Source organism: Engystomops pustulosus, chromosome 1, assembly GCF_040894005.1.
Source record: "Engystomops pustulosus chromosome 1, aEngPut4.maternal, whole genome shotgun sequence".
Classification (NCBI taxonomy): Eukaryota; Metazoa; Chordata; class Amphibia; order Anura; family Leptodactylidae; genus Engystomops; species Engystomops pustulosus.
Genome location: NC_092411.1, coordinates 190,389,535 through 190,886,463, shown reverse-complemented (window position 1 = coordinate 190,886,463; position 496,929 = coordinate 190,389,535). Strand labels below are relative to the sequence as shown.

At 39.9% G+C, this 496,929-nt stretch overlaps 1 protein-coding gene across 7 annotated transcripts; it reads right to left on the bottom strand.

The window, feature by feature from the left end:
• Positions 1-14,921: 14,921 nt before the first annotated feature.
• ARHGAP24 (Rho GTPase activating protein 24) lies at positions 14,922-488,471 on the bottom strand. 7 transcript variants are annotated; one of them, XM_072116067.1, is made up of 10 exons: positions 488,260-488,471; positions 247,377-247,576; positions 178,577-178,664; positions 53,870-53,992; positions 36,130-36,337; positions 23,186-23,318; positions 21,257-21,330; positions 20,117-20,238; positions 17,293-18,361; positions 14,922-16,531 (listed from the first exon to the last, which is right to left on the bottom strand). In XM_072116067.1, exons 1-10 carry the CDS (start codon positions 488,342-488,344, stop codon positions 16,288-16,290), a joined length of 2,346 nt encoding a protein of 781 aa, XP_071972168.1. In that variant the 5' UTR covers positions 488,345-488,471; the 3' UTR covers positions 14,922-16,287. The 7 variants fall into 7 exon arrangements, with proteins under 7 accessions (XP_071972168.1, XP_071972178.1, XP_071972161.1 ...); XM_072116077.1 differs by lacking the exon at positions 488,260-488,471 and adding an exon at positions 307,032-307,313; XM_072116060.1 differs by lacking the exon at positions 488,260-488,471 and adding an exon at positions 282,957-283,100.
• Between the last annotated feature and the right edge of the window lie 8,458 nt (positions 488,472-496,929).

Genomic DNA, 496,929 nt, shown 5'->3' with positions numbered 1-496,929 from the left:
CAAGAAATGCATGCTTATCTCTGGCCTATATGTGAATTGGAGATATTGTAAGACATATCCAATTTTAAGTAAGCCCCTGTGGATGAGGTTTCCAGCAGTGGTCTTACTATTCAAGCTGTGGACTCATACAGCAGACTGTCATATTTATGTTCATATTGAGTATAATGAATTTATACTTAAATATCGTATTTCTCAACCAGGGTGCCATGGTATCTGGTCAATGGTTCTCCAGAACATCTCATTTTAACAGCAAGTATGGACTTTATTTAACCTGTGCCAAGCAGTCAACCAATATAGGCCACATACTTAATAGCACTGGGGAGGGATAAGATGCCAACCTCTATACCACACATCTCCAAGGTAAAAATGTAGGGAATGGATTTTCTAAGAATGATACAAACAAGATTTAGTGGTTACCTGCTGTTATAAGATGGGGAGCTCTGTCCTAATGAAGTGAAGAATTGCTAAGTGTGAAACAGAATGTAAGAGCTAATGGATCACATATCATCTTTTGGAAGGCTAGAAAATGTGTTATTCCTTAACAGTGAAAAATGAACGGTCTTTACATAGTTGAATCTCCCCTTTTTTTTTCATGCAAAATATGGCTAGCCTTGCATCAAATGCTGTCCTATATCCCTATGCTTTAAGGAATTCAGCAGTCAACTGGAATTTCTTTTATGTTAAAAGAAACAAAGAATACAAGCAGATGGGCAAGCATCTGCCATATATTTATGCAATATACATTGATATTCTGTGGTTTGGGCCATAATTTCACGTTTCATGCCCATCATCTGACACATGCATAGTTTGGTGTTTGACTTCACTGAATGCAATGATTAAGAACTGAAATTTAGAAAACAGCAATCTACTGTAACCATAGCAAGTTGGCAGTGATTTTGGAGAACCAAACCTAACATAAAATGTAAAGGTAACGTTTCACCATGAAAATGCAGTGTTATCTGCAGCCAGCACGTGGGAATAAAACCTACTATCACCTTCCGGATATTTCCATTTGGTGGTTTACTTTTTCATATGATTTCATGCTTGAACCAGATGAATAAGCAGATCTAAAGTAAAGCACTGTAATAGAACTCGATTTTGTACATCTGCTACTTACTATAGCATTATTATTCAAGGAGTTCCTACAACAATTTATAGTTCCACAAAATTATTAGAATGTGAATGTGTGCTATCTGGGATCATGGTGATCATCTAGTATGCAATACATGATCCCAGTAGCCCAGTGAGCCAGACTTAGCAGCTGGTTATTAAAGAAAAAGAATGTATCTTCAATCTTTCATTTTCTTATTTTTATTTGTGATGTGCATTCATTTCTAACAGCTACCAAAGACCAAGGCCTTATAATTTGAACAGTGCCTTTAGGGCAACATATATCTTATTGTGTATAATTTGTTGTTTGGGTAATACATAGTATTTAGGCTTTTAACACATGTAGTCTAAAATGGCTTAGTCAACTTTTTATACTATTCTATAATAGGAAGAAGAAAAAAAGAATTAAATCATGTTTACTTGTTGAGTTGCATTGGTATTGTCACATTTTAGGGGATTAAAGATTAAGGTAATTTTGTTCCTCTTTCATTATATTCCTAGTCCCCTAGTATGTACAAATCAGTTAGTATTACCGTAGCTTATTTTGTTATTGCTCCTTATCTGAAAATCCCTGTGAGTTATATTGTCAGTTGGGTAATGTGTATCATAACAGAGTTCTCGAACTCACTTCCTGATAATGCACCTGGCACTCTACAAGAAGCACAGATCACAGATTAAACTGTTATAATAGGCTACTGACTATACACTTATGTTCTCATAGATTTTGTATGAGAATATAGTGAGAAAAGTGAGGATTATTATCACAATGTCCACCAAGTCAGAAGAGATGGTACAGTCTATAGTTGTCTATGTGATGCTCTCCTGATACATCATAGGTTACATAGCACTGATGTAAAGAAATATAACAGGCATGATTATTTCTGATCAGAGCAGACAAGAGACTGTAATGAAATGATAGAGAATGATATGTGTCTGAAGTAGAAATGGAGTACAATTGCCAAATCTTAAACCCCATCATCTTACAGTATATTCACCATGAATCAGTAATAATGATACTTAAAGAAAATCTACCACTTTCACATTTACATGCCGGCGGCATGATCCTGAAACAGAATCTTATTGTCACTATAACTAAAAATCATCAAATCCTGAGAAAATAGATTTATAAAAATATGTAAATTAGGCTTGGGTGCTCCTATGAACGTCATCCAAGCTTCTCGGTGCTCTGTCGACTTGTAATTGATCGGGTGACGTCAGGGAGGAGGAGAGAATAAGGGCCAGCAGATGCATGAATAATTGTAATATATATTATCTTATCATTTACATATTATGATTTTTAGTGTTACAGAAAATAAGATCATACCATTGGCATGTGTGATGACATAATAACTACCTGATGCAAGTGGTAGATTTCCTTTAAATATAAAAAAAATCTTCTTTTCTTGATGTAAGGTTTTTAAGTTACAGGTAAGCCATGCAAACTATCTAATCCAAGCATGTACCATTGTTCATATGCACGTAATTTATTTTCCTTATTTACAGTGTGGAGTGCATCATGGTTTTGTGTTGTATGGACTTCTAGCACTAATCTTACAACTTACATTTTGCATTATTGTAAGTAACACTTTGGGACCTTTGGCCAGTAATGACATAAATGAACCCACAATCTTACAGAAAAATGTATTCCATTCAATGCTTTGCATGGCTTAATATTTTTTTCATATCCACACAGTTACAAATTAAAATTTTTGGAAATATACTAATCCCTTGTACTCCAATATGCTTTATAAAATAAGTTCATAATAATACGCCCTATTACAACTTACTCTACAGATTAGTTAGCTATATATTTATGTGCTTTCTATTGTCGGGTATGCTGCCTGCATTTGCCAGATTACACTTTTATATTTCAGTTTAGCTTGAATAGACTATTGAAAGTAGATTTACCAATAATGTCAAAATATTCCAAATTACAGTTTTCATCTAATGACAACATTAATTTAAATTAGGACAGTCCCTCTTAAGCCAACTCTCAAGAAGGTTACTACAAATAGATTTAGGTCCTCTGGATGATTTCACTGGAGACAGCAGTGGAACATGGGGTGTTCATCGGGTACATCAGTGTAGATGCCTCTATAACTCCATATCATCTAATTAATTCAGCTATGAACAGTATTTTGGACAATGTATAATGATCTTTTATATGCACATAATGGTGGAATCCCATCACATATGCAGATTAAACTAGTAATATTAGTTGTTAGCTAATATGAGTATGTGATTTGTATTTATCCAGAGCTGTTTTCATCAAATTAGGTCAAACAACACCACTGGATGCTTCAATAAAACTTGTGTAAAAGACTGATAAAAAAAGCTTATTCCTGCGACTCCATAACTTGATGTTTATAATTTAGAAAAGTTTTAGCACTTTTCACCCAACCTTAAATGTACCGATGTGTACATGATACGTATATGCACAAATATCAGATTTTACGTTTTCTCCTTGAGAAGTGGGAAGAACAAGGTTGTCTAACACGGGTTGTCCTTTGCTTCTCATAATGTATGTATACTTAGGACCGTAAGACCACTTTTGTTTACCCGTGTACAACTAAACCCTGAACATCAATCCACAAATCCAGTAAAGGTTAATCTTACGGTTTTTGACCATATTTTTTATATTAAATTAAAATGTCACTCTGTGGAACAGTTCACATGAACCTCAGGGGTGTAACTTGAAGAGGATAAGAGGGTGTCGTAGCGTCTAATCCCAGGAGCACATAATATGTCTCCATACGAAGAGAACAATACAGGCGGTCCCCTACTTAAGGACACCCGACTTACAGACGACCCATAGTTAAAGGCGGACCCCTCCGCCCCCTGTGACCTCCAGTGAAGCTTTCAGAATGCTTTACTATAGTCCCAGGTTGCAATGATCAGCTGTAAGGTGTCTGTAATGAAGCTTTATTGATAATCCTTGTCCAATTACAGCAAAAAATTTTGAAACTCCAATTGTCACTGGGGAATTTTTTTTTTGTCTGAATCTACCATTATAAAATATACAATTCCGACTTACATACAAATTCAACTTAAGAACAAAACTACAGACGCTATCTTGTATGTAACCCGGGGACTGCCTGTACTATAAATGATACAGCACATTATATTGGAGTCAGGAGGACTGGTACAGAGCAGCTTTGCGGAAAAAAAAAAAAACATCTACATCCTAAAATTGAAAATATGTTTAAATTACCCTTTAACAAAGAAGTGTCTCTGTGTTTTTAACCACACTGAGATTTTCTCGCTGCTTCTCCAGTGCTTTATTTTACTGCTAAACCAGCATAAAAACCCAGTTTGGACATTTTCAAGCACCCTTGGTGATATGCTGTTGGCAATCTTCACACACTTCTCAGATTGACAGAGCAGGCTGAAGATGAGATTACATGGCTTATTTCAACCCAGGTAAGAGTGTGAAAATGTAACGTTATTTAAGGAAAGCATCACTGCTTCTCCAAGTGTGAACTGTGCTGTCACAGTGGTTGAGTGCAGCAAAACGAAGAGCGGTTATAAAAAAGTGTTGAAACAGAATAGTTACATTTCTTGCATGGGAATTTTCTGATAATGGAAACATAGCAACCAACAGGAAAATAGAGAGACATTAGAATATTGTAGGTGCATAGTAACCATATTACCAGGTTTGTAGATGTTCCTTTTATGATCCCCCTCACAATAATTCAATGAATTCATACATTCGATAGAAGGTTCAGTTTAAGATCAAAACTTATATGTCGTTGGAATTAGGAGATTTTATGGGATGGATTCCCTTTTTATGATTTTTACACAACACTCTAGTATGTTCTCTACCGTACTATCACAACTTACTACATTCCTGGACCTTTAAAAAGGAATGGCGAATTCATCTTCATCTTTATGCTTGAGAATATCTAAAATAGCCTTTACACACTGTACAAAACCATTCATGAAACAGTATGCGCTCTGTATTAGACTGAGCTACGTGCATCAAGCATTAGGAATATTATAGGCCAGCAGGAATGCACTTGGATATGCTTGACTAAACTTTTTGCATAGTAACCTCTAAGCCAGTGCAGACTAAAAAGCAATGCCTATTGCATTTAATCATACAACCAGGGCTTCTCCTGGTAACATTTGGGAAATTAGAGCTAAGAGAGGGGGGTTCAAGCTGCTGAGACTTGATGTCATTTTTGTGATAATACTAGCAGATTGTTTTATTTTGTACTGTTTGTGAATCATTCTGTTCTTGTGTGAGAATGAGACTTGTGCCGTTTCTTTCCAAATTTGCTTTTTTTCTGATTCCAATTTTATTTTACAGTTTGCCAAATCCCTAAATAAAACGTTTTGAAACAATCATTTCCAATCTTAACAGCACACAGAATCTCATCCTGATATTTTTTTGATAATAAAAAGGCAAACACAAAACAAATCAAAAAGGCACGCGATATTTTAAAATGACTGTATATGAATAAAACTATATGTATGTGATTGAAAATAAAACAAAAACATTTGAATTGAAAATTGAATTCCCATGTGTTTTATTTTACCATGAAAGGTTTGTCTAATTTTGAGCTTATAGACTTTCAACTTAAAGTTTGAACTTCCATAGTTGAAACTACAAGGAAATAAGAATCCTTTATACAGAATATTCAAAAGGAAACAAGTGATGGGTCCTGATGTCCCAGGATGAACCACTAGGTTAATGTCCCAAGTATTTATGGATTTTGCTCCATGTTTTATTACATTTGTTGTGCTTTGCATTTTAAAATTTTGTTATTATGGTCTGGGCACAAAAACCTTTTTCTTTGCCTTGTTTACTGCATCATCTGTTTGTCACACTGTGGGGCACTACAAAACTGGAGAAGGCATTTAACATCACCACTAAAAGTATTAAGTCAACCACCAATTGTGCAAGTTCTCCCACCTAAAAAGATGAGAGAGACCTGTAATTGACATCATAGGTAGACCTCAACTATGAGAGACGAAATGATAAAAAAAATGCAAAAATTCACATTTACTGATTTTTATAGAATGTATCTGTAAATGATGTTGAAAAATAAATATTTGGTCAAAAACAGTTCATCTCAATACTTTGCTATATATCCTTTGTGTGCAATGACAGAGGTCAAACTTTTTCTGTAAGTCTTTCAAAGATTTGCACACACTGTTTAATGGTATGTTGGCTTGCTAGGCCACTCCATGACCTTGAAATGCTTCTTACGACGCCACTCCTTTGTTGCCCTGGTGGTGTGTGGGATCATTGTCATACTGAAAGACCCAAACACATTTCATATTCAATTCCCTTGCTGATGGAAGGAGGTTTGCACTCAAAGGGGCACATTTACTTACCTGGTCCCTGCGCAATCCCCCAGGTGCCTTGTCAGCCCGAATCCACATCTGCCGCCATTCATGAAGATTGTGTGCCCGAGTTCCTGTATGTGTCGTTTCCCTGCTGATGTCCGCGGAGTTCACCATCTTCTTCCCGATGCATGTAAGTGCTTGGTATTGCGACACAATTTAAATGTTAAATCCAGCGCGTAGTGCGAATCAGTCAGATCGTCCGACGACCAGCTCCCCGATTTGTGTCGTGTGAAACTCGGTGCCGATGTGCCAAAAACCCCTCTTAAATTCGGTGCAACTCGGAAATCATAGGGAGAACCGACGTAAATGCGATCGAGGACCCTTAGTAAATGAGCCCCAAAATCTCAATACATGGCCCCATTCATTCTTTTATGTACACGGGTCAGTCTGCTGGTCCCTTTGCAGAAAAAACAGCCCTGCATCATGATGTTGCCATCTCCATGCTTCACAGTAGTTATAGTGTTCTTTTGATGCATCTCAGAATTCACTCTCCTCCAAACATGACCAGTTGTGTTTCTACTAAACAGTTCTACATTGGTTTCATCTGACCAAATTACATTCTCCCAATACTCTTTTGGAACATCCATATGCTCTCTAGCAAATGTCAGACATGGCCCCTTCATTCTTTCATGTACATGGGTCAGTCGTCCTGGCCTCTTTGCAGAGAAACAGCCCCACATCATGATGTTGCCCCCCCCCCAACCCCCATGCTGTACAGTAGTTATGGTGTACTTTGGATGCAACGCAGCATTCACTAGCTTCCAAACACAACCAGTTGTGTTTCTACCAAACAGTTCTACTCTGGTTTCACCTGATCATATTACATTCTCCCAATACTCTTGGAACATCCAAATGCTCTCTAGCAAATGTCAGACGCGCATATATGTACTGGCTTAAGCAGATTAGTGTGTTACAGACGGAAGCCTTTGTTATGTGGGCCAAGCTTTCACTATTCACTATTTCCCCCAATATGGTTCTGGGATTTTTGCTCAACATTCTCGTGATCATTTTGATCCCACAAGCTGGGATCTTGCATCAAGCGAGATTATCAGTGGTATGGCTTGTATGTCTTCCATTTTCTAATTATTGCTCCCACAGTTGATTTCTTCACACCAAGCTGCTTTCCTTTTGGAGATTCAGTCTTCCCAGCCTGGTGCAGGTCTACAATTTTGTTTCTGCTGTTCTTCGACAGCTCTTTGGTCTTCACCATAGTGGAGTTTGGAGTGTGACTGTTTGATGGCCCAAGGCATAGTTGGGAGTTTATAGTAGGTCCTATGTAGAAGGTACAGCACCAAATTGTCCACACCCATTTTGTTGTTGTACTGCCTCCTTCATGTAAAACAGTAAAATGATCTCATTATATTGGATGTGAGTGCAATTGGACGGAAGTCCTTTTATTTCATCGTTTTTTTTTTTAGTTTTTTGCAGCAGTCTAACACAGGAAAGTTCTCCAGATTTTAGGGACTGTCTCCTGGCGTAGGCTGTATTTGAATATATTGGTCACTGCCTTGCTTAGCTCTTAGCACTGGTTTTTAATAGCCATGGACAGATTGCATCAGGCCCTACCACCTTGTTTGATTTGAGGCCGGATAGGGCCATACTAACTTCTCACACAGTTATTCTCAGCCCATTATTTCCATAGATGTTAGCTCAATTGCTTGGCAGAAGTGTAGAGGTTGGTAAAAGTGTAGTAGCTGGGTAGCCGGACATTGTTGTGTCATCCAGCAGGTTTCCCAGGTAGCCATCTGAGAAACGATATAAACATTGATTGACACCATCGACCTGCTTACCCATTCTTCATTTTGGTTAAGTTCCTTCCCAGTTCCGGTAATTGTTTTTATCCATGCCCAGACCTCCTTCATATTGTTATCTACAAGATTGGCGTCTAAGTCCTTTCCATACTCAGCCTTGCACTTCTGTATTTTGGCTCTCAATTTATTCTGTATGTTTCTTATTACTGAATAGTCCTTTCTTCTAAAGGCAGTCTCTTCTTGTTCAACATTAACTTTAGATCCTTGGTTACACACGGTTTGTTGCAAGGGAAGCAGCATATTACTGCCCCAGGGATAACAGGGTCCAGGTAGAACTCATATAAGGTTCAAAGGGTTAGGGTGTTAAGTAATTCATTGATGCTGTCTCCAACAAGAGCTAGAGTTCTGGATGTTGGGGCTATGTTTTCAGAATCATGGTGGTAGTCCACCAGGGGCACCTGAAGTTCAAAAGACTCAAGGAAAGCCTGTGTGTACAGCAAGTGTGTCCATTCACATCTCTCAAGAGCACATGTCCTGTAGCTAGGATCAAAGGCAATAGTCTGGTTGTCACTTTATTCCTTCCAATAGTGTAACAATGGGAACAAAAGGAATTACATATTTTTCCTTTACAGGCCTCTTAAATTTCAGAACTCTAGCAACTCTAGCAACTTAGGCAACACGGTCAGATGACTTAACACCCCTCATTTTCAGCCTAGCCACCTCAAATTTAGGATGGGGGCTAGAGAATGAGGTACCCTGTCAATTGAAGATGGTTGCATCATCATAGTCACTTTCTGGAGTTATGAGTTTTTGCAAGTCTCCTAAAAAAAATGTTTCTCACTGAGGGGGTGGTGTATTTCATATTAGCATATGAACATCCCTCTCTCTGTGACGTCACAAGCTGGGAGATAAGAGAAAAACTCACCAAATATTACTGATGGGTCTCCACAGTCGTGAAGGCGCCATCTTGTGTAGGTGGGCAGGGCTTTATGTGTTCAATTGCTTTACCTTAGTCCTAGGCTGCAATGATCATCTGTAAGGTGTCTGTAATAAATATGTTTATTTTTTACTGGAGATAAAATGATAAAATATACCTGTTTCAACTAACACACAAACTCAACTTAAGTACAAACCCAAAATCTTGTACATTATCTAGGGACTGCCTGTACAACCTGCACAATAATAGTTAAAATATAAACCAGGCTGGATCGGTTGTACATTTCATTTCCGATGCACGAGCGCTGCACTTGATTTAGTAAGAAGTCAGAACCTCTTAGCAATTCCGGCATGCTGTGCCCGGGTCAGATGATTACTTACTCTGACACACTATGGTCTACATTTATTAAAGCGTTTGCGGCAGTTTTCTGTATGGCTTTGCACTGAAAAGAACAAACAAGCAGCTTGCACATGTATTTGTAAAAAAAGTGCGCCAATTTTGATGAATCTGGCGCACCATGCACACACCACAAGCAAACTGCACATAGTTTTGATAAATGTGGGCCCATGTATCAAGCCTAGTACATCGGCCTCATTATGTCTAGTACAGAGTCTGACAGGAACTTACCAAACTGTGGTCTATGCACCAGCCTCTAAACCCACACTTGGCATGTGAAATCAAGATATAAAAAGTATAGGCTTCATTATTAAGGGGATTTGGTGGTTCCCACAATCCCATCCCTACTGTATGATTAGTCATTATAATGGACAAAATAATCCCAAATCACCTTTATTTACTTTATTAACTTTTTAATAATTCACAAAATAAAAAACACAAAAACAAAATGTAAAAATCATCAAGACAAATTGGAAATAAAAATCTTGATTTGGGCAATACCATTATAAATAAATATAGAAATTAACAAAATCCTGAACACAATCGGAAACAAAATTTATAGATATAAATAAAAAAACTTTATTTTTAAGCATAGTATTGGTTGTACATGTGAAATATGTTGTCTTATCAGCTTTAAAATACCCATACATATATTCCTGTGCCTGCCTCTTTAAATAGTATATAGTAATAGAAAAAATCTCAATGTAAGATCTGCATGGTACTTAAAATAGTGCAATGAGGGAATATTAGATTTATAATAAAATATACCTACATTTCTTTATACATTACCAGAAAAGGGATGAAAGGTTAGTCTATAATTTTTTTTGTATACCATCATCTCGGGCACTTTGTTTATTCTTCCAAGGGCTTCTAAAAAGCTAGATCTAGAATATAATCAGTTGCAGACACATCAGGGGTCATTTACTAAAGGCCCAAATTGCGTTTTTACGGCGGGTTACTTGAATATTTCCGATTTGCGCCGATTTTCCCAGAATTGCCCCGGGTTTTTGGCGCATTGCGATCGGACTGTGGTGCATCGGCGGCGGTGTGCACGCAACGGAAATCGGGGGGGGGGGGGGGTTGGCTAAATCTCCCATAAGAATACAAGGGGCAGAATATGGACATATCTGAGAAGTATCAAAACTAATGCCAATGAAAACTGGTCAAGTTGGTCATAAATGTGCTTTATTCACAGCCAATACGGGGCACATTTACTAAGGCCCTTGCGCCAATTTTCTGTCATACTTTGCACGTTCTTTATAAAGAAAACTGCTTGCATGGGTATTTAAGAAAAAAGTGTCTGAGACACATTTGTGTCGCACGCGACCATTTTATGGCACAGCTGCACTAGTCATCATGCGACACAAATTTCTGCACTCAAGGGGACGTACCGGTGCTCAGTCCTACCTTGCGCCAGATTTAACTTGCAAAGTCCTACAGAAATGTGTTGCATGCTCCATGATAAAGGTGCACCAAAATCCTGAATCTTGCGCCATCTGCACACTACACATGCAGACTGCACATAGTACAGACTGCTCTAGTCTTGGTAAATGTGCCTCAATGATTTAAGTCATCTGATTAAAAATCAGAAAAATGCTGCTTTAGCTATCAATTTATTATATAATGCAAATGACCAGGTATTGGTTGGCTGAAGTAATTCACCAAAATCAGGAGTTATACTAGATTTACACAAATGCACTTATTCTTGAAAAAGCAATATTTTCTTCCATTTTTAATACCCAATTTGAATCAGCCTGGCATCCATTTTTCATGGATCCTCATAAACTGTAGTCTATGAGTGATATGTGAAAAACAGTTTTGACTACTTTTTAACAGATTGGTCACACTTTACACATTAAGTTAAAATTGTATTTCACAGTCAGGTGCATCTGGCGTGAAAATAATTTATTATAATGGATTTAAGTGGACTTGAGCACTAGAATAGAACAAGCAAAATGACAATATCTGCATATCTGTGTTGTACTATGTTTACCATATTGCCACATAAAGGGGTATTCCCTTCTTGATGCCATTAAAATGTCCCATAACACTGGGACTGGATGTCAGTTCCTTTCGTTAATAAGTTCACTGTCTTGGCTAATACTATAATGGAGCTAAAGTGCTAGTTAAAACATAATTTTTCACCCAAACACCAGCTTTCTACTGAAGCACTGCAAGGCTGGAAAGTCAATGAGATATCAACTAAATAGGGTTCTACAGTATGTCCTCTTCTGAACGGGACCATTACAGAACAGCACTTAGATATATTTGTTGGTGTCCTAGACATTGACTAGGATGGAAGCACCCATGGTGAGGAACCCTCTACTGGGTAAGTTTTATTCCCACTTTTGATACATTTTAACATTTTTTGTGCTTTCTTTACCTAGAAAACACAGATGTTAGAGGTTTCTTTGGGCATTAGCATGACCACATACAAAGTCATTTGACTTATGTGAGCTCATGGTTCTGTAGGTTATATCAGATAAGTCGGATACTAGTATTTGACCTCCTTTGACTGGAGTGTGTCAGCTGTTCCTGCAAGATGAAGGCATTGAAGCTATGGACTGGCCCACTCCTTCCCCAGACCTGAATACGATTGCGCACATCTGGAACATTATGTCTTGCTCCACCCACCAAGGTCACGTTGCACCACAGACTGTCCTATAATCCTTTAGTCCGGGTCGGGGAGGAGATCCTTCAGGAGACTATCCAGAACCTCATCAGGAGCATGCCTAGGCGTTTTAGGGAGGTCATACGTGTGGAGGTCATACACAATACTGAACCTCATTTTATCTTGTTATAAGGACATTACATCAAAGTTGGATCAGCCTGTAGTGTGTTTTTCCACTTTAATTGTGTGGGTGACTCCAAATCCAGGCCTCCAATGGTTAATAAATTTGAATTCCATGACGATTTTTTTTTTGTGATTTTGTTGTCAGCACATTCAACTTTGTACAGAACAAAGTATTCAATGAAAATATTTCATTCATTCAGATTAATGATGTGTGATTTGAGTGTTCCCTTTATTTTTTTGAGAACTGTATGTATGCTTGTAACCCATATGCTTACTCAATACAAGGGATCACATTATAGGAGTTAACCTTACCGATATATAAGAAGAAAAAAAGTAGAAGATCCAGAGCAGCACAGCTAGCGATGGGTGCAGAAGCTGGTGATCCCTTGGCCAGGGTTTCCAATATAGGTTCAGTGAAGAGGCAGCACTCCTTGTAGTGGTGAAAGGGGTGAAGCTTTATTCCATAAAAAGCGACGTTTCGGTGTACCGTTACACCTTTATCAAGCATCCTTGATAAAAACGTCGCTTTTTATGAAATAAAGCTTCACCCCTTTCACCACTACAAGGAGTGCTGCCTCTTCACTGAACCGATATATAAGAAGGATATATGCACAGAAATGTAAACAACTGTATACCGTATATACTCGTGTATAAGCTGAGTTTTGTGTGCTGAAAATCCTCAACTCAGCTTATACACGAGTCAATAGTGAGCCTAGCACTTAAAAAAAAAAAACAACTTATATACTCACCCTCCGGTGGCCCCGATACGCAGCGCTGCTCCCCCGATGTCCGCGTGGGTCCTCTTCGCCTCCATGTTTTTCCTGGCCGGCAGGTGCGTAGTATGACGCGGTCGCTGCTGACGTCATACTATGCGACGGCCGGGAGAAGGACATGACGGCGCCCTGCTGAAGACAAAAGAAGATAGAAGAGGACCCGCGCGGACATCGATCTATCGATCTGTATGTCTATGTAACACTCCAGCACAGCACATGATAGGACAGCTTGTAGACTTGGAGATTGTCTCCTGCCTCTTCCTTGTGTGAGGTGATGGGGGGAGGGGAGGCTGCAGTTTCTGTCTGTGTGGATTATGTGTTATATACAAGTGTAGGGAAAGCTGAGGAGAGAGAAGAGGTGCTTGGTTATTACATTAGTTAGGACTTCTCCCTGCACATGATTGCTGCAGCACTGAGCCCTGAGGTGATCAGCTGTGAGCTGTGTCTCCATTTCCGTAGTTCTTTATGAAGACAAAATGTCCATAGTAACAGCTATCTGAGCAGTCACTGCCATCTAGGGGAAGTCTGCAGAGGAAGGAGCAAGATTCAGGTAACTAATCCAATTGCAAAAGGGCTTAAAATTACCTGCTCTACAACATATCAAAAGCTTTTTGAAATGACGGTTACACTTTAAGGGAGCAGGCTGGGCTGGCTGTATATACTGGGGGCAGAATGGGCTGGCTGCATACTTAAGGGGGCAGAATTGGCTGGCTGTATACTTGAGGGGGCAGACTGGGCTGGCTGTATACTTAAGGGAGCAGGCTGGGCTGGCTGTATATTCTGGGGGCAGGCTGGGCTGGCTGTATATACTGGGGGCAGAATGGGCTGGCTGCATACTTAAGGGGGCAGAATTGGCTGGCTGTATACTTGAGGGGGCAGACTGGGCTGGCTGTATACTTAAGGGAGCAGGCTGGGCTGGCTGTATATTCTGGGGGCAGGCTGAGCTGGCTGTAAACTTAAGGGGGCAGGCTGGGCTGGCTGTATATTACTGGGGGCAGGCCGGGCTGGCTGTATACTACTGGGGGCAGGCCGGGCTGGCTGTATACTACTGGGGGCAGGCTGGGCTGGCTGTATACTACTGGGGGCAGGCTGTATACTACTGGGGGCTGGCTGGCAATATACTGGGGGGGGGGTCTGTGATCAATGCATTTCCCACCCTCGGCTTATACTCGAGTCAATAGGTTTTCCCAGTTTTTGGTGGTAAAATTGGGGGTCTCGGCTTATACTCGGGTCGGCTTATACTCGAGTATATACAGTATTTGGAAACTGTATGATTTCTTCTGAATTAAAAGAAACCTGAATACATAAAATGCACTCAGATCGTAGAGAGCAGCTCCATATGGGTGATGTTTTCCATGAAAGCTGTTTTGTTCATTGTATGGAGGCAGCTCTCTCTATAAAGCGGCTTGTGCATATACACAGGCCACATTCTGCATGGCTAAAGTAGTGAATGTGTCATAAACTGTTGAACCATAACAGCCTTAAAATTGCATATGGGTGAGAGATGAGCCAAATCCATTTATATTTAGTTTAGATAGAATTAAGCATTTAGACAGACACAACTTTATAATGGAACTGAGTAGGGGCAAGTGTCAGTCGGCAAACTGGCATCTTCTCAGCACCATTCTGTAACACAAAGTATATATGGCTTTTAGTGCAATTTTTGCAAAGTGATAAAAATGTATGTGATGGTTTTCTTATGATAAAACTGTTATTTTTCATGGTTTTGTCACCTACTTTTATACAGTATATGTGGTGATGTTATCAAACTCTTAGAAGAACTTTACTCTCAGCTGAGGGAGATTAAATGACTCGTTCATCTTCCATTTTTATTTTTGATATAGTGTGATGTAATGTAATAGAGACATTGCTGGTTCACCAATAAAGGTGACTTTATACAGACATATGTGACCCAGAATATGTTGCACAATACCGTCCAATGACAGTTCTCTATTTTAAATTAAAAGAAATGTATAGAATTGAAAGTCTGAAACTATTTCTCAATGTCCCAAATAACATTGGCAATAATCTAAGTATATTTATCCTCATGTTGTGAATGCATACTTTGGGTATTTTCCATCCCTCTGTAAGGCTACTATGATGTTATTTATTACCTTCAGGTTTTCATGTTTGTTCTTACCTGGTGACATTTTGTGCTTCCAACAACAGATTACAGATTGTCTGTGGTATCTAACTAATGCTAAAAGAACATTGCTTAATGGTAGTTAGGATTCATTGTGAATTTAATGTTTCAAAGTATGTAAATGAGGTCAGAGATATTGAAAAGCTCTTCAATCTTTGGCTTCCGCCACCCCACCGACTTGGGGCTGTGAGAAGTCTCTGATACAGACTTGGGAATGTGGCCACTAGAATATCTTTCTACTCAATACTGGTAAATAGCTCCATGCCATAAATGAGACCTATTTACTGGGTAATGATGAATAAAATCATTATGTAAATATATGTAGATCACTGAGGGCTAATTTAGGTCAACAAAATGCAGAGTGACATCAAGTTTAACTTGCCCTAATATTAATGCATCCTTTTTCCTTACTACATGTCCAAGAACTAGATATTTTATACAAAAAATAGACTCAGGCATGACCAGTGTTGCTGTAATGCTTTATAAAATTCTGTACACTTTCTTTTGGTCATAGGCAAGTTGGTTGGCACAAACATCAAATTCACAAAGTCTCCTCCTATTTGTTTTCTTTTCTCTGTTCATTCCCTGTCAACATGGGAATCAACCATTAATATACAAAATAAGCTAATGGTAGCACAATGCGCAAAAATATTATATTATGTTTAAGTGCAAGGGTATATATATAGACTTCATATAAAGCTTGACTGCAACAACATATCAATTTGCCATTTTAAATACAATACTTGCATTATTATAATTCTTGGAATACAATTCTGCTTTATAACATAACACTTTGTATTTTTATCTATGTACATATATCCAGTTGTAACACTTGACAAGTAGCATGATGGAGCATGTAATAAAAGAGCAGACTCTGTTAGGCGGATACTGTTTAAGATGTCGGTTAGTTGTAGTCTCCTTTCTCCCTATAGAGTACCAAATGATAGGAATATCAGGTGACCAGCCACCTGCATACCCTCCACGTAAAAATCTACAGCTACATCTCACTGTCCAACATACTTTGGGTCACTTCACTGAATCCATATTGTGTTGCCTCTTTCTGGCCTGCGAGGTTCAACCGTAAGATCACCAAAGGTCGAAAAAAATTGCTCCATCTCTTTCTGCAACATATCATTTCTTTTTTCAGCATCCTCTTTTGCACGTTCTGCGTTCCTCATTTTAATTTCCACCATAGTGTATTTTTTCTTTTCTTGTTCCAGTTCCTCATGTAGGGAAAGAACTTCTGTCTCCAGAGTTAGATTTCTTTGTTCCAGGCTGAAGAAGAACAAAAAGTTCAGTGACATAGATACTAAATAGTCGATATAATGTAAGAGGATCAGTATCACAGTTTAACTTGAAATCTGAGGAACATATTTAAGTGGTGATCAATGATTAAGTTAATTATGAAATAAACTAAGGCAAAGGACTCATCATTTAAATGAGGTATTCTTGAACTACACAACTGACTGTTATTTGTGCTTGACTGCATTTTGCTGGGAAAAACAGTTTTTTGCCAATTATATCAGGAGTTGGACCCTTGGCAATCAATACTTGGCAATCTTCGCCAGTTCCATAGAAATGAATGGGGCAGCATGGACATGGGTGGCCAGCTGCTCCGCTCATCTCAGAGAGCGGCAAGGGGTCTGACTTGGGTACATTGGACCCCTTGTTCTAGTGATCTGTTAGACCCTCACCATTCAGCAAGTTAGGTCCGATCCTGTGACTAGCACCTAATTTGTTTTGTGGGAAAACCCCTTTATGGAGCAAGCCCATTTCTGTTATAGAGTTTATTTTTAAATTTCTCTTTCAGAATTTCAATAGTCTATGCCATGTACTAAAAATTCAATTTGCTGTTGAATTGGCAAAAGAAAACACATACACACCAGAGTGTTTGCTAGAGACATGGCCATATTATATTAGCTTATCTCACTAACAAAATATAGCATATTACTGTAGTATTTTCTACTTATACATATGATACAACATTTTGGAATATACTGGTGCCTTATAAACAGGATACATGATAGTAGCAATACCTTTTTATTCTTGTCTCAAACTCCGTTTTTTGTTTTGACATTTCCTGCTTTAAACTGGACACAAGGCTGTGAAGTGCGCTGTGATTGCTCGAGTTGCTCACTACAAATGTCTCACTGTTGTCACTACTACTAGTGGCCCTGCTACTGCGACCTCCTGCACTTCGTCTGTCAAATTTGGCCTCAAAGTCTGCTTGGTTGTTACTATCTTCATTAACAGGTCCATCTAAAACTGGGTCTTCAAAATTCCCACTGTAAAAGTCCTGCTCTGGGCAAGTTGTTGTAGAAGAGCGGCAGGAGTTAGAATTTTCAGGAAGGGATATTTCACATGATGATGTGGACCATGTTGCACTGTCTATGCTTTGCTTATCATCAGAGTTCCCCATAGAGAACTGTTGCTGGACATTATCATATGTAGACAACCTGTGTTGATGCACAGATTCACCTGTAGAGTCTTTCTGTTTGTTATCTCTCATTGTGACATATCCATTAGGTAACCAACTTGTGGTCCGACTGTTCAAAGCATTACTCATTGTGTCTGTACTGGACACTCCCATTTTGACCGCTCCATTTTGTACACTGTGTGTTCCCATTTTTGTTCCCGAGGTCTTTAGTGAAGAAGTTCTCCTGGCCTGTAAGGTACCGTTAGGTAATGAGTGATGCTTGTCATGCACTTCTACTGAGCTACTGAATGATCCATTAGTTACAATACCACTACCCTTATTAAATGCTGGATTTTTCTTCACCATTAGAGGTGGACTTCGAGTGACATCAAGTTTGTGAATGCTATTCCTTGGGCTATTGGATTTACTTTCTGAGAGTCCAGTGGGAGAACCATTGTCAACACTGGACCTTTGTGTAGAATCAGATTTCTCCCATGAACAGCGTCTCACGGCTATGTCCTTTGTGTTATTGTTCTCTTTGTTTTGTATTGCCCCTAATATAATTTTCTTCTGTAAATCATTATTGTTATTGCTCAGCTCTTGTCCAATCGGGGCATCTCCATCTTTGGGAAAAAGGATTTCATGTTCACTTATCATCACTGCCATTAACTGCTGAACCACAACAGTACCTGCAAAAAATTCAAAGTACTTTTGGTTACCCAATGTGTGGCACTACATGGCAATACATGACTCATTTATCTTGATCATATCATGCTCGATTAAGCTTGGTGCCAAACATGATGTAGTAGTTTTATAGCCAAAGTGCACTATAAAGAAGTGACTGGTGACAGGGGCTGATGGCTGAATACATCTAGGTCCCTCCATAATTCTATACGAAGAAGCAGGAGGTAAGCATTGTCTGGTTATAACACTGTATTAATGGGTGCACTATGAGGCTAGGGAGCTGCATAGGCAGGGAAACCTCATACCTAGGGTGCTGTATGTTCCTCTGAATTATAGGATCTGATTTACTACTGATATACTAATCTTCTCTTTAAAATGTATTTTTCTCCTTGAAAAGTCAATATAAATGTACAGAGGTGCTCACCCTTACCAGGGTAATGTAAACACCTTTATTATCCTTTAAATGCTCTATGATGTATGAGTCATGAACAGGGTGCTTCATGATGGCTATACCTGGCATAATGATTATGCAGGGCACAAGTAGCTGGGCTTCTGCTACAACCTCCCCAGCAGAAGATAACGGATCCTTCGTGGATGTTGGAGCACTTCGCTCTGTACAACTCCCTGAGTTACCAAGAGGTTGCAATAGCTGTCACAAGTCTACAGTGGCCTCAGGGTTTGCCATACAAGAGTGACCATTAGGTTTATAGAAAGGTTTATGGATGGCAATTGGGAAACTGACAGATATAACACACTTCAAGGTATAATACAAGGTTATAAATTGAGCAAGTTCCATACAAGGACATAAAACAAGTGGAAGGTTATCAAATGTAAATAATATGTAAGAAAAAGGCAGCTCCTCAGCACTAGATGTGTCCTTCTGCTTTAAAGCCAATAAGCTATAATGTCACATGGAACCTTAGTGATGTGTATGTAACCTTGAGTAGATAATAGACAGATACGGAAGCATTTCATATAACCACCAGAGTAGAAATGCTGTCTGATCTGCACACAGTGGGGCACATTTACTAAGGGTCCACGGGCCGTTTTGCGCCGAATTTCTTTGGGTTAGTAATAATAATAATAATAAGTATAATGTGTATCTTAGCACATTCTATACTTAAACAGTCATGTAGTCACATGGAGGGAGTCCTATCAATAAACATGGAGGACCAGTCATTTAAAAAAACACCTCCCTTACTAAACTACTATTTATAGAAAGAGGAGGGATATGAAATATATATGGCATGTTATGCTAAATCTTTATATCTATAAATCAGTCTGCTCAGCTCCTCCTGCTCCATTACATGCTTCCTGCTGATCATATAACATTTCTTATAGGTTTCCCTTAACTATATAACAGTATATTGTCTTTGGAATCACCAAACTGCTCTTGTGATGAGATCCTCCTTGTGGATGAGACAAGATGGATTCATTGATCTCATGTATTCCATGCAATCTAAAGTTGTAACCTGATGTAATTGCTATAAAAGCTGCGTACCACTTGAGCTAGAAACCACCATCCACACAAGTGAGATCATGAATCAGATATGTGGATGACTTAAGATTGTACACATCTGCTCCATGTCGGGATGTGCAGTACTTGTGTAAAATTAAAGAGCACCTGTTACTAGGACTATATCCTAACACAGATACACTAGTAGGTGCTTATGAACCCACCAAATGGCCTCTTCATCTGTAGTATATTATTTCAGCAAATATATTTATCACATAGTAATAATCACGCAGCATATTTATACCTTCCATAATGGTCATTGGATCCTCCACCTTAGGACGCAAAATGTTGGGACCAAATACTGTAGCAAGGTTCTGTACACTCATTTTATTTACCCCAGAATATGACTGAACTTCATCCAGAAACCTAGAATGAACAAAAAGTGAGAAGAGATATTTTAGGATAAATACACATACATGATGCTTTTCTGTGAACCCTATAACTAGACAGACCCGACTACCCGTATATTGTTTGTGGTGGCTCCATAAAGTATTACAACTTAACAAACTATGCACGCCGACTGTAGACAGTAACACTTACTCTGAAAAATGTGAGCTCTTATCTTACAGGTTCATTCCTTTCAATTCCACTGCATGTGGGGTCACTGTCTCGTAGCGCTAGGTAATATGTAATTTATTTAATTACATTTAATATGTAACATAGTTAATGTAGACCCTAAGAGCACTATAAGTATAAAGTTTCTGAAGGCACATGAAACAAGAATGTGTTAACTCAATAAAATCTAGCAATAAACTTACCTCTAACCAAATATACAGTAAACTAAAACCCCAATCAACAGAAGGAATTAAAGTATGGTGTTTTTATCTGCAGGCAGCATTTTATAAAGCAGGAGGAGCTGGTTACATTCATCTATAGTTGCATGGGAAAAGATTTAGTCTTCCACTAAAGGCTTATAAAGTATAAGACTTTAGCCTTGTTTGAATCCAGTGACGTGACTTTAAGCTATCGGGCCCCAGTGCAAAATGTGTGCCGGGCCCCCAAATATAATGTATTGTTTATAGTACTAGTCTTCTCATATAGGAAAGGTGCACCATATGGCACATGAAGGGTAACACCAACGATTGATGCCAGCACCAATCAAGGGTGTTTCCAGTGGGAGGGTGAACCAAAGTTGGACTTCTGACAAAAGTCTGGGTTTGTGTTCTGCAAACCCGAACCCGCAATGTTCAGTACGAACCCGAATATTGAGATTCTGGTCTGCTCATCACTTCTCTTAATGCTATAAATAGTATAAAGGTCATCCAATTACCGCTCTGATGTTTACAGTATCAGTCTGCTTAGCTCCTGCTACTCTATAACATCATGGTGCTACATTTGCGTTAATGACAATCTTCATTGTATACGTGTTACAGGCAAATCTTACCTACAAATGTACTTCAGTAGATTATAATTTACTGTCGGAAGGCTTTTCACTTGCTTCACTAGCTCAGCTACACCCTGTAAAGTAAGATGAACATGGGTTTTTGAGAAGCATATTCAGATATAACAGAAAACTGTGAGACAAAATATTGTCAGTGTTTTAAAGAGTTCCTCTTCTTTTCTTGCACAATAGGGGAGATTCATTAAGGCTTCTCCACCAATTTACTGGCAGAGAAACCATATGAATCACTCTTTCCCCATCAGTTTCAGAGTTTTTCCGGCCCTCATGCCACAATGGGTGTCTCGGGGTGGAGACTGGGCAGGGAGCGGGGCGGCCAGAGGCCGGGTCACATTTACCATATTCTCCGGCTGAGACTATAGTAGAAAACTCTGCCAGTTCCAGTCTGGTCTAAAGTTCAGAACGGGCGGTGTTTGCTCCTATATTCACTAAGAGGCCGGTATCTCTTAGTGTATATGGGTGCCGGACCACTGGTGGAAAGAGTTTTAATACTGGTGTTATAAACGCCAAACTTACTAAATCAACCCCATTATCTCTCAATGATTAAAAAAAAAAAAATCACAAGTAACCTGTTATTACATTTCTAGGAATGACTCCTAGAAATGTAATAATACTGGGTTACTGCTATATAGTAATGATAATAATAATAATAGGTTACTAGGTTATGAAAGTTTCCTGCTATGCAGAAAAGCATCAAATGAATTCTGATACCTCCTCCCCACATTTGAAATCGTAAGTGCAGTGTGTACATGTGGAGTAACACTGATTAAATCACTATATTCTCATTTTCTAGCATTTTACATTGTTCCTTAGTTTCCCTCTCTAGTTTGATTCCCTCTGTGAGCTGGAAGATGGCGACTAGCTACTGTGACTAACTTTCCCCCCTCCTTGCCAATAACTTTTTTGTAATCTAATGAGTCTCTGCTGGTCTTGCTAGCAAGATGGAATTCCCTTCTGACTTCAGTGTAAAAAGCATATTAGAAAGGAGGGAACTCAATTAGAGATAAAATAAGTGAACAAGGAAGGAACTTTCCTCTGATTAGATATATCCCACAGGTTTTGTAGTCACATGTGTTATTTATTCATGCCAAGTTGTTGCATAAATCATACAAAGTTATGCAACTTTCATTTAGGCCCCTTTCAGACAACTGTATAAGGAGGCCATTTGCTAGCTATATGATTGGCCACTAGCATATAGCATATAGCTATAGAACTGCATTGTCACCATATTGTGACGTCAACGTTGCTTAGAGAACTTAAAATTAGATTTCACTGATATCTGACCAGCCTAATAACTATGGCCAAGGCCATGCATTTATCACTTCTAATTTATAGCAATATTTTTACTCTAAAGGTGACTGTGTTTATATCTAAGTAGAATCATGCAGCACTCCAACTGATTTTTACAATAGCAAAACAATGGGGTAGTTTATTTATGCAGGGTGCATCATTTCAGCTCTATTCATATAGCCTTTCTGCATATATATGTAAAACACCTCTGTTCTATGGGTGTGGTATAGTAGTATTAAGTACTTATATTACACGTTTGTATTTTATTTATGATCCTTTTTATCGCAGTGGAGAGGAATTGTATGTGTGTTAAAGTATTTGGTAATGTAGCATACTACAATTTCAAGCAGTCCCACTCAAATGCAGGCAGTGGTACTGCGCTCCACAACTGGCACTCCACTGGAAAACAACAGAACCGCATTTTCATGAATGGTGGAGATCCAAATGTGACATAGGAAATAGTAGGAAACCCTGTTTTAGATACGGTAAGTCACTTTTCAATTCTTTATTTTGGAGTTTATTTCCTTTTTATCTATGACATAGTCTACAGCTTAGATTTTTCTAGCATAAATTGAAGAGTGAGAAAGTATTTGATCGCTCCTCCTCTGTTGGCATGTTACTTACCGATTCCTCCTCCTTGCTCAGCTGTTTTGCACATGAGAGGAAATCTTCATACTTTGCATAAGGGATGACAGGCTCTGGCAGCTCTCGCAGATACAGCTTCAGAAGAGAGGCTACTGTGTGGACATCTGTATTACTGGAGATAACAGAAATGACGTGGTTAATATTTATATATAAGCTTTAGTCTGCAAATCCATCTCATAGTGCCTAAGCTGTGCCATACTTTAATACATCTTTTCAGTATTATGCCCACAAAACAACCTTTTTCGGTTTTTTTTTTGTCTGCGTATACGTTCATGTCAGATGCAATAAACGTATGCATCAGTCATTTCTCTATGAGCATGACCCCGCTGAGAGATGAACTGTAAAGGATCTATGATATTAAAAGGCAGTACAGAAAGCAAAACAAAACCTCAGTACCAGAGTCGTGTTGGATATGTTATGTAAGATTGTGTAAACCTGGAAATAAAAATGAGATTACAATCTGCTAGTCTGCTGCCAGTGCCAATCTACGTGACCGAACAGAATATTTATTACAGTACAAGTGTCATAGAGGGAATCCATTCATTTCTAGCAGAGAACTATATGTGCTCTACGTATATGTTTACATTCAATATCACTGTAGGTTGCAGTGTAATAGTTTACTAGTAGTTTTCATAAAATACCGGTTTATTAGCTATGGCAGAATTGCACATGTGAAGATAGTGCTCCGGATGACATCACATGTAGCTCATAAAGAAATTTTTATGAAAATGAATGCAAAAAAACACAAATTAGCCTGTGCTGGAATCAGGGTCATTACCTTTGTTGCCCATAGATTGATTCTTTTCAAATTTTACATTGACAGACAAGACAAATGTGATGATCATATGGCTATGCTACGCTATTTTAACAGTTTTCAGAAATATAGTTAGAAAGGAGTATGTATAGCAGGTTTAATAAAAATCCTTTATAAAGCATTAAATAATGTTATTAAGTATTAGCAAATGGCTGGAGATTATGCATGGGAACCGTAAATTAATGTAAGGAAGAGAAATGTGTCTAACATGTCTAGTAAATTGTGTCAAATATATTATGCAGTATGTGCCATTTTGATAAATGTGGTGCAATTTACATTTAGTTTCTCCAAGTCATACATTGATGTATCTTATGACACCCTCTATAAATCATCCTCAGTGTGCTACCTGTAAAATACTGAAACTGTGGAATTATGGGTAACTTTCTAAATCTACCACTAGATGGCAGAATGTGATAGAAAATTTCCACTTATGTAGTTTAAAAGAAAGTTGGTTTTATAATCTAGCAACATTTTTATTGTTCTCTATTCACCAGTAACACACCACGGAAAGGATCATGATAATATGTATTTAACCAAATATAAAAATAAAGTGTTATGGGTCATGTCATAATTCTATTCAAAAGGGAAAATTTTATTTCACTGGTATTATATTCACGGTGGACTCAATTACCAATTTCAATATATTACCTGTAGCATACCTAGTACTTTCACTATACATTTATAAACTCCATGCCGTTAGTGAGAAGTTACTGTATAGGATTTCTGGGACTTTAAGGGTGCTAAACCGTCATGTGAACATTATGTGAGATGGGAAGGTTTGTCCCTGCCCATTACTTATCTTCCAAGCCTTTCCCTCACTAATTGTTTAAAAACATCCACTAATTTGTGGTCACGGTAAAGCCACATTTGGTATGTTAGTATTTTTTCTGGGAAGAAAGTGTTTGGGATTAAAGTGACAGCATATCATAAAGTATGGTGTAGAGCAAGGTTCTTAGTGTACTGTATTGCTATGTTGCCTTATCAAACACAAACGATTAATTTATGTTTACACTTCTGATGATGTGTCTCCTGGACTGTACATCAGTAAGCGGTTATGTTGTTTGACCAGAGAAAACTATGTTTTGCTTTTCTTTTCTCTAAAACAAACTGCCCACAGAATAAATTGCACTTTTAGGATGACAAGTTTTCTTTAACTCAATCCTGACCACTCACTGTTTTTTGACAGCGGTCTATGCGGGTCAGAAGTCTGCAGTGACGTCTTTTTGTGTCTCAGAGTTTCTCTTGCTCCTGCGCTTATAGGCCGGAGCAGGACTGGGTCTCCAACTGTCAGAGACTGCCAGAGTCTCTAGGTAGACATTTTATTACCACTTTTTCCTTCTCCTTTCTTCACTGCATAGCACTGAGGTAGCACTGTGCCGTGAATACATGAGCTGGCTCTGCCACCTGCTCCACAGACCCGGCGGTCATGTGATTGCAGGGTCTGAAAGAGTTTACCAGATCCAGCTCTGCCCCAGACATCTGGGGTTCCTTTTCCCCTGTAACGGGGGCTCCTATAGATACCCCAGACACAGTGAAAAACTGTGAAAAGTGAAAAAAAAAAAAAAAAACCCTGTGGAAATGTCCTTCCAGGGGTCATGGGGTACATATAAGGTAAAACACACACATAAAATATTAATAAATATAAGTTTTGGTTGGTCTACTGCACGCCCCAGTAGCTCCTTTAGAAAATTTGCATATTACCACAATAAAAGATTATAAAAGATAGAGTGGAGTAAAGGATTAGCCCTAAAAAGGGCTATCCTTACAAATTTTAGATGGATCTACCACTGGATCTACCTTAATAAGTAGATCCGTGGTGGTAGGTTTCCTTTAAAGCCTTTTCAAGCCTTGTCATTAAGGGGTTAAACAAATACTTAGAAATCCATTCTTATGTAACGAGCCTCCCATCTTTGAGGTATTCTCATAATTTACATTTAGTCTATCAGGGAGTGTATAGCCGGAGAATCATATACGATGAATGTCTGTTTCACCTGCTATAGGACCAGAGGCAGATATAGGGGCTCATTTACTAAGGGCTTTTTGTTGCACGCGATTGGATTTTGGCGCATTGGCACCGGCTTTCACTGCATTATTATGGGTTGACTGGTCTGGGGTCTGTATTATGGGATTGCACTATGAAGATTATCTGATGTTTGGTCTGTATTGATATTCATTGGTCTGTGGTCTGTTTTATTACTGCCTGATTGCAGTATTTTTTTTAATCTTCTGGGCGGTAAGTTCCACACTAAGGTATCTGTGGTTTCTGGGAAGGTATTTTGTTAAATTTTTTGATAGTTGGTGCTTCTAGGGTGGTAGTTAGCTCCTTGAAGGTGAACAGTATGACAACGCAGCTTTCAGACCAAAAGAGAGGATGCTGAGACTTGCATGAATGACTAACATGTTGTCATCGCTTCCCGTCTGCATGGGACCTTGACACTGCAGCACTAAGATGGTCATTTAACAGAATACTAAACATTTTTTATGTTTATAAAGTTATCATCACCTTAAAAATATAATAATACAACCTCAGGTGTTGCTAATTAAATACTAATCATCAGCAGGTGTGACCTTCTATTTTACAGCTGACGTTTGGCAGTTTGTTAGTCTGCAGCATCAATATGTGTTATTAAACAATGCCAAGGAATAAGAGGATAAGCAACAATATGAAGGCCCTATACTCCTCAATTTGTGTAGAATTGGATGACTATGTAATGTGTGAGGCCTATCGATTCCTAGTGTTTGGGCAAATTGGAATTCAGATAAGCAGCCAAAGTGATGTGACATTTGTAAATATGTCTGTTGACCACTTGATACCAGCAGTAGAGGGCTGTCCATTATCCATAGGATCTTGAGTAAGTGTCTGATGGTCCCACTTCTTGGAGATGAGGATCTGTTGGTGACCGCAGCAGTCTGACCCCAGTAATCAGAAAGATAAGATAGGGGTTCAGTCTCAGATTACTAAATATGTATTATTTATAGTAAAAACAAAAAATGAAAGCAAGGATGGATAAACTATGGTAGTTAAATTATGCCAGCAGTTTGCTATGAGTATAGATCTAGCTTTTATCAACCACGATACTGTAGATAAGATAAAAGCCATAGTGAACTTTATGTTTGATTGCACACACACTTGGAAATGGAAATATGTATTGAATGAGAAAAATGAAAATAAATATAAAGAAGTGCATCTGTATTATAGCAGTAGGAGGTTTACGCCTGCAGAATTACACTGCACTCCCACACCTAATTTGTGAAATTCCTTAGTAAGACACCAATTAGCCTGATTTACAGACTAAAGATTCTGCTGAGCTAAAAAATCTCCTTCGTTATGTGCAGAACCTGAGGTATTTGCTAAACCATGTATATACGAAGGAAGCTTTAATGTATGCACAGATACATAGGTAGTGGTAGAACATTAATAATAATAATAATGTCTATAATAGATGAAAATGTAAAATTGTGCTATTATTGTTTTTCTATTTCTTGTCTATTATTAACAGTATCTATCACTATTGTCTATCTATCAGTGTAAACCCTATTATTGTATATTATTATTCCAGTGCCTGGTTACACACCTGGTATCAGTATTCTCCCCTCAGCTTCCTCTTCTATTAAACTGGGAAGCCACAAAATATAAACAAACAGCAGATCTAAGAGGCTTGTTTACTCCACTAAACATTTGGGAAAAAAATATTTTTTTTTTCAAAATGAGTATTCTCTCTTGAGCGCTATTTTGTATAATATCTGAATGCATAAATTCAGGGCTGATTAGTTTCTTCCAAAACCTTTATTAGGTATCTTAAATTTTCTTCTCTAATACAGTACAAAATCCCCCTACAATGAGTTACAGTAAATGGTAAACTCCAAGAATAAAATAGTATGCAGCAAGCTACCAAGGTCCCCCAAGTGGCAGTTGTTCATTTGCACAATTCTGAAAACCCTTAAAAATATGTTTAGAATTGCATTATATATAATATTAGCTGTAGCTCTCGGCGTTGCCCAATAGTAAATAACTGCTATTAGCTACAACAAAATAGAATGGGTAAACAAAAAACATTTGAGACATATTTTAGACTGTCTCTGACCGTCTCTGTCTTCAGCAGTCTCTTTCAGTGACTGTTTGTCGCCGGCAGTCTCTTTTAGTGACTTTCTGTTGCCAGCAGTCTCTTTTAGTGATTTTCTGTCTTCGGCAGTCCCCTTCAGTGAGTGTTTATCTCTGGCATTCTCTTTCAGTAACTGTCTGTTACTGGCAGTCTCTTTCAGTGACTGTCTGTCGCCGGCAGTCTCATTCAGTGACTGTCTCTGTCACTTTGTCTATTGGGAGATTTATCAAAAGTGTATGAGAGCAGAACTACTCTAGTTGCCCATGGCAACCAATCAGAGCCCAAGTTTCATTTTTGCACAGCGGTTTATAAAAATGATCTCTGATTGGTTTCCATGGGCAACTGGAACAGTTTTACCTCAGACATTTCTGATAAATCTCCCCTATCTCTGTATCTCTATTCATGTTACCTCACACATAAGCGTCTTATACTCATTGTCAATCAAAGGTCAGAGCTCATATTAATGACCTGTGGAAGAACAGCAGCCAATCACAGCCCAGCTTCCAACTGCAACAGAAGCAGCAGCAGACAATGGCTCTTGTATATGGTGATCATATTACTCTCCCTTGAGAGGCTGAAAGGATGCTGCATATGTAAAACAGACAATTCTACAAAGTTGTTCATGTTTTCATTGTAGTAATCTTTTTTAACTTGACTAGTAATGTAGAGACTTTTACAGTATCTACCGATTCTAAGCCTACAATACTGTCACACTTTCCATTGCGGGTAATTTTTCCTTCTTGTGAACGTTTGCATCTTGTTTCTTATTCATTCCATCTTGCACAGTTATTGCTGTGGCTGACAAGTAATTCCTCCTTGGTGAGATCTGTACCCGTTATATTATGCACTTCTGCATATGTAATGAGGAGACACCTGCACAGTCACTGTACATTAGATGGAAAGCATGCAGAGCTGTATAGTACATACACTGGATCCATCCCCTATACCATAATAATAAATCTCATTGATATCTTTATACTGTCATAAGGACTACAGCTACATCCAATCCTAGCGGAGTCCGGCTCTGCTGCCGCATATTAACTGGGAATATACAGTTCTCTCTATTTCTTTATCTGCCATCATTAATTGGTCCTGTATACTACAGAGGGATGGCTTTAGATGTTTCCTGGAGGAATATAAATAGTATAAATGTCTTCCGATGTGCCGTAGCATGTTTCTGGGCATGTGACTAAACAACTAGAGGATAGTGGAAATAGATGTTGCTTGGACGCAAATTTGTAAACTAATTGGGGTATTTTATTCTGCCCGAGAAAAAGATTTAACAGAGAAGAAACATTGGTTCATATAAAGCATAACAGATATACAGTATCAGGGATGAACTTTTACTTAAGATTTTGGGATTTGTGGCAGATCCAGTAACATGATCCTAGTAGATATTTGTTTGTGGCAAGCACTTTCATCGTGTGTCTATTGCCCTAGTATATATTACAACGCATTGCATATAAACTTAGTTATAGCTTTCTATCTATTATTCTCTTTGGTCATGTGACCTCATTCTTACGAACTGTCCTGCATTCCCTGGGACAGGCCCTTACATTTGGAGCCAATTTAAGACCTGTCTAAAAAGTGGCTATGGCATGCAAAACACCACCTCAATGTGTGTGGCCCTTGTTTGTAAGTTTATCATTGTAACCTGTTCCCTCCAGAAGTCACAAACTTACTTCTTGTATGATGAAACTGCATGTATTGTACCATACAGGTTTTTCAGGGACCTATCACAGTTACTGAAAATTATTGTTAATGTTTTGGTATATTTAGGGGATACAGAGAGATAATTACACTGTCCTCCCAGCAGGCAGAAATCTTAGCTGCTCTTTTGATGCCATGCTGAGTCGTCTTGGGACTGAGAGAAAGAAAAATTTGATGTCTGGTCAGCAAATATACTATCTATGCACAAACTATACATTGGGGCAGATTTATCAAGTGTCTGAAAGTCAGAATATTTCCAGTTTCCCATGGCAACCAATCACAGCTGCCCTTTAAAATATTCATGAGCACTGGTAAAATGAAAGCTGAGCTGTGATTGGTTGCCATGGGCAACTGGAAATATTCTGACTTTCAGACACTTGATAAATCTGCCCCATTAAGTCTAAAAGACCATCAGTCGAGATGTGCTAGGATAACTAGAATCACATCTTCAACTAAGCCCACATCTTTAAGCCCAGGTAAACCAGAATAGTCAATATGGACATTAAGCTGGATTCATGACCTTTGACTAAGTAAGAAAAGAATTGATGTGACCTGCAAACAAAAATTTAATATTAATCATTATCTTATTAATCTCATATTTCTGGCAAACTGATCAAGCACCAGACAATCGGAGCAACTCTGGTGCATTTCTGGTCTTCATATATTGTATGGGATGCACCAGACAGGGGATCATTTGGACCTGAAGAATGAATGATTCTAAGAATCCAGTCTCATCTTTATAGCATAAGCTTGGTTCATCACCAAAGACATAGGTCATATTACTAATTACATCTAAAACTTATTTTTAATGAATTAATAAGAAATAGGGTCTAGTTCAATTACACTGGCCACTGTCTTCTTGTGAATGTTTGGGTCCCTGTCATAGTTGGAGAATTGTTATGACAGAACTTTTGCTAGTCTTCTTCATAGTACAGCTAAATACTTCATAGTATATAGGGTTGGAAAAAGATGCAGGTCCAAATGTTATTTTCCCATAACCAGAGATATTTTTGCTTTTAAGAAAGGCAGTAAAGAATCCCTATGGCGATGGTAGAACCACCTCTCCTCCAACATAGAGGATACTCCCTTGTCCTGGCCACAGACCTGGGTATAACCAGAAGTTGAGCAATCGATCATTGTATTCTAGTCCACCCATTCCCCCAATAAGGTTGGCTATTCCCTCTGCAATCGTTCCAGTTCTGAGCAGGGGCATAACTACAGGGGTACCAGTAACTATATAAATGTATATATGAGTGCAGAAATGTGTTTGCATGAGTGTATAAATGCAGTGATTGTGAGCATACAGATGTATAGGCGAATGGGGGACCCTATTCAGAAGTATGCTATGGGGCCCAGCCTTTCCTAGTTACGCCTCTGGTTCACCTAGACTGTATGTAAAGGAGGTCTAATACACTGTTTAGTATGTGATAGGAATCATAGAAGCTTAGATATTTTATACAATCCAACAGGAGGTGAAAACTGCAGAAAACATTGCTTGCAATGTACGATCTGTTGCGGTATGAAAAACAGTGGTGTAACTAGAAGCTGATGGGCCCCAGTGCAAAGTCTGTGCCAGGCCCCCGACTATAATGTATGTTTTATAGTAATAGTCTTCTCATATGGGAAAGTGACACCATAAGGGCCCCTAAACCTCTTGGGCCCAGGTGCGATCGCAAGCTCTGCACCCCCTAAAGTTACACCCCTGATGAAAAATGTATAAGAGATGTTTAAGAAATGTTTAAGAGAAACAGATATTTAATAGAAAACTTTTAAAGTTTTTCCTCAATATCAGGTAATAAGGATAAAAGAAAACCTTTAGACTACTGAAATCCCACAACTGTGCAATGTTCTCCAAAGGTAGGGAATGCGCATTGACTACAATGATTTTCAATGGTTCAAAGGATGATGTAAGTCAAGATGAAAGAGAAATGGCTGAAGAGGGATTATCGATGAAAAGCCAGGACTTTTTTCATTTGATGTATGACCTAAATTAATTACATTTTCTGGACTATGCAACCATAAGAAGCATGAATAGGTTTACACTTGTATCCTCAGGTGAGTGCAGTTTCACAGACCTGTGATGTCATGTCCATCAATGACATTATAGCTTTCTGTTTGGTAGACTTCTAGTTCTGGCATGGCAATGTAGAGACATGCTTTCTGACAGCTCCAGTACCTGAGTACAAAATCCAGACACAGATCTGCACAGGGGACTTTGAAGCGCACGGGGGGCTACCTGTAGGTAGTGAATTGCGTTGCATCAGTGCAGCACAGGGACGTGGGAAAGCCAACACAGCACCTCCGTAGCACAATGTTGAGGAGAACATGGCCATTTTGCAATAAAAATACTCAAATCGTGGACTGCTCTATAGGATAGTAAGTGAAAGTAGCCACCCAGATGCAGCATTAACTTATTTCTAGCACGGCAGGAATCCAATAAACATCTGTAAAACAGACTTTGCAGTGCAGCAATCGTTGGACTTGTTCCTCCACTAACAACCACTGACCACAACCAAATTTCATTTAGAACCCTGACTGCAATTTGTTTATTGTGTTTATTATACATGATAACATTAATTATACTGAATTACTTTCTGTCTGTATTTCCGTCCTGTCATTTGTTTTTGAAAGTCAATAAAATGTGTTTAAAAAAAAGAAGCCACAACACAACATGTTTAGAATGTTTAAATTGCAAGTCCAGTATTTTTTTCACAAATCAACAGCTCTGGGGATGTAGAACAACTTTGCATATTACCATGATTATCTATGTGCACTAGTTTATTTGCTATCTTCCTTGGTTTAGCCTGGCTCTTCCTTGTCTCCTGGCTGTGCTGATTTCTCTTATGATTCCATCTACTGGTTTACAGATACAATTTCAGAAAGAGGAAGGGCTACTGCTCCCTGTTCACATTTGAAGGAGGAGGGGAGGTCATGTGATAGTGCTCTCTGTTGTAGCTGAGTGTTTAGTGCTGTGGATTCAGAAGTCTCCTGCACAGAATAGTGAGGTAAAAGATATCTCTTCTTCAGTATCAGTCCCTCAATCCCAGTCTTGATTCTGCAATCCTCTGAACCCCCACCTTATACTCTCCATGCACTTTCTGAACAGTGCAGAGAAGCTATTACCCATAGTGCCCAAACAGCTCAGACTTTATAGTTCATATAACTGTTTCACTGCTGGTTTCTACTACTTATTGCATGTTGCATTATCCTCCATGTGATAAAGGCTGCCAGGCTCACCAATTTGATCCTGTATATACACTTTACAGTGCTTAGTCGATTTACTTTTAGGAATCACACTGGATTTGCTGCTACATTACTTTTTGAGACATGACATGTAGCTTCAGAACTGAAAATGCCATAGCTCTGGAGTGAAAAGGGCAAGGAACATAATATGGACATCGTTCCATTTGTTTTAAAAAGAGGCATTGCATATGCTCATTTAGAAAAACTCATTATAACATCAGAGTAACGCTTTAAGATGTTTACAATGTCTATCGTGTTAAAATCATTAACATCTAACATCTTAGCCTTTTTAGTCCATGAAGAGGCAGCAACACAATAGTGGTGCCTTTCTGACACAAACAATTTTGTTTTGTTTGGGCGCAAAATTGTGGCACCACTTGTGAATCTGATGCTTTTCTGGCGCTTCTATTTTTCCAACTCATTAGGTAGCACACACTTAGAGCTTGTTTTAAACCTTATTGGGGAGATAGTTCTAAACCCTATTGTTTGTGCACCAGTATTGGTCAAAAATTGGGATACATTATAGAGGAACAATCTAATCTTAAGCAGAAAATCCACTTTTCCTCATACTGATAACATCAGAAGCCAGGCTGGTTAATCAATAAGCTTCAGGCTATGCTTTCTCATTTTTTTTATTGCAGAACTTGTGTAGAAACCATGGTGGCCATATACATATTGCTGGAACTTCTTCTGGTCTGTCTGTGTTCGTGTGCTGTATGTGTATAATTAGATATGTGTAATAGTGTATATGTGCATTATTTTGGATGAATACTTGATGTGTTTGTGTGTGTATATATACTGTAAGGGGATGAGTGTATATGTATATGTGCATGAGTGTTTGTGTATGTTGCATGTGCATGAGTATGTCTTTTTACAGTATGGACATGTGAATTTATCCCCAGGTTACTGACCTGCTTAATTGTCCGCTTATTTTATTTGGATTTTAACAGTTTCTAACTATAATTTGATATAATTTGATCAATATCTATTCTGGAGAGTGAGACCTGAATATTAGTCATGTTTATACTATAGGGAGATCCACTTAAATCTGAACCCTTATCTGTCCACAACAGTTTGCTGCTTGAGGATGCACTGCTCTGCTAAGAGACAGCCAGCATAAAAATAAATTCATCCTCTTGTGACTTGACAATTCTAGACTCATAAAGTAATTGGCAAAGTCAACAAAGTCCGGAGTTACAATATTTTTTTTTTTCAGAATTGGCTCTAAACAAAATGTTTTAGTACTGTATAAAGAGGCATTTTTTTCCGTCAAATAAAAGGACAGCCACTGTTTTGTTTGTTCATAACAACCCAATATCATGACAACAGCAGAAGTCAAGATCTGCCTTTTAATGACTACACATGATGGAGAGGAGGACCATCTGTCTGTGTCAACATTTTAATTTCAACTCTAATTAAAATGTGGTATGAGAGTAGCTTCTCAATTCCTCATTCATTGTCAAGCGTGTCTTTATTCCGTTGATGACTGCAGGGCCATGTACATAGTGCAGGCTACAGATTTATACAGTAATGGAGACTAAATGTCATAAGTGCTAATTTCCATAAAGCAGAATTCTCATCCCAGAGCCAAATATGAGAGAAATCTTGTTGAAAGTGGATTATATACAATGAAGATAGAGTAAAGCTAATTTTATCAGAAAGGATCAGAGCAGTTAACACAACACTGTTCTTGTATACCTTAGTAGATAAAAGATCATAGTAGTTCACAGTACTTAAGGTTGAATAAAATTGCAGGTCTATCAATGCAGATGTTAATTGGCCCATAAAAGGTAACAAAAAATCCTTCATACCCTTAAAATGGTTGCCAGAATGAATTCCTGGATCAATGTCCCAAAAAATTTTTTGTTTGCGTAACATGTGATATGTATTCTATCAAGAAAGATATCCGGGCCTTTATTCAACAATACAATGCATGAGCATTCAAAGAATCCTGACATTCACTGCTCTTACAGTAAAGAATCCCTAAATATACCACTTGTCACATTTCAATAGAAAGGGGAAGGGAAGTTCCCTTTGTGTGTCTGTCTACCTGACAGGACCTGCACAGCTATAGTAACTATAGCATATTATGTAGGTGCATTTTATTTTAGTGACTGGATAACCTAAATCATCAAAATCATACATGATAAAGGAGCATCACTCACATGTCCCTTAAAGCACCCAGTATATGACTTTGTATTTCTTTTTGTATGCTTTGGTTTGTCCAAAACATCAACTTTTAAAATGTCAATGAGAATGAAGGGCTTCGGGGGTGACACCAGACCACGGGAGCACTTGATATCTGCCTCCGTAATCCTCTGGTGCGTCCCCATAGCTTATGACATCAGCCTCAGTATTCCAAATCTCAGTGACTTATCTTCAAATCTTGGGCATGCGCAATTCTTCATTGAACAGCTGCAAGATAGCTTTGTGCATGGCCAAGATTTGGATCACTGAGGTTAACATCTCGGGCTGTGGGGACACATCAGAGGACGAAGGAGGCAGGTAAGATGTGCTAAATCAATCGATTCTTTATTATGTATGATTTTGATTATGATTTCTTTTAACAATTACAATTGTCTATAGAGATCTCTTGCCACATACAATAGCTATTTTAATATTTATTAAAAAATAAATTACCATCAAATAAGAATATAAAATGAAGGAGAGATAACATGTGACTACCTGGCTGCTAATGAGTAGTGGAGTAAATTGGGAGGTGTCATGATTGCTATTCATATTGTGCAATGACATCTATGACCGATCAGTTGGAGCCAAATAAATTATGACACACACCAGTGACTTCCCATAGGGTCCATCAGGGTTTGATCACATTTCTTTCTGGTAATAATAGAATTGCTTAACTGTTGCCATAGAGAATATCACTAGAATAAATGCTTTAGAATGGGGGTTACACTGAAGGCCTTTTCGAGGGACTGCTCCATTGGAAAGTCATATTTAATTCCTTCACTCGCGTTTTATTATGTTAAGTGGTAGAGGAAAAACTGTCAAGCATATAGTAAAATATGAGATTAACCTAAGCAGTAAAATACCTGTCAAATGATGGCTTCTCCCCACAATCAAAGGCATCCTGCAACTCCTTCACCAGGTTGGCCTGACCAGGCAGTCGAAACAATCCTTCCTCAGTTAGCCCACGCTGACGAATGAAGTCCACACACTGTTCCACCAACATGGGGGCCAGGCGAGCACCATATCGCTTCTCATAGCGCACAGTGTCTTCAAGCTTCTGACCAAAGATGCCTATTAACATACAAAAAAATAACATGAAAATGATGTACAAGACAAATTACTTTATATGCATTTTAGGATAAATGATTTTATGCAACCAAATAGCCACTAACACATAAAACTTGGGAAATAAGAAAAAATGATCCATAATTTATAAAATATAATGGATTAAATAGAAAGAAAATGCAGTGACCTGAACAAAATGACTGATTCCAACAGAAAAGTCTCCAAAGGATTTATTGCATTATTATATGTATACGCCTGCAAGGTTATCTACAAACTGATGACTCCAGCATTTTATACACACTGTTTACCTGTGCATACACTGATTGCCTCGGAATAAATGTTGATTTCTTTGGAATCTGCTCATACCTGCCATGAAGTGACAAATGGCTTTCACAATACCCTTCTGTACAGATGACGGGTGATCTGGGGCAGGGGCTTGCTCAGACTTTCTTAGTTAACAAGTGATGTACACATGAGAACTCCCTACTGAACCTTTCATCCTGATGCTAAGGGTTATTAGATTAACTCAGTTTCCATAAATAACATCTCTTTCTGACAGTATGTAAGTATAAAGTTCTCAGAGACCATGCAAGCTTTAAATATAGTAACATATCTAGTGGACAGGGCCGGTTCTAGACAAAGTGGGGTCCTGGGCTAAACTAAAAGGAGGGCCCCAAAATAAATCTATTTTATGACCAGTCACAGTCAGTAAGAGGCTCCCTTTAGTATGGTAAAACAAACTGTAATATGGGAGAATTGTATAGGAGATAGATGATAGGGAGATTGATAGGCAGCACAGTGGCTCAGTGGTTAGCACTACAGCCTTGCAGTGCTGGTCAACATCTGCAAAGAGTTTATATGTTCTTTCTGTGTTTGTGTGGGTTTCCTCCAGGTCCTCTGGTTTCCTCCCACACTTGAAAAAATTACTGGTAGGTTGAATAGATTGTGAGCCCATGGGAACAGGGACTGATATGGCATACTCTGTGCAGCGCTGCGTATTCTGTGTGCGCTATATAAATAAAGAAATATTAATTATAATTATTATGATGGAAGATAAATATGAAAGATGATAGAGATTTCTAGATGCAGAACTATAAAGTAGATTATATATACAGTAGATGAAGAAATAGAAGATTGATTAATAAATAGATAGAGAAAAAGCGACATATATAAATGGTCAGATTATAGGAGATAGATAACTAGACAGATAGATGATAAGCTTCTTCACCTGGGAATTAAACCAAGTGGTATTAACACTTTCACCGCCCGGCATTTCTGGATATATTTTGTCGCGTTACTGGCCAGAGAAATTTTTACAATTTTGACGTTTAAAAATAAAATTGAAATTACAGCAAAAAGAATGAATGTAAACCCAACAAACCATATATTTTCTGAAGGCAGACACTTGCCCCAATTTCAAAATTACATTAACCCCTTCCCGTACTAGTACGGCGCGCCGGGTCCCGGTGCAGCAAAGATTTCCCAGCTATGGAGAGGGCTCGGCCCGCAAGCCCTCTCCATAGCCGGGAAATCTTTGCTGCATATTGCAGCAAAGGCTTACCGCTAACACCCGCGATCGGTGCTAGCACCGATCGCGGGTGTTTTCACCTCAATTGCCGCCGGCAGCATTGGCTTCAAAGAGATGGCACTGCATGGGCGCCGCCATCTTGTTGTGGCTCGCCACTCCCTGATGACGTCACGGGGAGCGGCGATCCGTCGCCATGGTAGCCTCGGGTGTTCCGAATACCCGAGGCTACTTCGTTTTAACCCATGCATTACAATGTGCTAATTGCACATTGTAATACATGGGGAGTAAAATCCACATATACTGCCATACAGTAGTATGGCAGTATATGATAGGATGAATCAGACTACCTAGGGTTAGAGTACCCTAGGGAGTCTGACAAATAGTAAAAGTAAAAATAAAAAAAAGTTTAAAAAAAAATTATAATAAAAAACCCTAAAAATTCTAATCACCCCCCCCTTTCCCTAGAAGTGATATAAAAATAAATAAACAGTAAAAATCATAAACACATTAGGTATCGCCGCGTCCGAAAATGCCTGATATATCAAAATATAATAACGTTTTTTCACTGCGTGATCAAAAGGTCGCACATATCCAAAAATTATAGTAATGAAAACACCATCAAAATTTGCAAAAAATGACACTATCCACAGCTCCGTACACCAAAGTATGAAAAAGTTATTTGCGCCAGAAGATGGCAAAATAAAAAAAAAATATTTTGTACAGGAGGTTTTAATTTTTTTAAATGTATGAAAACATTATAAAACCTATACAAATTTGGTATCCACGTGATCATACCAACCCAAAGAATAAAGTAGATCATTTGGGACGCAGAGTGAAAACTGTAAAATCCAAGCCCACAAGAAAACGTCGCAAATGTGGTTTTTCACCATTTTCACTGCATTTGGAATTTTTTCCCGCTTCCCAGTACACACCATGGAATATTAAATACCGTCACTATTAAGTGCAATTTGTTACGCAGAAAATAAGCCATAACACAGCTCTTTATGTGGAAAAATAAAAAAGTTATAGATTTTTGAAGTTGGTGAGTGAAAAATGGAAGTGAAAAAACTAAAATAGGCCAAGTCGTTAAGGGGTTAAAGAGTTTATAGACATAGGCACCTTCATGAAATTTTGATTCAAACTGAAACATTTTATAAAAAAATACTTAAAATTTTACTTTGATGGCAAAAAATGGGCTCCAAACAGAAGATATTTACCTTCACATCTCCTAAATGTAATAGATGGACATGCGTAGAGTTCACAAATGCCTCATATGTTCACAAAAATAAAACCACATAATATCACTAAAACTGTAACTAGATATCTTCTTTTCAGCTATCTGATAGATATCTGCTTTTAGGACTAAAGTTAAAGTGCCGTCGGGAGTGATTTTTATTAATAAAAATGGCACCTGATATTCTCACTTTAAACCTGAATATCTCTGACACCTAGAAACACAATTCAACATTCATTTGAAAGAAGAGGCCCTGGTGGTGGAATATCCATTTTTCTTATTCTGGCTCTTCAACCAGGTCAAAACATCTCTTGGTCCCATTAACAAGACCCCTATGTATCTTCTGAACAACCTTTTAAAGTTTTTTCTTTTGAGGATGAAAGATGAGGATTTGGAAGAGGTTGGAGTATTTTGCTTAGGGTGGTTGGCAGTATGTGAGGGACATTTATCAGGGCTTCTGCACCAGAAAACTGGCATAGAGGCCGTGATATAATTGCAAAGCCTTGCAAACCACCTTGCATGAGCTCCAGTGTATGATATATTCTTCCTTTGGGGTAGCTTGCCCCTATGGGAGGATCAGTTCAGCACTCACTATATGATTTTAAAATGTGTTTTTTTATATAGACAGGCAAAGTGAAAAGAACCCCTGACAACGTATACAGTAATTTCAGTCCCAGCAGTCTTCTCATTCTTACTATGTACAGTACCTACAAAATTACGATCTAATTAATACACAGGTGGACAGGTGAGCATATCAGGTTACCGGAAGTAGTCAGAGCAGAGTTGCCATTCCCCTGTAATGAAACAGGAGCACGACACTGATGGTCAGCCGTGTCGTAGACTGGGAGCACAAGAAAAGCTTAAAAAGCTTTTTTTAAAGCTCCCCAGCCCATCTGTAGATTTTTAAGTATTGGTGGACAGCCCCTTTAACAGGCTTTAAGTAAACTACAGCAGTGGGAATGATGAGATCCCAATGATAATATCAATGCATTTGTTTTTATAAAAGGTGCCATATTTTTAACACATAATCACCACGTAGAAGACAAGAGTTGTAAAATAAGAACATGTTGAAGACCTTTTCTTGGCACAGATGTCAGCCTAACTCAGCGCCTGACTTTGAAAAGCCATTCCGGCAAGTCAACGAAGATCAAGATCTCTAGAGGTTCAAGCTGTGACATAAACCTTCACATCGTTTATTTCAGCAGGCTGGGAAGCTGCTCTTTAAAACATGGAAAGCATCCCACAACTTCACTGGTTAACCAAGCCTTTCAGTATACATAAGTAGCAAAAGTGCTTACAGCTGAACAGAAAATCATAATATGCTTCCCATGACCAAGTGGCCGGGCAAAGGACAGATTAAGTATTAACAGGAACACTCCTAATAGCTCCAATAACTGAAACATTCCAAGATCTCAACTAACATGTGCTTGCCCTTATATATTCAAGGAATTGTAACCATTTATATACCACCACATATCACATTTTCATGTTTATAAACAATGTGATTGATGTGGAAGCATATCCGTGAGTGTTTACATCTGAAAATGTCTACACATTGGAAAGAAAATACATACTGCAGCTTTAAGAAACAATATGCAGTTTTCTTTTGTGGTGTCCCCTGAAAGTAACAGCACAATTTATTTTTGGCAATGTCCTGAAATCACTTTAGTCATCTGAAAATTAATCTGTTAATCTCAGTCTCCAAATTCTGCACATTCCATGAGTAGCTGGGGGAGGGAGAGCATCTGCGGGAACCTGACTGTGATTGGTGGCTCACATACATTGCAGAGTCTTTCACAGACTGGTTTATATAAGCCATAGATAAAAAGCATCACATTTATCCCAGAGGCCAGCTGGCACAGCCCTCCCTAGGGGTTTCTCATGTTATACACATTGTATTCTATCACAAATATTCACTGTGCATTTATTTACTATATATTTAAAAGTTCTACTAAATTTTATTCCCTACCAAATCAATACATAGAGCATCATGCTTAACAAATTTATATACAGCGCCCTTTATGAATTTAGAAACATCACCCTGATTAAGTTAGATATTAATTTTATTAATTTAGATACAGTATTTCCATTATGAGTTAAAATATGACTTAATTGATTTACAATGCCCCCACATAAATGTAGAAAAGTTTCCTTTTAGTAATCTATATAGTGACCCCCCTATACACCCCCCCAAATTTATATACATTGCCCCTCTCATCCCACAGCACAGATATCTCTCTTTAACTGAAATCTTTTGCCCCAGCTTCTGTGAAAGCTTTGTGTAATGCAGGGAGTACATGCAAAGGCTTCTCTGCTGCACCACACTCCCAATCAATGGTATCTGCACATTAAGGTTGCAGATACTATTTATTTTTGCCTCTATGGACCTGACAAAATTTAATATCCTTTGTACTTTGGTGGATAATACCTACAGGGCCCAATAGCAGTCGTGTAATCTGCTTGCAGTTATTGAAAAGGGACTTTCAATGGTTTATTTCTATAGTGTAAAAATATATCTGGTTTATGTGATCTTAGGTACAGTACAGCTACTAGAGCTGGTAACAACTCATGAACCAAGACGTTTCAATGGTCATTATAGATTTTACAATATCTAGGAAGAAATATAATTTCCTAACTGATATAATCATGATTTACACAATCAACTTGAGTAAAGGTTAAATTACAGAACTGGACAGAACCATCCCACTACTGAATATCCAATATAAAACTTTTGTATTGTGTGGTATCATTGGACAATGGATGGTGGAATTGGTTTTTAAGGTTTTGTTAGAGACTACTGGATTTCCTTTGGGATATACCAACAAAGTTATTGTTGAGCTAAGAGTACTACTGGTAGGGTCTCATTCAGTGCTGAGCAGCGTAGACACAAGTGCTTGCTCTAAGACTCTGAGGGAGCTTGGCTTCTCTCCCCATCCTTTCAAAGGCTGCTTTCTATTTGCACTCTATAATTGCTAGATGTTTTCTTTTCACCTGTTTGAAAAGGTCACGGCTCAGCAAGCCCACTCTGCTTTGATGCAAGCTTTGACCTATCCATTCCTTCAACTGGAACGTAGATAACAAAAAAAAGGAAAAGGGACGCCCCTTAGTAAGTGAATATAATAAAAGATCAACATAGAAGTTAAGATGGTTTTTGATTTTACACTCATTTACCCAAGTATACTGAAATAACGATATGCACTATACTGCAATACAGTAATATTGCAGTATATTAAATGAGTGATCAAAGCAGTAAGTATCCTAAGAGGCTGGAAAAAATGTTAAAACTATTTTTAAAAATTAAGAAAAAAAACAAAAGTTCAAATCATCCCCCTTTCCCTAGAGCAGAAATATAAATATATGAAAAATCTTAAAGATGTGTCCCTGCATTCTAAAATAGCCTGTCCATTAAAATGTAAATATGATTATTTCATGCAGAGAACCCTGTAAAGGAAAAAAACCCTACAAATGTTCAAATTGTACACATAGTCCGCAGAAAAAAAAGTTTCCCTGTACATTGCACAGAATATTAAATGGTGTCCCGAGGATTTCAAATAGTTACACAGAAATCAAGCCCTCACACAGCTCTACACTGAAATTTGAATAAGTTATGGCTTTTGGAAGGAGGGGAGCAAAAATTTGGAGTGCAGAAAGGGAGAAGTGTTGCGGTGTTAAAGGAAGTCTGTCTAATTTGTTTTTATGTTTACAGTATGGTCTCACTTTATCTGCAAAACTAAATGCTTAGATCTCTTTTGCAATAAAAGATGTAAGTAGGTGGGTAACAAAATATCACTTATGTAATGTTGATGTTTAGCTTAAAGAAGATCAACCAGATTAAAAAAAAAACCTATAAATACTCAACTCCGCTCCTCTTCATATTGATCCCAGTGCTGTCCATCAGTAGTCTTGACACTCCGGGATCACCTAGACAAGAAACTTATAATTAGCAGCCCGGAGCACAGGGACAATATGTTCGGCGCTCCAGGATGCTAATTATGCACGCTCTCGCCACCTCCCTCTCTTGTGCTGGAGAGACGTAAATTCACTCCTCTCACGTGACATCACTTTGAGGAAGGTGACAAGAGTACAGTATGCATTAGCAACCCGGAGTGCCAGACATCTTATCTCCACACTCCCTGCTGCTCATTATAAGTTTCTTTTCTAGCTTATCACAGAATTTCAAGAATAGCGATGGACAGTGCCGACATCAACATCAAGTGGTGCAGAGGTGAGTATTTCTAGGTTTTATTTAGTTTTTTAACTCTGGTTGTGATGTGAAATAAATTAATACTCAGGTTACTTTTTGTTGTGAATTTAAGATTTATGGTCAACCAAAATATGTAGTCAAATATATTATTTATTTCTCATCACAAATTGTAACCCCCATTATAAAAGCAGAGGTTTTGTCAATGTGGAGGTACTTGTCTGTAATGCACAGCTTCACGTTTAGTGAAAGGACATCTACCACCAGGATGAAGACTGTATACAAATGAGGGGCTCCAGGCGCTATAAACACCTATGAGGCCTGGAGCCCCTCAGGCTCATTTGAATGTTGCCTTCATCCTCGTGGTAAAAATACCAAGCCCAGCATATTGCCAAAAACACAGCAACACAACAGAATGTCTGAAAAAAGATATGAACTATAATGGTGCAATGGCCCATTCAAAGGTCAGACTTACTCATCTGAAATGCTTTGGCAAGCAATGTTGTTGATGAATTCATACAGAAATGGATGACCTTAAGTTATTGCTGATAAGGTTTGTAGGTTCAACAAGTTAAAGGGAACCTGTCACCGGGATTTTGCTTTTTTCAGCTAATATCAGGCTGCAATAGCCTTTTTCATACTAATTCAATCTGATTTCATAATTAACATTACTGGTTCCACTCACTTAGTATACATGGCTCCATGCCAGACAGTATACCTAGATCACTGCCAGCAAAATGGGTCAAATCATGGGGGCATCTGTTGCAAGACTGTGAGGCCCAAGTCATTGTCATACAATGCTCTCAAAACTCCCCCTCCCCCTCCTTCATTAGGCTTGAGATGACCCTATGCTGCAAGCTATTGTCTGCAGAAGGGAGAGGGAGGGGAAGGACAAGGGAGGGGCAGAGCATTGTGGAGATAATGATGATGACACAGGGACTCGCCTTATAGCTTACGCCTCCTTGACTCGATGCAGTCTGCTTCCAGGTAGCCAGGTATACATTTAGCATCTTTTAAAAGTGAGTAGAGTAATACTGCTTGTAAAAACAGATTGTGGATTATTATTAAAAGGACTATCGGAACCTGTCATTAGGTGAAATATGTTCCTTGATGCCCATAAGAGGTTGTATTTAACTAATTGAAAAGCCATTTAATGGCCAGATATCTTTATGTTATGCCCTAATACCACAAACTATATAATTTATAGAGGGTGCACTTTCTTTTTCTAATGATTAAAAGAAAAATCCAAGGAATAACAAGTGGAAGTTTATTATTAACCCAAATCGGTGAAACATTTCAGTTCCAACATGGAACTAGAAAAACTTTGGCTTGCAAAATGTTCTATTGTGAAAAGGAAATGTTGCACTGATATAGGCTGATGGATTTCTGCCTGTTCTTTATGGGATTTTCATGGAGTGGTGCAATTTCTTTCATTGAGATAGGTTACCAGGTGGTAGTTAGATCTAGCAGGATTCAGATACAAATGTTGTTACTAAAATGTTCTTGTAGTGTAATAGCATATTGAAGTATAATTGGTTGCATATTACAGCAAGACATGTGCATACAAAGATTTATTAAATGGACATGTAATCCATTCATTGTATTACAGGTTGTAAATATGCCTCCATTCAGTGGTCAGGGTGTGGATGGTACAGTAGCTGCAGATGGTCTGGAAACTGCATATATTATAGAATAAACACGTTTTAATGGTATTTAAAGGTTTTAAATGAAATTCCAGAATAACATTATTGTGTTTAGTAAAGAGTCCCACCTGGGGAATGTCAAACAAAACAAGTCTTAAACAAGTCTTAGAGAGTACTCAGAAAACACTTGCTATTCTTCTTTTTAACTCTCTGGGATACAGTTCACTGACTGCTGACTGCTGTGTGAATGCACCAATCTTGTGGCCAACAAAGAGAGGGCAAGAGTAAATCCTGGCAACTCTTATTACACATATACAAGCCAATAAACATGAATAGCATGCTATAGCAGTAACGACTGTCAGAACCTTAGTATACATTTATGTTGAAACAACCAAACAGCAAAATAATTTTTAAATCCAGACTGAATTTTTGTAACACTGTTGTTTTACATAGGACTTTACCTAATGCCACTTCATTATCTAAGCATACAAAATATGACTTTACAATTAGTCTTACTATTGGAAAAATATGAATGGAATTGTATGAACCATCAACTGTTATTAAGAACATACCTCTTCGGAAGCTAAAACATCTTTTGATTTTCCTGTAAGTTGTTTTGGGAATGAAGTTGGTTGACAAGGAAGCGGATGAAGAGGCGGCTGCATTTCGCTCTTCCAGCATCATACAGGTACCAGCTGACGTGGGAGCTAGTGATGTCCTTTACAAGTAGCATTTGGATAAGACCTATGAATCATTCTCTAGTCCAGATATTTTGATTTTAATGTCATCAGCCAGCTATTATTTGCCTCCTGGAGTATTTACTTCATCTTCTTCTGTCAGTCTTGAAAGGTTATAAAAAAGATTTAGGAAAAATGACTCATCTTCTGATCCCCTGTCTTCTGCTACTCATACACAATCAATTCTTACTGTCATTTAGAACATCCAAAATCTTCATAGAAGGCAGATTTCTAGTTGATGTAAATGTAGATAAGTAACTTCTGGAGGATAAGAGGCTGCTTCAAAATGTATCCCAATCTAATCCAATCCAAAGAGAATCTTACCGAACAAAGTCAGTCCTGAAAAAGTGGCCCCAACATCATTAGATCTTATGAGAGTAAAGTGATCTGCACTAATATCCAGGCTTGATAAAAAAAACAAAACGCACTGAAATTAATTCCCATAAAAGTTTTCTGTTCTTCCACTAAGCAGAACAGATGCTGGACCTTAGAAGCCTGTTCATGAAGGTATTGATTCTTTTCGTGAGCCCCAGGCACTGTGCATGCAGCAGGTGCAGGTATAAGCTTCAGCAAGTTGGAAAGGAGTAAACAACTATCCCAGGCAGCAGTAGCAATGAAATCCCAGGCTCTGACTTTGAGTTGACTTCAAGCAGGCATCACGTGTGACAGCTTAGTGATTATTAAAGGTGCAGTCCTCCTCCGTCATTCCTTCTTCAAATAACCTCTACTTCTGCTTTTCACGGGCAGAGTCCTCCTTCCACTTGTCTCCTGATCTCTGTAGTTGTGTATTTTGTATTTGCATTGGTTCTGGTCTTAATTTAATGTATGTGAACCCTTTATTGATTGTACAGCAACATGGAATTAATGGTGCTCTATAAACAAATAATTATAATAATAATCTGCATCAGTTTGGCGGATTGTTTTTTCTAGCAAGAATTTTTACTGTTTGTATAATGTAATGATAGAATCACTTGGAGTGTATTAAAAGTAATATTTATCATAAGATATATTTATTGAATAATTAAGAGAAGATTTTACATTGTTCTTTCATGTAATTCTTAGAGGTAGATATATTATGATTAGTGATGAGAGGACCTGAACCGCAAAGTTTAGGTTAGTACTGATCTTTGTGGGTTTGCGTCCACTGAGTCTGGGTTCAGCTTAAACATCCTCCTCTGTTAACACCGCATATAATGCAAAATTTTATGGCAGTGTTGCCAGCAGTATTTAAATGGCTAAACCGTGCTAGCTGGAACTTGTAGGATGCTGCCATTTTGGAGATGATTATTGCTCCCTGATGATGTCAGTGTGAGCCGCGATCCTCCCCAAAATTGTTGAAGCTCTACCACCTTGTTGCTGCTATTATGCGTGCAAAAGAATTGCTGGTGCCAGTAGCATTTAAACAGTGACCGGGTGTTCACTGTTTAAATGCTACTGGCACCAGCAATTCTTTTGCACGCGCAAAGGTGCTTGCACTGATTGCGGGTGTTAATGGTGTGGGATCAAACAGGGTTTCAAAATTTTTACGTGTCTTATCACTAATTATGATATTTTATATAATCTTACTGATAGACATTATTGTGTAAAAGTGTAAATATAAATAATATGTTTGAGAAATGTGCTGCCCGAGACCACATTAATAATAAATGTCATATTTGATAAGTAATGTGCAATGCACTAGTTTCTAGTTCCTTTTACTGATAATACAACTTGAAGGGATACATTCAATTATCCCAACTCAATTGTTACAAAAGGTTGTCTACATACATCCTCCTAACATACTGTAGGTATTGTCAGATGGAGTAGTGGTAAGGCCACTGGCACACGAACATGATCATGATTACAGTTGAGGGCTGCTGTTTTTTGGGTTGAATGGACTCTTGCATAACATATGTTATGATTCAGGGACCCACCATGGATGCGTGTGCTGGCCTAAGGGTAGGGGAAATACCATCCTTCACTAGCTGGAAAATGTTCCTTACACTGAATAAGGTGAAGGATGAGGGAGAGGGTAGGCAACGTTGTATTCAGAAAACTGAGTCAAATTTGGCCAAACCTAAGTCACAACAAGATGGCAACAAGTTACAAAATCAGAATGCAAGAGGTAGTCAGGCAAAAAGAGCAGATGTCAGGTACCAGCTGACACAGTGGGGATTACCAAATAACCCCAGTTTCATGAAGACTTTTTAGGAGGTTGAAGAAAACCAACTGAAGAAAACCACTCAATGTAATAATCCTTGCCTACCATGCAGAACAGAGGACATGAGACTGCTATCCTCAACAGAAAGGCAACATAATTTAACTTTATTGTACACAATCTTCTGTGCCATCTAAACTGGAAATGCAGTGCAAAACCGTGGCCTCCTATACATACATTGGCTTACATTTGGTCCCAAATGTTCCCGCAAACATTTGCTCATGGAATCCTGAGTCCTTGCTGAAGGACCAAAGTCAGATCACTTTGACAAATCAACATCTGACATTAATTGATTCCGATGGAGCCCATAGAGTTAAGAGGCTGTTTTGTTTCCACTATGGTGTCTGTTATTTTCTTTATGATGTCGTATTCACTCTATAATGGAGCTCCCAGGCAGATGTGAACAGAGCAGCCCAAGACTATATATTAGTCAGGGGAAGCTTGTCTGCGTAAGCCTTCTCGAATTGATGTCTTATCACTCTTGGGAACAAAGTTTTGTGTATGTTGAAATCTTAAATGAAGATTCTTCTTTTCCTTGACAACAGCTCAGGAAAGTCAGGGACACCACGATATTTGGGTAGTTGGCTTTTTCTTTAGAAGACTTTTATCTAAAGAGTATGGCCAACTTCACAGAGGTAGTCCCAACATTCGGCCAGTTTTGTTGCACAATAGACACTAGTAGTGACCAACAGACACTGGCATGGGCAATAATGGGCTTTGTCAAGTTCTGCGATGATGTCTGTCATTTTATTGAGAGAAGTGTAGTAAAATCTACTTTGCTTTAATGATTGATACAAAACATAATAGAGCCTTCAAAAACAGCTTTTGATGCATATGCTAGACACAAAGGAGGACATGTAAAATATATGTGAATGCATTTTATCAACATAATGCCAAACTAGCAATGGCAAAATAATCTCACCAAACAAATAATCAAGCCTTTGACCGGCAGCTATTTCCCCAACTCCTTCATACATATAAGAGATCATCCGGCATGAAAGTGCATGTGTAATGAAGGGAGAAAACCACTGCCAGAATCTAGCCTGATCTCACCCAACATCTATTAACAAAGAAGAGTCGAGAGACCCCACACACATTAAATGGTTGGCTGAAAAATGGATTGAGCCGATATTCATCGCTGGGGGAAATTCATTTTATATCACCTTTTAGTTGCCACATATGTTGTCACAGCTTTCTATTTTCAGAAGAGAATGCCATATTCCAATGCCATAACCTTTTCTGCATATCCTATTGTTTAGATACACTCTTTAGCTGAACAGAATTACCTGCTACCTTTTATATACCACATCAATTTCCTAACACAATAATGTACATTTATATCACATTCTCAGTGTAATCTTTGTGGCTTAGAATGATCCACATCCTTTAATAATGCATAAAGACATTTGGAATGCAAACTACCCAGTAATGGCCAAAGTGACATTGGTGTTGGTGTTTATTCAGGTAACAAACAAAAAGAATCATGTTGTATATTGAAGCTTTTACCCCCAGCAAGAGCGAGCAAACATTAATTTAATCATGTAGTTAATGATTAATAGGGCTGCCAGCTCACATAGCAAACGTGATGAGGCAGGCCCTGTGATAGACCAACACTGGTTCACTAATAAACCGTCCATGAAACAGATGTAGCCATAAAGTGCTTTCAGTTGTCAGTAGAATTCACAACATATGTCAGGTGTATCTACTATATGGCAATTACAGTCCGTTGGGTTTGTTATACAAAGTACAGTAAATACGTTACAGCAATAAAATGGCGTTGTTGACTGTAGACTAGAAACATGAAAAATAAAATCATATGTTGACAATGGTATGTATATGCAAGCACTGTACATACTGACTTATACAAAATATAGTACTGTACATAGTGAGTTATACACTGTCCATTAGAAATGTCTCTGGATATAAATATATGTGTGCCTCCCTTGATAGCTTCAGACTTTCCCTGTTCTCACCATGCTGCCCTCTGCATATATACACACAACTTCCTGTCTCTCACTTCTCGAGTCTCTTGGACTGCTACTGCGCCTCTTGGACTGCCACAGTCATCTGTCACAGTCCATCTTACTGACAGACGCAGGGAGGTGGGGGGAGCAGGGTGAGGCATAACTCTCCTGCTCCAGACCCCCCTATTCATAAGAGCTCAGACATGTAAGCAAAAATCCGCCAAGAGTCTACATGAAGCACAAAAGTAAGTATCAGGACTACTGAATCGCTTGATGAAAATTCAGGGATTATTACTAATGCAGTAAAGGCACATGAGCAACTTATGTAAAAGAGTGGTCAAACCCTTCAAATACATACCATAGTGTCCAGTGGTGCTGTATATAATGTGATATTTGGTATTTTGTGGCATTTGGTATGTATGCTAAACAGATGTTTAACTTAACAATAATTGTTACAGAGGTTTTAGAAGAGAGCAGAGCCTCAACCACTTCTAATCTACACCAACAAGAGCCAAAGACATGATATCTGCATTGCCTATGACAATAAGGAGGATTATTACTTCTTAACAATTCAGGAGGTAAAGACAAAGAGTGAGGGTTGCACAAGCTACAATACATACAGAATCCTTTTATTTATACTGTTATATAACTATGGAGGTCATCGTTGAGGCCTCTGATTGGGTTACATTCTTTATTTAGTTTATATACTAATTTGTTCTCAGACCTTATGGAGGTCTGTGACTCCGAAAAGTCACCGGCAGCAGCGAGTGCGCCACTCCCGGTCAGCCATGCGGAGGGCCCCACTGGCGTGAAGCTGGCGGATTGTGCCAAATAATTGCAAGTGCTAGCAATAAACCAGCATTTGCGATTATTTCAGGGCTTCTACATTACTGATGTAGCACAGAAGCCCTGATAAATAAATAATAATTATGCACCAATATTTGTATATTCATATTACTTTATTAAATTACTATACACACTTTATTTTTTATAATCAGATAACTCTATTGGTACACATAACAAAACATAATACAGAGCCATACCATATTATTAACACAAAAGAGGGAAACAGAATCAATTCCAGCAATAACACACAATAACCCCCCCCCCCCCCCCCGTGATCTGGCCAATCACCACTATAAGCACCAAATATTTCCAGCACACCTTCACTACCCTCCAGAACTCAACCTATCACATGTATAAAGCACACCTCTTTTCACACAACTAGCAGTCCCCCAGGTCATAGTCATAACCAATGACTATTCCTCCGAAGCCTGGACAGTCTTGCCACTTTCCGCACTGTTTCTCAAACTTGCCAACAGCTCACCTTTTCACATACACCTTCATTTCCATCCATGGGACGTTATTCCTCACTTTCCTAACGCCCGGTGCAGCAGCACCTTTCCCGTGCCTAGCAATAGATTTGCACACTTAGGTTAGCACTTGTACAACTGCCAATTGTTCATTCTGTGGGATGCTGAGGACCCCCACATAGCCTAACATGCATACCTTTGGATTCCTCAGTACTACTACCCCAAACACCCTATGAACAAACTCCAGTGCCTCCCTCCATATTGCATCCAGCTCCCTACATGTCCGAAACATATGCAAATCATCTGCATCATACTCCGAGCATTGTGGACAACAAGCATCCCCTCTAAAGCCCATCCTCTTCAGTACCTGAGGTGTCTGATACACTTGATGAAGCAGGAACAACTGCGACCACCTTTAAGCCACATTCAAGGAAAGCAGGCTCGGAGATGCTACTACCTACCCCCACTCACATTTCCTCCTCACCTCAACCATCTGGTCTCCCACCAACTCTTCAATGTCAGATCACATAAAAATCTCAGACCTGGACAACCCCTTTAAGGAAATCTACCATTAAAATCAAGTGAGGATAAACCAGTGGCACTCATAGATCCAGGCACCGTGACTGTGATAATCTTCTTATATTTGTTATCCATGGCCTACGAATAAACTTTCAGAATTATACTAATGAGCCAGAGGGGCTTTGGTGGGAGTTACCAGAGTGCTGCAGTGTCACAGGCTGCTTAATAAGCAGAACATATCTCCCCTTCCCCTGCCGCCCCATCCCTGTGTAATTTCACAGCAGCAGGAAATGCAGGGGAAGGGGAGACCTGCTCTGAACATTGTAACAACCTATGAAAAGACATCACTGACGGGCTCTGGAAATACCCACTAGAGCCACTCAGGCTCATTAGCATAATTGTAAAATTTAAAGCCATACATGGGTTAAACTTTTCAAAGTAAACAGGACCTTGGATGATCTCATCCTGGTCACATGACATTAAGTGACCAATGAGATTACAGATCTCTCCCTAATTGTCCCATACAGCAGAATATCATAGCATTTAGACCTGTCAGGAACAAGGAGGCAGGGCAATAGGCATAAAGTTTACTATACAGAACTCCATTATTGAGATGGACTTACATTAGGTGGGTTGCATATAATTTCACAGAGTTTTGTAACAGGCAGCCATGAAAAAAGAAGACATTTAGGGATAAGGGTAATGCGGTTTCATCATAGCTTTTAATCAGCACTGGGCATACCCGGCAAGTGCCAGGGCCGGGAGCTGCTTGGGGGACCCACATAAGGTTTTATATAATTAATCCACAGGGGGTGAAGGCTGTATATAAATAACCATGAGGGATTGTATATAAAATAACCAAGAGAGGACTGTTTGGGATGATAACAAGGGAATATTTTAGGGAACAGGAGTTTGTTTTAGTTCCTGAATTTTTAGTGCTGCCACATGAGTTCACTGTAATAGGGCCAACTAAGGCTCTGCTGCCCAGGGGCCTTCTGAAACCTGAAGCCGACCCTGTTTTTATTTTATTTGGCTTCTTTTGCGTGACAAGTTCTCTTTAAGGTAGAAAAAAACATTAATATGAGTATACAGGACAGCATGTTTTACATGCATGTTTATAAATGCAGTATAACTATAGTAACTATAGTATAGTAAAATGCAGACAGAGTCTTATAATTGACACCACTTTTGCAACAAAAATGATGAATTTGTAAGGGCACCGGAGACACCAAACCAAACAAAGTACCAAACTTTGATTCTAAAACTTTTCCACCACCCTCAGCATTTTCCATGCTAGATTTATTACCATTTATGCCAGTTTTCTGGGATAAATGAATACTAAAATCTCTACCAGAAGAACGAATGCATCTTATTTATGTAGGCATGCACCTTGTCAGAAGTGCATCCTCTGGCGGCTCAGGGGATATTGAGTAGTTTTCTACAGCCCACTATTTGTAACCCAGCCTGAATATTTATTAAAAAGAAGGGTATCATAACCGTCACTTCTAAACTTCTTGCCCAAGAGCATATTCTTGGCTCTGAAATTAGTCCCTAGGGACTTCATTTACACTCCATGCCCTTTGTATGAGCATAAAGGGTAAATCAGGTTATTATTTTTTATTAGTCAGTGTAAAAAAAAACAAAGGCAAACATGATGCGGATAGCAGCAAATTCTCAAAATGCTCAGTAGCTATAGGAAAGGCTGGTATCACACAGACTTGTGTTAAATGTTAGTAACTATATACTGAAGGAGGTTTGGCAGGCAAATGGATATTCATAAAGAGATCATTGATCTCTGTGGACTAATGAAGTGCTGGTGCATTTATAAATTTACATAAGCTAATGACAGAGCAGAAACCGGGGACTTTGTCACCTGTCTGAGTGTACAGTGATCAATGATCCCTATGCAAGGATCTGCATTTATCTGTCCTTGTCAAAAAATAACAGTAGATGGAAATAAAAACTTCCCTATGCACTTGATATTTGACTGTAGCTCTTTTTCTGTATTACTCCAGTCAAATGACTGTTGACTGACGAACAATTTGTGACTAGATATGACTTTGTATAGTGTATAAGGGTCCAGAGATGCACCTAGAGGTGGATAATAGATCAGAACTCATAGTCTTGATACATTACCCTCTGTATTGTATATATAAAGTCACATGTCAAGATGATCTGTAAACCACAGTATTTAAAACTTACCTCCCCCAAATGGTGCCCATATAACTCTGCGAATAGACTTCACCCAGTCTTCCATGTCATTCTGCGTGCTGGCCATAAGGAGGTATGTCTCATGGTTTGCAGTCATTCGCTCCCGGTCTGCCCCTGTACAAATCAAAGTAAAATAACAGAAATTAGTGATAAAATGCAGCAGCTCCAGTTGGATTTAAGGTTGTTCATTAAACTTATTATTATGCAAAACACCTATGTTTCCTACTGATTATTCTTTTTCTGTCTCTGTAAGCTCATATATTAAAAATCCCAACCCTTTCATTTGTAAAAGGCGGCCGTGCCACTATTTAAAGAACCAGCAGCTCAAGAACAATTACTTGAAAAGGTTACACAAACAGGACTTAGTGTAAAGGCGATAGTACTATTTGCAAATAATTCCTTCCAGATATTTGTATTCTATCTTCGTCATAGACTGTTTTGTGTGTATATTATATATATATATATATATATATATATATATATATATATATATAATTACTATTGCAGCAAAACGGGGGACACTTACTCATAGATCTAGGCACAGAGACTAGTAGCATTTATGACTCATTATTTTGAAAGTTGATTTTTAGAAGGAAGAAGGCTGTGGATAACAAATATAAGAATATTACAGTTACTGTGCCTGGATCTATGAGTATGTGTCCATGATGGATTTTGATTACCTGGGAAATAGGCAGAAGCAGGCACTCCTAATATTCTTAGTACTGTGAATGAATAAAACTGTGGTTATGATAATAAAAGAGACATATGAAGGTTAGATAGGGCCCAATTGGAGTTTTTTCCCAAAGCAAACATATTTACGTTTCAATCTTCAGAGGACCTTTGGAAAACAGAAGATGCAACCTGGTAGGTTGACATTGGGAGAATACTACATGCCTTTTCCACCTGTTTTTTCCTGTACTGATTTTTTACACAATGCACACAGCCAATTGTGGTGTAGAGGTCCATGGCACCTTGTCAAGGTGTGTTAAGCACACTGAGACCAGGCCCGGCAACCCTGATATGTCCTATCTTCTCACAGATTTGCGCCCCCGCCTGGCTCCGTATGGAGAGAGGATGGGTGAGGAGCGCACAATCCGCCCTTCTATGTGCTACACTTGGGGTTTCGGTCGTGTGCATGAGGCCTAAGTTTACCAGGGATAGAACAATAATCTGCAGAATTCTGCAGTTTTGTTATTCTTATTCTTCACTTTAATACACCCAAATTATGCTTTGAACTTTGTAGTTAGGAAGCGTTTATGGATCTGATTAAAATAGCTTGAGGTTTGTGAATGTGGCTATCCATTATAAAACGCTGTGTACGCTTCCGTCTTCCGACATGTGATATGCACCATCTCTGTTTTTCATGAGAAGAAAAAAGCAGAATGTAAATGAGAAAAATAGTAGCTGTTTATCGACATCTCTTCACAAGACTCTCCGCACAAGATGTCTTGGAGATATAAAAAAAAGAGTAATTTCATACTGCTCTATAAAGAAACACATTTACTGATATTCTATCAGAAGAATGTGTCACTTTATGTTGAGAAACTGGTCTGCAAAGTAGATCAGGATTTCAGGCGATCACTAGGTGTGCTTAAAGGGAACCTGTCACCAGGAGACCCATTTTTAGCACTCCCCCAGTCCCCACAGAGCATAGTACATACACTGCCAAAGTGTGTTTGTATTAAAAATTGGTTTAACAGAAAAAAAGATAAGTTATATTGTACCTTTCATTAGCATCTGCTGTGTGACTAGGCAGTTGCATTTTGGGAGGAGCTGGAAAGCAGTTCCCCCCACCCTTGGGATTCAGCTACTCCATGTGACCTTTTCAAATATATGAAAACACCCATCACTTGGCTTAGCGACGCCCCCTGCTCCTCTACAGCCAATCCCGAGTGTGGGGAGTTATTCATATATTTGAAAAGGTTACATGTTTCCCAAGGGTGGGGGGGAACTGCTCCTTTCCAGCCCCTCCCAATTGGCAACTGCCTAGTCACACAGCAAGGTACAATATAACATATCTTTTTTTCTGTAAAACCAATTTTTAATACAAAAACACTTTGGCAGTGTATGTAATATGCTCTCTGGGGACTGGGGGAGTGCTAAAAATGGGTCTCCTGGTGACAGGTTCCCTTTAATAGTCCATCTGATTTTGCCACACAGCAAATTTGCAGCCTCATATACGTCCCGATAGATGGCAATTGGCTGCACGGCGTCATTACAGTGCCACTGATCCGTGCCGTACACGGGGAAAAGATAGAGCATGCATACCGCTGTGTGAATGTACCCTTACTTTCCCAAATGTGGTTTTGATGTGACAATTCTTACATAAAACCTTATTACTGCAACACACTGGGGGGGGGACTGTGTATGGTGGTGCCCTGCATCAATGCTTTCAATAGAAATGATGTCTTGTTCACACTGTGTGTTGGGGCTTAGTGCCTGGACTTTTTTCAGGTTCTTACAGCTAAGTAGGAAAAAGGACAACAATATAGTTTACAAAACAATTGGTTTGGATTGTAACCTAAATTGTTTATAAACTGTAAATGAATATAACTATGCCATTACTTTGTAATGATATTTTTGTTTGTATGTGTACCCCATCATTTGTAAAGTGCTGCAGAATGTGAAGATAATATATAAATAAAGATTTATTATTATTATTTTATTGTCTCTCCTATCTTTACAAAATGAGGTTCACTCTGAAACCTGTGCTGCTAGCAAGAGATATCAGATGTCATAGAAGCTCTGTGCAAAGGAGATGTGTGCAGATGCGGTGAAGTACTGATAAGATTAAAGGTTTTGTTTCCACAACTCTCAATGAAGGAACAAGTAGTTATTTTACTATAAATCTCTCAGAAATCGCAGCGTATAGGTATTAAGTAAATTGCAAATTGTGATTTTAATATTCTTTCTTTTACTGCTAAATTATAGCTGACCTATCCTAAATATCAGATTGTATCACACAGATATGCTGTTGAAGAAGTAATGGAACAGGAAGCAGAGGGTTAAGTGGCTGAATTGAGAAACTACATTGTATCTGACGTTCAGCTAAAAGGGTGATCTGCAAGAACTTTGTAGGACCAGAGAACACAACTATTTGCTTTCCATTCTCTACCAGCTAAGAGAGGACAATCTGTAGGGGCTCTAGGTGTTGGACTGATATGAAGGAACATTTTCTATCTATAGGTTACCATATTTATACTTTTAGCTTGTGAACCTCAGGTTTTCAATGCATTTCTATTGACATTCATCATATTCATGTAAATTGGATTTAATAAATGAGCCCCCTTTATGAGAGATAAGCCCTGAACCCTCCTCCTTTGGGTACTAAACCTGTCTTGGCTATACAGATGGGCCTTTCCATAGAACCTATAGATTTAAAGCTATTTACAACCTCAATTCATTCTTAGTAAAGGGATGTGCCAATAAAGTTGTTAATCCTGCTGTTCAATTATATCGTCAACTTTTTACCTCAAATCTTAAAAACAGTTAAAACCCTATTCTATTATTAGAAAAACAGAGGACATTCTATGATAGTATCAGACATCATCTGAAGCTTACCAGCATGAGCACACACAGTAATCCTATCCAAAGCTGTAGGAGATCAACAAATCTCCCGTCATCAGATATAAAGAGCAGTATTCCAAAACCTGTCAACCAGTAAGTGAGAATGATATCATGGTACACTGAATGAGCTTTATCACTTGTAGGCTTATCGCTGCTGATTCAACACTTTTTATTGAGCTGCAAACAGTTGATATTGAGTGTAACCCAGTGATATAAATTTTTGGATTCCATGTTCTATTAATATGCCATGCTAGGAAACCAAATATTACAGATAACTCAACAATAGATCCTTGGAACATCGTGATACACATGTGTGTGTACATCGACCATTTTTGTACTTAATTTTCAATCAATGATTTGAAGTAATGTATGCTATTTATATTTTTATTATTTACTCAAACATCTGCCCTGGAGCCACTTTTTAAATACCGGTACTTTTATGACTGTTATGAGAAATAAGGTGTGACCTTGAAATGGGATGTAACCCAAAATGCTTGAAAAGCATGCTAAATAGGGTGTATTTTTCATCTAAAGCCATCAAAAGTGAATTGTAAAGTTCTTCTACTAAACAACAATCAAAAAAGGGTTAAAAAGATATAAAGGTTGCACATTTTTCAAAATGGTTTTAATGAAAACAACAGGTAGTCCTGAATGATATGTAAAAAAGCGTAAAGATGTTATGGGTGTTCAAAAGTGAAATATTTAGCTAAAAGATTTTAAAAAAAATTATAAATTAGTAAAACCTATCAAATCTATATGAATTTGTTATCTCCTTGATCATTATGGCTCAAAGAATAAAGCCCAAGAAAAAGGTGCAACTGGGTATTTTCAATTTTACTGGATTTTTATTCACAGTTTACACAAGGAGAACCATGGAAAGTGTTGCAATTTGAAGTGGTCTAAATGTCCGAGCATGAGGAGAACACAGGGCGACAGACCGCATCATCTCAAATGAAAGTTCAAGTTTTAGTGCAGAAGCCAAAGTTTCAGGTTCTCAGAACGGTGGAAATTGGTGGGAGGTATGTACAAGTGCTTCTCAATAAATACGAATATCAGCAAAAAGTTCCTTTTATTAGTAATTCAATTCAAAAAGTGAAACTCCTCTTAATTCTACCCACTTCAATTACCAAAGCCAAAAAATCACTCATGGGATGCATGCTAATTGCTGCATGGTCCCTCATTCCTAGGCTGTGGAAGGCTACCAGAGTCCCACAAATTTCAGATTGGTTCGGTGAGATAACTGTGCTGCATCGGATGGAAGAACTAACTGCTGCCAAGCATAATATCAGTACCGACAACACAACCATTTGGGGCCCCTGGCTCACTTTTAGACAATTACCTGAGTTCAATACTTTTACGTAAAAACGCTCCTTCATTCCATTTATACCTAAATTGCTCTAGTTGACGACTGATTTTACCCCTCACCCCTCCCTCCCTCTTCTTTTTGTACTTTATATTAGCTTATCCATTTGCTAGTAATATATCTAACAACCTTAGAATTGTTTATGTTAACTATTTGGTACATACATATAAGATTCACCATTGACCTCATTACGTCTGTGATGTTCTGGCAAACTGATAGTTATTGAGGTTCTTGCTCTAATATATATATACATCTATACATATTTATGTCATTATATATATATATATGTATATGTATATATATATATATATATATATATTGTACTTAAATATCACTTTATATTGTCTGGACCTGCGTGTCCTTTGATTACAAGTGATGTTAATTTGTTTAATGTTAATGTTACAACTGCTCAATAAAGAATGATACAAAAAAAAATAAAAGTTAAACTCATATATTATATACTCATTACAAATAGAGTGAACCTTTTCAGGTATTTATTTATGTTAACCTTGATTATTCTGGCTTTCAGCCAAGGAAAATCGAAAAGTCATTTGGGCACATTTACTTATCTGGTCCTGCGCGTTCCCCGATCCGGAGTGTCCGACGAGATTGCACTCTGCCACGATTCACTTACATCGTGCGCCAGATATCCTGCATGTATCGCTTTCCGACGGAGTTCACCTTCTTCTTCCCGGTGGATGTAAGTGCTTGTTCTTGCGACACAATTTTAAAGTTAAATCCCACGCTCAGTCCGAATCAGTTGGACCATTGCATGAAAGCAGGCACGATCCCCGAAAAAGTTGCAAAACCCGACGGAAATGCGCCCGTGGGTCCCTTAGTAAATAAGTCTCATTATCACTGAAAACTAAAATAATAAACCCTAAACACCTGAAAAGGCTTCCCAAGCATGTTAAAAGGTCCCTTAGTCTGGTTCAGTCGGTGACACAATCATGGGGAAGACTGCTGAATTGCCAGATAACAGTGCTGTTTTAAAGCATGCAAAGTTGAGTGAAAGGAAAAAGTGTAGAATAAAAAGGTCCACAAGCAACCATATAATTGCAGCCTAGATAGGATTATTAAGAAAGGACATTCAAAAATGTGTGGGAAATTCACAAGGAGTGGACTGCTGCTGGAGTCAGTGCTTCAAGAGCCACCACTAAATTGTAATCAGGACATGGGCTACAGGTATCGCATTTCATGTGTCAAGGGGACTAAAGGGGTTTTCCCACAAAAGCTCTTTAAGTCTGATTTATGTATTTTCTCGAAAATAATGAAATAGCTATGGCTTAGCCTAGTGCCTTACAACTCAAATGGACTTTCTGAATAACAAGTTGCTACAAAAGTCAGTAAACATCATTATTTTCATGTGGTTAGCAGAAACCTTCCCATCATGTGCACTGCTGAAACATGTCTTACCAGGCGCAATATCTCAGAATAACTCCTACCTATCTTCACTCTGAGACCCTGAACAAAGTAAAAATTAGATTATTGGATATAGATTAAGAAGATGGAAATGCTTTTCCTCCATTCAGAAATACTTTGGTAAAAAAGAAATTACCAGTAATTACAATTACTTCAAAATGTGGAAGTGTAGCTATGCCATAGCCCTAGTTGAGAAATACCTTCATGCAATTGAATTATATAATAAAATATGTAAAAAGTTTATTATATAATTCAGTTGTTATTTTATTGTATTATTATGGATTGAATAATATAATACATCTTTTGGTCTTTAAAGGGGTTTTCCCGTGAAAGAAAATTCTAAAATTTCAATCCCCTAGTGATGTTAACACAATAAAGATCATTTTTAACCCTTAACTTTCACAATTTTACTTTTTATGTTTTGCTGTTTTAGCTCCTATCACTTCCTAAGCAAAAACATTATTATCCATCTAGTTCTGTGAGCTGCCACCGAGCTGACACTATGGTATCAGGGTACAGGTTTATATACAATTTAATTTAACTTCTGAACAGTGTACTAGAATCTGACACATAGAAAGAGAGATGAGACAGATCCGAGAGAATGAGATCCATTAGATGCCTAGTGCATACAATGACAGTCACCTCTCCTACATCTCTGCTATTCCACAACATACTAAACCTGCTGTACCTCCCTGCTGTGCCTCCCCAGATAAATAACTAATCTGTCCATAGCTTGTAGTTCTCCTCATGCTGCTGCCAGCAGGATATCAGTGTATGTGTCAGTGTGAGATCCGTCCTGGACTCCAGGGGGCGGTGCTAGAGATCAGGGAGCAAAGAGAGAGAAAATCAGCTTCACAGCCATCACAGAAATGATGGCGTCCCCAACCCTAAGTCAAACATTACCGGGTTGTGTCTAGGGGCAACTGAAATGGTGTACATAGGACTTATAGAGACAGGTTGGACATATATTTGTGAAATTCTGTATTTTTGTTAATAACCGTGAATTAGAGAATGTGTTATTTTGTTATCCTGAGTACATTTAAGGAACTTGTCTTTGTGGGAATACCCCTTTAAATTAATATCATGAATACATTTGGCAATGCATTTAACAGTTATTTATCAAATAATACAGGCATTGGGCATATATGTTTATATTTCTGTTTATCATAATTTGTTGACACAATTATATTTATCAATATATTTATATATTTATTTTTATTTCTTTTTGTGCTTTTTTCTATATATGTTTTCTTTACATATATTTAATATATGTATATGGCCTTATTTTAGTGTGTATTTTATGGACCTGAAGAAGGGGCTGGTCCACCCCCAGAAATCTTGCATCGAGTGGTGGCATCTGCTGGTGGATAAGGGGCACTTTCAGTGCTGCTACTAAAGCAGCAACAGGATGTTTCCCTGTGGTTCAGGCCTATCTGCTTACCTGTAGAGCAGGGGTAGGCTAGGCAAATTCAAAACAGCTGTAGAGCACCTCCAGGCCCCAAAACAATCTAATTTATCCCGCCCCCCCCTGCCTCCTGGCACCGCCTACAAAGTATTCCAATGGCCGACTCCCCCTTCAAATCTTACATATGCATGAGAATAGCTTTCCTTGCACTGCTGGCAGTGGAGAAGTGCCACTGTGCAAGGAAAGCTATACTCTCGCATGTGTGAGATTTGCAAAAAGAGCCAGTGACGTCACCAGCTGTCAGGAACCAGCTCACCAGTTTTTCGGGATTTGCGCAGCTTTGACAGGTATTTAACATGTGATTGTGCTTGGATTGTGTCGCACACAATCATTTTTTGGCTTAGCTGCGTTTGCTTTCATGCGCCAAAAACCCGGGGGTGTGCCGTCAGGCGATCCGACTGACTGAGCGCAGGATTTAAGAATTGTGTCGCAAGACAATGCCCTTACATACACCAGGAAGATGAAGGGGAACTCTGTCGGACCTGAGCAGGGAAGAGACACATGCACGGTATCGCAGACTGGGTAAGTAAATGTGCCCCATTGTGTTTTTCTCCTCTAATATAAGCATACGGTGAGAGAATTTGTGGTTTATCCCTCTGTATATGACATTGGGATAAAAGTTTCTAAAGTTTACCTCAGGCCGCAGAGGAGTGCACCCTGTTTCCATCCTATACTCAGACTTGCTGCAGATAGATAAAGGGGAGATGATAAAGTTTCTGTCAATAAATTAGGTGCATATTTGCTGCAGAAACTAAAATGTATATCAGCTTAGAAAATGTAATAATATTAAACGTGCCAGGCCGCAGAAGACCATTCCCAATCCCTTCCCACTTTGATGACGAGTGGTTAACATGGCATACAAAAGCAACAAGTCGCACATTACATGAGATTGTTTTCTATGTTCATTATTGTGGCAGTGAGTGAGAAGATTTCTTGGGACACAATTACACTTATCCCAGGTTTTTAACTTTTCTTTTACAGTTGTCACCCTATAACGTTCATTGAGTCCCCTCTGCTTTGTAGTTTGTGAAATTATCTATACCATAATTGTAATCTGTAATCGTCAGGGCCATTTCCTCCAGGATCCTATAATATAGGTACACATTTCCTGTAGGATTATAGTTTTCTTTTGGGAATGTGACAGGAAATTCTTTGTGTTCATGTTAAACACAAATCTATCTTAAAATCCCCAGAGTTTTCCTTCAAAATGTGCATATTAAGATCTGAAACAGGAATCATAATTCACCTATGAAATATCACACCCACTATATTAACCATACCTCCCAACATTTGGGAAAAGGAAAGAGGGACAAAATGGTGATCCCCCTAAGCCACACCCCCAATCACTCCCTGGCCACGCCCCAAATTTTAGCCATATTAAAAATAATAAAAATCATAATTTAAAAAAAAAAAAAAAAAAATATTATCCTCATTAGGATTTGAACCCAGAACCTGCAGTGTCCATGTACAATAATAACACAGCGCCTCAACCCACTAAGCTATAACCTCAGTGATTAACAAGTGGAGAATTTTGGTAACTAAGAACTATATACTGCCTTGGTATATAGGGAGGGATCTTCTCAGATTATTGTAATTATTGAGACTATTATTATTATTATTATTATTGAGATGATTATTATTATTTTTACCATTATTAATAATCATCTCCATAATAATAAAATTTATAATAATAATAATAATAATAATAGTCTCAATAATTACAATAATAATCTCTGAGAAGATCCCTCTCTATATATCAGTGCATTAGTCTGTGTCACAGTGTAAATGTCAGATAACATGTCTTACTTACCAGAAATCCTCAGCTCTGTATCACTGGGCTTATAGCTCAGTTAGTTAAGCTCCTGTCTACAGTGCAGAGGGTCCCAGGTTCGAATCTCAGCCTGGCCAAAACTTTATTTAATTTAATTATATAAAGAGCTTGTGTCTGGGGAAGACCTGGAGACCATATATGGACAGATAGAGATCTGAGCTGATGACGTGGTCCCTGCTCTCTCCACTAAGCCGACACTTCTCTGAAAAGGATTCCCTGCCCGATGTCTGCTCTGGGGAACTCTAGGAGATGCAGTGACCATATATGGACAGATCTGAAGCTGATGACGTGGTCCCTGCTCTGCGCTAAGCCCGACACTTCTCTGAAAAGGATTCCCTCCCGATGTCTGTAGAAGCCATTCTGTACTGTGAGTTCAGACTTTCAAAGTATTTACTATGGGGACACAGCGGGACCTGGGGGGAGAATCCGTGACAATATCATAGCTGCCCGTGACGCGGGGCAGGGGTACGAAAAACGGGAAAGTCCCGTCAAAATCGGGACGGTTGGGAGCTATGTATTAACTAACTTAGGACAACTTACATGGAAACCTGGCCAAGACTAGACAAATTTTAAACACAAATACACAGATTTAGGCCTCATGCAGACAAACGTATACAGCTGGGCCCCTCACCCCTTCCCCCTCCCTAGAGAGGAAATCTAAGCAGCAGCCTAATAGAAACTACACCTGTTATGGGATGTGAAGAGCTGAAGCTGGTGCATTCAGTTGATAATCCTCTTTAAATCTCACAATCAAAGTAATGTACAGGCGGTCCCCTACTTAAGGACACTCGACTTACAGACGACCCATAGTTAAAGACGGACCCCTCTGCCCACTGTGTCCTCTGGTGAAGCTTTCTGAATGCTTTATTAATAATACTTGGTCCAATTACAGCAAAAAATTTTGAAACTCCAATTGTCACTGGGGCAAAACATTTTTTTGTCTGGATCTACCATTATAAAATATACAGTTTCGACTTACATACAAATTCAACTTAAGAACAAACCTATGGACCCTATCTTGTATGTAACTCGGGGACTGCCTGTATTAGGCTCCTAAATTTTTCAGTTTTTGTTTTTAGTTTGGAGCCTGGTTCTACGAGATGTAAGATAGTAAAAAAAATATTATCTTAAAAAAAAACCCTATTTTTTCTAGCTTTACCTATCAGCATGTAAAGGTTGCTCTAGACTTTTCCATGAGTAACATCAATCTTTACTAAGAGGACTGTCAAGTCTAAAATCATTCTGCATGCAAACAGTAAGCATTTCATAATGTATTGACACCAGGGTATGAATTGTGAGCTATTTATTGCAGATTTCATTAGAAACTAAGTTACCCAAAATGTTACTTACTACATGTGCTATATATTAGAGTAATACAAGCCAATTAGCGGGAGAAAGAAGGAAATATTTAATTTTATTAAAAACTTATTCGTTTTAAAGCACATCATTTTTTGTTGCTTCTACATACGTGTTATTTTCATTTTTTCTGCTGCTTCAATAGAAAACCAATAGCATAATCAATATTATCTTATATACATAGATCTATATATATATATAAACTGTATCTATCAGGATGGCGTTAAGCCTTTCCATTCAGATGTCCTTTTGCATTTGCTCCCGTTCTATGTGGCTTTGGACAGATGAAATTGAGAAATACGGTAATGTCTATATCTTCTGGGGAAAGTTTGGACTAACCAAAATTTATCTCCAATGATGACAACTCAGGAATATTTCCTGACCTAGAATCCATCAAGTTTCCATTTTTAGCTGGCAGTCTAAATTAGGATTCTCTTTGTTCTTTATTACATAGTACAGTCTACTTTATTTTCAACATCAAGGACAACCTTGAAAAGGGCACAAAGGAAGGGCGCTTGCCAGTGCCTTGGTTGCTAAGAAATAAGGCCAGGTATACAAGTGGCTGTATAGAGATGCAGTGGTAAGCATATTTGTGACTATCTATGAATTTTTGCATTTTGATCTAATAAAAGTAAATGAGCTTCTGTAAAAGGCAAAATATGAGCTTTATATAGTAATATTATATTAGAAAGATGATACATTTGTAGGTATATAGACTATAGCCATAACAGTAAACATAATAATTCTTTAATTATACTACATCATCATATTCTGCAGCCATTAACAATCTATGGGGATCATTTATCTTTATTTTTCTTCCTGTTTTTTTCTGTCTTCTTTGAGACATTTTTTGGTGCATTGCAATTTTACGCCTTTTTGGGGACATTTTGAAATGTCCGCCAGACATTTGTTTTTCGTCAGTAAGACACATTTATCTTCTATTCCATTTCAAATTCCAGACTAAACCATACTTAAGTAAAACTTAGAAAATGGAAAGAAGTTCCTTGCAACATTTGTGCGACAATTTTGCAACATTTGTAACAAATGTCTCAAAAAGAGATCTTTAAAAAATCTGCCATTTAACACAAGAAAAAAGTGAGATTGATAAACTACCAAAGAAGCAGAGAGAATGGCAAAAACAGCCAAAACAGGTTTCTGTATTCCCCTGGGCGGCAGAGCCTCTGTAGGCCCCTTTGCAGTGAACTCACGTGGCAGCTTTAAAAATTCAGAAATTAAAGCAGTCTCCTGTTCTCTAAAATATTCTCAAGTGTATCATAACAAACAGCCCCCTAATGTTTTTTTTTATATACAGCTCTCTCATGGTTATTATATATAAAGATCCCCCTCAACCCCAAGGATTCCTTACTTACATCCTTATGTGGGCCCCCCCAGCAACCCTGGGCCCCAGCACTTACCCGGGTATGCTCAGTGCTGGGACTTGATGATCATGTGATCAGAGTGGCAGATGCAATACTCACCATCTCATAAAAGCACAGTAGAAGAACTAAGGGGCTGTGACCTTGTAGTTTTGAAATGCTTTGCATTACTAGAACAGAAACAGTCTAATGAAAATAGTTGGCACTAAGGTGCCTAGATCTTTTTAGATGACTGGCTTAGACATGTGACTAGGAAAGTAGTTCTTAGAACTGCCATCAGTACAGAATTGCTGTAAAATTTATATAGCTTTGTTCCTCTGCTACATTAACCTAAAATTGCGAGGAAAGTCTTCAGATATATTATGCAGTCATGGTATTTTAAACTTCATTTACATTCTGGCTTCTTCCTCGCTGTATGGAAATTTGCATGAAATTAAACTGTGACTAACTAATTGATCTAGGACATTTAGTTAATGCATCAGATTTAATAACATGCAGATGAAACTGATTTTCTTTTATTGCTAAACAAATTACAGACCATATTCTTCTGGCTGAGAATATGAATTTTTTTTTTTCATTAAGTCAAAGATAGATAAACAAGACAGGATCCCAACCATTATCCAACAACGAGGCTGGACGTTCCTCAAGTCATCTTAAAGACAAAAAAACTCCTTTGAGAACAAAAATATACATTGGAGGTTATTTATCATAAAGCGGCTCCTTGGGACAGTTCTATGTGTATTTTTGGAGATCCGGTGTCCATCAGATTCATTAAAGTGGCATTGGCCCTTTAACAAATGTTCTTACGGTCTATTTTGTGTCCAGGAATTTTTTTTTCCAAAGGTCCCAAAAAGGTCTCAAAATGCATGATAAGTTTCAGCACATAGACCAGCAGGGGACTGGGGTAAGTATAAGACTGTGTAGGTGCTACTGCCTCCTTCCTAAACCTAATAAAACAACTATGACATGGTGTCACTTTTCCTTTAGAGGTTAGAATCAAAATGATACATTCTCACAGTCAGTGGGGCAGATTTATTATGGCGAAAGACCTGGAATTGCAATTTTTGGACATTTTTCCAAAAAGTGGCCATGGGGAGGCAAAGAATACCAGCGCATGTTAAAGTTGTAATCTATGCCAGTTCTGACCTGGTTTAGATTCACTGTATATAGTTGAGCATACGCCGAGTGTATGGGGTGTTCCCCCAGTGATGTCACTGTCCTAATACAGACAGTGAAATTGCTGAGTCCTCTCTCCTTCCGAGCGACGTATGCACTTGGCGAGGCTGTGAGGAGAGATGGAATACTCTATATCCCCTCTCCATAGCTGTCCGTTGCTTCTCGCTGAGCGCATACGTCGATGTATAGTGGCCGGACACAGGCAACAACTATGCATCAGTCTGCTACTATTTGTCAATGTATACGCTAAGCATATACGTCTGGTACTGACATATACACTTATCATATACAAAAAACGGAATGTGAACCCAACTTAAGTGTGTTATTAGTTTATTGTCCGTGTTGTATCCACATCAGTTTTTTTCACGTCTGTACGTCAACGATCTCTTTTCACATCCACAAAAAAAATCAGATAGTTGGCTATAATATGATGGAAAACCACCAGGTTTTCCACCATAATATAAGAAAAACTGAAAAAAAAAATGGACCACACTTGGATGACATAATTGTACAGTCTTTTTTTTCTTGCAGATGCATTGACTTCTATGGAATTTATGGTCTACATCTGCGAAAAAATAGAACATGCTTCAATATTTACAGCATGAATCACAGGTCAGTGGAAGAAATATGAAAAAGCACATAGAATGGAAATGTAGGTAATGTGTAAAATCACGGATTGTACGCTGACGTGATTCATGCAATTGTGAAAGAGCCCTTAAAGAAACCTTTCAGCAGGAAACCTGTAATTAGCTTTTACACTACTAAACTACCAGTGCCCTCAGGTACAGTATGAAATATTCTTTCCAGAGTTGCCTTTTGTATTGAAACTCAAACATTTGCTGGTTTATGGATGCTGTAGATACGCACAAAGTTTGTTGTGGATGAGTTATCCTGTGTTGTGCCTGATTTATCATGTTAAAGGGAACCTGTCATCAAATTTTCACAAATACAGCTAGCCCCATAAATCCACTTTATGTTATCTTACCTGGCATCAGAGGGGGCATGTCCTACTCAGCTGGTCCCTCTCATCTACTCCTCTCCATGTCCCATGCCTTTCTCAACATATCATGTGACAAGGGTGATGTCATCTAAGGTCCTTTAACCAGTTAGATTTGCAATGTCTACCCCATGTATGTATCTGATGAAAAGAAATTGCAGTATTCCTCTGTGGACTTTTACTCCCCATCCCCATGCAGGCATGCTGTGATCTCAGATGTGGCATCTGCCTAAATGCTATCCAGCTTTCTCTTGTCACAAAAAAAACCTTCAGAATGTTGTTATTATAACAACAAAGTGCTTGTAGAATAACTTCCGAGATCCTTCATGGGGAGATGTGGCTCTTCATATGACAACATCAGCTCTATAGCGAGGCAACCCCTTTATACTGTGATATACTGTGTAAGATGGGTGTTCTTATCAATGAATCTGATATTCAACTTTACACAACATTCAAAACAGTATGTTAAGTAAGGTCCTTGGAAGCGTACAGTAAATTTTCCTCTATTAAATTTCATATTATATACTACTTATAGGTTTAAAGTTTTCCTAACAGTTAAGATCCTATGAGCCCCCCAGTGGCACCACTGAAAGTCGATATGAAGGTTATTGACGCAAAAGGACAATCTCATTGGAGATGGAATGAAAATCAGTATGGACATTGATAAATTGTAATCATAACAAGGTTTTATTACACAAATTCTTCTATTTTCATTTAAGCTGTCCATATCATGGCCGTGTCAGACTGATGACGTGCATATCGATCCTTTCAAATGTCAGCATACACTAGATGGATCACAGCCTACTCTGTCTCATATTAATTCCTCTAGCATGTCTGAGTTCCGGTGTAGGCGTGCAGAAGTAAAACTGCTTTTCCCATTTTCAAAGGACATTTAATCTGTTTTACTCTACAGTGTCAGCAGAATAAGTGAGAATAAATAGGATTCTCAATTCAATTGAATCAGCTCATTGTAGATTCATTACATGGAAACCAAGAGGTGGTCATGTACAAAAGATTAGAGACACAGAAACTGACATTGTTTTTTAACTAATAATCTCTTAAAAGTTAATTAGTTGATACATTATTATGTTTTTTGTTGCAATGCAGAGGTGCATGGATTGAGGCAATATCCATAATATCACATATGCAAGTCTTGGATAGATATTATATACTAATATACTAGTATGAATTATCTTATCCATACACCACTAAATGACTAGTACCCCACAAAGACTGCTCCTCACAATCTCCTGTATACTTTTGGATATGGCTTCACTGTCTTACGTTTTACTGAGAGTCTACATGGTATTACATTTGTGTAGGTCACTGCTCACGTTCCTGTTGGTTGTTGGGGAGTAACTTCTGGGGTAGCAGTTTTTACACTGATCTATACACTAGAGGTGTAGAGCACTGCCCAACAATAACCACTGATCAAAACATGCCAAAATATGTAATCAAAAGCCACAAAAAGAACAGAGGCATGAAAAATAGATCAAGCAAATAATATCTTTATTAAAAAAAAATACACCACAAAACATGCTTAAAAACCTTTAAAAATTGTGAACGAAGTCACAAATGAATGACATCCTCGGGAAAGTGCTCGACACATGATAATGTGCACTGTTCCCGGAACTCCAGCTCCCCCTACTGGCCACAATATAGTATACAACAATGTACAGAAATAAATATTATAAATGGTGAGCTAATCAAATCTTTTGACAAGTCCATTGTTATCCTGCATTTGTATGGACCTGTCAAAAGATTTGATTAGCTCACTACTTATAATATTTATTTCTGTACATTGTTGTATACTATATTGTAGCCAGTATGGGAAGCTGGAGTTCCGGGATCAGTGCACATTATCATGTGTCGAGCACTTTCCCGAGGATGTCATTCATTTGTGACTTTGTTCACAATTTTTAAAGGTTTTTAAGCATGTTTTGTGGTGTATTTTTCTATTCTATTAATAAAGATATTATTTGCTTGATCTATTTTTCATGCCTCGGGTCGGTTTATACTGAAGTACATACAGTATTTTTATTTTGAGCTCAATGGAAAAAGCAAAAGAATGGTTATTTGGATGGGGCCCCGGGATCACCATGTTTTTGCTGAAAAAGAGTGAAGAAATCAGGCAGTACCTTTTTGAGGCCGAGTAGACAGATTATGCTATGATTATGCTCAGTTAATTTAAAAAATCTTGATCAGTATTCTGATTTCTTCACTCTTCTTCAGCTCTATAGGGCTAACACAATAAATATTAAACTACTAGTATTTTCACTACTGGTACAGATTTTGCGACTTCATCAGGTGGTTGCCTTACCACAGTGCTTAAGGGAAAAACAAGGACCAAGAGATAATTTTGTTATCAAATTCGGACTGGTGCACAGGTGAATCCTCTGATGGACCCCTGTGCCAGCAACATCCACACCCCCTGTACTTCAAATATAATTGTTCATTTTACATGTTAGTTCAATATGAGTCGATTATGTACCAGATCAAGGTAGGGAAAAAAGGTGAGAACAGTCAACAGTGTTAAACAGCGGTCAAAAAGATTGCAGTAGATAAAACAAGTATGGCTCCGACATGCTTTTTAGTGTCACAATCATTCCTAAAAGGAAGTGGAAAATCGAATTTGCAAAAACATGTCAGGTAATCAAAACTTTTTTACTTTCTCAGGTGACCGGAATGTGTCATGGGGGTAATAATATTGATTTTACACTATGGGGCAGATTTTTACAAAGGATCTTAAAGTTAGCCAGTTTAAGGTAAGGTCTCATGCAATGGATGTATACTTTGTATACTTTACATATCACAAACAGGTTAAATTGCCTATTTGCATCCATTTCGGCTTGGTGGACATCAGCAGGTGAGCACTGCTCATCCAGTAGATGTCCATATGAAATGAGCGGATGCGCAGAAAATCGCGCTGCTTTCCTATGCCTATGACTATGCACAATGTGGCCTGGGAATTAGCTGCTGTTTTTGCCGCTAGTTCACAGCCCCCAAAAACGGTTGTGTGCATGAGGCCTTGGACAAGACCTTCTACAGCAGACTTATGTGGGATGATAATTCTGGTGTAGTGTAAGGCTGCTCAATCTTACTTTGCACCTTCATTTAATTGGCTTAGTTTACGCCAGAAAATTATCCCAAATTTTAATGATTTTCAAGTGAACAATAGACCATGTCCCTTTTTATCAAGAGCTTTTGTCATACTAGTTTCAAGGTTGTATAAAAGCTGTCAAAAATCCTTGATAATTGTGGTTCAAGGTGTTTTAGGCAGTTATATATTAGAGCACAGTGCAATAACCCTTTATGGCCTGATGGTGAGGGAATGCCTGTAGATATTTATCAATATTTTACACCTATTGGGGCACATTTACTAAGGGTTTCCCGACTATTTCTGATTTGTGCTGAATTGCCCCAGGTTTTCGGCGGACGCGATCGGATTGTGGTGCATCGGCGACGGCTTTCATGCGACACAAATGGGGGGCATGGCCGTCGGACAACTCGACTAATTCGGACAAACTGCAGAATTTAAAATTCAAATTCTGTCGCAAGATCAGCACCAGGAAGAAGAAGGTGAACTCCAGCGGACCTCAGCGGGGAAGCGACACATGCAGGAAATTGGACACACGATTTGAGTGAATCGCAGCAGCTCCGAATCCTAGAAGATCGTGACGGGACGGGAAGTAAATGTGCCCCATTATCTTTTAACAGTGGTTTGTGCTTTCCTGTCCACACATTGGGGCAATCGGAAAGTCTGATTGCTGATTACATGACATAATGGAGGAACAAACAGAAATCTCACAAGTTTAATCTTATCAACTGCTGCTTAATCTACTAGTGGAAAATACTTTGCACATAATATATATGGTTTCCCTGAGCTTAGTACCCTCTTTATTGCAATGTTCTTATGTACAGCTTCTGGACGTGGTACAAGCTAATTCAGCAAGACATATACTGTGGCTTGAAGACAGTAAAAAACATTTTGCTATTGGCGAGCAGCTAATTGGCACCTCTCTGATATTCTGCAGTTATTAGCATATAGTACAGTATATGTCAAGCGTTCCCGATAGCAAGCATTCCTCAGGGAATACACAAATGAAATAGCAGCACATCATTTGCTGAGTGATAGCTCACAAAAGTGTTTAATGGAACATTGTCTTTGAGCAAAATGATAGAAAATGTTTAGAATCATTTTCTATTGATGAAACCGGTTTCTTATGATGGGTACATTTGTAAACAGAATAGAGACAATGGGGCAGAATTAGCCATATTGTGTTGGTGTGATGCTTGAAAGAGAAACGTATTATTATGATAAATGACGTAACAGTTGGAAGAAAAATAAGTGAACCCTTTCATATTTTACATTTACTTACCCGTCCGGAGGAGACCGACGATAATGCACTCTGCTGCGATTCACTAAGATCATGCGCCCGATATCCTGGATGTATTGCTTCCCCTCTCACCTTCTTTTTTTTGGTGAATGTAAGTGCTTGATCTTGCAACACAATTTGAAAGTTGAATCCCGCGCTCAGTCTGAATCAGTCCAAGAAACCCGAAAACATTGGAAGGTCCGACGAAAGTGCGTCCATGGACCTTTAGTAAATAAACCCCATAACTGTTTAGCAGAATAATCCCCCAAACTATTTTTGAACTATTTGAACTATTTTGAAATATTCTACAATAGGAGATTACCATCGTGGTGATGCATTACAGCAAACTTTCCAGGAAAACTTATAAGTATGTTTTTGTGTGGGAAGAAAGCATAATCTTGATGGAAGCCCATGCAAACAAGCCCAGTTTTAGACACAGATTTTTTCAATTCTTCAATACACAGCTTAAGATTTACTATTCTGTATCCACCAGTTTTCTGGCAGGTAAGGCATGTAATAACCCCCTTTTCCAACCTTTTTCATTTTGGCATGGAACAGTTGGGTTGGTGGTGTGAACACCTCGGCCCGCCGTATTTACTGTCAGACTTGGTCTAACTGCTGGAGTTTGCATATGCATTTACTAAGATGCCGGAGCTTCTCCATAAATTCAGAATGTGGTACATGGGCTGGGAATTAGGCTTGGCATTCAAACCTTCAGTCTTAATAACTTCCCCCCAAAGTGTTCTATGTAGAACCAGGATCAACACCGGGAATTCATTATTACTCAACTATGTATCATGATGTTCTTTATTTCTCTGAATATTACATACTATGTGTCTCATATTTATTCAGCCTTTCATCTTAGCACGTTATGTGTCATATGCATAGTATGTGCAGCGTTAATAACATGGGCACCATGCAACCTAATTTAAGTCACTTTCCCAAAAAGCTTTTCCTGCTGTCACCATGTCATTAGTTACCTGCTGAGGAGTTCACTTGTACTAACATGACCTGGCTACCTTTTATGGCCTGAAATCCACTTCAAATTGTTTTCTTGAGAAAGAAACAATAAATCTAAGAGACATGCTCAATGAGCAGGGATTAGATTTTGTACATGAGTACAAAATAAGCTGGAAGGCAATGCATGCAGAGAGGAAAATAGAAAGAAATCTGCAGGTATACATTTCAAAGTATTTTCTTACAGTCCCTATGTGCTGAGAGGAGTCTTGGTAAAAGTATGACTGTCCTCATTGGCCTCTGATGTATACATGTAAAAGTACTTTCAAAATTATATTGTAACATTTTGCAATGTGTTGTACATATATTAGCTAATCCAAAGTTTAGGATCCATAAGGATTTATCCTCTCTCAATGAGAGAGACATCCAAGTACATAGTCTTTCTAATACTTTCCAACCATGGGTGGATTCAGGCTGCTATGGACTATGGCTTTTAATCTGTGGTTTCAGGACCTTGGAGGACCTTCAAAGTACCTTCTGAAATATATCTTGTGTACATGTGTATTGAAAGCACAAAATGTACTAGAATTTACAAGAATTTCATGGGTGAAGGTCCTTCTTGGATTAAATTTGGTGGGTGGTTTGGGTGGCAATTTGCACCCTAGAAGGGCCCTAGCTACCGCCCCAGCCACCTATATTATATTCACTTATATTATGTTTACAACTCCTCATTTGAGCAAACCAGAAGTTAAAGAATCCATGTTTTTGGAAACTGTTTCAAATATTTTTTTTTTCCTTGAGACAGCAATTTTTCAAATACAGTAGGTTTTTTTTAAACATTGATTTATAAGATAAATTTACAGCAATATTAAAACCCTGTTTTAGAAATCTCATGATAAAAGAAGTACTACAAATGTTCCTTTAATGGTAAAATAGGAAACTGGTCTGTTCCTGTACATAGAGAGTCACATGAGTAGAAATAGCAGTGGTTATGGTGATTCATTCTTAGTCTCTTCCGGGTATAATTTTAGGTCAGGTCAAATGATACACGTTCCTCAGTATACTTACTAATGTGTCAGAAGCTATATCACCGTGACCTGTTGTACTCATAATGCAAATGAGAACTAAAATAACTCCAAATGGCCTAGGGGAAAAGTAGTGTGGGTAGGAAAGGTAATGCTTTTTTCCAAACTGCAATTGGGACAAATGTCACATGCATATGTAAACCATGTAACCATCAGACATGATGGGACCTTGACAGTGACATAGGCTGATGTTAAAGGAAAACAAATGTGTGTCAAGCTTAAAGAAGACCAGCACCTGAATTGGGAGGAAGAGGATCCGGGGAGAGTATCTGTAGTTTGTTTTTTTAAATACTAAGTGGTTGTTTTCCTTTAAATATTTTTCTGAGCCTGTGCCTTTATTTGAATGAAAACACAAGAAACAGTATTGATCATATGATTAAATAACATGTCTCACTCAACCTGCTTGACCTGGAGGATTTTTAATCTGAAAATTGGTTTATCCAAATTGAAATGAAACAGGAGAAATAGCCCCTAGACAATTGGGGTAATTATCATGCCATGTACGACCAGTGTACAATTGTTACTGCCACCAATATGCTACATTTTTGAAAATTGGGGGTGGAGGGCAGGGGACAGAACAGGGTCATGAGAAACTAGTTTTGGCATTTAATTCTGAATATTGGAGGATTGTTATCCGGTCTTAATACATTCCCGAAATGATGAATGATACTGTTTTTTGAAAGGAAAAAACTGTAGAAACTAAGAGTAAAGTAAATCCCAAGTAAATGCTAGTGCCTCTGGTAAATACAGGAAAAGCGCTTGTCAAATCCGGTAAATGTAAAAAATATCACAGTTCACTTATCATCTTCATTTTACTCTTCACACAGAAATGGTGCCCAGAACTAAGTCAGCCCTTTCAGAATTTGTTAATTCCCCATGAGTGTGAATGTGCTGACTTGCATAGTGACAATAGACTTGATCCTATTGGAGGATGTATGATGCTAGTCTCATGAATGAGTTAAATAAGTTTACACAGAGAAAACCAAATTAACAAGAAAAAGTCGAGTGAAAAGTAATGATCTGATGTACAGTGGATGAACGTAACTCTGCCTCATTATAGTTACAGCGTAAAGCAATTGTCCATAGCTCACTGTGCTGAAGGCAACGTGAGCAGCATCATGGATCAATATACTATAATGAGCTAGATAAATCAGATACTAAGGAAGTTAGAGACTGGAACTCTTATACTTTATATTACACTGCTCCATACAGTCCTGTTTAGTTCTACACAACAAAGCCAGTTACTCTATAAACATCTCATTTATTCTTGTATCCAAATATTCCACTGATGTCTTACAACTCTTACTCGGGACCCATATTTGGTAAATTGAAGAGGAGCCAAATGTATCATATGAGATGAGGAAATGGTATTTTCATAAACTGTTTCCCTTGTGTTAAACATCACAGCAAATAGAGTTGGAAGTGCAAGACTCGGGTTCACACAGGACAATTCATTTCATATGGCATTAACAACAACCAATATGGTGCTATGCAATGAATTTTAGACAATAAATAAGAATATGAGAGTTGTGCATCGTACACCTGCTCTTTGTACGAGCCGGAGTACAAGCTGGTGTTTGCAGCTTCTTAGTAATTCTGGCACATAATCGTGCGTTCTGATGAATTCCACGCCAGATCCTGCCTGCTGTAGAAATGTGCTTTACCTTGGCATATGTTACAGATAATGCCCCTTTCCCAGCCCACTGGTTGCCACTCCTCACCCACTTCAAATGGCAGTGGTGTGGGGGGAGGGGGGGCCTAATACGCCAGACAACTTCTTGTGCATAATATTTTTCTTGTTGCTTTTCCTTCTTGTCTGACACTGAGAGTACTAAATGTTCAGGATAAGCTATTTCACAGATTTGTTTTAACAGTATTGCAGGCCTGTTCCCATTCCAAAAATCCTGACCCCAATGTACTTCATGTAGCCAGCAGATAAGCATACATCTATGTAAAGGTACCTGGACAAAGTATGATGAAAGGGCTTGAGTATCTCATAGAGAATATGTAAATTCATAACAAAAATATTAACCATTGTGTACTCTACAAGTAGCAATACCGGATTACAAGCAAGCAAATCATAAAGATATTTTAAAGGTACATTATTATATAACTCAAAACTTATCCACTCTATTACTCCCTATGCACCTCAATAACTCTGTTTGAAAACCCTTATGAAAGAGTTAAATTAAGACTCACTTTGAGAAATGTACTGTACATTTTCTTATGGGAAACTATATTTCAAGTGTACTGTGCTCTGCAGACGGGTCATGCACCTTCTATATTAAGCCTAGAGGAGAAATTGAATGAAAAGTTGACTGCAATTTTACCTTCCATGTTCTGCGGTGGAAAGTTAATCATTCCTCAGTCAGTGGCTTCCATTAAAGCTTCATGCATTGCCTTCATAACCTTTACTCAAATCCAAGACTAGACCACAGAACATAGATTTCCTAGCAGGGTGAGAGCAGAGTCTGCAGACAATGAGCATGAAATCCCTCATGAACCAGTGTTTACATGACAAGGCCTGACAGACGCACATTGTAGATGAAGTTACACCCACGTGGTCCAGGCTGAGGCCACATAACCTTAGCAGACATACATTAAGCAGTATTGGGTTATAATATAGGCGGCTTGGGCAGTAGCATGGAGACCACCAAATGTTTTACTAAGAAGGACCTTCACCCATGAAATCCCTGTACATCTGTTCCTGCTCTCCATACACATGTACACAAGAGCCATTTCAGGACCTTTCAAAGGTCATCCAAAGGTCCTGAAGCCACGAAGTGGTGATTCCTATATTTCCCTACAGCCCAGGACCCATAACAGCCTTAATCCACACCTGCCATTAAAGAAGTATTCTTATTTCCACAAATTAATGTTATTGTTATTGTAGGAGCCACTGCCCTTTATGTGTGGATTTTTTAATGGACTATGGCACAATCTGCCGAAGTATGGTGATGTATTGTTGCCTCTATGTCTTTCAATGAGTTATACATAAAGAAGAATTGAATATGCTCATGGTCCTATTGGTATCTTTAATATGCTACTTTCTGTACTTTCTGTACTTTCTGTATCAATTCCCAACAGTTTTCTGGATGTTTGTTTGCTTTCCTGCTATGGAAAGCTTCTATGGACAGAAATCTAACCATGGTCACACAGGCGCACGGCTCGTTAGTATCATAGAGAGTAATCAGAGCTGTGGGTTATAACGAGTCGAGCACCATGGTCAGATTTCTGTGCATGGAAATAAACAGTGAAGCTATCTATAGATTGACAGCAAGCAGATATTTTGGTGCAGAATAACTCCAGTCACGCCCTGGTGTAGAAGTAGGACAAAAACCACCAACAATTTATCAAGATCAATTGCTCCTTAGAAGCGCATGTGCACCAAAGAAAATTTTGAGACAAACGCAAAAAAAAACCCCCAATATTATGAGGCAAACCAAAAATACCGGAAACTAAACAAAAACAGTCAACAACATACATAGGCTCACTTCATGAATTCAGATAAAACAAAAATAGAATTGAACATAGACAAATAAGTCAAAGACAATTTGTAATGATAAATTCCCACCAGTGAGTATACTATTGGCAAACACCATGCACTAAGACCAAGCTCTGAGTAAACTGCAGACCAGGGCAACAAAATAAAATGACTATCCTGCTGAAAAGAATAAAATAAAACTTTTGAATATCTTGTATCTCCAGAGGACCTTGTATGATATATGTTTAATCAAAAAACTAAATACAACTTCTATGCATTTTATCTAAATACATGTTAGGATTTTCTTTTAAATATATCCAGATAAACAATAAAGAGAAATAGTTCTACATAACAAAAATGTCTTGATAATTTTATAAAATGACTTATAATTTCAGGATACACTATTTGTTGTGTTGGTAGAAAACAGGTTTTAGTATTCGGGACAGTATCATATTGTAACTTGAGAAGTTTGAATAACTTACATTACTATCAGAGAGATAGAGGAATCAGCTGGTAGAATCTCTTTTATTAAACATCCGCTTTCAATACGACATTGTTTTCTGCAAAGTATATGAGTGGGACTGGAGCCAGGAGTGCGCCTTACTTCACCCAGACTTTCTTCTAAACACGCTTGTTCTTTGTGTAGTATTTTTATACCCACTAATCCATTGTTCCCTTTTTAGATAAATAATGAGATGAATAACTTCATTGTGCAGTTTAGGTCATGCAGCTTTTAAGAAAGAAACTGAAGCTAGATAGAAAGTTTTTTTGTGGTAAGTATATGATCTAAGTCCGAAACATACAGAAGGGGATTATGATGATAATACAACATGGCACTGTAACTTTTTAAATTTAATAAATACAGAATACATACCAAGGGCCTTTCCTGTGTCTCAATAAAATATACTAAAGTCCACTTATGACTGGGGCTGACCAAAATTTGAACCAGGAAACAATATTGTGGAGAATAACCACACACGTGCTATACCAATACTATGGATCTATAACTATATATATACGTGGCCTCTCAAAAGATTACCAAAAAATAGGGAGAAGAAATTTACCAAGGAACACACAATAGTCCTGTTAACTGATCAAACGGTAATGTGCAAAAAGCTAAAGACAAGTACAGGCGGTCCCTTACTTAAGAACACTCGACTTACATACGACCCCTAGTTACAAACGGACCTCTGGATATTGGTAATTTACTGTACTTTAGTCCTAGGCTACAATGATCAGCTGTAACAGTTATCACAGGTGTCTGTAATGAAGCTTTAGTGTTAATATTGATTCTTATGACAACCCAACATTTTTAAAATCCAATTGTCACAGAGACCAAAAAAGTTCTGTCTGGGATTACAATGATAAAATATACAGTTCCGACTTACATAAATTCAAATTAAGAACAAACCTACAGACCTTATCTTGTACGTAACCCGGGGACTGCCTGTACATACAACATTGTAAAGTGCAAATCAAGTAACACACAATAGTCCTGATTACTGATTAAATGGTGCAATTGATAAAGAAAAGTACAAAAATATTTGGTGGACTATACCTACAAACAAAATCTATCACTGCAAACTACATGCTTCCCATCATGAGCCCCGACATTGGTCAGAAGACCTTTGTCAAAGAGTCCTTCTTCTATGGGTCATTAAAGGGGGAGGGGGTCCAAGTTATTTTTAAGGAACCTCTTTAGTTGTAGATTGTAATAATAAATTTATTGACCTCACCCTACCCAGGTTCTTTTTTTCCAGATGCTGAAACTATATAAGTAAGTTCTGATGCTGAAACTCCTGTCATACCGCTATAATGATGGAGATGTTAGTGCAAACTCTCTGAGTGTATGCTATGATTAGTGATGAGCAGGCCTGTTAAGAAATTGTGATTATATTTACTCCTACACCACCTCCACGCCATGTGGTCATTGAAGAGGCATAAAGGGGCGTGGCTGGCAAGTTGGACCTGAGCCTATGCCACCAGGGGAGGGGAGCATGGCCTACATCAAAAACCAGCTCCTGAGTGCTGGTGTGTGATAAATTTCCCTCATTGCCCCTCAGCAGGTTCAGAATCAGGTGGCATAGTTTGTAGCTGCCCAAGTGATACCAAGTTTGAATAATAGAAGGTACTAAAGATATATAGCGGTGTTAGCAGAAGCTGCACTGCTTACAAACAATGTCCTGTTAATGATTGCATGGTGAATCAAGTGGAAAAGATGGGGTATACAATAAAGGGGTTTGCCACATGTAGCAAAGCTTATATCATGCTACATTGGTTATTATATCTGAAAGAACTACTATAAGGGTATAAATTATATTAACTATATGAGGCCTACTATTAGGCATGTTCATTGTGTGGTGCTTGCGCCATTGTGGCTACTGACTATATCTTGGCCAGTCTCTTTCAATTGACATGCCAGGCATGAGGCCTAAGACACGTTTATTGATAGCTGTAAAAATGTCACTTAAAAGAAAAGAACATTTTAAGATTGCAAAAGCTGTAACCAACACGTGACTTCCCCTTTTATGTCTCTGCTTTTGCTTATTCTAACATAAACACCAGCATATATTAATTAAAATGAAGACACAATCTATATAACGTTGACTTATATCAAAGGTTACACTCTGCTATCTTCTAAAAAGAGAAATATATCTTCAAAGGAACCTGTGTGTCAAGGCAGGTGTAATAGAGGAGAAGCTCATTAGCACAACATTAGAAAGAGTGATCATTCTAATTTCATTTTAAGAAGCAGAAGCTGCCTTCGGGCAATCAGATTCAGACACTTTGAGAACTCAGTGAAATGAAAAGTTGCACGCAGAACATGTTTAAAATGAAATGTGCTATTAACTCGATTGTCAGAACTCAAAACCACATATCTTTGAAAAAATATATTTTCATATCACTCAGGCTGTAATCAGTATATGTGTTCTGGAATTAAAGTCACAGTCCAAACCTTTCATTTACATAAAAGCCCTGGAATGATGAGGATATCCATGCAAAATCCATGCAAAAAATTAGATTCAAAGCCCTAGCATCCTCCTGGTTTATATGCAGTGCTAGCATTGATTACTCTTCCCCCACCTGGTTCAGGCACTTCGGTATTACGCCAGAGACTGAATAACATCATTTTAATATCTCTGCATCGCCAATATCGCAGCGTACTGGGATATAATAAAATAACTTCTAAGAAGATTGATTCTGCACAAGCTTGTAAGTAGGACTGGTAAACCTGATGGTAGATGGTAGATGTCCTTTAAAAAAAAGTCGCACAAAAGTCGCAAATTTTGAGAAAACCATTCTAATCTTTTTCCCTACAGGAGTTTTCTTGCACAAAATTAATCACTTTCAGTGACCATTGTGCAACAAATACTCAACTTTTTAGAAAAACATCAACATCTGGATTATAAAGATAAATCATTCACAACACTGGAAACTTTCCTTGCCTGATGAAAAAGTTGCAAAAGAAAGATGCTAATCCACAAATGCTCCCCAAAACATCTCAAAAAGAAGTACAAAACAAGAGAAATAAATGTTATAAAACCCCTGTTGTGTTCTACTTTCAATGTGTTCAGAAAATTACGTCCCCAGTCCAATGTACAAAGTGCTTCTTCTAAAGGCCTTCTCTGCTTTTTTTTTTTGTTTTTTAGTCCATTTTGGTTTGTTGTTTCATTTTTAATGTCTGTTGCTCTGGTGCCCCATTCTGTGATCCCAATAAGCATTGGTATCCATATATGGATTCCCTTATGCAAAGAACAATTATTAGGCCTATAATTGGGAACAAGGTGGTTCCTTTTAATTGGTCCATGTAAAGGTGACAATTGATCAACAATCCAGCAAATTCTTATCAGGGTTTAAAAAGGGTTTGATGTGTTGACAAATGCAAACTGGCAAAATGCTAAATTGCAGATTGTTCTTCATACAGTAGTCACGACAGTCAAAATGTGCTGAAAAACGTCCCCTCGGCTTATACACGAGTTATACAGTCATAAAAAGTCTTTAAAAAAATAATAAACTTATATACTCACCCTCCGGTGGCCCCGACCTGCAGCGCTGCTCCCCCGATGTCCGCGCGGGTCCTCTTCTGGCTTCGGCGCCCGTCTTCTGTCTTCACTAACTTTGTGCTGGGCGCCACCATGTTTTTGCTCCAGGCGGCGCCTAGTATGACGTCAGCAGCGGCGCGTCATACTAGGCGCCGTCCAGGGGAGAAGAATGGCGGCGCCCAGCACGAAGTTAGTGAAGACAGAAGACGAGCGCCGAAGCCAGAAGAGGACCCGCGCGGACATCGGGGGAGCAGTACTGGAGGTCGGGGCCACCGGAGGGTGAGTATATAAGTTTATTATTTTCTTTGAATGCTGGGCTGTGCTGTATACTACTGGGGGCAGTGCTGTATACTACTGGGGGCAGTGCTGTATACTACTGGGGCCAGTGCTGTATACTACTGGGGGCAGTGCTGTATACTACTGGGGGCTGGCCGTATACTACTGGGGACTGGCTGTATACTACTGGGGGCAAGCTGTATACTACTGGGGCAGGCTGTATACTACTGGGGACAGGCTGTATTCTACTGGGGACTGGCTGTATACAACTGGGGACTGGCTGTATACTACTGGGGGCAAGCTGTATACTACTGGGGGCAGGCTGTATACTACTGGGGGCAGGCTGTATACTACTGGGGGCTGCTGTATACTACTGGGGGCAGTGCTGTATACTACTGGGGACTGGCTGTATACTACTGGGGGCAAACTGTATACTACTGGGGGCAGGCTGTATACTACTGGGGGCAGGCTGTATACTACTGGGGGCTGCTGTATACTACTGGGGGCAGGCTGTATACATACTGGGGGGGGGTCTGTGACTAATGCATCTCCCACCCTCGGCTTATACTCGAGTCAATAGGTTTTCCCAGTTTTTGATGGTAAAATTAGGGGTCTCGGCTTACACTCGGGTTGGCTTATACTCGAGTATATACGGTAATAATTTAGAGATCAAAAGACACTTATTTAGCTTAAATGGCCTACAAGCCCATGTACCAAAGCCTGCAAAGCCCCTTGCTGAGACTAAATATAGTAGACCATTTACTGCTTTGCTCTTCCTCTTTGTAAACTGATATATTAGTGACTTTGCCTTTATTGAGCAGCCTTGTTATTTACAGCGTGTTCCTGTCTAAAAGAGTCCAATATTATTGTAAAGATTAAGTGTGAGAGAGAAGCGGGTTCCCTATTAAATTTTGTTATGTTATAGCAGTTGTCATCGTTCATAGTACCAAAAGGAATGCTGCTCTTGAATGTTTAGAGATGAATGTTACAAAGTTTCCAAATGAACAGAGATGGGGACATAGTATTCCTGCCAAAAGCATGTTCTTGATGGTATTTTGCAATTTCCTTTATGTCCCGTATGCAATGTGTATATACAAATAGATATATGCTGGCTAGGTTTTTTAATAATTAAAGAGGTATGATGGAAGCTCCCCCATACAGTGGAGGACCCAGATCTATCATGAGATTGCTTAATTCCCCCAATAATCGCTATCAATGAAATGTTTTATCTAAAAGTGTATGGGCCCCCATACACATATAAACAGCTATTTCTAACTCCCTTATACACATGCCCGATTGGTTCAGCGGAAACTCATATTTAATGAATGGAAAGTGCCCCCTGTGGTAGCATCATATCTACAGAGCAAAAACAATTGAAATGAAAAGTATACTGGAATCTGGTAATGATGTCCACCAAGTACCTAAACAGTTTCAGGCCACACCACATCATGTGTGTCAGGTCTGTAGCTATCAACATTGGACAAGCTGATTTAAACACTTTGGACTAAAATATACATCATGTAGAAGAAACAACTGGGAAATAATAAAAGACCTGTTTATTGTAATCTTACCAAACATCACAAGAGTCTTTTTCCATTCTACCACAGATAAGTAATTCAACATTCTTTTCCACCTTAAATCCCCCAATTAATCCTACCTCTAGAAGTGTATAAAATCTTGAAATAGCATCTTTTGTCTGCTTACAAGTTTCAACCATAGACAGTAACAGAAGTCTTTAATCCTTAAATTATACATCCCTTAAAGCACTACCAAATGTATATTTAATTTGGACATAATAAAACCATTCATGAGGACCAAATCCAAATTCATCTGTTAATTTTGTTCTATGTACAGAATCCTTCTGTGCACAAAGCAAGTGAGTTATTCAAAGGATCCAGTATCCATTTCCTAAACAGGATTTTGTGGAGTCAACAGTACTTGTTAAAGTAAACCAACAAAATAGCACAAAAAATGTGCCATTTGGCTGATGAGTACGTTGGCAGAGGATACAGCAGTCTCTTAATAGTTACAAGTTTGCCTTATTTATAGAATAAGAGTATAGAAATAGAACATCAAACTATGATAATTCAGTAGTCAGACTTTTTCAGTTCTACTTGTCTCTTTGAAGTTTAGCCTAAACTCCACTGTCCAGGTGAGTTTTGAGTTTCGCCGTGCTTTTCATCCTACGGCAGTTCAATGTGGTGAATCAAATAGATGCAGATAGGAAATGGAAGAGAATATATAACAAGTCCTTATGCCTAAAGCAATGACTATGTATGACTGCGCTGTAGTGTGAAGACTGCAACACAGTTTCCTTTTCTGCTCTTCCTGTAATCTCACTGAGCCTGCACTATTATTTAGGAATGTCACCTTGACATTCCACGTAATTGGTTAGATCTGGCATTGGTTTATTACATATGGGGTGGAAGGGCCGCTTGTAGGGCCCTGAGCTATCTGATTACTATTTAAACCCTACAATTAAGTGAAGATTAGTATAACCAAGATGAGCTAATGCAACCCTTAATAAAGTAACTGTTGGGACTACTGGGAGACAAACAGTTAACTATTTATCCTTCATTTTATCTGTCATAAAAATATAGAGGTCATAGTGGTCGCTGTTGCTACCTGGCCCATAAATCAATGGGGGCCACAAGCCATGCAAAACACTTTGATCTGCTTTGAAGTAACACAATTTAAGCATCATAAAAGCTTCAACACAACTCTGAGATATTGTTAACCTTTTAATCTCAGAATGAGTAGTAGGCCTTTATATAGCCAGTTACTCGCCGCTGCAGGGGTTACAGTCTCCTCTTTTTACTCTATCCACTATTGTATTACTGTATCTTCTAAGTTGTATTACTGCCGTTTCTCAGCTGCCATTACATAGGCACCCACCTTACATGGAGCTGAATGTCTATATATCTAAGCTGTCATTTTATAGATATCCACTTTAGCTACTTTACATATTCTGCTTTGATAAAAAAAAACAATGGTTTATGGATATTTTGTTTCCACAATACACATAGATTTCTTGGAAGGGGAAATATATTTGGGCCTTTGCCTATAGTACGGAATCAGTGGGGCATGGGAACTGCTGATGGAAATTAGTAAAAGTTGCAGGGAGACCCAAGCCAAACTTTTGTCCTAGGGCCTATGCCTTTTAATTTAGATTTCCCTAATAAGATATGGAAAAATGGGTTACCTAACAGAGACAAACCTTTTTTTTTCTTTTTACTCTTTAAGTTTTATTGCAAAATCCCACCAACTGCCAGCCCCCCTGCAATCACCATAATCGGGGACTGCATGTTCTGCCCAGAATTGCCAACATAGGACATTGCCATACTGAAATTACATTAATAATATTCAAAATGTTCCAGTTTATCATTCTTGGAAATCATTTCCATTACTTGACCTTATATTACTTTATTTTATTTATCCAATAGACAGCAAACTGCTCTTTTAATATTGTGAGCAAGACACAATGTTACCACCTTTTATTGGATTTTCTAATTCTAACCGTGTACCAGATGCCCATATTCTGTAATTTCATTTGGGATGTGTGCTTCTTAAGGAAAATGGAAGGGAAAACATTGATTTTGTTAAAAGCACAGCAAGTCGGAGGCGCACAAAATGTGTGAGGAGCCTGTGTAATGGTGAGATGAATAGCATTCTGCTACCAAACAGCAGCATCTATTTCTTTGGCAAAGATATCTTGATATGAGCACAGATGTTGTCTTCGGAATAAAATCCTTATGGCCCAAGTCCCAGATGGCAAGCAATCTCCATGATTAGAGATTGTTAAATTACTTTTAAGGCCATATGTTCTTAGTGGTAAATTGTACTTCTTAACTTAACAAATAATCCCAAAGAACTTTGAATGTATCTAACAAATTAAGGGCCAATGTTGGCAAATGTAAAAAGTAAGGGTTACCTAAAAGTTTAATTTTTCATTTTGTAAACTGATGTTAAAGGCAACTGCACAATCTGTGTACCAGTGACATTTTCCGAATACTATGCATGAGGCTGGAATCATTACATTATATAGTCATCTACGATGCTATGAGCCACTGCAATCCCTGAGTGCTACTGTCTCATAATGAAGTAATTATTGCAATACAAAACAGTAATACTGTATTTGATACATATGCTGCTTGAACTCCTGTTCCCAGTACAATGTTAAAGGACACCTGTCATTAGCTCTCTGTCACTAATTCTTTCACCACTACCTGTTGGAGCAGCTCACAAGGATTCGATCTGAGCCTTTATCTAACTGATCCATACATTAATCATTCTAGAATCATATTTTCTTTGTTATGAGGCACGTGGAGAGAGAAAGTGATGTCACCTGTCACTCCTCCCCTCCCCAGCTAATGTCTATGTGCAATGTACAGTAAAACATTGCTAATGTCTGTGCTTTATCTGCTGGCTGTGCGAGACACAGACATCAACTACACAAGTACCTGACATGCTTTTCCCATACACATGTGAGAGACACAAACATCTGCTACACAATTACCTGACATGTTCTCTTCTTCCATACACATGTGAGAGACACAGACACCAGCTTCATAAGTACCTGACATGTTCTCTTCTCACGTACACATGTGACAGACACAGACATCAGCTACACAAGTACCTGACATGTTTTCTTCTCCCATACACATGTGACAGACACAGACAACATCTACACAAGCACCTGACATGCTGTGTTCTCCTATACACATGTGAGAGACACAGACATCAGCTACACAAGCACCTGACATGCTTTCTTCTCCCATACACATGTGAGAGACACAGACATCAGCTACACAAGTACCTCACATGTTCTCTTCTCCCGTACACATGTGAGAGACACAGACATCAGCTACACAAGCACCTGACATGCTTTCTTCTCCCATACACATTTGAGAGACACAGACATCAGCTACACAAGCACCTGACATGCTCTCTTCTCCCATACACATGCGAGAGACACAGACATCAGCTACACAAGCACCTGACATGCTCTCTTCTCCCATACACATGAGAGAGACACAGACATCAGCTACACAAGCACCTGACATGCTTTCTTCTCCCGTACACATGTGAGAGACACAGACATCAGCTACACAAGCACCTGACATGCTTTCTTCTCCCATACACATTTGAGAGACACAGACATCAGCTACACAAGCACCTGACATGCTCTCTTCTCCCATACACATGCGAGAGACACAGACATCAGCTACACAAGCACCTGACATGCTCTCTTCTCCCATACACATGAGAGAGACACAGACATCAGCTACACAAGCACCTGACATGCTTTCTTCTCCCATACACATGTGAGAGACACAGACATCAGCTACACAAGTACCTGACATGCTCTCTTATCCCATACACATATGAGAAATACATACATCAGCTACATAAGTACCTGACATGTTCTCTCCTCCTATACACATGTAAGAGACAGATATCAGCTACACAAGTACCTGCTATGCTCTCTTCTCCTATTCACATGTGAGAGACACAAACATCAGCAACAAAAGTATCTGACATGCTCTCTTCTCTTATACACATGTGAGAGACACAGATATCAGCTACACAAGTATCTAACATGCTCTCTTCTTCCATACACATGAGAGAGACACAGACATCAGCTACACAAGCACCTGACATGCTTTCTTCTCCTATTCACATGTGAGAGACACAGACATCAGCTACACAAGTATCTGACATGCTCTCTTCTCTTATACACATGTGAGAGACACAGACATCAGCTACACAAGTATCTGACATGCTCTCTTCTTCCATACACATGTGAGAGACACAGACATCAGCTACACAAGTATCTGACATGCTCTCATACACACACAGGCTGCAGGAGCTGTGACAACCAAAATCAGGAAGCACAAGGAGGCAGACAGCGCAAGGAATGTGACATCATAATACACGCTGTCAGTCATATGTATAGGAGTTTCTATCCAGTGTAAGTAAACATAGAAGTTTTCTATAGAACGATAGCAGGCAGAAATCTAGAAAATCACGAGGATTGATAAAGAAACTATATTCGAAAATTGTATAAGTTTTAATTACACAAGCAATAATACTTATAACCTTTTAAGTCTGGGATAAAAGCCATCACTTGACCATTATCCTCAAACTAAAAAAAGTCATGTGCAATGAGTTTAGAGGTTACTTTTTACTTTGTTATGATGCTCATATTACATCTCTATATATGTACACTACCAAGACTGTTGGTGACAATGACAATCTACTGTGATTGGTTTGTGTGATAAACCAAGATCCTGCTGGCTGAATCTGGTAGAGATCGAATTGTTTGCACCAGGTGAGCCAGGACTGTAAAGTGGCATGAAGTGACCAGCAAAATAGGGAATAACAAGTTTTACAACCAGTATGTAAGGACTGGAGAGAGTCTGAGACTGTTATGTGAAAACTAGAGAGAGATTATACAGAACTTTGGCCAAATTATGAGAAACAAATCACTTTGAGGCTAGAGCAATGTGAAACTAGTTTTCTTGACACTCCATGAGGTGATTATTGAAAAGAGTAAATTATGCACCCCTGAAAGAACTGAATTGGGTTTCATATAAAGCTCTGTTTTTTCTTTTGTCAGGCTTTGTAGCTCTACCAGGAGGGAAACCACTAAGGACTTTGTCATCACTATCTATATGTGATTGTTAAACTAATTGCCTCTTGTAAGACTCTTGCAAGCTGCCACGCTCATCTCCTATCAGGGTATTGCTGCTGATCATACTGGCAGTAGCCACGCCATCACCAGGATGTGCATCATTGTCCTTGGACATGATTTACCTTGAAGAAATGCATGCACTGGGAAATAAACTAAATTATGAACAGAAATGCCCAAAAGGTTGTGGGAAAATAAGAAAAGAGTTACAAATTTCTCGCCAATTTAGTTCACTGCTTGTCTTCTTCCCTCTGCTTTTTGCTTATTGGTATCTCAAGATATCTCCAGGAAATACCTGGAGACACTTGCTAAGTCACTCACATGCCGGCATGGATCACTGCTGCAATAGTAATTGGCAGAAAGTAAAGACCACTGCGGGCCAGACAAGGTTGGTACAAAGACAGAGAATAACCGGTAAAAGACAAGTATGTGTTTAGTAATATTTTGCCTATGGCCTGCTAGGTACTTTTAATCATAATTTTTTTTAGTGAACCCCCATTAATTAGGCTGTTTCAAGCATGCACATCAATATTGAATTTCGATGTAATACACTTAGTTGAAAGTTGTTCTAAGCCCTAGAGCAATCACACCATTTCTGTGCATAGTCCTGACTTTATAACTGCAGTGCACACCTACTCAGTAATGAATAAAATAGCATTATCACATGTGAAATAGTCATAATTGATAAAGACAGGTTTAATCAAGGAAAAATAGTTTGTAAAACAAAAAACTCCCCATTCATATTGTTACCTAGCAACCCAGAATTTATCTGAACAAGGGTAGTACAGCTGGTTATGAATTCACTAACATATTTTATGAACCTAATACCCAAAGTAAGTGTCAACCTGTGTATTTATATTGTATGTTTATTAATTCTATGGCCTTTTCTTTAGCATTGAAGGCAATGAGGAATATGGCTGAAGACAAAAAACTGGTGAAGGAAGCATCCTCTTATACAATCTTGTGTAATTCAAGTTGCATTAAACATAGTTTTTTTGACTAAACTTTTTTTATGATCACAAGTACTCTATATCATTTATCTTTTATGAGGATTTTACACTAACTACCAATATATAACACAATTCTTTTAATGGATGCTAGATTTTTTATTGGACCTTCTGTGTATTCAACACTTCTAGGCATCCCAATAGCTTAGCGGGACACATGAGGTCTGTGTCCTATCTATCTATATGCATGCTATGCTTCTTTTTAGCTACTGCACTGAATCAACTGCAATATCAGAAATGTACATGGCAAATCTAAATAGAAATGGACATTATCACTCTGGTATTCAAGTTGGTTGAAATACCATTATGAAAAAAAGAGTCAATAAATGAAATTATTGAATATGAATCTCAGTTGATTTTTTTTCTTCAGAAATTTGTAGAACAAGCTGTACATAGCTGAACAAACTGTATTGACATTTTCCTGCTGTGAATTAGTATAAAAGAACAAGAGCAGAAATGGTATAACAGCATCCAATCGATAGGAGAGTGTAAAAGTATTACTCAGCACGCTGCTCTCACATGCTGAGCTTTCCGAGGGATGTTCAGGAAGAAGAAAGCTGCATCTATGCCCATGTGTGCCTGAACCTCTATGCAACCCTCGGCTATTATAGATGCAATATACTAAGTGAACAACATGCAGTCAAAATGCAAATCTTCCACATACATGCTGGTAATGATCACTTACAAACTGGTCTATGTGGAAAACCTGCCCCAAAGCGACTGTGAAAAAATACAAAAGCCATTCTATTGATTTAGCTCAACAAAAAGCAAGTCTATCAACTTCTAAACCCCTTCCTGAATGTGGAGTGTAATTTTTTCATTTTTCTTACAGTGCGCCAAATACATGCAGGTCACGTGCCACAATGTACAATCACAGTGCCAAGCACCACTAAAATTCGATCACCAGAAAACAGACCTTGCGCCACAAATTAATAAATTCCTTCCTATAAGTTTTTGAAGAACAGTATGTATGATTAGAGATTACCAGGTTTGACGTTTTATCTGGAGGAGGTGTTAGATGCAAAGAGAGATACATAAATGACTGGGCTATATGGAGACTGTTAACCAATGTGTCCTTGTAACAAGATGCTCTTCAATGTCTTTTCAGCAGTGATCAATAAAACTTACAAGGTTTAGTCTGTCTCCAAGATCTACAGAACACAATTAAAGGTACAAAGTATCCCTTCATTCTAGCTACTTCATAGTTTACAATATCTTCTGGGATATACCTGTACTATTGATATCCTACTCAAAGGGTAATGCCAGTAACTGATGGTAAGAAGTATCCCAGAAAGCTGATCCATTCAGAGGACCATAAATATTTAGGTCCATATACAATTTCAGGCACATCCTGTATGTTGTGTAAATGATTACTTACTATGCATTGATTTGCTGCTATGCTATCTATATGCGCAGGAACCATGACATGATGCATACTGCAGTGCTTTTACAGTAAGGTATATTTATCTCAGTTTCCCAGCAGAAGGACTACATACAATGTAACACAATACAGCACAAAATACATCTGGAACCAGAAACAACACAGATTTAGGTTTCAAATGACACTCTAATGATCACAACACATAATCAAAATTTGTTCATTACTCAATATAATTATATCACATATTGAATAAAAATCAATTACCTCTGAGTAACCCTATCGACGGATAAATGGATACAAGAAAAGACAGGCATAGATCATTTCTATTTTTTAGAAAGCAGTTTCTTGAGCAGGTACCAGCAGTAGATCCAGAAGAAAGAAGAAAGAAGAATTAGAAGTGATTTCTTTAAATTCCCCATTCCTGTATAATCAATACCTGGCTTTGCCTGTTCTAAAAACTGCCAATAAAATGGCATAGTGGGATACTAACTCTAGATTTTTCTTCCATTGCATTGGGTAAACCAACTAAACATAAACTGCACGTGTAAAAAGTCAGAATAATACAATATATGTAACTGCAGTCCAATGCAATGATCTCACATTGAGTTATGGTTATACATTGGATAAAGACAGTTTGAGTGGCTCCATTCTGCATTGTGATAGTTCACTGAGTTACAGATAACTCATTAGGTTTATCTGCAGTCGTGAGGAGAAACAATGATGTTGTCATGACTGTGCTATTTGACAAATTCAGCTGTACTACCACCTCTGCCTTGTTATACACAGTAATCTATCCATCTATCTATCTATCTATCTATCTATCTATCCATCCATCTATCTATCTAAATAAAGTAAAAAGCGGGCAGCACTCCATGGTTCAAAATTTCAAAATAAAAGGTGAACTTTATTGAACAAGTGGCGACGTTTCGGTGTGTAACACCTTCATCAAGCCTTATCTATCTATCTATCTATCTATCTATCTATCTATCTATCTATCTATCTATCTATCTATCTATCTGTCTATCTATCTATGTATCTATCTACACATGTCACATTGTGAAAAGAATAAGTCTAAAATACAACTGACACAAAATCAGTCAAACCCAAAAATGTCTTTTCCGGCAGGAAACTGGAGATCTGGAAAACTTCTTAAAGAAAACCCCAAGAGAATACATTTAAGATGTTATTACTATCACCAAGCCTTCTACATTGATGGGTAAATTACAGTGATTTCTATAGAATGACTGCAGTGGTTTTTAAAGTTCACACAGAACATCTTTCCACCCACGTGCCACCCAGAGCTCTACTGATTTACATAGCTTCACCCACAGTACATTTACCACAACAAATACCAGCTGTCGGATTAGAGGACAAAGTATCTAGCAGCAGTAATATGCTATAACGTTCTTTTTCTGCTGAGCAGTAATGAACGCGTCTGTGTAGAAGAGACTAGAACATATGATGAGACAATGTCATACATTACATGTGCTGTTCCAATTCAGGGAAGCTTGTTGAATTCCAGACACAGAAAAATCAGCCAGCTGTACATGGCAAAACTCCATACACCGAGACGGGGGAGAAGCCAGACAAGCATGACTCTAGGCTGCTTGAAGCTGGCAGACAGCACTCACCAATGTTAATGCTTGCACCAGCTCAGTGGATACTTCCCGTATACTGGCAGAGCAATCGTCACCGCTGCTTTGATAAGCCTGGGACGAGAGAGCCCGGCATCTGTTCCCTCGCTGCAGTTTCTCCCATTACTCCATCACCCAGGAATGGCTCTGACACATCCTCTCACTGGCACCGCTGCCTTTCCAGCTTCAGGTATAAGATGTCGCTGCTTTAACAGGGTCACACGTAGATGAAAATGAACCGAACAAGAAAGTAAGCAGCATGCGAGGAGACGAGACGAGAGGAATGCTCCCCTACAGCAACTGCTTACTTCCAAACACGGTGCTGTGCTGCGTGCAATTTAAAGCTCCAGGAAGTGAAGGTTACAAGGGGAATTACATCGGATAATAACAACAGCAGCATGTCCATCCAGAAGATGCACACAGAAAATATCTCCCGCTAGTCCTACAAGACTTTTAATTGAGTTCAGAGGTCAAGGGTTGTGTGTTTCATTACAGAAGCGGCCAGATAAATAAAGACATGGAAATGACTTAAGGAATTCTCTCTTCTTTTTCAACTTCACATGAATAAGACTGAGCAGTTTGCAAGCTGGGCAGGAAATTCCTGAACAAATGTCTGAACAATACCTTCAGTCGCTTCTGTCGCCAAATACAAGACTTTATGCAAAGTCAGAGAGCAGTCAACTGCAAGTCTAACATTTATCATGCAAATATGGAAGTATAATTATAGCTGACCCCTTCCTAGGATAAGTGGGGGGCCACATAATGTCAGGGTGTAAGGTGAGGGCTTCCCTGACTAATATACATATAACGGGTGTAGCTCTTAATGGGTGTTACCATTAAGGTGTGTATCCCTGCACAGGATGAACCTGTCCAATCCATTCTACCCATGAACTACACAATTTTCTATTTATTCTAGGAATAATTTTAGAGGAACAGTACAATACATTGCTCTAAGAATATATAATCCAGAATTGTTATTTCATAGGGACATTAGTATTTACTGAAGTAGGTATATCTTCTGTAGTCTCAGTGTGATGTTTTGGAGATTATCACTGTGTACTGTACTATATTTAATATATGACTGTACAGTATACATAGAAACACCTCGCATATGCAGAGATGAATAGAGATGAATAGTTGAATTTTACATTCTCTTGTCTCTGAGTTTAATATCCTGGAAGTCTGGCCGTTCCAATCCTCAGATAGTGAATGACAATCCTTACTTGTAAGTCTGTCAGTCTGGCTTCACCTTACCTTATTAAGTGATTGACAGTTTGTGATTAGTTCGTGATTGACAGCCTTCCTTCATGAGTCTGAGGGCTGGTCTGTACCTTCCTCGGCCTGTGTTTGACAGTGTTCTAGAAGTCTGGCATTCCCTGTCCTGACGTAGTGATTGTCAACCTTCTCTTATCAGTCTTAGAGCATTGCTTTCATCTCTTCTCAGTTTTCATTCTAGGTGTATGCATGTGTATGGGCAGTGTTGGACTGGAGTGACTAGGGCCATCAGATTTGTATCAGTTCTATATGTTTGACTTGCTGCTGGTTTTGGCCCATACATACTGATGAAATAGCTGACATCTGAATAAAGCCATTGAACCAGAATACCCTTGACTTCAGCTATTGATTGACAGCTTGGAAATATTAGCTTTTATTCATACATATAAAATAAAAAACTTAGAATTGTAAGTGCAAAAATAACTTCTTTGTATACATTTATCTAGTCTTGATGGACATGATGATGCGTGGTAGTATCTAAGTCAATGGTCTCCAAGTTGTGTTGCCTACAACATAAATGTAAACCATACCAAACTTTGAATAAATCAATAGTCCTGTAGTTTGTAAATATAAGGAATAACACAGTTTCTGGCTTTTACAGGACATGTATTCTTCAGCAGCTTTACTCTTAGTCTTCATCCATAATTTAAAGTCCTCTCTGCGCTGCTTGGAGATGACCAAACTGCTCAAAACTCAATACTTGGCCTATGTCCTGCATTAAGCTTACATGTAAACTGACCCCACAATGAGCTTCTGTCCTTCTTTCAAGCAAGAAAGAAGTCAGCAGAGATTTCAGAGTAAAACTCATTTTATCAGGAAAGAAGGGAGCATGAAAGGAGCTGAATAGGGTAAAGATGCATTTACAAAGTTAATTGTACTAATTGTACAAGGACACTAGGAATTAGAAGTAGGAGAAATGACTAATGAACACTGGAACAGGGTGTTTCACAATATTAAATACTCTTCATAGCATGAATCATAGGATGGGGTATTTCAACTATCTTCATAGATTATATTACACCCCTTGAAAAATAGTGAGAATGGGCAGAGGAGAACAAGTATTTTGTTGGAGATGTGGAGCAACCGAGGTAGCGTTTTGTCATATGGTATGCTGTAATTATCAATTTATTGAGGACCAGGGCGGACGCCAGCACTGGGCATACCTAGGGATGTATCATAAACTGGGGAATATTTTAGGAAATAGGAGACTCTTTTAGTTTCTGAATTTTTAATGCTGCCATGGGAGTTCACTGCAAAGGGGCCCACTGAGGAGCTGTCGCCCAGGGGCCTAGTGAAACCTGGAACTGGCCCTGTCTGGGAGACACAATACGATGCATCTTCACAAGAGGTTTTGTGCTGTTCCTCTGTGTTTTCTGCTAGAAGTTTAGGAACAAATTATTTTATCATAATAAATTATACACAAATAGCCCCCATATCGAATAATGAGCAGCACAAAAATAATCAGCCAGGGTGCTGAGACCAGAGAGGTCAATATCCTTTATGCCTATGTGACAGGGAATTAACATATAAGGCTGGGGTTCCAAATAGAATCTCTGTCCCCTGTGAAGGAATGCCTAGCCGCACCTCTATAATGCATTCCCATTTATATAGTTGAAACTTATTTTATATTTATGATTTTATTGAGAGAAAATATGGTAATGGTCCATGTGTAGTATTCTCATATAGGACAGCAGAAGGTTTATCTACTTTGAATCTCTAGATTCATAGTTTTGCCCTTATACAAATCTCTGGTCAGACCACACATGGAATATTGTTTACAATTTTGGGCACCAGTGTATAAAAAGGATATAGTACAGCTGGAACAGGTGCAGAGGAGAGCAACCAGGATTATTAGGGGAATGGGGGGATTAGAATACAATGATAGATTACAAAATTTGGGATTATTCAGTTTAGAAAAAGACGACTGAGGGGAGACCTCATTACAATGTACAAATACCTGAACAGGCAGTACAAGAATCTCTCCAAAGATCTTTTTATACCTAGGCCTGTGACCAGGACAAGGGGGCATCCTCTACGCCTAGAGGAGAGGCGATTCTACCATCAACATAGACAAAGGTTCTTTACTGTAAGAGCAGTGAGACTATGGAACTCTCTGCCGCAGGAGGTTGTTATGGCGGACTCTATGTACATGTTCAAGAGAGGCCTGGATACCTTTCTGGAGAGCAAAAATATCACAGGTTATGGGGATAAAACATTTATTTAATTCTTAAAGGTGGGACTTGATGGACTTGTGTCTTTTTCCAGCCTTATATACTATGATACTATGATAGCTACAGTATATGGATATGCATATCCTTACAAATGACTTTGTTGACTTCTCTTGTGTTGATGATTAAGAGGAGTCAAATTTATAGACGTAAGAAAACCCTTTTAACATTTGCTTTGAAGTTTTACTTTTACCCTCTACCATTTATCTTCCGTTAACTGCATGTTACATGTAGAATCATGCAATGTATGTAATTATTACCTCCTTGCAAGTTAAAATCTATAAGCCTTTAAAGAGTTTGTTTGGCTTCTTTAATTATATACAACTGACCCAAGGTGGTGCATCTGGTTAACAACAAATTGAAAAAAAAACAAATTTCCTTCAGATGTGCCCAAAAGTCTGAGCATTCCTACATGAATAGTTCCCTGGAAAGTGGATTGGTTGTCCACCAATCAGTCCCCCCTTAGACTTTTATCTTTAGGCAACTACTGTGAAGATACGAGATGTGCAGCATCTGCAACAATGGATACTGGAAGCCTCTGCTACCATTTCTTTTGTGGCGTTGCTATCAGTGTGTCAAGAGTGGGAGAAGAGGGTTGCATTGACAATCCAATACAATGGGCAGCACTTTGAACACATTTAATAAGTGGTCATAAACTTGTAAATAACTCATGAAAGAATAAAGTTATGTCAAAACCCAAACCATTGTATTTTTTGTGAAATTCTCAATAAGTTTGATGTGTTACAAGACCCTCTTCCCATTGGAAAAAAAGTTTGATCCAAAGTGTCCGACTTCAAAATGGCCACCATGGTCAACATCCATCTTGAAAGGTACCCCTGCCCATATTCTAATGTGCCACAAAGAGGAAGTTGTGTCACCAACCATTCCCATATTATTTAGGTGAATCTAAATAGATGGCCCACCCTGTATATTGAAAATTGTTATTAACATCTCAAACAGGATAGATTAATAAATACATTTTAGAAACCAAAGTAAAAATTGAGAGTGTATTCGTCATGGTCAGGTTATCCATTGTCCTGCAATGTAAAAATTGTAGGCTAAGTAGCCAAATATAGTTTTGTATTACCCTACAAAGCTGCAGACAGTGTTAGGTAGTAGCCCTGTATGTGTAACCACACTTTTGTATGTGGAGTTAGTAGCCGTGGAACAGTGAAAAATGGATTAATATTCTTGGATATCAGCTGGACTTGGAGTACGAGAGTCTCTCATTGATCTCTTGACTGAGCTGCTTAACAGACTCTCTCTCTTCTTCTCTGACTGGATTTTGTAGTAGTCAACCAGAAGCTTGCTACAGCAGTTACCCAGTGGGATAACAGCACTAACAAGATGATGGCTTAGGATCAGAGTAGGTGAAAGAAACTGGATAGTGTTGTACTGCACCCCATAGTGCATCAAATTAAATGAACAGACAGCTAAAATAACAGGAGACTAAATTTACCTTCAGTGGTAATACGGAAGACTGCCAAGCAATGTACCTTACACAAAATCCATACTATGTAGACAAAAGTATGGTCACATCACACTGGGAAGTATATGGATTCTTCTCATGTATATCACAAAGTGGAATTCCTCACACAAGTATCAGAATCAGCCAGGATCAACACAGAAAGCATGAACACTTCAAGGGGTTAGCTATTTGCCCATGTGCCTTCAATGTTTTGTGGATAATCCCTGAATGTTCACCAAGGGATTTGGCATTCCTGCCACTTGCTTCTGTACTGTGTGCAGACTCTTCAAGCTTCTTTGTTTACATGTCTAAGCTCTCCTGAATAGGTGGATCTGTAGCCGGAGAGTTATAACTCATCCTGCTCCCCTCTCCCCTCTTCCTGTGTCAATGAGATAGACTGTGAGAAAAAAGAAACAGTGGGTGATGCCATTAGGACAGACTAGAGTAGTGAGAGAGAGGAAATTGTGTATATATGCAGAGGTAAGCATAGTGAGAACAGGGAAGGCTGAAGCTATTAAATGAGGCAAATACACAGATACATATAGATGCAAGGACATGTCTAATGGAACAGATTTATTGAAAAGTGAGTGGAGCTTATCTATTTAATGGGTAGAGGTCTGACCACTGGGACCTTTACAGATCACATGAATCTCAATTTGAATGAATAATCAGGTCACACAGGTATCACATGGCACTATAGTGTTCAAGGGAAACGTTAAAAAATGGTTTTCTTTGTTTCATTGTTGACTTTAAATCTACAGCCTAATATATAGGTGTAATTTGTAAAGTGGTGATTAAAAGAAGTCACAGTATTAAAACACATCATCCAAAACAAATGATTTCCTTTAACACAGCAAATTTTAGCATGTAATATTCCTTATACAATAAATAAGAGACCAATAAGTCGCGGGAGGGACAATTCTTAGCACAGCAGTGAACCTAGAAAGACTCCATGAAACGTTTCTTCCCTCTCTGCCCTGTTGCCTTTGTTTACACTTAATTTAAGAACTTATTTATTGTGTTGGAAATTATTGTCTGGAGATGTCTGACGTGAGTAGACTGAACAAAGCCACTGCTGTAGAAAGTACTGCATATGGAAGCCACACTTCACTCTCTCACTGCTGTATTTCATGTGATTTTGTCATATCCATGTGGTGTATAATGCTTCAATTTATCCTCATTACTGCGAATGCTGCTTTGAATGCCAATGCCATTTCATGTAAGGAATGTATATTTATGGGGGCCATTTACTAAGGGCCCGATTCGCGTTTTCCCGACGTGTTACCCGAATATTTCCAATTTGCGCCGATTATCCCTGAATTGCCCCAGGATTTTGGCACACACGATCGGATTGTCGCGCATCGGTGCTGGCATGCACGCAACGTAAATTGGGGGCGTGGCCGAACGAAAACCCGATGGATTCGGAAAAACTGCCGCATTTTAAAAAAAAAAGTGTCACAAGACTTGCACTTACCTTCACTAGGAATAGGCCGGTGAACTTGAGTGCATTTCGGCGGGCCTCGGGGAACTTCAGCGCAGCAGCACCACCTGGTGGACGTCGGAGGAACTACCTTAGTGAATCCCGGCCGGACCCGAATCCACCGCAGAGAACGCGCCGCTGGATCCCGAATGGACCGGGTAAGTAAATCTGCCCCTATATTTTTAACCTTGTTTAATGACTTTTTTATGGTGTGGTCTCTTCTGGATCTCCTATATTTCATAACCCTCTAATAATTAAGCCAACAGCTTGGAACACATAAAGAGTAAATGGACAAATTTGGTACAGGTTGTATTTTCAACCATAAGGGTAGAAAGATTCAGCTTCCAATGTAAAATAGTTCAGCAAAGAATTAGAAGTCGGTACAAAAACATAGTAATAATATCTCCATGTGGAATTTGATGGGGTGGAACTGGGACATCCAAATCTACTATTTGTTTTCATGCATTGTGAACCAAACATACCTTGAGAATGCTGTATCTACACTGAGGCAGAAACATATTTTGTTTAATTCCTGAATTGAGTGGCTTTGCTGAAAAAAAACAATTATAAAATTCGTGACCTTGGGAAATCTAGGTTGCATGCAGTTTGTTGTTCATAAACACATTACACGGAGCTTCCTGAACTGTCCAGACAGGACTAATCAACCTGTGCTGGATGACTCATTTACTTCTGACTGTCAGGGACAACACAGAGATTACATCATTCTCTGGAACAGTGTATAATTAGGGTAAAAGGAGAACCCCCAAGCAGTCACAGGAATGACAAAGGCTCATTATCATAATTTTATCATTGTTTTTTCAGCAAAACCACTCAATTCAGGGATTAAACAAGATATGTTTCTGCATTAGTGTAGCTACAGCATTATCAAGGTATGTTTGGTTCATAATGCATGAAAACAAATGGAGAGAGCTTTTAAGGTTATGTTCTATCACTAGTTATCACTTAGTACCTCAAACAGCATTAAAAAAAATTGAGAGGAGCTACAAAACACACAAATATCTTAATTGCTGGGTAACTGCAGCACAGCCCCCATAAAAGAAAATGGGAGATGCCTGGCATGCACATGGTGTGGCCTCTACACAGATATAAGAGCATCTGCTTTTGGCATCATTCTCTGGGTTGCAGCCAGCATCATCATGATCAATGAGAGTTCCTGATGTAAGACCCCACTTATTTGAGCTAATAAAATATATGGTAGATTAGAAAGGGTAAAAATGGCACCCAGTCCAGAAATCTGTAGCTTGGCCTGTCACTAGGAAGCTATAGAAATCCACTTGGCCATTATTTACATGAAAAAACTCACTTATTTATGGTTATAAAGTTTGACTCTAGTCATTTGCAGCGTTCCCCTTTAAATCACAAGTTAAAAAAAGTTAGTATGTGACTTCTAAAGATATTCCCCCTGTGCACATGCTTTGTTACATATATATGTATCATAGAATCTTTGCATCAAAGAGAGGATGTGATTCTTTTATGCTGCATCCGATTCTGAATACAGGTAAAATGACTGGAGAAGCCGATTCTTCTGGTGAGAAGCCTGGAAGTGACAGAACTAACTTTTGTAAGACAGGATATTTGTTCTTGTTCAATGGCAGGAAATGTTTCATTGTGGTGTGTTGTTTTCTTTTATTACTATAATTCCATAAGGCTAATAGTCTTTAATTGTTGTGTTTGAGTTCAGTATATGTTAAAAATATACTCACACTGAGAGGCACAAATAAATGTCTCTGATGGTTGACACCGTAGGCTAATTATTAGCTGGAGAACTCTCACAAGTGACATGTTCGTTTTCCTGCTGAGGTCAGAGACAACTCTATTAACATTGATATTTTGTATTATTTTCACTACTTGACCTATTTTATATAGTATAAAGATGGCTGCACCAATTTCTTCAATTTACTGACCCAATTTTAACTTTATCTTCTGGTGACATTTCAGAATATGTCATTGGTTGAGTTAGTACCTCATCAGTTCCCAGGAGGAGGGGTAAAACATTTTCTGTAGTGCAGATTTTACTAGCCTCCAAGTATCTGTTACATCAGAAGAAACATTATAACAGAATCTTCAGTATCTAAATGGTATGGATTTAAAGGACATATGCCTTCAAAATCAGGCTTGAAAAACTTGAGAAACTTACACATAGAAGCAAGCACCCTATTTGTTACCCAAGGGTTCCTTCCTTGTAAGATCAACTTTTAATATTATAATAATAATAATTCTTTATTTATATAGCGCACACAGATTACGCAGCGCTGCACAAAGCATGTCAAATTGGTCGCTGTCCCCATGGGGCTCACAATCTAAACAGCCTAACATATTATGCTTATGAGCCAGAAGGCTTCTGTGGGGTTTTACCAGGGTCCCTCAGTGCTGCAGCTTCACAGACTGTCACACTGTTTCCCCCGTGCTCAGTACTCCCCCACCTCCCTCTGCCTGATATAATCTCACTGCAGCAGAGTTTCAGCACACGGTAATAGAGGGGGAAGTGCTCCTGCATAGTGAAACAACTTGTGATACTGCAGCAAGTAGGGGCTTTGGTAACACCCTCAGAGTCCTTCTGGCTCATTAGCATAATTAGCATAACCTCAGTGCCATAATATATGAGTAAGCGTCCCTGGTTTATCACGATTGTGTCTGTGTATGTGTGTTTGTGTGTGTTAGTAGATGCATATATGTGTATGTATATGTAAACTTCATGATATGTGTGTATGTATTTTTATTTAACCCCTTCCAACACCTGGACCAAATAGTACATTCTTGCTGGAGAATACTTCAACCACCAGGAAGTGCTATTACATCCAGCTTCTGGCAGGGGCTCAAAAACGGAGGTGGCACCAGAAGCAGCGGGTGTCAGCTGTATGTTACAGTTGACACTACGTTCTAACACCTGGTTTGATCACGAGTGTCAGCTGTAATATACAGTCGATCGGCAGACCTCAGGGCTGCCCTGAAGAGGATCGGATCACTTGACACCAGCAGCAGTCAGACCAGACCAGACCTGCCTAAGCATGTGTCCCACAGAAACAATTAATAAAGTATTACAAAAAAAATACACTAACCACCACCCCCACATATTTTGTATTGCTGCTTCCGTAAAAATCTGTATAAAAAAACAGAATTGTTATTGGACCTCCATGAGGAACACCATGAAAATAATAACTGAAAAACTCTCCAAAAAAAAGAACATTTTTTATTAATACCCTTAAAAAAAAATGTATGCATTCTAGTTATATACTTCTTTGTCACGCTGGTCATTATAGTATCCTCTAAGATAGTATGCATATACACACAGTTACGGTCACTGTCCTATAAGACAGTATGGGGTATACACACGCAGATATTGACACTTTGCTATAAGACTGTATTGGTATACACATGCAGTTATCGACACGTTGCTATAAGACGGTTTGGGTATACACACGCAGTTACTGCCACTGCGCTTTAAGATGGTATAGGTATACACACGCAGTTATTGACATCTCGCTATAAGGCTACATTCACACGACCGTATGATTTCTCCAGTCCCGTATTTACGGGCCGTATATACGTGACGTTTTTCATCCGTATGCAGCACGTATGTAACCCGTATGTAACCCGTATTTTATACGTCCCCATAGACTTCTAGGGCATACGGAACTGAAATACGGGAGAAAATAGGACATGCTCTATATTTTTATACGGCTAGTATACAGTACGGTACGGAACGGATTTAACAACGGCAATATAAATGGTCAGACGTATTGTCCATTGAAATGAATGTGGCCGTATGTAATCCGTAAAAAAACGGTACGGTACGGTACGGATACGGCCGTTTTCATACGTCAGTGTGAATGTAGCCTAAGACAGTATGGGTATACTCTTGCATTTACTGACACTTCGCTATAATACAATTTGGATATACACATTATTCCCACTACAGCAGCAAACCCTCTGTACTCAACTGTCTTGAAAAGCACAATTATTAAATTAAAATATGTCTTTATCTGACTGTCCCTTTTTCCAGCTGTTGCCTCTCCCTTGCTCTTTCCTAGCTATAACGCCGCTGGAACATGTCACCCCTTCTCTTATACAGTCGGGTTACTTGTCTTGCCTAGCCAATCACAGCCATGTCATTATTGTTCAGCATCCTATCAACCAGCCTTTTCAGGTGAGCTGAACTCAAACATGAACTTATGGCTGAAATATGTGTTCTGGTTCAGGGATCCAAACCCATGTTGGCACGGACTAAAGCAGTGTGGTTCATGTCTGTTTATCAATAGCTACTGACACTAAACATTTATTCTTGAATTTAAGTAGAGATATTCCCATTAGTTATCTTATCACGTCTCTCCACACTATTTGTGGCAGGATTGGTTTTATACCTTTTCTTATTGAAGCTTCTCATCATGCCAGAGTAAGTAGTAGTCAAAGACATAAAGTAGATATACAGAAGGACAGTCAGCAGTAATAAAATCATGTTCCTTACACTGATCTTACATTTTTCAAGCCTTCTCCTCTTCTGTCTTTATTGGGGTTGTATATGCTCTACGGCTCCAGCAGAATGCCAAAATTATATCAGCTTTATGCATTGAGCTATAAAAGGCTGCATAGGTGAACACCTGCTGAATTAACAATGTCCCTTTTTACATAGACTAACTGTGGATTGTAATTTTAAGGAAGATCTTACAAGCGAAGTATCTGATATTAGCAGAACAGATATTAAAATCAGTAGTTTATAATTTGATGAACATGAACAATGCAGTTAATTTTTATATAGAAATGTGATTTGGTCTACACATCAGTAGTGACACTTTTCAATATTTTCCTAGCACTGAGGCTGTCACAGTGCCAGTCAAAACCCCATCTGTTACTACCCCCAATCATGTACAAGGATAAATACTACAAAAGCTCAAAATTGAGACACATAATGTACCAGAATTTTCTTACCAACAAGTAAGGCTTCACTAATTGCAGAAATACTGATAGATCAATCTGATAGATAGCAGATAATACCAACATTGTGTATGTGATATATATATTCAAGGAAACTTTCACATACAGTAGCCTGTATTCTGCCATACAAAGGTAGTCATGAAACAGCTAGCTTGATTTTGTCACCTATAAGGAAACTGTAAAAAATGTATTCTTTCTCTGTTTATATTCTCTATTATTTAATCTTGTATTTAAGCTTGTAAGGAAATAATTGATATAATATGAACAGAAAATGTATAGACGTCAAAGATCCTATATTATAAAATACAGTTATTGAACTGTAAAAATATAATATGTTTTTCATGTTTATTTTTGTATAAGCTCATATTTTTTGGACTGCCATCTGGTGGTAACATTTTTAGGTGCATGCAACTGTAGTTAAATAAAAAATCATTATCAGTCCCACATTCCTGTCTGTTTCACCAAAGCCTTTCACAAGAGCCCTTAAAAAAATGCATATTTACAATGTATACATATATTAGTCTATGATAACCGACAACATGGCAATCATTTTATTTTAGTCAATTGTTTTGCCATGTTTTCATTACCTATAACCACATTGGGACAGGAGAAAAGGTAGTATTTGTACTAACATTTCCTTCCAAACCAACATACAGGTGGTCCCCTACTGTCAGAACACCTGACTTACATACAACCCCTAGTTACAAACGGACCTCTGGATTTTGTTAATTTACTGTACTTTAGTCCTAGGCTACAATAAACATTTTTAACAGTTATCAATGTTGCTTGTAATTAAGCTTTATAGTTAATCCTGATTCTTATGGCAATCCAACATTTTTAAAATCCAATTGCCACAGAGACCAAAAAAATTTGACTGGGGTTACAATAATAAAGTATACGGTTCCGACTTACATACAAACTCAACTTAAGAACAAATCTACAGAACCTATCTTGTGTGTAACCCAGGGACTGCCTGTATGTCCCTTTTGAAGACAAAAAAGATCTTTCTTTGTCTGATAAATTAAATTTCTCTTTTTCTAATAAAACTACCTGAGCTGGCAAGAAGTTAGTATTTTTTCCCTGTATGCGTAGGAGTGGCTTCAAAAAGGAAGCCACATTTTAGAAGAAAAGGTAAAAGGACTGTGCGACAGTTTTCTGTCGGACTTTGCACGTTCTTACTAGTACGAACTGCTTGCACAGGTATTTAACCCTAAGGACTCGCCGCATCGTGGCGTAGTACTATGTCCAGCTTCTGGCACCGGCTACCTATCGGCGCTGGTGCCAGAAGCTGTGGCGGTCGGCTGCATATTATAGCTGACCCCTGTTCTGCTTAGGGTCTTCTACCATAGATCAGACCTCCCCGCAGCACTAGATGGCAGCTGCTGGTGCCCCGGGGCTGCGTGCTCCACTCTGGGAGCCGGGTTCTGCCTCCTGGCAGGACCTGGCTGTAACACATTGAGCATGTAATACAGCTGTATTACACTGTGTTATAGGAATAAGAGCTTGAACAAGCGATCAGAGCATCGCTTATTCAAGCCAACCTGTAAAAGTAAAAAAAAGTTTAAAACACTTTATGAAAACATTCTTTAATGAAAAGAATTAATTAAATAAAGTGAAAGTCCCCTAAACATCAACATTCCCTTTACATACTAAAGAAGGTACAAAAAACACAAAATCATGAAAAAAACCCCACATATTTGTTATTGCTGCGTCTGTAACAATCTGTACAATAACTCAGTCACATTATTGGACCCTCCCAATGAACGCTGTAAACCCAAAAAACTTGCCAAAAATATAAATTTTTAATAAAATCCATTCACAAAAATGTTCCAAAAAGTGATCAAAAAAGTTATGTGTGCCAAAATGGTACCACTGAAAAGGACAACTCAACACGTAAAAAAAATAAGCCCTAAACCAGCTCTGTCAACCAAAAAATATAAAAGTTATGTCTCTGAAAAGATGACGATACGAAAATAAATGAGATTTTCTCTAGGTTTTAGGTCTAGGTTTTCTTAAGTAAAATTGTAAAAAATATATAAAAAACTATATGAATGAGGTATCACCATAATCATAGGGATCCATAGAATAAGAAAGAAAAGAAGAAAAGAAACCAGAATTTACAATTTTCTTTCCGTACATACATTTAAGAGTTAATAAAATCTCATCAATAAGCTAATGACCAACTAAAATGAAGTATTTGTAAAGGGCATCTAAGGTCGCTGAAAATAAGCCACTATTTGTCAAAATTGCCAAAAAAATAAAGATTGTACAGCCGTTAAAAAGGGACAATACATAATCTGCTATGAAGAGCGCACCTTCCCTTCAATGCCCTGGCGTGTGCCCATACAGCAGGTTACCACCACATATGGGGTATTGTTATACTCAAGGAAATTGGGCATCAAACTTTGTGGAGCGCTTTGGTATTTTATCTAATGAGAATGTGTACATTTTTTGAACAAACTGCATAAAAGTTGTTTTACATACGTTAAGGGGTGTAGTTTCTATAATGTGGTAATTTATGGGGTTTTACTTTTATTGAGGCCTCTTAAAGTGACTTGAAACCTGAGCAGGTCCCTCAATAGCGTCATTTTGAGTTTTTTATGAAAATGAGAAAATTCGCACCTAAAGTTCAAAGCCCCATAACATCTTACAAAAATGAGAGGGCACATTAAAAAACCATGGAGACATAAACCAGACATTTGGTTAATGTTAGTTATCAAGATTTTTTGCTATTTTGACTATGTATGGAAAAAGTAGAACATTTGGAATTTCGAAAATCAAGAATTTTTCCAAATTTTCACCAAATATCCATTTTTTTCATAAATAAACACAAAACATACCACCAAAATTTTTCAACTAACATGAAGTACAAAGTTTCACTATAAAAATTTAAAAAAACGTTCCAAAGTTATAACCACTTATAGTGACACAGGGCAGATATGAAAAAATGGTCCGTGTCAGCAAGGTGAAAAGTGGCTTCGGCGTTGAGGGGCGCTACATTTGTGTCGCTCGCACTATTCTTCATGCAACATAAATTTCTGCACAGAAGGGGGTGTTCTGGTGCTCAGTCGTACCGTGCGCCAGATTTAATATGCAAAGTCTGCCAGAATTGTGAAGCACGCCCCATGTTGAAGGTGCACTAAAAAAAATAAAGTGGTGCACTCTGTCAGAGCAGTGCAGGGGGTGCTGGATTTATGAAGAATGGGCACCAGAAATCCAGAATCCGGCGCACTTTGCACTATACACAGGCAAACTGCACATACTGTGGTGCATTTTGCACTAATATACAGTGCCCCAATATACAGTATCTAGATAAGAGTTCATTCACATATGTTAGTTGTGTTCAGCAAACAGCCTGGCTGGCACAGTGACAATAATGACTACAAGTTCTAGTTGCCACGCTAGTCCTAGGCGCTACTGCTTCTCTGAGAATCCTCTCTCCTCCCCTCACAGATTGGACCGAGTGATCTGTGAGGAAATAAACCTAACACTGATTGGCTAGTACTTGCCTGGCAACCAGTTCAGCCAACCAGTGTTAAGTTCTAAAGGGGGGGAACTAGGTGTCACTTTGCATGCAGCACCACTGCTTCGATTCACTTCCAGAGACTGTCAGAGAGGAGCCCCCCTATGATTAAAGTGGTGGGAGGCCCGGGGCGCGTTCCCCTGGAGCCCTCCCTGTAATTCAAATCTGTATCCCATAGAAATGTATGGGATCCTTTCTAGCATCATTTCTCATACATGCTAGAGAGAAAATGAAGCCTTAGGACAAGCATATGAACCCACCATAACCATTACAGTATGATTTTTAATGCAAGTAGAGTATAGTATTTTAATCTGCGACAATGACAAAAGGCTACATTTATAATTTTTTAGTCAATTCAGTCATTTTTGATCTTGCCAAGAGGAAATGAGGCTACAAAAAATTGAAGTTCATCAGACATCACACTGTTCAATTTCTTCCTCCTCTGCGTTCAAAAGTAATAAAACGGCATATAAATATTAAACAGAGGCAGCCAGTCGCAGGAGCGTGAGACGAGAACAGCGTACAGGAAAGAGCCACCAAAGGCTAGATGGAGGCCTGATATTACATTTGCATTTTAGAAATGTATTATGTGCTACACTAATTGTATTTTATGAGAATAACTAATCTCCAGTTTGAACTTATTAAAGCAACGAGTCATATTGTATGGTTGTTGAAATCTAGCAGATTATTTAATTTTAGAAATATTCTTAATGGCTGATAAATGATAGTACCTAGGGGAAAGCTTGTCAAATGTCAGAGTGGCAGATTTACAGATTTTTTTTACAGATAGTCTGAAAATGTGCCATATTTATTACAGTGGGTGAAGCTGGATGCTAAATTTGGTGCATCAATACACTGTCTAGTTTAAGTTTATAAAACCATACTTTACACAAGATACATTGTCTAGGACTCTAAATCGTGGTGTTCACTGTTGCACTTGAAGCTATCCCAACCGCCTTCTGCTTAACCACACCACTACTGGTGGTTAGGGTGAAAAAGTATCTAAAACAAGTTCACATATTAGGAGTGTTGCATTTTTGTTGCTCTAATTTTACTTTCTTGGAAGTACAAGGATTAAAGATAGCACTTTACCATCATATGTTCTTTTGGACTATGCTACTGTTTTTTGTCTAACCGACATATTCAATGTGGTACATGTAGACAAAATTGTTGTAAATTAAATAGTTTTTATCATTGATAACATTTTTTCTTATCCACAGGATTTAGGAAAAATACTCTGGAGATTAAAAGAAGTGAAAAATGTACAATCACTTGATTTTTTAAAACTAATGTAATCTCCCATGATCGTACATAAATAGTCAGGACATCAATAGTCTGTCATACTGCTCTGATGTGATTTTGTTCCACTTTTCTTCCAGTCTCTTCTCCAGTATAGTGACTGCTTTAGGTTTCTTGGCCATAACTGTGTCACCTAGGATTTTCCAGGGGCTATTTTTTGGGTTAAGATCAGGACTCTGGGCTGGTCATTTTATTATTTCAATGTTTTTTGTTTCCATAATACTAATAAAAACAATAATAATATTTATTTATATCAAATTCCGTAGCCCTTTTCAATGCACTGCCTTTACCCTTTTTGCTGTGTGACTGGCTGATTGAGTAAAGATCACAAGGAAGGAACCAAGTGTTGTTGATAAAAATAACTAAATGTCGAATGAAGCGCAAAACACTGAAAGGAGGACAGAGCATTGACCTGTGTGTTAGACATTCGGCTCCAGTTACCTAGATCTCGTACAAGAGGCCTTAGAGCTGCCAAATATGTGAGTGTAGAAATTATGAAACAGATATCACTAGTAACTAGAGATGAGCGAGCACTAAAATGCTCGGGTGCTCGTTATTCGAGGCGAACTTTTCCTGATGCTCGAGTGCTCGTCTCGAATAACAAACCCGTTTGAAGTCAATGGGAGACTCGAGCATTTTTCAAGGGGACCAAGGGTCTGCACAGGGAAGCTTGGCCAAACACCTGGGAACCTCAGAAAAGGATGGAAACACCATGGAAATGGACAAGAAACAGCAGGGGCAACATGCATGGATGCCTCTGAGGCTGCTTAATCGCACCATTATGCCAAAATTATGGGCAACATCATAAATATGACACAACCCCTATAAGTGAAAAGTTGAGTAAATCTTCCCTTATGTTTATTCCACCTATCATTGTTGTTAACTTTTTGCATTTAAAAACCAAACAACTATGATAAAAATATGACAAGTACTTTTGTCACAAGCCAATTGAGTGTTGAAAGCACCTATAGATATAAGAATATAAAGACTGTATAAAAAAGAACAATGCATAATACACAGCACTACACAGAAGTGCAGTGCATGATATGAGTCTTTAAATTTAGGACTAACAAAAACTGGAAAAAAATGTAATTTATCAATAAATATGACAAATTGTACCCCAAAAAACAAGCCCAAAAATAGCCTCCTTGGCAGAAATATTTTTTTTGAGTCTTGAAATGTGGACACATGTGAACATATGAAACATGAAAATATAACTCATGAAAAAAATTATTTCATCATGCAAAATTAAAATATAATATAACAATTTGGTATTTTGGACACTTATACATATGCATACTTATGCATGTTGAACATCATCACAAAAAAAAAGAATCACAATTTAATTTTATCCTATTTACTCCCTCAGATAAAGAGATTTTTTTAAATGTTCATCAAAAAATTATATGTACCTTAAAATGGTCATATTAAAAAAATCAACACAAACTTCAAAGGAAGGTATTTGGACATGTTGCCCCAAAGGCGGCCAGACAATAAAGGGTTACATTTTGATGTCATGTAGTCTTGATTTCTTTAATAAATAAAGAAGCCTATTTTTATTGAATATTGATATCTGTGTACCTTATTTTATAACAGTGAACAAATGCTTGCAAAAGTTAGAAATCACTCTCTTCAAGTCAATTACTCAAATACCGTATTTTTTCGGACTACAAGGTGCACCATCAATAAATGCCTGCTAAAATGTCTAGGTTCAGATATAAGGCACACCGGATTATAAGGCGCACCTGATTATGAGGATGAATGACCAGCAGATGGCAGACCTGTGCACAGTTCAAGGCAGCTGTTGTCTGTAAGTATGGTTCATATATAAGGCGCACTGGACTATAAGGCGCACCTTTGATTTCTGAGAAAAATTTCAGTTAAAATGCTGCCCCTTTTTGAATCATCAGGAGCTGAGGTATACAAATTAGGCATCTAGTTAGGCATCTAGGTGTAGATTTCCTCCCATGTCCTAGAAACTTACTGACATATAAACTACTGTAGCTTCTTAGATAATTTCCCCCATTACGTGTTTATGAGATAACATTGTTAGTCAATGGGGGGATTCTTTAGCTTTGAATGGCAAATAACCATGGAGCAAGCAGAAAATATATTGTGCTGCAACAAAGCGATATTAGGTATGGTTTATTCAAGAGACCTAAGTTACCTTTTCATACTTTCCAATTCATGGATATAAAAGATAGAATTAAAATATTCTTACAGTCTCATGATGGCGTAACATATGTCATATTTCTACTATATCATCCCATCTTAATACTTAATTCTTTGGTTATAAATATACTAGAGATGAGCAAGCACTAAAATGCTCGGGTACTCGTTATTCGAGACGAACTTTTCCCGATGCTCGAGTGCTCGTTTCGAGTAACGAGCCCCATTGAAGTCAATGGGAGACTCGAGCATTTTTCAAGGGGACCAAGGCTCTGCACAGGGAAGCTTGGCCAAACACCTGGGAACCTCAGAAAAGCATGGAAACACCACGGAAATGGACAGGAAACAGCAGGGGCAGCATGCATGGATGCCTCTGAGGCTGCTTAAATGCACCATTATGCCAAAATTATGGGCAACAGCATGGCCATGACAGAGTGACAGAATGAAGCTAGATAGCATCTAAAACATAATTGACCCTGACACCATAGGGGACGGCATGCAGAGGCAGCGGCAGCAGCGGCAGGCTAGAGAGTGGCATGGCGACATACCCTAAATGGACTCAGGCTTCAAACCAATGGGTGGCAGAGAGGAACCAAAGGAGGTGAGCAAGAAGCGCTCAAATAATATCGGTACATGATAAAAGTTTGCCAGTATATTTTGTGGATTACACAGCAGGGTGGCGACAAAGTTAACAAGTTTGATGTGGAAGCCATGAAAACAACCCAAAATTCTGCCAGACACAGCTCGTTTGATAAGGGGACCATGTATGGAGGCAGTGAACTAGTAGTAGATTAAAGGTGCTGCAGTTAAAACTATGTTAGTTGGATCTTGGCATGGAGCTGGCGCTCCGCTGCCGGGCGAGCTTTCGCCAATCCAAGCCCCTGTCTCTAGGCTACTCCCCAAACAGCACTTCTAAGAACCTTTTGTATAAGATCAAGTGTAGTAGCGTTCTTATAAGTTTGGGATATGGCGGGTGAGGGGAATGTAAACATCTGCGCAAGAAGCGCTGAAATAATATCCGTAAATGGTAAAAGTTTGCCAGTATATTTTGAGGATTACACAGCAGGGTGGTGACAAAGTTAACAAGTTTGCTGTGGAAGCCATGAAAACAACCCAAAATTCTGCCTGACACAGCACGTTTGATAAGGCGGCCATGTATGCAGGCAGTGAACTAGTAGTAGATTAAAGGTGCTGCAGTTAAAACTATGTTAGTTGGTTCTTGGCATGGAGCTGGCGCTCCGCTGCCAGGCGAGCTTTCGCCAATCCAAGCCCCTGTCTCTAGGCTACTCCCCAAACAGCACTTCTAAGAACCTTTTGTATAAGATCAAGTGTAGTAGCGTTCTTAAAAGTTTAGGATATGGCGGGTGAGGGGAATGTAAACAGATGCGCAAGAAGCGCTGAAATAATATCCGTAAATGTTAAAAGTTTGCCAGTGTATTTTGTGGATAACACAGCAGGGTGGCGACAAAGTTAACAACTTTGATGTGGAATCCATGAAAACAACCCAAATTTCGGCCTGACACACCTCGTTTGATAAAGGGACGTTGTATGGAGGCAGCTATATGGACGACTTTTGGAGGTAGCAATGGAGACAACGTGTGGAGGCTGCTAAGGAGACAATTCAATTTGGATAGTGCCTGTATGTGGCAGTCCAAAAAAGTTTTCAAACCAGAGGAGCAGGTAGGTGGCCCTCCAGAAAAATGGAATAGATTGAGTGCCTGTATGTGGCAGTCCAAAAAAGTTTTCAAACCAGAGGAGCAGGTAGGTGGCCCTCCAGAAAAATGGAATAGATTGAGTGCCTGTATGTGGCAGTCCAAAAAAGTTTTCAAACCAGAGGAGCAGGTAGGTGGCCCTCCAGAAAAATGGAATACATTGAGTGCCTGTATGTGGCACTCCCAAAAATTGTTTAAAACAGAGGACCGGGTCGGTGGCCCTCCAGAAAAATTAAATGCATAAAGTACTATAGCTAGAGGCAGTGGGCCCTGTCAAAAAATAGCCAGTTTCCTCTGCTTTACTGTACAAAGAGGAGGAGAAGGAGGAAAATGAGGAGGAGGAGGAGTGGATAAATTATTCAGGTTGAGCTTCCTTCACCTGGTGGAGATTGGAAATTAGGAGAAATCCAGGCTTTATTCATATTGATAAGCGTCAGCCTGTCAGCGCTGTCAGTCGACAGGCGTGTACGCTTATCGGTGATGATGCCACCAGATGCACTGAAAACCCGCTCGGACAAGACGCTAGCGGCAGGGCAGGCAAGAACCTCCAAGGCGTACAGCGCCAGTTCGTGCCACATGTCCAGCTTTGAAACCCAGTAGTTGTAGGGAGCTGTGTGATCATTTAGGACGATGGTATGGTCAGCTACGTACTCCCTCACCATCTTTCTGTAAAGATCAGCCCTACTCTGCCGAGACTGGGGACAGGTGACAGTGTCTTGCTGGGGTGACATAAAGCTGGCAAAAGCCTTGTAAAGCGTACCCTTGCCAGTGCTGGGCAAGCTGCCTGCTCGCCTACTCTCCCTCGCTACTTGTCCCGCAGAACTACGCACTCTGCCGCTAGCGCTGTCAGAAGGGAAATACTGTTTCAGCTTGTGCACCAGGGCCTGCTGGTATTCATGCATTCTCACACTCCTTTCCTCTCCAGGGATGAGAGTGGAAAGATTTTGCTTGTACCGTGGGTCCAGGAGAGTGAACACCCAGTAATCGGTGCTGGAATAAATTCTTTGAACGCGAGGGTCACGGGATAGGCAGCCTAGCATGAAATCTGCCATATGCGCCAGAGTACCAACGCGTAAGAATTCACTCCCCTCACTGGCCTGACTGTCCATTTCCTCCTCCTCCAACTCCTCCAACTCCTCTTCTTCTGCCCATACACGCTCAACAGTGAAGGACTCAACAATGGTCCCCTCTTGTGTCTCGCCAACATTCTCCTCCTCTTCCTCCTCATCCTCCTCCACCTCCACCTCCTCCGATATGCGCTGAGAAACAGACCTAAGGGTGCTTTGGCTATCAACAAGGGAATCTTCTTCCTCCGTCTCTTGTGAGGAGCGCAAAGCTTCCGACTTCATGCTGACCAGAGAGTTTTTCAACAGGCCAAGCAGCGGGATGGTGAGGCTGATGATGGCGGCATCGCCACTGACCATCTGTGTTGACTCCTCAAAGTTACTCAGCACCTGACAGATATCAGACATCCACGTCCACTCCTCATTGTAGACTTGAGGAAGCTGACTGACCTGACTACCAGTTCTGGTGGAAGTTGACATCTGGCAGTCTACAATCGCTCGGCGCTGCTGGTAAACTCTGGATAACATGGTCAGTGTTGAATTCCACCTTGTGGGCACGTCGCACAACAGTCTGTGAGCGGGCAGTTGGAGGCGGCGCTGCGCTGCCCTGAGAGTGGCAGCATCTGTGCTGGACTTCCTGAAATGCGCACAGATGCGGCGCACCTTCGTGAGCAAATCAGACAGATTGGGGTATGTCTTGAGGAAACGCTGAACTATCAGATTTAACACATGGGCCAGGCATGGCACATGTGTCAGTCTGCCGAGTTGCAGAGCCGCCACCAGGTTACGGCCGTTGTCACACACAACCATGCCTGGCTTCAGGTTCAGCGGTGCCAGCCACAGATCAGTCTGCGCCGTGATGCCCTGTAATAGTTCTTGGGCGGTGTGCCTTTTATCGCCTAGGCTCAGCAGTTTGAGCACCGCCTGCTGTCGCTTAGCGACGGCACTGCTGCTGTGCCTAGAGCTACTGACTGATGGCGCCATGCCCACGGATGGTCGTTCGGAGGAGGAGGTGGAGGAGGGGTGGGAGGAAGAGGAGGCATAGTAGGCCTGAAACACCTGGACCGAGGTAGGCCCCGCAATCCTCGGCGTCGGCAGTATATGACCAGCCGCAGGGTCAGACTCGGTCCCAGCCTCCACCAAGTTAACCCAATGTGCCGTCAGCGATATATAGTGGCCCTGCCCGGCAGCACTCGTCCACGTGTCCGTGGTCAGGTGGACCTTGTCAGAAACGGCGTTGGTCAGGGCACGGATTATGTTGTCTGACACGTGCTGGTGCAGGGCTGGGACGGCACATCGGGAAAAGTAGTGGCGGCTGGGGACCGAATACCGAGGGGCGGCCGCCGCCATGAGGCTGCGAAAGGCCTCGGTCTCTACTAGCCTATAGGGCAGCATCTCCAGGCTTAGCAATCTGGAGATGTGCACATTAAGGGCTTGGGCGTGCGGGTGGGTTGCACTATATTTGCGTTTCCGCTCCAGCGTCTGGGGTATGGAGAGCTGAACGCTGGTGGATGCTGTGGAGGATCGTGGAGGCGACGATGGGGTTTTTGTGGCAGGGTCCTGGGCAGGGGGCTGACTATCAGCTGACACAGGGGAAGGAGCAGTGGTGTGCACGGCCGGAGGTGAACGCGCTTGTTGCCACTGAGTGGGGTGTTTAGCATTCATATGCCTGCGCATACTGGTGGTAGTTAAGCTATTAGTGGTGGAACCCCTGCTGATCCTGGTTTGGCAAATGTGGCACACCACAGTCCGTCGGTCATCCAGTGTTTCCTTAAAGAACCTCCAGACTTCTGAAAATCTAGCCCTCGCCGCAGGAGCCCTCGCCACGGGAGCTTCACTAGTTGACACATTTGGCGCTGATGCACCAGCTCTGGCCCTACCTCTCCGTCTGGCCCCACCACTGCCTCTTCCAACCTGTTCTGGTCGAGGACTCTCCTCCGTCTCAGAAGCACTGTGTTCACCCGGCCTCTCAACCCAGCTTGGGTCTGTCACCTCATCATCCTCCGATCCCTCAGTCTGCTCCCCCCTCGGACTTCCTGCCCTGACAACAACTTCCCCACTGTCTGACAACCGTGTCTCCTCATCGTCGGACACCTCTTTACACACTTCTTCCAGTACGTCAACAAGGTCATCATCACCCACAGACTGCGACTGGTGGAAAACCTGGGCATCGGAAAATTGCTCATCAGCAACCGGACAAGTGGTTTGTGACTGTAGGAAGGGTCCAGAAAACAGTTCCTCAGAGTATGCCGGTTCAAATGGCAAATTTTGCTCGGAGGGGGCAGACTGGGGGGGAGGAGGCTGAGGTGCAGGAGCTGGAGGAGTGCCGATTTCGGTGACATGGGTGGACTGTGTGGAAGACTGACTGGTGGACAAATTGCTCGAAGCATTGTCGGCAATCCACGACATCACCTGTTCGCACTGTTCTGGCCTCAACAGTGCTCTACCACGAGTCCCAGTAACTTCAGACATGAACCTAGGGAGTGTAGCTCTGCGGCGTTCCCCTGCTCCCTCATAAGCAGGTGGTGTCTCACCCCGCCCAGGACCACGGCCTCTGACCCCTGCAGTAGTTGGACGCCCACGTCCCCGCCCTCGTCCTCTACCCCTAGCCCTCGGGTTAAACATTTTGAAAATGAGAGTTATAACTTTATTTTTTTTTTTAACTTTTTTTTGTGTTTTTTTTGTGTGTGTGTTTTTTAGTTTTTAAAACCAAACGATGCTATCCTATTGCTATGGCTATTTTCTAGCCAAGTATGAAAGCACACTACTATGCCAGATGAGATGACGCTGAGTTATGAAAAAAATAAACGTAAAATAAAAAAGGAAATGGCAGACTGTGCCTAATTGAAATACAACCCGGGCCCTAATAAATTTTCCCACTTCGTTCTTTGCGATGGATATCTGCGTCACTAAGCGCAAAACACAGTGGTCGCAAGTCTCACTACAAATTGCTCCCAATTTGCTAGTAGATGCACTGCAGCAACTACAGCCACCAGCAGATCAACCAGAAATCAAATATATATAACGCTACTGTAGGCGTAAGTAAGCCGTTTGGATTCTCCTATGGCTATTTTCTAGCCAAGTATGAAAGCACACTACTATGCCAGATGAGATGACGCTGAGTTATGAAAAAAATAAACGTAAAATAAAAAAGGAAATGGCAGACTGTGCCTAATTGAAATACAACCCCGGGCCCTAATAAATTTTCCCACTTTGGTCTTTGCGATGGATATGTGCGTCACTAAGCGCAAAACACAGCGGTCGCAAGTCTCACTCCAAATTGCTCACAATTTGCTAGTAGATGCACTGCAGCAAGTACAGCCACCAGCAGATCAACCAGAAATCAAATATATATAACGCTACTGTAGGCGTAAGTAAGCCGTTTGGATTCTCCTATGGCTATTTTCTAGCCAAGTATGAAAGCACACTACTATGCAAGATGAGATGACACTGAGTTATTAAAAAAATAAACGTAAAATAAAAAGAAACTGGCAGACTGTGCCTAATTGAAATCAAACCCCTAATAAATTTTCCCACTTTGGTGTTTGAGGTGGATATGTGTGTCACTAAGAGCTAAACACAACGGTAGCAAGTCCCCCTGCTAATTCCTCACAATATGGTACTAGCTGCACTACTAGTGCCAGCAAGCCCAGCCACAAGCAAATAAAAAAAAAAAGTATAACGTTATTGTAGCCCTAAGAAGGGCTGTTGGGTTGTTGTAGAATCACTCCTGCCTAACAGTAAGCTAATAGAACACCCTAACGCTTTCCCTGACCAGCAGCAGCTCTCTCCCTAGCGGCATCCAGACAGAGAATGATCCGAGCAGCGCGGGCAGCGGCTAGTCTATCCCAGGGTCACCTGATCTGGCCAGCCAACCACTGCTATCTACGTGTAAGGGTACCACGTCATGCTGGGTGGAGTGCAGAGTCTCCTGGCTTGTGATTGGCTCTGTTTCTGGCCGCCAAAAAGCAAAACGGCGGGAGCTGCCATTTTCTCGAGCGGGCGAAATACTCGTCCGAGCAACGAGCAGTTACGAGTACGCTAATGCTCGATCGAGCATCAAGCTCGGACGAGTATGTTCACTCATCTCTAAAATATACTTTAAGCATCCATATAACTATGTTTAATATTTGACACTAATATGTTCCAATAAAAATAACTAAATGTCGCATGAAGTGCAAAACACTGACAGGAGGACAGAGCATTGACCTGTGTGTTAGACATTTGGCTCCAGTTATCTAGATCTCGTACAAGAGGCTTTAGAGCTGCCAAATATGTGAGTGTAGAAATTATGAAACAGATATCACTAGTAAACTATGTAATAAATATCACAAAATGAATTATGTATCATAAATGTATTAATGTAAACTGCAGTAATATAATACCAGTATAATTAAAATTACGTTGCCATTATATGTAGTGGTGTTGTGAGTAAGTAACTTGGACTGCTGTGGACTGAAACCATATCATCTTTAGTGAGAAATTCAGGTTCTTTGGGCTTTCTGGGATTCAACCACGGTTGCAGTTGCAAGGATTTCACTCCTAATATTAATGTGAGTGTCAATTTCCTAAGTGCAGAATATACAGCTGGGGTGCCATTTACTGGGTCCTTAAAATATAAGCTAATATGTAATTAGTTGTTATTTATGCTGTTGATATACAATGTAATGAGGAATTAAAATGATGCTTGCCTGTGGCGGTGTAATGGCAGGCCACAAACAAGGACAGAGAGCTCTGGCACTGTGACCCCCAATCTGTCCCTACCTACTTATTGGGTCCCCCCTAAACGGAGGTCAATAACTGGATGATTTCAAGGAGCAAGCAATTACAGATCCACAGTGTTAACTCTTGCAAGAAAGAATCAGTGAGGGGTGTGGCAGACATGAGGTCAGACAGCCATAGAACCTAGTTCAGACTGCAGGAGGACGTAAAACTCAGTGTCTACTAATCCTACCAGCATGGTAGACAGCAGGCGCAGACGTGGCAGGCGGATTAAAAAAAATATTAATTTCTTAATTTCTATAAAAAATTTGGTACCATATAATCTATGAACATTGTATCCAAGTTATAGTGGTGTACACCAAGGGTGTTTTTTACTACCAGTTATATCCATTTCTAGGCAGCACAAAACATTACTAGAACTTCATTTTGATTGCACATTTTTGCCTAATCACCAATACATTCAGATTTGTTATTTTCTACTTTCTGTATGCATTATGGATGCGGTAACACATACACAACTATTTAAGACTAGGAAACAGACTGCTAGGATGATCTCCCTTACCCAGACATGTCAGTTAACCATTTATGGTGAAAGAAATACAGAGATATATAAATATATGTATATTTTAATAGTGAAGTAATATCCCACATTCTGATATCTGACTGACATTTGTATGATCAGTATCTAAATAATCATCATAAGAAATGAAAATAAATGGAAGCTGTAATGAATTATAGTCACTAACAATTAAGAGGAAGCAGATCAATAAATAATTCAGAACCAAACTTATCTACATCCGTGCCACCTCAGCAAAAGTAAAGTGAATTTATTTGATAGATGAATTATGGATCTCTCTGACCTCGGAAATGACATTGGCTTTTTTTTCTGTACAACAACATCAGTACAGGGAAAATCAGAATATAACATTACAATTTTAATTTACATTTGCCTTATATGTTCTCACATTTGTACTATATGTAAAATATATGCAAGTTTTCATTGTGTGTTCCATTCAGCACTGCAATGGAGTTTTCCATGGATCAGTCCTAGGAAAACGTCTACTTCTTAGGTGGAAGAAGGAGAGCTATGAGCTAGATTTCCCATCAGTTATGAAAATATTAGGTTTGATGCAGCATTTTTTGTGCTGAAAAACTCGGCTTATACACGAGTATATACAATACTTATCTCACGTTGCATATCTCACGATTGTATGTAAAACTCATCTGACCTCCTCCTAAAATATCTTAAGCAAATGCATGGGCAGACACATCACCCCCCCCTCCCCGCCTCGTTCTCTCAAACTCCCTATTACCATACTTTGCATGATGTTAATTTGACATGCTTTACAATTTTCTTTGTTATCCTCTCATTTGATTTACTACATCTAGTGTATTAACAAAGCTCTTTATAAAGTCAAAAAGACAGGAACAAAACCTGATACAAAGAAAACAGTAAACATTGAATTTATGACAGACAGACATACAAAGAATACATTGAATAAGCACTATTGTTTAATTACAGTGATTTTCCAATTAAAATATATTACTGCTTGAATCCTGCAAAGTAGAAGAAGAAATGTACACATATTAAAACTTTCCATGAATGAATAGTGCAAGTACTTTGTAATATATCATACATGGGTAAAATGCATATTTCTTCATTTACTTTGGATGTTGTCATTCTTCCCTTTCCTTTCTAATCTGATTTTCTCCCTGGATTTCAGCAAGCTGGACAGAAACTACAGAGGTAACTTACGTATAAGCTATATGAATATGGAAGGGAGAGTTATGATTCACTGCAGCCAGATCTCCTCCCAATAGACATGCATTTCTCATATACATATGCAAGACAATGGGGCTCATTTACTAAGGGTCCGTGGCGCATTTAACAGGGTTTTTTGACCTACGCGATCGGATTTAGGCACAATCACTCCGACTTTCATGCAACCCGGCGGATTCGGACTACGTGCGGGATTTAAAATTCAAATTGTGTTGCAAGACATGCACTTACAAGCACCGGGAAGAAGAAGGTGAACTTCAGCAGGGAAGTGACAGATGCAGGAAATCGGGCACACGAGCTACGTGAATCGCGCCTGACTTCATCTTCGTCAGACCGTCCAGATCGGGGATCGTGACAGGACCGGCTTAGTAAAATTGCCCCAATGATTTCAAAATTTGTTGAAAAGTGGGGAACCTTTTAACTTACCTTTTGATTTTTCTGCAGGTCACCTGTGCCGTTTGCGTGAAGGTCACCGCTGAGTCCTGCATCTGGTACAGCTGTGACCTTTCCTCAAAGTTGGGTAACCCCACTAAGATTCATCTATAGTTTTACATCAGATTATACATTTAGAATAAGGTTCAGTCCATAATCTGTTCATTATAAATATGCCTGCAAACTGATAATTTGCCAGTGCATTGACCTTTAACAATCCAGCTGTATTTGTGGTATGTTGGAATAGAGTAGACATAGTCTAGTCAGTACTAGCTGCTTTTAAATGGCAGAGCACAGTAAAGGTCTTCCTTCTGTCGATTTATGATTCAAAGGTCTGACGCTTAAGACAAGACTTCTTAAATATTTTGGTTGCAGCAGGGTTGTGATATTTGCTAGATGTACAAGGCAGCTGCTAAGCCACAGTGCTGAGATAGAAAAAATGTCATTTGGAGAGCTGATAGTCTTTATGTGTTAGTCATACTTTAATATTGCTAAAGTTATGTTAGAAGGAAGAAGATCAATTATTTGATTCACTACAAGCACTGGCAGATATTATAGCAATGCACCACAATTCCCTTTATCTATAGGTACCTAAAGGCAGTGATAATAGAAAACAAAAATAAAATGTCTGCTAGGAATGTAATCCTTTATCCGTTGATTTTAAAAGACGTTTAGTCAGTGAATCCAAGCCAGCTTCTTTCAATCTACATGTAAATTGGAAAAGGCTCAGTCAACATTGCTGCTTTATTCTGCTTTCATCTAAGTTACATTACTGTAGTAGCTATTCTGTGAATCTTGTACAAGGAATGGCATGAATGTGTATGTAAAACTGCAATGGTAAACAGGGTGTTAGAAAGCCGTTTCATTCGCCATAACTTTCTGCATTGAATGACTGGATGCAAAGTTTTAAAATCACTCCTGACTTATGAAAGCTCTGGACTTAAAAAAGGATATCCTGGTATGACTGATTTGGCAAGCTCTGTGCATCCCTGTGTAATCTGTGTGTGCTATATAAATAAAGGAATTATTATTAATTATTATTATGTTATTCTGATGGCCCATCTTCATGATAGATTAATTTAGAGGGGTTTCTTCTGGAGACTTTCCAACAAACAACCAAGATATTGGAAAAGTGCCAAATCCAGCATATCCTCAGTTCAATTTTCTGAACATAGAAGAGTAGATTGACAATGCACTTGAAGGACAACTTGCCCATATAAAAAACCCTGCAAAGTTTTGCTAGTTTTCTTAAAGGGGTGGCACCAACTTCATAAGGTATTCCCATCCACAATAAAGGGGATAACTAGCTGATTAATGAGGGTCCAACTGCTGGGACCCCCCACTGATCAAGAGAACGCAAGCCCTGCATTTCAGAGAACAGAGATCCCATTCTAACTTATGTGTGGAGCATACTACCTATGCCTTTCCACTTCAGGGTGCAGCGTTCCACTCCATTCACTGACTATGGGAGCGGTTGGGGATAGGTGCACTGTGCTTGTCAATTTTCATAATTCCCATAGAATTTAGTGGAGTGACAGGGCTTAAAAAACTTTATTAGCTCAGTCCTCAGTATATTCTGAAGGAAATTGTTCTAATATGGAGAAATTACAAGCCACATATTCTAGTCTGTGAGTATTGTGCAGCCTCAATTACAGGGAGCACGCTGTGATAATCATCCTATCATTTCAGCTGCGTGTAATGGAATAAACATGATATCTATTCAGCACTTGAGTAGAAATCCATAGAGAATTGGCCGTGATTGCATCGTTTGTATGTATGTAGAAATACTCTAAATTCCATCAATGAGACCTTACACTGATTGTACAAAAACTACAATTTATGGCTTATCACTTCTGAACAAAAAACTCACACATATGCTGAGCATATATAATAATCAAGTGTAATAGATATAATATTGACATTATATTATGTTACATTGAAATATGTGGATAGATAGCTAATTCAGTTATTATTTACAATTAGGCAGATCCACAGCAGAAGAAGCAGCATATTCATATTGGACATACAGGAGATATTCTTATATTTCTGAAGTGGAGTTTTTTTCTGTATCAATCATATACATGTATCTTTAGTAAACATCTGTTTACACCGAAGGCATTGTTCCCAATGAATGTGTAACGGATAGTGCAATCTTCTATCTAATGCAAATAATTGAATAATCCAATCTATAGACAAAATAAACTACGACAGATGATCAGGTTAAAGAAATTGGTATTGGAGACTCTATGTATTGATGGGAGAAGAAATGCATGTTCTTCTAACAGAACTCCTGCTAGGACTAACTCTGCAGTTTTGTTCTCCTGCCTGAGCACCACAAAAAGATGTACTGTGCTAGGCTTTTGATTGGAGCTCGGCAGCCTCTCTCAGCGTGGATTGTATGTAAGGATTGCTGGAGGGCAGCTGCAATCAGCTTATGGGACAGTTCTGGGCACTTTATTTATACCTGTCAATTCATATTATCTTTACCTTTGTTAGCATTATTTTCCTATACTGTGCACTTATCCAGGGTATATCAGTTGTTTAGCGCAGGGCTGGCAAGTAGGTAGGGATAGATGTTGTGGGAAGTTAAGGGCTCACACTTCTTCATTGCCTTGACATCTTCAAATTCCTGAACCCGCTTAATGGTAGTGAAAGTTCATTTGCATTGTGTCTGCAAAATGTCATCATATTAAGTAGATGTGATGCCATATGCACAGGTAGATTGGCTATAATAAGGTCTGGATAGGAGATTGGCACATTAAGATATATTAAGACAATGATACAAAGGTTACAAATGATACAAAGGTATACGGAAGGAGGTTAGTAGATGCAGGGATATATATCATCAGAAGGTGACATATGGCATAGCAACATCCTCAATCCCTAAAAAAAGACGATTTGATGGCGCAGTTCCACTTGGTAAAAGGGAATATAAAAAACAATCCGTTTCGCACCTCGGAACTGGGTACTTCATTGGGTGCTTCAGGTCCAAAGGTCTTAGTATTGGTCTCACCAAAACGGATATAAAAACACATAGTTTTTTATTTGTTTGCTTTAACGAATAAATAGAAACTTTGAAAGAAATCTGCACCATCATTGAATCGTCATTTTTAGGGACTGAGGTTGTTCCTATCCCCTATGTCATCTTCTAAAATATATATCCCTGTATCTACTAACTTCCTTCTGATCAATATTCCCCCCCATGTGGACGTTACCCAAGGGAGAGGACAAGGCTGCAACAAGCTAAATCCTCTAACGTTGATAAGGGTTTTTTTTTTCTATTTATCTAGCAATAAAGCAGCTCCAAAAGATGGGAGAGATATACAGACCTACTGTTTGATACATTGTTAGGTAAAATATGAAAAAGATACTGGGTGGGGGGGGGGGGGGGGGCATTCACTGTTTTAGTACAAAAACATTTAATATTTGCACCCAGCATCGCCTGACAGAACACCTGGACTATTATGTTTATCAGGCAGCAATCATTACGTGGGTGTATTGGAACAGAACAACACATGAAAAGAAAATTACTAAAACCAAGGAGTGAAAATGCCTCTACTCATTTTTTGGCTATTGCTTTTGCTCCTTCACTGAAGTATCATTTATATTAGCTATAAAAGCAGATTTCTTGTGTATATGAGTACATGCCTGATAAAAGCGTATTCCCATGAAGACAAAATTTTTAAATATACTCAGGATAATAAAGTAACATATTCTCTAATTCACTGATATTAACACGCATTTCACATATATCAGTTTACAATTTTGGTTGCCCCTGGTTCCAAGTGTAAATCTTCTAACTATGGTCGGATTCTTCTTATGAATAGCTTCTCTTGTCTGCATGGCTGTAATCATTTCTGCCCCCTGCCCCTCATCCTCCATTACAAAATCAGCTCAGACACAGGCACATCCTGCCAGCAAGCAGCATTATGCAGAGTTTACTCTACTATCTACAGACAAGATAAGGTCTTTGTAGGAGAGGAAGGGGAGGCATAGCAGAGCTGATTGCTTTTGTCTGTGTGTTGTAGTAGCGCTGGAGTGTGTCATTGTGTATATATCCATCTCATGACTCTTTAATCTATGACTTTTTAATCTATCTTTTTCTTTGTGTCATAAAGAATATTAGAATGTTCACAAGCTAAAAAATGCAGATGAACCTGTACCCTGATCTATTCTAAGCACAATGTCAGTACAAAGCATTTCCTAGCACAGATCATGAAGTGTCTGCTTAGAGAATCCCCGCTCACACACTGGAAACAGCAAAACAGAAATAAAACTGACTAAAATTGCATAGTAAGGGGTTAAAAATTATCTTTATTGTGTAAACATCACTAGGGGATTAAAATTTGAGAAATTTCTTTCATGAGCATGTTCTGTTAAGTCAAAACAGAACTGAACTTTTTGTTTAACTCTTTGGGGCTGTATCAGGGGCATTACTATAGTTGTAGCAGCCCTATGGGGCCTGCAGTGTCAGAGGGCCCTGTAATCCAACTTGCACACCAAAGAATGGAGCTTGTGCACCATTTTATATATATACTAGTATGCTCATTGTACAGCATATACAGTATACACTCTATATGTGTCTTTATATATGTGATGTGTATATGCTGTATGTGCATATGGTATATGGTTTTTATATGTCGTATGTGTGTATATATGCTGTACATCTGGATATGGCACTGCATATGAGTGTATAAATGTGTGTATGAGTAAAGAATTGTATGTGTATGTATACAAGCATATATAAATATGTGTGTGATTGTAACTCATGTGTGAGTATACAAATATGTATATTTTCTATGCCAGAAGGGGGCCCATTCAGAAGTCTGCTTTGGGGCCCGTACACTCCAAGTTATGCTCCTGGGCTGTATAATTAGTGCAGGCCCAAAAGGTGAATTATAGAACAACAGTTGAGTTACTTTTATACCAAATTACTACTAAGAACTCCATGAATAGTTTTCTATTAGTTCATGAACATGTGCTACTTCATTTTATAGATAGATGGACACCACATGTAGTGAGCCTTAATGCATGGACTCATTTCAAGAAATTTTCCAAGACTTGACAGTTTCTATGAACTTGTTGACACAGAAACACCCATATTTCAGTTTTATTGAACTGATGTAATCTTGAGAAATACACTACAGCAAATGTGTCAGAATGTAACATAGAAGCAACCAAAAATCAGACCAAATAATATGCTGTTATTTTCACTTGTAAATGAAACATTGTATTAGTTCAAGTGAAAATACTGTGCCTTTATGTAGCAAGTATGTGAAAAATGTGGCATTGCCAGACAATAAGAGCTGCCCCCATATGTGTGTACAGTGAGTGTGATGTCTTCATAAGTAGGTAGGTGAATGTGAAGATGTCAAAACAGCCATTGAATACTCCACATGTATCTGTAATTCAATCAGATATTCCTGGACTGATGTTCAATGTTAAAGGGGCTGTCCGGAGTATGGAAATTATTTACACAGTGATGTCAAAGTAAAAAGATAGTAAAAACATGTCACAGTGCAATGATATCATAAATGAATAATTTTGGAAAAAAAAATATAATGCATGCCACCTTCATCACTAATTTCTCTCTATATGATTTGATTTGGGCCACTTAGTTGAGGGGTCCTATAGTGGCGTGTTTGCCAACTACCCTGGTATTTATGCCTGGGTTCGGTCAAAATAAATAAAGTAGTTGCCTTAAAAAACATATATCTTTCACAACTCTCCAATGACCAGGATTAAGATGATGTCTGTCGAAACACGTAGGTCTGTCGATGCTATGGCATTGTATTCCTGCTGGCTCTTTATCTTTTTAACTGGATTTAATAAATTTCATGCTTTTTAGATTTTCTGTCTTTGAGTGCCAATGTCACTTTAGTTGGACCACTCTCTAATGGGTTTGGGAAGCCCAAGTTTCTATTAATCAAAATACAACCCAAATATCGTAATACAATTCCTACATAATTTACTTTGATTTTCATTATATAAACAGTAATTATTATTAATAAAAACTGTGGAAAATGTAAACTGGCTCCCCATCAGAATGCAGATAGATGTACACTGACCGAGGCAACCTGAGCCTAGAACTGAAGGATGCCTATATTTCCATCATCGTGTGAAACATACTTCCATTCTTATTCTCTTCTCAGCACTTTCCCTAGCCTGAGGCCTTGCTGCTAGTGTCTCCCGTGTATGCTACATCACGGAGCAAGAAATGGATGGATAAAATAAATATTCCTCCATTGAGGCAACAAGGGGATGGCCTTCAGCTATTAATGAGCTAAATGCCTAAAAAATACTGACTGTATTTATAACACAACATTTATGCTAAGGTCATGTTAGATAACCTGCATTTTTCTTGCTTTCTCTTACCATAGGAATAACACTGATGAAAGGTCCACTGTGTCTCAAAGGAGTCTGTGTAAAATGTGTCTTATTTTCCACTGTCACCTCAGCTGTTTTTCAGCAACATCACCTGACAGCAGTATCTGGAACATTTAGTAATTGTGGCATGTGGGATTCTATAACGGAGGTCTGGCTTAGACAACTTATGTAGCATGTCCTTAAAGAGGACCTGTCAGCTTGCCCCCATCTCTATTGTACAGGTCACACATCGTAATCATATTGCTTATTCTTTTCCCTCAGGTACAAGCACATCAATATTATAAACAGAAATATAAAAAATTGAATAAAAACATTTTGAAGAATTTATAACAAAATTCAAGTATAGACCAACCCGAGTATAAGCCGTGACCGTTAATTTTAACACAAAGAACTGGAAACACCTATTGACTAGAGTATAAGCCAAGGGTGGGAAATGCATTGGTCACAACCTCCCAGTATATAACCAGCAAGCCTCCTGTAGTGTATAGCCTGCCAGCCCCCTGTAGTGTATAGCCTGCCAGCCCCTGTAGTATATAGCCTGCCACCTCCTGTAGTATATATCCTGCCAGCCCGCTGTAGTATATAGCCTACCAGCCCTCTGTAGTATATAGCCTGTCAGCCCCCTAGTATATAGCCTGGAGCCCCTGCCCCCAATATAATCAGAATTGTCTGAGAGCAGAACTGTTCTAGTTGTCCATGGCAACCAATAAGAGCTAAGCTTTTATAAACTAAAAGCTGAGCTGAGCTCTGATTTACATGGAAAGCTAAAACAGTTCTACTCTCTGAAACTGCTGATAAATATCCCTCAAGATCATTTTAGCAATGTACATAGTATGATACATCCCCCCATAAAAGTTCTCTTCTTAGGATGTGTAGTCTTCAGGTAATTATTGCAGAAGTTTGCACTTCAGAGCTGCTGTTTCTTCAGCTGTGAAGAGGTTATAATGTTAGACACATATATTGGAGGTTTTGTATGAGTGGGTTTAGCCCAGGGGCTTAACTGCAGCAGCAGCCAAAGCAGCTGCTCTGGGGCCAACAGTGTCAGTGGCCCCCAGCATCTGGGGTATATCATGTGAATATGCTGTATAGGTGGGATATGTATAAATCATAAATGTATATGCATGTATATACATTAATGTATATGCATATGTGATGTATATGCTGTGTATATGGTGTATATAGACTGCATGTATATTTTTAAAGCAGGGTAAGCGGGGCCCTTTCAGTAGTACACTATGGTACCCTCCCCTCCTAGTTACACCACTGGTTTAGCCTGTCCCTTGCCTTGGTGTGCTCAAACACCCCTTATACATGTATGATGCTTGCAGTTATTAGCCTGGAGGTGCACAGGGGTAGGAACACCCCATACAACATATCGTTCTGGGATCTAATTTGACCTCTTCCATCTCCGTTTCATATAAGGCTGCTAGGAAAAAAAACTTAGAAAATTATATTATTTATATTGATAAAAAATCTTACAAGAGGAACATGGTGACATAAACTGTGAGGCTGCTACTTAAAAAAACTAACATTGAAAATACTTCTGGGTGATGTAGTCTACCCATTCCATTAATTGCCAGCCAAACCTTGTTATGTCTTTGCTGTACATTATTGCCCCAAAGTGAAAATGATATTCCCTCTGTGGTCTGACTCATCATTTTATTCTACTTGGGGCAGAAGTGTATAAACCCATTCTGATATAAAGTTAAACATTCATTGTCTTTAAAATACTACAGGATCTGTTATAAAACATTGTTTCTGCAATACAGTTTAAACATATTGCTAAGTTTTTGACCTCTTTTTGAATATTGGCATCACATACCCTAGTTCTTTGTCACATATGTGGTAATATAGGGATAAGGGTCTATGACATTACCTTTCTTAGAATTCAGGGGTGTATGCTATCTGGACCTTGGGGTTGTTTAGTTTAATCTTTAATACAGGTAACATTTATTGCATTTGGGGTTGGGGTCAGATATATGGACAATCAGGAAGTACACGCCTGTCGTTTGGCATTGCTTAGCGTAATGTTTTTAGGATTTATCTTTATTCTATTTAGGGCTTGGTAGCTTTATAACTTTTTTATACATCTTGGCATATTACCAACTCATATAAGCAGACCAGCCAGTTGTTGAAATATTCCTCCATAACTTTAAGCCTTGAGGTCTGGCTAACCATTTCATAGTTATATTTCAATATCTAACTCAAGTAAAGTATGGGGGCATTGCTGGAACCTATGAAGCGTGTAGGAGCATAAAAATGATGTTTGCATAATTTTTTCATTCTAGTTTTCATTTTCATGCAGCCAACACTGTAGAAAACATTGATTTCCAAAATATGATTAGACAAAGTACATACTTTATGTTGAATGCCATTCAGCAGGCAGGAAGATTTAGAAGAAATTTGCCATTTACTTATCATCACAAAGATGAGTTTTTCAGGAATTGTCTACCATATATTACAGTTTTCATCTGATCTAAACTGGATTTGGACATTGTATCCAATTCTTCATTGATAGTCAGGGGCAGATTAAGACTGCCATGGGCCCTGGGCTGTATGACTGTTGTAGCCCCTACAAATCTGGAATCACTTCCTACATATTGTTCTAGACCAGTGGTCCCCAACCTTTTTGTACTCGGAGAGTGGCTGCACCCAAAATTTATATCCAGGGACCAGAACCATGGTCTCTGGAAAAAAATGGTGTGCCCACAAAATACGGTAACCTATATCTAACAGCAACCCCTATAATGTTTCATTGCTAGCAGCCCCCAATCTAACATGCCCCTTTTCTGAGAAGAGGAGTCTCAGAGGAAAGTATAAAAAAAATTTTAATTTTAAGTGCTTTTGGCCGCGGCCCAGGAGCGGATGCTCTGCGACCTGGTCTTGGACCGCCGTCCGGTGGTTGGGTACCACTGTTCTAGGCTCAAGCTTCTTGGGGAATGGAGGATACATCCCTTCTGCTCGCTTTCAATCTGTGGTTCAAGACCTTTGAAGGACCTTCTAAGGTCTTGAATTGGCTGTTGTGTAGATGTCTATTGAGAGCAGGAACAGATGTACAAAAATGTCTTAGGTGAAGGTCCTTCTCAGTATAGATTTTTTGGGGGGGGCTTAGTCCCAGGCTACCATCCAAAACACCTATATAATCCACTACTGTTGATAGCAAGATAAAATATTTTACTGTTTACAATGCACATTAAGTTCATTTTATAGCATGCAGAAGTCACACAATAATAATAATAATAATAATAATAATAATAATAATAATAATAATAATAATAACAATAATGTTCAGTGTACCCAAACCACAAAGTTCGAGTTTGTGCTGAACTTTGTGGGTTCAGTCCTCTAGACCAGACTATTAGAACTCTTTAAACTGATGTGGCCCTCCACCACTAGCATGCTGGCAGAGCAGGGTGTTCCATTTTAGGGGAGGATCATTACACACCGATGACGTCATTAGGGAGCAACAACCTTCCAAAAAATTGCAGAGAATGGCATTGCTGACATATTGGTGTGCACACTTCTGCAATGATTTAAATGCCACTGATGACTTTGCCAGTGGCATTAAAACAGTTAACACTGTTGCGGTTCAGGTGTGGGTTTAGTAACCGGACCAGAACAGATTTTTTTATAAACAAGGCTCACTACTACTAATAAGAAATCTATATTGCCATCATTTTCTGCAGAACTTTACAATCATTAGGTACATATAGAAACAAAATAAAACATTATAGAGTTAAAACAGTAGGAGTAAGGGTCCTGTTCGCAAATTCTTACAATTTTTGAAAAGGAAGGGTTACACCATAGGAATAATTACTTGTACAATTGTCCAGCCATTCTTTATTATTTCATAAATAAATAAATAATGCTACTGAATGAACTAGTCAAGCTGTATATAGGTATATTACATAGAAATGCAGAGCTCATAGGATTGGATGGTCAAAGTTACATATGGTTGAGGAATGTGATAGGTCTGCTTGAAGAGATGAGGGTTAAGGGGGCGTTTGAAGCAATTGAAGTTAGTTATTAGTCTGATAGTATGGGGTATGGCATTCCAGAAATTAGTGGCAGCTCAAGAGAAATCCTGGAGACGAAAGTGGGAGATTTAACTTAAAGAAGAAAATAATCTTAATAATCTTAAATCCTTCACATTCCGTGACAAATCTACTTGTATGGCGCAGAGGTGCGGGGGTTGTATGAAAGGGGCTCACAGGCTGAACCCTCTTTACACACATTTGGGGTTTGCAGGTTATTGCTCTGAGACTGTTGTTTACTGCCCCGAGACCCGAGGCGGTCTGGTCTCTACAGATTCGTTACAATGAGCCAGTGGCTCATTGTAATGAATTCTGTGCAAAAATGCCATATACTGCAATACAGTAGTATTGCAAAATATGATAGGAACAATCAGACCATCTAGGGTTAATGTACCCTAGAGCGTCTAAGAAATAGTAAAAAAAAGTGTAAAAAATAATAAAATATGTAAATCACCCCCCTTTCCCTAGAAGTGATATAAAACGGAATTAACATTAAAAATCATGAATACCTTAGTTATTGCCGTCTCTCAAAATGCCGATCTGTCAAAATATAAAAAAGGGTTATTGACAACGGTGAACCCAATAACAGAAAAGAGCGCCCAAATGTCCAAAATAAAAAATGTAAAAATTTTATAAAAAGTCATAAAAATGTTACACAGTCTTCAAAATGAAAATCAATGAAAATGTCAGCTCATTTAGCAAGAATTGACATCTCACACAGATTCGTACACCATAGTATGAAAAAGTTGTTAGCGTCAGAAGATTCTTCTTTTTTCGTACATATTCGTTTTTAAAATGTCTTAAAGCGCAATAAAACCTGTATAAATTTGGTATCACCATGATGATACCGAACAAAAGAATACAGGCGATCCCCTACTTAAGACCACCTGACTTACAGACGACCCCTAGTTACAAACGGACCTCTGGATGTTGGTAATTTATTGTACTTTAGTCCTAGGCTACAATAAACAGCTATAACAATTATCACAGGTGTCTGCAATTAAGATTTATTGTTAATCCTGGTTCTTATGACAACCCAACATTTTTAAAATCGAATTGTCACAGAGACCAAAAAAATTTTGCCGAGGGTTACAATAATAAAGTACACAGTTCCAACTTGCATACAAATTCAACTTAAGAACAAACCTGCAGATCCTATCTTGTACGTAACCCGGGGACTGCCTGTAAAGCAGAAGTGTTATATGTAGCACACAGTGAAAGGCCACGCGAAAGTGACGCTTATGTGTTTTTTTGACAATTTCACCACATTTGGAATTTGTTTCCAGCTTTCCTGTACATGGCATGGAATAAAAAATGATGTCACTGAGAAATAAAATTTGTTACACAAAAAATAAGCCATTTAAACAGCTTTGTACATGGAAAAATGTAAAAGTTATGGATTTTTGAAGTTAGAGGGGTTAAACTATGATTTGTTATCCAGGAAGGGATACAGAAACTGACTTCCTGTCCACCCAAAAGACACGGGATCAGTCTAAGAGTCAGATTGCTAGCCACAAGACACAGCTGAGTACAAGAAGTGAGGTAAGAAGATTACCATCACCATAATTTCATTCATCAATCATTCTATCATGCCCAGGAAATTTTTAGCATGGTGGTAGTTCTGTGGTTACAATCCAGCTGACATGTTTCTCATTAAATATAGTTACTTAGTGAGGATAAAAAACAGGTATATTAAATCTTGTGGAACTACAAAAATATTTGTTACATAATTCAGTAAAATTTTAGTAGTTTTAAAACAAGTTTTTACTGGATGTGAAACATGGTCATTTCGTGATAGCAGTTTTGGATGCAAAGTCACGCTTTGGGTCTGTTCAATATGTACTTCTGCATTAAGTATCTGGTCTTCATAAATGTATTATTTATAGACGTAAGATTGTATTAAATTAAAAAATGTATCCAGTTTGGCCTAATTTAAAAATTAAAATGTGTCTAATTGAAATTGAGTGGAAACGGAATCTGATGATATTATTAGGAGCTCGGTTAAAATAGTAAAGTAAATGTTCCAGTTGTATGCCTCACATGGATGCATCAAGCCTTTACTCAATGTGGTTTGCATTTTGGGTAAGAACTCCAATTCCTTGTTAACCCCTTCCCGACTAGTACGGCGTGCGCCGGGTCCCGGTGCATGGAGAGGGCTCGCGGGCCGAGCCCTCTCCATAGCTAGTAAGTCTTTGCTGCATATTGCAGCAAAGGCTTACCGGTAACAACCGCGATCGGTGCTAGCAATGCTGCCGCCATCTTGACGCTGATCGTCGCACCCCGATTACGTCACGGGGAGCGGCGATACGTCGCCATGGTAGCCTCGGGTGTTCCGGCTACTTCGTTTTAACCCATGCATTACAATGTGCTAATTGCACATTGTAATGAATGGGGAGTAAAATCCACATATACTGCCATACAGTAGTATGGCAGTATATGATAGGATGAATCAGACTACCTAGGGTTAGAGTACCATAGGGAGTCTGAAAAATAGTAAAAGTAAAAATAAAAAAAAGTTTAAAAAAAATTATAATAAAAAAACCTAAAAATTCAAATCACCCCCCTTTCCCTAGAACTGATCTAAATATAAATAAACAGTAAAAATCATAAACACATTAGGTATCATTGCGTCCAAAAATGCCGAATCTATAAAAATATAATAAAGTTTTTTCACTGCGTTTAACACCGTAACGGAAAATAGCATCCAAAGTCGAAAATAGCATTTTTTTGCCATTTTGAAAAATATAAAAAAATTAATAAAAAGTGATTAAAAGGTCACACAGTCCCAAAAATTATAGCAATGAAAACGCCATCAAAATTCACAAAAAAATGACACTACCCATAGCTCTGTACACCGAAGTATGAAAAAGTTATTGGCGCCAGAAGATGGCAAAATAAAAAAAAATATTTTGTACAGGAGGTTTTAATTTTTTGAAATGTATGAAAACATTATAAAACCTATACAAATTTGGTATCCACGTGATTGTACCAACCCAAAGAATAAAGTAGACATGTAATTTGGGACACAGAGTGAAAGCTGTAAAATCCAAGCCCACAAGAAAACGTCGCAAATGTGGTTTTTCACCATTTTCACTGCATTTGGAATTTTTTTCCCGCTTCCCAGTACACGCCATGGAATATTAAATACCGTCACTATGAATTGCAATTTATCACGCAGAAAATAAGCCATAACATAGCTCTTTATGTGGAAAAATAAAAAAGTTATAGATTTTTGAAGTTGATGAGTGAAAAATGGAAGTGAAAAAACTAAAAAAGGCCAAGTCGTTAAGGGGTTAAACCAAATAAAAATGAACAGGATAAAATTCATAAAAAAGTCTATAAAGTACATAACTTTAAGATCCAATATCCCAACATTTTTTTTGTCTTGAAGAGCTAATCTAAATAGGGTCACACATATCTGGACAGGCTTAGCCAAAAGAAAAATTAGGGAAGGACACATTTGTTCCTAATAATATTATTGCTTTATTGACTATTTTGGGGATAAATACTGTTTGAAATCAAATTTTACATATTTAGCAACAAAACCCCCTATATAACCAACCCATTTTCAAATCTGCACCCCTCAAACTATCAGAAACAGCATTTACAAAGATTGTTAACCCCTTGAGATCTTCATAGTAATTGAATCAAAATGGCGGTAAAATTTAGAATGGTCAAATTTTGTCGGTTATACGTTCATTTAGCCCTAAAATTTACACATTTCCAAAAGATAAAAAAAAGAGAAAACTCACCATAAAATTTGTTCTACAATTTCTCCTGAGTGCAGCGACCCCCCACACGTGCCCGTTACTTGTGTTATGGGGGCACAGCGAGGCGCAGAAGGGAAGGGTCCTGCAGCTCCCAGGATTTTAGTTTTCTCGTTGCCCCCTTTTGAAGGCTATAAAATTTTCGCTTTTCCGTTATTTGGGCCATGTGACGCCATTTTTTTTTGTGGTGACGAGATGCTTTTTCCAGTGTTACCATTTTGGGGTTGGTATCACCTATTGTTGAAAATTTAGGAACTTTTTTTGAGGTCATGAGTAGAAAAGCATCAATTCTGTACTGGATTTTTTACTCTTTTTTTTTTCGTGTTCACCGTATAGCCTAATAATCCTGTTATCTTTATTCTATGGGTCGATACGATTACGGGGATACCAGACATGAATATTTTTTCTTATGTTTTACTAAATTTGCCAAATAAAACCCTAATGTGGGGAAAAATCTATCATTTTTGCATCGCCGTCTTCCAAGTGGCATAACATTGTTACGTTTTTGGCTACAGAGCTGGTTGATGGCTTGTTTTTTTGCGGGACATGTTGTTCTTTGCAACAATATCATTCTGGAGTACATATGTTTTGTTGATCACTTTTTATTGCATTTTAAGTGGGATATAATAGGTAAAAATCATAATTTTTGGCGGGTTTTTAACGTTTTTTTTTACGGTGTTCATCATATGGGTTCAATAGTTATTTAGTTTTATTCTATGGATTGTTACGGACGCGATGATACTATATATGTGGGGTTTGTGTTATGATTTAGACTTTTTTGAGCGTTATATGTCTCTTTATATGTTTTGGGGCTTATGGGCATTTTTAGTGATTTATAAAGTAATTTTTTATTGAAAAACATTTTTTTTTAAATTTTTTTACATGATCCACCATGGGATATGAACAAGCAATCATCTGATTGCTTGTTCTTGATAATACTCTGCAATACTAATGTATTGCAGGGTATTAGCAGTGCCAGCCTATGCAAATGCATAGGCTGACACTTTGCCTTTAAGATGACGTCACAGACGCCATCTTAAAGGCAATGCCTTCAGGCTTCTCTGGGGTCCCGATCGGACCCCAGAGGAGCCAAAACAGCGATCGCCCCCCCCCCCCCCGAAAACGGTGCGGGGAGGGGGGGGCGATCGTGGGGTAAAGACCCCCAGAAGGCATGTTAAATGCCGCGGTCGCGTTGACCGCGGCATTTAACGGGTTAAACACCCGCGATCGGAGCCCACTCTGACCGCGGGTGTTAGCCGGGGATGTCAGCGGTAGATTACCGCTGAAATCCCGCGGCTAACGATGCCGGTTCGGCTGCTGTACAGCGCTGAACCGGCATCGTCTCTGCGCAGTAGCTGTACTGCGCTGAGCGCTATTCGCGGGACTCAGCGCAGTACAGCTACGGCGCAGAGCGGCAAGGGGTTAAAATATCCCTGTTGGTCGCACTAAAGCACAGCACACACAGACATACATTTACACACTCAACACTGCATCATCCATCCACATACACACTCAACTTTGCATCATCCAACCACATACACACTCAACTCTGCATCATCCATCCACATACACACTCAGTTCACCTATACACAGTCAACTTTGCATCACCTATACACACTCAACGCTGCATCACCTATACACACTAACACAGAACCACACACACATATACATACACACACATACTTCCCCCATTTCCCTTCTTCTTACCCTGTCCCAGGGCAGCATGGCAGTATGAGACCTGTGGTGATGTAAGAAACATGTGATCAGTCACATGATTCTGACATCACCGCAGGTCCTGGACTTGTAGGACATCGGGGAGAGGTGAGAGCAGTACGGAGGCTCCTCTCCGGGAGATCGGGTGCAGCTCTATATCAGGGCATCACCCGATCTCCATTACAGCGGTCAGGAGGGTCTGGCAGTGCTGGATCCTCCTGACCTCTGGTCTATAAGACGCAGCCACTTTTTAGCAAGATTTTTTCTTGCTAAAAGTGCGTCTTATAGTCCAGAAAATACATTGAGATTTTACAACTTCTCATGGGTGACTGAAAGTTACTGTCTAGCCCTAGGCAAAATCTCTCCCCAGTATAAAAGTAACTTGATACACATTTAATACAGGACACATTTCATACAGGGAATATTTTGGTTATTAATTCTATTACTGCTGTGAAGTATAAGTAAAGGGCAGATAATTATTTTCCATTTCCACTTGGACAAGATAAACAAAAGGGAATAAAACTGTACAATTATTTACATCAATTATATTGCACACCATATCCCGAGTAACTATTCATTAGCGCTTAAAAGTGAAAAATCTTTGTAATCTGAAGTATAGATGTCAGACAACGCCACGGGAGAAGTAAAGTAATTAGAAACCCACTATGGAATTGAAAAAATCTATGTGCACAATATAAATTGCAATTTCTGCAAGAAAGAGAGGAATTGGTTACATCAATTTTCAGGCTCAGTGAATATTAGGAAGCACACAGAGAGTTGAGAAGTGTTATATTAAGGTGCACTGAGGCATCATGCTCTTTTATGGTCTTCAAGTTGTCTTCTTCTTAAGTTTGTATTAACCGTATATACTTGTGTATAAGCCGAGTTTTTCAGCACAAAAAATGTGCTGAAAAATGTCCCCTCGGCTTATACACGAGTCACAAGTTAAAATACAACACTTAAAAAATCCTTAAAAAATAATAAACTCATATACTCACCCTCCGGTGGCCCGGCGCTGCTCCCCCGATGTCCGCGCGGGTCCTCTTCTGGCTTCCGCGCCCTTCTTCTTTCCCCTGTACATTGCGCTGGGCGCCGCCATTGCTCTCTCCCGGGCGCCGCTGCTGACGTCATACTAGGCGCCGCCCGGGAGAGAGCAATGGCGGCGCCCAGCGCGATGTACAGAGGCCGGCGCGGATGCCATAAGAGGCCCCGTGCGGACATCGGGGGAGCAGCGCTGCAGATCAAGGCCACCGGAGGGTGAGTATACTTCTGGGGGCAGGCTGGGCAGTGCTGTATACTACTGGGGGCAGGCTGGGCACCGCTGTATACTACTGGGGGCAGGCTGGGCAGCGCTGTATACTACTGGGGGCAGGCTGGGCAGCGCTATATACTACTGGGGGCAGGCTGGGCAGCGCTGTATACTACTGGGGGCAGGCTGGGCAGCGCTGTATACTACTGGGGGCAGGCTGGGCTGTGCTGTATACTACTGGGGGCAAACTGGGCAGTGCTGTATACTACTGGGGGCAAGCTGGGCAGTGCTGTATACTACTGGGGGCAAGCTAGGAAGTGCTGTATACTACTGGGGGCAGGCTGGGCAGCACTGTATACTACTGGGGGCAGGCTGGGCAGCGCTGTATACTACTGGGGGCAGGCTGGGCAGTGCTGTATACTACTGGGGGCAGGCTGGGCTGTATACTACTGGGGGCTGTGCTGTATACTACTGGGGCAAGCTAGGAAGTGCTGTATACTACTGGGGGCAGGCTGGGCAGTGCTGTATACTACTGGGGGCAGGTTGGGCAGTGTTGTATACTATTGGGGGCAGGCTGTATACTACTGGGGGCAGGCTATATACTACTGGGGGCAGGCTGTATACTACTGGGGGCAGGCTGGGGTGGCTGTATACTACTGGGGGCAGGCTGGGATGGCTGTATACTACTGGGGGAAGGCTGTATACTATAGGGGGCTGGCTGGCTATATACTGGGGGGGGGGGTCTGTGACCAATCCATTTCTCGGCTTATACTCGAGTATATACGGTAAGTATTTCTAGCAAATCACACTTTCCATTACTGTGCATTCCACAAGTGATCTCAATAGAGTATACATACATATATGTATATGCCTGCACTATTTGTTCTATTTTCAACAGGAGTATTTACTTCTAACTTTACTACTCTCACTAATACTCCTTATGATACCTTATGCTTTAATTTATCCACATGGTCATTTTTAAGAATATAAAATTATCCTCAGTTAAAATAAGCACTTCCTTCTGTAATCTTGGTGCTGAGAGAGCCGGATCACAGAGAGACTAGGGGAGTCGCTCAGGTCTCCTTAGCGTAATTTTAAAAGTCGATTTTAGAAGGAAGGAGGCCATTGATAACAAATCTAAGAAGATTATCACAGTGCCTGATCTATGAGTAAGTGTCCTTTTTATTATCATGCTGGATTTTGTTGGAAGATTTAATATATAGCTATATGCTGGGCACAAAGAAGAAAATGAAAGTAACACAGTAGTAGAGTTTGAAAAAGTCAGTGCAGTTCAGTTTGTTAACCGGCAGGATTTTTAAGGGTCAATTACTCATCCCCAAAAATCAAGCTGCCATAACCTGTAATGTTGTTATACTCTTTTTTCTTTTCAGTTAAGAGTATAGAAATATAGAAAATGTATTTCTATACCCCTTGTTACAGAATTCTTGAACACCAAATATTACCATAGTTAACAGAGTTAGTGGAAAAAAGGTCCTTGAAATGAACATTTCTTACAGATGTAGCACTGGTTATCATGATTGAAAGTGTTAACTCAATTAGTTAATGAGTTAAGCCGGTCTTTTTAACCAGTGCTACATCTGTACTTGCAAACCAATTGTCCTTACGTTGCATGGATCAATGGAGCTTAGAATGAATAATACTTTCTTGACCCTTTCTGGTATTCCTTGGAGCTCTAAATCAACATTGTAAGTTTACACAAAAATACTTTAGATCCTGTCTTCAAAATATGTGAAAGTCATGCCTTAATTTGTCCAGATGATGTTCACCCATATTCTCATTATGCAATTACAATTGCAATGTAATAGTTTGTACGTTGGTGGGTTAAGTGTGTCATAGGCCCAGGGCAGTTCACTGAGTTTGAGATCCCATATAAAAACTATTGGAAATTTTGATTCATCTGAATTAACTGCTCATTACTCTTTACCTTAAAATATTACAAAACTAGTCATTCATTTGGTGTCTTCTCTAACCCTCATTAAAATAACCGTCATTTACTGACCGTCCAATAATATGTTGCAAGGCTATTTACACCATAATTATTTTCCTTTGTTTCTATTTTTGGAGGTTTTTATATACAATCCCATAAATCCATACTAAAGTAAACTAAAAAAAAAAATGTTTATCTGCCCCATAAATGGAACTCAGGGAAGATGTTAGTAAATGTAATAGCACACACTTGTTTTGTTAAATAGTGCTTCAAATAATCCTAGTGACAAAGGGGGAGATTTATCAAAGTGTTGCGCATTAGACCAGTGTAGAGTTAGACTACATACAGGGATGTAACTACATTGGTAGCAGCCATAGCAGCTGCAATGGGGCCCACAGGGTCAGGGAGCCACATCATTCGACCTGACACACTAAAGAATGGAGGATGTGCACCACTATATATATATTATGCTGTACAATGTGCATATGTGGTCTATATATGCTGTGTGTGTGTATATATATCTGTGATGTGTATATGAAGTGCACATACTGTATGTGTGTATATATCCTGTACATTTGTATATGGCACTGTTTGTGTGTATATGCTCTATATGTATGTGAGTATATAAATGTGTGTATGAGTGAAGAACTGTATGTGGATCTGGATGTGATTAAAACTTGCATGTGTGAGTATACAAATATGAATATTTTTTAAGTTGGAAGGGGGCTCCATTGAGAAGCTTGCTATGGGACCCTTCCGCTCCTAGTTGCACCACTGAATACATATTCTTACTCTTATTCTTGCTGGATGATAAATCTGAAGTAGAATTATAGCGGATTCAATTGTTAGTTGATTTAGTTTACTCTTGTCAATTGATGCCCCATTTGGTGCAGTTGTATAATTTATGAAACACATACTTTTTGTCCACACCTTGTTCCCCATATAAGCTGGAAAAGGGACTAAAATGGTTGAAAACCATTTCAGGTTTTGGCGCAAATGACTCCAGAATTCTGATGCTGACAGCTCGATAAATCTCCCCCCTAACGTCATTATAATGAAAGGATGCAAAGCATAAAACTATACACAGTATGAATAAGCAGATTCAGTGTCTTTGCTTCTATAATGCGGTTAAAAATCTTTTACCAGCTTTAATAAATGAATAATTCAAGAATACACACTTATTGGTTTTAGAATCAGAAGATTAGCATGCAATATTCCATTTTTTTTAGAACAAGCTGGATTTCAACCAGGGGGCAGCCAGCATAATGTTATTGAAAGATAACAATGTAGAAAGACTCATGGGAAATAAAATTATCAGCAATAATGAATAAGGTCTCATGAGGTATAAATCACTGCAAACAATTTCTACTGAACCCAGGAGGAAGTTAGAGAGACCTGATTTATATTCTGTTAGGTTCCTTCAAAGAAATTCAGGAACAGCGCAATTCACAGGGTATCACAATGTTACATCAATAATCCATATTGCCAAATTTTGCACCTGTATTTATTGGCTGTGCAATAGACCCCAATAGTTCCCTGAAATGAATACAGCACACTGTGATATACTGACAGGTCTTAATCAAACTCACCACAAACTTCACCCAATTGGAAACTTTGAGTTCACAGGACTCGTGACTCATGATTTAGATGCCAGGCCAGAATCAGGAGGAGAGTCACAACCTGAAGAGATGAAAGCTGAACTGTGTTCATACGGAAAGGAAACTGAGTGCCTCCATATATCCTGCTGGCCAAGAGTGGCAGTCTGGCAGTCAGATGCACATAAAGATAGGGACATGCTAATGTATTAGACAATACCTGCTGTCCCCTAGTAAAGGACACCCGACGACACTAGTTACAATTATAAAATATACACTTCTGACTTACATACAAATTCAACTTAAGAACACATCTAAAGAACCTATCTTGTATGTAACTGCCGAGTACACAGACGAGTAGGATTTGTTTTTGTTTATGCCTATGCGGAGGCTGAATTTAAGTTGTTTGACCAAAGAGTGTGAATAAAACAATTTATTTGGACTATAAGCTGAGTGTGTCCCTCCTTCCTGCACTACTACCTAGGATCTGCCAGAGCTATTCCGTATACATGGTGGATTGAAGCAGGCAAAGTGAGTGAAGTATACATAAGTTGGATGTCCTGGATGTCGACAGTGCTGAAGCTGCAAACCATAGCCATGGAAGAGTTAAAAAAGCAGCTTGTCCAGTCCAATCTACAGCAACAACAAGTAAACATGTAGCAACAGAAAAGGCATTTAAAGACCAAGGCGGCTCAGCAGGAAAGGATTGAGAAGGTAATGGCAACGCAGCAACAAGCCATGGCGGCTCAGCACAAGACCAACTTGCAGCAGCAGGAAAGGTGTGTCAATTGCTGTGGTGCAACAGGCCAACTTGCAGAAGCTGGAAGCAAACTGGAAGCTGTTCAGCAAAGGACTGTCCCAGCGATGTCTGGGCAGGATGCCAGGAAATAGGCATGCAAAGCCATGACAAAGATGACAGCAGAGGATGATGTGAAGGCCTATCTGATGGAGTTTGGGAGGGTGGCCATCCACGAGAGGTTACCTCAGCAAAACTGCAGAGGTGTTGGCACCCTTCCTCGGTGCTGAATTCAAGCATACTATGACCTGGACAATCAGGATGCCCTGGACTACTCCATCAATAAAGCAGAAATCTTGATTAGGAGTGGATCTGCATCTACATGTTCAAAGAGTGCATAGCTTGAGTCACTAGCAGGCGCTACCACAAAAGGGAAAGATGTGTCTGCAAGTGTCTCCATCCGAAGATATTGACCCCAGCCCTGATTGTGGAGAAAGTTGTTTTGGACCATTTTCTGAGGGTCTTGCTGGGTGAGATCCAGCAATGGGTAGATGCCATTGCACTAGAAGGGTTGGTGGAGAGATACTGTGCTATCCCGTTCCTGAAAACGGGAGCCCCTTTTACCAGGGCAGGCGCTAAGGCACAGTAGGCCATGACACCCATGAGTTCTCGGGTACATGTGCTAGTCCCCACTGTAGAGAGTAAGTTTCTCACCAAATGTCAGGGACTATATGAAGTTCTAGAAAAAATAGGAGAAGTTAACTACAGGATATGTCAGCCTGACTGGAGAAAACCTGGATCAGATGTTTGGTGTTCTTCTTATAGAGGGATTACCAATTAAGGCCACCTTAAAGGCATGTGGAGACTTAAAGCCATAGATGCTCCAGTAGGGAATTCTGGGAAGTATGCAAAGAAGTCTTAAAACATGGTGTGTGATTAAGCTAAACTAGTATATCTATTCCAGAAGGAACAGTGTAAGTGGGGAGTCTGTTCCTTCTGGAAAAGTTATACATTTACAGTTGGGAGTCTGCTCCTTCTGGAATAGATATAGATATACTGGTTTGGCTTAATCCCACAAAAATGTTTTTAGACTTCTTTTAGGTCATACTTGGTGTTAAGGGGGCTCCCTTTCCAGGTAGCAAAAGGAAGCATTGTTTTCCATTTAACACCTTGGAAAACATATTTGCATACTGGAGAAAACCTGAGAAGACATTTCGAGGCACATTTACTAAGGGTTTGCGCCTGTTTTCTGACAGATTTTTCACCTTCTTCTAGGTCAGTGGTGGCGAGTGCCAGTGGTGGCACTCTGAGCCCTCTCAGTGGGCACTCAGGCTGTTGCCCCAGCACAGAATTCACCAGACAGGACTTTAGGGATCCTCCTGCAGGCCCAGGTAGCCCAGGACGTGAGGCATTTGGGTCTACCTGAGACTGCAGGAAGAGTAGGTGTGGACATGGTCAGATTATCATTGGAGCCATTGAAGCTCCTGCTCTTGGCCCCACAATTCTTTCTGTTAAGGGAAGATCCAATGGGAATCTGAATTTTCCCACCTTCTGTCAACGATATTTGTGTCCTCAGGACCGTTGAAAGCTGTGGAATAGCATGAAGATTTTAATAATTTAATACAAGAATTGTTGTGTTGGCACTTTTAAATAAATAAGTGGGTCTGGTTTGCATTTTGGGCACTTGGTCTCTAAAAGGTTCGCCATCACTGTTCTAGGTGTATACTGCTTGCACAGGTATTTAAAAAGTGTCTGTACCACAAATGTGTCGCATTCAACCATTTTGTAGCCGAGCTGCACTAGCCACCATGCAACACAAATTAGGCGGCGTTCCGCTCAGTCAGACTGCAAAGTTTGCTGCACGCTCTATGTTAAAGGTGCACCACAAAAAAGGGCCAGTGCAGCGACAGATTCATGTATTCTGGCGCACATTCTTAATGAATCTGCTTACAGAGACGGCTCTAGCTAGACCACCTCCTGCTAATCCCTTACAGGCTGTAGTTAAGCCAATGGCGGAGGTGAGGTACTTCACCACACCACCACTCCAAATTTCCGGGTGGTGCAACTCTTACCCCAAGCCAAGACATTGGTCAAGGCTTGGGGTAAGAGTTGCACCACCTGGAAATTTGGAGTGGAGTTTTTTTTACCCGACACCCGATGGCTTGGCGGACCTTGGCTACCAGTGTGCCTCCATTACATTGGAGACGAACACTGGTTGCACCCATAATAGCCATGACTGTCGACTCACTAGCATTCCTATACTTACCTCTGTCGATCCTATAACTGGTCCATGTAGGGAATCGGCCCGGATCCAAGATGGCTGCCATCATTCCAATAACCCTACAGCGCATGCGCGCCAGACAACACATGACGGCCCAGATACAATATGGCCACCGCTATTCTCCTGTTCTCAAGGCGCATGCGTGCATTCGGATAACGGGAGAGGATTTTCCGATACACGCTAGGGGAGCTCATAACGGTGTTACACTTCACATTTCCGCTTCCCTTTGTAATATCGTGCCGAGACAGGTAAACTAATTACAGGTGTTTGACTTTTTTATGAATGAAGAAAGGAGAAGGAGGCTGGTCTTATACCGATAGGCGGGACTTCTTGTTTTCAATGGAATACACTATTGTCACGGAGATATGCATTTTCACACTGTATAAAAATGTACTATATGAACTCTACAATATTGATGGAAATATATACTTATGATGCTGTTTTGTATACACTGTATCTATTTAAATCATCATGTTATTTGACCAATGGGAGGCACTGTGCACCCTTAAATAACTGGTATGTGTTCACTTGTTCTATGCTTGAAAAAGGTGGGTGCCACCACCGAAACGTTGCTGTTATGGAATAAACTTCATTCTTGAACTTTGACTGCTACCACGGAGTGCTGCCTATTGTTTGGATATACTTAATTGGATCTTTTTGCCACGGATCCTACGGCTTTGCACTTCCATCACTGACTTTTTTGTTGTGCTTCTCTAGCCTTTTTTTTAAATTTTTATCTATCTATTATCTATCTATCCATCTATCAATCAATCTTCTATCTTTCATATATAATTTATATAATCTATCTAGTTATCTATATATAAACTACTTTATATTTATGCATCTATAAATCTATCAACTATCTATTAATCTATATCATATATCTGTTCATAAATTAGTTTTATTTTGTGGCCCTACTTTTAGTGTTGCCTGGGGCCCCACTTTCTCTACAACCGGCCCTGAGATAAGATTAATACAATACATCAAATTATTTTTTTATTTGGGCATTAGGGCAGTGGGCATAATCAAAGGCCCATTATAGAAGTTTTTAACACTTGAAAAATGTAAGTGAAGGCTTTTATATCTACATATCCATATCTATCTATCTTCAACTTTATCTACATATTTATATCTACATATCTATCTCTAGCTTCTATTAGAATTGTTTTTCAAATGTATAGCCAGATTTTTCCTTCCTCCCTCTATTCCTTTTTTTTTTTGCTTACTCAGCTCTAAGTCTTATTGTTGCTGTTCAGTTTTCACAACCATTTAGGATAATATTAAAGGGGTGGCTACAATCACAAACGTTTGACTGGGTAAGAACAAGCCTCTTAGAGGGTCATTCATATAGTACTCACACTGGTAAAGTTTCTGTAAAACCACCGGGATCCTTTAACAACTCCTATGGGAGTGGTAATGACGGAGGGGAATAACTGTCTGCACTGCTCCATCCAGCAGGATACGGGACGTGACACAGGAAGGACCCAGCAGATTTACAGAAATTTTACCAGTGTAAGTATCATATGGATGACCCTATAAGTTTCTTGTACTTACTCTGGTAAAGGTTTATAGTGAGCAGCATGTTTTTCCTGAATGCCGTTGACTATGATCCCTCCATCTCGTTTTTATGCTACTATGCTTATTATGGTATCTATCTTCATAACAACAAATCTACTAATTTTGAGAATACAGGAAACATAATCTGTGTGCAGCCTGTAAGCTAAGCAGTTTATTTAGCCAAAATTTGCTACTAACTTGTAACATACCTGCACCTGTAAAGGTAATAGGTATGATGCTTCTAGTAGCAGATACTATGCAAACCCATTACTATATTAGGCTTTAAATAATTTCAATCCAAAAAGGCAACTTAGAATTGTGAGGAAAGCCAAGAAGGAACAATGTAAGAATATAAGAACAAGTAACTGCGCAGCTAGAATTGTCCACGGCATGAACAGTATTATTGCAAACTACTGAAATAAGTGCTTGATAAATTGGAGCTATAGTGGTACTTTCTGTACATTACTATTTGTTTTGGCTTCACAGCTGTCATCTAAAAAAGACAACCCCTTATTATGAGCCTATAAGAGCAAATAAACCGATCTACCAGCCAGTTGGAGAGCTATGAAAAGCAGCTCCTATCTAGCAGAACCCATTCATTTAGGTTTATTCCTGTAATAACTTCTCATGGGACTGATACATATAACATTTTAAGCTGGTTCAGCCACACTGACCCCTCTTCACTCTCCTGAGTCCTTACAGGTCATTTGAATATGATATTCAAAGTTCTTCCTCCGCATTATGCTAAATCCCTCAGAATAAAGAGGGACATCATTGTGAACCTGTCACTGTCCTTGATAACAGTTTGATGATAGTTTTGGCCCAAATTCTTATAACAGGTTTTATGTGACTTTCCAGTCTCTGCCACATACTTAAAGGAAACCTACCATTTAGAATGGCAGGGGTAAGCTGTAAGTACCGAGCACCAGCTCAGGGTGAGCTGGTGCCGGTATTTACTTTCGTTAGTGTTATAAACCGCGGTATCGCGGTTTTAACACTTTGTAAACTTTAGAGTAGAAGAGGCTTCGGCGCTGCATGCGCACCATCGTGCGCACGCCTACATAGGAAATAGCGGAGATGTTGCGCGCGCACGGTCGCACGCAGCGCCGAAGCCTCTTCTGCTCTAAAGTTTAAAAAGTGTTAAAACCGCGATACCGCGGTTTATAACACTAACGAAAGTAAGTACCGGCACCAGCTCACCCTGAGCTGGTGCTCGGTACTTACAGCTTACCCCTACCATTCTAACTAGTAGGTTTCCTTTAACCCCTTAACCCCTAGGCGCACCAGGACGTTATAGTACGTCCCCGGGGCTAGATGCTTAGCGCACGGGGACGTTCTATAACGTCCTGCTTCTGGCACCGGCTCACGAACGGAGCCGGTACCAGAAGCAGCGGCTGTCAGCTGTCTAGTACAGCTGACAGCCTGCGCTAACACCCGCGATCGGAGCCGGCTCCGATCGCGGGTGTTAACCCCTTACACGCCGCGGTCAATCATGACCGCGGCGTGTAAGGGTGTTTGCGCTGTGGATCGGATCCCCCGTGCCGCTTACCGGGGGATCCGATCCACTTCTGGGCAGCTCCGAGGACTGGCATGTGCCCCGGAGCTGCCCGGTTTCCATGGCAGTCAGACCCCTTCCGGGTCTGGCTGTAAACTGTCTGAGCATGCGCAAGCTTGCTCAGACAGTTTACACTGCTCTACAATAAAATAGTATTGTAGAGCAGTGTATTGGACTTAAACCACTGATCAGAGCATCACTGGTTTAAGTTCAAGTATGTATAAGTAAAAATATGCAAAAACACTTAACACTACACATTATAATAAATAAAAAATAAATACATAAAAATATAAGCCCCTAAAATGTCACTTTCCCATAAAAACACTTAATAAAGTATAAAAAACACGAAAAACCCCGCATATTTGGTATTGACGCGTCCGTAACAATCTGTATAATAAAACAAAATCGTTACTGGACCCGCCCGGTACACGCCGTAGAAAAAAAACGCAAAAACGTTCCGAAAAAAGATAATTTTTAATTAATACCCTATAAAAAAATGCTCTAAAAAGTAATTTAAAAAATGTTATGCACTCCAAAATAAGCCCACTAAAAAGAACAACTCTTCTCGCAAAAAATAAGCCCCTAACCAGATTTGTCAGCCGAAAAATAAAAAAGTTATGCATATGAAAATATGGTGATGCTAAAATGAACAAGATTTTCTCCAAATTGGTTTTTATTCAGTACAATTGAATAAAATACACAAAACCCCCACATATTTGGTATCCCTGCGTCCGTAACAATCTGCATAATAAAACAGAATCGTTATTAGATCCGCAAAGTTAACCCGGTAAAAAACTAAACAAAAAAACGCTCCAGAAAAAAGATCATTTTCAATTAATACCCTATAAAAATGCTCTAAAAAGGGATTTTAAAAATGTTATGCACTCTAAAATAAGACCACTAAAAAGAACAATCCTTCTAGCAAAAAATAAGCCCTTAAACAGATTTGTGAGGCGAAAAATAAAAAAGTTATGCATATGAAAGACGGTGATGCTAAAATTAACAACATTTTTGCCAAATTACTTTTTATGCACTAAAAATGGGAAAAAAATAAAAAATCTATATAAATGAGGTCTTTTTGTAATCGTGGCGACCCATAGAATAAAAATAATATACTATTTTTATGGTATGGTAAACAGCCAAAAAAAAAAACCCATAAAAATCTTCCTGAAAAGTGATGATTTTCATTTCCTCCACCAACAAAGAGTTAATAAAATCTCACCAATTAGCCTATAGATTCCCCCAAATTACGTACCAGAAAAGTGCATCTCATGTGGCAAAAGAAATAAGCCCCTATAGGTCCACATTAAAAAAAGAAAAAAATTATAGCCTGTACAATGTGACATAGCAAATCTGATCTGGATGGCGCCTCCTTCCCTTCTATGCCCGGCCGTGCGCCCATACAGCAGGTTACCACCACATATAGAGTATCCGTGTACTCGGGAGAAATTGGGTAACAAACTTTGTGGAGCCTTTATTCATTTAATCCATTGTAAATGTTTAATTTTCCACCCAAAATGAGTGTATTGTGAAAAAATATTACAATTTGCAGACTGCACCTCCATTTTGTTTTAACCCCTATAAAACACGTAAAGCGTTAACAAACTTCTTAAAAGTGGTTTTTCATACGTTGAGGTGTGTAGTTTCCACAATGGGGTAATTTATGAGTCTCGCTATTATTTAGGCCTCTCAGTGTCAATTAGAAGTTGAGCAGGTCCATCTAAATATGGGTTTTGGTGATTTTACAAAAAATTTGAAAAATGATACCTAAATTCTGAGCCTCATAACATTCTAGTAAAATATGTGGAATCTTAAAAAACCATGCCAACATAAAGCAGACATTTGGGAAATGTAAGTTATGAATTTATTTGGGAGCTATGACTATCTGCATCAAAAGTAGAGAATTTAGAACGTTGAAAATAAAGAATTTTTCCAAATTTTTGCCAAATTTAGTTTTTTTTCATAACTAAACACAAAAGATATCATCCAAATTTTTAAACTAATTTGAAGTACAATGTGTCACGAGAAAACAATCTCAAAATCCCCTGGATATCTCATAGCGTTCCAAAACTATAACCACTTATAGTGACACAGGTCAGATTTGAAGAATGGGGCCGCGTCCTTAAGGCCAAAATAGGCTGTGTCCCCTAGGGGTTAAGGACGCAGGGTTTTTTCGCTCATTTCTCGTTCTCCACCTTCAAAAATCCATAACTTTTTAATTTTTATGTGTACAGACCTCTGTGGGGGCTTATTTTGTGCGTAAAAAATTTTAATTTCCCGTAATGTTATTTATTTTAACATGCCGTGTACTGCAAAGCTGAAAAAAAATTCCAAATGTGGAAAAATTGAAAAAAAAACGCATGTGCGTCACGTTCTTGTGGGCTCAGTTTTTACGACTTTGACTGTGCACTCAAAATAACACCTCAACTTTATTCTTTGGTTCGGTGCGATCGCGGTGATACCAAATTTGTATAGGTTTTATTGTGTTTTAATACATTTTCAAAAATTAAACTAATGTGTACAAAAAAGAAAAAAAACATTTTGCCATCTTCTGAAGCTAATAACTTTTTCATACTTTGGCGCACGGAGCTGTGTGAGGTGTCATTTTTGCGAAATGAGCCGACGTTTTCATTGCTACCATTTTGAAGCCTGTGCGACATATTGAGCATTTTTTATTCCATTTTTTATGTGATGTAAACAGGTGTAAAAGTTGCATTTCGGACATTTGGGCGCCATTTCCCGTCTCGGAGGTCACCGCCGTCCGTAACCGCTTTTATATTTTGATAGATCGGGCATTTTGGGACGCGGAGATACCTAATGTGTCTGTGATTTTTACTGTTTATTATGTTTTATATCAGTTCTAGGGAAAGGGGGGTGATTTGAATTTTTTATATTTTACTAATTTTTTTTATTTTTTTACATTTTTTTTTATTTTTTTTTCACTATTTTTAGACCATCTAGGGTACATTAACCCTAGATGGTCAGATCGCTGCTACCATATACTGCAATACTTCTGTATTGCAATAAATGGCATTTTTGCAGCACATTCATTACAATGAGCCACTAGCTCATTGTAACAAATCTGCAGAAGCCAGATAGCTTCGGGTCAAACAAAGACCTGAGGCTACCATGGCAACTGATCGCTGCCCCCCGATGACGTTCGGGGGCGCGGTGATCGTAACAAAGATGGCGGAGTCTTTTAAATGCCGCCGGCGACTTTGCCGGAGGCAACGGAGGGGTTAATAGCAGCGATCGGTGCAAGCACTGATTAGCGGCGGGGGTTTTCTGCAATATGCAAAACCCCGCACCTTTGTATGAAGAGGACTCAGCCCGTGAGCCCTCTTCCTACACTCCTTATACCTCTGCGCCGTAGAGCTACGGCGCAGAGCGTTAATGGGTTAATTATTTGTTCAAAAATTCTACATTTAAGGTTGATCCAAGCTCTTTCTGAACCTTGTGTGGTTTCTGGAAATTGACATAGTAGGACAATGTAGGACAAAATTAAAAGTGGGGCCTGCAAAATTAAACTATTTTATGAACAGTCACATTCAGTAAGATTTCTCTCTTTAGCCCTGCACAATAATAACACTTTGTATTTTTGTCCAAAAAACAAGCTGTTTTTTTGGACAAAAAAGGTATCCAAATGCACTGGATAAGAAAGGTTGCACAAAATAGCATCTGTGTTAGCAATACAGGCAGTCCCCGGGTTACATACAAGATAGGGTCTGTAGGTTTGTTCTTAAGTTGAATTTGTATGTAAGTCGGAACTGTATATTTTATCATTGTAATGCCAGGCAGAACTTTTTTTTGGATCTGTGACAATTGGATTTTAAAAATATTGGGTTGTCAAAAGAACCAGGATTAACAATAAAGCTTCATTACAGACACGTCTGATAACTGTTACAGCTGATCATTGTAGCCTAGGACTAAAGTACAATAAATTACCAATATCCAGTGGTCCGTTTGTAACTAGGGGTCGGATGTAAGTCGAGTGTTCTTAAGTAGGGGACCGCCTGTACACTTATTGTTCACACCCTAATTCCATTATTTATACAGTGCACACAGATCAGTCCCTGTCCCCAATGGGTCTCACAATCTAATCAACCTACCAGTATGTTTTGGAGGTAACTAGAAGACCCCAAGGAAACCCACGCAAACATACAAGCTCTTTGCAGATGTTGACTTGAACCCAGGTTCCCAGCGCTAGAAAGGCTGAAATGCTAACCACTAAGCCACCATGCCGTGCTAGCTACAGATCCTTTTTTTCTGGTTAAAAATTGTGTCTGCCTGCTGTATCTAATGAGATGTGAATTTAGCCTTTAACTCAAGAATAAATAAATTAAAGCTGTAAACGGTAAAAAATGAAGAAATGACATTAACACCCAATGAAAAAATTACTTCTAAGACATATAATATGTAGAAAAATAGGAAAATCAGCTTTGGTCAGACTAGGTTCGCAGAGATAGTCAATTATCCTGAGAAATATTCTTCATCTCACAACATTTATTAGTTCGGTTTGACACTGTTGCTTTGAATTTAGCATTTTAGACATTTCAATTTCTGCAAGAAATAATGAGGACAAAGAATAACAAGCTGAAAATGTGTCAGAAGGATCCAGTTGCTTACTGACTGCTACTTTTAACCCTCTGAAGTACTGCAAAGCAAATTCTGCCTCTTCCCAGTTTGGATATTTAGTATATAAAAAGCTTAGCTATAGCTAAAGCAACAATAGATTTAAATTACAAAACCTATGTCCATGCTAGTGGCTTCTTTTTATATCCCATGGGAGGTTTTTTTGGATCCCATGGAAGTTTTTGGATTACGAAGTTAGATATATTATATCCTTGTGGCATTACCAGTGCTCCTCTGCGTTCCTGTTGTCATCTCAGGTTGTGACTGTTTCCTGCATCCATTTCCTTGGCCGCCACCGCGGGTTCCATACCAACCCCCGTGGTGGTCCAGTGGGTCCACAAACTCTTCCCGAAGAGACTTTTCCCCATTCTTGTCTCCCCGTCAAGCATGACACCATGTAAGGTATCATGGTAGTTAGTATAGAATATAGTGTCATATGTACTGTGTAGCTTCAGAGATCAAATGCCAGCAAACAAGGAATTACCCCCATTGTTCCCCAAAAGACCAGCTATATTTTAGGTTATTTTGCCACGTATTATCCTCTAGCTAGGAAATCTCCAGCCTACAGCTCATTATCCACATTTATAATGATATCTAAATGCTCTATTTATGCAGAACACATTGATCCAATTTAGGCTAAACTGAAATAACCCTTCAAAAGGAAAAGCAACTAATTGCCTTATTTATACTTCATGTTTTCCCAGAGTCTCTGCTGGGAAAACATAAAACCAATGGGGTATACGTTCAGACACACTTCTATTATGTTTGTAATGGGTAGTTCCACCCTGTTATTGAGTAATGGGGCATCACATGTGCTTGGAATTTTATTTAACCCATTCGTGACTGAGGGTCATTGATGGCTGAATGTCCAGGATGTGCAGTTCTTTAAATTACGATATTTCTTAAAATGCTTTACATATCAAAACATTTTTTACTTTCAGCACGGGGCATGTGCACATAGGTACATATAGCTGTATGGCAGTCGTGAAGGAATCAAAATACAGCATAATAAACCACGGACAGCTACTCATAGATCCAGGCACCATGACTGCGGTAATCTTCTTATATTTGTTATACATGGCCTCCTTTCTTCTAAAATCAATTTTTATAATTTTATTATGCTAATAAGCCTGAATGGCTTTAGGGGGTGTTTCCACAGGATTTCCCCTCAGTGCTGAAGATTCACAGGCTGTTACAAATGACCAAAGCAAGTCTCCTCTCTCAATTGAGCAGTCAGTCCAAAAGGTTCTAGGCCCATCGGTGGGTCAGGCTGGCCCTGAAGAAATGTTTGCAAACAGTAGTATTAACTTTATAAAGATATGTAAGACATGAAGCATGCCACATGCTTGAAACAGGCTGATGCTTTTATGGATCAATAATCCTACTCAAAACTGAATTCCAACAAGCATAATCTTTTTTTGTTCTAGTCTGGACCATTTTTGAGCTGTTCATAGTCAGTACATGTGTCTTAGGTTACATGTGTAAGGTCAATGGGTTTATGACAGGCATCTAGAGTGTATGATGGCCTCCCATCTCTTTACTGTCATAATTTCTTTTTCTTGTCTATGGATAGTATGTGATATTGTAGTAAAGCACCATTTAAAATCCTCTCCATGTACAGACAGATCCAACTAAGAAATTGTCTTTGTCATTTGGCCATTATGCAGTTTTTCACTAATGGTCTTTGTGAGTTTTAGTAAATTGATCACCGGTTGTTGTACCTATGTGTGCTCAATACAGTACTAATCTGTAGTACAAGTGATCTTACATGAGGTAGTTAATTTGATGGTGGAGAAATCAATATGCTTTATGTAAGATTACAAGTTCTGGGGTATGTACTGAGAAATAGACAGAGGATGAAGTAACCTAATTTATTCTGATAAAGTACTTATTTTCACTGCACTCACAAGCTGATAGAGACCCAGTGGCTTTCAGGGCTCACTGTCATCCTGAAACTGATTCTACTCTCTATTAGTGCCTGAGATAATGAATTCCAGAGACAGTATGCATGAGAAGGAGCCATATACTGCTTAAGGGCCGTCTACTTCTGTGTGTATCACTGGCTGCAATTCAATGTTTAGTGCTTTGAATGAATAATGAGAATCTAACAACCTACAAACTAACATCGGACACATGAAACATATTCTTAGTTCATACTGTTCTAAATTATATTTTTGTCCAGTTCCAGAAAACACTAAAATGCGACGTGCCTAAGAAACTTGATGGGTTGACTGGGAATAAATTGACCTTTCTTGTTGTTTTTCCTGGGAAAATGCTTGTCCTTGCCCTATGACCTTCAGCCATTTACTTTTATGTTATATATAAGTTTAAAATTCCACAAAGTTTTTCCAGTCTTTCTTCATAAATTATTGCTTTCATCGGATGTCTATACAAAATATCTAGAAATTTCCCAGACTCAACACAACATTTTTCTCCTTTCTTTTAATGGAAAATTAGAATCCTATTGACAGAATATTCTGCAAATTAATTTTTTTTGCTTAAATTAAAATTTAAATTAAAAATATTAATTTGTACAACATTATGTAGCTGCTTCATGATACAGATGCTTTATGGGTGTTCCCTCACTGTTATGGGCAAACAATTTATTTGTCAAAAAATGATTTATTTGTCAAAAAAATAAGGGTCACATTGGAAAAGCCTGCTTTTGGTTCATGGTACAAATCAGTGGCATCTGTGGATTAGTATACTTGTAGTAGAAATGATTTACACCAATCCTGTAGCACAGTGATTTTCAACCAGTGGTCGGGTGTGCCGCGGGGAAAGTTCCCCAAACTATGGTGCCCCCTCTGTTTTGTTTCCCGGCAATGTGCAGCGATGCGCAGTCACGGCTTCTTACAATGTAGGAGACGTGTACAATAACACATGCGCAAGCTTTGAACCTCGCGTGACAAAATGACGTCACCGAGGCTGGCACATCATCCTGAGAGCGGAGAGACTCTCGCATTTGCCCACCGCCAAGGTAATGCCCACCAATAATGCTGACTATATGAGCTTTTGCCTGAGTATATGAACTGTTGGCAGAATACTCAGCATATGATCTGGTACTTTTAGTACTCCAGCAGTATACTGCATATAACAATGAGAAATGTAAAATGAGAAATACTATAGTTATGAGGCTGGAGTACTACAAGTACCAGCTCATAGTCTGAGTATATGAGCTGGCACTTGTACTCTGGCCTCATGGCCATAGTACTTCTCATTGTACCCCTTTATTTTGCAGTATATGAACCACATAATAATCAGCACCATATACTAAAAACAGGGAGAAACTGAGAACTGTTGAGGAAGAGCTTCGTGTGTGTCTTTCCACCATTCCTGCCAGGATATCCCTTTTGTGTTTATCGAAACAGGCCCCGGTTTCACACTGATTGAGTAAAATAAATGGAGAATCTAGATTATTAACTATATGTATAATATGTCTGTTTTAGTGTCATTTTATGCTACTTTGGTTGGTGGTGTGCCCCAAGATTTTCTAAGTATAAAAAGTGTGCCGCGTTCAAAAAAGGTTGAAAATCACTGCTGTAGCAGAACCAGTCAATGTACTTTGGCACCATGAACCCCCTCCATAATTTGACGCATCTCATCTCAAAAAAATGGTGCTAGACTTTTTGAAAGTAACCTGGTTCAGTTGATATAAACCATCCATTGTGAATTCATTAACTCATTACTGCAGCAGAGAATTAGTACCACTAATCATTGTTTAGTTTATTTATACTTACTAATGTGCTTTGCTTCGTCTTTTATAGACTTCCAGGAATCCGTTGGACCATTTTGGATTTGGTGGACAATGTTAATGACTATGTTAATAAAATGGAGGGGTATCTTATGATTGTTGGGCACTAGGGCTACCACATGCTAGTATTATTAAAGAGTAACTGTCATTTCAGATGATTTTTGATATTGTAACACAAGAAAAAATTAATGCCACCAAATCTGCTGTCCACGGACAGAGGAAGATCTTGGGATAGATGTTATAGAACCACAGCCAAGCTGCAGGAGAGTGATGGTCATGGTGCTAATCAATCCAAACAAACCAGCAAACCTATAGATGACGATGACACAGATGTTACAGTAACCTTCTCCATAAACCATCATTTATCCCACCATGTTTAGGAGGATCCCTTCCAATGTCTGACTTGTGCTTTAATCAGATTTAAAATATTCTGGGCTCAGACTGCGCACAGTCCTTGATAAGTCATTTTGGTGAAAGGGTTAGCAGACTTTGCAGGATGAAAATTTGGAATTAAACCCATAGTTACAAAAGAACGGCGATAACTAAGCAGAGTTTACCCAGTTGTTCAAAGCAAATCTGGCAGGAGAAGAAGGAGATTTTTTTGAACTCTAAACACTTGAAAAATATAACAAATTATAAGTTCTGATGTAGTCTAAACAGTGTATGCCTACATGTTGTATATGAGTGTTCCAATGTTGAGAAAATATAAGGCTATCAACCGAATAAACCATGTCCTGACCCAACAAATCTTAAGTACCTTTTTAACTACAATTATGATAGCAGGGAGAATTATTTGCTCCAAAATGTAAGGTGGAACCATTTAATCTGGCAATGTCTCTGCAACATACATAGCTACCAAACACTTAACTTAAGTGGTACTATTTAGGTGGAACTAAAAACATTCTGAAAAATTAATGAGACAATGTAATACAAATTCAACATCTTAGAGAAGATTTGGTAATACCAACCTGCTCAATAGGTTATAACTGTAAAATCAGTGGGGGGTCTTATTGCAGTTATCATCAGAACTGCACAACCCTTGTGCTCAGCTGTTTCTATCAATGACATAGACTGTAGTCTTTAATACTTTAGTACTCGCAAATTACCTCTGTATCCCTGCCTGATAAAATGATTTGTGTAGACCCTAGACCCACTGGTCTAGCATTAATTAGAAGACATGATTAAATTACATTCCACTGTGCCTCTTAACTGTAAATGCCAGAAAATCTGTGCTTGTGTTTAGGAATTTCCTAAATTACCTGTTAGGGCATACCACTTAAAGAAAAGACAGCCCTCAAGACTGTTATCTAAAGAAAACGCTAGAAAAAGAAATAACTATGATGCTACCTTGAACAATAAACTTCTTAAAACTTTGTGCTTGTCAAGATTCATTGCCTTTAGCAAAGTTTTAATTTTACCTTCTTTAAAAAATAATATTGTCACTGTGTAGCCACAAACTGTGCACTTGGGCACCATGATGTTTTATTTGATTTCTGTTGAACTAAAAAGCAATAAAGGGCAAAACGGTGTACAGCATACTATAGACTCTGCTGCGTAAGACATCGGGTATATCTTTTTTTATTAAATGTTTCATCTCTCAGAGATCAAAGCTGGCACAGTAAATGTGCATTGAAGGTCTTTAACACTAAGTATCATTCTACAGGGAAAAGAAACATATCCTCCATAATCAAACAGGTAGAAAAATAACGGCAGAAATGGCAGTAACTCCTTCAAATAATTTGGTCCAAAACCCATAAGTAATCAGACATATTTTTGGCATTGTCAATGTGCATGGATCATTTCTATAAGATATATGGCACAATATTCATTTATGAGATCCAGTTCAAAAGACAATTCTCCAAGATGATCATAAAAAATATAACACCTTTATCTCTTCCATTAAAACGACATGTTCAGGGAAGACAAAATACACACAGGAGACATAAAAGATCATGGCATCATGGCAAGTACTGTGGGTTTGTACCTAACTTGAATTTGTATGTAAGTTGGAATTGTATATTTTATAAGTGTAACCCCAAAGTTTTTTTGGTCATTGTGAAAATAGGATTTTTCAAAATGCTGGGTTGTCATAAGAACAAGGATTAACAATAAAGTTTTATTGCAGACATCTTTGATAACTCTTACAGCTGATCATTGTTGCATGTTGCTTAAGTACAGTAAATTACCAGCATCCAGGGATCCATCTGTAACTATAAATAAGGATCGTCTGTAAGTCAGATGTCCTTATGTCATGGACCGCCTGTTATTAGTATTTTATAATTCTAAAATATTAATCTTTTATATTTAGCATGCTGTGTAAATTTCTATACATTTGGGATTCTATAAAGGGATATAGTTTGTGACCAGACTATACTTGTAGAAAAGGGACTGAGATCAAGGAGGACAAACTGTAAAGTGAACCCTAAGCTCCAGCCCTCCAAAAGCCCTACCTTCATTTTTCAGATTATACGGGACAACCATGAACACAGTACCTCCCTATGCGAAAGTGCAGACACGAAACAAGACAAACAGATGAAGCAATGTGAGTGATAACAATCCAGGTCACAACTGATATCAGAATCGCATACACAAAAGATAGTTTGTAGAACAATAGCCAAAAATCAGAAAAAAGTACAGAGGTAAAGCAAGAGAAGAACGGACAATAGCTAGCTAGAAAATATAACCAACAATGAATTAGCTGTGGGCAGGATAGTAATAGGTAGCCAGAGAACTTCAGCCTCAGATGATGATACATGTCCCATTCAGCAGATACGTCAGACTTTTTTCTATACCAAATTGATTTCATATATGACTTCCAATGAATAAAATAAAAATTCTCCCGTAGATAATCTGTACACCATCATCCCATTGGTGCACAGAAATACACATTGGATGCTTAAACAAATAAAAGAGAGCCATAGAGAAGGTTATGTGTTCAGAAAGATGATTGGCTACATCTAGGACAACTGATTATTTTGTTATGTTACTGCAGAACATCTTTTGAAGTATAAGAAGGAAATTAATGGACTGACATAAAACATTCTTAATGTTTTTATAAGAAGGGCCTGTGGTAGCTGTATTTTATGTTCTGCAGCCACGGTCACAGTACTGAATAATACATACTGCTTAAAAACATTTCCTAGAGAAAGATGAGAAGTGTTACCTCCTATCAGTGGTTGACAGGGAAGAAAGAATGTTCTAGAAAGGTGATTCAATTCCACAATATTATTTACAGACATGTCAATAAAACATTTTCAAAGCCAATGATATGACACATATCATCTGAATGACACATGTTTGTACTTGGGACCTATATACTAAGACAATAACAATACTGTATCGTAGAATCGATCCATCCAGGCGGTCTATCACATAGAACTTACATGCACTGGCTTGCAGGTTTCCAGCTCTCCTTCTTCTCTGCTACAAGTTCAGATGAAGAATATTCCGACTAATGGGAGACTGCAGAGGGCAGTATTGTTGTGGATTTCACCAGCTAGACCTTTCAACACAAATGCCAGTAAAATGAAGAATACAGCAGCAATAAATAAAAAGGAAAAGTTCTTCTCCTAAAGCATTTGCAGCTTTAAGCCTACAACAGAGCGTCCAGAAGTGTTCTCTTAACAAAGTAAGGGAATGGTATTGATATCAGGCTTATGCTCACAGGCCGCTGGTCCCAGCTCAGCTGTTTCATTCAGGAAGTTTCTACATTCGGCATTTAATGGTATGGATGACATATGTTGTCTGTCATGTACAGCTGTAACTTCAGACATTGCACTCTGGGTCTTACGGGAAGTCAGCTTACTGTCGACACTGTTACCACTTATACTTGGGGATACAGAGTATGTTCTTACGTTCTCAAAATTCATGGGCATAAAAACCAACAAGCCTAATATTTTACAATGACATTTATGACCAAAAATGAATATCTCATAAGTGAGCACAGTAAAAGAACACTTGTTTCCTAAAGTAATAAAATAACTAATATCAGAGTAGATTAGAAAATATGCATGTGATAATGTATTAGGGACTTGGTAACACAGTTTACTACACTGAGAATAGGCTACATTGAGTACCGTAACATTGATAAGACAAGTAGAATGTATAAAGTGTATTAAAAAAAAAAATTATACACTAGACAGACTTGTCAAACTTATTATGCACCTTCTTTCACCTTCTCCCTCACCTGCATTTTTGTTAACCACTTAGACCACACTCATTTTGTAAAACAAGTTTTAATAGTGTCTAAAATCCTTGCTATATGTTATGAAAGATGTTTTAGACAGTTCTTTGTGCAAAATACAAGACTGAAAATTATTTACTGGCTTTGCTTGAATGAAAATGGCTCCATTGTGCTGGTGAATTTTGCACATAGTACACAATCTTTTATATTACTAGGCCTGGTATATAATGAGTTATAATGAGAACTATGAATAAAGGACCACCAAGGTGCTTCATTGCATAACATTAACATCATGTTCCCTAATTTGCCAACAATGACAATATTTAAAATGTGATTTATGTTTTTATAATATTTAAATTCATATTTTTTTAAAAATTAAAAAAAAATCAGATTACCCCCATTTCCCTAGAACACAAATAAAAATAAACAAGTCAAATTATAAACATGTTAGGTATTGCTGTGTTCCAAAATGTCCAATATATCAAAATATAAAAACAATTATTCCCGGAGGTGAACCATGTAGTGCTTGAATGTCCGTTTCACAACATATAAAAATTTTAATAAAAAGTGATTAGGGTCATACAGTTTCCAAAAAGGTATTGATAAAAATGTCACCTTTTCTTACATGAAGTAACACCTTACACTGCACCGTATGCCATATGAGCAAATCGTATCAAAGGACCAATGTCCTGTAAAAGTATGGTTGTGTTCCAAAACAAAAATTCATAAATCTCAAAAATTAACAGCCAAATAGATAACTTCCTGTAGAAAGGAACAGAGGAGCCAAATACAAGTTTTTATGATGGAATTACACTGATACTGGTTTTTACTAATTGTTTTTACCAATATGCAAAGTATCCATGTACTATTCATGGAAACGTGATAACTTTGTCATATATGTCGTGTGTATACATTTAACAACATTTTTTATATAATTGGCCTATTCCCAATTTATACCCCCCCCCCTTCCACCACCATTTATGGATTTATGAACTCTTATTTTTGTATATAATTTTCGTATATGTATCTATATTTTTTTTGTACTTCGCCAACCCACAGCTCTTTTATCCACTTGAAAAAGGGGACCACAGTTCCCAGAAACGCGTTGTGTTTCCTCTGTGTACCTTTGACGATTCAATAAAAAGGAAAACCTATTTGGAACCATTACCTAGTCTTGTCGTGCGCCCTCTGTTCTTAGCTCCTCTGTACCGACTATTTGACTCCAGCCGATCTAGCATCTCGTGTCTGGATACCCCAACTACGCTGGCTGCACCTCGACCCCAATTAAGATCCTATATGCCAATACGAGAGTTGTGCCTTATGCTTAAGCACAACTAATCCAGGTAAGCGACTGTCTAATCACGTCCTATACCCTGAACCAACGTTATCACCCTATGAGAGCTGTTGTGTCCCTTGTCTGCTATCTTCCTGTAGAAAGCAACATTAAAATATCTCTTTATTCAATTATTATTATTAAAAAGCTAGGCTCATAACCAACAAGAGCCTTGTACATATACAGGCTTAGGTACCTCCTACAAAACCAGCTGTATATCATCCACCCTAGTCATGTATATTGGGGTAAGGAGACATGAAAGGGTTAATTTCTATCACCTCGCTGGTTATAGATTGTAAGGGATTCCACCCCCTTAGGAGGACCTACTAAAAGTGCAAGAATGGAGCTAAAATGAGGGTATAACCTCCAAAAACTTCCATTAATGTGTTTGACTCTTATTAAAGTGCCGTGATATACAGGCAGTCCCCGAGTTACATACTAGATAGGGTCTGTAGGTTTGTTCTTAAGTTGAATTTTTATGTAAGTCGAAACTGTATTTTTTATCATTTTACTCCCAGCCAGAACTTTTTTGGTCTGTGTGACAATTGAATTTTAAAAATGTTGGGTTGTCATAAGAATCAATATTAACACTAAAGCTTCATCACAGTTACAGACTAAAGTACAGAAAATTACCAATATCCAGAGGTCCGTTTGTAACTAGGGGTCGTATGTGTATGTAAGTCGAGTGTTCTTAAGTAGGGGACCGCCTGTAGTGGCAAATAACAGCACGGCACAGCAGTCCACCTGCAGTCCACCTAACGTGTTTCCCTGCTAATAGTCGGCGTAGCAGTTCATCAGAGGTGCATGGAGATTTGTACTAAAGTATAGAGTATAGCACATTAGGAACGAGCCATGTAGTGTCAGTTTCCATTCATACTATTGACGCTCATATTACTAGTCTCTGTGTGCTAGCATGTCTGAGTCAGCGGAGTTACAAAGTCTGTGTCCAGATTTCAGGCCAGGATGTTCTTTGTTTTAATTCGTCCTCTCTATCTGGCTTCTATGTATACCGCACAACACCCTCGCTGACTAGCTTGACAAAGACGCCGGCACTAGTTTGGCCGCCCCCCGATTGCTGTCCCATGCAAGCCGGAACCGAAATCTGATCGCGTGCGACACAATCCCCGGCGTGATGCGGAGCAAAATGGAAATCGTCGGGAAGCCAGACGAAAATGCGCCCTGCGGACGCTTAGTAAATTAGCCCCATTGTGTTCCACTGTTAAGTGGGACTGATAAGTGGGAAAATATATTTTAGCATGATATATTTGCCCCTTCCACATTAATTCTTATAACAAAAGAAAACAGATATATAGTTGATTGTAGGTTGCCATGACAATGTAAAAGTGCGCCAATATAAACTTTAAAACAAACTTTAAACTTTAAAGTGGCTGCAATTTACAGATCTCAGCTGTATTGGAACGAACTGAGAGGCATTTTAGGAAGAATTACGGCAGAATCATTCACTGGTATCAAGGACAATAGTGTGTTCTGTACTGACTCAGCCCTCTCATGCCAAATGGTAGCAGATGGTACAATCCTCAGAGGCCGTGCTTTTACAATGCTATACTTGGCACGCTATGAAGATCACCCGCGCTGGGTGATAGCTTGATAAACACAATGATATCAAAACCGTATCCATACTTTCTCACATCCTATATGTTGCCCATTAAGCTCATAAGTGGTTGTGTGGGATCTTTTACTTGTTATGCAAAGTTTTCCAGGACTGTGAGGAATTTCTCAACGCTGTTCTGCCAAGCTCTTCATACCAATGCTCAAATTAAATGTGAAATTCTGTCAACAAATGTGCGTAAAACTTATCTGAAAATATAATCAAAACTCCAGATACTCCAGCTGAAGAGGAACAGGTGAAAGTTGAAGCGGCTGCATGGCCTCAGCTTAGCAGTAGCGGCTGTCTGCTATGTGATGTGTATGCAGCAGTGCTGATCATTAGTCCTGGGCCCTTCAGATTCTGTATTGATCGTGGAAGGCAGCGACAGCTTTCTGCACTCAATGCGATACAAGATAAGACCATAATAAATATACTGTGTGCTACTGGTCCGTGTTTTCATAATCCATAATCCAATTTATAATAATAAACAGCATTATAACACAGATACAGGTGACTGATGTATGATACATTTTTATGATATTATTGCAACTATGATTTAAGTAGATATTTGTAGCATTTATTTGAACAGTTTGTCTGAAATTACATTGTAATGGAATTGTAAATGCTACAACAACAGCATTACCCAAACTAGTTGAACCTTGGATTGAACTGAACTCAATTTATAGTTGCAAAAGTATGTATTGGCTGCTGACATTGGACAGTGTAGCTTTTTCCCCAAAATGGTGAACAAATGAATTTGTTTAGGTATTAAACAGAAAAGGAGTTGAAGAACAGTACGATCAAAGGGTTTCGCAGCATTTTGGTTATTATATAGTCATTGTCATAAATTCCACTATAACAATGTCCTGTCTTGGAACATCTGTGACCTAAGTCTTACATATTAGTCTTACATATTCAGTCACTCTTACATATTCTTCTGTACAAACTCTGTATACAAGATGATGGCTGATGACTGGTTCAAGCAGCAGCATTTTTAGTTATTAAATTATTTTAGCAACATGGATGCACTTATATCGTAGACTAGAGTGATTTCGGATGCACCATATTTATTTTTGAGTATCAGCCATTTTGAGTCAGTTTGATTCTTTCAACTTTTTGAGCATGAGAACAACTCTAAAACTTCTGCAGTATATGAGAATGACTACATGACTTTGGGATTTGCCATGGCTGATATTTCTAAGTTAGAATAACAGTAGAATAATAATAGCGGTAATGAACAGCAATGTCCTTTGTCATGCAGAACACATCGCAGAAGCTATTTACTAGCTCGGAGCCAGGAAGAGAATAATGGAGAGACACACAGTTATGTCAGGCTTACAGTGACATGCTGATTTTCAGACAACCGATTTCTACTTCCACCTGTGCCATGGAGAGAAGCGACATTCATTCTTAGTAATGAATGCCACCCGCTTAAGAGCCAAAACACTTGGTATCTGCTCACTACTGAGTAGACTTTGGAGCAATATTCCATTAGCATGCAAAAATGCCCAAAAAGTATTTCAGTGACTGAATTAGTGGCCTCATAGTGAATTTATCTTATCCCCCAGCTAATGAATGCAGAATGTGGTTTGATTTGGACTACGACCATTGCAGTAAAGCACAGCCACTTCCAGTATGCCATCAAGCTGCAAAGTGTCTTGTAATTAATATTCTCTACAAGTGCGTTCACACTACCTGTAGCTCTCCAGCTGTCTGAAGACAGACAGACATGGCCATGGGATTTCAATGTGCAGTAAAATGTAGGGAACCAGATGGTGCCAGGTTTTAGACAATGTATTTAGCATTTTATTTTTTCTGTTTGCCAGTACTTTGTACATATACAGATTGTTTGTGGTAGGGAAATTTGAAAAGTCAATTTCAGATGGATTATGTCTTAGCATCCCCCCTGTCGAGTCGAGGCACAAAAGTTTGATTTGAAAATTTAAAAAAAGGAGGACTGTGATGGGAATCACAAGAAGCAAAAGTCAGGGTGAGTAACTGAAACTACACATGTAGCAGAGCTAAATTGTCAAGTCAGGACTGCCTTGTAAATGTATCACGTTGACTGGGTGTGCTTGTGTAATGTGGATCTATGCAGGGGTCGCATAGTACTCATGGCTGGGTGTGATCTCAATCTTTGCTATAAATATATTACTTTTGTCATGTCCAGGTCACAGAGACACCTAGAGAAATCGTTCTGTGCTAAATCAGTGCAACCTAGACCTTCTAAATGAGATTCTCTAGACCTTGTAGATCTGATTTTAAGTATAAGGTGAGATAAGAATATATTTAGGACATAGAGTATGTTTATGAGCATAACTTTAGGACATTGAGTGGGATACCGGGCATATCTTCTTGAGTATAGCTTTAGTGCCTATTGTGGGATATTGAGCAAAGCCTTAGCTCATAGAATGGAATATTTAACATTGCTTCAGAACATAAAGTAGGATATTGAGCATGGCTTCAGTTCATATAGTGAGTTATTAAGCATAGCCTTTGCATATAGAGTAGGATATTGAGCACAGCTACAGAATCATGACATAATTGAGATATAACTAGCATTTCTTCAAGATATAGGGTGGGATATTGAGCATAAAGTCAGTTTAAAATAAAACCTCTTGACTTTAGATGGTAGTGAACTTAAAGGGAAATGGAGGAGTCTTGGCATGCACCTAGAACGCATATATGCAAATTAAGACATGATGATGTAAAAAAAAAAGTGAAGTGAATGGCACACACAGCAGCTCTGTATTTATTAACTTTTAATTTTGTTATTTGTCACCTTGTTGTTTATTATTTTTATTATTGGAATACATCTACACACAGCTTGTTTTCTAGTGATAGATCTTAACACTGCTAAATGTTTCTTCTAAAAAAATTGGTGACAATGATACATGGTTTGGCTGGTTCACAGAGCTAGACGGTACTAAGTTTAATGAAAAAGGCAGTTGGCAGGTTACAGACAGGGCTTCCAGGACAAAACCAATACAACTAAAAAGAGGATTAGGAAGCAATATACTATTTAAATACATTTGTGTTGGCTATATTTCAGCAATTTGTGACAGAATAATTGCAGGTAGCTGTAAATGTATGGCCCCCCAAAACAGACTTTATACCTAAGGCAAACTAGAATACCTTAGGCATTCTAGTCTGACACTGCGTGCCTCTGTCATGTCCTAATCGTCATTCACTCATTACAATACTCAAAATGACTAAAATGTTCCAATGTATCATGTATATAAACAATTGGAGCTTCCCAGCAGAGACTGGTGACATCTGGTGAAACACTTTAGTGGTTTTTGTAAAACTGGAGCATTTATAAACTGTAACCGATTCAATGCTGTATGTTATAAATATACAAAAAAAGAACACAGAAAATATGTTCCATCTCAAGAACATCTCTCGCCTCTGACCCTTCCTCCATCCTGAGTCTATAAAATTGCTAGCCCTAGCCCTCATTATCTACTGTAATATTCTTCTCTGAGGTCTCCTAGCTATCTAACGCTCCTCCAGTCTATCCTTAACTCTGCTTCCCGGCTTAAAAATCTGTCTTGCTTCTCCTCTGCACCAGTCTCTCTAATGGTTATCCATTGGACAGGGAATTCAGTTTTCAGAATTCAAGTTAAAAGTCCATACCTGTCCTCTCCATATATCTATAATATAAACTAATCTGCCAAGCTAAAAAGCTAATACTGTCCCATATGTACTCTCTGTTACTCACAAGACATTCTCCTTCACTCTATTACAATCCTTTCTTCTCACAAACTAAAACGATGCAAATTTTCCATTCTTTTTTCTACTATGTTGGTGTCCTTAGGAGGCCAGTATCATTGAATGTTAAAGCTTTATTTTTGGTTGGCACCTCACGATCTATGAGGGGGGGTTGTGGGGTTGCAGTTTGCACACTTGGTCCCTAAAAGGTTCGTCATGACTGCCCTATACTCTGGAATCTCTACCAAAATGTGTCAAACTGTCCCCCACCTTCCAAACCTTCAAATATTACCTAAAAACCCATCTATTTAGGATTGCCTAAAATGCACAATGAATGCACAGCTCTGCTACCTCACTTCATGTCTCCATCTTCTCCCCCATATAGATTGTGAGCTCTCACGGGCATAGTCCTCCTTCCATTTGTTTCTTGATCACTGTAGTTTTTGCATTTGTACTTGCAATTTTTTCTTGTCTTATTGTAATGTATGTGAACCCCTTATTGATTGTACAGCACCATGGAGTGAAAAAGATTAATAATAATAAATAATTTATTCTTTAAAGTGAATTTTCCAGCACAGAAGGCTTAAATCTTCTCACTGACGGTAGTAATGGAATTAACTTGGATCTGAATAGAGCTGCATTGTAGATGCAAAACTGGTGTCTAGGAGTGCTACTGTACTGTGAAGGGATCGCAGAACTAAAACAGCACTGCATCCCATTCATTCTCAGGATAGTAGGGTTCTCCACAGAAGGATTCTACCAGATTGGGATGTCTTATCCATTTGTTAGTCAGTAAACTTTATTTTCCATAAACCACAGAAATGAATACAGGCAAATGCTAAAAATTTGAAATAAAAAAACGTATAAATCTACAGGTATACAACCTCCGAGCAATATGCATCAATACTGTATCCGGCTAGTCTCCTCCCCCAGGAACCCTCATTGCCCCCCAATTAATCTCCACAGTCCCCATCAATGATCTCCACCTACCACCTTAATTTCTCTCCAAATTGCTTGGTTTACCAAAGCCAGCACCTCACCCATCTCTGGTGGGTCCCTGTCTAACCAATACTTGGCAGTGCATTTCCTCACATGGTACAACAGCAGCAGCCTGTGTACCTGTGTCAGTCTCCTCACCTCCACTCTCATGCAGCTCCCTCCCCCACTGCCATGCGCATTGAGCAAACAGGGGAGGGCAGGGGATGATGTGGAGGAGAGGAAGGCACACACAGACTGCAGCTGCCCCTTCCCTGGGACTCACCACATGCCGCTGGTAGGGAACCAAGTATTGTGAAGTAAACCTATATAAAGTACTGAAATTATTTAGAATGCTGACAAAGGCATTTTTAAAATCTACATAGCATATGCTATTGGAACTGATCTCCAGGTAAAAAAGACATTCCTGTGACATGTTCTCTTTAAGAACATTTGTGGCCATATGGAGGTTCTGAGGTCTACAGAATTATATGTTCCCATACCTTACCTTCATATTGGCCATTTATAGTGGTGTCATCTCAAAATTGCAATGGCATACGTTGTGAATGTGGTCCATCATATGAAAATACATAGTATCCATATGCTTTCATACAGCATTAATTCACACAGCATTGCAGTATGTTTCATAGGAGATTAATATAGATGATATATCTAAAAAAATCCAAATATGCTAAATAATTCCCATGTTTATTAGTGTTCGGCATATATCTACTGGCATAACTCAGAGATGCTCTTCATTGAATCACATAAGGTAGGTAAAAATATTATTCGGATGCCAGATTTATGACTTAAGCTTTCTGACTTGTGCCTACCAAGAACGCAATTAATTGGAGCTGGTAGAGCCACTGATGCTCTGGAGGCATCTTGCTTTGCAGGATTAATGAAGAGTCTTTGCTAGCTGTCAAGAGTAACAAGAATGGCATTCATCATGGTGGATACAGCAATTAAATGCATCTTGGGAGCACCAAGTTCAACATATACAGGACGCAAGAAGGATTCATCTAGAAGCTCTCCTTAATGTTCCTATCCTTTCTAATCTCTCTTTTAAGATCATAGCAGCTTTAGATGATAAGTGGAAAGATCTAGATTAAGAGAACCTTCTGTCTTCAGCTGTCCTTTCCCTGTCACTCCTGACAGTGTTATCCTGGATAAATAGGAAGATGACATTGAGGGGGAACAATCCTAAGAAACTTTTTTTTATCAGTGGCAAAACTATCAATAACCTGACAAAAGTGATTCTCTATTACAAATGACAACGCAGTGGGTCTTCGGAGACACATAACATGACCTGCAATTTTGGTGCAGTAAATTTGGCCCAGCAACAGCCGTGAACATATACTGTGTGATACTTGGAGTAGATAAAAGTATTACTTTAATTATTTCGGTTTGCAATTTGATTGAAAACTGGCTGAAGGATCGTATCCAGAGAGTTGTGGTCAATGATTCCTATTCAGAATGGTCACCAGTTATAAGTGGTGTACCTCAGGGTTCTCTGCTTGGTCCACTACTATTTCATTAATAGCGCTGTGTCTATTTTTGCAGATGACACCAAGCTGTGTAGTGTAATACAGTCTATGGAGGATGTTTATAGGCTGCAGGGTGAATTAGACAAACTGAGTTTTTGGTCATCCACTTGACAAATGAGGTTCAATGTGGATAAATGTAAGGTTATGCACCTGGGGGCTAGTAATCCACATGCAGCATATGTCCTTGGGAGTCCCAAAGGAGTCCCTTGTACCTGGGGGTACTAGTAGATCATAAATTAAATAACAGATTGCAATGTCAATCAGCTGCCTCTAAAGCCAGCAAGATCTTGTCATGTATCAAAAGTGGTATGGACTTTCAGGTTAGGGACTTAATATTACCACTGTACAAGACACTGGTTCGGCCACACATGGAATGTGTCGTCCAGTGCATAAAAAGGATGCTCTGGAGCTGGAGAGGGTACAACAAAGAGCCACAAAAATGCTAAGGGCTATGGAAAATTTTAGTTGTGGGGAAAGATTAAAACAACTAGATTTATTTAGTCTGGTAAAGAAACGACTGAGAGGGAACAAGTTTATAAAAATATACAAATTTATATAAATATATGAATGGTGCATACAAAATATATGGTGAAAAGTTGTTCCAGATTAACCCCTTCCCGCCGCGGCCCTTTTTCGATTTTGCGTTTTCATTTTTCACTCCCCACATTCAAAAATCTGTAACTTTTTTATTTTTCCATGTACAGAGCTGTGTGATAGCTTATTTTCTGCGTAACAAATTACACTTCAAAATGGTGGTATTTAATATTTCATGCCATGTACCGGGAAGCGGGAAAAAAATTCCAAATGTAGTGAAATTGGTAAAAAAACGCATTTGTGCCGTATTCTTGTGGGCTTGGATTTTACGGATTTCACTGTGCACCCCAAATGACATGTCTACTTTATTCTTTAGTCGGTGCGATTACGGGGATACCAAATTTGTATAGGTTTTATAATGTTTTCATACATTTAAAAAAATTAAAACCTCCTGTACAAAATTTTTTTGGGGAAATTTGCCATCTTCTGGGGATAATAACTTTTTCATACTTTGGTTTATGGAGCTGTGGGTGGTGTCATTTTTTGTGGATTTTGATGACGTTTACAAATGTTATCATTTTTAGGACTGTACGACCTTTTGATCACTTTTTATAGAATTTAAAAAAAAATTTTAAATGGCAAAAAAGTGCCATTTTCGACTTTGGGCGCGATTTTCCGTTACGGGGTTAAACGCAGTGAAAAACCGTTATCATATTTTGATAGATCGGGCATTTTCGGATGCGGCAATACCTAATGTGTTTATGATTTTTACTGTTTATTTATATTTATATCAATTCTAGGGAAAGGGGGGTGATTTGAATTTTTAGTTTTTTTTATTATAATTTTTTTATTTTAACTTTTTTTTTATTTTTATTTTTACTATTTTTCAGACTCCCTAGGGTACTTTAACCCTAGGTTGTCTGATCGATCCTATCATATACTGCCATACTACAGTATATGGGGATTTTACTACTCATACATTACCATGTGCTGACAGCACATGGTAATGAATGGGTTAACCCGAAGTAGCTTCGGGTCTTCGTGAGACCCGAAGTTACCATGGCGACGGATCGCCGCTCCCCGATGATGTCACGGGGAGCGACGATCCACGGAAAGATGGCGGCGCCACCGTCTTTTTGCAGCCGCCGGCACCTTTGCCGGCGGCGATCAGCGGTGAAACACCCGCGGGTGTTACCGGTAAGCCTTTGCTGCAATATGCAGCAAAGACTTACTGGCTATGGAGAGGGCTCGGCCCGCGAGCCCTCTCCATGTACCGGGACCCGACATGTGACGTACTATTACGTCACATGTTGGTAAGGGGTTAAATCAAATCAAAACACAAGAGGGTACTGTCTCTGTCTGGAGAAGACAAGGTTTAATCATCAGAGGCGACAGGGCTTTTTTACTGTGAGGACTGTCGAATAGCCTGCCTCATGCACCGGTCACAATAGGGACAGTAGAGAACTTCAAGAAGGGTCTAGATGCCTTTTTACACCTAAATAACACTTACGGTTATGTTATATAGAATTGTTTCTCCTAAATCCCTCCCTTACTTATCATACTGCATTCTGGGAGCTATCAAGGGAAGCGAGCAGAAAAGCTTATAGGGAATGCATAATGTATAAGAACTGTGCTGTTTGGCCGCTTGTCCTTGTCCTATTTCAGTCCCCTGCATTGCACTTTCTCACCAGGGAGGCAATAATAGTTTGCCATCTTCAGAATGCAGATCCCTGTATGGGGTTAAAGGGCCAATACCAGGGAGCCGCTCAGACAATGGGCTTAGGAGTTCCATTACAGTAACTTGAATGCATTCACCACTGTTTTTTTTCTATTTTTATTGTAAATATTATTATATAAAATGTAATGCTAAAGAGGAGTCTGGTTGTCCCAACTACCTTTTAAAGATATATGGACATGGAAATGCAAGTATATGGTAATGGGAGGTTGGTAAGGGGAGGCAAGAGAGAGCATGTATATGTCAGCTTTAAGGAGGATTCTTCTACTCCTTCTATGCAGCTAAATGCAACAGTATGGAAGCTTATACCTGAGGTCCATATTTATTCAGTCATTTAAGGATAGCATATAATAGAAATCAACTACTTCTACCATAGCTTAGGCAGATTCACTAAACAATCAACATTCCAATGATGATGTTATATGCGCTTAGACTTAGCTCACAATCAAGTTTGCTTTTTACAAGCGTTAATCAAGTGGTATTTACAGAGCTAGAATAAGAGCAAGTACCCTGCAAGTTTATGTGATAAAGGAAGGGAGCTGGCGCTGAGCAGTGTTTGGTGAAATGGCATGCTAATATATTCAATAGACAATTTGTAGCAGTTCCAAATTCTGCTTGCACATTTATTAAGAATTGCTAGTTAGGGTGCTAAAGCAGCTTGAAGGTCTGAATATTTCGTTTCACATGTTAACTCATAAAATAGACAGCGGACATAATAAAATACAGTCTCTTAATAGTTTGTTTCATTAGTTTGAAAAGTATCCAAAAAACATAAGACATTCAGCCAAATGCTCCGAGTGCTTACCTCCTCATGGCTGCTGCGGGACACGGTGTAGTATACATCTGGCTGGAGAAGGGTAGGGGGGGAGCTCTCCTCATCCCTGCCCTCTGCATAGGGAGCTGTGCTGCCGGGCCATACATATGTCAAAAGATAGAGGTACGGTGACACGTGTGTGCTCACAGAACCATGCCATGCACAATTTACTTCTACAGCAGCCGTATGCTAACTGCCATTTGTACAGATAGCATATAGCCGACAATTATGGTCATGTGAAAACAGGCCTTACCAATAAAGAATGGAAATCCCAATTCTAACTTCAGTCTGCTAAGTGATCAAATAATCACTGCGTAGCTGTAGCTGATGAAGGAAGGTTTCTTGTGATATTTTGCCTTAAAGGCGTTGACATAAATATTGATAATGTACATTGCTGTTCGTTGTATCACATATATCACATGTATTGTTTAAAGGATCTTGGATTGTGACCGATGAAAAAAGTAATTTAGTGTAGGAGAACCCTTTTATAGGAAATCTACCAGTATCTGTAAGGCAAATTACACTGAACATATTCACCTACACTCCTTTTCATCTTGATCCAGGTGCTTCTGTTCTCTAATCTTGATACTCCGAGATCACCTGAAAAAGAGCTATGTAAAAAGCAGCCCGGGGTGCGGGGATGTGATTTCTGACACTCCGGGTTGCCTCGAGTGAAAGTTAATTAGTTATTAAAGGAGTTATCCGGTTATAAAAATGTACTTAAGGCCGGGCTGGGGCGGGTTATTTAAAAATAATAAACGTGTACTTACCTCCTCCGGCACCGATGATGTCCCGTGCCGCGGTCCGTTTGATCCATGCCCCTGTTTGTGTACAGGGGCACAGAAACCGTGCATACGGAGCTTCCAGCTGGCGATATGGCCGGCTTCTCCCATCCGTCCCTATGTCTCAGCGTTGTAAGCGGTGGGAGATGGTGTCGGATGGGAGCTTCCAGCTGGCAGGAAGTTCCCTGTGCACCCTTGTAAACAAACCTGCGCACAGATGAGACGGACTGCGGCGTGGGACATCAGCAGCGCTGGACGAGATAAGTACACGTTTATTATTTTTAAATAGCCTGCCCCAGCCTGGCCCTAAGTACATTTTTATAACCGGATAACCCCTTTAATTATTCACGCCTCCTCTGTGACATTACCTCCCTCCCCAAAATGGGAGAGGGAGGTGACGTCAGTCAGGAAGCGTAAATAATTAGAAGACTGGAGTGCTGGACATCGAATCTGGGCTGCTTTTTATGTCTATTTCTTTAGGTGATCCGGACATGATAAAAAAAGACACGCACCTGGATCAATATGAAGAGGAGTGTAGGTGAGTAAGTTCCGTGTAATTTGCTTTACAGGTACTGGTAGATTTAAGCAGCTGATACAGTAGTAATGTACAAGAAAAGCAGAGACCTCTCTCTCCAGAAGCATTAGCTCAGCCTGAAAAAGAGATGTCATGAGCTTGAGTACAGCTTAAATGGATTTATACCTAAATATATATGACATATCTATAGAATATGTCTAAAATTATTTAGACATTATCACCTTAACCTTCCTTATATTCTCAAACATTGCTCTGTACATTTATTATTAAATGTGGTATGTGTTGATCGTGACTATGAATATGACATTTCTACCAAAAATTATAATGCATTTATCTCTGGATAATGGGCTACTCCATGTACTATGACTTTATAATGCTGTTTGTCATCACTAGAATAAACACTCTGCCATTATTACAATTGTAGTTTTCCTACAAGATATTTTCTGCAGATGTCAGAGACATTACAAAAATTCACAAGAGATCCTATGGAAAAATTTTCAACCAAGAAGAATAAAGTATATTGTAGTTTGTGTGGGTCACACACGATGAAGGCATTAAAAAAGACAAAGGGGGAATTTAACAAGCTGTGCATGCCAAAACTTTTTATTAGAAAGGTTTATAACTTTCTGGATGTATGCCATATTTATTAACTGTGATGCAATAGTCCTAATGGTGTCTATAAATTAGGCCTGTTACATTGAACCCAGATATAAAATAATGGATGAGCCTGCAGATTAGTTTCTTGCTCACCACCTCACACCTTAAAGAGAACCTGTCAGGCAAATTAACCCCATATATATATAATATATATATTTTTTATTTTATTTTATTTTATTTTTCTTAAACTGCCATTAGAAAGCATTGCCTCTATCCATACATTGTCCCTATACATGCCTGTAAACATTGACAATCAGGTTCAAATGCTATATGGAGATGACCAGAGATGGGTCCAATGAGCCCATTTCATTTTCAGCAGTCCAGCTTACTCATGAGTGTCAGGCACAGAAACAACCCCAGTAGTTGACTGATAGCCTGATAAAGGCTGGGATGGAATCCTTGTGAGCTGCTCTAATAGGTAGACAGAATTAGTTAGAGATCTCATGACAGGTGTCCTTTAAAACTGCTGTGTGATGCTCCCAGCTCTGCATAGCTCCAGCCGTCTCTGTGATCCTTTGCTTCCATACTTCACCCATGACAACAGTGCATTTCAAATCCTTCTTTTTGGTGCATGCAAATTCAATGCTCAGTCTTGGGTGTCTAGTCTGCCTTTCTCATTTGGCTTGTTACACATGAACATATACTACGCCTGGGCCTGGACCTGGGGATTAGCACACGTTTGTTGCTTCCACATAGGGTGCTGTGCTGGCGGGCTGCTCTTACAGCAAAATATAGAGCAAATGCTATCTTTTTTCCAGCCACGGCATGATGCCATGACACACGTTTGTCCCCACCGTACCGTTCTATGCACAATGCACTCCTATTAAAAGGATCTTGAATATAGCTTTTTGGCTAAAAGTTGTATCTTACAGAGTACAAAGTTATATGGAAACCTAAGTTTCAAAATGTGAGCAGTAGTGTAAATATTGATTTTTTTCCCCCCTGCCTTCTCTGTTTCTCCCCTATGGCAGTGGTGGGAGGGGTTCAAGTTGTGGGTGGGTATAAGACATTGGGGCAGATTTACTTACCCGGTCCATTCGCGTTCCAGCGGCGGCTTCTCTGACGAGCGTTCGGGTCTTCCGGCGATTCATGAAGGTCCTGCGCCCGATGTCCACCAGGTGGCGCTGCTGCACCGAAGTCGAGGTGCCCTGGAGTTCATCGTCTTCATCGTGGTGCATGTGAGTATGGCCCGTGCGACCAATTTTTTTTTTTTTAATGCGGCGGTTTTTCAGAATCCTTCGGGTTACCGTTCGGCCATGCCCACCGATTTCTGTCGCGCGCATGCCAGCGCCGATGCGCCATAATCCGATCGCGTGCGCCAAAATCCCGGGGCAATTCAGGGAAAATCGGCGCAAATCGGAAATATTCGGGTAACACGTCGGGAAAATGCGAATTGGGCCCTTAGTAAATGACCCCCATTATTATGTATTATGTATGGGACTCTATGTAGTAGTGCCAGGAGTTTCACAGTGGTGCGAGACTCCCTTTGACATTTCAGGACAAAAATGTTAATGACTTAAGATGCAACAAAGATGCAACTGATTTATTGTGCAATTCTTGCTAAATATTGATCAAATTATGGCAATGCAGAAAATCCCAGCTAAACTGACTTATGCAATTTATCCTGGTTATGGATAATAGGATACTTTGGGGAGGATTTATAATTCTCAATTTCTATTCTTGTTTTTTTTTTTATTTACTCTTAGGTTTTGGTAGTTGGCTGTCATATTTTAGGAAGCTTATTGATAGTTTGTGCAAATCATTCATTGACTTTTGTGCAAATAATGTAGTAGACTTTGTCACAGGTGCCCCTGCGATCCATGTCACTGATCGCGGTCACACCTGTGTCCCTCTCCGTGCTGCACCCCCGGCCCACACATACCTCTCCACGATCCTAATCCCATCCTGGCAGGGCCAGCACACCACTGTTACTGGCGCTGATTGGCGCTGGCACTTACGGGTTTCCCACAAAGACCAGCGGCTCCCATCACTCCCTGCTGGATCTTTGCGCTCACTAGGCTTAGAGAAAGCTTCCAAGCTCTTGTTCCCATTCCTGCCTTGCCTAAATTCCTGTTGTGACCTCGGACCTGACCTGTGACCTTGCATCTTTGCCGCCTGCCTGACTATGTGCCTCTACCTGACCTGGAGACTGAACAATGATTCTGTACCTTGACCTTGGCTGCCACAACGGGCTAATCACACCTGTGGAACAACCTGGTGGCACCATGCCGCAGCAAGACCATCCCGCTTTGCGGCAGGCTTTGGTGAAGACACTTAGATTCCGGTCCCAGGTGTTGGCTAGTACCATCTCCAGCGATAGTCCAGTGGGTCCACTGACCCTTTAAAACTATTTTTTGTCCCTAGTGATGTCAGCACAGATACCTAATAAATAAATAACAATGTAGACACACTCCATACTCCATACCTAATAGTTTTTCTGCTAATATTTCTTTAACTTTTTTATACAGTTTTTTAAGAGAATGACAGGATTGTGTTGTAGGATATAACACATATTCTTATTTCCCACGATTTTATGGATTGGAAATTATGAGTGTAACAAAGGTCAAAACACATTATCCTAACAGTTAAAAGTTCACACACTCGATGCCAGATTTACAGAAACAAAGATTATTAAAACAGATTCATTCTTACAAACAGAAGGAAGAGCATGTCTCCAAATTATGGTCTGTAAATGATGTGGCTGATTGTTTTCCTCAGCAATTATTATACCAAAGAATATGTGTTAAATCTATTTCTCACAGAAGAATCTGGAACATGAGAAGAAGTCAAAATTTCCTTGGAGTTGTATTTCAGCAGATCATTTCAATTCATCACACGTCTCTTCACTATTTCAAGGCATCAGACTAACTAAGTCTCTCCTACATACATTCTCTAAATTATCTGCATGCATTATAGACTGGGAAAACATTTACTGCTGCCCACAAGGTTGTGAAACAAGCAAATTAACTGTTTAATATCCTACTTGCAGTGATAAAACTTGTAATCATCTAAGAGAGATTAATATTAAACCCATGAAAACCCAAGATTACTTAGAGGTACACATAAAGAAACCCAGTCCCAGAATATAGTTCAGACGACAACACAAATACAGTGTAAGTAATGTTCTGTAACTCTTTAGCATAATTATCAATATGTGCACAACTATTCATTAAAAAAATTATTTCTGTCCGAGAGCCCTCGAGATCCTCCTCAAGGCTGGATTGACATTGCATTTCTTGAAATGGCACACAATGACATGTTGTATGCCATTTCACAATGACATGTGAGTGTGCAGTGCATACATTTATATGCAGCAATACAATGACAAGGGTGCAAGAAAACATGAAGATCCTGAGTATAACATTAATTCATCCACATGAGATAGATGACAGTGTTCTGCAAGAAATCCCCACTTAAACTCAAACTAAGTAATCAATAAATCCAGAAATCTGGCACAGTATTTATGAAAATAAGAAGCCTTACCTGGTACAACTTCAAATAAGAATTTCCCTGGACTTTCATCATTACATGGATGTTCCACAACTCTGTTTCCAGGCAGAAAGATGGTACCCTAGGTGGAAAATGAGAAGATACTGTCATTTATGACCAGTTATTATAGTATTTACTATGCTATTCCACTTTTTTAGAGGACGAAAATGACAGGTCCTCTAAATGTCAGACAGTCCTGCCCAGACAATTCTCTATAAAACATGGTTTGATCAACCTAGATCTACATGCAAGTCAAAAAGCTTATTGGACTTAACTGTGCTAGTAACAGTAGAATAGTATTAGTAGTAATAGATCCATGATTCAGTATCCCCAACATCTTAGACACGTGTTCGACATACTGAGAGGATGATGAATTCTACTTCACACTTCGAAGGCCCACCTCCTTTCTCAAGCATGTAAGGCAAAGTTAGAGAAGACCAGACTTTTGCTGCACCAGATTTATCAAAGTGTCTGATGATAAATCTGGTGTAGCTGAAGACTGTATCCTACTATGCAGCTCCTATTATAAGGCCAGAAAAATATAGCAGATATTGTTGCATTTCTGGCACGCTTTCGGAACAGCTTAGATACCCCCTTTTCATGAGGAAAAACCTTTTCTGTTTTACCAGTCCCAAAAAGTGTCTTAAACTCTTTAGAAATGTGGTGCCGGCTGTTTTAGACCTTTCTTTTTGTACAAATTACAACTGAATTTTCTTATAAACAATAATTTCTAAGTTTCTAAGTGACCTGGGAGCAGACAGTTTCTTACATTTTTTTCCATTTCTAAACATACCGTATATTTTCTGTTATTTACTATAATTTCTCACTGTTCTTATCCATGCAAAGTTCATGTCAAACTCTTTAAGCCAGAAGAAATTTGACAGTATGTGAGAAAATACAAGCAAAACAGCCATCTTATTTTAATCTGGAGAATGTTAGTATACTAAAAGCCTAATACCAAACAGAAAGTAACTGTGCTATGTCAAGTATATTTGCTGTACTGTTTGTATGCAATATCTTAAATTCCAGACCAATGTTATTCCTACCTATGGGATGCGACTGTATATTATGACTGAATCGCAATGCTCGTAACATGCCTGGCCTTTACTGAGTTTTGCACATTTATGGCATTTGGGGGAGTAATATTACTAAGTAGAATAACAGCCAACAAGAAATTATACAGCTTTGATCCAAACATTTAAACTTTAAGTGACAAATAAAGAATGAAGCGTGCCAAAGATAACAGGCTCTAGTCACGTCTGGCTGCAAATATTTAGTTATCACTCTTTCCATTCACCATCAGTACATAGTCCAGTTGTTCTCAACTCAACAGATGGCTGGAACCAGGGTTGTGCCATCTCTGCCAAGTTCATAACAGATGCGATAATTGTGGCAGGTGGTTTGATTCACGTTTGCTTAGGGTGAAATACTTCTTGGATGTTTTTCAATGACAAACATTTTAAAAGTCTATAGAAATCAGATATATTATATGAAATACTGTATTATTAATGAGGAATCTATCATATTTATGAATGTATGCAAAAAAAATCTATTATGTCTCATACATAAAACACTTAGGGGGTTATTTATCATTAGGCAGGCTCCTTGTCTCTATGTCTCTATGCTCTATGTTTCCATGGTCTATGCTCTATTACTCTTGTGGAGCAATGAGGGGTCCGAAAAAAAGTGACAAAAAAAAACCTTGGGCACTATTTTCTGTTACAGGGTTTACCGCCGGCAATAACAGTTTTTATATATTGATAGATCAAACTTTTTCGGACACAGTGGGTGACATGTATCATAGTTTTTTTGGTGAATTTTTGAGACATTTGGCAGTTCTTTTTTGCACCTTATGTATGATCATGTCTTTTTACTTGTGATACATGTTCAGTTTTTCCTATCATGGCAGGCAAAAATTTTAGCTTCTTTTTGAGACATTGGGGCAGATTTACTTACCCGGTCCATTCGCGATCCAGCGGCTCGTTCTCTGTGCTGGATTCGGGTCCGGCCGGGATTTATTAAGGTAGTTCCTCCGCCGTCCACCAGGTGGTGCTGCTGCGCTGAAAAGCATCGGAACGCGCTGGAGTTCACCGGCTCGGGCTGAGTGAAGGTAAGTGCAAGCTCCGCGACAAATTTTTTGTTTTAAATGCGGCGGTTTTTCCGAATCCGTCGGGTTTTCGTTCGGCCATGCCCCCCAATTTCCGTCGCGTGCATGCCAGCGCCGATGCGCCATAATTCGATCGCGTGCGCCACAATCAGGGAGAATCGGCGCAAATCGGAAATATTCGGGTAACACGGCGGGAAAACGTGAATCGGGCCCTTAGTTAATGACCCCCATTGTTGCAAATATCTCAAATCCACATGGACACAAGCCACATGAGGGGATTATATACAGGGGTGGACACAAGCCAAGTGAGGGGGTCATATACAAGAGTAGACACAAGCCACGTGAAGGGGTAATATACAGGAGTGGACACTACTTTAATTTCTTGGATTTGAGGCCATGTCCTGCATTTTTAAGCACTCTTGTAACACCCTTAGGGAGATGACGACATATGAGGCTGCATTAACGTCACGTGTACATTGCGGATTGTAAACGCAAATGTTAACAGTAATGTAATTAGGAAAATCACCTCTCCTCAGCTGTTGTAATGTGTTTTAAAACGCAAACAAAATGCGATGTGAGACCTCACTCTTAGAGGTAACCAATAAATTAAAAAAAAATGTAAATACAAGAATTTATGAATTTTAAAATAACAGGTTACAGGTTTAACATTTAAAGTATTTTAAATAATTCCAATTTACATGTTGAAACAGGGTCCATGAAAAAAATCCTTTCTTTGTACCTGGTGTAGATTTGTGCCTAAAAAGTTGCATAGATACTGTAAGCAAAAAAGTGATACATAAGTGAAAAGTTGCACGGAACATTTGGAAAATAAATATACAAAAGTCACACTGCAAAAGGTGCAGACCAAGGTGCACTTGAAAAACAACAGGAAAATTTGCAGTTAAAACTCGCAAAAACGACAAAAGTCACATAAATGAGACAGTTTAACTAGCAGAAATAAAGGTACATGTCCCCCGGTGATACCTAATTTGTTTCTGATTTTTATTGTTTCTTTATTTTTATATCTAGAGAAAGGGGGTGATTTGAATTTTTAGGTATTTTTAATTTCTTTTTATTTTTTTAACTTAAATTTTTTTTTTACTGTATTTCTAGACTCCCTAGGCTGCTTTAATCCTAAGAAGTCTGATCTGCATTGCAGTATATTGTAAATTCACTGGCTCTGTAAAAGAGCCTGCTGACAGCATTGATGACATCACATGCAGTGTTATCACTTAAGTTCCACCATCACTTTTCATTTTTTTTATTGGGCAATCCTAGGCTTTTATATTTTGTACCTCCTCCAACCTCAGTTTTCTGACGCTCGTGCACAGCTTTTGTTTCCAACAAAGAGCAAGTCTATCAACACCTTCCTGTATGTAAAGTTTCATATCTGATGCCTATTTTTTCTTCTTACGGTGGTCCAAATATATTAAGGGAAACCTACAATTTGATTTGATGCTTTATGAACATTGAGAATGCTGTAGCTACACTGAAGCAGTGTAGATACAGCATAATGCATGAAATTAAATGGTAGATTTCCTTTAAGCCCTTACGCCACAATGTAAAATCCCAGTGAGTGGTTCTGGTTATTTCAAAATCTTTGAACATCGTACAATAACTAATGCTAAAACTTGCTCATGCTATATGCTGTGTGGGTGGAGGACAGTGGATTTAATATGAGCACCACTGGGCCTGCTGAATTTTGCCCAGAATTTTAGATTAACTGCAAGGAGTTTCATGTGCTAGTTTTCATAAAAAGGTCATTTTAATTGGAGCTAACAGTTGTTCAAATCAAACTGCATGTTGTGTCTGCTCCTGTTTAAGCTTATAGTGGTTTGGATACCTTGACTACATAGATTCATAATAATAATCAGGGGTGTAATAAGAATTTATTGGGCAATTATGTGGCTAGGACTCCCTGATCAGTGCAAATATACCAGCCACCTCCACGTACAGTTACACCTGCATTTATATTCATTTAATGTCCTAGCCCTTAGTGTGCCCTCAAAGATTATTACCCCTCTTGAGGCCCTCGTATAGAATAATTCCCCCTCCTTTAACCCCAATTATAATGTCTCCCTCTTCTTATTGTGCCTCTTTTCTGGAACCCAGCACATTTACAATGTGTGGGTTCCACTTTTAAGGCCCCCTTTTCTCTAGGCAACACTTTAAGCTCTCTTTTTCTGTAACCCCCACCACCTACTAATGTTAAGGCCCCCTTTCTGTAGCCACTCTAAAACTATGCCCCTATGATGCCTCTGTAGATAGCCCCCTCACCTTATGCTCCCCTTTAGGCAACTCCATATCCAACACTTTTTGTAGACCCCCACACCACCATTCATTGCTATATGCAGTCAAAAATAAAAAATGATGATGTCATCATGTTGTGCCTAGTGGTCTCACACAGCGCAGGGAGAAGCTCAATCCTACAGTGGATAGAATTCTTGGTAACTGTCTACACCATTAACTGCGTCCATAATACGGGCAGTTGTCTGTGCACACCTTGCAATGGCTGGAAAAGAGGTATTTCCACCAGTGCATTCTACAAATAGCAATACAGGCGGTCCCCTACTTAAGGACACCCGACTTACAGACAACCCATAGTTACAGACGGACCCCTCAGCCCACTATGACCTCTGGTGAAGCTCTCTGGATGTTTTACTATAGTCCCAGACTGCAATAATCAACTGTAAAGTGTCTGTAATGAAGCTTTATTGACAATCCTTGGTCCAATTACAGCAAAAATTTTGAAACTCCAATTGTCACTAGGACAAAAGAAAAAAATTGTCTAGAACTTCAATTATAAAATATACAGTTTCGACTTACATACAAATTCAACTTAAGAACAAACCTCCGGACCCTATCTTGTATGTAACCCGGGGACTGCCTGTATTGTTATTTCCCAGAAATTGGGGTTGTTGGAAAACTAAGGCACATAGAATAACATAGAATAGCTTCTATTTATCAAGTCTTATGAGGAGAGAATATCTATTTAATTGTTTTCTCTAACCGAACATTACATCTGCAATAGATCATATTTTCATTTATAGCCATATTCGTAACTGAGGGCAAAAGATTAAGAAAGTTGTGATTGGGATGCAGTCACTATAACCCTCTAGCCCAGCACTACATGATTCCTTCTACAATATTAGCCTGCAGGTTTCACCTAAGTACTAAGGAATCATAAAGATAATCACAAAGTTCTATTAGTGAGATAAAATATAAATCTGAGTTAGATAAAATATCTTTCCCTTCATCACCTGAATGATGCCCTCATTTCACCCAGTCTCCATAGTTACCTGTATCCTGAGACAAAATAAAGAATATGATGTTGTCACACATTTTAAATGTGAAAGTGAATGTCACCAAGCTTTAAACCTCTTTTATGGTAATTCCAGCCTGTTTGTTTTTAAAAAGATTGAAGAACACTAATAAAACTGAAAGATATAAAGAAATATATGTTTCCAGCACTGGTGGAGGTTGTTGTCAAGTCATTAGAAAAAGGCGGCTTTTATGCAGTGGATTTGGCAGTTACATCTGTGCTCTGTTCTGTTTGGATATACATTTAAGCTGAAGTAAGAATATTATTGCTGTCCCAACAGCACAGTTTAATAGTAATAGTAATAGTACTAGCATGTTTAATTTTGTTTATTATATACACATATAATATCCTATATAGATACAATATTTCCATAGATATTTATAGATAGTAATCAAGCATTATATTCAAATCCCACCATTCCCTTAATAATCTTTGTTGCTCTCCCCTGTACCCATTCCAGTTCTACTGTGTCCTTTCTATACACTGGTGCCCAAAACTGTGTACAATATTCCTTGTGTGGTCTGATGAGTAAATTGTATATAAGCAAAACTATGTCCTTATTGTGAGAATCTTATTCCTTTCTTCATACATCCCTTACTTGTAGTTCCTGGACTGTTTAGAACATAATGTTATACTATTGACCTCAGTATTAATTAGTTCGCAGAGCAAAGTACCATCTGCAAATATTGAAACTTGACTGTGTAAACCCACTATGAGGTCATTATTACAAATATTAAAATGAAGGCTTAACCTCATCCCAATCTGAGAATGTGCCATTAAGGGGGTTTGCTCATGAAAGAAAGTTTTCAAATTTTAATCCCCAAGTGCTGTTTACATAATAAAGATCATTTTAACCCCATACATTACAATTTTACTCAGTTTTATTGCTGTTTTAGCCTCTATAACTCAGTGATCGTCATTGTAAAATTCAAGAGTGTGGGCAGGGACTCTCTGAGTAGACACTCCATGATTTTTCTGTGATTTGAGATGATTTGTGCTGACAATGTGCTTAGATTACCAGGGTACAATTTTATTTAGCTTTTTTAACATTCTACGTGTATTTGACACATAGAAAAAGATAGATGAGAGATCATGAGTCATGAGATGGATATAAAACACAATGGGGCACATTTACTTACCCGTCCTGTTGACGCTGCCGATACGGAATGTCCGACAAGGATTTAGAGCTACCGCGATTCACTAAGATCATGCGTCCAATTTCCTGTCCTGCTAGAGTCACTTACCCGCTCATGTCCACCGGAGTTCACCATCTTCTTGCGCGCTTCTGCGGTTTGTCTGAATTAGTCGGGTTGTCCGATGTTCATGCCCCCGATTTGTGTCGCATGAAAGCTGGCGCTGATGCGCCACAATCCAAACGCGTGCTCCAAAAACCCGGGGCAATTCAGCGCAAATCAGAAATAGTTGGGAAACCCGACGGAAATGCGTCCAACTAACCCTTTGTAAATGTACCCCAATGAGCTCTGCTACCTCACCTAATCAATAAAACACACAGTCATCTGTACACGCTGCTTGCCGACAGGAAATGCCTGTGACTGAGCTGGTCTTGAAATGCAGGGGGGAGGGGCAGGAAGCATAGAGAACCTATTCAAGAGAAGAATCTGTGCTGGACATTAATACGGAGTCCACAACCATATAGCATATCATTGTCTGTGGTTCCTTTGAACACCTGATTTTGGGTGTTGCAGTAGAGGTCGCAGTTGCCTGTCTCTTTTTCTTTTGTGGCTATCTGACCATAGTCAGAAGATTTATGCTCATACCCAGGGACAACCAAAATTATAAAGCTCAGTATTGATGGAGACAGGTTGGAATTATATTTGTGAAATGCTGCATTTTTGTTAATAACAGTGAATTAGAGAATGTGTTATTTTTTATCCTGTGCATATGTAAGAATCTTGTCTTTGTGAGAATGCCCCTTTACTGACAACAGGATAATAGATAGATCGATTAAAAAGAGTAAACAAGAAGAGAATGGGTAATATCTCATATGACTGAAGAATCCATTGGGGCACACTGGGGGTCATTTATCTTTATTATTTCTACAGTTTTTTTCTTTCCTTTTTGCAACATTTATGTGACATTTTTGCCACTTTTGTAACAAATGTCTCAAAACTAGATCTCAAAAAAATCACTTATTTAACACAAGGAAAAAGTGAGATTGATAAATTATCAAAGAATCCGACTCAAAAATGACAGGTAAAAACTCCCCAAAGCAAACAGAGATAAGATAAATGACCCCCATTGACTAACAACAGTGAAAACTGCACTAAATGCAGTGTGTAGTGTGAAGGGCGCGCCAGATTCAGGATTTCTGGCACACGTTCTTTATGTGTCGCTCCCCCTGCTGAGGCCCGCTGGAGTTCACCTTCTTCTTCCCTGGTGTATGTAAGTGCATGGCTTGCAATGTTAAATCCCACGCGCTGTCCGAATCCGTCGGATCGTCTGACGACCCCCCCGATTTGTGTCGCGTGAAAGCCGGCGCCGACCACCTCTGTCCTGAATTACTTTATTGGACTACATGACTACATCTGATTAACCTGTGAGTATACTTCTATAATTCAACTCACTGGTCTTCTGCACTCTTCAAGGCACCAGTGATTTATCACCAGCCTAAAAAAATATACACCCACCTCCTATCCTTCATTTTCCACCTCCATCCTCCTTTACCCTCCCCAATCTCTTTCTTTTTCCTTATCTCAGTGTTGGCGAACCTATGGCACGGGTGCCAGAGGTGGCACTCAGAGCCCTTTCTGTGGGCACCCGGGATGTCAACCCCAGCACACCAGACAGGACTCAAGGAATCTTCCTGCAGTTCCAAGCAACTTAAAAGATGCTGCTTTCAGTCATATATTAAAGTGATACATACTTTGCTACCTGGGAATGTAGGAAGAGGGTGAATGAGTAGACAGGGCCGAATCATAAAGAAGGACCTTCTGCTGGACCCACGATTCTCTGTGTACAGAGGGACACTGGAAAGAAGCTAAAATGATGCCAATATGATCGAACGTTGTTGAAGATCAGGGAGCAATAAGTAAATTTTTGCTTGGCACCTCACGATAAATAAGGGGGGGTTTGGGTTGCAGTTTGGGCCCTCAGTCGCTAAAAGGTTCGCCATCACTGCCTTATCTTATCCATATTTTACAGCTTTTTTGTATTATTGTGAAAATTGTTGAAAGTTAAAAAAAATATCCAAAAGAATAATATTTGGGATATTTTAAATGAGATATTGCATTAGATATTTTAGAATTGTGGTATCTCTTGTTCTGAAAGGACCAGTTAGACAAAGATAAAAGGCACTAATGCACATGGAAATTACTGTACATAATTATTGACAGATTTCATATCCTACTTATCTTCTTATATGGAATCCCAAATATAAGCCCTGGCAGCAAGCCTATTGCATAAATAGAACATAACTCAGGCTTTGCAAGGATGTGGTGCCTAAAGAATATTTTCTAATTGGGAGTTAAAAGAAATGAATTCTCCAAATTCTTGCTTATTATATTATTATAATATTATTATTTTATTTCCTTATTATAATGTGGGGAATTTTACACCATTTCTCACATCATAACATTAGAACCACACTGTATGAGGCACCATGGATATAATATTCTTCTTTAATCTAAAAAAAAAACTGTAGAGGTAAGGTTTTTTTAAAGGTTTCAAATTACTATAGTAATATACTATAGCAGTGATGGCGAACCTTTCAGAGACCGAGTGCCCAAACTACAACCAAAATCCACTTATTTACCATGAAGTGCCAACATGGCATTTCAAGGTGTTAACATATTGCTACCTGTTCTTCAACATCATTCAATTGTATTGGCTCTACTAAGGCCACCAATGCAGTCGAAAGAAGGTGGGCAAATTTAGACTGTCATTGTAGCTTCTCTCCTGGAAGAATGGTGGGTCCAGCAGGATGACCTCCAAAGACAAGGCAGTTCAGTCAACACCTTCTCACTTTTCCTGTAGTTTCAAACAGCCAATGAAGTGTTGCTTTAAAATAGCGCTAAGAGCAGCATCCCTTAAGTTGCCTGGGACTGCAGGAAGATTTGGTGGATGTGGTCCTGTTTTGTGAAATTGGGGTAATGGCCAGAGTGCCCACAGGATGGGCTCTGAGTGCCACCTCTGGCACCCGTTTGCCACCACTGTACTATAGTAACAAAGATGGATGGAAAAGTTAAATTAATTTGACAATACTGATCACTAATGGCACCTAAATGTTTCCATCGCTCCCAAACTGTTTAAAAAAACTGGGACATTGGAAATCTGGCAGGATCCCAGTGGTGAAGCCTCCAGCAATCCAACATGTATCACCTCTTGTGTAGATGGTGATAAACCTATTTAAGATCCCAATAGTATACTACATCCTGGTTGTATGTGGTGACTAGAGATGAGCGAGCACTAAAATGCTCGGGTGCTCGTTATTCGAGACAAACTTTTCCAGATGCTCGAGTGCTCGTCTCGAATAACGAGCCCCATTGAAGTCAATGGGAGACCCGAGCATTTTTCAAAGGGACCATGGTTCGGGAATAAAATGTGTTATTTAATTGAAAAAGAATGTCTTCTGATAAGTTAGCAGATGTATGCAAACATCTGCAATCTATACTTCACTGTCCCACGCATATATTATCTCCCGACAAGTTAACAGATGTGAAGAACAGTGAAGAATAGAATAAAAACAGTGACCACAGGATCATTTAAGTGAAAAAACGCAGTGAAAAACACAGTGAAGAATAGATTACAGATGTTCGGCACATCTGCTTACTTGTCGGGGTGATACGCTGTCCCGGGATCCGCTCCTCTTCTTCCACTGAAGTCTCCCCGTGCTGCCCGATGTCTCCCCGTGCTGCCCGATGTCTCCCCCGTGCTGCCCGATGTCTCCCCGTGCTGCCCGATGTCTCCCCCGTGCTGCCCGATGTCTCCCCCGTGCTGCCCGATGTCTCCCCGTGCTTCCCGATGTCTCCCCTGTGCTGCCCGATGTCTCCCCGCTGCCCGATGTCTCCCCCGTGCTGCCCGATGTCTCCCCGCTGCCCGATGTCTCCCCCGTGCTGCCCGATGTCTCCCCGTGCTGCTTGATGTCTCCCTGCTGCTTGATGTCTCCCCGTGCTGCCCGATGTCTCTCCGTGCTGCCCGATGTCTCCCCCGTGCTGCCCGATGTCTCCCCGCTGCCCGATGTCTCCCCCGTGCTGCCCGATGTCTCCCCGTGCTGCTTGATGTCTCCCTGCTGCTTGATGTCTCCCTGCTGCTTGATGTCTCCCTGCTGCCGTTCCGCGCATATCTTCCGACAAGTAAGCAGATGTGCCGAACATCTGTAATCTATTCTTCACTGTGTTCTTCACTGTCTTTTTCACTTAAATGATCCTGTGTTCACTGTGTTCACTGTTTTTATTCTATTCTTCACTGTTCTTCACTGTGTTTTTTTAATTAAATGCTCGATCTCGAGCAGGGGAAATACTCGTCCGAGCAACGAGCCGTTTCAAGTACCTTAATACTCGAACGAGCATCAAGCTCGGACGAGTATACTCGCTCATCTCTAGTGGTGACCCTTCTATACTGCCCACAAAAGTTATTTTTACACTTAAATGGAACCTGTCTGCAGAAATTGACCTAATGAACCACTTCCAGTGCGTTGCCAAGCAGCATAACACCTTCCAGATCATGTTTCAGGTCTGTGGGAAGTAGGACAATGTCCAGTGTGGTGGCATCATCCAGAAAATCAACTTTGAAGTGAGATGTAAATTGGTTGTATAAAGTCAAGGAGGTGGAGATACAACCAATTAACATCTGACTTCAAAGTTGACTTTCTGGATGATGCCACCACACTGGACATTGTCCTACTTCCCACAGACCTGAAACCAAGGCCTCATTACCCCCATACACAAACTTACTACTTACTGTCTCCTGGACCTGTGGTGATGTCAGAATCATGTGACTGATCACATGCTTCCTACATCACTCAGGGTCCTGATACTGCTGAGAATTAGGGCATGCTGCGTTGTGACAGGTTAAGTAGCAGAGGAGGGGAGCAGGGTTCTGTGTGTGCATTCATGAGTAGTTCCCAGTGTGTTCCCTATGTGTGTATAGCAGTTCTGTGTGTTTGTTAATGTTTATAGTTGAGCCCAGTGTGCTCCATATCTGTATATAGCAGAGCTATATAGCAGAGCTGTGCATTTATGTGTATAGTTGTTCCCAGTGTGTCCCTTATGAGTGTATAGCAGTGCTGTGTGTGTTTATGTGTATAGCAGTGCCCGTTCAGTGTTTGTGTATTTGTGTATGTAGCTGTGTCTACTGTTTATAGCAGTATACAGTGTATGTAGCAGTGCTGAGTGTGTACCTATTTCTATTTGTCTGTGTATAACAGAGCTACGTGTGTAAGTGTATGGATATAGCAGAACTGTGTGTGTGTGTTTATGTGTATAGTTGTGCCCAGTGTAGCCCTTATGAGTGTATAGAAGAGCTGTGTGTGTGTTTATGTGTATAGCAGTTCCCAGTCAGTGTGTGTGTATTTGTGTATGTAGCAGTTCCCACTGTGTATATCAGTGCACAGTGTATGTAGCTGTACTGAGTCTGTTCCTATTTCTGTTTGTCTCTGTATAGCTGAGCTATGTGTGTAAGTGTATAGATGTATCAGAACTGTGTGTGTAAATGTATGGATGTAGCAGATCTCTATCTGTGGTGCTTTTGTGCGATCAACAGGGATATTTTAATTTGTGTAAAATATATTTTTTCCTTTTTGGAAGACTAAATTTGTGGTGGGTCTTATAGTAAGGAGCAGGGGGCCTCCTGCTCACAATACAATAGTCATGTGAGGAGTGTGCCGCTGGGCATTGCAAAAAAATGCAAAAGAAAAACCCAAACGGCCACAAATTTCTAAAGATAAATGTCTGCCTTGGAGATATCAGTAGTCCATCCACTATACTAGTGAGTCAATAGTATCTACCTAATGAATGGATCACAGGTCTACTCATTATAGCAATTTAACTCTACATTATCTGTCCTAGAAATAGTTGCTGAAGCCCCACCTCCAGTGTTTCCATGACCATAGATTGAAAACTTAGTTGGTGGTCTGTTGGGTATGCCACTCCTTTTTCTCTAGTTAGCATCATATTTTCTTGAAGAAAAGTATAGCAATCAATATTTTAATAAAAACATTTTAATAGCATATGGGAATAATTCATTTATTAGATATGAATTTTATTTTTATTGAAGGCTAGGTTATTCAGCATTTATACAGTATGAACACAAGTTCATCAAAATAGCTTCTTCCATACTGGAAACTGGGCTTATCTCCAGAAAACAAACAAGCTATAAATCATTATAAAGGATTTTAAGGGTTCTCATTCAAATATAGACAAATACAATTTTACTGAAGCTCTCCCTACAAGGTCCCTGAATACAACACCCTGAGGCTGCACAATTTCTTCTTGCCAATTTTTATATATGCACAAATCAATACACTAAACCCATAAGGGGGCAAATGATATACTTTTAATCAGATATTATTTTCCTTGGAAAATTGTATTTTATCTGTTAATGATTGCTTGAAACATATCCATATTGTGCAATTATTTCTTGTAATTGCAAATATACCATGTCTAATTTCATTCCTACTAAAAATCATGTATAATCAAAAACTCAGATACTGGAGGGCATGTACATGTCTTTGAAACATTGCCTATTTGTGAAATTTTTCACATAATTCATATTGCACCAAAGGGCACCGAGTTGCTGTCACCTCTTATGCCAAAGTGCTTAATGTAGCATTTGGAATCCACTTAAGCCACAGAACAAATGTGCCAGAAAAGATGAAGTCACTCTTATAAAATCAAAGTGACAAAATAAGTCTGTCGAAGGAACACCTGCATCTTTGTTTAAGCTTTATGCGCAGGCTGATTCCCACGTGCCATTAACAGCTAATGAGAGAATCTTGCTCTGATTTTCAGCATTAATTGCCCGGATTGTCACTGCCTCGAGATCTGACACCTTGATGTAAACAATGGCCTTGTTTTTAGAAAAAAACAGGTGACTAAGCTGTGTCAGGAATGGATTGCAGAGATTACATATGACTTCATTTTTCCTTTGAACCCATTAACCTTAAATGCTGTACAGTATCACCGATCACCTGTCACAGATGGTATTTTTTTTACAATATTATATAAAGTGTAGGTCTATTGGCTTCTCAATTATGACAATAACCTTTAAAGACTTTAAGGGGATCCCAGAGGTTATTGAATTGTCACTTTTTTAATATTGTTAAGTGCTTCCAAAAATTTAAATCGCAATGACACTTTTACAAAAGCAACAGAAAATAAAACAAGGTCTATACAAGGAGGCAGATTAGAACAGCAGTTTTTAGAATGCTTAGTTTTGAGCCACAATCATCTGAGCTGAATACAGTGGTGAAACAGGGAACCGTCAGCTCCCACCTCCACCATTGGGTCTCAGTTGCTGTTGTTTGTGGCACAGATGCACAGGCATGGAGTTGTGTCCACTAAATCCAACTGCAGCAGGGGATGGAAAAAAAAAGGACTGCTTTGGGGACCACGGGACAGGAGTTTCTGAGGTTTTTTTTATAACATGAAGGAAAAAGGGACAGGTTAAGCATAAGGTCTAAAAAAATTTGGAAATTATGGGCCCTACAGGAAAGGATACATATAATATGGTGGCATTTCAGAAAAGGGGGAATTAAAATTAAAATTAAAATTTTAAAAAATTAAAATTTTAATTCCTAAAAATATATATGTTTACCACTAAGTTGACTCCTTGAATATTGTTGTTTCTGTGTCTGGTGACTTTCTGGTCTTAAAAGACCTCTAGTTTCCATAATCCATAGAAATCCTATCATCTCAAGGAAGTGCAGATCAGCTACTGTGAATGTGTTTAGTATGCATGAGGTTTTCTCTAGTTCATGGTTAATTAATAGACGAGTCACGCAGCACGGAGTGCCCCGACCAAATGCTTTACCTGCTGTAGTTTTCTCTTCTGATAGGATTTTGATGAGTGAAATGTTGGCAGTAAACACTGGCATTCTTTTTTATTCTCTTCCCACATTCCCTCTACTTTCATTATCTAAGCATATTTGAATGAAGTTTTATAGTCATGTTGTACTAGTTATTGGATGTTTTTAGGAAGATAAAGAAAGACACTTTGCAGCGATTACATTTTTAACATTGTTTACAATCTGTAATGTAAGGAGAGGAAGACTTCAACGGATGTAATAGAAAATGTCATGTAGGGCAAATGGTATAAGCGATGAAATAATTGCATGTTTAAATTTTATGTTAAAATTGCCCTTTTGACTTGTACCTTTTAGGGGCATTATTATGCCAAATCTGGGTTAAAAAAAGAGGTGCAAACCCTAGGTATACATACTTTTTTTACCTGCAAATTATTTTTTTCATCAGTACCGTGTTTTTGGCGTATAAGACGGCTCCCAACTTTTCCAGTTAAAATAGCGAGTTTAGGATATACTCACTCCTCAAATAAATTATTTATTATATATATAATACATTTACTTTGTGTTTTGAAACTCATTAAAAATTCAGGTAAAACTGCTCACCGAATGCATAAATAATAAATAAATGGGTTTTCCCACTTATTCAAGTTGGACCCTAACCACAGGATAGTACCTAACTTGCTGATTGATGGGGGTCTCAGTGATGAGACCCCCACAGATCACGAAAACGAGGGGTCCCATGGGGTCGATTGTACCCCAGTTGGACCCCTTGTTGCTCAATGACCGTTCTGCTTCATTCATCTCTATGGAACTGACGGAGATCGCCGGTGGTCATGCACAGACATCTGCTCCATTACTTTCATGGAGCGACAAGAGTCCGACTGAGGTACCAGGGACCCTATCGGACCCCTCATTTTCAAAATCTGTGGGAGTCTCATCACTGAGACCCCCACCAATCAGCTAATTAGGCCCTATCCTGGGAATAGGGCCTAACTTGAATTTGTGGAAAAATCCCTTTAAATAATAAAACATAAGTTACTACGCACATAACACGTGTGTTTAACATGGGTTTTGCGCAATGTGTTTGCAATGTGTTTTAAAACAAAAAACAAACATATTGGGGCACATTTTACCCGTCTTGACGCATTCCCTGAATGTGCATTGTCCAACCGGAATGCACTGTGTCGCGATTCACTACGATCATGCACCCGATATTTCCCTTATGTGTTGCTTCCTCGCTCAGATCTGTCGGAGTTCACCCTCTTCTTCCCAGTGCATGTAAGTGCTTGATCTTGCGACACAATTTGAAAGTTTAATCCTGTGCTCAGTCCGAATCATTCGGATCGCCGACGGCATGCCCCGCGATTTGTTGCATGAAAAGTAGCACAGCCACGCCACAATCTGATCACACGCGACACCTGTCACAGCGACGCAAATACCGTAAACATCGGAGAATCAGCCGAAAGTGTGCCCGTGGACCCTTAGTAAATAGGACCCATTGTGTAAGGGCAGCCTCCAAATATATTTCGTCCATCAATTATGTGACCCTTATTGAGTCTTGCTTCAATAAGGTGCTCCCTGCTCATTAGGCGATCCCCAACATTTAAAAACATTTTTAGGGGTTAAAAAGTAGCTCTTGCGACCCATGTCGTATGTTGCAGGCGCATCAGTGTGCCCACGTGTATCTCTGGGTGGCAGCCGCAACCTAACTCATCCTCTTCACCTTACGTCCTTGCCTTGGCAATCACTGCGAGCATGGCTATGGAGCGACCTGGGGGTATCCGCAGCAAATCCAACTCACTTTGCGGCAGGCTCTGGTGAATACTAGGTGCCTCTTAGACTCCACTCCCAGGTATTGGCTTACATCAACACTCGCAGTGGTTCAGTGGGTCCACCACCACTGACCATGATAGTAGTCTTATATGCCAGAAAATACAGGACTTTTTTTATTTTTAAAGGCATGGTAAGGAAATGGAACTGTCAGGCTCACCGTCCTTCCCCAAAGTTAGGATTTTTAATGTCAGGTTACTGGTGGAAAAGATCACGTAACTTTACAGCACCCATTATTTACTATATGATGAGGTATACAAGGAGCAATGGGAAGACATCAAGGCTGGCATGCAACATTCTGGTCTTTACACATTTCTTGCTCTAGGTTTTAGACAATTTTACCAAATATGCCCTGATATTTCCATGTTATTCACTTAGTTGGTGTTTAAAGGTGTTGGCCAGTTTACCTCATGATCTATGCAGTAGCATTGCAGTATATTATATGAGCGATCAGATTCTCCAGGTTCAGAATATGAAAATGTTATTGGCCACAGAATTTGGCACAGTGGCATTTTTTTGGGCAAAAGATTTATATTATTATTATTTTTTAAAATCTACTTAAACATAATAAAACTTGTATAAATTTGAAATCCCTGTGATCATACCGACCCAAATAATAAAGGGGAGGTGTCATTTGGAGTGCTAATAGAAAGCCCGGGAAAACACAAGCCCACAATAAAACGCTGCAAATGGGTTTTTAGTGTCAATTTTACCACATCTGGATTTTTTTTCAGCTTTCCAATACATTGTATGTAATATTAAATTGTGCCACTAAAAAGTACAATTTGTCCCACAGATAACAAGCCCTCATATATCTCTGTAAATGAAAAAATAAAAATTGGCTTTTGGAATGAGGGGAGTAAAACACAGAAACGTAACAATGAAAAGGGGTCCTGAAAGGGTTAATAAGTCACTTCATGTTTTGAATAAAATACACTGTTAAAGCTCATCCCGTGTGGCCTAATTTTCCACATGTACCACGGATGGCTGTGGCTCCACTATTCAACAAGGAAAACCTGTTTGAATTGCAGGAAGTTCAACCAACAGAAGTGGATTCTTCCCACCATGTTTACAATTCTGAACTTTTTGTATTCCATTCAATTTTTACAGCAGTATGGATGTTCTCAGATGGGTTTCATGTAAAGTCTAAAAACATTTTTGTTTTCCTTAAATGTGGCAGCCAACATGTATTTAGTGGTAAAAATGTATTTTTAAAGAAGTACAATAAAACTTCAGAATTTTAATCATGGTTTTGTGTTTACACTACTCAGCCTTGTCCCCTTCCACATAAATGTCCACATCCAAACATAATATAAATCCAGATATGACATATTGCATCTCCACTTACAGAATCTCTGAAAGTTTTCATTGTTTTTCATTCTTAGGGCAAGTGGTATTACTTCCTCAATGCCTTGACATCTGCTATGATCCCTTAGTCTGATTTATTACTCTGCTACAAGGATATTCTTGACACTGATATACAACCTGACCTTCAGTCTTTTGGCTTATGATGAACCACTCATGGAATGCTGTTGTAATGTATCTATTCCTACCTATTATTTACCCTCTAATGTGAGATCTATGAAAGTAAAATATCTATAAATACTTCCCAGATCAATACAAACCAAAGAAAATAATCTGCTTGTACTAATATTTCAAAGATCTTATGATACCAAGTTTAACTTTGGTTTAATTTGATATTTTACATTCTTTGTACAATTTTCCTTCTGGTTAATGAATCATTCAATATTCCAATTTAAGAACATAAGAAAAGCAACTGGTCAATGAAAAAACTGCAGGTAGTTTTACATTTGTTTTTACTCAACAAAAAATTGCAGCAATTTGAATTTGTTTTTGTCGAATTGATACCTTTTGTAATTGTATTAAAGCTTTTTAAATACATTGCAGAGGCACAAACATTAAAAAGGGCTGAGTTCCATAGGAGTTAATGGAAGAAATACAAGTACTTGAAAAATTCCCCTTCCTTCGAAAAACTGAAGCCTTCACAGTATTCAGCTTGAGGTTGATATAGCAATATTCTGTTTCACTTTGTCCTTCTAACTCATATTTCTTTGTAAAGTCCTGAAGGGAATAACTTGACTTTTCTATAAATCAGATATCTTCCAGAGAATATTGCATGAATACAGTGTATCTCTGCCACAAAAACATCCATAGAATTAATTAATGTTAATATGCAAGCAATGGTGCTGATGCACAATAGAACACTCAAGGTCAATTCATCCAGAACGAATGGAAATGTAAGGCATATTGCTTTGGACTGTTAATATAGGACATAGGAAATGAATGTTCTTTAAAGCACCCCTACAGCTAATAAAAGAAAACTTTACTAACTTCTTATACCTTGTGGGGTAACTGGGTACAATCTTTGCCATATAAATTCAGCTGTAATTTTACATTTTATAGATAGTGTTGTAACTCTCAATTATTGTAACTCTCTCTAATATGATGTAAACACCATATTAGGTCTCATGGTCCTCCTTTTTATTACCATACCATTGCTTATAATTCAATAAACTATATAGACCACATTTAAAATGGACAATTTTTGTAAGAATAATGGATCACTGTTGCTACTGAAATTTCCCTTTTATTACATGCAAATGACCTAGTGACAAGAATTGTAAAACAGTCCCCAACATTCCCAAAGTCATTTCACACAAAATCATTTCTTAAAGGGGTATTTCCACAAAGACAAGTTTCTTAAATATACTCAGGATACCACATTAACACATTCTCTAATTCATTATTATTGACAAAAATAAAGCATTTCACAGATATAATTCCAACCTGTCTCTATGAGTCCTGGTGTATAAAATGTCAGCTGTCCCAGAATAATCACGCAGGGCAGATTCTTCTCATAGCTTCTCTTATCTGCACACTGCAGTGCTCTGCATCCAGCTCCTCCCCCTGCATTTCAAGACAAGCTCACACACAAACACTTTCAGACGTCAAGCAGCATGCAGAGTTGTGTGTTGTGATGTCTCTGGTAGAAGAATATTGTCAACACCAGACCAGTGGTCGATGTGGCTGGAATCAATGTCCTTTTTGTTGAGGAGCCAGACTGTCTCTTCTGCATCTGCAGCAAAATAGCAATCTATGGGTGTCAGGGATGATCCCCTGAACACCTTGCAAACTTCTAGAGCAGGATTCCCAACCTGTCTCCTGACAATTGGTGAGAGAAAACACGAAGACTGAAAGACTTGTCTCCAGACAGTTGCTAGAAAAAAGACATAAGGACTGCAGACAAGGCTTATTTATAGCCTTGGTCCATGGTTACAATTCTGAAGAACCAGTCAATGACAGCCTTGCAAATCTCTGGACATAATAATTGTGGCAGACACAATGTAAATACAAAACAGTTAACCCTTACATGTAAAACTGCTCCATAGAATAGCCAATGCAGCTTGGCTAAGGGAATGGAGTTGTACTTCTACATCTGGTTGAGTGTGAGCCACTAGAAAGAATACCTGAGTTGCAGGGACGAGTGGGGGGATCAGTCCCAGCTGGGTCCACTTAATATGAACACCAAGTCAATATAGTAATGGCTCAACTGTTAAAAAAAACACAGGTACAAGATTTTAGCCCAAAAAACTGCTAGCAGCCTCTGGTATGGTTTAAAATATTATTTCTATATTTTCCTCCTATTTAAAATAACAGCTCTTCACCTATAAAATATCACAGGCTTAACTCTCTCTATACACAGTGGCTGTGTATAATACAGATGAAGCCCACCTGTTACTGCTTCGGTCAGGGCTGGCACCGATCGCGACAGTTAACTGCAACAGGCGAACCCCACCATAGCACCTAACATTGCTGCCTATGGGTGCCACCATCTGTGATGGCCGATCACCGACCCCTAATATGATCAGATGCCACAACAGCCTACAGTCTCATAGAGACTTTTAGGCTTGCCATGTATAATGATACAGCCAATGGCAGTCTATTAGAGATCACCAGTAAAATTTCTAAATACTGCAATACAGAAGCATTACAGTATATAGTATGAGCAATCAGACCCTGTAGGATTAAAGTACCCTAGAGGGTCTGAAAACATAGTAAAAAAATGTAGAAAATAATTAAAAAAATATATTTAAAAAGTTTTAAAAAGTAAAAGTTTAAATTATCCCATAAACATGTTATGTATGGCCACGTCCCAAAATGGCCATTCTATTCAAATTAAAAAGAGATTATTCCCAGCCGTGAACACTGTATAGTGTCTATATGTCTAAATCACACTTTTTCGCCATTTTTTCATCAATGAATATTTGAGTAAAAAGTGATCAAACAGTCACATAGGTCCCAAATTGATATAAGTTACTACGCCAACGTTAACACGGTATTCCCAAACAATAAAGAAAAAGTGTAATTTGGAGCAAAGAATGGAAGCCGTAAAAACAGAGCCCACAAGAATACACTGCAAATGTGTTTTTTTGTCAATTTCACCGTACTTGGAATTTTCTTTCCAGTTTTCCAGTTCGCCGCATGGAATAATTAAATGGTGCTACTAAAAAGTACAATTTGTCTCGCAGATAACAAGCCCTCATACATCCCTGTATACGTAAAAATAAAAAGGTTATCACGTATTTGGAATGTGGGGAGTAAAAAACAGAAATGCAAAATCGAAAAAGGGCTGAGTCCTGTAAGGGTTTAAAAACCATGTCCGGATGTAGCTCCTCTTACATTTAGGAGTTTCTGCAAATTCACATTTGTCATCACTGAGCTGAGATCTTGGAGGGTTTTAATATATAGTAACATAGATCTATCTACAGAGTTAATGACACGGCTGTGAGATAATGAGGGTTTTTTTGCAGGAAACAAGATATATTTTACTCCCAGCTGATCATTCATCTCCAAATCCTACTTTAATGTCCAACGCAATAGACTTTGAGGAAGCTATTTCTATACGCTAATAGGCTAAAAGAATACAATTCAGACAATCGCTAACAAGCAGCTTTGCCAAGTCTAGTCATTTGTTGAGTAGCATAGAGAGATGTGTCCCTTTTATAGAATCTAAGGATTCAGAAAGAGACATCATCTCCCTTTTTCTTGTGAAGTAAAAGAACATCATGCAGCTTTATGCGCTCAGATATTGGGAGAGATACTATAAAAATAGAAAGCCTACTTCATGAATATAATAGCCCTATTGAATAAAAGTCTATGCAGCATAGCTAATGATTTAGACATTTCTTATATGAATTCATCATGACATTTCTATCAATAAACCTCAAAACTTGCCAGTGAGGGGTTATTAAAGGACACATAAATGTAAAATCCTAATTAAAAAACTTATAGATATATTTAAGGGATTTAATGAATACAACTATATTCACTTAATATGCAGGAAAATTACTATAGACCTTGTGCTGCAAGTGTGGCATCTAAATGTCTTTCTGTATTCAATCTATTGTAGCCACTTAATAAAATACAGATCAAAATACCGAAAAACATATGAAAATATGGCAGGTAATAAAAATAATTCTTTATTTATATAGTGCACACAGATTATGCAGTGCTGCACAAAGCATGTCAAATTGGTCCCTGTCCCCATGGGGCTCACAATCTAAACAACCACCTAACAGTATGTTTTTGGAGTGTGGGAGGAAACCCATGCAAACACGTAGAGAACATGCAACTCTTTGCAGATGTTGACCTGGGTGGGATTCAAACCCAGGACTCCAGTGCTGCAAGGCAGAAGTGCTACTCACTCAGCCACTGTGCTGCCCCTTCACTTTAAGCAGAACTTCCTGTCCACAGTGAATGTGTTGTATATAAAGGCAGTCCCCGGGTTAAGTACAAGATGGGTTCTGTAGGTTTGTTCTTAACTTGAATTTGTATGTAAGTCAGAACTGTATATTTTATAATTGTAACTCCAGCCAAACTTTTTATCGTCTCTGTGGTAATTGGATGTTGGATTGTCATAAGAATCTGGATGAACAATAAAACTTAATTGCAGACACCTTTGGTAACTGTTACAGTTGATTTTTGTAGCTAAAGTACAATAAATTACCAACATCCAGAGGTCTGTTGTAACTAGAGGTCATCTGTAAGGTGGGTATCCTTAAGTAGGGGACCACCTGTACTGGCTAAAGGGGGAAACAGTTAGTATTTCCTTATTTAGTCATTATTTTTGACTTCCTGAAGATCCCTAAGGTTCAACCTTTTAGTTTGGACATATGATCTCATTCTGAACTGCTCAGAATTACATGTCTTTTTGTATTTGACCACATGTATTGTTCTTACTTCCTGATTTGCATTTGGCTGGACTGTACCACACAGGCTCCCCACAGGGGGAAGCATGGATTCCTTTAATAGTTACTGATGAGTATGGGCATGAAGATCTTGTGTAGTCACGCAGCAACTGGGTATTGGGCAGAATTATCACTGTGGCACAGGGTACTTATAGTGCAGAATTAGACATGGTTAGTAATAGAACCAAGCTTCTTACTAAGATTTGGTACCAAAACCAAGCTTACTACTAAGAATCACTGCTACAATATGGTACCAAACCAAGCTATCTACATGGATATATTGTAGAACCTCCGTACCTGCTACACACTGAATTATAAGAACAATGCAGTTAATGAAAAGTGTAAAAAAATGTATGCTCTTTGCCTCCAAAAGTGCTAAATAAATAGTGATAAAGTCCTATATACTCCTGGATGGTACAATTCATATTAGAGATAGTCACACAAACAAAAACAACCTCAACTAGCTACTTTGGTGGAAAATTGTGGATTTTAAGAAGTGTTTTCATTGTATAAAATTAGAAAATGAGAAAATATAAATATATGAAGTATTATTGGAATGGTAATGATTCACAGAATTAACATGCTACAGCATTTATGTCATATGGTAAAACTTGCTATAATAACTCTTTCTTTTATCCATCTACAGACAAAGAAAGTTAATAAAATCAGTCAGTAAGTTATTAGCATCCCCAAAATGGTCACAAACAAAACGTTTCAAATCTGACAGAAAAAGGAACTGAAAAAGGCCATAAGGCCAAAAATGGCTGCATCCTGTCTGAGCTTAACTGCCACTAAATTACAGATTTCCAACAAAAGAATTGTAAGAAAAACTTAGAATTGTACTAGTCTCCCTGAATGTACATCTGTAACAGAATCCTACACCAAGCCAGAGCTATAAAGAGCAGTAGCTGTTTTTCCAAAGAGCCGAGCTTCCGAGGAAGTGGTTTTCCACCCAAGCTTGAGAAATCTGTCAGAGATATAGATGCTTAGCATCTGATATCTTTCCCACACAAAACAGAATTTTCTTCTAAACATTGGCAGGCAAGTTAATCGCAACTCTCATGAGGATCAACATCCTCGAATAATTAATTTATGTTTTCCAAATGTTCTGCATGTTTTCTCATTGCTTCAGTTATTCAACTTTTGCAATGTACATGACTTTTTTTACAGTTAGGAAAATGTCATCATTCAGGACAGTAATGATAAGTGATCATAGTAAAATCTATTAAGAATGCAGTTTACAGAGGCTAATGCAAGATCTATTACTTATAACTTTAGTCTTACATCTGTTCTTCATTGGGAGGTTATGGTGGCTGTACACAGTAAATAACCTTCCAATGTTTATGGGGGAGTTCTTAACTCTCCCCATATGGCAGATGTTGGAGAAATGAAGGATCTGACCCTGGCGAATTAAGGCTACAAAGGGCTGGGCTGTATGTAGATTTTGGATCGGCCCAGTATTATAAAGTGTCAAAATAGTTATTACCATTTACAGCACCAGAACCATGCTTACTACAAAGACACAGTGTCAGAACTAAAATCACTATATCTATACAGCATCAAAATCATGCTCACTCTATATATTTACAACACCAGAACCAATTTTGCTTTCTAAATAGGTCCAGAACCAACCACATAGATACACTACCAGTCCAAGTTTACAACTTATTTACATAAGAGAACCATGTTTACTGCACCGAAACAGTACTAGAATGTAGCTTACTTCATAGACAAAACCAGAACTAAGCTCACCAAATAAATATAGTACATGGTACCAGGACCATGCTTACTACATGAATTCAGTACCAGACCCAGAAGTACTATAAATATATGGTACCAAAACAAAGCTTGTTAGATAGATACAACCAGAAGTTTGTAAATCTTCTTTTATTGTATTGGATGAACTTGTTTACAAGCAATACATTGCACACATCTGTTTATATAGATTCTTGCCATACATATACTATAATATATGTATATATACAGGCAGTCCCCGGGTTACATACAAGATAGAGTCTTGAGGTTTGTTCTTAAGTTGCATTTGTATGTAAGTCGAAACTGTATATTTTATAATTGTAGATCCAGACAAAAAAAAATTTTGGCCCCAGTGACAATTGCAGTTTAAACATATTTTGCTGTAATGGGACCAAGGATTATCAATAAAGCTTCATTACAGACACCTTACAGCTTATCATTGCAGCCTGCGATTAAAGTAAAGCATTCAGAGAGCTTCCCCAGAGGTCAGAGGGGTCTGTCTGTAACTATGGGTTGTCTGTAAGTCGGGTGTCCTTAAGTAGGGGACCACCTGTACTGCAATATGTTATTTTGTTCTTTCTTAGTATCTGTTCTATAATTAAGAGCCCATATACTATTGGCATATTATAATTAAAAGACAACTATACAAAGCATAATACAGACTATTATCTATAGTGTCTACAATGTCTTCAATACTCCTTCCAGTTATCTTTTCCCATTTCATATTGCAACATATTATGATCTCCCTCCAAAAAAACACCTCTTTTCCATACATTTTGTAACTTGCATACAATATACTTACTGGACTGCACGTGTCGAACCACCATTTTCAGCAATATCGATAATAAAATAACTCCATAATGACCACCACTACTTGTGTTTACAGAACATTAAACTATTTGCTCCACTTATTCAGCACCCCTCCCATTACCCTGAAATCCAGAAAACACCTGCATCCTAGAACTAAGGCAAAGACTGAAAGCACACAACCTGCCCAGCTTAGATACATGGAACATTTTCTATAATATCTAACTCCTGGATAGAAAATGTAAGTGTATTGTTATGTCTGACTGCCGTCTATTTAGTGAGCAGGTGCCCTTTCTTTTGTATTGGCACATAATTATGAATCTTAGTAGACCATATGTTGCTGACGCCGAATATGCAAGAAACTAAGCTACTGACATTTTATATTATATGCAGATGGGAAAAGTAATTTTCAAAAAGAAAAAGTACAGCTTGTATGTTAAATATACTGAAAATTGAAAACTGAATTAGTGTAAAAAATAACCCTATAGAAATTCTGCATTGATGTTTGACTGCTTGTACCTCCACCAATCACAATAACAGGGGGCCTGGTCCCACTAACAAATGGACCGCCAAGTTCAAAATGCACCCAGTTGCTCCATTCATAGTCTATGGGAGTGGCAAAGTTGCTGAGCACAGTATTTGGTTATCTTCATAGACAATAAATAAGAATACCAGAGATACAGGAGCTACATAACACAGGTATGTCTTTGAGAATACTTTTATAATACAATTAAAATGCCATTAGGTCTGAAATAATGGGGGAAATGTAAGACATAGACACAGGTATAAAGCTCTGATTTAAACTAGATTTGCTTGAAAACATTTGTTTCCCTACTATCTGCATCCCTGCTGAATACTGTGGCACAAATTGAAACCCATTTCACATACATATGTTTAACATGTATTTTATATATATGAAGATTCCCCAATTGTTATAGGATGGATGAGCATCAGAAAATACCTACAAAAACTAGAGCTAATACTACTAAACTACTCCAGATAGATCATCCAATATATATTTTTTACTGAGGCAGAATAAGACTGTGGAGTCAGGGCAGTTTTTGTACTTTGCTGTATCTCCCCCAAGTTCATTTAAATATATACTATATTCCCCCAATTTTAGCATAAACTTCTCCCCCACCAAATTATAAATATGAGAGACATGCATTTAAGTATGTATGACTTACACATTGTAAGCACACAAGTATACTTACACATTGCTCCCCCAAAATTAATTCTAACACATACTGTGTGCCCCCTCCCTCTACACTGTCTTTCAAATTCTAATATTGATGAATCATAAGTCATGAATTATTATGTGATTTACATGTATACTTCACCAGAACAAAGCTTAGTACATAAATACAGAGTCAGTATGGAGTTCAATACATAAGTACAGAACTAGAACCAAGCTTCATAAAGAAACACAGCTCTAGGATCAATTTCCTGTTCTTAAATACATATATACAGTATCCCAAATAATTTTACATAAATAAATTACAGAGCCCTGTAATAACATGTGTACAGTACCCCCATAATGAATACATGCAGTTTAATTCATACTGTGCATGCTATAATAAACAAATAGTGTGATAGAAATAATACTGTGCCCCGTTTTAGATATATATACTGTGCCCCATCCTATTAAATACCACGCTCCCTTTATTAGATATATATACTGTGTGTGCTGAAATGTGATGTTTTCCGGACCCCTGAGGGATATGCAAGGTCAATATGACACAGCACTAGCTCACAGCCTGAACGGTAGACCCTCATTTTATAAAAGTCTTGTCCGTAACATGATGATAACGGTCTAGAGTCACCCGGTAGCGTTTATATAACCGATACATGAACATGGGGATTTGTGGATCAAGATAAAAGAGCAACACAGGTTAAATTTTACATTTAATTGCCTTAAAGAAAATCTACCGTTTGCTTTTATGCATTGTGAACCAAACATACCTTTAGAATGCTGTAGCTACACTGATGCAGAAACATATCTTGTTTTATCTCTGAACCAAATGGTTCTGCTTAAAAAACATTTATAAAATTCAGGACCTTGGGAAAGCTGGGTGTAGACCGATAAACACATTACACAGAGCTTCCTGAACTGTCCAGACAGAACTATTTAACCTGAGCTGGATGACTCATATACAGCAGCTAGGGGATGGAACAGCGATTGATTACTTCTGCCTGTCAGTGACAATGCTGTGCATAATTAGGGTGAGAAGCACCAAGGCAGCCACAGGAGCAAGAGAACCTCATTATTTTATAATTGTTTTTTCTGCAAAACCACTCAATTCAGGGATTAAACAAGATATCTGCATCAGTGTAGCTACAGCATTCTCAAGATATATTTGGTTCATAATGGATAAAATCAAAAGGTAGATTTTATTTAAGGTCACACTAGACAAACAGTACACACAATATATATATATATATATATATATATATATATATATATATATATATATATATATATATATATATATATTTCCAATATACTGTATATATATTTATACAGTTTAACAGAGTACAAAATGCAAGGCTAGGACTACAAGTATCAGCAAACAATGAGTTATTACCTTCTGCTGGTCAACGAAAATGGGTCACTTAATGATTCCTCCTGCTTTTGATGGTAAAAAATATCTCCCGGGGAAGAACAATGAACACAAGGGGTTCCCTGATTACAGACACAAAAACCAATTTAGACACAGGTTTGTGATACATTGACTATTCTGATTCCAAAAATATATTTCGCCTTGGGATGAGAATCATAACTCCATAATTGTCCCTAACTGACAATTTGGTCTGGGATGTATATGATCCTTTGTCTAAAAGTGCAGAAAACTCAGAGGGAAGGTCTGGAGGGAAGTGTGTTTTTCCAAAGATCTTATTAGTTATACAAGATAAGGCTAGGAAGAAGTGAGGGATATTGATGTACTGATAAACAAGACAAAATCCCTTGTACATGTTAATTTACATTTCAGTAAAGGGGGCATCTGGAAAGGACATTTCATTAAAGGGGGGCATCTGGAGTAGACATTTCATCAAAGGTGCATCAGGAGTGGACATTTCAGTATAGGGGGACCCTGCAAATGGACATTTCAGTTAAGGGGGACTCTGCTGTGGACATTTCAGTAAAGAAGGACCCTGCTGGTGGACATTTCAGTAAAGGGGGACCCTGCCAATGGACATTTCAGTAAAAGCAGGCTGTGCTGTGGATATTTCAGCATAGGCAGGCTCTGCTTTGGACATTTCAGTAAAGTGGGGCTCTGCTGAAGGACATTTTATTATTGATTAGTGGCTACATTTTCTACCCTAGGGGTTGTCCGCCAGTCAATAACTTTTCCCTTTTTTTTTTTAGGAAATAGGAGCCTCGGGTTATATGTGAATATTTAGAGTATGAAGGGGAGTTCAGCTGCAGCATGCACAGAGGCCAGGCAGCCAGAGGTAGCATCCACATCTCTGACACTGTCTGGTAGATCTGGTCTGGATGGTAGTCGGGGTGGAGGGTTTCATGCAGTTTGGCAATGTTTGGCTTTTCTAAATAGGTGGATTATAAGAGCACGATTGTAGTTCATCATTAAATTACTTTTATAAACAGTACAAGATAAAGGATATAGAGTAGTACTTAAGTCCTAACATCCGGACACATGTTGCTTTGGATGTTGGTGGGGGGCGCTAGTCGTGTGAACAGCCCGGGGCACATGGGACACATAATCCATCAGTGGTTACAACAGTCACCATTCAGTTGGAAGTGAACAGGCCTTTGCTTTGAATGATTTCAGCACATCTGCAGCCACGGGACATCACCAGTCTCTCACACTGCTATGGTGGGATTTTGGGTCACTCTTCTTCCAGTCTCTTCCACAGATCAGTGACTGTTGTGGGTTTCTTGGCCATAAGTTTTCCACCAAATATTTTCCAGAGGTTTTCTATTGAGTTTAGATCAGGACTATTTTGCTGTGTAACAGGGAGCATTGTCCTGCATGAAAATTGCTGGCTGATTGAGTGAAGAACACAGGTAGCACATGTTGTTGACGAAGGTTCATACTTGCATTCACTTAGCTGTAGCTGTATGAGAGGTCCATCTCCTGTTGCAGAAAAAAATCCCCAAAATCCTGTTGCTTTTGATAGGTCAATTAAAGTAACCTTCTTGAGATTGTGATACCTTTTAATGGCTAACTAAAATATAAGATGTTACAAGCAAGCTTTCGGGACAGCTTCATTGGGCATGGTATAAAAGGCTTTCTGAAGTGACACAGATCTTATACACAATGAACAGAGAAGTAATGCAAAAGTGACACTTCCTTAACCACATTTCACTGACTTCAAGTTTGGTCACTGCAAACAGTTCTTTCAGAACATTTGCTCTTAAATTTTGAGACACTATATGAAACAAACAACATAAATTGTAACTAGGACATGCTGTGGAACAGGTGTCTGTGATTAATTCAAGAAACCCTCTTTTCCATTTCAATACACCATAAACTTCAATACCACTGACACATTCTTTAAAACTTCCATGTTCTCTTAATTTATGATACAAGACTACATAGAAGTACTCTACTGACAAATAGGGGTCTGTGTATTAGTTCCACAGTATGCAGAGGAGCGTTCACCAAGGAACTGGCATACTTCAGCAATGTTTCAGAGACACTGTATGAGACAGATCCTTATCCTGTTCAGTGCTAAAGTACCGAGCAATTCCAGCTGCAGTGGTGAAACGGTTACCCATGGAGATTCTCCGCATTATCATTTCCTCTCTTGCATTTGTATTTTGTCTAAGAGGGCAAGTATCCTTCTCAGGGGACTTAAATGAGTTTTTGACTAACTATTCTTGTTATGACTGATAGGGTCACCTCTTTGGACTTTATCTGGACAACCTAATGCCAGAGGGTTTAAGTCACTTTGTAACGGTAAACTGTATCGGTTTTGTATGGTCATTGTAAACTGGAATGTTAGATTACCAGTTACATAGGGTTTTGTAGGATAATTAAGGAAATTTGCACCAGTAACTTGCAAATATCAAAAAGTGTTCTCTAATTTTGATCAGTTTTCTTTTACAATGATCTAATTTACATATTTATTCTGCGGTTTAAAATATAAACAATTTACGAAATAAGCTTAAAACCCTGATATTTTACTCATGTTATGATATATTCACATAGGAGTATATAATGACTTTGACTTTAAGGAAATTGTGTGTTGTTCTCTAGTTTCGATAAAATTGTATATGATTATTCCTGGACAATCCCTTTAAATTCTCTCACTCTTTAAAGAGCTACCAATGGCTTATATAAGTGCTGATTTCTTAAAAAAAAAACTAAACCAAAAAATAAACATTTTATCCTCCCTGAAAATGAAAAGGCATAAATATGTTAGCCTTATCATCATTTTCACTCTGTGTGATTACAGAAAGAAAACCAACCACATAACACACATTTTTCAAAGGGGAATTACGTTCTGGAAAAAATGTGTAATTTTCAAAACAAATGGTGTTTTGGAAATTCTATTCGCTGTTTATGTATTTCTATAAAATCTCAGGAAAATGAGAACCATGGGTTTTCAGTTAAAACTGGCTATTTATAAATGGTTAGAATATATAATCTCATCATATATCCACAATATATTTACAGGTACAGTGAACGAGAGATTTACATTATCAAGATCTTGTCCCAGAACACCTGAGCTATATAACTACCTTAAGCTAAGCCTGTGGATAACCTGTTTATGCAAAATGCTAGGTGTTCATCATAATGGTATATAGATGTTTATAGACTTATTAGAAGAGTAGTGCAAAACCCATTCTAAATATGAAGACATTTACACAAATAGACAAGTAATTTGCTATCCAGAGATAATTTTATAAATAATTTTGTAATGCTTGAAAAATAGTTATACTGGCAGTCCAAAGGTTGCTTACAAGATACCGTAGGTTCTTAAGTTGAATTTGTATGTAAGTGAGAACAGGCATATTTAGTAAGTGTAATTCCACCCAAATAATTTTGCTGTCCCTTTGACAACTAGATTTACTATATTTTGGGTTGACAATGGATTAACAATAAAGCTTTGCTGCAGAGACTTTACAGTTGATAATTGCAGCCTTGGACTAAAGTACAACAAACTACCATCATCCAGAGAGTTTGCCAGAGTTCACAGAGGTCAGTTTGTATCAAGGAGTCATCTGTAAGTTGGATGTTGGGGACCACCTGTATTTGGCTATGTAATGTTTTTTGAAAATCTGTTATTCTGGCCAGTTTAGCTTTCTATGAACCAGCCTTGAATTGTCCCACTTCTTTTCCTGTTTAGGGCAGGCATAGATTGCATGATGCAAGAAGTGAGGTGCTAGGAATGTTTCTGGCTTCCCTTCCTTTTTCCTACATTTGGAGGCTAGCCTAGCTAAAACCCAGATACTCTTTAATGGCTCCTGGCAGTGCTATTGTGGAGGCTACTAGTAGAGATGACTTCTTTTGCAGGTATCTGGCTTTTTTATGAGCCTTTACAACAGCGTGGGGCTCCCCCTCACTAAATTATTATGTGTACTTTGCTATTTGCTGAATAAGATAAGGAGAAGGAGCATTTTTAATAATTCCATGTTGTTTCCCTCTCTCTAAGTCAATAATGAGCTCTCTTGGCACTGCCATTTTGGATAGTAACAGAAAATCTGGTTACTGATACCAGTAAAGAGACTCTTTCCAAAATTGGTCAATTAAACTTGTATGAATCAGTAGTATAGTTGGTATATATTTATAGATGCACTCACCACTTACAGTTGTGGTTACTCTGGGGTTGAACATGCAATGTTTCAGGTTCCATGACCAGGTTCAGCCTGGCAATTAACAGGCAATTGCATGTGTCAGTGACGGGTTCTAACAATAAAATGAGGGACCCATGTATATTATTATAAAACTGATAATGTATCACTTATATCCTCTACGTAGTCAAAATAATAAGTGCACACATGCTAATAACTGAATAATGGGGTTTCATTTAGTTCTATTGCCACATTGTATACCATCCAGTCTATCGGTATAAACAATGAGATAGTTTGTTTTGGAAATCTCACCAAATTCCAGTCACTGTAGCAGCAAATTAGTTAGTTTTCATTTCTTCCTAGATGTTTCAAGATCAACTATAAGTGATATTATTGAAAAGTGAAAGTGTTTAGAATTTTTATTTGATGGAATATAAAAATCTTACTAATACACAAAGGTCACGAGCATTGGTGGATTCCCTTTATGTTTGAATATTATTTAAATTCTCAATAATTACTTATTCTAATGTTTCTGTATTATTACTATTCAAATTGTCAAGCTGCTTATATTCCTCTAGTTGTCATCCAAAACGTAGAGTCTACAGCAAAGGTTGTTGGAGATAAAAGCCGGAGGCAGGTGGCAAAGGATAACATCTTCACATAGTCTTTATGAAGGTCACATATCCAATCTATTAGAAATTTGTAACAATGACTGCTGCCCCATGCACTTTTCTTCTTATCAACTTTCCAAGCAAGTCTTTCATTTCTATTCTCCTCAGGTCTCCCTGATCCCTTTGTGTTATACATTATGATGCTGCCCTGTGTGAGATTTTGGTCTTTCATGAACATTATTTTTCTACAGTATTAGAGATTTGTTTCAGGTGTCTTAAACTACAAAGAAAAGAGATTCCATTTTCTGCTCTGCCTCTATACATCATTCCCGCGTTTTGAGGTTTAAGTCAGCTGTTCCTTTCCATGTCATTTTTGATGAGTAGAGTAGCAAGGATAATGTTAAAGATGTCTGGCACGTTTTCAAAGCTTCCATCTGTCATAGCTGAGATTTTTATATTGTAGTCCCCTGCTGCATGAATGGTAGTGTTCTTTTCAGTTTTAATTCAAATGATTTGTTTGTGCGTTTCTTATGCATTTTCTTATTAGGATATTGTGTAAATGTAGAATTAAAAAGACTGTATGTTTTGGTAAAGTAAATCAATCAAAATCTCTCCAGAAGACTGCCTTATCCAGACCAAGGTCAGGAATTAAGAGATTTCCTTACAGAGACTTTGCCAATTAAGGCTGCCTTGTAGGCCTGTGGAAACTTATAGCCATTGATGCTCCACTAGGGGATTCAGTGAAAATATGCAAATAAGTTTTCCAGGATGGGATAAGGAAAGCCACGGCTCTCTCAGCTACCTTGTAAGGCAGCCTCTATAACATCAAGCATGATTTTCAGAAAGCCTAATGATATGATGCAGGGTTAAAATTAAAGCAGTATATCTATTCCGTGTAGCTAAATGAGGCATGGTTTTCCTGATCCCATCCTGGAAAACTTATTTGCATATCATCCAGACCAAACATTCTAATCCACACCAGATGACAAATTTTATTTTCTGCAATTCTGTAATTTGTTTACAGGCTAGGGTCTTTGCAGAGATCACCTTTCAAATTGCCCACAAATTTTACAATTTTTTAACACAATTTAAGCTGACCATCTTAAAATCATTTTACTGTATTAGTATTTTGTTAGCTTTAGTTAAATAACATTCTACCACATCCCTGTGTTTGCCGGATGTCTGAATAGTAATGGTATTTGCACACCTAATTTGGAAAAGAAACAGGATGTCCTCATATTGGTTCTCAAAGAATGATACCTACCCACATCTGATAAAAAAATAGCTAATAGCTTACAGGAAGTAAAGACTGTACACAACTGAATTGTGATGATGGTGATTTATAATAACAATGTAGTGTTAAAATCGTACGGAAGTACCAACCTTACAACTACTTATTTCTAGCTAATAGCATGCAACAGTTTACTTCAACTCAAACAATTGTTATATGCTTCTATTAGGCCTAACTCACACCCTAAGTTAAGTTGAAATCATATGGGACAGGATGTAGGCACCTCATTACAACATATTTTGGAATGTTCAAGACTAGTACCCTTCTTAGACTATGCATAGAAAATGTATAAATGTATATATGTACTTTGTATATTTGACTGACATGCCATGTTTGCTTTTTTCCCCTTTAAATTCCTTTTGGATATACTATATATTTACACTTTCCTTTGGAATCCTTTGTAATGGTTATACTTTTTCTTTGTCCAATGTCAATGCAAATCACTGATTGCAATAAAAATGATTGAAACAGAAATTAACTAAAATGAGCAAAATGAGCTTTACCACACATTATTTTATAGTAATTTACCTTATTTTAAAGGGGTTTTTCCACGAAAGAAAAATCTTTATCTCAATCCCCTAGTGATAAAGATCATTTTAAACCCTTCCTTTATAATTTTACTCAATTTTATTGCTGTTTCAGCTCCTATCACTCTCTATGCTGCTCAGTGTAAAATCCCAGGTTTGGATGGGGCCTCACTAAGCAGACACATTACAGTATTTTCCATCTAGTTTTGTGGGGTGACAATGTGGTTACATTGTCAGGGTGCAAGGTGTATAAACACTTTCATCTGGCTTCTGACATTGTACTAACACACTGACACATAGAGAGATTGGACAGATCAGAGATGTATGAGTTCCATTAGATTACACACACAGCACTGCTACATCTGTGTTCTCACAGATCTGTGCCTGCCTGCATCCCCCTTCCCCCGGATCACTTATCTCCTTGTAGCTTGTAGTTTGCAGCTTGTATCTCCTCACAATCTCCTGCCGGGAAGTGAAACAGTTTATATGTCTGTGAGCTCTGTCCTAGGACTGCAGGGCGCGTGGCTACAGGCACAAGACACAGACATCTCATCTGCACAATTTCACACAAAAATCCAAGATGGTGTCTGACCCTAAATCTGAAGTTACAGGATTGTGTCTGGGGCAACTGAAATTGTGTATAGCAGGACTGATAGAGACAGGTTAGACTTATATCTGTGAAGTGCTGCATTTTTGTTAATAACAGTGAATTAGAGAACGTGTTATTTTGTTGTGCTGAGTACATATAAGAAACTTTTCTTCGTGGGAATACCCATTTAATCCTTTCCCAATGCATGAGTTATTATTCCATCATTGCGTATCAGGGGCACTGTTTTTAACATGCTTATTAGCTCATATCTTATTTAGAAGGACATATGATCTTTTCTTATGAAGGGTTAAATAGAGCAGACATTTCATTATACCAACACTAAATCTAATCAGAAGAAATAAGACCCGGCTAATTGAGTTGATCAATCCTATTCACTCCAAAACCAAATCCAAACAAGACATTACTGGTGTCAATTTAAAATGTCATTGATTTTACAGGATGTGCACTGAAGTGTGGTTCAGCATTCTAATATGTGGATACTGCAATGTGACTCTCTTGCTAGGAAGAACTCACAGCTGCACCAAATATATATTAATAAATACTGTAGACTTTACAAAAGACAACATTTATAATGTCTCAAAAAACTGTGTAATGTTAGACTTAACAGTCTTAAAAATGCACCATATTTATCATAGTGCCTGATGTAGAATGACGAATCTGGCATTTCTTTTTTAAAAAGGCCATTTCATCATCTCCATTAACTCAAACACAGACCTTCTTAGTTCCGTATTTCCATGTGCAATAAGGGAAGGAAGGAGGGATTGACCTGAATGCTGAGCCGGAGCATCAGGTGAATTGCGCCACTGCATCTCACATTCATGCAGCAGTGTCGTGATTCAGCTGATGGTCCCTCTCAGAATTCCAGACAATCTCTCCTTCCTTCCCTTATTCCTCATGGCAATTCGTAACTGAAGAAGGTCTGTGTTTCAGACCGAAACATTTGTAATTGTATTTTGGATTCCTCGTAAACTATGGTGTGATTATAAAGCATAAACATGGAGGTGAGGTCCGCCAAAGTTCACCTGCTTCTTCCTTGTGCATGTGAGTGCTTGTTCTCGCAACACAATTCCTTTTTTAAATTCCACGGTTTGTCCGAATCCGTCGGGTTCTCCAACGGCCACGCCTCCCGATTTCTGTAGGGTGCAAGCCGGCGCTGATGCGCCACAATCTGATCATGTGAGCCAAAACCCTGGGGCAATTCGGCGCAAAACTGAAATATTCGGGAAACACGACGAAAGTGTGGCGCGTTTTATATTAACAACAAACTTGCCTATAATAAGTACATTATTTTCTCAATTCCAGTGTCAGATGGTCCACAGGTAGGATGCCTGTTCCAGCCTGGGGCCACACAGAGCTTAATTGGTATGACAAGCTAAATGACAGTGATAAGCTAAACATACTGATTATGTCTATGTGTGACTACATTGCGTGGGAGGGGATGATTTGCAAAAAAATGAGTTATGGGCCCATCTGCAGATAGACAGACAGATAGAGGGAGCCCAAAGACTCAAATGGCACAGTTTAAATAGCATGTGCATTAGGTCTCAGAAGCTTTAAGTTCATAATTTCCAATTAAAAACTGAATATTCATAAATATTAGAAGTTATTACAAAAGCTCAGAAAACTTACATTTATTAGGTCATTTCAGAACATTGAAACAATGAAACTTCACCAGCAGATCTTCAAAGAGATGTATCAAATAACCATTCCTAGTACCTTTCAAACAGCTTTAGAAGCCTTTTTATGTTTCTTTTATTATGTGTGACATCAGCCAATGTATGCCACCTTGAAACAGAAACAAACACTGCCCATCTGTGAGATTTATCAGGATACAGTATCATCTTGTCTGTGTATACACACAACAATGCCGAATACACTGTAAATAAACAACCATGGAGTGGTAATGATAAACAGACGAGAAGGCAACTGCCAGGATAGAACAGAACATTTGGCATCAAGCCTTATGGACTCCCACTGGAATAGAAGTAATTAATGATCTGGATAGCGGAGGTGTCCTGTTATTCCATATTTCTCCAGTCTTATTTATAGACCATATAGATGAAAAAGAATGTATTTATTTGTATATATGTTAAATAACTGCTCTTTACTTTTTTATGAGGAAGGTAGTATCTCTTCAGCTTTAATACATGCAAAGCCAATCCACATCTGTGTCTGATATCTGTTATGGCCTCCATTATAGAAGAACATAGAAAAATGTAAGAAGAATGGAAGGTCTTCCTTTCATCTTCTCTATGGAGTTTATTTTATGGAAGGGTAGTAGATTCAGCTATGGTGGAGAAAATAACATGGGCTGCAGCACTATTTTTTCCACTATAAATAATGGAAAGACATAAGAGAAGCTACCAATTTCAAGTGTGAATTTAGGCTTAGATTTAGGCTTAGATTTTCATTGTTAAAAATGGATAGTGTAACAGTGTTACAATTTTGTTCAACTCCTCCCTCCCCCAATGATGTAAGCTCACTACCTTATGAGCTCTGTCCTTGTGTAAGTGAAGAAGGAGGAGTGAGGAGTTGTACAGAAGCACAAGAGGCTGAGGAGTGATTGAGCAGAACATGTCACATGTATTTTTTTTTAATGCAAACCAAACAAACCCCTGAGGCTCAGAACAGGATTCTGTCAGGGTACAAGGTAAGTTAAAACACACAATTATACTGTAATGCATATGCTTACAAAAGGCAGAAAAACATCTTTTGCTGCCATTGGTAAGAAGGACCACAACAAAATAAAGAAAGAGCTGAAGGTAACAGTCAGCACCTGTCCAGCAACCGTGAAATCACAACCAGGGTGACGCTAGCTGTCAGCCTAGGTACAATAAGTGGTGGCGAACTCACCCTGTGGAGTCCCTGCGGGCTAAGGCCCTGCCTAAAACAGATAAACCGCCCTGGCAAGGCCGAACCCACTATCATGAGCCTAACTGACCTCCCTGAATGACGCTACAAGATGATAGGGAAGAGAAGATGATTGGCCTGAATAACCAGCACCCAATGAAGGGTTGGACAGAATATAAGGCAGTCATGGACACTACCTCCAGCACTGACTGGCTCAGCCATCCATCACTCAAACCGCAGATGCATACAAAACGAGTTAAAAGACACACCCAGCTTTTCCAAGATCAGAAATGGAGCTGTCAATCATGATTAAGGAGTTTTCCGAAACACGTAGACCATAAGCCGTGGCTCTGTGTGTGTTTCCCCTTTTTGGCTGTGTATTTCTTTTTGTAATTCAATAAAGAAAATATCACAATTTTACCTACATCCAGAGTGTCCGTGGAGCTGGATTATTTGCACTTTATACATAGGGTGACCACTTACAATGCAGGTGCTCCCATGATGCCATAACTGGTGCTCTTGGCTCTGTTGCACCAAGTTATGTGACATGGAGCTACTCCTGCTAATGAACATCTTATCAGACATGATGCCTTATCAGACATTCTCGATATGGTTGTATTTAATTCTTTCTTCTACATACTTTTATTAATCTTTTTATATTGTACATTAATTCTATGCTGCCAGCTAGATGTAAAATATATAGTCTACAGTCTAAGAAAGACTTGAATGGTCTACAGGTGGGGGCTCAGCCGCATATATTTGCTGGAGCATATGCCCATAGAAGCATCGGTTATACAGATTTTACTTAGGGTGTCACTTATAAAAAAAAACTATTTGTTATGTTATGGGTTCAGCTTGAGCCATGGAATTCTTCCTGTGTGAATCATAGGACACAGGTTTCCGGCCTCCATATTGAGTAAACAGAATGGACAAAGTAATAACTACAGTATTTTGGCAAACAATCAAGGGCTGCTGTGTATTTCAGCTATACTCTGCATCAAAGGTATAATTACATTTCTTAAAGTGATAAGTGGGATGCAAATTAGCAAAACAGGTCACAATTTAAATGGAGTACACCAAACATGATACATTTGTCCCATTTTGTTTAGCCACAGTTTGATTTTACATTTATGGTTTGGTGGTCTCAAGAGCTCTATCTGCCTGTTTTGTCATAAACTATCCATTCTCTGTACAAATAAATACCCTAGAATTTACTTGTGTATACCAAGAAGATGGCAGACTATGAAACACATCAGCCTTAAATTATAATCAATTTAAATAGGGACTCTTGAGATCCATGGATTGTAGAATACCCTAGATAAATATCTAGTTCAGTGCAGGGGTGCCTTGGGCTTTTCACAGAGTTTGGGGTCTCAAATAAATTGTGTAAATAAATTGAGTACAGAGCAAAATGATACCAGAATCTATACAAATTATGCTTTAGTGTAGATTTCTCTATAAACTATGATGTCACATTTAATCCAACAACTAAACACATCATCAAAGGAAACCTTTGCAATAATAAGATTTTTTTTTACTAGTTGGACTGATAGCTTAGGTTTCCTGGTATATTTTTTCCTTTTTGTTTTTTTCATTTTGGTGGGAATGGGATTATAGTTATTGTTACATAATTACATAGTTAATATGGTTAAAAAGATACAAATGTCCATCAATTCCAGTTGTTGGATGGAAATAACCCATTCAAAACTATTTTGTTATCTTAATAATAATCAATAAAATTCAATAGTAACAAATCACTGCCTTTGTTATGTTGGTCCAATGTAAATGCAAATCACTGAGTGGTCCCAATTATAATGACAAATGTGATTTGCTATGTTAAATAATCAAATGTGATTTGCTCTGGTGAACCAATTCAACAATATATTATGAATTTAACAGATTTATACAAATTGTTATATGCTCGTTAGAGATGCTGCATAAGCAATGATAAGCAACTCATTTATGATGCAACCCCATAAATTAAATCTACCATCAAAACCAAGCATGGATAAACCAGGAACACTTACTAATAGATCCAGGCAACTTGACTGTGGTCATTTTCTTATATTTGTAATCCATGACTTCCTTCTTTCTAAAATCAACTTTTAAAATTATGCTAATGAGCCTGCAGGGTTACTGGGACGGTTTCCTCCACGCTGCATGTACAGTTTGCAAGGGGCACTTCCCCCTCCCTCAGTATGCTTAAACTTCCTGTGCTGCAGTGAGGTTACAGCAGTTAGAGGGAGGGTAAGTGCCAAACAGGAGCAAAGTGGTGGGTGATACTAACAGCCTGTGAATTTGCCGCATGGAGGGACTCTAGGAACTACTCAGTAGTCCTTCAGACTCATTAGCATAATTTTACAATTTAATTTTAGAAGGAAGGAGGCCATGGATTACAAATATAAGAAGATTACCACGGTCACGCTGCCTGTATCTATGAGTAAGTGACCCCTGGTTTATCATGCTTAATTTTGATAGTAGTGTAGATTTATTTTAAACATTACAATATTGAAGCAGTGATAGTTACATGATGGCTTAATTATGCTATTGCTAGCACTTGGGCTACATAATCCACTTGCCCTAACAGAGGGACTGGAAAATAACAACTCTGGCAAAAGACAAAGAGTTTGTATGTTCTCTCCGTGTTTGCGTGGGTCTCCTCCGAGTCCTCCAGTTTTCTCCCACACTCTAAAACATACTGATAGGTTGAGGCCCATTGGGGACCTATTTGGCAAGCTCTGTGCAGCGCTGCGTAATCTGTGTGCGCTATATAAATAAAGGAATTATTATTTAGAGACTGTTCATAAAGAAAAAAAAGGATATCATTGTTAAAATACAACTGCAGAATCCCAAATCTATTATATATTATTGCTTACAGCACCATGTACCAACAATCATAAGTCATTATCAGTTTAAAGAGAGATAGACCTATCTACCTTTACCCCATTTTGAGCATTGTTACAATATTTAGAATGTTGTTCAATTACTATGTTAAATTGATTTAGTAAATGAATTTGGTTGTAAAAATCTTGTTTATTTGGCTGCTATTGCAATGACATTTGTAATGAGGCAGATAATTATGGCTTGTATTTGTGCGTTGTAGCTGCAAAAAATCCAATTCCATTATTTGCTTCATTGAACCAATCCATATTTGATAAGCAACTTTGTATGAAGTGCTGCAGTTTCAAATGAAGCTGTGTCATCCCACCATTGTGCCAGAAGTCCTATGTAACCAATTGCAGCTTGCTTGAGTGATTTCCAGATGATACACTAAATTATTGATTTCATATTTAAACCAAACTTGATTCCTAATGGTGAAGTAGTAAGTGTTGTAATGACAAACTAACAGTTGAATAATCCTTATTACCTTTGGGACTTCATCCTCCTCCCTAAAGGGTTCACATCTTGCCACTTGTCATCAAGGAACCGCTGTTGATGCTTGCAATATCACTAAGATGCCATTGAGCCTTACATAGAAGAGTAAATATATAGCAGCATAAGACTGTCTAAGGCCCCTTTCACACTTGCGTTTTTCACGCGCGTTTTCTGCACATACTTTTGACGCGCAGAACTTGCATTGCACTCTGACCCATTGTAATCAATGGGTCTTTTCAGACTTGCATTTTTTTTCACGCACACACGCACATTTTTTTTAACGCGCGTTTAAATCTCGACATGCTCTACTTTTGCAAGTTACGCACGTAAAAAATGCATCATACAAGTCAATGGAGACGCATCAAAAACGCATTGCACTCTGAGACACTTGCAAGTGTAATGCAAGTGCAATGCGTTTTTCACGCATCAATTGCCATAGAAAAGATAGACCTCAGCCCTGAGTCCTTTTCACGCGCATTTTCTGCGCGTGAAAAAAGCATTGAAATTGCATTAAAAATGCACGTGAACAACTGAGACACTGAACAAACTCTGACTGAAAACTGATTGCACTCTGATGCAAAATGTGCGTTTTTCACTGACCAAACCCTGATCGCACCCTGATCAAACTCTGACGTGATCTGCAACGCGAGTGTGGAAGGGGCCTAATTCTGAGCTGCTCTACTTTGCAACACTTCTGATAAATCTCCCCATTTTGTCTCCAGTTTGCATCATTCCAACTTGTCTGTCCTTCTGCTCAAATTATTTGGCCAGAACTAAAGTTCTTTTGAACTTCCTCCATGTGACATTCTATTCTGTTCTGATATATTAGAGGAGGTTTGTCATAAACAATGACCATTTTGGATGTTATGACCCTTGAGGTACAATGCTGTCTCACATGGGACTTCCTATTCTCTGTCCCTGACAAACCCACTAATTATATAATTTACAGTGATGTCACAAAGTGGTGGACCTTGAAGTCACATTAACATCCTCATCCAATGCTATAGAAACTCCAGCATCCTCATCTCCTAGCGTAGACTTCAAATTATAGGGCCAGAACATTTAAGCATTTAAACACCTTTCAGATCATGTTTCTTTTATGGTCTCAGAAAATCAATTTTGAAGTGAGGTTTACATTGGTTGTATAAATATTAGCACCTAAGTCAGGCTGTCCACAACTCAGAATCCCCCATTTGCTGTAATTGACCATCCAGTGTCCAGGGACATCGTAAAAGGTCTCCTGATGTCTGGTGCATCATATCAGTCCGTAGAGAAGGCAATCTGAGGAAAGTGGAGCTTGACTTCAGTAATGAGCTCTCCAGACGCTTGACTTTATACAAATATTTTACATCTCACTCAGAGGCAGATTTTCTGGATGATGTCACCATATTTGGCCATGAAATAAACATGATCTGGAAGGTAGCCGGACAAGATACCGGTAGTAGATTATTGGGTCAACTTCTGCTGTCAGGTTCCCTTTAAGACTCAGAAACAAGAAGATCAAAATAATTTGTTGTTATGAGGTATACTTTTTATCTTTCAAAAATTAAAATATATTAAATATATATTAAAATAAATACAAGCAGAATTCTCATATATAGTACTTTTTAAAATTGTGCATTTCTAAAATAACTTTATTTTGAGTGACTGTGAAGCTATTATAAGCCGTAACAAGACCAGGGCCGGTTCTAGACAAAGTGGGGTCCTGGGCAAAACTAAAAGTGGGGCCCCAAAATAAAACTATTTTATGACCAGTCACAGTCAGTAAGAGGCTCCTTTAGTATAGTAAAACAATCTGTAATATGGGAGAATTTTATAGGAGATAGATGATAGGGAGATTGATGGGCAGCACAGTGGCTCAGTGGTTAGCACTACAGCCTTGCAGCGCTGGTCAACATCTGCAAAAAGTTTGCATGTTTCCTCCCACACTCCAAAAAATTACTGGTAGGTTGAATAGATTGTGAGCCCCATGGGGACAGGGACTGATGTGACAAGTTCTGTGCAGTGCTGCGTAATCTGTGTGAGATATATAAGTAAAGAATTATTAATTATAATTATTATGATAGAAGATAAATATGAAAGATGAAGAGAAAAAGAAGATTGATTAATAAATATAGAAAAAGTGAGATATATAAATGGTCAGAACTAGACAGATAGATGATAGATATATAGACAGGAGAGAGATGATAAGCATCTTCACCTGGGAATTCAACCAAGGGGTATTAACTCTTTCAGCGCCCAGCATTTCTGGATATTTTGTTGCGTCATTGACCAGAGAAATTTAAAAATTAATTAATTAAAATTTTGACGTTTAAAAATAAAATCGAACTTACAGCAAAAAGAATTAAAAGAAAAACCCAACAAACCACATCATTTCTGAAAGCAGACAATTGCCCCATTTTCAAAATTGCATTAAAGCGTTTATAGACATAGGCGCCTTCATTCAATTTTGATTCGAACTGAAACTTTTTTTTTTTTTTACAAAAAATACCTAAAATTTGACTAAAAATGTGCTCCAAACAGAAAATATTTACCTTCAAATCTCCTAAATGTAAAAGATGGACATGTGTACAGTTCACAAATGTCCCATATTGATATGTTCACATAAATAAATCCACATAATATCCCTAAAACAGTAATAACTAGATATCGGCTTTTCAGCTAGAAATTTTAACACACAACCTGCAAACTATAGCAATAAAACAGAATTAAAAGTAAAGGTGCCTGTAAAACCTATAGAATTTTGAAAGCAGACAACCAGGCTATGCATTTGGCAATTAACATTTAAAATTTCCTCTAAAATATGTACAAATCCAGAATACTTATATAAAGAAAATATATTTTCCTAAAACAGTAAGATGTGAGGAGATCATACATACCCCACACCAATATATTCACCAAAATATGCAGCAAAGGGAATGTTAAATCCACAGGGGCACCAGACAATTTTTGCAGAAAATTGCCCTTAGCGTCACACAGATCTATCATTGTGAGCTCCCTTACACAATGTAACCCAAATAAATAACTTAATATATCCATAAACCAAGCTAACGAGATAACAAAAGTCCCGTTTAGACCTGCGCCAATGTATTAGCCGCACAATAACAGAACCCTTCGCACTTCATAAGAATGAGAGTGAGAGCATCATAACATAGGTGTAAATAATGGAGGATGGTGTGCAATAAAAGCTTAATTCCGGAACTTGTGTGTGTTTGTGGTGTTACATTTTTTATGTTCTGGGTCGCAGTGTTAATATGTAACGACATTAGGCAAAGAGGATCGAATGTTCATCGTATCAGTCAATTTATAACATATAAAGTGAATATTTCCAATATCTGTGTGGTGCAGCAGCTCCTGTGTGCAGCAAATTCTCCCTGTAGCTGCTGGCTAAGAATCTGGTGTGGGGGACACTTCAGAGGGCTGTATCTTTGGCTCTGTGACACATAGAACCTCACTTCTTTTTTCCTATGAAAGAAGAGAGTCTCCTTTTATATGAATCAAAATTTTTCTAAGTGTCAGGAAAACTGAGATATTAACTGTTAAACTGTCGTCGGGAGTGATTTTTATATATAAAATCTTTAAACCTGAATATCTTTGGATCCCTGGCACCTAGAAACAAAATTCAAGATTCATTTGAAAGAAGAGATTCTCCCCTGGGCAATTGCCCACTTTGCCTACCCATAGCGCCGGCCCTGAGTAAGACTCTATAAGGGATCACATAAGAGATACAAGTTTCTTCCTTTTGTGGGATTGCTTTTATTTGCATTCCTTTTTCAACTAAGAATGAGGCATAAGACTACTATGCAAGCTGTACAGCTTCGTAAGGAGAAAAGGTATTCACTCCGGTCTACAAATGGGTGTCTCATTTCTTATTAGAGAAATTTTTTTTTTAGAAAAAAGTTAGGGGAGATGCAGGCAGCACCTGATCCTGGGTGAGCACAGGGGCAGGAGGAGGAAGAGGAAGGGGTGAGTGCTTCATAGGCATGAATAGGGCCTGCTATATAATTTGCACCCTGGTAGTTGGCTCATGTATGGTGGAATCCACAGAAACGAAGGTTAGCGCATGTTCCCATTATATGTTGGTGTGCAGACCAGTCAGACCAGGTTACGGCAAATCAGATCCCATTAATTGTAGTGCTTAGCTTCTACCTTGACAATGTAGGAGGAAATGTATTCATTTTCTGGCGCACCGCTATTTCCTGTGTGGCCATGCCCCCTTTTACAGAGGACACTCCCCATTTTCAGACAAATCAGGAAAAAATCCCTAAAAATGGTCCAAAAACTTCAGAAAATGTGGTGCATGGCATTGAAGGTGCAGATGATTCCAGTATTCTGGCATAGACAGATTGATACATCTCCAACATAGACGTTCGTTTCCAGCTTCAATATCTGTTTATCAGCAACTAACAATTCTGACAAGTAGACACGCACATTTTGCATGAAAGCAAGGCAAAGCACATGGTGAAACACATATGCAATTGGACCAAGTCCTTCCCTGTTTCGGTTGACTTGTGTTTCTATATGAAAGTCGACCAGAACATGTGAACACAGCCTAATTCCTGCTTCAAAGACACGTGGATATTTCTCTCCATTAACCCCTGTCTCTCCCCAGCTGCTGAGTCAGGTGAACTCAAATATAAGTTCTAGGGCACATTGACAAAAAATGTAATTAATTATGACAGGCATGGTAGCAGGGAGCTTTGACATTGTTTGACCTAAAACTGACATTTAGGGATGGGAAGACACTGTGAAGGAATTAATACTAGCATTAATATTCATGTGTACATTGTTTAATGGTAAATCCAAAATATTCTGTAACAAATGAAAATGTATATTTCCAGGTATACAGAATGTATGCCTGGTAAGTGTAAATCACAGCTGTTGTAACACTCAATGTATGTTGTAGTCACTGAGGGTAATGGAAGGTAGACTTAGAAAATCCAACGGCTGCTTCATGCTATAATTGGAATAACATGACATAATGTGACATCATTATGTTTTGGTCATGTGGACCCTGTCAGAACTTGTTAACCTTGTGAAGAGTCACATGTATTTATTTATAACAGTAAGTAAATTCACCTCTTCCTTTAAGATCATAGAAGCAGTCCTGCTTGACATCATCCTAATGGAATGTACATCAAACAATAATGACAGCATCTTAACTTCATCAGGTGTCAAGATTAGACTTTATTTTCCACAAAATAATGAATCTAATTCTTCAAGTTTACCTCACAATACCATTTCTCAAACTTTCCTGTCTATACTTTGTATTTCTTAATGTCTTTATATCCATGGATGAGAACATAAGCAATGAACATAGAGGAGAACATTACCTTGAATTACTTTTATGCTGGTATGCATAACTTAGATATAAGGATAGATGTCACCAACCACTGGATAGGCGATAAATGTCTGATCACAGGGAACTGGCTGGCAGGAGCCCCTGATGATAATCAGAATGGGGAGTGCTGTTGTATTGCTTTAGACCAGTGGTGGCGAACCTATGGCATTGGTACCAGAGGTTGCACTCGGAGCCCTCTCTGTGGGCACCCAGGCCATCGCCCAGCACAAAGGTCACAATTCAGGACTCCTCCTCCTGCAGTCACAGGCAACCCAGAACGTGCCATGTTCAGCACTATTTTAAAGTGACTTGAAGAACAGGAGGAGCAAGGAGATGTGGACAGAGCTGGATTATCATTGTAGACCCTTCTAAGGGCCTGTGGTTCATCCTGTTAAGGGGAGCTTAGAGGGAAGCTACAATAATAATCAGAATTTCTCCATCTTTCTACTGTATTGGTGTCTTTAGGATGCCAAAATGTTCGAATCTGTGACACAGCAAAGAGCAATAAGTTACTTTAAATTGGCATTTGGCACTTTGTGAAAAATATGTGGCTTTTGGTTGTAGTTTGCTACTTTTGCTATTGTTCATCTGGCGAGCTGTGCTGGCACTCCCATAGTAATAAGTGGAGTCCTCTCCACTTACCTGTGCTGAATGCAATGTTGCCCCATTCTTCTGTAGGAATCAGACCCCATTGGATCAAACGTTAAATACTATTTAAAAAATGTTTACATTTTAATACACAATGGGACATCTTTGGGAACAAAGAAGTGTATAAAACCACTAAACACTGTATACACCAATTGGGCATTTAACTCATATTGCAGTAAGTTACTTGAAAGACTGCACAATTCCCTTGAGACATGTATGACTGACAAACACATTTTTTCAGTTTCTACTGAATAAAGTCAGTAGATTATACCCTTCATTTTAGCCTGGAAATATCTATGATTTAAATACTCCTCTGACTTATTTACAGTCTGCTCATAGAATAACACTGCCAATCATTTTACTAGGGGAATGTTATGAAAACTAAAAATATGGCACCACCATGTCAAGTATTAGAGTTGATACTTCCTCTATTTAGTTGAAGACATTATGAATTTCTAGATACCACAATAAAAAGATATTCAACACAAAATGCACCTACTAAGTTTAATTGTGGTTTGTACCTAAAGGAATCTTTTGGGGACATAAATAGGCTTGATCAGAAACTGGATACATTGAGATAAATAATAATGGATATAACTTGAATTTGTTTTAAAAAAAAAAAAGCAAACAAAGATTATAAAATGAATTCAACAGAGCTTTTCAAAAGAGCTAATATATGCTTATGTACAAAGAGAAACAAGAAAAGAATTGTCTTATATGAAGGAGAGGTGTTTGGATACAGACATTGCAATTATTTTGTGTCTGCAAAGGATTCTGATACGGTGAAGGATGCATATTCTTTTCTCAATAGCATGCATTATTAATAAACCCAATGTTACTGGATGTTTCTTGGCCTGAGGGGGTTAATAAGACAAGAGACATGAATGATGTGCTCCAAAAATTGTTACCCCTTCCATGGCCTAAACCCCATTTAGTGGAAAGATTTAGTCACTGATAAGATGTGTAATCCTCATGCACATGACAAAACACCTCCAGATTGTTGTTTGCGGCCTGTGTGTCATCGGTGTGTGCTTTCCACCCATACAAGGAGTACGGCAACCAAAACAGCCTCTTCCTCACAACCAGCAAGGATAGGACATACAAACCACAACGTCTATATGTACATGACATAAATTTGTGCTATTCAGTAAATCAATGGCTAGTACACCGGCAAGTTAAATACTGGGGTATATAAATGTCTATATTCTTACCTCTCCTCTTAGATGAACACTCACAGATATGTTTGTCATAATATAATTAACGTAAAAGAAGGCAATATTGCTTTAATTTTTATATTCAAGCGACCTCCTTTGTTTTTAACCTTAACCCCTATGCAGGTATGTGGAATTTACAGCAGGAAGACCAAGTCACTACCTCTTGAACTAGTCTGTAGGTGTAGATGATCAAGCAGAGATGAATATGATAGTTTATAATATACTGGGTGCACCATTTCAGCTTGTACTACCCTGTTTCCCCCAAAATAAGACAGTGTCTTATAATTTTTTTCTCCAAAAGGCACTAGGTCTTATTTTCAGGGGATGTCTTATTTTTCCATGAACAAGTATTTACATTTATCGTTGAACAAAAATCAACTTCTCTGACATCCTTATGACTCTCCAAATTCTGAATTTCATGGTGTATTTCTTGTGACTCCATTTCTATTAGAATCATTGGCCCCAGTCTCTCATGTTTAGTAAAAGCACTTTCCATAAATGACCCTTCCTATCCTGGTAGCTGCTGGTATCACATTTCCAGCATTAAATTCCATGCTTTCCCATGTCTCAACCTTCTGCTGCATCTAAAAGATTTACTAATACTTATGTATGGCGCAGGGGGAGCTGCTGCAATGGCGGCTGCTAGGTCTTATTTTCAGGGGAGGCCTTATATTTGTAAGCCACAACAAAATTGTACTAGGTCTTATTTTCTGGGGGATGTCTTATTTTAGGGGAAACAGGGTTTTTAACACAGCAATTCAGGAATAGTAACATTAAATGACAGTATATATACACCTAGGGGAGTATTTATTGTTGCTTTAATTGTGCTATCATTGTATATGTAGACGTATTTATGTATAGAGGTTTGTAAATGTGAAGTGTATAATGTTTTATTGTTTAATATTATATGTTCTGAGCTGATCAAGACATTTGAATTTCCCTTTGGGGACAAATAAAGTCTTATCTTATCTTTTGCTAGGCTTTGTTGGCATACAAGGGTCTCAAAAAAGTCCCATTAAGGTTTTTGCGACTTTTCATTGCTAAAAAGTCACATGGGATCTCATGCCTCCTTCCAATTTTTTTTATTAAAGCCCACTGAAACTAGCCTTAAAGCAATGTGAATCCTTAATTAAATGCTTAGCAATATATAACAAGAATCTGCATAAACAGTAATATCCTAAAAAGATTTATAAACAGAATGTCTCTCTGCAACTACAGTCTGTTAGTGGACTGCTTTGCATATTACAGGTAAAAATACTTTGATTATTTTTTTGAAAATTCTTGGAGATAGTAAAAACAATGCACTAAATAATGTCAGAGCATTAGAGATAATTTTAAAGGTCAGCGGTTATGTAAAATCTCTGCATTATATAACAAACCATCTTTGTCTCTCCTCTGGCTCTTTTCTGCTTTCACTAAGTTGGAGGGCTCATATTACATGCTGCCTTCATGTCTTCTGAGGGCTACTAATGGTTTTCTGATTTACTTTTGATGTTATTTGAGCCATTTCAAATTAAATATCTGTACTTTATATGTAATTTTAATAAAGATTCCTTTCATCTCCTGAACTAATTAATCCCCATACAATTCACTTTTGATAACATAATAGCAAGTGTTCCCAGGTACCTGGTTTGATGGACACATAAAGGTTACGGCTGTAAAGTTCTGTGTTGAGCTTGCTGTCTTGTACTTGCTGGTGTATTATATGTATGATATTTTATTGAATACATATAATTAACCCTTTCTCAATATACAGGGATATTATGCTTTATATTTATTTTGTTTAATCATTTTATATGTGTTTTTCAGAGATGGTGATGATTCCAAATTGTTTCATTTTTTCAACAATATTTGTAAATAGTATATTGTGAAAATAGGACATTCCTATTACAGCCTGTTACAGCCTAGATGACATTTAGACATTTTCTCTACACCCTGTGTTGCAGATGCATATACCTTACATTTTTAAAAAACATGTTTAGCTCCTATTCATTAATAGAAACGCATTGAAGTTGGGTCCAAAGAGCAACTTTTGGAGGAGTTTGAATAGAGCAGTGGTAACACATGTAAACTGCCCCCCGATTTAGTAACTGAATTTCAGTTCTGGAACAGAGAACCTTACAAGATTTACCAAAAATATTGAAATAATAGAGCCTCTGTGGTGCATGTTATGTCAACAGGAGAACTGAGGTTAATATTGGCTACAAAATGTACCTCTTAATACATCACCCCACAGAATTATTGCACACACACATAAACATAATTAATCATCTATCCATAGGTTTCTATTAGTTTAAAGTGGTCAAAAGAATGTTTTTTTCACATTTTTTATTGTCCATAGGATTGGTAGAGATAGTCTAAGCTGTAACCACTAATACTCTACTCCAAAATAGTACTCTAGACACTCAATGTTTGGTGGCGGTCAAAGCAATGAACAATAAACTTTGAGTGAGTGAAGAGGGATCCAGAAGCACAGAAAGCAGCACAGTTGTGAGAAGCACTGGAATCAGAGAGAAGAGGAAAGACTCTTGGCAAGATAAACATTTACTCTCATTGTTTCTAAAGCAGAAACATTTTTACAAATAAGTCTCAAAGCTTCCTAACCAGAGAATCCATTGAACTCAACCACTTTAATGGAAGTAAGCGCAAAAATACAAGCCTGCATATACATGGACCTCTAATATCTAGGAAATTTGCATTAAATTATTAATTATATGGCACAGGTAAATGGACTGATCCAATTGAAAACACTGGAATGCCAATTCAGTATTATTTTCTAATTAAAGTAAGAATGGCAGTACACGTTCAGCTTCAGTACAAACAAGCATTGTGCTATTTTGACAATTAATAAAGATAACTGAATTGGAGTTCCAGAGCCTTCAATTAGAGCAGTCCATTTACTGGTGCGTATACTTACCTGACGGTGACGATAGGTTCTGATCATCTACACAATCTAGCTGGCTAGCAGACACATTCTACATGTGATCAATGTAGTGATCGATATACAATAATACAAGGTTTTAATAAGGTCAGAGTCCACAGTCAGCGATCTACTTTTCATAGTTCTTTACTTCTATGCTTGAATTTGTCGTAGACTTTGTTTTCTGTTTCCATATTGCAAACGGAAAACCTTTCTGGTGAGATTATATTTCCAGATTTGCTAACATTAAATAATTAAGATATTACAACTAAAACCATAAACTGTTTTAAATTCACACAAAATTCTCATGAAAACGAGGGGTCTTACGTACCTCCATTGGACCCCCCGTTGCTCTGTCAGAGTAATGGACCAGATGGATGTGCATGACCGTTCTGCTCCATTAATCTCTATGGAGCTGACGGAAATTGTGAGGGGTCCGACGGAGGTACTTGGGACTCCATCGGACCCCTTGTTTTTGTGATCTGTGGGGGTCTCATCACTGAGACCCCCCCACCGTTCTGCAAGTTATGCTGTCGATAGGGTCTAACTTGTGTTCATGGGAAAACCCCTTTAATTTAACAGCACTACAAATATCTATCATCATGCTGGATGTAAGACAGACAGTTATGAACTATTCCACTATGTTGTACAATGTAGCATTTGAGAAGAAATCTATGTCGGAGCAGATCTATAACCGGAATGCATTCATTCACTGACACCAGTAACATGTAAATGATTGAAGCAGAACAAAGAATGGATGACTGATGTTACACAGTTAAAACCAATATAACCACAAGACTTCACTTACGCTTAGAGTCCTGTAAGCCAGCTTATTATTTTTAGGAGGGGTAGATGTGAAAAGAGGAAATCACTGTGCCACATAAGGTAATTTATTCTGCAAACCATAAAATCATGTAGTGTTATCTTCAGTAATGAGTAACTTCTGTGTTATAAAAATGCGGACAGACAATAGTTATGGCTATACTGATGTGCTAAGTAACTTCCTATAATATTCAGTGAAATATTGCAGAACAGATGGCCGTTAAACACTACTGTAAATCACACACTTCTATTGTAGTACCATCTGCTTGTAGGCAAGAGTTTAAAAACAGGATAACTTTGACCACTGAAAGGTTGTGTAGAAAAAAGAGTACCATCTCTGCTGTGCTTTGCGACCATTCTGCTGGGGAGCCAGCCAAGGCAGTAATAAAAGGAACTGAGAATAAGAGAATACAGATTGATGCAAGACAAACGGTGTTTCAGTGGTCAGACAACTGCTAAAAGACATTATAGTTATACAAAGTATGTTATAAATTTGAGTTCTACCATCACCACTATTCTTTTATAAAATGTGACAAAATGTATGCTTTATATTAAAGAAACAATAGAAACAGCATGTGCAATATACCATATGTACTCGCGTATAAGCTAAGGTTTTCAGCACAAAAAATGTGCTGAAAAACCTCACCTCGGCTTATACTCGAGTCAAGAAAAAAACAAACAGTGTACTCACCGTCCAATGCCCCCTCTTCTCAGGTCCTCTTCTATACAGTGATGCCCTGGCTTCGGCACCATATCCCTGCACTGTCCGTTGCAGGGACTGTGAAGTCAGCCGCTCGCTGATGATCTAATTTGTACGCTGGCATCGGCACACACTATGATCTCAGTGAGCGGCTGACGTCATAGTGCCTGCAACAGACCACGCGGGGACACAGAGCCGATGTGGGAGCATCGCTGTATAGAAGAGGACCTGCCTGGGGGCGTTAGAAGATGAGTACACTGCTTGTTTTCTTTCATCAGGCATTATATTTAGGGCAGGGGTTGCAGGCTATATACTACAGGGGCTGACAAGCTATATACTACAGGGGCTGGCAGGCTATATACTACAGGGGCTGGCAGGCTATATACTACAGGGGCTGGCACACTATATACTACAGGGGCTGGCAGGCTATATACTACAGGGGGCTGGAAGGCTATATACAACTGGGGGCTGGTGGCAATATACTACAAGGGGGCTGGCAGGCTATATTCTACAGGGGGCTGGCAGGCTATATACTACAAGGGCTGGCAGGCTATACACTACAGGGGCTGGCAGGCTATATACTTCATGGGGCTGGCTGGCTATATACTACTGGGAGCTGGCTGTATACTACAGGGGGCTGACAGGCTATATCCTGGGGAGGCTGTGACCAATGCATATCCCACCCTCGGCTTCATTTTTCACTCCACACTCAACTTCAAAAATCCATAAACTTTTTATTTTTTCATGTAAAGATCTGTGTGAGGGCTTGTTTCTGTGTAGCAAATTGCACTTCATAGTGACAGTGTTTCATATTCTTTGGGTCGCTATGATCACGCGGATAAAAATGTATATAGGTTTTATAATGTTTTCATACATTTAGAAAAATTAAAACCTCCTGTACAAAAAAAATTCTTCATTTTGCCATCTTCTGACGCTAATAACTTTTTCATACTTCAGTGTTTTGCAGTATTATTTGCAAAATTAGATGATGTTTTCAATGCTACCATTTTGAGGAATGTATGTCCTTTTGATCACTTTTTATAGCATTTTTTATATTTTGCAAAATGGCGAAAAAGTGGCATTTTCTACTTTGGACTCTATTTTCCGTTATGGGGTTAAACACTAGGAATACCCATTATTAAATTTTTATATTCAGACATTTTGGGATGCGGTGATACCTAACAAGTTTATGATTTTTACTGTTTATTTATAAGGGAAAGGGGAGTGATTTGACTTTGTAGGTTTTTAATTAATTTATTTTTGACGTTTTAATTTTTTTTTTACTATTTTTCAGACTCTCTAGGATACTTCAACCCTGAGTTGTCTGATTGATCCTACCATATACTGCCACACTACAGTATGGCAGTATATGGGGATTTTCCTCATCATTCATTACAATGTGCAAATCATGTAAACAACAGCGACGGGTGTTACTGGAGGGTATCTGCAGCAATATGCCAGACATTGCCAGATGACGTATGATGTACTAATACGTCACACGTCGTTAAGGAGTTAATCTTAACCAAACATATTTTTACCACATTTCAGATTTCAGACAGGTCAATGTCTAAGTTACAGCTTTTTGGTATAGGTAATTGCCATATTTTTTATACAAAAACCTATGCTCTTTGTAAACTGTGTCCTTTAAACATTGCACGGTGAAGTACTAGTCATCTAATATGGTACTAGTCATCTATATAACAGCTTGTAGTTGTTTGTGTCTAGGCTTTCTTGAATTAATCAGAGATTTAGGTCTTTTGATTAACAAAGTAAGACTATACTAGACTAAGCAACTCCGGAGCTGGTTGTGTTCAGTATTACATCCTCAATGATAAACCTATAAATAATGATTAATTATTTTGTGCCCTGCAGATAAAGTAACTAGCTTTGGCACAATACCAGACTCTGGTGTGTGGAAATCTTAATTGGAACTTCACTCAGCAAGATATCGTCAAAATAATTTCATCTACAAATGCATAAAACAAAATATGATGTGAATGAGTCCATGAATTCTTATTAACTGGGTGACACCACCCCTGTGAACTGCAATAAATGTACAGAAGGGAACAGAGAATATTAAAATACAACAGAGAGCCTATATGTCGTGAGGTTTAGAATGATTTATGGTTATTTATTCAGATATGATAAAGAGTTAACAGAGCTGTTACTTGCAAGACTATGAAAGACGTCAGCAGAACATCAAGAATGGACAGTGTTCAGAAGAAGTTATGTGGGAGTCCAATATGGATGTTTGCATAATCCGACAGAGCAATGAATAGTTAATAAGGGCTCTGAACATGTGCCACATTCTGCTCTTTTTTATTACTTATCAATTCATTCTTTGCATTCTTTGGATAGCTAATAGCAGCCAGGAGCAATGTTAATTTACTGATTTTAGCCCTTAGGCTTGGTTATATAACATCCAGAACCCCCCACAGATCAGCTGATAAACAGAAAATGGAACAGGAAGCAGCCTTTAGCCAACAGGCATTGCTCATGGCAGCGCTGGGGGAGCTCATGGAAAAGAAGCTACCATTTTACCATTTTGCCACCAGCACCATGTACAAAATAAAACTTAACTTATAATTAAGAATCATACTAAACTCCATAAATATATATATTTCTAAAAGCATACATCTGTCATTGTGTCAAAATTGCACTCTGGGGTTTATAAACATAGACAACTTCATACAAGTTTTATGTAAAGAAACATTTTATAAAAAAAATCACTTTGATGTGCCCCAAACAGAAAATATTTAGTTTCACACATCCTAAATGTAATATTAAAATGTGTAGATGACGTCATCAGTGGCGACACCGCTGCATCATAGTGTGCGCCGATGGGCATTGCGCATGGAAGCACCTCTGCCGGAGAAGAAAGAAGAGGATCCACGGGGACAGGAGCATCGGGGAGATGCACTAAGCATCAAGAGCACCGCAAGGTGAGTATGTGAGTTTATTTTTTTACACGATAAAGAGCTGCAGGGGGCATTTCACCAGAAGAGAGGGGGGTCCTGGATGCATGGGGCATTTGTTAACTGGAGTGGCTAACTGCATGGGGCAATTAATCATCAGGAGGCTGGCTGCATGGGGCATTTCATAACTGTGAGAGGGGTTGGCTGCATGGGGAATTTTATAAATGGAGGGGGGCCCCGCTGCATGGGACATTTCATTACTGGAGGAGGCTGTGAACAATGGATTTCCCTCCCTTGTTTTATACTTGAGTCAATAAGTTTTTCAAGTTATTTGTGGCAATATTAGGGACTTCGGCTTATAATCGGAACGACTTATACTCCAGTGTATACGGTATTTAAAAATGCATTACAAAAACTTTTTTGCATGAAAATCAAGGCTGAGATTAACACACTCAAAATAAAATGTCAAAGTGAGCAGATTTATATATACTACAATGCTCAATAGCAGTTGGGGTTTCTCTTGGTGGCTTTCAATTGATCTTGTTGAGGTTTCTTTTGTTGGCTTACAATCGATCTAATTGGGATTTCTCTTGTTGGCTTGCAATCGATCTTGTTGGTGTTTCTGTTGTTGGCTTACAATCAAATTGCAGATAAAGGAATCTATGGGCTGGTGTAATACAAATGTATTAAAATATATATAATGCACAAAAAAAGACCGGGAAGCTCCTATGCTATCAATATAGCCTACCTTTTTTATAAACACAAAACCAAATCAACCCCTACACTCCTCAACAAATCATGAAACGCCTCTCCAACTATGCATTCAGAATACCAAAAGAACCAGAGCGGCAAAAAACACTAATGTGTAAAAAAGTAATATTCTTTATTTAGAAATAAATACATCAATTCAACATATATAACCCTCAAATGGGAAAATAATATAAATACAATGTATGGGGGACACAAGTAGCCCAATATGGAAATAAGGGGCAACACAGGAGACCAATGGCTACTCCTATTTAGCCCAGAGTCCAAATAATGTAATTGATAATGACAGTAACGTGGTCAAAATATTTGACTCAAATAAATGGGGGAAAAGTGGCAATAGTGCAGTGAGGATAAACCATGCACAACACTGGAGGTACCATCCAGTGTTGAAAAAGTATCAAATTGCCATTGCACACTTACCCGAAAACATGGTGGAGAGACGCTGGGCAGATCTGGGGAAAGCCAAAGGATACACCCCGACGCGCGTTTCGCACAAATGCTTCGTCAGGAGGTGATGACATAATGCTGCATCTAACATTTTATACTTACCCGCGGCATCCCTGCATGTAGGCGCGCCCACCACGTGACGCGCGCGTGCCCTAAGGTCGCGCACCGGAAGTGCATCAACAGGAAACGCCACTCCGCATCACATGATCGGAGAGACATTGCCATGGAGACGCATCCCGTCCCTGCGCACTTCCCCATGCCCGCGCGCGGCTCACGCGCACGGGCGCGTCAGAAGGATATGAACACAAGTAGGTTACATTTCTATGACTATCATTGTTTATAGATCATGCTATATATTCTATGTCCATATTGCACGAGTGCGGTCCGTTGGCTTAATCTTTTAATATAATGGGGCAGATTTATCAAGCTGTCTGAAAGTCAGAATATTTCTAGTTGCCCATGGCAACCAATCACAGCTCCCCTTTAAAATATTCATGAGCACTGATAAAATGAAAGCTGAGCTATGATTGGTTGCCATGGGCAACTAGAAATATTCTGACTTTCAGACACTTGATAAATCTTCCCCAATGTGTCAAATTGTGTTAATTTGTGCTCTGTACTTTGGGACCAAATCATTTGTATATACTTACCTTGTGTTCATATCCTGCTGACGCGCCCATGCGCGTGCGCCGCGCGCGGGCATGGGGGAGTGCACAGGGACGGGATGCGTCTCCATGGCAACGTCTCTCCAATCATGTGATGCGGAGTGGCGTTTCCTGTTGACGCACATCCGGTGCGCGACCTCAGGGCACGCGCGCATCACGTGGTGGGCGCGCCTACATGCAGGGATGCCGCGGGTAAGTATAAAATGTTAGATGCAGCATTATGTCATCACCTCCTGACGAAGCTTTATGTGCGAAACGCGCGTCGGGGTGTATCCTTTGGCTTTCCCCTGATCTGCCCAGCGTCTGTCCACCATGTTTTCGGGTAAGTGTGCAATGGCAATTTGATACTTTTTCAACACTGGACGGTACCTCCAGTGTTGTGCATGGTTTATCCTCACTGCACTATTGCCACTTTTCCCCCATTTATTTGAGTCAAATATTTTGACCACGTTACTGTCATTATCAATTACATTATTTGGGCTCTGGGCTAAATAGGGGTAGCCATTGGTCTCCTGTGTTGCCCCTTATTTCCACATTGGGCTACTTGTGTCCCCCATACATTGTATTTATATTCTTTTCCCATTTGAGGGTTATATATGTTGAATTTGATGTATTTATTTCTAAATAAAGAATATTACTTTTTTACACATTAGTGTTTTTTGCCGCTCTGGTTCTTTTGGTACCTTTTTTATAAATACTATACAACCTTCTACATGTAACTTTGCAGCAAACTTTGATTAGATGAAAAAAATTACATGAAAATTTTAATTTTCCAGTATAATATATACAAATCAAAACTTATTATAGAAACAAAATAGACTCCCCAAATAACAGTAAGTTGTTAGAAGCTTACACATACCTCATACTTACATTCATACTTCAACAGAAAATTTGTCAAAAAGAAAGTTGCTAAAAAATATATTGAGAATCACATAACTACATAATTTCACACCCCCTTACACAAAGGTACCCAAAATAACAGAACCTCCAGGAGCTTGTTGAGGTAGAACACCATAACATAGGTATAAATAATGGAGAAATTATGTAAACGACATTTTTTTCATGAATGTTTATGTGTTGTATGTATTGCATGCAATATTTTGGACAGGAGTTGCTAAAGTTCTAGGTTTCAGCATCCAGATTAGGCATAGAGAAGCAAATGTTCATCCTCAATATGTGACAGTATATGAGGAAGTATGTTCTCTGTTATGGGTAAGAGAGGGTTAATAACATGCACATTAGATACCCCTCTGCCAAGTCCAACTTCAGATGTAAAAAGTATATTTACTATCTATAGGCTGTAAGCAGTCCCCTCTTTTCTGCCACCTCCCCATGTGGCACACTTGCTGTTATATATAACCCTACACTGTGCCTATATCTTGGAGGTTACAGTTTTTCTCAAGCGCAATTATTCTATATGTCGAGTGTCCATTAGGTAGTGTCACCTCCATATGTGCTACTTCGTGTGATTTCCTTGCTATAATATTTGGATACATGTTTCAAATATTGATATTATGAAATATGAACTGAATATATACTTTTATTATATGTTTTATTGATGTATTGAGCTTATGTATACATTTTGGTGTTTACATCTACGGGGATAACCGTGTATTTAGCTTCTGTGTTTTCCCAAGTACTGTAATTCCGCCCTCTTCCAGGTGAAACCACTAAGCTCAATTGCAGGTGTGTGCTACTGACTGTTGACTACATTGTGGCATTGTTAGTAAATCTTTCTCATTGTATGTTTTATATTAAACTGTTATACAATTTAGATCGTATCATAGTATCATAGTTTGTATGGTTGAAAAAAGACACATGTCCATCAAGTTCAACCAAGGAAAGGAAGGGATTGGATAAAAATAAGCCCCATAACAAACCAATAAAAACTAGCTGAGCTGAGTGGACCTGACATTCTGGTTCCGGTTTGGCATCTAGATTTGGTTGCCCAACCAGGATGTTTGCTGGATTGGCATGCAAACAGCCAATCTGACAAATGAACGGCCCTAACAACTAGCCATGGCTATGATTGGCCAGGGGCCTATCTAGTTTAACTTTGCATGTGCTATGACTTAGTTACACCGAAAATTCTGGTTTATTTGTTTAATTTTTGATGCACATCCGTTTTCCAGCAAAACCATGACCCTTTTCAAAGAATGTGCTCCTTTGCTGTACCAGTTGTTACAAATTGTAAAACAAATGAATATAGAAATCTTACAGATGAATACATTTTCCACAATATGTACAAGTATCTCACATTTCAGCTCTGAAGGGGGAGTTCCAGTGCTCAGTCAGACCGTGCATCAGATTAATATACAAAGTCTTACAGAGATGTGTTGCATGTCCTATGTTAAAGGTGCACCAAAAAAAAAGTGCCACACTCTGTTGGGATAATACAAAGGGCACCAGATTCATGCAGAATGTGCAACATAAATCCTGAATCAGTTTACACTGTTCTTAGTAAGTGTGCCCCAATACCTGTAAAACAACAATGCAAGATATGGTCATTTAACCTTCTTTCTACTTCTACAAAGTCAGTAACAGGCATAGTGAAGTTGCCATACATTTGAATTTCCAGACTGGAAAGGGTTTGCAAGGTCAATTAATTATCATTTTTATAGACACTCCCTGAACACACAGGTTCTAGGAGGAGCAGAAAGTGAGTTTGAGTTGTCCACACAACCTCTGGTATGGCACAACACTCGCTCACAACCCTGAGCGTCTGAAAGAACCCTTTCACTAATCTCAGTAAAACAGAATGTCATCAGTATGGTAGACTGCCACCAGATTCTCATTTAATATAAGCCAGGGCTGTAATGGGACTTATTTTTGGTTAGAAGCCAACTGCAGGGTAGCTTGTATATAACTTATACACGGACATGGGAATTTATAGATCGAGATGGAAGAACAACATAGGTTAAATTGTATATTTAATTGCCTTAAGGCCACACTAGACAAACAGTACATACAATGATATTGTATATATATATATTAGAACTACAAGTATAATCAATCAGTGCGTTAGTTACCTTGTGCGGATTAATGAAGATGGATGCCCACACTTACTGATTCCTCCTGGCTTAGATGGTAAGATATCTCCCAGGGACACAAGGAATGCCCTGATTATATTAGGAGCAGACATACCCCTTCACACCCATGGGAGTGTTCTAGGAACCCTCCTACCTTGGGTCAGATGTTCTCAATGGGAAGTCATAGGGTCATGACTCTAGTCTCATTGGATCCAGATGAATCCCTGGATTAAGACATGATCTACTTACTATGCTCCTATTGAGAGTTATCTATATCTCTGTGCTCAAGGTTGCTAGACTTGTTCATAACTGACCTATTGGTCATACAAGCATGTGTGTTTTTATTATCCTTTGTCCATAAGTGGAGGGAACTCTAAGGACAGCCTGGAGTCACCAGAGCTATAGAGGTGTTAGTTGACAGCTACTCCCTATAGAGCCAGAGACCCTCTTCCATCTTTGAAGTGGGGTCTGGCATGTGATCCTTGTGTATGTCAATTCCTTATAATTTATCAGAGGTGTATTAAACTAACCAGTATAGAGTTACTGGATGCTGCCCTTGTAGCCGATTGGTTCGGACATCCGTCATTCATGTTGGCACCTGGGCACAACCCTAGCTCAGAGAAGCTGTGAACCTGTAACTCAAATAACCTCCCGCAGATCATCACATCCGGATGAGGTAATCAGCCAGGAGAATTAAACTGCGGAACTTAGGAAGTTGCAGAAGGAATTAATTGACAGCGTTTTGACACACCCCAACCCAGAGCAGGTGTAGATTTCAATTTCAGCTGGTGAACCTAGTAATCAGAACCTCTTAATAATTCTGGATTACTGAGTGCCAAGTGTGCTGATTATTAATACATCCGCACAAAGCGCCAGACTTGATAAATTGGCTTCAAGGTGTTTAAACTAGCTAAAGGAAACCTACCATCAAAATTAAGCATTATAAATCAAGGACACATACTCATATGGGGTTACTTATAATTGGTTTTGCTGGACTATTTTGGCATAAAAAGTCTCAAAAAAGTCACTTTGATTTTTTTTTAACTTTTCACTGCTAAAAATTCTCACAGGACTATTTCCAAAACTTTATTAATCTGATGGAAACATAGAACTACTGCTAGTGCAACACCGTAAAAAGTCAACAGTCCCCTGCTAGTGAAAAAATCCCACGCAGCAATTAGAGCAAATGAACATTTATTAAAGGGCCAAAGCAACTTTAATTAATCTGATGGGCAGACATAGAACTGTGGCAAGGATTCTGTCTAATGATAAATAGCCCCCTTACACCTTAACTTTGATACTAGATCCAGGCACTATGACTGTGGTAATCTTCTTATGTTTGTTATCCATGGCATCCTTTCTTATGAAATTATTCTAATGAGCCGAAAGTGCTAAGTGCTATGCTCCATGCTCTGGCTTTAAAGGTTAGGTGTGCAGGGGCACTTTCCCTTCACAATGTGTGTTGAAATTTCCACATTTGTTGTGAGAGAAGTTCTGAGGGAGCTAGGAATGAGTGATGTGCTCCTACACAGTGTAAAAGTTGATTTTAGAAAGAAGCAGGTCATGGATAACAAATATAAGGATATTACCACAACCACAGTGCCTGGATCTATGAGTAAGTGTGTTTGGTTTATCATGTTTAATTTTGATGGTAGACTACCTTTAAGGCCACTCACTTAGGTTTTTCCATCCCTCATATGTCAAACTGTGCCTCAGGTGGATGTTCGGCAATTAAAAGTTGTAGTTAACAATTGTCTGATAACAACATATTTGTATTGTATGCTATAGAATCATTTCTGAATAAAAATTGTGTTTTACAGCAGTAACTCCAATAATAATGGAAAGCTTTGAATAAGAAATGACTAAATAAAATTGAGAAATCTAAACAGGTCTATGTTTCTCTAAGCCCCTGCCTCCCATATCCACAACAGACAATAGATTTCCCTGTAGATTCCAGTCTAGTATCAGATATAAGGGGTTTGCTATATGACTTCTACTCTGAACCAGCTTATTTGTCTGCCAGTATATCTTAATCATTTAATAGAGGGCAGTATTCAAACAACATCAATTAAATTCACTCTTGAGTAATGAAAGATTTACCTAGCATTCTAACTTCTACATGGACCCTACCACCACAGGCATTTCTTTTTTGCTCAATATGATTACATTATGCAATGCAGGCACTGGGAATGGACATGTACCACAGACAGTGGGCCCTGAAGCTAAACCCACTTCCCAGATTTCCCTTCCTATTGCCCCACCCCCCTAAGGAGGGAATAGACAACTAGAAGATGATCCCTCCTTATGCCAAAGTGCAAGACAAAACAAGAACGACAATACAAACATAGAATAACTGTCAAGCTGGGTCACAGCAGAGATAATAAATAACCAAATTACAGATGAAGAAAGATGGAATGAACACCCTAAATCGAATGCCAGAATATAGAAAACGTTGTCTCTCTCACAAGAAAGGAATCAGAGCAAGATAAACTAATATTGAAATGAGTCAGATCAAAATAAACTAATACCGAAACTGGACTGCATGTGAACCAAACACTTATAGGAGACCAGAACCACGTATCCTGGTAATTGGAACAGAACTCTGTCTGTCACAACAGTTAAACGTTCCTGGACCAGAGAAGACTGGAGGAGCATAAGATTGTAGTGCAGTCAACTCCAATTCAAGTAACAAGCTACGTGCAAATAACACAAAGAGAAAAAATTAGCGTCTCCTCAGTCGTAAATCAAAGACAGCAGACCCTCACAGATTTTGAGAGGTGATCACAGTAAAACCCATTTATAAAGCATATGATGTTCTAGAATACTGACTGGACCTATTATAAATTATTAATGGTTTACATTTCTAAAACTTTCATTTGTGGAAATCTTTATGATAAATATTCTGGGTATTGCGCTAGTCTCCAGAGGGTGAAAGGTAGTAGATAATCATTACTGTACATGAATTGTAAATATTACTGTGCCGCTAGAAGGTAACATAAACCTTGAGAATGATAGCAGAAAATCCATTCCTTAGACTTCTAAGTGCTGACACAGGCCATTTTAAGAATGGATTAAATCCCTCTGCTGTTATGTAGCATTGAATGCTCTAAATGCTGCTGCACTCAGGCCTATTAACTATTCCTTTTGCATTCTAAAGTATACACAGTAACTTTTCATGGCTGCATTTACATCCTCTGCATTTTGAAGGCTCGGGAGACATTTCTCATTTACATTCAGATGGAATGAATTTAAATACAAGTAATTTGATCATAAATTAAAGAGAAGCTCCCCCTAGAGAGAATGTTAAAGGTTTTCTTGAGTGTCCAGTTGCAGTAGGCAGGTGACATCAAAATATTTTCTTGAAAAGATACTAAATTGGCATATATGGTGTTATTTATCATTGATTTTGAGGGCTTTTTCGGCATAAAAAAGTCTCAAAAAAGTTGCATTGATATTTTTTGGGACTTTTCACTACTAAAAAGTCTTGCAGGGCTATTTCCGCCTCTTCTTTATCTGGAGTAAACATAGAACTACTGCTAGTGCAACGCCGTGCAACACTGAGCAAAGCCAGATTCATGTCTTTTTTGCAAAAAAGTCCCATTAAAAGTCTCACAGTTACTTTTGAAAAAAAAAAACACTTAGCAATTAGACCTATAGAACTGTCTCAAGGAGCCTGCCTAATGATAAAGAACCCTCATAGACATAGAGTTATTGCTCTAAATACATTGCTGCAAGTAACGCTACTTCTTTAATGGCCTTTGCTTTGTTAACTAATCATTTGCTCCAGTATAAGAGTTAAGGTAAAGTTTTTATATTTTTCATAAGGCTAAGTTTTTAGAGGTTCCATTGAAATTGACAGGCAAATATCCTGCAGTAGAACTGCTTTGTGTACAGCCCCGAGGTAGCGCCGAAGCTACCTCGGGGCTGTTCATCAAAATGTGTTTAAACCTCGATATAGCGGTTTAAAACACTAGCAAAGATAAGCTCCGGCACCAGCTCACCCTGAGCTGGTGCCCGGTGTTTACATCTAATACCTACCATCAGCAGTGGTAGGTTTCCTTTAATGACATGATGCAAGTTTAAAGCCAAACTAGTATATCTATTCCAGAAGGAAACAATTCCCAACTGTAGACAGCACTGTTTCAATGTGGTTGCATCTCTTCAGTACAGTGTAGGGAACTGGTTTGGCGTAAGAGGTGATTGATTGGGGTCAAAACAAGTAAACCAATAGATGTGGTTGCATCTATTCAGTACAGTACCAGTTCCCTGTTACACTGTACTGAATAGACTACATTGAAACAGTGCTGTCTATAGTTGGGAATCAGTTTAATTTGGAATAGATATACTGGTTTGGTTTTAATCCTGCATTAACTTTTCTGGAAGTATGGATACAACACTCAACAGATGTCAAGATCTATAATGCTTCTTTAAATTGGGTTACAAACGTATCAACAAATGTTGCTTCAACTAAAGTGGGGAAGGAAATATAGGGAAAGGAGTTTAGTGAGGGAGGATCAGAAATACACAAATGCAGTCAGGGGCTGCAGGAGCTTGGAGAATTCTTTATTTTCTTATTTTATTTTGGAAAGATACCCACCAATCCATTACCAATCAGAACTAACTGCTATGTTAAGTAGGACTATTCCTATAGAGGCCATCCATACCTGTTTTTTAATTTTCCAGCTGCTCCTTCTATGACAAAAATTAACTTTAGAAATATGCAAATTAGCACTGTACTTTAGGCTAAATGGCTAAAACTTCCACCAGTGGCTTCTGTCATCCATCCACCTTGAGCTAAGTCACTCCGTGGTCCAGGGAGATGTGTAGCCGGAGCCCTGAGTTGCTCTGCTAAAGCATTTCAGGCAAATTTGGATATCTCTCAAGTGAAGTTTTGGCATGGAAGGAGTAGTTGTACAATGAAAACAAAGGTATGAGGGCACAAGTTGGGTTGGCCCTATATAACATAGCAGTTAGTTGCAACTATACAAAAGTTGCAAGAATGTGCTGTTGTGATGTGCCTATGCCTGTATTCCAAAAAAATAACAGTTCTGGGCATTTATCTCAAAATGTCCCACAGGGAGAAGGGAAAGATGCCCAAAGTTCAAACCTACAGCCTAGTAACACAAACATTTTCTAATCTCATCCATCAGAGTTGTAATAAATGTGATGTAAAGATCACAAATTAGAAATCTGCTTTTATTCTGTCACTGCACTGGATAAGTGAAGGGTGAATTGTGGATGGTTGCAACAGGCAACACTTATATTTTGTCTAAGATGTATTGTTCAATAAAAATAAAAATAGCAGTGAGAATATGACTGTACTTAAATCTGAAACATCTTCCATGACATAAGTGAAAATAGCCTTAAGCTTACTCCCCTATTCACTAAGTGCTTTGACAATAAGAAAAACTAAAATTGCTTCTTGGAAACAGCAAAACAAGTGCTGGAAATTCCAGCATTGCAGCTCAACCACACAAAAGCTTCCTTTGAAATCCCAGCTTGTCTGCTCTGAAAGCCATACAGTGCATCCATATAGATGACCTTTATAACTGGCATTGCCTTACGTTCCCAAGGTCTGCTGCAAGGCCAGCACTGATTCATATTCAAGGCTGAATATAATTTTCTCAACACTGCAGACCATCAATAGTATTTGCCGTATATTTTTCAGACAATGGGATTGTCCATGGAGAGTCTCTTAGATAAGTTATCATGTAATCTAACATGGAAGACATTTATTAATGCGTTTCTATGTGTTTCGGAATTGAACCACTACGTTATTAATATTTAATAGATACATATTTACAATAATTATAATTTTTATTTGAAACACATGGATGATAAATTATAAAGGGGATTACTTGCAGTTAAGTCTGGGATTTTGTTTCCTTGACTACTGGATAAAGGTCAATGTTTTCTTGTTTTCTTGGTTAAAATGGACCCAAAACCCCAAAGCTGTTTCATTATTTGAGGGCATTGGACTAGTATATTATTACTTATGTCCACTAAAGGAATCTGCACCTTCAAGTTTACAATCACCAAATTTTTCACAGCCACTCCCTGTGACTCAGGGAACATCGTAGACCAGGTTTTGAGTCAAAATTCTCATTCCAATATACATTTATTAACCACAGGAGCCATTGTCTGCTGTGGCAGAAAGTAACCAAGCACAGCTCAGTTTCTATTTTACCACAGATCATTAATATGAGTTCTGAGCTTTGATTGGTTACTATAGGAATTAGTATAAGACAGCTTATGTGTGAGGTAATAAGCATAGAGATATAGGGGGAGATTTATCAGAAATGTCTGAGGTAAAACTATTCATGTTGCCCATGGAAACAATCAGAGATTAGCTGTAATTTATTTGTCGGAAAATGAAACTTGAGCTGTGATTGGTTTCCATGGGCAACTAGAAATGTTCTGCTCTCAGACACTGCTGATAAATCTCCCCAATAGAGACACAAAGACAGAGACAAAGGGGGATATTTATCATATGCCGGCTCTCGTGCGTGTTGCATTTTTGCAGCGCGATACATTGAGAGGCTCCAGTCTCTTGATGTATTGGGCAGGGTGCCACGTAGCATTTATTCTGTGAAAATGGAAAAACTGTAATGGCCCACGCCGTCCCACTCCTGGCCAGCCACACCCTTCATGGCGTGAAGGCGGCGGGGGAGGGGGGAATTAATCGCAAGTGCTAGCAATAAGCTACAATTTGCAATTATTTCAGGGCTTTTACACTACAGAGAGAGAGGCAGGCAGATACAGAGAGATACAGAGAAATAAAGAGAGAAACAGAGACAGACAGAGAGATAGACTAAAAGAGAGACAGACAGAAAGACAGACGAATAGAGAAGGACAGAAATAAAGACAGACAGAGATAGATAGATAGATAGATAGATATATATATATATATATATATATATATATATATATATATATAGATAGATATTATCTAGATAGATAGCTAATATGGAGAGAGATAGAGAAACCGACACAGAGAGCAGCCAGAGACAGACTGGCAAAGAGAGAGACAGGTATAGATAGACAGCCAGAGAGAGAGAGATAGACAGACAAAGCAACAGACAGAGAGAGAAAGATGTATATAAATAGATACATACATATAAAATATTTTTGTTAACCCATTCTGAACATCCCAACTAATATCAGGAGGTACAGCTAGTATATATACAAGCGAAGGTTTTAGTTCTTCATTTTATTTATTTATATTTGTTTGTATATATTGGGATTAATAATAATTTTGTAAGTAATAATATGTGGTAGTCTGTTCCGTTTAAGCTTTTATACCTTTTTATTGTAATTTGTTGGCTGTGGCTGTATAAATGTATTCTTACATTCTGATAAGGGTTTAGTAGGTTCTAATACATCAGACAATTATTTCTGACGGCCAATCAGATTTCCTGCCCTTCATCTTCAAGGTGGGCAGTTTATGGTAATGATAGAGAATCGTCAACTTTGGACTACATTTGCATAAGCTACACCTTTGTCTTCAAGTCAAATGTGAGATGTAAAGGAAAAGATCCGGGATTGTCGTCTCCTAGGGGAAGACAGGCACAATTCACCAGCACTACAGTAAATACACAGTCCACACTGTGCGATTTGGGTGCATCTGATCGCAGGTAGTTTTATTTGGCAGTAAGACAAAACAAAGAAAACATCCAAACAAAGCCTAAGCCTCTCCGACACTAACTATACATTGAGGTTCCCTACCTCACCAGTTGCTGGCCTACTGCCTCACACCACAAAAACTTGCAAAATATATCAGTTAACCACTGCCACAGCTCCACAGGCCTTTGCCATGGACTGTCTCTTCCCCAGGGTGGAGCCATTGTGGGAAGTCTACACCAGGTACTTGTGAAGGACTTCCAGCTGGATGCAAATTACTCCTTATTAGTGGCAAAACACACAGCTTCATCCCATCCATCCAGCTTTCCATTGAGCAACATCTTCATTCTACACCCATGTAGTGGCAGCTACCCTGCTACAGAGAGTACATACAGTATAAAATAAGTAACAAATGTTTAATTATATTTAAGCTATGCAGCAATATGTATCATAATACAGTGTATATTCTGCCACAGTATCACAAAACCACAACTGGTATATTGCATATTGTGCCAATTGGCGGGAGATAAAATTTGTCATAATGAGTCGTCTTTTTTGAACTATTTTTGAACTATTGTTTAAACACAGTTTTGAATGTTTTATTAACTTACCAAAGGTTTCATTTCATCTTCATCTTTGAAATAATAGAGTTGGTCTCCCTTGAGAACAAACCAGCGCGTGTGCCAGGTTTTGACAAAACCTCCTTGCTTCCGCAGCCATCCACATTTAATTGCATTCTGCCGTCCTTGGCCAGTTTGGGGACTATCCGCAGAGACATTGTAGTCATCCATAATCAGACTGATAGACTTTTCTGTAGAAGGAACAAGAGAAGAGAGCAATAAAATACATGAAATCATCTTTTTTCCAAAGGGAAGATAGAAAGGAAAATAGTTTCCTCAGTAGTGACAGAACGGTAAAATAAATAGTCCCTGACAACAAAAGTTGCACTGCAAGGGTTCTTACTGTATTCTTCAAACTTATCTCCATGCCTGTGGCAATCAGCAGGGAGCTAACCTACTTTTTAAAGTGTGGTTCAGCTGTAAAAGGCAGACAAAGAAAAGGAGCAAATCATGGACGTGTGAGGTAGAATGGAACGCGGCCAACCTTTCTCCTCCTCACTTTGTCTTTGTAGAAGAAAATGTACACAGTATGGACACGTTCTGCACTATTTCTACAATCCTTCTCTTTCACAGTGCAAAACATTGCAAAGATCAGTTCATTGCAACACTGTGAATCCAATCCAACATGTAACTACGAATAGATACAATATATCGGTTCAACCCTTCCCATGAACAGTCAGACAATCAAGAATGGATATTAACAGAAAATATCCAATCTTGATTGTCTGACTGTTCATATATACCGATATATTGGTCCGTGGGTTGCTTTCCTGGACATATGCTCTTGATGTTACTTTTTGTGCATTATTTTCAATAAAGAAGAAATTTTAACCTAGGCCACGTTTATTGAATCTGCGGATGAGTGCCGAGGTCGGGCCTTCCTTTCCTAGTATTAAAAATGTTCCAATTTTTATCAGGTTTACTGTACTGCTCAACTACCAACAAGTACATTTCATCTCTAAACTTCCATCAGCTTCGCATTTTCTCATTTTTATTACCAAAGAAAATTATGCTGAAGCAAATGTGAAGAATATGAACAATTTGGAATTGTAATCTGAAGAAAACTGAATAGACTAATCCTGTAATAGGGAGGTTAATGGTCTCTTGTTATAAGCAGTCTGCTAATTACAAATCTCAATCTGATCTCTGATATAGATGAGAAGCATTAATACTGAGTATGAAGCAAGTAGAGCTGAAAGGAAATGACAAATATTAACTTTAGAAAGTAATATCTCCTGTCCCCAAGATGTTTGTTCTTAGCAGTGTCAGCATGTGGTTGGACAGGTTGTAACTGTTTGCTTGTCACTTAGTGTTGATTTTTGCCATTGTTTCCCTAGCCACCAGTTGGGCATAATGTAGCAAATCAAATCTACTACAACTGGCACCATGCTGATACAAGAGAAAGAAAATTCAGCTAACTATTGAATAAATCACCAGGAGGACAATCATTTTAATGAGGTAGCCACAAATGTGCACATTTTAGTCTCTATCAGTCGTTTCTATAGTGCATAGTGCCAATACATGTTCATGAAACTGGTGAGGACCTTGCAAACTTTTCAAGTTATAAAGAAAGATTGTTTATGGATGGAAAATTGTTAGTAATAACAGACACCTTCCAAGAGGGATTTGAAGTTATGAAGTGGCATAACGGACACCTAGGACTTGCATGTAGGCAAATTTTCTCTTCAGTTGCCATTCTGATATTTATAATGGAAAAAGAGAGCTGCAGTCCATGTTATTATTCGCCAGTATATAAAACAAAATTTTGTGGCAAACATCACTAATGGTGGTTTGAACTGGGCCTCAGCTTAGAATCACATATAATGTTAGGTTTTAGTCTTGTGTCCATTATTTTAATAGAAAAAAATTAACTGCATTCAATTTACTGGGCAGATATGGGATAATTCAAAACAGGCTTCCAAAAAAAACTATTGTGGAGTCTCAACCTTGTGCATCAAAAAAATGCACTTCCCACCATGTTTGAAAGCACACCGTGTCTTTGTTGCAGAAAAGAACAGGTTATGAAGATTAAGTTCATCCATTTTTAAAATACAGGTGAAATGAATGCCATGCTGTATTACTTGTCAATATGCATTTGGTCTTCCAGTTCAATTATAGCCTGAATTAGTGGGGCTTATTTACTTAAGGTCCCGCGGGCACATTTTTGGGGATTGCGCCGGGGATTATGTCGCATGCAACCTATGATTCGGACTATGCGCAGGATTTAACATTTAAATTTGTGACACATCCAAAGCACTTACATACACCGGGAGGAAGATGGCGAACTCCAGCGAACCTGATCGGGGAAGCGACACATGCAGAATATCAGGCGCACGATCTTCATGAATTGCGTCAGAGTTCATCCTTTTCGGACAGTCCGGATCGGGTATCGCGCAGGGACCGGGTAAGTAAATGTGCCCCAATGTGTCCATAGTTAAAGGGATGGTTATTTTGTAGGTGACAAATGTGTTTATTAGGAAACACCTTTCAAAGAGTTTATTTCTACAGAATCTTTCAAGTAGAAAGTCTTGAAGGACAAAAACCTGGGATGTATATGGGGTCTTGTCAACTTATGTGCTCTTTAGATAGTCTAATAAAAGTACTAATTCATGTTCTATATGCTTTTATAGTTTATTTCTAAAATGAAATGTAAATATCCCCATTATAAATGAAAATAATTCATGGCTTATGATAAAGGTGGAACCTTAGTTTGAAAGGGACCTGAGTTAATAGCGTAATGAAAATGATAAATCGATTAATCTCTGTATGAAGCCTGGCGAAAAACAAAACATTTTTCTTTTCTGTGAGCGCTGTGATAGAATTTATTGTTCCACATGCTGCTTTAATAAAAACATCACAATGCTGGTGGAGATATAGGATGAGATAGGAAAATGGTCAAGGAACATGTGTTCCATCTTGTGTTTCGCTAGTTTTCATTTTCTTTAGTGTTATTATACAGATCTATCACAGGTCTGTGGTGTAATTCCTCAGTAAGAGTAAAGAAGCTCTCCAACAAGTCCAGTGCTTATAATACTCTCATTACCCCACACATTCAGTGGCCTTCAGGGTCTGGATTAAGAGTAATAAAAGGTCGTTTCTTAAGGACATTCAATTATATGGTTTAACCCCTTAAGGACGCAGCCATTTTGCAGGTTAAGGCTCAGCCCGATTTTTTGGATTCTGACTTGCTTCGCTTTATATGGTTATAACTTTTGAACACTGTTACTTATCAAAACGATTCTGAGATTGTTTTTTCCCCACATGTTGTACTTCATTTTAGTGGTAAATTTTGGCAGATAAGTTTTGCGTTTATTTACAAAAAAAAGAAAATATGATAAATTTTTTGAAAAATTTGCCATTTTTGAAATTCTAAATCATTGCGTTTTCAGGCAGATCGATTTACCACCTAAATAAGTTGCTGAATAACATTTCCCATTTGTCTACTTTACATTTTCATAATTTCTGAAATGTCTGGATAATTTATTTTGATGTCACGCGGCTTACAAATAGAATAGCGCTTTTCCAGATTTTCAGAATTGACTATTTTGGGGATAAATACAGTTTTGAATGAAATTTTACATATTTAGCATCAAAACCCCCTATATAATCTACCCATTTTCAAATCTGCACCCCTCAAGCTATCAGAAACAGCTTTTACGAAGATTGTTAACCCCTTGAGATCTTCATAGTAATTGAATCAAAATGGAGGTGAAATTTAGAATGGTCATACTGTTCCCTTATACGTTCATTTAGCACTAAAATTTACACATTTCCAAAATATAAAAAGAGAAAACCCACCATACAATTTGTTCTGCAATTTCTCCTGAGTACAAAGACCCCCCACATGTGGCTGTGACTTGTTTTATGGGCGCACAGCGAGACGCAGAAGGGAAGGAGAGCCCTGCAGCTGCCAGGATTTTAGTTTCCTCATTGGCCCCTTTTGAAGGCTATAAAATTTTCGCTTTTTCGTTATTGGGGCCATGTGACGGCATTTTTTTTGCGGGATGAGATGCTTTTTCCATTGTTACCATTTTGGGGTTGGTATCACCTATTGTTGAAAATTTAGGAACTTTTTTTGAGGGCAGGAGTAGAAAAGCATCAATTCTGTACTGGATTTTTGACTTTTTTTTTTTTGGTGTTCACCGTATAGACTAATAATCCTGTTAGCTTTATTCTATGGGTTGATACGATTACGGGGATACCAGACATGAATATATTTTCTTACGTTTTACTAAATTTGTCAAACAAAACCCTAATGTGGGGAAAAATCTATAATTTTTGTATTGCCATCTTCCAAGTGGCATAACTTTGTTACGTTTTTGGCTACGGAGCTGGTTGATGGCTTGTTTTTTGCGGGACATGTTGTACTTTGCACCAGTATCATGTCTAAGTACATATGGTTTTTTGGTCGCATTTTATAGCATTTTTTGTGGGATTGAAAAGGTAAAAATCATAATTTTTGGAGGGTTTATAACAGTTTTTTTTTACGGCGTTTATCGTGCGGGTTCAATAATGATTTACTTTTATTCTACGGGTTGTTACGGACGCGGTGATACTATATATGTGGGGTTTGTGTTATGATTTAGACTTTTTTTTTGAGTTATATGTCTCTTTATATGTTTTGGGGGTTTGGGGCATTTTTAGTGATTTATGACTTTATTTTTTTATTGAATAACTTTTTTTTTTACTTTTTCACTTTTATACCATGGGACATGAAGAAGCAATCCTCTGATTGCTTCTTCATGATAATATTCTGCAATACTCATGTATTGCAGAGTATTATCAGTGTCAGCCTATGCACTTGCATAGGCTGGCACTGTGCCAGTAAGATGACGTCACAGACGCCATCTTACTGGCAATTCTTGCTAGTAACTCTGGGGTCCAGATCGGACCCCAGAGTTACTATAGCAACGATCGGCGCCCCCCGAAAACGGTTCGGGGGGGCCGATCGTGGGGGAAAGACACCCCAGATGCTTGTTAGATGCCGCGGTCGCGCTGACCGCGGCATCTAAAGGGTTAAGCACCCGCGATCGGAGACAACTCCGATCGCGGGTGTTACACTGGGGTGCCGGCTATTAGTTACAGCCGGCACCCCGTGTTTCCCGATGCCGGTTCGGCTCTGATCCAGAGCCGAGCCGGCATAAGCGCCGTGGCGGATATATCCGCCACTGAGCGCTAAGTCACTGCGCTCCGTGGCGGATATATCCGCCGCGGAGCGTGAAGGGGTTAAAGAGATCCTGCCACTTCGCTATCCCTGAAGTACCTATATACAATTTTTGATGCTTTCTTCTCAATGTTTTATATCATGGAAATAAAGGAACCCTTATATGCCTATATGCTATAATATATAACAACAGAGCCTGCAGGCCAGTCAGCAGACAACATGAGCATGACTAAGGCTTGGATGAAATACCTTTGTGTGACCTGATGTTTTAAGATTGATTTTCAATAATTAAAAAGGATTTCTCTGAGTGCTGGATCAGCAGACAACATGTTTACCAATGTTTACCAATGCCTCTCTCTGTATAAATAAATGGCAGCCTGAATTCTGTTAAATTCAGCAAGCATATTAAATCCCTCAATTAGTAACATAATTACTATTCATGTATTAAAGAGGACCTTTCACCACCTCACACATGTGAAGATTATCATACCATCCTGTAGGGGCTGCTACACAAATTCAGTGGCACTTTGCGGAGATATCAGTCCCAGTTTCTGACCATTGTAACCTGTGTTTGGTCAGAGGAGGAGCTGGGGCTGGAGGCATGTGTTAGGCTAATCTTCTCTCATACTGTCCAATCAGTAGCAGTCAATGTCAGAGAAGCTATTATGAATATTGACCTGTGAGTTTTTTCTATGTTTATCTAATAACTGTGTTCACATACATTCTGCTAATATTCTGTTGACATGTTTACATAATCACAATGTGCGCTTGCAGCACAGTTGCGCGGCGTGAGTATCACGCTTGCGTTTACGCAGTGTTTACATCACAGTTACACAGTTACGTTTGCGGCACATCTACGCTTATTCCGCATTTGCATCCCATTTATACTTACTCGGCATTTGCTAATCTCCATATAAGGGAGGTAGTGAAAGTTCCTCTTTGAGGGCGGGTTTATAGGCGGGGCTCCTGAGGTGCACACTGTGGCCAATGGCCCATATGTATGGCTCCTGTCCCAAACAGTCAAGTCAGCTGTGAACTTACTGCCTCTGGCTGAATCGATGCGCAGCTACGGTGGTGTAGCGCAATGCTCCTAGTCAGAGACAGTCAATCTGCTCACAGTGACAACGTAGCATGTGTACGCTTCAAAGACCGGTCAAGCCTCGGCTACTACCTGATGTGCCCACACAGAGGAGCCCGCAAAGCTCATTCTGCATGCAGCATCCACCTGCACTAATAGTCAATATCCTTGACTACCAATGTTACTGGATCATAGCATGTGGCGTACCATAGCATTTTTTAAAATCTAACTTGGATATAGATATATTGCTGGTGGAGTCGGTGGTTCAGTATGTAGATTATTACTGGGGGAGGTAACTGTATATAGATGTACTGGGGGATGAGGCCGCTATATATATTACAGGGAGGGGGGGGGTTGGCGGCAGTATATAAATGTATTTCAGGGGGTTTGGTTGCTGTATGTAGAAGTGATACTGGTTGGTTGGTGGCTGTATATAGATGTAATAGTGGGGGGTTGGCGGTTGTATGTAGATATATTACTTGGGGGTTAGCGGCTGTATATAGATGTATTACTGGGGATTGGCAGCTATATATAGATGTATTAATCAGGGGTGAGGCGGCTGTATGTAGATGTATTACTTGGGGGTGTTGTGGCTTTATGTAGATGTATTACTGGAGGATTAGAGTCTATATGTAGATGTATTACTGGGGGGTTGGCAGCTGTATGTAGATGCATTACTGGGGGGTTGGGGCTGTTTATACACATATTTCTGCAGGACTAACGGCTTTATATAGATGTATTACTGGGGGGTTGGCAGCTGTATGTAGATGTATAGGCTATGCTTTCATCATAACCATTCTGACCCCTTTCCTCAGTTAGTAGAGTTATTGCTGGAATTTGATTGGTTACTCTCTGTGCATATGGCAATTCTTAACTTCTTGCTACAGAAAGAAGTTTTAAGTAATAGATATTTAACCTAAAAATGGCAGATCACCATCAATGCAGATGACAAATGATCTGTTTCCAGGTAAAATGTGTAGTTTATCTTTTTCAAACTTTTCCAATGAAAGCATATTTCTATTAATGTACTCACAAAAAGCTTGAATGAAAAGGGGAATATAAGCATCTACCTGTATATGCCGTATTAGCAAATAATTAAATATGCCAGAGGGCGCCATTATTCTTATGTATAAATGACCCCATTAATACCAAACTGTTGGCAGGAGATAAAAGGGCATCTGGCATCCTACAATTCTGCTGCAATAGTGCAAGATCAACGTGGCCTTTACATAAACACATGACTGACTGCATATCCTGTTGTAAGATTTAATGCCTCAGTGACCTTAAAAAATGTGCAACAGTTCAAGTCAAGAACTTTTAGATATCAACTACAAGTTTCATTTATATAGGTTGAATAGTTATAAAATTAAAACTGTTGAAAAAAATAAATATTTCCATCAAGTTCAACTAAGAAAGGAAAAGTATAGGATGAGGAGGTGATGTAAGGGAATACTATTCTATATAATTATATGACCATGTAAGACATCTTGAGCCTTTTTGAAGCTCTCTGCTGTAATCCTTCACATCACACTATGGGGGGGGGGATTTATCCATCTGTCTACACCAGAATTCGGCAGCAATTTTCACTTGAGATATGGTGTACCACACTTATTGTGGGCTCAAGAAAATTTTTAGGCAGTTTTCTGACTTTTCTGAACAGGAACATGGTCTCCTAGAACAGGGCATTGTCTGACTGAAGAAAATTCAGTCATTGGAGATATTTATCAGGGCCTAGAAGAAGCCTTGAAATAATTGCAAATGCTACCTTATTGCTAGCACTTGCAGTTAGCCAATCCCCACCTTTACACCAGTGGGGAGTGAAGGGGCATGAAGGGGGGGGGGCATGGCTGGCCAAGCGGATGGCGCAGCCAGTCCGGAGTGTGTCAAGACAGGGTGTTACTGTCCCCACACCTGCACACTCGCTGCAGCTGGCAAATTTTCACATGTGAAATTTCACCGGCTGTGTTTATTTCTAGAAGATGGGTGCTGGTCACATCACATGTCCTGCACCTACCTGGGCAAGTCATGTGATGACCAGTACGTTTGGCTATAATTGGTTGGTGGCAGTGCATCCAGTATGACCAGTATTGTGGAGAGACACCATCTGAGTGATTCAGGTTCTTCATTTGAACTCCAATGGCAGGCAATGGTCTAACATCAGCAGCAGGTTCAGATGGCTGGAAATCTAGTAGGAGATATCTGGTCCGCAGCAAGGGTTGCTCACAGCCTGTTAATGGGATGGGTAAGATGGAGCCGTGTCCGGACAGTGAACCTCTGCTCTTGGGTTTAGTTCCCTGACTTGCCCAAGGTGTCAGGCAGATTGGCTACAGACAATTGATATATTAACTGTTGCCCTCTCAGGCAGTGGTTCCAGCTGCAGTTACAAAGTTCCGTACTTTTGGAGACCTCTTACTGAGGTGATCAGTCTCCCTTGGCAGCTTCTAATATGGACAGGGCATTTTACGCAACAACTACCTACCCTATGCATCGGCAGGGTTGTTGCACATGTACATGAGGCCTGAAGCATAAGACTGGCTGATTGATATATAGTTTATAGAAAATGTTTTTTTTTATGGCTGATAAGTCAATAAGGCTGAGAGGTCAATGATTCTGCTTGCAGATTGTACTTTTTTTATAGTGAAAGACGGGGCTTCAAGAAATATTTAGTCAAAATTCTTAGCTTCATACTTTACTTGTGGAAGGATATCTCTATGCATTTAAAGGAATCTGAAATATAGACTAAGGATGTGTTCACATATAAGCTATTAATAGGGTGCCATCAAAGTTACTGTGGTCAGTTTTTGGATGAAAAATTTGTATATAGTTTGCATTTTTATTGAAGGAAATTATAAACCACTGACCACTTTTAGTGCTGAGGAAGCAGGAGGTAGGGTGCGAGTCTGTAAAGCCAAATTACGGAGCGGCTACGGTAGTTATTATCAAAATATTAAAAATTTAATTTTAGAAGGAAGAAGGTCATGAATAACAAATATATGTGCCTGGATCTATGCATAAGGTCCCCTGGTTTTTCAAGCACAATTTCTGATGGTAGATTTCCTTTAAAGAAAAGGACCTTTACATAACAGTCCATCATCAATTATCTGGTGCTATGGTCATTTATGAAGCGTTGCTGATGGTCTACTTTAAAAGTTCTGCCTATTGCAAATGCCATATCAGAAATGGTATTTTGGGTTCCAAAATTAAAGTTGTTTTTTTTCTAACAATTACTTTTCTGATTCTATGTTAGTACCCCTGTATTATTACAGTATCAATAAAACTCTTAGTGCTCTATTCATTAATGTGAATCATTTCAGCCGAGGCAAACCTTTCAGCACAGTTCCCTTTAAAGTTCTAGCATTTAAGATTTAAGCACTGAGGTCATCTACTTTCAATGAAAGTTCCCAAATCCACCAATTTGCTTGTGGTCTTATGCGGCTACAAGATATAATCTGTTGATACCGCTATTCTGAATTTCAATCAGCCAGTAAAAAACTGCTTAAAGGATAAATGAAAGTTACTTAAAAAGCTATCAATACTGTAAGAAGCTATTGACTGCATGTAATTAGAGAAGCAGAAATTGAGCAAGGAAGGCACTATGTAGCAGCGCTGGGTAGTTGAATACACTTTTCTGCATGTGCAAACAAAAATACATTTCACCAATCAGTTTGTTACGTTTTCTGTACTCATTTAGACCAGTTTGATATTGCCCTTGTTGAGCCAGGACCCTACTGAGCAGGATTTGTGTACTGCAGTAAAAGATCTATTTATTTCCCTCTTTATTTACCAGCATTGCCCCTGCTACCCAGTATCTCCCACCTGGCGTCCTAGCCCACCTTCTGTACCCCTCATCTCTATTCCACCCACTGATTATCTCTCCCCTAGTGTCACAGCCTATATACAGTCTTCTTTTCTTATGCCACATAAAATTTGTTTCTACATATGACAACTAACCGTCCCCTTGACCTGCCAGCTTTAGCAGCATTTATGTTAATAAAGATATAAAATCATGATAGATTTCTTTAAAGATTCCCACTGTGTTACCCATCTTATCCAAATCACATCCCTACTCCTATGTCCTGACAGAGCCTTGGCACTTTGTTTTACCCTTGTCACCAATAAAATGTTGCTGAATTCATGCATTGTTATTTCATTCAGACTTAAAGGGGTATTCTCGTCTGGGTATTCACATCCAGATTCATTTGCCATATATATGCATTTCTTCAATTAGATGTTATTAAAAAAAAATGTACCTGGGTGAAGATAATATCTCATAAATGTAGTCATATGGTCCCTTAGAAACAAGACTGTGTCCCTGGATACGGCCACCTCTGCTGGAGTGACTGCACAAAGAAACAAAAAGTTTTTGTATATGAAATGTCCAGGAGTTACTGAATGTCCCATGGCCATCCTGCGGTAATGATCGCTGAAGCCAGGAGGTCAGGCAGGGCTCAATAGTGCATGTCTGGCCACTGCTGCCTAAATGTGAGGTGGTCGTATCCAAGGAAGCTATTTCGTTTCTAAGGGACTATATCACTACATTTATGAGAAATTATCTTCACACCGGAACACTTTTTTAATAACATCCAATTGAAGAAATGTTTACATATTGCAAATGAATTAAATTAAATTTAAATGCCCAGATGGGAATACCCCTTTAAGACATACTTGGGCACTTTCCACTATAGCAGCAAAAATAGCACCTCAACTTGCATCATTTTTGCTTATGGGAAACATGAAGCAAGTCATGGTATGTCTATTGAGGTATTATGTATCATGTAATATGGTACTGTAATATTCTGAAGAAGACGCATACATATTTTAAAGGAAATCTACCACTAACTGAAATCAAAATTTTTCTTTAATACATATGTCAATCTATATGCTAAAATTAATTTAGGGAAATTACTGTACACTAGCTACAGCTCCCGGCATTGCCCGGGATATTGAATATCTGCTCTTGGCTACCACAAAATAGAATGGGTTTGTCTGTCGCCGGCAGTCTCTTTCAGTGACTGTCTGTCACTGCCAGTCACTTTCAGTGATTGTCTGTGTGGCCAGAAGTCTCTTTCAGTGACTGTCTGTGTGGCCGGCAGTCTGTTTCAGTGACTGTCTGTGTGGCTGGCAGTCTGTTTCAGTGACTGTTTGTGTCTCAAAGGAATTCATCAGATTTTGTTTCATTAAACTACTAGCCTCCTCAGTTAGCTCCTCAGTACTAGCTCCCCACAGAGCATAGTACATACACTGCCAAAGTGTTTTTGTATAAAAAATAGGTTTTACAGAAAAAAAGATATGTTATATTGTACCTTGCTGTGTGACTAGGCAGTTGCCAATTGGGAGGGTCTGGAAAGGAGCAGTTCCCCCCCACCCTTGGGAAACATGTGACCTTTTCAAATATATGAATAACTCCCCACACTCAGGATTGGCTGTAGCGGAGCAGGGGGCGTCGCTAAGCCCAGCGATTGGTGTTCTCATATATCTGAAAAGGTCACATGGAGCAGCTGTTCCGCAAGGAACCTTGTGTATCAGCCCATAGTGTTCATGAGATGAGACCTGCTGAGTGTATAGGCTCAAAATATAAGTAAGTATGTTTTCTTTTTACTTTTAATCTTTCTGCTGCAATAGCAGAGTGAAAAAAAAGAAGTCAGGTGGCTGTATGGCACCTTCCTTTAGCCCAGACTGTGCTTCTCCTGAGCACCAGACAGCCTGATTAATTCTATTACTCCTAATGCCTGACATTATTCTATGTGATCATTTTGGGTAGGAAGTGTGAATTAAGGTGTTTGGTATAACCATCAAACGTAGGTAGATAACCTCACCAAATTATTTTCTACTTTGAGATTCGATCCAGATATCTAACAATTTTAAACCAAGTCATCTTTAAGGATCCTTCAATTATGATTTAATTTATACACCAATATGAAGCTCCAGTGTATGATGAGGATAGGCACCTCCCAAGCAAAAATCCAAATAATTCTCTTATAGGAATATTTAAAGCAACTACGAAAGGGCAGTGATGTTCTAGTGAAAATGGTACAGGCTGATCAGAAATCCAGCATTTTAGCAGAATATAATTTTGCTATTCATTGTGTATCAGAGATGAGCAGTCTACCAGACAAATCCCATTCCATTGTAGTATGACAGTTTAAAGGCTCCTAAAATCTAGATTGTCCTAAAGTACACAAGTAATATTTGAGAGTGGCATCTTTTGGTAAGCCTGAAAAAGACATCTGAAACGGATGTATATGAGCTCTGCTATAAAATTAAGAAAGACCAGGCAACTCAAGGGTCATGGATTCATGGAGTTATATTCTCTGTTAAGACCAACATCTTTGATATTCAAAATCAATAATATTCATTTATCAATGATATTCATAATCAATAATCTATGAGTTTTCCATCCCAAGAGCAGAGATGACCATGTTAAACATACTCTAGAGCAGTGACGGCAAACCTTTTAGAGACAAAGACTCACTTATATGTTGCAAAATGCTAACATGACAAGTTAAGCAGTAACTTATTGCCCCCTGCTCTTCCAATAGTATCAGCAGCCAGAGGACAACAATGCAATAGAAAAATTTGGATTGTAGCTGCCCTCCAGGGTCCACTGAACAGGAAGAATCAGGGGACCCAGAGCAGGAGCTCCAAAGATAATGCGTCTTTGTCTAAGCCTTCACACTTCTCCTGTAGTCCTGACAGCCAAGGATGTGTCACTTTAAAATAGCACTGTGCATGGCACATCTCAGGCTGTCTTGGACTGCAGGAGGAGACCTTCATTTCTCTCTGGAAAACTGTTTGTTGGGGTGAATAAAGATAGAATCTAACTACCTCTGGATGGAGGCTATATCATTACATCCAATATAATATTATTCATTTGGCTACTAATCTATAGAGGCACATTTACTAAGGGTCCTGCAGCTGCGATTCCGTCAGGTTTTCCCGAATATTTCCAATTTGCGCTGGTTTACGCTGAATTGCCCCGGGTTTTGGCACATGCGATCGGATTGTGGCGCATCTGCATTGCAACAGAAATGGGGGAGCATGGCCATCGGACAACCCAAAGGATTCGGACAAACCACAAAGATCACCACTCACATGCACCGGGAAGAAGAAGGTGAACTCCGGCGGACCTCAGCGCAGCAGCGACACCTGCTGGATATTGGGCGCATGACATTAAAGAATCCCGGCAGACCTGAATCCTCATCTGACAACGCGCCGTGGGATCACGACAGGACCGGGTAAGGAAATGTGCTCCATAATGTCAGATTACAACCAATAGCATCCACACATCAGATCATTGTTTCAAGAAGAATATTCATTGGTTGGTCAGTTGATTGAAAAAACCAAGACCACTTAATAGCCAAAAATTAGCTGACACAGTTACAATGATAATATACTACATATCTCTAGACCAGGACACTCAGTGGTTGTAAACACAAACACATAAAAGACAGAAAATGATCAATCAAGTAATTACGGTTTGTTACAGAGACTCTAAGACTATAGTTAGCCATTTAGCGTGTCAGGTCATTCATTACAAGAGGGAATCATCAAGAGCTTGTCACCATGATCTTTATATATTGCATATGCCATATTCTTAAATCCAGTAACTGCTCTTCAGCAATCCCTCTGGTAAGATCTTTCTTAATACATGATATTAGTGGAATTATACTGGGCATAAATTACTTCGCGCAAGGTTACAGAAATAGTGTTATATATTACTCATAACCCATTAGTCAAAAGCAATTCATTGTTGTTTTTTTCTCTGAAGCAAAACAATTACATAGAATGATGGCCAAATTGAATTAAATAAAGTTTCCAATTTAGAACTGAATCTGTCTTAATGTGTACTATTTGCAAATTTGTAACTCAGTAGCAAAATAATCAAATTTCCAATGCCACTATAGAGAGTATCATACACTAATGAGTTTCTTTTTAAAGTCTTTAATCTGCTTAAAGTATTCAGTATAAATGTGATATTCTACAGGGAGCCTAACATCTACTGAAACTCTTTCTGATTGGCTCATAGAAAAAATAGGGAAAGAACATCTTTCTCCAAATTTTGATATTGAGCATGCTCATAGAATCCATCAAAAACACCAGCACCAGGGAATGGCCCATGTACTTTGATTTGTAAAATTTTGTTATCTGGGGATTGTGATGTTATTTTGAAGACTGCTAGAGAATTACCAGATGTATCTATAAGAGGCTCTAATATATCATTTTATCCAGATTTTTCAATGGAGAATGATTCCTCATGGCCAGTCTTTATATTTTAGTACTCCTGATGCTGTCTCTGAATGGCTAGCCTCAAAGGGGCTTTGAGATAATAAAAGATAAGATGAGATATACAGTGTTAGAGATTTTTTATCCAGGGCTCCAACAACCCTTCTACAATTGTAAGGTGATCTCCAAATTTATAGGTCTTTGTTCCCAGCGCTGGGATACATACCACAGAAAAGACGAAGACACCTGGTCATAAACTGCACTAAAATCCCCCTTTATTCCAAGCGAGAAGATGTGTATATAAAAATCAGAAAAGGCTTTGCAGAGGGTGTGAAAAGGTGATAAAACACTGAAATGCAGTAGCTTAGTTTGAATATACTAGAACCTCCCAGAAACACCTCTAAGCTACTTTTTCCAAATTGTTGATGAGCTATACATATTGTTTCTTATACTAAGCACTGGTCTCCAGGGAAACAGAAAGTTATCACTATCCCAGCTACAAAATGTACTGAGAAGAAGGCTTCAAAGGCTCCTCAGTCGTCAAAATAATATAAGCAGAAGAAACAGGCTGAAGGACAACTATCTCTAACAGGAGTCAAGGACTAGCAGGCAGACTATACAAGATGGTGTATGAAGCATGAAATGGATGACAGTGTACAAGATGGCGTCCGGCTGAACAAGATGGTGTCTGGGTGAACAAGATGGCATCTGGAGAGAAATATAATATCACTCACATATGGTAAGAAATTTCAGAAGACAACTGAACGGAAGGGAGCAGGGGAAGCAGAAATGGCTCAAGTAAGTGGAGTTCTATCTTGAGGTAGAACATGGAGTGGTTTGGTATGGGGAGACAGGTGGGATGGGAGAAGGCAGAGGTTTTTTTTTATTACCTGCATAGATTATAGTTATAAGGATGCTTATGTGGAATATTACAGGACTGAAAGACCATTTAAATTGTTGTATTTTGCTGGACTATATGGAGAGATAACTCCCAGAAACAGATTTTGAGAAAGGATTCACTCAACTTGTGTGAGCAGAAATGTCAAAAAGTAAATAATTCCATTTGTTTTTTTCCTCTTATTCCAGCACCATAAACAGGTTATATTTATGTGGACTATTGTTTTATATCTGTATTAAAAGGGACAGATTTTTTTCAGAATGGATCTCATTTTACAACTACTAATTGGAGAAAGTGCTCTTGAGCTTTAGAATATTCTCCGTTATCTGACTATTCAACATGTTATATTATATTATAATGTAAATCATGTCTTAGAATGACACTGCATGCAGCTAGGGCATACTGCCATCCGATATAAAAGACTGGAACTAGAAGTGGGTATATTTTTTATTTTTAACTCTCATTCCAGCTTTATCATCTAAAGATATGAAGTGCATAACATCTTGATCTGAATTCTCCAATCTCAGTGGGTGTCTGTAAGTTTCTCCACTGTGCAAACTGCAGGTACGCTGAGTGCTGCATACAAAAGGCGAGAACTGCTTTGAATGTACTATTATCCATTCTGATGGCATAGCCATTTTCTGGGAGATCAATGGATGCAAAATGAAAGGAAATATAATGCTAACAGATTACTATGCCAATTGTTATGAGTCTTGGTTTTTTAACTTATAACTTCTTGCTTTTATGTTCATTTTTATGAAGTGTAAACATGAGAATTTGCTTTACTAACATAAGAACAAACTAACCCTGAAAATTTTGTCAGAATACAATATACACCAAATTGGTACTGAACAGTGCCAGCCAAAGGACACATCTAAATGGTAGTATATTTTAATGTGATAAATCTAATGTTTTATACTTAGGTGCCCAATACCTATGTAGGACTACATGAAATAAGGAAAACATTGCCTAATGGCTACCTTCTAAGGCAACCCCTTTAGCCAAAAAGCAATGTTTTGCATTTTCTATCGTAATAAATGTATCTGCATATTTCTCAGAATCCCCCAGTGGAGCATAAATGCCTGTATCCACGTGCCTTCAGTAGCAGTCTTTCATTTCAAAGTCTCCTTAAAGGACATATACTAAGAAGCTGATATTATAATTCTATACTTATTCATTTCTCTGTTCCGATACAAGTTCCTCATGACTTGTATTGGAACTGGGGAAATGAATAAATTAAAGTATGAGGTGCTCTGAGTAGCTCCGGTGATGTAGATGTAGCACAATGTTTATAACTTTGTATTGGTGAAATCGCAATGTATAGAGTTATGATAAAAGAAGTCCCAAAGAACATTGATTCTCGATAACTCTTAAAAATTATAGTAGATATCCTTTGAGGAGTCTTCTTACTTATGGACCTGGAAGTATAGAAGTATAAGAACTCTACCTTTTAAGGAGGTTTGGATACAACATTTTCACTGAAATCTTAGTAGGGAGTAAAAATAATTACTGGGAGATAACTGCGACTGAGTCTTAATACCAGCTTATAGTGGGAAACAACAAAAATAGAATGCAAAAATGTCAACATTTTCTTTTCTATTATTAAAGTGTAAATGGATTAAGGGAACCTAATGTGCATAAATTCTTTTTATAGCTTAATTTGTGGGGGTCATGACTCACCTCTGACAGCTTCATCTCAGTTCACACCTACGTTCAGACCTCCATATTATCTAATGTCCCTAAAATGAAATCAATAGACATTTTAACCCCTTAATGACAGCCCTATCGGCTTTTTACGGCAGTCATTACGGGTACTTCTTCTGAAGCGGCGCCTTTCTACGGCGCCACATCAGAAGAAGATTTCGGGACATCGGGTCCTACAAATGCCGGTGTCGGGCTGTGATATCACAGCCCAGACCCGGCACTAACACCCGGGATCGGAAAAACTCAGATCCTGGGAGTTTAACCCCCTTACACGCTGCGGTCAAACATGACCGCTGTGTGTAATTGTCCACACCGTGGATCAGAACCCCCGGTGTGCTTACCGGGGGATCCGATCCCTCTTGCTGCAGCCCCGGGTTCCGCTTCCTGGCAGGACCCGGCTGTGTGTAACTGAGCATGCTCAGCATGCTCAGTTACTTACACTTTACACTGCAATACAAGTGTATTGCAGTGTAAAGGCTTGAACAAGCGATAGGATGAACGCTTGTTCAAGCCAAAGGATGTAAAATGTAAAAAAAGTTAAAAAAAAAAAGATTTTGTTATTTTGTAATATCATTAAATATATAAATAAAATAAAAGTCCCATAATCTCCCCAGTTACACATAAAATGCAAATAAAGTATATAAAACACAAAAACACGTACATATTTGGTATCACCGCATCCGTATCAATCTGTACAATAAATCTAAATCAATATTGAATATGATACAACTGAAAAGAACAACTCTTTTCGCAAAAAATAAGCCCTCAACCAGATCTGACAACAGAAAAATACAGAAGTTATGGCCCTAAAAAGTTGTCAATAGTAAAAACAATGCGATTGAGGAAAGATAAGAAAAACTATATAAATGAGGTATCACCGTAATCGTAGTGAACCAGAGAATAAAGATAAAATATTATTTTTACATTACGGGGAGCAGGGGAAAAAAATGCTAAAAATCCCAAATAAAAATTGATGATTTTGTTTGTGTCCCCCTTGAAATAGTTAATAAAATCCCATGAATAAGCTTTAGACTCCCAAAATGAATTAGCAATACATTGTATCTCATCCCATAAATAATAAGACCTCATATGTTTGCATTACCCAAAAAAATAAAAATGTATAGGTCGTACAATGTGACAATACAAATCTGCTGTGAATGGCGCCTCCATTCATTCTATGCCTGGCCGTGCGCCCATACAGCAGGTTACCACCACATATGGGGTATGAGTACACTTGGGTGGAATTGGGCATCAAACATTGAAGTGCGTTTCATCATTCAATTTATTCTGAAACTGTCAGTTTTGGCCTAAATGAATGTATTTTACAAAAAAATTCAAAAGTTTCTAAATCGCAGGTCCATATTGTTTTAACCCATGTGAAACACTTAAAGGGTTAATAGACTTAATAGAAGTTGTTTTACATACGTTGAGGGGGGTAATTTATGGGGTTTAACTATTATTTAGGCCTTTCAAAGTCACTTGGAAGCTGAGTTGTCCCTTAAAATGTGAGTTTTGGCAATTTTCATGAAAATCAGAAAAAAGACACCTAAAGTTCTGCACCTCATAACATCCTAGAAAAATGACCGTAAGCATAAAATATCATCCCAACATAAAGAATACATTCCATAAATGTTAATTATCAAGCTTTTTGGGTAGTTTTAATTCCTGTCTGGAAAGCAGAACATTTCAAACTTGGAAAATGAAGAATTTTTACAAACTTTTGCCAAATTTTCACTTTTTTTCAGAACGAAACGCAAAACTCATCACTTAAATTTTGTAACTAATATGAATTACAATGTGTCACAAGAAAACATTCTCAAAATCACCCGGATATGTTAAAGCGTTCCGAAGTTATAACCAATTATCGTGAGACATGTCAGATTTGAAAAATTGAGTCTGGTCATTGAGCTGAAAACTAGTGTCAGTGATAAGGGGTTAACAGATGCGTTAAAATTCTGTAATTGTTTAAGTGACAGGAGATAATAGCGGAGATCTCAATGTAGGCACATGCAATGAGGCCGAATTCATCTGTATCAGCAGAAATGACCAAAGGAACAGAACCACAGATAAGGGATAAAGCTAATTCTTCAATACTTTTTATGTATTTATGTAGCTGCGTCTATATTTATTTATCTGATAATTTTATTGTGGGGTCGTGCTAAAGAATGATTCTATGGCCAAATGGCTAATGATAGATAATGTAACAAATTGATGCATAATGTTACAGATTAAAGTAGTGGTGGAATGTATTATAGTTGAACTTTTTGAAGTCAGTTTCCATTAAATTGTCAGCAAATGAAATTTTCCTGGTTGTTTATTTTCTTTTCTCAACATAAGCTAAAATTTTACAGTTCTGAGATAACCATGTAATATAACACCTGGCAGCTGAGCTTTCATATAGAAAGCAATAGTGAGACTGTCAAATTTCCCTGAGACTGATATCTATAAAATGGAAATTCACACAATTTGATGAAATTAGCTACAACCAATCAGCTGGAATTGTCATTATACTGGAGGAAGAAGACACCATCATGGTGAGTAGTTGATGGTTTTAGGACAGCTTTTTTTAACAGTTAATCATTTAAGTCACAAAGGATATTTCACACGACTGACAAAAGTATTTATTCATGTGAACATATCAATATGCGGCATTTGTGAACTCACCACATGTCCATCTATTACATTTAGGAATTGTGAAGGTAAATATTTACTGTTTGGAGCTCAGTTTTTGCCAAGTCAAATTTTAAGTATTTTTTATAAAATGTTTCAGTTTGAATCAAAATTGCATAAAGGCGCCTATGTCTATAAACTCTTTAAAGCAATTTTGAAAATGGGGCAAGTGTCTGCTTTCAGAAAACATGTGGTATGTTGCAGTTTACTTTAATTGTTTCTGCTGTAATTTCGATTTTATTTGTAATGTCTAAATTCAAAAAATTGCTCTGGCCAATAATGGGACAAAATATACAGAAATGCCTGGCAGTGAAAGCGTTAATACCCCTTGGTTGAATTCACGGGTGAAGATGCTTATCATCTATCTACTGTCTATATATCTATCTCTCATATAATCTGACCATTTATACATCTCACTTTTTCTCTATCTATTTTTCAATCAATCTTCTATTTCTCTTCTACTGTATTTATCTCTCATATCTATTTACTGTACATAATCTACTTTATAGTTCTGTATCTAAAATTCTCTATCATCTTTCATATTTATCTTTAATAATAGTAATAATTCCTTTATTTATATAGTGCACACAGATTACACAGCACTGCACAGTGCTTGCCTGATCAGTCCCTGTCCCCATGGGGCTCACAATCTAATCAACGAACCAGTACGTTTTTGGAGTATGGGAGGAAACTGGAGGACCCGGAGGAAACCCACACAAACACAAAGAGAACAATCAAACTCTTTGCAGATGCTGACCAGTGCTGCAAGGCTGTAGTGCTAACCACAGAGCCACCGTGCTGCCCATCAATCTCCCTATCATCTATCTCCTATAAAATTCTCCCAGTTTGTTTTACCATCCTAAAGGGAGCCTCTTACTGACTGTGACTGGTCATAAAATATATTTTTTTTTGCCTATAACAGATGCAAATCTACTTGCTACAGAGCTAAGAGCATCATATTGCACCCATCAGCCACCCAATACAATAGCCACAATGTCTAGCACAGATTTATTTAGAGTATTTGTGTCTCTAACAAAGTTGCGACCAGAATGCCTACCTGGCCCAATGGGCCATGTATCATGACAGTGATCACCATCAAATCAAAATCAAAATTTTTCAAGACAAAAGGAAATCTCGATCTCAACTGTATCAAAAGTACTGTGATGGGATAGTAATAAAACATTAAATAATGTTCCCAAACTTCAAAGTAAAGTATGAAGTAGCTTCTATTTATATTGGATTATGGAGAGAGTATACACTTATCTGTGTGGGTATATTTTGTCAACTGCTCTCATCCAATAAATACTTTATGTAATATTCCATAATTTAAATCCTGAAGATTTAAATTACTCTTTAGTCTGAACATTTTATGAACATTAAGGCAAAATAAAACACCAAAAACTGATTTATAAATATTAATCTAATTTCTAATTTTACTCTTTAAGATGCTAAAGTAAATGTTGTCAGTTCCAGAGTGAGGCCTTTAGCTGGTAGTTTCAAATTGAATTGAAATTCTCTGGGGTCTTATTCTCCATAAAGTTTAGCATTATACATGATAATAGGAAGAATTTGTAGCAATAATTGTGCCAACTCCTGAGTGACAACACATGCTTTGTAATTTGTTTGACTTAATATACACCAAATATATCAAGCAAAATTACTGTTATTTTAAGGCTTTTGAAGTCATAAAGCCAAGGGTCATGTTCTACATCTTACAGCAGGTATTAACTTACCCCCATACAATTCATATTCGGTTTCATTAACTCTAAACTCCATTCCTCTGTTCACTACAGACAGTGGGAAGAGTGACAAAAGGATAATAGATAAAGGCAGGATCAGACTTCACAGGGTTTGTTTGTAGTCTGTAACCATGAAAAAAATAGACTCAATTTTTTTTTAATGAACACTATTTTTAAAGTTGCATAAATTCTTTTGTAAAAGCACAACTGCATAAGTGGACACATACTTTATGATTTATTTATTATGTAGCTTAAAACTTCCTTTTTACATACCCCACTGTAGCTAAATGGAATTACAGAGGTTATACTTCTATTAAATCTATTTCATTTTTCATTTACTTGTTGGCCAAATGTACTTTACTCTATGATATATGCATATACATTAAGTGATTATTAGAGCTATTTAAAAGTGTGTGGCTTATCCTGGTTTTATTACCTGTAACTTAAAAAATCCATCTAATATAAAACCCATAGAAGGTTTCCCTGCTGGAAACTTATTTTGACCTTGAAATATAAACTGATGATGGAGTAATGATTAGACTGAAGATATGTCTCTATAAGTGGATATTCAAGTTATTGAGCTGACTCTGCAAAAAACATTACCTCCTGGAACTTCATTATTCATCAAATTTTTGATGCCTCAATAAAGCTTTTTTAAAATGCATTCAATCAAGAAAACAGCTGGGCTTTGCTCTAATTTTTACAAACTCCGCCTAGTGTTTTGCTTATCAGAGCTAGATTTTTAGACTTTCACTTCAACTATATAAGTCCTCTGATAATAGATAAATATTCTCCACCTGACTAAAACATTTCTATAAAAACAATACCTGTTTAAACTGAGTTAAAAAACTAAAAAGTAGCAAGTAAGAGTATGGTCTCTTCCTATATTTCCCAAATGTATGACATGTTTGAATAAACGACTGCTTTTGTTGTCCAGTCCTTGATATTGATGCTAAATATTTTAGGTTTAATATTATGAATGCAATTGCTACAAGCAGGACCTGACTCATAAAAATAGTGTTTTTTCAAGGTCAAGGTCTCTACTCTGGTATCCATGTGACCTTCAGCCAATACTTAACGAGCCTTATTTTATAGGACATAAATTTCTTAACAATGATGAGGCATTGCAAATTCACTATGGGGCAGATTTATCAAGCTGTTTAAAGGTTAGAATATTCTTCGTTGTCCATGGCAACCAATCATAGCGCCACTTTAAAATATTCATGAGCACTGGTAAAATGAAAGCTGAGCTGTAATTGGTTGCCATGGGCAACTAAGATTATTCTGACTTTTAGACAGCTTGATAAATCTGCCCCAATATGTACAAGAAGTATAAATTCTAGAAACATTTTCTACTCTCCCTAGTACAATAAAAAAATTAGTTAGAAAAGGAAGACTTTTTTACTCTAAGCAACACATTCAGGTGCATTTTACTTCTGATACCGTCTATGTTGTAATGCAGCATCCAAGAATTTAATACAACTCTACTTAACTACTTTATGTCACCAATTTTATGAAATCTGAAAATGAATTCCATGCTAAACTTGAAGATGCATTGTAGATGATTTCTCCCGCAGAAGCCTTACTTTAACATGTCTTTGCCCCATAGAAGAAGATCAGTTCTAAGGACATCTACCATCAGTTTAATGATTGTAGATGTGACCCTATAAGAAGTTCTGTTCCTCTGGACTTCTTTTATTATAACTCTATATGCTGTTATTGCTGAAATATAGAGTTATACAAGTTGCCCTGGGGCACTCAGGTTAGATCATCCGAGCACTTTAGGGAGCCTCATATTTTAATTCATACATTTCCCCATAGTACTAGCATTCCCATATATAGAGTTATAATAAAAGAGGCCAGAAGAACAACGTTCCTAAGGAACGTCTTATTAGAACACGTCTACCATCACTAAACTCATAGTAGATGTACTTAGAATACACTAATATTTGGGACCTTATATAGATTATGAGTTCACTGGAGCTCATCAGCCTTCAGTTATGTCTACAGATCAGTGATGGTTAACTTACGTCAACTTCAGAGTTGCCACGTGAGACATTTTTACTGACACGCAGAAATCTGATAGCAACCAGAGGCGGGGCAACTCTCTTGCTGAGACTGCATGGTCCATTGACCTTCTCTAGCACAGGTAATTTAGCCACTGTTTGTGTTGCACTCTCAGCAGGAAATTTGCCCCACCTCTGGATTCTGACACTGTCTGCTTGCTGCTCTGGCTTTCCTGCTTGGCAGCATTCATAGGTAGGGCAACTCTCCTGCTGAGAACATGGTAAGGACAGTGACCATCTTACCCCCCTTAGTGAAGGCAAAGCTCCCGCTCCCACTAAATAATTGTTAATTTATACTCTGAGAGCTGTGTCAAACGGTTGCCCTGTCAGAGGCAGACAGCTTGACCAAGGTCCGTTTCAAAAAGGTCATCTCAGGCTTGTGTGTTCCTTACATAAAAAAATATTATCTTACAGCCAAAAGGCCAAAAAAAGAGAATGTAGCTCTAGCAAGTGCATTAAGAACATCAAATTTATTCCATATAAAGGCTTAAAAACATGGGTAGCGTGCAGAAAAGTAGAAAAAATTGACGCGTTTCGGACAGAGCACCATCCTTAGTCTTAACCATTTACAAAATGGATATACAAGGATTAATACAAGGATATCCTTACATCAAAAGCCATTATCTTACAGCAGGTACCAAAATATCACTCCAATACTGGGGGATGAGCACTTTTTGTTGTTAGAACTACCAATATCACAAAATTTTGGAATTTTCTAGATGTGACACACCACCAGAGGTTTTATTTTTACAAATTTTGACACAATAAGCTCAAAAGATTGACCATCATCAGCATCGACCCCATAGATGTACACACTTAACAATGAAATGTTAAATTCTATATAATAAGCACACCATTGTATAGAGTAGAACAAGTATACATGTGCCAAAGCCAGAAGTTCACAATATTTCCCTATGTTTATTCCCTGAAGTTCAGAATGATGGCTCAAACTAAGGTGAAATTTAAAGGGAAAAGTGTTTTTCCCTTCTTAAAGGAAACCTACCACTTGTAGTGGCAGGTTTCTGATGGAAATACAGGGCACCAGCTCAGGGTGAGCTGGTGCCGGAGCTTATTTTCGTTAGTGTTTTAAACCGCGGTATCGCGGTTTAAAACACTTTTTAAACTTTATAGCCGGCGCAGGCCGAGCGCGTACCTGCCTGCGCCGGCTATAAAGTTTAAAAAGTGTTTTAAACCGCGATACCGCGGTTTAAAACACTATCGAAAATAAGCTCCGGCACCAGCTCACCCTGAGCTGGTGCCCGGTATTTCCATCAGAAACCTGCCACTACAAGTGGTAGGTTTCCTTTAAGTCTACTTTAGATATCAATAGAGTTACATTTCATTCATTCAATTTTAAAATAAGCCTCACTATTACTATTTTTATCTAAAACGGTGGAATAACATGAAAAATCAAGCATTCAGCATGTAATCAAAACTCTGGGATTAATTTTGCATATTCTGCATAATTGCTAATTAAACAAGAACTGGGTTTATTAAATGATCTGACTCACATCACTTTATAACTGGTGGCAGGTGCACTGTTGGTGGATTTCATGAGGATTTAAACACAACAAACATTTTTGCTCTTTGATCTGATGAAGTAGATAAGAAAGCCAGAATCTTAACTTTTCTGACTTGTTAAGTGACGAAAGAGAGAGCAGCTATTCAGGTGTTAATCTACAAACTATTAATACTTTTATGTTCAGGGTTGTTTTCTAATCTATTCCCTGCTGTTTCTTTGTGATTTATGGTTGCAGTGCCCCTGTTTTTATATCAGGCAATTTTCTTGGTATTCATAACTCGCATTGACTAACATGGGGCCCAGCCTGGAGAAAGTACTTTCATCTCAACCCTTGGACACAAAGCTTACTGGCAGGAGATCAATATAAAGAAACAAGGAAAAATATTCCTATAACATGAAAAGCAGCTGCAGTCAATGAAATCCTATAGTAATCACTAAACGCAAATGCCTATGCAATTGAGGAGTTTAAGTTTTCAAATTATTTTTCAGAAAAGCCACCTATAAAAGTAAAAATAAAATTACAAAAGTTACAGTTTTTTCGAGAACTGTAGCAAAAATCCCAGAATGCAGCAGGAATACATGAATGAATTAATGAATTATAAGGAGACATTGATATTGATCTTTTGTTTGGCTGCAAATTTATCTGCCTTGGAAATGAAAATGCAGGAAATTTTTTAGCTCTACTTTTCTATCCTCTATTCCTTAGTCCATTGTTTTGCATTTCATAAAGGCCACATTGGCCGAAATATCTTGTGGAATTTGCTACCGATTCCTAGCTGTACACTAACCGATGTATCGCTGTGTGGCTGCACAATTGTCTAATTACAAAAAAGTCAAGTCATGCCCCATAAAACATAAAAAAATAAAACTTTTTTGGCAAGGTGCACATCAAAAAGAAAATGTGATAATAAATGCAAAAAAGGAAAACAAGCTGAAAGTTAAAAAATAAATGAGAAATTCAATTAAAGGGCAAGAATGAATATGTCCCATAGAGTACAGCATCCAGGAATAATTTAAGCCCTCTGTAGTTTACCATTAGATTATACCATACTAGGAGCATTATGTAGTATGAATTTACTTATTCAAAAATTTAGAGCATACACTTAGGCATTCAAATAATATGCCAGATTTAACAAAGTAACTCATACTTGATGGTATATTTGTTGCCGCTTAAGATCCTCCAGTCTATGTTTATACCATTTAATAATTGGCTTAGATTACTGCAGTTTTTTAAAACAAATTTTGTAAATTCTACAAAGCCACATCTCCTTTGTGTAAGCTGTGCCTTTCCCACCTAAGTCCTGCCCTCTTGTCAAACAAGGAAAAAAAATGTTTAAATAACCAAATTAATGCAGTACAAAGCATTTCAGGCAGTTTTAGTGTACAAATAAGGCCAGAATTTTGGTACAATTACAGTAGGTCAGGAAATCTCTCATGTTCTGGCAAATATAAATAGTATAATAAGTAAGTAATTTACCAGAGAAATGGACAAAGTTTATATTTAATGTAAATGTGATTGCATGCAATTGTCACAAAATAAAAGCTCCAAAAACATTCCAGATACAGGCAGTCCCTGGATTACATACAAGATAGGGTCTGGAGGTTTGTTCTTAAGTTGAATTTGTATGTAAGTCGGAACTGTATATTTTATCATTGTAATCCCAGCCAGAACTTTTTTGGTCTCTGTGACAATTGGATTTTAAAAATGTTGGGATGTTATGGCTAAACAGTTGAGTAGTTTTATCCAGTCATTAGGACCTACACAATCGCTAATGCGGGAAATGACATTTATAGAGCGTATAAAACTGCTCCTAGGAATTTGATCTCTACAGTCTACGGGTGGTTGCTGAAAGAGAGGGCTACGAAAATACCAGTCACATATAGACAAGCATGGGAAAGAGCTTTGAACAAATCATTCTCCGAGGAGGATTGGGACAAGGCGGCCATCTTGACTCATAAAATCTCTGTATCATCACAAATTCAAGAGACAAACTTTAAAATTATGGCCAGGTGGTACCGAACCCCAGCAAAGCTACACAGGATGTTCCCCTCGGTGTCTGACGTTTGCTGGAGATGTGGGCGGGAGCAAGGCTCCATGCTGCATGTATGGTGGTCTTGCCCTGGGGTCCAGGATCTGTGGAAGGGGGTTTTTGCTTTATACAACAAGCTATGGTCAGATACTATTACACCACTTCCAGAGCTTGGGCTGTTGTCTATGATCCCTGGCTCAATTTCAGCGGCGAAGAAAGGCTTTCTGAGACACTGCATTGCTGCCACTCGTCAAATAATTCCCAGGCTCTGGAAGTCCAGTGAGTGCCCATCGAGAGCCCAGTGGGCAGAGGCCCTGAATAATATAATGAGGATGGAAGAAATGAGAGCTATAGAGGGACTGACGGACTCACAGTTCGATAAATATTGATTTGATCTTGATAAGATTTGGTCCCCTTAGATAGATTTCCGCAGTTCAACGGAATTTGCTTCTTGGATAGAGGGGGTATAGTTTGGATAGGAGATATTATAGGACCAAGTGGACGAATCCTCGCACCCCTTACCTAGCCCCCCCTTTCCCCCATTTTCTTTTTTCTTTCTTTCTTCCCCTATTGTGCTCCCTCCCTCTTTCCCTTCCCTCACTCCTAATGTGGTTCCCGATATGTGTTCGCTTTATGTGTTTAGTGTTGTTAATCTTTTAGTTCTGTTAATCAAGTTATGGTCCTTTACGACTTCTTTCTTTGCATCTTAATATAGAGGTGGCCTTTATTACAGTAATAATATTATGTTTCATGAAGCGGCTATTCATATTCTTCTTAGTTGTACATCCGGACGTATGACATTTGCTTTATATACTAAGATATGCATACTGATGTAGTTTGCTTCTGTTCCAATGAAGCTACTTTGAACGTTGTTATTTGCCATTTTCAATAAAAGTTTATTGAACACAAAAATGTTGGGATGTCATAAGAAACAATATTAACAGTAAACCTTCATTACAGGCACATTTGATAACTGTTACAGCTCAACATTGTAGCCTAGGATTAAAGTACAATAAATTACCAATATCCAGAGGTCCGTTTGTAACTAGGGGTCATATGTAAGTCGAGCATTCTTAAGTAGGGGACCGCCTGTAATTAAATGTGATGCATTATATACCAGTAAATATGAGTTGTTGCCTCCAATGTGCTTTCATCCTAATCTTTGACCTACTGTAGGAATTAGAAAGCACATACCTGCAGTACAGAGTACAATATAGATAAAGAGAAATTATTTACAACCTATTTTAAACACATTAGAAACCCAGCTGGAGTAATAGAAGATCATACTGTACTTTAAATCATCAAAACAAGATAGACTGAACAATAGTCAATTTTCCATATATAACATTTATATCACCAATTTTACATTACCAATGTTCAAACCTAAATATAGAAACAATTGAATTATTTCAATTATAATGTACTACTTGTTTTTGACATACAGATGCATCTCAATGAATTAGAGTATCAGCAAAATGTTCTTTTTTTCAGTAATTCAATTCAAAAAGCAAAACATGTATTATATAGAGTCATTACAAACAGAGTGAACTTTTTCAAGAGTTATTGTATGTTAATGGTGATAATTTATGTTGAAGATTATGGCTTACAGCCAAGGAAAACCCAACAATGATTATCTCAGAAAAAAATTGAATAATATATAAGACCAACGGTAAAAAATAATTTTGAGCACAAATGTTGGCCACATGAAAATTATGTACAGTAATTGCACTTAGTACCTAGTCAGGGCTCCTTTTTCATGACTTCATCAATGTGACGTGGCATGGGGACGATCAGCTGATGGCACTGCAGAGGTGTTATGGAAGGCCAGGTTGTGTGATAGAAGCCATCAGGTCATCTGCATTGTTCGATCTGATGTCTCTCATCTTGCTTTTCACAATATCCCATAGATTATCTATAGGATTTAGCTCAGGTGCGTTTTCTGGCCAATCACTGTGAAAATGTGGCTATTAAACAAGATGTAGGTCTTTTGACAGTGTGGACAGATGTCATGTCCTGCTGTAAATGAAAATTCCATCTCCAGAGGGAAGCATGCCCTAAAATTTCTTAGGAAAAGGTGGCTGCTGATTTTGGTCTAAATAGAACACAGTGGACCTATACCAGCAGATGACTAAATGTGGAAAATTAACACTAGACCTCAAGCAGATTGGATTGTGCCTCTTCACTCTTATTTCAGACTCTGGGACCTAGATATCCAAAAGCAATGCTAAATTTTGTTTAATCTAAAAACAACACCTTTGACCACTGAGCAACAGTCCAGTTCTTTTTCTCCTTGGCCCAGGTAAGACGCTTCTGGCTTTGTCAATTGGTCAGAAATGGCTTGACACTTGTAGCCCATGTTCGGATATGTTTGTGTGTGATGGCTCTAGAAGTACTGACTCCAGCACTCCAACATTGTTGATTCACTGTGCTTGATTAGCCAGCGAACTCACATAACTTGGGTAAATCCTAGGACAATTACAGGGAGGGGGAGGCAGACCCACATGTAACATGAGTACTGTATATGCCAGCTATAAATAGTATGCCATATTAACCATCACCTTGCCCTCTGATGCACCACCAAGCAGTGAAAAATCACATGGATAATAAAAACAGCATTTTATGATATCCAAAGTCCGGAAATAACAGGTCAGGAGTCAGGCAAATTCTATACACTAGTAAGTCACAGTGGATGAATGGCAACTACCCCTGCAACCACTACACCTGACTCATCCCATTGGTGGTGAGAAAAGTCATATTTGCTATTTTATTTTAAAGGTGAAAAGGTAAGAGTTCACAAAAAGAGAGAATTCTAAAAAAGTTAATTTCATACCCTGAAAAATATTCTAGTAGTGTACTGGGGTAAAGGACAATCATAGGAACAATTTTAGTGATTCAAGTACACATGGTCCAGCTACTATGTAGATTTTGCAGACTAACGTACTATTGCTTGTGAATTAAAGACCGTTTAAAGAATCAGTAACATTAAAGCCAACAAAGAAATTAAATTCTGATTCATCCATTACATTACTGATTTTTATGTTGAGAAGATTAAAGCAATGGGGTTTGCACTATGAACAATTGACTGATAGACTTGATAGACACAATACTTATAATCTCAATCTTTATCTTCACAGGTGGCACTGACAAAAAAACAGGGAAGGGTAAAAAGTGTGTCTTGGTGATAGCTTATAGTACCAGTTAGACTCTTCATAAAAAAGCAACAGCTTCAAGGGGAGGTGGAGGGGCTCCACTGTTAGCTGCTCAGACTCACCTTATGCTCCTGTTCCTGCCACTCGCTCTCCTGCTGCCCCCTGGGCCGGAGACAGCAGATGCCATTATGGCGGATCCTGATTGTGAACCCACGCTGAGAGAGGTTTCCCTTCAGCTACTCACTGCTATATAGGAGTCCACCACCTCACTGACTACAAGAATTGAGGAGGTAAAAGTCTGGGGGCTATTGCGACACAACATGCAGAAGCTCAGGGCGCATGACAGCTCAACGGATACGAAGAGCAGATGATCTTGAGAACTCGCTACGCAGGAATAATCAGCAAATTGTCAGTGCTGGATCCTCCTGACCTTCGGTCTACAAGACACAGGCATTTTTTAGCAAGATTTTTTCTTGCTAAAAAGTGTGTCTTATAGTTCAAAAAATATGGTATATAGCCACAATGCACCTTTTTACCTGAGTCTAGAGAATACATTTATATTCTCCTGCGTTCAGTGTACTGCTTTTCTCAGCTCTTGCTCTACCATTTTCAGCACTCTTCAATACACATGTAATATTGAAAAATAAATTTCTGAAGGTCACTGTGTTAACCAAAAAGCCACAAACATCTGTAAATAAAGAATAATTCTTTCTGCATCCACACTGAGCAGTGATGAAATGGGGACACTGTAATCAGGGACAACAGTGAGCCCTAAGGACCTGTTGGTGGTTCAGTGTCCCAAATCACCCTGATAAAAGTAAATTACACCTCACAGGAGATGATTTAGTGAAATCCAACAAGCAACTCAACTGCTACCTTCATGTACGCATCTTCTTAAAAATCGCACTAATAGGTTGAGGAAACACTGGCAGTGTGAAATATGTTGTAGTGGCTGGCTGTGAATTGTACCACTCCTGTCTCTCTTCAGCCACACTCTGGTCCAACAAGGTTAACACCATGTTGGACACCACAAGCAACTCAACTGGTACCTTCGTGTACGCATCAGTGTGTGGAGTGCCCACGATTATCACCCCAGCGATTGATTCTTTATCCACTTGAAAAAGTGGACCACAGTTCCCCGAAACGCGTTGTGTATTCTCTGTGTACCTATGACGATTTAATAAAAAAGAAAACCTATTTGGAACCATCACCCAGTCTTGTCGTGCGCCCTCTGCTCTTGGCTCTTCTGAACCGACTATATATATATATATATATATATATATATATATATATATATATTGTGGTACCTATATACTCTGTCCTATATAGTTTTCCCTACTATCTTTGTACTACAAATGCCTTAGAACACACAAATACCTCTACGATATAGCGACATGACATTTGTCACACATGATTCATAGCCCTAATCTCCTAGTGTGGCTACTTAACTCTGACCCCCAATTATATATAGACAGTATCCATTTCGAGCCCTTGATCTAGTCATTGCATCGCATTACACCCACCGGCCACTTTATTAGGTACACCATGCTAGTAACGGGTTGGACCCCCTTTTGCCTTCAGAACTGCCTCAATTCTTCGTGGCATAGATTCAACAAGGTGCTGGAAGCATTCCTCAGAGATTTTGGTATGATGGCATCACAGAGTTGCCGCAGATTTGTCGGCTGCACACCCATGATGCGAATCTCCCGTTCCACCACATCCCAAAGTTGCTCTATTGGATTGAGATCTGGTGACTGTGGAGGCCATTTGAGTACAGTGAACTCATTGTCATGTTCAAGAAACCAGTCTGAGATGATTCCAGCTTTATGACATGGTGCATTATCCTGCTGAAAGTAGCCATCAGATGTTGGGTACATTGTGGTCATAACGGGATGGACATGGTCAGCAACAATACTCAGGTAGGCTGTGGTGTTGCAGCGATGCTCAATTGGTACCAAGGGGACCAAAGAGTGCCAAGAAAATATTCCCCACACCATGACACCACCACCACCAGCCTGAACCGTTGATACAAGGCAGGATGGATCTATGCTTTCATGTTGTTGACACCAAATTCTGACCCTACCATCCGAATGTCGCAGCAGAAATCGAGACTCATCAGACCAGGCAACGTTTTTCCAATCTTCTACTGTCCAATTTCGATGAGCTTGTGCAAATTATAGCCTCAGTTTCCTGTTCTTAGCTGAAAGGAGTGGCAACCGGTGTGGTCTTCTGCTGCTGTAGCCCATCTGCCTCAAAGTTCGATGTACTGTGCATTCAGAGATGCTCTTCTGCCTACCTTGGTTGTAACGGGTGGCGATTTGAGTCACTGTTGCCTTTCTATCAGCTCGAACCAGTCTGCCCATTCTCCTCTGACCTCTGGCATCAACAAGGCATTTCCGCCCACAGAACTGCTGCTCACTGGATGTTTTTTCTTTTTCTGACCATTCTCTGTAAACCCCAGAGATGGTTGTGCGTGAAAATCCCAGTAGATCAGCAGTTTCTGAAATACTCAGACCAGCCCTTCTGGCACCAACAACCATGCCACGTTCAAAGGCACTCAAATCAACTTTCTTCCCCATACTGATGCTCAGTTTGAACTGCAGGAGATTGTCTTGACCATGTCTACATGCCTAAATGCACTAAGTTGCCGCCATGTGATTGGCTGATTAGAAATTAAGTGTTAACGAGCAGTTGGACAGGTGTACCTAATAAAGTGGCCGGCGAATGTATATGTAGTGCAGCGGATACAACTGGAGACACATGTCGCACTGTGCTTTTAATACACTATCCCTTGAGCACCAATAAAAGTGATGTTTTATCATTTGTCCGGATATGGACGATCTATTCTGCCAATGGCAGATTTGTAATAATTTGCGAAAAATAGCCTGCCGCCACATAGGGTCTGCTTTCTTAAGAAAATTGAGTTCACAGACACTAACTGAGTCTCACTTCCTGACAGCACATCATGAGCAGAGACAAGCAGCAAACTACAAACTACAAGCAGATAAATGATCTGGGGGAAGGGGAAGGCAGGCACATATATGTGAGAACACAGATGTAGCAGTGCTACATGTATCTCATAATCTCTGATCTGTCTCATCTCTTTCTATGTGTCAGTGTATAAGTACAATGTCAGAAGCCAGATGAAGGTGTATATACACCTGTACCCTGATAATCTAACCACATTGTCACCCCCACAGAACTAGATGGATAATACAGTAAAGTGCTAAGTGAGACCCCGCCCACGCCCTGGGATTTTGCACTGAGCAGCCTAGAGAGTGATAGGAGCTAAGACAGCAATAACACTAAGTTACATTGTAAAGAAAGGGGTTAAAATGATCTTTATTTTGTGAACATCACTAGGGGATTGAGATGTGAGTATTTCATTTTGTGGAAAAAACCCTTTAATGAATAGGTACACAACTGAAAAGGAGCTGAACTGACTCCACATTTATGAAAGTGAAATGACATTTCATAGACCAGCTTTTAGCTCATATAGTTGTACACCAAAAAGTTCTCCAAAAGAAATTTTGTGTACCTAAAAGAACAAAAAATATCCACCTAAATTGAGCAACCAAAAATAGAAAAAGGTTTGAGTTTTGGAAAAGGAGTAATATTGTTGTGCCAACATTTCATAACTACGGTGCACAAGGCACAGCAAGGAATAAATAAAAAAACAACAAAAAACTGTCCGAAAGCCAATAATGAATGCCCCCAATGGGTTTTTCAAACAGATCTGAACAGAACCTAAAAGCAATGTCAAACATGTTTTAGGTGTCAACCTATAGTACACTAATATTTATTTCGATGTCACTTAAGTCTTTCATGTATAAACCATAGACTTTTTATATGTAGCCCAAGGCCACATATACAGACTGCACACTGTGAAAGGAGAAACTTTAGAGACATTAGTGTATATCAAGATTGACTCTGCATACACTAAAAACTGTAATATATCAGTATTCAGTCAGGACACCTGTACTGCTCAAATGCTGGTGTGAATGCGCCCTAAGACATTGAATATGCCTTTAGGCCACTTCATACCTGTCACCCATAGAAAAGGCACTAGCAGCTGTTTACTAAAGTAAGCAGCTCCTAGCGCTACCCCATTTTTAGTAGTCACTGTCGGCCTGTGGAGTGGCAGGGGTGGTCCGGGGGAGAAGCAGCTCCTTGGACCGCCCCCTCATGAATACGCTGGACTGCTTTGAGCATACGCCAGACTGCTTTAGTAAGCACCTCCTAGTGCCTTTTTTATGGGTGACAGGTCCTCTTTGTGTATTTTCAACTCAAGTATTTTCACAATTAACTAAAACCTTAGCGGCATTTCCTATTCCTATTATAGAAACCCAAGCCCTACATACATGTGTGTGGGGGGGAGGGGTGGATGTGGGGGGTAGACCCCTTCAATGTCTTCAAAGTTATTAACATTGGAGTTATATGTTCTAAACAAATAAACCTACACTAAAACTATGAAGCAAGGATTACCTTTTGACTCAAGTCATAAAACCTCCATAAAATCTACTTTGTTAAATTAGAAACTTGCAAATGAAATAGTTCAATTACAAATTCAGATCTGCTTAAACATGTCATCCAATATATTTAGGAATTACATGTGACGCAGAATGATAGGTTGCTGGTATGTCTTAACAGACAATAAGCTATGCTATGTAACTTAGTGCTGTGTGGTATTAGTAGAGGTCATGCATTTAACTTGCTGTGTAGTTTGCCTTTAAACAGAAAGATCAATACAGTAAAGCAGGACATTTAGTTTCTCAATATGATATTGGAATTTCACAGATAATAAATTCTGCTACCTTTCTAAAGCCCTAGGGCATCTTAAAGTAACTGTTAACAGATTCTATGTCATGCCAAAATGAGCCTATCAAGATGATAGATAACTACTCCATGTTATTATATCTGTCTCTTCACTTCACATAAATACACTACAACAACCCCACACATCCGCACCTACGAAAGAAGAACAATAATACCTGAATCAGTCCAATAAGCATCTGCAGCTTCTCAATTACAGCAAAGGCTCCCGAGCAGATGTGAGATCTACCACTTAAAGGCTTTCAGATCCATTAGGGATTCAGCATGGAAGCACAATTATTCTTCCACAAGACTAAATCTACTGCAACTAATAAGAAAGCAAAATCTCAATTTGTGCATTAAGGCCAGCTTATCAATGTTCACTGCTAGATCTGATACTACATTTCTAGAAATAAACTAAACTAAATATGTTTTACCAGCTTCTTTTACAATGCATCCATTTCAAATATATCCTCCTCTAACATGGGTTTTAGACATTAGACCAAGCTAACTTACGCTTTCCTCTTCTCTTCTCAGTCGATGATGGAGATATCAGAAGCAGGGCTCCAGAAGTCACACTGTCAAACAGCATGCAAATGTCTGAAGGGAACCTGTGCATTTAGAATTCTCCCTTCTCTATTTCGTCTTGCAGGCTCTCACAATACACCGCTCCGAATGCAGCACTTTGCTAACAGCGGCTGAGGTGCTGCGTGTCCTGTACAGATTGTCTCAGGCAGATAGAGTGGAAGCATGGAGCTTTAATCTCCTTTCATGATAAATTGTTTCAAGCACATGTACCACGTAACATGCTCTCCTAGCCATTCCTGGTGTCAGATGAGTCACAGAAAGCCACAATGGAGAGTGTTCATACTGTATATAAAGCATTTCATGTCCATGAGGAGCACAACGTTTAGATAAATGCTACCCAGCAGGATGCAATACAGTGGACTGAACTATAAAGATTCCTCTCTAAAGATTGCCGATTGGCAAAACACAATGGGGCACATATACTTATAAATTCAGACTGTTCACTAAAAATGCATTGTCTGTCTTTAATCCTGCTTGCGGCAGTTCACTAAGATTGTGGGCCAGAAATGATTAATCTGACGCTTCCCAGCAATGGTCCAACAGAGTTTACAATCATTTTTGTGGTGCACCTTTAACATATGGCATGTGACACAATTTGAAAGTTAAATACAGGAATCGGTCCGAATCAGTCTGACGGCTTGCCCACTAATTTGTGTCGCATGGAATCTAGCACTGCTGCGCCACAAAAGGGTCGCGTGCGCCAAAGTCGCCGCGCAGACACTTCTTAAATACCTGTGCAAGCCATTTTAGCCATGAAGAATGTGCACAGTCTGACAAAAGTGCACCACGAGACCCTCAGTAAATGTGGCCCAATTTGTATCAAAGGACTATACAGGCAGTCCCCAGGTTATGTACAAGATAGGTTCTGTAGGTGTGTTCTTAAGTTGAATTTGTATGTAAGTCGGAACTGTATATTTTATAACTGTAACCCCAGCCAATTTTTGGGGGGTCTTTGTGACAATTGGATTTTAAAAATGTAAGAACCAGGATTAACAATAAAGCTTAATTGTAGACACTTTTGCTATCTGTCACAGCAGTTTATTGTAGCCTAAGGTTAAAATACAGTAAATTACCAATATGCAAGTGGGCTGTTCTTAAGTAGGGGATCGCCTGTATTAGGCTACATTCACAAATCATTTTTTATATGCTCGACTTATATGGCAGAAAACCAGAAGGTATCCTTTTTGCTTCTGTCTGCACAGTATACTGTACATAACACGTTGTGCTTCTTTGCGTCCTGCTTGAACCTGCTTAGCGAGGATACCATCCATAATAGTCTATTAGGGACAAATACAAAGCAGTACATCCATCCCCAGCCTCTGCTGAGAGTCCAGCTCTGGGAGTCCAGCAGCAATTTAACTGTCCATATAAAGACAGTAGTAACATCACTGGAGGAACACCCTGAATATTGGCAGCAGTCCATCACTAACTACTGACAATGTTCACTCCTTAGGGAGGAGAGATGGAACAGGAGGATTTATCCTACTATATGAACTAGGAGTCCGCTTGACGTTTCCTTGCTAAAGAGGGATAAAAATGTGATTATATGTCAATATAAGCTGTGTTGCAGTAAGATGTACAATCCCTATAGCTCAATAAAAAGCAAGGCTGGTTAATTAGGCTTCTCATTTACAAAAATATTTTACATAAGTTTTGTTTTCACCAAAATAATAGATAAAAAAGAATTTGAGAATCTTTTTCAGCAGGTCTTGGATATTTCTCATACTGAACTGAATATTTTACTGCTGAAGGTAAACACATGTATTTCTCATGAGACAATTTACAGTCAGCTTATAAAAGCTCTTGTGAAAAGTTTCCCTTTGTTGTTACTCATTAGGGAGATCTATTGTCTTTTCTGTGTCAGAGAATATCCATATTTAGAAAGAAGAGAAAACAGGTGTTACTGTTAACAAGCACATGTATATTGGATCACATTGGAAGACAATGCTTCAGAACGTTCCTGATGGGCTACCGTTATCAGGAGTAAGGCCTCATTCACACACAGCGTTGAATCAAAAAGATAGCGGCGCATGGGCGCCGCCATCTTACCTGGGATCGCCGCTCCCCGTGACGTCATCGGGGAGCAGTGATCCGTCTCCATGGTAGCCTCGGGTCTTCCGAAGACCCAAGGCTATTTCGTTTTAACCCCTTTATTACAATGTGCTGATAGCACATTGTAATGAATAAGGAGGAAAATCCCCTTATACTGTAGTATGGCAGTATATGATAGGATTGATCGGACAACCTAGGGTTAGAGTACCCTAGGGAGTCTGAAAAATAGTAAAAATAAAAAAAAGTTAAAAAAAAAATTATAATAAAAAAACTTAAAATTTCAAATCACCCCCCTTTCCCTAGAACTGACATAAATATAAATAAACAGTAAAAATCATAAACACATTAGATATCGACGCATCCGAAAATGCCCGTTCTATCAAAATATGATAACGGTTTTTCAATGCGTTTAACCCCGTAACGGAAAATAGCGCCCAAAGTAAAAAATGGCACTTTTCTGCCATTTTGAAAAATATACAAAAATCTATAAAAAGTGATCGAAAAGTCGTACAGTCCTATAAATGATATCATTGAAAATATTATCAAATTTCGCAAAAAATGACACCACCCACAGCTTTGTACACCAAAGTATAAAAAAGTTATTAGCGCCAGAAGTAAAAAAAAAAAATTTGTACAGGAGGTTTTAATTTTTGTAAATGTATGAAAACATTATAAAACCTATACAAGTTTGGTATCCCCTTAATCGTACTGACCCAAAGAATAAAGTAGACATGTCATTTGGGGCGCTCAGCGAAAGACGTAATATCCAAGCCCACAAGAAAATGTCGCAAATGCGTTTTTTCACCATTTTCACTGCATTTGCAAGTTTTTTCCCGCTTCCGAGTACATGGCATGGAATATTTAATACCATCACTATGAAGTGCAATTTGTTACGCAGAAAACAAGCCATCACACAGCTCTTTACATGTAAAAATAAAAAAGTTATAGATTTTTGAAGGTGGGGAGTGAAAAATGGACATGAAAAAACAGGAAAGGGCCCGGTCCTTAACCGGTTAAATTGCAACAACCACATGTTTTACATATTAACAATGAAAAAATGCAGGTCTGGAAATTTTGAGAGTTGTTTGCCTTTAAGAAGGTTTTTTTTTCTTAGGCAGTATCTTAAGAAAAATCTTTTACCAGATAGCTATAGCAGCAGTCTTTACCTACTTCTGTTCCTTGCATTGGGGTGGCTACTTAAGGTGCTCAATAAAAAGCATGAATCTCACCACTCACCACTTTATGTTATCAGTTTACTAAAATTTTGCTTGGCCATAATTTGGACTTGGTTAACATTAGATCACGGATGATGAGAGATCATTACAGAAATCCAGGATATCCCAAAGAATTAATTTACTTTTCATAGCAACTGTATCACTCGTTTCACAGCCAGTAGAACCCCTATTGAGAGAGACTGACCACTTCTACTCTTTAAGTTATAGGTAGTGATGAGCGGACCTGATAAAATATGGGTTCAGACGAGTTCGACTAAAGATACTGCTCAGGTCCTGCTTTGGATAACATTGGGTTCGGATATCACAGTTTACATAGCTGGTGTTAACTATTTAAATGACGATGAGAAAGTCAGCAGCGGCCAAAAAATGAGACAATCCTCACCCAAAATGATGGTGCCCAGTGCCGCCAACAGGTTAGTGTTGACGTGCAGCCACAGCTACTTAAATGCTGCTGGTTAACTTTGGAGGGGTTGTTCAGGTTCTAATTAAGTTCGGAATCGGGTCCAAGGGACCCGAACCTGCAGAATTTCGGTAGAAAACCAAACTTCGAGGTTCCAGTCTGCCTAAAACTAGGTAATGTATAATGGTCCTTAGTCAGAAATTTTCAGGATCGCTACAATAGTGCAACAACGGATGAGTTTAATCTGATATATTTATGATGTCTAGGTAAAGTTATATGTTGAAGATCTGTCAGAAAGCAGTGAAGCAAATCTTTTATCCCCTTCCGTGCTATACTGTGTATTGTTCAGTCAGTGAACTGAAGTGAAAGGCGCACAGTGTGTAACTAACATAGAGTCATGGACTCAACAATCAATATATAGCGCAGCTTCTCTCAGACAAGATATAGGGCACTTCATGTCTGATGCCCAGAAACTCAAGCCGATGACTTCTATGCTCTAGGGTTCAATGTGTCCATCAAAGAATACTTCTTTTTTACTTACAAGAGCTGCTCTTGAAGAAGAGTCTATCTGCTGATGTGATCATTTTGCCAAGTTCTACCTTACTTCTTATATTATTATGGTTTGACAACTATTAAAGTCAAATTGAATATGACTAGAGCACTTGTTCTTATTTCAGTCTCTCAAAGGCACTGCATCTCACAAAGACAAATAATGACCTTTTAGTTTTGTTTTGAAATTAGTTTTTATTGGAGTACATTGTATTGGAGGCACTTACATAGCATATAATTATCATTCCAATATACATATGTTTATATAGAGAACACAGTTTAAAAACCTAGATGAAAACATGCATTAAGATATACAAACAATTAGCATCCGCACAGTTTGTATGTTGTAGATGAAATGGCAAGAGCATTGTAACATTCCCAGTGAGGATTTGTAATGATCTACTAATAATCAAACTGCTATTAAGACAGCTAGGGACTAGAAAGGTTGCAAAAGGGGGCATAAGGGGAGAGGCCAAGGGATGTACAGTTGGGACTTATGCCCCTTCCACACTAGCGAGTGTGATGCGATGAACTCGCATCACACTCGCAACGCAAGCTGCCGGGAACGCACGGCCCGAACGCTGCACCGCGGGAGTGAACTGACATGCTGAGTTCACTCCCGCGGTGCAGCGTTCGGGCCGTGCGTTCCCGGCAGCTTGCGTTGCGAGTGTGATGCGAGTTCATCGCATCACACTCGCTAGTGTGGAAGGGGCCTTAGGGTATTACGGAGGACGTGGCGAGAGTTAGAGCAGGAGTTGGGATTATTTTGGGATTGGCCCCTCTGTGCTACGATTATTTTGCAGCTGATAGTAGATCACTTTTGCTACACAGACTGTTTGCATCTTTTTGTAAGATGTTATTGACCATGTGCACCTATTTTTTATACCCAATTTCAATAAAAGAAAAATGTAGTAGAAAAGTGACCTAATTGGATTTGAAATAAATGGTATTTTCCAACCACATCACAACTTATTACATATTCACAGGTAGTTGGCGATTTCTGATCACCAGGTGTCCTACTGGCGGGTTCCCAAATGATGATGAGGGGGTCACATTTACCCGGTTAAACAGTTGTGCATGTGCACTGTTGATTCCTTTTAAGTCTATAGGAATAACTGAGATAACCAAATACAGTAATCACATATCCATGTCTCCATGGGTTTTCCAAACCAGATACAACTGAGTAACTCAAAAAGAATAATGTATTAAACTCTTCTAGTTTTTTTTAAATATAATATACTGTAATTAACTTGATCATTATTGATCTAGGTCATCAATAGAATTCGTTAAATTCAAAGCCATACATGTTTTATCTTCCTCTACTTTAAGTTCATGTTTTCTATATGCTTTTTTTATACTGTATTTTACAAGGTTTAGGCTTAATATGTAACCAGCATCGGACTGGCCCACCAGATTCTTGGAGAAACCTCCTGTGGGCCCCGAGCCCGAGCATAGGCCTTTGGCCGCCGCCTATGTCTGATTTCACAATGATCGGGCACTGATTGATGCTGTTTCCGCCAGCGCCCGTTCTCGGTCGGGACAGTTAATAGCAGGGCCGCTGGGAGGGAGACTGCTGTAATGGAAGCTGTGGGGGGGCCCTGTAATGGCAGCTCTGGGGGGGGGGGGCTGTAATGACTACTATGGGGGGGCCTTGTAGTGGCCACTCTGAAAGGAGAGGGAGCAACCTGTAATGGCAGCTGTGGGAGGAAGGGAGCCCTGTGACTTTAACCCCTTAACGACTTGGCCCTTTTTTGTTTTTTTCCATTTCCATTTTTCACTTCCCACCATCAAAAATCTATAACTTTTTTATTTTTCATATACAGAGCTGTTTGAGGGCTTGTTTTCTGTGCAACAAATTGCACTTCATAGTGATTGTATTTAATAGTCCATGTTGTGTTCTGGGAAGCAGGGAAAAATTCCAAATGCAGTGAAATTGGTGAAAAAACACATTTGCGCCATTTTCTTGTGGGCTTGGATTTTACGGATTTCACTGTGTACCCCAAATAACATGTCTACTTTATTCTTTGGGTCACTGCGATCACAGGGGATACAACATCTATACAGGTTTTAAAAATGTTTTCCTACATTTACAAAAATTAAAACCTCCTGTACAAAAAAAAATTTTTGATTTTGCCATCTTCTGGCTCTAATAACTTTTTCATACTTTGGTGTACGGAGCTGTGGGTGGTGATTTTTACTGTTTATTTATATGACTTTTAGGGAGGGGGGTGATTTGAATTTCTAGGGTTTTTTAATATAATTTTTTAAACTTTTTTTTAGTTTTACTATTTTTTAGACCCCTTAGGGTACTTTAACCCTAGGTTGTCTAATTGATCAGTATGGCAGTAAATGTGGCAGCGAATCGCACATTGTAATGAATAGGTTAAAACACGACAGTCCAGGCCCTAGACTCTAGGGTCTTCCGAAGAATCGAGGCTGTCATGGCAACCGATCGCCACTCCCCGCTGATGTCATGGGGAGTGCCGTTTTTCACCAAGATGGCGGCGCTCATGCCATGTTGATGTTACTAATGCACACAGATGCATTTTTTTGCACAAGTATAGCAGGTTTTACAATTTCCCATATTTACGCATAGTCTTGCATGGGTGGGCCCCAAATGTCATTTTCTCTGGTGGGACCGAGATACTCCAGTCCAACCCTGTATGTAACCACCTGCCGAGTGTTTCCACTTCACAGCCTCCAAGATTGCTGAAGAAGCAACTAGGTTTTCTAAATGATTTTCACCAAATACTGTAAATTTTGATTTAAATTCTGGCTTTACTAAAATTCTGATATTTGACACTATGGTCTATATTCTTAGGGTACTTTTACCCTAGGTTGTCTAATTGATCAGCATGGCAGTAAATAGGGATGTTCCTCCTCATTTATTACAATGTGCGAATCGCACATTGTAATGAATAGGTTAAAACACAACAGTCTAGGCCCTAGACTCTAGGGTCTTCCGAAGACTCGAGGCTGTCATGGCAACCGATCGCCACTCTCCGCTGATGTCACGGAGAGTGCCGTTTTTCACCAAGATGGCGGCACTCATGCCCCGCCATCTTTTCGAAGCCGCTGGCAGCTTTGCTGCCGTCAAGGGACTGGATAACACCTGCGATCGGTGCTAGCACCGATCACTGGTGGTCCCTGTAAGTGTTTGCTGCAATATGTAGCAAAGTCTTACCGGCTAAGGAGAGGGCTCAGCCTGTGAACCCTCTCCATGCAACCACAGCAGACATTAAAGGGTTAATGGTGTGTTTAAGTTTAATTTTAGAGGGGAGGGTGTGTTCAGGGTGAAGAGCTGTGTTGATATTACTAATGCACTGTGTTACTTTGCACAAGTATAGCAGGTTTTACCATTCACCATATTTATGCATAGTCTTGCATGGATGGGCCCCAAATGTCATTTTCTCTGGTGGGCCCGAGATACTCCAGTCCAACCCTGTATGTAACCACCTGCCGAGTGTTTCCACTTCACAGCCTCTAAGATTGCTGAAGAAGCAACTAGGTTTTCTAAATGATTTTTACCAAATACTGTAAATTTTGATTTAAATTCTGTTGTTATGTTGTCTGACTCCACTGAAGTGAACTGAGAGATTCTTGATCTTAGAGTGTGCTTGAAAAGGACTCTCAGTGCTGCTTTTGATTGACAGTGGCCTTTCAGGATCTGGTACTTGGGAAAGCTGGGTGTGTAATTTTGAGTTCAGTTTGTGTTCAGCTGTGGAATGAGTGATTGATATCTCAGTCAGTCAGCTGCTGAGGGCTGTGTCCAAGAACTCCTTATGAGAAATCAAAAATAAAAAAGAGATTGCACTCCCATAGAGTAGTAGTAACACTGTATAAAGATATGGCCCACTGGTAACCCATCTCCTTGTGACAGGCTACAACAATAGCCTGTAATTTTGAAGGCGGTACTGCGCCCTGGACCAGATGGCATCCAGTAGAGATAAACCCCAATTGTGTAGGAGAAAAAACAGATATAGATGTCAAATCAATGAATATTAACTGAGTTTTATTGGACAAAAGCAAAGAAAATGCTTTTTGAGGTAAGAATTCCTGTTTAATCAGATCAAATAGATGGCCAGAGATCGGACAGCTACTTATATATCTGCCCAGTTATGATTTCAGATTTCTGGTTAATTCAGTCTTGTGACACTTGTTCTCTGTTTCTCTTGCCTTTTGCAATAGTCGCAATTGTTTAGTAATAATGTGTATCTGAACCTTGCTATGTTATTGGACTATTCTTTTGCTCATTGATTATGTGTTTGTCAGTCTATTATCTGTTGTTTTGTCCCTCTGTGTCCTATCATCTTTCCTGTGCACTTATTCATGGTTGGGAAGTCCCCAACACCTAGCATTCGCAACTGAAAAATTGCATTGACAAAAACTACTTATATACTTTACTTGCCTTAGGCTTACCCCCCTAGTGTATGTTATACATTAATGTTTGAATGACTTATATTGATAATGATTAGATTGTCTTTAATGATACTATTTATATACAAGATGACAATTATATCAAACTATAAAGCACATGATGGGCATTGTGGTACCCCAATCTATAGTGTATAGTATGGAGTATTAAACGGCCAAGCAAAAAGTCCAAAAGAAAAACTTGTTTTTTAAAGAATATGTCTTCATGGTCTGCTGCATGTAAAACTAACAGGAAGTCAACCAACCCTGCAGGACAGCTGCAAAAGCATATTGCTTACTGTGTTCCCTGTGCACCTGATAAAAACACAATACTTCACTATGCAGAACTGCCCTATGTAAATCCATGGGCATGATATTATGAAGACACACAATGCTTCTCTAATACAATTGTCAGTACATTCTGAAACAAGAATCTATGAACCTTTATTGGTATTCCAGTTCATCCATTTAATACCTTAAAGGGTTTGGACACTTTTTAATAAATCTTTTCCATTAGACATGTCTCCGCATGTATATGTACCTGTGTCTTTGCATCCTCTAAAAGCCTCAGTCTTTCCCTGTCCTCACTATGCTGCCCTTTGTATTTATACACAGCTATGTGAAAAGCTAAGATTGCTACGGACTATGAACATTAGGTCCAAAAACTTTTCATTCGCCCAACAGAAAAGTTGTGCTTAAATAGCTAAGCTTCAAATGCTTGTATCAGCCTAACCCAATTTAAGTGTAACTCTCCATCCACTCCAACCCTCTGCACCCTTTGAAAGGTGCTACTCCGCTGATATAGTGTGAATTTTCTCTATAGCCCCACTGTTCCCAAGCAATCGGTGTTATTATTTAGGGATGTCTAAAGTTAAATGGGCAGAGCCAGACTGTCTGCTCTATCAAGGCCCAATCATCTGACAACAGAGAGACTGTAAACTAATTTTAAATTATGCTTAAAAGACTGTCTAATGTCAGATGGGTAGTCCTGGAAAGGAGCAGTCTGACAGTTGAGAGACAAAGACATAATCATTTATTGCTTCAGAAAGGTGGTGCAATGTCTAGTAAAGAATGAAAAAAGTTGTTGTTAGTGGAGGCGTTGAAGACTACTCTTAAATGTCGGAAATCACAAGTGGACATGTACATGATACAATGAACTAAAGCCATTTAAAGGGATTTTTCATGACTGTACACATTGGGGGAGATTTATCATAAGTTTCTTAGAGCAGAACTGTTCTAGTTGCCCATGGCAACCAATCAGAGCTCAGCTTTCATTTTCCCACAATATTACCTCAGGAACTCGATGATAAATCTACCCCATTGTGCACCACTCATCCTAATTCCCCCGTGGGCACATAATGTGCCCAATATACTAAAAGGCTTAGCTGTCCAGGTGAAGTCTATGCCTGACATAAAATTCTGCTTCCGCCCACAACAGGATTTTGGTGCAAGTTATAACTTATGTTCCAGGCGTGGGCGTGGGTGTCCCTGGCCCATCTCACTCCACATCCCTCCATGACTCTTCCCCACCTACTTGGTGTGAGGGTATCATAAGGGAAGAAATAGTCACAATTTCTGGTTGTGTACCAAAGGAAACTAGCATACGAACAAAAATATATTCCCTTTTTATGTTAAAAATTAACCTTTTTCTTTATAAACTGTTGCTATTGTTGTTAATAATCATCAGATACCGAAAAGATTATAGGACAATGTATGGATTTATAAAAACATCAGCAGCTGTAATTGAAAAACCTTGCTGTTGCCAATACATTTTGTGACTTTTTGGCAGACTTTTTGAAATGTACAGCTCTGCTATATGCATCACAGCAGATAATAAAGCAGTACATTGTCAGTAGTATCCTTGTCAGACTCAATCATTTAGCCAAAATGTGGGGGAAATTACTTATCCAGATATAGAGAGCAATTCTTTATGGCCTAAGGGCAACATATATCAATGTCACACCTGTTCCATGAGACTTCTAAACTACCTTTTTATATATGAGTTTCGTCCTGCCTGATATCCGATGAGGTTGTCCGACTTCTGAAAATCGTGCAGGCGGGCTGGAAGTTTTAAAAAAGAAAGCTTAACTCACCTCCAACGATCCCAGTGTCCCACACCACCTTCTCACTGGTCCAGGCCCCTGTTTCTTCACAGGTGCACGGAAGCTCCACTGAGTTTGGCTTCTGGCCGGCTGAAGTGGCTGGCCACGCCATTCCTATGACCAGCGCTGTATCATGTGCTGAAATATGGGGACGGGTGGACGTGGCCGGCCACCTTGCGTGGGACACTGGAAGTGACAGAGGCGGTGTTTACAACTTTCTTTTTTTTTTTAAACTTACCTCCCCAGTACGTTTACATTATTTTCAAAAGAGTCAAACAACCCCTTTAAAGCAATCCCCCCCCCAGCATTTCTCTGTGAGATGTGATGGGTTGATGGTAGATTTGGTTTCTTTTCTCTGAGTTGGTAGGAATCTGGGAGCTTCCCATGACTTGTTAGAGACATGTTAGAGACTATGCCATGCCAGCAACATCAATATTGTGTTATGAAAATCCCTCCTGGCATAATACAGAACAACAAGCGGCTATGTCAGGAATGAACAATTGGAACACAGAACTTTTGACCTGATGTGTAGATCACTATCAAAACAAAGCAGCAATTCTTCAGAGAATGTTAGTAACATAATATGTGTTACATGCACTTCAAGCTCTTTCGCCTCCAGCACAACCTCTGGCTTAGAAGTTATGTGCTTAGATATGTCTGTTCCTCAGGACTACTGTCACAGCCAGATGTTTGCTTGTTGATTCCTGGGAATCAGATACAATATCAGTTTATAGAAATATTTTAAAGTAAACTAATGTACCAATGAACTACAAGAAAAAGTGTAAAATATCTAAATAATATTTAAATAAATCTTGATTTATATAGAGCAATCATATTCTGTGAAGCAAGTTAGTGGGTTTTTTTTAAATACATTTTTAAAGGTGCTAATGACAAGAAACCCAGTAAGTGTCCTGGCTTTGATTATTCACATTGATTGACAACTGTGCAATATATAGCATATGATTGTAAAATGAGAGTCCTTTGCATATTTTCACTGCACCTTACCAGCACAATACCGCACAAGCAAATTTGTTGCTTACATCATTTCTAATTAAATAAAAACCTGCTGTAAATGATTCAGATTAATTAAACAACTCCAACCATGTCTATATAATGAGCTAGAACTACCATACAGTATATAGAAATGAGATTCTTTCTTATGAGAGCAAAAGCAATTAATATCTCAAAGTGATTTATCATTCCTAAAAGTGACAGCTTTATGCAATGCCTCTAAGCAGCCACCAAATGCTTTACAAATGGGAGCTGTCCAAAAATCAATCAACCTAAAGGGGTAATCTTTATTAGACTTTATTAGACTCCATTGACTTGCTGCAATAGTTATACATATGCAAGTGCAGAATACCCTATCTCACTTAAATACATTCTTTATGATTTAGTTAGAATTAATGCTGGGTTTTAAATATGCGAAAATGTTATGGCTATGCAAAGTACTGCTTAAAAAAAGAAACATTTAAAGTACTAGAAAATAGAAAAAGTCTACACCGTTAAAATGCCGGGTTTTAATATGTACAAATTCATCAGGCAAATCATTTCAGATTTACTTCTACCTTGAATGTGACCCAAAATTAAAAAAATTCCTTTAGAGGCGGGAAATTAACAAAACTACCATAAATTAGGCACAGTCCACAAACAAAGCTTAACAGATTCTACACCAGCAGCGCTGCAGCAGTCAGGGCAGCATCTGCTATGAGGCGGGTTGAAGTCCCAGCCTCAGACAGCAGATTGCGGATCCCTTTAAGGAGCAGCATTTCGCCGACGGTATTAGGGACTTTCCAATGGCTGGCAAGTCCATGCAACTTGAAAAATAAATTACATTGGCGCCTTTAAGGGGGCACACACCAGCATTTAAATGTGTTTGGTTCATGATCTTTGGCCCTTGTGGTAAATTTCCTTTAATAGTGGAAGTCCAAATGAAAGTGGGAACTTGGCCATAAGTGTGAATGTCCTCTTGTTATTGTGATTGGCTAATACTTAACTTAACCACATTCCCATTTAATCTACTGTTAAGGTTCTTAGGATCCTAACATTCTTTTAGTTGCAGTTATCAGAAAAAGCTATGATTTACAAAGAGCGTACGAAACATCAAAGCAATTCCATCATTGAAGGTTATTAATCAGGTGTAGGTTACAAAACATTTCCAACAATTAAATTACCAAAAACTGAACGTCCCTTAAAAATTGAAGAAAACATAGTCCAGAAGGCTGCCTGGAAGTAGGAATTTCGGGCAAACACTTATTTGCCTTATGTACTGCATCTGACAACAATCTCCTGTATTATTCATGCATCTGGGCTATGCAGCAGGGTGACAAAACACAAACTTTTTCTTAAAAAGAAAGGCATCAAAAACAAGCCTGGCCAAAACCTACATGACGTATTCGAAAATGTATTTGAGAAAATGTGGTATGGTCTGATGTGGCCAAGTTTGAACATTTTGGGCATAATCTATTAAATATGCTGTTCTGCAACTGCAAATGGGCTTTAGTAAATGTGGAGGAAATCATGACTAGTTCAAAACATAAGTCAATTTTGGCACAAGGCTCTGTAGAAGAGCTGAAGATGAAGAGAAATATCACCTTTCAGTATGACATCTCATAGCATACCTAAAAAACAACAAGAATTAGTTCGCCAGAACAAGATGAAAGTTTTGATGTCGCAATGGTAGAGCCAAGATCTGAAGCCAGCTGAAATTATGATAGATAGTTAACACAGATAGACAGTTATTAGGATGATAGATAATAGATACAAACATATGTGCAAGATAGATACTAGAAACGGATAGATAGACAGATATTAAGATTATAGATATATAGACTAATAGATAATAGAAAGCAAAAGCAGGACGATGGCTAGAGATAGAATGCAGGATGACAGATAGATAGATAGATAGATAGATAGATAGATAGATAGATAGATAGATAGATAGATAGATAGGGAAGTATGCAAAAATGTTTTCTAAGGAATAGGAGAACACCTACTGTCTGACCCTAGATAGATAGATAGACACAGATAGATACATTTTAGTCATCCACGATATTGAATACAAAATGGTAATGGTACAAAGCAGACTATGTTGTGTCGTTGGAACGTCTTGCCTCAAACTAGTTCATAACAAATAACTTCATGTGTGGCGTCTCAGCTGTCCATCAGTGGGCATGAGATAACGTAAACTATGGCAGTCCTACCACCTGTTATAATACATTTGCTGTCTGGGTCAAACACTGTTTCTAAGGACAACTTTCTCCACAGGTTGCTGGATAAAAATTTGCTGTTGTTTCATAATGATAACTGATCAATGCACGGCACGTGGATCCTGGCAGACGCATCATAGATAGCAGAAGGTCTATCAACTCAGCATTGAAGTGTTTCTCCACTGTAGGACCATCTGGCTTATAATAGTGGCCACCTAATAACTGGCAGCATACAGGAAGCTAATCAAACCAGAAGTGTGGCCTGGAATAATATACGCCACATCATACTGCCAAACAAAGCCATAGGGAATCACATCTAATAAGATAACTGTGATGCTGGAGGTGTTTGCATGTAGATAGAGTTTAAATAAATGAGCAGCCACTAAAAAGGTCAGTTCAGGTTGGGTTTTTCATTTTGTTAGAGATCCATTTAATTAGTATGATGAAAACGGTTGGAAAAAGATGTAACAGTCTCAAATTTACATAGACTTTAATGCTAGAAGAACACAAATCTGTAATAAAAAAAAAACCCAGACATTATTAATACATATTGGTGAGAAGGGGAGCATAAATGTAGAAGAAAATGGTTTCACAGGGACAGTTAGGTGATATACAGTATGTCAAATGTTATACACGAGGGAACTATAGTTTGATTATCGGTATTGGAGATTTGCTGCAACTGGGTTAAGTCAGCAATATATTCATAATGTTCCATGGTGGTTAAGGTGCTCTGTACTGCTAGTCTTGGGTGCAAGTCTTACTAAAGACATATTGGGGGTCATTTACTAAGGGCCGATTCGCGTTTTCCCGACGTGTTACCCGAATATTTCCGATTTGCGCCAATTTCCCCTGAATTGCCCCGGGATTTTGGCGCACGCGATCAGATTGTGGCGCATCAGCGCTGGCATGCAGGCGACGGAAATCGGGGGGCGTGGCTGAACGAAAACCCAACGGATTCGGAAAAACCACCGCGCTTGAAACAAAAAATCTATCGCGGAGCTTGCACTTACCTTCAGTCAGCCCGGCTTGGTGTATTCCAGTGCGTTCCAGGGAACTTCAGCGCAGCAGCGCCACCTGGTGGACATCGGAGGAACTGCCTTAATAAATCCCGGGCGGACCCGAATCCACCGCAGAGAACGCGCCGCTGGATCGCGAATGGACCGGGTAAGTAAATCTGCCCCATTGTGGCACATTTACTTACAAGGTCACATGAGTTCACTAAAAGTGCTTTGTCCGTCTATAATGCTGTGTGTGGCGATTCACAAGATTGTAATCATGAATCGGCGCTATTCCACAATGGTCCGACAGAGTTCACCATCCTTTTTGTGGTGCACTTTTAAAATAGGGTGTGCAACACAATTTGAAAGTTAAATACGGCACTCGGTCCAAATCAGTCAGACTGATCAGTTGGAGGCTAGCGCAGCTGCGCCACAAAAGGGTCACGTGTGACACAATCTCAGCAAACACACTTCTTAAATAACTATGCAAGCTATTTTAGCCACGGTCCGACAAATGTGCATCATGCGACCCTTAGTAGATGTTCCCCATTGTATGACTGTTTTGTATTTGTCTGGATTTTATGGTTTAACCGATTTCCTTTATAAACTTATAAGCTTATGCGAGAAATAACCATCTCTGTACAGTACTAAACATGTAACAACCAAAAAATACAATAACCTATCCAATATATGATATAACAATACAAGGAAGCAATACCCTTTTAGGTCCAGAAATACCTATTAAGAGCTTGACAGATCTGGTGCTCTATCTCATGACATATTTCTCACCTTTGCTTGAGTTTGGGTGTGATCTTTTTTCATTTGGCCTAGCTTGGTATGCTAAGATCAAATCAATGACAATATAGGAGTATTTTTTTACAGAATGTATGATAAAGATGTTGATGCAGAGTACAGTCACATGTCACAATAAGATTAGAAACATAGAGTAATACAGTACATATTCATTACATGCTATAGTAATCAAGTTGAGAAATTCCATACAGTTTTATAGTACAATTTGATATTAAATACTAATTTGGAGATGTCTAATGCTGGGAAAGAATGTTTGCAAAGGTTTTACCATATCTCTAGGGCAACTACATATTTTCTTTGCTGTGTAAAACTCTCCCTTTTGCTTTTGAATGGAAATGATATTCCCAGCATCCAGAGCCTAGAGCTGAAAACTATCCCGACAGGTGCAGTGAAGCAGATTTTGCTTTCTATCTGCTCTCATTAATAAATCGTTATCATTTTTCTCACTCCTGGCCATAGAAATTAGAGAAGCTACATTTTTTTTTGCTGAGAACAGGCAGGAGAGGCTTATATGATCAGGTTCAAGCCCAGTGGCTCGGATAAGTCACCTTGGACTGCATGTACAGCTGATGGAGAGAAATGATGTTCTCTGCTAACAGACTAGTACTGTTTTATGATGTTCTTCAGAGTCACATGCTCTACAAGTCACTTATACCACTAATAAGACTTATTATAATTTATACCATAAGAAGAAGAATCAAGAGATAATCCTGCTGTCTGTAATCCTTCCATCTGTAGCTGTGGTAAAGCTATGTGATGGGTCACATACCTGCAGGCCCTACAATAATCATACAGTAGTATGTCCTTGGGAAAATATGGCAATCACTACAAGACAGAGGATAAGTTGTGTGATGGTTCACATACCTGCAGGCCCTACAATAAGCATAATGTACAGTAGTATATAACATATATCTAGGTGGAATTATGGCATTCACTACAAGACAAAGGATAAGGTGTATGATGGTTCACATAACTGCAGGCACTAGAATAAGAAAAACGTATGGCAGTATATTACCTATGTCTAGGTGAAATTATGTTGTTCACTACAAGACAAAGGAAAAGGTGTGTGATGGTTCACATACCTGAAGGCCCTACAATAAGCATAATGTACAGTAGTATATAACATATGTCTAGGTGGAATTATGGAGTTCAGTACAAGACAATGGATAAGGAGTGTGATGGTTCACATAACTGCAGGCACTAGAATAAGCATAACGTACAGTGGTATATAACATATGTCTAGGTGGAATTATGGGGTTCACTACAAGACAAAGGATAAGGAGTGTGATATGGTGCACATACCTGCAGGCCCTACAATAAGCATAATGTACAGTAGTATATAACATATGTCTAGGTGGAATTATGGGGTTCACTACAAGACAAAGGATAAGGAGTGTGATATGGTGCACATACCTGCAGGCCCTACAATAAGCATAATGTACAGTAGTATATACTTGGGGAATTATGGCGGAGTAGGGCTGCCATATAAAATGGCAATTTTGCACCAAAATGGAGGAGTATAGTGGTAACAACAGTGGCTCGAGCAGGCAATTTAGGCTCCACACTGAATCACTATGCAGTATGGATAAAGCGGAAAGGATGACCCTCCATTGGAGACAAATTCTAATTCTTCTCAGTGTGTACTATTGAGTTGACATTGTTTTCACTCATTGGGTGGCGTTCCTTATTTACTTTCAGATTAAAAACTGGCATATTTTTTTTCCCTTCTGCACCTGCAACACATTTATTAAGTGTTAGTGCCACAAGATTGATACTTTACCAACACTCACAAATTGTTCTTTATTTGGACGTACAATTTTGGTGCCACTTCGGAGTCTAACACTTTTCCTGTACATCTTTTGACGCAATTGTTGGCACACACTTAGAGCTGCAAAAGCTGTTATATATAGCTCTATTTCACCTTTGTGAATGTGGAGACCTTTCTAACCATTTTCGGTTCTGTGCCTCTTCATTAACCCCTCACGCCATAATCTAACAACCCACTGAAAATTATAGTACAAGTCATATGCCAAAAAAAATGACCGTGCGCCAAAATTGTTAAAAGCCTCCACAGAATAAGGAATACATAAAAATAAAATGCTATTGCAGTATCTGGGCCACGGTCTTGGTGTTTTTAATGCCTTTGGTTTTTCTAAACTCGTACCCGCAATTGAAAGGAATGGCAGATGAGCAGGTGCACTGCTGGGAACTGCTGGAGACAGGTATGTACACCATCCAGTCTGCTATCATCATCTGTTCTATAGAGATAAACTGTGCAGCAATGCACAAGGGCTGCTCCATTAAGACACAATAGACCGTGGTTCTCATATTGGTTCCCAGTGGTCAGTGTCATACTACAATGTGCAATCCGGTGGATAGGAGATAAGCTGTCTATATGAGAGAAACCTATTTAAATTGCTTTCAGCTATCTATGAAAAATAAATATATTCATTAAAAAGATCCCATGCTCTGGCTAGAGTATTCAATATCACCAAACAAATCTGGGTCATATTACAAATAACAGAGATACCCCAATAGCCCGTCACATAACTTCCAGTCATAATTGGAGAATTGGAGCAATTCGATTCATGGGTATTGATTTAGTTGCCCCAAGCCCCAGAGGTGGAAGTTTATACTGTAAAGAGAAACAAAATGGATTTTCAGATGTGACATTGTGGCACCAAAAGTCCTTGACTGAGGTCTTGACATACTCTTGCTTTATCGACACTAATAATTTAGGTCTCACCTTTGGCTGAGTTTGACATACATATTTTATACCCATTGAGCTGGATGATCGGGATATTTTAGCTGTTGAGATCTGTCGGATTATTATGGATAGTTTGATTTCTATAATTATAATTGGCTTTACTGTTAAGTATTCTAAAGTAATTTAAATATGGCTTTAGGCGAGTTGCTGCACAATTGTCATCTTGTATGATCACTGTCTGGCCAGCTAGTATCTACTTTCCCTATTGTGTTCTTGCCCTAGAAAATTTAGATAACTGTGGCTAAGGAATACTATGGTATCCAAGATGATTCCAGGGTTAGCTTTGGTACTGCCCTTGTAAGGGTGAGAGTCATGTATCTGGGGTGCAGGGACCGATAGTCAAAGGGATTACTAGGTGCAGTGTGGTTACTTATTTCCTGGCCTGGATATCCAATGGTGGGTTCCCTTGCACCTGCTCCTACCCCTGTCACAGATTGTGTACTCTCTGGATGGGTAAGAATGTTCCTTATTCTTCTTACTATGCCTGTGATGTTTAGATGCTGTGCTGCTAATGGTATGTTTTGGCTGGTGCCAGATATTATTGTTGTGAATATTTTTTAACAAGTAAAAGTTAAGTTTTAGAATTTTTCCCTTTTTTCACCCTCGAGTATTCTCTGTCCAAACAAATTGCTAGTCACAGAATAAAAAAGGCCAGGACTGTTATGAAAGAAAGAATTAATTTGTATTCCCTGTGACAATAACCCACCACTTCCATTTCAACTCTCCCCAGTCCTGCCACTCTTTATATTGAGCTTCATTCTCATGAAGGTTACCCTAACATGCGTCCGCTGCTGTTAAATAGTGGCCAAGTGAGTGGTCACCTGTCAAAAACGGACTGCCGTTGTCACATGACCCTATCAGGATGTTATCTTCTGGATAACATGGAGATCAGCAGAGGGCTGGGGAGTGTTGGTAGTTGAGGGATTGAACTTTCTTCTACTAGAAAAATATGCCCTTCTCATTTATTCCTGGTTTACATTCTCCCACTCTAATAACACAATTTCAAGGTAAAGATTATGTTCATGAATAAGAGGCTATCACAACCTTGTCCTCATCAATAATATGACTGAATAGTAATATGATCTGCATTAATGTCATGACCTGTAACAATACACACATAACAACAAGATAACATCATCTAAAACGTTACGTCATCTCCTTTCTGCCTGATGTTTCATGACTAAGGTTCCATCATCCAATTATAGCAAATACCATTTTTTCTGTGTGTCACTGTGTAATTGTGCCAACGGCATGTAGTACTGGAATACGTTTGTAGATTGTAGATTGTTTATACACACGAATAAGTAAAAATCCAGATCTATATTCAAATGATATTGAAAGCTGCTGCGTAGAGTCCTGCCAGAGACGGAAATATGATCCTAGCGGCGTTTAAAGTTCATGCAGTTTGACATCTACATTGTTTTTGCACATTTCTGCTCGTAGGCTAAAAACCGTGAAACAAAGCTGTCTGTAGACTGCAAATCACAGCTTACATGACAACTACATTGAAACTGCTTACCTTTTGTTTTTTAATATACTTTCTGGCAGTTCATAAAATACTTACATCAGTCTTTTAAAGGAAAGATGCTCTTTAGTTTCACATGATCTTACAAATGACCTACATACCTGTATTTGTCACTCATTACATTATTTTTTTTACTATAGGCTGAGCTTCATAAGCCACATGTACTTTGCATACTCTTCTATAACTTTACACTACAAAACTTAATAGGTTTTTTCAGCCCACCATACATTGCTGAGATAACATCTATATACAACAGAAGATAACCTCTATATAGACATGAAGGCATCATGCATTTCTATGGCTTTGTACAACATGGACCAACTATACAGACATGCGAATGAGGCCTGTGACTAAGCAGGGTTGTTTCAATCAAGGGTCCATTCCTCAGCAGAAAAGATAAAATGACTTGGTGGAATATTCAGTATGAAATAGAGGGAGCCTACTTTCTGAAGAGTTGTTGGTATCATTGGGCACACTGCTACTGGTAAAGGGTAGATCTCATTTTTCTAGTATATTAGTAGCACAATGCACAATAACATAGGAACTTTGTGAAGAAAACCACCTAGAGGATTTCAAGGGATTAGCTTGAAAGGAATATTACAAGGTGTACAGTACAATGTATAGTAAGGAGCAAACAATAACACTCAAAGATTTATGAGAGCTTTCAAAATTTGAGTAGAACAATTGTCCAGATTTTATTAAGATCTCAGCGTTTACAAAATAGGAGCCTTTGTTCACATAGCCTCTAGGGTGGGTCAAAGCCTTGATGCCATCTTAAAAATTCCACTTTTTTTCATAATAAAAAAGTGGAAGAGATTTATAGTGAAGAGAAATTTATAGATTGCGATGACCCAACCTCAGGATCATCATATCAGATTGGTGGAGGTCCGATATCTGGCACTTCCAATGACCTGATGCCTACTGCATTGAAACTAAATGATGTTTAGAAATAAGCAATGAGGATGCATGATGTTAAAACACCACTTTTCTGATATTGATTACCTATCTATGGAATGTTCATCAATATGAATACCCTGGAAATCCTCTTTAACATAGAAAGGTTATCAGCCTATAGCTAATTGCATGATAATAGGATAAAATAAGGAAGCAAAATTAAACAGATTGAAAGTAACACTGATGTCATGAGCTCTGCCACTGTTCAGAAGAACCTAGCTGGCGGAAGGAGAAGAGAAAGCTGAACTGATGCAAAGTAAAGGAAATGGTGGATACTTGCTGTTTTTTGTTAGTTTTTTTGAAAATACAACAAGGGAGGCTCGGCCACAAGGTAAGTGCGAAGGAGTACAGAAAGGGGGTCATTAGAAGTGTGGGAGTAAGAGATAAATAATAGGCCTAACTAACTATAAGTGGGGGTGAATGGTAGAGGGGGCATTATATGTGAGGGACAAATAGTAAACATGTATTATGAGAAGGTAGTACAAAGGGCTCATCAGTGGGGACTACAGAAAGAGGATATTATAAATAGGGGCTAATCACTTTTTGCCTAAGATGAGTAACTTTTAGAGTATAAAAGGGGGATTGTTACTACAATCACCCCTATTTTAGGCTCTTTAATCCACAGTACTATATTTTCATACCATATTAAAGACGAGAATCTTATCATTCAGGTCACACCAGGCTTATTTCTTCAAATGCATCTCAGATTCTGTAGATCACATGAGACTTGAAAAGGAGACTCTCATCTTTATTATAACAGAGCCATGGTTCTAGCTGCTGTAGAGCACAAGATATGGTCATCTAAAGTGACGCTCCCCCTCTAACCTCTGAACCTGACTCATATGCATACGATTTTAGAGATTTTTTTTTTTTTTATAGGTAGACAGGCAAGATTTCACATAACAGAAGGAATTCTACAAAGGATATTTTATACCCTACCTGAGGGGACTATAATTTAGTGGCGTAAAATCTGGTGACAGGTTCCCTTTAAAGCATGGTACCCATGAGGGGATCTTTGCTGAAATGGTTGCAGGGCTTGTTACCTGATATCTGCTTATCCAAACAGTATTCTTTAGAAACCATTCTATTGAAATTGGGTACACGCATGGATCTTTATGTATGTATAACAACTGTATAGAAGGTTGTGTGTGTATATGATATGCATAGCATTTGCTTGCACCATGTCTTTGTCATCTAACACCTGCTCTAAAGTTCTTCATTGGCTAACTTCTGCTGCTGTTTTCTCATAGATACCAGCAGAACGCATAGGAATATGTCAGACCACCACTTACTCCCATTAAAAATGTGCCGAATGGTAGTCAGACATTAAAGCATCACACTGTATGCCACTGGTCACTTATTTATATTTTTATGGGAATTCATTAGGTTGTCATATAGGCCTTATCCACATTGGTCCACATTTTTCTGTAGCCAAAATTCTGGCATAGAGTGCACATAAATACACATATTTATGGAGTGTTTGTGCTCGTATTGTGTTGCGACTGCACAATGTACCCCATCGCACAATGCAGATGCATATTCGCAACCGCCACCACATCGCTCCAGTTTTCATGAATGTGTCGCCCACTGCACATTAGTCAACTAATAGTAAATCTGGGCCACTGTCTCAGCATTTACAGCCATCATCATCAAAGTAAATTAAAACTTCTCTGAGTCCTGCATGTGCTGGAAGGAAGCATGTGCATGCATTGGGGGTCCTGATTCACAGGGGCAGCTCAAGGACTTTCAGTCCAGTGATTTGACATGCAATAGGCATCTTTAATTGGATGATCCTACTAGAAAAGAGTGTCTTTGTGCCCTACCAAACAACTACCAGCCTTTAGAAACTTCTAAACATGTTGAAATATATATATACACACACACACATATATATATATATATATATATATATATATATATATATATATATAGTACTTTAGCTTTCAGTACATGTAAATGATAGTTCAGCTATATGCAAATTAGCTTGTTAATGCAAAGGGGAAGTGACAAGTGCTCAGGTTTTCCTTCTAAGTCTATCCAATGCCTCCTTAATGCTATGACAGCACTACCATTATATATGTTGTAGGATCTGTCACGGTTCTGGGATGGCACATGATACAAGTACACCTCTGAGGTCAACCAGCATAACATACAGTACAGTGGACTGCAAGCAGACAAATACAGAAGTTACCACAAGGTGTGTAATGGTGCATAATGGCGATCTCACTTATAGTGAGTGAGAAGTACTGTGTGACCTTTAAAGTCAAGCCTTGCCAGGTCCCTGATGCACTTGAGAGCTAATTTGGATGCTACAAAAAAGATTATTATCTCTGCATTGAGGCTGCAAGTGCCCAACTAAACAAGTGAAGGGATTTTTCTAGGGCCAAAGCTACACACTGATTCACTTTCAACAAATATTTAATACTGTAAAACACTACCAATTACAATTGTCATCAATAGCAGCAATAACAGTTTTCATTGTACTTTTTAGGCACCATTTATTATTATTACAGCCACAAATGCATCAAAAGAACAAATGTGATTTTATAAATAAATACAGGAACATGTTATACTGAAACCTAAAACCATCATGTAGGTGGCTGTCTTCTCAAATTCTTGATAGATAAAGCACTCATATAGGAGCAGCTGCAAAGTTGACTTAGGGTATCCCTTACATCACAAGCATGCAGCCTGTTTCTCTAGTAGAAAAATCCGATAATCCTATAGGTCAAGCGAAAACCTTTACAAAGCATAATCCCTGTGAAGTCAGAACTGACGTAGCGGGCATGATGTGTACCCAATGACAGTTGAAATCACACCAGACCTTTGTAGACCTTTCACTAACCCAGTGGGAGAACAGAGTCCCCAGTCACCCAGACACATTCCACAAGACAGCTGCTTCTTCCTAGGATAGCAGGAGAACTTTCAGTGTCAATGATTAAAAGAAGCAAATTCAAAGCAGAGAAAGAGAGGAATAAACACTTACCCTTCCCAACAAGAGATCAGATCAAAGAGCTGCAAATGATCCCTGTGATAAGTAAATCCAATAGTGTTATAGCAATCCACAAGGCAAAGGTACAATCTGATAAATATGTCTTGTCAGTGAGATGAAGTTGTTCATGTACAGCTCCAGTGAATGCAGTCTGGCCATGCAGAGGGATCCTTGGACAATGATGCAGTACAGTGTAGAATTGGTGCCAGTCACCTGGCCTCAGTGTTGTGTAGCAGGGCACTGTCCCTGAAGTTGCAAGGACTGATTGTGTGTGAATGTGTCACCACACTGCACAGTGCAAGAGGCTGGATAAGGAAGCAGGACAGCCCTCTCTGGTTTCACATTTCACAGGCATCTGTCAGCCAGTGTAATACTACTGTGCGGATGATACAGAACTCATTACTGTCACTAGCTGTGATATAGAAAGGGACCGAATAGAAAGATGAAGAATGTGCAACACCCTCGCCGATGCAATGGCGAGGTAGGGTTTGCGAATACGTCCCACCTGCATGTAATCCCATTACACAACATGGTTCTAATAGGACATAGGGATATTGCAGTGGTGAATCCTGCCTGGCAAGGCAGAGGTTAAGTATTTTGTATAATGCCAGATGCTGTCAACCAATGTCTGTGTTACATCCTGTCTCTGTGCACTGAGAGGTAATTGGAGGAGCAGCCACCACCTGACCAAGGGAAGGTAATAAAACCCCTAGCCCAGAATGTTCTAGAGAAGTCTCTCCCCAGAGAGAGAAGAGAGCAGTCTCTCCCAGAAGGGAGAATAGACCGGTCCTAGTCAGGTCCTCTGGGTCTGCAGGACGCAAGCAGAGAGTAGTTAGCTGAGCAGCAGCTCAGAGACTCTAGCATACCAGACCAGTGCAGGAAGAGCCTAGCCCCTGCCTGAAGTGGAAGATAAGACTAGAGTTAGTGTAGTGAGGAAAGGGGTATCATCCTACCTTCAAGGGTGATACCTGAAGAGATCCAGGACCGAGCTGAAGCATCCTCTAGGACACAGCTGCCTCCCAGCCTGCCCCCCCACATCCAGGCTGGTGAACTACATCCTGTGGCTCCCTCCAAATACCTCTCCAGTACTCCACCATCTTGTTAAAGGCACGTTGCTGATGTTCCTGCGGTTCCAATAAACGAACTGTAAGTTGTTTTCTTCAACCTCTGTCTCCGTCTGGTCCCTGCTACTACAACTACCCTCATCACCGGCACCCTGTCCATCACCCAGAGACTCACACTCGGGACATTAAGGGGTTGCCCCAGGGAGATCCGCTATAGCAGCCGCTCCCTCATCTTTTCTTGCCAACACCACCCTGCTGGAGACCTGCCAGGCTGTAGGACAGCCCTCCGGTTCCCCCGTACCAAGCACCGTGACAATAGCGTGCTTAGGCCGCAACCGCCAGCCACTCCGGTACAGCGGGCCCCAGGCTGTCTCCAGGCCTCACCTCAAGGGCTAGGCCCCGGTGGGGGATGTTGCAAGTGGCGTCACGAACAGGATTGATACTTCTGTGCCTTATTACGGCATTAAAGACTTTCCTTTATTGAAAAGACTGTGCTGCCTAACCCTGCTGCCATCCGGGTTTAGGCCTAAGGACTTGTACGTTTCTGGAATGAACTGTGTTATACTGCTGCCACGTGCGGTCGAGCGCCGCTCCCACACTCCAGAGGTTAATCCTGGCAAGAACTGTACCAGCTCTGCTACATCCGGCGCTGCCGCGCCCGAAGATTTTTACCTCAGAAACTGTGGCGCAGCAAATAATTCCAGCCCGCCAAAACCTTCACTGGCGGGAAACCCAGATGACGCATCAAGCTCCACCCACGCGCGAAGCGCGCGAACCCCGCCTCCTGTGGCGCAGGAAAAATTAGAGCCCGCCACAGCTCTTGGCGGGAAGGACTTGGACTCCTCCCACTGGCTCGAGGCGGACTTCCTGCCCTGCCTCAGAGAAGCGCCAGAACTGGAATGGACTTTGGACAGCGAGGACAACGCCATGTGGGGTCCTCCGCCTTTCCCTCCTGTGGAGCGTCCGGAGTTTTACGAGGTCCTAGAGACTATGGTGGTGGTCTCTGCGCAGCCTGTCCGAAGACCCTCCGCGGGACATCGGCTGCACCGAGGATTGACTCGGGCCTTCGTCACCAGGACATGCTACCAAACGGTGACGCAGTACTAAATCCCACCCGGGCGGTTCCTCGTCCCTATCCCGGCTACCATCCCGGTACCGCGGGTCCACGTGGAGGCGCCACGTGGGGAGGCCCCGACTCCTGCGGAGCCAACGCCTGGGCCTAGTGTTGCCGCTCCACCTGCTCCGAGGCCTGCTCCTCCTGCTGCGCGGCCTGCTAGCCCCGCTGTAGTGGTTCCTGACCCTCCGGTGGTTCCTGCTCCTGTTCCGGCACCTACCTGTCGTCAGAGGAGATCCGAACCCGAACCGGAGCCACGAGCCCCAGCACCGAAACCTCCGCAGCCTCAAGGCCGAGGTGAGGCCACCCGCCGGCGACTCCGAGACGCTGTCTCGGAACAGCGACGCCGAGAGAAGGAGGCCCAGCGGTATATGGCCGGCAGATCCACAGCGGGAGCTTGGGTCGAGAAGAACCGCACCACCGGCATGGTCCGGTTTTTCGACAAGCGGAAGGGCTATGGCTTCGCTACCCAGGACTATACCGGACGGGAAGTATTTATACCCCGCCGGTCCGTCAAGAGGCCTGACCTGCCGGAGAGCCAGCACAACCTCAAGCCAGGCGAGTGCATAGAGTTCTCCCTGCAGGAAGGACCGCGTGGACCCTGGGCGGCTGGTGTGATCCGGATCCCCGACTCCGATGAGGACCGCTACTACCCGCATGATGACTGGTATGAGGACGACGAGTGGCCGGAGTCCCCGAACACCTCCTCTTCCTCGGCTGCGAGTCCCCGGGCGGTGACCCATGTGAATGCCCCATCCACGGTAATCGTGAGTACGGGTCCCATTGCCATCCATGGGCCGGGCATGATACAGGGCGCCACCCCCACCGGCTCCCCTGCTGGGAGCATTGTCAGGTCCCGCGGCTCCTCTGTGGGTGAGGACATCCCGTCTAGTGAGCCCTGTCCGGAGGTCCCATCTAGGCCCGCATCTCCCCTTGCCGGTTACCAATGGGGTGATGACCCGGCCCCGGAAGAACCGGAGCTGGAAGGAGCCGCGGCGCGGCCGCTGGACTCCGTTTATTTTTTCCTGGACCCCTCTGTGGTCCCTGGCTCAGTTGAGCCCCCGGCTGGAACAGCCGACACCCCGGGCGACAGCGCTCCTCCCCCTGAAGGTCTGGAGGATGTTGCTGCACCTGCAGTACCTGCTGCTGCCACCGGGTGTCCCCAGCCGGCACCTACTCCCGCTGAGGATGCACAGGATTCCCTGCAGGAGCTGGATCCTGTCTTTGCTGAACCCAGCGATACTGACTAATCCCTGAAGGGCTGTAGCCCTCTCCAGGTACTTTGTACATATTGTGTATATTTATCTCCATTTGCCCCATAGAGCCAGAGACTTTCCTGAGACTCTTACCCTTATTTATCTCAGTCAAGAGATTATACACTGTCATGTGCTATGATAGCACCCTTCCTCTGCCACAGCAGAGATGTCATCAAAGGACTCTGTCCCTCTACACATGGAGGAGACCCTTTGCTTCTTAGTGCACTTTTTCCCCACATCAAGGGCTGTACCCAGAAGATGGACTTTGTCAGTAGAGACCTTCTGAGAGACTTTTGCCAGCTACTCCAGGGAAAAGTTGCTATTGCTATTGACTATTATTTTGCACTTAATGCCTTCCTTTTTAGGTTTGGACATTCTGTTTGCACTTTTTATGCCTTTTCTTTGCAGGAAAAGAGACATTTGCTACCGTGCTACTCTGAGTAGCCTATCCACCTCTGTAACGTTATGTTATAAGATGTGTACCCATTGGGCTCCTAAGCCAATGTGATTTTGCTAACCTGTTGCACACTGTCATATCTGCCAGTAGTCTGCATTAACCCTTTTATAGGCTTTTCAGGTTGTAGTGTGGCTGTGTCGGACCGTCTTTTTGTGTAAAACACTGACCGCTACCTGATCCCTCAAACTGAGGTTTGCACATGGGGGTAGTCCGTAAACTGCGGGTCTTTAGGGGACCGGGGGTGTTACACAGCTAGCACCTGGATGCCACTCATACATGGGTAGGGATGCCAGTCAGGAGGTACTTGTGTCGCATATGCTAACGCAATGCAGATAGACACCATATAATTGCCGCCAGGGAAGAAGCGTTGATCAAACAAATATACAGGCCTTGGTGCAAGGAGTGGATTACAGGACATGACACCACACCTTTCCTACTGTACAGTTCGGTTTAATGGCGTCAGCGACCAACTGTCATACAGCTACATGTTTTTGTCTTAGTCCGACACCAACCCAGGTGCCTGTCTCCAGGACCATGGGCGGTTTGTCCCTACACCTCACATAGCCTGCACTTCCCAGAAGTGCCCTTAGCCCCCTCTGTGCCCCAAACCATCTGTAGTCGAGCCGAGGGCGGCTCTTTCAATTGCCCCCGGGGTATGCAACACCCTCGCCGATGCAATGGCGAGGTAGGGTTTGCGAATACGTCCCACCTGCATGTAATCCCATTACACAACATGGTTCTAATAGGACATAGGGATATTGCAGTGGTGAATCCTGCCTGGCAAGGCAGAGGTTAAGTATTTTGTATAATGCCAGATGCTGTCAACCAATGTCTGTGTTACATCCTGTCTCTGTGCACTGAGAGGTAATTGGAGGAGCAGCCACCACCTGACCAAGGGAAGGTAATAAAACCCCTAGCCCAGAATGTTCTAGAGAAGTCTCTCCCCAGAGAGAGAAGAGAGCAGTCTCTCCCAGAAGGGAGAATAGACCGGTCCTAGTCAGGCCCTCTGGGTCTGCAGGACGCAAGCAGAGAGTAGTTAGCTGAGCAGCAGCTCAGAGACTCTAGCATACCAGACCAGTGCAGGAAGAGCCTAGCCCCTGCCTGAAGTGGAAGATAAGACTAGAGTTAGTGTAGTGAGGAAAGGGGTATCATCCTACCTTCAAGGGTGATACCTGAAGAGATCCAGGACCGAGCTGAAGCATCCTCTAGGACACAGCTGCCTCCCAGCCTGCCCCCCACATCCAGGCTGGTGAACTACATCCTGTGGCTCCCTCCAAATACCTCTCCAGTACTCCACCATCTTGTTAAAGGCACGTTGCTGATGTTCCTGCGGTTCCAATAAACGAACTGTAAGTTGTTTTCTTCAACCTCTGTCTCCGTCTGGTCCCTGCTACTACAACTACCCTCATCACCGGCACCCTGTCCATCACCCAGAGACTCACACTCGGGACATTAAGGGGTTGCCCCAGGGAGATCCGCTATAGCAGCCGCTCCCTCATCTTTTCTTGCCAACACCACCCTGCTGGAGACCTGCCAGGCTGTAGGACAGCCCTCCGGTTCCCCCGTACCAAGCACCGTGACAATAGCGTGCTTAGGCCGCAACTGCCAGCCACTCCGGTACCGCGGGCCCCGGCTGACTCCAGGCCTCCCCTTTAAGGCTAGGCCCCGGTGGGGGATGTTGCAAATGGAAGTAATAAATGCTAATTCTCTGAGATCAACCATATGGAATTCAGGCTGACTTCTTATACATTGTAACAAATTAATAGTAGATGAGATTGTGGACAGTATTATCTCATAGAGATCTGCCTTGACTAGATACAGTTACCCAACTGTGAAGAAAGTGGATCTTGACCGGCAGCTATCACATGATAGAGGTACTAAAAATGCTACATTGAAAGTGAAATAGTAAATGATTTCATACACAGATTAAAGGAATTGGACCAGGATAGCAAGTCCTTAACAATCTACACAAAAGGTGATAGACTTCTGATCATGTGCGCCTCAAGGCTAGGACCCCCACAATTCCTTAACCCCTTAACGCTGAAGCCACTTTTCACCTTCCTGACACGGACCATTTTTTAAAATCTGACATGTGTCTATTTAAGTGGTATAACTTTGGAACGCTTTAACATATCCAGTTGATTTTGAGATTGTTTTTTCGTGACACATTGTACTTCATGCTGGTTGAGAAATTTAATAAATATATTTAGTATTTATTTATGAAATAAATGGAAATTTGGCAAAAATTTTGAAAAAAAAAATGTTTTCCAAATTCAAAATTTTCTACTTTTTGGAAAGTTGGTCATATCACTAAAATAACTTGATAACTAACATTTTCCATATGTCTGCTTTAACTTGGCATCATTTTTCAAACATCTTTTCCTTTATTTTGGATGTTAGGAGGCTTATAACTTTAGGTGCAATTTTTCAGATTTTCACGAAAATCATCAAAACCTACTTTTGGAGGGTCAATTTAGTTAGAAGTGACTTTATAAGGCCCACATGACAGAAACCCCCCACAAATGACACCATTTTAGAAACTACACACCTCAAAATATTCAAAACAACCTTTGGGAATTTTGTTAACCCTTTGAGCGTTTCATGAGCGTGAAAGATAAATGAAAGTGAAATTACAGAAATGTAATTTTATCTTACTATAGATTCATTGAACACTAAAATTTGCACCTTCACAATGGGTTAAAAAGGAAAATGCATTTTACAATGTTGAGGGCAATTCCTCTTGAGTATGCCAATACCCATTTTGTCACTGTACCCTGCTGTACGGGCACAGGGGGGCACTTGGAATGGAAAGAGCGTTGTTTCGTTTGTGCAGGGCAAATATGGCTGAAAAAGTTTACATGTGTCAGGATGCATTTGGAGAGCCCTAATGGTACCAAAACAGATGAAAGCCCCAACATGAGACACCATTTTGGAAAGTACACCCCTTGGAGAGTTTAGCAACGTGTAATTTGTGTATTTTCCCCAACAGGTGTTTGATTCAATTAAGCCCCAAAAGGCAAAAAAGGTGAAAATTTTCTCAAAAAAGTCACTTTTACCCCAAATTTTTGTAAGCCACAAGGGATAAAAGATGAAACAACCCCATAAATGTGTAAAACTATTTCTCCTAAGCACAGAACTGCACCCCTTTTGCATATAAAGTGTTGTATGGGTGCACAGTAGGGCTCAGAAGGGAAAGAGGGGCTTTGGCCTTTTAGAAGCCAGATTTGACAATCATCCTTTACATGTGTCAGGATGCATTTGGAGAGCCCTAGTGGTACCAAAACAGAGGGGAACCCCAACAAGTGTCACCATTTTGGAAAGTGCACCCTTTGGAGAATTCAGCAAGGTGTAATATGTGTATTTACCCCTACAGGTGTTTGCTTCAATTAGGTCCCTAAAAGGAAAAAGGTGAACATTTTCCCAAAAAAGTCACTTTTACGGCTAATTTTTGTATCCCATAAGGCATTAAAGATGAAACAACCCGAAAAAATGTGTACTAACATTTCTCCCGAGTATAAAATTGCCCCACACATGCAAATAAAATGTTGTATGGGTACGCAGTGAAGCTCAGAAGGGAAAGAGGGGCGTTGGCCTTTTAGAAGCCAAATTTGACAGACATCCTTTACATATGTCAGGATTAGAGATGAGCGAACATACTCGTCCGAGCTTGATGCTCGATCGAGCATTAGCGTACTCGTAACTGCTTGTTGCTCGGACGAGTATTTCGCCCGCTCGAGAAAATGGCAGCTCCCGCCGTTTTGCTTTTTGGCGGCCAGAAACAGAGCCAATCACAAGCCAGGAGACTCTGCACTCCACCCAGCATGACGTGGTACCCTTACACGTAGATAGCAGTGGTTGGCTGGCCAGATCAGGTGACCCTGGGATAGACTAGCCGCTGCCCGCGCTGCTCGGATCATTCTCTGTCTGGATGCCGCTAGGGAGAGAGCTGCTGCTGCTCAGGGAAAGCGTTAGGGTGTTCTATTAGCTTACTGTTAGGCAGGAGTGATTCTAAAAGAACCCAACAGCCCTTCTTAGGGCTACAATAACGTTATAATTTTTTTTTTTTTTTATTTGCAGCTAGTACCATATTGTGAGGAATTAGCAGGGGGACTTGCTACCGTTGTGTTTAGCTCTTAGTGACACACATATCCACCTCAAACACCAAAGTGGGAAAATTTATTAGGGGTTTGAGTAGAATTAGGCACAGTCTGCCAGTTTCTTTTTATTTTACGTTTATTTTTTTCATAACTCAGCGTCATCTCATCTGGCATAGTAGTGTGCTGTAATACTTGGCTAGAAAATAGCCATAGGAGAATACAAACGTCTTAATTACGCCTACAGTAGCGTTATATATATTTGATTTCTGGTTGATCTGCTGGTGGCTGTACTTGCTGCAGTGCATCTACTATCAAATTGGGAGCAATTTGGAGTCAGACTTGCGACCACTGTGTTTTAGTGACGCACATATCCATCGCAAAGACCGAAGTGGGAAAATTTATTAGGGCCCGGGGTTGTATTTCAATTAGGCACAGTCTGCCAGTTTCTTTTTATTTTACGTTTTTTTTTTCATAACTCAGCGTCATCTCATCTGGCATAGTAGTGTGCTGTAATACTTGGCTACAAAATAGCCATAGGAGAATACAAACGTCTTAATTACGCCTACAGTAGCGTTATATATATTTGATTTCTGGTTGATCTGCTGGTGGCTGTACTTGCTGCAGTGCATCTACTATCAAATTGGGAGCAATTTGGAGTCAGACTTGCGACCACTGTGTTTTAGTGACGCACATATCCATCGCAAAGACCGAAGTGGGAAAATTTATTAGGGCCCGGGGTTGTATTTCAATTAGGCACAGTCTGCCAGTTTCTTTTTATTTTACGTTTATTTTTTTCATAACTCAGCGTCATCTCATCTGGCATAGTAGTGTGCTGTAATACTTGGCTAGAAAATAGCCATAGGAGAATACAAACGTCTTAATTACGCCTACAGTAGCGTTATATATATTTGATTTCTGGTTGATCTGCTGGTGGCTGTACTTGCTGCAGTGCATCTACTATCAAATTGGGAGCAATTTGGAGTCAGACTTGCGACCACTGTGTTTTAGTGACGCACATATCCATCGCAAAGACCGAAGTGGGAAAATTTATTAGGGCCCGGGGTTGTATTTCAATTAGGCACAGTCTGCCAGTTTCTTTTTATTTTACGTTTATTTTTTTCATAACTCAGCGTCATCTCATCTGGCATAGTAGTGTGCTGTAATACTTGGCTAGAAAATAGCCATAGCAATAGGATAGCATCGTTTGGTTTTAAAAACTAAAAAACACAAAAAAAAAAACAAAAACAAAAAAAAAAGGTAAAAAAAAAATACAAGTTATAACTCTCATTTTCAAAATGTTTAACCCGAGGGCTAGGGGTAGAGGACGAGGGCGGGGACGTGGGCGTCCAACTACTGCAGGGGTCAGAGGCCGTGGTCCTGGGCGGGGTGAGACACCACCTGCTTATGAGGGAGCAGGGGAACGCCGCAGAGCTACACTCCCTAGGTTCATGTCTGAAGTTACTGGGAATCGTGGTAGAGCACTGTTGAGGCCAGAACAGTGCGAACAGGTGATGTCGTGGATTGCCGACAATGCTTCGAGCAATTTGTCCACCAGTCAGTCTTCCACGCAGTCCACCCATGTCACCGAAATCGGCACTCCTCCAGCTCCTGCACCTCAGCCTCCTCCCCCCAGTCTGCCCCCTCCCAGCAAAATTTGCCATTTGAACCGGCATACTCTGAGGAACTGTTTTCTGGACCCTTCCCACAGTCACAAACCACTTGTCCGGTTGCTGATGAGCAATTTTCCGATGCCCAGGTTTTCCACCAGTCGCAGTCTGTGGGTGATGATGACCTTGTTGACGTAGTGGAAGAAGTGTGTAAAGAGGTGTCCGACGATGAGGAGACACGGTTGTCAGACAGTGGGGAAGTTGTTGTCAGGGCAGGAAGTCCGAGGGGGGAGCAGACTGAGGGATCGGAGGATGATGAGGTGACAGACCCAAGCTGGGTTGAGAGGCCGGGTGAACACAGTGCTTCTGAGACGGAGGAGAGTCCTCGACCAGAACAGGTTGGAAGAGGCAGTGGTGGGGCCAGACGGAGAGGCAGGGCCAGAGCTGGTGCATCAGCGCCAAATGTGTCAACTAGTGAAGCTCCCGTGGCGAGGGCTCCTGCGGCGAGGGCTAGATTTTCAGAAGTCTGGAGGTTCTTTAAGGAAACACCGGATGACCGACGGACTGTGGTGTGCCACATTTGCCAAACCAGGATCAGCAGGGGTTCCACCACTACTAGCTTAACTACCACCAGTATGCGCAGGCATATGAATGCTAAACACCCCACTCAGTGGCAACAAGCGCGTTCACCTCTGGCCGTGCACACCACTGCTCCTTCCCCTGTGTCAGCTGATAGTCAGCCCCCTGCCCAGGACCCTGCCACAAAAACCCCATCGTCACCTCCACGATCCTCCACAGCATCCACCAGCGTTCAGCTCTCCATACCCCAGACGCTGGAGCGGAAACGCAAATATAGTGCAACCCACCCGCACGCCCAAGCCCTTAATGTGCACATCTCCAGATTGCTAAGCCTGGAGATGCTACCCTATAGGCTAGTAGAGACCGAGGCCTTTCGCAGCCTCATGGCGGCGGCCGCCCCTCGGTATTCGGTCCCCAGCCGCCACTACTTTTCCCGATGTGCCGTCCCAGCCCTGCACCAGCACGTGTCAGACAACATAATCCGTGCCCTGACCAACGCCGTTTCTGACAAGGTCCACCTGACCACGGACACGTGGACGAGTGCTGCCGGGCAGGGCCACTATATATCTCTGACGGCACATTGGGTTAACTTGGTGGAGGCTGGGACCGAGTGTGACCCTGCGGCTGGTCATATACTGCCGACGCCGAGGATTGCGGGGCCTACCTCGGTCCAGGTGTTTGAGGCCTACTAAGTCTCCTCCTCCTCCCACCCCTCCTCCACCTCCTCCTCCGAACGACCATCCGTGGGCATGGCGCCATCAGTCGGTAGCTCTAGGCACAGCAGCAGTGCCGTCGCTAAGCGACAGCAGGCGGTGCTCAAACTGCTGAGCCTAGGCGATAAAAGGCACACCGCCCAAGAACTATTACAGGGCATCACGGCGCAGACTGATCTGTGGCTGGCACCGCTGAACCTGAAGCCAGGCATGGTTGTGTGTGACAACGGCCGTAACCTGGTGGCGGCTCTGCAACTTGGCAGACTGACACATGTGCCATGCCTGGCCCATGTGTTAAATCTGATAGTTCAGCGTTTCCTCAAGACATACCCCAATCTGTCTGATTTGCTCACGAAGGTGCGCCGCATCTGTGCGCATTTCAGGAAGTCCAGCACAGATGCTGCCACTCTCAGGGCAGCGCAGCGCCGCCTCCAACTGCCCGCTCACCGACTGTTGTGCGACGTGCCCACGAGGTGGAATTCAACACTGACCATGTTATCCAGAGTTTACCAGCAGCGCCGAGCGATTGTAGACTGCCAGATGTCAACTTCCACCAGAACTGGTAGTCAGGTCAGTCAGCTTCCTCAAGTCTACAATGAGGAGTGGACGTGGATGTCTGATATCTGTCAGGTGCTGAGTAACTTTGAGGAGTCAACACAGATGGTCAGTGGCGATGCCGCCATCATCAGCCTCACCATCCCGCTGCTTGGCCTGTTGAAAAACTCTCTGGTCAGCATGAAGTCGGAAGCTTTGCGCTCCTCACAAGAGACAGGGGAAGAAGATTCCCTTGTTGATAGCCAAAGCACCCTTAGGTCTGTTTCTCAGCGCATATCGGAGGAGGTGGAGGTGGAGGAGGATGAGGAGGAAGAGGAGGAGAATGTTGGCGAGACACAAGAGGGGACCATTGTTGAGTCCTACATTGTTGAGCGTGTATGGGCAGAAGAAGAGGAGTTGGAGGAGTTGGAGGAGGAGGAAATGGACAGTCAGGCCAGTGAGGGGAGTGAATTCTTACGCGTTGGTACTCTGGCGCATATGGCAGATTTCATGCTAGGCTGCCTATCCCGTGACCCTCGCGTTCAAAGAATTTATTCCAGCACCGATTACTGGGTGTTCACTCTCCTGGACCCACGGTACAAGCAAAATCTTTCCACTCTCATCCCTGGAGAGGAAAGGAGTGTGAGAATGCATGAATACCAGCAGGCCCTGGTGCACAAGCTGAAACAGTATTTCCCTTCTGACAGCGCTAGCGGCAGAGTGCGTAGTTCTGCGGGACAAGTAGCGAGGGAGAGTAGGCGAGCAGGCAGCTTGTCCAGCACTGGCAAGGGTACGCTTTACAAGGCTTTTGCCAGCTTTATGTCACCCCAGCAAGACACTGTCACCTGTCCCCAGTCTCGGCAGAGTAGGGCTGATCTTTACAGAAAGATGGTGAGGGAGTACGTAGCTGACCATACCATCGTCCTAAATGATCACACAGCTCCCTACAACTACTGGGTTTCAAAGCTGGACATGTGGCACGAACTGGCGCTCTACGCCTTGGAGGTTCTTGCCTGCCCTGCCGCTAGCGTCTTGTCAGAGCGGGTTTTCAGTGCAGCTGGTGGCATCATCACCGATAAGCGTACACGCCTGTCGACTGACAGCGCTGACAGGCTGACGCTTATCAAGATGAATAAAGCATGGATTTCTCCTAATTTCAAATCTCCAGCAGGTGAAGGAAGCTCAACCTGAATAATTTATCCACTCCTCCTCCTCCTCATTTTCCTCCTTCTCCTCCTCTTTCTACAGTAAAGCAGAGGAAACTGGCTGTTTTTTGACAGGGCCCACTGGCTCTAGGTATAGTACTTTATGCATTTAATTTTTCTGGAGGGCCACCGACACGGTCCTCTGTTTTAAACAATTTTGGGGAGTGCCACATACAGGCACTCAATCTATTCCATTTTTCTGGAGGGCCACCTTTCCGGTCCTCTGTTTTAAACAATTTTTTGGGACTGCCACATACAGGCACTCAATCTATTCCATTTTTCTGGAGGGCCACCTACCTGCTCCTCTGGTTTAAAAACTTTTTTGGACTGCCACATACAGGCACTCAATCTATTCCATTTTTCTGGAGGGCCACCTACCTGCTCCTCTGGTTTAAAAACATTTTTTGGACTGCCACATACAGGCACTATCCAAATTGAATTGTCTCCATAGCAGCCTCCACACGTTGTCTCCATTGCTACCTCCAAAAGTCGTCCATATAGCTGCCTCCATACATCGTCCCTTTATCAAACGAGGTTTGTCAGGCCGAAATTTGGGTTGTTTTCATGGATTCCACATCAAATTTGTTAACTTTGTCGCCACCCTGCTGTGTTATCCACAAAATACACTGGCAAACTTTTACCATTTACGGATATTATTTCAGCGCTTCTTGCGCATCTGTTTACATTCCCCTCACCCGCCATATCCTAAACTTATAAGAACGCTACTACACTTGATCTTATACAAAAGGTTCCTAGAAGTGCTGTTTGGGGAGTAGCCTAGAGACAGGGGCTTGGATTGGCGAAAGCTCGCCTGGCAGCGGAGCGCCAGCTCCATGCGCATCATGCGCTTCTTGCGCATCTGTTTACATTCCCCTCACCCGCCATATCCCAAACTTATAAGAACGCTACTACACTTAACTTGGTGCAGGCTGGGACCGAGTCTGACCCTGGGGCTGGTCATATACTGCCGACGCAGAGGATTGCGGGGCCTACCTCGGTCCAGGTCTCAAAGGCCTACTATACCTCCAAATCCTCCCACCCCTCCTCCACCTCCTCCTCCTCCGAATTACCATCCGTGGGCATGGCGCCATCAGTCGGTAGCTCTAGGCACAGCAGCAGTGCCGTTGCTTAGCGACAGCAGGCGGTGCTCAAACTGCTGAGCCTAGGTGATAAAAGGCACACCGCCCAAGAGCTATTGCAGGGCATTCCACATCAAACTTGTTAACTTTGTCGCCACCCTGCTGTGTAAGCCACAAAATATACTGGCAAACTTTTTTCATTTACAGATATTATTTCAGCGCTTCTTGCGCAGATGTTTCCATTCCCCTCACCCGCCATATCCCAAACTTATAAGAACGCTACTACACTTGATCTTATCCGAAAGGTTCTTAGAAGTGCTGTTTGGGGAGTAGCCTAGAGACAGGGGCTTGGATTGGCGAAAGCTCGCCTGGCAGCGGAGCGCCAGCTCCATGCCAAGAACCAACTAACATAGTTTTAACTGCAGCACCTTTAATCTACTACTAGTTCACTGCCTCCATACATCGTCCCCTTATCAAACGAGCTGTGTCAGGCAGAATTTTGGATTGTTTTCATGGCTTCCATGTTAACTTTGTCGCCACCCTGCTGTGTAATCCACAAAATATACTGGCAAACTTTTATCATGTACCAATATTATTTGAGCGCTTCTTGCTCACCTCCTTTGGTTCCTCTCTGCTACCCATTGGTTTGAAGCCTGAGTCCATTTAGGGTATGTCGCCATGCCACTCTCTAGCCTTCCGCTGCTGCCGCTGCCTCTGCATGCCGTCCCCTATAGTGTCAGGGTCAATTATTGGATGTTTTAGATGCTATCTAGCTTCATTCTGTCACTCTGTCATGGCCATGCTGTTGGCCATAATTTTGGCATAATGGTGCATTTAAGCAGCCTCAGAGGCATCCATGCATGCTGCCCCTGCTGTTTCCTGTCCATTTCCGTGGTGTTTCCATCCTTTTCTGAGGTTCCCAGGTGTTTGGCCAAGCTTCCCTGTGCAGAGCCTTGGTCCCCTTGAAAAATGCTCGAGTCTCCCATTGACTTCAATGGGGCTCGTTACTCGAAACGAGCACTCGAGCATCGGGAAAAGTTCGTCTCGAATAACGAGTACCCGAGCATTTTAGTGCTCGCTCATCTCTAGTCAGGATGCATTTAGAGAGCCGTAGTGGTACCAAAACAGAGCGGAACCCCAACAAGTATCACCATTTTGGAAAGCACACCCAAAATGAGAATTTAGCAAGGTGTAATATGTGTATTTGTCCGTAAAGGTGTTTGATTTAATTAGGACTTAAATAGATAAAAGTTGAACATTTTCTTTTAAAGGTCATTTTACTCCTAATTTTATATAGCCACAAGGGATAAAAAAATGTAATAACCCCTCAAAATGTGTAAAGCTATTTCTCTCAAGTGTAGAAGTACCCCACATGTGTATATAAAATGTTGTATGGGCGCACAGTAAAAGGAAAGGGGAATGTTTGCCTTTTGGAAGCCAAATTTGACAGAAATGTTTGACATGCATTTGGAGAACCCTAGTGGTATAAAACAGATAAGAATCCGAAAAGTGACCCTAATCTTTGAATGCACACCCCTTAGAGAATTTTGCAATGTGTAATATATGTATTTGCCCCTACAGGTGAATGATCCAATTAGGCCCGAATCATTAAAAAGGTGAAAATTTTCCTATAAATGTCACTTTACCCCTAATTTATGTAAGCCACAAGGGATAATATATTAAATAACCCCAAGAAAGGTGTAAAACTATTTCTCCCGAGTGTAGAAGTACCCCACATGTGCATATAAAATGCTTTATGGGCGCACAGTAGAGGAAAAGAGGGATGTTTGTCTTTTAGAGGCCAAATTTGTAAGAAATCCTTCACATGTGTCAGGATACATTTGGAGAGCCGTAGTGGTACCAAAACAGAGGAAAACCCGAAAAGTGACCCTAATTGTTGAATGTACACCCCTTGGGGAATATAGCAAGGTGTAATATGTGGCGTAGTGTAATACACGTGGTGAAATGAGCATTTTGAACATATAGGTGGTTTCCAAATATGATGTGCAATGGAGTCCAAGATGGAAATTTCAATTATTTCTGGAAAGTTCAGTGCCCATTATGTGGCGCCCCTTATGAAATAATGGAGGGGTATAGGGAGCAACGGGACATAACAGTTGTTACAATTATTCATTTTACCGAAATTAATTCACAATAGGTTGGGCGTGAATTGTGAATGTCTAGTGTATAAGGAGGTAGTATATATCAAGGGACCAACTAAACTTTTGTCACTCTGGAGTTGTCGCAGGTCTCTTAGTAGTATGTAGTGTCCATCCTAACTCCTCTTTTGGAACCGACTCTTTATGGAGTCCTACCTTTAGAAGCAGCAGAATTCACCGGGAAAATGCTGTCCTGGCAAAACACAGGAACATCTAAACCAGAGGTACTGGGGCTCCGTCCTTCTTGTCCCAATATTAGTTTCCTAATATCTTCCTCTTGAAAACAGAGAAATGATACGGCAGGACATGCACATTGGAACAGCACGTAAGAGTTGTACAGCATAATCTGTACAATGTGCACGGCCAGCACTTTTGTACCATATCTTCGTTTTAGTAGGGAAATTATCACCAAGTGTTGCTCTTATTCACCCTAGCGATGCCCATTGTGACGAATATTGCTGCTTTTGGCTGGACCAAATCGACCAGCAAATAGCGGCAAACATGGACAGAGGGGGGCAACAAAACCCCTCTGGACCGCAAGGCAAAATTGGTGGCTGTCAGGAACAGCCGCCACCCTGCCCCGATCGCCGCGTCTACAGACATGGTGACCGGTATTACTGACGTCATAAGTAAATTCACTGCTATCGGCTCGTCTGAATTGATGAGCCAGTAGCAGCGATAATAAACTGGGGGTGTGTGGGGGGGACGTAACCCTTCTGGTCCATGGGGCAGGATGGATGGCTGTCAGGAACAGCCGCCGTCTTACCCCGATCAGTGAACAGCCGCCGTCTTACCCTGACCGGTGTTGGAAAGTCACTACCCGCCGCACCGTTCTATAACAACGCTCGTTGGGAATAGGCTATACAATCTTTATTTATTTTTTAAGCAATTTAGACAAATAAGGGCTTATTTTTTGCGAGACGAGATGCACTGTAAAAAAACTTAATTTTAGTGGGTTTTTAGCTTATTGAAGAAATTTTATTAACTTTTTACGTGTGGAGGAAAATAAAATCATCAATTCTTGTTTTTAGCATTTTTTTGGGGGGTTGTTCACTGTAGCATAACAATAATATATTATCTTTATTCTACGGATCACTACGATTACGGTGATACCTCATTTATATAGTTTTATTTTTATTTGTCCAATTTTATTGAAGGAAAACTAGAATAGAAAAAATTGCAGTTGTTTTAGTATTGCCATTTTTATAGTGGCATAATTATAGTATTTTTTAGTTTACGGAGCTGGTTGTAAGCTTATTTTTTGCGTGACAAGTTGCTCTTTTTATTGGTATCATTTTGGTGCTTGTAACTTTTTCGGATCACTTTTTAGAACATTTTTTGTAAAGCAATTTGATAAAAAGTTTTAATTTTTGGCACGTTTTTGTTTTTTTTTTTTTACCACGTTCACCGAGCGGGTCCAATTATGATTAGGATTTATTGTACAGATTGTTACGGACGCGGCAATACCAAATAAGTGGGGTTTTTTCGTGATTTTGTGTTTTTTATACTTTATTACTTGTGTAAAGGGAAATGTGGTGTTTGGGGGGACTTTTACTTTCTTTTATTATTTATTTTTACTGTAAAAAACCTTTATTTATTTATTTTCCCTTTTTTTACAGTTACTGACATCTACTGACATCTTTTTTACAGGTTACACAGTGCAATACAGATGTATTGCACTGTGTAATGTAAGACACTGAGCATGCTGCGCATGCCCAGTGTCTTACAGCCGGGTCCTGCCAGGAGGCACGGACCCGGCACCGAGAGGAGGATCGCGCAGCCCTGGGCACCGGCAGTCCCGGGGCTGCGATCGGAGGAGCGGACCCCCCTGGTAAGCGCCGCGGGGGGGTCCGATTCACCTTTAAACAACTTTAAATGCCTCTAACACACCGCGGTCAGCGCGACCGCGGCGTGTTAGGGGTTAACACCCGCGATCGGAGAAATCTCCGATCGCGGGTGTTAGAGGCGGGTGTCAGCTATAACATATAGCCGACACCCGCAGCTTCTGGCGCCGGCTCCGTTCAGGAGCCGGCGCCAGAAGCTTGACGTAATAGTACTGCATTTTGCGGGAACGCACCTCCCGCGATGCAGTACTATTACGTCAAATGTCGGGAAGGGGTTAAAGATGGCAGTCTTAAACGAAAACTAATATCAAAATCAAGCATAATAAACTAGGGACACTTACTCATAGATCCAGTCAATGTGACTGTGGTAATCTTCTTACACCTGTTATCCACGGCCTCCTTCCTTTTGAAATCACTTTTTCAACTTGAGCCAGAAGTGTTCTGGGGTGGCATTATCTGAGCAACCCCTTGCTATGCCTTCACAGGCTATTACACTGTGTAAGGAGCACTTCCCGACCGTGCGCACGGCTACATAGGAAGTGAAGGAGAGCCGCGCGCATGGTAAGCGTCGAGCGCGTACCTCCCTGCGCCGGCTATAAAGTTTAAAAAGTGTTTTAAACCACGATATAGCGGTTTAAAACACTAACAAAAATAAGCTCCGGCACCAGCTCACCCTGAGCTGGTGCTCGGTGTTTTCTTCTTAAACCTGCCACTTCAAGTGGTAGGTTTCCTTTAATGACCTGTGGCAGAATAGCAGCCAATCACGACTCAGCTTCTAACTGCCACAGCAGCAGCAGAAATGGCTCCTGTATATGGTGGTTAATAAGTGGATTTTAGAAACGGGGAGATTTTGGCTCAAAGCCGAGTCTATGACGTTCCCGGAGTCACAGAGAGCGGCTGTGCAAAATTTGGTGATTGTAAACGTGACGGTGCAGAGTGCATACACTCAGCTTTATATATTAAATAGACCATGGCCCCAAATGCATTGTAAAATGTATAAAGTTCTTACAAATCAATTGTAATATAAACTGATGAGCAAAGAGGTATGTCTATTGGTATGTTTATGTTTAGAATTTTTGACTTTACAGCTTTGAACATGAAATTACCAGCATTTCATAGAAAATCATCTTGGATATCTCATACATAAATTTGACTTGCAGCTATTCACCATATGCTTAGTTATGCAGATTCTTATCATGTAACAGAAGCACATGTCCACTATTTGAACAGCACACTGCGACATTAACAAGGACAAAAATCCCCCCCCCCCCCATAGCCTCCCTATATGGCCATAGATGTAAGTGTAGAGATGTAAGGGTAGTAGTAGGGTTAAAAAGGTTTCTGTCAATAGTAAATATGTTGATGTAATTCCACAATTATTGCAGAATGAGTCATGGTGGATAGACTATACATGACACAATCTATGACCTCACAAGGTTTAAATGAAGAGCTTTTATTTATAGGCTTTTATAAATAAGTTACATGTAAGACATCATTTCAGCTTATACATTTGACTTATACCGTACATCACAACATTCTTAAATTTTAAAAATTCTTTTAAATGTACTTAATCCTACAACTTCTACTTACATTTTGTTTTCTTTTCAACACTCACCTTATTTATATCACAGACAGTATTGCAATTTAAGATAACAGCTCTATAGAAATCACAAACTTTATTTCCTGAGAATACTTGATGCCACAGTTTATCGATACGGCTCTCTGCATCAAGCTTGTTTCAAAACCTCTCCTATGTTTCACTCTTTATTTTTAATAAGTGACACATTCCCTTACAAAAACGTGTATCAAAAACTGTAATGCTGCCTTTCCAAAAATAGAATTCTGTAAATTCATCAATAATGGTTTAACAGTCTTAGACTGTCACCAGAATTTTACCTCTCATACCAGTAATAGCTGCTGGTAAAGGGTTAAAGTCCTTCACATATCCAAAAAAAAATGATCGGCTACTGAGGCACTGTAGCTTAATTTCAACCATTTTTCGGAAATACAAATGATTAGGGAAGAGTCAAAGGGGTAAATGTATCAAACTTTTGGCTTGCCTTTTTCTTTAATTTTTGAGACTTTTCATGGTTCTTGTGCTCATTTGGGACTTTTCTTGCGCCTAAAACGGTCTCCTTTCAAAGTTCGCAATTGTCTGGTTTTCTACAGTGTTCCCTGAGTTATCACCTTAATCCAGATATAAATCTGTCAAATTCCCTTTAAAGTGCCAGTGTAGTCATGTAGAATCTGCTGGATTATGTGTATGCAATTTAATATTAAACTTGCAGTAACTTACTGGGTCCTTAAAAAGTATGGTTAAATATATTTAATTTTAATTTATACACTTTATTTGACCCATCAGGAAAATTGATTGTTACAGTCATATGATATTAAATACATACATAACACATAAAAGTACAATAACTAAAAATACAGTAAAATCATCATTAATTAGATGAAATACATACAAAAAAATTTTTTTACATAAAATTTAACTCCTAGCCAGACCATGTGTAATGTTAGCAAGTAGACAAACAGTTCAAATTCAACTAAAACCAGGCAGACCTAATGCTAGTTATTGTAAACCTCTGTCCATGTTAATACAAGAACAAATATATTGTAAAACCGAGAGTGCCAGCAACAGGGATTGGACAACTGACCTCAGATTGTGCCAGCTGATACTAGTACGGGCACCACTTCAAGATGTAGCCACTTTGTGATCATGCCGCAGCAAAGTCTAGATTCCTGGGCAGGGATTTAAACCTAAAAACTGTTATACTCTCACATTGTTTTAGAAAAATTCTGGCCTATTCTTCTAGAACAATGTTTACAACTGAAGTGCATTGACCTTTGTGGGCATGTTTTATGAACATTAACACATTGCCTACACAGGTAACAAAAGTATCTCTATCCCTCCTTAGAAGTAAATGATGCATTACATAACATTAAATCAATTTTTATTATTAAACATATTTAAATGCAAAAATAAATGTAAAGAATGTCACACAGCACAAACAGCAAAACTCAACAGAAGTTTTAACAGGAGTAAACTCAACAGGAGTAAATAACAAAACAATACAATAAACCATAAAAGAGCCAGGGAGTCCAAGGACGCTAAAGTAATTGAAGGTACCCCAAGGAACACCAAGATCGTATGAACAGTAAATCTGAAGTCTACATAACTGCAGTCCAGGAGGTCAAAGTTACTTACGAGCGGTAGAGAATGGGCCAAAAACTATATAGATATAATAACACACTATATAGAAAGGTGGGGTAACCCAGACATCCCCAAAACTAGAATGCAAGGTAAAGAAAAGGACAAAAAAAGAATAGTTACAGCCGTACCTGCGATCCGTACCGTAGTGTTCCTCTGTGTTGCTGTGTTTCCTGTGTTTCCCTGTGGCGTTCATGTTTTCCTGTGGCGGTCCTGTATCCCTGTGGCGGTCCAGTATTCCTGTGGTGGTCCAGTATTCCTGTGGCGGTCCAGTATTCCTGTGGCGGTCCAGTATTCCTGTGGCCGTCCGGTATTCCTGTGGCCGTCCGGTATTCCTGTGGCCGTCCGGTATCCCAGTGGTCATCCTGCCGAGGTCCTTCCATCCAGCCGAGGTCCTGCCTTCCTGAGGTCCATTCCTGTTATCCTTCCAGCGGTTCCTTCTCCAGTGATCCATCCCTGTGGTTCCTGTTTCCTGCTTCCCTACCTTGCCTGCCACCGCGCGTCTAGTCACACCTGTGGAATGCCCTGGTAGCACCCCGCCGCAGGACCATCCCGATTTGTAGCGGGCTCTGGCAGAGACCAGGTGCCACTTAGACTCTGGTCCCGGGTTGCGGCTAGTACTATCATCCCCCGCGGTGGTCCAGAGGGGCCACAGACTCTTCCCATAGAGACTTTTCCCTACAAGTGTGACAGTAAGATCTGGCCATGGACTCCCAAGGTCTTGAGCCCTCCCAAAGCCATGGACAGTGTCACGGATCCATAACAACTACTGGCAGACCTTCCCAGCAGTGTCGCTCAGCAGTCTCAAGAGATTGCTGTCCAAAAGGAACTTCTAGACAGACTCGCCGCCACTCTTAGACGGATGATTGTATTCCAGCAGCAGGCTCCTGCGACTCCTCCTCCAGTTACTCCAGTCACCCTGCCATGTTTTCTGGCAGAAGATTCTGGACCTGAATTTTTTATGCCTAATAAATTTGATGGCAGTCCCAATTTGTGCATGAGCTTTGTTTCCCAGTGCTCGCTGCAAAATAACTAATGTTGTCCCCGTTTGCCACCGAACTCTCTAAGGTGGTGTTCGTCTTTTGTTTGCTCTCCAGAGAGACCCTGAACTGGGCTACTCCCCCAGGGGGTAGTGGAGACCCGGTCACTGCTACCCTTACCACGTTCCTGGCTGAAATCTGGTCCGTGTTCAAGCAACCTTAAGTCCGGCTTCCACCCATGCCCTGCTTGCCTCCGGCTCCCCAAGAGTAGCCCCAGCCAGCTCTGGTGAAGACCAGGTGCTACTTAGACTCCGGTCCTGGGTTGTGGCTAGTACCATCATCCCCCGTGGTGGTCTAGAGACTGCTCCCATAGAGACTTTTCCCTACACTTGTCCCCACAAGAGTGACAGATATGACACAACTAAAATAGTATTATTTATCTAGCTTCTGATGTAGATAAAAATGTAATATGGTATATATGTAGTATTTTATATCCTTCACTCTTTTTTATAGATGTTTAGGATTACTCTAGTAATATTATGCATGGTTATATCTTACATATACAATACATTTTTTTATATTTGAAATAGTAAATTTATTATTCATTAAACTGAAACATAGGTTTTTTTTACACAAATCAGTAGCGACCACATCATACACCCTGATATTAACCCATAAATCACCATTCTCAGTACTTTAATTGCATGCATTTATATTATCTTACTAAAATCAAACTGATCAAAATAACTTGTATTCTAAGAGATTTTCTTAGCAAACATATTGGGGCACATTTACTTACACGGTCCTGTCGCGATCCAGCTGCGCATTGTCCGACGAGGATTCGGGTCTTCCACCAGTTGTACACCAGGTGTCGCTGCTGCGCCGAGGTCTGCCGGAGTTCACCATCCTATTGCAGGTGCATGTAAGTGTGTGTCAAGCAACACTTTTTTTTTTTTAAATAGCACGATTTTTCCGAATCCGTCGGGTTTTCCAACGGCCACGCCCCCCGTTTTTTGTTGCATGCAAGCCGGTGCCGATGCGACACAATCTGATAGCGGGTGCCAAAAACCCAGGGCAATTCGGCGCAAAACGGTAAAATTCGGAAAACTCGACGGAAAAATGCGATTCGGACCCTTAGTAAATGTGCCCCATTGTGTTATTATGTAAGTTTCACCTATACTGTAACCTCCTGCTCTAGATGTCTGTTGACAAGACAGAACCCAAAGACTGTGGGTGTAGAAAATCTGCAATAACAATAAAGTGCTTTATAATCAATTTAGATTGATAGCCCTTTATATGTCAGCAGTTATTACCAGAGTGTGCAGCGAACATTGAATACCAATTACAAGCAGGACAACTTTCTGGTTTTGTTCTTGAGTTCAGTTTTATTGTACTTCTTCTTAAGTCAATAAATCATTGTACTTTTCCTTCAACACCAGAAGAGATGACATACTGCAGCTAGAAATATGCAGGACTTGTAGTGAATTATTTATGCAGGTTCAGGTCTTTATTTATACACTGACAAAATTATATTTCACAGATTTTATTCTGAAAAGTTATTATTCTGTTATATTATGAAATTAACAGGTTTAGTCTTAAAAATTAATTGTTTCCCCATATAATGCTTAAATTTTAAATGAATGCAGTAGAATTCAGAACATGATATTTATTACAATGATTAAATAATCATGTGTAAAGTCAAATAAGCAAAAGGGAATAGGAACTAAGCAATAGTAACCCAGTATGCAGGGGCGGACTGGGAATTTAAAGTGGCCCTGGAAAAAACTGTTAAAGTGGCCCCATTCTGTGGGCGGGGTCAAAACAAGTAGGCGTGGCCATGTGATGTGGGTGGGGTTACAAACTGTTTATAGATGGTCTAAATAAACATGTACAGCACAGAGAAAGAAATTCATACTACCTTCCTTATACAGGAATAAAGCTTCTTTTTTTAAGAGAACACAACTTAATACTACAATACCTTTTCCGATACAACAATACCTTTCCGATGTAACTACTATAATACTGCCCCCTATGTACAAGAATGTATCTACTATAATACTGCCCCCCTATGTACAAGAATATCACCACTATAATACTGCCCCCTATGTACAGGAATATAACTACAACAACACTGCCCCCTATGTACAAGAATATAACTACTATAATACTGCCCCCTATGTACAAGAATATAACTACTATAATACTGCCCCCCTATGTGCAAGAATATCACCACTATAATACTGCCCCCTATGTACAGGAATATAACTACTACAACACTGCCCCCTATGTACCAGAATACAACTACTATAATACTTCCCCCCTATGTACAAGAATATAACTAGTATAATACTGCTCCTATGTAGAAGAATATAACTACTATAATACTGCCCCCCCTATGTGCAAGAATAGCACCACTATAATACTGCCCCCTATGTACAGGAATATAACTACTACAACACTGCCCCCTATGTACCAGAATATAACTACTATAATACTGCCCCCTATGTACAAGAATATAACTACTATAATACTGCTCCTATGTAGAAGAATATAACTACTATAATACTGCTCCTATGTACAAGAATATAACTACTATAATACTGCCCTCTATGTACAAGAATATAACTACTATAATACTGCCCCCTATGTAGAAGAATATAACCACTATAATACTGCTCCTATGTACAAGAATATAACTACTATAATACTGCCCCTATGTACAAGAATATAACTACTATAATACTGCCCCCTATGTACAAGAATATAGCTACTATAATACTGCCACCTATGTACAAGAATATAACTACTATAATACTGCCCCCTATGTACAGTAATATAATTACTATAATACTGCCCCCTATGTACAGGAATATAACTACTATAATACTGCCTCCTATGTACAAGAATATAACTACTATAATACTGCCCCCTAGGTACAAGAATATAACTACTATAATACTGCCCCCTATGTACAGGAATATAACTACTATAATACTGCCCCCTATGTACAGGAATATAACTACTATAATACTGCCCCCTATGTACAGGAATATAACTACTATAATACCGCCCCCTATGTACAAGACTATAACTACTATAATACTGCCCCTATGTACAAGAATATAACTACTATAATACTGCCCCCTATGTTCAAGAATATAACTATTATAAACTACTATACAACACAGCTACATACAGCCACCTTGCCTCAGTTTCGCATGTAACATACACCTCAGTGACACCAGCCACGCAGTCCCATGCAACATACACACCAGCCATATGGTCCCACGTGGCATACACACCAGCCATACATTCCCACGTAGCATACACACCAGCCACACGGTCCCACGTAGCATACACACCAGCCATACATTCCCACGTAGCACACACACCAGCCATACATTCCCATGTAACATACAGACCAGCCATACAGTCTCACGGAGCATACAAACCAGCCATATGGTCCCACGGAGTATACACACCAGCCATACGGTCCCACATAGCATATACACCAGACATATGGTCCTACGTAGCATACACAGCAGCCATACATTCCCACGTAGCATACACACCAGCCATACGCCCCATGTAGTATACACACCAGCCATACGGTCCCATGTAGCATACACACCAGCCATACGGTCCCACGTAGTCTCTGTGAGCTGTGCTCAGGCCTCCAAATCTAGCAGGGAGAGATGCCGGCCCGCGCAAATCGGAAATATTCGGGTAACACTTCGGGAAAACGCGAATCGGGCCCTTAGTAAATGACCCCCAATATGTTTCACCAAGTTTATGTATATGTATAATGATCCTGCCATTTTTCATAAGGCAATAGAATAAATTAATTTAATAAATAAAAATGGTGTTGCTTGAAACAATCATCAGCCTCCATCTGTATATAAAGTCCAAAGTCATTCTGACTTCAGTAAAGCATAGAGCTTGGTACCTGGTGTAAATGAGGATGGATTAGTAAAGAGAGAGTTGAAATTTCATGCAGTTAGCAAGTGTTATAGGCTTACCTAAAGAGATGGGTTTTAACACATTACAATACATTACATATCTTTACATACAAAATACATGTCAACATTTAGTACATGTATATAGTACACATATTCAGTAAACATATGTCCGCCGTACTGTACACAGGTCAAAATAAAGTACACATTCAGAACACATGTCCATATATATTGCATATATTCAGTACACATGTCCATATAGTGTACAGTAGAAATGTCAAAATAAAGTATACATATTCAGTACACATATCCATATACAGTGCGCATTTAAAGGACACATGTCCATAAACAGTGTGCATATTAAGTATGAATGTCGAAAGACAGTACATATGGCATTACACAATGGACATATTCAACACATGTCAACATATATACATTTCCACTTGTCACTGGTGTTCCCTTGCACCGCGGGCGCAGCGCCAGGGCCACTCACCTGTCCCCGCTCCGGATTCCTATCCTTGCTCTGTGCGCGTGCGTCCCCACCTCCTAGGGCGCACATGCGCCAGCTTCAGGAAATTCAAAGGGCCAGCGCACCATTAATTGGTGCTGGCCATTTTCTCAGAAGGCTATTTAAACCTTCCTCTCCCATCACACCCTGCCAGATCTTTGTGCCTACACCTTAGAGAAAGCTCCCCAGCGATATTCCTGCATTCCTGTGTCTTCCTGCTCCTGTGTTCCCGTGTTCCAGCTCCTGAGTTCCCATCTCCTGTGTTCTTGTGTTCATGTGTGTTCCTGCTCCTGTGTTCCCGTCTCCTGCGTTCCTGTGTGTTCCTGCTCCTGTGTTCCCGTTCCCATCCGCCGGGACCTCCCATTGGTGACCTCGGATTGGACTTGATCTTGCCTCTCTGCTGCCGGCCCTGACCCGGTGCCTGAAACTGACCATGAGACTGTCTCCTGTGGAACGACCTGGTGGTACCCTGCCGCAGCAGGACCATCCCACTTTGTGGCAGGCTCTGGTGATCGAGTCCCACTTATATGCTGGTGGTCCAGTGGATCCACTCAACCCAGATCCTGACACCACTACACATTTACATTCAATGAAGTCTAAGGAAATCTGATGCAGTGGAAACTGGAGGCACAGTTAAAGAGGAGCCTGGGGAGGGAGAGAGTGGTGAGATGAAGCCGCTGATCACCGGAGTATTTTCTCTGCATATTTACCTGCTGCAAAAAAAAAAAAAAACCATGCTGGATCCGTGGGGGTTTGATCTTCTGCCTCCTGCAGAGAGATTCCACTGGCTCTTGGTGATGGGGCCCTGGGCAATGGACCCATTTGCCCAGCCCAATCAGCGGCCCTGCTTACTTATATGCTGAATGTATAAAAAGACATGCTGTGAATGTATCCTTATATTGATGCCCTCTCATCTTTAAAGAGAACCTGTCATGCAAATTAACCTACCCAAAATAAATACTAATAAATAAAACATATCCATAAATAGTCCAATGAAGCCCAGAATATTTGGTAGTTAATGCACTGCCCTGCCTCCTTGTTCCTGATTGACAAGTCTCACTGCTATGTGGAACATTGAGAGAGAGTTCTGTTGCATCATTGGGCACTTCATGTTATATGACCAGATTGATGTTATATAAGGTCATGTTACATTTGCAAAGTCTGCCCCATGTATGTATCTGATAAGATTAAATCATAGCATGCCTCCATGGAGGCATGGGGAGGAGTAGATGTCCATGGAGGCATGGTGTGATTTCATGTGATTAGATATATACATGTGGAAATTGTTGCAAATTTAACAGGACACTAAATCACATCATGTGTTGCCTTAAATTTTGTATACCTCAATACTGGGGGGAGATATTTTTCATAAAAAGTCCATAATAAGAAAAAAAGTGCATGAAATGTGTACCTTTATATGAATTCTCAGTGATGTTGTGATAAATAAGTTCAGGGGGAGGGAGGCCTTATCCCCCACCTCCCTCTAGCCTCATCACAATTAGATAACACTTTAGCTAGCTAAATTGTTACGTCAATGGTAGGAGTTCCTCTTCTAGCTCCCCCCCCCCTCCCTACTGCAAACAAGAACTGACAGAGATTTGCTTGTAGCACAAGGTCTGAGTCTGAGGGAGGAGAGGAAAGAAGGGGTGAGGAGGATGCAAAAATACCAGAGAGCAGATAATGGTGTTGATTGCAGCCTTGTAACAGACACCCCTATATGCATTTTGTTGAAAGGGAGCCAGAAAAACATTTATATAATTTTAAAAGTGAGTGGAACCGTTGCGAATAAGTATTAAAAAGGGCATGGGAACCTGCCATTAGGTTAAAAAGTGTCCTGATGACGGGTTTGCTTTAAAGAACACAATTTTAATGACCCGTGATAAAACTCAGAGTGTGTCCACAAGAAGGTGCGGTGTAAAAGTAAAATTAAAAACTCCATTGGAAACACATATTTTCCTCCTTGAGCTTCTAAACATTTTGCGGAGCAGCCTCTCCTCTGCTTACAAAAAGACTTGACTGATTTATAGATTTCCCAAGCTAATTTTCTGGTTAGTTATTAAACCCATGATACCTTATTGCAGCGTCACATGACCAGTGCGACAGAACCAATTTCAAAAGCTTGGGCTGCACTGTGTTTACCCTCCCCATCTGTTTCCTCCTTAATTAGCTGAGAGATCATAAATATACAATTTGATGCTGATCATATAAGAAATTTTCAACACAATTCCATCTAAGGGTGTTTTTTTTAGCTGGCAGAAAAAAGTAGCAATATGCCCTATAATGCTACAAATGGAATCTGAATGTAGAACATCCAATGGAAAATCCAAGTCATAAGACATGGTGTGAACATACACTAAAAATGTCATTTAGCATAATTCGGATGACTTTGTGTGATTTTCATAATACAGCATTTAAAGGTTTAATATCGCATACACCTAATTTTAGCACCTAAAACTGGGAAATTGAGCTGAGGGTGGGAAATGCATTGGTCACAGCCTCTCAGTATATAGCCAGCAATTCCCCCTTTAGTATATAGCCTGCTGGTCCCCTTTAGTATATAGTCTGCTAGTTACCTTTAGTATATAGCCAGTCCCCTTTAGTATATAGTCTGCCAGTCCTCTTTAGTATATAACCTGCCAGTCACCTTTAGTATATAGCCAGCCCCTTTTTCTATATAGTAATCCATCCTCCTTTAGTATATAGCCAGGTAGCCCCCGTGTAGTATATAGCCAGCCCGTGTAGTTTATAGTCAGCCAAACCCCGGTTTACACAGCACAAAAAACCCCAAACAACGAAGTACTCACCTTTTTGAAGCCGGCAGCAGGTCCTTTTCTTGCATTAGCTCCAGGTCAGCGATGGATCCGGGTCTGTGCTCGTGGTCCGGGCATCGCAGACTATGATGTCAGCAGCGGCTGATATAGCAGCTGGACAGCCGCTGCGCACAAAGGTGCGTTTTGACTTTCCTTGACTTGAGTATAAGCCGAGTTTGAGTTTTTCAGCACTGCTGAAAAATTTGGTTTATATTTGAGTATATACAGTCGTTTTTTGGATACATAGATATCTAACATGTTTCTTTCTTTATCTGTAAAGGGGGTGAAAAAGAGTATTACATGAAAGCCTTGGGAGCCTCAGAGAGGAAGCCAGTTGTTGTCATGCCAAGCAATCACTGTACCCTTATTAAATAACCGGGGACAGTAGCAGGACATGGTATTCTAATATAGCAGCAGCACTGTAAAGTGCTACACTTAGGTTCAACCGCAGCGCTTAACAGGTTTAAAACTGCAATAGGTGCATGCAGCTCTCCTGGGCCCTTTTCATACACTCTATGAGATGTTACATGTATTGACCCAGATATATCAAAAGTGAGGTAAACTGCCTTAGTGGGTTTTGCCTCACAAATGTGCAGAGTGTCCCAGATAATTTAATACTGGCGCACCCTGCACTCCTCAGGAAGTGTGCACATCTATTTTGGTGCACCTTCATCACACATTGGCTGCGGGTGTAAGAAGAGAAGGGTGTTTGCTGCATATTGCAACTAACACTCACTGTTAACACCTGTGAAGGCTGGTAACACCCAGGGTCGGCTCCTGGTTTCAGTAGGCCCTGGGTGACAAAGAGTCAGTTGGCCCATTTGCAGTGAACTCACGTGGCAGCATCTGTTGGTCCTTAAATAGTTGGCTGTTTGTTACTCACACTATGCTTGATAAAGGTGTAACAGTACACCGAAATGTCGCTTTTTATGGAATAAAGCTTCACCCTTTTCACTACTACAAGGAGTGCTGCCTCTTCACTGAACCTATATTGGAGACCCTGGCCAAGGGATCACCGGCTTCTGCACCCACCGCTAGCTGTGCTGCTCTGGATCTTCTACTTTTTATCTATCTATCTATCTATCTACTCAAGGAAATGCAAAAGCAGCAGACTTAAAAAAGATCCAAGTATGGCGGTGGGTGCACGCTCACTGGGACTGGGCCCCAGGTCCTCCAACAATACAATCCAGAGAAGTAAGCAGCACTCCAAGACAGCAATGGTCAGGTTGCCTTACAGATTTCAAGAATATATTGAAGCCAGCTCGGGACATCTCTCACCATCTCTTCACCACCTGTGGCATTGCCTCCACCCATGCGTACCACCATACCTTTTTCCTCATTAGGTCATCATATCGTATGTGTATTTCTTTGTTACTAGGTGGCCATACCGTGTGCCAAGGGAGTGGCGACTTTATATGTATTTGTGGGTTCTATATGAGGTTGATTAGCACCATGACGAGAATCCCGTTTGGACCCTAAGGTGGTTTCAGGGATATTATAGATGCTTTAGTGGTTGTACAACCGCAGTAATTCTGTATATGCATCTCCTCACCCACTTCTCTATATTTGCTGAGAGCATACTGCTACGTGTTATTTAAGCCCTCCATTGTGCCATTGACCACCAGCATTACAATTACCTTTTTCGATGCGACCATAAAAGTTTACTGCTATAAAGCAGTGTACAGATAGTTATAGTGGGTTAGGGAACGCTCTGGATGTCCGTGTCTTATTTACACGTGACGTAGGTGGTTCCCTTGACAACCTGACATGCGCACCGCTCTCTGGCCTGTTTGCGTTCCAGCTTTGCGGTTCACACTAATCGGTGGTCGGCGCGCGCTCGGATGTGTTGTCCTTGCTACAGAAACTTGTGTAAAGGATGGTGAGACACCCGTTACATTGTTTTAACCTTGTTTCCAACAAGCACACAATGCACTTGCCACTTTACTTATATGTATCACACTTGATGTTTAAGAATCTGTAAATAAAAATGTTTCTTTGCACTGGCACTTTATGATGGCATGTCATATTACTCTTAATACTGTTGATTCTGTATTTTTGTATAATGAATGTTGTTTTTGTACACTATTATCATGAAGGGATATGCTAATTAGGGGGTGGACACCACTTGATCATGTGACTGTTTGTAGGAGTATATATATGTGCTGTTCACTGCTATCACTTGGCTTGAAAAAGGCTCCCTGGAGCCGAAACGTTGCTGTACCTCACTGTACTCTTGAAGCATGGAATAAAAGGAACACTTTTTTTCATCACCTGACCATTGCTGTCTCGGAGTGCTGCTTACTTCTCTGGATTGTATCTATCTATCTATCTATCTAGAAAGAGAGAAGTCCAAGGCAGCACAACCTGTTTGTCTGGGTGCAGAAATCTGTATATCCGTGGCAAGGATCCGGTAATATATTCAAGGAAGGCAGCAGCACTCCAGTAGATGAATTAAATCAGGGTGATCTTTATTTTAGATGAAAATAAAGATCACCCTGATTTAATTCATCTACTGGAGTGCTGCTGCCTTCCTTGAATATCTATCTATCTATCTATCTATCTATCTATCTATCTATCTGTCTATCTATCTATATAAAAATATATATTATATTATATAAGCCCACCTCACACCCTATGGATTCCTTATGTACAGCCTTATGTGGGCCCCCTTAGCAGCTCTGGGCCCCACTGCTTGCCCAGGTATGCCAAGCTTTGACCATGCTACCATTGATCCCAGGTGTTAACCCTTTGATTTCCACCCGAGGTAGTCAAAAGCCGGCTTAGATCGTTGCTCCCCATGATCTTAAGCAGTTTTTTTTCTAAAAAGCTGTTACAATGTTTGCTGTGGCACATTGTAATAGATCATGTATAATCCCCATATACTACCATGCTGTACTATATAGTAGGATCAATCAGACAACCTAGGGTTAAAGTACCCTAGGGAGGGTCTAAAAAAAATTGTAAAAATTAAAATTAAAAAGCCTCAAAATTTAACTCACCTCCCTTTCCCTAGAACGTATATAAAAATAAATAAGCAGTAAAAATCATAAACATATTAGGTATCCCCACGTCCCAAAAAAACTGTATTTTTGGTTAATATATATACAAAATACAGCTCTGTAAATGTTACATAGATACTTCATAACTAATTTTCAACATTTTCCTACCTGCTGCTACACTGAATGGAATTATAAATCTCCCCTCTAATAAGCTGCTAATTCCTTATGCTGTTCTGTAATGCCTCGTATTGACCAGTGTGTAAGCGGCTTTAAAGTCATCTGAATTAGTTTAAAAGCATTATCGACAAATAAAGGGATTTTTTATAAGCTGCACTTTTCAATCATGGGTCATAAATTCCTTATAAACAGGATAGCAGTAATGCTGGCAACAGCTGATAAAGTGAATTTATGGACAACGTGAGCATTTTATATGAACTGTATCTATTAAATATATATTTGCTATGAATACTTTTTATACTAATAGTTACAGTTTATAGGGCCTGACAACATTAAAGGGGTATTCCCATCTGGGCATTTACATTTAATTAAATTCATTTGACATATGTAAACATTTCTTCAATTGGATGTTATTAAAAAAAATGTTCCTGTGTGAAGATAATTTCTCATAAATGTAGTTATTCTGTCCCTTAGAAACGAGATACTTTCCTCGGATACGACCACGTCACACTCTGGCAGCGGTGGCCAGACTTGCGCTATAGAGTCCTGCCAAACCACCAGGATTCAGCGATCATTACCACAGGATGGCTGTGCGACATGTAGTAACTCCCGGACATTTTATATACAATAACCTTTTGTTTCTTTCTGCACTCAATCTATCAGACGTGGCCGTATCCGAGGAAGCTATCTCGTTTCTAAGGGACAACATGGTTACATTTATGATAAATTATCTTCACACAGGAACATTTTTTTTAATAACATCCAATTGAAGAAATGTTTATATATGGTAGATTAATGAAACTGAATGTAAGTGCCCAGATGAGAATACCCCTTTAACTTATAGTCAGTGGGGGTAGCCAACAGTAAAACAATTGGTTCTGTACTCCTTATGAGGGTGAATGGGAGCTACTTTCAGCTTCCAGCTTGTATAGACCATGAATCCAACCCTCTCTAGCTCTGTGCAAGATGGGTGCACCAACTGATTGGTCTTAGCCCCCATAATCAGATAATGATGATCCGTGGATAGTTAATCAATTATAATCCCTGGCCAACCTATTTTACCTCAGGGGCTGTCTGTCCTTTTCTTTCTAGAGTTAAGGCATTTCCTGTTCTGAATTCACTTGCCAAAACTCATTCTCAGCAACAGTGAAGTGGGCAGAGACTAACCTCTTCATGTATCTGCTCTCAAGCTAAGCCAAATTTAGTCTGCCCACAGTTCCTATGATGTCTTAGTTGTATTCTGTCATTAAAGTAAATCCACTCTACTCACATCCACCGTAGCATTCTCATTGTTTCACTGTAACTAACCCGAAGCCACTTGGACAAAAGCATGCAAAAAATTTTGCTCCCGGCACAACATAGTATATCCACAGATGAGGTGGCAATCGTCCTCTTTATTGAGAAATAAAAGCAGCATACACTGTGAGGTAGATACTATACTCACAAGTTGCGATGTAGCAATATCTTAATCATGATCAAATCTTACCATACAACAGGGGAAACAAAGTACCCACCCATGTGTCATGTGACAAAGAATAATCTGGCCATTGAACCACTTCCTCAGGCTGTTTTACAATTTACATTGGCATATCAAGGGCTTGCCTAATTTGAAATTACTATCACCGGTAATTCAGAGGTTATCCATAAAAATGTTATATTATGCAAAGGACGTGCACATGCAAAAAAAGTTGATTGTTACTTAACAATTTCCAACAAATCCTTTTCTCTGTTTAGTTGTGATTTTTGTTTGTGGCACTTATATATTGAACATATGTGCATATATATTAAGGAACATGCTGGTTTATGTAGTGTGTACTGCTAATCTAATTGAATAATATGTGTTTACAGTAATTAGGTAAGATATATCACTTTACAAATGCCATTATGTTTATTTATTTATATCCATCTTATATTCATAAAATATATCACAAGGTCCTGGCAGGGCAATCGTTCATAGACAGATAGCGATCACATGACCCTCCACCTGTGGCCATTTTATGGTTAGGAATGTCTGAAGGATGAGGTAAAAACAGAAAGTTTCACATTACATACAGTATCAGTGAAATGATGCAGAGCTTTTAATAGATGTATATTGGTAAATTACCTAATATCCTGCCCCCCGTACTTACAGATCACAAAACACATGAGGTAAACCCTTTTAAAGCTCAGAATGGGTTTCTGCAAGGGAATTCTCTCTGAAGAAATGTTGGGCAGAGGAGATCGAAGGAATCCTTTTAATAGACGTGTTTTGCTGTCTGCAGATCACGTCATTCGGGAAATAACAACAGCTGTCCATATATGGTGTTTCTACATCTCTGAGGGCTTCCACTGACACAAGGAGGGAGATTTATCAGGGCCTCTATGCCACTTCAGTGGCGTAGAAGCCCTGAAATACCATTTTAACTGCAATTGGAATTTTTTACCGCTTCCCAGCATTGAATATTCAACACCATCACTAAGATGTGTAATTTGTTGCGCACATCAGAGAGCTCTTTACTTGTAAAAATAAAACATTTATAGATTTTTGAAGGCGGGAAGTGAAAAATGGAAATTAAAAAACAAAAAAGTGCCAGGCCATTAAGGGGTTAAAAGGTAAATGTAAAGGATTTTTGTTTTCCACAAATAAATAGCTCTTGGGATGTAAAACAACTTTGCCTAGAATCTTTATTACCTATATGCAGTATATTACCTCTCCATGTGCTGATAAGCCCTGGAATCCGTCAGAGAGACAAAGTCTAAACAAACTACAGATTCATGGGAGGGAAGCAGCTGCTTAATGCTCACATAGGAGGAGGTCATGTAACAGTGCATGCAGCAGTGCTGGAAGTGAACAGAGCAGAGCAGAGCTGGATGTGTATGCAGATGTCTCCTGCACAGAATAGTGAGGTACAAGATCTCCCCTATTCCCTATCAGTCCCTCCACCCCAGTCTGGGATTCTACAAAACTTTATCTGTCTGTCTCTGCTCTTCTCACTGCATACTTTCCCCACATTGTCATCGGCAGTATCAGCTCTGTCCAGATAAGCTATTAACCCTTAGTGCTCACACAGTACAGGCTATAGACTGCATGTACTAATGATGCCTACCACTTATTACATTTTCCCTGCTCTCCATGTGATGGAAGCTGCCAGGTTGGTCACCATATACATCCTGTATGTGCACTGGTATCATGTGATCTGTGGGCAAGATACCTGGCCTCAGCCTGAGGGCATAGACAGACAGACATTAGTCTCCACCCACTTCACCTCTGGTGAGAAAGATTTTTGTCAAACACTTTCAGAACAGAAAATGCCATAACTTTGGAAAGAAAAGGGCGAGCAGCACAAAGTAGGCATCGTTCTGTTTGTTTTCAAAGGGGGGATTACATATAACAGGGACTGAAGCTCTCAGTTTTAGGGTCCTAAAACCTTTATAGCTTTAGGATAAGGGTCTTCAAATTTCAGATTTAATGGATGAGGAATGTTTGGCCATGAATTCTAGCATGCTCTTTGCAGGGCATCACAAGATTTCCTTGTTGATAAGCACTGCCTACGATCATCAATGTTAAGTACACACTCACCAGCCACTTTATTAGGTACACCTGTCCAACTGCTCGTTAACACTTAATTTCTAATCAGCCAATCACATGGCGGCAACTCAGTGCATTTAGGCATGTAGACATGGTCAAGACAATCTCCTGCAGTTCAAACCGAGCATCAGTATGGGGAAGAAAGGTGATTTGAGTGCCTTTGAACGTGGCATGGTTGTTGGTGCCAGAAGGGCTGGTCTGAGTATTTCAGAAACTGCTGATCTACTGGGATTTTCATGCACAACCATCTCTAGGGTTTACAGAGAATGGTCCGAAAAAGAAATAACATCCAGTGAGCGGCAGTTCTGTGGGCGGAAATGCCTTGTTGATGCCAGAGGTCCGAGGAGAATGGGCAGACTGGTTCGAGCTGATAGAAAGGCAACAGTGACTCAAATCGCCACCCGTTACAACCAAGGTAGGCAGAAGAGCATCTCTGAACGCACAGTACGTCGAACTTTGAGGCAGATGGGCTACAGCAGCAGAAGACCACACAGGGTGCCACTCCTTTCAGCTAAGAACAGGAAACAGAGGCTACAATTTGCACAAGCTCATCGAAATTGGACAGTAGAAGATTGGAAAAACATTGCCTGGTCTGATGAGTCTCGATTTCTGCTGCGACATTCGGATGGTAGGGTCAGAATTTGGCGTCAACAACATGAAAGCATGGATCCATCCTGCCTTGTATCAACGGTTCAGGCTGGTGGTGGTGGTGTCATGGTGTGGGGAATATTTTCTTGGCACTCTTTGGGCCCCTTGGTACCAATTGAGCATCGTTGCAACGCCACAGCCTACCTGAGTATTGTTGCTGACCATGTCCATCCCTTTATGACCACAATGTACCCAACATCTGATGGCTACTTTCATCAGGATAATGCGCCATGTCATAAAGCTGGAATCATCTCAGACTGGTTTCTTGAACATGACAATGAGTTCACTGTACTCAAAAGGCCTCCACAGTCACCAGATCTCAATCCAATAGAGCATCTTTGGGATGTGGTGGAACAGGAGATTCGCATCATGGATGTGCAGCCGACAAATCTGCGGCAACTGTGTGATGCCATCATGTCAATATGGACCAAAATCTCTGAGGAATGCTTCCAGGACCTTGTTGAATCTATGCCACGAAGAATTGAGGCAGTTCTGAAGGCAAAAGGGGGTCCAACCCGTTACTAGCATGGTGTACCTAATAAAGTGGCCGGTGAGTGTATATTTAGCCATTAAGATGGTATGGTCCATAATTATGGAATCAGGGGATGCATCTGTTTGTCCATTTCATATACTTATAATATTTACTTACCCCCCCAAAAAATATGGCAGCATGCCTGGAAATGTATGTTCTTATATGAACATTTATCTGCTGTGACCCACATGAATTATGAATAAGCAGGCAATAAACCACCAGGACCCTGGTCATGACACACTAAAGATTTAGGACAGGCTTGGGGCAAATATTATCATGTTGTCTACAATGTTGTTGATATTTATAACCTTACTGAACAGATGGAGAAATGATCAAAAGTCGTAAAATTATAGTCTTAATTTCTGAATTGTCAGGTATTGTGCAGTTTTCTTCTGACTATGTTTACTAGAGGGCACACATAAAGCTGACAAACAGTATTCCCTAGAAAGTAGAGCAGAATAAAAGTGACAGAAATGTAATACACATTTAAAGACATATGTATTTGAAACACTTCGGGGGCATACCCTGTCTGTAAATCACCCAGTTCAGTTTCTAAAGTGTATCTCAGATTCCACATGGGGATAAAAATTAATCTCTTCTTTCATTTCTTTCCAATAAAACAAAAAGAGCGGAACCCATGTGTAACCAACCATAAAATGCTCTATAGAAATATATCCCGGGTTATGTGACAAGGTTTTACAATGTGAAGCTCTACACCACTATGTAGTATGTTTCAGTAAAGGTAATGTTCAGGTGGTCTTATACATATGGTAGACGGTTGAATACCTAATTGAGGCTACCTGTAGCAATATTCCATATATTGCCATTTTTTTACAACAGTATATTCAACAACAACAATAATTCTTATATATATATTATTTTTAAATACATCTTAAAATAATTCTTAAAAGGGTATTAGAGTAAAAAGCCTAATTCATATTCAAATGGGTCGTTAAAATATAAGCTAATATGTCATTAGTTGTTATTTAAAATTTAGCTCCCCTTAGCAGAAAAAAAGTTGTGGACATACACTGTAATGAAGAATGAAAATACTACTGGACCTTTAATCAGTCCGTTGTTTTTTGTCCCTGTGGAGGAGATACAGGGCAGTAGATGGCCGCTGGTCACATGTCCACATCCCATGCCCTGCACCTGCCAGGGCAGGTCATGTGATCATCACTATGTTTGGCTGTAGTTGGTTGGTTGCAGTGCATCCAGTATGACCAGTGTTGTGACCATCTCAGTGAGTTAATGTGCAGTGATGGCAGTTACACATCATTACTATGGTAACAGAGCAGGACAGTCTGTTAGATCATCATTAGGAACAGAGCATAAGAGGTAGGAGCTGTTAATGAGAGCTAAAGGATCATGGAAGTTGTAGTTTTAGATAACAGACATCTTGAAGATAACTCCACCTACTTTAGAAAGCACATAAAATGTTGTGAATCATAAAAGCAAAGTATTTCCATTCTGTGATTAACAACATTGGGGGAGATGTATGTTAGGTCTTTATTTCTTTGGTGTATACAGTATTTTTTGGACTATAAGGCGCACCGGAGTATAAGGCGCACCATCATTAAATGCCTGCTAAAATTTCTAGGTTCATATACAAGGCACACTGGACTACAAGGCGCACCTGATTATAAGGATGTATGACCAGCAGGTGGCAGACCTGTGCACAGCTCAAGGCAGCTGTTGTCTGTCAGTACGGTTCATATATAAGGCGCACTGGACTACAAGGAGCACCTTTGATTTCTGAGAAAATCAAAGGATTTTTTGTGCGCCTTATAGTCCAAAAAATACAGTATTTGAGACATTTGGAAGGTCTCTATTGCATCTTATGTATGATCATGTCTTTTTTCTTGTGATACATGTTCAGTTTTTCCTATCCTGGCAGGCACAAATTTTGGCTTCTTTTTGAGACTTTTTGTTGTAAATGTCTCATATCCACATGGATACAAGCCATGTAAGGGGGTTATATGCAGGAGTGGACACTACTGTAGATTTTGGATTTGAGGCTGTGTCCTGCATTTTTAAGCACTTTAGTCACACCCCAGGGAGATGACGACATATGAGGCTGCGTGGTGTTAAAGGTGCGGTCATACAAAAGCAGAGTAGAGGTGATTTGCCTAATTACATTACTGTTAACATTTGTGTAAATGCAATGTTAGCAAATTATTAACATATATGGCAATGTAGTATTGACACATATGTTAACATTGTGTTTACATTGCATTTGTAAATTCAAATGTTAACAGTAATGTAATAAGGCAATTCACCTATCCTCAGCTGACGTAATGTGTTTCAAAATGCTACCAAAACGCCACGGGTAACCTCACCCTTAAAATGCAGAAATTTATAAATTTTTAAAAAAACGGTTAATGTGCAAAATTTTTTAACATTTTAAAGCATGTGAAATAATTCCAATTTACATGTTAAAACAGGGTCCATAAAAAAATTCCATCCTTTCACCTGTCCTGGACCAGGTGCAGATTTGTGCCTAAAAAGTCACAAAAATAAGCAAAAAAAGTGAAAAGTTGCATGGAACATCTAGAAAATAAAGACACATAAGGCACTGCACAAGGTGCAGACCAAGGTGTACTTGAAAAAACAACAGCAAAAATTGCAGTGAAAAGTCGCAAAAATGAGACAATTTTTCATTTATTTATAGCATTATGGGTTTTTGTATTAAACGTTCATATTCCTGAAATACCCCTTTAAATATTTTTTATTTCGGGTCAGGGCTTCAATGGATGAATAATTTTTTTCCACAATAACAAAACGTAAAAAGTCTAAAAGTAGTCACATTGAGGTTTCTTGAGACTTTTCACTGCTAAAAAGTCTCACAGGACTATATACACCTATTTATTAAAGGGGTTGTCCGAGAGTTCTGGAAAAAAAACTAAAGGTGGCCGAGATAGGGCTGCTTAAAAAATTAAAGTCCTACTTACCTTCCGGTGCCCTCCGGTATCCAGCGCTGCTGTCACACCGGTCCAGGCGCCATGTAAACAAACATGGCCACCGGAGCAGCGCAGGACTCAGCTTCCGGCCGGCTGTGGCCGGGCACGCCTACCCTTCCCTATTCCCTGCATTGTGTATGGGGGCCGGAAGGTTGTCGGGTCCGGCCGGAAGCTGAGTCCTGCGCTGCTCCGGCGGCCATGTTTGTTTACATGGCGCCCGGACCGGAGTGACAGCAGCGCTGGATACCAGAGGGCACCGGAAGGTAAGTAGGACTTTATTTTTTTAAGCAGCCCTCTCCCGGCCGCCTTTAGTTTTTTCTCCAAAACTCTTGGACAACCCCTTTAACTAAAAATTGTAACAAATGTGGTGCTCTGCATTTCATGTGGAAATTACACCAGAATTATGGCAGGTTGATGTAACTACCCCGTGATCTTTATAACTCAGGTCTTGTGTATGTTACCAGAATGATAGCGGTGAAGTGTCAGACAAGATATTCATCTCTTCAAACTTCTCTCTGTTTGTGATTTTAATAATCGTTCCTCTGTAATTTCTTTTTAAAAAAAATCATATTGTAAATAAAATAAAAAGATGTGTGATATGCAAAACTCTCAGGATACCAGAGCATATTAATTACAATTATAAGTACACAGCAAAGGAGAAAAATAGGAAATATTTTATGTCCTAGGAAACAATATATAAAATCCGCATGTTTTTTGTAGATTACTAATCATGAATATTTAATTAGAGATTTTCATCCCATTTCTGCAAAACACCTGTAGGGAAATTATTGCTGTAAAATATCTAAAATAACAATGAGAAAGATCGGAAGGTGATATTGTAAAATATACAACCCAAAAGCATATCTTTACTAAACTAAATGGTCAAAGTTGTTGACTTAGGAGAATTCCCTGGTTGTTTAGCAAAGTTTAAGGCTAGTGACATTCATCTCTTTTAGTGGCCAAGCTGGGGAACTGCAGCTTAGCTCCTATTTATTTAAATGAACTGCAGTTACTCAACTTTGCCACTACACATATGTACTGGGTTTCAGGTCTCCACTGAACTGATATTGAGGATTTATTCTATAAATGGGTCATTAATATCAATTACCTTAAAACCCCCTCTAATTTGGGTCAGAAGATGGCCAATATACAGGAAAGCAAAACTAAATCCATCTCCAATCCATTAAGAGGTCTAGTACATTTATGGGAGTAAAACCTAAAACTAAGCAGATAACTGGCGAATTTTAAATTACATCCCTTTGTTTGTAGGATACAAAACTGTATACAATACAGCAAATCCACTGACCTTAACATTTAACTATATTTTATATATGGTTGACCTGTTTAACCCTTTAATGACCAACACACGTAAATATAGGTCTGCTGTTCGTGAAGTGGTGTATGGAGAGAACTCAGGACTGCATATGAGTGCCTTCATCATGAATGGCTTATCATCATCTCCCATAGCAGCATTCAAGGGCATTGATTGATTTCAAATTCCCAAGGGTTTTTTAGATGTTTTTTAAAGGTATTATGATATAGCTTAACTATAGAAATTTGGTATCTACCTACTCAAAGAATAAAGCAGAGGTGTCAACAGCACTGCACAGTAAAAGCCAAAAAATAAAGCCCACCGGAACTGCCAATTCCATCACATTTGGATTTTATCCCCAGCATGGGAAAATAAATGGTACATTTAAAAAGTACAATTTGGTTTACAGAAAACAAACCCTCACATGGCTTTGTAAACAGAAAAGTCAAAAAGATATCGCTTGTGGAAGGACTAAGGTTAAAAACAAAATAAAAGAATAAATAAATCCAGGTCCTGAAGGACTAAAACTAATAGAAGAATTAACTTATCCTTGAAATTCACAAAAACAACCGAACTTTAAGTGGTAAAGTACAATTAAAACACCTGTATTTATCATGTAACTGGTCTCAGAAGAAAATAGAGGTAGTATTGAGCCACTTTGTTGACAATTATCTTGTTTTAAGGATTACTCCCAAGGTTCTTTATCCTAACAACACAAAAATCTATAGCAAGGCGTAAAATTAGACTTCCTGAAGGACCTGCACTATATTGTAAGATTAATCACCCTATTACTGTGTACATTTGCAAATACTGAAAGCAAAATGTCTTTGCAGGAAAAAAAAGTGTTGTGCTTACAGGAATATTCTATTTGCTAATCTGCACTGTCTGAGCAATTTTCTCTTCAAAATGCAATGATATTAGACCGTTATTCATTAATGGAGCCTAATCCACACTCGTGAAACATTGCTCACTCTCTGTCACTTGTAATTGGGATGCAGGCATTGTTTACTCTGCAAAGACAGCACCAAGATGCTTTTTAATGTCACTTCAAAATCTTCTGTTCCAAAACTGCGAGTAATATAAAGAAAATTAAACTGTTTACTCTTTAACACAAAATGCAACATTTATTTCATGCCTAATCATAATGTTTAAATTTATAGCAATATTTTATTTTAGCAAAAGCTTTCTAATGTTACAAAATTTGTCACATACTTTCAGACTCTCAAGCATTCCCATTTTGCGCCGATTTTCCCTGTATTGCCCCGGAATTTCGGCGCACTGGATTGGATTGTGGCGCATCGGCGCCGGCATGCACGCAACGGAAATAGGGGGGCGTGGCTGTAAAAAAAAAACAACGGATTAGGAAAAAATCGCCGCATTTTTTTAAAAAAAAGTGTCGCTGGACACGCACTTACCTTCATCCAGGCTGGCTCGGTGAACTCCAGTGCGTTGCGATGCTCTTCAGCGCAGCAGCGACACCTGGTGGACATCGGAGGAACTACCTTAGTGAATCCCGGCCGGACCCGAATCCACCACAGAGAACGCGCCGCTGGATCGCGAATGGACCGGGTAAGTAAATCTGTCCTAATGATTGACATCTGCTATAAAAAGGGGATGCAGACATGTCCACACCTCTGGTGCACTAAGAAGCTAATTTGGAAGAAATAAATCCTAAAATAACAATTTGTTAGGAAACAGGAAAGGTTTGTTGGGAACACCCTACACAATGCAGGTTTTTTTTTTATTCTATGTTTTTTTTTAACAATATACAAAAACAAAGGTATGAATAAAAAGCATTCAAGTAGGGAGCTGGGAAAACCTGATAGGGCAATATAAAAATCATAAATATATATAAAACACAGGATAATATGACATGAAATTATAAGAAAAGTATAACAAACTAAGAGGGGGAGACAAAGGAACCAGTGGGAACAAGGAGGAAAAAGACAACGGGGAACCAGATAAGGAGCTGGGAGCCAAAGTAGGGAAATCAAAAGAATGTGAGAAAAAGGAGGGAAAAGGACAAAGACAAAATTGGAAAACTCATCATAATATGTCTTAAGCGTGTAAGATGGAGGGAGAAAAATCCTGAGGAGGTGACACAGGACACTCTGATGGAAGGCCACCCAGGGAGGTTAGGTAGGATGAAATTGATTATGCAGCAGAAATAGAACAAGTTAGGTCCTCCATAAGGATGATGTCAATGGCCTAATAAATCTAGGAGGAAAAAGTAGTAGTGGGTTGTTTTTCACATAGCATATATGCAGGACCCCGCAGCCATCACTAGGAACTGTAACAAGGAGTGCTTATACACCTGAGCTCAGATTTCACAATGGTGAAGCAAGAAGAACGCTGCATCCATGGGTGATGAGATGTCAGTGACTAAGTAAACAGCATCTCAGAGACCACCCCAGAAAGAGGGTTCTTCATTGCAGGACCTAAAAATATGGAAGAAGGAGCACTTCTCAGGTCCACCGGTGGAAACATAGCATGTAGCCATATGAGGACCTGAGAGAAAAGCTTGTATTTAGCTTATTGGGAACGGGAGCTAACATAAGTTTTTTGAGTTAATGAAATGTACTTTCCCTGTTTGCTAGGGTGAGGCTCAAACCCAGGTCTTTTCAAAAGGGAGAGAAAAAAAAAGAGGAAACCCAGGTCTGCTTCCTACTGGAGCATGAATGGTGGTGGTGATTGGTCAGGCGTGAGTCACGGTTTACAAGGAAACAGGAAACCATATAAAGTGAGCAGCAAGAACTAAGGAAACAGGCAAGGGAAAACTGTCCCTTACTCTAAGGCAAAGCTAGTCCCTGCCTGTGGGTGATGCAGCGTACCCGGGCTAACTTCTCTCTCTCTGTACACAAAGACTTTTCCAGAAAGTTTGGGGAAAGAACTAAAGGATACTAGGGTCTGGTGTACTAAATTTGGGCAACCCTAACGAAACAATTGCTGCAAGTAAAAGCTTGGCGAACAAGCAATCCCAGCATGCACACAAACACATAACCAAGACTGAATGCAGGAAGAAGGGCAATACAGCAGACAGGAATCATGTGAAACAACCAGAGCAGGTCCAAATACACTCACTAGAAAATAAACACAGAAAAAGGGGAACAGGAAAGTGGTGAGTGAAAACAAGAGAAAAGACAAACTTCACAGAATCTCTCAACACACACACAGAACCAAGCTAGGTAGTAAGTATAGATATTCCTACAGAACAGGACCATGGATAAGCTGTAGATACAATAATACCTAGCAAATACTGAATGACAGAACCAGTCTTAAATGAAGCCCGACTACTCCTGATAGGATAACACAAATTAACACAACTGGAACCTAAAAACCCCAGCAGGTAATGTAGAAACACCAACAACAAAAAGACAGGTGTAAACAATCAGGCCACATAGCACAGTGGTAGAGAACCGACCAGAAAGGCTACAGGATACCAGTTCATATCCTGACACCATGTTGTGGAGGGTGCCGTAGATCATGAAGGCAGCATGTCAGGTGGAGCCGTTACCTATGCGAAGCTCCTCAAAGTGAGTGAGCAGTCAAAGGGGACTGGAATGGTGCAGAGAAAGTATTGAATTTGAAAGGAGCATCAAGGAGTAAAAGCACAAATCAAATGTTTTTCTCTTATGTCATCTAGAGGGTACCAATTTGTACCCAAACATACTTGAAGAGTAGGACTGATTGTGGGATGTTGTTTAATTGAAGATACAGAACATCTCGTCAAAGGGCAGCAGCTAGTGGGACTGGGGATGCCCGGTCAATGTTTTTTTTTACTTGTGGGGGTTATTTGGGGAAATGAAAGACTTTCCTTAAAACCTAGAAAGATTAGCTGTATCATTAAATGACCGATTTATATATAAAACATTTGGGAAACATGGTGTACGCTGTGGGAGATTTGGCCCAGTAGAGACCGTGGTAGCGGGGTGCTGTGATGCAGTTCAAGACAGTGACACCAAGGTTTAGTCCAAACAGGTCTCGCCTGCGTTTATTGTAGCAGCAAAATAAAATAGCCTTTGCATTCAGGCATTAAATAAACAAAAATCCTACCCGTCAGGGTGCTAACTATACAGATGTTCACTAACTCACCACTATACAAAATCACTTGGCTGCTCCAGGCACAGAGGTCAGGGCTGTGTGCTCTCCAGCTTCCTTCCAGAGAGAGACAACACTCTTAGCTCTGCTGAGCGGTTTTAAAAAAAAAAATGATTGGGCTGCTCCCATCACCTGTGTCCAAGGTGCTGGACACCCAACCTCAGCACGAAGGCCTTGCATAATAGCAAAACCGAGGGGAAACATACCGCCCATCCACAGTTAACCCCTTCAGTGTCTCACATACCCTCCCCCTCTGTTTGACCCTGTGGGGGCGAACACTTTTGGCCATCAGACAGTGGGTACGAGACAGGGCATCGGCATTCCCATGCAGCTTTCTTGCTCGATGTTCTACCGTGAATTTGAAATTCTGCAACATTAGGAACCACCTTGTGACCCTGGCGTTCCTCTCTTTAGCCTGACTCATCCAGGCGAGGGGAGAGTGATCGGTCACCAGTGTAAACTGTCGCCCTACCAAGTAATACCTCAGGGATTCCAGAGCCCATTTGATTGCCAAGCACTCCCTCTCAACTATACTATAGTTCTTCTCAGGGGGTGTGAGCTTGCGGCTCAGGAATGTCACGGGATGTTCCTCACCCTCCACTACTTGGGACAGGACAGCCCCTAAGCCCACGTCAGAAGCGTCAGTCTGCACAATAAAGGTCTTGGTGAAGTTAGGGGTGATCAGTACCGGTCCCTCGCACAAAACCGTCTTAAGTCGCTGAAACGCCCCCTCAGCCTCTTCACTCCACTTTACCATCACCGCCCTGCTACCCTTGGTCAGGTCAGTCAGGGGTGCCGCTATGGTAGCAAAATCGGGGATAAATCGGCGATAATAGCCCACTATGCCTAGGAAAGCCCTCACTTGCTTCTTGCTCATAGGTCGTGGCCACTGCTGGATCGCCTCCACTTTATTTACTTGGGGTTTGATGACACCTCGCCCAATACGGTACCCCAGGTAATGGGCCTTTTCCAGACCCAGTGCACATTTTTGGGGGTTCGCTGTCAACCCTGCTGCCCTCAGGGAATCTACCACTGCTTGCACCTTGGCCAGGTGACTCTCCCAATCGTTACTATAAACTATGATGTCATCCAGGTAGGCCGAGGCATATCTCCGGTGAGGTTTTAGGACGAGATCCATTAACCTCTGGAATGTGGCGGGAGCCCCATGTAGCCCAAAGGGGAGTACCACGTACTGAAAAAGCCCATCAGGAGTAACAAAAGCGGTCTTCTCTTTGGCCCTGTCAGTAAGGGGTACCTGCCAATACCCTTTCGTCAGGTCAAGGGTGGAGAAGAATCTAGCCTGTCCAAGTCGTTCTATCAACTCGTCAACCCTGGGCATGGGATAAGAATCAAATTTGGACACCTCGTTCAACTTCCTAAAGTCATTGCAGAACCGTAGGGAACCATCAGGTTTGGGAATCAACACAATAGGACTCGACCAGTCACTTTTAGACTCCTCGATAACCCCCAGGTCTAACATCTGCCTGACTTCTTCGGATATGGCTAGCCGGCGTGCTTCAGGGACCCGGTAGGGTTTTTGGTGTACCCGGATGTGGGGTTCGGTTATGATATCATGCTTGATGACTGAAGTACGTCCCGGTAACTTAGAGAACACATCCACATTTCGGAGCACAAACTCCTTTGCTTCCTGAATCTGGGCCCTGGAGAGGGACTCCGAGATCCGTACTTCAGGCACCTTGGCATCGGGTACACCTACCTCCGGTGTCCCCTTCTTGGGGACAGACGCTTTTTCTACTCCCACGGCCATCAGGGACTCTCTTTCCCTCCATGGCTTTAGGAGGTTCACGTGGTATATCTGTTCGGGTTTCCTCCTCCCCGGCTGAGATACCTTGTAGGTTACCTCCCCTACTTTCTCCATGACCTCATATGGTCCTTGCCATTTTGCCAAGAACTTGCTCTCAACGGTGGGCACCAGAACTAGCACTCTGTCGCCTGGGTTAAAGGTCCTGAGTCTGGCTGACCTATTGTAGACCCTAGACTGGGCCTCTTGTGCCCTTGTCATGTGCTCCTTTACAAGGGGCATTACCGCCGCTATGCGGTCCTGCATAAGGGAGACGTGTTCTATCACACTACGGTGGGGGGTCCTCTCCTGTTCCCAGGTCTCCTTGGCTATATCCAAAAGCCCACGTGGGGAACGGCCATTTAACAGCTCAAAGGGTGAGAAACCCGTGGAGGACTGGGGAACTTCACATATGGCAAACATCAAATAGGGCAACAAGCAATCCCAGTCTTTCCCATCCTTGCTGACCACCCTCTTTAGCATCCCCTTCAAGGTCTTGTTAAACCTCTCGACTAGGCCATCTGTCTGAGGATGATACACAGAGGTGCGGAGCTGTTTTACCTGCAGTAACTTACACATCTCCTTCATTACCCTAGACATGAATGGGGCACCCTGGTCAGTCAAGATTTCCTTGGGGAGGCCTGTGCATGAGAATACCTGGAACAGCTCCCTAGCAATATTTTTGGAGGAGGTGTTCCTTAATGGAATCGCCTCGGGATACCGCGTAGCGTAGTCCAGGATAACCAGGATGTATTGGTGCCCCCTTGAGGATTTGACTATGGGGCCAACCAGATCCATTGCAATCCGTTCAAATGGCACCTCTATGATTGGTAGCGGGACCAAAGGACTCCTGAAGTGGGACACCGGGGCAGTAAGTTGACACTCAGGGCAGGAGCTACAATACCGGTTTACCTCCTCCCACACCCCGGGCCAGAAAAATCTCTGCAGGATCCTCTCCCGGGTCTTCTCAGCACCTAAGTGCCCTCCCAGCACATGTTTGTGTGCCAACTCTAGCACCAGCCTACGGTGAGATTGGGGTACTACAAGTTGCTCAACCTCCTCACCCCGTATCTGGTCGACCCTGTACAACAGCTCCCCAACAATCATCATTCGGGGGTATATTTTGTCAGCCCCTGGTATTTGGAGTACCCCATTTATCACCTTAACATTCTCCCGTGCTTTAAACAAGGTAGGGTCCTGTAGCTGTGCAGCCCCAAAATTCTCACGGGAAACCTCAAGGTCCGGCATGTCGGCCACCTCCTCGTGGCCCTTGACCTCACCAGCTAGGACCTCTAGGGAAGAGAATTCATCACATGGGGTCACCCCTACAGCTGGTGTGGGTACATCGGCCTCAAAGGGTTCAGGGGCCAAGGCCGGACACACCTGACGTCCATTATCTGCAACAGCACCAGAGGTGGGTCTTCGTCTCCAGAGGTCCCAAAACACTGGTAAGTCTCTGCCAATAATAGCCTCATGAAACAGGGTCCCCACCACCCCCACTTCATGGGTAATAGTACCACAAGGGGTATGTAGGTTGATGATAGCAGTGGGATATTCGCGAGTGTCCCCATGTATACACAACACTCCCACTTTCCGCCCGCTGTACAGTCCAGGATCAACCAAAGTTCCCCGCACCAGGGTGACCAGACTCCCTGAGTCTATCAAGGCTTCCACTGTGTGACCACCGATTGTGACCATGCACACTTGGGGTTCTGCATCCGTGACTGACTCGGCCGCCAGAACCGGCCGGGCAAACAGTGACACTCGCCGGGACTGGTTGCAGTCCATTGGCTCCACTGACAGTGGACAGTTGGCAGCAATATGGCCCATTTCGTGGCACCGCCAGCACTGGATATGGCCATAACCTCTGTCACGAGCCTCACTGGGTTTCTGGGTATCCACGCCCCCCAATGAACCCCCTCCCAACCTGACATGTCTCCCCTTTTCCGCAGTAGCAGTCTTACCAGCTGGTTTGGTGACCCTGTCACTGCTTCGTGTGGGAGAGGTAAGTAGAAGGTCCTCCGTAGCCCGATACCTCTCTACTAGGGACACGAGCTCCTCAGCTTTTGTGGGACCGGCCTGTCCTACCCACCGCTGGAGCCGAGAGGGCAGAGAACGGGTGAACTTGTCGAGGACCACTCTCTCTACCATCTGTGCTGGGGTGCAGTCCTCTGGTTGTAGCCACTTCCGGACAAGATGGATCAGGTCATGCATTTGGGAGCGTGGGGGTAATTTTTCTGAGTAAGCCCACTGGTGGACCCGGCTGGAGCGAACTTGAACGGTGACCCCAAGACGAGCCAGAATCTCCGCCTTTAACTGGGGGTACTTACGGGCCTCCGTTTCACTCAGGTCGTAGTAAGCCTTCTGCGACTCGCCGGTCAGGAACGGTGCCAGGACATCTGCCCACTGCTCAGCCGGTAACTCCTCTCGCTCAGCTACTCGCTCGAACACAGTGAGATACACCTCCACGTCGTCCGTCGTCGCCATTTTTTGTAAAGCCTTTTGTACTGCAGCCCGTGCGGAACGCTGGACAACCGGGTACCCTTGCAGACCATTATGGGACCCCTCAGTAGTCGTCGCTTGCGGTGCTGCCATAATGCCAGAAAACTTCTCCATCATCAGCTGGAACATGGCTCGGGACTCTTCCTGCTGCTGGCGGGACCTCTCCTCCTGCAGCTGGAACATGGCTTGCTGCTGGCGTGACCTCTCCTCCTGCTGCTGGCGGGACCTCTCCTCCTGCAGCTGGAACATGGCTTGCTGCAGCTGCCAATTAGCCTGGGACTTTTCCTGCTGCTGCTGCCGATTAGCTCTGGCCTCCTCTTGCAGGTATTTAATAAAGTCCTCCATCTTGGCTGTATCCTGCAATTTGCCTGCTGCTTTCACCCAGGCCATGCAATGTTGCAGGATGTAGCAAGCCTTTCAGGTGTATGTCTTTTTGAACTGCCCGCAATCCGAAGCACCATATGTGGGGATTTGGCCCAGTAGAGACCGTGGTAGCGGGGTGCTGTGATGCAGTTCAAGACAGTGACACCAAGGTTTAGTCCAAACAGGTCTCGCCTGCGTTTATTGTAGCAGCAAAATAAAATAGCCTTTGCATTCAGGCATTAAATAAACAAAAATCCTACCCGTCAGGGTGCTAACTATACAGGTGTTCACTAACTCACCACTATACAAAATCACTTGGCTGCTCCAGGCACAGAGGTCAGGGCTGTGTGCTCTCCAGCTTCCTTCCAGAGAGAGACAACACTCTTAGCTCTGCTGAGCGGTTTTAAAAAAAAAAATGATTGGGCTGCTCCCATCACCTGTGTCCAAGGTGCTGGACACCCAACCTCAGCACGAAGGCCTTGCATAATAGCAAAACCGAGGGGAAACATACCGCCCATCCACAGTTAACCCCTTCAGTGTCTCACATACCCTCCCCCTCTGTTTGACCCTGTGGGGGCGAACACTTTTGGCCATCAGACAGTGGGTACGAGACAGGGCATCGGCATTCCCATGCAGCTTTCTTGCTCGATGTTCTACCGTGAATTTGAAATTCTGCAACATTAGGAACCACCTTGTGACCCTGGCGTTCCTCTCTTTAGCCTGACTCATCCAGGCGAGGGGAGAGTGATCGGTCACCAGTGTAAACTGTCGCCCTACCAAGTAATACCTCAGGGATTCCAGAGCCCATTTGATTGCCAAGCACTCCCTCTCAACTATACTATAGTTCTTCTCAGGGGGTGTGAGCTTGCGGCTCAGGAATGTCACGGGATGTTCCTCACCCTCCACTACTTGGGACAGGACAGCCCCTAAGCCCACGTCAGAAGCGTCAGTCTGCACAATAAAGGTCTTGGTGAAGTTAGGGGTGATCAGTACCGGTCCCTCGCACAAAACCGTCTTAAGTCGCTGAAACGCCCCCTCAGCCTCTTCACTCCACTTTACCATCACCGCCCTGCTACCCTTGGTCAGGTCAGTCAGGGGTGCCGCTATGGTAGCAAAATCGGGGATAAATCGGCGATAATAGCCCACTATGCCTAGGAAAGCCCTCACTTGCTTCTTGCTCATAGGTCGTGGCCACTGCTGGATCGCCTCCACTTTATTTACTTGGGGTTTGATGACACCTCGCCCAATACGGTACCCCAGGTAATGGGCCTTTTCCAGACCCAGTGCACATTTTTGGGGGTTCGCTGTCAACCCTGCTGCCCTCAGGGAATCTACCACTGCTTGCACCTTGGCCAGGTGACTCTCCCAATCGTTACTATAAACTATGATGTCATCCAGGTAGGCCGAGGCATATCTCCGGTGAGGTTTTAGGACGAGATCCATTAACCTCTGGAATGTGGCGGGAGCCCCATGTAGCCCAAAGGGGAGTACCACGTACTGAAAAATATCCTACCCGTGCTAACTAAACAATGGTTTACTGACTCACCACTAACAAAACACTTTTCGTTGCTCCAGGCACAGAGGTCAAGGCTGTGTGCTCTCCAGCCTCCTTCCAGAGAAGCAACAACTTCAGCTCTGCTGAGCGGCCTTATGAGGCTAATTGGGCTGTTCCCACCACCTGTGTCCAAGGTGCTGGACACCCAACCTCAGCACTAAGGCCTTGCATAATAGCAAAACCTAGGGGAAACATACCGCCCATCCACAGTTAACCCCTTCAGTGTCTCACAACGCCTTAAGTGTTTGAGCAGTATTGTATGTGAGAGAAGTTGTAAAAACAGAGATATCGGTGCACATTTTCCTTTTATAATTTTTTATTGAAAGTTTCTTTTCTTCTTGTAAACAATACATATATAATCTCTAATACATATCCATATAACAGTACATTGCATAACAATCAAATAGATAATACATTTTCCCATACATCTTTGCATAATCCTATGCAAAAACACAATACATGTTAGGAATTACCAAACCTACCCTTAGTCAAAAGCATTATATTTCATATACCTAGAGATTATAAACCATACAATAGTTATTGAGATATTTGTGCACATTTACTAAGGTGCTTGCCTTAGTTTTCTGTTGGACTTAGCATATTCTTTTATGTGCAAACTGCGTGCACATGTATTTAAGAAGTGTCCGCGCCACATATGTGTCGTAAGCAAGCCTTTTGTGTCAAGGCTGCACTATAACCGAAATTTGAGCACTAAAACACTAATTTCGTCACTGAAAAGGGCGTTTCGGTGCACAGTTGGACCGCGCCACATTTTTTATTAAAGGTGCACCAAAAAAAGTTGGTTCACTCTGTCAGAGCACTGCAGAGGGCATCAGATTCGTGAAGTGCTCCACAAATCATGAATCTGGTGTCCTGCCCTGCTCTTCATAAATGTGGGCCTGTGTTTCACAACAATGCTTGTCAGAGGGTGACTACACTCTCAGATGGTTTGCCTAGCTTGTACTGCTTATGTTACATGACAGTATATGGAGTCTGCTAACTTGTGTATTTGTAAGTTTGTAGTATTAGCATTATCTTGACATTGGACGTAAGTGTTGCAACCATATTTTACTTGGTGGATACCAGAGTATGATACTCTATGTGCTTTGCAACGATAGCAGAGTAAGGGAATTAATTACTTTAATTGCATCGCAACAGTAACTTTGTTTTGCAGATACCCACTCAGCCAAGCCGATATGAAACAGGAACTGAATGTGACTAACCAGCGGGCTGTTTTTTCCTTCTGACTAATAATTCTTTATGATTGGCATACAATATACATATTTAAGTGGTCTTGCTCATTAGAATTTAAAATTTTGCGGATTCAGATCTTAGCTGATTCAGAACAGAAAGCACTGTATAATGCTCCATTCATTTGTAAGACTCATTAAATGCATGCCAATCTTTCTGCACATAAATGATCATAAATTGGCAGCAATAATCCTGTTCTTTTAAAATATTTAAACAAAATAGCCAGAGACATAGGAATGCAAATTCCATAAATACCATAGCTTTTTCTGAAGGTCCTACCTACTGTATCAAAGTACAATGTGGTTACACCCTGCATATTATGGTAATGATTGTACATTTAAAATTCAATTATACCCTATTTCAGACCCTAATTTCTTCTATTAAATGTACCATTCTTGAGAACGATATTAACTATGGAAATTACATTGGCAATTCAGCTGCTATAGTGACAACTCTTTATACATAAAACACATTGTTTAGCCTAACTCTATTTGATACAAGTCCACAAGGGTATCACACGACCTACCATTAAATTTACAAAAGTGTTCTGCAAATTCAACCTATTTAGAAAAACATGAGAGAAGACCAGTCGTTGAGACCCCACAAGAGGAGGATGGCTGTGCAATACAGCCAGAGCATTTCTCAACAGGCTTCAATATTCTTCCATACAAACTGCATAACCATATCCTTACTTCATGAATATTCCCCTTCATGGTTATTGTGTTGCTTTTGCTAACACACAAGAGGGAATTTATCATTGTAGTTGCTGTACAAATATCTCACAATTGTTTCAGCTATCAATTTGAAGAGAAATTTGTGAATTTATTTTGCAACATTTGACAACAATCGAACATGAAACTTTGCTAAGTTGGTCACAAATGCACTCCAATGCCATCTTGGCGTAAGCTGCACAATAGTTTGTGACTTTCTGGCAACTTTTCACCAAAAAGTCTCAAATCTTCTGTAGACATTTACACCTAGAAATATTCTGATTTCCACCTCCTTAGAATGCCTTCCCCCCTCATGTCGAGCATCTTGGTAACATTTTTACACTTTTCCTTTGTGGTCCTACTGGGCATCCATCCCCTGGATTGAAAAATGGCTTCAGAAAATTACCCTACCTAAAGGATCTATCTGTCTACTGTATAACTATATCTTATCCAAGGGCCTTGGAACTAATCCAGTTTACATCTGGGGCTGGGAAACTGGACTTTTTCAATGGCATACGTTAAGAAAATTCACTTGATCACATGGATTCTCAAGATGTGTCAAAACAAAAGACTGCATGGTATAATACAGTGGTACAAAAGGAATTGCTCACTGCAGACAATTGTTGGAGATGCGGTAATGCGGGAGGCTCTTTAGGCCATATTTTCTTGAGATACCCCAAACTATTCAGCTTTTGTTCAGAAATGTAAAGCCAAATATGACACATTGTAGGTAAAAAGGTCATTTTGGACCAAGCATATATCTTACTTTGGTTAACAAACAGATCACAGTCCCTATCTTAACATGACCTAACCACACAGCTAGTCCATGGGGTGAAGTTGGTCATTCTCCCAAATGGCTCCAAAAAGAACCTCCCACGATCTCAGAACGGATAGATCGAGTTGATAACCTGTGTCGCTTTGAGGAACTAATAAGCTGGGACTCCTGAACTCACAATAGGTTCAAACTTAGTGGGGACCTTGGTGAACATATAGAAAATCTTTCTTATGTCAAGGGACTGAACACTCTTGAACACACCTTTCCTAAACAAGCCACCTTTAACATCTCCACCCTCCCCCCACACACACACTTCTTGCAGAATAGGCCTCAACTGTAATAGGGACACAGTTTACTAGCTCTATTGATATTTCAATGGAGAGACCCATCTATCTTCTAATGCTTACTTTAAACAGTCGGATTGTGTGATTGACCAGTAGCCTGGATTTGACTATTGTTGATTACTGTTGGTTATAGTAAAATTCTTCCACTAGAAACATTTTATTCTCATGTAGGAGGGTAAATTCACAAGTCCCATGCAAAGACACCCTCCCCTACCCCCTCTTTCCATTTATTCCCCTACACCCTGCTCCCTCCCTTCCCCCACCTTTTCCACCCACCCCTTTGGCCCTAGTGTGAGATGAACAGACTGATTGATAAGATTTTGGATTTAAACTCTACACCTATGTTTGTACTACTCACTTTCAGATTATGCTGATATGTCATGTCACATATGGAAATGTATCTCACACCGTGTTATCTTTATAAAAATTGTAATAAAAATATTTATACAAAAAAATGAAAGATGAATGAATGGATCTCTTCTATTTATGAAGAATTCCTTAATGAGAGGACTTTGACTGAACCAGACAACTCATTTGTGCACTGGAGGGTGAGAAATGGATAGTAAACACAGTTTAATCCTCTTTGCACTATTAATAATCTTCTATTGAATTATATTTCTTATAAATCACAACTAAAATATCCCTGCTCCTTTCTATGATTATAACTATTTCACAATAACTTTAGATGGTATACTATTTAGAATATTCACACATTTTATTCTACATATTTATTTGACTTCTTTTTAGAATGAATAGCCTCTTTCTGCAAAGTACTTACATAAGATACTGTGATATAAAGCGTAATTATTAGTATTTATGAGACACAACCTATGAGTATGTATTTCATCCTCATCCATATTCCATGCGAGTGGTTAATCTTCTCATGATGTCTAGTAGCATAAGAATAATGAGCTTAGGGAAAGGAGATATTAAGAATGATTATAAAAAAAAGTTCACAAATCAGAAGATATGAACTTAATAAACTAATATTGTTGTTTCAATTATGAGGCTGTAGTAAAAACTACCATTACACTTTATTACATTTTATTTTAACAGTCTATAAGTTCATGTCAACCTAGTCTTCAAATTGGAATAAAATTTAGAAAGCATATTATTTGCACTATACCATCAATGTCTGAGCGGTCAGGGACAGGGTGTGATACTGTGACTCCTGCCTATCACTATAATGAAATAGCAGCTTTGTAAGAAAATAAGTTATTTGGCTCCTCAAAGGTTTATTCAGCTTTTTTCTGCAATACAAGAGCTGGAAAAAAATGGACAGAATGCTCAAGTGCCACAGCAACCATACTCACAGTATAAAAATAGGGCATTGATATAAAGAAGGCATAAGCCTCTTAATAGAATGGGTGCATCTCCAGCCCTCGGTGTACAAAAAACAATCAACTTGACAACAGATGGTGCCGATTTACAGTCTAACTGTAAATTTAATGACAAAAAATTGTTTTAACACTGTATCATGCTGCTGGCTTCTTCCTATCCTGAGATATATCTGGTATATTTAACATTAGATTCAGATTCAGCTCATTCTGATGTGGCTGGGAACTTTCTGGTTGTGACATCAGCTCACTCCACTGAATCCAGTACAGCATGTTTGTTATTGGATGACGTGAAGCATGTGATGATTCACATGCTAATTACACTACAAACAAGCCTCCTGTCGTCTGTAGTGGTGCTATGCGGTTTCCCATGGCAACCAGAAAACATGGCAAATGGTGATTAGCCTGGGAGGCAAGGTAAAACCTCTGCTAGCTGCTAAACAGCTGCAGATGACTAATTATAGTAAATTAGAGAATTGCTTAGTTTTTCTTAGTGCACAGAGCAAAAGTTTTTACAATTTACAGTTGTACTTTAAAGAGAACCCATCATGCAAAATAACCCCCCTCAACTAAATATATTTTCATAAACTGCCATTAGAGAGTATTGCCTCTATCCCTTCATTGTGCCTCTACATGCCTGTAAACCTAAGCAATGAGGTCCTAAAGCTGTATGCAAATGACCTGTGAAATGTCCAATGAAGCATTAGCATATTCAAGCTGTCCACTCTATTCATGAGTGGGAGGCACAGCCACGCCCCCAGTGCTTGACTGACAGCCTGTATAATGAAGTGAGGCTGTATAATGATGTGCTTCCTGGTGCTGGTGGCCACGCCCCCTGCAGCCTGTGTGTGTGTATAGGAGAGATACAGCAGCTCCAGGCAGCCATGTTATAGCAGAACATGTCAGATTCAAGTGTAGCTGATGTCTGTGTCTCTCACCTGTATATTAGGAGGATGCAGCATGTCAGCAGATGCAGCACACACACTAGCCATGCTTTACTATACATTACACACAGACATGAGCAGATGGAGGAGAGGGGAGGGGTAACAGGGGTGACATCACTGCCTCTGACCATGTGACCAGCCTCATTTACATGATAAAGAATAGATGATTTTACAATGATTAATGTATGAAATAACTAGATAAAGGCTGGGATGGGATCCTTGTGAGCTGCTCCAACAGGTAGAGGTGACAGGACAAGTGACACAGACCTGATGACAGGTGTCCTTTAAGGCTTTATGGTTTTTGTTTTAAAATATGATCAATTTTTTGGGGCGAGGAAAACCCCACCTACTCTTGCATAGCCCTATCTAACTAACTTGCAAAAAGCTGCAAAGTTTGGCTAAGAATGCTTAAGTCAAAAGGCATGACTATTCAATATACAGAGATTAATCTATAGATCCGTTAAAATCACAAAACTGTTGTAAATATTGTGTAACATGAAGTAATAGAAAAGTAATAATAGTCTTAATAGTAATGTCATCGAATTAGGCTACTAATCCACACAATGTGAATTCAGTCTAGATCCTTGTTTAACTGTTTTTCCTTCTTTTGGGGGGTGCTACAATCAAGAAAGAAACAAGACAGGGCTATCACCATGGGACTAGGTATTGCTGACTTTTACATTAGCTTTGTTTTATTGCCACATTTAATTGAATAAATAAAGACAAAGCATTTCACATCAGATGTTTATCTGGTACTTTGCTCAGCGCAATACTCAAGACTCCCAAAACAAATTTACATTGATTTCTTATCATTTCTGGCTAGAACAGTTGTGTTAGTTGAAAGTTCTTAGTTTTCTTCTCCGTATATTCACCTTAGACCAGAAAAATGGCAAACATTCAAATATCATTATTCAATGTTGTTTTTCACTATTATCTTCAATAACACAGAATCTGAATGGTTTATATATTACATTTACAGGGCTCAAAGAAAACTGGGATGTTGAAGCAGGGGAAAAAGTAAAAAGTTTTATTTTACCCTGCTCTGGCTAGCTTTCTATGTGTCTATGTGCCAAACTTTGGTCTCATCGCTTAGCAGTAACATCACAATTCCTGCTTCTGTCATTGGCTGAGGGATTCATTTTATCCTGCCACTTACCAAACACACAAAAAATGGTCTGTGTCGCCTATGCCCAAGCTTTCCAAAGGGTTTTATATTGGGCCCAGAAAACCCCTGTAGTATTCAGTGTGTTGGGATATTCTCACTTTATAGCCTACAGTCAACTCATCTACAGTAGTTTAACCAAACTGATTGGGTTTCCTAACTTCAAAGATATTTGCAAAACAAGTGCAGGCAGGGGTTACGTACATAGCTTTGTTCTTAAGGTGAATTTGTATGTAAGTCGAAACTGTATATTTTATAATTGTATTTCCAGACACATTTTTTTTTTGCCCCGGTGACAAATTTTTGTGCTTTGATGGGACCAAAGATTATCAATAAAGCTCAATCTATCTGATAACTTATCCTTGCTATATTACATGTATGTAATAACTTTCTAATGTAGAGATGAGTTATTTGTCACAGATTTTGCTTCTGAAAGCAAAATAGGTCACTTTCTGTTTCTGGGGGTAGGTGGTCAATAAATTAATTTATGGTCTAACAACTATAATGGTGTGTCACTGCAGTGCTACAAATTGCGAAGCAGGTCTTATTCCTGTTTGGAATTTGGCATGGACACTCATTTCCTATGGACGTTGGCAGAGGGAGCTGTCCCGCACCCCACCATTGCCCACCTATCCTGCATGAGGCCTAAGTGAAAGTTTTCTTGGGCTTCAAACAAGTGAATCTTATGTTGAAACAGCCTCTGAAAGATAATGTGGTTTAACATCATAGCGCTCTGCGCCATACTACCACAGCGCTGAGCCAATGCCGGTCCGCCCCTCCACCAGAGCTGAGCATTGGTTATCTACCCCTGACATCCCCGAGTAACACCCGCAGTCTGGGGGAGCTCCAATTGCGGGTGTTAACACTTTAGTTGCCTCGGTCAACGCGACCACCACATTTAAATGGTTGCAGGGAGATTCCCTGCCTGATCGGCGCCCCCCCCCCCACAGCATTTTAGGGGGGTGTCGATCATTGCTACGGCAAGTCTGGGGTTTGAGCCAAGACCCCAGAACTGTCCATAGTGGTGCGCTGTTTCAGCACCATGCGCGACCGTGTCTGCGGCTGATTCTGAAGTGCCGGAGAGCCGGTGATGTCACCCAGCTCTCCGGAACACTCGTGCCTGTGCAACTTCTCAGGGGGAAACAGGCCATGCAAAGTTGTATAGGTGTGCCCTAGAGCTCGGTGACGTCACCGGCTCTCCAGCACTTCAGAATCAGCCGCACGCACAGCCGGTGCGCCGAAACGGATTTGAATATAAACTATAAATCAGAGATCATGGGTTTCTTGTATTAATGAAAATATACTCCGGTACCAGCTCACCCTGAGCTGGTGCCATGTATCTGTTTGTTAGAACTACCACTAGTGGTAGGTTTCCTTTAAGCTATAAATTAGCTACGTCCTAAGGGAGTTAAACTGGTTTGTCATGCTTTATTTTGATTTACCTTACATTAATGTATATAGTATGCATGAGGTATACTTTAAACAGTTATTTACTACCCCTCATGCATTTTTTTGCAAGAAAACATTTCACTTAATGAATAATTGTTTTTTAACAAATGATTGAAATAAATCACTTTTTCATTGACTATTTTTTGTGTTGAGCAATCCTTAGGTTCACTAGAATATAAAATTGTATCATTGAAATCACAATGGAATGACCTCAAAAGGTGTTAGACAACAAAGCCCATGAGAACATGTATACGTATGTAACATTTATCGAGTGCTAAAATATGGTAAAAATCTAGCAGACATCAATACTAATATATTCACTACGCATATTTGCTGTTCCTTCCTTACGCTAACAGGTAACCTTGTGGAAAACAAGCTGCCGACAGAAGGAGATAGAAACCTCACCAAGGATACTGAGGTATTGTTCCACAGACCAGCAAACATTAGTCTTAAAGGGGTATTATGTATTGAGAGTCCCCAAGTCCCATTCATTCTCTGGAATGTTGTTTTCCTTCTGAGAAAACCAAGTATTAAGTGGAAACATTATCAAATATTTATTGTGGTACAATGACAGCGTTTTCATTCCCATATCACTCTTCCTTTGTTATTTTTCTAGTATTTTCATCAATAGAAAATCAAATACATCTTCTACATTAGATTGTGACAAAGGTTAAACTAAGTCAGAGTAGGTTTTTAGTTACCACGGTTTCTATCTTGCATGTTCATTCATATACAAATTTTGTATTATTATTATCTCTGTTGTTGACATATTTCACTATATAAAGCATTCAACTCTACACAAAGGCATTCTTAATAATGGTGATGTTGGCACATTCATTTCCATAAACTGTCTTCCTTTAAAAACCTGTCAGAGAAAAATATTTAACAAAATCTACCATCCATAGAAGAAATACAAGAAATATAGTGACTGTGCTCAGTATTGCCTGTGCTACCCATAGTATCTGTTTGTGGGCACACCCAAGATTTAATGTCATCTTAACTGGTGGGCTCGGGTTCCAGCTTTCTGTGATCTCCCCTAACCATCCTCCAGTGTTTTCCTCCTTGCATAGCTGATAGCTCTTGGGTCCAGAGGTGCATGAACAAGAGCTGAAACCTTAAAAGGCCAGGAATTCCAGGAGTAAAATGCTCCAGTGCATTCATGCAACACCATTGGTAATAAAAGGCACCTTCACCTCATGGTAGGTGCCTGAGCATTTCTGTTCCTGATTAAAGTGCTTACCCATCTGTGTAGTATGATTCTGCTTCTGTTTCAAGGCATAACCTGATCCATATTTGCCTGCTCTGACCACCAATTTGATTCGAAAAGAATTGGTGGGAGATTTATTTTTTCTCTTTCTTGTTTCCCAGTCAGTCTAGTTCTAGTTTTTTGTCTTATTTCTTAGTCTAATATGTCTTAAGGGGGTTTTCCCTTGTGTTAAATTGCACCTTTGACTGTTAGTCTAACATTGCTGCCTGGAGTGGAGGATGCCACTACAAAAAAAAAGGTCTAAATTTTCGTGCGGCACAAGCTCTGCACTTGAGATGAGAAGAGTTTTTCCACCCTTTTTTGCAACTTAAAAAGTTGCTGATAGCCAATACAACTAACTTTATTCTAAACAGCTGGATTCCTTAGATAAATGAACCAAATCCATCCAAAAGCTGTGCTCCTTGAGTTGCAGTGCAAATATGGAAAAGTTGCAGAAAATTAAGCAAATGGCTCAAATTTTTGCAACTTTTGTCACTAACATTTGAAAGAAAAATAAAGATAAATCTCTCCCCATGGTTTTTCTGTATTATGTCTTAAGAAACCTTTTGGACTGTTAATGGCTGGCTGCTCCCTATTCCCGCTGAGTATTCTATCAAACCCCCTTGGGCAACATTTCCAAAAACTCAAAAGACTCAAATGCCATATTTAACACCTTCTAAGATAAATCAAACAATCACAATATTCCCTTTGTATGTATATATTTCACTCTGTGGTCCCAATGACAAATCCACTTTGGACATTAAATAATGTAATTTTATTATGTCCAAATACCTTATTATTAGATATTTAGGTTTTGACAGGAATTTTGGGACTCTGGGATTCCTAACATGTTTAGTATATACAATATATATATATATATATATATATATATATATATATATATATATATAGTTATTGCATTCTTTTTTTCAAATTATAAAATATACAAATTATAATTACCACAAACATATAAAATATTTGCTACCAAGTTTAAACACCACAAGAAAAACAGATTTAGCTTCATTGTAGTAATTTAAAGCACACATACAGATCCCCACTTCTGAAAACCATCCCTATTCATCCACTTTACAGTGAATTATTTTATTTGTTCAAAGATATCCAGAGGATAAAGGCAGGTCACTTACAGAAGTAACCTATGATGCCACATTGGGATTACTTGTTCTTGGCTGGTTATCTGCGGTATCTTCTGTCAGTTCTTTTTCTGTATATATACTTCTTAATAAATTGTTTTGGCCTTTAATATCATCCAAATATTGATTGCACAACTCTATATTTTTCTCCTTTTGACCTTACCCTGGTAAAATATTGATTTATCTACCTTTGATCTATGTTTGGTGTTTTTAAATTCTGAAGTATTTCCTTTACAATATCTCTGTATTATAGAATAAGAAAAACTTTATTGTTTTTGCTTTTGGAATTTTGCATATCTAAAATTTATCTACAGTGTCACCACTGGCAGAACAACCACCGAACCAGCTGTAGGGGGTACTACAAGACCCACGCAGTGTAGGGCCGACTTGGTTGCTGTCACCCCTATTTAAGCCTCTGCCACTTTTGTGTGCAGCAGAGGCCACTGAGGACCCATTAACATGAATATAACGGGCACCAATTGCCAATTGTGGTCTATGGCGTCCGGTCACTATGCCGTGAGCTCCTGTGCACGTTGAAATATAGGACATGTCCTATATTTTGCCATGTTTCGGTATTGGTTCTGTCCTGCTCTATAGAGAGGAGAGGGGTGAACAGCGCTCATCCTTCTCCTCTCCAGTGCTGTGACGTATGCCTGTCCGATAAGAATGATGTGTACATTATTGTGCCTGCCAGCTTTAGAACCATGCATATCATTGGCACAGAAAATGGAAGAGTTCTGCTGTCTTTGAATGCGAAAAGTTGGGTGTATGATTTTTCCAATTTGGCTACAAATGGCTTAAATGGGGTCGTTTGTGGGAAGAGAGCTACAGAAAATGTGTTGCTTTGGGGAGGGATATAGAAAGGGAGACTTATGGGAGGATTTATCAGAAGATTTATCAGAAGTGTGGTTCTGATAGCCAGGTAAAAGTATTCTAGTTGCCCATGGAAACCAATCAGAGCTCAGCTGTAATTTTATAAACAACTGTTGAATAATGAAAGCTGTGCTCTGGTTGGTTGTCATGGGCAACTAGAGCAGTTCTGCTCTCAGAGTCTACTGATAAATCTCCCCCATTTTGTGTGTGGGGCTTCAGAAAGAGAGGCATAGGGGGCTGGAGAAAGGGGGCACGCCAAGGGGGGGGGGGGCAAAAAAAGGGAGGCTTTAGGTGGGGGCTTCATAAACAGATATAAAGTGGGCTTTTTCGCTTCTAAAGGAGCAGCCCATACTCAGCTGATTTATTATATGCCATTACAAGTATTTGTGTTACTTGCAGGTGCGGTCTGAGTTTTTGTTCCTCTTTGGTATCTGTATGGCCTCTGCCATGTGGGGAGCAGATTCAAATGCTTATGTTACAATAACTTTTTGCAACATTGTGATATACAGCTAGTAGTTTATAGATGGGTAAATCTTCTAGCACAGAAACAAATTGATGGAGACTGAGTGCATAAAAAGAAGTAGTAACATATAGAAGACATTCACACAATAGGGTTTCTTCCATATACCACATGTCTATTCAGGTCTATTATTTCTTTAACAACATTGCTGTAAAGCATATTGTTTTTGTTCTTGTGTTTAAGGGGATTTACACTAACATCTAGTAGTAAATCAGGAAATTGCAATAATTTGAGAATATTTATGGATCTACACCAGGATTATACTCTTCCGCATGTATACACTGCTGGAGCAGGAGTTCCAGGGTGAATACTGCTGTGACAGATGTGCCCATATTTTTCTACTAGAAGCTCGTGTTAGAGATCTGGAGGAAGATATTGCACGGCTACGAGCAATTGACAATCTTGAGAGGAGTATGCTTCTCACTGAGCAAGCAATAAATGGAGTAGAAGTGGAGGGTGGAGAGGAAAGCCAGCAGGGCCAGGTGGGTAGCTGGGTTACTGTAAATAGAGGGGGTAGCAAGGGGTCAAAGAAAAGAAAGGCCAACTCTGACAGCCCTAGCCGGGGGAGCAGACCAGCCAGTAGTAGGGTGGATGGGAGTGCAGGTAAGCCAAGGCAGCTAGCGGTTGTAGGGGACTCTATAATCAGGAAGACGGATAGAATAATTTGTCACCAAGACCGCCTCAACCGAATGGTTTGCTGTCTCCCTGGTGCCAGGGTTCAGCATGTGGTGGAAAGGGTGGAAAAATTACTGGGAGGGGCTGGGGATGACCCAGCTGTCGTGGCCATGTTGGTACCAATGACAGAATAGATGGTAGGTGGAGGAGCCTGAAGAATAATTTTAAAGAACTAGGTTCAAAGCTTAAGGAAAGGACCTCCAAGGTAGTATTCTCCGCAATTCTACCTGTGCCATGCGCTACACAGAACAGACAGCGGGAGCTCAGGGAGTTAAATGCATGGCTTAGATCCTGGTGTAGAGCAGAGGGATTTGGGTTCCTAGAGCATTGGGCTGACTTTTCACTGGGGTGCAAGCTGTTTTCCACAGATAACTTGCACCTAAGTGGAAGGGGGGCTGCTGTGCTGGGGGAGAAGATGCTAGCAGGTGTGGCGGAGTATTTAAACTAGGATTGGGGGAGGAGGAAAAGGAAGACACTAAAGGGGTAGACAGGTCAGAGAGGGGGCAGGTTATGTTGGTGGGTGGTGAAGTGGACGGTGTATGGGGGCCTAAGGCAGTGGATAAGGAGATCCACAAGTTGCAGAACAGTGGTGAGGATATATGTGCCAGTAAAATTACTTTAAATCAGATAAATAACTGTGTAAAATTAAATTGTATGTTCACAAATGCCAGAAGTATCACAGGCAAAATGGGCGAGCTTGAGGCTCTGATATTAGAGAAACAGTTAGATGTTGTTGGTGTAGCAGAGGCATGGCTTGATGCAGTGCATGATTGGTGTGTTAATATTCAAGGTTTTACACTCTTTCGGAAAGACAGGGCAAATAGGAGGGGAGGTGGTGTATGTCTGTATGTCAGAAGAGACTTAACCCCTTCCCGACATTTGACGTACTATTACTGCATGGCGGGAGGTGCGTTCCCGCAATATGCAGTAATAGTACGTCAAACTTCTGGCCCCGGCTCCTGAATGGAGCCGGGGCCAGAAGCTGCGGGTGTCGGCTATATATTATAGCCGACACCCTCCTCTAACACCCGCGATCGGAGATTTCTCCGATCGCGGTGTTAACCCCTAACACGCCGCGGTCGCGCTGACCGCGGCGTGCTAGGGGCATTTAACTAGATTCGGACCCCCCCGCGGCGCTTACCGGGGGGTCCCGCTGCTCTGATCGCAGCCCCGGGACTGCCGGTGCCCGGGGCTGCACGATCTCCTTCCGGGGAGCCGGGTCCTGCCTCCTGGCAGGACCCGGCTGTGACACACTGAGCATGCGCAGCATGCTCAGTGTTTCACATAATACAGTGTAATACATCTGTATTACACTGTATTAGGTGAAGAATAGCTTGAACAAGTGATCAGTGGAGATTTCTCCGATCGCGGTGTTAACCCCTAACACGCCGCGGTCGCGCTGACCGCGGCGTGCTAGGGGCATTTAACTAGATTCGGACCCCCCTGCGGCGCTTACCGGGGGGTCCCGCTGCTCTGATCGCAGCCCCGGGACTGCCGGTGCCCGGGGCTGCGCGATCTCCTTCCGGGGAGCCGGGTCCTGCCTCCTGGCAGGACCCGGCTGTGACACACTGAGCATGCGCAGCATGCTCAGTGTTTCACATAATACAGTGTAATACATCTGTATTACACTGTATTAGGTGAAGAATAGCTTGAACAAGTGATCAGTGGATCACTTGTTCAAGCTAACCTGTAGAAGTAAAGAAAAAAAGTTAAAAACACTGAATAAACGCAATTTTTAATAAAAATAATTAATTTACATCTAATAAAGTAAAAATACCTGAAAATCACCAAAACCCCCCACATATTTGGTATCGCCGCGTCCGTAACAATCTGTACAATAAGTCAGAAACATTATTGGACCCGTACGGTGAACACCGTAAAAACAAAACCCGAAAAACTCGCCAAAAATATAAATTTTCATAAAATCCCTTCACAAAAATGTTCTAAAAAGTGATCAAAAAAAGTTATGTGCCCCAAAATGGTACCAATTGAAAGAACAACTCAACACGTAAAAAATAAGCCCTAAACTAGCTCTGTCAACCAAAAAATATTAAGGTTAAGTTCCCGAAAAGATGGCGATGCAGAAACAAATGAGATTTCCTCTATATTAGTTTTTCTCCAGTAAAATTGTAAAAATAAATGAAAAACTATATAAATGAGGTATCACCGTAATCGTAGTGATCTATAGAATGAAAATATTATAGTATTTTTAGTGTATGGTGTACGACCCCCAAAATATACAGAAAAAAATAAACCCCAAATTGACAATTTTCTTTTCCTCCATACATTAAAGAGTTAATGAAATCTCATCGAAAAGCTACAGATCCACTTAAATGAAGTATTTGTAAAGTGCATCTCATGTCGCAAAAAATAAGCCCTTATATGTCCAAATTGCCAAAAAAATAAAGATTGTATAGCCAATAAAAAGTGACAATGCATAATCTGCTCTGAATGGCGCAGCTTCCCCCTCTATGCCCTGGCGTGCGCCCATACAACTGTCACCACCACATATGGGGGATTGTTATACGCGGGAGGGATTGGGGATCAAATTTTGAGGAGCGTTTTGGAATTTTATCCACTGAGAATTTGTACATTTTATGAAAAACACATTCATTTAGCCAAATAAAATGTAATTTCGAAATTGCATCCGATTTTGTTTTAACCCCTGTAAACCAATTAAAGGGTTAACAAACTTCATAAAAGTTGTTTTACGTCCGTTGAGGGGTGTAGTTTCTATAATGGGGTAATTTATGGGGTTTTACTTTATTTAGGCCTCTCAAAGTGACTTGAAACCTGAGCAGGTCCCTCAATAGCAGGATTTTGCTTTTTTTATGAAAATGTGAAAAATTGCACCTAACGTTCAAAGCCCCAGAACATCCTACAAAAATAAGAGTATGCACAAAAAACCACGGAGGTATAAAGTAGACATTCGGTGAATGTTAGTTATTACGTTTTTTGGTGTTATGACTCATGTGTGGAAAAAGTAGAAAATTTTTAATTTCGAAAATTGCTAATTTTTCAAAATTTTCACCAAATATCTGATTTTCTCATAAATAAATGCAAAACATACCACCAAAATTTTTTAACTAACATGAAGTACAAAGTGTCACGAGAAAACAATTTCAAAATCACTTGGATATGTTAAAGCGTTCCAAAGTTATAACCATTTATAGTGTCAGAGGGCAGATTTGAAAAAATGGGCCGTGTCAGGAAGGTGAAAAGTGGCTTCGGCGTTAAGGGGTTAAAAGCGATTATGAATGAGTCAGTGGTCTCAGAGTGTGAGGAGGCTGAAACTTTGTGGGTTGAAATTCAAAGCCAAGAGAGCTTTGAAAAAAATTATTTTTGGTGTAATTTATAGACCCCCTAACATCTCTGAGGAAATAGAGGGTCACCTATATAAACAGAGGGAGCGGGCTGCACAGGAGGGGACCGTAGTGATAAAGGGAGATTTTAACTTTCCAAATATAAATTGGGGTCAGGGCTCGTCTTCATCTGTGAAGGGGAGACATTTTATGAATATTCTTCAGGATAATTTTATAGTGCAGCTTGTAGAAGATCCCACAAGAGGTAACGCATTGTTGGACCTTGTGATTTCTAACAATGAGGAGATTGTCCAAAATGTCAGTATCCGGGAACCCCTTGAGAACAGCGATCATAATATAATTATTTTCCTCTTAAACTTTAAAAAGCAGAAACAGGTGGGAAAATCGAAAACTTTGAATTTTAAGCGGGCTAATTTCCAAAAATTCAGGGCTGCAATACAGGATATAGACTGAGATTCTGTCAAATGATGATACTAATGTTAAATGGGAGAAATTCAAATCTATCCTGGGTTTTTATACTTCTAAATTTATTCCAATAGGTAACAAGTACAGACGGGCTAGCTTACACCCTTCGTGGCTTACAGCTACAGTTAAAAGGGCAATTAATGAGAAAAAGAGGGCATTTAAAAAATATAAATCTGACAGGTCACCGGAGGCTTTCAATACTTACAAAAAACTTACCAAAATCTGTGAAAAGGAAATCAAATCAGCCAAAATACAAAATGAAAGACAGGTGGGTAAAGATAGCAAAACAAATCCCAAGAAATTTTTTAGGTATATCAATGCAGAAAAAAAAATGGGTCAGAACTAGAGATGAGCGAACATGCTCGTCCGAGCTTGATGCTCGGTCGAGCATTAGGGTACTCGAAACTGCTCGTTACTCGGACGAATACTTCGCCCGCTCGAGAAAATGGCAGCTCCCGCCGTTTTGCTTTTTGGCGGCCAGAAACAGAGCCAATCACAAGCCAGGAGACTCTGCACTCCACCCAGCATGACGTGGTACCCTTACACGTCGATAGCAGTGGTTGGCTGGCCAGATCAGGTGACCCTGGGATAGACTAGCCGCTGGCCGCGCTGCTCGGATCATTCTGTCTCTGGATGCCGCTAGGGAGAGAGCTGCTGCTGCTCAGGGAAAGCGTTAGGGTGTTCTATTAGCTTACTGTTAGGCAGGAGTGATTCTCAAAGAACCCAACAGCCCTTCTTAGGGCTACAATAACGTTCTACTTTTTTTATTTTAATTTGCATCTTTTACCATTTTGTGAGGAATTAGCAGGGGGACTTGCTACCGTTGTGTTTAGCTCTTAGTGGCACACATATCCATAGCAAAGACCGAAGTGGGAAAATTCAGTAGGGGTTGGATTTCTATTAGGCAATAACTCAGTGTCATCTCATCTGGCATAGTACTGTGCTTCCTTTGATACTTGGCTAGAAAATAGCCATAGGAGAATACAAACAGCTTCTTGAAGCCTACAGTAGCGTTCTATATATTTGATTTCTGGTTGATCTGCTGGTGGCTGTAGTTTCTGCAGTGCATGTACTTGCCAATTCTGAGCAATTTGTAGTGAGACTTGCGACCGCTGTGTTCTGCGCTTAGTGGCGCACATATCCATAGCAAAGGCTGAAGTGGCAAAATTCAGTAGGGGTTGGATTTCTATTAGGCAATAACTCAGTGTCATCTCATCTGGCATAGTACTGTGCTTCCTTTGATACTTGGCTAGAAAATAGCCATAGGAGAATACAAACAGCTTCTTGAAGCCTACAGTAGCGTTCTATATATTTGATTTCTGGTTGATCTGCTGGTGGCTGTAGTTTCTGCAGTGCATGTACTTGCCAATTCTGAGCAATTTGTAGTGAGACTTGCGACCGCTGTGTTCTGCGCTTAGTGGCGCACATATCCATAGCAAAGGCTGAAGTGGCAAAATTAAGTAGGGGTTGGATTTCTATTAGGCAATAACTCAGTGTCATCTCATCTGGCATAGTACTGTGCTTCCTTTGATACTTGGCTAGAAAATAGCCATAGGAGAATACAAACAGCTTCTTGAAGCCTACAGTAGCGTTCTATATATTTGATTTCTGGTTGATCTGCTGGTGGCTGTAGTTTCTGCAGTGCATGTACTTGCCAATTCTGAGCAATTTGTAGTGAGACTTGCGACCGCTGTGTTCTGCGCTTAGTGGCGCACATATCCATAGCAAAGGCCGAAGTGGCAAAATTCAGTAGGGGTTGGATTTCTATTAGGCAATAACTCAGTGTCATCTCATCTGGCATAGTACTGTGCTTCCTTTGATACTTGGCTAGAAAATAGCCATAGGAGAATACAAACAGCTTCTTGAAGCCTACAGTAGCGTTCTATATATTTGATTTCTGGTTGATCTGCTGGTGGCTGTAGTTTCTGCAGTGCATGTACTTGCCAATTCTGAGCAATTTGTAGTGGGACTTGCGACCGCTGTGTTCTGCGCTTAGTGGCGCACATATCCATAGCAAAGGCTGAAGTGGCAAAATTCAGTAGGGGTTGGATTTCTATTAGGCAATAACTCAGTGTCATCTCATCTGGCATAGTACTGTGCTTCCTTTGATACTTGGCTAGAAAATAGCCATAGGAGAATACAAACAGCTTCTTGAAGCCTACAGTAGCGTTCTATATATTTGATTTCTGGTTGATCTGCTGGTGGCTGTAGTTTCTGCAGTGCATGTACTTGCCAATTCTGAGCAATTTGTAGTGAGACTTGCGACCGCTGTGTTCTGCGCTTAGTGGCGCACATATCCATAGCAAAGGCTGAAGTGGCAAAATTAAGTAGGGGTTGGATTTCTATTAGGCAATAACTCAGTGTCATCTCATCTGGCATAGTACTGTGCTTCCTTTGATACTTGGCTAGAAAATAGCCATAGGAGAATACAAACAGCTTCTTGAAGCCTACAGTAGCGTTCTATATATTTGATTTCTGGTTGATCTGCTGGTGGCTGTAGTTTCTGCAGTGCATGTACTTGCCAATTCTGAGCAATTTGTAGTGAGACTTGCGACCGCTGTGTTCTGCGCTTAGTGGCGCACATATCCATAGCAAAGGCCGAAGTGGCAAAATTCAGTAGGGGTTGGATTTCTATTAGGCAATAACTCAGTGTCATCTCATCTGGCATAGTACTGTGCTTCCTTTGATACTTGGCTAGAAAATAGCCATAGGAGAATACAAACAGCTTCTTGAAGCCTACAGTAGCGTTCTATATATTTGATTTCTGGTTGATCTGCTGGTGGCTGTAGTTTCTGCAGTGCATGTACTTGCCAATTCTGAGCAATTTGTAGTGGGACTTGCGACCGCTGTGTTCTGCGCTTAGTGGCGCACATATCCATAGCAAAGGCCGAAGTGGCAAAATTCAGTAGGGGTTGGATTTCTATTAGGCAATAACTCAGTGTCATCTCATCCGGCATAGTACTGTGCTTCCTTTGATACTTGGCTAGAAAATAGCCATAGGAGAATACAAACAGCTTCTTGATCTTGAAGCCTACAGTAGCGTTCTATATATTTGATTTCTGGTTGATCTGCTGGTGGCTGTAGTTTCTGCAGTGCATGTACTTGCCAATTCTGAGCAATTTGTAGTGGGACTTGCGACCGCTGTGTTCTGCGCTTAGTGGCGCACATATCCATAGCAAAGGCCGAAGTGGCAAAATTCAGTAGGGGTTGGATTTCTATTAGGCAATAACTCAGTGTCATCTCATCTGGCATAGTACTGTGCTTCCTTTGATACTTGGCTAGAAAATAGCCATAGCAATAGGATAGCATTGTTTGGTTTTAAAAACTCAAAAAAAAAAAAAAAACACAAAAAAAAAAAAAAAAACACAAAAAAAAAAAAAAAAAAGTAAAAAAAAAAATAAAGTTATAACTCTCATTTTAAAAATGTTTAACCCGAGGGCTAGGGGTAGAGGACGAGGGCGGGGACGTGGGCGTCCAACTACTGCAGGGGTCAGAGGCCTTGGTCCTGGGCGGGGTGAGACACCACCTGCTGATGAGGGAGCAGGGGAACGCCGCAGAGCTACACTCCCTAGGTTCATGTCTGAAGTTACTGGGACTCGTGGTAGAGCACTGTTGAGGCCAGAACAGTGCGAACAGGTGATGTCGTGGATTGCTGACAATGCTTCGAGCAATTTGTCCACCACCAGTCAGTCTTCCACGCAGTCCACCCATGTCACCGAAATCGCCACTCCTCCAGCTCCTGCACCTCAGCCTCCTCCCCCCCAGTCTGCCCCCTCCCAGGAAAATTTGGCATTTGAACCGGCATACTCTGAGGAACTGTTTTCTGGACCCTTCCCACAGTCACAAACCACTTGTCCGGTTGCTGCTGAGCAATTTTCCGATGCCCAGGTTTTCCACCAGTCACAGTCTGTGGGTGATGATGACCTTCTTGACGTAGTGGAAGTGTGTAAAGAGGTGTCCGACGATGAGGAGACACGGTTGTCAGACAGTGGGGAAGTTGTTGTCAGGGCAGGAAGTCCGAGGGGGGAGCAGACTGAGGGATCGGAGGATGATGAGGTGACAGACCCAAGCTGGGTTGAGAGGCCGGGTGAACACAGTGCTTCTGAGACGGAGGAGAGTCCTCAACCTGAACAGGTTGGAAGAGGCAGTGGTGGGGCCAGACGGAGAGGCAGGGCCAGAGCTGGTGCATCAGCGCCACTGTCAACTAGTGAAGCTCCCGTGGTGAGGGCTCTTGCGGCGAGGGCTAGATCTTCAGAAGTGTGGAGGTTCTTTAAGGAAACACCGGATGACCGACGGACTGTGGTGTGCAACATTTGCCAAACCAGGCTCAGCAGGGGTTCCACCACTACTAGCTTAACTACCACCAGTATGCGCAGGCATATGAATGCTAAGCACCCCACTCAGTGGCAACAAGCCCGTTCACCTCCGGCCGTGCACACCACTGCTCCTTCCCCTGTGTCAGCTGCTAGTCAGCCCCCTGCCCAGGACCCTGCCACAAAAACCCCATCGTCGCCTCCACGATCCTCCACAGCATCCACCAGCGTTCAGCTCTCCATACCCCAGACGCTGGAGCGGAAACGCAAATATAGTGCAACCCACCCGCACGCCCAAGCCCTTAATGTGCACATCTCCAGATTGCTTAGCCTGGAGATGCTGCCCTATAGGCTAGTAGAGACCGAGGCCTTTCGCAACCTCATGGCGGCGGCCGCCCCTCGGTATTCGGTCCCCAGCCGCCACTACTTTTCCCGATGTGCCGTCCCAGCCCTGCACCAGCACGTGTCAGACAACATCATCCGTGCCCTGACCAACGCCGTTTCTGACAAGGTCCACCTGACCACGGACACGTGGACGAGTGCTGCCGGGCAGGGCCACTATATATCGCTGACGGCACATTGGGTTAACTTGGTGGAGGCTGGGACCGAGTCTGACCCTGGGGCTGCTCATATACTGCCGACGCCGAGGATTGCGGGGCCTACCTCGGTCCAGGTGTTTCAGGCCTACTATGCCTCCTCCTCCTCCCACCCCTCCTCCACCTCCTCCTCCGAACTACCATCCGTGGGCACGGCGCCATCAGTCGGTAGCTCTAGGCACAGCAGCAGTGCCGTCGCTAAGCGACAGCAGGCGGTGCTCAAACTGCTGAGCCTAGGCGACAAAAGGCACACCGCCCAAGAGCTATTACAGGGCATCACGGCGCAGACTGATCTGTGGCTGGCACCGCTGAACCTCAAGCCGGGAATGGTTGTGTGTGACAACGGCCGTAACCTGGTGGCGGCTCTGCAACTCGGCAGACTGACACATGTGCCATGCCTGCAGCGTTTCCTCAAGACATACCCCAATCTGTCTGATTTGCTCACGAAGGTGCGCCGCATCTGTGCGCATTTCAGGAAGTCCAGCCCAGATGCTGCCACTCTCAGGGCAGCGCAGCGCCGCCTCCAACTGCCCGCTCACCGACTGTTGTGCGACGTGCCCACGAGGTGGAATTCAACACTGACCATGTTATCCAGAGTTTACCAGCAGCGCAGAGCGATTGTAGACTGCCAGATGTCAACTTCCACCAGAACTGGTAGTCAGGTCAGTCAGCTTCCTCAAGTCTACAATGAGGAGTGGACGTGGATGTCTGATATCTGTCAGGTGCTGAGTAACTTTGAGGAGTCAACACAGATGGTCAGTGGCGATGCCGCCATCATCAGCCTCACCATCCCGCTGCTTGGCCTGTTGAAAAACTCTCTGGTCAGCATGAAGTCGGAAGCTTTGCGCTCGTCACAAGAGACGGGGGAAGAATATTCCCTTGTTGATAGCCAAAGCACCCTGAGGTCTGTTTCTCAGCGCATATCGGAGGAGGTGGAGGTGGAGGAGGATGAGGAGGAAGAGGAGGAGAATGTTGGCGAGACACAAGAGGGGACCATTGTTGAGTCCTTCACTGTTCAGCGTGTATGGGCAGAAGAAGAGGAGTTGGAGGAGTTGGAGGAGGAGGAAATGGACAGTCAGGCCAGTGAGGGGAGTGAATTCTTACGCGTTGGTACTCTGGCGCATATGGCAGATTTCATGCTAGGCTGCCTATCCCGTGACCCTCGCGTTCAAAGAATTTATTCCAGCACCGATTACTGGGTGTTCACTCTCCTGGACCCACGGTACAAGCAAAATCTTCCCACTCTCATCCCTGGAGAGGAAAGGAGTGTGAGAATGCATGAATACCAGCAGGCCCTGGTGCACAAGCTGAAACAGTATTTCCCTTCTGACAGCGCTAGCGGCAGAGTGCGTAGTTCTGCGGGACAAGTAGCGAGGGAGAGTAGGCGAGCAGGCAGCTTGTCCAGCACTGGCAAGGGTACGCTTTACAAGGCTTTTGCCAGCTTTATGTCACCCCAGCAAGACACTGTCACCTGTCCCCAGTCTCGGCAGAGTAGGGCTGATCTTTACAGAAAGATGGTGAGGGAGTACGTAGCTGACCATACCATCGTCCTAAATGATCACACAGCTCCCTACAACTACTGGGTTTCAAAGCTGGACATGTGGCACGAACTGGCGCTCTACGCCTTGGAGGTTCTTGCCTGCCCTGCCGCTAGCGTCTTGTCCGAGCGGGTTTTCAGTGCAGCTGGTGGCATCATCACCGATAAGCGTACACGCCTGTCGACTGACAGCGCTGACAGGCTGACGCTTATCAAGATGAATAAAGCATGGATTTCTCCTAATTTCCAATCTCCAGCAGGTGAAGGAAGCTCAACCTGAATAATTTATCCACTCCTCCTCCTCCTCCTCATTTTCCTCCTTCTCCTGCTCTTTGTACAGTAAAGCAGAGGAAACTGGCTATTTTTTGACAGGGCCCACTGGCTCTACCTATAGTACTTTATGCATTTAATTTTTCTGGAGGGCCACCTACCCGGTCCTCTGTTTGAAACAATTTTTGTGAGTGCCACATACAGGCACTCAATCTATTCCATTTTTCTGGAGGGCCACCTACCCGGTCCTCTGTTTTAAAAAATTTTTGGGACTGCCACATACAGGCACTCAATCTATTCCATTTTACTGCAGGGCCACCTACCTGCTCCTCTGGTTTGAACAATTTTTGGGACTGCCACATACAGGCACTCAATCTATTCCATTTTACTGCAGGGCCACCTACCTGCTCCTCTGGTTTGAACAATTTTTGGGACTGCCACATACAGGCACTCAATCTATTCCATTTTACTGGAGGGCCACCTACCTGCTCCTCTGGTTTGAAACATTTTTGGGACTGCCACATACAGGCACTCAATCTATTCCATTTTACTGCAGGGCCACCTACCTGCTCCTCTGGTTTGAACAATTTTTGGGACTGCCACATACAGGCACTCAATCTATTCCATTTTACTGGAGGGCCACCTACCTGCTCCTCTGGTTTGAAACATTTTTGGGACTGCCACATACAGGCACTCAATCTATTCCATTTTACTGCAGGGCCACCTACCTGCTCCTCTGGTTTGAACAATTTTTGGGACTGCCACATACAGGCACTCAATCTATTCCATTTTACTGCAGGGCCACCTACCTGCTCCTCTGGTTTGAACAATTTTTGGGACTGCCACATACAGGCACTCAATCTATTCCATTTTACTGCAGGGCCACCTACCTGCTCCTCTGGTTTGAACAATTTTTGGGACTGCCACATACAGGCACTCAATCTATTCCATTTTACTGCAGGGCCACCTACCTGCTCCTCTGGTTTGAACAATTTTTGGGACTGCCACATACAGGCACTCAATCTATTCCATTTTACTGGAGGGCCACCTACCTGCTCCTCTGGTTTGAAACATTTTTGGGACTGCCACATACAGGCACTCAATCTATTCCATTTTACTGCAGGGCCACCTACCTGCTCCTCTGGTTTGAACAATTTTTGGGACTGCCACATACAGGCACTCAATCTATTCCATTTTACTGGAGGGCCACCTACCTGCTCCTCTGGTTTGAAACATTTTTGGGACTGCCACATACAGGCACTCAATCTATTCCATTTTACTGCAGGGCCACCTACCTGCTCCTCTGGTTTGAACAATTTTTGGGACTGCCACATACAGGCACTCAATCTATTCCATTTTACTGCAGGGCCACCTACCTGCTCCTCTGGTTTGAACAATTTTTGGGACTGCCACATACAGGCACTCAATCTATTCCATTTTACTGCAGGGCCACCTACCTGCTCCTCTGGTTTGAACAATTTTTGGGACTGCCACATACAGGCACTCAATCTATTCCATTTTACTGGAGGGCCACCTACCTGCTCCTCTGGTTTGAAACATTTTTGGGACTGCCACATACAGGCACTCAATCTATCCCATTTTACTGGAGGGCCACCTACCTGCTCCTCTGGTTTGAAAAATGTTTGGGACTGCCACATACAGGCACTATCCAAATTAAATTGTCTCCATAGCAGCCTCCACACGTTGTCTCCATTGCTACCTCCAAAAGTCGTCCATATAGCTGCCTCCATACATCGTCCCTTTATCAAACGAGGTGTGTCAGGCAGAAATTTGGGTTGTTTTCATGGATTCCACATCAAAGTTGTTAACTTTGTCGCCACCCTGCTGTGTAATCCCCAAAATATACTGGCAAACTTTTACCATTTAGGGATATTATTTCAGCGCTTCTTGCGCATCTGTTTACATTCCCCTCACCCGGCATATCCTAAACTTATAAGAACGCTACTACACTTGATCTTATACAAAAGGTTCTTAGAAGTGCTGTTTGGGGAGTAGCCTAGAGACAGGGGCTTGGATTGGCGAAAGCTCGCCTGGCAGCGGAGCGCCAGCTCCATGCCAAGATCCAACTAACATAGTTTTAACTGCAGCACCTTTAATCTACTACTAGTTCACTGCCTCCATACATCGTCCCCTTATCAAACGAGCTGTGTCAGGCAGAATTTTGGGTTGTTTTCATGGCTTCCATGTTAACTTTGTCGCCACCCTGCTGTGTAATCCACAAAATATACTGGCAAACTTTTATCATGTACCGATATTATTTGAGCGCTTCTTGCTCACCTCCTTTGGTTCCTCTCTGCCACCCATTGGTTTGAAGCCTGAGTCCATTTAGGGTATGTCGCCATGACACTCTCTAGCCTGCTGCCGCTGCCTCTGCATGCCGTCCCCTATAGTGTCAGGGTCAATTATTGGATGTTTTAGATGCTATCTAGCTTCATTCTGTCACTCTGTCATGGCCATGCTGTTGCCCATAATTTTGGCATAATGGTGCGATTATGCAGCCTCAGAGGCATCCATGCATGCTGCCCCTGCTGTTTCCTGTCCATTTCCGTGGTGTTTCCATCCTTTTCTGAGGTTCCCAGGTGTTTGGCCAAGCTTCCCTGTGCAGAGCCTTGGTCCCCTTGAAAAATGCTCGAGTCTCCCATTGACTTCAATGGGGTTCGTTATTCGAGACGAGCACTCGAGCATCGGGAAAAGTTCGTCTCGAATAACGAGTACCCGAGCATTTTAGTGTTCGCTCATCTCTAGTCAGAACAGGTTGGACCCCTTTATTCTGAAAATGGGGCATCAGTGACTGGAGACCAAGAGAAGGTGGAGATACTTAATAGGTTTTTTAGCTCCGTTTATACAATAGAAGAGAGAACTTCTGACTTGGGTGGTGCCAGTGCGGGTCATGCACCCTGTAATATAGTAGACTGGCTGAATGTAGGCATTATCCAATCTAAGCTCAATAAAATCAATGTGTACAAAGCTCCTGGACCAGATGGGTTACACCCCAGAGTTCATAAAGAATGCAGTTCTGTTATTGCTGTACCACTGTCTAAAATCTTCAGGGATTCCGTAATGTCTGGTGTGGTGCCAAGTGATTGGCGCAAGGCAAATGTGGTGCCAATATATAAAAAGGGCTCTAGAACTTCGCCAGGCAATTACAGGCCTGTAAGCTTAACTTCCATTGTGGGGAAAGTATTGGAAGGGTTAGTAAAAGACTACATACTGGAGTATGTGACATCAAATAGAATAATAAGTGACAGCCAGCATGGGTTTACTTAGAATAGAAGTTGTCAAACTAACCTTATCTGCTTCTATGAAGAGGTGAGCAGGTGCCTGGATGGAGGAGCAGCTGTGGATATTGTGTTCTTTAACTTTGCAAAGGCATTTGACACTGTCCCTCATAGACGCCTGATGGGTAAAATTAGGGCCATTGGTTTGGCAGAAATCATTTGCAATTGGATTGAAAACTGGCTGAAGGACCGTATCCAGAGAGTTGTGGTCAATGATTCCTACTCAGAATGGTCACTAGTTATGAGTGGTGTACCTCAGGGTTCTGTGCTTGGCCCACTACTATTTAATATATTTATTAATGATATAGAGGTAGGAATTAATAGCACCGTGTCTATTTTTGCAGATTATATTACAAAAGATGGACCAATTGTCGCGGCAGGGAGTTTATTATACAGAAGAACACAAAACTGCCTTTGGCAGGAAGAATACCCATACCCCGGACAGAAAAAAGTAATGTCTAGTTGTAAAACGTCACTTTTATTAAATGTCAAATAAAAAAGAAAATAGTGTGTGGAAACATTACTGCAAAGCGCTTTAGAGAGTTGTGATTAAAAACACAGTAGAGTAGGCTCAATGTGTCAATGAGGAGTATTCACTCACTACTGGTATATCGCATTGACATCATGCGTGCATTGTGCAGTCACATGGGGGTAGTTGTGGCATAAGGAGCAATGTGATAGACTCCGCTGAATTTACAGTATACGGGGTTATTTGTGGGTATCTTGGTTTAGGATATTATGACAGATATTCGCCTGTCCACAATCTTCACAGAGGTTATGCTACATAGATTCCATTAGGCGTCTCACTAATATTCATGTCCAAAAGTTAAGAGACCAATTGCTACTAACCCCCTGCAAGTGTATGTGGGTTAGTCATATAAAATGACCAGAGCCCTACACAGCAGGAGTCTATGAATAAATGGAGTTCTATTAGCCACACTATGCTACAGCTGAGAAATGCACGCTAGCTAGTTGTATGCTGTGAATTTGACTAAGAGCCTAACTGTACTGCTGATTAAAAAGAGATTACACAAAAGCCCCCCGACATGTTTCACCAGCAAGCTGGCTTCATCAGGGGTAGGGCTATAGAGTCCCTTGTTGAGAAGGACCTGGGGGTACTAGTAGATCATAAATTAAATAACAGCATGCAATGTCAATCAGCTGGCTCTAAAGCTAATAGGATCCTGTCATGTATCAAAAGTGGTATGGACTCTCGCGATAGGGATGTAATATTACTACTATACAAGGCAATGGTTCGGCCACACCTGGAATATGCTGTCCAGTTCTGGGCACCGGTCCATAAAAAGGATGCCCTGGAGCTGAAGAGGGTTCAACGTAGAGCCACAAAAATGATAAGGGGTTTGGAGGGTCTTAGTTATGAGGAAAGATTAAAACAACTAGATTTATTCAGTCTGGAAAGAGACGACTATGAGGGGACACGATTAATTTCTATAAATATATGAGTGGTCCATACAAAAAATATGGTATAAGTTGTTTCTGATTAAATCAAATCAAATGACGAGGGGGCACTGTCTCCGTTTGGAGAAATCAAGGTTTAATCACCGCAGGCGACAGGGCTTTTTTTACTATGAGAACTGTCAATCTGTGGAATAGCCTGCCTCAGGCGCTGGTCACAGCAGGGACAGCGGAGAGCTTCAAGAAGGGTCTAGATGCCTTTTTACACCTACATTGATTGATTGATTACATTGATAACATTGATTGTTATGTTATAAAGAATTGTTTCTCCTAAATCCCTTCCTTATCCAATCCCTACCCTTCCTTGGTTGAACTTGATGGACAAGTGTCTTTTTTCAACCCTATAAATTATGAAACTATAGAAAATACCCTGAAAAAATCCTACTTGTGCCACATATGAAACACACTGGTCTGAGTAAGATAAAGTATTGTATCAGTTCATGAGCAAACACCCTACAGACAAATATACAATAAATTGTCTGGCTTGCTTGTCCAGAGGTGGCTGATGATGAAAAAGATCTTTCATCCATTGTAGTTGCTGTCAGCCATGTAAACAGAGTAGCAGGCAGCTTTAACTCTGTTAAGTTCCAACAATGATTTCTGGCTGTTGTCACATCACAGGGAAACAGAGTGACAGAGGTGTCCAAATCCAACTGGTTTCTGAAGACTGCAGCTTCCTGCAGGGAAGGAAGCCACAGTCTTCAAAAACCGGTTGTATGTTTTTCTGCAAGGTTTTTGATCATAAACTGAGGGCTTTTCTGCCACCACTGTACTTTGATACAATATTTATCTCACTCATAGTAGTGTGCTTCATATTTAGTACAAGTAGGATTTTTCTGGGTATTTTGTATAATCCAGGTATAGATCCTTGCTATATGCCCACATATTGGCTGCTGATTGCTTTCCTGTTTCATTTCACTAATGAGTAAGTACTAACGCAGGTGGATTGTTTTGTTCATACTTTAATTATTGCACCTGCACTTGACTTTCGGCAGTGTTGCTGGCTTGTCCCCCACAACATTAGGTCTCTAATTTCTTGGTATGTAGTGATATTAAGAAGTGGAGTGGTTTCCCATTTTCATAATGATAATAATTGAACAACTTATTTTCATGTTAAATGTGCATCAAAATCTAAGGTCAAGAAGTAAGAGTTCTCCATATGGGGACTTTGCCAATTGAGGCTACCTTACAGGTAGGTGGAGAATTATGACCATTGATGCTCTTTGAGGAGATTTTTGGAAGTATGCTGTCTACAGTTGGGAATTTGTTCCTTCTGGGTTGGATATACTGGTTTAGCTTCAATCCTGCATAATGTCAGGTTTTATAAAAGTCATGAATTGCAAGAAATCGCGCTTTGGATTAACAAATCTTAATATTGAAACGTTCAAGGCACAGGCATATGAGCCTGTTTGGTAAGTGTTAGAGATGAGCGAACATGCTCGTCCGAGCTTGATGCTCGTTCGAGCATTAAGGTACTCGAGACGGCTCGTTGCTCGGACGAGTATTTCCCCTGCTCGAGATCGAGCATTTAATTAAAAAAACACAGTGAAGAACAATGAAGAATAGAATAAAAACAGTGACCACAGTGAACACAGGATCATTTAAGTGAAAAACACAGTAAAGAACACAGTGAAGAATAGATTACAGATGTTCGGCACATCTGCTTACTTGTCGGGAGATACGCGCGGAACCGTGCGAACAAAATAGTATGTGAAGAACAATATATATGTGTGAAGAAGACATTGCAGAACACGGTGAGCAGGACAGAGACAACGAGGAGCAGCACAGAGACACCGGGGAGCAGCACAGAGACACCGGGGAGCAGCACGAAGACATGGGGCAGCGGCAGCACGAAGACATGGGGCAGCGGCAGCACGGAGACATGGGGCAGCGGCAGCACGAAGACATGGGGCAGCGGCAGCACGGAGACATGGGGCAGCGGCAGCACGGAGACATGGGGCAGCGGCAGCACGGAGACATCGGGCAGCGGCACGGAGACATCAGGTAGCGGCACGGAGCAGCACGGAGACATCGGGGCACGGAGACATCGGGGCACGGAGACAGCGGGGCACAGAGACAGCGGGGCACAGAGACAGCGGGGCACGGAGACAGCGGGGCACAGAAACAGCTGGGCACGGAGACAGCGGGGCACAGAGACAGCGGGGCACGGAGAGAGCGGGGCACGGAGAGAGCGGGGCACGGAGAGAGCGGGGCACGGAAACAGCTGGGCACGGAAACAGCTGGGCACGGAGACAGCGGGGCACAGAGACAGCGGGGCACGGAGACAGTGGGGCACGGAGACAGCGGGGCACGGAGACAGCGGGGCATGGAGACAGCGGGGCACGGAGACAGCGTATCTCCCGACAAGTAAGCAGATGTGCCGAACATCTGCAATCTATTCTTCACTGCGTTTTTCACTTAAATGATCCTGTGTTCACTGTTTTTATTCTATTCTTCACTGTTCTTCACATCTGCTAACTTGTCGGGAGATAATATACGCACGGAACAGTGAAGAATAGATTGCAGATGTTTGCATACATCTGCTAACTTATCAGAAGACATTCTTTTTCAATTAAATAACACATTTTATTCCCGAACCATGGTCCCTTTGAAAAATGCTCGGGTCTCCCATTGACTTCAATGGGGCTCGTTACTCGAAACGAGCACTCGAACATCTGGAAATGTTCGGCTCGAGTAACGAGCACCCGAGCATTTTAGTGCTCGCTCATCTCTAGTAAGTGTCCCATGTGTGGGATTGGGTGTCAACAAGGCACAATGGCCCAGGGTAGATAACGTATTTGGGCAGCAACCTGAAACCTTGGCCCTGGGTACTTTACAAGGTTTTCAGACATGCATATCCTTTTTTTTCCTGTAATCTACAGAGCTTCCAAGTATACCGTTGGCCACAATTTTCACCTGTTATTTACCAATGTTTCACCTGATTTCTTATTTTAAAGGGGTATTCGCACAAAGACAAGTTTCTATATGTTCTCAGGATAACAAAATAACACATTCTCTAATTCACTGTTGTGAACAAAAATGCAGCATTTCACAGATATAAGTCCAACCAGTCTCTATCAGTCGTGGTGTACACAATTTTAGTTGCCCCTAGACATGACCCTGTAACTTTTGACTTAGGGTCAGGCCACCATGTTGGATTTCTGTGTGAGATTGTGCAGAAGAGATTTCTGTGTCTTTCTCATGCCCGCTGCATGGAGCTCAGAGGCACTTACTGTTTACTTCCTGCCGGGGGATTGGAAGCAAAGATAGAGGCTGCAAACTACACAGAGATAAGTGATCCGGGGGAAGACACATTTCTGTGAGATGTAGCAGAGCACACAGTGTAACAGTGTAAAAGTCTGTCAGCCTCTGTGTAGTCTCATGCATTTCAGCTCTGTCTCATCTTTCTTTCTATTTGTCAATGTGTTAGTACAAGGTTAGAAGCCAGATGAAAGTGTATAAACACCTTGTACCCTGATAATCTAACCACGTTGTCACCCCACAAAACTAGATGGGTCATAATGTGATCGGAACAGTGATAGGAGCTAAAACAGTAATAAAACTGAGTAAAATTGTAAAGTAAGGGGTTAAAATGATCTTTATTGTGTTAACATCACTAAAGGATAGAAATGTGAGAATTTTCTATCTAACCACTTTGGTGGTTGGACAGTCTTTAGTGGTCTTTTTTTTCACAGGGGATAAAAATTTTTTTGTGTAAATACTTCTAGGTAAAGAAGAAACCTAAAGGAGAAGAGGCCATTCCGTTGGCACACCAAATCCCTATTAGCAAAGGTAAAACTTACATATTATTGGTAATCAAGAAATGTATAACTGAGAAGCTTAAAATGTTTTAATTTCAATGTTGAAACAGCAATGCAATAGTTTTAGGAAATATCTGATTTTAAAGCATGCAAAGGGAACTGCTGGCTTAAAACATTGACAAAATAAAAATTATAATTTATAATCCTAAAATATGAAGTGGAGTGCCAAAAGAAACAAAGAAACAAGGTGCCCATAGCTTATGCCAGGATTAAAAACATCAATGGCAGTAGTCCAGTGATAAGGGCCAACACATTACACAGAGTTTCATAACAAACACATTACTATTCAAAGACCATCTCCAGCAGTCACTGTCCTTAATTATAGAAATATATTAAGGTAACAGTTATGATCATGGGTAACTATTGGTGTTGCCATTGACTTCTTCCAACTATGAAATTCTACTCTTCTTCTTGATGTGCAATTATGAGCATCATTTTTCCATGTACAGAATGTCTAGAGACCTAATTAAATAGTGTTAGAATCATGCAGTCTTAGAAGATGAAACAAGTGTTAAAAGTGGGATGATTCCCGAGTCCTGATCTCCCTGAGACTATGAATAATGTGCAAGACAACAAGGATTATCCCTCTTACATGGGACGGATGTGAGCAGTGAAAATGGAAACTCATTGCCTTGGTATTTATATTAAGGCCAAAACAAAGAATTCAGTTACATTTCTGAAAAAAGTCAGGACAGAAACAAACATGTCTATTATTTCTTTTAATTTTAACAGCAGTTTTTTTGTATTCCGGGTATTTCTATCAAACCCTTAAAGATCAGACACTTTTATACTTTTTCCGTTTCCATTTATCATTTCCCGCAATCCAGCTGGGAAAACTGTGGAAATGAAAAAAAAACAGTTGCGACAATTTTCCTTTTACAGTTTTCAAGTCAGTACAACCATGAAGATACAACATTTAAATAGTTTGTTATATCTTAATACCAATAATGGCATATTCTGACACCTTCACCTGGCCAGTCTGAGCTGCATGACTTGTCATTATTTGTAGGATAAGCAGACTTTTTCATTGATAAAATTTTGGTGAACAGCACAACCAATTTGGTTATTAATTATTTTTATATTTTAATAGGTCAGGTATTGTGGGTCACAGGAATACCAAAATACATGTTTTGGAATTCAGAATTTTTGGCGAAGTACACTGATTAAGTCATAAATATTATAGATAACTGGTAATCACCTTTATATGGACTCACAGATGGCACAAAAACACACAGTCATTAAGCACAACATAAACAAAAAAGAATTATATTACCACATAGTGTATTCCCTCGGGTGGGGGAGATGGCAACCCCATACAAATCCCCCGTCAAGCAGGCTTTGTCAGGGAATATAACCATGCTAGGGGTTCATACCTTATATACACATGTCTGCCTTCGTGGAGCAAAGGATGCCACTGCGAGCTTGCTCCTTCCGGCATCTGTACCGGAAGCATGTCATTACACAACAGTCTTTGTGTGCTTGTCAATGAATAGGAAATTATACATTTTGTGTTCCATGTATTTTCTCCCTTTCTATACAGTCAAACTCAAGCTCCCTTCCTGCCTGAGTTTCTCAAAAATGTATTCAATGCACAAATAGTGGTTACATCAATACTGGTGAACACAAAGTGGACAATAAAATATACAATTTTATACCTCCTAGCAAGTCTTTCACTTGATGTGCCAACTAATTTTTTCATACCAGTGCGTTCATATCAGAACAGAAAATTCCAATCTACATAGTCAGTCGCTAATCATTTACAAAATAATAAATACTAAATGAATATGGATAAGTGAACTGTCAATTTCATCCTGTCAATATATATGACACAGGAACACTACCAATCTCTATCTACAATTGTAATAAAAAGCTCATGGCTACTAAAAAAATACACAGTTGTGTTATATATTAAGTGTAAACTATACCATTAAAAATATAAGTGAAAGTCCCTCCTATGAAGTTTTAAAGTTAAACAATATACATCTATAAAGTCAAAAGACACCTCACCAAGGACAGTGCACCATAGTATCACATGATATACATAAGCTATTCCCCTCACAAAAGAACAAATAAATATCCCACCTATATTGTATGACATTAAGCAATGCATATATAAAATACGACAGTAATACAAATAGAACGCTTACCACACTTATATATTCATATTGCGATCATAAAGAATGCAACAAGTAACCTAAAAATTAAAGGATTCAACATCCAAAGTTGGTATATGTCTTACCAGACTTCTTTATGCTAAGGGTGGGGTCACACATACCTCTAGCACTGAATTTGTAAATGCAGCGCTAGCGGTGCGTATGACCGCACCTCAAAAGTAGTTGTCAGATCTTGCAAATTGGTCTGAATGGGATCAGGTTCAGGCTTCTGTACTTGAAATCCACACCCAGACCGGCCAGTAAATGACAGCTCTTCTTCAAGATCTTTGCTTGAGAAAGTTTGGTTTGATTTAAAGCTTATTTTGTCTGCAGCTGCGGTCTGAGTGATGGAATGCTAAACCAGTAAGTGCTGGGGGCAGTGTCCATTACTACTTTTATATTCTCACCCAGTTCCTTCAGAGGGTTGGTATTTGACCTCTGCTACACTTACCAACCATTCTATTGCTATACGATTTTGTACCTCTGTACCTTTCTTGGTTTTGACACGGTAATGTCCAACTCTGCTAGTCTGTCTGTATCTGTTGTTTGTCCATCAGTGTTGTGCATCTCCAGGTGTTACTCTGCTTCCCCTGTCCCAGATTTGTTTGGTTCTGGCTTGAAACTTTTATGTAGACTAGTGTGAACACTGTTCTATCTCAGTATTTCTATTACCTGTCTGATCCACCATCCAGCAGCTGTCAGATGAAGTAAGTCTTCAGTGTCCCCTTGTAGGGTCACACAGGAACTGTTAGTTAGATTCCTGAAAGCTCGTTCGCCGTTGTCAGGGGGCTGTATCTGCTGAAGGCAGAGCCATAGCCTGCAGGGACATTGCAGGGTGAACTCGCCATCAATTACCCAGTGTGACTGCTAGCACTGGTCTGGTTGTGGTTGCGCTGTTGCTGGCCAGGTTTGTTACAGTAGTCCATAAAAGAGCTGTCAGGACTGTAAGCAATTGTTTCTCCCCAACAATACCATTCCAATGTATATCCACCATTGTGTATTTCCTAAACAATGCTGCAGATTCTCTACTGGAGCATGATGAAGTAAAATGTAAACATTTTTATTTAACCCCTTAACCCCTTCACTTCCATTTTCCACCTTCAAAAGTCTATAACTTTTTTTATTTTTCCACGTAAAGAGTTGTGTGATGGCTTGTTTTCTGCATAACAAATTTTACTTCATATTGATAGTATTTAATTTTCCATGTTTTCCATGTTCCATACTCCATGATTTTGCCATCTACTGGTGCTAATAACTTTTTCATACTTTGGTGTACAGAGCTGTGGATGGTGTAATTTTTTGCGACTTTTGACGTTGTTTTCAATGCTGCCATTTATAGGACTCTATGACCTTTCGATCACTTTTTATAAAAATTTTTATATTTTTAAAATGGCAAAAAATTGACTTTGGGTGCTATTTTCTGTTACGGCGATGTACACAGTGAAAAAACTTTATTATATTTTGATAGATTGGGCATTTTCAGAAGCGGCCATACCTAATATGTTTATGATTTTTGCTGTTTATTTATATCAGTTCTAAGGAAAGGGGGGTGATTTTAACTTTTAGGTTTTTTTATTCTAATTTTTTTTTTTTACTTTTTTATATTTTTATTTTTACTATTTTTCAGACTTCCTAAGGTACTTTAAACCTAGGTTGTCTGATCGATCCTTTCATATACTGCCGTACTACAGTGTGTCAGTATATGGAGATTTTCCTCCTCATTCATTACAATGTGCTGAAGTTTGTAAACTTTACAAAGTTTGTAAAGTTTGTATAGAGTGTGTGTAGAGTAAAATAAATACATTTAAAGGAACTATCTTGAGCTGGGTTCACACCTTTTTTGTGCTTACATTGTAAGGGCACTTTAGGAGGATTCCGATTTGTCTTCACGACATGTGGCACAGACGTATCCCACTGTATACAGTGGGATATGTAACCTAGGGACCTCCCTCCTCACTGAATGCAGGGGGGGGGAGTGTGCATTGGCATCAGCTGGTGATCGGCTGCTACCGATAAATGGGGTGTTCCTCCAGTGATATCACTGTCCTAATATGGACAGTGACATCATTGGATCCTCTTTACTTCCGAGCAACGTATGCACTCGGAAGGGCTGTGGGGAGAGATGCAATATGCTGCATCTGCTCCCCATAGCCATCCATTGCCTCCACTGAGCGCATTTGTCGCTCAAATGGAGGCTGCAGGATGAAAAGACATAGCTTGCTTTTTTGCATACAGTATATATAGTGGCCAGATGGAGGCAACAACTATTCCTCCATCTGCCACTATCTGACAATGTGCTTTCCCAACGTATGTGCGTATTCACAAATCGTATTCACAAATCGTAACGTGAACCCAGCCTTGCTTGTCTCATCTGAACCATGGATCTTTCTACTCCATCTAGCTCCTCCACAGAGGAGTAAGAATTGGATCTTTACAGCTCTTTCAGCATAATGAAGTCTTGGGTGAGACACAATTGATGTTGAATGCTTTAATTTTTGAAAGTAGTGGCTTGGTGACTTAGATTTTTTGGATTTTGTGTTTTATTTGGACTTGCACTTTAAAGGAAATCTACCGCTTTAATTTAGTAAAATTCAACTTCACATACTTACCTATAGCTGTCTTCTCCTCAATCCCAGCGCTGGTCTTCTTTAACCCCTTCACGCTCCGTGATGGATATATCCGCCACGGAGCTATGAAGGGTGTATGAAGAGGGCTCACGGACTGAGCCCTCTTCATATAGAGATGGGCTTTTCTCCATATTGCAGCAAAGACCCATCGATAACACCCGCAGTCGGTGCTCCCCCGAATGTCATCGGGGTCGGCGATCGGTTGCCATGGTAGCCTCGGGTCTTCGTTTGACCTGAGGCTGCATGGCTTCTGCCTTTTCATTACAATGAGCACGTGGCTCATTGTAATGTATAGTGTGCAGAATTGCCATAATGCAATAAAGTTGTATTGCAGTATATGGTAAGAACAATCGGACCATCTAGGGTTAATGTACCCTAGAGGGCCTAAGAAATAGTGACATTTTTTTTTTTTTTAAATTAATAAAATATTAAAAGTTCAAATCACCCTCCTTTCCCTAGAACTGATATAAAACATAATAAACAGTAAAAATCACAGACACATTGGGGCAGATTTACTTACCCGGTCCATTCGCGATCCAGCGGCGCGTTCTCTGCGCTGGATTCGGGTCCGGCCGGGATTTAATAAGGTAGTTCCTCTGCCGTCCACCAGGTGGCACTGCTGCGCTGAAAAGCATCTGAACGCGCTGGAGTTCACTGGCTCGGGCTGAGTGAAGGTAAGTGCGTCCCGAGCGACACATTTTCCATTCTTAAATGCGGCGGTTTTTCCGAATACGTCGGGTTTTCGTTCGGCCACGCCCCCCGATTTCCGTCGCACGCATGCCGACGCCGATGTGCCACAATCCGATCGCGTGCGCCAAAATCCCTGGGCAATTCAGGTACAATCGGTGCAAATCGGAAATATTCGGGTAACACGTCGGGAAAACCAAAGCGGGCCCTTAGTAAATGACCTCCCAAAATGCCTGATCTATCAAAATATAAAAACGGTTATTGACAGCGGTGATCTCCGAGTCAGGAAATGGCGCCCAAATGTCCGAAACGCGACTTTTACACCTTTTTACATGACATAAAAAATTTAATGAAAAGTGATCAAAATGTCGCAAGGTGGCTGTCATTCCTTTTAACAACTATCTAGAAGAACTGATGAGGGTAATACTATGCTAACGAAAGAAATTATCTAAGAGTGCAGAGGAACATAATATTAAGCAAACCATAGAACAGTCAGTACTTGCAATTTGCTGAACGATACATGAGTCTGCTACTATTATCAAATGTTGAAGATTGTGTTTAGCAAGACGGCTTGATATACCTGATATAACCGTTACTATTTATCTTGAAACTTGACTAACCTTGTAGATGTAGAATTCCCTACCGAATTCCCATTGTTTCCGTGTCTGCGTTATTATACACTGGAATTATGTAAAGAAACTCACAGCGTTTATGTGTATGTGGGAAGATACACTGTAATTATGTCAAGAAATCGCCAAAATAAGCAGACAGGAAAAGCATCCAAGTTAACTGCCCCGAAAGAAGCTTCAAGGGATGTCATTGTACGAATACACTTTTTCCATATTAAGGATGAATTCTACAACGCAACAAGGAGTTTAACATCACTAAATGTAAAGATCTAAAGATTATGAATGATATATCACCAGGGACGATGTCCAAGCGACATGAGTTTAAAATAGTAACAGATATTTTGCGTAGAAAAAATGTGCGTTACAAATGGTCCTTTCCAGCAAAATTGATAAATATTCCGGATGGGAGCTCGCACACGTGTCTGACAGTAAAAGCGGCTATAGAACAGTGTATTTTATGGGGCCTTATGGATCGGAAAGAGGCTCCTCCACAACAAGAGGAACCAGGCCCGGTTAAGATCCCTGAAGAATGGAGCAATGTTTGAATAATTGGAATTAATATTTTGTGATCTATATATAAAGGGACATTATAATATTGTTTTTTGTTTGCTTTATTCTTGCCTATTTTTGTTTTTCATTATATTCTTTAAATAGATAGGATAAAGTCCAGTCGGTCTAGGACTTTTAGGTGGCATAGGGTTGTTTTTGAATCCTATAAATGTTTCCGCAAACAGGAAAACCCCTATTCGGTGGTAATTGTGTATGCCTATTGAATTTAGGGTAACAAAGTTTGCGGTCATCATGTTACTCTTTTCTTGTTTTCTTCCTTTTTTCATTCTTATTTTCTTTTTCTTATTTCATGCTTCTCAGTTGTATTGTTTGCATTATCTGACCTTGACAAGGGAAAAGAGAAAAAGAAAAAAAAAAGAAAGAAAAAAATGGCAGTTGGGACTTATTTAGCCATAACGGATGAGTCTGAAGGTCTTATCTTTAAATGTTAATGGGCTTAACTCCCCTTAGAAAAGATTTTTATTATGGAAGGAAGCTAGGAAGTTCAACGGTGGAATTGTATTTGTTCAGGAATCCCATCTTTTGGCTAAAGATAAGTATAGGATAGAAAATACCAAATACCCCCACAGTTTTTTTGGTAATTCATCCAAAAAGAATGTGGGGGTCATCACTCTGGTCCACTCTGGTCGGTGAATTTTAAATTATTAAATAAAGAAGTAGACCCTGATGGTAGATATTTGATTTTGGCTTGTAAAATCGATGGAAAAGACTATACCTTAAATAATATATATGCCCCAAATATTAGACAATTTAAATTTATCAAAAAAATAGTCAACAATAGTAGTAATGCAATGCAATCTAATGTAATAATAGGGGGGGATTTCAACCTTCCCATAGATAATGAGCGTGACACATCATTCCAATCTAGAGATAAAAGTATAATCTTCATGATGTGTGGTGGTATTTGCACCCAGGTGCTCAGGAGTATAGAAAGCACAAGGTTGGAAATTCAAAGGTCACTGGAAGAATATTTCCGGTATAATCAGAATGATCAGACCACGTCATATGCTGTATGGGCGTATCATAAAATAATGGCTAGAAATAAGTGTGCTCAGATGTCCGCTAGGCTTAGAAAGTTAAAGAAGGCCAAGTTTGATGAGCTTTATAATGACTTGGCTAAGTTAGAAAATGAATTTAAAGTATTGCCCTCACATAAACTAGCGGAAGAAATAGATGATATACGGAAAAGGATAAAAACCTTAAATTAGAGGAATATGCTGACAATCTTAGGAAAATACAGGCTAAACATTATGAAATGGGAGACAGAGCTGGGTCAATATTAAGCAACCGTATAAATAGGGAAAAATCTCAGAATCACATGTATGTTATCAAAAATAAGATGGGAGAAATGGTTTTTTCACCAGAAGAAATCGCTAATGTTTTTGCAAACTACTTCTCAGAATTATACAATTTGAGAGAAACTACTGTGGATGAGGGAAGAATTGAGACACCCCTGCCTTCTGCTTTCCTGGATAAACTTAATTTACCAAGAATAACTGAGGAACAAAAATGTGAATGGAACACACGCTTTGCAGATCGAGAAATTTTAGATGTATTTTCAAAATTAAAAGTGGGGAAAACAGCGGGACCTGATGGACTATGCAATGTATATTATAAATACTTTAGTCAGATTCTGGTACCACATATGGTTAGATTATACAATTGCATAGCACAAGGGGAAAGCATCCCTAAAGAGATGCTTGAAGGGCTGATAGTTGCAATACTCAAAGTCCGATAAGATTCTGGAAACCCCGGAAGATTACAGGCCAATCTCCTTGTTAAATGGGGATATAAAAATGTTTGCCTCTTTTATGGCAACTCGGTTAAGGAGAGTTTTAGGGGTCTTAATAGAAGAAGATCAAGTGGGATTTATGCCCGGGACGCAAACTACTGATGCGATTCGGAAGGTATTAAATCTAATAGAACTTTCTAGACAGAAAGGCCTCCCGACCATATTTTTATCCCTGGATGCTGCTAAAGCCTTCGATCAGATAGATCGGGGCTTTATGCGTGAAGTACTTAAATATGGGTTTGAAGGTCCTTTTTTGTCATCTATAATGTCACTCACTGTATTCCTCTCCCAGCGCCAGAGTCATATATAACAGATCAATTTCTAGAAAGTTCCCTTTAAATAATGGCACAAGGCAGGGGTGCCCTATATCCCCATTGATCTTTAATTTGGTTATAGAAACCCTGGCTATTGCCTTAAGAGCCTGTCCTTTTGTTAAGGGAGTTGATGGAAAAGATAAATCGACCCTACTACCCTGTTTCCCCTAAAATAAGACATCCCCCGAAAGTAAGACCTAGTACAATTTTGTTCAGGCTTAGAAATATAAGGCCTCCCCTGAAAATAAGACCTAGCAGCCGCCATAGCAGCAGCTCCCCCCGCGCCATACATTAGTACTAGTAAATCCTTTAGATGTTGCAGAAGGTTGTGACATGGAGAAGAATTCATGGAAGTAAATCACTGGCTGTTGTGCTGCAAACGTGATCCCAGCAGCTTCCAGGATAAGAAGGAAAGTTTTATAGAAAGTGCTTTTACTAAACATGAGAGATTGGGGCCAATGATTCTAATAAAAATTGAGTCACAAGAAATACAGCATGAAATTCAGAGATTGGAGAGTCATAAGGAGGTTAGAGAAGTTGATTTTTTGTTCAACGATAAATGTAAATTCTTGTTCATGGAAAAATAAGACATCCCCTGAAAATAAGACCTAGTGCCTCTTTAGAAGCAAAAATTAATATAAGACACTGTCTTATTTTCGGGGAAACAGGGTATCTATATATGCTGATTATATTATGCTGGCATATACAGAACCATTAATGTCCTTGCAGCATATTAAAAATATTATAGATCAATTACCATGGTCTCGATGTATAAATTAAATGAGAAAAAATGTCAGTATTTTATGATTAATGGTATAAGAGATACTCATGATGAAATAGCAAAGAGATATAAGTTTAAATCCGTGAGAACAATAAAATATTTAGGGATTGAATTAGGGGAGGGGTTGGAAAATACCTGCTTGCTCAACTCTCAAAAACTGATCAAAAGGGTTAAGGAGGGCATATTAAAATGTAGAGGTACGTTCACCTGGATAGCAAGGATAAATCTGGTGAAAATGCTGTTACTTCCGAAAATATTATACACAATCCGTTGTTTTCCCTTCCTTTCTAAGAAAACATTAAAATATATATAGATGTTGTTATTAAAATTCATATGGAGAGGTAAAGGTATAAGAGTGTCTAGTAAAATACTGTCTTTACCATGGGACCACGGGGGGGTTAGATTTCCGGACTTAACTCTATATAACAAAGCAGTAAGTTTACAATATATTATAGACTGGTACAGAACAGAACCAGTAACAATGTTAAAACAGAAGAGGCCTTATTTACTCCAAGAAGCTCCCTGAAAGAGGTTCTATTTAGGTCTTGGGCTGGTCTGATGATTCCTTCTTACAAATCAGTCATAGTTCATCATCTTCTTGCAGTATGGAAAGAAGCTAATTGGATATATTTAGATATGAAAGAAATTAAGGTAGCCTGGTTGGTTGAAAACCCGATTAACGTGTCTAAAAGTTTTCAGCAAAGATGTGATAAATTTACATTAAAAGATCTAATAACTGGTAACAGAATAATTCACTTTGATGCAGCAAGGGAGGCTGGTATCTTTGCAGGGGGTGATTTCCTGGTTTACATGGGAATCTGCAGTTCTATAAAACGATATAATATCATAGGAAGGCTGACACTGCAAGAATGCCCCTTTAAATTTATAAATAAAATGGCAAGACAAACTCAGAACCAGAAGAAACTTCTTTCAGGTATATACAGAAACCTCTCAATTAAACAAGATAATGGTACAGCCAGTTATAAAATAAAATAAAATGGAAAAGGGATCTGGGTAGAAATTTTAGTCTGAGAGAATGGGAAGGGTCTTGGAAATCAATAGTAAGATACTCCATCTGTATAAATCATATAGAACTAGCAAAGAAAATTCAATACAGATGGCATTACTGTCCAGAATTGGTAAATAAATTCAGTGGTGATAAGGGAAGTGATCGGTGCTGCAAAGGCTGCGGTTTAGTGGGAAATTTTCTACACTGTTGGTGGGGATGTGCAGTGGTTCAGGAATTTTGGAGGGAGATATTTACAATCATATCTAGGGTGGTTGGGAAAGAGGTAGCCCCCTCGGGAATTAGCCCTTTTAACAATGAACATGGATTCATTACCAAAAAGATTTAGGTATTTGGTGTCCCATATACTCTGTGCAGCAAGAATGGAAATAGCTCAACAATGGAAAGAAGTCAAAGGTCCCTCTTTAAAAGCTACAATAGCAAGAATAAATAAATTTTATCAACACGAACGATGGATAGCTATAGAGAAACTAAAATTTCCAATCTTTACAGAAAGATGGGAACCATGGAGTTCTAACCTAGATTTATTTAGGGGTCATGACATATAGGGAAATTTCGGACATGAAATAATGCTTTTTCTTTTCTCTTTTCTTTTCTTCTTTTCTTCCTTTATTTTTCTTTTTCTTCTTACCTATCCCTTTGAGGGAATACTCGAGGGAATAATTTTTTGGCTTATAGAGGAAGACATTGATACCATGGACACTGTATTATTGACGTACATGTATGTTCGGAAATAGGATATAGAAATGTTTTATATTTATATATGTTGCATTTTCGACATGGTACTTTTCTATTTGACATGTACAAGGCTACTGCTGCTTTGTTTTTGTTATGCTTTGCAAGTTATTTAATAAAAAAAAAAATGTTGCACATTCCTCAAAAAATGACATAACACACAGCTCCGTACCCCAAAGTATAAAAAAGTTATTAGCGGCAGAACATGGCAATAAAATGTTTTTCTTTTTAGTACACATTCGTTTAATACTCAGCCTAGAGTATAGATTTTTGGTTGCCCTGGTATCTGTCCGTAAATCTTCTGAAAATGGTCGGGAATGGCAGATTCTTCTCATAAATAGCTTCTCCTGTTTGCTTCTCCTCTCTGCCTCCAGCCCCTCCCCCTCGTTTACAAGACAAGCTCATCCACAGACACTTCCTGCCAGCAAGCAGCATCATGCAGAGACTTACTCTACAAGTAACAGAAAAGCTAAGGGGGCAAATTTATTAGAGCTTAGCACGTTATTTCTTGTGCAAACTGCTTGCAGATGTATTTAAGAAGTGTCCGAGGACACTCACAAGGAGCATAGGTAGGATTTACAGAGTATTTCCTAGCTGGAACCATACACCTTTAGTTATGTTGTCCTATCTGGTAAACAGAGGTAGCAGCCATAGCAACCGCTATGGGACCACAGTGTCGGGGGGCCCCAGCATCCATCCTGACACACTAAAGAGTGGAGGATGTGCATCATTATATCCATATTATGCTGTACTTTGTACATCATAATATGTATATAACAAATATGTGATGTATACATGCTGCATCTTTCATGTATATATGCTGTATGTGTATACAGTGTATGACATCTGCATATACTGTATGTGTGTATATATACTGTGTGTTTGTATATGTCACTGTATGTGTGTATATGCTCTATATGAGTGTGCATAAGTGTATAAATGTGTGTATAAATGCCAAAGCCTGCTATGGGGCCCTGCCACTCCTACGGTAGTTACGCCACTGCTGGTAAATACTCACCATTCCTACATCAGATCATTTAGCGGGTGCTTGTCTGATAAATGAAACACTGTCAGCGGCTACAATATTCCTTTACCTACAATTATACAATGCATATTTCATTATTGTAGAATACTTATGTATGTTCATTCTTCATTTTATCCTGTGCTTTTTTATCATGATATTTGATATAATTTTAATAAATGATGTACACAAACAGGTAAGACTATGGAGAATTCCATTCCATATGTTTAGTTGATTCATTGTTTGATAGAATCTATTACTGTTCTGTTATGATAGATATGCCTATGATCCCTTGTTTATACTCTTAGCATTTTCTATTCGTATCAGTAGTCTCTAAACATTTTATTATAATGGATGGTATAATGATTTGGGACTTTCTAAATAAATCCGTTTTTATTTACTTGTATTTACCATACTGGTTTCTGAATACACAATTATGTATTATGCTCTGAAAAATCCACTGTCCAAAGACCATATTGCTACAATCTATTTTTGTTAAATGTAGAACAGTATCCTTTAATTAAACAGCTGGGGTGTCAAGCAAATATTCCCAGGCTATTATTGCATTGTAACATATTTCTTGAATAAGATGTCAGGTAATTTAATGTCCTTGCCAGTCTAATTGATCAACGTATACACATTTACAACACACAAAACAAATACACATTTACAAAGCTTGATAAAGGTTTCTGAATATGAAGTAATAATAAGGATTTCTTAAATAGGGTTTAGGGTCCCTTTTTGAAGTTTTTACATGGAAACAAATTTTAAAAATAAACTTATATACTTACCTAGATGTGAGTTGTATGTAGCACATCGGACTTGCGCACTGGCGCCTCATCTTCCGATGCAGGAAGTAATGTCGGGACAGTATCCTAGTTACGCCAGGGTGTAATCTGTCGGCTTCACTTGCAACAACATGCAGGTGCGGGGGGAATGAGGGATAAGGTGAGTATAATTTTTTTCTACGCCCTTAACCCCTTCATTTTGAAGCCAAAACTAGCTGTGGATCCTCACTTATATAAAGGAGATAATATTCTGCTAAACCGACTATCCACCTCTGGTACTGGCTTTAAAAATAGTATAAGAAACCAGGATGTGTTTATATTCCTATAGCCACCAAGCATTTCAAATGAATTAAAAGGGCTGTTTTTCTGTTTTACTCATCAGATAAATGTATTCATAGACTGCCTCAGATTCAGTTATTGTGGCAAACTTGATAAAATATACGGTATATATAGTAAAATTGTGTGCTAACTGCTAAAAAAGGGCTAAAACTAACCCTCTTATATTTGTCTGCGACCCACCATAACCTAGTACAATCCAGTGCCTGACCTTATATAGGTGTTTAACTACTGGAGCGGCTGTTATTATTGGTTTGGTGTAGCTCAAACTATTTGTGGTTGCCTATTCCAGTAATGTCAGGCTACTGACGCTTTATTGTATCTGACTGGTTAAAGAAAATGGAGGGGGACATTGTATTTTATTTAATAAATTATTGAACCAAAGCAATATGCTGTTACCTCTTAGCTCTAAGCAGCCAGATAAAATGCTGCCTATTAGGGTGGGAGAGTTTGACCTTTCCCATCCCTAAAATACCAGCCGGAGGTTCCCCAATGTCATGGTGGCTTAAGCGGTCAAACATTTGTGTTTCAATCACTACTAAGAATTCATGGTTTGGCTATATATATATATATTTTATATTTATATGTGTGTGTGTGTGTGTGTGCAGGATCCCACATAAATTTACACCCAGCAACCATTTGTTCCTCTGAAAGTATGTTCTTTTATTTTACCTGTCAAACATTTTATAATATATAATGCTAGATACCCAACATGAATTTTTCAAGATATGAGAAGAAGAGCAGGAAGGAACTGTAATAAAAAGCAATAGAATATTAGCATTTGACAGAATATGTAAACATGTGGACTCCAGATTTCTGTTCTGCAGAATCTCCCTTCATACAAATAGTTTGAAGAATGTTTCAGCCTACATAATGTAAACCAGACCTGACTAAAATTGACTAATTTGTATGCATACATTGTATATATATATATATATATATATATATATATATATATATATATTGTATATACATACATATAATATGTGTGTGTGTGGGCTTCCAAAATTGTCTCATCAGAACAACGGGGGACAACTTTAAAGGAAACCTACCATTTAATTTCATGCATTATGAACCAAACATAGTTGAAAATGTTGTAGCTACACTGATGCAGAAACATATCTTGTTTAAACCCTGCGCTCAGTGGTTTTGATAATGAGGCTCTGTCACTCATTTCCCTGACTCCTCCCTTTTCCTCTCACATTAGTTATGCACTACACCAGAGAATGATGTTATCACTATCTTATCCCTGAGAGGCAGGAGTAATCAATTGCTGCACCATCCCCCATCTGCTGTGTATTAGTGATCCAGCTTAAGTTGATTAGTTCTGTCTGCACAGTGCAGAAAGCTCTGTGTGTATTGGGTTTATGTAGGCATCCAGCTTTCCCAAAGTCCTTAATTTTACAAATGTTTTTTCAGCAAAACCACTTAAACAAGATATGTGCCTGCATCCGTGTAGCTACCGCATTCTCAGAGTAGGTTTGGTTCATAATGCATGGAATGAAATGGTAGATTTTCTTTAACCGGTTAAGGACCGGGCCCTTTCCCGTTTTTTCATTTCCATTTTTCACTCCCCACCTTCAAAAATCTATAACTTTTTTATTTTTACACGTGAAAAGCTATGTGACAGCTTGTTTTTTGTGTAACAAATTGCACTTCATAGAGATTGCATTGAACTGTACTGGGAAGCGGGAAAAAAATTCCAAATGCAATGAAAATGGTGAAAAAACGCATTTGTGTCGTATTCTTGTGGGCTTGGATATTACAGCTGTCACTTCACGCCACAAATGACGCATCTAATTTATTCTTTGGGTCAGTATGATTACAGGGATACCAAATTTGTATAGGTTTTATAATGTTTTCATACATTTACAAAAATTAAAACCTCATGAACAAATTTTTTTTTTAAATTTTGCCGTCTTCTTGTGCTTATAACTTTTCCATACTTTGTTGTATGGAGTTGAGGGTGGTGTCATCTTTTGCGACTTTTGATGATGTTTTCAATGATATTATATTTAGGACTGTATGACCTTTTGATCACTTTTTATTGAATTTTAAATTTTTTTTTAAATGGCAAAAAAGTGGCAGTTTTGACTTTGGACGCGGTTTTCTGTTACGGGGTTAAACGCAGTAAAAAAACGTTATTATATTTTAAAAGATCAGGCATTTTTGGACGCGGCGATACCTAATGTGTTTATGATTTTTACTGTTTATTTATATTTATATCAGTTCTAGGGAAAGGGGGGTGATTTGAATTTTTAGGTTTTTTTATTATAATTTTTTTTTTAACTTTTTTTATTTTTACTATTTTTCAGACTCCCTAGGGTACTTTAACCCTAGGTTGTCTGATCGATCCTACCATATACTGCCATACTACAGGGGATTTTACTGCTCATACATTACAATGTGATAGCACATTGTAATGAATGGGTTAACCCGAAGTAGCTTCGGGTCGTCGTGAGACCCGAAGCTACCATGGCGACGGATCGCCGCTCCCCGATGACGTCACGGGGAGCGGCGATCCTCGGAAAGATGGCGGCGGCGATTAGCAAGAAAACACCCGCGATTGGTGCCGGCACCGATCGCGGGTGTTACCGTTAAGCCTTTGCTGCAATATGCAGCAAAGACTTACCGGCTATGGAGAGGGCTCGGCCCGCGAGTCCTCTCCATGCATCGGAACGCGACCGCCGCCGTGAATACATGCCGGGGGGTCGCGAACCGGTTAAGGATGTTGTCATTGTGATAATATACTTCATTCTACACATAGAATGACATATACTGTATGCAAGACTTCAAAATAAGTGGTAAAATGTATGTAAAGTTAGTAAAATAAAGTAATGTAGAAATCAAGGATATATATATATACACAAGTTGTAAGATCACTATATATACTCTATAGAATATAATTTTGAGTGAAGTCTTCAAATTATGTTACAGCTTATGTTTAATACATATAATGTGTGCACACTGACAATATCCGTCTCTCCGTCAATAACGTCTCTACATCAGGTTTATTGGCGACTACATGGCCTAGTAATGGACAAGTAAATCCTAGTGTGAAGTTTATAACATAATTCTTGTTCTGGGTTGCAGACTCTTTCAGGCTTGTGCCCATGGCAAAACAAAAGATGATATTTGAAAACAGGAACTTTAGTCATAATTCTGACAATGATGAATATTGTTCAACATCCCATTTGTCAGACTTGATCTGCAATGTAATTGTCACACAGGGATACTGCAGTTTTGGCTGCTAAGTAGCTCAGTGCCAATCTGTCTAAGGCATAGCATTGCAAAGTAAATTCTGTTGAGACCTGTAAAAAATGCAAGACTTCAAAATAAGTGGTAAAATGTATGTAAAGTTAGTAAAATAAAGTAATGTAGTAATCAAGGATTTGTTAAAAACACATTAGCCCACATTTATCAAAACAGTGCAGTCTGTACTAGGTGCAGATTACCTGTGTAGTGTGCAGAGGGTGCCAGATTCATAATTTCTGGCACACATTCTTCATGAATATGGTGCCCTCCGCACTGCTTCGTCAGGGTGCACCTGGGGCATCTTTAACATGGGGTGTGCGACACAATTCTGTCAGACTTTGCATGTTAAATGTGGCGCATGGTCCGACTGTGCACTGGAACACTTTATAAATACATGTGCAAGCAGTATTTATAAAAACTGGTCCAGAGGCTGTAATAAATGTGGCCCATTATATCTTTATCGTGTACCATCACATGTATAGTAGCTGTGAGTCAAGCATGATGCGGTCAAATGAGAATCTGGCACCAGTAGGAGAATAAATGTTTTTTCATGTTTATTTTACATTTGTGCCTCAAATTCACCTACTCCACAATCTACAACACATTTGCAATATTTTTTTAATAAATAATCCATAGGAATGCAAAGTTGTCCCATAAGGGCAATGAAAAAGCATTTTTTATCTTTTCGGTCTTCCATTGCATGGTGTTTAGATACACCATGTAGCATAAAGTACTTTTTATTTTTTTTCTGTGTCCATTCATTCATTCATGTAACACGGCGCGTGTCTGTGTATCAGTGTGAAAGCTAAATTACAATTTCATCGTCAGTGTTCGGGGTCAGTGAACCCCCTGGACCACCACAGGAAATGGTACTAGCCAACACCTGGTACCAGAATCTAAGTGGAACCTGGTCTTCATCAGAGCCTGCCGCAAAGCAAACTGGACTTGCTGTGGCAGGGTGCCACCAGGTCATTCCACAGGTGCGACTAGCCTGCAGTGGCAGCCAAGGTCGAGGTTCAGAATTGGGATAAAGGCTCGAGGTCAGAGACAGGCACGTAGTAAGGGCTTGCGGCAGAGATGCGAGGTCAGGTCCAAGGGCACAACAGGAATTCAAGGCAGAACAGAGCAGGAGCGATAGCAGGGAAAGGGGAGCTTTCTCTTAGGCTAATGAGCTCAAAGATCCAGCCCGCAGGCAGGGACGTGCGCTGCCTAGCCAGGACGGGAGCAGGAGCGTGGAGAGGTGATTGCGGGCCAGGGGATGGGTCAGCGCCACCACGGAGAGGGGCACGGTCATGCCGGCGATCCGAGGCATGGATCGCAGGGACACCCGTGACATTCAGTTTATTTTTTAAACTTCCATTTAACATATCGAGGACATTAGAATATTCTAGAATTTGTATGGTTCTGTTTACTATAAATTCTATTTCCATTACATGAGATGATATTGTATTCTTTGGGCAACAAAACATTAAGCAAACGCTAATATGTTTTTCCTATATTTGAATTTAAAAAGCAACCTATGTAATAAGCAACCTAACAATAGCTTCTCTTTAGATTGTGAAAAAGTAATTAACATAAAACACAGAGATATACAATACTAAAACATAGGGGGAGATTTATCATATGATGGGACTAAAAGAAGCACTGATAGTTTAAAAACAAAAACTAATAGAAATTAATAAAATAAAAATAGGCATATTAAATTTATCTGATGTTTTTTTCCTTAAGGCTGTAGAAACCGTCAAATATGGTGCTGGTTACCTTTAGTTAAAATAATAGACACTTAGATGTTTTTGAACTCTGGTTTTCTTTTCATGAATTCAGATATCATAATTTACAAAATGCAGCTCATCTACACTCCTGGCAGTTGGCTGTTAGCACTGGTCAGATGCAATTTGCTGTCTTTTTGGATTTCACAGGAACACCAGGGCATGTTTCCAGTGAAACCAGGCTGAAGTGTGCTGGTCCATAAGTACCTATAGGTAGTTTAGTGCCCCAAATCACTGTGACATGCACTCTTTAAGAATATATAATGAAGTAAGTTGGCTATTGCTCTGTCTTATATGTTGCAGACAATTTACCATATTTTTCAGACGCTGATGTACTCTTTCACAAGAAAAAAATTTGCTACAAAGTGCCTACATCATATTCTGAAGGTCAGGAGGATCCTACCAAGAGTTGCCAGACCCTGCTGACCTCTGTAAAAGAGATGGAGGGAAGCACTCACATACGGTTTCCCTCGAGGTCATTCAATCACTCACCCTGACAGGGTCTTAATTTTTATATTCATGAATACTATTATAAGGTCCTATCAGGGTAATTTCAATTTTAAAGAAAGTCAAATTAATTTTACGAGTATTGGTATTACTTATTTGTGCAACTAGTTTTATTCTTTTACAGTGCTAATTTGGTAACATATAGTTAATTAATAAAGGGGTTGGCCTTTTCAATAAATCTGTTCCATTAGACATACCTAAGCATCTATATGTAACTGTGTCTTTGCCACCATTGATAGCTTCAGCCTTTCCCTGTTCTAACCATTCTGCCCTCTGCATATATCAACTCTCACTGCTATGAGTCGTCCTGAGAGTATCTTTCTTCTCACTGTCCATCCTCAGTGGCAGACAGGAAAAGGGGAGAGATCAGGATGAGTCATAACTGACCTACTACAGCACATAATATGCAGTAGAGCGGAGACATATAAACAAGAAATCATGAAGAGTCTGCACAAAAGTAACAGGAATGCTGAATCACTCAATGAACATTCAAAAAGTATCCATAAGGCAGTAATTCTACATGGGCAACTTATGTGAAAGAGTGGCCAACCTCTTTAACTGTTCCTTAAGAGCAGAGAAAAATATTTTTTTTTCTTCCTACACTCAAAATTTGAACAGGACCGAATAAAATGCACTGTTAATTAGGTTTAGGTGAACCAAAGGTCCAAGTGTTCAAGTGTTCCACCAACCAGTCATTCACGGCATAACTCTTCATATACAGTATATATGATTTATACAACTTTTTCTTATTCCATTTTCATTGTATTTTTACTTTTATTTCAAGTTCATCATACATGTATCATTGAAGGAATCGTGCTAATCGTTCCAAATCAAGTTTGTTTTATCAGCATGTGATATTTTTACAAATTGTTTTTTTTGTGTGTGTTGATTAACTTTCAGTTTTCAGGCTCTGCGGTGGCCCGCTCAGTCACTGCCGCAACCACCTTTACACTACTCCATGTTCACGTGGTGTGGAAGTGGTGTAAAGGGAAAAATTATTGAAATATTTGCCAGTTTGTGAAGAATTGCTATTATTTTAGGGCTTGGCATACAAGTCCTGATATATGTCCCCCATAGATTGTAACTATTTGGAAGCATATCCCAAGTACATAAAATGCTGTGCTTTGTGTCAAGTATTCAACATTTTAAGAGTTGCATTTTCTTGAATTCCTAACATGTTCCACACCCTGTCTCAATTTATCCTACAGTAAACTGTATCCATTTAAAGCCAGCAAGCAATAAGACAGATGGCTACGAAATGTTTGCAGGCTCTAATTGCAACATATTTTTTAATAAACAAGGATTTCACAGCTTTACAAAAAAACAGATGCTCACGTACTGAGCCGAAACAGGTTGCTTTGAACCATTTATAATAAACTTCACAAGTTGGATATTATGTTGTTTCCCTGAAGATCCTTCCGATTGCCAGAATACCTCCTGATCCCCTCTGGGTCTCTTCCATTTCTGATGCTTGTATGGAACATTTGCGCCAGTGTCATCCTCAGTTCATTATATACGACTAAGGAGACGCTAATTTTGTCTCAGTATTTTAAAATATTTGTTTGTGTGAATATAGACCCAGCTTTCTGTTGTTTATGAGTTGATTACACAAGACCCTTATCCTCTTCCAGTTTGCTCTGGTCCATCAATGATCGACCTGGAACAGCGGGTATCCCATAAGTGTTCTGCTCAGTTAGTTCACTGCCAGTTATAGTTTATCTTGACCTGTTTCCTTGCTTGTGAGAGGACCGCCTGTTTCCTGAATTTCTGGTATTTTGGTCTTGTCTACTGTTTAAACTATTCTTTTATCTTTGTCACTATGTGCTTAATTGCTCTCTCTGTTCTGTCTTCTAGTTGTTTACCCCTCATTTAAGGGGAGGGGGGGGGTGTAGAAGTGGGCAATTGGATGTGACAGTTGGGTTATGGCTTAGCTGTGTCCCCTGTCTGTTCCCAGAGCCTGCATTGTCTAATTTCCTACCAATAAAAAACACTAAATAAACCAGGCACCCCAAGTGATGCATTTTGATTGACAAAATCAGTATCATTATCATAGCTGGCCATTGTTTGAATAGTTCGGCCTTGACAAGGATGGATCATGGATTCTAACACCTGTCTACATTTACCCTTATGGAACAGGTGCTCTTTTCACTTGTAGTTTTGTATTTTGTACCTGCACTACTTCATAAATATTCTATAAAATAATTTCCCCTCTGCAAAATATATAACATGTATATTGTAAATGAAAGTTGCAGAGCTATACTTTGATACCAAATGAATACCCTTTTTCAATAATTTAATGTAAAAAATAATTCAATTACATTCAATAATGTAAAAAAGTGTAGTTAAAAGTTACAAAATGCATGGATTCATCTTCTATAACTGTTGGTTCCCAACACCAGATCATACTATATGTATATTGCTCATACAGAAAAAAACAACTGGGATATTGATCACTGGTAGTCACAAATAACATGAGGGTCAAACAGAGTAACTGGATTCTAATGGCAAAGAGAGGGAAAAGAAGGAAATAGGAGATAAGAAACACCAGACCACCCAATTAAATGGAATAATTTAGCGGAGCAAGCAGACTCCTTGAGGTTTTTATAACCTAACATCTTTAAGTTTCATTCAGATATTTGATTAATTGGCCTTTCACAGATATGGCACCAAATTACCCCGGTAAAGATAAATGCATAGATTTGTCCACAAACCAGTAAACTGCAACAATCTCACATTAGACACAATCAATAAATATGGATTTTATTTTGCTCTCCTTGAGTTATTTCATGGCATCATGCATTTGCACTGAAATACATAATCAGTACGCATTGATAGCAGTGGATAGTGTCCAATTTACTGATAATTTAATTTACTATTAGAAAACGTATTACATGACCTTTAAAGATTCTTATTACCTCAAATTAGTTTGAAATCTGCCTTCAATTAAACATAATTTTCTCTTTTGGATTGAAATAAAAAATACCGTTATCTTTAAAAAGTTAAAAACTGTAATATCATAACATATAACTATGCAGCAGGCCTGTACCTTCTTCTTTAACCCCTTAATGCTGAAGCCACTTTTCACCTTCCTGACACGGCCCATTTTTTCAAATCTGTCCTGTGTCACTATAAGTGGTTATAACTTCGAAACGCTTTAATATATCCAAGTGATTTTAAAATTGTTTTCTCATGACACATTGTACATCATGTTAGTGAAAAATTTTGGTGGTATGTTTTGCATTTATTTATGAGAAAATCAGATATTTGGTGAAAATTTGGAAAAATTCTCGATTTTCAAATTTCAAAATGTTCTACTTTTTCCACACATAGTCATAACAGCAAAAAAACATAATAACTAACATTCACCGAATGTCTACTTTATGTGGACATGGTTTTTTAGGCATACTCTTATTTTTGTAGGATATTATGGGCCTTTGAACGTTAGGTGCGATTTTTCACATTTTCATAAAAAACGCAAAATACTGCTATTGAGGGACCTGCTCAGGTTTGAAGTAAAACCCCATAAATTACCCCACTAAAAAAACTACACCCCTCAACGTATGTAAAACAACTTTTATGAGTTGAATTTTTTTGGGCTAAATTAATGTGTTTTTCAAAAAATGTACAAATTTTCAGTGGATAAAATACCAAAACGCTCCACAAAATTTGATACCCAATCCCTCCCGCGTATAACAGTACCCCATATGTGGTGGTAACCTGCTGTATGGGCACACGCCAGGGCATCGAAGGGAAGCTGCGCCATTCAGAGCAGATTATGCATTGTCACTTTTTATTGGCTATACAATCTTTATTTTTTTGGCAAATTGGACATATAAAGGCTTATTTTTTGCGACATGAGATGCAATTTACAAATATTTCATTTTAGTGGGTCATTAGCTTATTGATGAGATTTTATTAACTCTTGAATGTATGGGTGAATAGAAAATTGTCAATTTTGGTTTCCTTTCTTTTTGTATTTTTTGAGGGTCGTCCACCATACACTAAAATACTATATTATCTTTATTCTACAGATCACTATGATTACAGTGATACCTCATTTATATAGTTTTTCATTTACTTTTACAATTTTACTGGAAAAAAACTAATATAGAGGAAATCTCATTTGTTTTTGCATCTTTTCGGAGACGTAACTTTAATATTTTTTGGTTGACAGAGCTAGTTTAGGACTTAATTTTTACCTGTTGAGTTGTCCTTTCAATTGTTACCATTTTGGCGCACATAACTTTTTTTTATCACTTTTTAGAACATTTTTGTGAAGAGATTTTATGAAAAATGTACATTTTTGGCGAGTTTTTCATGTTTTGTTTTTACGGCGTTCACCGAGTGGGCCCAATAATGTTTCTGAGTTATTGTACAGTTTGTTACGGATGCGGCGATACCAAATATGTGGGGGGGTTTTGGCGATTTTGTGGTTTTTTACTTTATTACATGTGTATAGGGAATGTTTTTAACTTTATTTAATTATTTCTTTTTATTAAAAAATGTTTTTATTCAATGTTTTTAACAGTTTTTTTTTTCACTTTTACAGGTTAGCTTGAACAAGCGATCCACTGATCGCTTGTTCAAGCTATTCTTCACCTTACACAGTGTAATACAGATGTATTACACTGTGTAATGTAACACAGAACACGGACAGTGAACCTTGATCTGATACTATCCTGATCAGGATCCTAATCCAAGTGATTTTCAAAGTTTTGCTTGTCCACACAACTCAAAAAGGTGAGTGTACAGACTTACCTGTTTATATACCAGTGAAAGAATCGGGTATAACTGCCCTAGTAGCACTTCCGCTTTCTTTGTCTCTTTTTTAATTAACTACATCTTCTTGTCTTTTTTTTCTTGTAATCTTTTCAAATATTGTGGGATTTCCATGTCTCTATTTTTCTCTAATCTGTTCTTGATGTAAAGAACTCCCTGGTGTTTTGATACAAAATGCAGAACAAGGTAACCACTGTAGTAACCTTTTCACACTCCCTCAGTTGTATAGCCAGACACCATTTTCACCTCTCCTTCAGACACAGTATAACTGCAACAAAGTGATTTTATTGAGTCTGAATGTGGTCACATGATGCAGAAAATGAGGAAGAATAGGGATAGCTGGATAAAGGCAAGAGGTAAAATAAAAAATTCAATCTAAACTTCAGGACTGTTAACATAGGATTAATAAAAAAAACCTTGGAGTTGTTCTTTAGGTTAATCATTAATGATTTTTATTACTAATTCTATCAATTTCCTTGGAATTCAGTTATTAGAATAAGTTTTTATATTTACATACTTTGAGGCATGTCTAGCACAGGCATATTCTGTACTGGAATAACTATGAAACAGGATTTCTTCCCAACCATTTGGTGGATCAACTGACATTAGAATTGGGGAACGGCGGACAACTCCTGCAGCCTACTTTATTTGTCTACTTTGTTTGAATAGCTTTTTGTTGAAACCAAGTTGTTGAAAATGCATGAATGTAGTATACGATTTCTTTTATATCAACACAGCTGTTATCTATTGTAGCTGGAAAAGAGTTCTCCATTCCAATTCCATTCAAAAACCTAGGAAATACTCTCACATCTAGAAATCTCTTTGAAACAAGGCATTGTGCACCGATAGTCTATGGATGCAGTATAGGCATCAAATTTGTGTCTCTGATTTTATACATTTAAAATATTCCCCAAAGCTCTACAAATGCAATATTCACTGAGCAAATAAGTGCCACCATACAGAATCCTAAATGTCAAAGTAAAACATAAAAGTTTTTTTTCCTCTTCAACAAAACAGAGTTATCTGTAAGTCAGATATTAAAGACAATCCTAAAGTGATCACAATCAGCATTACAAGGGGTTGCCAAACTTCAGCAAGTAGATAATGAAAAATGATACAATTAGCCAACAATTATCCATTTTTATTGTGATGGAATATCTTGCAAAATGCACATCAGATCAATGGGAAGGTTCCAAGTTTAGTATAATTGGATAGATATTTGAAAAAATATTTGATACATAAATTGTCAGTTTTTTGATCTGATGTGTATTTTGCAAGATATATCGCTGTCCCAACATTTTTGTTATAACCTGTATATATGTATGCATGGAAATATTTGATAACCAGGTTCTTGTGATTAATTCCTCTACATAAGATAATGCTATAAATGTGAATCATTTGTGAATTTCAAAAGACTTCTGATGGAATCCTTGAAGTGTCCCAAAAGTTTAAAGTCTCCTGTGAAGAATGAATGAGGTGTTTCCACATCCAGATGTACTCCTGAGAAAAGACACAGCATATTATCCATAATTCCTGTGATGGGAAAACCTTCTTGGCATGTATTTTGCCTGGAGTGAGGTCAAGGAACAAAGTATAGCAATATTGCATATTTGATTTAAGATGCTAACGCTCAGTTCTAATTTGTCAGGCCAACAACCTGGCGGATCTTGGTATTCTAGCAAAGTTAACAGACAACTTTAATTGGGTAAAACACTAGATGGAGAAGGCTGAGGGAGAGTAACAATGGGTTGCGAAGAATGCAGCCCCTAGCTTGTTATAAGAATAGCCAATACAGGGTAAAAACAGCCCATATGTGGATGTTGTGAGCAAGTTAAGCAGTAAGATAGAAGTAGGACAGGATAATGAGATGCTACTTCTTTATCTATGGTGTAGAGGGTCAAGTTTCCCGCTAATGTCCATTTCCAAGTACTAAGCAGTTGGAAGAAGTGCATGATCAATCAAATTTCCTCTCTTTTGTATGCTTCTACTATAAATTTATTTGCCTTCAAGTCTTTCTGTTGAAAAACATCATCACATGCTAGTTCTTTCAGATTTTTAAGTTAGGCTGTGTGGTCTGACTTGCATGTAGGAGAAGGAACTCACTATTTCTGCAACAAACACCAAGAGCCAAGTGTAGGAATTGCAACTTTTCATGCCTTGTATAAAAATGGAGCACAAGGCATGATACATTGTCCATCAAAAAAAGCCTTGTTTATAGCTGCCAGTGGATACAAATCTGTCCATGGTCATAGTCTGTGATGGACATACATATGCATGGATCGTTTGAGTCACAGAGCGTAATTGGATCCCTGTTTGAAGCTCTGAACCTGTAATAACATTGAGGCCTTTGGAGCTGCTGCCATAGAAGTGTTCAGACTTCATATATAACAGATGGTGTGGGTTTATGAATCTCAATCATTGGAACCAACTGGACACTGGTAAAAAAGGAAAATTAACAATCTATGGTTAATTTGATATCTTTTAGCATCATTGTTTTGGTTATTGCTTTGCTTCAGTGTCTCTGTCTTTAAATGTTCTGTCTTCACATTAGACGCACCTATTTTATATATCTGTTCCATAATATTAAGGTAGACTAATAGTAATGCCTGCTTAAGAAGAAACACAAGGCATAGGCTATGAATAACTGCATCCGAGATTTAAATGTAAGTGCCTTTCTATAACCTCAAAGCAATGGTTCTAAATATCTAAATGTGTATTGTTGCCAAGTTGTGTTCAAGGCTTTTCTGCAGACTTATCAACATTTCCTCAGTGAAGCATAGAATCTTAAGGGAGTAGTAAAATCATATTACACATAGATCTTTACTCTGTTTTGTTGTTAAGGTTGTTAGCATTTTTAAAGGATTCTATTCAACCATAACTGCATCTTAGCAAGTTTTTTCAATCAATTTTCCGCATGAGCAATTTATGTCAGCATTGTTTAAGCCAATTCAAATTAGTTTTGTGCTACAAAAATCCATGTAAATGTTATAACGTATATGAAATCTATCAATAATATAACAATTGCAGTTACTATGTAGCAAAATTTAGAGAACTTAGACTTCTCTTAGACTTTGAGAACCAAATAACATATAGTGTTGGATTCAACAATGTGTCTCAGGTTCTGCCAGTTTCTAGCTGGAAAACATTTGTCTTTCCCTGTGCCAGATTTATCACTGTATTAATGAATTCTGGTGCAAGATAAGACTGTCGTTCCTACTTAAACCTACTTTTGGTTAGTCTAAACTGTGCGCCCGATTTTGGTGTGCACAGGCGATTTCCCGCAACCCACGCCCCTTTATCATGAGGCCTCGTCCATTTTATGGATGTCGTAGGGACACACAGGAAACAATTTATCTAAAATGGCTGTTTTATGTAGGACAGTAATAAAACAGAATAAAAACCCTACATATGAGGTACCTCTGTAACTGTACTGTACCACTGTACAGTGGGCAAAAACTTTAATAAACATGTCTAAATTGTTCGAGCCACTGTTGCCAACTCTCACAAGGACGAAGAATTAAATATTTTTTAACATTATGTTACATTTAGTGTAAAAATAGTGCAATTGAAAAATCAATCTCTTTCTGTTAAAAACAAGCTCATATTTTGGTAGAAAAATGTAAAAGTTACATGATGATGGTAGGTGTAATGTTTTTGGTGAAAAAAACATGTATTACAGAAAAACCCAAAGCACAGGAAAACAAGACAAAAGCAACAAAAGCCAAAATCAGAATACTGGAAACTTAAAACTGAAATGTTCCAGGGCAGGCTGGAAGGAAAGCTGGGTCCCAGGGTAGGCTGGCAGGAAACAGGATGTCTGGCTCCATGACCGGTGGCACCATGGCAGGATCCCGGGTCCCAGGGACACTCACAGGAAGGCAGGCTTCCAGATTTCAGGGTCGCTAGCAGGAAGCCAGCATGCTCGGTTCCAGGGTCGCTGGCAGGATTGCAGGCTGCTGGGTTCCAGGGTCACTGGCAGGATTGCAGGTTGCTGAGTTCCAGCTTCCCTGGCAGGATTGACAGAACCAAAGTCTAGTCCAGCAACCAGTACAAGTCCATAACAGGTAAAGTATACAGTTAGGGACAGAAATATTTGGACATTGACACAATTTATCGCAAGTTGGGCTCTGCATGCCACCACATTGGATTTGAAATGAAACCTCTACAACAGAATTCAAGTGCAGATTGTAATGTTTAATTTGAAGGGTTAAACAAAAATATCTGTTAGAAAATATTGGAATTGTACACATTTCTTTACAAACACTCCACATTTTAGGAGCTCAAAAGTAATTGGACAAATAAACATAACCCAAACAAAATATTTTTATTTTCAATATTTTGTTGCGAATCCTTTGGAGGCAATCACTGCCTTAAGTCTGAAACCCATGGACATCACCAAACACTGGGTTTCCTCCTTCTTAATGCTTTGCCAGGCCTTTACAGCCGCAGCCTTCAGGTCTTGCTTGTTTGTGGGTCTTTCCGTCTTAAGTCTGGATTTGAGCAAGTGAAATGCATGCTCAATTGGGTTAAGATCTGGTGATTGATTTGGCCATTGCAGAATGTTCCACTTTTTTGCACTCATGAACTCCTTGGTAGCTTTGGCTGTATGCTTGGGGTCATTGTCCATCTGTACTATGAAGCGCTGTCCGATCAACTTTGCAGCATTTGGCTGAATCTGGGCTGAAAGTAAATCCCGGTACACTTCAGAATTCATCCGGCTACTCTTGTCTGCTGTTATGTCATCAATAAACACAAGTGACCCATTGCCATTTAAAGCCATGCATGCCCATGCATCACGTTGCCTCCACCATGTTTTACAGAGGATGCAGTGTGCCTTGGATCATGTGCCGTTCCCTTTCTTCTCCAAACTTTTTTCTTCCTATCATTCTGGTACAGGTTGATCTTTGTCTCATCTGTCCATAGAATACTTTTCCAGAACTGAGCTGGCTTCTTGAGGTGTTTTTCGGCAAATTTAACTCTGGCCTGTCTATTTTTGGAATTGATGAATGGTTTGCATCTAGATGTGAACCCTTTGTATTTACTTTCATGAAGTCTTCTCTTTACTGTTGACTTAGAGACAGATACACCTACTGCACTGAGAGTGTTCTGGACATTAGTTGATGTTGTGAACGGGTTCTTCTTCACCAAAGAAAGTATGTGGCGATCATCCACTACTGTTGTCATCCGTGGATGCCCAGGCCTTTTTGAGTTCCCAAGCTCACCAGTCAATTCCTTTTTTCTCAGAATGTACCCCCCTGTTGATTTTTCTACTCCAAGCATGTCTGCTATCTCTCTGATGGATTTTTTCTTTTTTTTTCAGCTTCAGGATGTTCTGCTTCACCTCAATTGAGAGTTCCTTTGAAAGCATGTTGTCTGGTCACAGCAACAGCTTCCAAATGCAAAACCACACACCTGGAATCAACCCCAGACCTTTTAACTACTTCATTGATTACAGGTTAATGAGGGAGACGCCTTCAGAGTTAATTGCAGCCCTTAGAGTCCATTGTCCAATTACTTTTGGTCCCTTGAAAAAGAGGATGCTATGCATTACAGAGCTAGGATTCCTAAACCCTTTCTCCGATTTGGATGTAGAAACTCTAATATTGCAGCTGGGAGTGTGCACTTTCAGCCCATATTATATATATATACAGGCGGTCCCCTACTTAAGGACACCCGACTTACAGACAACCCATAGTTACAGACAGACCCCTCTGCCCACTGTGACCTCTGGTGAAGCTCTTTGGATGCTTTAAAATAGTCCCAGACTGCAATAATCAGCTTAAAATTGTCTGCAATGAAGCTTTATTGATAATTCTTGGTCCTATTACAGCAAAAAAATTTGAAACTCCAATTGTCACTGGGGCAAAAAAAAAAATTGTCGGGAACTACAATGATAAAATATACAGTTTCGACTTACATACAAATTCAACTTAAGAACAAACCTACAGTCCCTATCTTGTATGTAACCCGGGGACTGCCTGTATCAATATGTATTTCTGAACATGTTTTTGTAAACAGCTAAAATAACAAAACTTGTGTCACTGTCCAAATATTTCTGTCCCTAACTGTATAATGATCCACCCTAAGACAACCGTTCCCCAGCCTTATATCAGCCCCAGGTCACGCCCACCACAGCTAAACAGTCCTGATCAAATCACCAGCAACCCAGCTTTCCAGAGATAATGGAAAGCTCGATGTCCACAAGCCTGCCACCAGAGAGTCATGACTTTAAGGAAAGAGGATTTTTCGCAAACCAACTTGTGGAAGTCATCAACCATGCTTTGAAATAATAGCAATTTTTGAGTGCATTATAATATAACATCATAATAGCAAATCCTTGAAGTATGGTTTAGCTTATTTCCACACAAAAATATTAAAATTCTAGTTTTTACTACAGGCAGTCCCCAGGTTACGTACAAGATAGGTTCGATAGGTTTGTTCTTAAGTTGAATTTGTATGTAAGTTAAAACTGTATATTTTATCATTGTAGATCCAGACAAAAAAAATTGCCCCAGTGACAATTGGGGTTTCAAGGTTTTTTGCTGTAATTGATCCAAGAATTATCCATAAAGCTTCATTACAGACACCTTACAGCTGATCAATGCAGTCTGGGACTATAGAAAAGCATCCAGAGATCTTCACCAGAGGTCCCAGTGGGCACAGGGGTCTGTCTTTAACTAGGGGTAGTCTGTTAGTTGGTGTCCTTAAGTTGGGGACCGCCTGCATACATCCTTTAAAATTTTCATAGTCTAATCAGAAATTTGATTTTAATCAGAATGATAAAATCAATAGCTTGATAACATCTTGTAGAGATTAGAGAAGACCTAATTTATGAAAATTATGTACAAACAAGAAGGATGTCTTCTTCACAGCAACCAATCACACTTTAATCTTTTGTCCTAAATGCAAATGACAGATAGCAGAGGCAGCGTAAAGTTTGTATTGGTTTTCATAAATGAGAGCCGAATACAGGTATCCATTAACAAGAGGTCACAGAATACAGGCTCTCCAGAAAACCCAGAAAGCTAAAAAATAGACACTACTGTATGACATTTACATTTTTGCTCTGTAGCTTATCATATTTTATACTTCCTTTTCAGTAACGTATAATAATCATCCTTAGACACCAAAAGAATGAAGCAAGCAGGATCTCACATTTCTCATTGTTTGATATTCCCATAGAGACAGACTGAAGAAATCCAGACATTTGAATAGATGAGCAAAGAACTAGAAGGTACATGTCAGTCTTTTTAATGAAAACTTTAATGAGAAACATTGAAGTTGCAGCAGACCTACCAGATTCCTTGCATAAAACTGCAAATTAAATCTTTGTAGGCCACCGAAAATAGTACCGAGCTGTATTTAACAGGCACTGAAGCCTGGGAGCCTGTCACAAAATGTTCAGGAAAAGTACAATAAAGGTAAATGGAAAAGTTCTGAATGCAATCCAGAGAAACTCAAACATACATCTTTAATCTACCAGGAAAAAACTAAATAGCTATTTATTATATTATAGAAGAAGCAATTGAAACCATGATATGATTCAATACAATATCATAAGCAATAAATTAAAAATGATGTCATTTATGGCTACTGGTTTTGAACAAATCCTCCGATCATTATCCTAATTCACAATTTTTAAGTTCATACAGGATTATGAGAGTGAAGTCATATAACAGTGATTATTTACCTAATGCCTTACATTTTCAGCAAATTGGTTATTCTAATGACAGTTGCAGTGCCAACATAAGCTCTGGCCAGAACCCAACCCACAGTGGCAAGTATATGAGACTTTTCACAAAATGGGCTGTGAGGGTCTACCCCACTAAACTACTAGCCCAATTCTTGAATTCCCTATTTTATGTTACAGTATATTCCGGCGTATAAGACGACTTATGAAGACAGAAAAATCTTCTATCTGGTCTGGGGTCGTCTTATACGCCGGTAATTGACCGCCCGCCGTGTATTCACGGCGGCGGTCGGGTCACGCTGCATGGAAAGGGCTCACGGGCTGAGCCCTCTCCATAGCCGGTAAGTCTTTGCTGCATATTGCTGCTAGCACCGATCGCGGGTGTTTTCACAGCGATGACTGCCGGCAAAGCTGCCGGCAGCCTCAAAAAGGTAGCAGCGCATGGGCGCCGCCATCTTACCTGGGATCGCCGCTCCTCGTGACATCATCGGGGGTGGCGATCCGTCTCCATGATAGCCACGGGTCTTCTGAAGACCCAAGGCTATTTCATTTTAACCCCTTCATTACAATGTGCTGATAGCACATTGTAATCAATGAGGAGGAAAATCCCCATATACTGCCATACTGTAGTATGGCAGTATATGATAGGATCGATCAGACAACCTAGGGTTAAAGTACCCTAGGGAGTCTGAAAAATAGTATAAATAAAAATTTTAAAAAGTTTAAAAAAAAAAAATTATAATAAAAAAACCTAAAATTTAAAATCACCCCCCTTTCCCTAGAACTGACATAAATATAAATAAACAGTAAAAATCATAAACACATCAGGTATCGACGCGTCCGAAAATGCCCGATCTATCAAAATATGATAACGGTTTTTCAATGCATTTAACCCCGTAACGGAAAATAGCGCCCAAAGTCGAAAATGGCACTTTTTTGCCATTTTGAAAAATATAAGAAAAAACTATAAAAAGTGCCAGAATTTGGCAAAATCAAAAAAATTTTTTTTGTACAGGAGGTTTTCATTTTTGTAAATGTATGAAAACAATATAAAACCTATACAAATTTGGTATCCCCTTAATCCTACCGATCCAAAGAATAAAGTAGACATGTCATTTGGGGCGCTCAGTGAAAGACGTAATATCCAAGCCCACAAGAAAATGGTGCAAATGTGTTTTTTCACCATTTTCATTGCATTTGGAATTTTTTTCCCGCTTCTGAGTACATGACATGGAATATTTAATAAAATAAAAATTTAAGGTACAGTATGGTAACATTTACAGTAAAATGGACGATGGTAATGTTGTTGTTGTATGCCTTATGTTTATGAGCGACAGTTTTCCTGCTATATATACCTGCATGTCATAAGAATTTAAATTAAAAAAAGGACCATGTTAAATTCAAATCAAATGTTTTTTTTTAAATTTTTACCGGTGTTTTGTATGCTTTGGAAAAGGGGTAGTCTTATATGGCGAATATATCTTAAACTCTATATTTTAACAGGAAAGTAGGGGGGTCGTCTTATACACCAGGTCGTCTTATACGCCGGAATATATGGTAATTCTTTTACCTATAAAAAAATACCTAAAAAAAGTCAGACGAAAGTGTGCTCAGCCACCCTTAGTAAATGAGCTCCATAGTGTCCCCGCAATATCCGTGCTCCGGCACATGTTTTTAAGATAATTGGCGCCTGCCCAGCTGCCTTCCCTGATAAATTTCAGCCCCTTCCTTTGCCATTGAGAAAGCTCGCCTCCTGGTCCTAGGTTCCTGTGTGTTCCTTCTCCTTAGTTCCCGTGTTCCTGTGTTCCCGCATTCCTGTGTTCCTGTTCCCGTGCTCCTGTGTGTTCCTGCGTTTCTGTTCCCGTGTTCTTGCGTTCCTGTTCCTGTGTGTTCCTGCCTCCCTGCTCCTGTTTGTTCCAGTCCATTCCTGTGTTCCTGTTTCCCTTCTGCCTGGACCTCCCGTTGCTGACCCCGGATTGGACTTCACCTTGCATCTCTGCCACCTGCCCTGACCCTGTGCCTGAACCTCACCACGAGACTGTCTCCTGCAAAGGTACCTCGATCTTGGCTGTCACCGTAGGCTAGTCGCCCCTGTGAACAACCTTGTGGTACCTCGCCACAGCAAGACCATCCTTATTTGCGGCGGGCTCTGGTGAAGACCAGGTGCCACTTAGATTCTGGTCCCAGGTGTCGGCTAGTACCACCTCCCGCGGTGGTCCAGAGGGTCCACTGATCCTGAATCCTGACAAATACACTCATGGACAGATTCTATCCATTTGAAGTAAACATAGAAGCTTTCTTTAGAATAACAGCAAGCAGAGATCTAAAAAAAACCTTTTCATTATGCAAAATATAACATTTATTTGCTAAAACAGGAGTCTCAAGGAGAATTTTTAGGGCAATGGTGCCTATTTAGATTTAGCAAAAATGTGTTTAAAATTGTATTAATACTAAAAAAAATCTAAAGCTGAGAGTCGTGAGATACATTTCTTATGGATAACTATCTTGTGGATAAAAGTAAGCATTTTTTTAATTACTGAAATGTAATTAGTTCTAGTCTTGGTCAAAGCATGGAATTAAAGAGGAGCTGCCCAGCTGGCAAGAGGGTTTGGCATATTTAAGCAATTCGGATTAATGTTCATGATTTAGAGATTCAGAGAATAAATCACCATTTAAGATAAATTTGCAGTGAAAATGGGAAAAAAGAGAATGCAGAATGTTAATTTCATGACTTTCCAACATTTTAAATTCCTTATCAATCAATATTTTTATGTGAAGCACAAATCTATTTGTATAACATATCTTCTACTTCATTATCCTTATTATTGGTTCCAAGTTGGGCAATGCAAAAACATTGTGACAGATAAAATAGTCTTATAAAAATTTGTTTTTTTTGGTTTCTTTAAAAAAAAAGTGAGTAGTCTTCAAGTAGTTTCTTTAGACACTTTCAGAATAAATGTTTTTAGTATTAAAGGCTATAGGTAAAACACAGACATTTTACAAACCTTTCCCTTTCTACCTGTGTAATAATAAAAATACTATTACTTGGTTGTCAGACATTCTGTTGGTGTGTCATCCACAAAATAGCCATTAAGATACCATTTGAAAATTTTCTAGAATGTGTGGTTATAAATGTGGGTCCTACCCAAGCAAAACCTGTTCATTCAGAGAACACTCAGTCGCACGACATAAAGGAATATTTGAATTGTAATTCAGACCACGTAGTGTATGTCATCAGGTGTTCACTCTGTGCCCAGATGTACATAGGCTGCACTACCAGAAGGTTCAAGCAGAGGTTTTTAGAACACTTCAGAGACATCCGCAATTGCCATAAATTGAATGCCTCTCAACAGACGGACAAGAGGAGATCCCTCTCTGGGGCAGCACGACATTTTATCAAGTGTCACCGGGGTGAGTTCTCTTCTTTGGAGACATTTGTTATAGAACAGGTAACCAACGAGGTGGCGACAGATATAAAATATTGTTAGACCGTGAGGCATACTGGACCTTTGGTTTAAACACCAGGTTTCCAGTAGGTATGAATTTTAGGAAGGAATGAATGTTTCATTACTAACTCCCTTTAGGGTTCATTAAGAGGTGGGTTCTATTACACCCCGTTGTATTTGTATTGTATTTTAATTGGATTGAATACAATCACGGGATGTCAACAGGCTTTTGTAACTTCTTTTGTCTCAGTTTCTATTCTAACTCTTGTGGTATCACCAAATAACTAATACAACTAATAACTGTCCATACTTCCATGTTCACTTTTCTTTTTCTGACCTACAGCGCATCTTTTGTACCTTTCTGAGATCCGTAGAACGGAATCAGTTCTCTTATTGTTGTGCTTCATGTTGACATGGTAACATCAGGGGGTATTTCCAGTAGGTGGGTCCATGATGAATTTCCAGGATTGGGTTCTCATAGCGTTCCACATACCAGGTAATCATTGCCTTGTCATTAATAACATCTATGGCTTATATATTTATATGTATTCTATCATTTGGAGAAAATAGTGTGTTTATCGGAATGTATACATATTACTGGCAGTCTTTTTCAATTTTGTACGGGTTTTATTATATGATTTTAAGGTTCTGACTACACCTCTTCCTCCATATGCATACGGCAGTGTGCTGGGGCAGGGAGTTAATGGGGGTATATACCCATGTCTCATTTGTATGGAAACTAGCCATGAGAAAGGACGTCTTGTACGCCCGAAACGCGTAGGTCATACTGCCATAATATTCACTCTTTGTCAACCAGGATGTATCTCTATGGTCTACTTGTACCTTGCATGTTATTTTAAGGAAGATTTGGAATTAAAGATTTATGGTTTTATCCACACCTGGTGCGGCATGCAAATTTTCTTTTCAAGTTCTGCTTCGGTCCTCGAGGTCCCAGAGTAGCAGCCTGCACAGCTGATGGACATAAGACTGTGAGCGGAAAACTAAAACTTTTCTCTTTTTAAATGCCTTAATCCTAAATCCCACTTTGGACACTGCACCACTTAGGATTAATGGACACTCGGATAAAGCTTCTACACTCACTTTTCTGTTTTCAGTCAAATAGGTTAGATGCCAAAATAAGCCACTGCGTTCACAGCAACAAAACCACCATACAAACTAACCACAAAAGTATCTTTTGTGGTTAATTAGAGAGCCACACCTCACTATTAATTAGGTAGTACCTTTGCTATCCTGTCTAGACAAGCAAAGGTGGATGTCTTAGAGACTTAAACAACAATATACCAAACACACAATATACAGATTATGCAAGTAAAATACCTTTTGGATCTACTCGGTTGCTGTCTCCTGCAATAAAACCCACATAAATGATCAATATGAAAAAATTTAAATGCACTTATCTATTTGTTGTTGTCCCAAAAGACCACTCCTTCACTTAATCCTAAATCCTACTTTGGACACTGCACACACTTATTATCAATACACATATGCTTTTCTGTTTGCAATTAAATAGGTTAGATGCCAAAATAAGCCGTTGCATTCAATGCAACAAGATCTGGCTGTATATGGCTGAGGAAGTGCTCAGTGTATTTTTGTGTCATTCGATACCACTGCAGAGTGAACACAGGTTTAGCCAGCTATGATGTTTTGGATTGCAGCATTAGCTCTGATTCACAGTTAGTTAACATGTGGTGATTGACAGCTTCTCTTACTAATCACCTTAATTTTCATGACTCATGATTTATATGGCTTAAGATCCTTACCCTGTACAAAGGTGGTATAGTGAATCCCCACCTTAATGTCCCTTAGGCTACATTCACACGAACGTGTGCCCACCCCTCCATAGCCAGGGGTGGAGTAGAGGAGGGATGACCCCTCTCCATAGAGATACACGGAGTACGGCCGAGTACGTGGGGAAAAGATAGGACATGTACGGAAAGATACGGTGCCACATGTGTGAGCCTATTGCTGTATATGAGGTACATATGTATGGCCGCAAACTTGCAGCCGTACATATGGCCCTCATACATCCAAGTGAATGAACCCTTAGATTGGGGAAATATATATATGGTTGATAATAATAATAATAATTATTATTTTATTTATATAGCACACACAGATTACGCAGCGCTGCACAAAGCATTTCAAATTGGTCCCTGTCCCCATGGGGCTCACAATCTAAACAACCTACCAGTATGTTTTTGGAGTGTGGGGGGAAACCGGAGGACCCAGAGGAAACCCACGCAAACACGGAGAGAACATACAAACTCTTTGCAGATGTTGACCTGGGTGGGATTTGAACCCAGGACCCCAGTGCTCCAAGGCAGAAGTGCTACTCACTCATGCTGGGTTGATATATGACATATTAGCTCACTGGATTTGATTTAGTGGAAGTATCAGACCGACTGAAGAAAAATAAATCTACTAAGTCAGGAGATCATGGCCAGAATCATATATTTTATAGAAAGAATGTTCCAATGATCAGCACATTGTTGAATATTTTTGGACTAAGCTTTAATAAGCTATGGAGAAATAATCTTTTAATATGCTTTTAGCAGTCATCTACAGTTCCCTTTCATTCTAAATGAAATGTTTATGACAATAGCCTTGAAATAGGTTCAATGCATTTAAACCAAATGGAAAAAGTCACTATTAGTTTTAATGACAAGATAGCCGAATCCTTTTATACCTGGAACATGATATCATTAAAATAAAGCATACATATTTCTAGCGTTGATTTCACTAAACTGGATTGTAACAAACAAACAACTGAGAAGGAAATTTATAGAAAAAGAGCTGCCTCCAGGTTCATATGACCACATTCCAGGATGTGCACGGATGGTAACATGTTATACTTAGTCTAATCTGTCTTTCATAGCTTACAAAAAAGGACAAGTAGTTTAGAGAACCATGTAAATGTTTTTTTGCATGATAACTTAAACTATAATTCCTTTATATTATATGGAAAAAACATTTCTCCAAATGAGCTTTTAGAATATGAACCTTTAAATTGACCTAAGTAAGCGAGATGTCCTTCTATCAACTAATGAAATACAGATAACAACTTATCTGTGGGGTTGCTGACTGTTCAACCAGCACAATATGATGTTCCCCATAGATATATATACTTTTAGCCCGGAAAACCTCTTAAAGTGCACCTTTCACCAGGAATGTCATGCTATGTTTATTTTAAATTATTTTTTTAAATGCCTGTGTCAGCATTCTGAATCAGAATGAGTAATTTATATAAGTTTAATTTACATTACTCGGCTCCCTGCCAGTCTCATGTGGTGAGTCCCGAGGAAGGGTGGTAGCTGCAACCTGGGTGTGCCTGTGTCTCCTCATGCATACTTTCTCCCTTTCTACATCATCCTCCTCCCTGCCTTCTCAATGGACATGTTAGGAAGTGGGGAGGGGTGAGGGAGCTCAGGTGTGACACATACAATGAAGCTGCCCTTCCCCTGGGACTCACCACGTGTTGGCAGGGAGCCAGGAAACATAAATTAAATTTATATAAAGTACTGAAATGATTCAGAATGCTAACAAAGGCATTTTTAAAATCAGCATAATGTTAGCTATTGCAAACAGTCACCAGCTAAGAATGATATTCATGTTTCAGTTTTTTTTACTGGATAGGTCAATAGTAGTTGAAGGGGAAGTGACTTTTATACTTTAGTTGATGCACAGGTGACTCCTGAAAGTTGTACAGTAGTTGAAGCTTAGGTGACACTTGGCTGTTATACAGTAGTTGAAGGGGAGGTGACACCTAACTGTTATACAGTAATTTAAGCATAGGTGACACTGTCTGTCTCAGGCACTCTCAGTCACTCCAGTCTCAGTCACTCCAGTGACTGTGTCTCGGGCACTCTCATTCCAATGACTGTCGGTCTCAGGCACTCTCATTCCAGCGACTGTCTGTGCCTCTGACACTCTGTGTCAGCAGAACTGCTCTAGTTGCCCGTGGCAACCAATCAGAGCTCAAGTTTCATTTTTGCACAGCTGTTTATAAAAGTACAGATGATCTCTGATTGGTTTTCATGGGCAACTGGAACAGTTTTACCTCAGACACTTCTTTTAAATCTCCCCCTATCTCCATCTTACCTCACACATAAGCATCTTGTACTCATTGCCTATAGTAACCAATCAAACCTCAGAGCTCATATTAATGACCTGTGGCAGAACAGCAACCAATCACGGTTCATCTTCCAACTACCACAGCAGCAGGCAATGGCTCCTGTATATGGTAGGTAAGAAGTGGATTTTGGAAAGCGTGGGGTGAAAATTTTGAATCGAAATGTGGTAAAGACCTTCCCTGAGTCACAGGCAACAAGTGCTCAAAATTTGGTGATTGTAATTGCGACAGTACAGATTCCTTTAGCGGACATACGTATATACACGCATACATCCAGCTTTATACTGTATATTTGATTTGAAGAGGAGGTGGAACCTGGGTGTTATACATTAGTTGAAACATAGGTGACACCTGGCTGTTATACAGTAGTTTAAGTTTTATTGCCCGTAAACTAGCTGCAAAGACAGCAGCTGTTTCACAGTCCTTATTTAGATCTATTATGCACAGTCACAGATTGGTGAGGCATAGTGCATGGATGTGGCCCTGCCAAAAATAATAGAGCAGGTCCTATTGCTTCCCTGATTCCTGCCCCTATGGAGATGTGCAAGGTTTGTGGTGCTCACCTGCCAATGTCAACCTGGACAATAGCCCCACAAACAGGTGATCTTTCCCCTATATGCAGCTTGTATTGCTAACACAGTTGTGTGTATGAGGCCTTAAATATAATGCAGTACTGTATTTCAGAATATCATCCTAGAAACCTAGTGCAGCACTGTAACCAAACTAATAATTAAGATTAATACAGCACCCAAAACCAGACCCTAGAACATACAATTAATTGTGCAGACCACAGAACAGACAAATCATTATACAGAGCAGATTAATTGTAATGTATTCCCAAGACCAGACAAATTAATAATAATGTAGACCTTAGCCCATACATTTAGAAATGATGTATAACCCAGAAAAAGCAATACAGTAATACAGACGCCAGATCAAAAAAATTGTAGTGATGCTACTAAATCAATAGGTGCTACTTTGCTTTTTTGTCCTGAAGCCAGTATAAACAACCAGCATCAACCAGAGACACCAGAGGGTTGTTCATTTCTCTTAGGGGGAGTGCAGGCCACAACTTGGGGGAGCACAAGCCACAATCATTGTTCGGATGGGTTGCATGCCTGAAAGCATTAAAGAGGTATTCCAGGAATAAGCATAATTCATATTCAAAGGGGTCACTAGAATATCAGCTAATATGTAATTAGTTGTTATTTACTGTAATGAAGAATTAAAATGCTAAAATGCTAATCAGTCCATTGACTTTGTCCCAGTAAAGCAGACACAGGAGCAAAGCATGAGGGGGAGGAGCTGTTACTGAGAACTGAGGGATTATGGGAGTTGTAGTATTCTATGACAGACATCCTGGAGATAACTCCGCCTATTTCAGAAAACCCATAAATTTTTGTGAATCCTAAAAGCAAACTATTTAAGCTCCATGTTGTAACAAATTACATTGAGATTTGTTGTATTCATTTATTTATAGCATTATGGGGTTTTGTATCAGATGTTCATATTCCCGGAATAACCCCCGGAATACAAACCATATATATTGAACAAAATAAGGTGTATCTACAAATGTATAAATGCACAAGCAAATGTTAGTGTAAATCATGGAGTACAAAAAAATTATGAAAATTATGAAAAAAATTTTAAACGGACTCATCATTACATTTAACAGTCAATTAAAATGGTTATCATGGTGGTAGTGTTATCCCTGGACCAGGGCCCATGGGAGCCATAATCCACCCAGGTAAACTTTTAAAATATGTTTTAATTTGACTGGATGAGCAAAAAAGCCTTTAAAGGGGTTGAATGCTAATAAAGAGCTCAATGTATGTGATTTATAAAATTCATAAGTGGATATAGTTTCTTATTATTACAATAACTTTACTGTCTGATTCACAATTAACAATGATTTGCTGTCTTTCCACTAATAATATAACACATCATTAACTTGCAGCATGTAGTGTAAAAGGATGGAGACAAATTGATTGCGATTGTAACTTCACTTGATGCCACAAAAATGTAATCTAACTATAACTGTACACTTCTGTAAAGAAAAAGTAGGGATAAAATAGGTTCCTCATAAATGTTGCTAATAGTGAAACAATAGGGGAGTTAGTTGGAAAATTGTACTTTTTCCCTCTTTATTTAGTAAGAAAATTACTTAAGTGTTTTACCCTTACCGTTTATGGTGTTTTTAATACATTTGTTAAATTGAGTCTGAATTTTAAAAAATCTGCTAATTAAGGAGAAAATCCATTTCAGTCAAATTGTGGTACAAATTGCACAAAAGTTAAAACTCCCCAAAAAACAACTGTCTAACCACTAATGAATGTGACATGCAAAAGAGCTACAAACACTACAAGATTAATGTAAGATACCTGCTTAACACGATAATATTTGCAAATCCCTATGAAATTTGATACTATTTTAACATTTCCAGTTAAAAATTAGAGTTTTGGTCCTTTCAGTTTTAAAAACATGTATCTCCAGTCAGGTATACATGGTTCTTGGAGGTTACTGGATCAAATATATGGTTAAAATGGGTTAGTATAATTCTTTGAGGGACATGTATCTTGATTTCTGCTACTCAAATTGTTTCATTTTTGCGACTTTTGCTGTCGTTTTTCAAGTACGCCTTGGTCTGCACCTTGTGCAGTGTGTCTTATGTACCTTTATTTTCCAGATGTTCTGTGCAACTTTTCACTTATGTATCACTTTTTTTGCTTATTCTTGCAACTTTTTAGGCGCATATCTGAACCTGGTCAAAAGGCAGATGCAAATGAAGGATTTTTATTTATTTCACATGCTTTAAATGTTTAAAATTTTGCATAGTAACCTGTTATTTGAAAATTCATACATTTTTGCATTCCCATTTTTTTTTTACATTTGTTGGTTAATTCTAAGGCTATATTCACACGAACGTATGGGGGACGTATATACGGCCGACGTATATACGGCCGATATACGTCCCCCATACACTCCTATGGGCGCACGGCACCCTACGGGAGCGGTACGGTGCAGCACACGTGCGGCACCGTACCGTTCCGTACCCGGGAAAAAGATAGGACCTGTCCTATCTTTTCCCGTAATACGGGGCCGTACGCCATAGGTTGCTATGGAGAGGGGCGGGGGTGAGCTGCGCTCACCTCCTCCTCCTCTCCCCGTACACTGCCGTTGCCCGCTACGTGTGAATATAGCCTAAGGGTGAGGTCACATGTGGCGTTTTGATTGCATTGTAATTGCGTTTGGAAACACATAACAACAGCTGAGGAGAGGGGATTTGCCTAATTACATTACTGTTAACCTTTGTTGAATACAATGTAAACGTGACATCAGCGCATGTGTTAACATAATGTTTACTATGCTTTTTGTAAACACAAACTTGTGACCGCAGCCTCATATGTTGTCATCTTCCTGGGGTGTGACTAAAGTTCTTTGCAACAAAACTATTCACTGAAAATGTTTGTATTGATATTATTTCAACTAAGATTACTTGGCCTGGGTTTCTGGAAGATACAGAGCTGTACATATAGAAATGCACAGAACATATCCAGAATTCCTTTAACAAATTATAAGACTTCTTTCTATATTTATCAGTAGGCCTTTCTGCAGACAAATCCTGGTACCTTTATACTCATGAGGCTTGTAGCCTTACTAGTAGACATCTTGTCATTGAATACTAATCAAAGAATTTCCTACTGTATAAATATAAAGAATTCGACTTGCAGTCATGAAAAAAAAAACTTCCTGTAGTTTGCTGCAAATCACTTAGAATTTTTCCAGTAGCAGCAGATTGTATACTGCCACTTTGTCACTATGTACTGTTCCTAAAAAAGCTGAAGTTTTCATATGTCATATAGCAGCTCTTATAGAAATGAACAGAGAACTGTGAGTAAGAAAATGTTAGTGTCTATTTAACCTTACAATATTATATTTATACCCAGTCATTATCCAAGACCTTAAAGGGGTTGGCCGCTTTATCTCATGTTTTATTAATGTAACTATATGAAAAGTTCTGCACCTCTTTCTAGATATGTAAAGTGACGCTTCTTGTCCTTTACCTCATCAGCCAGAAATTCCTGATTATAAAATGGTTGCAGATGAATGGTCATGTGATCTGTAACTGACAATTATTCATGGACAGTTAGATATCACATGACCCCTTAAACCCATTCAAGGTCTCTTTTCATGGTATCTTAGTGCAGCTGATGCTAAGTGCTAATATACCTAACACCTACCTTACATTTAGTGGGTACCGAAAGAATTAAGACCCCTTTAAAATTTTCACCCTTTTTTTCAATGCAGCCAATTATTAAGATCAAAAAAGCTCTTTTTTATGCTAATACATGTACACTCTGCACCCCATCTTTACAGAAAAAAACAGGAATGTAGATATTTTTGATAATTTATTAAACATCAAAAACTAAAATATAACATTTTCATAGGTATTCAGAGCCATTGCTCAGTATTGAGTAGAAGCAACTTTTGAGCTAGAACAGCCATGAGACTTCTTGGGAATGATGCAACAAGTTTTTCACACCAGGATTTGGGGATCCTCTGCCATTCTTCCTGGCAGATTCTCTCCAGTTCCCTCAGGTTGGAGGGTGAACATTGGTGGAAGCCATTTTCATGTCTCTTCAGAGATGTTCAATTGTGTTTAGATCAGTTTTTCATCCAGGATATCTCTGTACTTGGTCACATTCATCTTTCCTTCAATTGCAACCAGTCTCCTGTCCATGCAGCTGAAGAGCATCCCCATAGCATCATGCTGTCACCACCCTTGGTTTCCCTGTTGGGATTGTATTTGGCTGGCGTTGAATAGTGCCTGGTTTTCTCCACACATATTGCTTAGAATTAACACCAAAAACTTAAATCTTTGTCTCATTAGACCAGAAAATGTTATTGTTCAAGCTGTATTCAGGTTTTCATGTGTCTTGCACTGAGGAGAGGCTTCTTTCGGCATACTGTGCCATAAAACCCCGTCTGGTGGCGGGTTTAAGTGACAGTTGACTTCGCAGAACTTTCTCCCATCACCCTACCTTATCTCTGGAGCCCAGACACAGGGATCTCAGGGTTCTTCTTTACCTTTCTCACCAAGACTCTTCTCCCACGATTGCTTAGTATGGCTGGATGGCCAGGTCGAGGAAGAGTTGTGGTCTTCCAAACTTAAGCCATTTAAGGATTATGAAAGCCAGTGTGGTCTTAGGAACCTTGAGTTCTGCAGAAATACCTTTGTAACCATAGCCAAATCTGTGCCCTGTCACAATTCTGTCTCTGAGCTTTATTGGCAGTTCACTAACCTCATGATTCTCATGTGCTCTGACTGCACTGTGAGAAGTGAGCTTTTATATAGACAGATATATGCCTTTCCTAATCAAGACCAATCAGTTTAATTAACACAGCTAAACTCCAATGAAGGAATAGAACAATCTCAAGGAGGATCAGAAGGAAATGGACAGCACATGAGTTAAATATGAATGTCACAGCTAAGGATCTGAATACTTATGGCCAAGTAATATTTCAGTGTTTGTTTAATAAATTAGCCAAATCCAGTTCTTAATGGATGCCATACACCCCTTGCCATGTGTTGACATACTATTGAATCGGTTTTGTAGCAAGGAGTTTAAGGGTTTTTCCAGGATTTTTTCTTTTTTAGGAATAAAGAGATTTAGAATTCAAAAAGTTTATTAAACTCTAAGTTAATATGCAATTCATTTCTATTTTGAATTCTGCTTTTTTTAATGGGACTGTATGAAGGGGAGAGATGGTTGTTACATGGAGGGGATTCGATAATGATGTACTTGGCAATAGAAATGAATGGGGCAGCCCGGCCATTCACTACTGTTTGTTCCTCTTATCTCGGGTAGCGACGAGGGGTCCGGTGGGGATACATCAGACCCCCCGCTCTTGTGATCTGTGGGGGTCTCTTCACTGTGGATAGGGTCTAACTTGTTTTGTGGGAAAACCCCTTTAAGTCATATATAGTAATCTGACTGCAATCTGCCTCATGTGACTGTTACATGTCTTCTTTTGGGTATCAAAGAAGAATCTTACCTTACAATGAAGCTTAGAAAAACAAATGGCTTGCACCAAAACAACATATCAGAACACAGGAGTAGAGGGTATATAAAATATATAACTCCCTCGTATATTAACATAGTAAATATTTGCATGGAAAAATAGAAAGTAATGAATGCATCAATATCCTGTTATAAGTTCCACAAATGTCAAAGTAGATTATAAAATTATAAAACAATAAAAGGACTGTTAAATGAGAATGCCAACAATCACGGTAACGAATGCCAGACATCTTCCTATAACATTTTCCATAGCCTTTGAGCCCCTGCTTGGACATGTAAGTGGCAGGCAGATATGCAGGAGCAGCCAAAACAACTTTCCAAATGACAGCATACAAATAAAATGCTTGACTTAAAGTTGGGTTAATGAATTTGAACTGCATAAGTGGCCTGTGATAATGAAAGAGCAACATATTGTGCTGCGACATATTAATGCTTAAGTTATTATTTTATTACTTTATTGTGTATGGAATGTGTTGAGTAAACCAAAGGATGCATTGACTAGATCTGTATGCTCTAGTGCAAGCTGAATGATGAATGTAACAATATTGCCCTCTAATGGGCACAGTAAAGAATACACAATGAAAATATTTGAGCAGATGTAGTTACTCACTTTTAAAATCCAAAACTATAAATGTTTATAAAATGAAAATGGTATAATACATTAGTTTTATCTTTAACAGTATTACATTTAATGCTAATCATAAAAATAAAATAATGCAAAATAGTTATCAAAGCAAATTACAATATAAGTGTGACTGTGACTATTAAGATTACAATTTAAAATGATGAGATAACATGGCTGAAAGCAATGACAAGCCAGAATTGTTTATGTATTACACAGTTGCCACAGTGATTCACCATTGTGGTTCATGAAGGGAGAACAAAACCATTCAAGTGTAATCTCTAAATGCCCATATGTGCTAATAGGTACAACAAATAATAGGACAACCACTTTAAGAACCATGTGGCACGTATAACAAAATTTTGGCTTGCCTTTTTCTTTCATTTTTAAGACTTTTCATGTTGCTTATGCTCATTTGTGACTCTTTTAAAACTGTCACCCTTCAAAGTTTGCCATTGCCTAGTTTTCTGCAGTGTTCCCTGAGGTATCTACTGATTCCAGATGTGAAAGTTGTTAGTTTTTTAAAAAGTCACAAAAATTGTCACAAATTTTGGTGCAAATCTTTGACTGCCCCTGACCAGGCATGGAAATTAGGTTGGTACTGATTGCGACTTTTAGAGTTTTTGTGTGCCTATTGTTTTAAAAAGTAGCAAATTCACTAAAGAATAAATGTTATATGTAGCAATAAGGAAAAACCACTAAGATACATCTGATCGGCTAAGCCCCAAAAGACAGACGGACAAAGCCGAATTTATGACACATGCCCCTTAGGCTCCTTTTCATTCTGTCTTTCATCCTGGTGGTAGATGTCTTTTAAAGAAATTGTTAAGATCTACATTAGACATTTTGAAACGTTTACAGTCTCAGACATCATTGCTTCTCAGAATAGAAAGAGTATAAATGATAAGGTATAGTACATTTTTGTACAAAACTTTGTTTCAATTTGTTCTGCTTCTCCTTCTTTATTACAATCTCCCTGCAGATTAGATTATATTATCCTTGTGACAGGTTGCCTTTAAGACAAACTAAGCTATCAGACTTGAGGGAACCCTTTCCAAAAAAAAGTTGGGGCCTCAAAATGATTCTGGTTAATATTTTCATTTTCCGGAGGAACACAAGTGTAAAATAAGAAATAGCTATATGTAATATGTCCCTGGGCTTTACAATGGCATGCTGCCTCCAGCAATGTCCTCACCTTATTCTGAATATATTGGGTCATAGTAAAATATATTAATAAAAGCTGCTGAAGAAATTGAGTTCATTCAGGTGAAGCAAGTGTGGAAAGAAAAACGGCTACACACAATTACTGCAATCCTCCAAACAACCCCTCTGATGGGATTTCTTGAAGAAACAGTGCATTGAAAAGATGTATTAATCTAAAACCTTACTGACTCTGCTGTAATGTAAAGCAGGTGAAGTACAGTAGAAATAGGTGCGCGCTACAAAAAGCTTCAATGCAGGACAAATACTTGGAAATAACTCTCCAACTTGCTCCGGGCCCTCCATTCTGTTGATTTAACAGCTAGCACACATCCCAAATCACTTCTATGGGTTCATACACAAGGTCTTGGTCTCCATGGCCCCATGCACGACCTGACTGTACAAGCCACAAAAGATAAAGCAAATCCTATTCCTGCCCGAGTTTACAGTCCGACAGTCTATTTCAGGCATTGGTCATACAGGACACAAACAATGGACCTTGAAATATGAAAGACCATGAGATAATATTTTGCTTACTCATCAGCCACCACAGACCAAGTTGGTGTTGACAGAATTGTCAAGAATATTATTATTAAACGCTAAGCGTGCGTGCACACATTGCTTGGCTTAAAGCATCAGCTTCCTTCCGGTATGGGCGTCAGAGGGAAATTGATGTAAAAATGTATTTCATACTTTTCTACCAAATTCATCAGGTGTTGAAACATACAGCTCCACACCAGAAATTGGATCAAAAAGAGAAAAAACACTTCTTACAACAATTTGTGCTCCAGCCTTACTATCCCTACGGGCCGTGAATGGGTACATCTTAATGGATGGGTGCATCACACCAGCCGTGCCCTCCACCCAGCTGGCTACACCTCCCCTTCACACCTTTTCACACCCCCTTGGTGTGAAGGTGGTGGATTAGGGAAAATAATCTCAAATGCTAGCTATGGGCTGGCAGTTGCAATTATTTCGGGGCTTCTATGCCACTGATGTGGTGCACAAGCCCTGGTAAATATCCCCCAATGTGTTCATGAAGCAGACATGCACTTATATTTCTAGAAGCGGAAGTACACTTAAGTTTCCCAAATCCTACTAGTCCGAGATGGAAAAATAGGTATTGGTTTGCTGTATGTTTTTTGGAGTGCTATTGGCCGTATCTGAATTTTCATAGTCATAAATATTTTTTTTGTGTTACCAACAAAAATCTGCTCAAGAGTGTGGAACTAGCATGTTGAAAATAGTTATGCCCAATTTCCTCCTGTCCTTAACTAAATCCATTTGTTGCATCACTCTGCCCTTTGGATCCAGGTTGGTTTACATATAACCTGTATGACTGTCTCCTGTGTTGCCCAGCAGCACATTGGGCCACTTAGAATGCTGACACCTATTGTATCACTTATTGTACTCCTATTGTGCCACTCATCTCCACTTAGGCTACATGCACAAGACCACCTAAGGTCATTGCCTCATTGCACCGTTACTGTGCCTTGCTGCTGTATTGCAAATTATAGGACAGGTCCCATACCTGTCCGTATTTGTGTCGACAACCAATGCATTAAAAAGGACTTTAACAGCCATCACAGTACGGCACGGCTCATGCACAGCCTTAAACAGTGTACACTTACATTTAAGCTACCAACCAAGAAAAAATTCAGGTTCGCTCACCACCAGGCGCATGGTCCTTAGGAAGGTCTTTTTCTTCTTTGCATATAGACAATAGAAAGAAAAACCATCCTAGTTCCCACTTAATGACATTTAAGCTGTCAGGGACTGGGATCTCTTCTATAAACTCTATACTTTTACTTCACCCTTCTTTATTTTTTGAGCATAATTATTCAAATTATTTTCCACATTTCACATCTTCATGTTTGTGAGGAAACTGTTTTAGCTGAAGCACTTCGATGCACAGTAATGTCACTGTGATTGCAGTGAACAGCCAAAATTAATGTTAAAACTAGGCTCAGCTATTTAACTCCTTAAAAGCCACATAAGTGTTTAGTGACACAGAATGGGGTCTCTACTAAAGGGTCTTCTGTGTAACCCCTGCAGTACTGGAAGAGAGAGACTGATCACCTCATCCTTTCCAGTCACAGGAGGTAGGATCAGTCTATTCCTATTAAGCTCATGTCTGAGTGAGCAAGGTAGAACAACAATGCCAACCAATGAACTTTATTTTCACTGTGTTCTAATTATCATATTTCAATATGTATGTTTGTTGTTTAGTAGGTATCCTGTCACATGGTAGCAGGATGGTATTTTATTGGATGGCCAATCAGAATCCTCCAGCAGGCAAAAGTCCTAAGCTAATAAAAGGTTCCTGCCCTCTTTCTGGTGTGGCTTAAGTGTGGAGAGTTAGCTGTAAGTTGCAAGTTTGATGTGTTAGAAGAGTAGTGATGTAGCACAGTTGAGTGTGCGGAGCTGTGGAGGCCTCCAAAAGCTTCATCCAACCATAGAGTCAGGGAGACATTTCACAGCCTTAAGCCACAGGAGATTATGCAACCAGTTCTGCTTCAACTCAGTCTGCTACCAGAGACAAATTCAACATTGTTGTTCCTGCTACTATGCTTACCAGTGGTGAAACAAAAAGATATGCAATCTCTTTCCAATTTACATTTGTATAATATGACTGCAGATGAGACAAAATTAAAAAAAAAAAAACAAGCCCCCATTTGGTTATAGAAAATTATTTTAGTAAAAAGCATTTTTATTATGCAAAGCTGTGAAATATTTTTTTAAAAACTATAAAAAAATTTTTTTATCGCTGTCACATGGTGAATGGAATAACATGTGAAACACAAAAAAAAATGGGAATTGCTCATTTTTGTTGAGTAAGGGTACAATAGTTAAGCCCTGTATATATAATGTATTTATGTTTCTTCTAGATATGTATTAAATGGATAAGGTAGGAATACACCTTTAAGCAGGAATGCTCAGCAAAGGAAAATTCCTGACTTATCTGCAATCTGAATTCTATTTTATCTGAAAGAATAGACTAAAACCAAGATTTTGCTGAAGCTCTATGGAAACAAAAGCTCCAGAGTATCACAGCTTAATATTATATCACACCCATCTACAAATCGTTTTCTGCAATTAAACTGTGCGCTCAGCCTGGGTTAATGTGGAGTCAAGAGCACAACAGATAATTATTCTGTTTTTTCACCATGTAATGTATTAAAGATAATTTTAAGAGCTGTTTCTTGGCGAGGCAGAGGAACTGGTTACAATTTTACATAAACTTTCAATTTCCTGTCAGGGTTCGGGATGCATGAATCCACTGAACCACCGCGGGAGGTGGTACTAGCCGAAATCTGGAAAAAGAGTCTAAGTGGCACCTGTTCTTCACTAGAGCCCGCCGCAGAGCGGGATGGACTTGCTTCAGCAGGGTACCACCAGGTTGTTCCACAGGTGCGACTAGCCCTTGGTGGCAGCTGAGGTTGAGGTACCTTAGTGGAAGACAGTCTCGTGGTCAGGTCCAGGCACAGGGTCAGGGCAGGCGGCAGAGATGCAATGTAAAGTCCAATCCGGGGTCAGCAGCAGGAGGTCCAGGCAGATAGGAACAGGAACATAGGCACACCGGACACAGGAACACAGCAACATGGAGGAACTCTGGTAACACAGGAACACGGAGGGACTCTGATAACACGGGAACACAGCAACACAGTACTCAGGAGCATGGGGCCCAGGGGAACCCATGACATTTCCCACATACAGTATGATTACCAAAACACATTTTAAGTGTGTTTTACCTATTAGCATAAATTATTTGTGCATCATATTATATGTGGATTTATGTTAACAACGATTATCTCTTCAAGGTGTTTTCCACTGGAGAGGGGGGAAAAAATAGATCAATTATCAACCTATTACTATATTCAATTATCCATTGCATAAACAGCCTATGGTCCCATGAATATAACAATGTATTGCTCCATTTTCCAAGTAGTGGCTACATGGAAACTGAACACTTGTTGCCAGGTTTTTGAACAGATTACAGCTTACCATGTAGGTGGGATTCCTATGGTACCTACTCACAGGGGACTAGCTTCTGTGGATTTCTTAGCAGCTAATCTGTTGCCATTTAAAGTAGCAGAAAAAGGGAATTTAACTTCTTGGCAACATCTTATGTGCATGTATTGTGGATGTGCACTTAGCTATACTATGAAACCAGCTTCAAGTCAAGCAGGGCCAGCGTTAGGTGGGGGCAAACCAGGTGACTGACTAATACACCTTTCCTCTTGGGGACCCCCTGGTTCTCTTGTAAATAGCACTGTATGTGTCAAGAAAAGGGAAATACTGTTAGTGCTGTTATTCTGCAGATAAAAAGTATTAATTTTATCTGTGTACAATTGATTATGTGTGCAGAGCTGATATGGAAGAGATTTTTACCTATGCTTGCACCTTTGCCAGATATCCATGGTGAAAACCATAGAAGCTAAAAGAACAAAAGAAGGAACATCTGCATTCGGACCCCATATTAGAACACTATGATAGATTGGGGCTAGCCAAAGCTTCTCAATTTATGTCATCAATTGAAAGCTGGTAAAGATGACAAAGAAACTATATGTAGAAGGTGAGTCTTATAGTAATAGATGACAATATCAGGCAATGCTAGGCCTACTTGCGAAGTAGGCGCTATAGCTCTGTTTTAGGGAACCTGTGTCTTTTAGATCCCCAAGGGAAATCCAAAACATAGATTGGATAATCCATAACACTCTGATGGGAACACTTATTGCTAGGGTTTCAAAGAGGTAGAGGAATCTGGGGAGAGTGGATTTTTTCACAGCCGCTATCCTGTCTAGTCGAGAGAGATATAAGGGGTGTTAACTTTGCAGTTGTTTCCTAAAATCTTGAATGAGAGTGGAGGTGAGTTTGACCCCTAGGTATTTCAAGGAGGTAGAGTAGCAATTATATTAAAAGTTATCCTGCGAGAATAAATTCGGAGGTAGGTAGTTGACAATACCTTTGACTTAGTGTGGTTGATCTTATAGCCCTATAAATCCAAGAAGCCAAGACCCCAATCTTTCCGCTAAAAGTTTGGTAACAATTTGGATATCAGAATTTAACAGGCTTATAAGCCTATAACTAGAGCAATCCGATGGATCCTTACAGGATTAAGGCCCCTTTCACACTTGCGTTTTTCACGCGCGTTTTGCAGTACTGGAGGAGAGAGACTGATCAACTCATCACCGCATTGCACTCTGACCCATTGTAACCAATGGGTCTTTTCAGAATTGCATTTTTTTTTCACGCACACACTCACGTTTTTTTTAACGCGCGTTTAAATCTCGACATGCTCTACTTTTGCAAGTCACGCACGTGAAAAACACACCATACAAGTCTATGGAGATGCATCAAAAACGCATTGCTCTCTGAGACACTTGCAAGTGCAATGCGTTTTTCACGCATCAATTGCCATAGAAAAGATAGAGCTCAGTCCTGAGCGTGAAAAACGCATTGAAATTGCACTGAAATTGCATTGAAAACGCGCGTGAAAAACTGAGACACTGAACAAACTGTGACTGAAAACTGATTGCACTCTGATGCAAAATGTGCGTTTTCCACTGACCAAACCCTGATCGCACCCTGATCAAACTCTGATGTGATCTGCAACACAAGTGTGGAAGGGGCCTTAGGGTGTGATAGTAGAGGTGATTAATTGCAGAATTTGTTCTCCCTTAGGATTAATCTACCTAGTTACCTGGGTAAGAGAACTGGTAGATAAGTATTAAAGTATATCCAGGAAAAAGGCAGCACTCAAGTGAAAAATTAAGTGAATTTATTTATACAGAACCACAACATTTCAGCCTCTACTAAAGCCTTTATCAAGGTTTTTAACAACATCCTTAATCTCCACTGCAGTAATATCATTATTTAAATGGACTAATGCCTTTGATGATAGCTGAGGGGACTAACATTGACATAGATATTGGGGCAACACCTCTCTCTTGGGAGGCTGTAGTTAGTAATAGACCCTATCTTAGAGCTAAAATCATGTAAGCTTTATTCCCAAATTCATAATATCTCCTTCTGAATTATTTAATTATGCGACAAACATCTAACAGGTCTAGCTCCTGTAACCGGGTACAAAGAATCTGTACCTTCCTAAGAAGGGTGGGCAGAGGGGGGTGAAGCCAAATCCCTTTCTGCCTGACTGAGGCTCTGCTCATACTGAACGTAATGAAGGTTCCTATTTTTTGGCGTGGTAGCCAGGGACATAGCTTCTACCCTAAAGACTGCTTTATGAACTCCCCATAGAATATTAAGTCCTATCATATCTCCATAACTGAACATAATTACGACTTTGTAAATGAAAACAAGTTTTATTTGCACAATTTATTCATAAATTTCATCACAAAATATTATCTGGCTAAAAATACCCCATAAAAAGGACCTAAAAACACAAAGCTAAAGAACACGGACAGTGTGAGCATACATGGAGAGTCAACACATGAAACAAGAAATTACATCAACTTCCGGTCATCAGCGTCCCAGTATCCACGATGTGTGAATATCGTGAGATCTCGTGTTGGATGCTCACCGGAAGTAGAGGGAGCGACAAATCACCAGGCATGCGCAAAGCAATAAGTTGACATCCATTTTCTTGAAGATGTGTAATGTGCACATGTTAGTGGCCATTTTGGTGTGGACCAATCCCCACTTAAATCATGGCAGCCATTTTCTTGAAGATACATAATGTGCACAGGTTAGTGGCCATTTTTGTATAGACCAATCCCCATTCAATCCCCAAATCACCAGGCATGCACACAGCATTAAAGTGGCGGCTATTTTCTTGAAGATGTGTAATGTGCACATGTTGGTGGCCATTTTGGTGTGGACCAATCCAAACTTAAATTATGGCGGCCATTTTCTTGAAGATACATAGGGGCAGATTTATCATGTCTGAAAGTCAGAATATTTCCAGTTACCCATGGCAACCAATCACAGCTCCCCTTTAAAATATTTATGAGCACTGGTAAAATGAAAACCCAGCTGTGATTGGTTGCCATAGGCAACTGGAAATATTCTGACTTTCAGACACTCGATAAACCTGCCCCAATATGTACACAGGTTAGTGACCATTTTAGTGTAGACCAATCCCCATTCAATTCATATTACAATTTCTGTGTACATCACCACATAATATTGATACAATAAATTCCTAATAAAGTGTGTTGTAGCTACGTTGTGATTACAACTTATGCAAAACAACTTATGCTAAACATTAGCAATAATAAAATTATTGCTAATGTTAAAGGTATTGTGTATAGGGAAAAGGGATAACCATGCCCCTTCTAATACACGATACAAAGTGCACACGTGATTAAGGGTGAAGAGTAGTATCCAGAAAAAAGAATTTATAACATGCAGATATAAAAATTGTAAAAATTGCAAAATATATGCAATCACTCATATATTTCCCCAAGGGGGACTCATATTCCCATATAATGGGGGAACTAAAGTGAAAATGTGCGGCAGAAGTGCAAAAAAGTTTTTTATTCATTTATTGTAAAAAGAAAAATGGAAAGTGCACACCCAGTGAGAAAAGCTATTTAAACTACTGTGTTAACCGTAACAAGTACCACAAAAACACCCCAAAGAAGGAGTGCATACTTACCACATCCTAAACATCTACCCCAAAACCAAAGTATCAATATAAATATAAATGCCAGGAGTACATAAAAATTCTCGAAGTATCAAAGTCACATCAAATGGCCAAACTTCTACGCCTTAATCAAAGGGCTAATATTTCTTTATCTCTTGCTCTTTCATATTCCTTATTTTCATTTTTATCATAGAAGAATATACTTCATAGACCTTGATATGGAAATGAAGACTAGACGATGGCTACTCAATTCAACATCTCTAGTTTCCATCGATATTAAATTCACATGTCAGGTGGCCCACATAAAAGCCATAAACCACCTATAAAATGATACCACAAATCAAACATGATATAATATTATCAGCTGACACACCTTTTACTTGTACTCATAGTGCCTGTCAAAACCGTGATCTAACCCAAAAACGGAGAAAAGGGTGTCACTTCATTTAGACCTCTAGTTCTTACCGTTCATAATAACGTAATCCATTTGAGTTCCCGTTGGGCTAGTGTTTTCTTAAGATTTCCTCCTCTACATCCCAGGGATGAAATTGCCATGATGAAAATGCCTGGGTATCGTTTTCAGTTTATTAAATTCCTCAGAATCCACTACAGTGCTAGCGTTTTTAATGTCTTTGACATGTTCCAGTACCCTGACCCTCATTTCTCGGGATGTCAGTAGTATTGATACAGCATTGAAACTTATGTGTATCCTTGTGGTTCAAGATTGTTTGGTTCCCCATAGAATATTCTTTGTCAGTGCAAAGGGAGTATTTTCTTCAAAATAATTGGTCAGAACTTCATAGCATCACAAGAGATAGGGGATGTGAAAAGTGTTTCATTTAAGCACTATTGAGGTGGTTGAGGTGGGGCTGGGTTTAACTTTAGGTCTTGGGAGATTGGGGCATAGTCCGAACAGGTAAGAGCTCATAAGGCTGGAATGTTTCCCAGAAAGTAGTCTATACATTTTATTCCCCACCTATGTGTTGGGGAATAAAATGTTTATTGTTTTGTCCTTAGGGTTGTCTACTCTACAAAAGGTCATAAAGAAAGTGTTTCTGGACTAATCTATGAAAGCCAGAGGCAAATAACTTCTTGGAAGTGGGCTGTCTAGAGATTCCAAAAAGGGAGCATTAAAATTACCCTCTACTAGGAGAAATTTGTTGCAGTTTGAGGTCAGTTTAGAGAGGACACCAGACAGAAATGGGACCCTACATGCATTAGGGGTATAGACAGAACACAGGGCCACTTCAGAGCCTGACAAAATCCCTCTTAAAACTGAAAGCGGCCATAGCATCGATATTTGTAACCTATAATGGGCAGTGACAGGACATAAGTATACCAACACCTACTTTTTAGAAGGGGATATTTGCTGTACATGCCATCAGATACCAATGTTGGCAAAATGAAAGGACCCTGTAGGTGTGAATTGTGTTTCCTGAAGAAGCACAATATCTGCTTTTACTTGCCAAATTTTCTTTACCACTAAACACCTTTTAAAATTACAATTTAATCCTTTGACATTAAGAAAAAGGATCTTTATAACTTTGATAAAGCAGAATAACTATCAAAAGATATTGCAGAGCAGGCAGAGACACAGCCACACGGCCTCCCGGCCAGACCCTATGGTACTGTATAACTGCCAAGTTCCTGAGATACAGAGGAGAAGAGAGAGAGGGGGAACCATTGAAAGGAAGAGGGGGAACAGCAAATAACATATCAACAAAAACTGTCAAAAACATGAGCAAAACAACATACTGAAATAGCAAGGGTAGATGTTGGCTGTAGGTAGCATCAATCCCATCATCTCAATATGAATAAAGTGAGAGCAGTCAGGAAGATACAATCCTGGGTGATGAGCGAACATTATCTCATGTTATTAATATAAAGGGGAATTCTACATTGGGACCTCATACAGTCTGCACAGGAACCCCAACAATGTAAAACAGTTAGATGCAAAGAGCATCATAACAAAAGCATCAGTAATATAATACACCACAGTCAGGGGTGCACCTAGCCTTTCTGCTGCCTCATACGAACTTCAGAAAGACGTCCCCCAACCCCCCCCCCCCCCCCACACACACACACACACACACACACAATTTCACCATTTTTTGTGGGCTGTTTTTTGGCTGTCACTGTGTACTCCAAATAATATCTTCCCCTTAATGTTTTGGTCAATAAGATCAGGGAGATACCAAATATTCTAACATATATGTTTTTTCATACTTATGGAGCTTTTTAAAGTATATTTTTTACAGGATAAGATGATGTTTCCATCAATACCATTTTAGAATGCAAAATGTTTAGCACCTGTGTTGGCCAGGTGTAGCAGGGCCACGTTGGCCAGGTGTAGCAGGGCCACGTTGGCCAAGTGTAGCAAGGCCACGTTGGTCAGGTGTAGCCGGGCCATGTTGGTCAGGTGTAGCAGTGGGATGTTGATCAGGTGTAGCAGCGCCCATTTGGTCAGGTGTAGTAGCACTGAATTTATCAGGTGTTACAGCACTGAGTTGGTCAGGTGTAGCAGCGCTGAGTTGGTCAGGTGTAGTAGGGCTGAGTTGGTCAGGTGTAGCAGGGCAATGTTGGTCAGGTGTAGCAGGACCGTGTTGGTCAGGACATGGCTGGACCTTATCTCCTTCTGTCTGTTGTTACCTGAGGACTCTTGGTAGCACCATGCTTCTACTAAGTCTCCTGCTCTGCAGCACAGAACAGTCCTCTCCCACCCTCCAGCAGTGTCTCCTTCCTGTGGAACAACAGAGCCTGCTAGTAGGGGTATGGGGGGAGGGTGGGCAGGTGGAGGTGGCCTCCTTCTCAGACCTCTATTCCTGCAGTCACAGGCAGCCAGGACAGGACATTTTACAGTGAAAGGTCCTGGTTGCCTAATGTGCAGTCCTAAAATGCCACCTCGACAACCAGCAGAGGGCGCTGTCACCCTGAGGCGAGATTCTCAACTCGCCTCATGGTAGGTGCGACCCTGACCCCAGTCCCAAGGATACTTATCAGCAGACTGATTGCCAAGTTGGTGGTTAGTCCACTGGTACAGGTTGTGTTGGCCAGTTTGGTAGAGCCAGAGGAGTAAATTCAAACATCTCACAAAAACACTGTAGCTTTTCAGGGAATCTCAAAGTGGCTAAGAATAAATCTTTCCAGGCTATGAGACTAAAGGATAATCCTCAGGTTTAGGGAATTCGTTCAGTACGTAGCAGATTCAGCAGTGGCTTCAAAGCCCGTCATTGTTGGAGCATAATCCAGGACAAGTCCTGGTAAAGTTGAAAGAGAGCTCCCATAAATTTCACCAAATGGAGAATTCCAGACCTCTTCATGATCTATTCCTTGATTTCAAAATATGTAACATAGCAAATGATATCTCATGGATGGCCAATGGATTTTGTATGAAAAGACCTATTCTAATTGTGGACAGACAGGACAGTGAGCCTTAAACTGAGCCAACCAAACTATCACCTGCCTACGTGTATCATAAGCGACAACCACGGAACAACTATGAAGACAATTCCTCCCTAAGTCACTGTGCAGACATTAAACAAGACAAGCAAATTGGAAAAACACATTAAGCTGTGGTCAGAGGTCCAGGTCACAGCAGAGAAGGCAGATAAGCCACAAAATCGCAGACACAAAGGGATAGTACAGTAATAGTAAGTAGATAGTAAGTACAGTACCCAAAGATCAAAAATCCAGAAGTACAGAAGTATAGAAGGAGCAGTAAATAACAGTCTAGAAAGCAGGCCGAGTAAAACTTAATTCGGCAATGGACTGAATGAGAACAAAACACTTATAGGAGACCAGAACCTCAGCTCTAGACCAAGCAGAAGTTTGTCAATCACATTAACTGTTGCTGGACCAGTGCAGTTTGCAGAAGGATAAGGCTGTGATACAATTCCAAATCAGCCAGTGAGCTAAGTGCCATATCAACAAATTTTCAGCCGTATTCCAAGCATAGAGGATGATTTTCAATACCCTGTAAAAAATAATTTTTGAAAAATGTGCATTAATTGCTGCTCTTCATCATCAAAAAAAAGGCTTTCGACAAAGATCTTTCTTGGGGTTGGGGAACAGAAATTAATCAATGGGGGCCAGGTCTGGGCTTTAGGGTTGATGGTTGATTTATTCAAAAACACAGTCTTGGCAGCAGCTTTGGCAATATTTCCTGTGTGAACCGGTGCGTTGTGATGGACAAACAACATACTTAAAGACAACTTTCTATGCCTTTTAGTTGCTACCCTCAAATTTTTACAGAGAGTGTATGTGTATGATGCAGCAGAAATACTATGACCTTTTTCTGTCAACTCAGTAAAATTCCATTTGAGTTCCAAAACAATGTGGCCATTAGTTTCCCGGCCGATGGAGTGACATTGATCTTTTTTGGTGGCTGTGATCCTTTTTTATGCCACTGCTTGGACTACTGCTTGCTCTCAGGATCATAATGATAAATACTCGTTTCATCTCCAACAAAAATATTTTCACCATAGAGCTCAACCCACACTTGTTTCTGAGATGAAGTAAGCATGTGCAACACCCATCTTGCACAGACCTTTGACAGGCTGAGATGGTTATGAAGAAAAGTGTGAAAGGTACCCATGGATAGCTTAGTCATTTCTGCTAACAGTTTGAACTTTATACCAGCAAGTGTATGTTCAAGTTTCTCAACAAATTTCACATTTTTCAGTAGTTGCACTTGCTGGCCCGCCACCACAATGCTTTTTCTTCTTTTTTAAACTCACTTGACCACTTTTTAACAAAGGATAATGATAAACAGCCACCATCTCTTCGAGAATGATTTCTTGGGGGTTTTGCTGATTTTGTAAGGAATTTTATCATAGTGTGATGCTCAAGTTTTATCAACATTGTCACTTCGATCATTCTGGTTGTCTTTCTCCGAGAAAGCATTGAACTCCACAGTGGTAATCATGACAGTGTAGTGCCATGAGGCAGAGGAGGCCCCCACTACTGCTGCCAGGAGGAGTAGGGTGCCTCATGTTTATGTACCAGAGAAGTGGGTTCCATCTTAATTGGTGCTGTCAGCGCTTCAGAGGCTCCTTCCTATCGCTTATAGGTAACGCTTATTTTTAAGTAGAGTCCAGGGTGTCATGCACAATTCCACCATAACATATGCATCAACAGGAGATGTCCTCATAAGTGTGACATCCCCAGATACCCTGTTGCAGTATAGGAAACCCCCACTGAGTTCTTAGGTCTGGGGACAGTTGAACTTAAATCCGATCCAACAGAAAACAGATGGCCTTTGGTGCAGCACGTTCCACTGTCTATTCATCGTCTATCCTGGGCCTAATACAGTATATCTTTTAACATTACAAAATTCTTTGTTAAGGTGTCACAGAAACTAGAGAAAAACAAATCAAAATAAAACAAGAAACAACAAAAATAACAAGATAACACTAGAGATGAGCGAACACTAAAATGCTCGGGTACTCGTTATTCGAGACGAACTTTTCCCGATGCTCGAGTGCTCGTCTCGAATAACGAACCCCATTGAAGTCAATGGGAGACTCGAGCATTTTTCAAGGGGACCAAGGCTCTGCACAGGGAAGCTTGGCCAAACACCTGGGAACCTCAGAAAAGGATGGAAACACCACGGAAATGGACAGGAAACAGCAGGGGCAGCATGCATGGATGCCTCTGAGGCTGCATAATCGCACCATTATGCCAAAATTATGGGCAACAGCATGGCCATGACAGAGTGACAGAATGAAGCTAGATAGCATCTAAAACATCCAATAATTGACCCTGACACTATAGGGGACGGCATGCAGAGGCAGCGGCAGCAGGCTAGAGAGTGTCATGGCGACATACCCTAAATGGACTCAGGCTTCAAACCAATGGGTGGCAGAGAGGAACCAAAGGAGGTGAGCAAGAAGCGCTCAAATAATATCGGTACATGATAAAAGTTTGCCAGTATATTTTGTGGATTACACAGCAGGGTGGCGACAAAGTTAACATGGAAGCCATGAAAACAACCCAAAATTCTGCCTGACACAGCTCGTTTGATAAGGGGACGATGTATGGAGGCAGTGAACTAGTAGTAGATTAAAGGTGCTGCAGTTAAAACTATGTTAGTTGGATCTTGGCATGGAGCTGGCGCTCCGCTGCCAGGCGAGCTTTCGCCAATCCAAGCCCCTGTCTAAAGGCTACTCCCCAAACAGCACTTCTAAGAACCTTTTGTATAAGATCAAGTGTAGTAGCGTTCTTATAAGTTTAGGATATGGCGGGTGAGGGGAATGTAAACAGATGCGCAAGAAGCGCTGAAATAATATCCCTAAATGGTAAAAGTTTGCAAGTATATTTTGGGGATTACACAGCAGGGTGGCGACAAAGTTAACAACTTTGATGTGGAATGCCCTGTAATAGCTCTTGGGCGGTGTGCCTTTTATCGCCTAGGCTCAGCAGTTTCAGCACCGCCTGCTGTCGCTTAGCGACGGCACTGCTGCTGTGCCTAGAGCTACCGACTGATGGCGCCATGCCCACGGATGGTAATTCGGAGGAGGAGGAGGTGGAGGAGGGGTGGGAGGAGGTATAGTAGGCCTTTGAGACCTGGACCGAGGTAGGCCCCGCAATTCTCTGCGTCGGTAGTATATGACCAGCCCCAGGGTCAGACTCGGTCCCAGCCTGCACCAAGTTAAGTGTAGTAGCGTTCTCATAAGTTTGGGATATGGCGGGTGAGGGGAATGTAAACAGATGCGCAAGAAGCGCATGATGCGCATGGAGCTGGCGTTCCGCTGCCAGGCGAGCTTTCGCCAATCCAAGCCCCTGTCTCTAGGCTACTCCCCAAACAGCACTTCTAAGAACCTTTTGTATAAGATCAAGTGTAGTAGCGTTCTTATAAGTTTAGGATATGCCGGGTGAGGGGAATGTAAACAGATGCGCAAGAAGCGCTGAAATAATATCCCTAAATGGTAAAAGTTTGCCAGTATATTTTGTGGATAACACAGCAGGGTGGCGACAAAGTTAACAACTTTGATGTGGAATCCATGAAAACAACCCAAATTTCTGCCTGACACACCTCGTTTGATAAAGGGACGATGTATGGAGGCAGCTATATGGACGACTTTTGGAGGTAGCAATGGAGACAACGTGTGGAGGCTGCTATGGAGACAATTTAATTTGGATAGTGCCTGTATGTGGCAGTCCCAAACATTTTTCAAACCAGAGGAGCAGGTAGGTGGCCCTCCAGTAAAATGGGATAGATTGAGTGCCTGTATGTGGCAGTCCCAAAAATGTTTCAAACCAGAGGAGCAGGTAGGTGGCCCTCCAGTAAAATGGAATAGATTGAGTGCCTGTATGTGGCAGTCCCAAAAATTGTTCAAACCAGAGGAGCAGGTAGGTGGCCCTGCAGTAAAATGGAATAGATTGAGTGCCTGTATGTGGCAGTCCCAAAAATTGTTCAAACCAGAGGAGCAGGTAGGTGGCCCTGCAGTAAAATGGAATAGATTGAGTGCCTGTATGTGGCAGTCCCAAAAATGTTTCAAACCAGAGGAGCAGGTAGGTGGCCCTGCAGTAAAATGGAATAGATTGAGTGCCTGTATGTGGCAGTCCCAAAAATTGTTCAAACCAGAGGAGCAGGTAGGTGGCCCTGCAGTAAAATGGAATAGATTGAGTGCCTGTATGTGGCAGTCCCAAAAATGTTTCAAACCAGAGGAGCAGGTAGGTGGCCCTCCAGTAAAATGGAATAGATTGAGTGCCTGTATGTGGCAGTCCCAAAAATTGTTCAAACCAGAGGAGCAGGTAGGTGGCCCTGCAGTAAAATGGAATAGATTGAGTGCCTGTATGTGGCAGTCCCAAAAATTGTTCAAACCAGAGGAGCAGGTAGGTGGCCCTGCAGTAAAATGGAATAGATTGAGTGCCTGTATGTGGCAGTCCCAAAAATTGTTCAAACCAGAGGAGCAGGTAGGTGGCCCTGCAGTAAAATGGAATAGATTGAGTGCCTGTATGTGGCAGTCCCAAAAATTGTTCAAACCAGAGGAGCAGGTAGGTGGCCCTGCAGTAAAATGGAATAGATTGAGTGCCTGTATGTGGCAGTCCCAAAAATTGTTCAAACCAGAGGAGCAGGTAGGTGGCCCTGCAGTAAAATGGAATAGATTGAGTGCCTGTATGTGGCAGTCCCAAAAATTGTTCAAACCAGAGGAGCAGGTAGGTGGCCCTGCAGTAAAATGGAATAGATTGAGTGCCTGTATGTGGCAGTCCCAAAAATGTTTCAAACCAGAGGAGCAGGTAGGTGGCCCTGCAGTAAAATGGAATAGATTGAGTGCCTGTATGTGGCACTCACAAAAATTGTTTCAAACAGAGGACCGGGTAGGTGGCCCTCCAGAAAAATTAAATGCATGAAGTACTATAGCAAGAGCCAGTGGGCCCTGTCAAAAAATAGCCAGTTTCCTCTGCTTTACTGTACAAAGAGGAGGAGAAGGAGGAAAATGAGGAGGAGGAGGAGGAGTGGATCAATTATTCAGGTTGAGCTTCCTTCACCTGGTGGAGATTGGAAATTCTGAGAAATCCAGCCTTTATTCATTTTAATAAGCGTCAGCCTGTCAGCGCTGTCAGTCGACAGGCGTGTACGCTTATCGGTGATGATGCCACCAGCTGCACTGAAAACCCGCTCGGACAAGACGCTAGCGGCAGGGCAGGCAAGAACCTCCAAGGCGTAGAGCGCCAGTTCGTGCCACATGTCCAGCTTTGAAACCCAGTAGTTGTAGGGAGCTGTGTGATCATTTAGGACGATGGTATGGTCAGCTACGTACTCCCTCACCATCTTTCTGTAAAGATCAGCCCTACTCTGCCGAGACTGGGGACAGGTGACAGTGTCTTGCTGGGGTGACATAAAGCTGGCAAAAGCCTTGTAAAGCGTACCCTTGCCAGTGCTGGACAAGCTGCCTGCTCGCCTACTCTCCCTCGCTACTTGTCCCGCAGAACTACGCACTCTGCCGCTAGCGCTGTCAGAAGGGAAATACTGTTTCAGCTTGTGCACCAGGGCCTGCTGGTATTCATGCATTCTCACACTCCTTTCCTCTCCAGGGATGAGAGTGGGAAGATTTTGCTTGTACCGTGGGTCCAGGAGAGTGAACACCCAGTAATCGGTGCTGGAATAAATTCTTTGAACGCGAGGGTCACGGGATAGGCAGCCTAGCATGAAATCTGCCATATGCGCCAGAGTACCAACGCGTAAGAATTCACTCCCCTCACTGGCCTGACTGTCCATTTCCTCCTCCTCCAACTCCTCCAACTCCTCTTCTTCTGCCCATACACGCTGAACAGTGAAGGACTCAACAATGGTCCCCTCTTGTGTCTCGCCAACATTCTCCTCCTCTTCCTCCTCATCCTCCTCCACCTCCACCTCCTCCGATATGCGCTGAGAAACAGACCTCAGGGTGCTTTGGCTATCAACAAGGGAATATTCTTCCCCCGTCTCTTGTGACGAGCGCAAAGCTTCCGACTTCATGCTGACCAGAGAGTTTTTCAACAGGCCAAGCAGCGGGATGGTGAGGCTGATGATGGCGGCATCGCCACTGACCATCTGTGTTGACTCCTCAAAGTTACTCAGCACCTGACAGATATCAGACATCCACGTCCACTCCTCATTGTAGACTTGAGGAAGCTGACTGACCTGACTACCAGTTCTGGTGGAAGTTGACATCTGGCAGTCTACAATCGCTCTGCGCTGCTGGTAAACTCTGGATAACATGGTCAGTGTTGAATTCCACCTCGTGGGCACGTCGCACAACAGTCGGTGAGCGGGCAGTTGGAGGCGGCGCTGCGCTGCCCTGAGAGTGGCAGCATCTGGGCTGGACTTCCTGAAATGCGCACAGATGCGGCGCACCTTCGTGAGCAAATCAGACAGATTGGGGTATGTCTTGAGGAAACGCTGCACTATCAGATTTAACACATGGGCCAGGCATGGCACATGTGTCAGTCTGCCGAGTTGCAGAGCCGCCACCAGGTTACGGCCGTTGTCACACACAACCATTCCCGGCTTGAGGTTCAGCGGTGCCAGCCACAGATCAGTCTGCGCCGTGATGCCCTGTAATAGCTCTTGGGCGGTGTGCCTTTTGTCGCCTAGGCTCAGCAGTTTGAGCACCGCCTGCTGTCGCTTAGCGACGGCACTGCTGCTGTGCCTAGAGCTACCGACTGATGGCGCCGTGCCCACGGATGGTAGTTCGGAGGAGGAGGTGGAGGAGGGGTGGGAGGAGAAGGAGGCATAGTAGGCCTGAAACACCTGGACCGAGGTAGGCCCCGCAATCCTCGGCGTCGGCAGTATATGAGCAGCCCCAGGGTCAGACTCGGTCCCAGCCTCCACCAAGTTAACCCAATGTGCCGTCAGCGATATATAGTGGCCCTGCCCGGCAGCACTCGTCCACGTGTCCGTGGTCAGGTGGACCTTGTCAGAAACGGCGTTGGTCAGGGCACGGATGATGTTGTCTGACACGTGCTGGTGCAGGGCTGGGACGGCACATCGGGAAAAGTAGTGGCGGCTGGGGACCGAATACCGAGGGGCGGCCGCCGCCATGAGGTTGCGAAAGGCCTCGGTCTCTACTAGCCTATAGGGCAGCATCTCCAGGCTAAGCAATCTGGAGATGTGCACATTAAGGGCTTGGGCGTGCGGGTGGGTTGCACTATATTTGCGTTTCCGCTCCAGCGTCTGGGGTATGGAGAGCTGAACGCTGGTGGATGCTGTGGAGGATCGTGGAGGCGACGATGGGGTTTTTGTGCCAGGGTCCTGGGCAGGGGGCTGACTAGCAGCTGACACAGGGGAAGGAGCAGTGGTGTGCACGGCCGGAGGGGAACGGGCTTGTTGCCACTGAGTGGGGTGCTTAGCATTCATATGCCTGCGCATACTGGTGGTAGTTAAGCTAGTAGTGGTGGAACCCCTGCTGAGCCTGGTTTGGCAAATGTTGCACACCACAGTCCGTCGGTCATCCGGTGTTTCCTTAAAGAACCTCCACACTTCTGAAGATCTAGCCCTCGCCGCAAGAGCCCTCACCACGGGAGCTTCACTAGTTGACAGTGGCGCTGATGCACCAGCTCTGGCCCTGCCTCTCCGTCTGGCCCCACCACTGCCTCTTCCAACCTGTTCAGGTCGAGGACTCTCCTCCGTCTCAGAAGCACTGTGTTCACCCGGCCTCTCAACCCAGCTTGGGTCTGTCACCTCATCATCCTCCGATCCCTCAGTCTGCTCCCCCCTCGGACTTCCTGCCCTGACAACAACTTCCCCACTGTCTGACAACCGTGTCTCCTCATCGTCGGACACCTCTTTACACACTTCCACTACGTCAAGAAGGTCATCATCACCCACAGACTGTGACTGGTGGAAAACCTGGGCATCGGAAAATTGCTCAGCAGCAACCGGACAAGTGGTTTGTGACTGTGGGAAGGGTCCAGAAAACAGTTCCTCAGAGTATGCCGGTTCAAATGCCAAATTTTCCTGGGAGGGGGCAGACTGGGGGGGAGGAGGCTGAGGTGCAGGAGCTGGAGGAGTGGCGATTTCGGTGACATGGGTGGACTGCGTGGAAGACTGACTGGTGGTGGACAAATTGCTCGAAGCATTGTCAGCAATCCACGACATCACCTGTTCGCACTGTTCTGGCCTCAACAGTGCTCTACCACGAGTCCCAGTAACTTCAGACATGAACCTAGGGAGTGTAGCTCTGCGGCGTTCCCCTGCTCCCTCATCAGCAGGTGGTGTCTCACCCCGCCCAGGACCACGGCCTCTGACCCCTGCAGTAGTTGGACGCCCACGTCCCCGCCCTCGTCCTCTACCCCTAGCCCTCGGGTTAAACATTTTTAAAATGAGAGTTATAACTTTATTTTTTTTTTTTTACTTTTTTTTGTTTTTTTTGTGTTTTTTTTTTTTTTTTGTGTTTTTTGTTTTTTTTTGAGTTTTTAAAACCAAACAATGCTATCCTATTGCTATGGCTATTTTCTAGCCAAGTATCAAAGCACACTACTATGCCAGATGAGATGACACTGAGTTATTGGCTAATAGAAATCCAACCCCTACTGAATTTTGCCACTTCGGCCTTTGCTATGGATATGTGCGCCACTAAGCGCAGAACACAGCGGTCGCAAGTCTCACTACAAATTGCTCAGAATTGGCAAGTACATGCACTGCAGAAACTACAGCCACCAGCAGATCAACCAGAAATCAAATATATAGAACGCTACTGTAGGCTTCAAGAAGCTGTTTGTATTCTCCTATGGCTATTTTCTAGCCAAGTATCAAAGGAAGCACAGTACTATGCCAGATGAGATGACACTGAGTTATTGCCTAATAGAAATCCAACCCCTACTGAATTTTGCCACTTCGGCCTTTGCTATGGATATGTGCGCCACTAAGCGCAGAACACAGCGGTCGCAAGTCTCACTACAAATTGCTCAGAATTGGCAAGTACATGCACTGCAGAAACTACAGCCACCAGCAGATCAACCAGAAATCAAATATATAGAACGCTACTGTAGGCTTCAAGAAGCTGTTTGTATTCTCCTATGGCTATTTTCTAGCCAAGTATCAAAGGAAGCACAGTACTATGCCAGATGAGATGACACTGAGTTATTGGCTAATAGAAATCCAACCCCTACTGAATTTTGCCACTTCGGCCTTTGCTATGGATATGTGCGCCACTAAGCGCAGAACACAGCGGTCGCAAGTCTCACTACAAATTGCTCAGAATTGGCAAGTACATGCACTGCAGAAACTACAGCCACCAGCAGATCAACCAGAAATCAAATATATAGAACGCTACTGTAGGCTTCAAGAAGCTGTTTGTATTCTCCTATGGCTATTTTCTAGCCAAGTATCAAAGGAAGCACAGTACTATGCCAGATGAGATGACACTGAGTTATTGGCTAATAGAAATCCAACCCCTACTGAATTTTGCCACTTCGGCCTTTGCTATGGATATGTGCGCCACTAAGCGCAGAACACAGCGGTCGCAAGTCTCACTACAAATTGCTCAGAATTGGCAAGTACATGCACTGCAGAAACTACAGCCACCAGCAGATCAACCAGAAATCAAATATATAGAACGCTACTGTAGGCTTCAAGAAGCTGTTTGTATTCTCCTATGGCTATTTTCTAGCCAAGTATCAAAGGAAGCACAGTACTATGCCAGATGAGATGACACTGAGTTATTGGCTAATAGAAATCCAACCCCTACTGAATTTTGCCACTTCGGCCTTTGCTATGGATATGTGCGCCACTAAGCGCAGAACACAGCGGTCGCAAGTCTCACTACAAATTGCTCAGAATTGGCAAGTACATGCACTGCAGAAACTACAGCCACCAGCAGATCAACCAGAAATCAAATATATAGAACGCTACTGTAGGCTTCAAGAAGCTGTTTGTATTCTCCTATGGCTATTTTCTAGCCAAGTATCAAAGGAAGCACAGTACTATGCCAGATGAGATGACACTGAGTTATTGCCTAATAGAAATCCAACCCCTACTGAATTTTGCCACTTCGGCCTTTGCTATGGATATGTGCGCCACTAAGCGCAGAACACAGCGGTCGCAAGTCTCACTACAAATTGCTCAGAATTGGCAAGTACATGCACTGCAGAAACTACAGCCACCAGCAGATCAACCAGAAATCAAATATATAGAACGCTACTGTAGGCTTCAAGAAGCTGTTTGTATTCTCCTATGGCTATTTTCTAGCCAAGTATCAAAGGAAGCACAGTACTATGCCAGATGAGATGACACTGAGTTATTGCCTAATAGAAATCCAACCCCTACTGAATTTTGCCACTTCGGCCTTTGCTATGGATATGTGCGCCACTAAGCGCAGAACACAGCGGTCGCAAGTCTCACTACAAATTGCTCAGAATTGGCAAGTACATGCACTGCAGAAACTACAGCCACCAGCAGATCAACCAGAAATCAAATATATAGAACGCTACTGTAGGCTTCAAGAAGCTGTTTGTATTCTCCTATGGCTATTTTCTAGCCAAGTATCAAAGGAAGCACAGTACTATGCCAGATGAGATGACACTGAGTTATTGCCTAATAGAAATCCAACCCCTACTGAATTTTGCCACTTCGGCCTTTGCTATGGATATGTGCGCCACTAAGCGCAGAACACAGCGGTCGCAAGTCTCACTACAAATTGCTCAGAATTGGCAAGTACATGCACTGCAGAAACTACAGCCACCAGCAGATCAACCAGAAATCAAATATATAGAACGCTACTGTAGGCTTCAAGAAGCTGTTTGTATTCTCCTATGGCTATTTTCTAGCCAAGTATCAAAGGAAGCACAGTACTATGCCAGATGAGATGACACTGAGTTATTGCCTAATAGAAATCCAACCCCTACTGAATTTTGCCACTTCGGCCTTTGCTATGGATATGTGCGCCACTAAGCGCAGAACACAGCGGTCGCAAGTCTCACTACAAATTGCTCAGAATTGGCAAGTACATGCACTGCAGAAACTACAGCCACCAGCAGATCAACCAGAAATCAAATATATAGAACGCTACTGTAGGCTTCAAGAAGCTGTTTGTATTCTCCTATGGCTATTTTCTAGCCAAGTATCAAAGGAAGCACAGTACTATGCCAGATGAGATGACACTGAGTTATTGCCTAATAGAAATCCAACCCCTACTGAATTTTGCCACTTCGGCCTTTGCTATGGATATGTGCGCCACTAAGCGCAGAACACAGCGGTCGCAAGTCTCACTACAAATTGCTCAGAATTGGCAAGTACATGCACTGCAGAAACTACAGCCACCAGCAGATCAACCAGAAATCAAATATATAGAACGCTACTGTAGGCTTCAAGAAGCTGTTTGTATTCTCCTATGGCTATTTTATAGCCAGGTATCAAAGGAAGCACACTACTATGCCAGATGAGATGACACTGAGTTATTGCCTAATAGAAATCCAACCCCTACTGAATTTTCCCACTTCGGTCTTTGCTATGGATATGTGTGCCACTAAGAGCTAAACACAACGGTAGCAAGTCCCCCTGCTAATTCCTCACAAAATGGTAAAAGATGCAAATTAAAATAAAAAAAGTAGAACGTTATTGTAGCCCTAAGAAGGGCTGTTGGGTTCTTTGAGAATCACTCCTGCCTAACAGTAAGCTAATAGAACACCCTAACGCTTTCCCTGACCAGCAGCAGCTCTCTCCCTAGCGGCATCCAGAGACAGAATGATCCGAGCAGCGCGGCCAGCGGCTAGTCTATCCCAGGGTCACCTGATCTGGCCAGCCAACCACTGCTATCGACGTGTAAGGGTACCACGTCATGCTGGGTGGAGTGCAGAGTCTCCTGGCTTGTGATTGGCTCTGTTTCTGGCCGCCAAAAAGCAAAACGGCGGGAGCTGCCATTTTCTCGAGCGGGCGAAGTATTCGTCCGAGTAACGAGCAGTTTCGAGTACCCTAATGCTCGACCGAGCATCAAGCTCGGACGAGCATGTTCGCTCATCTCTAGATAACACCATGGTGCATGAAATATTTCTGTTGCAGATTTTTTTTTGATGCAGTTAGCAGCTGCTGATAAAATGAAGTGTCTATAACAGAGAGTTTTATACTGTGCCAGTTGTCTCTTCATCAAGAGCCACAAGTTGTCTATCGACATTTTACAATTTAAGATAAGAGCATACTATATTTGATTGTCAGTAAAATTGTAGTTGTTATTGTTAATTTTTATAGTGTTTTGCTCTCTGCTATTACGCCCACCACAAGAAGTGAAAAGTTATCATAATACTTATTAAAGCTGGAATACACAGCTCTGGTTTCTCTTTTTTAATGTAAATGAACGTATGTTTTAATTCTTTCTTTAGGCCTGTCACAATCCAGACAAAAGGAATTATGTGATTATTAACTTAACCTATCCCAGTCTTAGAGAGCCACAATACCCAATGGTCCTTTGTGTTGCGTAGCAACACGTTACCTATGTTACTCTACAGTCTACAGTGAAAAAAGTACGATAAAGGCATGAATGTGATTTTATCAGAAAAAGTCACACTATTGAGCTTTAAATTCTAGTTTTCATGTTCCCTTTTTGTGCCAGGTCTACTAACATACTGTATATTAAACTAATCGTACTGGCAGTATGACACTTCTGTTGAAGATATACAGTATAAGTAATTCTGGATGTAAACTAAAAATAGTGTTCAAAAGGGACAAAACAGGATTCTTAAATGCATATGTAGAAAATTAGGAGGAACATATTTAGCAATATATAAAATAATTTCATGATGATAGTTTCAGGGCCAGTTCATAACAACAAACTGGTGCAATGGATGATAGAATGTTGCAGTTCTTGATACATATAGAGTAGGGCATTACCAAATACTGCATACCTGAAAAGAAGCTTTGTAAATAATATGGCTTGAAAGGCCTCTTAACTTTCATTATGTATGAAGAAACAATAATTTAAAAAAATGTTGCAGATGGTAAAAAAATAACAAGATGAGATTAGGTAGGTATTGAGGAGACTCCATATTTGAGGTTTAAATTTAGGTTTTTTTAATCCGATAGGAATGAACCTTTAACTAATTTACTAAGAATATGGGAAATTGCACTAAAAGTGCTTTTCATGTGTATAATGCTTGGTGCAACAGATTCATTAAGATCATGTGCCAGAAATCATGAATTTGGCGCTTCCCTGAACTGGCTCGACAATTCAGGTGCACCAGCTTTTTTGTGCAGAATTACAGGGGTGCAGCAGGAGACCAGCACTGTGGGATCCCCTCTAGGAGAAGCCCCTGCTGAGGAGGTCACTGGGTGCAGGGTGTCACACACCGGGGTGCTGCTGTGAGTGTTATCTTCATTCTGGGATGTGGGAGATCACATGTAACTGCCCAAATCTAACATTACGCCGGAAATGCGCCAAAATTGCGCCTAAACTGTGTTAAAGTAAAGTGATTAATAAGATGCAGGAAATTAACTTATCACAGATGGTTGTAGCTTGTGATAATTCTTGCAAAACAGTGCGTCAGAATTTAGGCGCAACTACTACACTTAGGCGCACAAAAGTGATAAATGTGGCCCATGATGTATTACTCATCTTAAGACGCAAAAAGTTGTCTTGTAGCTTTTGCATTTTGAAGCAAATATTTGAAAACATATCACAAGTCAAGAGAAGCAGTCCTCAGATTAAGTGGCCAATGATCACTTCTATTTAGGTCATATTTCAACTACATATAGATGTTAAGAGGCAATGTTTTCCATAAGGAGTCTTCTTCCCATACCTAAACTACATTTACTAACTTCCTTAACCTATTCATGATGGCACATGCTTTTACATAAGGGAAGAGGTTCATTCTAGAAAATAAGCCCATTCATGTACTGAAGTAGCTAATTATCTGGTAGGTTGAGATCAGGGCTAATGACTATATATGGTACAATAGTAAGATTTCTAGTACACTCTACTCAATACACGTCAAGCTTTCCAACTGGGAAATTACATATTTCTCTAATGCATAAAGTTATAGCTATAAAAAATGTATATCAAACTTGTAATTTTTAACATAAAAGAAGAGTATCATAGGAAGCTGTCACAAGAAGAATTACATAGTAATTAATACAGTGAACTTATACTATACATGTGAAGTGTAGCTGTTGATCAAGGCTATATGCAAGTCACTGGAATTTTCATGATCCTTAACCCCTTAAGGACGCAGGGTTTTTCGGCTCATTTCTTGCTCTCCGACTTCAAAAATCCATAACTTTTTCATTTTTACGTGTACAGACCTGTGTGAGGGCTTATTTTGTGCGTAACAAATTTTACTTTCCCGTAATGTTATTTATTTTAACATGCCGTGTACTGCGAAGCTGAAAAAAAATTCCAAATGTGGAAAAATTGAAAAAAAAACGCACGTTCTTGTGGGCTCAGTTTTTACGACTTTCACTCTTCGCTCCAAATAACATGCCTACTTTATTCTTTGGTTCGGTGCGATCGCGGTGATACCAAATTTATATAGGTTTTATTGTGTTTTAATACATTTTCAAAAATTAAACGAATGTGTACAAAAAAGAAAAAAAATATTTTTTGTCATCTTCTGACGCTAATAACTTTTTCATACTTTGGCGCACGGAGATGTGTGAGAGGTCATTTTTTGCATAATTAGGCGATGTTTTCATTGATACCATTTTGAGGTCTGTGCAACATTTTGATCATTTTTTATTTTATTATTTATGTTATGTAAAAAGATGTAAAAGTCGCATTTCAGACATCTGGGCGCCATTTCCCGCCTCGGAGGTCACCGCCGCCCGTAACCGTTTTTATATTTTGATAGATCGGGCATTTTGGAACGCGGCTATACCTAATATGTTTTTGATTTTTACTGTTTATCATGTTTTATATCCGTTCTAGGGAAAGGGGGTGATTTGAACTTTTAATATTTTATTAATTTTTTTTATTTTTTTAAACTTTTTTTTTCTTTTTTTTTTCACTATTTTTTAGACCATCTAGGGTACATTAACCCTAGATGGTCAGATCGCTCCTACCATATACTGCAATACTACAGTATTGCAATATATGGCATTTTTGCAGATCATACATTACAATGAGCCACTGGCTCATTGTAACGAACCTGCATAAGCCATGTAGCCTCGTGTCAAAAGAAGACCCGAGGCTACCATGGCAACCGATCATGGCAACCGTCTTTTAAACGCCGCCGGCGACTTTGCCGGCGGCATTGAGAGGGTTAATAGCCACGATCGGTGCAAGCACCGACCGCGGTTATTAGCGGTGGGGGTTTTGTGCAAAATGCAAAAACCCCCACCTTTGTATGAAGAGAACTCAGCCCATGAGCCCTCTTCATACATTCCTTATACCTCTGCGCCGTAGAGCTACGGCGCAGAAAGTTAAGGGGTTAAAAAATGTCTCTCTATGAGTTTTTATTGTTATTGATGCAATTTAGTGGGTAATTCTTAAATAACATTTCAGCTATTAAGAATAAACAATTCATAAGCAATCAATCTTTAATGATTGATTAAAGGGTTATTGCCACGAAGACAAGTTTCTTATATGTACTCAGGATAATAAAATAACACATTCTCTAATTCACTGTTATTAACCAAAATGCAGTATTTCACGCATATAATTCCAACTTGTCTCTATCATTCCTGCTGTACACAATTTAAGTTTCCCCTAGACATGACTCAGTAACTTCTCACTTAGGGTCGGGTGGCGTCCATCTTGGATTTTGTGTGAGATCCTGGAGCTGAGTCTCTGAGTCTGTCTCTGCTGTGTGGCTGTAGACACGCCCCCTGCCGGAGTTCAGAGATACTCACTGATTACATCCTGTCAGTACATGGTTGATTACATCCTGTCAGTACATGGTGAGCAGAGAGAGAGACTGAAAACTACAAGGAGAAGGGAGAGGCAGGCACATGTCAGTGAGATGTAGCAGGCTTGTGTAATAGACATCTAATGGATCTCATGATCTGTGAGATGTAGTAGAGCTGTGTGTGCAATAGGCATCTCATACATCTCTCATCTGTCTCATCTCTATGAGTCAGTGTGTTAGCATAGAAGCCAGATGAAAGTGTATATGCACCTTGTACCCTGATAATCTAACCACATTGTCACCCATAAAACTAGATGGATAATACAGTAATGTGTCTGCTTAGCGAGGTCCTGCCCACATCCTGGGATTTTACACTGAGCAGCCTAGAGAGTGATAAGAGCTAAAACAGCAGTAAAACTCAGTAAATTGTGAAGTAAGTGGTTAAAATGATCTTTATTGTGTTAACATCTCTAGGGGATTCAGATGTGAGAATCCTCTTTCATGGGAAAACCCATTTAATGATTAATAATTGATATTAAACACCTTCTGATTGCAACATATGTCATCCCGAAACAACCTATCTGCATCAGTTTAACCACGTAATGATGACACCATGTTTGTGTCTATTTTTTCCTTCAAGCCATAACATTTTTATTTTTTCAGTTTACAAAGCTCTGTGAGTGCTTGTGATCAATGGATCCAAACCCCCAAATTGTTGTCTGTATCAATTTTGAGGGTTCATGGTCACACACCCAGAAACAGAGCTCCCTGACAACCACAGTTATGTACTTTATGGAAATGGATGTGATTGTCTAGGTGGGACATATGACACTGTTGTATAACAAGCAGGGTCACATGTCCCAGCGCCATTATAGAGAGGAGACAGACAGGGAAACACTGCACTGCAGGAACACTGAGGGAAAAAAATGACTGTTATTATTTCAAGTACTTTCCCTAGTCCATTTTGGTCAGGGCAACTGCTACCCCCCCCCCCCCCCCCTATGTTTTACTGTTATTGTCACCATGTTTCAACCTTCTACCCATTACTATGTCCATTTTACAGTCATTTTGGTGGGTTCAAATCCAGTTCCCTATTGACTTCACGTTCTTATTCAGGTCCCAGTTTGGTCATAAGTCCAGGTCCCCACCCAGATTTTGTTAGGCCAACCAACCCGGTCATTACTACTTATTATCTATTAAAGAATGTAAGTATTGGCACCATTTAAAATTCCATGCAATGTACTGGAAAGCTGGACAATTTCATAACGACTTTTACTTTGTCAAAAGAACATTTTCACTTTATTTCTTATTTTATGTTTGTTACCTTAAAAAAATCTTTCTAAAATGTCTCCATAGGGCAGATTTATCAAGCTGTCTGAAAGTCAGAATATTTCTAGTTGCCTATGGCACCAATCACAGCTCAGCTTTCATTTTACCAGTGCTCATGAATATTTTTAAGGGGAGCTGTGATTGGTTGCCATGGGCAACTAGAAATATTTTGACTTTCAGACAGCTTGATAAATCTGCCCTTATATATTCATATTTAACATTTGTAACATTTTTGGATTTTAGTAGCTGTTTAAGCAATAATTTCCTCCTCATAGATTTTAAGTTCTTGTGAGCAGCACCCTTACTCATATAGATTCACATGGCTGTTATTACTCTGTAATGTCTTATTTAATTTCTATATGTTCTCCATGATCTTTAAAGGGATATTCCCATTTCAGCAAATTATTATTGTTTTTATGATAAAAAGTTTATACAATTTTCCAATATACTTTCTGTATCAGTTCCTTACAGTTTTCTAGATCTCTTATTCTATGGAAAGCTTCTATGTTTAGTACTAGTGGACAGGTGCACGGCTCCTTATATCACAGACAATAAAGACAGTCATAGCTGTGGGTTATAAGAGTATAACTCTACTGTCGACAAATTCTACTGTGACAAATTCGTTATCACAATGATGAATCTGGTACAGCACATGACAAGTGTTGACCAGATCTGTGACCAGAGCCTGCAACAAATTAATGACTCCCCCACCCTCCCCCCATCTCATTCTAGGGCAGTGACATTAACTACATGTGTACACTCATACCGTCTTCTAGTGCAGTAACAGTAAATCTATGTAAACCCATACCCTATACCGCCTTAGAGTGCAGTGACAGTAACTGCATGTGTATATCCATAACCTCCTATAGCACAGTGACAGTAAATGTGTGTGTATCTTAAAGGAGGGTGACATTAACTATGTGTATACCCATATAGCTGTGCCACCAGTCCCTGAAGTGGGGGAAGTTTGAACAAGCTCAACACCATGTAAATGATCATTTACCTGCACTTGATCATTTACCTGCAAACAAAACAAAACTTGAGCTGAGGATAAATTGAGAGACAGCTAGAAAGAAGAGACAATAACTGTGTGTATGTATGCATACTCCATCATAGAGCTCAGTGAGAGGAAGGGTATTATTTTTCCATTAGTGTCTTTTAACACAATGAGAATAACTACTTCTGGGTGCCCATAGCATCTTTTAGCACAGAAAAGGCATATTTATTCCTGTTGTGTCTTCTGAACTGAGAATAACAGCATCTAAATACCCATAATGTCCTTTAGTGAAGTGAGAATAACTGTGACTGGATATCCATAGCATCTTATAGCACATTGAGAGGAACAACTTTTTTATACCCCTAGTCAGCCGTGCCAATTACTGGGTGGCAATCCTACTGGATCTCAACTCTAAGGATAACATATGACAAAACACAAAGGGACAAATAACAGGAAAAGACAAACAAGTAAAGTCAGACAAAACCGGGTCAAATCCAAGAAGGCGAGAGGCACAAAATCGAGAGACAAGAGATTAGTTAAATAAATAGAGCGTGGGTCTGAGACACAGAATAGCTTGCAATAACAAAGAAAAAGGACAACAGGTGTCAGCAGACTGAAAGGTGACCAGCAAGCTGTAATCAGAGCTGGACAGATAAATAGGATTTACTGGACACCACCCCCAGCAGCTGACTGGTTCAGCATTCCATCACTCAAGCCATAGCTGAACACATAATGCACTTAAAATGACATTCCCAGCATTCCAGAAGAATAGACTCTAAAAGGCAAGCAATTTCCCAGTCATGGAAGTAGCCTCATTTAAAATGATTCTGAAACATATATTTCACACATCAGCAAATAACAGTATGATACATGATTTATTCACATTAACTATTTAGCATGTTATTTTAAGAGGTTGTCATATGTATAGCGATCACGTTGACTAACTGATTAAATAGTTTGTTAAGCTTATTTCCTGCCTCTTCAATGTCTATGAGAAAGAAAGAGATAGATGTTCATGAAAATTGAGCCTGAATCCCTAAGATGGACAATTTGACCGTGTTCTTGGCTGGACCTCCATTGATCAACATTCTATCTAGCACCATGAAAACAACAGTGCTAAGTCAATGTGACTTCTTATGAGCCATGGTATAATTATTTGGGTAGTATTCAGACACATTTACAGTACGCCCTCAAATGTTTATTGTATTTAAAATGTCTGAGGCATGTGTATCTGTGTGTGCATGTATCTTTGTGTGCTTTCTATACAATTTGAACAAAATGTCTTAGGAACCAAGCATTATGCATGAAATGAAAACAAAACACGTTTTTCTTAAAAACAATGTGCCACAATGACAGTCATGATTTAAACATTCCGAAAACTTAATAATAACAATTAGCAAAATTACTAGTTGTCTTCTTCTGTGATTGAAAGATGTCACTCTTGCTTCTTGTCTGGGAGACAATTTTGTGCTAGACTTTGTCTTTACATACAGAATTACAAGCCTAGTCTTCAGCAACGCCCTGGCATGACTGCAAACATTATTGTAATTTACACATATCAGATAAGAGATTTTCTGAACAACTGTATTTCATGTCCTGTTCAAACTGAGTTTATGTGGTGTAGCATGGATCTATATCGGTTTACCACCAAATAAATAGCAGCCTATAAGGAGTCAAGATCACCTGATAATTGATACAATTTTGCCACAACGGTTAGTTATCACCAAGTTAGTAGGCCTCACATGATAGAGAATACATAGTATGAGATATTTGTAAACACACTTTACTCCCTTGAACCAATCCAAAAGGAATCCAATCTCAAAAGCATCAGTAATATTGGGGTAGAAGAGTACCTGCCTATCATCTTTTGTAAATTTGTTCAGATTTGACAGAATATGTGTTGAAACTTATCACATCCAATCCTATTTGTCAGACTAGTGAGACTAAAACCCCTGAAAATGTATTCAAATTTATCTGCTGTAAAATATCACTGCTAAGACCAATGCATACAAGAAAAAGGGCTCAAAAGTGCCCATACCAATGATCCCAACAGTGATGACACTCATCACATACAATGGGGAATGTATATGTTAGGTGAAAGGACTATGGAGTTGGCGTCGTTGACCATTTTGGTGGAGTCGTGATGATATGGACCGACTCCAAAAATATATGATACCTTTGTACAGTTTGATTGTGCTGAATATTTTTTCATAAGAATTCTGGAAAATTATAAAATGTACTGATGCTAATGTCTGATCCTATAGATTAGGACTATGGGTGAACAACCTTTATTGATCGAAGGGCTACATTCTAATATCACTCAACTTTTAGGAGACACTCCAGTAACCAGCATCCTAGATGCACCAATAACCACAGCACATCACAAAAAGCCTCCCAAGAAATTTTAACTACCACAGCATATCAATGGAGTTGAAAGTTTACCTCTACAGCCTGTTAGAAGATCCCTGTTAATGCTTGAAGTGCAAGAGTCTTCTGAGTAGGGTACCACAGTTACTGCACCACATTTGAAAAAAAATGTGTTACCACATAAGTTTTATATTAGTTAGAGAAACATTTGAAGCCTTCAACTAACTTGTCATTTTATTCATAAAAGAAAGACTTTGACACATTTCATTATAAATCAAAAAAGAAGGCAGCGTCTTTATGTTGCTCATTTAATCTTCTTGCTGCAACCATTTACATTCCATTTAACCCCCCTTTTTATATTATTTCACTATGAACCCTTAATTCATTGTCAATGTATAGAATAATACTTCTAGCCTGAGCTCTTAAGCAATTGTGAAGACATATACTTAAAGAACAATTGACTTGACTTGAGTGCTCACGAGAAAAAAAAATGTATTAGCCACAAATCATGCTCATCATAGTGTAGGTACTGCACAATATGTTTTTCTCTAGTTTAAGCATAAGAACAAGTATAATACAGCAAAAATCTGGTCATCGGCTTATTATGCATATTTTGTGACCTCTGTAACTTGTGTATAATTGATTCTATCCTAAAAGGTGTATTATAAACTATAAATCATCCTAATAAAAGTTTAAGTCATATGAAGAGGTAGGTGCATTCTGCATGTCATTTTATGAATTTTGATGCTAATATAATATTGCACTATAAAACAATATAAAGATTAGTTCAATACAGCAGATTTGTTCCAAACAATCACAATTCATGATAATTGGACACCAAAATTTTGCTACAGTCCTCTTGCATGTGACTATACCCTGAAGTTGGTCATAAAATGACATAGCTGTCTCTAAATGCTTGTTTGGCCAACAGCTACATTCACATGCAACGCTTAGCTAGGCAAAGGGAGGGGAAACTCCTCCTTTTACCAACATCACTTGGGGGTACTTAAGGATGTCTAGCATCCACAAGTTTGGGTGACATACTTCTAATATGTATCTGCTATCTACTCTTTTACTTGTACTAAAGTTAAGGCGGCAATAAACTATGCATTAGCAGGTGTTTTGTTAATCCAGGAAAAGCCAAAATCATGCTTCTAAAAAGGAAAGACTTCTTTTTTGCTGGTACAGTCAAGAAGCTTTTTACAAAGGAATTGTATCCTTTAGCTGGTAGGAGTCATTCAAGTCATTCAAGTCTCCCTAAGGCTGCATGCACACGATGTATGCCCGCCGTACTGTAGCACGGTGGGCATACATCGGCGCTGCGGAGAGGGGCAGGGGATGAGCGCATCCTATCTTTCTACGGGCTATGGAGCGGTACGGTGCTGCACATGTGCTGTACCGTACTGTTCCCGTACAGGGCCGTGAGCCCATGGCGATATCGCCTGTATATACGTCGGCCGTACATACGCCCCCCATACATGTGTGTGAATATAGCATAAGGATGTACAGTTTTGGTGGTCTTCTGTGTATTTTTGCTATGTCTAGAGTTCCTTCCTCCTTTTACTGATTTAAAGCAGCTCATTAATATTGTAAAGTGTCTTTACTGGTACATTCACACTAATGTGCGCTGGAGAGGAAGCGCTGCTCACCCCTCAGCTCTCTCCTGCATCTGAAAAACTGAACATGTTTTTTTTTGGTCTCTGTGACAATTGAATTTTAAAAATGTTGGGTTGTCATAAGAACCAGAATTAACAATATAGCTTAATTGCAGACACATTTGATAACTGTTATAGCTGTTTATTGTACCCTAGGGCTAAAGCACAGCAAATTACCTATTACCAGAGGTCCGTTTGTAACTAGGGGTCATCTTTAAGTCGGGTGTTCTTAAGCAGGGGACCACTTGTATTATTATTATTACGTTTCCGATGGTAATAGTAAAAACAGTGTAAGAACAGTAGGTTAGACATGAGGTTTGACATGCTTGTGGTGCAATTTTTGTAGCTGTACAGCCAAAACGATAGGGAAGGAGGGCTGAAACCTAAAATACTGTAGCTTGCTGATGCCTACTGTCCCAGAGTTAATCTCTAAAGCTTGCATGTTTTCCTCACCTCTTGTATCTGAAATACCCCAAATTATAAACTTTCTGTTCAGAGAGTAGATGTATAAAAAGAGGGGGCTACATCATAAATGCTTGAAGACCTAGAGAATATTTCACTTGATAATACATCTCTGTGAGGAGGTAAGTCTATCAATTGAAATACTATCCAAGTCTTGAAGAAGTTGAAGAATGAAGGCATAGGAAATTTAAAGAGGACCTGTAACGCTCTATAAACCCTCTAGGAGCTTCTTAATTAAAGTAAGCAGCTCCCTAGCCCTAGCACAGGTGTAGCCATGTTTAACTGCTAGCTTTATTGGAACCTAAACAAATTTAAATATATATTGTGTTTAGTTATGAAAAAAACTACAATTGGAAAATGTTTCAAAATGTTTGCCAAAGTTATAAAATCTCTGCTTTTCAGGCAGATTGTGATACCCCCCAAATTACTTAATAACAAGCATTTCCCAAATTTCTGCTTTATGTTGTCATGGTTTTCTATGTTTCTTCTCAGGATGTTATGAAACTTTTGATTGAAATGTTTTACATTTTTCTGAAAATCTCTGTAACCTATATTTATAGGGACTTGCTCAGCTTTCAAATGACTTTCATAATAATACTACATAATGGTAATTAAATTGCCCTATTATAGAAAGTACACACCACAATATATAAAAAACAAACTTTAAGAAGCCTGTGTTTCACAAATTGTAATTGATTAAGTCTCAAAAATTAAAAATGGCCGCCATCAGGGGAGTTAGGGTGACTGTGTTAAGGGGGACCTATGGAGGTGAAGGGGCCCCAAGTGACAAAAAACCCTCCTCCCTTCCCCTGCGTGTAGGCCGGTGCCAGAAACTGGGCATAACTGTAAGTCTGTTTGGGCTAATGCCCTTGCAAAACGGAAATACAGTTACATCTATTCTGTTTGTAACCTTCGTTGTGGTTTATCAGTACTCTTTTGTGTGAATGTCTGTGCATCTGTGCATGACTATCCATTGAATAGGTAATAAGTAGTAGATAATAAGTGACTGAGTGATACCTGGCTCTGACAGAATAGACAAGGAAACAGATAGCTCCATCCTTTGTCTTGAATGTATGGCAGAACAGCAGGAGCTAGTTTGATAGAAGTGACTGAGAGCTGCAACTAAATCAATAACTATAGATATATTATTAGTACTTAATGTACCCAGAAGACCTGTTGCAGTTCTAAGAGTTTTTCTGTACTTCCCTACAGTAGTGTAGACAGCAGCAGTTAATGTTTATGGAGGCCTCTATTCACAAACTTCACATAATTTTTTTTCAATAAAGTAAATATTGAGTAATAGTTCTACTCTAAACATCACAGATAACATAATTGCCCATAAACTGAAACTTAATAAAAATCAAAACTTAGCAACTACAGAACCTCATTGTACACACTACATCTGTTACAGAACCTCCAAATACACAACCTAGTTGCTGCACATCATCATATAAACCTCAGCTGCTGCAGAACATTATAGTACACATCTCAAGACATACGCTTTCCTCCTCTTACTCATGTCTCCTATCCATTACTGATGCTCCTAGCCCACAATACTTGACGCAATGGGAAACTGATTTGAATATTTCACTCACACCTGAACAGAAATCAAGTATTTTCAAACTATGTCACAGCATCTTGGTAGGCTTAAGATACCAGGAGGCAGGATACAAACTCATGGCCAGGAGGTATAGGGTTCATACCTGGTTACATACCATCTTCCCGCTGGTACCTCCTATGTGCTGGAGATGCAGAGAGGAGGAAGGATCCTTCTTTCATATGTTTTGGTCATGCCGGGTTCTTGCCCCCTTTTGGCAGAACTTGCAGTGTCTCATCTCCTCAGTCTGTGGAGATTCTGTGAGACTGGATCCTCCTCTCCTCATCCTCCACCACTGTGATGTCTCTAGAGCTCTACTGCGTTTCTTAATAATAGCAATGCTTTGGAAACAGACCACCCCTCCAACAATAGCTATGGGGATCAACAAAGTAAACAACATAATGTTCATGGAAGACTTCACTTCCTCTTTGCATGGAGCATATGCCAAGTTCAACAAAACCTGGCAGCCGTAGATCCACTTCCAACAATCTATACTGGAAAGGTTCCTCCACAATACACACTGCAGCTGCTGAAGAAACTCCTAAAATACATGTTAGCACATGCAGAACTTCTTAATACACACAGTGGTGTCATAGTACAAGTATAATACACACAGTGATTTCACAGAACAGGAATAATACATACAGGGATGTCACAGTACAGGAATAATACACACAGTGATTTCACAGCATAGCTCCCAACCGTCCCAGTTTGGCCAGGACAGTCCCGGTTTTTATACCTCTGCCCCACGTCATGGGCAACTGTGAGATTGTCCCAGATTTTCCCTCCAGGTCCTGCACTTGCTGGGGTTGTCCCAGCTCTGTGTCCTGCATATTAAATACTTTCATAGCCAGAATCTGCTATACTGAATGGCTTCCACAGACATCAGGCAGGGAATCCTTTTGAGAGAAGTGTCAGGTTAGCAGAGATCAGGGACCACGTCATCAGGTTCAGATCTCTATTCATATATGGTAACATCTCTTAGGGTTTCCTAGAGCAGACATCAGGCAGGGAATCTTTTTGATAGAAGTGTCAGGTTAGCGGAGAACAGGGACCACGTCATCAGGTTCAGATCAGCATCTGTCCATATATGGTCTCCTAGGGCTTCCCCAGACACAAGCTCTTAATTACATTTTATGCCCAGCCTGGGATTCAAACCCCAGACCCTCTGCAATAGAGATAGGTGCCAGTACCCACTAGGCCAGTGATGGGCAACCTTTTGAGCTAGGTGTGTCAAAATTCACCAAAAAACCGAGCAAAACTCGGGTGCTGTGTCAAAAAAAACTAATTTTGTAATAACATGTCCAGCAGCGGCCTCCCCTTATTAATAACATGTCCAGCAGCGGCCTCCCCTTATTAATAACATGTCCAGCAGCGGCTTCCCCTTATTAATAACATGTTCAGCAGCGGCCTCCCGTTATTAATAACATGTCCAGCAGCGGTCTCCCTTTACTACTAAAATACCCCTAGCGGCCTCCCTTTACTACTAAAATACCCCTAGCGGCCTCCCTTTACTACTAAATTAACCCTAGCGGCCTCCTTTTACTACTAAATTACCCCTAACCCCCTCCCTTTACTACTAAAATAAACCTAGCCGCCTCCTTTTACTACTAAAATACCCCTAGCTGCCTCCCTTTACTACAAAAAATACAACTAGCTGCCTCCCTTTACTACAAAAAATACCCCTAGCCGCCTCCCTTTAAATATAATATAAAAATAAACTTATATACTTACCCAGTGATGTCTTCTTCCCTGTAGCTTTACTGCAGGCGGCTCGGCACCTCCAGGTTGCACCGCGCGACTCGGTTCACGTGACTGAAGTGACCTGACGTCAGGTCGCCTCAGTCACGTGACGAGCAGCGCGCATTGCAGCCTGGAGGAGCTGCAGATGGTGGGCGGACCAACGCGGCGCCGGACAGGTAAGCAGGGGGCAGAAACACAGGGACGGGGGCGGGACATTTACACAGGGACAGCACATTACACAGGGAGGGGGGCTGGGCGGCCGCGTGTCACCAAAAATGGTTACGCGTGTCAGTGCTGACACGCGTGTCATAGGTTCGCCATCACTGCACTAGGCTATAAGCTCTGGGGATGTCAGTGAGAGGATTTTTTGTAACTAAGAGTTTCACTGTTACATTGTGACACACTGATACATAGAGAGGGATCTTCTCAGAGATTATTATTGAGATTATTGTTATTATTGAGATTATTATTATTATTATTAAGATGATTATTGAGATTATTATAATTGAGATTATTAGTATTGAGGCTATTACTATTGAGATTATTATTATTATTATTATTATTATTATTATTATTGAGATTATTATCATTGATATTATTGAGATTAATATTATTGAGATTAGTATTGAGATTATTATTAAAATTTTAATAATAATGATAGTCTTCATGATAATAATAATAAAAATAATAATAATAGTCGTCTCGATAATTACAGTAGTAATCTCTGAGAAGATGTATCTCTATATACCAGTGCATGGAGCCTGTGTCACTGTGTAACAGTAAAAGACTTAGTCACATAAAATCATCTCATCAATAACTGCTGGGCTAATAGCCTAGTGGATAGAGGCTCCATCTCTGTTGAAAGTAGAATGTAAAGTCTGAGTTCAAATCCCAAGCTGAGCAAATTTTTTTTATTATTATGGTGATTATTACGGGTGCCACCATTTTTTCCTCTTTCTCTTCCGGAAATGTTGGGAGGTATGTCACAGTACAGGAATAATAACAACAGTGATGTCACAGTACAGGAATAATACACACAGTGATGTAACAGTAAAGAGATAATATACAGTACAGGATAGTATAGTGATGTAACAATACAAAATAATACTCACAGTATGTAGCAGGCTCCAACCTTTCATCTAATGAAGCTGCCCCCACAGGCCTGTCCCACCAGGAGCTAGGATAGTAGAGGCTTCCTGTGCTCCATAGAACCTGGTATTATCAGTGTCCCCAGCACACTGATACTGCTGATCATGTGGCAGGAGACAGGGCAGGTAGAATGCCTCCTGCTCACTGCTTGGGGCCCAGGGGTTTGTGACCCAGGTGATCTCCATATGATACCACCCTGAATGTAGTTGCAGTTTGGTTTGTGCTATGATATAGCTAAAAGGTAGGTCAGAAGCAGCTTTTGCATTTTAAATGAACACTGAAAAGGATTATGAGCATTTCTAAAAGGCCTAAAATACTCATAAATGTTAACGCCTGTGTCCGCATCATACCTGGTACCTGATATGTGACTGAGGAGACACTAATTTTGTATCTACATTTTATTGCATTTGTTTGTATGAATACAGCAATGCTTGTCTATGAAAAGGTTAAATTGGTTGTCTTATGTTAGTGCTATGCCTCAGTTTTGTTTACAGAGGCACAGCGACCTGACCACTGCAACAAAGATGTCGAGTAAGCCTGCCCTGCCTCTGTAAACAAAGCTCGTTTTTGTTTTCCTACCCTATCTTCACCCCTGGACAGTTAAAATGTTTTCATAAAACACATTAAAACAGACAACCCCTTTAACTGTAGTGACTGACATAGCTCCGCTCCAGTCAATCTTGAACAGGTGATCTGGTTTCTCATTAGTGTTCTTCTCGTATTAATTCACTGCCAGTTACAGTTTACCTCAACCTGCTCCTTACCTTGTGATATTGTATTTGTGGTATTCAAATCTTGGCTCCTTTTCAGACCACTCCCCTTATTTTGTTCTTGTTTTACTGTTTGCTAACTCTGTTGTGACCAAGCCTGTTGACCATTCTTCTGTGTTTCTGTTGTCTCTCCTGTAACTTTGGTACAAGTTACTGCCCACCAAGGTATAATAGGTAGGGCTTGTTTCGGTGGTTCAAATTCAGGGCTCACTGTCTGTGTCTGTGTCTCTTTCATCACATAAATATTAGTATATTATGGAGAATGTTTATAAACCTACTGATCTTCTGTCGTACTGCAATAATCTGTTTTATAAGGTATCTGTTATATACAATAAGGACTTTTCTTTTGTTAAGAGTACTACCATACTTCTTTTCATTAAGCTTGTCCTTTGAAAAATCCTAATGTTCACTGGTCTGCATTATCATATTTTGGTCTGGGGTGTTTCTGGTCTGGTGTTTGCACTAGTATTAATTATCTGATCCAGTGATCTTATGATGAATTATTTTGGGGTTTCTATCATTGGCCCAAATTTATTATAGCATTTGCACCAGTTTTCTGTCTCACTTTGCACTGAAAAGAACATGAAAACTGCTTGCACATGTATCTTTAAAGTGTCTGCGACAGTTTTGTGTCTGACAAGACAGAAAAAATGTGCACGGAATGGGGCGTGTTAGTGCTATGTCAGAGTTTGGGGGCTGGCAGGCTATATACTTCAGGGAAAGCCAGACTTACACAGATGCATTTTTGCAAAAGATATCAAAAAAAGTTTATTGATTAAAAACATAAATCAGGACAGACGTTTTTACAGAAATGTGCAGAAATCTAATACATCTGGGGGATGTGACATTTATTCAAGTACATGAAGTTACACTCAGGAAATGCTAACTCTCACACCCTCCCAGTGACTGACACCCCGTCGCGATGGCGACGGATCACCGCTCTCCGTTACGTCATGGGGAGTGATGATCCTTGGCAAGATGGCAATTTTTTAAGCTGCCGGCAGCTTTGTCGGGTGCACCCCCACCTGGCATGTGACATACTATTACATCACATGCCTTATTCGTTATGATTCAAATCAGTTCTTATCAAATTTTCTCTGTAGGCTATATACTACAGGGAGCTGGCAAGCTACATACTGGGAGGCTGTGACCAATGCATTTCCCACCCTCGGCTTATACTCGAGTCAATAGGTTTTCCCAGTTTCTTTTGTTAAAGGAAACCTACCACATGCTCAGGGTGAGCTGGTGGCGGAGCTTACTTTCATAAGTGTCAGTGTTTTGCGGTTTAAACACTTTTTAATCTTTATAGATGAAGCAGCTTCGGCGCACCTAGCGCGCAACCGTGCGTGACGTCACTGGCTCTCCTTCACTTCCTATGTAGGCGCGTGCACGGTCGCGTGCACAAAAGCTGCTTCAGTTATAAAGATTAAAATGTGTTTAAACCGCGATACAGCGGTTTATGACACTAACGAAAGTAAGCTCAGGGTGAGCTGGTGCTCTGTATTTGCATCTTACACCTACCATTTCATGTGGTAGGTTTCCTTTACAATTAGGTACCTCGGTTTATACTGGGGACGGTTATACACAAGTATATATGGTAATCTGCACACTTTATAGAGCCTCATTAAAGAGGTTTGCCCATGAAAGAAAATTTGCTAATTTGAATCCCCCTGATGTTTACACAATACAAATAATTTTACACCCCAATACTTTACTATTATACTCAGTTTTATTGCTGTTTTTGGTTCTGTCACTCAGTGTCAGTGTGAAATTCAGCAGTGTGGGTGGGCACTAGCTGAGCAGACAAGCAGACAATTCATGATTCCTATGCTATGAGATGCCCTGTGCTGACAATGTGCTTAGATTATCACTGTACAAGTTTAGCTTCACTTTAATTTAGCTTCTGAACAGTCTACTAGAACCTGACACATAAAAAGGGATGGGACAGACCAGAGTCATAAGATGGATATAAGACACAATGAAGCAATCAGCTCAGGTGTCTGAAATATAACACACACAATCAGCTCTGCCTTCCCCTATCCTTGGATTATAAATGCCCTTGCGCCACAATTCTGGTGCTTTTGCACCAAAAACACTGTCTAAAATTCCTTACACCACAGTTATCAAGGCTTAGACCTTTTTTTTGGCACTTGCCCAACTTGTCCGGTTAATGGAGACGTGGCCTTCGGGAAATGGGCGTGCCCTCATGAGAAGGGTGTGTGGCCTGTAGGAAATCATCCATGCACCCAAAATTCTGGCGCACAGTTTAGACCAACTGAAAGTAGGTCTAAAGTAGACCTGTACCAAAATTCATCATAACAGTGACAAATCTGGCGCAGCAAAAGACAAGCCCTCACCCTATGTTTCTGTAGTGTGTCTGGTCTTGTAAAGCAGGGGGAGGGGCAGGAGGCAGAGAGCACTGCAGTATGCAGACAAGAGAAGCTAATTATGAGAGGAATCAATCCGACCATAGTCAGGAGTTTCTGGTCATATCCAAGCACAACCAAATTGTTAACATCAGGACTTATAGAAATAGGTTGGAATCTGTGAAATGCTGTATTTTTAAGAGAATGAATTAGAGATTGTGTTATTTTGGATATATTTAAGAATCTCGTCTTGTCTGGAAATACCTCTCTTACTAACTGACAGCTAAAATGTGTTTCCCTTTAATCTCCATAAATCTATTTTATATTAGCCTACTTGGCATCAGCATGTGGACTTTTACTCCTCTCAATGCCTCCATGGAGGCTTGCTTTCATTTCATGCAAATGCAAACTTTGCAAATGTAATGGGTATAGGACCTTAGATGACATCACCCTGGTCACATGACATGAATGTAACACAAGGCACAGTGTAAACAAACTGACCCAATAATTCCTATAACTAAATAGAGCGTTATTTGTATGCAGTCGAATATTGGAAGAAGTTCCCTAAGTACAAGGAAGCAGGGCAGTGATTTGAAAAGACTGTAATTAAGGTATAGAGCCTCACTGGCAGCTAATTGTATGTAATATGGGGAGGACTTCTATTCCTTTATCAGCAGGCACTGTTAATTGGTGGGTAAAATTCTGTTGACATGTCTTCTTTAAATTTGGGCACACTATGATATTCGTTTGGTCCGTTATGGGTGATATTTATTGCTGCACTGCAGCATTTGTAGTTGCTAAGGTTGTATTTTCCCCTGAGGAAGTCGTTTTTATATGACGAAACGCGTGGGAAGCCTGTCGCCCCTGTCCACCTGTGCCCTCTCTGACTGCATGCCGGTCCACTAGCGGAGTCATACTGGTTGTATCTACATTTTGTCCTTCCTCTGCATATGCTTCATTGCTTTTGTCATGCCTCCCCTGCAGCATCACTGATTGACTTTTGATAGGCTTTGAGGTTGGAACAACCTACTCCATACGTTTATATCTCTAGGTGACCATATTTACCTTTGGGTATCTAGCATTACAGTATTGACTAAGTGATTGTTTACTCCATGGTGGAGCAGTCGGGGAGGCCTTGTATCACTAACCAAGTGTTGGACAGGGGGTTGTTTACAGTTCGCCAAACTGGGTGACTGTATGAATTTATGTATATGGTATATTTTAAATGCTTTTAAATGTGTGTCTTTGATTGTCTGTCATAAATTTTGTAATAAACTTTGTAATAACTTTTGGTGCTCTGAGGTTGTATTTTCAGTCACAGCAGCAAGGTCTACAACAAAAAGCACAGATAGGAAATCAAGCTTTGCTAAAGGGAAAGCTGTTAAAGTAAAGGAGACAAATCACAGTGTGATCTATTTTATACATTTGTTAGACTACTGATTTATCCAAAGTTTGTTGAAAGGTGAAGTGCGCTTTAACATTATAATAATCTTTACTGAGCAGAGCTATATACAAGTTTCAATATCATATCTCTTGTGAATGCCCCTGGACACATAAAATGTGTTGCTATGTTGCTATTCTCGTGTTTCTGCCCACGCGTTACTTCTTTATATAATTAATTTATAAGGATTGACATTAACTCATATTCCAAGAATGAGACCAGGAACATTAACTCTTTTGCAATAAAACTTTTAAAGAGGAAGTTATATTTTGATGAAAAGTATAACTTGTAGAATTATAGTATTATTATTCTTAAAGTTGATTCTTTAAAATAAATGGTTATACAGAAGCAAAAAAAAAAGAAATGTAACAGTACAGAAAAGTGAAAAACCCTTGTCTATTTTATAGTATTTAAAATGCACAACTACTTCTTATAAATACATTTCATATAGATTTATTGAATTGAATGCAAGCTATACAAACATGTTTATAATAAGCTCCACCTATGGGTGGCTGCAGAAAACCAAAACATTGGGTGTCATGTACAAAAGGGTCCGCGGACCGCATTTTCGTCAGGTTTCCCGACGATTTCCGTGTTGCGCCGCATTTAACAGGGATTTTTGGCGCGCGCGATTGGATTTTGCTGCATCGGTGCCGGCTTTCACGCATCACAAATCGGGGCCTGGCCATCGGAAGATCCGACAGATTTAGACAACGCACAGGATTTAACATCGCAAATTGTGTCGCAAGACATGCACTCACATATACCAGGAAGAAGAAGGTGCACTCCGGCGGACCTCAGCAGGGAAGCGAAACATGCAGGATCTCGGGCGCACAATGTTAGTGAATCGCGCCAGACTTCATCTTTGTTGGACCGTCTGGATCGGGAATCCCGTCAGGACCAGGTAAGTAAATGTGCCCCATTGTCCTTAAAATCAGCTGTTGGGAATTTTCAGAAATTTACCAAAAAATTATTTTTTATCATAAACTAAAGACTTATACTTACCTGTTTCATACTGTGCTTTACTGATGGCTTCCAGTTTACATTGACCTACAGGAATTAAATATACTACGTGTACATGTGATCCATGCTGCCAAATGCTGGCTTAAGTGGTAATGCTGGCATATACAGCAAGTTACTGCTGAGGCTAGTAATTGGATGCATTAGTAACTTATCATGTACAGCAGGTAATCTCTGAATGCCGGTAAAGATGGACTAACCTTCGGAGGGCTGATGCTGGCTTCAGTTAGTTTTTTCAATTTATTGTATGATATTCTTGACTCTTAAACAACTACGGTAAGTTTTTAAAATCTGGAAGTGAACTAGATGACTTTGTACCAATTAAAATCTAGATTGAAGAAATATCAAACAGATTTTATTCATAGAACACTAGTAACACAAAATACTAAAGCATTTGATTTGTTGACAGGAAGATTGTTAACCCCTTGCCGCCAATGCCCTTTTTCCATTTTGGGTTTCCATTTTTCACTCCCCAACTCCAGCTCCCCAATCCATAGTTTTTTAAAAATATTTCAGTGTACATAGCTATATGAGGCCTTGTTTTCTGCATAACAAATTGTACTTCCTAGTGATGGTATTTATTATTCCATGCTGTGTACTGGGAAGCAAATTCTAAATGTGATAAAATTGATGAAAAAATATTTATTCCATTTTGTTGTGGGCTGAGTTTTTACAGCATTCACTATACACTCCAAAAGTGTGATCACAGATTTTAAAACATTTTCTATATTTTGATAGACCAGGACTTATCAGACGTGGTGGTACCTGACATGTTTATAGGTTTTTTTGGAAATCAGTTCTAGGGAACAAGAGATTTAAATGGCTAACACCCACAATCATCCGGCATCGGATGTTACCGATGCTTGTTTGCTGCATTATACAGCAAATACCCAAATGACTGAAGAGGGTTAATGTATACTGCGCTTACTTGTTATTTCTTCCATGGTAGAATTTGCTTATTATATTGTATCTCTATTCAATTAAACTTCATCACTTCTTCTCAGTCTAGTTTTTTTTGTCATATTAAAATATCTACTTTTGCAGAAGTTAATTAATGTCTTAAAATAGAACAGGAGCTGAAGCATTAAAGTCTAAAGTCTTAAAAATATAAAGTATAGACTTGTACAATACACGTTCAAGCTCGCTGTTTTAACCTAAGAAAACCTAGGACTATTACATTTTAAAACACTGAATATGCCCAAACATAAAAAGAAAAGTTCAGAAGCAACAAAAACACAATGATGCTAGTTATGCCACTAACTGTATACAACATGTGTATATGAATGCAAAGCATAGAAATTTACCAAGAAAAAGTGTGAATAAGGGCTGTAAGCTTAGCTGCGTCATTCTTTCAAACATGTTGCCTGATGTAGAAGGGATATTTAAGGAACAGTTGGGTTTCTTTTTGTTATTATTTTTTGTAGGTTACTATTCAGAAATGTTCTGGAAGAAAGAAATTGCAGTCATAGTACAAAGGGCATTAACCCTGCAAAAAAAAACTATTAGATTATTCTTTGCAAGCAGGAAAACAAACTACCAAGTAGAATTTACAACAAGTAGGATTTATGATCAAGTTATCAATAATTTCTAGAAGCAATAGAAATGTTAGAATCACATGGTACATATACTTAATTACATTAAAATCACCGAAAATGAGATTGTAATCAAAGAAATAGTAGGTGTTGTAAAACGAGGTCCGCAAATGGTCAACTGGCTCTAACCAACTGAAATAACGCAGAGAGGTGCACAAAGGCAAACTGCTGAAGAGGCAAATTATGAGATTAGAGGGATGATGTAGATATCAGTTCTATACTCCAATTAGGCTTTGAAATCACATGTCAAGCATATGCCATAAAACCACTTCTACATGACAATGGGTGCCCAACTAGAAGAGTTCCAGGTAGCTCATGCGACTATCATGGCTATCACTGTATAGGGCAAGAAAAATGTTCTCAGAATAAATGATAGCTGAAGACTGATCTGGAGACCATGTGGGATATTTATCAGGGCCACTATGCCAGAAAACTGGTGCAGAAGCACAGAAATAATTACAAATGCCTGGCGAGCCTCAGGCACTTTCAATTATTTACTCCAGCAACCCACCAAGGGGGCATGGAGGGACACAAATGGGGCAAGGCTGGTGGTGGAGTGAGCACAAGCTGCAGCATGCAAACTTTCAATAATGAAAGTTTGCATGTTGCAGAATATTTCTATGCTAGGTAGGACTTGTTAAAATCGGAAAGTGCAGAATGGGCTTCAGCATTATCATACACCACCACACGAGTGCCAGCTTATGATAAATTAGCCTCTATGACTGCAATACTAGGTATAGGCAAAAATAACAAGGGCATCCAGTGCTCACGTAAAAACTTGTGGGTTAAGGTTATTTAGGCAACAAAAAGACTAGCATGGTCGTTCCTTTTTCCAAGGTCTCACCCTCATGAGCAAGTGAGGGAGCATCACACTGGAGTGATAAATTTTACAACAATATCAGACCACATGTTACACGTACTACTTGAAACAGCCTGAGTGGTCTAAATGTGCTAACATGACCCACAGAGGCTTCAGACTTGTCTTCCATCAATCACATTTAGTAGGCAAGTGCATAGATTACTGCCAACAACTCATCCTAATAAGTTGAGTGCCCAAGTGCATTCAGTATAGAATAAATCAATACATTCAAGAATAGAAAAGTCATAGAATTATAGAAGTAGCAGGATCCACAGACTCTTTAATGCAATGCAAATGGAAACATTTCTCTGCAATGCATTCTTCTTGTTTTATTTTTTTTACCACATTTCTTCCACAAATTATGAAGTCTTGTTTACCGCATTTGGGCAAATCATAGGGCAGTGCAGTGGGTGATCAACTTCAAAAATCCAGAACTATTTAATTTTTCCGTGTACAGAGCTGTTTGAGGGCTTATTTTTTGCGTAACAAATTTTACTTCTCAGTGAGGTTGTTTATTATTCTACGCTGTGTACTGGGAAGCTGGAAAAAGAATTCCAAATGTGGTGAAATTGGAAAAAAAATGCATTTGTTTTTGTGAGCTCAGTTTTTAACCCCTGCTAGCACCGATCGCGGGTGTTTTCACCTCAATCCCCGCCAGCAATGCTGCCGGCGGCTTCAAAAAGATGGCGCCGCATGGGCCGCCATCTTGTCGCGGATCGTCGCTCCCCGATGACGTCACGGGGAGCGGCGATCCGTCACCATGGTAGCCTCGGGTGTTCCGAATACTCGAGGCTACTTCATTTTAACCCATGCATTACAATGTGCTAATTTTAATGAATGGGAAGTAAAATGGAAAAGTAAAATGGGAAGTAAAATGGGAAGTAAAATCCACATATACTGCCATACAAGTCAAATTGCATTTTTTTTGCCATTTTGAAAAATATAAAAAAATTAATAAAAAGTGACCAAAAGGTCGCGCAATCCCAAAAATTATAGCAATGAAAACGTCATCAAAGTTCACAAAAAATGACACTACCCACAGCTCTGTACACCAAAGTATGAAAAAGTTATTGGCGCCAGAAGATGGCAAAATAAAAAAAAATATATTTTGTACAGGAGGTTTTAATTTTTTTAAATGTATGAAAACATTATAAAACCTATACAAATTTGGCATCCACGTGATCGTACTGACCCAAAGAATAAAGTAGACATGTCATTTGGGACGCAGAGTGAAAGCTGTAAAATCCAAGCCCACAAGAAAACGTCGCAAATGTGGTTTTTCACCATTTTCACTGCATTTGGAATTTTTTTCCCGCTTCTTAGTACACGCCATGGAATATTAAATATGTCACTATGAAGTGCAATTTGTTACACAGAAAATAAGCCATAACGCAGCTCTTTGTGTAGAAAAATAAAAAAGTTATAGATTTTTGAAGTTGGTGAGTGAAAAATGGAAGTGAAAAAACTAAAAAAGGCCAAGTCGTTAAGGGGTTAAAGCTTTCACTGTGCGCTACAAATAACACCTCTGCTTTATTCTTTAGTTCTGTACGATCATGGTGATACAAAATTTATATAGGTTTTATTGTGTTTTAATACATTTTCAAAAATGAAACAAATATGTACGAAAAAAACACTATACTATGGTATACAGAGCTGGGTGAGGTGCCATTTTTTGTGAAATGAGCTCATGTTTTCATTGCTTTCATTTTGAGGACTGTGCAACCTTTTAAACCCTCTTCATTACATTTTTTATTTGATGCAAAAAGTAAAAAGTGCAAAAGTAGCATTTCAGACAATTGGGGGCTGTTTACCATTATGGGGTTCACTGCTAAGAATAACCTTTTTTATATTTTGATAGATTGGGCATTTTGAGACATGGTGACACCTATCATGTTTGTGATTTTTACCGTTTATTATATTTTATTGGCTTTAGGGAAAAGGGGGGGGAGTTGATTTGAGCTTTTAGGTTTTTTAATTTATTTATAAAACTTTTCAAAACTTTTTTTTTACTATTTCTTAGATACACTTACATTAACCCTAGATGGTCTGATTGTTCCTATCATATACTGCAATACTACTGTATTGAAGTATATGGCATTTTTGCACAGTATTCTTTACAACAAGCCACTGGCTCATTATAACGAATCTGCAGAACCAGGCAGCCTCGGGTCTGCTGAAGACTCAAGGATGTCATGGCAACCGATTGCCGCCCCTGATGTTTCGGGGAGCAACAATCAGAAACAAGATGGCATGCCCACGTGCCGCCAACTTTTAAATTCCGCCGGCAGCTTTGGCGGCTAGCACAAACCGCGGTATTAGCGGTGGGTGTTTGCTGCATTATGCAGTAAACCCCACCTCTGTATGAAGAGGGCTCAGCCCATGAGCCCTCTTCATACACCCCCTGCACCTCTAGAGCTTATCTGAAAAGGAGTTGTGACCTAGCCCGGCTCCATAAAATTTTGTTTATACCAACTATACCAACTAATACCTAGTGTACAGTACAACTCCACTGTCTTAAACTCCAACAGATAAATCATATAGCATGATTTATCTGGTGCAGAATCAGGGGCGTAACGATCGTGGTAGCAGGGTGTGTGACCAGGCCTCGGGCTTGAAAGGGCCCAAGAGAGAGGATAAACAATCAATTCTATCTGTATCTTTAAGACACATAAAATTGATTAAGAAAGCAACACAGGCAGAGACATATGCCCGCACTCTGCCCGTATACACTGTATGCTGTGGCGGTGCCATAACATCATGCCACCACAGCGCTGTAAAGTGTGCGCAGGCAGAGTGCATGGACATGTCTCTACCTGCTGCTTGAGTGGAGGATGGGAAAAATAAGAAGACATAGGGAATGCCGGACTGGAGGTAAAAGGCCACTTTGTTCAACTGTGTAAATGTGGCCTTTCGGAAATGCAGACTATATATTTTTTTTTTAAATGGTTGATCAGTTCATAAAATTCAGAGGCAGAGCAAGTAAGAAACTAACTATGGTGTGCAGCTAGAGATGAGTGGAACCAATCTTTGAGTTTGAATTCGGGGTTCGGATGTGTCCCATGCGGCCTGGACATATTGCCAGGTTGGCAGCCGTGCAGCCAATTCAGCAAATTGATGATGCCCCTAGCAATTAGCGATGACTGATTGGGGTGTCCCCTTGGCCAATGACAGCTATGGCTAGTAGCTAGGGATGTCAATTTGCAACAAGAGTTATAGCAGAGAACTGAATCTACAGGGAGCACAGAGCACATTCTATCAATAGGTTGCATGCGCCTTAGCATGTCTATTAGCATATAAAGCAAGAGTAATTAGGACATTACCAACATTAAGTGCTTTAAATGAAGCCTATGTTGATGAAGCCTATTCACAAACGCATTCCGTAGCACAAACCTGGCACACTTTTCCAGCCATTCATTTTTTTTCAGAGGCTTTCCACAGGATAGGGGATAACTTGCTGATCAGTTGGGAATCCTTTGTACCCCAAATGAAGATCCATTGGTTGGACATGCGCACTGCCTCTCCATTTATTGTTTATGGCACTGACAGAGATAGCCATGTGTGGCACAGCAATCTCCGTTAACGCCACAGAGATGAATAGATCAGCATGGCGCATATGGGACCGGTTGCTCTGTTCATATTAGTTGCAATGGTCACTGGGACCCCACCAATCAGCAAGTTATCCCCTATGGATAGAGGAAAACAGACTGAACATAGTACAGTTGTTACAGTGTCAGTGGACTGGAAATTCTTGCACCATATTTCTGTATGATGCAAGAACTCTTATCAAGTGCAGTGTGCTTGGTCTGTGGGATCTGACCAGCAAATAGATTGATTATAAAATAGATCTCAAACACTCATAAAATATTCAATGAGAAATGTAACATTTTTGAACCGCACAATAACGACATAGTTATATTTTATTCTAATGTCAAAGACAAGCTGAGTGCTCGCTGCTTAACTTCTTTAAACAGTTACCATGGAAATGCATTTGCTGGATCTGATATCAGACCATGAGGTAACAGCAGAAACAGCGTTTAGTTGTATTGACCATTTAAACACATCTGCAAAGAGGTAACAAACAACAAATGGCACCATTGTTTTTATATGCATCAATCTTGAAGAATTCACAATGCAAACAATCTAATATGTGAAGCCAGTATGTATGTTAAAGGAATATTTGTCTTCAGCATTATTACAACTTCAAAGAAATAATTGTTACTAAACTCACAGGTATAATAATAAATGGATTATGCAAAATACTAGGAATGCATCAGTTAATTCAGTATGACAGCACACTGCACAAGGATCTGTCATCTATATATACTGTATTGATATATTTGAATAGCTTTCTCAGCATGTACTTATACATTTTACAGTGGTATTCATCTTTCCATTTAGATCAATTCACTATAATTTTTTTTTAACCTTCATATTGCGTTAGATGAATAAGGAAAGAATGATGGAACATTGTAAAATATTTTCATGTACTTATCCAAATGTATATTACAGAATTTTTTTTTTTTAATTGCCTTTAAGTAAAATGAGTGGCAATTAAATCTGAAATGAAACGTTATCATAGTTTATTCTCCACCATCGGCCTTTATGACACTGAGTGTTAGTCTAGTTGCTGTCAAGGCAACTGCAATATATTCTTTGCCAAGCCTGTCAAATGTTAAAGGTACATCCAGCAAAGAGAAGTAAAAGCAAGTTTCTTGCATTTCTGGCCATACAATATAATACAAGCCTGGGAATCTGGAGATTTGTAATACAAAGTAATAGATACAACAATAAGCAAGGTATCCTTATAATAATGTACTTACTGATTCCTGTGTGCGTCTGGCTGAACGCCGTAGCCACCAGCCCTGGCAGCAGAGTTTCTCTTAACGCTGATGGAAGAGTCATCATATTTCATACATTTACCTCACCGAGAAGAAATAATTGCGGGAGAGTCTCTTCACAAAGTGTTGCTGTTGGTAAATAGTCACAGAACATACACTTTAGATGGAGCGATCTGTTTCAGAACTGCTTCTTTCTAATGAAATGAATCTGCTGCTCTCCTTTCCTCTGACTCACATTGGATGAAGACATCCTGATATTTCAAAACCAACCAACCAGAAAGCCCATATGCTTTTAACACATAATTTACCTATTCAAGCCTTTCACTAGGTAACGATTTGAAACACAGAAAAAGAACTGTTCTGCCTCTTGAGCAACACAATATTCATAATCTTGACCACATTGTGCTGTGCTAATACCAATTTTTATTTGCATTTCAATGCCTTTCACGGAAACAATTAAAGCAACCTGCAACGCTCTAATTAACATTGCTATTAGCAGTTGATTCTGGAGAACATCATGCTTTATCACATGTGCCTGCTTCATTCAGTACGAAAAAACAAGATGATTCTATTAAATGAATCTGTTATAGCCAAGTCTATGCAGACAAAAAAGAAACTGCCAGTGCTCCGAAATAATGAAAATATACATACCCTTTAAAAAACCTCTCCATAAGTCAATAGTATCATGTGTGTTCGTGAGGACTAATGCTATTAGTGTTCATTATCACCCTTGGTGGCTTTATTTCTCAGTCTCTGGGGTGGTCGATGGAAACTGTTAAGTTATGATGTTTGTGTAAACTGTCCATAGAAAATGGAAGAAATTCCAAATTTCTAGGATTTGAACTTTACTGATCTGAACTGAACATAGCACTTGATTTGAGGTATTACTGTCTTTTTTAGCTCTAGCAACCCCTGTCTGTGTCACTTCTCTCCCACTCAAATTGTGCAAACTTGTTTTACCTCCTGTCTTCATAGACTTCTATGTAATGTGATAACTATTAGTTCTAGTTTGCCTTAAAGTAGCAGAAGATATTTGGGAGACATTTATAAGTGAATTTGTGTTTAGAAAAGAGGGGGAGAAGGAAAAGAGCCATCAAAGTAGCATAAGAATTTTCTTTATTCACTTGTAAAATTAAAGGACATCTACCACAAGGATGAGACTGTATGCAAATGAGCCTGAGGGCTCCAGATCCAATAACTCATATGGAGCCTGGAGCCCTTCAGGCTCATTTGCATACAGTTCTTCATTCTGGTGGTAGATGCCCTTTAAACCCTAACCCAGATCTGCTATACTTCTGAAGAAATATGAACAGTTATTTCCCTCTGCATGGAATAGACACAATTATGCACCCCATTAGGGACAAGGCAAGAGTTAGTCATGAGTACTACATAATTCCTTACTTTCGAGAGGTTGTTCGTGGTAAATAAAAATAGTTCAGCTTTTTTCAGAAACTGCACCACTTCTGTCATGTGTGATGTTCTACTGCACAGAAGGCAAATACATGTATTGCTCTGTTTGTAGAAAAAATACAGACACTTTGAAGGGGTTTTGCTGGGTTAGAAAAAACAAAGCTATTAAGTTGCTAAAAAAACGGTTGATTTCTGTTAACTATTCAATTATGTAGTCCAGGTAAACCACCAAAAAGCATTTACTGGATTTATTTGGCCTTGACTATAACTGTTTGAGGGATTTATGTCATTCTTTGTTAAACCATAAACTGCCAAAGAGTATCTTCTTATAATATTTTTTTACCCAATAATGTGCCCCTTCAACCGTACTTGTTGGGAAATTCTCCACTAGTTCTTGGTCATGGGATGAAGGCGCTCAATTCTCTTTTAGGCAGGGTTAGAGACTATATATGAGATTCTAGTACAACTAGAAAGTAGGACTAGTGGAGAGCTAAAGCACTATCTGGCCTGGTTGCTTACAGTAGTGTTGGATAGAGAAAGAAAACCTCACTAAAATGATAACCTGAGATGCCAACATCTTATTCATAGTCAATCTTGATAACCAAAGAGCCTATTCAAAAGTATGAGTTTGAAACCTGTCATTATTATAACCCATACAATTTATGCCATCAGGAAGAAAAAAAGATGAAACCATCATGCTATGCACCCCTAAGGGATCAAAAGGAGTTAAAACAAACCAATATTTCTGGCCTTAATATACATTGAACTCATATGTTGAGATAGACAGTTTGATTTTAGCTCCAGCAGTCTGTCAGTCTGTGTCCCTTGTACTCTCTTTTATCTTCTCCTCCCCTTTGTCCATAGATCTGTGCAGTCAGTCCTGCAGTAGCTACACATATTTTTGAGAGATTCCCAAGTGAATTTATGTTCATAGAAAAAGCAGGGGAGAAGGAAAAAATTCAGGAATGTGGCATAAGAATTTTAATTATTAAATTGTACTTTGGAATCCTAACTAAGTTATGCTACACTTCTACAGAAAAAAATAGCAGAGAGTTCAGTATGAACCTTAGATTGGATTTTGATTCAGTCTGAAAAGTAGAAAAATAGAATGATCTGGAAACCAGGACCATGGGGCTCTTTTCTCTAGATCTTTGGGAATTCATTTATCCCCTGGATTTTATATTTATGTTTATTCAGACAAATAGTTTTAGACCATATTTATGTTGTGCAGTGCTCTCATTGAATAGCAGTTCCCAATTTCAGTCTACTTTATTAAAGATAGTACTACATAACATGTTACTTGCATTTTACTACATTGGAAGTATGAATTAAAGTGGTTGGCCACTTTTCTAATGTGTGTCTAAGTGTGGGGGGCAGGATTTTAGGTAGTAACCAATATATATCTATTTAAAGTTGTACTCTGCTTTCTTTATATGTAAAGTGTTTTTACCTAGTTAGCCAGAATTTAGAGGGTCGTGTGATCTTATCTGTCTATAAACAATAGACTTGCCAGGACCTTGATCCTTGATTCATGAATATTATCATGAATATTAACATGAATATTATCATAAGGTCCTGGCAGGCGGATTTTTGATGGAGAGATAAAGATCATATAACCCTCTATCTGTGGCTATGATATGGACAGGAATGTTCATAAAAGTACAGAACTTTAATAAATGTACAATTGTAAATGTCCTAACATTCTGTCCATACTTACACACACATTACAAAATCATTAGGAAAAGTTGCCAACCCCATTAAAACAATTAATTTTTTAATACATTTTGGTAAAAAGTCCAATCTAGCTTTCGGAAGACAACAATAATTCCTTATATTGATCTTACATTAAGGATATATTAATTTTCTTAAATTTTTTTTGTATGTTTAAGAAATCTAATCCAGTGAACACTGGATAGACAGCCTCTCATATATTGGATCATAGGGTATTCAGGGATAAACAGGACCCAACCTCTGATGTATGACCAAAGAGTTAAATATAAGTATAGGATTGGAAATGTTCCTTCTTTTGTAACCAACACAATTATATGGTTCCTGGAGCAAATCATAATTGCGTAACTATTATGTTAGATAACAATGTTTAAAATTTCTATAAATGTTAATAACTTGACAACTGTAGTAATTTATGGTATTTTCAGGCTAGCCTTAGAAATATTTCTAGTCTTTACAGTAAAAACAAAGAACCTTCAGATCAGCCGCACAGTGGTCATGCAGCCATTTGTTATCAACATGTTTTGCTGCTTCTAATTTTATCAGCACCACTTACAAATGCAGCAATTACAATGAAATAGGAGTTTTTCTGTTGCTTTTAGGATCAGGAGCAGTGCTCCAATCAAGTTCTATTATAGGCTTCTCCACAACCGCTCTGTAGATGTAGGCACATTACTTTTCACATTTCACATGCCTCTACTGAGAAGCTAAATGAAACCTTTGTCCACCTGTGAACTGACAGACGTGAATTAGCCATAGTGGTCCACTGCAAAAGAAAAGTCTAGAATGTTTCTAATTAGGTTTCCTACTGCCTCTATTATTTGTCACAGGTTGCCCTAAAATCCACCTTGTTATATAAAAAGAAAATCAACCAATGGAAAGATAAACTTGAAAATCCATTTGTAAACATTGAAAATTCATAAAAAGTTTTGTAGAGATATGTTATAGAGGGTGACTGTAAAATATTTAATGTACATATTAAAATCAGATAAACAACTCCGCAAATTAAGTACTGGCACGTGTTTATTATTCACTAGACTATAAAGTTTTTGTTTTCACTTTTACTCTATTCGGACTGCGCAGATCCCGATTCTGCAGCAACGTCTTTAGACATCGCTGCAACTTTCTACTGCTACTGTGCTAGCCTGATCTATGGCACTAAAATGAACATCCTCTCAGGATTGTATGTTTTTCAGACTGTTCCAGTACACATAGCCCTGTGATTCTTCCACAAATTAAAAAGAACAATCGTGTGCTTGGTCAGGGCTCCAAGGTTTAGATGGCAGACCTTGTCTTTAACTACAGGGCTCACTAACTTCTGTAGATACCAACAGGAGGCATAATTCATGAGTGGTTGACTGGTTCCGATCAACGGACACCAAACAGTGGGTTCGATTAGAGGAGGACCTAGTGTAGTGTACCAGAGTCCAATCCATGCAGCTGGGCCAAGGATGGCACCTGTTCATAAGTGGTATTTTATGTTTTAAGACGTAACATGTTCTTATGCCAATTCTGTAATGTATTCTCTGTACCAGTGTTACTGGGAGGCAGAGAATGGGATAAATTGTCAGTACACTACACACACAAACTGCATCAGTGATACCCACAGTCTGTGGTGGAACTTCTTTAGGTAATGTTAGTAATTTCCAGTTTTTGCTAATACCTGCTAGAAGGTAGGCGGATCGTGCTAATGGGGCCACAACCACAAACCCTTGCTGTAACAGGAAGAGGAAAATGTGAGGGGTTGTTGATCGGTTGATAGTTAAGAAAACTGTCTGCTGCTGACAAGAGGTAGTGGAGACTAATAAGAAAGAAGGGAATCATTAATCCAGGAAACCTAAGCAAGAGGATTTGAGTGTATAATGTAAACTTAGGCTTCTGTATCATCATTCTGAGACTCAAAGGGGAAGGTGAACAAGGATTATTCTAGGATCCACAAGTAATAGCTTTTGGCTCACCCTAGATACTTAATCAGAAAGCTCCCTAGCTGACATGGAGGAAAAAGACACCAATTGGAAACATTGGTGCATCCCCCTAAAACCTCTACAGCAGCCCCCAGAAAAAAGAGATTACAGGACAATGGCAGTGTAAGGGTCCACAGACAACAGAACTAAAGTCTCTGTGGGAAGAGTCCAGGAGGAGGAGTCTGTGGACCAGTGGTCCCAGTGGACCACCGCGAGAGGATGTAGATGGTACTAGCCAACACCTGGGACCGTAGTCTAAGTGGCACCTGATCTTCACCAGAGCCCGCTGCAAAGCGGGATAGACTTGCTACGGCAGGATACCACCAGGTCGTTCCACAGGTGCGACTAGCCCACAGTGGCAGCCGAGGTCGAGATAGCTTATTAGGGGACAGTCTCGTGGTCAAGTTCAGGCACAGGGTCAGGGCAGGTGGCAGAGATTCAAGGTCAAGTCCAATCCGGGGTCAGCAAAGGGAGGTCCAGGCAGATGGGGATGGGAACACAGGACACAGGAGCATAGGAATGCAGGAACGCAGGAACACAGAACTCAGGATCAGGAACACACAGGCAGCTTTCTCTAAGGCGTGGGCACGTAGATCCGGCAGGAAGTGCAGGAAGAGGCAGGCTTATATAATATTGCCGAAAATGGCCAGCGCGCCAGCACACTGGCCCTTTAAATTTACTGAAGGCGGTGCACGCGCAACCTAGGAAGCGGGGACGTGCACACTGTTGGAGTCGTTGCTGAATCGCGATGAGATGAGTGACTCACTGGAGGCCCGGGGCAGCACAGAATGGCACGGGTGCGACTGCGACCCAGGAGGTAGGTCGCAAGAGCACCTGTGACAGTACCCCCCTCCCCCGCCTTCGGTCTCCCCCTCTTCTTGCATTGGAGGAACCTTTGTAGAAAAGCACAATCCAGGATGTTCCCCTCGGGTTCCCAAGACCTCTCCTCTGGGCCGAACCCCCAGTCGACAAGAATCATCTTCCTCTGACCATCTTCGCATCAAGAAACATCAGCTTTAGGAGCAGGAGGAGGTACTTGCCAGGAGAATCAATTCAGGATGACAGGTTTCAGCAGGGAGGCGTGGAAAGAATTCTGGATGCACATGGGGGAAGCAAGGCGTAGCTTTGTAGGCCACGGGGTTGATGACTTTTAGCACCTCAAATGGACCCAGATAGCGAGGACCCAGCTTGTAGCTGGGTATCTTAAGCCTGATGTATCTTGAAGACAGCCACATTTTATCACCCGGAGAGTAGACTGGAGTAGTCCTGCGTCCATTGTCGGCCTGGGTTTTGGTGTGGGTGGACACCCGAAGTAGGGAGAGACGAGTCTGCTTCCAGATCGATTTAAGATCTCTACCCAATTCCTCCACAGCAGGAACCTCGGACGACACAGGTAGAGCGAGAGGTGGGTGAGGATGCTGTCCATAGACAATGAAGAAGGGGGTGGGGTTGGAAGATTTGGAGTCCAAGGAATTATAGGAGAATTCTGCCCATAGCAACAGAGTGGACCACTCTGTCGGGCAGAAACAAAATGACGGAGGTAACATCCGAGAGTCTTGTTAAGCCTCTCAACTTGTCCATTGGACTGAGGATGGTATGCTGTGGAGAAATCCAACTTTACTTGAGTTGACTGCAGGAAGAATGCCAGAAGTGTGAAACAAACTGGACCCCCCGGTCATATATGATGTGCTGAGAAAGTCCATGTAGCCGGAAGATGTTGGTGAAGAACAGGCTAGCAAGACGAGGAGCTGACGGCAGACTGGGCAGAGACACAAATGGGACATCTTGGAGAAGCGGTCTGTTACCGCCGGTATACCCAGAAGAAGAAAGAAGATCGGTGATGAAGTACTTGGCATGCAAGATCACGAGCGGCTAGGTATCGACAACGGCAATAGTAGACCAGCTGGTTTTAGGCAAGATGGCTTATTATGAGCACAGGAAGTTCAGGAACCCACAAAATCCGAAACATCTTTGACCAGGTCAGGCCACCAGTAGAGATGGGAGATGAGTGCTACAGAGTGCTGCACCCCAGGATGCCCAGCCTGAGGCAAACAATGTCTCTAAGACAATATCCTATTTTGCATTGCCGGTCCGACATATGTCTTGCCGGGGGGAAGCTGCGAAAGATCCACCAGAGCAGCAACAACTAGTCGTTCAGGAGCAATAATATGCCGGCTGCTTTCCAATGACGTCTGAGGCACAGGAAAGGGCATCAGCCTTGTTGTTCTTCTCCACAGGACGGAAGTGGATCAGAAGGTTGAAACGTAAGAAGAAGAGTGACCAACGGGCTTGCCTAGGGTTGAGACGTTAAGCTGTCTGGAGATACAGGAGATTTTTATCATCTGTATATACGAAGAATGGATGGTGAGCCCCCTCCAGAAGATATTGCCAGAAATTCTCTATCTCCTATGTAGTAATTCCGCCCTGTGGAGGAAAAAGTTTTAGAAAAAAAGCAGCATTTTCTGGTTAAGCACCACCCCAGCACCTACGGAGAATGCATCAATTTCCAGATGAAAGGGCTTTTCAGCATCAGGTCTACTGAGAACTGGGGCTGAAGAAAAGGCGGCTTTCAACCTTGAGAAGGCTTCTTCAGCAGCCGAAGACCGTAGGTGGGGATTGGCGCCCTTCTTGGTGAGTGCCATAATGGGGGACACAAAAGTTGAGAAATGCAGGATAAACTGCCGGTAATAGTTCGCAAAGCCCAGGAACCTCTGTATGGCACATAGACCCTCCAAACGTGGCCTTTGTACCACAGCAGACAGTTTGGCTGGATCCATATGGAAACACCTGTCGGAGATAAAATAGCCGAGAAAAGTAAGACTCTGCTGGAGAAATTGACATTTCTCAAGCTTGGCATAGAGGCAGTTGGCACGGAGGCATCCAAGAATTTGCCGTACGTGGGACTGGTGGGACTCAAAGTTCGCGGAGAATACCAGAATATCATCAAGATAGACTACGCCACAAGTATAGAGCAGATCCCTGAAGATGTTGTTGACTAATTCTTGAAATACTGGCGCATTACACAGTCTGAATGGCATCACAAAGTACTCAAAATGTCCATCATGAGTGTTAAAAGCAGTAGTCCACTAGTCACCCTTACGGATCCGAATGAAGTTGGAGGCTCCACGGAGATCCAACTTGGAGAAAACCTTGGAGAAGACAGGGCTGCATCGTTCCAGGAGAGTTCTGAGGCCAGGGTACGGAACTGGACAGCATATTCTCCCACAGAAGAGCTCCCCTGGTGTAGATTCAACAGTGCAGTCTCAGCAGAGGAGGCCCTTGCAGATTCTTCAAACACGGACTGGAACTCTGCCAGAAATGCTGTGAGAGTAGCCGTGACCATGTCGTCTCTGTCCAAAGAGGAGTAGCCCAGGCCAGGGCTTTGCCGGAGAGGAGACTGATGAAGAATGCAACCTTGGATCACTCCATGATAAATTGAGAAGGCATGAGTTCTATGTGACGGGAGCACTCGGTTGTAAGGCCGCTGCAGAACTTAGGATCTCCATCATACTTGCATAGAGAGTCGTAGCCTAGGTTCAGCGGCAGGTAG

Excerpts from the sequence above, each read along its gene's own strand:
- ARHGAP24 (XM_072116060.1), bottom strand. The coding sequence starts at position 283,059 with ATGCACAGGTTCCCTTCAGACATTTGCATGCTGTTTGACAGTGTGACT. Across the intron at positions 178,665-247,376 it reads AAGATGAAATGAAACCTTTG|GGTACCATCTTTCTGCCTGG; the intron begins GTAAGTTAATAA and ends TTTTCCACCTAG. Across the intron at positions 23,319-36,129 it reads GAGAAGCCATCATTTGACAG|TAATACAGATGTCCACACAG; the intron begins GTATTTTACTGC and ends TGTTATCTCCAG.